This window comes from Megalobrama amblycephala, linkage group LG4 (genome assembly GCF_018812025.1).
Source record: "Megalobrama amblycephala isolate DHTTF-2021 linkage group LG4, ASM1881202v1, whole genome shotgun sequence".
NCBI lineage: Eukaryota > Metazoa > Chordata > Actinopteri > Cypriniformes > Xenocyprididae > Megalobrama > Megalobrama amblycephala.
This window is the reverse complement of record NC_063047.1, coordinates 49,977,927-50,539,621: the sequence shown is the minus strand read 5'-3', so window position 1 is coordinate 50,539,621 and position 561,695 is coordinate 49,977,927. Positions and strand designations below refer to the sequence as shown.

The 561,695-nt window shown below is 36.3% G+C and overlaps 20 protein-coding genes, 1 long non-coding RNA gene and 2 other non-coding genes across 54 annotated transcripts; 15 read left to right on the top strand and 8 right to left on the bottom strand.

The window, feature by feature from the left end:
* The first annotated feature begins 7,037 nt into the window (after positions 1-7,037).
* On the top strand, positions 7,038-21,198 carry psat1 (phosphoserine aminotransferase 1). Its single transcript, XM_048189834.1, has 9 exons — positions 7,038-7,232; positions 8,764-8,824; positions 8,914-8,983; positions 9,065-9,270; positions 12,814-12,986; positions 13,163-13,332; positions 15,167-15,295; positions 15,873-16,010; positions 20,755-21,198. Exons 1-9 carry the CDS (start codon positions 7,176-7,178, stop codon positions 20,855-20,857), a joined length of 1,107 nt encoding a protein of 368 aa, XP_048045791.1. The 5' UTR covers positions 7,038-7,175; the 3' UTR covers positions 20,858-21,198.
* Positions 21,199-21,766: 568 nt separating this feature from the next.
* On the top strand, positions 21,767-58,129 carry tut7 (terminal uridylyl transferase 7). Of its 3 annotated transcripts, none has more exons than XM_048189832.1 (30): positions 21,767-21,971; positions 26,136-26,443; positions 26,522-26,640; positions 30,165-30,272; positions 30,367-30,544; positions 33,633-33,721; positions 34,275-34,326; positions 35,163-35,232; positions 37,877-38,003; positions 38,257-38,376; positions 39,677-39,805; positions 43,397-43,574; positions 43,654-43,985; positions 45,211-45,468; positions 46,075-46,225; positions 46,531-46,617; positions 46,960-47,060; positions 47,574-47,631; positions 47,932-48,035; positions 49,806-49,895; positions 50,467-50,580; positions 50,946-51,023; positions 51,153-51,330; positions 51,468-51,515; positions 52,548-52,639; positions 52,720-52,835; positions 54,872-55,053; positions 55,355-55,404; positions 55,500-55,566; positions 57,427-58,129. In XM_048189832.1, exons 2-30 carry the CDS (start codon positions 26,143-26,145, stop codon positions 57,489-57,491), a joined length of 3,642 nt encoding a protein of 1,213 aa, XP_048045789.1. In that variant the 5' UTR covers positions 21,767-21,971; positions 26,136-26,142; the 3' UTR covers positions 57,492-58,129. The 3 variants fall into 3 exon arrangements, with proteins under 3 accessions (XP_048045789.1, XP_048045790.1, XP_048045788.1); XM_048189833.1 differs by having other exon boundaries at positions 21,767-21,981; XM_048189831.1 differs by having other exon boundaries at positions 21,767-22,082.
* A 3,562-nt stretch (positions 58,130-61,691) lies between these two features.
* isca1 (iron-sulfur cluster assembly 1) lies at positions 61,692-66,433 on the top strand. The gene is made up of 4 exons (XM_048189830.1): positions 61,692-61,850; positions 64,520-64,573; positions 64,670-64,775; positions 65,483-66,433. The coding sequence occupies exons 1-4, from the start codon at positions 61,770-61,772 to the stop codon at positions 65,629-65,631; spliced, it is 390 nt and encodes a 129-aa protein (XP_048045787.1). The 5' UTR covers positions 61,692-61,769; the 3' UTR covers positions 65,632-66,433.
* A 6,122-nt stretch (positions 66,434-72,555) lies between these two features.
* Positions 72,556-76,144, top strand: LOC125266189 (cyclin-O protein B). The gene is made up of 3 exons (XM_048186639.1): positions 72,556-72,735; positions 74,771-74,956; positions 75,423-76,144. Exons 1-3 carry the CDS (start codon positions 72,556-72,558, stop codon positions 75,969-75,971), a joined length of 915 nt encoding a protein of 304 aa, XP_048042596.1. The 3' UTR covers positions 75,972-76,144.
* Positions 76,145-77,730: 1,586 nt separating this feature from the next.
* Positions 77,731-166,636, top strand: smtnb (smoothelin b). 6 transcript variants are annotated; one of them, XM_048189825.1, is made up of 21 exons: positions 77,731-77,927; positions 78,020-78,122; positions 92,135-92,292; positions 92,425-92,503; positions 94,729-94,807; positions 94,888-94,964; positions 106,422-106,491; positions 117,274-117,722; positions 122,158-122,212; positions 124,303-124,809; positions 131,184-131,257; positions 147,050-147,223; positions 148,371-148,446; positions 148,613-148,645; positions 150,943-151,116; positions 153,125-153,187; positions 153,274-153,337; positions 153,775-153,948; positions 154,036-154,156; positions 155,562-155,713; positions 165,218-166,636. In XM_048189825.1, the coding sequence occupies exons 2-21, from the start codon at positions 78,060-78,062 to the stop codon at positions 165,378-165,380; spliced, it is 2,805 nt and encodes a 934-aa protein (XP_048045782.1). In that variant the 5' UTR covers positions 77,731-77,927; positions 78,020-78,059; the 3' UTR covers positions 165,381-166,636. The 6 variants fall into 6 exon arrangements, with proteins under 6 accessions (XP_048045782.1, XP_048045781.1, XP_048045784.1 ...); XM_048189826.1 differs by adding an exon at positions 161,000-161,168 and having other exon boundaries at positions 77,737-78,122; positions 165,218-165,419; XM_048189824.1 differs by having other exon boundaries at positions 77,732-78,122.
* Positions 166,637-167,962: 1,326 nt separating this feature from the next.
* selenom (selenoprotein M) lies at positions 167,963-173,603 on the bottom strand. The gene is made up of 5 exons (XM_048189823.1): positions 173,401-173,603; positions 171,255-171,290; positions 171,107-171,141; positions 169,579-169,657; positions 167,963-168,635 (listed from the first exon to the last, which is right to left on the bottom strand). The coding sequence occupies exons 1-5, from the start codon at positions 173,497-173,499 to the stop codon at positions 168,420-168,422; spliced, it is 465 nt and encodes a 154-aa protein (XP_048045780.1). The 5' UTR covers positions 173,500-173,603; the 3' UTR covers positions 167,963-168,419.
* A 6,649-nt stretch (positions 173,604-180,252) lies between these two features.
* LOC125267823 (gamma-crystallin M2-like) lies at positions 180,253-181,530 on the bottom strand. Its single transcript, XM_048189822.1, has 3 exons — positions 181,190-181,530; positions 180,856-181,098; positions 180,253-180,569 (listed from the first exon to the last, which is right to left on the bottom strand). The coding sequence occupies exons 1-3, from the start codon at positions 181,193-181,195 to the stop codon at positions 180,297-180,299; spliced, it is 522 nt and encodes a 173-aa protein (XP_048045779.1). The 5' UTR covers positions 181,196-181,530; the 3' UTR covers positions 180,253-180,296.
* A 4,085-nt stretch (positions 181,531-185,615) lies between these two features.
* inpp5jb (inositol polyphosphate-5-phosphatase Jb) lies at positions 185,616-215,180 on the top strand. Its single transcript, XM_048189821.1, has 13 exons — positions 185,616-186,133; positions 190,122-190,627; positions 201,247-201,354; positions 201,689-201,797; positions 203,861-203,977; positions 207,841-208,016; positions 209,399-209,510; positions 209,773-209,882; positions 210,271-210,472; positions 210,637-210,774; positions 210,884-210,967; positions 211,085-211,189; positions 214,661-215,180. Exons 2-13 carry the CDS (start codon positions 190,128-190,130, stop codon positions 214,970-214,972), a joined length of 2,073 nt encoding a protein of 690 aa, XP_048045778.1. The 5' UTR covers positions 185,616-186,133; positions 190,122-190,127; the 3' UTR covers positions 214,973-215,180.
* A 17,178-nt stretch (positions 215,181-232,358) lies between these two features.
* mat2ab (methionine adenosyltransferase II, alpha b) lies at positions 232,359-239,693 on the top strand. The gene is made up of 9 exons (XM_048189820.1): positions 232,359-232,534; positions 234,151-234,227; positions 234,324-234,446; positions 234,630-234,742; positions 234,820-234,963; positions 237,105-237,323; positions 237,419-237,601; positions 237,690-237,823; positions 238,821-239,693. Exons 3-9 carry the CDS (start codon positions 234,344-234,346, stop codon positions 238,921-238,923), a joined length of 999 nt encoding a protein of 332 aa, XP_048045777.1. The 5' UTR covers positions 232,359-232,534; positions 234,151-234,227; positions 234,324-234,343; the 3' UTR covers positions 238,924-239,693.
* A 4,578-nt stretch (positions 239,694-244,271) lies between these two features.
* lg4h2orf68 (linkage group 4 C2orf68 homolog) lies at positions 244,272-257,422 on the bottom strand. Of its 2 annotated transcripts, none has more exons than XM_048189819.1 (5): positions 257,379-257,422; positions 250,849-250,967; positions 249,317-249,432; positions 247,563-247,708; positions 244,272-245,299 (listed from the first exon to the last, which is right to left on the bottom strand). In XM_048189819.1, the coding sequence occupies exons 2-5, from the start codon at positions 250,956-250,958 to the stop codon at positions 245,177-245,179; spliced, it is 495 nt and encodes a 164-aa protein (XP_048045776.1). In that variant the 5' UTR covers positions 250,959-250,967; positions 257,379-257,422; the 3' UTR covers positions 244,272-245,176. The 2 variants fall into 2 exon arrangements, with proteins under 2 accessions (XP_048045776.1, XP_048045775.1); XM_048189818.1 differs by lacking the exon at positions 257,379-257,422 and adding an exon at positions 251,639-251,684.
* Positions 251,020-263,722, top strand: usp39 (ubiquitin specific peptidase 39). The gene is made up of 13 exons (XM_048189816.1): positions 251,020-251,442; positions 252,487-252,565; positions 252,650-252,744; positions 255,205-255,341; positions 255,494-255,646; positions 258,085-258,310; positions 258,911-258,985; positions 259,112-259,179; positions 259,347-259,535; positions 260,412-260,554; positions 260,658-260,793; positions 260,888-260,974; positions 263,010-263,722. Exons 1-13 carry the CDS (start codon positions 251,391-251,393, stop codon positions 263,061-263,063), a joined length of 1,494 nt encoding a protein of 497 aa, XP_048045773.1. The 5' UTR covers positions 251,020-251,390; the 3' UTR covers positions 263,064-263,722.
* A 232-nt stretch (positions 263,723-263,954) lies between these two features.
* Positions 263,955-275,654, bottom strand: sftpbb (surfactant protein Bb). Its single transcript, XM_048189817.1, has 10 exons — positions 275,500-275,654; positions 275,201-275,259; positions 272,866-272,940; positions 272,366-272,482; positions 272,001-272,138; positions 268,267-268,347; positions 267,996-268,179; positions 264,777-264,910; positions 264,621-264,698; positions 263,955-264,496 (listed from the first exon to the last, which is right to left on the bottom strand). Exons 1-10 carry the CDS (start codon positions 275,552-275,554, stop codon positions 264,467-264,469), a joined length of 951 nt encoding a protein of 316 aa, XP_048045774.1. The 5' UTR covers positions 275,555-275,654; the 3' UTR covers positions 263,955-264,466.
* A 2,347-nt stretch (positions 275,655-278,001) lies between these two features.
* Positions 278,002-283,694, top strand: spaw (southpaw). The gene is made up of 3 exons (XM_048186606.1): positions 278,002-278,976; positions 281,956-282,752; positions 282,858-283,694. Exons 1-3 carry the CDS (start codon positions 278,721-278,723, stop codon positions 283,008-283,010), a joined length of 1,206 nt encoding a protein of 401 aa, XP_048042563.1. The 5' UTR covers positions 278,002-278,720; the 3' UTR covers positions 283,011-283,694.
* Positions 283,695-290,538: 6,844 nt separating this feature from the next.
* On the bottom strand, positions 290,539-449,363 carry ank1a (ankyrin 1, erythrocytic a). 20 transcript variants are annotated; one of them, XM_048189802.1, is made up of 45 exons: positions 448,955-449,342; positions 397,835-397,927; positions 378,997-379,095; positions 372,436-372,534; positions 370,096-370,194; positions 369,702-369,800; positions 368,046-368,231; positions 365,586-365,684; positions 365,408-365,506; positions 365,225-365,323; positions 363,792-363,989; positions 363,571-363,669; positions 363,209-363,307; positions 362,928-363,026; positions 359,618-359,815; positions 359,407-359,505; positions 358,558-358,656; positions 358,234-358,431; positions 356,208-356,306; positions 353,763-353,861; positions 353,347-353,445; positions 353,151-353,243; positions 352,991-353,063; positions 352,808-352,828; positions 346,291-346,321; positions 345,901-345,979; positions 345,393-345,505; positions 345,069-345,293; positions 344,815-344,969; positions 342,266-342,477; positions 339,006-339,210; positions 337,877-337,973; positions 337,513-337,741; positions 336,361-336,489; positions 334,593-334,712; positions 334,433-334,517; positions 334,214-334,288; positions 332,911-333,042; positions 327,517-327,678; positions 314,521-315,172; positions 311,510-311,849; positions 303,837-303,920; positions 299,692-299,835; positions 295,278-295,375; positions 290,539-291,099 (listed from the first exon to the last, which is right to left on the bottom strand). In XM_048189802.1, the coding sequence occupies exons 1-44, from the start codon at positions 449,078-449,080 to the stop codon at positions 295,301-295,303; spliced, it is 6,015 nt and encodes a 2,004-aa protein (XP_048045759.1). In that variant the 5' UTR covers positions 449,081-449,342; the 3' UTR covers positions 290,539-291,099; positions 295,278-295,300. The 20 variants fall into 20 exon arrangements, with proteins under 20 accessions (XP_048045759.1, XP_048045753.1, XP_048045758.1 ...); XM_048189796.1 differs by having other exon boundaries at positions 346,225-346,321; positions 448,955-449,341; XM_048189801.1 differs by having other exon boundaries at positions 345,393-345,508; positions 448,955-449,337.
* Positions 449,364-454,505: 5,142 nt separating this feature from the next.
* LOC125267815 (cytochrome P450 2J2-like) lies at positions 454,506-462,114 on the top strand. The gene is made up of 9 exons (XM_048189794.1): positions 454,506-454,782; positions 456,556-456,718; positions 456,906-457,055; positions 457,223-457,380; positions 457,536-457,712; positions 459,757-459,898; positions 460,269-460,456; positions 461,503-461,644; positions 461,738-462,114. Exons 1-9 carry the CDS (start codon positions 454,600-454,602, stop codon positions 461,911-461,913), a joined length of 1,479 nt encoding a protein of 492 aa, XP_048045751.1. The 5' UTR covers positions 454,506-454,599; the 3' UTR covers positions 461,914-462,114.
* Positions 462,115-462,479: 365 nt separating this feature from the next.
* LOC125267813 (solute carrier family 25 member 45) lies at positions 462,480-473,572 on the top strand. 4 transcript variants are annotated; one of them, XM_048189790.1, is made up of 7 exons: positions 462,480-462,547; positions 462,938-462,985; positions 463,241-463,284; positions 463,373-463,444; positions 468,420-468,608; positions 468,693-468,927; positions 471,853-473,572. In XM_048189790.1, the coding sequence occupies exons 2-7, from the start codon at positions 462,949-462,951 to the stop codon at positions 472,134-472,136; spliced, it is 861 nt and encodes a 286-aa protein (XP_048045747.1). In that variant the 5' UTR covers positions 462,480-462,547; positions 462,938-462,948; the 3' UTR covers positions 472,137-473,572. The 4 variants fall into 4 exon arrangements, with proteins under 4 accessions (XP_048045747.1, XP_048045749.1, XP_048045750.1 ...); XM_048189792.1 differs by lacking the exon at positions 463,373-463,444; XM_048189793.1 differs by lacking the exon at positions 463,241-463,284 and having other exon boundaries at positions 462,487-462,985; positions 468,500-468,608.
* A 2,351-nt stretch (positions 473,573-475,923) lies between these two features.
* ganaba (glucosidase II alpha subunit a) lies at positions 475,924-511,202 on the bottom strand. 2 transcript variants are annotated; one of them, XM_048189788.1, is made up of 25 exons: positions 511,086-511,202; positions 510,671-510,757; positions 507,216-507,324; positions 505,212-505,339; positions 503,018-503,197; positions 498,422-498,487; positions 495,704-495,761; positions 495,455-495,536; positions 495,242-495,338; positions 490,095-490,275; positions 489,719-489,872; positions 486,603-486,838; positions 486,033-486,159; positions 485,867-485,946; positions 485,633-485,773; positions 483,781-483,877; positions 483,599-483,700; positions 482,378-482,621; positions 481,991-482,055; positions 481,831-481,907; positions 481,655-481,729; positions 479,891-480,004; positions 479,649-479,761; positions 477,514-477,614; positions 475,924-477,326 (listed from the first exon to the last, which is right to left on the bottom strand). In XM_048189788.1, the coding sequence occupies exons 1-25, from the start codon at positions 511,103-511,105 to the stop codon at positions 477,217-477,219; spliced, it is 2,844 nt and encodes a 947-aa protein (XP_048045745.1). In that variant the 5' UTR covers positions 511,106-511,202; the 3' UTR covers positions 475,924-477,216. The 2 variants fall into 2 exon arrangements, with proteins under 2 accessions (XP_048045745.1, XP_048045746.1); XM_048189789.1 differs by lacking the exon at positions 498,422-498,487 and having other exon boundaries at positions 511,086-511,201.
* Positions 509,927-510,058, bottom strand: LOC125268035. The gene has a single exon (XR_007184800.1). It is a non-coding gene; the product is annotated as a small nucleolar RNA SNORA57 (small nucleolar RNA).
* A 2,634-nt stretch (positions 511,203-513,836) lies between the features above and the next one.
* On the top strand, positions 513,837-514,605 carry LOC125266149. Its single transcript, XR_007184453.1, has 2 exons — positions 513,837-513,943; positions 514,269-514,605. It is a non-coding gene; the product is annotated as an uncharacterized LOC125266149 (long non-coding RNA).
* Positions 514,031-514,162, top strand: LOC125268034. Its single transcript, XR_007184799.1, has one exon. It is a non-coding gene; the product is annotated as a small nucleolar RNA SNORA57 (small nucleolar RNA).
* Positions 514,606-526,567: 11,962 nt separating the features above from the next.
* her7 (hairy and enhancer of split related-7) lies at positions 526,568-528,725 on the bottom strand. The gene is made up of 3 exons (XM_048186605.1): positions 527,666-528,725; positions 527,461-527,556; positions 526,568-527,357 (listed from the first exon to the last, which is right to left on the bottom strand). The coding sequence occupies exons 1-3, from the start codon at positions 527,708-527,710 to the stop codon at positions 526,890-526,892; spliced, it is 609 nt and encodes a 202-aa protein (XP_048042562.1). The 5' UTR covers positions 527,711-528,725; the 3' UTR covers positions 526,568-526,889.
* Positions 528,726-537,355: 8,630 nt separating this feature from the next.
* Positions 537,356-542,199, top strand: her1 (hairy-related 1). The gene is made up of 4 exons (XM_048186604.1): positions 537,356-539,941; positions 540,062-540,157; positions 540,245-540,338; positions 541,076-542,199. The coding sequence occupies exons 1-4, from the start codon at positions 539,900-539,902 to the stop codon at positions 541,843-541,845; spliced, it is 1,002 nt and encodes a 333-aa protein (XP_048042561.1). The 5' UTR covers positions 537,356-539,899; the 3' UTR covers positions 541,846-542,199.
* Positions 542,200-545,620: 3,421 nt separating this feature from the next.
* mepcea (methylphosphate capping enzyme a) lies at positions 545,621-558,710 on the top strand. The gene is made up of 6 exons (XM_048189787.1): positions 545,621-546,028; positions 546,224-546,251; positions 549,874-551,710; positions 554,387-554,605; positions 558,090-558,213; positions 558,299-558,710. The coding sequence occupies exons 3-6, from the start codon at positions 549,905-549,907 to the stop codon at positions 558,349-558,351; spliced, it is 2,202 nt and encodes a 733-aa protein (XP_048045744.1). The 5' UTR covers positions 545,621-546,028; positions 546,224-546,251; positions 549,874-549,904; the 3' UTR covers positions 558,352-558,710.
* Positions 558,711-561,695: the final 2,985 nt, after the last annotated feature.

Sequence of the window (561,695 nt, the reverse complement as noted above, 5' to 3'; positions counted from 1 at the left end):
GATGGATGGATGTGGATGGAGACACTTTCTTCGTACTCGTTGGTATCGTTCACTGCCATTATAAAGATAAGACACTTCAGGATATTTATTAATATTTCTCAGATTGTGTTCATCAGAAAGAAGAAAGTCATATTCACCTAGGATGGCTTGAGGGTGAGTAAAGCTTGGGGTGATTTTCATTTGAAAGTGAACTAATCCTTTAAACACTATTATTTTTTTAATTCTACATTTGCACATTAAAATTAATTTTAAAGAAGATCTACATTTATCATGTTCATTCATGGAGATAACATTAAAAATGTGAAATGCTTTAGTGGAGGATTGCTGTCACTTGGTGGAAAACAAACACTTTTAACATGAAGATGACATGAATTTTCCTCTATAACCAGCAGATGGCAGCAGAGGACCACTTTTTAGCTTATTTGCTATTTTCACTCCCTTTTTCCATGTGTTTTGCTCTTGGATTTATTATACAATACAATATACAAATTTGAGCAATTTTATTGCAGCAAGAAGTAGGAGAAGTAATAAAGTCTCATGCCATTTAGATGAAAATATGCAGCCATATCACCCTGTAGCCTAAGACTGGTTGCCCACTGAAGCTAAGCAGGGCTAAGCCTGGTTAATACCTGGATGGGAGACCTCCTGGGAAAACTAGGTTGCTGCTGGAAAAGGTGTTAGTGTGGCCAGCAGGGGGTGCTCACCCTGTGGTCTGTGTGGGTCCTAACACCCCAGTATACAGGTGCTGGTCATATAATTAGAATATCGTGAAAAAGTTCATTTTTTTATTGTAAATTATTTTAAAAAAATGAAACTTTCATTCATACTAGATTCCCTACATGTAAAGTAAAACATTTCAAAAGTTTTTTTTTTTTTAATTTGTTGATTAGAGCGTACAGCTAATGAAAGTCCAAAATCCAGTATCTCAAAATATTAGAATATTTACATTTGAGTTTCATTAAATGACGATCCCTACAGTATAAATTCTGGGTATCTCTTGTTCTTTGAAACCACACTAATGGGGAAGACTGCTGACTTGGCAATGGTCCAGGAGACAATCATTGACACCCTCCACAAAGAGAGTAAGTCACAGATGGTCATTACTGAATGTGGTGGCTGTTTACAGAGTGATGTATCAAAGCATATTAAATGCAAAGTTGACTGAAAGGAAGAAATTGGGTAGGCAAAGGTGCACAAGCAACAGGGATGACCACAAGCTTGAGAATACTGTCAAGTAAAGGCGATTCAAACACTTGGGAGAGCTTCACAATGAGTCAAATGAAGCCGGAGTCAGAGCATCAAGAGTCACCACACTCAGACATCTTCAGGAAAAGGACTACCAAGCCACTTCTGAAACAGAAACAACATCAGAAGCATCTTACCTGGGCTAAGGAGAAAAAGAACTGGACAGTGAACAGTGGTCGAAAGTCCTCTTTTCAGATAAAAGTAAATTTTGCATTTCATGTTGAAATCATGGTCCCAGAGTCTGAAGGAAGACTGGAGAGGCACAGAATCCAAGCTGCTTGAAGTCTAGTGGGAAGTTTCTGAAGTTAGTAATGATTTGGGGGGCGTGACGTCTGCTGGTGTTGGTCCATTGTGTTTTATCAAGTGCAAAGTCAATGCAGCCATCTTCCAGGAGATTTTGGAGCACTTTATGCTTCCATCTGCTGACAAGCTTTATGGAGATGCTGATTTCCTTTTCCAGCAGGACTTTAGCACCTGCCCACAGTGCAAAAACCACTTCCAAGTGGTTTGCTGACCATGATATTACTGTGTTTTATTGGCCAGCCAACATGCCTGACCCCTGAATCTATGGGATATTTTCAAGAGAAAGATGAGAAACAGTCGATCCAACAATATACAGATAATCTGAAGGCTCAGTAGTGCCTCAGCAGTGCCACAGGCTGATCTCTTCCATGCCACACTTCACTGATGCTGTAATTTGTGCTAGGAGCAAGTCATTTGCTGTAATATGTGCTGCCGACCAAGTATTGAGTGCACAAATGAACATACTTTAAAGAAACTGAACTTTTCTGTTTTGAAAATCCATTTTTTGATTGATCTTAGGAAATATTCTAATATTTTGAGATACTGGATTTTGGACTTTCATGAGCTGTGCACTCTAATCATCAAAATTAAAAAAAAAAAAACTTTTGAAATGTTTTACTTTACATGTAGGGAATCTAGAATATATGAAAGTTTCATTTTTAAAAATACTTTTTCACGATATTCTAATTATATGACCAGCACCTGTAGTGATGGGGACACTATACTGTCAAAAAGCACCGTCCTTCGGATGAGACGTTAAACCGAGGTGGTCTCGGTGGTCAATAAAAATCCCAGGATGTCCTTTGAAAAGAGTAGGGGTGTAACCCCGGCATCCTGGCCAAATTTGTCATTGGCCTCTGTCCATCATGGCCTCCTAATCAACCCCATACACTGATTGGCTTCATTACCCTGTCTCCTCCCCACAAATAAGCTGGTGTGTGGTGCAATATGGCATCCAGGTGGATGCTGCACATTGGTGGTGGTTGAGAAGATCCCCCCTTCAATATGTAAAGCACTTTGAGTACCCAGAAAAGCGCTATATAAATGTAAGGAATTATTATTATTGTTATTAAAAAATAAATAAATAAGCCCAGATTTTTACAGTGGATGGGAAACCGTCTTGAATTGCTCCTGCATCATAATATGTAAACTGTATTTATGGCAGAGAACTACACAAATGCAGATATCAACAATCTATCAATTAATGTTTTAATGGAGTTAATCATACATTTTTAGGGGCGCTAGGTGTAATTTTAAGGGGGCCTAAAGGCCTCCTAAAATGGGCCTAGTGACGCCCCCGGTCCACGCAATCAAAACTTTGATGATTCAAAACATTCATAAAGAGATTGTCAAGTAATTGAGTGGTTTAATCCAAGTCTTCTGGAGAGACACGTTTGCTTTACATCAGAAAAGCAGATGTAATAGATTTAATTTAGGCTTTTATTCACATATAAACATTGATTAACGCACATACATAGAGCACATCAAATATAGTTATCAAGTGCTCAGATGTGTTTGCGTGACGCAAGAACAAACCCCACATGAATTACTTTGACAATCTCTTCATGTAATTTTTTAAGCCTCAAAGTTTTGGTTGCGTGAACTGTCAGTGGAGGGACAGAAATGTCTCAGGTTCATTTGTGTTTGGAAGATGAAGGAAAGTCTTATGGGTTTGAAATGACATGAGGGTGAGTAATTAATGACAGAAGTTTCATTTTTTTGGTGAATTAACCATTTAAAATGCAAGTGTAAAGTCATGGGAATTTCTGTAGTTGGTAACATTTTCCAGTTATGCTCTGCTCTAAAATATTTTATTGACTAGAAACTGGTCAGTCTCTATAAAATATTGTTCAGTAATTACAAACAGCTGGAAAAGTCATGTAAAATTCCCTGTTCAAAAGTGTGGGAATCCTATTGTGTAAATACACCTTTTTGTGTGGTGTAATAAATTACGTCACACTTCTTTTCCCGTTTTACTTTGGCTTAGGAGAATCTTTCATTTATGCCATGACAGAATGACTTTAGTTTTTCTTAGTTTCATTTCCGCATGTGTTTTTATGTATGTGTGTACATGCATTGCTATTACACATTAAATGTTGTTTAAAATGAACATTTCAATAAAATCTAATTAGGTGTTGATATTTTGAGATGGTTGTTTTGAGACTGACTGATGTTGAGCTTCTCCAGATTAGCTTTTTAGACAACCATGATTATAGCTTGTTTATTTCTGTCTGTGGGAGAGAAACTTGACAGATTGTTTGCTGCTCTAATCCTCTGTAAAATGCTGCCCCCTGCTGAAACTACCGCATTACACTTTACAACTCTCTCAAACTGAGGTAAATAGGTAATGTGTCCATACAAAGGGTGTACATGGTCTGCAACAATGTTAGGTAGGTGGTACGTGTCAAAGTAACATCCACATGGATGGCAGGACCCAAGGTTTCCCAGCAGAACATTCCCAAAGCATCACACTTCCTCCGCCGGCTTGCCTTCTTCCCATAGTGCATCCTGGTGCCATGTGTTCCCCAGGTAAGAGACGCACACGCACCCAGCCATCCACGTGATGTAAAAGAAAACGTGATTCATCAGACCAGGCTACCTTCTTCCATTGCTCTGTGGTCCAGTTCTGATGCTCACGTGTCCACTGTTGGCTCTTTCGGTGGTGGACAGGGGTCAGTATGCATCCTGACTGGTCTGCAGCTATGCAGCTCCATACGCAACAAACTGTGATGCACTGTGTATTCTGACACCTTTCTATCAGAACCAGCATTAAAGGTGCCCTAGATTCAAAATTTGAATTTACCTTGTCATAGTTGAATAACAAGAGTTCAGTACATGGAAAAGACATACATTGAGTTTCAAACTCCATTGCTTTCTCTTTCTTATGTAAATCTCATTTGTTTAAAAGACTTCCGGAAAACATGCGGATCTCAACATAACACCGACTGTTACGTAACAGTCGGGGTGTACGACCCAATATTTGCATATGCCAGCCCATGTTCCCAACATTATGAAAGGCATTACACAAGGGCAGCCAGTAACGTCTGGATCTGCACAGGTGAATCAACAGACTAGGTAAGCAAGAACAACAGCGAAAATGGCAGATGGAGCAATAATAACTGACATGATCCATGATAGCATGATATTTTTAGTGATATTTGTAAATTGTCTTTCTAAATGTTTCGTTAGCATGTTGCTAATGTACTGTTAAATGTGGTTAAAGTTACCATCGTTTCTTACTGAATTCACGGAGACAAGAGTCGTCGCTATTTTCATTTTTAAACACTTGCAGTCTGTATAATTCATAAACACAACTTCATTCTTTATAAATCTCTCCAACAGTGTAGCATTATCCGTTAGCCACAGAGCATAGGCTCAAGCTCATAGAGAATCAAATGTAAACATCAAAATAAATACTTTACTCACATAATTCGAAGCATGCATACAGCATGCATGACGAACATCTTGTAAAGATCCATTTGAGGTTTATATTAGCTGTGTGAACTTTGTAAATGTGCTGTAATATAATCAAGAGCTCGTGTGGCAGGGAGCACGCGAATTAAAGGGGCGGCGCACTGAAAAAAATCAGTGCATAGTTAATAGGCAGTTAAAAAAATTAATTTAAAAAAATCTATGGGGTATTTTGAGCTGAAACTTCACAGACACATTCAGGGTACACCTTAGACCTATATTACATCTTGTGAAAAAGCATTCTTGGGCACCTTTAAAGTAATCCATGTGACCAGTAAAAAAGTATTAATATCTTATGCAACAACACCTGCTCTCACATCAACACAACATACATGCGTCGTGGTGCTCTCGTGAACGAGTGTTGGAGATTAATATTTTGTAAAATAAAGAGGTATATTAATTTTTTTTTTTTTTTTTTTTGCACTTCATAAAATTTAAGTTAATAGATTAGTTCACTTTCAAATTAAAATCACCCCAAAATTCACTCATCCTCAAGCCACCAATATGGATTTTTTTTTTTTTTTTTTTTTTTTACACAAACACATCGCTTCGCTTCAGAAGGCCTTTATTAACCCCCCTGATCCGTGTGGAGTACGTTTATGATGGATGGATGTGGATGGAAAGACGTTCTTCAGCTCATACTCATTGATCCCATTCACTGCCATTATAAAGCTCGGATGCATCAGGATATTTATTAATATATCTCAGATTATGTTCATCAGAAAGCAGAAAGTCATATACATCTAGGATGGCTTGAGGGTGAGTAAAGCTTGGGTAATTTTCATTTGAAAGTGAACTAATCCTTTAAACCAATGGAGTCACATGGATTACTTTAATAATGTCTTTACTACCTTTCAGGGGCTTGAAAGTGGTAGTTGCGTAGACTGTCAATGGAGGGACGCAGAAAGCTCTCAGATTTCATTAAAAAGATCTTCATTTGTGATCCGAAGATGAACGAAAGTCTTATGCTGTGTTCACACCAAACGCGAATAGAGCGTCTGGCGCGAATGATTTCAATGTTAAGTCAATGTAAAGACGCGTTTACGCGCGTCTGGAGGTCTCGCGGCGCAAATGAGGCATTTAACGCGGCGCGGAAGACGCAAATTGAGCGTTCCGCGCGAATGGTGTTTTTTGTGCATTTACGCGTTTGGCGCGAATTCGCGTCTGACGCCCGAGTTGAAAAATTTGAACTTTGGCGTAAATTCGCGTAAATGGAGGAACGACTGATATTATCAGTGAGCCACCCAGAGATTTATGACACAAGTTCATACTTCTATAGAGACAGGTATAAAAAGGAAGAGTGTTGGTGAGGAGATTGGGCAATCTGTTAAGTTGTAAATACACATTTCACTTTTGAGTCACGTACACGTTTATCGACCCGCGAATACAAAGCGGTAGCTCTCTCGATGAACGCACGATCAACATCAGCCATCTTGCAAACAGACAACCGCCTAGCACTTGCCCCTCCCACAAGAAGCGGATTTCGCCTCGGACGCGCGTCAATTTCGCTTCAAACGCTTGTTTTTTACGCACGTCTATTTCGCTCTAGACGCGCGAATGCATTCAAAATGTTCAAGCGGCAAACTAGACGCGGTAGACGCGAATTTGACGCTCTATTCGCGTTTGGTGTGAACGCAGCATTACAGGTTTGAAATGACATGAGGGTGAGTGAATGATGACAGAATTTTCATTTTGTCATCAACTGAACTGTCTCTTTAAGATAAAGGCTGACTTATGACTTTTTAGCCATGTTTTGGCACCAACAAATTACTTTTGGATCCTGATCTAAATGATCTTGCTGGAGTATATTTAATTATATTTAAAGGTATCTTGGGGCAGTATCAGATTTGCAAAGAGACATGAACTGAGGAAAAATCCAGTCTTGAATAGATGCACTGAAGCTCATGAATATTTAATACGCTCAAATGCACAGCAACGTCACAACCACAGTATCCAATCAAACAGCCGCAAGCAGACACTCCGGAAACCGTGAGCCAATGAAAACAAGCAGGGAACTTGCACATTAGGTGTAATCATGTGTAAAGGGAATAATAGTGCGAGTCGAAATCACGAACAGAAAAGTAGGTCAAGTTGCGGAGTTTCAGAAAGATTTAATATATCGCACCACGGCCATCTTACACAGATTTATTTAAAACATGGAGAAGCAACAGACCATCAATTTTGGAGCTGGACCGGCTAAACTCCCACAGTCGGTAAGTGCATCCCCAAAATATCGATCATTTAGGATTCTTTTTGTATGTATTTTTAGTAAAGTTTTGTTTACGCGTCGCGTGTGTGGAGTACGCAGTGCGTCATATCATATCAATACGCGGTACGATTACATCATCTTATCAGCTACAAACCACTAATGCGCATGCAAAACTGTTTTATGATACAGTAGTGTGCAAAATCCTTGTGCATCATTTGGGATGCAGGCTTTGGATGCACTGTGAGCATTAGAATAATGCTGGTCTAGATGCATGTGCAATGTTGCATCAGCCACAACTTGCCATTCAGAGTCGCCTGTTGACTGAGGAGTGCCAAGTCTCTTGATGTCCAAATAGAAATGTTAATTTTTTTTCAAACTCTTGATTCAGAGAACATATAAATGCCAAAGAATGTAGTGTAAGCACCTGAGTCGACATGTCTTGATTTGTTATGAAAAATGTAAAACAGGTTATTCTGCGTGTCTCTGAATATGTTTGTTGGTTGAATAATCAGCAGCTTGCCTTTTCTCATTAACCCAACTCTCTAACTGTGAATGAAGTGGTTGTTTCACAGAAATAGGTTTAGTTGCTTCTCCAGTGCCCAGTTAAGTTTTGACTCCCTGCCAAATTATGACCCCTCTAGTCTAACCCTCCCCCACTCCTGTGTTCTGACGATTGTGTTACGAAAAAATGCTGCCTTGTGATGGGGAATCGACTCCAAAAGAGTCGATTCCTAGTGTCGGAGTCGACTCCAGCACAGGAATCGACTCCGTTCCGCTCAGTTAAGTTTTGACTCCCTGCCAAATTATGACCCCTCTAGTCTAACCCTCCCCCACTCCTGTGTTCTGACGATTGTGTTACGAAAAAATGCTGCCTTGTGATGGGGAATCGACTCCAAAAGAGTCGATTCCTAGTGTCGGAGTCGACTCCAGCACAGGAATCGACTCCGTTCCTGTGTCAGAGAGTTTTATCCTTTTACAGTCAAATAATTGAAAACATACCTCCGTGCCAGCTTTTTCATCAGTTTTATATTAATTTGGTTCGCCATAACCAAACTAATCAAGTTAAACAATTAAATTAATCATAATTATAAAATATAGCTGCAAGCAGCAATTAACGGGGTTCAAGAGTTTAAGCATATGCATAAAAAATTATTATATTAGGCATTTAAGCATATGCGTAAAAAGATTTTTTTTTAAATTAAAATTGGTATGGGTATCGGCCCCCAAAAAATCATATCGGTGCATCTCTACTTAAAACAATGCAAATATAGTGTTGGTAGCACAATCTGATTAGTAGCATTATTCGTCGGAACACCGGCTGAAGCTTTTACTGATTGCATGGACCATTTCACATTGGTTTCATAGGCTGTCCAACATGTCCATCCTTTTATCTGGATTTTTATCTTCCTCTGAGCTTTCTAGGATGCTGAACTTTAAGATGGTCACGAACAGAAAGACTTTCATTCAAAAGTCAGTTCTAAAGATATAAAAATTTAATTTCCGTTTGGATATAAAGAGATATTTTTCATTCCTAGGTTTTATTCCAAGCACAGAAGGAGCTGTTGGATTACAGTGGCACCGGGATAAGCATTCTGGGTAATGATCTGCATTTTAAATATATACGTTTGCATGTGCAATGCAGTGTTTTTGGAGGTGTTTATTATTTCTCTTTACATCAAATCCAGAAATGAGCCACAGGTCATCTGATTTCACCAAGATCATAAACGCTGCCGAAAACCTTCTCCGTGAGCTTCTGTGAGTGTTTACATTTCATGAAACTATCTTTCAGTAGTCTTTAATGTAGATTAATGTAAAATTTGTGTTCACTCTGAATAGGAATGTACCTGAAAACTATAAGATACTGTTCCTGCAAGGTGGAGGCTCGGGACAGTTCAGCGGGGTTCCTCTCAATCTGATTGGTCTGAAAGAGGACAGGTGTGCTGATTATCTGGTCACGGGGACGTGGTCTGCAAAGGCGGCCAAAGAGGCAGAGAAGTATGGGAAAGTGAATGTGATCCATCCAAAACTGGATAGTTACACCAGTGAGTAATCCGAGTATAGCAAAGTTTTTAATTGCTGAGAGGTGCTTTTTGTTACAAAGAAGATCTGTATAAAAAATACTGTTTATCAGAAAGATATCCTGAATATATTTTACACTCTTTCCAAAAGCATCGGCCTGCCCTTTGTGAAAAAAAATTTTTTTTTTAGCATAGTTTAAAAAAGAGTACTTAAAGGCAGGGTAGGTAAAAAATGTATAAAAAATTTTTTTTTCAAAATTTGTTTAAACTTTATTTATATATCAATACATATTTAAAATGCAAGTACTCTGAAAAAGAAAGTATAAAAATCGAGTGTCTGTAGACCTCTCACGACTGTTTTAAAGACAGCTCATTATTTCCATTCACTCCACCCCCTCCCTTCTGGGCTCCTTCCAAAGCCACGCCCCCAAAACGCATGAACGTGCGACTCCGACCACTGAGCTGGAAGACGCATTATTTACCTGAGACGAGCGGAGAGGAAGGAGCACAGTGCATGTAGTGACATCATGTCAGAATCACATGTAATAAAAATAACTTTATAATTATGAAGATAAACATAATTTAATTCGCTAACGAGTTAGTTATCTATAAGGCAAAGCTAAAAACAGGTTGCATGATACACGTTTTTCCATTACCATCATTTACACTGTGATGAAGATGAATTTCGTGTAAGATTCATAACATATACGTTGTTCTACAGATAAACAGAGTAACATACACTCAAATATCAACTCACAACTGCATTGCAGACACAAAATAACACACACATACAACAAAGTGTGAACGACACACACAGATACAAGATAAAGACATCAGTAAACATAGGTAGAGAATATAAAAACAAAACAAAGGCGAAAAAAAACGTGCAGGTAAACTTACAGGTGAACATGGTAAAAGAGTTAGACAGAGGGTAAATACAGTTCTAAGAAAAGTTCCTAGATGCGGAGTAACGTTAGGCCTACTATCTGTTAAACATGTATTTAGTTATCTAAAGCAAAATTATGCACAATTCAACACTATAGCTATCATCTTGAGCTAGGCCTATAGATTATTTATCGTCTCTACTACGGCTCGCTAAGTAATGTTATGTTAGCTATATTACGCAGCTACGTGTGCTAATGACACATGCTTCATGAAAAAATAAACAAAAAAATATGTATGATCAAAATACAAAAAGAAAGATTTACCTGTCCAGCAGAAATAAAGCCATCAAGGAGTCACTTTTCAGCCCCTTGAGTTCCCTCAGTTCTCGCCATCGCTGGAGCGCCACGCCGATATTAACTCGCGTTTTATTTCTTTGTTTATCCAAAGACTTTTTGTTCATTGCCTTTTCTTGTACTGTTACTGTCTTCCTTTTTTGCCTGGTTTGCCTTCACTAACTGCATAGGCCGGTACTGTGAATTTTGCTTGCTGTTTCTCTGCCATTGTTTTGGTATTCCTAGGATCCATGCCTCTTGAATTCCCCAAATCAAACGTGCGCGCACAAGTGGGCAGGTCATGTGTGGCAAAAGGGTGGTTGCCATGGTTGCGAGAGAGTGACAGCCGCCTAAGCCAATCCTATGTTTCGTCCCGGGTGGAAATAATGAGCTGTGTTTAATACAGATTAAACGGTCTAGAGTCACTCGATTTTTATACTCTTTTTATCAGAGTTCTTACATTTTAATTATGCATGTATATATATAGAAAGTTTAAACAAATTTGGAACAAAATTTCTTACCTACCCTGCCTTTAACATACATTAAAACATTATATAAACTGAAGGTAATGTTTTTTTAAACACTTGACTGCATGTTAATTGCAATTAAATGAAAATGTATTATAGTTTAAATTTATATAAAATGCAATTCGCCGAATTTTATAGTGTTTTTTTGACTCAGTTCAGTAGACTTTAAGTGTGTCTTTATATATAATTTCATAATTACTTCTGTTGTGTTATTCAAATATACAGTACAGTCCAAAAGTTTGGAACCACTAAGATTTTTAATGTTTTTAAAAGAAGTTTCGTCTGCTCACCAAGGCTACATTTATTTAATTAAAAATACAGTAAAAAACAGTAATATTGTGAAATATTATTACAATTTAAAATAACTGTTTTCTATTTGAATATATTTCACAAAGTAATTTATTCCTGTGATGCAAAGCTGAATATTTCTTATATCCTTTGCAAAGGATTATTTGATGAATAGAAAGTTCAAAAGAACAGTGTTTATCTGAAATCTAATCTTTTGTAACATTATAAATGTCTTCACTGCCACTTTTGATTGATTTAATGCATCCTTGCTGAATAAAAGTATTCATTTCTTTCATTTCTTTTCAAAAAAATAAAAATAAAAATTCTTACTGACCCCAAACTTTTGAACGGTAGTGTATAATGCTACAGAAGCTTTGTATTTCAGATAAATGCTGTTCTTTTGAACTTTCTATTCATCAAGGAATCCTGAAAAAAAAGTACACAACTGTTTTCAACATTGAAAATAATCATAAATGTTTCTTGAGCCGCAAATCAGCATATTAGAATGATTTCTGAAGGATCATGTGACACTGAAGACTGGAGTAACGATGCTGAAAATTCAGCTTTGATCACAGGAATAAATTACTTTGTCAAATATATTTAAATAGAAAACAGTTATTTTAAATTGTAATAATATTTCACAATATTACTGTTTTTTACTGTATTTTTAATTAAATAAATGTAGCCTTGGTGAGCAGATGAAACTTCTTTTAAAAACATTAAAAATCTTAGTGGTTCCAAACTTTTGGACTGTACTGTAGTGTACTACAACTAGAAACTACATAAATTTATCCACTAATCATTCAGAAACGTCCAGTTTCATTCTAAAAGTTGTAACTTCTTCCTGAGTCTCTCCATCAGTGTCGACTCCGGTTTGAACAATGTAAGGCTGAACACCAACACTGACAATCCTCATTTTGGCTGCGTGAGATTCTCCAGCTTTGTTGTTGAGCGTCCGAAGCGCAGGATTGCCAGGTTTTCACAACAAAACCTGTGCAATTGCTACTCAAAACTAGCTCAAAACAAGCCCAATAGCATTTCAGGAGGGGTCCCACAGTAAAATGTGCGTTCTTGGAGGTAAAATCCGTGTTTTTGGTGGGGTTCCCCTGGTAAAATTGGCATTTCAGGGGCTAAATATGTTATTTGGGGTCGCTTCAACCCGACATGAAAAACAACCTGCACCAAAAGTAGCCCAATTCTTGGCAACACTGCGGAAGCACGAGTTGTTAAAGCTCCGCCCTCTTCTGGAAAGGGGGCGGGAGCAGCAGCTCATTTGCATTTAAAGGGACACACACAAACAGCGTGTTTTTGCTCACACCCAAATAGGGCCAAATTTGTCAAGCTATAATAAATGATCTGTGGGGTATTTTGAGCTGAAACTTCACAGACACATTCTGGAGACACCAGAGACTTATATTACATCTTGTGAAAAGGAGCATAATAGGTCACCTTTAAGCACACTTTCTTCCACATGGGGCTGCACTCTTTTAATCCTTGCATGTCTTTCAGTGATGAAGCAAACTTTGTTTTCTCAGAAATCCCAGACAGTAGCACTTGGTCATTGAATCCTTCGGCGTCATACGTCTATTACTGCTGCAATGAGACGGTGCATGGCGTGGAGTTTAACTTCATCCCAGACACCAAAGGAGTGGTTCTTGTCAGTGATATGTCATCCAACTTCCTCTCAAGGCCGGTAGATGTGTCAAAGGTTGGTGATGCTTCTTCAGCTAACATGCATTTTTTTTTGTTTGCTATGCTAAGCTCACCATCTTTATCATAAAAGTGCCAGTATATTATACTGAATTATCTGTAGTTTTACTCTGATATATAATTTTTTAAAGATAATTGCTAGTTAAGGCTGTGAGTCTCTGTTGATTTCCACAGTTTGGTCTGATATTTGCTGGCGCACAGAAGAATGTTGGCTGTGCGGGTGTGACGGTTGTCATTGTCAGAGAGGATTTGATGGGCAAGGCCTTGAAAGAGTGCCCAATTATACTGGACTATCAGGTGCAGGCTGGCAATAACTCGCTCTACAACACTCCTTCATGCTTCAGGTGTGTCTTTTCTTTGTTCATCATATTGTGTCTCTGTAGTCTTCATTAATTACTTATGCATATGTCCGCTATGATCAAAAAGCAATTGTTTAACTCAAAGCCGTAACCATGTCTTGAACATTGGGGCAGGGACCGTGATGTTTTCAATTCAAAATGGTGAAATTTCATAAAAATGTTGAGTAGTTTGCATCACTGGGTATTACTGTCAGTTTTGAGCTAGTTTTGAGTAGCAATTGCACAGGTTTTCTTGTGAAAACCTGGCAAACCTGTGCTTTGGACAGTTTTCAGATATTAAATGTTTAGCTACTTACTCACAACACACTCTTTCACTGCTAAAACGAAAGTGTCGCATTGGAATTCACACTCATCTACTGTGAACGGTAAGCCCCGCCTTCTTTGATTTGATTGGTCAGCTCATTCATTCTGACATTGATGAGTGACCGCTGATGCAGACCAGCCTAAAAATTTTACCTTTAAAACTTTTTTTTTTTGTTTTGCGGGACAATTTGGCCATTTCTAATTTTTGTTTTTAATCCTGTGATCAAAGCTGAATTTTCAGCATCATTACTCCAGTCTTCAGTGTCACATGATCCTTCAGAAATAATTCTAATATGCTGATTTAGTGTTTAAGAAATATTTCTGATTATTATCAATGTTGACAACAGTTTTTTTAGGATTCTTTGATGCATCGAAAGAACTTTATACATCCAGGATTTAGTTTGTGAAATTGTGAAGGAGAGACAATAGTAGCCTGCATACATTTTTGTTATTTTAATGTTTATGTAAGTGCATTGTTGTCAAATAATGGTATACAAATGTTTGACATCTGAAAGCACATCTCAACTGTTCTTATATTGATTACTATTAATGAAATTATTGATTGAACATTGGTGTCTTTTTATTATACTTCAGTTTGCCACAGTTTAAATAAAGCAAATACTCCACTAAATTATATAATCAGTGTTTTTACACCAGCTACATTTTGAGAAGATGCCAATGGTAAGTATATGCCATGATAATTATAATGAACAATTATTCCAAGTTAATGTCTATTTATGATTGGCTTTTTAATGATATATCAACTTTGTGCATTAATTTAGAATTTAGTTGATAGAATTGAGTGAATATCGAGCAGTGTATTGCAACTTTTTTTTTACAACAGCTTTAATGGCATCCAGTCAGATACATTTACAATGGTTTCACCATTTTTAATGAGGATTTACGGCTTTGTTTGCATCTTATATCTTACAGTCTTGTGGCTCATTTCAGGATCTGTTTGTAGCCTCCACACAGATCATCTGTTCCAGCTTACAGGGATATATGAGGAAGAATCTTGGGGATAAGATTAAAGACAATACTCTCCTTTTCTAAATTTCAGCTATAATTTAGTGGTGCATGGTTAAGATATCTCTGGATTACAGTCAGGACACTTTCCAAAGGGGAAATTTGAACTGCGTTGCATAGATAAGATATCTCCGGAAGGGGGATTAGGGCTGTGTGGCACAGTTTGAGGTGTCTTGGCAAAAGGGGAGATTGAAACTTTGTTTATCAGTTTGAAGTGCTTTAACAGGTAGAGCTAGACAGCGGCCCTGTCGTGTGAGGAAGATACGTTTAGATCCACTCTGACAGACAACAACAACAACAACAAAAAACAACTGTTATTTCTATTCCTTATGTTCTATTTTTTATTCTTCTTCTTTATGTACAGCACTTTGAATTACCACTGTGTATGAAATGTGCTATACAAATAAAATTGCCTTGCCTAATAGATTCCTCAACATTTAGTATTAAGATTTCTGGAATGATAACTTGTACATTCTTGTTTTCCGTGCAGTATTTACATCATGGGCTTGGTTCTGGAGTGGATCAGGAACAATGGAGGGGCAGATGCCATGAAACAGCTAAACAAACAGAAATCTGACATCGTCTATGACATCATCAACCGCTCCAATGGATTCTACTCGTCAGTGATCAGTGATTTTGATTTATCTGTCCCAATCACATCCTAGCATTTCACATCACAGTTTTGCAGATAAAATGTAATCGTGTACAGAAGGTTATTTCTAATGCATAATAATTAAAACAATCATTATTTAATGTTAATATTTAAGTTAATATAATACAAAATAGGAAAAAAGTATTTTAGTATAATCACAATCAGTTGTTGTTATAAAAAAAAATAATTAACTAATGCAAAATCTGCTCTGCAAAACAATGACTTTCTTCCTCAGTATTTTTATCTTGTTTTCCAGTACAAATATCTAAACATTCTTAAATCAAGATGCTTTTACTTGAGAAGCAAAATGACTTGAATTGACTGATAATTTTTTCAGTAAACAAGACTTTATATATTAAGTGAGTTTTTGCTTAAAACAAGAAAAATATCTGTCAGTGAGGTAAGAAAAATGATCTTGTTTTTCCAAATACTGAGGAAGAATATTTTTTGCAGTGTGCGTCCACAGTGTGATCTCTGTTCAGATTTTTGTTTTTGTCAAAAAGACTTCTCACCCTTTTCTCACTTACTCTACGCACTCTTTCAGATGCCCCGTTGACGTGGCGTGTCGGAGCCGCATGAACATTCCATTCCGTATCGGAAAGAAGGAAGGAGATGAAAGTCTTGAGAAGTCATTCCTGGATGGTGCCGCTAAACGTGGCATGATCTCACTTAAAGGACACAGGTGCTGTATGAAAATTAGGAAAATATGACGTTTGTTTTTCTAATTCATGCAATCTTATAGTTATTGCACACTAGTTTATCAACAAACATTTCATTTGCTTTTATGTAGGAGTAATGCTACACAACCACATTGAATAACTCCTGATGTATCTGTCAAATGTACTGTCTGACAAGCATTTATGGAAAGTAAGAGATAATCCACAGATAGCTGTGCATTAAACGATTTTAATGCATGACATGGAGGCAAAGAACCACCTGACGTGAAGCGTCATTTGCCAGGATTTACAGCTTAAAGCTGTTACTGATGTTTGCAGTGCAATATTTGACCGTAAGGGTAAAAATGAGTTATTTTAGTCAGTTGCGACTCGTTAGATGTAGCATCCTGCCCGCTTTGAATCAGACAAAGGAGATAAAGTAGAGTGTAAGATTAGATTTATTTCAATTAATGGATTATAGCATTTATTTGAATTTATTATCGAGAGAGAGGGAGAGAGATCCCTCGTCTCTCTATACTAACAACAAAGTCTGCACGAATTAGCAAATCGAGGGAACAAAATAGTAAATTGTGCACATGAATTGGCAAATTGAAGGAACGAAATAGTAAATTGTCCTTACAAATTAGCAAACCAAGGGAACGAAATAGTAAATCCTGCACACAAATTAGCAAATCGAGGGAACGAAATAGTAAATCCTGCACACAAATTAGCAAATCGAGGGAACGAAATGGTAAATTGTCCGCACTAATTAGCAAATTGAGGGAATGAAATAGTAAATCCTGCACACGAATTAGCAAATCGAGGGAACGAAATAGTAAATTGTGCACACGAATTAGCAATGTGAGGGAATGAAATAGTAAATTGTGCGCACGAATTAGCAAATCGAGGGAATGAAATAGTAAATCGTCCGCACGAATTAGCAAATTGAGGGAACGAAATGGTAATTCATCTGCACGAATTAGCAAATTGAGGGAATGAAATAGTAATTCGTCTGCACGAATTAGCAAATTGAGGGAACGAAATAGTAAATTGTGCACACGAATTAGCAATTTGAGGGAACGAAATAGTAATTCATCTGCACGAATTAGCAAATCGAGGGAACAAAATAGTAATTCGTCTGCACGAATTAGCAAATCGAGGGAACGAAATGGTAAATTGTCCGCACTAATTAGCAAATTGAGGGAACGAAATAGTAAATCGTGCGCACTAATTAGCAAATTGAGGGAATGAAATAGTAAATCCTGCACACGAATTAGCAATTTGAGGGAATGAAATAGTAAATTGCGCGCACGAATTAGCAAATCGAGGGAATGAAATAGTAAATCGTCCGCACGAATTAGCAAATTGAGGGAACGAAATAGTAATTCATCTGCACGAATTAGCAAATTGAGGGAACAAAATAGTAAATCGTCTTTACAAATTAGCAAACCGAGGGAACGAAATAGTAAATCGTCCGCACTAATTAGCAAACCGAGGGAACAAAATAGTAAATCGTCCACACGAATTAGCAAATTGAGGGAACGAAATGGTAAATCCTGCACACGAATTAGCAAATCGAGGGAATGAAATAGTTAATGATCTGCATGAATTAGCAAACCGAGGAAACGAAATAGTAAATCCTGCACATGAATTAGCAAATCGAGGGAACGAAATAGTAAATTGCGCACACGAATTAGCAAATCGAGGGAACAGAATAGTAAATGATCTGCATGAATTAGCAAATCGAGGGAACAAAATAGTAAATGATCTGCATGAATTAGCAAATCGAGGGAACAAAATAGTAAATGATCTGCATGAATTAGCAAATCGAGGGAACAAAATAGTAAATGATCTGCATGAATTAGCAAATCGAGGGAACAAAATAGTAAATGATCTGCATGAATTAGCAAATCGAGGGAACGAAATAATAAATGATCTGCATGAATTAGCAAATCGAGGGAACAAAATAGTAAATGATCTGCATGAATTAGCAAATCGAGGGAACGAAATAATAAATGATCTGCATGAATTAGCAAACCGAGGAAACGAAATAGTAAATCCTGCACATGAATTAGCAAATCGAGGGAACGAAATAGTAAATTGCGCACACGAATTAGCAAATCGAGGGAACGAAATAGTAAATTGCGCACATGAATTAGCAAACCGAGGAAACGAAATAGTAAATCCTGCACATGAATTAGCAAATCGAGGGAACGAAATAGTAAATTGCGCACACGAATTAGCAAATCGAGGGAACAAAATAGTAAATGATCTGCATGAATTAGCAAATCGAGGGAACGAAATAGTAAATTGCGCGCACAATTTAGCAAATCGAGGGAACGAAATAGTAAATTGCGCACACGAATTAGCAAATCGAGGGAACGAAATAGTAAATGATCTGCATGAATTAGCAAATCGAGGGAACAAAATAGTAAATGATCTGCATGAATTAGCAAATCGAGGGAACGAAATAATAAATGATCTGCATGAATTAGCAAACCGAGGAAACGAAATAGTAAATCCTGCACATGAATTAGCAAATCGAGGGAACGAAATAGTAAATTGCGCACATGAATTAGCAAATCGAGGGAACAAAATAGTAAATGATCTGCATGAATTAGCAAACCGAGGAAACGAAATAGTAAATCCTGCACACGAATTAGCAAATCGAGGGAACGAAATAGTAAATGATCTGCATGAATTAGCAAATCGAGGGAACAAAATAGTAAATGATCTGCATGAATTAGCAAATCGAGGGAACGAAATAGTAAATGATCTACATGAATTAGCAAATCGAGGGAACAAAGTAGTAAATTGTGCACACGAATTAGCAAATCGAGGGAACGAAATAGTAAATGATCTGCATGAATTAGCAAATCGAGGGAACGAAATAATAAATGATCTGCATGAATTAGCAAACCGAGGAAACGAAATAGTAAATCCTGCACATGAATTAGCAAATCGAGGGAACGAAATAGTAAATTGCGCACACGAATTAGCAAATCGAGGGAACAAAATAGTAAATGATCTGCATGAATTAGCAAATCGAGGGAACGAAATAGTAAATTGCGCGCACAATTTAGCAAATCGAGGGAACGAAATAGTAAATTGCGCACACGAATTAGCAAATCGAGGGAACGAAATAGTAAATGATCTGCATGAATTAGCAAATCGAGGGAACGAAATAGTAAATGATCTGCATGAATTAGCAAATCGAGGGAACGAAATAATAAATGATCTGCATGAATTAGCAAACCGAGGAAACGAAATAGTAAATCCTGCACATGAATTAGCAAATCGAGGGAACGAAATAGTACATTGCGCGCACAATTTAGCAAATCGAGGGAACGAAATAGTAAATTGCGCGCACAATTTAGCAAATCGAGGGAACGAAATAGTACATTGCGCGCACAATTTAGCAAATCGAGGGAACGAAATAGTAAATTGCGCGCACAATTTAGCAAATCGAGGGAACGAAATAGTAAATTGCGCGCACAATTTAGCAAACCGAGGAAACGAAATAGTAAATCCTGCACACGAATTAGCAAATCGAGGGAACGAAATAGTAAATGATCTGCATGAATGAGCAAATCGAGGGAACGAAATAGTAAATGATCTGCATGAATTAGCAAATCGAGGGAACAAAATAGTAAATGATCTGCATGAATTAGCAAACCGAGGAAATGAAATAGTAAATCCTGCACATGAATTAGCAAATCGAGGGAACGAAATAGTAAATTGCGCACACGTATTAGCAAATCGAGGGAACGAAATAGTAAATGATCTGCATGAATTAGCAAACCGAGGAAACGAAATAGTAAATCCTGCACACGAATTAGAAAATCGAGGGAACGAAATAGTAAATTGTGCACACGAATTAGCAAATCGAGGGAACAAAATAGTAAATCGTTCACACTAATTAGCAAATCGAGGGAACAAAATAGTAAATTGTCCGCACTAATTAGCAAATCGAGGGAACGAAATAGTAAATCGTTCACACTAATTAGCAAATCGAGGGAACGAAATAGTACATTGCGCGCACAATTTAGCAAATCGAGGGAACGAAATAGTAAATTGCGCGCACAATTTAGCAAATCGAGGGAACGAAATAGTACATTGCGCACACGAATTAGCAAACCGAGGGAACGAAATAGTAAATTGTGCACACGAATTAGCAAATCGAGGGAACGAAATAGTAAATCGTTCACACTAATTAGCAAATCGAGGGAACGAAATAGTAAATTGTCCGCACTAATTAGCAAATCGAGGGAACGAAATAGTAAATCGTTCACACTAATTAGCAAATCGAGGGAACGAAATAGTAAATCGTCCGCACTAATTAGCAAATTGAGGGAATGAAATAGTAAATCCTGCACACGAATTAGCAAATCGAGGGAACAAAATAGTAAATTTTGCGCACAATTTACTTTTTTTTTTTTTCTTTTTTTCCTTTCATGTCATGTATGGGGCTCTGTACATATCAGTGCTGGACTTCACTAGTTAAGCATTTTGGTAGCGGTGCAAGAAGCAAGTTTTGTTTGTTTATGCACAATATTTGGTTCAGAATGGACACCGAATATTGTTATTGAAAAAATTTTATTTTTCCAGCACACATTAACCTCCTCTCAGAACTGCTTAGAGAATGTCTGTTTAAATTTGAATTCAATTCCACACAGGATTTGGAGTGTTTAAAATTTAAATTTCAAAAGTTAGAAGTTTTGATGTTAATTGTAGTCCTGTCCTGTCTCATGATTCTTTCACTGTTCTCAGGTCTGTTGGTGGCATCCGAGCTTCCTTGTACAACGCAGTGACTGTTGAAGATGTGAAGGCTCTTGCTGCCTACATGGAAGAATTCCTTAAGGATCACCAGTAGCTTAAAGGCCCTTTTTGCAACCTGCATTCAAAAGAGTTTCTTGATTATAGCGCCGTTAGACTGAAGTGACACTAACAGCATTAATTGCAACAAGTTGTAGCTGATGAATGGAATCTAACAATTTCTCTTCCATTTAAATAGCACATTGTTGTCATTGCTGCAAAATGTTATTTTCTTTTAAACTGACACTTTTATTCAGATTCTAGTGTGCCTTAATGCTTGTAAAATTGTAATTGGATTGTGTTCCAAAACATTCCATGTTTTACTAATGTAAATGTATGTTATTAGTAATAATGTGATACAAGCAAAAATAAAAAATAAAGCACTACTAAACTGCTCTACACTGCAGTGTTTATTCCGGAGTAGAGATTTTAAAGGTACATTAACATGCATTACGGATATTAAAGTATGATTTAGAAAATAAATATTCTTAAAAAAAACAGTACTGTGGTGGTACCATGGTACTGAAGGAATACCATATTTATATACCATGAGTGCCTTGGTACTACAATGCTACATGTTTACTATTATTAGTGCTGTGCTTTTGTTATATTAATAAAAGTATGTGGACATGTAAATAATGTGATAAAAAAATAAGATTAAACAAGTAAAATAAAACATTGTTTAAAATAAATACACTGATTAAATAAGACATCTACATTGCAGAGCGATAATATATAGTGAATAGTGAAAAATGTAATGTAACTAGTGCTGTCAAATTGATTAATCGCATCTAACATAAAAGTTCGACACATTATATATTTACAAACTTTTATGCTATATGCGATTAAACGATCTGACAGCACTAAATGTAACACAAAAATATGAAGGGAAATACATTTACATACAATCTTAAAAATAAGCACTGCCGCTTTAAATCAGAAAAAGCTTTTATTTTGAAGTCACATAGTACCCGGAAGTGGAAAGTGCATACATCGTGTGGTAGATTAACAACGATTTCAATATCATAAAATCAAGCTTGTCACTTAAAAAGCGAATTATTAAACTCATCCTTTATTAACGCTTGATTAAGCGCGGAATGGCTGATTTTCATGCTCTTGTTAACTGAGGAAGATGACCGTCAGATGATTTGACAGAAGTGAAGCCGGCGGAAGTAAGTGAGGGTCAGTCAGTTTCAGACACCTGCATGTTACTGTTAGCAGAAACTCACGGGAATCAAAGATGTCGCGCTCTCGTTTATAAAGCAAGACTGGTGTCAGATCGGGTGAGTTCGGCAGGATCACATTAATCAGGCTCTTGTGTTGTTTTGATGCTGGTTTGACTCTTGAATGACACGGCGCTTCTCACGAGCTGCTCTTTGTCCTCGAGCAAAATCACAGAAACTGCTCGTGTTTTCATTCTCTATCTGATACTTTCACACCACACATGCAGAAATATTGCGCTAGCTGTTCTTTGATCCCTGTAAATGCATGTAAATCCATGTAAATAACTCACACTGACAATTTAGGGCTGGGCGATATGGCCAAAAATATTATCACGATTTTTTTCCGTATCATACGATATTGATATTTATCACAATATTATTTTGCCCTTAATGGGAAAGGAGATGCTTTCCACACATTTGTTAGACCTTGAGATTGAATGTAAACATGTTTGTTCACAGTTAAACTCCATGGAGTAGCTATCTTTTAATTTAGGGGCCCATGAAATCCATTTTATTTTTCCCTAAATTCTGTGTTTTCCTTTTTATTTTTTTATTTTTTGAGGAGGATTCTGTGTTTAGTACGGAAGAGGATTAGGGCCAAGCAATAATAAAAAAATAAAACCATATCGAGATTAAAGTTGTTAAATTTCTAGAAAAAAGGCGAAATAAAATGTTGAGAATAAACTCATTAAATTACGAGAAAAAAGTCGTTAAATTTTGAGAAAAAAGTCGAGATAAAATGTTGAGAATAAACTCATTAAATTATGAGAAAAAAGTTGTTAGATTATGAGAACAAATTCGTTAAATTATGAGAAAAAAGTCGTTAAATTACAAGAAAAAAGTTGTTAAATTATGATATTATAATTTAACGAATTTGTTCTCGTAATTTAACAACTTTTTTCTCGTAATTTAATGAGTTTATTCTCAACATTTTATCTCGACTTTTTTCTTGAAATTTAACGAGTTTTTTCTCGTAATTTAATGAGTTTATTCTCAACATTTTATTTCGACTTTTTTCTCGAAATTTAATGAGTTTATTCTCAACATTTTATCTCGACTTTTTTCTCGAAATTTAACACGTTTTTTCTCGTAATTTAATGATTTTTTTTCTCGAAATTTAACAACTTTAATCTCGAGATGGTTTTATTTTTTTATTATTGCTTGGCCCTAATCCTCTTCCGTAGTTTTATGATTTAATACGGATTTATATAAACTTTAACAATTTAATCAAGCTTTCAAAATCGAATAAAATGAAAATATAAATGTTAATATACAACAAAACATTGCGTTTTTATTTTTTTTGTCAAATAAAATGCTGCACAACAGAACTTTATACATTTAAAATGTGAATGAAAAAATATCTTGGTTGTTTGATATTAATAATATTGAAAAATATTATTATTACCTTGAGAAGTAGGGTACAGGCTAAAGGCACACCTTAAGAAAAATTGTGCTTTTGACTACTCTCAAAGTGTATGATTGCAGGAAAAATATAAATGTTTGTATCGAACATTGATGGAGCAGCAGATTTTGTGTGGAAAAAAAAATCATAAAAGTGGTTAATTTTGTTTATAAATCTTATAAATGAGTGAGGGGGGCACACACTTTAGCTAAAATAATATATTTTTAATAATGGCTAGGTTAATACTTGTTCAAAAGAATAACTTTAGCAAAGTTTGTACTATTTTCTGTTTATTTTGATAAATAAAATAATTCATTTGTGTTCAATAAATATACTGTCATTAAAATAGGCCTATGTGATATATATATTTTTATATACAAATGATAAAAATAGATTTTAAAAATACAGAAACAAAATTACTTTAATAAGTAAAGATTCTGAAAGCATTGAAGGAGATCTTATAATATTTAATATAGATTTACAGTAGTAACAATACATATTTTATTATGATATGATAAATATAATATTTTTTAAATATGGTTGTTTCATTATTAATATGGGTATTATCTCTAAGACGGATACCCAGTTTGATATATGATATTTGCCATCTGAATCTAAGCATGTCACGTCAACAAATGAAAAAGTCAGTCAGCTATTCATTAACATGTTAATTATTGTGCTTTTTGCCCCAAATACCATACTTTTACATATTCTTCCGTTATTGAAAAACTGTTGCTTGAATTACCTTGAACAAATCTGAAAATCATTAAGAAGATCTTTGTCTGAAAATACAAACATTAATTTAATTGATTCTCATTTGCTACTTAAATCAACAACATTTTAAAAAACATCAAATATTAGATCAAACTACCTCAGAATCAACTTTGTGTTTCTGCCCGCGATCGCGTCAAGGATCGGACAAATTTGCACATGCATCTTGAAAAGCGGATGTTTAGGAAAGTGCTGCGGCAAGTTTTTGTGCCATCTAGTGGTTTAGAGGAAAATAAAATCAAAGGCGCCTTTTGCCCCGTTGTACCCTACATTTTAGTGATATATTTCTGTTATCATTTCTTCAAGTTAAACCGAACTTTTATTTTGACGGAGATTCACTATTCCCTACATTACCACACTAATATAGTCCACTTGAAGGAGTGAATGAAAGGGAATGAGTGAATTCGGACACTAACTGTGCTGCTTTTACATAGTTTATGCTGTTTAATAATCATTTGAAACTTGGCAAACTGGCAGCTCTAGTAGTAAGATGAAAATATTGATCTTGAGCTCTGTCTTGAAAACTATGTTTAAACCTTAATAATCACTTAAAATAATTTATATTTATAAATAATTTATATTTATACATTTATACCTGTATGATATTACACTGTAGCCACATTGGACCAGCGCGGTTTGGAAAATGGATGGATGAATGATCTGCAGACGCCATCTTCTGGTGAGATGCAGGAATTCATTTGGCGCGCATAGTTTCGGACACCACTACAAATGGCTGTCCCCTCAAATAGAGCCCTATTTAGGGGTATAGGGGATGATTTCGGACACAGCCTGAGTTTCAGTGTATTTGACGGTAGTTTTTCTCAAATGAAACGCTGAAAAGCTTGTGTAGTGACTCAAAGCAGCTCTGGAGATGTTGTTCATGTCCTCATATATTGAGACGGTGTGGTGAGAAATCGAGTCCCCCCAGGAATCGGGTCTCCTTTAGGCCCCTGAGTGATCCTATTGGTTCAACTGACTTTTAATGGGTAGTATTTTTAGTGGGTAATATATATTATAATGACCATTAATGTCTAAATTACATGGTTCATATACTAGTATATAATTGAAGCTATAGGTTGTGAAATCAAGCATTTCTCCTTCTTTATTTTAGCTAGTTTATATTGGGTATTGCTTCCAGTATAGTTCCCAATTACATGTTTCAAATTAATGATGTTTGTATGTACTTAGACAGTTGATTTATTAAAAATTATAATAGTAATATTATATACTATTCCAAATTGCTGTTATTGTTAGTAATATTACATTACTTTTACAGAACATAGTATGTTGAAAAAAATCCTTATCCTTATTAATAAAAATACATTTTTAGGCATTTTTGTCTTTCCAGTTTGTTTTATTATGCAATACATATGCATTCATTTTATATTTCAAGCATTTTTTGTGCACTTAATGTAATAAACATGATACAATTATGAAATAGGTTAAGTGTTAGTTCACCCAAAAATGAAAATAATGTCTTTAATTACTCACCCTCATGCCGTTCCACACCCGTAAGACCTTCATTCATCTTCGGAACACAAATTAAGATATTGTTGATGAAATCCGATGGTTCAGTAAGGCCTCTATAGACAGCAATGACATTGTAATTATGAAGATCCATAAAGGTATATTTTATCGCAATCTCGATATGATATCGTTTATCGCCTGCCCAGCCCAAGTCACAGTCAAAATTAAGTCCATAATGAAATCTCGGTCGTTCTTTGGATTCATTGAATTAGTCAACATTCATTAAAGTATTGTTGATAATTACTTATGAATTAGTACTAAGGATTATTGTTAATAATCTCTTAATAGGTTTTATGAAATCTCATAATCAAAACTGCTGTGAAGGGAGCACTTTATCACTGAATTACACTGGGATTTTAAATATTTTATTCTAATTTCTTCATATTAATCTTGATTCCCACCCATAAATCTAGATCCTCAATGGCAGATAAGGGAGACAGGAAGTTCTCTCCGCGATACAGGAGACAGAAGGAAGCAGATGAAGCGGAGAGCTGGAGGAGCCCGCTGGGACGTGACCATGTGAGCCATGAACGCAGTTACAGTCCTAAAACGAAGCGGGGTGATGGGAATAGAAGAGCCAAAGCCTCACTGTCGTACAGCTCTTCTGAGGGAAGGGTTTTTGGACAGAGTCCTTCACACCCGGACCGATTTCAGAGGGGTTCGCCTGCTGAGCGGAGGAACTGGAGAGAACGAGGAGATGGACCGAAACAAGACAGACTTGGTAAAACACATGGATAAGCTATCGTTTAAGTATTAAGATTACAATATAGCTAACATCTGTTTATATTTTGTCTATCAGACAGCATGCAGAGTTGGAGGGAGAAGAGCAAAATGGTGTCGATTGAAAGCTGCCTCACGAGACGGGATGTTTTACAGCTGTGCTTGGAAGCCGAAGGCAGTGATTGCGAACTTAAAGAGGTTTGGAAGTTATAGTCTAACCGGTTAGGCAATTTAAATAGTATTCTGTGCAGAATGGCATGATTTAGAAAAGAGATATTCCTAAAAAGCAGTACTGTGGTGCTACCATGGTACTGAAGGAATACTGTATTTATGTACCATAATCTTTACAAATTTGTTTCATAAAATCACATTTACACTACCGGTCAAAACTTTAGAATAATTCAGATTTTTTGTTTTTGAAACGAGTCTCTTCTGCTCACCAAGGCTGCATTTATTTGATCAAAAATACAGTAAAAACAGAAATATTATTACAATTTAAAATAAATAATATTCTATTTGAATATATAGTAAACTGTCATTTATTCCTGTGATCAAAATCATTCTAATATGCTTATTTGCTGCTAGGGTTGCAAAATTTCGGGAATTTTCAAAGCTGGAAACTTTCCATGGGAATTAACGGGAATATATGGGAATTAATGGGAATAAACAGGGAATTTGCAAAATTGCAGGTTAGCCTATAACAGGGTACTTAAATGTAGTTGAAAAAAACATCTTGCAACATAATTTTGGTTAAAACAACCATATTTAATGCAATTTTAGTTAAATTTTTTACCATTCACATTCCTCACACGGCACACTACTTACTGCAGGGCTATTGAGGCCACACCCCCTGCATGCACTGTGCTTCCCCCAGTCCATAACATGCACATTTGATCAAAAATACAGAAAAAAATGTAATATTGTGAAACCTAACTACAATTTAAAATAATGGTATAATTGATACACATAAAAATATAATTTATTTCAGTGATCAAAGCTGAATTTTCAGCATAATTTCTCCATCCTTCAGTGTCACATGATCCTTCAGATATCATTCTAACATGCCAACACAACTGTTTCCAACAATGATAATAACTCAAAAAAGTATCAAATCAGCAAAATTAGACTGATTTCTGAAGGATCATGTGACACTGAAATAAATAACACATAACAAGTGCTGCAATAAAAATATATTTACATATTTACTAAATTAAAATTAATTAAATGCAAAAAATAAATAACTGTTATTTCATATTATGACCAAACAAAATGTTTATGTTTGTTTTTATATGATACATTTTATATAAATATTATAAATTTGTATAAATTTCCCAAAATTTCCAATTAATTCCCATAAATTCCTGTAAATTCCCATAAATTCCCGTAAATTCCCATAAATTCCTGTTAAGTTTCCAAATTGGAATATTTCCAAAATTCCCCAGGTTAAGTTCCCGTGGAAAGTTTCCGGAAATTTAACGGAAACTTTCCGCCCTTTTTGCAACCCTATTTGCTGCTCAAGAAACATTTATGATTATCAATGTTTAAAACAGTTGTGCTACTTCAGATTTTGTTTTTTGTTTTTTTCAGGATTCTTTGATGAATACAAAATTCAAAAGAACAGAATTAATTTGAAATAGAATTTTTTGTAACAGTGAGCACATATACATGCACACCAGTAAGCTGATAACTAACAAATATCACCTTATTGAAATAAGCAGTTTTCCCCGTTTACATGCAAACCAGTAACCTGACAACGCAAGTAAACCGCGTTTACATGACTTTATTAATAAATCGGGTTATTTTCCTGTAGTGACGTCAAAAATAATCATTTGCGTATCTGACTCCGAGTATTACATATGCAGTGCTTCCCACACATAGACTTTTCTTGGGCGGGCCGCCCTGGTATAATAACGGCCGCCCAAGTATATTTAGAGACACATTTTTGCTTTTATTATTTTTATCCTCTTATACTTTTATATCTGCCCAATACAATGAAACCATCCGCGATCGATTAACTAATCGTTTCGTACCTTCTCGTTATGTGTGCGTCAGAACTGTTTACTCCCGCTGACATTCCCACGGGCGCTGCATTTTGCAAAGTCACAAGAGGGCGCTGTTGCACGTTCTACAAGCTCGCGCAACAGCGCTTCAGACTGCTTCAAAGTGATTCTCAATCAATGAAAACTGCAGATTTATGCCAGGCAATTGCTAATGAACTCAAGTTGATGAATTATTACAATGTCTACTTCATAGCCTTTATATAAAATGTTTTATACGGTTGTTTTGTAATCTGAAGGATCAGCCTACAATAGTACAGACATTTCAAAATAAGAGTCCCGGTGTATTGCGGGCTTGTTTATAATTAAATGTCACACGCTAAGTTTTTTCTTTCTCTTTTGGGTATTATTGGTATTTTAGTTGCGTAATAAATTGTATTTAATTTGATTTCCATTTAATTCATAGTAAATTATTGTAGTCTCCCCCACAGGAAGAAAAGACTAAGAACATTATTTGACACATATATTATTCATTATATAAATTTTACTATTAAAATCTGTGTCTCATTCACTGAGAGAGACACTATATGACAGCAAGGAGAACATAGGAAAAGAACCATTTAAATGCTGTAATTTTGCATAATTTACAATGCATAATATTAGTATGTAATTAAATGTAATAGTATGCTATGTAATTAAAATTAATTTCAATTAATAAAAATACTGTTAAAAATCACACATTATTTGTTTGTCACATGTAGTAGACCATTTTTGTGCCGTGGGTAATAGGAGGATTTTTCACCCGGCTACCACCGCAAGTATATTTCAAACCTGTGGGAAGCACTGATATGTTATGTCAGTTGTGATGTTAAATAAAGCTTGAAACATGTCAGCGAGAAACTTACGGCTCATATATTATTCTCTAATGTAGTTGCAGATGCAGCGTTTAGACTGAACCACTTCTACTTCTGCTGCACGAGAGATGAGAACACATTTTTACAATTTTCTGGGTTTTGAATCTGTGTTTGCGATATTTCCTTCTTCTTGCTGCGAAACGCTCGCTCTGTCTGGATGCATTAAAATCTGCACTAAGAATGCGTTTCTGTCACGTATCTCACATTCGCACTTCAATAACCCGACAGAAAGCAGGTTAATGCATTTACATGCCGCGTGAAATCAGGGTAAGAGCCAAAAAACTACACAGCAAAATCCCTAGAGTTAAATCAACTCTGCTTAGAGAACATATGGTCCCTCTCTAAATAGTGTTAAAGTAACACTGAAACAGAGTTAAAGTCAGTTGTAGTTTTTGTGTTTCTTTTCTTCAGTGATTCTGCTTGTTAACAGCAGGTGTTCATCACTAATGCTCAATCATCACTTAATTAATCGCTTAATTATCTCATTAACGTTAACTCTGCTTCAGTGTTACTTTAACACTATTTAGAGAGGGACCATATGTACTCTGCGCAGAGCTGATTTGTACAGTTAACTTGTACCTTTTCCAACCGGTTTATGCTTAAGCTGTTTATGATCGGCTTAAAGAACGTGTATGTAAGCGCACTCAGTGAAAAAGTCTTTACTGTCACTTTTGATCATTTTAATGCATCCTTGCTGAATAAAAGCATTAATTTCTTCCACCAAACAAAAAACAAACTTTTTAATGGCAGTGTAGATTGATCATATTTGTTGATGTAATTGATTTTGTTTCATTTTCTGCATTCTTATTAGTCAAGCATCAGCCTCCGGTTCAGATGTGATAAATGTAGGGTGTACTGTGAAGACATGTCTCCAGCTCTCTGTCACATCAGAGAAAGATCCCACAGGAAGAAAGCCAAGGTGAGGATCATATAACAAAATTATGATCAAGATGTTGGCAGGCTCAAACTGCTGTGCTTGTCATTTACGGCTGAAATGTGTCTCGTCCTTACAGGAACTGCAGAAGCTGACGCTGCTGTTGAACATACCGCCTCCTGGAAAAGCACAGTGTCATTCAGTCAGCTCTGCACTGGAAAGTGTGGTCACTGAGTTTGGTTTGAATGATCAGGATTTGAAACAACGCCAAAATATTCTTGCTCTCGTTCAGGAAGTCCTTCACCCTGTCCTTCCAGGTTTGTAACAGTGTAAAGCTCATTGAATCCTAGAGCTGCACAAAATTAAGAATCATGATTTTTTTTCATGACAACTAAACAAAATAACATGTAATTTACTAGAGGTTCTGACAAAATATTAAATACTGCAGTCTTTAAAAAAATGTTTAATTTGAATTCTTGGTAACACTTTACTTGAAGGGGTGTGCATAAGACTGACATGACACCTTCATAATCATGACATGACACGTGTCTTGGATATGAAGGAGGTTTTATGCATGTTTATGACAACTGTCATTAAATGTCATTCACTCAATTATGTCATTTTTAATGCAAAGATGACATTGTTTGAGATGTCTTTGTTACGACAACTTGACATAAACCAACATGTCATAACCTGTCAGTGTCTTTGTCATGACAACTTGACATTAGCAAAACATCATAACCTGTCATAAACATGACATAGCAGATTAATTATCAAACTTAAAAAAACTGCTTAGCTTTATGGGTTAACATTACATTACATTATTTTGCTAACACTTCAGTATAGGGAACACATATATAAACAATTAACTATGACTTTTCCCTCAATAAACTCCTAATTTACTGCTTCTAAATATAGTTAATTGTTAGGTTTAGGTATTGGGTAGGATTAAGAATCTAGAATAAGGTCATGCAGAATAAGGCATTAATATGTGCTTATTAATTACTAATAAATAGTCAATATTCTAGAAATATGCATGCTAATAGTAATAAGCAACTAGTTAAAAGACCCTAAAATAAAGTGTTACCATTATTTTATAAGTCATCTTTTTTAAGAAATTTGAAATTGTCTATTATCTGACCTTCTGTTGGAGGAAACTTAAAAAAAAAACAAAAAAAAACATGAAATGAAAAATATAGTTATAATATTATTTGTCAGAGTATTGTCACTTAATGACATTTTAATGACAAGTTCAATTTGTACCACTGTACTTGAGCTCAAGATACATATTCATGACACTATTATAATGGCCTCATGACAGCCAATGTCAAAACCAACCACATGACAGTTTAATGTTAACCCATAAAGCTAAATGATGTCAAGTTGTCATGACAAAGACACTGACAGGTTATGATGTATTGGTTTATGTCAAGTTGTCATAACTCGGACATCTCAAACAATGTCATCTTTGCATTAAAAATGACATAACTGAGCGAATGACATTTTCATAAACATGCATAAACCTTCTTCATATTCATGACACGTGTCATGTCATGATTATGAAGGTGTCATGTCAGTCTTATGCACACCCCTTCAAGTAAAGTGTTACCGAATTCTTTTTTTTTTTTTTAACAATTAGTTTGAATGAATGATTCAATGACTCACTCAAAGACTTCACTTGTTTCATTAGTGGATAAATCAGCGTTTTTGAACGAATCTCTTGAGTGAATGATTTAATGACAAATGACAAAACAGTAACTTGTCGCCACCTACTGGTGTTATGTTGTAATTGACACAATCTTTATTTGAAGCGTCAAGTTAGGCCCAATCCCAATTCTATTTTATACCCCTTCCCCTTCCCCTTACCCCTTCCCCTTGCCCCTTGAAACAGAGTGTCAAGGGGTAGGGCTGAAAATATTCCCCTAAGAAATGGGACACCACTACTAGACCGTTACACGTCATCATAAGTCGTCGCTAGCTCCTACGTCATAGATGCGCCGATGTTTATCACACACTTCTAAGATGCCATCGATAGCTGTAGTGATCTCTGTTGCTTGGGCGACAGCTATTTTTACTATTAGTGCACATATCTCACAGTAATCAGGCACAAGCAACATAAACGTTTAACAGATGACTCACTCCCAAAGTTGTTTTGCTGTGTATTTCGATTTCAAGAAATGCTGCTTGTTTTCTGCACGAAAACGTATGAGCCTGCGTGTTTCCTCAGGAGTCCCTACATACAATACTGATGAATAAGCACGCAAACTGAATGCACTTTTTGTTTATATCATGTAACATACACGTATTTATGGACGTAACCACAACAAAACAATACATTAATCAGGCATGCGGCAAAAAGACAAGTTAGCTGCCACCGATTTGAATTTATGTTCTCAAATCAACGCGGGTTTCAATTAAATATAAAAAATATGTTGTGGAACTATCATAAAGTAAAAAACATTAGCAAACTTTTTTCATAGCGATTTTAACAAATCTTTTTTTTGGAGAACATAACCGTATACATGAACACAAGATTAAAGGCAACATAAAACAAGTGATTATTTATTACTAAAATACTGTTTACCGTAAGAAAATACTTACATTTATGGGTCTCTCTGCTCGCTCGGTCGGCCATGTTGGAAATTTATCATACCCCTTCGTCTGAAGTGTGGTCCCGAAAAATCTTCGTTTGAAGGGCTACCTGGCCCTTCCCCCTACCCCTTCCCCTCCAACCAAATGAGAATTGGGACACCCCTACCCCTTCACGTGAACGCGCGAAACAAAGGGGAAGGGGAAGGGGAAAGGGGAAGGGATAAGGGGTAGAATTGGGATTGGGCCTTACTTTCAAAAGGTGATTTGCTTTATTTTGATTGCTACCGTAAACATCAGTGTTTACATCTGAACTATCAACTTTTATCCCATTAATTCTCTGTAATTTGATTTATTGTAAGACATAAATAATGAGACTGTGTGGTTGAAAGCTGGTTTGTAAATCTGTTTTATACATGACCACTGCTCTCTCTGAATCAGTGGCAGCGCCAACACAGATTTAAAGGGGACATATCATGAAAATCAGACTTTTTCTGTATTTAAGTGCTATAATCAGGTCCCCGGTGCATCTACCAACCCATAAAACGTGAAAAAGGACAACCCAGTAACTTTGTTTTGGTCAGTCTTTATCTGCAAGCATGTGAAAAAACTATAATAAGTGATCTGTGGGGTATTTTGAGCTGAAACTTCACAGATACATTCTGGGGACACCAGAGACTTATATTACATCTTGTGAAAAAGGGCATAATAGGACCACTTTACTTGTTACTGGTTTAATAGACAGAGCCGAATCACTGTCAGTTAGGAATAAGATTGTGTGAAAGAGTGTTTGAGTTACCCACTTTTCCCCTTCAGAATGCCAATTCAGGTTATATGGATCTTCCTGCACCAAGTTCGGCTTCAAGGATTCTGATGTTAACATTGATGTGAAGTTTCCATCCTATGTGAGTATGAAGTGCTCATTTGAAATATTCTCACAATTTACCTTTTAATATATCCTATGGCTTTGAGTTTGATCTAAGTAAATTATTTAATATTTACTTTTAAATGGGTTATTTTTTTATTTGATCCTTGTTTCCTTCTACATTTGTGTCTGTGATAAGAAATTCTATCAAGACCGTGCAGTGCCACAACTTGATTAAACCTCGCATGAAGTGAACTTTACTCTCTTCAGTTGTTATCACAGGCATCACAAAGTAATATATAAATTTTTAAGACTCTTATCAGACTTGTGCCTCACAGAGGATGAGCTATTATTGGCTCAAACGCCTGACACAAGCTAATTATCACTGACATTTGCACACAGTATCATAATTTGCTGTGTGTACACTACGATAGCTATCGCATAAACCACGGCATATGCCTTTTAAAGCCTTTAATTAGATTTCTTTCATCAAACAGTGTTCGGTCACGTGTTTTACAAAAATGAATTTTTGCTTTTGCTGGTGAAGTTTGGTCAATAAGTGTTTTGTAATTAAGAAAAAAATCTCTCATCAGTTCCAGCATCCTGATGTTCTTCTCGTGGCACAAGAGCATCTCTCTAAAAGCGGTAAGATGAAAAGCAGTGAAAGCAAATTAAAAAAAGTGTTATAATTGGCCATGGTGAAAAAAGAGCCGGGTATGGAATTCGAGACACACTGATGCTGACATTTTGGCCAAAAAAACAGCTGATGCGTATAATCAGGATTCAGGGCTTGACATTATTTCAGCAGTGGTGTGTAACAGTCTCTCCTACTAGCCACTTTGGCAGGTTGAATTTTATATATTATATAAATATATAAATATATCTTTTAAAAAGGAATCTGAAATAATAAACTAAGTGCAATGTAGTGTTGTCAAAAATATCGATTTTTCGATACATATCGATAATGGAATATCTGAAACGCTTCCATACTCATTTTTTCGGATGAATATTGTTGGTGTTACACAGCTTGAATTTCAGCTTGGGATTGCACATATTGTGCATAATTTTACTCATTTATGCAGATTTTGTGCTCACATCCAAAGTGCGCCCCACAGCAGCCTACTGTAACAGTATAATGGATCTGTGCATCAGGTCTTAAAGTGACAGCAGCCTAATATACCTGCTGCCAAATTATGAAATGATATTAAATTATCTCTATGGCAATTTTCACCAATGATATCAATGTCAAAATTGTGGCCATTGAAAATGCTGAGTGGCTAGTAACTTTGGAAAAACCAGTAGCCACAGTGGCTAGTGAGGTAAAAATTTAATGTCAAGCCCGGCATATAATATTTTTTGTTATGACTGAAAATATAAAAGTATTATAAATGAATTAATAGTATTCACAATAAAGCAACTCCAGTATAGAATAACAATGGTATGTTTTCATTTTTCTCACTGTTTTATTTTCGTAATCGCAGATCTTTTTGTCAATGTGGAGGGAGACTTCCATAAGAGGATGCCTGTAGTTGTGTGCCAGGAGAAATCAAGGTCTGTTTTCTTGAGTTTTGTTTTTTGCAAAGTTAATATATGAAGCTAACTGCATTTAAATGTGTGTGTGTGTGTGTGTATATATATAATATAATATAATATAATATAATATAATATAATATATGGTTTTATGTAGATTTTTTTTAATGTACACTGCTGTCAAAAAGTTTGTCGGGTCATTACATTTTTTTTTGAAAGAAATTAACACTTTTATTCAGCAAAAATGCATTAAATTGATGTGACAGTAAAGGCATATTCAATGTTTCAAAAACTCTTATTTCAAATAAATGCTGTTTTTTGATCTTTGTTCATCAAAGGATCCTACAAAAAATATGAAGCAGCACAACTCTTTTCAACATTGATAATAATCATAAATGTTTCTTGAGCAGCAAATCAGTATATTAGAATGATTACTGAAGGATCATGTGACACTGAAGACTGGAGTAATGATGCTGAAAATTCAGCTTTGATCACTGGAATAACATATAGCTGAGAGCAGCAGTTATCGGGGTTCAAGCGCTTTAAGGCCTTTAAGCACACATGTAAGAAAATTGTTTTAATTAACAAGCCTGTAATCATCTCAATCAAAGATGGAAAAGACCATTTACAGCCAATACAGGAAATTTATCATAGGAAATAAATAGTTTTATAATTGTTTTAGTAAGCTTTTTTACAGTTATCAAGGTTGAGCCAAAAACCTAGGACTAGTTCGCCAATGTTGGTTTTTGAAATCTACAATATTTAAAACGAACGATCTGATGGACAGCGGTGGTCCTAGAGGCAAAGTTGCTCATAATGAGGAGTTCTACCATGCGGTATGAATGTCGTGGGCATGTGCAAAAAATTGGGTGATAAACAATCCTTTATGCGTGTGAAAATCGTGAAGGCGCCCCCTGGTGGCTGATTTCTTTTGAATATCTTACAGGCCTCTAGGGCTTCTATTAACCTTGTCTGATAGCTGCTCAAACTTCATTGGCCTTCGTTTTTGAGATGCGTCATTGAAGACACTGCATGTGAGTTTTCAAGTCAATCGGACTAACAGTGAAGTAGTTATAGCCATTTTGATGTTGGTTTTGCTGTTATAGCGCCACCAAGTGGCCAGTCGCTTGTCCTTTTTCACGTGACCACAGAATGAGCTCTTACATACAGTACAGTCCAAAAGTTTGGAACCACTAAGATTTTTAATGTTTTTAAAAGAAGTTTCGTCTGCTCACCAAGGCTACATTTATTTAATTAAAAATACAGTAAAAAACAGTAATATTGTGAAATATTATTACAATTTAAAATAACTGTGTACTATTTAAATATATTTGACAAAGTAATTTATTCCTGTGATGCAAAGCTGAATTTTCAGCAACGTTACTCCAGTCTTCAGTGTCACATGATCCTTCAGAAATCATTCTAATATGCTGATCTGCTGCTCAATAAACATTTATGATTATTTTCACTGTTGAAAACAGTTGTGTACTTTTTTTTTCAGGATTCCTTGATGAATAGAAAGTTCAAAAGAACAGCATTTATCTGAAATACAAAGCTTCTGTAGCATTATACACTACCGTTCAAAAGTTTGGGGTCAGTACGAATTTTTATTTTTATTTTTTGAAAAGAAATTAAAGAAATGAATACTTTTATTCAGCAAGGATGCATTAAATCAATCAAAAGTGGCAGTAAAGACATTTATAATGTTACAAAAGATTAGATTTCAGATAAACACTGTTCTTTTGAACTTTCTATTCATCAAATAATCCTGAAAAAAAATATTGTACACAAATATTTTGTACAATTGTACACATTAAATGTTTCTTGAGCAGCAGATCAGCATATTAGAATGATTTCTGAAGGATCATGTGACACTGAAGACTGGAGTAACGATGCTGAAAATTCAGCTTTGCATCACAGGAATAAATTACTTTGTCAAATATATTCAAATAGAAAACAGTTATTTTAAATTGTAATAATATTTCACAATATTACTGTTTTTTTCCTGTATTTTTAATTAAATAAATGTAGCCTTGGTGAGCAGATGAAACTTCTTTTAAAAACATTAAAAATCTTTGTGGTTCCAAACTTTTGGACTGTACTGTATGTGTGCTGAGGTGTGAAAATATCTGATTCCGCTCATGAATTAAAGCCATTTTAGTAAAAGTGGCTCCACCTACTTCAAACATTTTGGCGGCCCTTAGTTTCAAATTTCAAATTTTTCATACTTATTGAAAAATTTTTATAATTTCAAATTGTTTGTAATTATTGACAATTGAACTCCAGAGAATCTCGCTGCACTGGTTTGGTTCCGATCGGGCCAAAAACCTGGGACTAGTTCGCAAAAGTAGGTTTTTCAAAAAATCCAAAATACCCGAAAATTTCGCCAGAATGACGAGCAATTCAGAGGCATGCATTTTGTCCATCTTGAACCCCTAATTACATTTTACAATATATACAATATACATATAGAGAACAGTGATTTCAAATTGTAATAATATTTCACAATATTACTGTTAATACTGCATTTTTGATCAAATAAATGCAGCCTTGATGAGCATATAAAAGTATATTAAATTCATTGCCACAGGAAGAGTCGTGTCTTTAAGTAATTTTTTAAACTGCTTTAAGCATATGTTATATATATATTTTTTTATCTCCAAAGTGGTCTGATCTGCAAAATCAGTGCAGGCAATGAAAGTGCATGCTTAACAACGGCATATTTGGCCGAGATGGCGAGTCTGGAACCGCAGCTCATCCCGCTGATCATATGCTTTAGACACTGGGCTAAGGTAAGACTGGTGTGCTCAGTGTTATTTGTTTGTATGTCCGTTGTTTCAGGCAAGTTTAAATTACTAAATTACACGTTTGTATACTATGGTTCTCCGTGTTGTCTGAAACATGATATACATAATATTCCATGGTTTTAATAGGTGGCATTTTCTTATGTACAGTGAAGCATCTCAAAGAATGTTAAAGCTCTGCATGTGTATTTATATGTCCTCATAATATGTGATATGTTTTTTTTTTTTTTTTGTGAATTAGACTTGTTGTGTAGACCAGATGGAAGAAGGTGGACTTCCTTCCTACAGCTTTACCCTCATGGTCATCAGCTTCCTGCAGCGACGCAAGGAGCCTGTCTTACCTTCGTACCTAGAACACGTGGTGTGTGATTCAACATTAATGCATCCATTTATTCCAGTTTATAGGACCAGTGCCTGATTATTGCATCTGGATCCTCTTGGAGAGGTAACCTTAGATAATCTGCAGTCAGCCGGTCATTACTGCAAAAAAAATAAACCCCGACATGGTGATCAAGACCCAGACCCTAATGCAATAATTATGCCATTTATTATAAAGATACTTACCACATTTGGTAACACTTTACTTAAAGCCTTTTATGAAAAGATAAAATGCATTATAATATTTGCAGATTATTTGTTACATCTGAAATTGGTTGTTTGTGTTTTCTAAAGGTATGTTCAATGATTAAATAAGTAATATAATGGATTATAACTGTGGTTGTAATCATACAACGCATTATAAGGTGCATTATAATGCATAATTAATGCATTAGAAATACTTTTATAATACAATATATATGAAGGCTTTAAGTAAAGTGTTACCAATTGTTTTATAATTTTACCTGTATATTGGATGCGGTTTGACAGTTTAATGATCAGCTATATTTTACCACAGAAGGCTGCAAGTGACCAATCACAGTCAAGTATTTCAGAGAGCAATTGTAATGAACTATGTGTGTTCGATATTGACAAAAAGTTATATCTCTGTATTTTCTGGGATTTTGTCGATAATGATAATTAGAAGATATTTAGCTGGGTGTGTTTTTGGGCTGGTATCTTAGCTGGTTTAGGCCTGTCGTGGACAGCTGACTCCCAAAAATGTTCATATTCTTCATATTCGGTGGTGGTCAGTGACAGAAATGAACTTTTTCATTATATTTGCCACCTTAAATTGATTTCAAGCTCATTTTTACCCTTCATAAGGGCAATTTTTCCAGCCTTATTAGTTGTATGCATCTTTTATGTCAAATTCTTACATTCAATCAATAAATTCAATAATAACACTATAAATGGTCACCAATCCATCCATCACAAAATTGCAAAAGTGGCACAGAATCTGCATCTAAAGCAGCTTTTATTTACACTGCAATTACAATTGCATATATAATGTTATGAGATTAATGTTTAAAAGAATACCATTTTGAACATTTAAATATGATTAAATCTGAATAATCAATAAAATTAAATTATATGAATATATACACCGATCAGGCATAACATTATGAGCACTGACAGGTGAAGTGATTCATCTCTTCATCACGATCACAATAAATGTTTATTATGGAAATTCCTGTAAGAAATGGTTTTGAGGTAGTTTCATTTGTTTAATTTCTGAAGCAGTCTGCAAGAGATGCTGAGACTGATGTTGTGTCTTGTTTTAGGGTTTGCCCGTGAGTAAACTCAAGAGTTTCTCCTTAACCGGGGTTGAAAAAGGACACGTGCTTTGGGTATATGATCAAACCTCAAACGATTCATCTCAAGATAAAGACAAAGGCATCAAGAAGGGAAAGGTTAGTGTATTTCCAGTATTGTTTATTCATGTATTCAGTATTCATATATTGTGCATCAAAAGGTTTAATTTGAAGACAATTTTGAGGTCAAGCCAAAAGAAAGTCAACAAAATTACTGTTGTATTTTATGGAAGCTTGTTTCCACCACAAAACAGAAAAATAAAAAATGTAATTGTGTCTTTTTATCTCACAATTCTGACTTTATTCAGAAGGTACAAATGTACAATTGCGATTAAAAAAGGCCAGAGTTTATTTCTCAGAATTGTGACTAAATAGCCTTATTCGGACAGGACTAGTTTTCATGGAGGATGTTGGAGAAATTTGTGTTTCAGAGATGCACTTTCTGATTTGAATCCTGTCCTAATCTGCCATGTCTGTGTTTTTCTCACACAACCTCAGTAAAAGTTCCAGGGTAAATTATCTAGTGTTTTTCATCAAACTCAACAGTCCACTGAGAAATCTGATCCCGTCCAAATGCAAATGCCTGATATGATATTATACTAGCGCTTCTCCTCGTGTGTTTTTTGACCTACCTGAGCTACTGTTTGCGCACTGTTCTTTTGCATGCTTTCATTTTAATATGGATGGTATCCAATGAAAAAATACAATTATAAAATGTTTTTGTTTAGTCTAGTTTTAGTTGACATTCCCCCGGTTTCACAGACAAGGCTTAAGCTAGTCCCAGACTAAAATGCATGTTTGAGCTGTTTTAACTGAAACTAACTTGTACTGATATATCTTAAAATTATTATCATTGTTTTATCTCAAGATGCTCACCAGTAATGTTTTTTTTTTTCTAGGGTACATTTATAAAAGCTTCTTAAATGTCTTAATTGAACTAAGGCCTAATCCTGGTTTAGGCTAAGCCCTGTCTGTGAAACTGGGCCTAAATGTCTGGGAATTTTAGTCTAGCTTTAGTCAAAGTCTCAATTTCATCATGCTGCATAATGGTCAAATTGATGATAATTATTTTCCTCAAATTTAATCACAACGATTGTCTTTTGAGCATGGTTTATTTTACCTCATCTAGTTTCCAGATTTATTATAAGCTGTCTACCATAAAAATGAACATACTCTCTACATTACGAAAACTGGTAAAATGAGAAACTTCTTTAAAAAATTAAAATGGTGAAATGCTTAATAGTATTTCCAATAATTCAGAAGTACAATGTTTTTGTATTTAAACAACAGCAAAAAAGACTTCGCAACCATAATCGCAAACAATATAGTCGAGATTCATGTTTGGATTTATTACAGTTCATCACTGAGAAGGTTTGATCATCCACACTTTTTTACAGTGTAGAGAGAGCGCGTTGAAAAGATTAAAGGATTAGTTCACTTCAGAATTAAATTTTCCTGATAATTTACTCACCCCCATGTCATCCAAGATGTTCATGTCTTTCTTTCTTCAGTCGAAAAGAAATTAAGGTTTTTGAGGAAAACATTCCAGGATTTTTCTCCATATAGTGGACTTCACTGGGGTTCAACGGGTTGAAGGTCCAAATGTCAGTTTCAGTGCAGCTTCAAAGAGCTCTACATGATCCCAGATGAGGAATAAGAGTCTTATCCAGTGAAACGATCAGTCATTTTCTAAAAAAAAAATAAAATAAAAATGATATACTTTTTAACCACAAATGCTCATCTTGCACTGCTCTGTGATGCGCCACGCATTACGTAATCATATTGGAAAGGTCACCTGTGACGTAGGCGGAAGCACCGATCCAGTGTGTACAACGCGAACGTGCAAAGACTAAGTCAAACACCCTTTACAACAAAAAAAAAAGGTAAAACAACGATGTTGGATGATTTTGAGACAGTTTTTCACCCTACCACAGTACTTCCACCTAGGGTTGCAAAATTCCGTGAATTTTCAAAGCTGGAAACTTTCCATGGGAATTAATGGGAATATATGGGAATTAACGGGAATATATGGGAATTAATGGGAATTAATGGGAATAAACAGGGAATTTGCCAAATTACAGGTTAGCCTATAACAGGGTACTTAAATGTAGTTGAAAAGAACATCTTGCAGCATAATTTTAGTTAAAACAACCATATTTAATGCAATTTTAGTTGAATTTTTACCCTGACATTCACACAGCACACTACTTACTGCATGGCTATTGAGGCCACACCCCCCTGCATGCACTGTGCATTCCTCCAGTCCATAACATGCACATTTGATCAAAAAAACAGAAAAAAAGCAGTAATATTGTGAAACATAACTACAATTTAAAATAATGGCTTTCTATTTTAATATACATAAAAAATATAATTTATTCCTGTGATCAAAGCTGAATTTTCAGCATAATTTCTCCAGTCTTCAGTGTCACATGATCCTTCAGAAATCATTTTAACATGCTAATTTGATGTTATCAATGTTGGAAACAGTTGTGCTGCTTAATTCTTTTATAACCTGTTATACTTTTTTTAGGATTCTTTGATGAATAAAAATTTAAAGAACAGCATTCATTTAAAATATAAATCTTTTGTAACAATATACACTACCGTTCAAAATTTGGGTGTCAGTAATTTTTTTTCTTTTTTTGAAAGAAATGAACACTTTTATTCAGCAAGGATGTGTGAAATTGTTAAATAAAAGTGATATTAAAGTGATATTGTTAGAAAAGATTTCTATTATGAATAAATTCTATTCCTTTTAACTTTTTATTAATAAGTGAATCCTGAAAATAGTATTACAGGTTCCACAAAATATTCAGCAGCACAACTGTTTCCAACAATGATAATAACTGATATCAAATCAGCATATTAGACTGATTTCTGAAGGATCATGTGACACTGAAATAAATAACACATAACAATTGTTGCAATAAAAATATATTTATTTTACTAAATTAGAATTAATTGAATGTGAAAAATAAATAACTGTTATTTTATGTTATGACCAAACAAAATGATTATATTTGTTTTTATATGATACTTTTTATGTAAATATTATACATTTATATAAATTTCCCAAAATTTCCAATTAATTCCCATAAATTCCCATAAATTCTCATAAATTCCCATAAATTCCCGTAAATTCCCGTTAAGTTTCCAAATTGGAATATTTCCAAAATTCCCCAGGTTAAGTTCCCGTGGAAATTTACCGGAAACTTTCCACCCCTTTGCAACCCTACTTCCACCTACCTTTCCGTGTGACCTTTCCAAGTAACTGTTGAAGTCCACTATATGGAGAAAAATCCTGGAATATTTTCCTCAAACTTGAATTTCTTTTCGACTGAAAAAAGAAAGACATAAACATCTTGGATGACACGGGCATGAGTAAATTATCAGGAAATTTTAATTCTGAAGTGAACTAATCCTTTAAGTTTAACTCTAGGAAGAAAATGTATCCTTTTAAGAGAAAGTCTCTGATTGGGTGATTTAAACTCTTAACATGTGGCAACTGTTAAAAACAGTCTGTAATATTTTAGTCTGTAAAAACAAAGAGAGATTTTGGTTAAGAATTGCGAGATGGAAAAAGACTCAATCAACGTTTATATCTTTAATTCCATGGCGGAAACGAGCTTTCAAAGTATTTTTTTTACCTATTGGTTCAAAGTTCTGATTTAGTTTTTTCTTAAATAGGCTCCACTGGTTTTCAAAGGCCGAAGTCCTCCTGTGCAGCTGGGGAAGCTTTGGGTCGAGTTACTGCGATATTATTCACTGGAATTTCAAATACCCGAGAAAGTCATTAGCGTGCGCACGAACGGTGACGTGTGGCGTGATCTTAAAGACTGGCCCAAAAAGAGGATTGCAATAGAAGGTATCCAAGGTGTCATGTGAGCTAGTTATTTTTTATATGTCTGCTGTCTGTTATTTATGTTTCTTTTTTTTTCTCTCAGATCCATTCGCCGTCCAGAGGAATGTGGCTCGAACGTTGAATAGTCAGACGATGTTTGACTATTTTTGGCATTGTCTCAAAACAACTTACAAGTACTTTTCTTCTCCTTCAAAAAGCAAAGCTGGGAAAGTCCGTTCAAACAGTCAAAGTGACAAATCTGTGAGTGGTGTGAATCATGTTGTATCAGTGAAGAGAAGCACCAAAGTGCCAGCTGAGGATTTGAACAGGTCCCATGCAAGATCCAGTCCGCACAGTACAGAAGAACTGGAAGACTCCGACTATATGATTGAGCAGGAGGATGAGGAAGAAGCCGACTCTGACATGGACACTGAGGTGTGCAACGCGCATACATACATTAATCGTTATTATTTGCTTTTCTGAAGGTCTTTTTTCATCATGCAGTCAAGTTTAGCTACATTTGGGATCAACAAATTATGTTCATTTGTTTGTAAGCTTTAGCATCCAGCTGAGTTAATTACTGTAAAAATTCAGCATTTTTTTTTTTTTTTTAATGTTAAAAATAATTTTCCTGAATGGAAATCAAATTAAATAAAAAAATTTAACTTAAAAATCTTGCCTTGGCAACTAACTGGAATAAAATTGAAGTTGAAGTACTAAAATTACTAAAACTGAAATAAAGGAAAAGCTTAATATAAAAGAAACCCAAAAATATTAAAATTACAAATGCACATAATAAAATGACTAAAACATAAACTAGTACTGAAAATAAAAGCTAACTCAAAATATTAATGAATACTATAATAGTACATAAAAAAATAAAATAAATAAATATATATATATATATATATATATATATATATATATATATATATATATATATATATATATATATATATATATATATATATATATATATATATAATTTTTTTTTTTTTGGCCTTATGACATTTATAACAATTTTTGCAGCTTAGTTTGCTATTTTTAGACCTGGGAACATCTCTGAAATCAAGAAAAAATAAAATTAGATCCTCATATTATCCCCTTGAATTAAATTATTAAAAATCATTTTCCTGAATTGAAATAAAATAAATATAAATATTTGATGAAAAACTTAAAAAACTTGCCTTGGCAACTAACTGAAATAAAACTGAAGCACTAAAATGACTAAAACTGGAGAAAAAAGGCTAAATATAAATATATAAAAGCCAAAAATATTAAAATTAATAGTAATATTACTAAAATCAAAAGTGAAAATATAAAATTAAATGTAACTCAAAATATTAATGAATACTGTAATAGTACATAAATACTAAATTAACAATAATGGGTAGCCGTATGTTAATTGTTTTGGCCTTATGATCATATGATTCCCTTGAATTTTTATGCATAAGAGCTTCTCGGGTAAATTCTTTTCTTCTTTTAAGGAAATCTATATGTTTTCCAGTTCAAATAAGACAAAGATCATTATTAATACTTTTACGATATGATTAAGCTAAATGGTTTTGTGAAATACTGAAGAAACAGTGTTTGCATTAGCTCTATTATCCCTCAGATAAATAACATTTTGAAATTAAAATGAGCTTGTGCACTTTTGTAGGGTGAAGATGAGGAAGAAGATGATGGCGATGATGACATCGAGCTCGATGAATCTGGTCATTCTGGCGATGAGATCTTCCCTTTTGACCGGGAGATGAGTGACGATGTGACGTCCGACGTAGGCGATCCAGAGGAAGCAGCATCTGTCCCAAACAAACCCAAAGCAGAGCTTACCAAATCTGAATCCCCTGTAGGAACACAGTCGGACCTTGAAGGCGTTCATTATGTCTTCACCAAGCGGGTTTTCAGTGATGGCAAGGTAAATATGCATTGTCGTATTCATGGCTCCTGAGTTTGCATTTCTATGTGAGACCATCCGAACTTGTTATTTAATGTAAAATGTATTGTTACTGTTACCAGATATTTAGCTGTATTTGATATTCATTCAACCAATTGCATTCAGTGACTTTTTATTATATATCCAGGTACTAGATGCATTATTCCTTGAATGAGCTTCATAGAAACTCATTTGACCTCCTACATGGAGAGAAAGATCTCAGAAAGACTAAAAACTGTTAAAATATGACAGATAACATCTGGTTATGGCAGCTGTTGAAGTGCTGTTCATGTTATCTAACTGCAACTAGAGTCTAACAATAAACATTAACTGTAACACACTTCATAATGTACCACTACTGGCTAGATTCAAGTAATTTCAGTAATTTCATCAAGTTGCCAGAGAGATTTTTGAAACTTTGCAGACCTTTTTACTTTCACAAACAGCTTTATTACACACTTCATGAAAGGTAATATCTGAAAAAGCATGATGATGAATGATGTTGATATTTAATAACTTTAATGTAAATATCTGCATCTGCAATTCCAGCACTTCTTGGTGACAAATTAACCATCTTTTATCTGTTAGTCCCCCATTGTGATATGCAGCCTTTGTAAGAGTGATGGACATTCGAAACAGGAGTGTCCCGAGGACTTCAAGCGAGTGGAGTTAAAACGCCTTCCACCCATGTCCCTAGACTTCCTGAAGATCCTCAATGAAGTCTGTGAGCAATGCTACCGTAAGTACGCTGTGGATGTGTTTTGACATGAAGACATTCTTTATTTTTTTCCATTATTGTGGTGAACAAAGCCAGAGGATGAAATGTAGATTGGGTATTTGCTGTTATGGGACCATACAGAAAAATAGACAAAGTTTTTGCCTTTCTTATACCTTTTATGGCACTATGAATTGGTGCATACATCCTTTTTTTTATATACATGCATCTTTGTTTTTGTTTTTTTTATTACATGTCGAAATCTTGCACTTATTTTTTTTTTGCATGTAGTTTCAGATATTTAATTAAAAATGTTTGCATTTATTTAGGTGACTTTGCACCAGATGATGTGGAGGTGAAAGTCAGAGAATACATTTTACAAGATTTTGAGACTTTCCTGAGATGTCAAGTGCCAGGTAATGCAGCTTGGTGGAACTCTTTAGAATTTACGCAAGTAAAAAAATTTTTTTTTTTAATCATTTTTCCCCATTTAAATGCACTGAGAGATTTCTTGTTCTGTATTGCTGCATTATACTTTTTCCAGTGAAAATGGTGCACAAATGAACAAAATGGCGAATCAGAACATAATTTGCTTAATATGCAACTCATTGGACCAGTGAGATTCTGTTGTTTTTGAGCTGGATATTTGTTTTTTTTGTGAGATTCACCCATTTACTCTATTTGATCAGAAGTCAAACTGTTTTATGTGTATGTAATGAGAGGACTGCTTATTTATTGATGTGTCTTTTCTATATCAGGAGCCAAGTTGGCTTTGTTTGGTTCATCCAAGAATGGGTTTGGCTTTAAACAGAGTGACTTGGACATCTGTATGACTCTAGAAGGCCAGGACACAGCAGAGGTAATGTCTCTGCTTCTACACAAGGTCGCATAGATGCATTAAATTGATCAAAAGTTATATTAAATGCATTTAACATAATGTTACATAAGATTTCTATTAAAAAGAATGCTGTTTCTATTCATCGAAGAATCCTAAAAAAGAAAAGCATCACCGTTTCCACAAAATATGAACTGTTTTTTTTAACATTGAAAATAAACATAAATGTTTCTTGAGCATCAAATCATCTTATTAGAATGATTTCTGAAGGATCATGTGACACTGAAGACTGGAGTAATGATGCTGAAAATTCAGCTTTGATCACAGGAATAAATTACAGTTTACAATATATTCACATAGAATATTATTTTTTTTTAGAATATTAGATATTTCTGTTTTCACTTTTTAATCAAATAAATGCAGCATTTTTCAAAACCATGAAAAAATCTTGTTGAACCGACTATTTATGCGAACTGTTTATGCAGTGTGTATTCCAAACTTTATTCATTTAGTTTCCTCATCTGGTTCCTCTGACAGGGCTTGGACTTCATGGCTGTTATTGAGAGTCTAGTGAAAGCTCTACGGAAACACCATGGTAAGGTTTTTTGGGTGTGACTGTGAAATTGCCTGTTGTTTACGCTACTGAAAGGAGCAGGCGCTTATCTCATTCAGTAATCGTGTTTTGTATCGTTCGCTATTATGGAGATTTGATATTTTTAGGAAGGGAAAGACTGTCCTCTCTCCGTACCTCTGATGTTCTGACTAGTAAATGAAATGACAAAGAGCCCATCTGTACGCTTCAGGCAACCTCCATTCACTTTAAATGCATGTTGTTAAAATAAATCAGTGCTTTTGTTTTACACCCCATGTCTATTTATCCATCCATTCATTTTAGGCCTGAGAAACATCCTACCTATTACTACTGCAAAAGTCCCAATTGTGAAGTTTTACCACACCAAAACTGGACTAGAGGGAGATATAAGCTTGTACAATACACTGGTGAGAGAATAATTGTGTTGAATTATTTTTATATGTCCAGACTTGACACTTAAACATAGCACTGTTTAATGGACGTTCAAACCATTGCAATTGTTAATAGCGTTAGCATTTTAAAAGAAGAAAGCCCTCTTTACATATTTGCAAAAGATAAGTACTACGCTCGTTTGGATTTCTTCAAAACGTATGCACATCTGAATGATCTCCAACAGGTGCGGGATCAAAGCGAAAGATATGAAAATAAATGAGGAAAATCTGCCCAATGTTTAATTATTGCTTCGTTCGAGGCTTTGTTACGTCATAAGGGTTTCAAAACATTTTGAAATTTTAATGGTTCACGTGACTTCGTCAGTTTGATGCAATTTTCATTTTTGGGTGAACTAACCCTTTAATGTGAGCACACCACTAGATCAAATGTTATTGACCTACAAATCGAAACCCAAAACAAACATGGTGAATCACAATTCAAATACAAATGCAGCATATAAAATGACTTGTCAGACACACCAAACAAATACAATGAAGCATCAGAAAGCATCAAAGTGAATCAAATTCTAAAAACATGAAAAATATTTAACTATGTTTTTATTCAGAGAAAAGTTACTTGGCTATTAAACAAATATTTAAAATACTGTCTTCACTGTTTACATGTTAATTTGGATATTCAGTGTGAAAATATGATTTTTAATGATCGACAGCCCTAATTAAATTCACGGATTGGCAATCCACATTCAATCTAGTTCTTGTGCTTTAGTTTAGTAAGTTTAGTCTTAGTGTGCAACTTGCAATCTTTTTCTAAATCAAAAAGGTTTGAAAAAAAAAAAGATATTAATTCCTATCTTAGTTATCTTTGGTCACACTTTAGTTTGGGAACCAATCCTCACCATTAACTACAACTTTTGCCTCAATAAACGCCTAATTTACTGCTTATTAATAGTTAGTAAGGTAGTTGTTAAGTTTAGGTATTGGGTAGGATTAAGGGATGTAGAATAAGGCATTAATATGTGCTTAATAAGTACTAATAAACAGCCAATATTCTAGTAATATGCATGCTAATAAGTACTAGTTAAAGAATTAGTTCACTTCAGAATTAAAGTTTCCTGATAATTTACTCACCCCCATGTCATCCAAGATGTTCATGTCTTTCTTTCTTCAGTCGAAAAGAAATGAAGGTTTTTGATGAAAACATTCCAGGATTTTTCTCCTTATAGTGGACTTCACTGGGGTTCAACGGGTTGAAGGTCCAAATGTCAGTTTCAGCTTTTTTTTTTGCAGCTTCAAAGAGCTCTACACAATCCCAGACAAGGAATAAGAGTCTGATCTAGAGAAACGATCAGTCATTTTCTAAAAAAAATAAAAAATTATATACTTTTTAACCACAAATGCACAAGAGCTCTTTGAAGCTGCACTGAAACTGACATTTGGACCTTCAACCCCAGTGAAGTCCGCTATATGGAGAAAAATCCTGGAATGTTTTCCTCAAAAACCTTGATTTCTTTTTGACTGAAGAAAGAAAGACATGAACATCTTGGATGACATGCGGGTGAGTAGATTATCAGGAAATTTAGTTCTGAAGTGAACTAATCCTTTAATAGTGAGAACTGGACCCTAAAATAAAGTGTTACCATATATATATATATATATATATATATATATATATACACGTCTAAGTAGTTACTTTATATTACTCAGTACTTTCTTGTGTAAATACACTGCAAGTCCACATACTGTCAAATAAAATGCAACCAAGATTTTTCCATTTTATTTCCTCAGGCTTTGCACAACACACAGTTACTGGCATCATATGCTGCAATTGACGCTCGAGTGAAGATCCTCTGCTACGTCATGAAGGTGTTCTCCAAAGTAAGTTCATTAAATGCCATCATTGCTTCAGTCAGAGAAATCGTACAAGTTAGTGACCAAGTTTGAAGCTTGAAAGAGGAAGAATCCAGCAAGTTGCTTTTGGTGAAATGACGAAGGATGAATTGCTCATTAGCATATCTGAATTTCATCTCCGGATCTTCCTCACACTTGATTTACAGAGATACGAACTGTAAAGATGGCGTCAGTTTTACTGTATCAATTCAAGCGCAAATCTTGTCCTTTTGGAAGTGCATCAAAGTGGATTTGCTTTCACAGCACAGAAAACGGCATCTTCTCAACATGTCGACAACATAAACGGGGCAAAGTAGACCAGGCTGGAATTATGCAAATTTGTTACAAATCTACACAGGTTCATGCAGGAAGTGAGACTGTAATTACTGACGACTCGTTTCAGGCAGTTCAGAATCGCGTCTTTCTTTTAGGAGACAATAACTGAAGCTTTGCAGATCTTATACATGCACAAACAGCAATATTACTCGCTGCATGAAAGAGCAACAATAGGGGCACTTTAACATATTTATCATCTTGAGAATGATGTTTGTCTTTTCAGGTGTGTGACATTGGAGATGCGTCTCGTGGTAGTCTTTCTTCGTATGCTTACACTCTAATGGTCCTTTTCTTCCTTCAACAAAGAAACCCGCCTGTCATCCCAGTTCTCCAAGAGGTGGCTTTCTTGACGATTATAACTTTTTCAATGAATGTTACTTAAATGATTTAAATACAAGGTTACAACACATTTTTAATTGCCATTAATATACACCAAAAATTAATTCCTTCATTTTATTCCTACTTTCATGTAATTTAGAAGTGCATGCCCCCTATTGCATATTTCTATAATCCTGATATTTCAACATAAACAATGCATGCGAATACAGGTTAAAATGGGATTTATTTTTCTTCCATTTTGTGTGTATTCTTTTATATTGCTAAAAGTCAACATTAAGTACATCCTAAACTATTGTATGATGGGATAGCATTGATGTAAAGCATGCATTCACTCTAAATTAATTTTGTATATGTCTTTTATAGATGTATGAAGGGGATAAGAAGCCAGTAGTTCTTGTAGATGGCTGGGATGTACATTTCTTTAAGGATTTGAAGAACTTGGTGAGTGAGCTCCAAAAAGAAAAACATTGCAATTTTTTTTTTTTTTTTTTTTTTTTCAGATCTGTGAAACATGTAGCACATAATGCATGTCTTGGACTTTTAGTATAATAGTGGATGTTCATTCCTCAGCATAAATACTGGCCGGAGTACAAGAAGAACAGGGAGTCTGTGGGGCAGCTGTGGCTTGGGCTGCTGCAGTTTTACACAGAGACATTTGACTTCAAGGAGTCTGTCATCTGCATCCGCAGAAAAGAGCCTCTCACCACCTTCAAGAAGCAGTGGACCTCCAAACATCTCGCCATCGAGGGTAAGACTAGGCAATAAAGTGCTGATGAGTGGTAAAAATCAGACCAAGAACCTATGAATATGCAGCGGTAACATGTTACAGGGAGCGTCATTTTCTAAATTGTAGCTGATCATTTGTCTTTCTCTTTCCTCTTTTAGATCCCTTTGATTTGAGTCATAATCTTGGAGCTGGACTCTCACGGAGAAGTATGTCATGTGTTTCTCTTTTTTTTTTTTTTTTTAAATGATGCATGTATTATCCTTCACATGTAATACCTTTCATTGACCATGTTTACATGTGCACCAATAATGTGATATTTCCAATAATCAGAGTAAGGAGTTAATCGCAGTAAGATGTTTACATGACACGAGCAAACCTCTTCACTCACGTTTACATGCAATTTTCATCATTCTGATTATTCGCTAAGAATTGTGGTTATTTTACCGCCATTCTTCACACAGCCCAATGCACAGCCCAAATTATGAACTCTATACAGTAGGTGTTACTGAACAAGCTGTTTCAGCACACATGGATTTATTCAGCAGTTCTTTGGTATCCAGCTTCAGCCTTTTTTTTTTTTTTTTTTTTTTTTTTCGGGTGACGCATCTAAAAAGTCTCACTTTTTTTATTGTTTTTGATCATCAATATACTGCATTATATTTATATCATGCAACATTTGGAACATTATCTTTCTTCAACACCTCAAAAATGCTGTAAACACTTTAATCCACTCTGAGCAGTTTATTGTGATTTAAAATCGTGCTCAAAGGGTTAGTTCACCCAAAAATGAAAATTCTGTCATTAATTACTCACCCTCATGTCGTTCCACACCCGTAAGACCTTCGTTCATCTTCAGAACACAAATTAAGATATTTTTTATAAAATCTGATGGCTCAGTGAGGCCTGCATCGCCAGCAATAACACTCCCTTTTTCAATGCCCAGAAAGTTACTAAAGACATATTTAAAACAGTTCATGTGACTACAGTGGTTGAACCTTAATATTATAAAGTAACTAGAATACTTTTTGTGTGCCAAAAATAACAAAATAGCGACTTTATTCAACAATATCTAGTGATGGGCGATTTCAAAACAAATGATTTGTTAAGCTTCAAAGCTTCATGAAGCAGTGTTTTGAAATGTCATCCTTGGTGTGCACAGCCTTTACTCATCCCTACATTTTTAAAAATAAATGACATTTGATATCTTGTCATCTAATGCAGTGATGTTTTGTTTGCAGTGGCAAGCTTCATCATGAAGGCCTTCATCAACGCCCGCAGAGTTTTCGGCACCCCTGTCCGAGTCTTTCCCCCAGAGTATCCAAATAAAATGGTTTGTGTCCTGTACCTTGAGCATGTAAAAGATGCCTCACATGTCAAGTTATTGTGCTTCAATTCACATGTTGTTTGCAGGAGTACTTTTTTGACCCAGACGTGCTGACGGAGGGCAAGCTTGCACCCAATGACCGCTGCTGCCGCATTTGTGGGAAGATTGGCCATTTTATGAAAGACTGTCCGATGAGAAAGCGGTAATTCAGCACAAGAACTATTGTAGAATAACTTTTTACTTTACTTCAATTATTGTTCATACTGAACACTGCTTAATTTCAACATTCTTTTCTATATTTCATGCTACAATGATTCATAAAGAATGTTCACTACTATTCAGAAGTTTGAGACCCGTAAGATTTTTTTAAAAGAATTTTAATGTTTGTTCAGCAAGGATGTATTAAATTGATGAAAAGTGACAAATCCTTTATAATATTAGAAATGTCTTTACTATCTCAAATAAATGCTGTTCTTTTGAACTTTCTATTCATCAAAGAATGCTGGAAAAAAATGTATCAGTTTCTAAAAAAAAAAAAAAAGCAGCACAACTGTTGTCAAGAAATGTTTCTTGAGCAGCAAATTATCATATTAGAATGATTTCTAAAGGATCATGTGACACTGAAGACTGGAGTAATGATGCTGAAAATTCATCTTTGATCACAGGAATAAATTATATTTTACAATATATTTACATGGAAAACAGCTGTTTTAAATTGTAATAATATTTCACAATTTTTGTTGTATTTTTGATCAAATAAATGCATCTTTGGTGAGCAGAAGAGACTTCTTTCAAAAACATAAAAAAAATCCCCAAACGTTTTACTGGTAATGTGTCTTAGAGCATTAAAACAGAAATAAATCCTTATTAAAGGTTAGTAAGTGTTTATATTTGACATCAACCCAAACAAACACAACCCTCCCTTCATTGCTCCGCCCCCCAAAATGCACAAACACGCAATGCAAGAGTGGATGTCTCTTTATCATAGCTGAAGTGAAGTAAAATAACGCTTCATGGATAATAAAGTGAAGATGGCGAACGTACGACAACTTTCAGAATCTCCCTCTTGCTCTCTCTCCTCCCACATCATGAGTGGACACACCCCCTACAGCTGATTGGCTCACTTTCCTCTGACATCATGAGTGGACATGCCCCTACTGCTGATTGGCTCACTTTCCTCCCCCATCATGAGTGGACACGCCCCCTACTGCTGATTAGCTCACTTTCCTCCCCCATCATGAGTGGACACGCCCCCTACTGCTGATTAGCTCACTGTCCTCCCCCATCATGAGTGGACACGCCTCCTACTGCTACTTAGCTCACTGTCTCCTCCCCCATTATGAGTTAACATGACCCCTACTGCTGATTGGCTCACTCTCTCTCCTCTCCCCATTGAGTGGACACGCCCCCTACTGCTGATTGGCTCACTCTCTTCTCTCCATTATGAGTGGACACGCCCCCTACTGCTGATTGGCTCCCTCTCTCCTCTCCCCATTATGAGTGGATGCGGCCCCTACTGCTGATTGGCTCACTCTCTTCTCTCCATTATGAGTGGACACGCCGCCTACTGCTGATTGGCTCCCTTTCTCCTCTCCCCATTGAGTGGACACGCCCCCTACTGCTGATTGGCTCACTCTCTTCTCTCCATTATGAGTGGACACGCCCCCTACTGCTGATTCGCTCACTCTCTCCTCCCCCATCATGAGTGGATGCGCCCCCTACTGCTGATTGGTTCACTCTCCTCCGACATCATAAGTGGACACGCCCCCTACTGTTGATTGGCTCCCTCTCTCCTCCCCCATAATGAGTGGACATGCCCCCTACTGCTGATTGGCTCACTCTCTCTCCTCTCCCCATTATGAGTGGATGCGCCCCCTACAGCTGATTGGCTCACTCTCCTCCGACATCATAAGTGGACACACCCCTACTGCTGATTAGCTCAGTCTCCTCCCCCATAATGAGTGGACACGCCCTCTACAGCTGATTGGCTCACACTCTCTCCTCCCCCATCATGAACGACCATGCCCCCTACTGCTAATTGGTTCACTCTCTCCCTCCCACATCATGAGTGGACACAAACCCCTACTGCTGATTGGCTACAAGTGTGTTGTGGTGCTCTGCCTGATCCACTTCCAACAGCATTTCTCAGAAATCACTTACTGCACCTTTAAATCAGACATTTGATGATTTTACTGATTTTGTTCATTGTTTATTCATTTGTTTCAATGCTTTACTAAGACAAAGACGTGACAACACTGATGGATTCTTCAGTGGACGTGATGGAAACAGAGCCACCAAAGCCATGATGGACGGCAGCCCTTACAAGGATGGCCGTTGGCGGCAGAGGGAGGAGAAATGCTGTTTTCTGTGCGGCTCCAACACTCACATTAAGAAGGACTGCCCGTTGTCCAAGTCTTTAGGTAGCTGCGCTCACTGCATTGTTTAAAGCAGGGGTGCCCAACCCTGTTCCTGGAGATCTACCTTCCTGCAGAGTTCAGCTCCAGCCCTGCTCAACACACCTGTCTGTAATTATCAAGTGCTCCTGAAGATCTTAATTAGCTGATTCAGGTGTTTTACCAGGGTTGGGGCTAAACTTTGCAGGTAGGTAGATCTCCAGGAACAGGGTTGGGCACCCCTGGTTTAAAGTGTATCTGCTGCAATTAACCAAGTGATGCAATTTGGTCTAGAATCATGCAGTCATTCATGTATTTCTCTTTGCAGAATCCTCACCAACCACATACCAAAGAAGTCCTGCATCAGAAAGGGACAAAGTATGTCAGATATCATCTTAATTACAGTTATTATGCACTAATTTTGCCTAGGAATTAAACTCAGTGGATCTCTTTGGATTCATGTGTGTCTGCAGGACAGTCCTCAACAGGACAGGAGAAAGAAGCGCAAAGCAAAGAGGATGATTTTGGGTCCTGAAGCAGGTAAACTACATTACATGAGTGCATGGTGATTTATGAAGTGCATAAACTTTGCAAACAATTGAATCCTATGGACCTATTCACACCAGGCATTAACTAAGGGGCCGTTTACGCAACACCATTTTCATGCAAAATGCAGAATTTTGAAAAGGGGTTTCGAAGTGCATGTTTTTGAAAATGGTGGCGTTATCTCCGTGTAAACTACAAAAACGAATTTGTGAATATGGTGACGTCATGCGCATTACATGTTCAGTCTGTAGGCGCTGTTTCTTTACAAAGTGACATTGCCATCTACTGGCCTGGCAGCAGAATACATCGTTTTTTTAGTCATTTTCACAGATTTGTGTGAATGAGGATCGTTTGACAACGCTGTTGTCTGTAGGGTTCTAGCACATGCGTATAAAGCAGACAACTGTCTATTTCTCCATATATTTGTCTATAGTCGTCACTGGGAAACCAACACTGCAGGCTGCAGATGCAGCTACAGCCCTGTCAATCATTGCATCGTTATTAGGGCTGGGGCAATAAATCGTTGAATCGCGAATTGAGAAATGATTCTGGATTGATTCTGAGATTTTCCTAATGAATCGCGATTCTCTCTCGAATTGACTCTGAGATTAGTTTAAACAGCAGATGGCACTGCGTGCTTTGGAAACAACCGTACTCTGCTCTCTTCCAATTCCTTAAACACACCACTTGAACCTTCTATAAAATAATTATTCATAAAGTTCGAAAAGTTTGAAGCGAATTAAAGGTTGTTTGCAGTGGGCTGTTTACATTAATCTTGTGTCATAAAAGCATTCTGAGGTGCATGTACATAGCCGAATGCACGAGCGCTCTTCTTCATGAGCATTTGAGCATGCGGTTAAAAACTAGCCTAGAGCGCCATCTGCTGTTAAAAACTAAGCTCTAAAACAATTCAAGAGAGAATCGCGATGCATTCAGAAAATCTCAGAATCGATCCACGAATTGAGATAAATCGATTTATTGTCCCAGCCCTAATCATTTTAAACGTTCACAATGCTGTTGCAGATGAAATATAATGTGGATAACATATGTTTTCGTCAGGTTATATACTGATTATTAATCATTTAAACCCCTTTATCTAAACCGCTCTACTTAAAGGGTTAGTTCACCCAAAAATGAAAATAATGTCATTTATTACTCACCCTCATGCCGTTCCACACCCGTAAGACCTTCGTTCATCTTCGGAATGCAAATTAAGATATTTTTGTTGAAATCTGATGGCTCAGTGAGGCCTGCATAGCCAGCAATGACATTTCCTCTCTCAAGATCCATTAATGTACTAAAAACATATTTAAATCAGTGCATGTGAGTACAGTGGTTCAATATTAATATTATAAAGCGGCGAGAATATTTTTGGTGCACCAAAAAAACAAAATAATTACTTAAATAGTGATGGTCGATTTCAAAACACTGCTTCAGGAAGCTTCAGAGCGTTATGAATCTTTTGTGTCGAATCATGATTCGGATCGCGTGTCAAACCGCCAAACTGCTGAAATCACGTGACTTTGGCTCTCCGAAGGTCTTAGGGGTGGAGAACAACATGAGGGTAATAAATGACATTATTTTCATTTTTGGGTGAACTAACCCTTTAACCGTCGGTCATGTTTGTAGTTTTTAACACTTTTTATTCATGTTTGTAGTTCTAATCGAATGGGTTGTGGGCAATATTAGCAACATGCCTAAATGCATTGAGTTGCGGTCATGTGATTGGCTTATTTAATATTTGCCCTAACGGTCCGTTTGAACAGGTGTACCTAATAAAGTGGCCGGTGAGTGTATGATTGATAATGTCCTGTTATCATATAATCCATGCTGTGTTTCTCCATCATATTGCAGGTAGTCTTGCCAACAGACATGCGTCCTTATCTGCATCTATGGAGAATTGGAGCCCTTTCAAGTGAAAGCTCTGAAGTACAGGCTGAAGTGGGACGCTTTTATGATCTACAGCCTGAGTCCAGTATTATCCTGAACCCCAGTTAGAACACCTCGATGAATGTGCCTTTTATAGGTGTCTAATTTTTAGTTCTGTTTTTTCTAATTGTGGAAGAACTTGATGTTTCTCATTTTATCTGTTTTTATTTTTTTAAATTAAGAGTCCAGTTGATTACCTTTGTAATTGTAGCCCCATTGTGTGTTTTGAATTTGCTTGAATAGTTTTAGTAGCAAAAATCTTGTGTGTGATCCAAGAAGCATTTTATTTTGTATAAAAAATGTACATAAAGAAATGTTGACTGGGGACTATGTATTTACAATTATGCTAATATTAATGTAGGTTAATTGTTGTGCTTTTCAGTTTGGCTGGGCTTGGTTTTAGTTGTTATTCTTTATTGTATTTTGTTTTATGGCAGTATTGTATAGTTTATAGCAGTGTTTAGTTTTTGCTAAATTAATTGCATATGTTTCGAAGAAGGCTACATTGCCTACCTTGCATTTGCTGCAATGCCAATAAACAAAATGAATTCCCTCCATATTAGTAATTCAACTCTGGTACTTTTTTTTTTTTTTTTTTTTTGATGACAATAAATGGATTTTGTCATAATGAGGTCTCTACACTTTGTCTTTGTAATGTATTTACATTTTTCATATTTCCCATGTGTTAACTTCTGCATTTTGTTTTAATGACACACATTCACAAGACGTGTCACTCATATTGTTTTGAATGGGAGAAAGTGCAACGTGCAATATGGCGGAATAAGTCCCGCCTTCTAAATAAGAGCCAATAGCAGATTGGTAAAGTCATCGAGTCACTGCAGCGGCCGTTAGAAGCAGAGCCTTTGAAAAACATATAACTCTGCAGGATATTACATTTGCAATTGAACATTGTAAAACGAACAAATCTCCTGGTGTTGATGGCCTCTCTGCAGAGTTTTATCAGGCGTTTACACAAGAGTTTGCTCCCTTTTTACTTGAAGTAATTTTAGAAAGTGTTGGAAAAGGTTCTTTACCTCCTTCGTTGACCCAGGGCTTAATTACCTTAATCCCCAAACCCAATAAGGATCCACTGTTTATAGATAATTGGCGACCTATTTCATTACTAAACACTGACTATAAAATTTTTGCCTCAATTATTGCAAAACGATTAAAGAATGTTTTAGACCCTATTATTGATGAAGTCCAATCAGGATTCATGAGAAAAAGACACATCTCAAACAATATTCGGCTTGTCTTAGATATAATTGATTATTCATTTTTATGTCCTGATGATAGTTATATCTTTTTTTTGGACTTTTATAAAGCCTTTGACACAGTAGAACATAACTTTATATTTCAAACTATTGAGAAATTTGGTTTTGGTGATTTTTTTTGTAAAGCTGTTAGAACAATGTACTGCAAAGGCAATAGCTCTATTAGACTAAAAAATGGGACTTCACCTAGATTTGAGCTGCAAAGAGGCATCCGACAAGGCTGCCCTGCCTCCCCCTACCTATTCATTTTATGTTCTCAACTTCTTTCCACCCATATTAAAAATAGTACCCTAAAAGGAATTTCAATTGCTGAAAGAGAAGTTATCCTTACCCAACTTGCAGATGATACTACGTTATTTTTAAAAGATGCCAACCAAGTGCCAATTGCTATCAAAACAATAGAATTATTTTCAGCAGCTTCTGGACTCTGCTTAAATCTGAAGAAGTGTGAACTTTTTTCCCTTAAAGAAAGTGACACTTCCCAGATCTGTGGTATACCAATCAAAGATAAGATCACTTATCTAGGGATTACTATAATGAAAAATGAGGAGGAGAGATGCTCTGTAAACTTTAATTTGATTAGTGATAAGACAAAGAAAAAGCTTAATCATTGGCTGCAGAGGGATTTATCTTTGAAAGGACGAGTATTGTTGACAAAGGCAGAAGGTTTATCCCGTCTTACATATGCAGCTATCCCCTTGTTTGTCAACAAAAAGCTCTGTAATTCCATTGACAATTTACTTTTCAATTTTATTTGGAAAAACAAGACGCATTATGTGAAAAAATCTGTTATCATGAACACCTTTGAACGTGGTGGTTTAAACTTTATTGATTTTACAACCCTTAATAATACTTTTAAAATTAATTGGATAAAGCAATTTCTAAATAATCCCACATCTACATGGAATTTTATACCTAACTATATCTTCTCTAAGGTTGGTGGTCTAGAATTCTTACTTTTATGTGATTATAAAATAGAAAAAATTCCCTTAATTTGATCTAAATTCCATAAACAAATGCTCTTAGCATGGTCGTTAATTTACAAACATAATTTCTCCCCACATAGGTGCTTCATCTGGAATAATCGGCTTATTAAATTCAAGAATAAATCCTTATTTTATAAGACTTGGTTCAATAATAACATAATTTTAGTGTCCCAACTAATAAATGATAGTGGATCATTGCTGAATTATTCTGAATTCCTTAACACTTTTGGCATTCCAATCATCCCAAGAGAGTTTGCAATTGTTTTGGATGCCATCCCATCTGGTATTTTAACTCTCTTAAAAGGGGCTGGAAAACCATCTTGCCTACCAGATCTGGACCCTAAGTTGACCTCAGTTGGTAAAGTATGTTTTGCAACAACAATGAGGAATAATAATCGTAATATTCGCTCTTTATTCCAGAGAGATGTCACAAGCATACCTAATGTTGTTTCCTATTGGTCTAACTTTGTTGACAACCTGAATTGGGGGAACATTTGGAACCTTCCTTACAAATACCTCCTCACGAATAAAGTTAGAGAAGTCTCTTTCAAAATCATACATAGGTATTATCCTGCTAAGCATTATCTCCTTAGGTTTAAGTCTGACATATGTGTTAACTGTTCCTTTTGTGGAATATGTCCAGAAACAATGGTACATCTGTTCTGGCAATGTCCCTATGCCATCACTTTCTGGAAAGATCTATCCCGATACATTACTGTTAAACTTGTTGCTGATTTTTCTTTGTTTTGGAAAAATGTACTGTTTGGTTTCCATGATAACAAGAATAAAAAACACCAAGAAATATACCTAATTAATTTATTGATAATTTTAGGGAAATATCACATTCACAAAGCCAAATTTAGCAATTCTAAACCTTCTTTTATAGCTTTTGGTAAGGAGACGGAACAGTACATAAATTCCATTTATGATTCAAAAAATAAGAAGGCTGCTAAAACCATTCAGTTATGCTCTATCTTTAATGTATTTATTTGAAATTTCCCCTGGCTCTGCTCTTGTCTTATCTGATATTTCTGTATTAATGACTCTATTTGTTGTGTTCTTATTCTTTGTATCGTACAGATTTAATAAAGAAAAAAAAAAAAAAAAAAAAAAGCCTTTGAAAAACATATTTAACGGCTCAGGTTAGAAGCTCAAAACAGTCAGAATGCGCGCCTACGAAATGAGGTACAAGAGATGCGCATTTATGACTGCGCATGCGCATTAGCTTGATCCAGCCTGAATAATACTGGACAGAATTTTTACATAAAGGCACTGCGGTATTGCCAAAATGATTTGTTAAACATTAATGAGAAAAGTTAGTGCACTGCAGTGTTATTTTAGTTTTTATTTTGGTTTTATTAATATTGTGAATTTGCTTTTATTTTCATAATTTTTTAGTTTTCGTGTTCATTTTAGTTTCCATTTTTTACTCATTTCATTATGTGCTTTTGTCATTTTATTATTATTTTTTAAATATTGCTTTTTTATTCTTGTTATTTTTTTGTTTTTATTTATTTATATTTGCTGGTAATTATTTTAGTGCTTCATCTTAAACTTATTTCAGTTTATTACCGAGGCAACATTTCTAATGTTCATTTATTTATTTATTCTATTTTATTTAATTTCAGCTTTATTTCAATCAACAGAAGTGTTTTAATGGTTTTAGTTTCAGCATATCTATAGCCTTTGGTTTCAGTTAACGATAATAATATTATTTATTAGAATCAAATGCAACTATTATAATAAACTACTTTTTCTCACGTTTACAATTTTTTAATCGTTTTTATAATCGTTCAGCGAACTAGACGTCCTCTGACTTTACGTTAAAACTAGTTGTGTAATATCATCGGTCACATGGTGGTGTTAAAGTCTACAGTGCCGATTACTCATAGGCTGCATAAGCTGTCAATCAAAAAACCAACCAATCCTGTGCGTCCGGTGAGGCGGGCGTTCCTTGCATTAGCTCTGGTGTTTACATCCAAACACGAAGTGCTTAAGTAACTTCAACATGTCAGCCTCCATAGCACGGGCGACAGTAAGGGCGGTTAGCAGACGGAAAATACTGCCAACAAGAGCCGCTTTAACGCTGGTGAGTGCTGACTCTGTTTTCAACACGATGACGAGACCGAATAAACATTTAGTTCTCAAATACTTGCGATAGCATACATAACAAATGCGTTTAGTTCGGTTATCTGATCAATAACGGTATCATGATAGACAAAGTCGTCTATTCTGAAACATTCAGATGGATATTCAAACTTAAGAGCAGGTTATTGCAATGTGTTTGAGTTGTTTAAGTTAAATCTGACATGAAGGTCAGTCTTTAAGCAGGTTAGCCGTTAGCAGATAGCTTATCAAGCGCTTAGTAATGTTTATGTATTAAGTGAGTCGCTGCATCAGAACCTTCTAGATGTGCCTATTCAGAGTTGTTGTCATTCACACTATGCATGAATCGTGTTTGGATAACAGCAGTTGTTTAGGGTGACGTCAGGACAGCAGGCTTTCAATGATCTTATCTATGTGGCTGTGATCAGATAACAGGCCTGTAATTTAGGTTAGTTGTTAAAGACCCCGAACCACTCCGATTTCAGCATTCCTCTGCTGTAACCATAGACTGGCTGTAACAAATCTTTACTGAGTACGTGCTGGAGTTGAAATGGTTGTGGAAATGTTTATACAACATTAACCTGTTAGCTGTCACCCCACTTTTTATTTATAGACATTAAAATGCACTATCCAAACTTAAATGTTTGTAATTCAAGAATACTTTGGAATACAGACAAAAGGCTGGTCTTGTTTTAAAGATGGAACTTGTCAGATTATTGTAGAAGTGAGGAAACTTATCTAAGTGAAATAGAAAATGTATGATGAAAATGAAATGAAAATGAAAATGTAAAAATATATTTTATGTTTTATATAAAATATGTATTTTGCAAAACAAGTTTTACTCTAAAACTGCAAGAAATAATATATCTAAAATAAAAGCCAAAAATCTGAACAAGTTGTTTTCCAAATTTCAGGTTGATATCTCAAAAAATGAGCTTTCAGAAAGATTTAGTTTGGGTGCAGTACCACACTTTTTCACTAGATGACACCCAAGCTCCATTACTGACATATAAGGGCGCCTCCATTTCCATATATGGTTTGAGTGATCTGAACCATATATTTCCATTATTTTCATTCAATTTATGAAGTAGACATCCTTTATAGAAGTAGTATGGGAAGTTTGGCAGAATTTGATATGAATTCAGCCTCTAATAAACATAAAAACAACATGTATGTGGGTTACAGATCGCCGCCACAATCATAAATGTATACATATTTTTTTCTATTAAAAACATTTTCAGACCTTTTTTTCTCAGAAAAATTAATGGATGTTTTGTACTCTAGACATGAAAACAAACATGTTTCAACCAATCTTTAATGATTTTTCATGTTTGTCGCTATTTCAAAATAAAGGTCTGAACATGCCTTGAGTATGAAAATATTCTTGTAGCAAATTGATAAATTACTGCTCCTCTGTAATTTTGAAAATCAGTCACCAAATATGAAAACTAGACATTAGTTTAGGTTTAGTATAGAATATTAATGTTTTAAATATGTAATGGCTGTAGGCCAGTGACAGTTAAAAGGTTAAGTAAGTGAGTGAAACCAACACTAAAGTTATTGTGCATGTTTTTGATGCTAATTACATATTTAGTTGGTGTCAAAGCAGTTTTAACTTTATTTACTATGTATAATAAAATGTTTGCAAGTAGTAAGCAGACATTTAGCATAAGCTCTTATCTAAAATGACTTCCAGTAGACACCATCAAGTGACAGTGACACTAATATTTGATTGTGTACAGTACTTGCTCTGCGATAAATCACTGAGCCATTTATATATATATATATATATATATATATATATATATATATATATATATATATATATATATATATATATATATATATAGAGAGAGAGAGAGAGAGAGAGAGAGAGAGAGAGAGAGAGAGAGAGAGAGAGCAGCAGAGCTTTTATTATGCCGCAGACGAGCGCTTCCGCTTCTTCCGGTCAAGTATGCGTGGGGTAACACAGCGCTGTTTATCATATTAGATACATTTGTGTGTTGGAAGTTGTTATATTAGTTATGGTAAAACATGATACTCGCAGTAAATCAAGAAAACGAGATTTAAACAATAAGACTTACTGTGTTGAGCTTTATAACATGATTAGTTTTCTGTTGATGAGGATAAATCAAGAATAATGTGGGTATGATGTCATTAATAGGCGATTTAAACATTCTTGGAAACATTCGGGATAATGTAAGTACACAAGTCAGCAAAATATATAACATTGTTCTAGTAGTTTTTGGATATTTAAATCCAAAAATTGTACTGCCTTTAATGTATTAGATTGTTTGCGTCCACATTCTTTAAAGAGTTGTTTGCAACTGAACTGGAATTATTGAAAAGTTTAGCTGAAATTTAAATATAATAGGAAAATAATAGATGATGGGACGGTTGTTTCTGATAAACTATATTTTCTTTCTTCTTTAGTTAAATATTATTTGAATAATGTCTTTACAGCAAACATAGAGGAAAAACAACTAAAATTTAGTGTATTTACAAAAGGACGTTAATTTGATATCTCTGTATTCTGTTGTAAAAATGATCAACATTACATTTTTCTCAATCTCAGATGACCTTTTGATCATGATTAAGTGAAATTCTTATAATTCCACAAATGATCAATGAGTGTATTTTCTTCATTTTCAGACGCCTTCAGCTGTGAATAAAGTCAAACAGCTTTTACAGAATAAACCAGAATATGTGAGTATTTGTTTTATTATTAGTCATGAGCATTTGCAGCCTCAGTGATACATTTTCCCGTCTCATTCTTTGGATTCTTCATCCGTCTTCAAACAGATTGGCCTGAAGGTTGGTGTTCGAACCAGAGGTTGCAATGGCCTCACGTATACTCTTGACTATACTAAAGAGAAAGACAAATCAGATGAGGAGGTGCTGCAAGATGGTGAGTGGGCAAATTAATACAGTATTATATTTTATTAACACTACCGTGGTCTTTTTAAGATTTTTTAAAACATTTTGTCACTTCTGCTCACCAAGGTTGCATTTATTTGATCAAAAATACAGTAAAAACAGTGAAATATTATTACAATTTAAAATAGCAGTTTTCTATTTGAATATATTGTAATTTATAAGGATCCACCGATATGAACATTTTGGTCGATACCGATAACCGATAATTCTTTATATTTGAAAGCCGATAACCGCTATATATTGGCCGATAAATCTAAATCCAAATTTTTATATAATTTTTAAGAGGCTGATTACAAAAACAAAAGTCTCACCATTAAAAACCATGTCCCAAGCACACAATTATAATGTTCACATTGTAATTTTATGTAGATAATATGATTATATAACTGTATTTTCCTTTTTTAAGTGATTTCAATCATATTTCAAGCAATTCAAAACCATCATGGTGAACAGTGCACATCTGAAGTGTCTCAGCTGAAGGAAAAATCCATTATTTATCAGCTTTAATATATCGGCCAAATTTTCTTATCGGGCCGATAACATTAAAAGTGAACATATATCGGCCGATACCGATATGGTGGCCGATATATTGTGCATCCCTTTGAATAGAAGTGTGTTAAGTAAATTCTACACACGTGCACAGAAATGTTATGTCATATTTGTTGTGTATTTCTCCAGGCGTGAGAGTGTTCATCGAGAAGAAGGCTCAGCTGACGCTGCTCGGCACAGAGATGGATTTTGTCGAATCGAAACTTTCCAGCGAGTTTGTGTTCAACAATCCCAACATCAAAGGGACGTGTGGTTGTGGGGAAAGCTTCAACATATGAACCTCACCGCATCTAGAGCTCGACCCTTCCAGGGCATCCCATCCAAATCCTAGAATCAAAGATCCATCTTGAAGATTTGTGGGTGAAAGAGACTGATGCTTAGTGGCCTGTTTGTGCATCATTTCCTGTGCTGCCACCAGTCACCTCAACACAAGCCAGAGAACACTGCTAGAGGTTCATTAACTTAAATGCTATGATTCTGTTCATTTCACTATTGCTTGTACACACTTTATTGAGCAGCTTGATATGTATTTAACATGTGCCTGTATGTCATGCAGCTCAGAGGAGAGTTAGAACTGCACTCCATTACATTGCTTTGATCTCTTCTAAGAAGTTTTGTGTGCCGTTCAGTCACGCTGACATGTGTTCATATTTGCTAATCCCATTATTGTGTTGTGCTGAGGCTTATCCTGATGAGCCGAACCTGCTGAATGTCGTAACGTGTCTCCTCAACCCCACAGCTCCGGTCTAAATGTACCACACGAGACATTTGCAGTTGCTTCCTCGTGGTTATTTTGTGCACATTTGGTGGATTGTGGACCAGCAGTATAAATCTGTAACAATCTACGTAATATTAAAAGATTCATCTGCCTTTTAATATAACCTTTGCACTTTCAGCATGCCACTTTTTGCCCCATAATGTGATAATGTGCAGCACAGGAAATGATGCCATTTAGAGTTTTAAAATGCAATTGTTTGACTTGAACTTGTTTTCTGTTGAAGTATTAGTGTAATATGTACATAACTAATGTAAATCCCTTCGACTGTCATTTAACGCACAAATAAACTTACGTTTTACTTCTGTGCTGTTTCTTGAATGAACTGCCTTTAGTGTCCTGAGTGTGGTGCTGTTTTTAAAGAAATGAGACCAAAAAAAAAAAAAAAAGAAATGTGTACTTCTAAAATCTAAATTACCTCCCTGAAAAAAAGCAGCATGAGTTTCCATTTATCTCACTGATATTACAATTGTTTATAAGTGTTTATAAACTGGCAATATGCAGATGATGATAAATGTCAAAATATTTGGTTTATTATAAATCATTTTTTGTTTTCTCTGTTAAGCATGCATTCATTGTCAGTACAATATAAACAGATTGGGAAAATATTTTAATTTCATCCTATGTATGTATAGATTTATTTGTATTGATTTCCAAATGTTTAGTGAGATAAAAAGATGCAGATGAACTGATGAGGCAACAGATCAAATCAGAGATTTAGTATTGTTTCTTAAAGGCCTGTACACATCAAGAACAATAAAGATAAATATAGCTGCGAGCAGCAATTATTGGGGTTCAAGTGCTTTAAGGCCTTTAAGCACATGCATAAAAAGATGTTTTATTTAGCAAGCCTGTAACCATCTGGATCATACATGGAAAAGACCATTTACAGCAAATACAGGCAATTTATCATAGGAAATATATGGTTGTTAAAGCTTTTTAACAGTTATCAAGGATGAGTCAAAAACCTAGGACTGGTTTGCCATAGTTGGTTTTCGAAATAATCTCCAATATTTAACGAATGTTTCGTTGGACAGCGGCGGTCCTAGAGGCAAAGTTGTTTAGAATGAGGAGTTCTACCATGTTGTATGAATGTCATGTGCATGTGCAAAAAATCTATTTGAATATAATGTAAAATGTAATTTATAGGGATGCACCGATAAGAAAATTTTGGCCGATACCGATAACCGATAATTCTTTATATTTGAAAGATAATATATATAAATAAATGATATATTGGCTGAAAAATCTGAATCCAAATTTTTATATAATTTTTGAGAGCCTGGAAAATGCAAAGGCACCCCTGGTGGTTTCATTCCGATCGGCCTCAGTTAACCTTGTCTGATAGCTGCTCAAACTTCATTGGCCGATGGTGGACATGTTTTTTGACATACTTCAATGTCCTCATAGACAATCATGGCACCTCAGACAAAGACACTGCATGCCAATTTTCAAGTCAATCGGACTAACGGTTGAAGTAGTTTTAGCCGTTTAATTTTTTTTTTTTTTTTGCTGCTATAGCACCACCAAGTGGCCAGTTGCTGCATCCTTTTACAGACAACCACAGAATAATCTCTTACATATGTGTGCTGAGTTTGGTGAAATATCTAATTCCATTCACAAGTTATAGCCATTTTAGTAAAAGTGGCTCCACCCACTTCTAACGTTTTGGCGGCCCATAGGGACCATGAATCGAAATTTCAACTTTTTTTGATAATTATTGACAATCAGACTTAGGAGAATCTTGCTGCACTGGTTTGGGTCCGATCGGGTCAAAAACCTGGGACTAGTTTGCAAAAGTAGGTTTTTCAAAATATCTAAAATACCCGAAAATTTCGCCAAAATGACGAGCAATTCCAAGGCATGCATTTTGCACGGATTCCAACAATATAAGGCACTCGAGTCTACACCTAAAAGTTTAAAGGGATAGTTCACCCAAAAATAAAAATTTGATGTTTATCTGCTTACCCCCAGCGCATCCAAGATGTAGGTGACTTTGTTTCTTCAGTAGAACACAAATGATGATTTTTATGATTTATTATCGCGCTCTGACAACGGCAGTGATGTCTCGCGCATATACTTCAATGAGTGTCAGACATCACTGCCGCTGTCAGAGCGCGATCAGACATCACTAAAGGAGTCATGAACGGAAGTTGGACATAGTGGTGTTTTAGAGGTAAAAAATGATATAAATAATGTTCGGTTTCTCACACAAACCGATCGTTTCGTGTCTTAGGACATCAATGTGTTGTCACGAGCCGCAGGGTTTAATTTGGATTTGTCTAAGCAAGCTTTATTTACTCTTATAGATGAAGTTCCCATACTGCAATTATTTGACTGACAGACGGCAGCGGTTGGAGTTAAAAATCATCATTTGTGTTCTACTGAAGAAAAAATGTCTTGGATGCGCTGGGGTTAAGCAGATAAACATCAAATTTTCATTTTTGGGTGAACTATCCCTTTAACAGTTATGAGCGATCTCGTACTTTCGACCGCTGTAGCGCCCCCTTCAGGCCGATCGGGGCGAGCTTTGGTGACAGTGTAGACGGTGTGAGTACTACCAGCCCTCAAAGTTTCAACTTTATGACTTAAGGTCTGGTCTGCCCGATCACTTGGGAGAATGCTGGTCCTTGGATATTTGAACAATTACAATAGTGTTTTAGCGCTACACGCCTGAACTCTTAATTTTAACAATAATAATTATATTAGTGTCTAGCCAGCGAGATTTAATCTAAGCGCGCGCTGCATTTTTGTCTTCTGCGGCTTTAAATGCTCAAGTTCAGCAGGATGGATTCTGATTGGCTGTTTTTATCTTCCAACAATATCGTTTACGGTTGGCGTGGACTCTGCTATTCTTTAATATTTAGAACGATTTTTAGAACTATCACGTCATGTCGTAATTACCGTAATTATTCTGACTCGTAAAAAACATTCAAGTGAACATTGAACTCATAATTACAAACTTTAGATTCGTAATTTTTTGAGCGCTACGACTTGTACCATGTGACCACTGCAGATTTATTTTGGCGTTCATGGTGCAAGAGAAAAGAGGGCTCCAAGTTCAGCGTTACATGTTGTCATCTCTTATTTACAGGAATTACGACATGGCGTGAACGCAGGTTTATCGTTATCGTCCTTGGTGTGAACAGGCCTTTAACCAGACACATAAAACAACTGAACTGACTTTATTTCTGATAAGGCTCACAGATCAGTCTGTACTATCTGTATATATTTTATCTTAACTGCAGCTTGAATGAATTGCAACTTTAACTTACAAGGCGAGCTGCCAGCATACACAAAAACTGCCTCTTTATTGACTCCCCTGAATATATGAATGTGTGAACAGAGCTGATAAGATTTAGTTGTTGTTGCTGGACATGTCTAAATATGGCTAGACTGAAAGGAAGGGAGAAGCTCTTGCTCCTTTTCTTTTCAGACATAGAGTTTCCTCTTTTTGTATCTTTCACAGCTGCAGGGGTTATTGATGTCCAATTATTTTTTTCCTCTCCATCATCTGTCTTCCTGGTCACACAGATGTCCATCCTCCATGGATTTTGTTTTTAGCTTCCCTTTTCTTGTGTCTCAAGAGTTTTGTTTTTATTAATTTCTTCATCGTCACAGATCTGTGGTCTACAGCTGGATCTCATTATTTGAAGCAGCATCTCTAAACAGGAGTAAACAGAGAGAGTCATTAAAAATGTGTCGAATGTCACATTATTTGATGTGGATCTGTCAAGTTTAATTTCACCCTTCAATTAATGATTTGCTTACTTTTGTAAACGAACAAACTTGATGGTTGTGTCATTTCATACATGTTTGACCAGGAGAATAGGACGTTTGGATAATAGAGTAAATACGCATTAATAAAACTTCGGAAGACAAAAACATCTCTATTATCCAAACAATAAAAACACATCCAATATTAAAGGGGACCTATTATGCCCCTTTCACAAGATGTAATATAAGTCTCTGGTGTCTCCAGAATGTGTCTGTGAAGTTTCAGCTCAAAATCCCCCACAGATCATTTATTATAGCTTGACAAATTTGCCCCTATTTGGGTGTGAGCAAAAACACACCATTTGTGTGTGTCCCTTTAAATGCAAATGAGCTGCTGCTCCCGCCCCCTTTCCAGAAGAGGGCGGAGCTTTAACAGCTCAACAACAACAAAGCTGGAGAATCTCACGCAGCCAAAATGAGGATTGTCAGTAACGGTGTTCAGCCTTACATTGTTCAAACCGGAGTCGACACTGATGGAGAGACTCAGGAAGAAGATACAACTTTTAGGACATTTCTGAATGGTTAGTGGATAAATGTATGTAGTTGCTGTGGAGTTGATTCAACTCATCCACTAGCATGTGCTGTCATGTTAATCACATGCAAATCCAGCGTTGAATTGATCCTCGTTTGTGAAGCAGTCTGGTGTAAAATGACAACTCTTCCTCTTCTCTAAAGCAGCCCAACATGGCCCCGCCCCCTTTGTTGTGTTTTCCCAGGGGCGGGGTTTATGTAAAACATTTTAAACACTTTAATTTTAAACACTAGGGTTAGGGTTATATTGTTACAGTTAGCTGTGTAGGAACACACACGACGAGGAATAGAAGTTCAAGAGTCAGACTTTACTAGGCAATCCAATGGAACATACAGGAACAGAGGTTTACACACAACATATAACAGACAACAATGGTGAGGAAGGTGACTGTTTATAAAGGGAGTGCTGATGAGGGATAATGACGGTGAGTGTCTTCAGGTACGGGTGATGATGATGAGGAGCAGGTGCAGGACAGAAGGGATGCTGGGAAACTTAGTGCTGGAGCTGGTGACTGTGACATATATAGTAATTATATATATATATATATATATATATATATATATATATATATATATATAGTGTGATTTTGAATGATATCAGCATAAATCCTTATCATTTATTTGGTGCAAATACATTACAGTAACTTGACATTATCATTGAAGACCAGCAATAATAATTTTCATTTTGATTACATAATAATGGCAATATATACATGTCAAAGTCAGACATGCCCCTTTGCCAGCTGTGATGCCTGGTTACTGGATTAAACTTGGCCCAGGTTTGTAAAAGATTTTTAGGTCAGCACACCTTAATAGCTTCAACAATTGATTGCCAATGAAGTTTAGAATACAATGAACCAATCAGAACCCAGTTTAGGTCAGATAGCTGCTAATGCTGGATATTTTGATGAATCGAAAATTTAAGTTTTTTTCTAGTATAAACTGTTTATGTAATAAAATATGTTTTTGTAGTTTGTGTTGTCCCTTATCAGTGCAAAATTATCACAAATTAAAAAGGATTCATGCCAATATTGTCCAAAACCCCACTTTTCTAGGGCATTTTCATCACATCTAACATACAAGTTTGTAAATATATAATATGTGTGTATATATATATATATATATATATATATATATATATACTGTACATGCATACATACACACACATAGCCTACATATTTACAAACTCTTATGTTAGATGTGATTAATCACGATTAATACGACTAATATTTAAATTTATTTTTAATATATACAGTATATATTTATATTTAATCATATTATGTTCACATATAGTGAAGACTGGGGCTAGTTGTTAAATAATGAAGATGCTACAAGTTCTGTATCTCACTGAGGTTTTGGGTCTAGATGCACAAATGCCTTTTTTCAACCACAGTCTTTTGCATAAATTCTTATTTTATCGTAAATTCTAAAAAATAAAAAAAAAAATAAAAAAAAACGGTTCTTCTTTGGCATTGATGGTTTCATGAAGAGCCCTCGTCTTCCATGGAACATTTGCACAAAAGGTTCTTTATAGTGTAATTTAGATTAACACTAAGAAAAATGGTTCTTTTTAAGAACTGTTCACTGAAAGGTTCTTTGGGGAAACAAAAATGGCTTTATGGCATTGCTGTAAATTTTAAAACCTTTATTTTTAAGAATTGCATAAATGTTTTTTTTAATCTATGTTGGTATCAAATGCTAAACTCATTCAAAACTGCTTTGTGATTATTATTATTTTTTTGTTGTTGTTTTATAATTGTTTAACTGTTTAAGTATTGCTGAAAAGCTTTGAAATAACCTGTAACAGATGTTAAACATAGAAGATAAAAGATATTATATATATTTGTTGCATTGTTTTGCGCGTGCAGCTTGTCTGGGCTACACCTGCGGCTCCCGTGGGACTGTTGTCATGACAACGCGTGTGCGCGGGCTGTATAGCGCCCTACAGTGCGCGCTAAAACACCCGGGAAAGACCCCGTTTACAAGCACCATTTCACCTGAAAACACTGCATTCGCCCGAGAGACCGTGTGGTGCAGCAGGATGCCGATCATGTGGGGAAATCTTTCAGTACAACATCCATCCCAGCAGTAGAGAATCTTTTCGTGTGTTTCTTCAGAGATGTCTATATTAAGTGACTCTGGCTTTGAGGAAGACCTTCACACTTCTCCAGTGCAGCAGCTTGCAGCGGGTTCAACATCAGCCTGGCACGAGTGCGATTATGAGGAGAGCTGCTTCATCATCCAGAGACACAATGAGCTGCAGTTTCTCGCGCACAACTGCCTCGCGCGGCAACCTCAGGTGAGATCATCATACACCTCTCACACACACCTAAACAGAGTTTTTATTATTAATATTGAAAGAAATTCATACATTTATTCAGAAATTAAGCATTAAACGGATCAAAAATGTTGTCTATTTCAAATTAATTCTGTTCTTAAAGAAACCTGATCAGGGTTATAAAGCAGCACAAATAATAATCATAAATGTTTCTTGAGCATCAAATCAGCATATTAGAATGATTTCTGAAGGATCATGTGACACTGAAGACTGGAGTAATGATGCTGAAAATTCAGCTTTGATCACTGGAATAAGTTACGTTTGACTATATATTCACATAGAAAACATTTAATATAAAATTGTAATAATATTTCACAGTATTTAGTTTTAGTTTTTCAAATAAATGCAGAGGCATAACAATAACACAGGTGTTATTCTAGGCTATTCAACAGCTAAATATGATGATATTGGAATTTTAGTTTGAAAAAAATGAAAAATGAAAAGAAGAAAAAAGTCTTAATTTAAGATAGTTTTAAACTATGATTTAAAGAAACAGACAACCATAGAGAAAACCAGCATTTGCATCTCTTGAGTAGGTACTTATTTTGTAAAAGTAATTTCTTCACAACTGCTAAAAAAGTATCTAGTATGAATGTAATCCAGATGTAGGCTACTACATTCGCCATGTTGTCGTTATCATGTGACCTACCAGCATCAGTTGCATCACTTCACTGCCATTCATAAATCCTCTCCTGTGGCCTCATGTTAAAGTGTCCATCATATGCACACTTGCATTAGGTCATCCATGTACTTTTTGTCTACTCTTTTATGAGTACTGTGAATTTGAACATAGTTTTTTGGTCACTGTTTTTTTTCGACTACTATATAGGGAAGTATGTGATTTCGGATTCGGCACATGACGGTATCAAATTTTCATGTTGCGATACTTGCTTAAGCTTTTATCACGGTATTATCATGATATTGAAATAAGTTGCAAAAAAAGTATGTAATACTCTAACAGGTTTAGTAACTTTTTCTAGTAACAAAAAGAACTGAACATTTAAATACAATAAAGCAATACACAAAAAAATGATAAAGTAAACAAATGTTTCAAACAGATTAAAGTGCAAAAGAATTACAAAGAACAATAGGTATCACTTTACAATAGGGTCACATTAGTTAATGCTTTAACTAACATTAACAATGAGCAATAGCTGCATTTGTTACAGAAGTTATTATTCTTTGTTAAAGTTAGTTAAAAATAGTTCATTTTTGCTCAGGTCGATTAATACAGTTACAACTTTTGATTTTAATAAAGTGTTATCAAATGTTCAAATTAAGATTAATAAATACTTTTGAAGTATTTTTCATTGTCAGTTTATGTTAACTAATAAATAAACTAATATTACATAATGGAGCTTTATTGTAAAGTGTGACCGAATAGAATCAGAACATTTTAAAACAATATCTAGGGCATGTTGTACTTCAGATTAAAATATAAAAATGTTTAAGTTTGAAAATAAATAGTCTTAAGGCTTTTTAAGTGTTTGGTGCTGTGATGAACACAATAGCGAACACAAAAATCTGAAACATTAAAATACTGTGGTAGGCTGGTAGCTGTAGCGCAGCTGCTTTGTTTCCGGGGTAACCGCTGCATTTCTGCTGTTCCATCCGTGCCATCTGCTGTCAGAAAGTGCACTTTCATGCACGTCTCTTTCACTCGTTCCACACTCGTTCCACCACATTGGGTTAGTTTACATCAGTGCGCATGCCTCTTTAACGCAGCATACAGCAGTGAATTTTAAATGGTTGATGCGTAAAGTATTCTTAAAATCCATTCTAAAAACCTGAATAATTCATAATAAATAATTATTCACTGTATTTTGAAGTGCCCACAATCACAATATCGTGCATATTCATTATCGTGAAATATATCGCAATATTGTAATATTACCGGATGCAGATATCCCTCTATTACTGTTGTTTTTCTTACTGTTACCAATAATATTATTGCTTTGCCTAGTAATTTTTACATGATTTTTTTATATCCTTCTAGATTACTGCAGAGGCTCGCAGCAAACTGGTCAGCTGGCTCATAGCGGTGCACAGACAGCTCAAACTGTCTTTTGAATCATGCTGCTTGGCTGTTAATATCATGGACCGTTTCTTGATCACAACCTCGGTCGCGGCAGACTGCTTCCAGTTACTGGGGGTGACATCTTTACTGATCGCCACAAAACAGGTGGAGTAGAGCGCTCTCTTTTACTCAGCAGTTTCATTGTGGTTCTAAAAATAAATAGCACAGAGGTTCTAGTTATTGTTATTAATGTTAGTTATTAGGTATTAAGTACCGTTCACACCAAGAACAATAACTATATTAGCGTTCACACCAGCTGATGATATCTGTTTATTCTAAGCGCGCTGCATTTCTCTGGATTTAAATATTCTTGGAAACATTTGGCATAATTTAAGTACACAAGTCAACATGGATATTTTAATCCCAAATGCTTGTCAGTATATTCCTCAGTATACTTTAACCATATTTAACCACAAAAACAATAGAAGTAATTATGAAATTATATATAAAGATGTACTTTAGTCCTGCTGAAGTGGCTAAAAAAACACTTAGTATTCACTTTTCAGGCACAATGGATTACAAATATGTATGTAAATCCCAGTGAGTGACTTCTGATGTTTGTGTTTTCCAGGTTGAAGTATATTCGCCTCGCATCACACAACTTCTGTCGCTTTGCTGCAATTCTTTTTCCAGAGAACAGCTGTGCAATCTCGAATGCCTGGTCCTTCTCAGACTCAATTTTAGACTGGCTGCACCTACCCTTGCTTTCTTTCTGGACTATTTCACCAGTCGCCTTACTGGATTGCAGAGCGGTAGAGCCATCGATACGACGGTCAGTACTCAGGATACAAACACGTGGAAGGAGCACAGAGCTGCTGAGATGAAGTGGAAATGGCTGGCTTGCAAAGTCTGTGAACTGAGTCTGGCTGACTACACATTCAACAAGTATATGCCTTCTGTGATTGTGCAGTGTGCCGTGAAACTGGCAAAAGATCTGCTGGAGACACATTCAGTGCAGTCCGCAGACAACGACGCTGGCTCAGTGAAGACATCGGAGTCATTCAGTTTTGAAGAGTATCCACCGTTGACCTGTGAAAATCAGCTGTTGTTTCAGCAATGCACAGACGATCTGAAATTGTTGGTTTCTCTTAATCGAGATGCAGTCCAGGACTTCATATGACTATAAACCATTATTTCTGTCCAGGGTGGACTTGTAATACTCATGCAGTCAAGCAGTATTCGTCCCAAAAATTATTTATACAAAAGTAAGGTTTTATTTTAAGTGTTTACGTAGAGTCAAAAGTTTTACTTTTTTTTTTCTAAGAACTCAAATTAAATTGCAATTCATAAAAAGAACGGTCACTCCTGTTTTTTGAGTGTTTAAAATGCAATCTGAACTTAAATGGTTGTAATTCATGAATGCTTTGGTCTCTTTTTAAAGAAGATATCACTGTAGTCACATTAACTGTTTTAAATACGTCTTTAGTACCTTTCTGGGCGTTTGCAAGTCTAAGTTAACTTACTCTCAATGCAGGCCTCACTGAGGCATTGGATTTTATCAAAAATATCTTAATTTGTGTTCTGAAGATGAACGAAGGTCTTACGGGTGTGGAACGACATGAGGGTGAGTAATTAAAGGGTTAGTTCACCCAAAAATGAAAATTCTGTCATTTATTACTCACCCTCATGTTGTTCCACACCCGTAAGACCTTCGTTCATCTTCGGAACACAAATTAAGATATTTTTGTTGAAATCCGATGGCTCAGTGAGGCCTGCATAGGGAGCAATGACATTTCCTCTCTCAAGATCCATTAATGTACTAAAAACATATTTAAATCAGTTCATGTGAGTACAGTGGTTCAATATTAATATTATAAAGTGACGAGAATATTTTTGGTGCAACAAAAAAAACAAAATAACGACTTATTTAGTGATGGCCGATTTCAAAACACTGCTTCAGGAAGCTTCGGAGCGTTATGAATCTTTTGTGTCGAATCAGCGGTTCGGAGCACCAAAGTCACGTGATTTCAGCAGTTTGGCGGTTTGACACACGATCTGAATCATGATTCGATACACTGATTCATTATGCTCTGAAGCTTGCTGAAGCAGTGTTTTGAAATCAGCCATCACTAAATAAGTTGTTTTTTGGCGCACCAAAAATATTCTCGTGGCTTTATAATATTAATATTGAACCACTGTACTCACATGAACTGATTTAAATCTGTTTTTAGTACATTTATGGATCTTGAGAGAGGAAGTGTCATTGCGGCTATGCAGGCCTCACTGAGCCATCGGATTTCAACAAAAATATCTTAATTTGTGTTCTGAAGATGAACGAAGGTCTTACAGGTGTGGAACGACATGAAGGTGAGAAATAAATGACATTATTTTCATTTTTGGGTGAACTAACACAATAAGACCGTGTCTTAAGAACCAGTCTGACCAACTACCAATTAGTTAGGGTTAATCAGTATTACTTTTCAGATTAAAATTAGACCTTTTTATGTAACTAACAAGAGCAGTCTTGAAGAAAACTAACTTCCACCAGTCTAAGCAAGCAGTTCATGCAACCGACCACTGAACATTAATGAACTGTTTAACTATATTACTTTGATAATGTTTCTTGGTTTAAGTGTAAGTGTAGTTACCTATCTATCTCGCTGCAGGCCATGTGACTGGCTTCTGGCTTCACGTCATTGCACAAGTGGTTTAGTCAGCAGACAGGGCGTGGAGGAAATTAAGTGAAATGAGAAAAAGAAAGTGTGACAGACTTCATAGCTGCCAGATCGCAGTGCTAAATGATATACCTACTGTAATAAAAACAAACAAACAAACAATGTAATAATCTGTTACGCCAATCACACATTCTCATTCAAGCGTGTGAGGGTTTGAATTCGCCGGCCTGTTATTGGCTGGCGCTGTGTGAGGGGCGGGGCTTAACTCAAATCACTCACCGCTCGTGACTCCGCAGGCATGTAGTCTGACTGTCTGACGCTGAAACGGTTGGAGTTTGTGTGGAAACAAACGGCTGCCGTTCATTAACAAGGACAGCTTTTAATTTTCAAGCTTTTTTCTCTTTAAGCTGCTGAATAAGACGGGTTGTTCTGGTTTTTTTCAGAGAGCATCTTCACAAAGAGTACGGACCGAGACCTACCCTTTAATGTAACGTTATTCAAAGTGATCCTTTCTATTATGTGTATATGACGGTTTATTTAACACGTATTTTAGACTCGTATCGGATGAGCTAGCCATTCAAAGCGATAATAAAATGTCTGAGAAGATGTCAGAGAAGAGATACTCCAGCATGGATGAGTCCTCGCTCCGCAATCTGGTGAGTTCAGCTCTCACAAATGACGTTTTTTAATTATAACAGACTTTGATTAGCTTTAGCTTCACTAAACAGGATTCTTTAATAATGATGCTAAAAACAATGGTACGTGCTTTATCTACTGTTCACATCTGTATGATAAACTGCTAATGTAAACATAATGTTCGAGCTCAAGCACGTGTCATGCTGTAAAGTGGTTAAAAATTAACGAGATCCTTTTGAAAAACTTCTTATTGTTCAACTTTAACAATAACAACGATGATTATGCTGTCGCCAATAATATATATATATATATATATATGTATAATTTATGTATATATATATATTTATGTGTGTTTGTATATATATATATATATATATATATATATATATATATATATATATATATATAATATATATATATATATATATATATATATATATATATATATATATATGATATGGGTCAAAGATATTTAGTTGTCCGCATCAATAGAAATTTACAAAAGCAAATTTATATACATAGAAAGCACATTACTTTACACTGAATGACATTTTAGTGGGTGTCTTCTGTAAATCATGGTAAAAATGTATGATATTTAATTTTTGCTCAGGAAAAAAACAAATTAAACAGGATCCAATCTGATATATATATATATGTATATATATTTATGTGTGTGTGTGTGTGTGTATGTATGTATATATATATATATATATATATATATATATATATATATATATATATATATATATATCTTCTCTATGATTTTTTTTGATTCTTGAATTCCCATATATATATATATATATATATATATATATATATATATATATATATATAGATCTATATGGGTCAAAGATATTTAGATGTCCGCATTAATAGAAATTTACAAAAGCGATTTTATATACATAGAAAGCACATTAAGTGCAAGAAAAAAAGAGAATAAAATGTCAAATGTGGGTGAAATAATGTTCCATTTGTCATAAGTGTAACACTTATAAAATATATAAAAGAATAAGTGAGCATACTAAATTTTATTGCATTTTAAATGAGTAAAAAATCTTGCTGACAAATGGGCAAAAAAATGTAAAATTACAAGTAATAAACATGTATGATATTTAATTTTTGTTCAGAAAAAAACACCTCTCACAAAAACAAATTAAACAGGATCCAATCTGATGTATTGAAAAACAACAACAATTCAAAGCTGTATTACACTTATTGTTTTGATGCTTGAAAACACTTTTTCATCTTTGACCTATATATATATTGATATATATTGGTCATACCATTAAAATGATGTTCACTCACATAAGATGAAAACATCAGTCTAGAGAAAAAGCTGTTTTAATAAATGGCCGCTGTGCTGGCATTACATGACCAGTCATGTCATAGAGGTGAGCACATTAATAATAAAATTATCTTTACGTAATGTAGCATTTGTCAACCCGCGTTTTACAAGCTGAATGAACACAATAAACATACTACAGACACAACATGAGTCAGCAGCGCAGTCTGGAGTGATGGCACAGATGTGTGTGTGATCCACCAGACAGTCCAAACAGAACGAGTGTGAGTGGAGAAATGAAATGTCTAAACAAACAGTGACACATTACAGAACTTGAGTCAGTGTGTGCAACATGAGACTGATAAAAACAGACGAAACCAAACAAGCAGATGAGGTGTGAAGAAGCAGGAGATAATAAACAAACTTCATGCATACAGGTGGATAGATGCCAGTATAAAGTCCCAAATGTTTGGGATGAATTAGAGTATGCAAAACACATACATAATTGCACTGTTAACCTTTAGGCCTAGATATACTTCAAGCGAAATCGAAGAATGAACTAGTGTGATGTCATTTTGAACAAAATCAGGCTAAAACGAAGTTTGTTTGGAGATTGTTTCTGGCCCGCTTGCCAAAGCGAACTTTTCGGAAAGGTTTGTTCCGGCTGGTAAATGCCTTTGTACTACCATTGGTCCATGGTGATTATGTAATAGTTGGGTGTGGCTCTGAGACTCCGCCTTCTTTGACATGGAAATCTTCTCTGGTTAATTTCTTCTGATCAGTCCGTCGAGGTCAGACACGAGTTAAAACATGAGCACACTGGAGAGCTGCTGTATAGCAGAAACTAAAGTTGTAATTCTATTTAAAAGCAACAGTGGAACTGTTTTTATGTTTAATTCTGTAAAGCTTCTGCTTTAAAGCAATCTCTTGTATAAAGTGGTATATAAATAAACGTGACGTGACTGGAGTGCTGAATTGCAAAGCTTGTGCAAACATCACTATGATGCTTCCTTAACTGCTGTCTTCTCACTGCTGTCATTTTTGTTGTGCGCTTATCTTGTTATTGAGATGGAAACCGAATGCATATTTCCATGTTAATCTAAACGTCACTCCCAGTTGCACGAGTGGCGTTGAGATGTTTGATAACAGTATACCACATCTTGCATATTTTAAACTTCTTTTTACTCCTAAGCAAAGAACGAAACAGAACTGTGCCGTGAGAACGGGCCTGTATCTGTTCCAAGTGAACAGCAACACCTTCGAAGTCTTGAGTCTTTTAAAAAAAATGACATCTGACTGGTTTCTGTTGAGTCAGTGCAGTGGCGGTCTTGATGCCTTAGGCGAGATATGAGATGCTTGGAAAGGAGCAAATCATTTTCGAAGAAAGTGGTGGGTGGAACAGAGAGTTGTTGTGTGGGAATGGGATTGTGGGAGCAGCGTTGGACAACAGAGATGCCCTATACGACTGCCTGTGCCGCTTATGCCAGGATCCGACACTGGAGTGAAAGCAATGCAAAGTGCTACGTCTGTAATAACCATTGCATTCTTGTATATTGGGAATATATCAAAAAAAAAAAAAAAAAAAAAGAGTTTGCGTATCATATACACCTTTATGTGTGGAAAACATCCATAAGAATAAAAACATTCTGCAGTTGAACAAAATTGGATCAACTTGATGAGTTGTATCCCAGTTATCAACACAGTCAGGCATTCTGCATTTGTGGGCATAATACTGAAGAATTCAGGTTTATTACAAAGATAAGACAAATATTTATTCAAAATTCTGCCCGTGGAATTTCCTCTCCATTTGCGGTTATGTGATATTACATAATGCTCCGATGTGAGCACAACATCACAGTGTTCAAACTGACAGCAAAGTGAATGCAATTCATAAGAAGTCATTTAATGTATTTCAGTCTAATAAAAACAATCATAGTGTCGAATACATGCTATTTGTTCAAATGATTTTTTGTTAATTGTACCTACAAATTGGTAATATAGATAAATATAGGAAAAAACTAAACATGCCACTCCACGTTCAAGCAATGTTAAATTGACTGCAAATGAAAATCTAAATGAGAGGTTTGTTAATTAGTACTTGCATAAATGGTTCAAGTGTTTCGAATTTTCCAATTGCCTTGGAGGTTGAAAAAACGTTGAATTATTTACAGTGTCCCTAAAATAATTACAGCATATGCCATCATGCAGTTTCTGAAAAGACCGAATGTGGAGTCAAAGCTCACTGATGATGTGAAATTTTTCAGCATTGTTTCTAATAGAAAATTCCCAATAAAGGACAGCATCACAAATTCCTACAGAATTAAATAATCACTTCAAGTCATGAGCTTCATAAAGCTAAATTGTAAGGCATAGGTTAAACCGTCAATGCATCAGGACTCATAACACAGAGCACAAAACCTGCATTCAGAGCAATAGGGAAAAATAAATACAGCCTTTTTTCACTATGCATAGTTACGTTTGGAAACGGCACCCCATTGGAAAAATAAGGTCATGCCAGCATGAGGTGCTTAGGCTAATTAGGCTGACTACCACTAGGTGGTACAGTTTTGTTGGTTGTTGTTGGGTCTCAACCAGCTTAGCCATCTTGGTGGGCCAAGGCCAAGCAAGTTAACCTAGGCCAAAGCAGCTTTTAGAGCATTTAGACCAAATATCATTCAAAAATGACCAGCCTCGACCTGCTAGAAACTGCACATTAGCGATGTCAAATATCCAAGTAGTTTGGTATCAAGTCAATAATCAATTTGTAAAAAATCGATTATTGTCCGATCGACAAGACGCATATCAAGCATGTATGGCAACATATGCTATGAAGATCTCTTCGGCTGCGTGCTCTAATGCAGCTGCATGTGAAAAGTAAAATGGGCATTTTGACCAAGTGCATTTGGCTGTTATTAATGTAAATGCTCAGTCTGTTGTAAGTTGGTGGAATGTAAATCGGACGTGTATGTTAGATGGAAACCACTCACCGCTCCTCTTAAGTTCCTTATAATTAGTCCTAAATAGCTGAAATGGCTACATGGCATTGTTTTAACTTATTTTGTTGACTGTTACGCATTTATATTTAATGTAAGAATTGTTTTTGGTATTTGTATTAAATATTGAAATTTTGGTATTGTGTGACAGTCCTTCAGCTTCTGTTAAAAGCTGCTTTTGGCTGCATATGCACTTAAAGGATGCATTCACTGATAACTGTTAAAAGTGTTGTGGGAGCAGCTGTGTCCTACTGTGCAGAAACTGTCTCAAGATGTTCTTGACTTTTACAGTTTTGTAAACACTGCCAAACAAATCCAATTTAACCTTAAGTGTAGTTCTGAACTGAAGAGAGATTGAAAGTAGATTCCCACCTCTATTGTCCTTCAAATAACTCAACACTACCCCCAAATCTCCCCCTTCAAATATTTTCCACTCTCCGCTCTTCAGAATGTTTGGATGTCACTGAGACACGATTCCACAGAGGTCAGGAGTGTCACAGTCCCTCATGGCTAGTAGAAAATGTAGAGGTTTCTCCAACTTTCTTGCTGACCACCACAGGGCTTATTTTTAGTTGTGTAAAAAAAAATTATGCACGGTAAATAAAAAGAGCATTTTGTTCAAGATTGTGAGGTTTCAATTAGTTTTTCATTAGATATGTTTATTTGCCTTGATAGCTGTTCTCTTAAACTTGGATGAAGGCATTTCCTGATTTCATCCCTAAGGACTAAATAGTCGGCTTCTGTTTATGTAGAACTTGGAGGCAGAACAGAATTGTCATTCAAGTCTGATAAACTGTAGTGTCAATCTTTGTTTTGGTTTTCTTTGTGACCTTTTTTTTTTTTTTTTACCAAAACATTAAAAACAATATCAATCTCCATAATGCAAAAATGTTGGATCAGATCAGATGATTAAAGTCTAAATATAGGCTTTATTTGTGTCATTGTTATGTTTAAGTCATGCCCTTTGCAGACTGGTGGCGATCTCATCGCTGGAGGTCGCCAAGAATATGTGTCGTAATGGATGTCCTGATGTTATAGGAGCACAACTGCCATAACTTCTGGTCACAAATGGCACATATTTTCTTTGGCTATAAATTGGTGCCATTCTAATCTGAAAAAGAATCTGTTTTCTTGCTGCAAAAAAATTAACATTCTGGATAAGAGTATTTGTAGATTTTAGATAATTTGTGTAAACTGAAAGGGTTTGTTCTGTTTATTTTACTCACCCCCATGTGGTTTGAAAATCCACACAACCAAAACTCTGATGCTTCAAAATGTTTATATGTGCCGATAGCCTTGTGGGCAGCATGCCGACATGGAGTGCTGTTGCGCTTCGGGCGATCGAGTTCGAGTCCCGGCTCACAGACCTTTCCAAGAAAAAGAAAATGGATATGTGGAAAACAATCGGTCATACCCTTGGAATAAATGGTGAGAAGTATTAACGATGAGATCATTATGCCAAGCTAGCAAATAGTGTAACATAAAAGTACCTCAGGTATCCTGTGCTAGTTTCGACAACATTGTCTTGCTTCCTTTGAAGTTGCAGTGAAAAAGACTAGGTGTTGTTTCATTCCACTATATTGACTTCGTCAGCTAAATTCACTGTTAGATTAGATCAGTTAGTATTCACTCAAAACATAGCATACTGAGGACATCTGCTGGTTAAAGGCGTTTAAATGCAACAAGAACCGCAAAAACATGTTTGAAACCGCAGTGCGTGAGCTTAGAATAAACAGACCGTTATCGTTCGTTGGTGTGGATGCAAATATAGTTTAATCTATATAGTATAATCTTTATAGTTATCATTCTTGGTGTGAATGGGCCTTTACTGTCCTATCATAATAAAGGCAAAAATGCCCAGAAATAAATTGTAAGAAAAAAAAGAAAGAAAAAAATATGGATAAAGCCACGTCACGTGGACGTCACGTGGACAACAATCATTACTGTCACTTATTAAAATCGAATGGCTTCTGCTGAACAGACCTTTGGAAAGAACACCCTGATCAGTGAGGATCTTTTTCACATCCTGACTGTGGTGGATAGTGGAGCATCTGGTTTACTAGCATGTCATAATTCATGTTGTCAAGTCATGTGACTTGACATCTGCTGTCCTTTGACTGCTCAGGTGCTGGATGAGATAATGCAGGAAGTTTGAAAGAGATTGCGGGAACAGGATTGGAAGTATCGGCCAGAAAAAAGTCAGGATATGTATTTTTGCATATTTCTGAGCAGTCTGCTCATTGGGACCAAAGATTGGGTTTAGCAAGTAAAATTAGGGCAAGTTTCCCAATGCTACCTAGCACATTATGCCCCATCTTCCATTGTTTAGCCAAACAGGTAGTTTAAACTCATGTTATTGAGTCTTTAACATCAGTGCTAGTGAGCTCTGCAATCCCTACACCCAGCCAGCACCCCCAACCACACTTCTTTTAGCTACAAAGAAAATAAAACTTCACAGAAACATCTAATAGTGATGTTGTTTTTGGAATTGCTTAAAGGTGCCCTAGAATCAAAAATTGAATTTACTTTGGTAAATAGTTGAATAGTTGGTAAATAGTTATAGTTGAATAACAAGAGTTCAGTACATGGAAATGACATACAGTGAGTCTCAAACTCCATTGTTTCCTCCTTCTTATATAAATCTCATTTGTTTAAAAGACCTCCGAAGAACAGGCGAATCTCAACATAACACCGACTGTTACGTAACAGTCGGGATCATTAATATGTACGCCCCCAATATTTGCATATGCCAGCCCATGTTCAAGGCATTACACAAGGGCAGGCAGTATTAACGTCTGGATCTGTGCACAGCTGAATCATTAGACTAGGTAAGCAAGCAAGAACAATAGCGAAAAATGGCAGATGGAGCAATAATAAGTGACATGATCCATGATGTCATGATATTTTTAGTGATATTTGTAAATTGTCTTTCTAAATGTTTCGTTAGCATGTTGCTAATGTACTGTAAAATGTGGTTAAAGTTACCATCGTTTCTTACTGTATTCACAGAGACCAGAGCCGTCGCTATTTTCATTATTAAACGCTTGCAGTCTGTATAATGCACAAACACATCTTCATTCTTTATAAATCTCTCCAACAGTGTGTAATGTTAGCTTTAGCCACGGAGCACCATCAAACTCATTCAGAATCAAATGTAAACATCCAAATAAATACTATACTCACGTGATCCAACGCATGCATGCAGTATGCATGACGAACATCTTGTAAAGATCCATTTGAGGGTTATATTAGCTGTGTGAACTTTATAAATGCACTGTATTATAGTCGAGAGCTCGGGGGAGGCAGGGAGCGCGAAGATTTAAAGGGGCCGCAGCCTGAATCGGTGCATAGTTAATGATGCCCCAAAATAGGCAGTTAAAAAAAATGAATAAAAAAAAAAAAATCTATGGGGTATTTTGAGCTGAAACTTCACAGACACATTCAGGAGACACCTTAGACTTATATTACATCTTGTAAAAACTGGTTCTAGGGCACCTTTAAGTGGTTGTTTATTCTTTTTGTAATAATCACTGATGTAACATTGTATCCATTCACCTGATATATTCTCTAAATCTTCTTGTTGTTGTCATTTTCTTCAGCACCAATTCTTTGCTTATTTAAGTCAATATTTTTCAAAGATTTAATGGCAGAAATATAGGGAAATCCAGCAATTCATTTTTCCTTGGAGTTTCTCATTGTTGCCGCCCAGTACTTTGCAAGCATGATTTTGTGTCCTGTGATCCCTGACACTGAAATTGACCTTAAATCCACCAATCAGATCAGTTTTTATATAGAGACCTATGATTAGTCACCTATATAGTTGACTAGTAATTCAAATAACCCAACTATTGGTCAGTTTTGAGAAAAATTAAATTTTGTTCATCCCTATATTAGGTCAAGTGACACTGCTCTATCCAAACTATTTATAAATAACTTTTTAAGAGGACTTGAAGCTTGTTTTGTTTGAGGGTTTTACATGTGGAAACAGCCCTTCTGTTCTGAAAATTGTACTTTGAAAAGCTTCTTTTAGCTTAGATGTACCACAAATGTCAACAAAACTTGCATGTGTGGTCCTTCATATAGCGCTGAACTATTATTGTAAAAGGGGGCATTAAATATATTCTTAGATTTTTGCATTGGAAAGTATAATCCCACGTTTGATGACTACCTGAATACCAAAAACACACTATTAAGACTGTTTGAATAACCTAAATGAACTTGGATTTCCTCTGGAATGTTTTAAGGAAGTAACGTCTAGGAAAGGGAAATGTTTATGTTGGATCTCATTGAGATGGTAAGTGTTCCAGGTCATTGCTCATCTTCCTGAATGTGTGTCACTAATACTCTCATTATCTAGCTCTCCTTCTTTGCCCTTCACTGCTCCCATTTAGCCAGCATCACAGTCCAGGGGCGGGGTTATGAGGCCTGTGTCCTTATATGGGCATACTCACTCTGAGGCTGGAATGAACTGCTGATTCACATCTCTCTCTCTTTATCTCTCTCTCACTGCCTTTGCATCTATTTCCATCACCAAGATCGATGGAAAATTGAAAGTTTCCATCATTCCCACCTTCATTTCCCAAGGACAAAGCTTTCCAAAAAAAAGTGAAACTGTAGAATTATTGAACTATGATTTATTATTAATAGGTTTGACTCATAACTGTACCGTTTAGAAACAGATGGTTAGTTAATATTGAATATATCTTTTCCACATAGTAGTGTCACAATCCACCACCTTTCTGAAATTGCAGCATTGAAAATTTGATCATTTCAGTTGATTTCCATGCTATATATGCACTGGAGTTGGAATTATGTTACCAAACACTATGCCCAGTCCCATTTGTTGACAATATCCGATTTTTTTTTTTTTTTTTTTTTTTTTTTTTTTAATAAATGACCAGCTTATATCTTTTAAAACCCATATCTGATATCTGCATTTACACCATACACTTGGCAAAACAACCCAAGGTACATGTACTGACCTGGAAAAGCTTAGGCTGAAAAGGAAGTAAAAACAGCTTGATTTGCAATAAATGCAGACTAAATGATAATACAAGCTTTTGGTTTCTGCACCATCTTTAAAGGTCAGCAAAACTTTGGGTTGAGCCTTCGTCCTTCATTGCGAAAAGAGAAAAGAGTCATGTGATTGCGGTTGGTGTCCACCTGAGTTGCCGTCATTCACCAACATTGCTAGGGCCCTATGAAATCCGTTTTATTTTTTCCCAAATTCCGTTTTAATTTTTCTGGATTCCATTTTTTTTCCGTTTATTTATTTTTTGACTCCATTTTAATGGTTAAATTAAATTTTAGTAATCAAAAAGCATGTCTAATTAATTTAAATAATGAATCTTGTCCAATTTCCCAACAATTTAATAAAAGTTTAACAAAAAAATTACATTTTTCTTTCTTTTTTTAGGGCCCTATGATAAACGTTTTATTCTTTCCCCTCAAATTTTATTTTTACCAAATTCTGTTTTCTGGACTCCATTTTAATGGTTTAATTCCATTTTAATAATCAAAAAGCATGTCTAATTAATTATTCTTAAAAACAACAATATTTATTAATTAAAAAATATATTTTTATGATTTTTTTTTTTTTTTTTCAGAAGTTCTGTTGTGTATTAAAATTTTTCTGGCAATCAAATGAACGCATACCATTTAATTTATCTTTTAATCATGAAATTAAAATTTTTGTCAAACAATGTGCTGCACAACAGAGCTTTCCTGTAAAATTAAAACATGGAAGAAACACTGAGATTATTGTTTAAAAATATATTTTAATAATTTGTTAAATTAATTTATCTAAAATCTACTGTACAACAGTAATATGTTTCTGTCAAGTTAAATCAAACTTTTATTTTGACGGTTTGCCTAGAGCTTTGAGTTTCTCTGTGTTTATGATGGTAGTTTTCTCAAACGAATTCCGTGACATTCCGCATTATATAGTAAATTCCGTTTTTATGAACGGATTCGGCGATTCCATGATTGCGGAAATTATAGGGTCCTACATTGCTTTTTCAGTGAGGTAGGACTCGCATTGACGGGAATATCTGATCTGTCCACTTACATGGCAGACGCAAATACACATATCCGATTCATATCATATTTATTTCCACATATGAATGAGGATATCGGAATCTGTGTGCTTTTTTCCTCCTTACACGTTCATGGGTCATATCCGATCTGTGCAACATGGGTTGACAAAAATGGAATCGGGTCACTTGAACCATGTAATGTAAAGTAATTTTGGCCAAATGCATACCTTTGAGTGACTGGATCATGCTGGTCATCTCTAAGACGTGTTGGATCACGATTACACCTGTAGTTACTACTGTTCACTTGTGATCGGACCACCTGAGAGGACTGCTAATAATACCAGATGTGAATGCGCTCATCCTTGCATGATGCTGGTCTACTGCATTTCCATCTGTTCACATAATCAGGGAATATTCAGTAGAGAAAAACACTTGCAGATTGTGTGCTTTAGCAATACCAAAAGCAAGTGTCATGAATATTTGAACGCTTCAACTGCCAAACAGCTGCTTTTGCATTTGTTTCCCCATGCCGTCACCACCTTTCCTTCCAACTTCCAAATGTTGAATGATGGTAAAATATTGAAAGAAATGAAGATGAGAGACAAGAATGATGGCACACCTTCCTAGACCAACCTGTTTTCCAATAGAGAAAATCAGACTTGGATTCACTACTGCTCAGAGATGATTGGAGGGACTTTTTGTGCTATGATCACAATACTTTTGGCATTAATGCAAACAAGTTTATTTTTCACACTCAAAGACATAACTGTCATTTGATGTAATAGCGTAATGAAAGAATATAGAATACACGCCCCTTTTGTCATTTCAGACCTGTAAGACTTTCTTCTGTGGAACACAAAGGGACATGACTTGCATTTTCATTAACTGAAAAATGTATGAAGAGTTTTTTACTCTTTGTGAGATTTCAGGTTTACTTTAGGTTATTAAATTCTAGCTCACCTCTCAAGCTAAACTAATGATGTCTATGACAACTTAAAATTAAAAGAGAGTTTAATATTTAATAAGACCACATAAGTTTAATAGTAGATTAATTAGTGTTGATTAATATGGTTCTGTTTGTTTAAATGAAGTGTTCACAAAATGTTTGTCACTCAAAAGTCTTGTCATTCTTCACAAAGGGCATTTAATATGGACGTATTGATAAGGCATAGGAAGTCAAATCCACCCAACACACTTGTTTCCTATTGATGATAAACAATTGCCACATACCCTCCAACAACTCTGTGACTTTTTTTAGACCGGGTATGCAGTAACATCCTAACCACATGCAGACAGTTGGGATGTCAGTTTACAGCAATATTAATAATTGATTTTCATTCAAATTAATGATCAATTAATCGATTAAGCTTCAACATTAATACTCTGCTTGCATGATTACTTATCCAATTTATGCTGAAATTGATTACTTGAAGATCGATAAGCTTAATCGTTTAAATTGTTTATGGTGATTAATCTATCACTGATTAACCATTAACATCCCTCGCAGGCGGTAAACTGTATATAGGCGCAGGGCATCAGCTTTAGACAAACTCAAAGATACAGGCCAAAATTTAAAAATAAGACACACGTGGCAGGTGTAGATTTAGAATTATGCCCATTTTTGTATTCATTATTCGATCCATCTTGCACTACATTAGTTAGTTTTCAATCAGTGTTGCCAAATGTGTAATTTGTGTGTCAAAATGTGTAAGAATTTTTTTTTCTGTGGATTTTCGCAAATCTTGGAAATATGCCGTTTTAGTTTACTTATTTTTTGGTAATGGATATCTGGCAACAGTTCATTGGTTTTCCACTTGGGACATCAATTTTTGTAGGGTTTTCTGCAGTAGTCGGCATTATTGGATAACCAATTACATTAATTGGCCACCGTGGCAATGCCCCCACTGTTGTTTAGCTTTTTTTTAAAGAAATAAAAACCATTTATTTCAGTTGGACAATGGATGCTACAACTATAAACTGAAAGCATCTGCTCTGCTCCATACAGCACGAGCTGCAGAGTCGCAGCACGTGAAGAGAGTTGACTGACAAGACGATGGCGGAGGATGTGGTGCGCCACAGATCCTGAGCGTCACTGACAAATATCTTATCTTTTAAATGTGAAGTCAGAACTGCCACTCCCTATACAGAATGTACACGTGATCGTGCATTCAAAAGTGAAAGCAAGCAGCCAAGTGTGTATTCAAAAGCGATTTCAATACCCCGCATATAGATAACGGCTCCCTGATGCCCTCAAATTATAGGCCTATTCACAGAGAACGCTTGATAGCAAAATTCAAATGTGAAAATCGAGTAAGCATTCAAAATACCCAACAGATTGGGTGCAAATTTTTTAACACACTAAAAGCTATTGTGCATCTGCTGAATCCCTCTGTGATGGAAACAGATTGAGGAAAACTACCATTTGGCACTGGGATATTTTGAGAACAGCAGCATGCATGTTTCCAACATTTTATTATACAAATATGGCTCTGTTATGTAGAGCATTCGCAGATTATATCGATTGCATGCCATTGCTTTAGAGTGAATATAGACCCCTTATTATTCACCTGCTGTACAGATGACCTGCTTTTGTCTCTTCATCTGGACATTCCAGGTCATGTTCTCAATTAGAGGGAGTTGGGTAATATGTGTCGGTCGGTAAATGTGTCACTCTCTTAATCTAGGCCATTGTGCACAATGTTTGTCAAGTGAACTAAAAATGTGTGATCCTTTTAATTATTTTAGCAAAGTACCTGGCAGGTAAAATAAATTTTAAAATATATATCATGCATGTTCGCCAGTTATCATAAAACTACTCTAAATATGCTGGTCTAAAAACAACCCAAGTTAGGTTGAAAATGGGCAAACCCAGCAGTTGGGTTAAATATTTGCCCAACCTGCTGGGTAGTTTTATTTAACTCAACTATTGTTTAAAAATGACTATATGGCTGGCTTAAAATGAACCCAAAATAGATTGGAAATTAAAATTCAGACACATAATTACTAGAGGCAATAATAATAATCAAAAGGTGAACATTTATTAAGAAACAATTTAATAAATGTTTATTAATTATTATTCATTAAACTTAATAAACTGTTAATTTGTTTATTTATTAAACATATTAATAAATGTTAATTTCCAACATATTTTTCATAACAATAGTTGAGTTAAATACAATTTTGTCAATTTTCAACCCAATTTGGGTTGTTTTTAACCCAGCATTTTTAGTGTATTCAGTCATTGTTAAATGTTTACATAAAACAAATAACTATATAACTATATTTGTATATGTTTTTTTATTATTATAAATAATTAAAATTATATAAATGTTTTTATTATTATTATTATTATTATTATTTAACCCTTTTCTGGTTTGTATATGAATGAATACAAGAAAATGTCAGTAATGTGCTGCAAATAATAAGACTGAAATAGAAGAATGCATTGTTAAATAGTTTTTTTTTTTTTTTTTTATTTGTAGCAAATTTATGTTAATATTTCAGATGTCTTCATATTAATGAAATCTAAGTATTTCCATAATTTAACCAGTGTTATATTCAAACTGTAGCACGCATATTATGAAATATAATTCAGTTTTTATCTCGGATCCTTGTGCCTAGAGGATAATGTAAGTAAAAAGTGGCACAGCTTACCCCACAGACTGCTTCCCCAACATAATATTTTCACATGCTTTAAGCTTACTTGCTCTCTGTTTTTCCAGCTTGATAAAACTATCGACATAGACGAGCGGCGTCTGATCCGGACAGCGATTCGGGAGCTGCGGCGCTGTGAGATTGAAGAAATGGAGGCAGCGCTTACCAGTAAGCGTTTCAGACGTGCCCACCAACACAGACATGAGGATAAAGAAAACCAGTGCTGGTATGAAGAATTATTTTTTAAAAATGTATAAGCCTTAATCTGCAAAAATCTGTTGTATAAAACACAATGAAAAGTTTTGTGTAACATGAACAATTACATTTTGTATCTGAACTTGATTGCTTGTATTTGCAGTCCTGATTTGACAGCTTCTTTAGACATGCTATCAGGGAAGATTCAAGCTATTCATGACATTGAAGAACTTACTGGACTGGTAAGGCCATGTATAAAGACTTAAAATGTTTGTTGATGATGCTCTTGTGTTGTTCCTGTCAACATTCAATGAGTGAGACTGTGTTTGTAGTTTTCTGGAGATGGTTGATAAGTGTTTTTGCCCCTGCATGGAATGTTGTACTTTAAGTTCTTTGTTAGTGTTAAACAAAAGGCTGCAATGAGCTCATTCCAAATGAAGTCCCATTGTTCTGCGTTAAAGTTTTATTGTTCTATATATAAAAGGTGTATTGTTCCTGATGAAAGCAATGAATGGAGATTGACTAAAGTATAAATTCTGTTAATCTGTGAATGCTGCCAAAGAACACATGCAAATTGCATACAATTCTCTGTATAATGGGGTATTTTCAGTAAAATGTAAATAAACTCTTACATTCAGTAATGCCCCAATGAGATGCTGGGCAGAAAAATATATAGTTCCAAGAGGTCTGGTCCCTGTATTTCCTTCCCAGCGGAGGTCCGGACTATACTTCTTTGGAATAGTTTTAAGTTTCCATCTGGGCAGCAGTAGTACTTTGTAAAAGAACAGGGAAAATAACCCTAAACAGTCAAAATAATCAACAAAGATGAGTATAATATATGACACTTTGCTACTTTTTCGTTCACGCCATGTCATAATTACCGTAACGATTCTGAATTTTAAAAAGCCTTCACGTGCTTGTAAAACTTGTAATAACAACATGTAAACTTGTAATTTTCTGAGAGCTATGACCTTGTAACACGTGGCCGCTGCAGATTTATTAGGTGTGTTTGACTTGAAGTGGTGCTGTGCAGACCCATCGGTGTATGACATCAAAGTACCCCGAGAGCAATTCGAAAGCATACAGAGCTTTATTTATGGGAATTATGAAATAGCGCGAATGCAGAAAGAGTTCACCAAACTTGAACCTTGGAATACAATTCTCACTATTAACTAACTATTAACTACAACTTTTGCCTCAATAAACTATTAATTGCTGCTTATTAATAGTTAATAAGGTTGTTAAGTTTAGGTATTGGGTAGGATTAAGGGATGTAGAATAAGGTCATGCAGAATAAGGCATTAATATGTGCTTTATAAGTACTAATAAACAGCCAATATTCTAGTAATATGCATGCCATTAAGAAACTAGTTAATAGCAAGAATTGGACCATAAACAAAAGTGGTACCAAAACTTTTCGCATACACACTCTAAAAACACTGGGTTAAAAACAACCCAATTTGAGTTGTTTTCAACCCAAGGGCTGGGTAAATATAGGACAGAACATATGTTGAGTTAATTTTACCCAGCAAATTGGTTTGTTTATTTAACCCAGCATAATGGGTTGATTTCATTTTTACTCTAATACTAGCTTTTTACTTCATACATGAATTAATGTTTACTGATTAACTTCGCAGTTGGCGGAGGAACTGCTAACTTCATAAAATCATATGATAAAATCATAAACAAAAATTTATCACGCCAAAAGACCGTCGCGTGACTCACGCTATGTTGCTTTGCATAAAATTAAACGATTCGTAAAGAACAATTACGAATTTTTAGATAAAATAAAACATACACAAACCTGTATTTTACCGAAGACATGCATCAATTTGACTGAGCTGCACTGCTCTCTCCTGAAGAGGGCGCAAAAAGACTGTGATTAATAACTCAACCCCTGGGTTGTCATGTCTGACCCAGGATCTGTGTAACACAAAAACTACCCAAACGCTGAAAAAATAAGCCAAAAAATGACCCGAAAGGCTCAACCCAGGACCCTAGATTTTTTAGAGTGTGGTCTGATGCGTTTGCATGCGTATGAATGGAAGTCAATGGAATGAAAAGTGTAGCGTGACCATCATTTAGTCTACTCTGTCATCTGTTACACAGTTGTGGGAACTTCTGATGTTGACAGCTTCGTTGTTTATAATGGGATAATGGAGTATTTTCTTATTACAACATTATTGGTAGTTGCACATGGAATTTATGTGGTTTTTCTGCTCTGTTCTTTGTGGTAAAAATGCAGAAATGATTTAAATGTAGTAAATGTGTTAAACAGAGCTGAGAGTACTACACTTCATCAGTTATATTGCAAAAACAGTTATATATGTTACCAATTGCATTGAATTCTGTGGAAATATACCAACAATTCTGTGGGTGCACATTCTCTGTAGGTCTAAATATCAGTCATGTCAACATAACTACTGTTTTTGTGTCTTGCCCTCTATTTTTCTTTCATTCTTTCAAGTTGCGAAGCACCAGTGAATATGAAGAGAGAAAACTCATTCGTGCAGCCATTCGCCGGCTGAGAGATGAGGAGATACGAGGTGAGATTGCATCTAAAGGGCTGGAAAAATATCTCTATATACGTCTGTGTGTGTTTACATTCCCCCATTCTCATTCATAGGAGCATTAGAGAAGGTTCAGACCGCTGGCCAAAGAACAGAGCGACGACAAAATCCTCAAAGCAGCTTTGACCTACAGGTGAGTAAATGTGGCGTGGTGAATATCAGGAGCGGTAAATCTCAGGGATAACTAGGCTGAAGTTTGTGGCTTAATGTGGAATGAGGAGAGATAAATCTGTACGCTCAACTGGAGATTGTTTTGGCCTTTTCAAAAGTTCAGGAATTCAATTAAAGTGGGAATTAGGGTCAGGGTTAGGATTTATATTGTTTTTCTAATAATTCTGCACATGTAATCACAAAAAATTGTAGTATATATATATATATATATATATATATATATATATATATATATATATATATATATATGGAAAAGTATGTTAATGAATAAAATGGCATATCACTGTGCAATTTTGATTGATGGACAGGTAGTGCAACACTTCTTTATTGACATCTCAAGTTTAGACAAATGGACATTTATTATATGTTTGTTTAAAGAGGGCCTGCTATGCTTTTTTATATATTTTATAACTGAAAACTCCTTGTTAGTCCAATAAAAGCTTTTGACACCTGGTCCAGCGAACGACTGATCCTGGAATGTGCCTATCTACTCATAGATAGGTGTAATGCCGCCTCCACAGATATGTAATGAATATATGTAATGATTCATGTACAGTCAGATGTTCTTTGTCTATGTATCAGTAAATCAAACCCGTGACTAAACGGTCAACTTTATGTTGTTTTTCTTAGTGGGATGAAAATGATCTGTTATTTAAATGGTGATTAAATTATATATAGAAAGCGATCAAAGAACGCTCTCTTCACAATCGCTGGAGCTGTCAATCAAACAGCGCGAGTTTATAAGCGACCGGGTTCTGGACTCGTGCCAAAACTCCCGTTTATTCAATGAATTTCTTCACGTTTGCACTGTTAGTTATGATGAAAGCATTTGTTAGTGTGCAGAAATTGAGTTGCAATGACTTTCATGTGCTCAACAATATGTCTGTGATCGACTACAGTGTTCATCACTGCAACCTTTCATGCCACGATCTGAATATAATGCCATAGATCTGAATGTAATGCAACACTTTTCATGATTTGTTAACCTTGAGAGCTGTAATGGTAAAAAACGTGCTAAAAGAGAGAGTAATACTTGGATATTTCAAATGGAAAGATGTTAGCCAATCACAGCAGTGGGCGTTTACACTGAAGTCTCACAGCAGACACGCCCCTTAAAACAGAGTGTTCAAACCAGAGGGATAAAATCAAGGTAGGAAAAATGCCTTTCATTTCTAAAATATGACAAAAGGAAACATTATAAAACAATGCAGTTCGTGACCCCTTTAAAAAATTCCCCCCAAGGTATACGCAAAATAAAGGGGCGGGGCCTGGTTGAGTTAGTAGTGTGTTGAAACTCTTTTTTTAAGGGGTGGGATTGGCTCTAGAAACATTAGTTGGTTAAACAGTTAATGGAGATTGTTCTTGTAGTTAAATGCAATTTTGTTGTTACTCCCCTATTTAAATTAAAATATAATACCTAAAATGTATGAATTCATAGAAAAGTTTCTCAAAAGAACTGTTGCAAACGTTGCATATACTGTATATATATTTTTTTCTGAATTATGCACATAGGTGTACTGAACATGTAAGCAACCTTCTATCCTCTCTTTTTTTTTGCTTTCACTTTCTTTTCATTCCAACTTCCCATATGATACACACATACCTTTGTTCCTTATTGACTTGATCTCTTCGCTGACTAAAATGTGAAGAATGTTAAAAATGTGCTGCTTCTTTCACCTTAATCTGCCCTTGTCCCTCTCCACGCCTGCTTGTCAAATTTGTTTATTTTATTTCTTTATCCTCAAGTTACTCCTCTCTTTCCATTGCTCTTCCTCAGGCATTATCTCAGTGAGTTTTGAGTAAACATCAGCACCCTTACCTGTATATCAGTTTATAATTGTTAGTAATATTACCCACATCCAACTTGCAACTTGTAGAATGCCTAGTACGTTTACTGAAAGTCACAGGTAACCTTGCACATTTGCTGAAGAGATCCAGTGTGATCATATCTTCACTTATTGGGTATCATATGTTCTTATATCTTCACAAGCAGGTTTTCAATGTGGAAAAAAAGCCTCCTAAGGCAGTTTGGCACAGGTTATTTTCATGTCAGAGAGGTTAGTTTGCCATCAATATTTGAAATTTAATGCAAAACTTCCTGGCCATCTTCTTTCAGTTGATGCTCTGTACAATGGCAACACACAAAGTGCACATAATATGCTGTTTGCAAGATTCTTTTACTCGGAACAAAATTAGCCTTTAATCCAATGTTCTTGTTGGACAAGGCTCTGTTATTTTTGCTTCCGTTGCTCTCACGGTTTTTAAATTAAAACTACTTTTGCTTTACTTAGTGGCTATGAGTTTTAAGCTTGAAAGCATGAAATAACCCAATAAGCTTTTATTCAACAAGGGTGTGTTGAATTGAACAAAAGTGACAAAGACTTTTAAAATGTATCAAAATATTTATATTTTAAATAATTGCTGTTCTTTTGAACTTTCTATTCATCAAAGAATACTGTAAAAGGGTATCATGTTTTCCACAAAAATATGAAAAGGCACAACTGTTTTCAACATTGATAATAATAAGAACCATTATTATTAATAATATTATCAATAATAATTGATAATGACTGAGCAAATCAGCATTTTACATTGATTTCTGAAGGATCATGTGACACTGAAGACTGGAGTAATGATGCTGAAAATTCAGCTTTGATCACAAGAATAAATTACATTTTACAATATATTTGTAAATAGAAAACAGCTATTTTAAACACAATATTACTGTTTTTACTGTGTTTTTGATCAAATAAGTGCAGTCTTGGTGAGCAGAAGACATTCAAAGACATAAAAAAAAATAAAAAATCTTGCCAAAAAACAAAAAATAACGACTTCTTTCAACAATTTCTTCTATTCCTTGTCAGTCTCCTACACTGTGGACGTTGTAAACACAGTGCAGCACTTCCAGGTTCTTCGTCAGAACTCTGGCTCATTATTGGCCGGCTCCTTCGTCAGAATCACACGCATGCGTTGTGCTGCTCACGTGATCAGCTTTGGCCAATTCTGAGCCGGCATTCGGACATAAACACGGAAGCGCTGCACTGCTTCACTACATCAACTGCGTAGGAGACTGACAGGGAAGAGGAGAAATTGTTGAATAAAGTCGTTGTTTTTGTTTTGTTTTTGTGCACAAAAGTATTCTCGTCACTTCGGTTGAACCACTGCAGTCACGTCGACTGTTTTAACAGTCTTTACTACCTTTCTGGAGCTTGAATGCGGTCATTTAGTTTCTATGGGGGGAAAAAAAAACTCTCAGATTTCAACAAAAATATCTTAATTTGTGTTCCGAAGATGAATGAAGGTCTTATGGGTGTGGAACGACTTGAGGGTGAGTAATTAATGACAGAAATTTCATTTTTTGGGTGAACTAACCCTTTAAAATAACAAACTTTAGCACACAAAAAATGCAACGTGAGCTAGTTAAAGGTGCCCAAGAATGCTTTTTCACAAGATGTAATATAAGTCTAAGGTGTCTCCTAAATGTGTCTGTGAAGTTTCAGCTCAAAATACCCCATAGATTTTTTTAAATTAATTTTTTTAACTGCCTATTTTGGGGCATCATTAACTATACACAGATTTTTTCAGCGCGCCGCCCCTTTAATTCGCGTGCTCCCTGCCACACGAGCTCTCAACTATATTACAGTGCATTTACAAAGTTCACACAGCTAATATAACCCTCAAATGGATCTTTACAAGATGTTCGTCATGTATGCTGTATGCATGCTTCGAATTATGTGAGTAAAGTATGTATTTTGATGTTTACATTTGATTCTCTATGAGTTTGAGGCTATGCTCCATGGCTAACGGCTAATGCTACACTGTTGGAGAGATTTATAAAGAATGAAGTTGTGTTTATGAATTATACAGACTGCAAGTGTTTAAAAATGAAAATAGCGACGGCTTTCTTGTCTCCGTGAATACAGTAAGAAACGATGGTAACTTTAACCACATTTAACAGTACATTAGCAACATGCTAACGAAACATTTAGATAGACAATTTACAAATATCACTAAAAATATCATGATATCATGGATCATATCAGTTATTATTGCTCCATCTGCCATTTTTCGCTATTGTTCTTGCTTGCTTACCTTGTCTGTTCACAGATCCAGAGCTTAATTCTGCCTTTCCTTGTCTAATGCCTTGAACATGGGCTGGCATATATGCAAATATTAGGGGCGTACATATTAATGATCCCGACTGTTACGTAACAGTCGGTGTTATGTTGAGATCCGCGTGTTTTCCGGAAGTCTTTTAAACAAATGAGATTTACATAAGAAAGAGAAAGCAATGGAGTTTGAGACTCACTGTATGTCATTTCCATGTACTGAACTCTTGTTATTCAACTATGCCGAGGTAAATTCAAATTTTGATTCTAGGGCACCTTTAAGGAACTAGTGTTTTAATATAACTATATAATAAAACTGTAGCTTTGATTAATATTTTTAGTACTTTCATACTGGAAATAGAATAAAGATAACATGGTAAAAATGCAGATTTGATTACTTTCATATTTAACAGTGGCAATGCAGTCTATATTGTGCCACTGAATAGAAGAATAGCCTCTTGAACATTGTTGATATTTACATCTGCTTTGTATACAGTATTTTACTTTTGTCCCCGTGCGAGTATGAATGTTTTTCCATTGTGTTGTCTGAGTGATTCCCTCGTGTGTACCAGCAGAATTCTTGCCTTTTGAACGTTTTCCTTCTGTGACGTGAGGTCTGTGCATTTGTGCTTTCATGTGTTGTGTTATATCTCAGTTTGACATCTTTTCCTGTGTTCAAAGATTGGCTTTGGGAATCATGGGTGGAAGCTGTGGAGGCTGTTTTGACTCTGGATATAGTTTATAAACTTTGGAATTATTATTAGATGTAGACTATTTATGAAGCTCTGAATATCAAAAAAATGTGCTAAATACATATGATTATGCGATTATTTTGGCAGTTTTAGATGGTTTTATGACACATGAAGGTGCAAAGTTTGAAACTGAGGGGTCCACGGATGCAGTTTATCTGTTGACCTGCAATATAATGAAAGGCAAGAGACTTGAGTTAACCAGGAAGGGTGGGATGTGGGGAGGAAGAGAGTGGGAGTGGTCAGGAAGAAGGGGGAGTGGCCAGTGTGATTATGTGTGTGTGTGTGTGTGTACGGTAGCCGGAGTTCAGTGACTGAGTCCTGCTTTTTATGTGCCGTACACACGTGTGGATTGAGAGCTTCATATAGGAACTCCAGAAGAAGGTAAATGACTCTTTTATAAAGGGTTTTATCATATATTACTATAAGTATTGTGCTGTTGCCATAAGTGTCATAATTTCTACTTCATTGTTTCATTAATATGGATTAAATGGCATAATTTTTTTTTGTTTTAATTGATTCACAGTATTCATTGCTCGAATGTTAATGCATTTTCATTAGTTTTACTACTGGAAAATTAAACATTCACATCCACATTTTATATATATATATATATATATATATATATATATATATATATATATATATATATATATATATATATATATATATATAAACAACACAAAAGTTTGGGGTTGGTAAGATTTTTTTTTTTATTGAAATATTTTCTTGAAAGGAGTCTCTTCTGCTCACCAAGGCTGCATTTATTTGATCAAAAACACAGTAAAATAGTGAAATATTATTACAATTTAAACTAACTGTTTTCTATGTGAATATATTATAAAATGTAATTTATTTCTGTGATGTAAAGCTGAATTTTCAGCATCATTACTCCAGTCTTCAGTGTCACATGATCCTTCAGAAATAATTCTAATATGATGATTTGGGTATTGATTATTAATGTTGAAAACTGTTGTGCTGCTTCATATGTTTGTGGAAATAACTTTCTATTGATTAATAGAAAGTAAAAAAAAAAAAAAGTATTATTTGAAATAGAATTGTCTTTACTGTCACTTTTGATCAACTTAGTGCATTCTTGCTTATTAAAAAAAAAAACATGTATTGACCCCAAATATTTGAACAGTAGTGTCTGCATAATAAACATAGAAAACAAAAATCTTTTAGTGCTAAAATATTTAAATATATCTAAAAATGCAAATTGAAATTTCCATCATTGTTTGAGAGAGACAAAGAGAACCCGACCTGTAGATTGGCAGTAAAGCTCCCAGTCTTTGTTGGATATTCAGTGAATATGAAGTATGATCTCTTCATCTCTCATTTTAACGTGTGTGTGTGTGTGTGTGTGTGTGTGTGTGTGTGTGTGTGTGTGTGTGTGTGTGTGTGTGTTAGAGCCAAAATGACAGGCCCTGCTACTGTATTTCACTCATCATGAGTTAAGTGTGTGTGTGGTTCACCAGATTTATCTAGACGCTCATGGAAAATGACACTGACTGCTTCACACACACTAGATCTTATGAGCTTTGTGCTCTCAACTACCTTCAGCAATTTAGAAGATGTAAAGCTTTATGTGGCATTAAGGGGAAAAAAAAATTTTCATGCAAGTAGGAGTAAAGCAGAGATCTTGTGAGAGTTCAGGAGAGTCCATTTGGCTCACACTTTACTGTGGTCACATCTGAGCTCATCTGAAACTGCTGCAGAATGATTGCTAGATTAAACCTGTCTTAAAGGTTTTACCACATACATACGCATTAAAGTCAGCGTTCACTCAAAAATAAAATCGGTCGTAAGTTTTCTCACCCTCATGTCACTTAGAACCACATACTGAGGGAAGCAGCTTTTTCCATGATAAAAGTAAACGGGGACTGGGGCTTTTTAATCTCCTAAAGGATAAAAAACTACTATAAAAGTTGTTCATGCATCTTGCGCACTATAATCAAAGTGTTTGAAAGCCATCCGACAGCTTTGTGTAAAGAACAGGCTAAAATTTAAGACCGCTTCAGTTCACAGATCTTTATTTTTGGGTGAAATGTCTCTTTAATGGCAACCTTGATCTGAACTTCAGAAAAAGCCATTTCTCATGTGTTTTCATGGCAAGCATCTTGTAATTATAGTGTAGAAATATGGATGTGACTGCTGCTGAGCAGTGTCTGCGTCTGTTTGCTTTATCTGTTCTTTACAGACAGAAAAATGATGCTTTGCTGTTGTTTGCAAGTAAAATCTTGCAGGTTTACTGCGGACATGTCAGTCACCGATTTACATATGTTAGGTTTAAATCGTTCTCTCAGGCGGGCTTTCAAGACTTCAGCTGGTCTGAAACAAAAACACACTCAAACACATGACCTCGTGTAATGCCTGATTATTTCTGTTTGTGCAGGGCTGCTGATTAACTGTGGTTTGGTGTTTATTGTACCATATAACTGTTAATCCTTTTACAGCAGGTAGACAATCGCCGTTAAGCCAAGAAGACTTAAAGTCCACAGCGTTAAGCTAACACTAAACATCTTAGTCCTTTCAGCCTTCTTAACAACTTGCATACAAACTCAAAAACTCAAACGGTCTGGTTCACCTGTTTGAGAGAATTCTTTGTATTTATTAACACTCTGAGGTCTGAGGGTATCGCCGGTGATACCACCGCGTTTTTTTTTCTTACCAGTGTGAAAGAGACTCAAAATACTCCGTTAATGTTGCACATACAATTAAGAGTTATACACCATTTTAATCTGTGGAATATCTTCTTTTATTTGTGTACACTCAGAGTAAAAACAAAATGTTGTGCTTTTTGTAAAATAAAGAAAACTAACATGATGCGTGATCTCTCCTCTCCCTCTGAACGAACTCCAATCTGATAGTTCTCAGAAAATGAACTGTAACTTAGTGAATACTAATCACAAAAAAATTTGACTTATGTCTAAAAAAACATTGAAATGTCAGGTTTTAAATCGTGTAAGTCAAATCAAAAACAAACATTCTGTGTTTATGTAATCTGTATGAAAAGAGAGCCATGTCAGAAATCTGTGATTCAGCTCATTATCCACTAATGTGGCCACGCCCACGGAGCCAGCGCTATTCAGATGCAAATTCAGAGTCAATACATGCATTCATCGTCTCAATCGTGTATTTATTGTCTTGAAAAGTGTTTTGAATAGCCATAGTTAGCGATCTCTGTCCTCTGTTAGTTCGGTTAGTTCCTGGATTGCCTATTCTTTAGTGCTCAGGCATTTGTGGACTAAAGGTGTACAGAGCGCCCTCCGGCTGCAAGTATGAATTGAAAACACAGTATCCAGCACTCATAGTAATGACAATAAATCCTGAATAAATATTACTCTTCTGTATTGAAAATTGACAAACATATGAGAATCCATCAATATTTCTCCAAATGTGCATGCTTTAAGCTAAAAGCCTATATGAAATGCCATAGAGGTAACATAATTGTTCAGACACTTTGCATCACAGAAATACATTATATTTTAAAGAATATAATAGAATACCATTATTTTAAATTGTAATAATATTTCACAGTATTGCTGTTTTTTCTTTATGTTTGATTTACACATGATGAGATTTGAATCCTAATCACAGAGGGTTTTTTCACAGCCTACCTGACTGAAAGGCCTCATTAATATGCAAGTCATTTCAGGTCATTATTATGTGATTCTTTTGTCTTCTCAGGTGAGAATCACCCATTATACATGATGATTCACGCCTCCACGCATACTGTGTTTCTTGACCAAAGATGTTTTAGAAAATTTAAATCTTTCTATTGTTTTATATGAAAAAGCAGGCAGCATAATTTTTACCTCATTTTGAAGCAAAAACTCTAGTCTACAACCTCAAATACCCAGAAGTCTTGTGAACAAGATTTAATATATATTTTTTGGCTTTATTTCAGTGACTTAAGTTTTTTGTTTTTTCAATAACCACGCATAAACGTTATTCCTTCAAAAACACAAACATGTACATACATGTTCCTCACATATTATTGTAGCCTAGTTTGTGCTGAATACAGTGTAATGACACTTTTTCCATTTAATATGTTTATGAACAACTGAAAAAAGCACGAATGTCAGGGCATGTCAAAACTTCTCCAGGGTCCCAAAAATCCTCAGACCCCTGAGGGTTAATATTCTCATAAATTTAAGTTATCTGCACAGCATGTTATTTCTTTATCAGCTTTCATTGCAATTTTGCATGTTGAAACAAATGTTGATGTTTTAAAATTTGTGTAATTTGTGACATTTCTATGAAAGCCTATTGCCACCATGGATTAAAAAATGTGTATATCACAATTCTGGCTTTATTTCTCTCAATTACGAGTTCCTATCTCGCAATTTTGACTTAACATCTCGAAATTGTGAATTTTTTTTTCCCCCCTCACAATTGCAAGTTTATATATATATTTTTCTCACAATTGTCTCTTTTAAGGGCTACCTAATTGCATGAACAAAATGACCTGCCTATCACAAAATACATATTTTGTTCAAGAAATGTTTTGGTTCATTTCATTTCATTTTTATATTAATGCAAAAAATCACACATGATGCACCAAATTAACATTTCATTCTCGTTTTGGCCCATTTGCCCCGCTCATTTTCATTTTATTAATTTGTTCATGTATTCTAAATGAAATTGTAATAATATATATAATGAATGTGCTGTGTTGTGTATAGGCGACAAATAATAAGTCATTAGTAGGTTGTTTCTCCAGAACACTGTGGCTTTATGGCCCTATCAGAACATTGCTTTAGTTTGAGCTTTCATTTGCTCAACCAGTGGTGTGGTACTTTTGTTTTAGTCTTAAGCTGTCAGCATAAATAAAAATTCTGTTTAATTGGGATGATGGTGGCCAAAATCTGACTGAAATTGAAAGGTTAAAGGGATAGTTCACCCCAAAGGACGGGACACACCAAGCCAATGAATGGCCGTCAGGCCGTTTTTGAGTGTCAGTCGGCTTTATTTTTTTTTTCTCAAAAGAGAAAACGTGTAAAGTCAAGATGGTACATCATCTCCATCTCTGCCCAGAAAACCCGTCCGATGTAACGTTAAAGGATTAGTTCACTTTCAAATTAAATTTTCCTGATAATTTACTCACCTCCATGTCATCCAAGATGTTCATGTCTTTCTTTCTTCAATCGAAAAGAAATTAAGGTTTTTGATGAAAACATTCCAGGATTTTTCTCCTTATAGTGGACTTCAATGGCCTCCAAACAGTTGAAGGTCAAAATTACAGTTTCAGTGCAGCTTCAAAGAGCTTTAAACGATACCAGACGAGGAATAAGAGTCTTATCTAGCGAAACGATCGGTCATTTTCGATTTTCATTTTCATTTTCAACAAATGATCGCCTTCCAAGTGGTTTCGCCAAAACCACACTTTCGTATTCTTCAAAAAGCTTACTCTGTATGTCCTACGCCTTCCCTATTCTACTTACGGAACGAACGCAGCGCCAATTCCATTTTTTTCCGTAAGTAGAATAGGGAAGGCGTAGGACATACAGCGTAAGCTTTTTGAAGAATACGAAAGTGTGGTTTTGGCGGAGGAGAATAATCCTGGAATGTTTTCATCAAAAACCTTAATTTCTTTTCGACTGAAGAAAGAAGGACATGGACATCTTGGATGAGGGTGAGTAAATTATCAGGAAAATTTTAGTTGAAAGTGAACTAATCCTTTAAGTCGGGTTCTCGACTCTCTGTGGTCATTTAAAAATCCCATGGCACTTGTCCTAAAAGAGTAGGGGTGTAACCCTGGTGTCCTGGCCACATTCCCTCCATTGACCCCATCTGCTGGATTGGCTCGATCACTCTCTCCTCTCCACCTATAGCTGTTGTGAGGTGAGCGCACACTGGTGCCGTTGTACTGTGGCTGCCGTCACATTATCCAAGTGGATGCTGCACACTGGTGGTGGTTGAGGAGAGACCCCTTTGGGTGTACAGAAGTACATAGTAAAGCACTATTTAAATGCCTTGTTTCATTTTGTCAATCAACACCAGATTCTGCTTCATAATTAAAGCTGCGACAGTTGAGTGCATGAAGTGTCATAGTCCGGGTATTTAAAGTGTACTTTTTCTATTTGGAATTTTCAGTGTGAACGCTACTCGCACTATTTATACTACAAAACTGCATAGAATACTAAATAAGTATGCAAATTGGGACACACCTATTACATCATGACTGAAGAACAGATGAGTATCCACTTTGAAAACCCACTGGCACTCACTGAACCATCTGCCGGAAAATGCAGAAAACAAATAAAGTATACAACTCAAACCAATGAAATGACGTCTTCTGCTTGAATTAAACACCTTTTGCACTTTTTGTCAAATTGGACATTGCATGTTAATCATGAAAGATGGTTTACTAACCAATCAGTTGTTCTGTCCAAAATCAATCTGTATGCAGTTCTGATGGTTGAATTTCTATTGAACTGGAATTTTGTGTTTTAGCCACATTTATCTTGATCTATAGTCAGTATGATTTTTGTCATTGAATAGGGCTTCAGAGGCAATGAATTTAAGTTTATTTACTTATTTGTTTGTTTTTTGCAGATCGAGCAGGATAACATCAAGGCAGAAGCACTCATCAGCCAATCAGAGAGAATTGAGAACCACAGAGAAGGCAAGTTAAATCACACAAAACAATCACTTAATCATCTGAGAATAGAGTTTAATCTTGCAAAAAAAAAAAAAAAAAAAGTATAGAAACATTCCACACAGAGGTAGACTATGGGCATTCAGTGCCCCTAGAGATGTAAAGCTCATTTTATGTCTGCCAAACAGACTTTCATACCCCCCGCCCCTTCAGGTCAACCCCTATATTTAGACACAGTCTGTTGAAGTAAAACTCCTTTCCTGTGACCCTGACATTTGTGGTGTTAGTGGTCCTTACTCAGCTGCACAACCCAGTAATTTTGGCCAGGGTGAGAGCAAGGCCAAGCAAAGACGGCCTTAATGAGTGCAGAAATTAGACATTTTGGGAAGCCACTGTTTGTTATTCAGATGGAGACAAAGGAAGTTTGGGGTTGGGACAGGACAGGGAAGAGCATTGTGGAGAATGAGGGAGGGGACATGCTTTTGTCTTGCAAGTGTTATGAAGTTTGGGTCAGAGATTTAAACACATTTTGAGTTGAAGACCTATGAAGCACTATGTTGGTACAGTAGTACAGTGATGGTGTCAGGTGGTAATACCACAGTACTTCATAATCTGCCTAATATTAAAATGTTAAAGGAATAAATCACATGTATTCATTTCTGGGAATTATTTATTACTGGGCGAAGGAGAGGCTTATGAGGTAAAAATTTGAAATTATGATCTAAAAAGTCAAAATTATTAAAGTCATAATTATGAAAAAAAATCAGAATTAAGACATTTAAGTCATTTAAGTTGAAATTAAAGTCATGACAAAGTCAGACAATCATAATAATGACATAAGTCAAAATTATGAAGTATTGTTATAATGAGAAAAAAGTCAAAATTATGAAAAACTAAATCATAATTGTGAGTCAAGTTGAAAATGAGATAAAAAAATAATTACGACAGCCAAAATTCTAGTTACAATTATAAGAAAGTCAAAAATATTGATATTTCGAAATATCTAGTATCTGAAATGATTCCAATACTCCTTTCTGCAGTATCAACACCGATACCAGCTGCGCTTTCTTGCTCTCTTCTCCAACAACGAGTTGACACACGCACCCGCCTCCTCTCATTCAGTCGTCTCATTCACTCGGGTTAAATAGGGTTGGTGTGACTGGCTTTGAATTTTGGCACAGGATTGCACATAATTCTACTCATTCAGCACACATAATAAAGACGCCTCTGACTTACAAGTGCCAAAATGATCTCTTTTTCAAAGCCTATTAATGGTCAAATACACTAAAAAAAATAATGTCACAATGCCCATCTTGAGTATTATCGTAAACAAAATTGTAAACAGTTCGGGAAGAATATGTAACTAACAGTATTTTGGATCTGTGCATGTGTCAGGTCTTAAAGTGACAGCAGCCTAATAAACGCCACTCTCTATTTTGATAATGTTAATCAAACAACAAAAGAAAAAGAGAAAATCATTTACTGCTTTTGACTGATTAACTTATTTAACTTTAATTGATTAATCTGTATTTAATTTTTACAGTGAAGTTTATCCAATGTAATTTTAAATTTGATTACTTTGTTTCTTTTTATTTAGTTTCTTACCTGAAGACTACTGTTAGACCTACCTGAGAAAAATAAAAACTATTTAATTTGTATTGTTGTACCAAACAATAATTTGGAACAGCAATTTGTAAATTACCCCATTGTAAACATTTGTGAGGGAATTTTAATGGTAATTGATCATTGTTTATATATGAAAAAAGCTTAAAAGCTTTATCATATAAGTGATCTCTTAAGAAGAAATTTTGATTGCCTAGACTTTCAATGGATGGACAAAAAAAGAAAGATTAAAAATATCTATATTACAGTATATGCAGCATTTTCCCCCCGTAGTATCAAAAATGGTTTATAATATTGATACTTTTCACGGTGTCATATTGAAGTTAGAAATTCCAGTATCGTGACAACACTAGAAGACACGCTAAGTCATAATTGAGAAGTCAAAATTGAGTCGTAGTTATGACAAAAAATTATGAAATTATGAAGTACTAAGTCATTATGAGAAAGTCAAAATTGTGACAAACTAAATCATAATTATGAGAAGTTGAGATAAAATGTCAATTGACAGCTGAAATTGAGATAAAAAGTCATAATTATGACAGCCAAAATTCTAGTCATAATTATTAGAAAGTCAAAATGAAGACACACTAAGTCATAACTGAGAAGTCTAAATTCAGTCAGTTATGAAATTATGAGATACTAAGTCAAAATTGTGACATATTTAGCCATAATTATGAGATAAAAAGTTGATCAGTTGAAATCATGTCATAATGTCATTGTATAAGTCATAATTGATGTCAAAAGTGAGACTTTTATGACTTTTTATGTCATAATTATGATTTAATAAATAAATAAAGTGTTTTTTTTTTGTTTTTTTTTCTTATGTGGCAGAAATGGGCTTCCATACAAATCCCATTTGTGTTAGAGTATATACAATTTACCTGAAAATGTGAAGGAAAGATTAAAGGTTTAGTTCACCCAAAAATGAGAATTCTGTCATTTATTACTTGCCCTCATGCCGTTCCACACCCATAAAACCTTCGTTAATCTTCGGAACAAAAATTAAGATATTTTAGTTGAAATCCGAATCATTTCCTCTCTCAAGATCCATTAATGTACTAAAAACATATTTAAATCAGTTCATGTGAGTACAGTGGTTCAATATTAGTATTATGAAGCTACGAGAATATTTTTGGTGTGCCAAAAAAAAACCCAAAATAATGACTTATATAGTGATGGCCGATTTCAAAACACTGCTTCAGGAAGCTTCGGAGCATAAATGAATCAGTGTATCGAATCATGATTCAGATCACATGTCAAACTGCCAACGGCTGAAATCACTTGTCATTGCTCCCTATGGAGGCCTCACAGAGCCATCAGATTTCAACTAAAATATCTTAATTTGTGTTCTGAAGACTAATGAAGGTCTTACGGGTGTGGAACGGCATGAGGGTGAGTAATAAATGACAGAATTTTCATTTTTGGGTGAACTAACCCTTTAATATATAGTTCATCTAGTACTTAATACAAATATATAGTTCTTTTCACTTTTGGAGAGTAAATTTCATTTTTAGGTAAAATTTTTCTTTCACAAAAGATATAGTGCATCTGTAATACCTGATTTCCATACCAGCTAAAACAAATCTGTTTATCCAAAGAGATGATTGAGGGACTTTGTTGGGTTTGACATGTGCTATTTTATAGCCTAGCATTTGTCTGAGAGTGTGGAGAGCCTTTCTTTGTGCTGAAGCTGAAGAATGCGTCTGGGGTTTGGATCTCTGAACTTCATTGCCTGCCACATCTCTTGTGGTAAACAAAGCAGACAAGATGGTAATCAAATTAAGCACTCGACTAGGCCATAGCCTCAAGACCTCACAGTTACACATCTAAGATGTGTCATTTATATTCACTTACTCTTAATTTACTGAAGGAAGTCCTTTAAGGGAGTTTCTGACTGCTATTAACAAATGTTTTACTCTATATACATCTTTAACTATAGTTACAATCTAGTAAGTATTTCAAATGTTTGAATATTAAATGTTACATTTGACCTTCTCAGCAGCATATTGCCATAAAAAAATGTATCATAAATCTTTAATATTTGAAAACATTACTGTAAAGGCCTTTTAAGGAGTATATCCTGACTCTAAGCAATGAAAATAACAGAAGACGTAGACTAAGCAGCCCAGAAGCACAGACTGTGCTCTGCTCCTTCAGAGATCTGAGAATGGTGGAAACAGAACGATACTTCCTGACCAGATGTGAAAAGTATCAGGATGTCGGCAAGACTGCTTTCCTACAAATTACAGGGATCTGCTGAGAAACGCTGTTACCTTAAAAGAGCATTAGCTCTCTCTCATTACAGCCAGAGTCTGAAGCGTGAATGTGGATCTCTCAAGCATCATCAGTCAGATGAGCATTTTGACGCTTTTGCCACGCTATAAAAACGTCACATGTCTCAGGTTTAAATTTGGTAACTTTCAATAACAGCTTAATGAAAGAATGAAAAAAGTCAGTTATCATAAAGTAGCCCATTTTAGTTTATATCTTCAAATTTGAGCTGGTACATGTATGTAATGTTGTCAAATATTGGGCTATAGGCTGAAGGTTTGACGCTAATGTCACTTCCTGTACCCACCATGTATTCTCTGTCCTTGTTCCCCCAAACAGCCTTTGCCCTGAGTGTGCGTATACTCAGGAAATGTGAAAGGAAATGTCCTATCTCCACCCAGCATGCACAGCTCATTACAATAACCATCTGACATTCCTTTGGCTTCGTTCTGTTCGTTTTGTCCGTGACTGGCTGCATATATTTGCCTTTTATATGTTGAGAATACATTGGAATGAATGAGTATTTCGCCATACATGCTAATGCAAATCTTGCAAATCTCCTGAAAGAAATTCAGAATTCATACATTCAGTATGCATGTAATGCTCATGAGTGTTTGCATTAGCTTGTCTGATTAAATGTTGAATTGCTGATGGTCCAGTATTTCTTAAACTAACAAGATGGTTTATTATATTTGTTTTCAGCTTATGGTTCTATAATTACCTGTAAATGTTAGAAATTTACGCAAATTCCATTTCACAAAAGGGGTTATCCTGACAGCAAGCGAATTTACGTTTGACTTCTCAGACTTCAGTGAACAAGTGACGTTGTGTGCATTCGCGTCTAATAGAACGGGAGAGCAATAATTCTAAACTTAGTCTAAAATATTTTGCATCCAAAAGTGTAAGCACTTCAAAACTCTTCCCACAATTACAACAGCACTATAAACTGCAGTGTATGTTCTTGCCAGATGCAGCAAGATGGACAGACTCTTTTATTTAAAGACAGACACGGTTTGTTCAGGAAACCACAGTTTATTTAAAAAAAAAAAAAAGTTTGTTTTTCCCCTGCTGTACCAAAAACGTACCAAACGGAGACTTCAGAACTGAGGTATACATACTGAACTGTCATTTTTGTGTACCGTTACACCCCTATGAAATACTGGAAAAAAAGAGTAAAAGGTAACATTACAGATTTTTGGTTGAGTCTATAATATTCAGAAAGTGATAACCAATTTTAATTTGAAATACTTTTCAACAACACTAGACTACTGTACCATAACATGATTTTAGAGAAAAATGCAATTCATAACATTTATTTAGCAGTGGGATTTTTTTTTTTGCTTTAAAGCAGCGGTTCCCAAACTTTTTTTTCCTGCACACCCCCTTCTATGTCCCAACCGGGTTGGCGCACCCCCAATCCCCACTTCAAAAAAAAAAAAAAAAAACGCAACAAAGCTTTGTTTTATCGCCATATAAAGACTCATGTTTAATCATGCGCAAAGAACCAGAACACGCATGACAATAACAACATCAACAAAGTTTCAATATAATGCAACAAAGCTACGAACAAGCTTCCACTTTTAAGAGGACGAGTGACAGACACAGGCTCAGTGACTACGTTTACATAATCCGATTTTAATACGATTAAGACAATACTCTGATTAAGAAAGGACCATGTAAACAGCATACTTGAAGTAAACACAAATCGAATTAAGACGTGGAGTATTCCTATTTTAGTCGCATTATTGGACTGCATTGTAGACATGTACACACCTTAATCACACTATTAACGTCATGTGGGAGTTTTCGCCACATTTTGCCACAGGACACATAATACACACACGGCAGTGGTCAACCGTTTTGACGGCAAACAAGTGAGCAAGCGTCAAGCAAGAAGCCACAAATCAAATTCCTCTCACCTCATCTCTCATCCAGGACCTCTGAGTTTGTCGCGGTGACATGAATAAAAGTTGCCGAATTAAAGTACAGGAGGCCTGTTGCTGGAGAATTTGTATCCACCGTTGTCTATTTACTGAGCCCCACACATGAGAGGGAAAATAAATAGTAGCCTGGCCTAAATCGTGCAAATGATTTACTAATTTGTTCCCTCTATGTATAAATCGAGGGAACGAATTAAAAACAACAATGCACACAATTTATTTATTTATTCTTGCATGTCATGTGCGGGCTCCGTATATATATTTGCACGTATTGCATGTCAAATAATTAACTGCACTTGAAGCTTTCGTAAGATTAAAAATGAAAACACCCAAAACTGTATATGGCACAAACTGTGTGGTGATGATACGTGAAATTCTGTAGAGAACGTCGGACAGCGTGCTGTGGGGACATAATAACGTTTGCCATTAATCGATCTATGTTCTATAACATGTAAAATGGGAACATGAATGGAATATTCTAAAAGCAACTCATGTAAACACCTTAATCATAATATTGTCTTATTCAGAATAAGGTCAGTAATCAGATTACTGCTGTCCATGTAAACGTAGTCAGTAACAGAAAGCACGGTTATTTTCAGCCGCGTAAAAGAAACATTGCAGCAATAGGCTATGAATGAAATGAGTTGGCACGCATATAGCCTAGCTTGCAGTGCATAAAAGAAGAGCAGTGCGTAGAAGAAGACGGCAGCTGTCTTCTACGTTTCTATCAAAAACTAATAAATTATAGTTTTTTATTTAAAATAAAAGCGATTACAAAGGAAATGTTTACTGTTCATGTTTTTTTATTGTATGGAAAAATCACACTTTAAAAAAACAGACCGCCATTACATTTTTCCTCTCGCGCACCCCTTGGTGGCAGCTCGCATACCCCTGGGGGTGCGCGCACCACACTTTGGGAATCCCTGCTTTAAAGGATTAGTTCACTTTCAAATGAAAATCACCCCAAGCTTTACTCACCCTCAAGCCATCCTAGGTGTTTTTGACTCTGATGAACACAATCTGAGATATGTTAATAAATATCCTGACGTATCCGAGCTTTATAATGGCTTTATCCATCATAAACGTACTTCACACGGCTCTGGGGGGGTAAATAAAGGCTTTCTGAAGTGAAGCGATACGTTTGTGTAAAAAAAATCCATATTTAACAAGTTATGAAGTAAAATATCTAGCTTCCGCCAGACCGCCTTCTGTATTCAAGTTATGGAAAAAGTTTTTGCAGAATACAGAAGGCGGTCTGGCGGAAGCTAGATATTTTAACTTCATAATAGTGTTGTCAAAAGTACCGGTACTTCGGTACCAAGTCGGTACTGAAATTTTTAAAATGGTACGATACCCGCATTTCTGTAGTACCGAGAATCCGGATATATTCGGTGCCCACTGATAGTGCTGTTGGCAGTATTTACGTGAATATGACACGAGTGAAGCACAAAGCTTTGATTACAAAAGAAATAATAGGTTAGCAATTAAATGTGAAATCGCATCGCAACAACATTTAGGTTCATGCCGAATGAGAGAGGTGCGTGAGTCCATACATTTAAGCTTTGTATTCTGTTTTGCGAATCGCGATCTGGTCACCCGATTAGCAGAGAATTTAACAATATTCCATTAGTTATTCCACATGGAATCTCTGTTTATTTTCCCAAATCTTCACTCACGCAGGGGTTTATAAACATTTCTTTCTTTCACATTTAGGCCTATTATAGGCTATTCGCATTCTTTACTGTGGTAAAGTAGAAAAACACCGTAGGACAGAAACCTTTTTGCTTGCATGTCAATTTCTATTTAACACAGTTTGTGCTCGTTATTGGACTTTATAAAGTGCGTCAAGTTAATTTGTCTATAGCACGTTTCGCACACGCTGGTGATTTTTACTTCCGCTTTTAGTCTGACAGCGCAAAACCAAACATAGCCTGAATGTCTTGCCCCTGCGGAGGATAAAACTTGCTCTTCAGACCTTACAACAAGTGTCAGTTGCTTGTAACGTCAGGAGATAACATGAAGATCTTATTAAAGGTGCCCTAGATTATGTTTTTAAAAGATGTAATATAAGTCTAAGGTGTCATTATAAACATTATAAACGCGCCGATTTTATGCTGCGGCCCCTTTAAATCCCGTGGTCCACGCCCACAGAGCTCGCGCTTGCCTTAAAGGTCCCGTTTTTCGTGGTTTTTTTGAAGCTTGGATTGTGTTTATAGTGTGCAATATAACATGTGTTCATGTTTCGCGTGTAAAAAAACACAGTATTTTTCACATAATTTACTTATCTGTATACCGCTGTTTCCACTGTCATAAAAACGGGCTGATGACTTCCTTGTTCTATGAAGTCCCTCCTTCAGAAATACGTAACGAGTTCTGATTGTGCCAGCGGTTCCTGTGTTGTGATTCGACAGCAGCTTAGCGCACCGTGCCCGGAAAGGTCACGCCTCTTACCATAACGTGGAGATGCACGCGCTCAGTGTTATTGTAAACATGTCTTTAATTTTACCCTATCAATTTGAGCCGGAATCAGACCCGGTGATTGGACTGCGGGATGAAAATAACAGCGTTTCGACGACATGGAGACAAACACACTCTACAAACGCAACTCTTGTGTATTCCTGTGGGCGGAGGTTAGTCAAAAAACTGTTTTAGTGACGTCATTAAAGAAGGAAGTAGAGGGATGTAGTCCAAACTGGCCGTTCGATGTAGGCGACTTCTGTTAAATAAAATATCTCGCTTGGCATTGAACTTTGAGCTTTAAAATTTTACAGATTTTATTTATACTCTAACAACAACATTACACACTAACTAAAGTTTGAAACATGGGATCACGAAGAATGGGACCTTTAAACAGTGCCTTAACAAAGTTTACACAGCTAATATAACCCTCAAAATGGATCTTTACAAAGTGTTCGTCATGCATGCGTCGGATTATGTGAGTATTGTATACTGTTATATTGTTTACTTCTGATTTTGAATGAGTTTGATAGTGCTCCGTGGCTAACGGCTAATGCTACACTGTTAGAGAGATTTATAAAGAATGAAGTTGTGTTTATGCATTATACAGACTGCAAGTGTTTAAAAATGAAAATAGTGATGGCTCTTGTCTCCGTGAATACAGTAATAACCGATGGTAACTTTAACCACATTTAACAGTACATTAGCAACATGCTAATGAAACATTTAGAAAGACAATTTACAAATATCACTAAAAATATCATGTAATCATGGATCATGTCAGTTATTATTGCTCCATCTGCCATTTTTCGCTATTGTTCTTGCTTGCTTACCTAGTCTGATGATTTGGTTGTGCACATCCAGACGTTAATACTGGCTGCCCTTGTCTAATGCCTTTTATAATGTTGGAAACGTGGGCTGGCATATGCAAATATTGGGGGCGTACATATTAATGATCCCGACTGTTACGTAACAGTCGGTGTTATGTTGAGATTCGCCTGTTCTTCGGAGGTCTTTTAAACAAATGAGATTTATATAAGAAGGAGGAAACAATGGAGTTTGAGACTCACTGTATGTCATTTCCATGTACTGAACTCTTGTTATTTAACTATGCCAAGATAAATTCAATTTTTCATTTGAGGGCACCTTTAAAGACAAATCGTCTCTTTCCTGCTCGTGTCCTCATCCTTCTCAAAGCGCAGAGCAGTAGGTTATATCAAAGACTATAATAACGGGACTTTGGCTATATGACGCAACTTTGTGTGGAAATAAAAGAACAAATGTTTTTAAAATAATATTTAGGCTGACTTTCTTATTATTTAGGTTACCATTATTTATTTACCACTATTTATTTCATAGTTTTACAGGCTAGTGTGTTGTTTTACCAGCATGGACCAGCACTTGACCAGCATAAACCAGCTCATACCAGCTTCAAAACCTACCTTACCAGCATATGCTCATTTTTTTCAACAGTACAAAATGGAAGTTTGAGCATTTTTTTTATATACATTTCTAAATGTATTTTATTGAGGTAGCCTATACATACACACACACACACTCCAAATCATATTTAATGTTTTTAAAATAGGCTATATAAAATAGTAAAATAGTTCCAAAAGATTTTTCTGTGGTACCGAAATTGGTACAGAGAACCGTAAAATTTTCATGGTATCAGTACCGACTACTGGAATTTTGGTACCGTGGCAACACTTCTTCATAACTTGTTAAATATGGATACTTTTTTACACAAACACATCGCTGCACTTCAGAAGGCCTTTATTAACCCCCCGGAGCCGTGTGGAGTATGTTTATGATGGATGGATGAGTATGGAAACACTTTCTTCAGCTTCATACTCGTTGGTCCCATTCACTGCCATTATAAAGCTCGGCTGCATCAGGATATTTATTAATATTTCTCAGATTGTGTTTATCAGAAAGAAGAAAGTCATAGGATGGCTTGAGGGTGAATAAAACTTGGGCTAATTTTCATTTGAAAGTGAACTAATCTTTAAGTCTGTGGCACGGTTCATTTAATACATACTCTACCGTTCAGACGTTGGGAGTCGGTATGATTTTTATTTTGATGGTGTTCTTCTGCTCACCAAGGCTGCATTTATGTGATCAAAAACACAATAAAACTGTAATATTGTGAAATATTATGGCAATTTAAAATAACTGTTTTCTAAGTGAATATATTATAAAATATAATTTATTCCTGTGATTAAAGCTGAATTTTCAGCATCATTACTCCAGTCTTCCGTGTCACATGATCCTTCAGAAATCATTCTAATATGATGATTTGATGCTCAAGAAACATTTGTGATTATTATTAATGTTGAAAACAGTTGTACTGATTCATATTTATGTGGAAACCATGATATGATTTGACTTTTTCTCTTTTTAGTCCACTTAAACTGCACTTAGGTCAGTATTTTAAATAAGACTCAATTGTGAAAACACACTTATTCTAAGCTATTATAGTGTACTTACAGCTATGCATCTGTCTCTTCTGCTCTAGACTCGAACCCTGACATGGTTTTAGTACTAGATCCTTTGGTCAGAGAGAAAGTCTCTTGCCCTCTGACCCAACGGATTCAATGCGATCATGGCTCGCCCTCCTCAGAAGTCATTCCATCGTACCGGGAGCGTTCGGACTCCGGAGGGTCGAGTGACAGCCACAGCTCTCATCAGAGAACGAGGCTGAACTCCAGCGCTTCGGACCGCAGTCATGAATCCCTGTCTACTGCTGAAGATCATCTGAGGGACCAAAGATCACTGCCAGCTGGGGAGGAAGTGAGAGCGGGCGCATCTCTGTCTGGTGTGAATTCAGAGGCTCCGCAGATGGATCGAGAGCTGAAGAAACTTGACAATGGCGTGGAGACGACTCACTTAAGGAGCACAACAAGTTCACAAGAATTCACACTGAATACGAGCAGTAAAAGGCCTGAAGACATCTCCGGACAGAAGGTGGGTAGAAGTGAAAGGTGTCTGATGGGAGCTCTTGCTCTGTTAGTTCCACCAGGAGGTACTATTTGTCTCTGTTTGAGATTGTCTTGTTTTACCTTCTGTCCTCCTGTACATTGAAAAACACTTCATTGTCCTTGTTACATGTACAGTAGTTACTATAGGAATAACTATAAATGATGCATAATTACATGCAACTAACTCTAAACCAAACCCTAATCCTATAGGGTCATTCCGTGTCAACTCAACCAGAGGTCCCCGGCTCAAATTTTTGATTTTATTAATATTTTTTCGGTAGAAAGACAAACATAAATAGTGATGAAAGCTAAAATATTAAATGTCAGAGATGAATATTTACTGAGTAATCCACTGTTTTGTAGAGGGGCGTCAAAATAACAATATTCACCTGAGATCTGGAGCCAAATAAGAGGAGTGTAAAAATGACTTTAGAAAGATGGCAACATCATTATTTTATTTTTACACAGAGATTGGTCGATCTATTAGTAAAATCTGTTGACTTTAGCAATCTTTGTTTCGTTATATGCCAACAGTGATTGTTCAAAAAATGGCAAAAAGCACTTCTTGTGTTTTTTGCCTCAAGTTTGCATGTCTGTGTATCTTAATATCCTTTTAGATTCTGGTTCTTAACAAACTTTCCTTTTGATATCTTCATTTTAAAGGCACTCAATGGTTCAATCTCAGATATATGGAGATCTTAATGCGGCTCCATGAGTACATTGGTAAATTGTACTTTTTACACCACTGTAAATTGGCTCCAAATATCAGGTAAAAATGCCCATTTTGACCCCCCTCTACAAAATAGTGGATTACTCAGTAAATATACTTTTAATATTTTGGCTTTCATCACTATTTATGTTTGTTTTTCTACAGAAAAAATATTAACAAAATCAAAAATTTGAGCCGGGGAAGTTTCCGTAATTTGTTTGATTTGACACGGAATGACCCTATCGTAATTACATGCAGTTAATTATTATTGCTCAGTACTTAAATGTATAATTACACTGTAACACGGACACCTTAAAATAAAGTGTAACCCAAAATTGGTGTAGAAACAGTTTTCACTGAGAAATTGCTAGTAATTTTTACAAAATTTACAAAAAAATGCCAATTGACCCTTCGCTGAGAGTTTGATTGACAAGCGATCTAACCAATATTAACGCCGAATCCGCCATTTTGTCTGACAAAGCAGTCAGGAGTTAGAAGATTAACCTCGGTGGACTTGAACTTGAAAAATGGTGTGTACTGACTTCTTTCCGCGTTTGAAACAACATTCCTTCACATGTTCGTTCATTCATGTTTATTTGATGCTATAAATGAACTAGTAAGAAGAGATGATGCCTCTTGAGCTGAGGCGCTACAGCAATCTGTCACAACACAGTAATATAGACTGTAAAAAAAGTTGGACGCCGCTTCCTTCCATTGTATTGAACTGAAGCCAAAACGGACGCCGATGGGTGCTGACACGTTACGCAAAAACGTCAAAAAAAAAAAAGTTTGGAGCCTGGGCATGCGCAGAAAGAATCGTCAGTGGAGCCCAGAGGCGGAGTCGCGGTATCAAACTTCCGCCCAGACGGCTGCGTCATCATTGATGTATTTTAAATAGCCTATATAAATTATACACAATTTAAAATTCTACCTATAATATAATAGGCTATTCTGTTTCTAGAGCAATAATATTTTTGAAACAGCAAATTCAGTAGATAAACTCTATATAATATGCCACTAGAAACAACTCTAAAATGTTAGAAACGGTCCTGCCATTTTTAATCAAGTTCAACTAACGTTACAGGAGATCGATTGCTGTAGACAGTGCTCTATAATTAATTAGAGTAGGCTATCATTAGTTTTATCCTGCTAATTATTATTTTATATCCATAAAAATAATTAGCAACTGCCAGATAACGATCACCTGCTTTTTTTCCCGTCATGGCTAACGTTAGGTGTGTTATCTTAACTAATAACGTTTATTAATTAGCTTATGAAGCCCACATTTAACGTTACCGAGAAAAGCTCAGATATCCGTATCCTGTAGGTCATTTAGTACAGTTTACTGCTGAACAACTCATTTTGAAAATTAATAGTTAATTATATATCTTGAATCTCCCCTCGAAGCCCCGACAGTCCTCAGAGAAGCTGTCCATCAACTGTGAATCATGATCGACATGCCCCACCAAATTGCTAGCTAAAATCAAACTTATCACAAAAACGAACAATTGAATATAAATCGGCGTGATAACAACTACCTTAAATGACCAAAACCATCTTTCGGAAAATTTTATTTGAAGCATAATTTATTTTTATGTTTTAACTTAAACCCCGCCCTCTCAATGCAGACGAATGAGACTTATGACCTGTACTGCATCCAGCCTCCAGGGGGCGATCAAAGAGCCCGCAGCTTCACTTTTCAGGGTGTATGAGGCACACCTGCACATTAAAGAGCCACAAAACGTTTTTTATCATTTGAATTTCTTAAAAGAAATTACACAATTTGAAAGCTGGGACTTTATCTTGTCTGTCGACGTGTTGTCAGTGTCCTCTTTGCTCCGCGATGTATTTTTCCCTCTGTGTGGCGTGACGGCACCATGGCTTGTCGGACAAAGCAACAGTAACTAAGGCGGGCGGGTCTTTGCGAAGGGTCAATTACCGCATTGAATTACAACATGAAATTTTGAAGGAGAAAAACTAAAATAGTGTTTTCCTATAAAACAAACTCCAGTATTCTGTTCCATTTATAACTTAAGTTCGAAGAACCATTTTTTACAGTTAGAGTAATCCATCCACCACTTGCTCAGACCTTCCTCATAACATTGTTAGCACATTCAGATGTGATTGAAAGGGAATCACTAAGTATAACTGTTACTATTGCTCATATATAGGGTTAATGGATTTTTAGCTTTCATGTGCATTGGACATATGTCGAATTCTGTTGCCTTTTGAAGAGTGTGCTATTACAATTCTGGCCTGGCTGATAATAAAACAAGCAAAAAACCTCTCATAGACTTCCATTGATATGAGCCATATCTAGAGACCAGAAAATAGATTCTACGGAGTAATATGCCTAAAACCACACCGAACACTTTAGAAGCCACAAACTGTAGCAATGTGCTACAACATACTGTTCCAAACCTTATAATATAGTGTAAATAAAATACACTACTGTTCAAAGGTTTGGGTTAGGTACAATTTTTAGGGGTTCAAGCACATAGCACTGAAACCCTATTGTAATTGTTGAAGTTTCCAAGGATTAGCGTTCTCCCTTAAAAGTGATCGGACAGTCCAAACCGCAAGTCATAGAGACTTGAAACTTTGAGGGCTGGTAGTACTCACACCGTCCACAATGTCACCAAGGCTTGCCCCGATCGGCCTGACGGGGGCGCTACACCGGTCAAAAGTACAAAATGGCTCATAACTGGTAAACGGTTAGGCGTAGACTCAAGTGTCTTGTATGCCTCGGATTAGCTCGTTGGAATTTTCGGGTATTTCGGATTTTTTTTAAATGGCTACTTTTTCAAATTAGTCCTAGGTTTTTTACCCGATCGGAACCAAACCAGTGCAGCAAGATTCTCTAGAGTCAATAGATATCAAATTTTTTTTGAAATTTCGATTCACGGTCTCTAAGGGCCGCCAAAACATTCGAAGTGGGTGGAGCCACTTTTACTAAAATGGCTATAACTCATGAGTGGAATGAGATATTTTCACCAAACTCAGCACACCTATGTAAGAGCTCATTATGTGGTCGCATGAAAAAGGACGTGGCGACTGGACACTTGGTGGCGCTATAACAGGGAAAAAAACTTTTAAAAGAATGGCTATAACTACTTCACCGTTAGGCCGATTGACTTGAAAATTGGCATGCAGTGTCTTCGTCCGAGGACATTGACGCATCTTAAAAAACATATCTGCCATTGGCCAATGAATTTTGAGCAGCTATCAGACGAGGCTAACGGAGGCCGATCAGAACGAAACTCGCTGAGCCTGTTTGACTCACGGCCCTAGAGGCCTGAGAGAATTTCTATTGAAATCAGGGGGGCGCCTTCGCGTTTTTCACGTGCATATAGGATCGTGTATCATGCAATTTTTCGCACACGCCCATGACATTTGTACCACATGGTAGAACTCCTCATTCTGAGCAACTTTGCCTCTAGGACCGCCTCTGTCCAGTTATTACAATTTTTAATAATTTTCTATTTGAATATATTTATTTATTCCTGTGATCAAAGCTGAATTTTTAGCATCATTACTCCAGTCTTCAGTCACATGATTCTTCTGAAATCATTCTAATATGATGATTTGCTGCTCAAGAAACATTTCTGATAATTTATCAATGTTGAAAAAATTTTCACATTTTTTCAGAAATATTTTATCCCATGTTTCATGTCATGCTCTGAGAGGTTGATTTTGAATTAATTTTCCTCAGGTTACATCAGGTAGAGACGCTCTCTTGACTTCTCTTCCTAACGGCAAGGATACAGGTGAGCAGTTCTGCATACACCACAGCAGAAGGTTCTCTAATAATAGATTTAGCCTGTGTCCTAGAATTAGTTAATAATTGCTTTATTATTTATAATCAGACTTTCTCCATTCAAATCTAACTTGCATATATTGCATACCTGGCAGTATAGTTGCCCAGCAGCAAGTTGATGTCCTTCTGCTTTTGTTTAAAGTTTCGAGATGTCACCCTCTCTCAGTCAGCGGGCCGTGTCCCAAGATCTTTACTCTTCTTTATGACCTAATAGGGCCATTACCACATTCACAGGCTTACGGGCCCAGTCCGGTGTAATGCTTTAATCAGTCTTTCCTGTCTCCTCCCCCTTCTAAAGAAACCAAAACATCCTGCATGACCCGTAGGGATGAAAAATCCCAAATGTGATGGAATTAATATCCTTAGAATTACAATTATTTATTCTTGGCACAATGAAATTAAATGGATGGCAAGTGAAGACTTTTGATTAAAGGGATAGTTGATGAAACCTAAAATGAAAATTCTGTCAAGTGCAGTTAAGCATATTTGAGTGCGCTGATCAATGTTTATATGACTAAAATTAAGGGATCATGTTTTTCTGAAGATTTGAATTAAACTGCTCAATATGCATAAATCTTTTTTTTATGCTTGAAGAATAACGAAAGTCTTATGGTTTGGAATGACGGAAGGTGAGTAATTGATGACAGAATTTTCATTTTTGGTTGAACTAGCCCTTTAATTCTCTTACTTCCTTGCTTCAACTGGGAAAAAAAGCAGTATTGTCACATGTGACTCTTCTAAAGTTTCAGAAGAGATCTCAAGGAGGTCTCTGATCGGATTTGCCAAGATACCAAAGTCTACAATCAAATGTCAGAGATTTAATAATTAACATTTCTCATCAACTTCTTCCAAGATCAAAATGATCTGAACTCTGTTATCAAATTTGTAGCTTTTGGTGTCAAAACTTCTTGCAGTCTTATTATATTATACTTTTTTAATGTATTCTTTTCAGATTTTAAAAACATTAAAAATCTTTAATTTAGAAATGTGATTCTGCATGACCATATTCTACATCCCTTAATCCTACCCAATACCTAAACTTAACAACTACCTATAAGCAGTAATTAGGAGTTTATTGAAGCACAATTCATAGTTAATTGTTAGTTAATAGTCAAATTGGACCCTAAACTAAAAGGTGACCACTTGTGCTGCTATTGAGGAAGGAAACGGGTAAGCTAAGGCACAGGATTGGTGGTATGGGTAAATTTAAAGGGTTAGTTCACCCAAAAATGAAAATGATCCCATGTTTTACTCACCCTCAAGCCTTCCTAGGTGTAAATGACTATCTTCTTTCAGACGAACACAATCAGAGATATATTTAAAAATATCCTGGCTTTTTTCTAAGCTGTATAATGGTTGTTAATGGGGGGGCCAGATTTTGAAGCCCCAAAAAATTCATCCATCCATTATAAAAAATAATCAATATGGCTCCATGGGGTTAATAAAGGGCTTCTGAAGTGAAGAGATTGGTTTTTATAAATGAAAATAACAACTCATTTCAAGTCGACTTGCGCAGTATGCGTACGGTCGTCTGCCGTAAACTAGTTATTTGAATTTATAAAGTTTTAAATATGGATATTTTTCTTACAAAAACCCATCGCTTCGCTTCAAAAGGCCTTTATTAACCCCATGGAGCCATATTGATTATTTTTTATAATGGATGGATGAATTTTTTTGGGCTTCAAAATCTGGCCTCCCCCTTCACTACCATTATAAAGCTTGGAAGAGCCAGGATATTTTTTAAATGTATCTCTGATTGTGTTCGTCTGAAAGAAGATAGTCTAGGATGGCTTGAGGGTGAGTAAATCATGGGATAATTTTCATTTTTGTGTGAACTATCCCTTTTAAGGTTTGGTTAAGGCGTAAGGGAACGGTCAACAGAGATTAATTACGTGCAGGTAATTTTTAAATCCAAAAGTACAATGTAAAAACATGTATGTATACAATAAGTGCATTGTATGAAATGATTAATTGTTAGTACATAGTTGTTAAAGACACTTAATATAAAGTGGGACGTAATTGTTTATCATTTCTTTCCAGATTTTAAAAACAAAGCCTCATACTCTGAGCCCTTCATTCGTGCAAACTCTGTTCGTGACAGGATGCGCAAGTTTGCCGAACCTGTTATGAATGTACCTAGAAGCGGCCACAGTTCTTCTCATTCTACAAACACAGTGTCTGCAGAGAGGTCCCGGGACACCCCGTCCTCCTCCATCCCAGAGAAAGAGAGGAATGCCACTGAGAACATGCTAGCCCAGCCCAAGCTTTTCTCCAACCAATCACACAACACAGGGGGCGGCTCACACTGTCGCACTGAAAATGTCAGGCGTGCGTGTAACGGTTCAGATGAAGTGCAGACTCCTGAGGGAGAAGCATCTTCAGGGACCCACGATACCTGGGGTGAAGCTGAGTCCAACATGAAGACCTTCCTCAGCATTGAGATCAAAGATGGACGAAACCCAACTTCACATTCTTCATTGTCGTCGTCCTCTACAGCTGTAAACATGACCCCTCGAATCATCACATCTGCTGCTCCAAAGAGAACAGGTAAGCAAATGATGATACTCTCTGAACAACTGACCAAATGCCATTCTTAAATCGAACCAAACATGACAAGTGTGAACGCACCCTCAATTTCTGAACTGTGTTCGGTTGTATTTTTTTGTGCTATTGGTGCCAATTTGCCAATAATGTTATACATTTTAATATTAGGTAGTCTAGTTTATAAGTTAGTTATTCTTTAGGCTGCTGATTTTTGTTCATGGTATTCAGCTGCAACAGAATGTTTTGCAAAAAGACATGATATCTAAATGTTTGACATTTTTATTTTTACCATATTGGAATCGAAACTGGAAATTGATAAGAACCGGAATCGATAGCAGAATCGGAATCGCTAAATTTCAAACCCTATTTACCCATTTGGCAGAGTTTTTGTTTCGTTTTTTTTAACCAAAGTGACATTTATTATAATAAATGTATACATTTTTGTAGTTTATTCAAACCCATCAATTCACCCACTATTGTTTTGGACCCAAAACTCATAACTGTGTACATGTTCAAGTGAATTTCACTAACAGAGCAATCGCACCAGGGTTTGTTTTAATGTGTGAACGCTGCCATCTGAACCCTGGTGCGCACCAAACAAGCGGACCGAGATCTCGGTCCGCTTCCAAACGTACCGTGGTGCGGCTCGAATGATAAATGAACGCAACATGGACCAAAGACATGTAAACGAACCAAAAACAGGAAGATGAGACCCTAAAAAGGACAGAATCCTCTGTTTTCCTCGTCATAGTCGCGAGTTTGCCCATCACAGACATCAGACGCCCATCTCCACACAGCAGATCGTTTGTGTGTGTGATGGAGGGATTCCCGCCGCTGTTTTGACTCCTTTACACATTTTATAAGCTCTTCACAAGTTCCCAGCTGGCCAAAATACCATCATATGCAGGCTACACACACACAACAAGCGCATTTACCTCAGCACACGGCATTGTTTTGGATGTTCGGTAAGTTTCGTCTCAAAACAGGCAATACGTCATAAAATCCGACCAATCAGGTTGTGAACGTATCCCTGTCCCTTTAGGTTCGGTGATAAAATTGCCAATATGAATGCTAATCGGACCAGGACTAAATGTTTTTTGTTTGTTTTTCTGATCCGGACCAAACGAACCGAGCTACAAGTGTGAACGCACCCTGAAATCAAATGTAAAATTGCGTTTTCTTTCTCAACTATTTACGTTCACTTAAGACATAACCAACTGTGTTTACGAAGATATTTTGACATAATTTGTGTGTATTTGTCCATTCAAGCGCAAGAAGATGTGAAAGAGAACTCAATTCAGTATGCGGACCGTATGAGAGGCAGCTTTCTGTGTGCAAGCTGAATGTGCCCAGCACAGAAAACAATGCGCAAGTACTGAATTGAGTTCTCTTTCGTGTCTTCGTGCGTTTGAATGGTTTAAAACCACATTAAAATACGCACACAGTAATCGATAAGCATAATTGAAATCTTAATTTTATAACAATTTTACAACAAAAACATTTTACAATGTTAAAACATTTTCAACATTGATCATCAGAAATGTTTCTTTAGCAGCAAATCGGCATATTAGAATGATTTCTGAAGGATCGTGACACTAAAGACTGGAGTAATGATGCTGAAAATTCAGCTTTGATCACAGGAATAAATTATATTCAAATAGACAACTGTTATTTTAAATTGTATTTCACAATATTACAGTTTGTACTGTATTTTTGATCAAATAAATGCAGCCTTGGTGAGCGTAAGAGGCTTCTTTTCCAAACCTTTCTTCTGCTGAACACAAAATAAGATATTTAGAAGAATATAGGAAACTAAGAAGTTAATGGGCCCCATTGACTTCCATTAGCATTGAAAAAATACCCATCAACTGTTTTATGATGACAGAATTTTCATTTTTGGGTGAACTATCCCTTTATAGCATCCTAGTCCTAAGAAATGAAGGTCCTGTATTCCTACAGGTGTGTTTGAACTGTATTGGTTATTGTGTAATCTCTTGTGTTGTGTTGAATAGCATATTGCTAATGGAAAGTTAAAATGAAATAATAATAAAAAAAAATCTTTCATTTCCTATGGGACAATTTGTCCTATTGATAATCATAATAATCATGTTGAGAGCTATTGTATGTGCTCTGAAAGATATAATTTTGTGTTGGAATTCTGTATGGAAATTTATATTATGGTTCATTAGGATTGGTTTCAAATGATGATTCTAAAAGAATTTCTTCTGAATTCTGGATTTTTGCCTAGGGTGGTTAGATCACTGGCCTAGACAGCTGGTAATGGGGAAAATGGAAAGCTAGTAATGGCTAAAAGACGATCCAGGTTATTTGGAAAGCAACATTACTATGCGTTTCACAGATGTTTTTATGAGGAATGGCAAGTGGGCTGATGGAACGAACTGGAGTGCAAGCTGTGCATAGTCTCAGTTTGGCAGCCATGTTGGAAATTTCACCCTAAAATGAAATAGTTCGATACATTCCTTCTCCATGATTCAAGTAATGTATGAGTAAGCCTATTTAGTGGCTTTGCATATAAACTTTTAAAAGAATCTATTTTGTGGAAACTGTTGTGGTTCTTAAAGTGGGAGTGGATTTCACTCATTTCTCTTGGATGTCACTTTAGGGTACTTATTTTAAGGGATAGTTTCCCCCAAAATTAAAATTCTCTCATCATATACAGTATGCACCCTCAAATCAAACCCTTGTTACTTATAGGCAGTTGAATGTCTGTTGGGGAGCATCAAAATAAAGTGTTGGCAGATAGTCAGACAGTCTACTAAAGCTAGTTGACAAGTAGTTGCAAAGTTGCTTATAGTTAGTAGAATGTCTAAAGTGGACCATCGAAATAAAGCGCTACCTAACATTTCGCAAAATGTCCAGGCTGTTTGTTTACATTAAATGAAAGTGAATGCTGACTAGCAGCTAGTAAAATATTTTCCAGTTGTGTTCTCAACTCTGTAGCTTCTTCAGTTATTTTCGTGAGTTTTTTTTTCCCTAAGTGTCTTTGGTGATACTGTGAATTTTAAGATTTGACCTTTTCTAAGTTCTGCCTAGAATGGTTTATTCTAACTTCCACTTCTTGTCAGTTGAACCAGCAGTGCACTACGCTCTCGACTTCCAAACACTTGAAACACTTTACAATAAGGTCTCATTTGTTAACATTAGTTAATGCATAAAGTTAACTAACACCCTCCTATTTTTATGCAAATGTTGGGGTATTGCATAAACACTGGATGTTAACGCCAAGATGTGCATAAATACTAAAAATGTAAATCTCATAAGACGGCATACACTATGATGGTAATGCATTTACTGAATAAATTCCCTGATGTGCATCAAAAAATGTGATTTTGTGCAATGGGATGACTAACCAGCGCACCATTCTTGTTGCACAGCATCTGAAATGTTGTTTTGTTCATTCTGAAACGCGTGAGCCAAAGTCTGTCATCAAAGTGATTACCTTCTAGAACTGTTTTACATAATTGCATTCCCAAAACACCAGGCGTCTCCGAAAGCAAGATAACATGACCGTGTTTATTTCGTTTCATCTGCTTGCTCTGAGGCGCAAGTCATTTATTACATACGAAAAAGACCCACAGTTCTTCTCCTACTGCAGAAACTTCAATTTTTTTTCCTATTGATATTTGGCACCAGTTTATCAGAAAGTGGCGATTTTGTTCACTTCGACTGGTGCGTTATTCGCAAATGTTTGATGCGATATTCCAATTTTGCACAGAAGTTAGTCGCAACTTATGCGAAACATTGCTATTGAACAATATATATATTGAGCAATATATTTTTTACAGCATTTATTAACCTTTGCTAATCTTAGTTAATTATAATGTTCACATTCATGTTGGTTCACAGGGCATTAATGTTAATAGTACAGCATTTGACCTTATAAATGTATTTGTAAATGTTGAGATTGACATTAACTAAGATTAATAAACGCTGTTGTTTATTGTTAGTTCAAATTAATTAATGTAGTTAACTAATGCTAACATTAATGGAAAACTTATTGTGAAGTGTTACCATGAATTGCACATTTTTTTTCTTTATTTTCACATGGATTGAAGCGGATCTCTTTATGCACTGATAGTGGGTCATGTGAGCAATATTTGTTTACAATTTTGAGTTTTTTAGCTATTTTTTTGAGCTATTTCCAGACTTAACATTCATTTGTTAGGAATTAGTTTCATATTTTGCAAATTTGCATGAAAATAAAAAGGGGAGGAGATGAAGTACATTTCATTTGATTTAATTCACTGGATTATCCAAAAATAATAGACATTACCACATGCTTATTTCATACACTTGCTGGGTATTCAACCATTTTTACTTATATCCAGCTATATTTCAAGTGTGTATATTTACCATAGCTATGCCATATATACCATCACAATGATATAAAATAACAGTTATATTTTGGTTTACTGGCACGTGTGCCTAAGGACCCCTGTCATATAATGATAATTCACATTGCAGTTCACCCTCTTTCGCCTGCCTGATGCATAAACACAATCACTATTCTTCTCATTTTATCATATCGCTCTCTGTCTCTCTCTGTCTGTCTCTTCTCAGTATCATCAACAGACCTTATTTGTCATAGTGCCACAGCTCTGTCAGATCTTCCTTTTTTGGAAGTGCTTTGCTCATCCTTGCCTCTGAAAGGTCTCACAGGCAGTGAAAATGTACTTGAAAGCCTCAGGATATTTAATGCTATAGACCTGCAGTAAAAGAGTGTTTACCATCTCACTGAACCACATGCCATATTGTGTAATCGTTCGTTAGCTGATGGAAGACCCCGTAAACCGAGCAGACTGCTTTATTTAAGAACAATGTCCACTCTTTGATTTCATCAGCGCTGGGTTGTTGGCCAAAGAGGTTTTTATTGGGAATTTATTGACGCAAACCAGATCTCTTGGGATAAAACACAAAGGTTTCAATGAGCAGTATGAAGTTTTGGTGAAAAAACCCAACAGAGTTACTTTATTAGATAAGAGAAGACAAATCAAGGCATTTGGAGACTTTTAAACGCAAGTATTGTACATACACTAGCGTTCAAAGGTTTGGGTTCGTTTTTTTACTAAATGTTTTATAAAGAGGTCTCTTATTGTCACGAAGGCTGCATTTCTTTGATCAAAACAGAATTTTCAGCATCATTACTCCAGTCTTCAGTGTCACATGATCCTCCAGAAATCATTCTAATATGATGATTTGCTGCCCAAGAAACATTTCTTATTATCAATGTTGAAAACTGTTCATATTTTGGTGGAAACTGTGATCTTACTGACCCCAAACTTTTCAACAGTGTTGCATAATTTTTTAAATGTCTTTAATTCCATTAAATAGTTTGAGACAAACAAATGGAAATCCTTTTTAAAATGCTTAGGCTGTAATCATGAACAATTTGAAAAGTCATGGAAATTCATTGGTCAAAAAGACCGGGAACTCTGGATTTAAAATGCATGAAATACCCGGATGATCTACTACGTTTGTCAAAATGTGCCGTATGCAACCAGAGCACACAGAATGAGACTGGATCCCACAATGCAATGCGACTAACGTGTGACAGTCAGTTTCATGTGATATCAAAAACAATTGTTTAAACATCCGTTTTTTTAGCAAATTATTCGATCTGACTGACAAGACCATATCACACAAAATCGGATACAGATTCAAACATTTCCTAAGATGATGACTGGACATTACCAGTGTTATTTTTTTAGCACCATTGAGATATGGTTATATATTTTATTAACTCCTTCCCAGCCATGATGTGTCATAGCGCCCCCTAAAGTACAGTGAAAACATGGAAAGCTGGAAAATCTCGTCAAAAAACAAACAAACAATATAACTCGTCAATGGCAGGGAAAGATTTATTAGTTTGATTAGGCTTTTGTTTTCATATTTTCTGTTTTCATTTTAGTTGTTTTAGTAGATCAAGTTAAACTAAATGAGCTGAAAACTAGCTAGACTAGCTTAAATAAGTTTAAATTTTATTTCAAGTAACAGAAATGTTACGCACTAATGCGGCAAGCAGTGTGCTTGCATCCCATGCCGAACATAGCCAGAGAACACGGAGGGTGCCGAGCAGTGTTTACATTAGCAGTAATGTGACCATGCTAATTTATGAGCCCTATGTGGTGCCATTGTGGCAGCTTACATAACAGACTTAAGGCTCCACTTCAACCTCCATCCACTCTGACCGAAGCTCTATTTAACATCTAAACAGTGTTGTGTAAATATTTCTTGGGGTGGCATGATGTTTTCAGATCGTACACCATCATTAGACATTCTTAAGAAGCTCAGTCTCATCTAAATCTTGTAACTGTCTTCACTTGTTCTCATTTTGCTGTTTTCCCTTGTTTTCTCAGAGCTGACTCTTGGTTTAAGAGCGACACCGTTCAAAGTTACCAGCTCAAGTCTCTCATCTGGATCCTCTGTTAAGGTATTTGACATAAAACAAATCTGTATTTGCATGCAAACGAGACCTTGAAAGCCTCTACTCAGCAATAGTCTCTACTCACCATTTGCCCTGAGTAGTTTAATATTAGTTTTTCATAATAATTTCTCTGACCCTTACAATTAATCAAATATTTCTTTGCTGCCGTGCTTTTATGGCCTTTACGTAAATGCCGTCTTTGCACGTTAAATGAGTAACAGTGCTTTGCTGTGCTCACATACGGTGTTTCTATGGGATCTGATTTGTTCCCTCATAGAGAGACACTCACCTCTGAACTACAATTTCACTCATTAAATCGTCTCATCACTCACTAATAAAACAGTTGACAAGCGTAAACAATTCACAAAAGCTTCAGAAAGGAAGTTCCAATGATGTTGTTTCCTCTGTGTGAAAGAAACCCTACAATGGCCTGTGGATATCACGCACACTTTCACAGATTAAAGTTAAATCAAAATTCAAAACTGACCCTATATGTTCTTAATGCATGTTATTGGTCTCATTGTGAATGCTTCATCCATATATAATATGATATAATATAATATAATATAATATAATATAATATATTAATATAATATAATATAATATACACTTTCAGCATCATTACTTCAGTCTTTGGTGTCACATGATCCTTTAGAAATCATTCTAATATGCTGATATCATTATATTTGCTGCTCAATAAACATTTCTGATTATTTTTCGCTGCTTAATATTTTTGTGGAAATCGTGGCTCCTTATTTTCCAAGAATCTTTGATGGATAGAAAGTTCAAAAGAACAGCATTTATTTAAAATAGAAATCTTTTGTTATTACGGACACTTTTGATCAATTTAATGCATCCTTGCGGAATCAAAGTATTAATTTCTTTAACACTAGAACCAGGGTAAAATTTACCACTGGCTTTGCAAATCTACATAACAGTCTCCCACCCCTCTCTGAATACAGACACAAAGAGGAGAACACAGATACTTAGTGCTTAGTGTACAGCGGTAACCAAGGAAACGCTATATCGCTGCTGTTCCATAAGCGCCACCTACTGACAGAGAGTGAATTTGCATTTTCATTTAGTCCCTCTGCAATTTTTGTTTTGTACAGGTGTCTTATGTATCATAATTTCACAAAAATATAGTCAGACCAGGCTGTTTTTGCTGTAAATCTTGAAATTATATAATCAAATTTAAATCAAAAACAACTGCTCATGCTACAGAATCGGCAAATTTGCTTGTAAAAAGAAAATTGGACTTGAAGATGAAAAATCTAAATCGGTGCATTACTAATAAAAACATATTAAATAAAAGTCAATAAAAAGTAAATAAAAATAATACTTTTATTAAATAAAGTCTTTTCGCTGTAAAAACAAATGCCGTTGTCAATGAGCAGAGTCTTTTTCTAGTTTTCTTGCAAATTAATTTGTAGTTTGTTGGGTTAATATTAAATGTAACTGTCAGCGCACTAAGGTTCAAAAAAGGTAAACTTCAGGACGATCCAAGGCACTCAAATCATGTAGAGAAACTATTTTTAAAAGCCTCTATTTAGGCTTTTAGTAAAGGCTTTTAAAAATAGTTTCTCTACATGATTCGGGTGCCTTAGATTGTCCTTAAGTTTACCTTTTTTTATGCATCCAAAGAGCACCGAGACGGAACTCACACCCCTTGCAGCACTTTGGCATTTTTTGCTTTTCAAAAAAGGTAATTCGGCCCGCACATGGTTACATTTTTTCCTATCCTCAACCCAAAATGAGTTTGACACCCCTGCTCTAGACATTACTTTGTGAAGACAGTGGCATAATACGTTTTTTACCCATATCAAAACAGTAGGCGTGTGCATGGGTAAATTTTACCCACTGGCGGTTTTAGGTACACAACGACCCCTGGCGGTTCTAGTGTTAAAAGAGAGCATTGACCCAGAACATTTGAATGGTAGTAAATGTGTCTGCACTCATATCAATCTGTCTGTCAGCCCTGTGGTCTCTGGGATCTCATACATTACTGTTAGTGTTGCCAGATCTCCCTAGAATAATAAGGCCAAAACAAGCGACTTGCCTCACCAAAATAAGACCTAATACGGGACTGAATTCTTTAAATAAGCATAAAACAACATGACTGCCCATAAATAAGTGTCTTAATGAAAAACTAAGTTTATAAAAAGCAGACATGGCAACACTGAAAGAGAGCACACTCTTTACAAGCAGCATCTTTTACGAGCACGAACAAAACACAGCGCCTCTGTCAACAGTGGTTTACTTTAAATTGTCTGACACAATACGTCTCTAATCACTAAGATAACTTTGGTCACAAATTGCAGACACCAAACAAGTTAAACTGTTGCCATTTTTTCTAGTTCACAGCTGCACGATGCTAAAACGTTTGATTGACATCATAGCAATTTTGGAAGTGACTCTGATTCAGTCTCTGTGTCATTCTCATTCGCTGTTTACGTCCAGCACTTTCAGCTTCTACGTCAGAACGCCGGCTCGTTATCTCCTCTGTTACTAGCTCTAAAATGACATTTTGGAATAAGCACTGGAGGCTTGGAATGAGATTAATAAACTGAACAATAAACTGAAGCTCGTTCTATGACACATCCTATGATATAACTTAAGATACGTAATATCGACGTAACATTACAACTTGTTTCGGCACAAAAGGATGCAAATGCCATTGAACTTTAAGTTACGCACTAGCGAGAGAGAGAGAGAGCTCATGCACGTTTTCACGACAGCGCGCTGAATAACGGGTAAGGATAGAATTTACTGTAGATTTCTATAAAGTTCTCATTATAATGCCATGTTTATGGCAGATCTGTGCTTAATTTTAAAGGTCCCGTTTTTCGTGGTTTTTTGAAGCTTTGATTGTGTTTATAGTGTGCAATATAACATGTGTTCATGTTTCGCGTGTAAAAAAACACAGTATTTTTCACATAATTTACTTATCTGTATACCGCTGTTTCCACTGTCATAAAAACGGGCTGATGACTTCCTTGTTCTATGAAGTCCCTCCTTCAGAAATACATAACGAGGTCTGATTGTGCCAGCGGTTCCTGTGTTGTGATTCGACAGCAGCTTAGCGAACCCAGAGCCATAGAGAGAGCGCACCTTGCCCGGAAAGGTCACGCCTCTTACCATAACGTGTGCTGCACATAGTTTTACATGTGGATTATTGTGGTGTCGTGCCGAATGAACACAAAAGACAATAATTCCCGAGAGACTGAACTCTTTAATCTCCACAAGCAGCGACAGAAAATGTACAATGTTAGCACTCACTCAGAAGAGTACCTCATACGGAAAACAGCCATATACATAAGCATAGTCCCCTCTTGTGGCCATTATGTGCACTGCAGTCCAACATTAACTATTGCAGTAAGGATACCACAATTATAATTTTCGGGAACCGAGTTAAACATAAATTGTAACCATTGATCTCTAAGTACAGCGTCCCTGGGAAGGCCAAACAAAGGTGATTGGACTGCGGGATGAAAATAACAGCGTTTCGACGACATGGCGACAAACACACTCTACAAACGCAACTCTTGCTCTTCTCCGTGGGAGCGCAACAAGACCACGCCCCTTTTTTGTGTATTCCTGTGGGCGGAGGTTAGTCAAAAAACTGTTTTAGTGACGTCATTAAAGAAGGAAGTAGAGGGATGTAGTCCAAACTGCCCGTTCGATGTAGGCGACTTCTGTTAAATAAAATATCTCGCTTGGCATTGAACTTTGAGCTTTAACATTTTACAGATTTTATTTATACTCTAACAACAACATTACACACTAACTAAAGTTTGAAACATGGGATCACAAAGAACGGGACCTTTAATCACATTATTAAGTGAGTCCATAAATCGCCTGCGCTTTTTCAAAGCCATGCGAATTATGCCATTGAACAAATATGACGAAAAATGCACTGCTGCATTATTATAACATCAGTATTTTTAGTTTTATTTGTTTTTTAAAGAAACATCTAAAAGCAATATGACCGTCTCAAATAACGGGCATTGCATTTGAGCATGAAACTAAACACTGATATGCAGCGAATTCAGCATCTGAATAAATGTTGATATCCCGACCCAACGCATCCTATAGTAGATTAATCAGATGTAGCTATTACAACTTCATCTGCAAAAGGTTTGCGAATGCAAACGTGAGCTTGACCGAAAGTGTAACTCCGGTTGTGCTTTAAAAAGAGTATTACTAATATTTCAGCAATATTTTGGATTCAGTTTGCACTTTCTGATCAACCAAAATGTTATTTTACAGCTAAATTAATTACGAATAAAATTGAAAGGATATTTTCAGCACAAGATAAAAGCTTGGCGCTGCACAGCTTGCACTGAACTGTATTTTCATCTATCTTGTCAAAGTGAAACTAGACATCACTACGTGACTTCGAGGCCATTTTCTCTCTTCTCACGTCTTTTGACGCATGCTGTGGAAAGCTAAACATTCGGAGCTCAGGTCGCCGCCCAAAGTGCTACTATAACCAATCAGGAGAAAAAAGAAAAATACATTTCGATCATCGTTTACATGATCGATCGTCGCTGTCATGGTCGAGTACTCGAGTACTCAGTCACTGTTGCACATCCCTAGATGAGATGCGTAAGAAATTAGTCCTACATACAAGTGTTTGAAGGACAATAACCTTGCAAATGTCTTGAAATAAAATATACTATATAGGGGTGGGACAAAATATCGAAGGCAATATATCGTTGTCCTCCTCTTTGATATGATAATTGATACATTAGCACCAAATATCAATATTTTAATTCTCTGCTCCTAGCGTCACTGCTTCATGGCTCCTCGAGGTGGCGCTCAACACATGAATGAGGCAAACGTGAACATAAGTTAACTAGCCTAAGAAAAAGAGGTTTTTTAATTGGATGGAGGACAGCATTTTGAGTAAAATAATAGATGCCCCAGCCAAGTTTAAGTGCAAAGTCTGGAAAACTTGCACTTTGTATTCATAGTAGGGCTGTCAAACGATTAATCGCGATTAATCGCATACAAAATAAAAGTTTGAGTTTGCCTAATATATGTGTGAGTACTGTGTATAATTATTATGTATATATAAATACACAACACATTTCTCTTAAATATATAATTTTTTATTTATGTACAAAATATTTTTATTTATATATAATAAAAATTATATAAAAATATAAATAAATACATATACTTGTAAGTATTTCTCAAATATATACATGGATGTGTTTGTATTTATATATACATAATAATTACACACAGTACTCACACATATATTAGGCAAACTCAAACTTTTATTTTGTATGCGATTAATCACGATTAATCATTTGACAGCCCTAATTCATAGTTAGACAGATATCGTTATGTCTGTCATTATAGGATTGTCTAGCAATATACTGATTATCGCAGAATTGCTGTATTGCTGTACAGAGTTACTGACACTGGGTCATTGAATTATTAGAAAAATAATGCAACAGCTTATCATCAGTTATTTCATATGTAATTTACATGTGCTTTAGTATGTTAGTAAACACATCAGACAGTCTACTAATACTCCAATGAGAGTAAGTTGACATGTAGAATGTCTAAAGTAGACTATTGAAATAGTGTTACCTGGCCTTTTATTTCATTAGTACTATATTATCTGCAAGTACCTTTTTTAAATATACTTTTAAGATTTTAGGTACACTACAAGTGCACATTCAATATAAATAAGCACACTTTTTTTCGCTTAATTAAAGGTAAAATATTTGTAATTCATAAGAACAAGTAAACAGACAGATGATTTTTTTTTTTTTTTTTTTTTTTTGCTGGTAATTCCCTCTGCTTCTCTAACGCATGTGGGGCAGTGTGGTAATCTCGTTAAAGGATAAGTACTGACGGTTCATTAGCAGGTTGACAAGGCTTTTCCTCACAAATGAGGGATTAATATCTCTGTGTGAAAGCAACGGGGAAGAAAGAGAAAGCCTTGAGAGAGAACACAGACAGCAGGGATCATGATTTGAAGGGAAACTTGTATACGAAAATCTGGTCCAGAGGTAAATATGAGTAGTATTTGAGGAGCAGTATGTGATTGCGGTGTTGTGTAATAGCAAACATTCAGCTGAACCATTGTGCACATTCTGTGAGGGTTTGGTTGAGCTTTATTACAGATACAATGACAACTGCGATGACAGACAAATGTCTAGCACTGTTGATGTTAACAACTGATCGTAAAGGATGTATTTGGGTGGTTGTAAAATGGATATTGTTTCCCCTTTTGCTTCTCTGTTCCTTTTAAAGGAATTTCCTCGATGGTGATTTGAGGTACAGGCTGTACTAGATGTAGGTCAAACTTTTTAGCACTGATGCAGGGTTTAGAGAGTGGTTTGATGTGAAAACCAAAAGATCAATGGAAAGTTGTCTAAAACTGTCCCAACCACACCGACTGAAGTTTTCAACGTGAAAATCACAGCCGATCAATATGTGGAGGGGTTTTTGGACCAGTGAAGACCAGTAATGGTGTGTGTGAGGTTACAAGCAGGACATGAGTGAAAAAAACTAAGCGATCACCAAAGTATCTTCTGCACTCTAAAAAATGCTGGGTTAAAACAACCCAAGTTGGATTGAAAATGGACAAACCCAGCAACTGGGTTGTTTTAACCCAGCGGTAGGGTTAAATGTTTGCCCAACCTGCTGGGTAGTTTTATTTAACTCAACTATTGTTTAAAAATTACTGTATTGCTTAATTAAAATTAACCCAAAGTATGTTGGAAATGAACATTTATTAATGTTCAATGAATAATTATTAAACAATAAACATTTATTAAATTGCTTATTAATACATTTATATTAATAAACTATTAAACTATTAAATTTATATTAATAAAATATTAAAGCTTATTAATAAACATTCACCTTTTGTCTATTATTGTTGCCTCTAATTGCATCTGGTTTTTAATTTCCCAACTATTTTGGGTTCATTTTAAGATAGCCATATAGCAATTTTTAAACAATAGTTGGTTTAAATAAAACTACCCAGCAGGTTGGGCAAACATTTAACCCAACCGCTGGGTTAAAACAACCCAATCGCTGGGTTTGTCCATTTTCAACCCAACTTGGGTTGTTTTTAACCCAGCATTTTTTAGAGTGTGGTTTGAATTTAATATTGTTTTACAATATTATTCTTTAAATTGTATTTATTAGGCCTTTCAACATTAATGTAGCTGGAGTAGTCTGTCTTTGTGTTATTTCAGCTATTTTATACTGTCATGATTTAGTCAAGACACTAGTGATGAAAAGGCGTGGACAGGACCCTTATTGCATACGCATTTGTAGGAGTTTCACTTTCAGACGCAAAATTATGTACTAAGAATGAATCGTGCAACATGATTTACTAAGGTTTGTGCTACTCAATTTACTGGTATTTGCACCATTATTTAAAAGCATGTCTTAACCCATTTTGCGCTTGACATGCTGCGATGGTTTCTGCCGGGAGGAGAAGAGAGAGCGTGTGACGGAAGGGAAGGAATTTTCTCCTCTCGTCTTCTTTTATTCTGAATGCCAGAGGAAGACGTTATTCAAGCATATTGTTTGCCAGGCCATGTTATTTTTAATTTGCTGTTGTTGTTAGCAGATTACCTGCACCTGGTTATCATCAGCTCTGCTTGATTTGCGCTGCTCTTGATAGATTGTGTTGGTCATGAAATGAGCTGCTGCGTCTTTGCACTTTGTCAGTAGATTCACTGGAGAACTTTCCACTCCCATCTGTGCTTTTATGGGATTGTGGTCTCATGCTAATTTGCCCTGTTTAGTAAATCTGGACTTTTGTCTTTTATGTGTCATTCTTTTGTTTTTACAAGGGTTGGGTGTTATACATAATATACGCCAATATTTTTCAGCCTTTTGACAAAAATCTAAATATTTCTCGACATTTATATATTTGCTCTGAAATGGGTTAAAACGCGTGTGTCTAAATGTTTAGTGCAACAAGTTAAACACGGTAAAAATCTAATAATCATGCTGTGTTTTCCACAGATTTTTACTAAATGAACACAAAGAATAACATAAATTCAGTAACACTTTAGTATAGTGAACACATACAAACTATTAACTACAACTTTTCCCTCAATAAACTCCTAATTTACTGCTTATTAATAGTTAGTAATGTAATTAAGTTAAGGTTTGTATGTAGAATAAGGTCATGCAGAATAAGGCATTAATATGTGCTTTATAAGTATTAATAAATAGCCAATATTCTAGGAATATGCATGATAATAAGCAACTAGTTAAAAGTAGTTAAAACAAAAAGTGTTACCATAAATTCTTTATATGCACCAATGTAACTAATAGGGGTCGGCAGGATGACCAGATTCATATTTCACAATATACACTACCGTTCAAAAGTTTGGCGTCAGTGCATTTTTCTTTTTAAATGAAATTATTAGAATGACATCAGAACCCGGAAGACCAATTCGCCCCTGGTTTCCTTGAGATTTTCCTCTGGGGTTTTATAATGTGGATTTTCAATTTATGAGCAAAATAAAGCCTGTGGTAAACATAACTTGCCATGAATGGTGTATAAAAATTCAACAATTGAAAATGATTGTATTTATTTTTCTTTTAAACCAGTATACCTCCCACCATTATATATAACAATACAATGGCACAAGGGGACTTCCATAAACTTTTTTGAGTGATGCAAATGAAAGTCGTTGAAATAGACAGTGTGGAAAAATGTGGCCATAATAAATCCAACTTCTCAACTCAACCTTTTCAAGAAGATTGTCATATTTACTACTGATTAAGATGCTAGTAAAATATCTTGACACTCACATACTCACAACTAGCCTACTGAAACTACGTTCAGACTGTCTATTTTGTGTGCATATTTGATTGAAATCCGAGCAGATTTAGTAAGTGTGAACGGCAAAAAATCACATGAAATGCAATTTTTACAAATATGTTTTGAGCTACATTCACACACGTAAAGCCAAAACATTTAGATCGCCCCCTGATAGCTGGCTGCAGTATAGGTTATAAACCCCAACTTCTCCATGTAATCGAATGGGACACGAGCCAAACTAAAAAAAATTAAACTTCAAATCATTTTTTTTCAAAGATTGTTTTTGTCTTTTTAGGTAGTTCTCATCATGCTGACATATGTTCAAGTGTTCGTTTTCCCAGTAAGTTTGGTTTTAGTTTATTTGAGTAAAAAAAGGTTATTTTTAGTTACTTGGAGTGAAAATGGGGTGTAACGCCATGATTGACAGCTGTTAAGTAATTGAGTCTGTGGGAGCAGGACCTTGATACCGCGGCTCCACATCAGAATCACTACTACTCAGACTCGGGCTTCAATTTACATAATCGGCACACAATGTCAGTGGCCATTTCTGGGATATTTTGGCTTCATTTTTCTACAGTGGAAAGAAGTGGAGACACATCATCCATCTTTTTAGTCATCTGTCTTTAGGAATCTAATGATCACATAAAAGTATCAAAATCATTGTGATACACATTGTATTGGTTAACTTTTAGTCAAGAGCAAAATAAAATTCATATATATCACCCTAGTATTTGTAGAATGGAATAACGTCATTGATGCCATGTTCAGTGCTAGTGAACATACATATTTAAATACTTTGCTTGTGTAATTTGTGCTATTCAGCTAGCTGCTAACCACAGTTCCACCGACTATTTCTGGATATCCACCACACAATGCCAACCTGTACTTTTCACTGCTCTTTCCTAGAAGGAAGAAGTAACTTCAAGTAATTTCATACGTGGGTGCCTGTAAGGTGATGTTCCAAGGAAAACAGACTTTTTAAAACTTTCCCCAGGAAATACTGCATGTCTGTTTCTTCCGGTTGTACATGCATACCTTAATTCTTCACAAGCTTTGTTTTGTGGGCACTCTTTACAGCTGGCAGTGGTATATTTAGATGCTCTGTTTTAAACTATGCAAGATATTTTTAGTTGCATGGCTGTCAGTAAGTCTCAGCAGAGCGCCTGAGGGTCACGCATTGTTGCTCGAATGAGACTGGACTGATTGGAATAGCTGTCTGAGCCTCAAATATATGCTGACGCAGTCATGCTATTGAATGATCTGTCATCTAGGTCAACAAGTTCAGAGGTGGTTTTGGCCACTCAAAGTTTCCTAATGACAGCTAAAGCACGTTTTAGTTGCTGCGCTACATCAAATCAAGGCCAAAAATATGAAACGTGACACTGGACAGTAGCGCTTTCAATTAATTGCTTGTACAATGGGGGTTTATATAATATACAGTAGTGACAAATTTACCACTCATACAGATGCATTGTTACTAAATAGTGATTTAGTTTGGCTTACTTCCAATTATCCCATCAAAATGGTCATTTTAGAAAAGCCAATGTTATTGTAAATTTTTCATATTTTGCCTGGTTGGGACAAAGTGTCCAGAAACAAGAAATGAGTCTGCCTACACTGTAAACATGTTGCAGAATGTTTCAGTTCAATGATAAAGCAACCTTAAATATGGCATGAAAAGAAAATTCACCTTATTTTTTACAATCGACTAGAAGCTCTCATTCAGATCTGCCTTCATCCAATCAACAATCAACATTAAAATCAAGGATAAATTGCAATTCATGGTATTTCAACACAACTTCTCACATATTTGAAGGTTGCTATTGAGGGTAAAAACATCATTATGTGACTACGCATTACTTTACACAGAGTTTACAACCTACTAACTACATTTTACCGAATAAAGTCAAAGTTCGTTGCAAACTGGCTAGCAGTTAGTAAGCCTCTAGAGTGGACTTTTTCAATTTAATAAGAACTTACCAACGGTTGGTGCAACCCTACCCTGCTGATGCAGTACATCTGTTACTAAGATTTAAGGTTTTCAGACACCTTTACAAAAAAGCTAATAAACCGTTTATGCCTTGGACTTGCAGAGCATGTGCATGCGGTCACATTGTTCACCGTTGCCCTGCAGATTTGTTCTCAGCTAGTGAAAGGTGTGAAGGACAAGAGCTCTAAAAAAAGAGAGCCAGGGGCTTAGGGGTGATTGCCTACTGGAATAATGGCCACTGTTGATAAATAGATGACTGTGGCACCTGAGTTAGCAGGGGCTCTGGGGCCTCCAGCTGCCATGGCGACAGAATTCCAAGGCTCGCCATTGGCTGACGTGTTGGACAGCTGATGGGGGTTTGGAGTGAAGCATAAAGGGCTGTGGTTTGTCTCAACTGTGTGTCTAAGTTAGGTGTATGTTGTGAAGTCTGTAACTATTACAAGGCGATTTGGTCAGATTGTTCTTATAGACTCTAATTGTTGGAGTTTTTCATATTATTTGGCACCTAGAGAAGCTGCTAACCATACCATGCCTGGTGTCAGCTTGGACCCCATGCCAAATCTAGGCGACGAAGTCAGCCTCCCGCTCCGTCTGGATCAAGATTGTGCCGAGTCGGGCCTAGAGGCTGTGATTGGAGACCTTTTGTTACAGACGGATGCAGACAACGAAGACGGAAAAGCCAGCGATGAGCGTTTTTATGAGCTGGATCTCAATCTTCAACGAGCCGTTCAAGAGATACATTGTGATTTGAAGGTTTTCGGCAAAAGTATCCAGGCACGTCTGGAGGAAGCAACAGCCCAGGTTACGCCTGTTGTCGAGGCCATCACCAACTTACAGCAGGAGAATGCAAGTTTAAGGATTCTGCAAGAGAAGCTTGCAAGGCAAGTAATGGCGCTATTTGATGCCCTTGGACTGCCTGAACCGAAACTGACCGAAGAGCAAGACCTTGATCCAGCAAATGACAATCCGTCTGATGTTGAAGTGAACCCAGTGCAACACCCTCCTGCCTTTGCTGCTGTTTGCCACACATCGCCTGTATCGTCTCCAACCGGCAGTGTCTCACAGAGCAATAGCATGGTAGTATAAGTGTGTCTGCTTTCCAGATAGTTTTACTGAGGCAAATAATCACTACTGCTCATTTTGCGGTAACGTGAGAGAAAAACAGTCTTGCACTGAGAACTAAGCCATGTCTTGAGAGCACTTGGGATTGGCTCTTTTGATTTGGGCCAGTTTGGCAAAATAATAGCAATGCCCTGGCATTACATAACACACTTAACTTTGTGGTTTGTAAAAATGATTTCATCCTGTAAATGAACTGTGACTCAAAGATGCATATTTTAAACTCTTGCAAAATTGGAAGTGGTAGTATTTTGCATATTTATGCTTATGAATGATGGAAACTAGTTTTTCCTTCATGAATCTGCTGTCATCATTTGGATGGTTTTCGTTTTGAAAGCATCATTTTTCCACTATGTGTTATTAGTCATATGCACTTATGGTGAAAAATGTGGACTGGAAAATCTGCCAAGGAAACTATGCAAATGTAGGGGTTCGAGTTAAAGCTTTAAGATACTTTAATTGAAGCTTGTGCCATTTCTCTCTCTCTTCAAAAATAGACACACATAAGGCTCCATTGGAAAGGAGTGTAAACTTCCCATAACGTCCCATCTAGTATGAATAATCAGTTTTGTGTGCATTAAATTATGCTTCAAATAGATTTTATGGCATAGCACAGTACATTTGAAAAAGTAATGAATCATGTGGCCCATTGCTGTCTGATTAATTGAAAGTCTTAGTGTTTGAGTTTGCTTCCAGGAAGAGATTTGATTCAGTCAGATCAGATTTTCCAGGGATCTTTTGATTTAGGGCAAGTTGCGCTCTAGATATAGTACAAGTAGTTCAGTGGGAAGGAAAGAGTTGGTAGTAATTTAATTTTGCGTGCATGTGCTAAAGTGAACATTAGTTTCCTAGATTTGAAAAGTATAGTAAGGTTTGTTTACTGCTTGGAATATGCTTTATGTGGTCAAAAGTGGGCTAAAACCCATCTGAATTTGCTAGTGTGAAGCAAAGCCTTGCTAATTAGGGATTAGTAAGAGGTAAAAAGATGGTAACTCGCTGTGGCACAAGATTTGCAGTAAGTGTACGAGTCTATTTCTGTATGTGTCTGGTGCAGGTCTTTGTACGTGTTTGGTTTAGGATGTTGCGCATCACTGCGAGTGGATGCCAGACTCTGGGTCAATCTGGAAATGGCACTTTTGCATTACATGGCATTGATTTTTTTTTTTTTTTTTAAAGGGCTGCCAATGTTAGCACATTACCTTATGAGATTAATTAAATAAGTCTGATGTCGTTAAATGCATTTAAAGTTCACCCAAAATGTACCCATAATTTACTCACCCTCAAGCCATCCTAGGTGTATATGATTTTCTTCTTTTAGCTAAACACAATCGGAGTTATATTAAAATATATCTTGGCTCTTCCAAGCTTTATAATGGGAGTGAATAGTAACCGATATTTTGAAGCCCAAAAAAGCACATCCATACATCATAAAAGTAATCCATATAGCTCCAGTGGGTTAATAAAGGCCTTCTAACGTGAAGCTGAGCATTTTTGTTAGATAAATATCCATATACGCGAGTTGATTCCGACGGAAGAATGAACTTTGATAGGATAGAGTAGGGCTACATGATTTATTGCAATTTTATCGCACGTGATTATTTTATGCGCAGCTTGTCAGAGCTGTACGGCTCTGTGATCAGTAGTAAATGCTTCTCCATATGAAAGCCAGAGGGTATAGATAACATGAAGTTGATAACGTGCGTTATTCCAGGAAATCCCTATGGGCATCATACCAGTGTTAATTTCGTTGACAAATGATTTCCGTCATAATTTTTGTCAACAACATTTTTTTCACAGACGAAAACGAGACGATGACTAAATAAAAATGAGTTTTGAATGACTAAAACTATGACTAAAATCTACTCTAATTTTCGCCAACGAATAAAACCGAGACAAAAATGAAAGAGAGGGATGATTTGGGAAGATATCCAGTCAGGACTGCTGTCCTGTGTGGAAGATGCGGACAAACTAAATGGCATTTTAGTCAAAAGACTTTGACTAAAACTAAATCAGAATTTGGTGTCAAAATTAACACTGCATCATACTATCGCTGTAGCTGAATAAAGAGAAGATTGAAACGCTTCGATTGATTAAACATGACTAATAAACAGACGACTGCCTTATTCTGTGTAAGAAGCCACACCATCTCACTGAAGGACGCTCAACTTTCGTTATGAAGTGAGTTTGGAGTAAAAACATGTTATTAAATGTTGTCTTTTGTTGGACAAGATGTTAATAAATGCTTCTCATGTCTGGAAAGATGTTTGACGCGTGTTGCTTTTTCAAATGTACATTTTAAGCGACTCAAACTCACAGTACTTTCAGATGGATGAGCATTTAGAGCCATACTTCATTGACAATCTGGGCATAAGAAAAAAAACACAGCCTTTGCGATTTCATAATTGCACTAGGATTCGTGTTTAAGTGCATATTGTGCGATAAATCGTGCAGGATAGAGCAAAACAAAGCCGGTCACAAATTATAAGTCTAAAAGGAGAATTTTTAAAGAGAAATGTTGGAGGAGCTTGAGTTTGTTTGAACCTCAAGAGTTTACGCTCACCTAAGCATATGATACTCCTACATCCTACGTCATATGCTGGAGCTTGTGAACGCGCAGGACGTTAGCGGAAACTAGAAATTACAGTTTATAAAGTTATAAAAATTGATATTTTCCTTACAAAAACTCATTGCTTCACATTAGACGGCCTTTATTAACCCTCTGGAGTCGTATGGATTACTTTTATGATGGATGGATGCACTTTTTTGGGCTTCAAAATCTCGGTTACTATTCGCTCCCATTATAAAGCTTGGAAGAGCCAGGATATTTTTAATATAACTCTGATTGTGTTTGACTGAAAGAAGAAAGTCATATACACCTAGGATGGCTTGAGGGTGAGTAAATTATGTGATAATTTTCTTTTTTGTGTGAACTAACCCTATAATACCCTTAATGCATTAACCTGATTTGGCGTAACTTTATGCAGATCATAAAGTTGCGCTTTGTTTTGTCTTTTTCTCAAGCATCCCATACCTTGGATATCTAAATTTCCGTTCTCTCCAAGTGCTAAACCCTCTTCATTACTAACCGTCCAGCCCGGTGCTGGCGGTTTGTTGAAGGAGAGATCAGTGAAGAACTGAGTGTGACACGGATGAGAGCGGCAGGCTAAGGCTCTCAGGGACATTCACAGAAATCATTGAGCTCTCATTCCTGTCTAAATGTCAGCGAGCTTCCACGGCTTTTGTGTAAACACAGCTGTAGTCATAGATCAGATTCAGAAACATTCTCTCCCTTCCACCAGCCCCTTTTTCCATCTCCCCTTTCTGCTGTGATGGTTTCACTCACTCTCTGCTCTTTCTTGCCCATCTCTCCATCACTCTGCTCTCTTTGCCCGTTTTATTTTTGGAAGGGTATTTTTATTGTCCCTGCTCTTAAATCCTGATGTCAATTGTGCTGCTGTCGATTATAACCTGCTTTAGAGATTAGCTGTTCAGAGTTATAAATGTCATCACTGTTTTAGTGCCATAGTATCAGATCTCAATAGGCATCTGTCTGTCTGTCAGCGTTTTAAGGTTATTCTTTCCATACGCTTTTCAATATAATGCATTTTAACATGATATAACATGAATTTTGTGACGATCATGCATCTTTCTACAACTTTTGAATGTTGAGCTTGAATTTAGTTTAACTAGTTTAAATAAGTAGCATGTAGATTAACTCAATGTAAAAAAGTCTGAAAACCCCAAAACAGTTTTTCACTGTAAATTATAAAATGACTTGTTCTTTTTCACTTCAAATTTTTTTTACAGTGTACCTTTATATTGTATAATGTATACATGTATACATTGCCGTCTTTCTCTCCCTCCACACACACAGATGGAGACGGAGCCCATCTCTCTTGTGGGTGAATCTGTGAGTGAGATGGCTCATGAAGTCCCTGTGCTTCCCAATGGCTCATCCATGACCTCCATCAAAACTGAGGTACAAAGTGAGAAGCTGACCACAGAGAAGCTGCAGGACATTGAGGACGAGGAGATCCTGGACAAAATGGTACTTCATTTCTCCCACTGACCTTTTGAACACTCATATATCAATTATATACAACCATGCAATCTCTTAATTATCTAAATCCTGGCATGTGCCCAAACATCAGACTTTCGACATCCAATCTGATCTTCATTAATATTTTTTGAGAATTCCTTACTCTTGCTTTAAATAAAATCAGCTAATACTTAAATCTCTTAATAGAACAAAACTGACCAATATTTAAAGGAATATTTCACCCCAAAAATGGCATTTTCTTGATTATTTACTCATCCCCGGGTCATTTAAGATGTATATGACTTTCTTTCTTCAGCCGAAAAGAAAGTAAAGTTTTTAAAGAAAACATTCCAGAATTTTTCTCCATCTAATGCAAGTGAACAAGGCTCACCATAGTACATTTTTGACAGTCCATATTCCATATTTAGGCAGGTTCAAAGTAATCCACAAAACTCCAGCCGACGAATAAGGGTCTTCTCTAGTGAAACGATCAGCTGTTTTCAGAAAAAATAATGTATATAATTTTTAACTAAAACTGTTTGCCTTGGTACAGCTCTGCAATGCACGTCCACGAGTTCATGACCTCTCCAGTGACGTGTGCACATTCGAAAGGCCGCAAAAACCAAGTAAATAATCAGAAAATGCTCATTTTGGAGTGAACTATTTCTTTAAATCTCTTAAAAGAACAAAACCAACCAGTATTTAAATATCTTAATTGTCTTTGAACGCTCAGATGTGTACCCAAGTCTCTGCAGCACTCATATGTACTAGACAACACTATACTGTAAATACAATAAAGCTACAGTAGATCTAAAATCTGGAGTATCACTTCTATCATCATTTTATGTCGTGTCGTATCATATCATATCGCCCTGCCCTAAAACTTGCTCTATGTAAAGGCATTATTGACATAACAGTAAGACTAAAGCTGCTTTGAAACGATGCTTATTGTCAAAAGCGCTATACAAACAAATCTGACTTGACTTAAAAAAATAAAAACGGTGCCTATGTGGGCTATACAATTTTAAATTTTCACATTCATTGTTTCATTAATTGAGACATCTTTCAGAAATGCTGTACATATCAGTATGGAAGTTTTCTTTATAATTATAATATTGTTAATTTGTTTGGGTTGGGCTTTCGTTTGATTTCACAGCTTGATGATTGCAAAGATTTTGAAGAAAGGAAAATGATCAGGACTGCAATGAGAGAACTGCGAAAGAAAAAGCGAGGTGATTATTTGTTTTATTGTACAGCGCTCATCTCTTGTTCTCCTCTTCTTTCTTTTTTTCTCTCTATACTGATGGGTGTCTGTCAACATATAAAGTGACTCAGTTCACAGTTCTAGACACAGTTCTTCCCTATTGTTCAGTCCTGTTTCTCTCTCTTTGCTCTCAGAGGCTAAGCTGGGATGCTCACAGGAGGAAATGGGTAGGGTTTCTGGATTGTGTGTGCTTTTGCCCTGCTGACCCCTTGCTAATGCCCAGGGCCTTAGTGAAGGGTCAGTTAGAGCTTCATTGGCTATAGATTTGGTTTGTATTTGCAGATACGGTATGTAGTTTTTATTCACTGAAGTGACACGTGTGATCTTGTCATTGTATTAATGTTCTTTGACCGTGCATGAAAGTGAATTTTTAGTTTGTAATCATGTGGTGCTGCTTGCTTTGTGTTTGCTTGATGAAATGTTTACACACACACGGTGCTATATTCATCTGTGGTGTAGGGGTGTGTGATATTGACCAAAAAATATATCCTGTATTTTCTGGAATTTTGTTGAAAACGATACTTAGACAATATTTTTCTGAATGGTGTGTTCTTTGTATCTTGACTGGTTTAGGCCTGTGATGGACAACTGAGTCCCGAAGCCATTTATTTTTTGTGAGGTGATAATGAAAAATGAAATCAGTGTCAACAAAATCCATTTCTGCAGATCAGAGGTGGCATGAATGCATTTACACTGCAATTACAACTGCATAAATGATGATATGAGATTAATCTTAAAAAATATATATTAATATTAAAACATGAAATTATACTTTAAAGTCCCCCTGTATTCAATAAATTTATCTCTTAAATCTTTTGATCACGAAAAGGACATATGAAGAGTTCAGATGCAAAAGCCTCTAAGTGCCATCTGATATTTTCTTCTAAAATGAGCATTTTTATCAAGCTCGTATGTTTCGGTTCAGTTATTTCACTTTAATGGCAATTAATAGGTCCTTTTCATTGCCATTAAAGTGAAATAACTGACCATAAACATACAAGCTTGATCAAAATGCTCCTTTTAGAAGAAAATTTCAGATGGCACTTAGAGGCTTTTGCATCTGAACTCTTCATATTTAAACGTTTTTTCTTGTGAAAAAAAACCCTTGCTTAATTTAACACAGGCAGATCTATGAATGTCATTTAGCCCCACCTCCACTCACTCGCACAAGCTCAGAGATCCACTCGGTCAACTTACTGAGGTAAACGCTGTACAATGGTATCACTCTTTACAACATCGGACACATAAAGGTAATTAATATGATTAGCCTTTTGCTTGACTATGTTATCAAACAGCTAATAATGTGTTGCTAATGTTACACAAACCATGTTCCCATTCACCATGTCTGAGTCAGACAGCTGCCTTCTAACAATCAGTATCCTTAGTGGAGAAAGACATATAGTTCATCATAACATAGTAATATACATCATACACCCGATATACTGCTAAATGTACCTGATTTTTCATATCAACAGAAAAATATACCGGGATAATCTGGCTGCTCTTGAAACTCCCTGCTTCAGAGCAGTCATAGTTAATGATATGCTAAAGCCTGCCGGCACGTTGACGTGATTGGTTACAAGGTAGTTTGTGACATAAGAAACACCAGTGATTTCAAACAGTGTTTTTGAAACTGTCTTTAGATCACGGCAGTTTTAAAGAGAAAATACTCAGCAATGGTGTTGACTTAATTTGCACATGGTTTGTCTTAAAGCATATTAAAAACACTTAATAGACATATAAACAACATTTAAAAACTTGATTTTTACCACATGGGGACTTTAAATATAAGCTAAAATTGTCAGTAGATGGCAGCAAGTTACTGTCTTAACGAGTGAGTTAGTCATTCTTTCATTCAGGCGAACGGTTCATTGAATCATTCACTCACCAAAAACAAAAACAAAACCCTGCTGTCTGTTGCTCGGACACGCACTCAAGACTGCTTTGTATATGACTTTCGAGACTGCTTTGGCTTTGTTTGTAACTGTTTTCTTTGACAAAAAAATATGATAATACTGTTTTTATAATGTAACTCAAGATATTAACTTGATTTTTGAACTGTTGTATAAAATCATCACATTTGGTATCACATCAATATCTCGATTTACAATCATGCTGATATTGGTGAAAAACAACAACATGTCAGCTTGCACATCGTTAAAACTACAATTATGATATCGTAGACAATGATCATACACCCCTACTATGGTGTTAATCTAAGATGTTAGCACTATCACACAAGTGTTATGAAAGTGAATGTGATTAGATTCTGAATTGTGTGATTTCTGTGGCACCAAAGTTGCAAAAATAATGTTTTCGGACAGGTTTCCTGAACGCGCTCCCTAGTCAGATAGTCCTGCCCATTGAACATGGGAAAAGTACTGATGTGGTCTTCACCCTAATTTCTCTTCCCTCCTTCTTTCATACATCATCCTGACGATGTTCGTTTTGCCCATGTCCTCAGACCAGAGAGAGAAGGAGAGAGATCTGCGTCTGCAGGAGCTCAGACAGCAGCGGGAGGAGAGATCCCAGAAAGGCCGAGTGGGTGCGGACACCAGTGAAGTGGTGATGAAGAAGGTTGAGCGGTCCAAAGATGGCTCCACTATCAGCCAGATCACCAATCGCGTTTCCCATTCAGGTACCACAGCAGTAATGTAGTGACCTCTTGCTTCATTGTATTTTTCCCCTGCAGTCTACTTTTAAAGTTCAAGGTTCAAGTCTTGTTTTCTTGCTCCAAAAACGGCCATAATTAAAAAATTTTTTTAGCATGCACAACGTATATAACTGTAGCATACATCTGACAATTAACAGTAGATGCACAAATGTCAGACCGGTCATTAAAATACAAACTGAACAACAAAGGACCCAATATTGAGCCTTGGGGTACACCAACAGAATTGGTAAACATTTGTGAAGTCTTATTGCCTACCCGGACACACTGTTTTCTATCAGCAATATATGATCTTATCCATTTAATTATCTCTGGTGAGAAATTATAATTTGATAACTTAATTAAAATCTCATTGATTTACTGTATCAAAATCTCTCTTTAAATCTAAATATACAATTCCCACCATACATCCTTTGTCAAATTTAGATTTTATATTTTCTGTTATATGTAATGAGAATGGAGTACTATTCAAATGTGATGGTAACACTTTACTTGAAGGGGTGTGCATAAGACTGACATGACACCTTCATAATCTTGACATGACACGTGTCATGAATATGAAGGAGGTTTTATGCATGTGTATGACAACTGTCATTAAGTGTCATTCGCTCAATTATGTCATTTTTAATGCAAAGATGACATTGTTTGAGATGTCTTTGTTACGACAACTTGACATAAACCAATACATCATAACCTGTCAGTGTCTTTGTCATGACAACTTGACATTAGCAAAACATCATAACCTGTCACAAACATGACATAGCAGATTAATTATCAAACTTAAACTATTTAGCTTTATGGGTTAACATTACATTATTTTGGTAACATTTCAGTATAGGGAACACATATATAAACGATTAACTATGACTTTTCCCTCAATAAACTCTTAATTTACTGCTTATTATAGTTAATTGTTAGGTTTAGGTATTGGGTAGGATTAAGAATGTAGAATAAGATCATGCAGAATAAGGCATTAATATGTGCTTTATAAGTACTAATAAATAGCCAATATTTTAGCCATATGAATGCTAATAGTAAGCAACTAGTTAAAAGACCCTAAAATAAAGTGTTACCATTATTTTATAAGTCATCTTTTTTACGAAATTTGAAATTGTCTATTATCTGACCTTCTGTTGGAGGAAACTCAAAAAACAAAAAAAAAAAAAAAACATGAATGAAAAATAGTCATGACGCTGTTATAAAATTATTTGTCAGAGTATTGTCACTTAATGACATTTTAATGACAAGTTCAATTTGTACCACTGTACTTGAGCTCAAGATACATATTTATGACACTATATTATGATGACCTCATGACAGCCAATGTCAAAACCAACCACATGACAGTTAAATGCAATGTTAACCAATAAAGCTAAATGATGTCAAGTTGTCATGACAAAGACACTGACAGGTTATGATGTATTGGTTTACGTCAAGTTGTCGTAACAAAGACATCTCAAACAATGTCATCTTTGCATTAAAAATGACATAATTGAGCGAATGACACTTAATGACAGTTGTCATAAACATTCATAAAACCTCCTTCATATTCATAACACGTGTCATGTCAAGATTATGAAGGTGTCATGTCAGTCTTATGCACACCCCTTCAAGTAAAGTGTTACCGTTAAATATATTTAATCTTTCTCATACCTCTCATATACAATTATATGGCTGAATTGGGTTTGAAAACATAAATATGCACTCACAAATACTGTAAACAGACAAAATATGATATATATAAATAACAAATCAACTATATTTTCTGTATATCAGTCTGTCTTATAATTGGATGACCTCTTTAAAATGAGTTACAACACTTTTTTTTTCCAAATTATTTTTATGCCGCCTGATCCTTTAACAACAGACTTTGTTTGCTCAATTCAGTTCAAATTTAGTTTTCATTCAATGGCATCAGTGCAGTTAAATCGATAATATTACTGAATAAACCTCTTTTAAACCCCACTGTGTGCAGATGATAGCGGCAGGACGTCCCGCAGCACTATCATGGAATCCAGCTATGTTCAAAAGACAGACAGTAAGTTGATTGAACTCTTTTTGTATTCAGTATTTACTCTAATTTCTATCAGCTCCCATATCAAACCCTCTTTTCTCTCATCTCAGAGGGCTCAATGCAAACAAAATCCTACAGTTACTCCAGCACCACGTCCACTAGGAAGGTCGGAAGGTGAGTGTTTTAATGTTGACATGAATTCAAAAATTACCTTATTTACTTTTCTTTTTTGGGCCTGATCTTATTGTGCATGATTATGCAGGTCATTCTTAAAATAATTATCAAAGAACTACTCAGTAACTGCCCTAGATAACACAGATAAATCACGCCCTACGTACACTACCGTTCAAAGGTTTGAGGTCAGTAAGAGTTGTTTTTAAAAGGAAATTAATACTTTTATTCATCAAGGGTGCGTTAAATATATCATAAGTGACAGTGAAGACATTTATAATGTTACAAAATAAATTTTGATCTTTCTATTCATCAAAGAATCATGGTTTCCACTAAAATATTAAGCAGCACTCTGACTATAAATCCTTCAACATTGTTGAAAACAGAATAATTTTGGTCTTTTGTAATACTTTTTTGTTCTATCTCTGCATTTCCTTCAGTGTTTTTGACCGTGAGGACAACACGTCTCGCAGCTCAAGTAGAACATCAGCTCTTGACCGCAGACAGGCTGAGAGATCAGAGCTGATGAGGGCGCAGACGTTACCCAAGACATCTGCCGCACAGGCGCGAAAAGCCATGATAGAGAAGCTTGAGAACACTGGAGGCTCTGGAGGGTGAGCACATGGGTTTCAGACAGCTTCAGGCTCATTTAGCTCACAGAAGTACCACCTATTCAGCAAAATTTCTCTTTCTGCCTGCAGCAACTCTGCAATTACTCAAGTAAACAAGGTGCAGCGCTCCACAAGCTTCGGTGTCCCCAACGCAAACTCCATCAAACAGATGCTGCTGGACTGGTGCAGATCCAAGACCCGTTCCTATGAGGTAACAGGAGAAAATCAGTTCCTGACTGAAAAATAAAACCTCAGTCATCATTAGCTTACCCTCAAGTCGTTCCAAAGCGCTTTGTACTTTCTTTCTTCCATCGAACACAGTTATTTAGCGTGTGCTTACAATTAAAAAGTGAATGAGGTCTGGGGCTGTCAAGCTCCAAACATGACAAAGCACCACAAAACTGCCCTAAAAACAGTTCTAGACTTGGAATATAGTGCATTAGTGTGCTATATAAAGCCTTCTGAAGTAAAACAACAGCTTTGTATGAGGAACAGACTCATTATTCACTCATTTCTGATTTCTCATTCATGTGCTATATTTGTATACTACTGTTCAAAAGTTTGGGGTCAGCGAGATTTTTTTAAGAATTTAGTACATTTATTCAACAAGGAAGGACACTAAATTTATCAAAGTTGGCAGTAAAGATATTTATAAAGTTTCAATTCAGTGTGGAACTTTCTATTCAATCCTGAATCCTGAAAAAATGCCACGTTTTCCACAAATATATTAAGCATCACAACTGTTTTTAACATCGAGAGTAATAAATGTTTCTTCAGCAGCTAATCAGCATATTAGAATGATTTCTGAAGGATCATGTGACACTGAAGACTGGAGTAATGATGCTGAAAATTCAGCTTTGATCACAGGAATAAATTATATTTTAAAATAATTCAAAATAAAAAACAGTTATCTTAAATTGTAATAATATTGCACAAGATTACTGTTTTTTTTAGGGCTGTGATGAGACAGTTAGTTCACGAGACGAGACTAGATTTTTTATTTTTTAGAAATACTCAATGATGAAATGCATAGCTAGAAAAATAGTCTGCAGGTGCGTCTGAAATGTTTTAACTAATCACCTTATGAATGTCAATTCAGTTCTACTTTCTGAGAATTAATTATCACATGCAGTAAAATGATTTATGAGCTTCTACAACTTTTTGACCTCCCAACTGAACTCCTTTCCACAAATTGATCATAGAAATAAAAACAGTATAAATAAAAATGAATAACAGTTTTCTCTTAGTCTTGAGTGCATAAAATAAGTGCAACCATAATCAAAGCACTCTCTCAATATTCAAAGTGCAAATAGAGATCAAGTCTTTCTTCAAGCATGATACAGAGCTGAAAGATGCTTACAACGACACAGCCCAGCCTAAGATAGCTTTCATATTGGGGGATATTTGCATGCTTTCAAAATGCGGGGTATTGAAATCGAATGTATTTGAATGTGTGTGAATCGGGAGCATATAAATAAATGCAGCCTCGGTGAGACTTCTTTCAAAAACATTTAAAAATCTTACCAACCCCAAACCTGTGAACGGTAGTGTACGTTCTTCCTGCCAACCGTTGTTCTCTGTCTCCATGTTTTTTCTCTCTCCTACGTGTCATGAAGAATGTGGACATCCAGAACTTCTCCTCTAGCTGGAGTGATGGGATGGCGTTCTGTGCTCTGGTGCATAACTTCTTTCCAGAGGCCTTCGACTACTCCAGCCTCAGTCCCAGCAACCGCAGGCAGAACTTCGAGGTGGCCTTCAGCACAGCAGAGTGAGTCCATTTGCTCATATCACATGATCAGACGCATACAAGAATTATGAACTATAAAATGCCAGGCAGGAATACAGTTCAATTTGGGATCTGAATGTTTGCACTATGGGGTGAATTCACTAAACAGTTGCAGCATTATTCACAGACCACCGGGAGTCCAACGTTAGCAGGTGTATGTTCTTGCTAAATGTGTTGATTCAGACGCATTCTTCCATGAACTGATGCATTGAATGGCTATTAACATATAGAAAATACTCGCTCCCTTCAATGCAAACAAGGCATTTCAGAAACACCGGCCTCATGCAATTAATGTGTTGCTGTTACCACAGATGGTAAGCTGGTGTGAACAGATTCCCTTGTTCAAGGAGTGCCTTTGTGCATTGTTTTAATAACATTAAAACCGGGCCAATATCCAGACGTGTCACATGCACATCTTAAGCTGAAGTGTCTGGATGTCACAGTGGTGGAGCGATGCTCTACAGTCACAGTAAAGTCTGCCAGATTGAGGTGGTCTGCTGCGCCCTCTTCAACCTACCACTCAGAACCGGCTGGAGAATAGAGCGCAACAGTTGGGTTCCGGAAGAAAAACCCCATTCATTTTCTCCATAGGGAAATTGATTTTTAATGATAACTTATGAAACTTTAAATACAGCCTTACTGTGAGCTACAAGGTTGTTAATCGATGGTATTTGCTTCTGTTGAAGCCATCAGCCCACGTTATTTCAGCTATATTCAGTGTTTAACAGTGGAATTTGTGGTGAAAAACTACATTACCCATAATGCTGTACAGAAAATTCCACCAATTATAGTCACAGCAAACAAATCACACCAATATTTTGCAATAAACTTAAAATATATTGTTTTTATTGATATAAACAACAGTTTTAAATGCATTGTTTTATATTTCTCCATTTTTAATTTGATTATGCTGTTCGCAATGCTTAATGGGATTGTAGTTCTTTCCCTCACTAAAGCCTTTGGTCCGATTTTCAAATACTTTTTTGCTTCAGATCAAAGTTTATCATGCTGTGATTCTCGTAGCTGGTTGGATTGGCTTATAAAGCTTTAACAAAGACTTTTTAAAATCCTTATGGGAGAAATAAATGGGAAAAAATGCTTCTGGAACCAACGCCGCTAAAAAAGTGGGCGGGAACTGTTGCACTCTATTGTATGTAATCATTTTGTAGGCGTGTTTGTGGCAACACCTGATTTGCATAATTTCTTTTGTGAATCAGATTTTGAAACTATGCAATTGATTTTTAGTGAATTGCCCCATGTTTCTATTATTTTCAAACTTCAAATAACACACTTAGGCAAACTCTGGTAAGATTTTTTTTAATGCTTTTGAAAGATGTCTTTTCTGCTCACCAAGGCTGCATTTATTTGATCAAAAATACAGTAAAAGCAGTAATATTGTGAAATATTATTGCACTTTAAAATATCTGATTTCTATTGTAATATATTGTAAAATGTAATTTATTTCTGTGATACAAAGCTGAATTGTCAGCAACATTAGTGTCACATGATCCTTCAGAAATCATTCTAATATGATGATTTGCTGATTGGAAACAGCATTTATTTTTAATTACTGTAGAAATCTTATGTAACATTATAAACATCTTTATTGTCACTTTTGATCGATTTAATGCATCCTTTCTGAATAATAGTATTAAAAAAATCTTACTGGCCTCAACCTTTTGAATTGTATATAACATCAGTTATTGCTCATAATCCATCTTGGATATTGATGTCTTTTTGTATTGTTTTGTTTCTGAGCCTGTTTTAATCCAACCGAACCTATTAACAATTTCATCCGACATGCATCTCCAGTCCTCTTGGATTAATCATCTTTTAATAGCTGTCATTTCCTTTAGTCAGGTCCACTTAAATAACTAAACCCTAAGTACTAGCTTTTTAAGTGATTTACATTTCTCCTCCGCTCCTTTTCCATTTCCCAGTAACATAACATTCATGCATTTAAGCTCCTTTTTAAATGAGAAACATCCAGCTGAACGCTCAAATAACAGAAGAGCAGAGAATAGCCTGAGAATAGGCCTTAACCTGCTTCCCCTTTCATTACCTTTGACCTGGCCTGGTCTGTGTCCAGGTAATTCCAGTTGACACTTTCTTGTGTCATCTTCCTTCACCTGACTGTGAACACTGGTTTATCTCACTACCCTGGCTGTCGTCATCATTAAAGGCACCATCTGTAATTGCTTCATTTTGCGAGTCATTAGTGGCGTTTGGCCTGAAGGTGGATTCAGTCGTGTTAGATGCTAGTTCACGACTGCAGCGTTTAGCTGTCTCCGTCAAATCCCATGAGTTGTCCTTGGTAAAATATGGTTTCATTTGTTAACGTTTGTTCACTGCATTAGTTGACAAACTGAACCAAAGAGAAAATGCAATATAGTATACATTTAAGTCCCTGTTTTGAAACAAAGCAAACAATCTACAGGTCTGAAAACATATTAAATGTGCAGTAAGCGATTTCTGAGAAACGCTGCTGAAAATTGAAATCAACACCCAAACAAACAATTTTGTGAATATTTGCTATATATCCGTTCTGTGTGCTGAAAAAAAATTTGTTTGTACATAGTCCTGGATATGGAAATAGGAGAAAAAAACAGTGGATTGAACTGAACGTTTCCCAAAAGCATCATTAGCCAGCTATGGTTCCATTGAACTCTGTTTGTAATGACGGAACTTAGTTTCAACTAACCTTTTAGGAAATGAACAACACTCTTTTAGCCAATCAGTAGTAGGGGGCATGTCCACTCATGATGGGGAAGAAGAGAGAGCGAACAAGAGGGAGGTTTGAAGAAAACTGTAGAAAGAGAGATAAAAAGTGGCATGACGTGAAGGCCAAGTATGGTAACCCATGCTCTAAATTTGTCCTCTGCATTTAACCCATCCAAGTTAGTACACACATATCAGGAGTAGTGAACACACACACATACTGCAAACCGTGGACACACACACCCGGAGCAGTGGGCAGCCATTTTGCTGTGGCACCCAGGGAGTGATTGGGGGTTTGGTGTCTTGTTCAAGGGCACCTAATCATTTCCTGTTGGCACTGAGAATCGAACCCGCAACCTTCGGGTTACCAGTCTGACTCTTACCATTAGGCCCATTGAGCTTTAGGACCCGTGTTAAACTATTTTGCCCCTTTTTACAAGATGTAAAGTAAGTCTCTGGTGTCCCCAGAATGTGTCTGTGAAGTTTCAGCTCAAAATCCCCCACAGATCATTTATTATAGCATGTTGCCACTTTTGGGGGGTGAGCAAAAACGTGCCGTTTTTGTGTGTGTCCCTTTAAATGCAAATGAGCTGCTGCTCCCGGCCCCCTTTCAAGAAGAGGGTGGAGCTTCTAGAGCTCATGCTCTGCCATACTGACAACAACAAAACAGGACAATCTCACGCACTGAAAATGTCAGAAACTGTCAATTATATGTTTGAACCAGAGTCAGACAATGATCACCATAAGAGCTAAATAAAACAAGAAGTGTGCATTAAAATATTAAACTCTCTCCCTCCCTTGTATTATCATCAACATACACAGCGAATTACCCAAAAACACTCATTACAACTAATAGTAAACATATTTATACAGACCTTATGCATTTTCAGGGGTGCTTAATAAACTCAGATGAACTGTGTTAAAGTGCGCACTCTCCCTTTCATTACTGCCGTATCCAGTATCGCTCCGGTACGGAAGAGGATTAGAGCCAAGCAATAATAAAAAAATAAAACTATCTCGAGATTAAAGTTGTTAAATTTCGTGAAAAAACTCTAGATAAAATGTTGAGAATAAAGTTGTTAAATGATGAGAATTTGTTCTCCTAATTTAACGACTTTTTTCTCATAATTTAATGAGTTTATTCTCAACATTTTATCGCGACTTTTTTCTCGAAAATTAACGACATTTTTCCTCATAATTTAACGAATTTGTTCTCGTAATTTAATGACTTTATTCTCAACATTTTATCTCGACTTTTTTCTCGAAATTTAACAAGTTTTTTTCTCGTAATTTAACTAGTTTATTCTCAACATTTTATCTCGACCTTTTTCTCGAAATTTAACGAGTTTTTTCTCTTTATTTAACGAATTTTTTCTCGTAATTTAACGAGTTTATTCTCAACATTTTATCTCGACTTTTTTCTCGAAATTTAACGAGTTTTTTCTCGAAATTTAACAACTTTAATCTCGAGATGGTTTTATTTTTTTATTATTGCTTCGCCCTAATCCTCTTCCATACTTCGGAGACTTTAAGCTGGATCATGAACAGTTGGTACTGATCCATCCTTGAGTAACAACTTTTTAGCAAAACCTGTTTTGTATTGCCCCTCGTTCACAAAGCAGTCTGGTGTAGTATGATTCACACAGGCACAAACGAATTTAGGTATATGGGGCGTATTCCCTTCAAAAACAAAAAGAATCCACTGCATCTTCAGCAGCTCAGATATTGTGTTCACTCTTACATCCAACAAGTTTGCGACAAGATATTCTTGTCGATACAGTTGCCCCGGCCTGGAGAAAATGGCGGACTGTGTACAACTCGCTCAGAGTGGAAACTATGCTAATACGGCAGAGTCTGTCAGCAGTCGTGGGCGGGGCCTGAGCAGTATGACATCATACTGCTCAGAAAATAAAAATGGCTTGTTCTATGAGACTGATGAGGTTTTATGTGAATTTAAAAAAGAGGAGTTATTTTGGGGGCGGAGCAACGAAGGGTGTGTTTGTATGGGTGTCGAATTCAAATATCAATTAAATTGCTTACTACACCTTTAAGTCTCCGATGTGGTAGGGTTTTTTTTTTACAAGCAGTAACAGATGTGTGCCTTTAAAGAGTGCAGTCTCCACTGCTCCAGCATGAGCCTGTCACTGAGCTTCTACAGACACTCAACAGGCTGTTTTACAGTCAGACAAACCGCGTTTGTCTGGAGCTGAAGGGTTACATGTTTAGTAGTCACTCTTTGCATTGCTGTTATTGTCCCCATAATGTATGTTCTTGTTCACAGGCACATTTGCATAATGAGATCACCAAATGGACACATTGTTGCTCTATTTGATGTTGTTTGTCTTTGCACATGTATTTGTTGTGATTGTTAAGCATGAAAACACTGTCATCACAGAGTTTAATGTGGGCTTTTTGATTTTGTCTTGTGTGTCTCATTTCTCTCCCCTCACTGGCCCTCATATTTCCCACTCGACATGTTGTTTCTACGTCCTTTCTCTATCCTCTTTTCTTCCTCTGTCCCTCCCCGTGGCCTCGTCGCCGTGAGAGTAGGAAGCTGGCAGACTGTCCGCAGCTTTTGGATGTGGAGGATATGGTGCGGATGCGGGAGCCGGACTGGAAGTGCGTGTACACGTACCTCCAGGAGTTCTACAGGGGATTGGTGCAGAAGGGCTTGGTCAAAACCAAAAACTCCACCTAGGGTCAAAACTCAGAGCAAACGGTGAGAGTCAGATCAAACGCAACTCGGCCAATCTTGGCACTGGCAAGAGGGCTGGATTTGAACCAAACATGATGGAAGAAACAAACCTTCAAACACATTCTTTTATCTTTAGTGAAAGTAGACTGTGTATGTAAATGAAAAGATTCAAAATAATCAAATATAAATTATATATTTAACTTTTAAGGAATCAAATACTTATTTAATTTCAGCTAGCTGTCAAGGTGACATTTCTCATTTAGTTTAATTTGTAGTATTAGTATTAAAATAAACAAAAACTGCAATAAAATAAAAACTGTAGACATAAAAAAAAAAAAAACAGTGAAATGAAAAATGTAAAAACAAAAAATAATTTAAAATGAAGAGTTCAGATGCAAAAGCCGCTAAATGACTCCTACATCAAAAATGAGATGATATTGAGTGAATGCTCTCCACACATAGTATACTTTCATCAAATACTTTTGCTTCAAATCCCAGCAGATTCCCATTGAGAAATACCAGTTCATTGGTAGAAACTGTTAAACGCCACTTCCCTTTGTCAGCAAAAGCCTATAAGTCCACAGAAGAACCAACTGAAAGACGCAAATCGAATCATATGATTTCAAGATGAATGACAGTGTGCGTATGACTTAGGGTCGACTTTAATGCTCTGCCATGCATGACATTGACTAGTTGCTGGTCATGGCCTATAGAGGGTGCACATTTACGCTCAGTATCCAACAATTAAAATGACAAATAAATGCATACTCCGAGAGCGTTCCACAAGATATGTTCAATATTGACCGAATGAATGCACAATTGTACAGGTACATTAGTTGCCATTGTAAACTTCGCTGCTATGTTACACGCATACACAGACAGCGTGCAGATAGATCGCGCACATACAGAATCATTATTGTCAACACTTTCTGTGATTCATCAATAAAATAGCTTAGACACTGATATATTTATTAGTAACTAAAACACACAGCTTCACTATCAGTAGAGACAGTGTTTTTTAAAAGTTGAACTGATTTGAACTTGAGCACCGCATTTTTAGAACGGCGTGTCACGCGCGAGACGCTGCAAAAGACTCAAGCGCAACGGTCATAAACACATCCGTCTAGCACATATTTACATAGAAAAACAATGGGAAAAGTAGCCCATTGGAATCAGCTGTGTGAACGGACCCTTATTTGTTCATTAATGACGTCATCATCGACTAGTCGACTTGATTTTAATCACACAAATGTCGATTTGAAATAGTATGAGCCGCTTTCAATTGCCGAGCTGCAAGTTATCATGTTTTGCCATCATTACAGTGGCAATGACAGGATTTGGCGAGTAGCAAGTAAACACAACAGTGTTCATTTTGCTGCTGTAAAACTGATAGAAACTGATGTTTTATTATGTCTTGTTGTCCAAAGAGGTGGACTTAGAGGTTTTTGCGAAAAAAGCACACATGGACAAAGACAGTCAAATTTGTTAAGTGACATTTTTGAAAATAAGGCATTTCAATAACTGACTAATAACCTTTTCATTTCCATTAAAATGAAAGTACTAAACCTAAACATAAGAGCCTGGTAAAAAAATAAAAAATAAAAAATGCTTATTTTAAAAGAAAAACGTCAGACGGACTTAGAGATTTTTGCATCTGAACCCTTCAAATATGAATAGAAACTAATATCAGCGCATATATTTAATTAATTATGTATCACATGAAGCCATATCGCAATATTGATTTCATTTTGTTATATTGTGCAGCCTAAGGTGCACTCGTTAATTTATTCGCTCATTTAAATCATATACACTCACATGACTGGAAGACTCATATCAACAGCTTAATAAAAGCTGTTTTATTTCACATGGAGCAGAATGCATTATGAGTGAAAACATATTAAGATTAAAACTGTCACATGAGATGCACTGGATTCAATTATACCACACCTAGACGTTCAGCTTAAAAGGTAAGTCCTTTCGGTCTCACACGCACACCGTGACAAGGTCTTTATATCAGCGTGCTGTTTGTCAGTTTCTGACGATTAGCATAACAAAATATTGTGCGTCTGCCAGCTCGCCCGGTTTGTCGGAGGGAAAGCATATGAAACGACAAACTGCACTGAAGACGCTGATGCCCAAACATGGTCCTGCTCTTAGACATGTGAAATGAGGAGACACGACGAGACGTTCTCAAATACTCTGGTTTAGCTTGCGCTTTAAAGAGCACATCGGACACAAAACAGAAGCAAACAGTATTCTTCTCTTGTTCTTGGCACGTGTTAAATGTTTGCTATCACGAGATTTCTCTTACGTCTTTATAAGAACCTGGAATTAAAAAAGTAGCAAAGAGGAAATTATTCAGAATTCAGTACAACTTAAAAACATGCCTTCGGTTACCACAGACCATCATTTCTAATTTTGTTAACACAAGCAAACATGTCTGTTTACAGTAATGCACTTACAACGGAGCAGTGCATTTTGGAGGGTTTAAAAACAAAAACTGCGCCAAGGACCCTCACATATAATATGAAAATATTTATTTTATATTTAGGCAAGGTTCCTAACACATAAAATAGACCCATTCATACTATGCGAGGAAAAATAAGCATGATATTATTGAGAAAGCTTTATTTTCTTTCACAAAACTATGCATATTTGGTATCTATTTTTGAGTGTTAAAATATATTTTGTATTTTTCCCCCTTTTAAAATTTCTACACACCCCATTAAATTTATGCAAGGTTCCTACTGTATAAAATAGCTCTATATTTTTATGTAGACCCATTTATACTTCATAACCAATTTGATCATGCTAGTCTCATATTAACACACATAATGTTTTGTTTTCAAAACTGTGTTATTCGAGCGCAGTGCCTCGTTGCATTGTAGGTGCATTTCTGTAAAGGGGTCAATGACGTGACGGGTCATTTTTTTTGTCCGAAGGCCTTAATAATCATAAAAAACAAAGATATGAAATCCAAAGTATGTAATATAGTACAACTAGATCTCTTTTACTGAATCCAAAAGGTTTTAATTATATTTTTCTACATATAAAGGTATTTTAAAGATTTTGAAGTGTCAAAAGGTCATTCGGTTGAACCATCCAAAGGACAATACAACCATTTTATTTGTGATTAAAATATCTTAAAATGTAATAAATGTATATATTTTTTTATTCTGGCATGATTTTATAACATCATATATCAGCATAGCGCAAAATGATATTAAAATTATGTGTAGAAGTCGTTGCTTTGTTATGAGAAATAATGTCCAGAAAAATGAATTTCATTGATGTCATTCGGAGTAACCAATATAAAGGGACTATTTTGGATCAAGTCATGCGGTCAATATCATGTGACAGGATGTGACATCATTGAGACACCTGCAAAGGACCACATGGTCGTGAAGCAAAGTAACTAACTCTCTTTTAACTATTTGAAAAATTCATGTTTTTCACTTGCTCATACGCATGTCCCGAAACATCAGGTCATTCGGTTCAACCGCTATAAAACATGTTTTAATACTTTAAAAACTTGTACTAAATATAAAATGTTTGTCCTTTTGCTAGCTAGCTAGATATCAGCCTGTTAGCATTGTTTAAAAATATCGTCATTCGGTGTAACCAAAAGTGTCATTCGGTAAAACTGAAATTTTGGTTAAACCGAATGACTTTTTTGGTGACAAATTTTGTCTATCTTGTAAAAAAATGAGTTAATTGGTTATAAAAACCACAATCTCATTGTTAACATTTAATAAAACTTTAAAATTAATTATATCTCCATTATGTTTTATTACACTTTTAAAAACCTTATTCATCAATGACTCAAACACAATTTTAATTTCACAAAGAAAATCAAAATGATCTTCTGTGGTAATTCAGAGCATGCTTAGCTTTATTACAGCTTAACTGTACCGCTTTACTGGAAGAAAAATGAAAAGTTGTCAGTAATTTCTCTATGGCAGTGCTGCACCCTGCTGGTTAGGCTGATAAATTGACTAGTGTAGACAGCATATACAGGACATTAGAAATCATTTCATTTGTCTAATTTGTCTGTGCTTGTCTCTTTACATTAGGGCCTATGCTGACTGCATGCCCCTGCTGGAGGTTGAGGACATGATGATAATGGGTAAGAAACCAGACTCCAAGTGTGTCTTCACGTACGTGCAGTCGCTGGTTAACCATCTACGCAAACACGAGATGATGATGGCCCGGGCTCAGCGGAGCACTGACTTCTGATGCTCAACACTGACGCTTTCAAATGTTTTATCAAAACCATTCTTGTCCTGTTACATTTCATCGGTTAAAACCGTGTTTACTTTCCAGACAGATCTAAACAGTTCCTCCCGTAAAAGGTATTTTTTATGAATGAAAAAGTTTTTTACAGTAGTTTGATCCAAAAAAGGTAAATGTACCAAAATGTTTTATTGATGGTAAAAAAGTTAGATTTAATACACTTCCTAGCCATGTGTTGATGCCTACTACTTGATCTTCATGTGATAAAAACGAAGCATTATTTTATGTTGATTGCCCATATCTATGGTTTTAAATGCTTTAAACCTTTTCCACGGTACTGTTGCTGTTAATGGAGCTCAGTCCTGCATGCTTTTCACAAGTTTACTTGAAGTTTTAGTTCTGTTTTAAAAAAAAAAAAGTTATATTTTCATCTGTATACGATATTGTTTATTTAAAAACGTTGCAAGAAAATTACTCTCACTGCTTGTTATGGCTTCAGCCATTTAGTGCGAGATGCAGCTCATCAACTGTTTTGAAACATGTTTTTCACTCAGCTAATTATTGATATGTTTAATTGAACGTTTGGTTTTACACTGAACACAGACCATTTGTGTTAGTTTCTCCAGAGGTGTCAGACATTCGCCTTGTTCCTCGTAGTCAGAAGGAAGTGATATAAAACACACAAACATAGCTGCATGCATGTATAGATGCACTTATGGATGATCCGTATTTATGGATGAGTATATTTTGGATTTGTTCATATTCCTGAACTTTATTTGGAAGCAATGACGTTTGTCCCTAAAACATAAAGCTGTCTGTTTTTGTACATCTTTATAACACGGCTTTCAGCCAATAAAGAAGTGTAATTTAAACAGTGTATATATGAGTAACCCTAGATGAGTCATGAGTCAATTTGAGAATAATAATAATAATGTATTAGTAGTAAATTCATCTGAAAAGGTCAATAATGTTTATATATTTGGTTCTAAAAAGATGGATTTAGTTTTAATTGTTTTAATGACTGCACATAATTTAATGACAAAAACATGGACTTTTGAAGACGAGAAAGAACTACTGCAGAAACCACGACTTCGCTTGGTACTTGAAGGTGGCACGAGAAGGTCAAATTAGCATTAATTCACAAGCAAAGGTGAACGTAATTGTTTGTACACACTCATTCAAAAACTACTGTTCACTCAGTATTTCCCTACACTATGGTTTCTTATAGTAATCATTAAAACCATAAATGATACCAAAAATGTGTTTGTCATTTATTGCACTTGCTGAAATAGGAAATCTATAAGATTCATAATCATGAGTGCAACGTGACTTTATATTGAGCTTTACGTGTGTGTGTGTGTGTGTATATATATATATATATATATATATATATATTTATATATTAGTGCTGTCAATTAAAATAATAAATACTAAATACTTAAATTAAAACTAATTAAATCACATTTTCTGTAACTAATCACATCTAACAAAGTTTTTAATATATTTAACATTTAATCTCCAAAATAATGTAGAAACAAAAATGGTATATATATATGTATGTATATGTATATGTGTGTGTGTGTAAGTAAAAAAAAAAAGATTATTTAAAATTATTCATTTTAATAATTAAAAACAATTTTATTACACACACACATAAAATTCTAATTATTTAAAATATATTCATTTTAATAAGAACAAAAATACATATAAAACAGGTTTGTTTTGATTATTAATATAATTATTGAACATTGGTCTTATGTCAAATTGCTCTTAAAAATTAACCATTTTATTTTTTTTCTGACTTTTAGTGCTTCACATATATATATATATATATATATATATATGTGTGTGTGTGTGTATTTATATAAGTGCTGTCAATCAATTAAAAACAAAGTTTTTAATATCTTTTTATATTGTAATACTTTAACATTGAATCTCCAAAATAATGTAGAAACAACAAAGATGGTATATATATAAATATAAGATATCGAATTTATATGTATATTATATAAATAATATGTATTATTATATATGTGACCCTGGACCACAAGACCAGTCATAAGGGTCAATTTTTTGAAATTGAGATGTATACATCATCTGAAAGCTGAATAAATAAGTTAGGATAGCACAATATTTGGCTGAGATACAACTATTTGAAAATCTGAAATCTAAGGGTGCAAAAAAATCTAAATATTGAGAAAATCACCTTTAAAGTTGTCCAAATGAAGTCCTTAGCAATGCATATCCACTCACAAAAATACATTTTTGATATATTTTTGTTAGGAAATTTACAAAATATCTTCATGGAACATGATCTTTACTTAATATCCTAATGATTTTTGGCATAAAAGAAAAATCGGTAATATTGACCCATACAATGTATTGTTGGCTATTGCTACAAATATACCTGTGTGACTTATGACTGGATTTGTGGTCCAGGGTCACAACATAATTATTTTTTTTTTAAACAAGTTTGTCTTTTGTCAAATTGCTCTTAAACATGAACTATTTTATTTTCTTCTTACTTTAAGGGCTTCACATAATTTCTATTGAATAAAAAAAAAAAAAAAAACACTCATTCACTGTGATATTTCAAACCTTTATTTTCTCAGTGGTACCTTTCTGCTCCCACAGTCTGTCTGCAGGCCTGATTTCTGCCCATGAGAACACAGATCATCAGTCCCCAGCCAGTCTCAGGCTTTTACAGCTGTGGACATCATTAACGTCCCCTTTGGGCAGAAATAAGGTTATGTACAGTACAGTGAGAGCAAACGACCGTATCAGTTCACTGCTACAAACATGAACTACTCACACACGAGCTTGCACTTACTCTGAACTTCTAAATATTTTCCAATCAGTGTCTGAACTGAATAATGCCACTCAAATCAAGTTGCTGAATGTGTGGCGAACTATTTTTAAGCAATAATGTGGAACAAGGAGAGAAACTCTGGAGAGAGCTCGTCTGGCTCAGTTTTAGTTCTCACGGTAATTTCAAATCAACCACAATGCTGATATCCCACACCATCGCTTTTATATAAGGGGTTACAGATCTGTGTGCTGGGAATCCACATCTGATTGGTCTGTATCAGTCTTAGGGGGTGGGCTGGTGGACTGGTGTTCCTCAAAGGGACTGTCTTTCGCCGGAGAGAAGCGGAACTCCTCTGGCACTTGGTCTTCGGGATTCTCTTTTTTATAAAATCCCAGCTTTGCCAAGAGGTCGTTTATCTCAGTGCGAGTCATTTCAGATAATGGGATTCTCTGGAAGAGAAATACAGCATCATTTATAAGTGTCAGACAAGATAAGTGCATGAAGACATCAGTGCTTAACAACAAATGTTAAAAAAAACATCACATTTATAAAGGAGAAATCAAGTAAATCTATACTATGTAACTTTTGTCCCCTCTAGTGGTTAAAAATAAAACTGCATGTGTCTCAGTTTTGGCGTTTTGAATGATTCATGATCACTTTTTCTCGTTCGTTGTGACAAACGTGACACGCACGGGAGAATGACGTACTGTATGCAATTTCCCGCGAAATCCGACCCGACAGCTCTAAAATACAAATTATATGTTTATCAAAGTATATTTGGGTAAAGACAGATTGGATGATGCATTTCTTGCACTCTCTCGTTATTTTAATAATAATAAACAAAGAACAAAAACATTAATCCACCATTTGCAACACGGAAGTAAGCTATTTTCTGTAAATGTGCGAGACTTCCGATTCATAATAGCATTAAGAATAACAAAGTGCAGTAAATGGTAAATATTTGAGCTTCAAAAAGTGCGTTTACAATTACGACAATACATTAAAATAATATGATAAAAAAAAAAATAGCAGTTTGAAATATTAAGCAGCATACGAGCTGTTTGTACAGCTAAAAATAATCGGAAGCAGATGAGACCGGAAGCAAAGACACATTCAATAACAAATGGCCTCGTGGGATTATAGGCATCTAGACAAGTCTATATATTTAATGGTGCTTTCTAACACTAGAAAAAAAAAAAAAGGTTATGACTACTGCTCACTAAATAGTTAAAAACCTGTAACTATGCAGCAGACATATCATGTAAGTGACAATTCCCAGAACAGGCTTCACTCAAACTCTACACTGGAGTAGAAATGGTAGTTTGAGAATGCTAATCCTGGATTTAAAAGACGCTGACATTATCATTTCAATTTGATACACATTTTACTTACATCTAGTTCTTTATAGTAGTGGTCGAGAAGGACGAGTTCAGGGTCGGCCCCAGGAATGTGCTTCATTACCAGGTTGTGGCTGAACGGATGAACATTAAGGATGTACTAAACACTTAAAGCTGTCTACTCACTGACAGATACCAGAAATAAGTGCTGAGAATTACACATGTCTCTGTCACAGCATTAGATTCTGTAAAAACATGTATTGCGTTTCAGGTGAACAAAGAAATGATTGAAAGGTGAGGGGTGTGGACACACCACTGCGTATCAGATGACAACGACCTGAACAACTGCAAGTTAATCTGTTTTAAATCTGTAACTCTGTAAAAGATCGAATCACAGAACAGACTTCTGTCCCTCCACAGAATGCATGGTAACCTGATCTGCCGTGGCCTGAAGATGCATGTCGTAGCTTGAGAACTGAAGTAAGAGCTGCGGTAAAGACACTCAGAATATACTGTAGGTCTGGAGGGAACGGAAAAGTGAGAAGGGAGTGGAAACAGTGCTAGACAAAACATTGTAAAAAGATCACTACATTTTAGGACGAAAGATGTTGTTTTTTAGGTTATATATATTCTAGGTTAAACATAAGTTACATTGAGAAGAATTAATATTATGAATGTATGAATAAAACATGAATAGATGGATATAATTAAATTAAAAATTAATAAATGTTTATTCATTAAGGAGGCACTTTTATTCTTTGTGATACAGTACATTTCTTGTCACTATGGAAGATTAGAAATAACAGTTCAAAATATGAAAGAATGAATGATCAATTTGTTACTTTGAAATAAATAAATAGAGATATTTATTTCATGTTTTAATATGTAGTTAAATGTATCATAATACAGAACATAAATCATTTTAAAAGCAACTTTTACATTGCAATAAAAAAGCATACACAATTGCTTTATCCAATTGACAATTTGGTTTAAAATATGAGGAAGCAACCAATCAGTGTTCCTGAATTAGAAGAAGCGTTCCTGTTATGCAGATATTAAAAATAACACATTTTATTGTTATATATTACAACATTTTTAAATATGGTCAAATTGTAATGTGTTTTAGGGGCTGTTTACACAACACTGTTTTTAACAACAACAAAAATTAATTTACACATAAACTGCGTTTTGGTGGCCTGAAAACGCAACTTTTGAAAACGACTTTCAAAGTGGAAGTTATTGAAAACGACAGCGTTATTGTCTTGTGTAAACTACAAAAATATGAATTTGTGAAAACGGTGACGTCATGCGCATGCGTATTATGAGTTCAGTCTATAGCCACATAGTGTTTCTTTACAAAGTGACATCGCCATCTACTGGCCTGACAGCAGAATACAGCGTTTTTAGTCGTTTTCGCAGATCCGTGTGAATGCGGATCGTTTTGACAACGTTAATGTCTGTAGGCTGAAAACGCAAAGGAAAAACTTTTCCGTTTTGAGTACATCGCTGTCATGTAAATGTACCCTTATTTTCATTTGTATTAGCAATCTTGTGCTCCATAACTGATTGACTAAAAAGGATACTAAAGAGGAATGTCCTGGGTCACAAAGGCCTTGACCTGTGAATTGAGAGGAGAAAGAAGAAGAGCATAACCAGGTGAGTTGATGTTATGTTTTTAGTAATACTTTATCATTATTTTGTCTACAGAACATATTATTTATGTCAACTTACCTCCCTCAGCCTATTCAGCTGTCATCCACCACACGTCTGCAGGTGAAAGTTGAGAAATAAGATATAAAGAAATTATTAAAATACACTTCTGGAAACTAAATGTGGTGTAAAACTAATTTGATCGGCCACTAGAGTTGTGTGACATTTAGTACATCAGCACTGGGACTTTTCACTGTCTGCGTTCATGATTTTAGTGGGTTTTAGCAAATTTCACTCACGTACATGCAAATTTGATACTTTGCCTTAAAAAAAAAAAAAAAAAGTTGAGTAAATTACATTTTAGACAATATTATCAAGAAAGTCAAAAAGAATTAAAGGGTTAGTTCACCCAAAAATGAAAATTCTGTCATTTATTACTCACCCTCATGTCGTTCCACACCCGTAAGACCTTCGTTCATCTTCAGAACACAAATTAAGATATTTTAGTTGAAATCCGATGGCTCCGTGAGGCCTGCATAGGGAGCAATGGACACTTCCTCTCTCAAGATCCATAAAGGTACTAAAAACATATTTAAATCAGTTCATGTGAGTACAGTGGTTCAATATTAATATTATAAAGCGACGAGAATATTTTTGGAGCACCAAAAAAACCTAAATAACGACTTGTATAGTGATGGCCGATTTCAAAACACTGCTTCAGGAAGCATCGGAGCATAAATGAATCAGTGTGTCGAATCATGATTTGGATCGCGTGTCAAACTGCCATCGGCTGAAATCACCTGACTTTGGCACTTCGTACAGCAGATTCGACACACTGATTCATCTGTGCTCCGATGTTTCATGAAGCAGTGTTTTGAAATCGGCCATCACTATATAAGTCGTTATTTAGTTTTTTTTGGCGCTCCAAAAATATTCTCGTCGCTTTATAATATTAATATTGAACCACTGTACTCACATGAACTGATTTAAATCTGTTTTTAGTACCATTAATGGATCTTGAGAGAGGAAATGTCATTGCTGGCTATGGAGGCCTCACTGAGCCATCGGATTTCAACTAAAATATCTTAATTTGTGTTCTGAAGATTAACGAAGGTCTTACGGGTGTGGAACGGCATGAGGCGAAGTAATGACAGAATTTTCATTTTTGGGTGAACTAACCATTTATTAACCAGCATTGTGCATCTCTGAATAACACACAGTCGTGGTGTTTCATTCCTGAATGATTCAAAGATTTTGAACAAATAGTTGAGTGAATAATTCAATGACTCAAATAGATGATCACTTGTCGCCACCTACTGGTGTAAGGTATAATCTGCAGAGTCACTGAAAAATCCCTACCACTAATACAAGGCTTGTTCGAGATGCATCGGCGCTGCGCAGACCGATCGGTGTATGACATCAAAGTACCGCAAGAGCGATTCAAAAGCATAAGGAGTCGTCTGGTCTCCAATTGCTCTCGCGGTACTTTGATGTCATTCGCCGATCGGTCTGCGAAGCGCCGATGCATCTCGAACAAGCCTACAGACTTCAAAATCTGTCTGGAATACAAAATGAAGTCACAATGTTGGAGTGTATATCAGCATTCAGCCAATCAAATTCAAAGACCAGGAGGTTTGTATAATGTTTACTTATTTTTATAAACATTTATTCTATTTTTTTTTTTTTTTTTATGTTTTTTAAAGGTGATCCATTTGTTTTTCTTAAAACCTTTCCTCAGGTGTTATCACCCTGACTTTTATTTTGACATGTAAATATTATACAGACTTATATTTTGACATTGAATTTGAACTAATGAATGCGGCAGGCAGCAAAACACAGTAGATTTCATTTCGCTACACCAGTATCGTTCAGTAAAACAGTGTGCATTGACCCAGAAACAAACACGTCAGCTTATAGACATGAATGACTAAAAACCTGAGATAATGCGAGCCATTATGAATCTCTTATTGCTCACCAGTAAAACATAACATTTACACAGGCTATTATATTTCCTGAATGTGTCCCTTACTCTAGGGATTACACGTTCATGAAAAACATTGCGTAGAAACGTCGGAGCTTTGAGAAATTAAACCGAATGTCTAGTTACACAAGCAGGCAAGTGTCCTCAGGTAAATTCTCATTTGATGTTCACAAGCCGAATATCTCTGAACACACACACATGCACCATCCGTCCAGAGACTGACACTGAATGAAAAGCTTTCCTTACCTCCACTCTGGCCTTCGCAAGACCATTGAGTTTTTTCGTGTCCACTTCATATGATAAGACGACGGATGGGAGCAGGGCAGTGAGGAGAAGCGTCCACATGATGATGAAGATGAAGATGAAGCTGCTGCTGTCTCTCTGCTCTCCACACTGACTCTGCCACGTCACGATTTCGCTCTTTCTCTTTTTTCCTGCTGTTTCTGAAGAGAACAGCTATCGCTATCTAGAGGCAGAGAGAGAAATTCCCCATAAGGGTGAAATGTGACAACGGATTTGGTAGTAAAGTGATCTAAATTCAGTGTTTGTTGCTCCTGTTTGTATGGGTTTTCTTTAAAATCGTCATACAGAAGTTATTTACTCATTCATGCATACACTTCACGTGTTTATAATGCACTAAATATACAATATATATAAATGTTATAAAATATTCAAAATTTACAATTCTTATTTTTTCATTTTGCAGTATTAATTATAAAGGATTTAACCTTGTGCATCATTATTATTATTTTTTTTAATTAATGTGTTCTTCTCTCTTTAATTTTTAATCTTTATTCAAAATATCTTCCTCTCTCTCTTGGGTGGTACTGGTGCGAAGGCGGGGCAACCTGTCACTCACGTGAGATGGACCAATAGCAAACCACTTCCATCCAATCAAATTCAAGTCAAAATCAAGTCCCGCCCTACATTTGTTCTTGTTTGACAAGCCGTTTCACTCAATGGGGAAAAGACTCGAAATTTCAGTGTTTTTTTCTTTTCTTTCTTTCTTTTTTTTTTTTTTACTTTATTAAATCTTAAAAACAACAACAACAAAGAGGCAATGAACATATTATCATTATTAAACACATTAAAATAAAACCAAGCAGCATATTGTAAACAAAATAATAATAATAATTATAAAATAAATAAATAAAAAATAAAAATAATACAAGAACATAAAAAGCATATAACAGATTAATCCATATATGTTGCCAGTAATTTAGATAGTTTTAAGGCACTTCTTTTTTTCTTTTTTTTAAGGATTGAAATAAAATTTTAAAATCATTGTTAAATGCCTCAAAACTTGGAAAAACTTTAACAAATCTACATTTTTGTAGATAAAACTTGGCTACAATCAACATTATTACACAAAAATTCAATATTTTTGTTGTCCAAAAATATACCAAATTTAATAATGTGATAGTCAAAGGCAATTTCAGTTTCATGCTGACTTTAAGTCATATTCAGTTTGGTTTACAAACCTTACAGATTTAATCTTACTGAGGTTTCATTAGCAATTCTGTGAGTTTGTGATTTCAGATGGAATCTACCCCAAAATAAGCAAAAACTGAAATTCCCCTGATGCCAGATCTGAATCTATAGTTGATTATGCAAATAATCATGAAAAAATTAATCTAAAGTCATATTATGTGAAACAAAAACATTTCCCAGCAACAAAGAGAAGCTTGTTTTGACTGCTTTAGACACACATCAGTGTAGTGTTTTAAATAGGCATGGTGTCTGAACTGCTGTGTCATTAAAGGAGTATTCTGGGTTCAGGCTGTCTGAACGTCTCTCGAATACAAGCATGTTTTTAAAAGAGGCTTCGAACAGCCTTCCTTTTCCTTGCATCGTATAACCTCTTATCCTATTGATTGTATTTACACATTCATCATGCTGTAGCTGCTGATGTCTTGTGTTCATTTAATTCATGCACTGTACAAAGAATGGCTAAACACTGTGATCATAAAGTCTGCATGAAATGAAAGTTGTGACTGATTTTATTATCATAAATGATTCATTGGACAACAAAACAATGTGGGTCAGGACTTGGATTTATCCATCGGTCGTTGATTGGATTGGTGAAAGTAAATGTTGCATCCTTTTCTATACATATTCAAATGTTAAAATGAAGAATCTTATTTTGAAATGTAGAGAAACTTATGGTTTAAATACGTAATATTCTGTAGTGAACAGCAGTGGCTCTGTTTGTGTAAAAGATGACTTAAGTCTACTGTGCACCGGAGTGTGAAATGCTGCCTGTAGAAGACACTGTCTCTAACCAGTGGCAGTTCCAGCTTACATAATCACTCTCACAAATGCACAAACATTTACCTTATTAAAACCACTCACTTCCCACAGCGATATAGTGCAAAGAACACTACAGTCATATGTTTTGCTAAAGCTATCAAATCCCTTGAGAGATCCAATGCTAAAACACAGATTAATTCAATGCAAATAAACCAAACTAACATGCAACACATGACTGTATTCTGGGTTGGCAGAATATAAAAAAAAATATGCATGGATGAATCTTTCACAATAAGATCAATTACATAATAGATAGGGTGAATTTACATTTCAACTTTAAAGTCAGCATGAAATTTTATTTATTCACCCTTCACCATATCTTCTATATAGTGCACTGTGTGTCATTCACCCTATTTTAAATAATAAATTTGAAACATAATGAATGGTCAGTTTCAGAAAGAGCTTTAGCATCTGCGGGACACTTCAGATTATAGAAAGCATTTGATTGGACAGAATATCTGATGAAAAACTGAAGTGCAGAATTGGTGGTGGAGAGAGACTGTAAATTTCAAAAGCATTGTCTAAATACAAATTTTCTCATTCTTTTGGATCACACTGGCTTATAGATAACCTTAAGTCAAACAGTGTTGAGGAAAGTTACTTTTAAAAGTAATGCAATACAATATTGAGTTACTCCCTAAAAAAAGTAACTCATTTTGTTATTGTCATGATCATGAGTTGGAGTGCCCCATTTAGCCACCAGAGGGCACTCCAACATGGACTTTTGTCACTTGTCTTAACTACAATTCCCATACTCACTCCTGGACTCATTATCCCACTCATTGCACTCAGCTGTTTTGTGTTTCATCATTAGTGTCTGTCTATTTATACTCAGTTGTTTCTGTCCTTGGTTGTGGTTTGTTGTATTGTCTTGCACATTTTGTATCGCTGGTTTTTTTAATTTTGTGGACTGTTTATCTGGATTTTGACCCCTGCCTGTTTTTGGATGTACGACTGTGGATTGCCCAATAAAGGCTGCGATTGGATCTTACCATCTTGTTCTTGTGCACCCGTGACAGAACAAACCACCATTAACAGATCCAGCAGCATGAGCTTCTGGATTCCTCCGCCAGCCACCACGAGGGAGCGGATGGCTCGAGTTCGGGCATTGACGGCCCAACGTCAGGACGGCTGGGAGGTAGGGTGCTTTGCCCAGTCCTTCTGGACGAGGACGGTGGGGCTGGGCTACAATGATGAGGCGCTTAAGGAGATTTTTAATGCAGGTCTGGATGACCCGTTGCCCCAATGGGAGATGAAGGGGATTCAAATCTTGGACTTCTGGGGTTTTGTTAGTTATCTCTCTCATAGAGTCCAGTGGGCAACCTATGCTCAGCCAGAATGCACTCCAGCCCGTGAATCCGTTCCTGAGGCCACTAAAGAGGTGGACGCTGAATCTCCGCTTCCCACACGGAGGAAAGGGAAGAGGAGGAGGAGGAGGAGGAGGAGGAAGGCTTCAGCCAGTGAGTCCACTCCAGAGCTACTCCAGCCAGTGAGTCCATTTTGGGTGAGCCACCACCTCACCCTCGTAAGCGGAGAAGGAGGAAGAGTGCATCCTCCGTCCTACAAGGCCTGGAGACCACTCTAGGGGTTGTTCGTGGGTTCTCCAAGCGCCTTGCCCTGCCGGCGCCAACCAAGCGCCTTGCCCTGGTCGGCGCCAACCAAGCGCCTTGCCCTGCCGGCGCCAACCAAGCGCCTTGCCCTGCCGGCGCCAACCAAGCGCCTTGCCCTGCCGGCGCCAACCAAGCGCCTTGCCCTGCTCGGCGCCAACCAAGCGCCTTGCCCTGCTCGGCGCCAACCAAGCGCCTTGCCCTGCCGGCGCCAACCAAGCGCCTTGCCCTGCCGGCGCCAACCAAGCGCCTTGCCCTGCCGGCGCCAACCAAGCGCCTTGCCCTGCCGGCGCCAACCAAGCGCCTTGCCCTGCCGGCGCCAACCAAGCGCCTTGCCCTGCCGGCGCCAACCAAGCGCCTTGCCCTGCCGGCGCCAACCAAGCGCCTTGCCCTGCCGGCGCCAACCAAGCGCCTTGCCCTGCCGGCGCCAACCAAGCGCCTTGCCCTGCCGGCGCCAACCAAGCGCCTTGCCCTGCCGGCGCCAACCAAGCGCCTTGCCCTGCCGGCGCCAACCAAGCGCCTTGCCCTGCCGGCGCCAACCAAGCGCCTTGCCCTGCCGGCGCCAACCAAGCGCCTTGCCCTGCCGGCGCCAACCAAGCGCCTTGCCCTGCCGGCGCCAACCAAGCGCCTTGCCCTGCCGGCGCCAACCAAGCGCCTTGCCCTGCCGGCGCCAACCAAGCGCCTTGCCCTGCCGGCGCCAACCAAGCGCCTTGCCCTGCCGGCGCCAACCAAGCGCCTTGCCCTGCCGGCGCCAACCAAGCGCCTTGCCCTGCCGGCGCCAACCAAGCGCCTTGCCCTGCCGGCGCCAACCAAGCGCCTTGCCCTGCCGGCGCCAACCAAGCGCCTTGCCCTGCCGGCGCCAACCAAGCGCCTTGCCCTGCCGGCGCCAACCAAGCGCCTTGCCCTGCCGGCGCCAACCAAGCGCCTTGCCCTGCCGGCGCCAACCAAGCGCCTTGCCCTGCCGGCGCCAACCAAGCGCCTTGCCCTGCCGGCGCCAACCAAGCGCCTTGCCCTGCCGGCGCCAACCAAGCGCCTTGCCCTGCCGGCGCCAACCAAGCGCCTTGCCCTGCCGGCGCCAACCAAGCGCCTTGCCCTGCCGGCGCCAACCAAGCGCCTTGCCCTGCCGGCGCCAACCAAGCGCCTTGCCCTGCCGGCGCCAACCAAGCGCCTTGCCCTGCCGGCGCCAACCAAGCGCCTTGCCCTGCCGGCGCCAACCAAGCGCCTTGCCCTGCCGGCGCCAACCAAGCGCCTTGCCCTGCCGGCGCCAACCAAGCGCCTTGCCCTGCCGGCGCCAACCAAGCGCCTTGCCCTGCCGGCGCCAACCAAGCGCCTTGCCCTGCCGGCGCCAACCAAGCGCCTTGCCCTGCCGGCGCCAACCAAGCGCCTTGCCCTGCCGGCGCCAACCAAGCGCCTTGCCCTGCCGGCGCCAACCAAGCGCCTTGCCCTGCCGGCGCCAACCAAGCGCCTTGCCCTGCCGGCGCCAACCAAGCGCCTTGCCCTGCCGGCGCCAACCAAGCGCCTTGCCCTGCCGGCGCCAACCAAGCGCCTTGCCCTGCCGGCGCCAACCAAGCGCCTTGCCCTGCCGGCGCCAACCAAGCGCCTTGCCCTGCCGGCGCCAACCAAGCGCCTTGCCCTGCCGGCGCCAACCAAGCGCCTTGCCCTGCCGGCGCCAACCAAGCGCCTTGCCCTGCCGGCGCCAACCAAGCGCCTTGCCCTGGTCGTCTGCCCTGCCGGCGCCAACCAAGCGCCTTGCCCTGGTCGTCTGCCCTGCCGGCGCCAACCAAGCGCCTTGCCCTGGTCGTCTGCCCTGCCGGCGCCAACCAAGCGCCTTGCCCTGGTCGTCTGCCCTGCCGGCGCCAACCAAGCGCCTTGCCCTGGTCGTCTGCCCTGCCGGCGCCAACCAAGCGCCTTGCCCTGGTCGTCTGCCCTGCCGGCGCCAACCAAGCGCCTTGCCCTGGTCGTCTGCCCTGCCGGCGCCAACCAAGCGCCTTGCCCTGGTCGTCTGCCCTGCCGGCGCCAACCAAGCGCCTTGCCCTGGTCGTCTGCCCTGCCGGCGCCAACCAAGCGCCTTGCCCTGGTCGTCTGCCCTGCCGGCGCCAACCAAGCGCCTTGCCCTGGTCGTCTGCCCTGCCGCCATCAACGCGTCCCTCCCCCTGGTCCTCCTCCAGTCCACCTCCCTCCTGAGAGTTGTTTTTGTTCTTTTTTTCATGGAGCGTCTGGTAGCCGCTCTGTAAGGAGGGGGTACTGTCATGATCATGAGTTGGAGTGCCCCATTTAGCCACCAGAGGGCACTCCAACATGGACTTTTGTCACTTGTCTTAACTACAATTCCCATACTCACTCCTGGACTCATTATCCCACTCATTGCACTCAGCTGTTTTGTGTTTCATCATTAGTGTCTGTCTATTTATACTCAGTTGTTTCTGTCCTTGGTTGTGGTTTGTTGTATTGTCTTGCACATTTTGTATCGCTGGTTTTTTTTATTTTGTGGACTGTTTATCTGGATTTTGACCCCTGCCTGTTTTTGGATGTACGACTGTGGATTGCCCAATAAAGGCTGCGATTGGATCTTACCATCTTCTTGTGCACCCGTGACAGTTATTTAGTTACTTTTTATGGAAAGTAATGTTACATTTGTGTTTTCCTCACATGAGCTGAGCTTGCTTGTTTTTTTAAAAACAACAAAAAGGTTACATTTTTGGCAAATGTAAAGGCCCTTTCAAACCAAAAGTGCAATGAATAAGCTTCAGGCTGATGGAAATGAGATGTTTATCTCAAGTCATTTTTGCTTATTAGTATGGTTGAATTAGATCATAGAAGGTCAGCAGCAAAGACACTGGTTAATAAAGTCAGATTAAATGCATGAAGTATATTCGTTTAATTTAATATTTTTCATTATTGCGGGTTTGTGCTTTTTTTTTTTTTTTTTTTTTTTTTTTTTTTTTTTTTTGATTGCATTTCACTGTTTTTATACATTGAGGAAAACTGACTCTGCTTTTGTGCAAGTGAGATGAGTAAATGCATGTTCACATTTAGTCTAGAACTTCAATACCCATACAGTAATTGATCATTATTTTGACATTTCTTTATTTGTTTTGCATTTCCGTTTATTTCATGAGAAATTTGTTTGTGCATTACTCAAGCAAATATTTGTGGCATTAATGATTTTCAAGACACAAAATTTAGTGTTCTCATGAAATCGTTTTATTATTCGATACACTGGAGCTAGTACCAAGAGTCCATGATACGCCTCATGCTCATGAATCTCATGCCGCCCATATTGCTGAAGCTCCTGTACTCTCCAGGCCCGAAGTGCCACATCCTGCCTCTGTAGTGGGGCTGCTCATACATGAGCCAGTGGCCGTCCATCACATGACAGGACTGGCAGTGAGACATGTGGTAACGGTCCATGATGTTGTCACAGTCATCCATCATCTCATACATCTGACCCATGAAGTTCTCCCTCTCGTAGATCCTCATTCTGTAGGATCCCCTGTGCTGTAGTGGAAGAGAAGTCCATTATTCTCAAGTTCGTCAGGCAGAATTAACATAAAATGTATATATCTATCTCAAATCACCATTCTAATAGAATCCTTTGTACTTTTCAATATCTATGAAGAATTAGTTCTGTCTCAAATCACCATTCTAATAGGATCCTCTGTACTTTTCCAAAAAAAAAAAAAAAAAAAATCTCTAACCCCTAAAAAAACAGACTGAATTCTCTGCTTCATGTTTTGAAATAAATATAAATGAAATATTTCAGTTCATGCAACGTGGAGCTCACCATGGGGATCATACGGCAGGACCTGATGCAGTTGCTCATTCCAAACATAGACATGTAATCGGCGTACTCGCCCCTCCTGAAGAAATACCCGTTTCCCATGTAGTTGGATTGATCGTACATCATCCAGCATCCGCTCTCCACTCTGCAGGAGTGACAGCGGCTCATGTAGGAGTGCATATCAGCACAGTCGCCCATACAGTTGTAGGAGCGACCCTGGAAGTTCCTGTCCTCAAAAAAGGTGACCTGAAAATGAAAGTGATTCATTTAGTGATCATACCAAATAAATTTAGAAGAAGTTAAAATATGTGGAAATGGCAGCTGGAACAAGGTTTACCTTCATGGTTGCGCTTGCTGACCCCTCAGTGGATCCACAAAAGAGAAGCTGAAGCCTGTTCTGGTTGTTGACTGACTGCTGTCACCTGTGCTTTTATACTAGACCAAGACTAAAGACTACACAACACCTATTGTTAGGCGATTCCTGACTCTGCATGTTGGAATAGAGACCATTCTAGGTAAAGCTTGGTATGTAGATCTTAGTGTTCACGTTTATTTTAGGACAAATGATTATATTTTTCTTAGTTAAAAAGAATGTGAATCTAGAAACACTTCAAAAACATTCCGGTAATACTTTACAATAATGTTCAGTTTGTTATGATTAGGTATCATGAACTAACAGTGAATAACTTTTAATATTTCTGCATATATTAATACTTACATTTTAACTAAGTTGAATAAATCAGGTTAAATAAATTAATGCTATATCATCAATAAACATTAATAGTTTATTGAATGAACAAGTGTATATTCATAAATTAGCACGGATATGGATTAGTGGACAGTTTGTCAGTTTGTGATATCTCACATATTTTTCTTCACAAATTTAATCTAATGGTAATGTTGCCATCATTCTTAATGTGTCAACTAAAAATAAAAATGTAAAGTGTTACTGAAATACTAATAATCATGAGATCCAAAGATTGTGTCACGTCCTATCCTATAGTGAGTTGCATTTGGTCTTCGGTTTGTATAAATGTATGTTTATGACCACATTTTTCAACTTTTGATTTAACACTGGAAACATTACTATTTTTAATGTTTTTGAACGAAGTCTCTTATGCTCATTAAGGCTGCATTTATTTCATAATAAATACAGAAAAAACAATAATATTGTGAAATATTATTACAATTTTAAAAAAATTAATTGAATTTTTATGGTTTTCTATTTTAATAAACTTTAAAATATAATTTATTTCTGTGATCAAAGCTGAATTTTCAGCATCATTACTCCAGTCTTCAGTGTCACATGATCCTTCAGAAATCATTCATAAATGATGATTTATTATCAATGTTGGAAACAGTTGCTTAATATCATGCTTAATATCATTTTATAACATGTGATACTTTTTCAGGATTCTTTGATGAATAAAAAGTTAAAAAAATATCAGCATTTATTTAAAATAGAAATCTTTTGTAACAATATACACTACCGTTCAAAAGTTTGGGGTCAGTTTTTTGTTTGTTTTTCCTTTCTTTTCTTTTTTTGAAAGAAATTATTACTTTTATTCATCACGGATGTGTTAAATTGATAAAAAGTGATAGTAAAGATTTATATTGTTAAAAAAGATTTATACTTTGAACAAATGCTGTTCTTTTTAACCTTTTATTCATCAATGAATCCTGAAAAAAGTATCACAGGTTCCAAAAAATATTAATCAATGCAACTGTTTTCAACATTGACAATAACTGAGTATCAAATCAGCATATCAGAATGATTTCTGAAGGATCATGTGACACTGAAGACTGGAGTAATGATGCTGAAAATTCAGCTTTGATCACTGGAATAAATTACATTTTAAAGTATATTAAAGTCATATTTTAAATTGTAAACCATAATTTTAAATTGTAATAATATTTCACAATATTATTATTTTTTCTGTATTTATGAAATAAATGCAGCCTTAATGACCATAAGAGACTTCGTTCAAAAACATTAAAAATAGTAATGTTTCCAAACTTTTGGAACTTACGGCACTGCAATGCATAATGTGTTACTTGAAAAAGTAATCTGATTAGTGATTACGTAACTCAAGTTACTTGTAATGACGTAAAAAAACGTCAATTTTGATTTCATGGGGACTTTAAAGACCACATAACAACACATTGGCATCACTGTTGTTTTGTGCAGCATCACTCATACTCATATGTATTCTTCTGTCAGGCCAGTAGATGGCGATGTCACTTTGTAATGAACATGAGCCTATAGACGTTTTTTTCCTGTTTATTTTTTTACTAAACATTTGCTTACAAAGTACAAAATTAGGAGCCTATAGACTGAACACGGAACACACATGCGCATGGTGACGTCATGTGCATGTGTATTACATGTTCAGTCTATAGGCTCCTAATTTTGTACTTTGTAAGCAAATGTTTAATAATAATAGTAAAAAAATAAACAGGAAAAAAAGTCTATAGGCTCTCATGTTTCTTGAATAGCCTTTTCACATAGGCTATTCACGTTTTTGTAGTTTACACTGATAATGGTACCAGAATTGCAACAAGCATATTTTCATACTCATAAGGCATGTTCAGACCTTTATTTTGAAATAGCGATGGACATGAAAAATCATGAAAGATTGGTTGAAACATGTTTGTTTTCATGCTAAGAGTTCAAAAGATAACATCCATTGACTTTTTTGAGGAAAAAAAGGTCTGAAAATGTTTTTAATAGAAAAAAAAAATACATTTATGATTGTGGCAGCGAGCTATAACCCACATACATGTTGTTTTTATGTTTATTAGAGGCTGAATTCATATCAAATTCTGCCAAACTTCCCATACTACTTCTATATAGGATGTCTACTTCATAAATTGAATGAAAATAATGGAAATATATGCTTCAGATCACTCAAACCATATATGGAAATGGAGGCGCCCTTATATGGTCAGTAATGGAGCTTGGGTGTCATCTAGTGAAAACGTGTGGTACTGCACCCAAACTAAATCTCACTGAAAGCTCATTTTTTGAGATATCAACCTGAAATCTTGTTCAGATTTTTGGCTTTTATGTTCCTGCAGTTTTAGAGTCAAGCTTGTTTTATAAAATATATATTTTATATAAAATATATTTTCACATTTTACATTTTCATAAACTTAAACTTCTATAACTTTTTTCTGTTTCATATTCCAAAGTATTCTTGAATTACAACCATTTAAGTTTGGATAGTGCATTTTCATGTCTATAAAAAAGCGGGGGTGAGAGTTAACAGGTTAAACTTTGAAACCTGATTTCAAAAGTTTGCATTTTCATGCCCCCAAAACGCTGTTGTCGTGTAAATGAATGGCCTAAACACATAAAGTTTTCCGTTTTTAGTTGAAAACAGTTGTGTAAACGATCCCTAAATCACTTAAAGTCAGCATGACAGAAATTACGATAGTCTTTTCTTCTCTATCATGATGTATATCCAAGTAAAACGGCTTCTTGAATGAGACAGGACAGGACTTTTGTTTTTGTTGAGATCTCTTGTGAGTGACAGGTTACTGGAGGGATTATTGTCCCGTCCTCGCGCCGGTGAACACGTCATCAGAGAAGAAAAGGGTGGGAGACTTTAATGTTTTTGATTAAAGATTATGTGCATTTAAAAGAAATAATGATGCACGTGGATAAATCATATATAGGTCTAATAATAATGTCAATTTTGATGATGACTTTAACCCCATCAGACTTGTTCTGAACAATTTACTACTTATTTTTGGCTTTCATATGCAATAAATGTAATAATATTTTCATTTGCCATTAAACCGTACAATTATCTCACTGAACTGCGAATGGTTTTCCTTAATGGTTTAGTTCACCCAAAAATGAAAATTCTGTCATTTATTACTCACCCTCATGCTGTTCCACACCCGTAAGACCTTCGTTAATCTTTGCAACACAAATTAAGATATTTTTGTTGAAATCCGATGGCTCAGTGAGGCCTGCATAGGGAGCAATGACATTTCCTCTCTCAAGATCCATTAATGTACTAAAAACATATTTAAATCAGTTCATGTGAGTACAGTGGTTCAATATTAATATTATAAAGCGACGAGAATATTTTGGTGCGCCAGAAAAAACTAAATAACGACTTATACAGTGATGGCCGATTTCAAAACACTGCTTCAGGAAGCTTCAGAGCATTATGAATCAGTGTGTCGAATCAGCTGTTTGGAGCGCCAAAGTCACGTGATTTCAGCAGTTTAGCGGTTTGACACGCGATCTGAATCTTGATTCGACACAAAAGATTCATAACCCTCCGAAGCTTCCTGAAGCAGTGTTTTGAAATCGGCCATCACTGTATAAGTCGTTATTTAGTTTTTTCTGGCGCACCAAAATATTCTCGTCGCTTTATAATATTAATATTGAACCACTGTACTCACATGAACTGATTTAAATATGTTTTTAGTACATTAATGGATCTTGAGAGAGGAAATGGCATTGCTCCCTATGCAGGCCTCACGATTTCAACTAAAATATCTTAATTTGCGTTCCAAAGATGAATGGACGGCATGAGGGTGAGTAATTAATGACATTATTTTCATTTTTGGGTGAACTAACCCTTTAATGTTGATAAAAAAGAAAAGAAAAAAGGGATGTGCTCGGGTTGTCATGACAACAGCAAAGCGTTCTCATGCGGCATTTCATTATTTACACTGAAACAAAGCCTATTCCACAACCAAACCCGATCCTTTAACACTTTTGCTGCCTTGCAAGAGGAAATGCAAATATAATCTTTATTTATAGTGGAGCTCCAGCGGAATACCATGTGACAAGAGCGCACGTCCGTGGTGATTAAATCTGTGACGGAAGCAACGCCAGCAGCTCTGCTGCAATAAGTGCATGAAGCGCGAGCACTGAAGGACAGCACTGACCATCGCAGTGTCTTGTCATTGACAGCACGCGCTGCGGGTTGCTTTACGAAACGAATTCACGTCGAAGAACACCGCGACATCTGCAGATGAAATGCTCTCGCCTTTAGCGACCCATTTTCTCCTTTCAGTGAACCTCAAGGTCTTTCGCTTTTAATGAAACAGGAAGAACGGGCACTGATGTGACACACTGGACCTGAACGCGCTTTCACATTCATCAGCTGAACCGATATTGTCGCATGATGATGAGCTATTTTGATCTCTGCCAAGATATTTGAATATATTTATCAGTAAGTCTGGTTTCCAGCGGTGCCCATCAGATCTGTCAACATACCTTCAGTTCTCTTCAGCCTGCCTTGATCGAGGAAATTGGGTAAGAAACACACTAACGCAACACTATAATTGCACAATGTAATGCATGTCGATTGCACAAATATGATATGATGAATAACTTGTACGTAATAAGCTGTAGTATAACATTACCATTACAGATATATACATTTAGACCCTGTGCTGATTCTTTCTCAGTACTTCAGTGGTGTTTAACTGATACTGGATTGTTTACATGTTGTTTTTGTCAGGGTTTTATTTTGTGTTCACTATCATTTAAACTATTTTTAAATGTGTGGTATTAATCAGTGTGTGTGTGTGTGTGTTTGAAAGAGAGAAATGCATGTGCATCAGTGTATCTGTGGCATTATTCAGAGGTTGAAAGACCATCACAAACAGCCTTGCAATGTAATTAGCGTTATCAGATACTGAATGGTTCAAAAGCTTCTTCGTACATCCTCTAATGAAACACACACACACACACACACACACACACACACACACACACACACACACACACAAGTAGGTCATAATACACATTATTGTAAGGTGACCTTCAGCATTTTCTCAGTGTCTGACCTTATGTGTAACCATGGCTCGAAGGTATTAGAATATTTGGAGCGTACATTATGTTTAAGACTATATAAATCTATCTATCTATCTATCTATCTATCTATCTATCTATCTATCTATCTATCTATCTATCTATCTATCTATCTATCTATCCACCTATCCACACACAAACACATATTCAAATGCATACACAATGATTCACTGCAAGAATTTCATGTGGGTGTATGTGTGTATATGCATAACCAAATATATACACAATGACTCATTGCGTTTGTTTGGGGTCATTTCTAGGTGGAGTCTATATTTTTGTCTCTTTTCCTTTTCTGCTGGTCACATGCTTTGCGTTATTCCACACCGATAAGCAAATACGTCTAGTCGTGAGCTTGACTGTAACAATCTTGTCAATACAGGGAAAGCCGGTCAGGCAGACAAACACAGAGCACAGCGAGGTGAAGACCATGACTACTGTGCAAAAGCAAAGACTTGTGACTGTGTACATATTTAAAATGCGGTTGTTGGATTTTTGTATCAATATGTTTGCATTATATTACACTGAAAACAATGTGGTGTGGAAACAGTTTTCATCAGTTTTGAAGTAAAAAAACGCAATAGTGTTTTTTTTAATCAACATCCTCCAATAATCTTTGTGTGTTCTTTATTACCCTGGCTGTTTGTTACGTTTAACTCCTTTATTTTTATGGTTTTTAATGCTGTCACTGCATCTTTAAAAAAAAAAACTTTTAAAAGTTACACTTTGTACCTTATTTACCCATAAAGGGTGCATATGAGTACCTTAAAGAAACATATTAGTACCTAAAGTGTACATATTCATATCTTTTCATAACTGCTCCACTGACAGCTTTTCCAACTGTTTTGGAAAAAACAGTAAAACAAAGTCTCAGGGCCACAATATACCTATAGGTATACCTAAGGTTTGCATATGTGCTTTAGGTTTTGTATAATATCAGGGTTTTATGGCTCATATAGTCTGATATAGTAAGAATATGGAGCTCAAACTTGAGGAAAAAAACAACTCAATTGGCCCAAACTGGTCAAAAATTTGCAATTTGGTGCAGTTGCAGATATATGGCCAAAAAGTAAGATGAAATTGTGATAGCTTGTAATGTAAATAAACCCAAGTTGGGTTGAAAATGGACAAACCCAATGATTAGGTTGTTTTGACCCAGTGGTTGGGTTAAATGTTTGCCCAACATGCTGGGTAGCTTTTTTTTTTTATAACCCAACTACTGTTTAAAAATGAATGTATTGCTTGCTTAAAATGAACCCAAAATAGGTTGGAAATTAAAAATCAGACACATAATTACTAGAATCAAAAATAATAATCAAAAGGTGAACATTTATTAATAAGAAACTTAATAAATGTTTATTGTTCAATTATTATTTATTGAACACATTAATAAACGTTAATTTATTAAACATGTTAGTAAATGTTCATTTCCAACATATTTTGGGTTCATTTTAAGCAAGCAATACAGTCATTTTTTAAAAATAGTTGGGTTAAATAAAATTACCCAGCAGGTTGGTCAAACATTTAACCCAACCACTGGGTTTGTCCATTTTCAACCCAACTTGGGTTGTTTTTAACCTAGCATTTTTATGACTTACATAAAATGCATATAAATATCATCTCCCAATTATCTCCCAATAATTTGTCTTAGTAAGATGATGCTTTGCTTTGTTAGTATTATTATTATACACTCTACAAAATGCTGGGTTAAAAACAACCCAAGTTGGGTTGAAAATGGACAAACCCAGCGATTGGGTTGTTTTAACCCAGTGGTTGGGTTAAATGTTTGACCAACCTGCTGGGTAGTTTTATTTAACTCAACTATTGTTTAAAAATGACTGCATTGCTTGCTTAAAATGAACCTAAAGTATGTTGGAAATCAACATTTATTAATAAGTTTAATGAATAATAATTAAACAATAAACATTTATTAAATTGCTTATTAATAAACGTTCACCTTTTGATTATTATTGTTGATTCTAGTAATTATGTGTCTGATTTTTAATTTCCAACCTATTTTGGGTTCATTTTAAGCGAGCAATACTGTATTTTTTTAAACAATAGTTGAGTTAAATAAAACTACCCAGCATGTTTGGCAAACATTTAACCCAACCGTCCATTTTCAACCCAACTAGGGTGGTTTTTACCCAGCATTTTTTCGTGTAGTTATCATTTTGGGGGGCAAAACAAATAATGCAATGCAATACAATGATGATTGACAGATGAACAAATAAACCTTCCTCAAAAACCTAATGTATCACATTTTAACATTATTTTTCAGCACAAGTTTTGATCATGTTGCTATTTTATTAGAAGAATTAAAGACATATAAACAGTCATAAAGTGGTATTTTTCACTTCTAGTAAGTCACATTCCTTATTAATAACTTGAGTCTATGGATATACTGTAGTAAACAGTAGCATTTCGTCATTTTTGGCATTGCAACAAAGCAAGGAGAGTTTCTGAAATAAATGACTCAACTAAAGCAGTGTTTCCTGTGGGTAGGGAGCGTTCACAGCTGTGTCTGTTGTCTAGTCTAGTTTTTTGTCCAGCCTGTCAGCTGTCATTTTAGAGATCACACTAGAATAGAATCCCTCCAAGCTAGAGATGAAACCCATCACCTTGGAAGAGCTTCTGTATGTTTAACCCTTAAGCTGTCATGCCAACCAATGAAATAATAACTGTGGAATCATATACAGAATATTGCACTGTAATGATTAAAAATGGGTAAATTTTGGGCTAACACAGTAAAAATTCAGCTTTGATCACAGGAATAAATTACATTTGAACATATATTCACATAGAAAACAGTTATTTTAAATTGTATTAATAATTCACAATATTACCGTTTTTACTGATCAAACAAATGCAGCCTTGGTGAGCAGAAGAGACTCTTTCAAAAACATTAAAAAAATCAACCCCAACCTTCTGAATGGTAGTGTTTCTGTTAAAGACACTTTCAAAAAATCTTGAGATGCAAGATTATGTAACCCAGTGTTATTACAACACAGCAGTGCTGCTCATGTGTTTTTGGTGAGTTCCTGTTTGAACTGAAAAATTGATTTTAACCCATTAAAATACAACTAGGCAATGCAAATCACTATGCTAGGTGTCCAGTAACTGTTATTGAACTTTCCTGGCCAACAAAAAGGATCAGTGGCCTAACCGTTGACCTTTAATGGCATAGTAATCTCAGGATGTGTGTAGCTCACGTGAACATTTGTGTTGCCCAGACAGTCCTTTGTGAAAAAGAAGTGCCCAATTATGAAAATATGCCCAAACTGAAAACAAATGCACTCATGAAATATGAGCAGCAGCCTTTATTTTGACATGCCACATTCATTTTTAATGTTTTAACAAAGAGAAATGGAAAATGTAGTTAAAAAGTGAAGAAAGCTGATTTGATTCACCGTTGTGCTTTTCTTTCTAGATAAAGATGGAACCGGAGCAGCAAATTCAAAGCCAGATTAAAACTAATGATCTGGCATCACAACCAAAAGGACCCGCAGAAACGTCCACATCTTCTCCTGCCCCTTCTACCCCACCGGCGGCTCCAGCCAGGCCAAGACGGCCTCAGAGGACCCCACGGGTGGAAGGATCTATTGACGTATCAGAGCCCAAACCTCCAGAATCTCCTAAACCGCAGCAGATGAGCAGCCATGCTGAACCGACTGACCCCGACATCTCCAGTCACCCCTCAGAAGCTCAGTCTCAACTCAGTGTTGCTAATGTTGCTCATGGACCTCCGAGTTTGGCTGGACAGAAGATTTCAGGGCACACTGCAGCGGCTCGGAGCCACATTTCAATGAGGGCGGCCTCTCTTCCTCAGACCCCATCATTCAAACCTCCAGCTTCAGATCCTGGCCTTTACCCTCAGAGGGCCCTTTCTGTCGCTGGCACCGCCGACACTCAGACGCAAGTGGTGGAGGATTTCAGGTATGATTTCAACAGTTTAGCTCACCCTGAAAGTGTTGTTTTTTTAATTTATTAATAAAATGAATTTTATTTAATAATTAAAGTGCAAAATTCAATTTTAAATGGTGTTTGAACGTAAATGTGTGTCGGCAGTGTGTGCACACAACCACTCTATAATGGTAAAAATCCACCCACTCCTCTTTTTTAATCCTCATAAATCATTAGTGGTGTCCCAGAACAAGCCGTTTTAGCTTTTGTGATGTCACAAATGCTTAGGCCCTGCCCACGACTGCTGCCTTATTAGCATAGACCCCACCCTCAGTGACCTGTACACTGTCCTCCATGGTTATCTCCTCACCAGAGCATTCAAGTAAGAACTGAGTAACAAAGAGTGATTTTCTGTTTTTGTTGTTTGATTCATATTAAAGGGATAGTTCACCCAAAAATGAAAATTTGATGTTTATCTGCTTACCCCCAGAGCATCCACGATGTAGGTGACTTTGTTTCTTCAGTAGAACACAAATGATGATTTTTAACTCCAACCGTTGCCGTCTGTCAGTCAAATAATGCGAGTGGATGGGAACTTCTACTATAAGAGTAAATAAAACTTGCATAGACAAATCCACATTAAACCCTGCGGCTCGTGACGACACATTGATGTCCTAAGACACGAAACAGTATTTATATCATTTTTTACCTCTAATACACACTATGTCCAACTGCGTTCAGCACTCGCTTAGTGAGGTCTGATCGCGCTCTGACAACGGCAGTGATGTCTAGCACTCATTGAAGTATAAGCGTGAGACATTAGTGATGGGATTTATGGCTCTTTGAGGGGATCCGGATCTTCGCGATCCGTTCCTTTCAAAGAGCCGTTCAAAAGAACGGCTCTTTTGGCTCTTTTTAAATATTTAGTCAGTTTTAAGAAGCCAGCTTGGGGGCATCTCAGTTTATCCTGGAAATAATCACTGGGAGGAATGATGAGGTGAGATTTGTAGTCAAATAATTAAAACTCGGATATCACACACCAATATCTGAGTTTGAATTATTCTGAAATATTGATTATTACCTCATTTGTCATGTGTGGACTATATTCCATAGGGTTGCACAAATCCCTCTGCTTAGACAGTGACATCACTATTTTGGATTTACCTTTAGTACAAAGTGTGTGTGTGTGTGTGTGTGTGTGTAAAGCTACGTTGACTTATGTTATTCATACAATACCTACTCACAAATAAACATCAAAAACAAAGCCGGCTGCAATGAATTTCTGTGCAAAACAGCTTTTACTACAAACACTTCCACACAAGAACATTTTGATAGAAAACAAAAAATATTTAAAGTAGATAAAATTAGAATAAATAATTTTTTTCCACTGGAGTACTCACGTGAAGGATGCGTGCACAACTAATAACTAATATCATCACGCTATAAAGGGTTGGCCTGCGCTGGGTGCGCCCCTCCCCCTATAACTGTTCTGTCTCGCGGAGGAGCTCATTTGTGTGCATCTGTGTAAAACACGCATAGGAAAAAAGAACGACAGAAAGAACGGCTCCCCTCCAGCCGCGACTCGGCTCCCATCGTTCATGTTTATGAGCCGTTCAAAAGAATCGGTTCGTTCGCGAACGTCACAACTCTATGAGACATTACTTCCGTTGTCAGAACGCGATCAGACCTCACTAAGCGAGTGCTGAACGCAGTTGGACATAGTGTGTATTAGAGGTAAAAAATGATATAAATACTGTTTCGTGTCTTAGGGCATCAATGTGTCGTCATGAGCCGCAGGGTTTAATTTGGATTTGTCTATGCAAGGTTTTTCGACTCTCATTGATCGAGTTCCCATCCACTCGCATTATTTGACTGACAGACGGCGACGGTTGGAGTTAAAAATCATCATTTGTGTTCTACTGAAGAAACAAAGTCACCTACATCTTGGATGCTCTGGGGGTAAGCAGATAAACATCAAATTTTCATTTTTGGGTGAACTATCCCTTTAACAGCATATACAGCAGTAGGTACTGTATATTATGCTGCTGACACTTTAATACACAGATCTAATATACACATGTGATTTCTTTCCCTGCTGTTTACATTCACAGACATATTTTTGGCATAACCTTGTGTGTATTTGACAGTTTAAGCGCAATAAGATGTGAAAGAGAACTTAGTTTAAGACTCAAGCGGCGCGCCGTCTGACAGTCAGCTCTCTGTGTGCATGCTTTGATGTGTGCGCTCAGAAAACCATCTGAAGTAGGGCTGCACGATTTATCGATTTGGCGAAGGCAATGTGCTCTGGAAAGGGGGTGGGGAGCAGCAGCTCATTTGCATTTAAAGATACATGCACAAAAAGCATGTTTTTCCTTCCACTCAAAAATAGGCGTTGACAACATGGTATAATAAATGATCTGTGGGGTATTTTGAGCTGAAACTTCACAGACACATTCTGGGGACACCAGAGACTTATATTACATCTTGTAAAAAGGGGCATAATAGGTCCCCTTTAATTAAATTTATAATCAACTCTCAAATAAAATGTGTAATATAGTGCATATACTATTTATCAAAATGCTCCTCTCTAGTTATTTTTTCTAGAAAATGTAATATTAAGTGACATTTAAATTTATAAGCTGTGTTATTGACGTTTTTCCGTGGTTGAAACAGTGATTGAGAGATTGAGACATAATAATGCATTGCAGTGAGCTGTACTATATCTTTCAACATACCTTCTGATGTTCATTCATGTTTTTGTGCTATAATTTTGTTCTATAACTAGTATTAAAGAGGAAGAGATGATCGTTTATGTGCTGCTTAAACTGAGGTGCTACAGTGATCTGTCACGCCACATTAAAGAGTAATTTATTGTTTGAATATCATTATAACATTACTCAAAGCTGAGACTTTGTTTCATATAAAAAGTAACAAAGCATAAAGAGTATTGTGATTATTGGATGGCATGTGCACTATAAATAATGTTTAGTGAAGTTTTGTTCATGCATCAACTGAAAACTGAAGCACAGACTAAAACAGGGGTGTCCAATCCTGCTCCTGGAGGGCAGAATTTAGCTCCAACCCCAATTAAACACACCTGAAGCAGCTAATCAAGGTTTTTAGGCATACAGGAAACTTCCACACAGGTGTGTTGAGGCAAGTTGGAGCTAAACTCTGCAGGACAGTGGCCCTCCAGGACCGAGTTTGGACACCCCTGGACTAAAAGATCTTTGCTCATCAAAATGAAGATTGATTAAAAAATGAGAAATCAATATTGTAAACTCAGCGCTAGAGTCTAGACAGCTGACATGTTTACCCGTTGTAGTTTATCCACGTTGTGCGTGCACATGAAATCGACACTGACACTCAAAATGTCCCATCAGAGAAATGCCAACTAAACACCACCATTTCAGTCAATGATTTCGGCCCTTCAAAAAAATCATGTTTTGGTTTGGCAGTTGCACTTTTTAGCCAAGGGGGAAAATATTACTTTGAAAATGTGTGCTGCAAGGCTACTCAATAGACACCTTTTCAGTTTTACTTTTTCATCTTAGTTCTGAAAGTATATTTATAATTTATTATTGATTTTTAGTCATTTACTGTATGTATAAAACCAATATATTTTGAGCGTGATGAAAAAGTTTGAAAATATTTATAAGCAGTTTGAGATTCTGTGTTTTCCATTGTAACTGCAGCATCTCTGATTGGTGGATTTTGGGTAGTGTAGTTCTTCACTAGGTGTTTTTTAAAAATGTAGTTCAAAATTACACGTATATACTATGTAGAAACCATTAGCCAATCACTTGATAACCTCAGTGCTCATGGTTGGTCTGCCTTGAAAAGTTTACATGCTAATCAGTATCTTTTGGAGATGATGGATGAAATTTTTACCTCCGGAAGCTGACTGTTGCACTCTTTTCTGCTCCTGATCACACCTGCCTGAAATTTCTGAAAGTGAACTTAAAGGTGCCCTAGAACGTTCTTTCACAAGATGTAATATAAGTCTAAGGTGTCCCCTGAATGTGAAGTTTCAGCTCAAAATACCCCATAGATTTTTTTTAATAATTTTTTTTAACTGCCTATTTTGGGGCATCATTATAAATGCGCCGATTCAGGCTGCGGCCCCTTTAAATCGTCGCGCTCCCCGCCTCCGAGCTCTCGACTTTATTATACATTTCATAAACAAAGTTCACACAGCTAATATAACCCTCAAAATGGATCTTTACAAAGTGTTCGTCATGCATGCTGCATGCATGCATCGGATCATGTAAGTACAGTGTTTATTTAGATGTTTACATTTGATTCTGAATGAGTTTGATAGTGCTCCGTGGCTAAAGCTAACATTACACACTGTTGGAGAGATTTATAAAGAATGAAGTTGTGTTTATGCATTATACAGACTGCAAGTGTTTAATAATGAAAATAGCGACGGCTCTCTTGTCTCCGTGAATACAGTAATAAACGATGGTAACTTTAACCACATTTAACAGTACATTAGCAACATGCTAACGAAACATTTAGAAAGACAATTTATAAATATCACTACAAAATATCATGATATCATGGATCATGTCAGTTATTATTGCTCCATCTGCCATTTTTCGCTATTGTTCTTGCTTGCTTACCTAGTCTGATGATTCAGCTGTGCACAGATCCAGACGTTAATACTGGCTGCCCTTGTGTAATGCTTTGAACATGGGCTGGCATATGCAAATATTGGGGGCGTACATGTTAATGATCCCGACTGTTACGTAACAGTCGGCGTTATGTTGAGATTCGCCTGTTCTTCGGAGGTCTTTTAAACGAACAAATGAGATTTATATAAGAAGGAGGAAACAATGGAGTTTGAGACTCACTGTATGTCATTTCCATGTACTCTTGTTATTTAACTATGCCAAGATAAATTCAATTTTCAATTCTAAAGACTTTGATAAGCCAGTTCACATGTGATTAGATTTAGAACTGAATTCTAGATTGTCTGCTGCAGGTTTGGGCTTGTCTGTTGGCTGAACAGACTGTAGACTACTTCCACATTTTACTTATTACAGCTCTGGCATTTCCAGTAACACATACATACATAGTTACTCTTGAGAATACAGATTATTACTAGTTTTACTTTTTAAAACAATAAATCGTGTTTTTGACATTAACGTGAATTATCTTGAATTTTGAAATTGCTCAAAGGTTTCTGTACATTAAATATATATTTTCCTTTCCAAATATGGATTTTTAATAAATAAAATGTACACTATCGTTCATTTTTAACTGTTTTTGAGTCTCTTATTCCCACCAAGGCTACATTTATTTGATCAAAAACACACTAAAAACAGTAATATAGTGAAATATTATTACAATTCCAAACAACTGTTTTCTATTGTGTTAATATTTTAAAATGTATTTGAATTATTACTCCAGTCTTCAGTGTCACATGATCCTTTAGAAATCATTCTAACATGATGATTTGCTGCTCAAGAAACATTAATGATTATTATCAATGATTATTATTAAAATTAGAAACCATGATAATTTTTTTTCAGGATTCTTTGATAAATGGAAAGTTCAAAATAACTGCATTTATTTAAAATATAATTTTTTTTAATAATGTAAAAATCTTTACTTTTTCCATTTGATGTGTACTTGCAGAATAAAAGTCTTAACTTACTGACCCCAAACTTTTGAACAGTGCATTTCCCCACTGTATTACTTATAAACAGGATTTAATTTGATTTGTGTGTGTGTGTGTGTGTGTGTGTGTGTGTTGGTGCTCTTAAGGCCCGTTCACACCAAGAACAATAACTATAAAGATAATGATAACTATATTAGCGTCAACACCAGTGGATGATATTGTTCTGTTTATTTCAAATTTTAAGTGCACACTTCAGTTTTGTCGTCTGCCGCTTTATATGCTCAAGCTCCTTTAAAGCAGGATGGATTCTGATTGGCTCTCAATGTTTTTTTCGTTGATCAGCTGGAAAATTCCGGTGATATCATTTGTTGTCTGTGCCGTCATCATTATAGATGTGATGTGGGCTCTGCTACTCTTTTATATTTAAAACGATTTTTAGAACTTTTATTGTTATCATTATAGTTATAAGAATTTTGACATAAACATGTCATTTACATAGAGCAAAATAACTGTGAATGAAAAATGATACATTTAATACAAATAAATAAAGGAGTGAGTTGATTCTGATCTTATTACTGTTCATGAATGGGTAGTTTATAGCACTGACACTCTTTACTCGTCTCCTTCAACCTTCTGTGATTGAGCTGCAGGCTGATCTGTGTTGATATAACATTGTGTGTTTACCAGCGCCTGCTTTATCAGATCTGCTTGGGTTGGATTAAAATTTAGTACACAGTAATGTTGTTGGATGTTTAAATCTTCTTACAGACACTCATTTAAATAGATGTTTAGGGAACAAGGCGACTACAGAACACTGAAAAAATACATGAACAGAAACTAGAGAGCCGGATTATATGAAAACGGAAATATGTCAGGAAGCTGCTGTCACTCATTCAGTAATGGTGCACATCATTTTCTCTCAGCTTAGTGAGGTCAAAGATCAGGGCAGGATTGCATTTTAAGCACTCATACACTCCCACACACACTTTCCCACACAAAATTTGAGATAGAATATAAATAGATGTAAAATTTCAATGCTATATTAAACTTATATAAGAATATATTTCTTTCTTGGAAATAAAGATGGAGTCTGGATGCTGGTGGAATTATTGAGAAAAATATATATTGAATATTTATATATTCCTAGCATTGTTTGGATTTAAAATGAGATGATTATTAACAAGTTTAACTCCAATGGAGTGATGTGATGTGACACGACAAAACTAGGTTGCTCCCATTATAATCAACTAAGATGTCTACATTGCAAACATGTGTAATGATCCTGATGATGTTCTTACTCTCTTTTCATTTATTCATTAATATGACACAAACACGTCTTCAAGGATACTTGTTTGATAAATTATAAGCCAAACCTGAAACCTGTCCGTGTCAAACCATCACGGCTTCAGTATCCCACCTAAAGATATGGAAACGCTCTGGGCCGTGATTTAACAATCTAAGCACATGGTCTGAAGCACATGGCGCAGGTTCTAGTTTGCTAGTTTAATGATGGAAAAAACGGTCGGCGCAGCATGTGCATGGTCCAAAAGGGTTGTACCTAGTCTCTTAATGAGTCATGGGTGTGTTTTGTATGTAACGTGCAATAACCCAATCAGTTTGTCATTTGCCATTCCCTTTAAAAGCCAGGTGCGCTTGTACTATGGCGGATTCGCTATTTACATGGTGGAAAATAGACACCCTCAACCTGTTTAAATACATGTGTGTATTGCCACGATTGGCCAAATAATTAGCCAACTTCATTTGTCATTACTGCAAATAGGTAATTCTGATACATGCAATGACTATCCATTACGACATCTAGGCATTTTTATGCACACAATAAAAATCTTTTACATTGTAATCCTTTTATTTTTAATATTTGGCATGTTAGCAGAGTGTACACACGTTGTGCACCCACCTATAGGCACATATTACTAACACGCCCTTTAAATAACAAAAAAATACTGCACCATTGACTTTAGACCAGGTTTTTGTTGGTCAATGATGCAGTCGTTTTCAGTTGCCTCAAAATAGCAACACGCCAACAATGCACCTGAACACACCTCGTTTTCAGACCAGCACGCCCATGAGCGAAAAGATGGGCGCCCATGCATTTGCTATTTAAACAACTTGGCGCTGGACATGAAAATGATAACTGCGTCAGGCTGAAACTAGCAAGAAAACACTTGCGTCACGCCTGACATCGCATTGCGCCAGGTGTATGATAGGGCCCTCACTCTCATTTAGTCTTCCAATGGGAGTGCAGAAAAATGCCTACGTTTACAGGCACCCTTATAATGCGATTATAATGAGATTTAGGCAATATCGTGATTAAACTTTACCTCATGTAAACAATACTTTGATCAAATCGATGTGATTATGCTCATAATCATAGTAAAACATGTTGCACATGCCAATTTTAATCGCAGTAAACAGGCACTATTCCACTAGATCACATCCATTCATAAACAGTGGTAAAGAAGGCATCGCATTTTTGAGGTGCTGAAGAAACTGAGTCTATGTTGACAACATGAATATAATGCAGTATACTGATGGTTGAAAACATTGAAATGGGGACAATTTTAGGCACATGACTGAAAAAAATTACTGATGTCAGATACCAAAGAACTGGCAAATAAGTCTGTGTGCGCTAGAAGAGCTTGACCAGTAACACATCTACTGTATGAGAGTTCATCATCTGTGCTGTGCATTGGGGTATGTGAAGAACGGTATTGTGCTGGATTTCGACTTCCAAATTATTACCCCCGTTTTTGAAGTTGCTACCTTATTGCCTTATCCTAACCCCTCTCCCACACCTTAAAGGTGCCATCGAACGTTTTTTTACAAGATGTAATATAAGTCTAAGGTGTACCCTGAATGTGTCTGTGAAGTTTCAGCTCAAAATACCCCATAGATTTTTTTTAATTAATTTTTTTAACTGCCTATTTTGAGGCATAATTAGAAATGCACCGATTCAGGCTGCGGCCCCTTTAATTGCTTGCGCTCTCCGCCCCCGAGCTCGAACTGCCTTAAACAGCATAAACAAAGTTCACACAGCTAATATAACCCTCAAAATGGATCTTTACAAAGTGTTCGTCATGCAGCATGTCTAATCGCGCAAATATGGTATTTATTTGGATGTTTACGTTTGATTCTGAATGAGTTTGATAGTGCTCTGTGGCTAACGGCTAACATTACACACTGTTGGAGAGATTTATAAAGAATGAAGTTGTGTTTATGAATTATACAGACTGCAAGTGTTTAAAAATTAAAATAGCGACGGCTCTTGTCTCCGTGAATACAGTAATAAATGATGGTAACTTAAACCACATTTAACAGTACATTAGCAACATTAGCTAACGAAACATTTAGAAAGACAATTTACAAATATCACTAAAAATATCATGTTATCATGGATCATGTCAGTTATTATCGCTCCATCTGCCATTTTTCGCTATTGTCCTTGCTTGCTTACCTAGTCTGATGATTCAGTTGTGCACATCCAGACATTAATACTGGCTTCCCTTGTCTAATGCCTTGAACATGGGCTGGCATATGCAAATATTGGGGGCGTACACCCCAACTGTTACGTAACAGTCGGTGTTATGTTGAGATTCGCCTGTTCCTTGGAGGTCTTTTAAACAAATGAGATTTATATAAGAAGGAGGAAACAATGGAGTTTGAGACTCACTGTATGTCATTTCCATGTTCTGAACTCTTGTTATTCAACTATGCCAAGGTAAATTCAATTTTCAATTCGATGGCACCTTTAATCCTAAATCTACCAATACTAGGGGGTAATAATTTGGCGGGGGTCAGAATTCGGCACAACAACGGTAGTAATAAAAGTAACCACAATTCTTAGAGAACAATCAGAATAATGAAAATTGCATGTAAACGGGAGTGAAGAGGTTGGCTTGTGTCATCTTACTGCGATTAAGTCCTTTCTCTGATTATTGGAAATATTAGATTATTGGTGCACATGTAAACACAGTCAGTGAAGCTCATAGTTGCATACTGATACTTTTGGATTCTCTGCCTATAACCAGCGGCAGTACAAAGTTGAGGTGACTGTCAGGCTGCGTTTCCATTACCCTTCAAATTGTGCAAATTAAAATTGCGAATTGAAAATACGCCCAATGGGAACATGTCAATTTCGCAAAAACTCCCGTATATCGCCAAAAAAGTTTTTACACTTCAGGTGGTTTTTCAGGCAATTCAAAAAAGGAATATTTTGCAAAACTGCAGTTTTTCACATTTACAGGTCACCTGACGTACGTAAAAGTTGATTTTTTTTTTTTTTTAATTGGAGAAATAAATAGACTACAGATAAACTTAATAGAAATCAAATCAGAAGTTCCAAGAATTGTCCTTATGCAAACAAAAATTAACCAAGTTATAATTCCTTCTGCAGTTATTAACTATATATACATATTTGTACATGCATATATACACACGTGTTCATAAATAATCATTCCTATACATGCCATCTAAGTATACACTGTACATACAAACATATGCACATATTCCAACATACAGAAAACTCCTAAAACAAAACAACTTTCCACCCTAAATATCTTATAAAGGCAAACTGTCGTCTGTTATTCCTTAGACAGAGCCGTATACGCTCCAAATGTAGTGTATTTGTGAAATGCCACAATTTATCAAGACCTCGAAGCAGATGTAGGGAGAAACACCCAGAAATACCACATATGTGGTCGTTTCTAAGTATAAGGGGCTTTTCTTGCCATTAAAGCTTGGATAACACGCCTACATCTGCTTTGATTAAAAATAATGGGCAGTGCAGTGGCTGCGATATACTTAAACCTACTAACATCCGTTGCCATGATCTTTGGGAAGACTTATCACGAGAGGAAAAAATTACATTTTAGTCTCATCAGTTAATGGAAACGCTGTCATTGTTTTTTATTGACATTTAGAAAAAGTTTTGCGCTAATGTGTAGTGGAAACACAGATGAATGGAGTTCTCCAGCTGCTCTTCTCTAATGTCTCTTTCTGCCAACAGGGTGCATATTATCACTTGGAACGTGGGCTCAGCCATGCCTCCTGAAGACATCACTGCTTTACTGGGCCTGAATGTTGGCGATGGGAACACAGACATGTATATTATAGGGTGAGAGCCTCTGCTCTTCTATATGATAGCTGCTCAATAATCACAGTAAATCTGTTCCTTCCTTCAGAAAATATCATATTAGTCCCTCCCTTTAATTACATCAGTAGGATGTCGACCCGTACACTGGAGCACAGCTGAAGACATGAACAGAATTAAACAAGTGTTCATCAGAATTGATCAAACAATGAGGTTATAATGCTATAATATGATACTACAGATGCCTTAAGGTCTCTTCTTCTATCTCTCCCTTTCTGATATTTTTCAGTCTTTAATTTAAGCTTTATTGACTGTCTTTTACTTCTCTCCTGTGTTTGTTTCTTGCTTCTTCTCTCAGCTTACAGGAAGTGAACTCAATGATCAACAAACGACTGAAAGATGTTCTTTTCACTGACCAGTGGAGCGAGGTCTGCATGGACGCTCTCAGCCCCTTCGGATATGTACTGGTCAGTAATGTTCCCCTTAACCACACACACACACACACACATCCATAAAGTTGTCATTGGACCCTCAGGGGTCACATTATGTAATCCTGACTGAGTGGCTGAGGATGAAAATCTCTTTGCTGGTCTTTGTCTCTGTCTTGTGGCTCGTGTTTCTATTTTCAATCAGTTAGACTCCTTCCTCATTTTATGTGCCATTATTTTCTTTCTGGAAAATTTTTTCTTTATTGCTGAATACAGTTATATAGTGTTTCTACACTATTTGAAATATACAGTATATATTGCAGGGTAAGCAGTATGCTAGTATTATTAGTATGATATTCTGAGTATTGCCCACGTCTCTCTGGAGGGATGTTCACATATCACTTCTGCTTAATTAATCACACTGGAAATGGAGGATCCAGTGAAACTCATTGCATTGTAGGCATTTTAGTATCACTGATATACTATTATAGTTTTAATAGTAATATAGTTAATATATTGAATTAGATTTTATTTATATATTTTCTGTTTTCACTTTAATTTTAGTTAAAGTTTTAGTAATGTTGTTGTGTGTTTTTGTAATTTTTATTAGTTTTAGCTTTTAAATATGTCTATATAGTTTTTATGAATTTGTATTTATTAGTTTGAGTTTATTTAGTTCTTTTAGTACTTCAAGTTAAACTAAACAAACTAAACAAAAATGTTCTTTCCTTGGCAATTATCTGAAAAAAAATGAATGTAAGTTTTTTTTTTTAAATATTTATTTTATTTAAGTTAACATTTTTTAACTTTTAATTTTTTTAATTTAACTTTTTTTTTTTTTTATGGTTATAGTTAACAATAATAACCCTGATTTTTGTATGGGACATTTATTAATATATAAGCATCTTTTTAATATATTTTTTCAGTCTCAATTTCTATTTTAGTTTTAGTAATTTTGTTATGTGCTTTTGATATGATTTTTATTATTTTTATTTTTATTTTATTTTTATTATTATTTTTTAATATACCTTTTTAGCTTTAATCAATTTTTTCATCTTATTAGTCATTTTAAAACTTATTCTTATTTTTAAAACTTATTCTTATTTTAAAATTAACTTATTTTTAATTTTTGTTTAAGTATGTTTCAGTTAATTAAGTTTTTCATCTTTTCATTTATTTATTATTTCAGCTTTTTATTATTTATACACTCTAAAAATACTGGGTTGTTTCAACCCATGTTTGGGTTAAATAAGTTTAAAAATTTTATTCAAAAAACTTAAACTAATGGTTGGGTTTGTCCATATTTGACCCAAACATGGGCTGAAACAACCCTGCATTTTTTTAAGAGTGAATTAATGAAAACAATCCTTACTAGTTTTAGTTACCAATAACAACACTGAAAACAGTAGTATGGTTGTATACAGGACCTAAAACTAACTTTTTCCACACCTGCCGGTGACTTAAGAAAATTTAGCGGCCATACATTTTTTTTTACCGGCCATGAAACCGTTTTTGCAAAAACAGGCAGTAATGACACCAGAATATTAGATACCAGTGAAAATTCACAATTCTCTATTCCAATTTCGATACCACAGCTAAAGCTACTAACCTAACTAATATAAATTTAAAACATTATTAAAGACAAGTAAACAGTCATCAATAAAATAAAAACAAAAAAGCAGGAATATTAGGCTGTTGTCACTTTAAGAGCGAATGCACGGATCTAATATACTGATACTCTACACTTACGTTTACTTTCTCAACTGTTTACAGATATAACCGACTATGTTTACTAGGATACTTGCTATTTTTTGACATAATTTTGTGTGAATTTGTCTGCTCAAGTGCAAAAAGATGTAAAAGAGAGCTCAGTTTAGTAATCGTGCGCTGTCTGACAAAAGATGCGGCTTTGTGGCGAGTGTTAATTTTAGGCCCTGGTTGAATACCATACGCACCCTGTCAAATTTTCTCAATTGATTATTTAGTACTCATTTAGGTTGTGTGTTTTTATATACCCGGCTCTGTTTCAAGCCAGTTTAATAAACCTGATGCTGGAAATCTGTCAGTTTTCAGTCCGTTTATCTCCTGTCCGCTCTCTGTAGGTCACGTCTCAGAGGATGCAGGGAATGCTGCTGCTGGTCTTTGCTAAGTACTATCACCTGCCTTTCCTGAGAGGCATTCAGACACAGACCACTCGCACCGGACTCGGCGGAATCTGGGTATGTTATCTGCCCTTTTCATGAATGGGTGCAATCTCATACTCTCCCTTTCTAAAGTTATTCAGGGGAATGCCACGTTTCTGCATCAGAATATCTCTCAGCTGATATGTGGAACGGGCGTTGAATCCTCGTGTGCAGATATGAAAGGTTACAGGAACCTGTTAACAGGGTTGTCAAATATCTCATGCAGTGTGTTGCTGAAATATTAATAATGTGCTGAACACCTAATGAATATAAAATGATGCCATCTGATCGTAATGATAAACTAACCTCTCACAGCAAGAATAACTGTGTCCAACTTTAGAACAAAGTGCATGAAGCCGGTTTTTCACCCTGGGTATTAATAAGTTATAAAGTAAACTCCAGGTCACATTCATCTGAATTCATTGAGCATACATTTCTATAAGCAGATTTATCTTGTAGTCTTTAAAATTGGAAAGGAATATTTTCTCTGATAATCACTGATAAAGAATTTAATGAGAGAGCTTAAAGTAATAGTGGAATTTTAATGATTCAATTAAATTAAACATTTTCTGTAAATAAAATCATGCAAGTCACACATAAAAATGTTTAACTGTAAGTGTGGCTTAAGTGTTCGGGCTTCTGTATTACTAAATACTGTAAATACATTTTGTGGCTTATTTCATAGCTGCAATTAGGCAACTGATATATTTCAGCAACTTGATAATATGATATATTTTACAGATGATATACTGTAAAATTTCAACATTCTTTCAGTTTCTCTCATAATTCAGCACAGCAGCACTCATCTGCCTCGAGGTCTCAGTTCTAATGACTGATTGCCATGGTTACCACACACCTGTTCCATATTCTGATTAATTAGTTACCATTTCTGTTCTGCTTGCCTGTGTCAAGTTTTGAGTGGAAAGCCCATCCAATTTAAATGCACGTACATTACAAGATTCTGCACATCCACCAATCCTTGTGTACATTTATTGTATAGTTTGGCTAATTTGATATTGCCTTCAGTTACCAAAAAGGTGTAGAACTTGCAATATTTAAAGGGGACGTATCATGTCCTATAATCAGGTCCCCGGTGCATCTACCAACCCAGAAAACATGAAAAAGGACAACATATTAACTTTGTTTTGTTAAGCCTTTCTCTACACGCATATGAAAAAACGAGCCGCTCAGATTTCGCTTATTATACATCTTATTATAATATTACCGCCCCTTAATCTGCACGTTTCCATCCACGGCGACGCCATTTTGTTTTCACAAGCGAAAAGGTGTATCAGTTCTAATTCCATTCACAGCATTTGATAGCAATCATAAACGTTAGCCTGGTGTTTATGACTCTGTTTGGCAAACAGGCACGCTATATATATAGTGGGCGTCCATACGGGTTTTGCACAAAAGATTAACATGACGACACATGCTAGTGGATGAGTTGAATCAACTCCACAGCAACTACATAAATTTATCCACTAACCATTCAGAAACGTCTAAAAGTTGTAACTTCTTCCTGAGTCTCTCCATCAGTGTCGACTCCGGTTTGATCAATGTAAGGCTGAACACCGTTACTGACAATCCTCATTTTGGCTGCGTGAGATTCTCCAGCTTTGTTGTTGTTGAGCTGTTAAAGCTCCGCCCTCTTCTGGAAAGGGGGCGGGAGCAGCAGCTCATTTGCATTTAAAGGGACACACACAAAAACACCATGTTTTTGCTCACACCCAAATAGGGGCAAATTTGACAAGCTATAATAAATGATCTGTGGGATATTTTGAGCTGAAACGTCACAGACGCATTCTGGAGACACCAGAGACTTATATTACATCTAGTGAAAAGGGGTATTATTGGTGCCCTTTAAGGGTGCTTTCACACCTGCCTCATTTAGTTCGGTTGAATCGTACCAGAGTTCGTTTGCCCCTTTGGTGCGGTTCGTTTGGGCAGGTGGGAAAGCAGCAATCGCACTCGGGTGCGCACCAAAAGCGGACCAAACAAGCGTACCGAGACCTGCTTGAAGAGGTGGTCTCGGTACGCTTTCAAACGAACTCTGGAGCGGTTCGCTTGAGATGTGAAAGCAGTCGACCCAGTTAACGGACCAACGAACCAAATGATATCATTTTCATAACGGAAAATATGATATAAAAATCAGTAATGTCTGATTCTGTGAGTGAGCACATTATTTACAATATCTGAAAGCCAACGAGCGCCTCTGGTGTGTAATTACACTTCTCCGTGCGAGAATGCTGTCCCGACGAAGTCTCAATTCCCGCTCTGCTTCATTATAAAATTCAAATGGTCTCTCTCGACAGACACACGGACAACAGGTCGCCTACTAGACAGCGCTGGGAAATCCAGAGATGGAGAGAGAGAGAAAGAGCGCGGTTTTGAATTTGCCGCAGCAAATATGAATTAACTGCGGGAGAGACGGCTACATTTATAAAGTGTTTGTGTGTGTCTCGACAGTTACAAATAAAGCCACAATAAGCTCATGGAGCTAGCTTGTCAATCATTATTTTGATGGATGACTCAGCGAAAACTCTGACCAATAAGAGGACAGTTGTAATCTCATGTGACTTGCCTGAATGCATTTTGGTACGCTTTGAAATGTTGCCATGTGAAAGCGAACCGAACCAAGAAGAAAATGCAACATTGTAACAAATTTAGTCCCTGTTTCGGAACAAAACAAGCGATCCATAGGTGTGAAAACACCCTAACACAATATAAAGGTGCGTTCACACTTGTAGTTCGGTTCGTTTGGTTCATTTGGTCCGGACCAAAGAAGAAGAAAAAAAAAACATTTAGTCCTGGTCCGATTAGCGTTCAGATTGGCAATTTTATCACCGAACCAAAAGATACCGAACCTTAGGGCATAGGGATACATTCACAACGTGATTGGTCGGATTTTATGGCGTATTGCCTATTTTGAGACGGAACTTACCGAACATCCAAAACAATGCTGTGTGCTGAGGTAAATGCGCTCGTTGTGTGTGCGTAGCCTGCATGTGATGGTATTTTGGCCAGCTGGGAACTTGTGAAGAGCTTATAAAATGTGTAAAGGAGTCAAAACAGCGGCAGGAATCCATCCGTTACACACAGAAACGAGACGCACGTCTGATGCGCAAACTCGCGACTATGACAAGAAAAACCGACATGCATGAGGATTCTTTCCATTTTAGGGTCTCAACTTCCTGTTTTTGGTTCGTTTACATGTATTTGGTCCGTGTTGCGTTCATATATCATTCGAACCGCACCAGAGTTCCTTTGGAAGCGGACCGAGACCCATCTTTTGGCGCGCACCAGGGTTCGGATGGCAGCGTTCACATATGTTCAAATGAACCGCACTAACCGAGCAATCGCTCCAGGGTTCGTTTTAATCGAACCAAACATGACAAGTGTGAACACCCTAATTTTATTGCGCATAATTTTGCATATATTTGTCCATGAATCAGTGTAAAAAATACGAAAATGTGCACAAATTTGTGTCTAATTATAAGTGCGGTGACCAGTGTTATTTTAGTATCATTGATATATACTATTATGGTTTTGTTAATATTTTGAATTCGATTTTATTTTTATATTCTCTGTTTTCTTTTTTTATTTTAGTTAATGTTTTAGCATGTTTTGTGCATTTTTATTAGTTTTTGAAATATGTTTATAAAGGTTTTATAAAGTTTTAGTTTTTAGTTTTAGTGATAACCCTGGTGGTGACATGAAAACGTTAATTAAAATTCTTCAGTGGTTTTTGCAGCATCTTAGGTTCAGCAAAAAAACAAAACAAAAAAACTCTTATGAAGAAACTGTATAGAGCTGTTACGAATTTCTAAGGTGATCAGAAATTTATGAGGGGAAAAAAAAAATCTAAAAACAAAACAAATTGATCTCTCACTCTGCAGGGGAATAAAGGGGGCGTCAGCGCTCGCATGACTGTGTTTGGCCATTCGATCTGTTTCTTGAACTGTCATCTGCCCGCACACATGGAGAACACAGACCAGCGCATGGAGGACTTTGAAAGCATCCTGCAGCAGCAACAGTTTGAAGGACAAGCTGCCATGGGCGTCCTGGATCACGAGTAAGACTCAAACACACACACACACACACACACACACACACACACACACACACACACACACACACACACACACACACTAATTAACAAAGTATAAACACACATTAATGTTATTATTGTGAGTGCAACCATCAGGGTCATACAATGAACATGTAAATGAACTCTTTGCACATTTAGTAATTCATAATTATGCATCTGACCAACAGATGGTGCTATTGTACTTTAGTTTCCCCAAGGGAAGTGTTTTTCAGTCTTCAAGTATCAGATTTTATATTGGACATAAAGTTTTGACCCAACACAGTACCAATTTGTTTTTGTTTTTTTACCTTACAAAAAAAAACATTTTCATTTTTTCTTTTACTAATTCTTTTCATGATTTTCATGTCATGCAGCTTGTCCTTGATAGCATAACCATAATTTGCATGGTTTCTACCAAGTGACAGATACATCTGCTAGTAAATAAATACCATAGAGTTTAATTCGAATCACAGCCAAGTCAATGACAAAAGATTGGGATCTCATGACAATTTTTAACTATTGGTTGCCAGTTTGTATGAATTCCTACCACCTCGTTTGTATGTTATTGTACGAACAACTGAGGGTTAGAATTACCCAAATTGTTCTTTTTATACAAATCAAATTGCATGAATTTATATGAAATTGACAATTTTGTCATTTTTGGTTACACTTTATTTTAGGGCTGTCAAACGATTAATCGCGATTAATCGCATACAAAATAAAAGTTTGAGTTTGTATAATATATGTGTGAGTAATGTGTGTAATTAATATGTATATATAAATACACACAAATTAATGTATATATTTAAGAGAAATATGTTATTTATGTACAAAAAATGTATTTATATATAATATAAATTATATAAAAATATAAATAAATACATATACTTGTAAATATTTCTCAAATATATACATGGATGTGTTTGTATTTATATATACATAATAATTACACACAGTACTCACACATATATTAGGCAAACTCAAACTTTTATTTTGTATGCGATTAATCGTGATTAATCGTTTGACAGCACTACTTTATTTTGATAGTCCACTTTAGACATTCTATTAACAATAAGTAACTTTGCTACTAAATGTCTCAACTAACCCTTATTAGAGTATAAGTAGATTGTTAAGGTTTGAGTTAGTAGAATAAGTTGACTTGTAGTTGCAATATAGTAAGTAGAATGTCTGTTGGGGAGCATAAAAATAAAGTGTTAGCGCGTTTTCTCATGAGATCGAGTTAGGATTATATAACCCTATATGAAGCCATTGATGGTGGAAATGAATTTATTCTTGATTTGTGACGACAGCGAAATTTGATATTGAAAACTGTATCACGCGACTCAATGTCTGACAAATGTTTGCAGTGTGGTTTTCTGGTTTGGAGACCTGAACTTCCGAATTGAGGACCTTGAGATGCAAGTTGTGAAAGGAGCTATTGACAATAACAAACTGTCCATACTGTGGGAAAAAGACCAGGTGAGAAATGCATGAAGAACCTCTGACCTTCTGTGCTCCCTCTAAAAGTCAAAGATCACGTTTTTATACATGACATGATGTAAATGTTATGAAAATATTAAATGCCATTGAAGAAGGAGCAACTGTTTTGTACAAGGCATTGAAAAAATAAATATTTTTGTTGAATCTCTTTATTTCTCCATTCTTCCATGTGCTAGTATTATTTATTCTGACAGGATATGTATCTTTGTCTTTGGTGCTTCTCAATCTCTCCGTCTCGCAGCTGAACATGGCTAAAGGCATTGAGACTGTGCTTGAAGGCTTCCACGAGGGGCCAATTAAATTCCCTCCTACATACAAGTTTGATGTGGGCACAGACACATATGATACCAGGTAAAATGGAATTTAATACATTTAGGTCCATAAATACTTCTAATGGAATCTTCATGCTTCTAAACAGATTCCGAGGGACTAAAAAGACTTAAGGATTTAAAGGGGTCATTTTACAGACATTTTAACACACCTTAGAATTAAACAGGCTGTTTTTTGCACTTCTGCTATAATTGGCTAATTTCTTTGCATGCAATATGAATAATAATATTCAGGCACAAGATGCAAGTCTTGTTGGACTGGGAAGTTAGTTTCGAGGTCTAAAACTTTGAGTCTGATATTATATCAAACTGTTTTCCTCCAAAATTATTTCCTGTGAATCTGTAGCATTCAGTTCCTGCAATGATATTATTATTGCATTGTTATTTAAGTGAATCTTCATCTTTCGTAGTGGTAAAAAGCGCAAACCAGCGTGGACTGATCGTATTCTTTGGCGGTTGAGGCCGATGGCTCAGGTCAGCAACAGCGTGTCGAGGCGCAGCTCCATGTCGGGACTAACCACTGGAATCCGTGTGTCCCAGCATTTTTACCGCAGTCACATGGAATACACCGTCAGTGACCACAAGCCTGTCTCCTCGATTTTCACTCTGCAGGTCAGCACACTAACACTTCTTGATGTTACAATTCTTCAGCTCAAATGGTATTTTTTCATGTTGGTTCAGGTGGTCGTTTCACACTGTCATGAATGTCTACGCTTATTGAGAGCAACTTTCGTAGCTAGATTGTGCATTGTGTTTAACATGTGATGTCCTTGCAGTTCCCATATAAGGTGGATATGCCTTTAGTTACACTCCTTGTAGAGGATGAATGGAGAGAGATATCAGACGCAGTGGCCAAATTCAAGGTTGTGCCCAACTTTCCTCGAAGCTCTTGGGACTGGATTGGGCTTTACAAGGTTATTTCATTCATTTCTTCAGTTCTGAGGCTCTAAAGATGTAGGAGTAAGATCATTAAAAGAATTGATACAAATATCTTTATTGTCACTTATAAAATTGATTTCACAGGTTGGGTTTAAGCACCATAAAGACTATGTGGGTTACACTTGGGCCAAGCAGGAAGAGTCTGATTTCCTGAGACAGGAGCATGAAGTAAGGACAAATCACACATCCATTTAGTTGCATGAGAAAGACTTTCACATGTGTTCATGAAGCTACACATTGAAGCTTGTGGATTTTAAATAGGAGGTTTTGATTTGCAATCTCCAGGTGATTTTTACCGAGGAAGAATTGCCAAAGGAATCTGGAGACTTCTTACTGGCTTACTATAGCAACAATATGAGCTCCATTGTGGGCGTCACTGAGCCATTCCAGGTAGATCATCTCTTTTGCTTTTAATTTCAGCATGTATTTGCTATACACCATAAAACTGTTATCAGATACTTGAGTCAGTAGCTGCTTTTACATCAGACTAAGTAGCACAGTCGTAATAAAAAAGTCACATGTAACCACGCCAATCAGAATGAATTGGCAAAATCCGATTAAAATTTCATTTGGATTGTAAAGGGTTGTTTTAAACCTTTTCTAATACAATCAAGAGCACATGTAAACACTTGATCAGATTGAAAACCGAAACTGGAAAGTAGGCCTACTGCACATGTGCAATGGCGTAAAAATGGCGTAATGATGTATGACATGCGAAACAAGCTGTTGTTGTTGATTAAAGTGTTATAAATGACTGTCGTGTCTAAAATTCTCCTTCCTCTCATCGTCCCCCAGTCCTTGTTTCATACTTTCTTCCACAGACACCTTGTTTTGTGTGCAGGAAGGGGCGCTTTTACTGCTTGAATATAAGCAGCACGGCACATGCAAGCTTCATGTGCTCATTGTCTCATACATTAGGACCTGAAATAGATAAATATTAAGTCTGCTCTTTAAAACAAAGAAAAAAAGCAATGTAGGAGAATGGTTAGTATGTGCAAGCAGCAGGAAACTATATTCATGCAGTGTGCACATGCCAAAAAATCAATTCCAATTTGAAGCTTGTGACATATAAGTGCGCACATCAACCCGATCACTTTATTTAGCGTTCATGTAAACACTACTTTCGGATTTCATTCCGATTGAAACAAAAGGTGTCCATGTAAATGCTCGGTTTAAAGAGGACCTTTTATGCAATGTGTTTGAACACCGATGTGACTGCAGTGTGTGAGAACAACCAGCCTATAATGGTAAAAATCCACTCACTCATTTTTTTCATAATTCCCATAAATCAAAAGCAGTCTCTTCAACCACGCTGATTCAGATTCCCCCCTACAATGACGTCATTGTAGGGAGAAGCCCCGGCCACAGCCGGTGACGATCTGCCTCATTAGCCTCTGCCTCGCTGTAGCAGCTGGAGTTGTACAATGTCTGTGCCAAAAAGGCATTACAAATGTTGTGTTTTGGGGTGTACCAATGCACATAAGAGTCTCCATAGACTCCCGCCATCTGAGTCACTGAGGACATCTTGGTTAAATTTCATTTTCGTCATGTTGTGAGTCCTTCCAAATTGCATTTGTTGGCACTCTGTATGGCTAATGTTGCTAAAGCTTCCATTGTCTCTGCCTGTTTTCACTGATGCTGCCCTCAGATGCTATCAGAATTATCGTAAATATGAGTTTCCTATTTAATAAGTGCACAAACGCCCTTTGAATTCACCCACTTGAATGCAATGAACTTCAGAAGGGAATTATGACATTTCTGATAGCACGTGAAGGCACCAGGAGACCAGAGCTATGTTGTTATTTTTATCCCACCATGCTCACCGTCTGCACAGTACAATCAGATGACAGATGACTGAACATATAAGGCTGAACACCACTACTGACAGTTTCTGTTACAAACCCGATTCCAAAAAAGTTGGACAGTACACTGTACAGATTGTGAATAAAAAAGGAATGCAATAATTTACAAATCTCATAAACTTATATTTTATTCACAATAGAATATAGATAACATATCAAATGTTTGGATTTCATGAGAATTACACATTCCAAAAAAGTTGGGACAGGTAGCAATAAGAGGCCGGAAAAGTTAAATGTACATATAAGGAACAGCTGGAGGACCAATTTGCAACTTATTAGGTCAATTGGCAACATGATTGGGTATAAAAAAGAGCCTCTCAGAGTGGCAGTGTCTCTCAGAAGTCAAGATGGGCAGAGAATCACCAATTCCCCCAATGCTGCGGCCAAAAATAGTGGAGCAATATCAGAAAGGAGTTTCTCAGAGAAAAATTGCAAAGAGTTTGAAGTTATCATCATCTACAGTGCATAATATCATCCAATGATTCAGAGAATCTGGAACAATCTCTGTGCGTAAGGGTCAAGGCCGGAAAACCATACTGGATGCCCGTGATCTTCGGGCCCTTAGACGGCACTGCATCACATACAGGAATGCTACTGTAATGGAAATCACAACATGGGCTCAGGAATACTTCCAGAAAACATTGTCGGTGAACACAATCCACCGTGCCATTCGCCGTTGCCGGCTAAAACTCTATAGGTCAAAAAAGAAGCCATATCTAAACATGATCCAGAAGTGCAGGCATTTTCTCTGGGCCAAGGCTCATTTAAAATGGACTGTGGCAAAGTGTAAAACTGTTCTGTGGTCAGACGAATCAAAATTTGAAGTTCTTTTTGGAAAACTGGGACACCATGTCATCCAGACTAAAGAGGACAACGACAACCCAATTGTTATCAGCGCTCAGTTCAGAAGCCTGCATCTCTGATGGTATGGGGTTGCATGAGTGCGTGTGGCATGGGCAGCTTACACATCTGGAAAGGCACCATCAATGCTGAAAGGTATATCCAAGCTCTAGAACAACATATGCTCCCATCCAGACTCCGTCTCTTTCAGGGAAGACCTTGCATTTTCCAACATGACAATGCCAGACCACATACTGCATCAATTACAACATCATGGCTGCGTAGAAGAAGGATCCGGGTACTGAAATGGCCAGCCTGCAGTCCAGATCTTTCACCCATAGAAAACATTTGGCGCATCATAAAGAGGAAGATGCGACAAAGAAGACCTAAGACAGTTGAGCAACTAGAAGCCTGTATTAGACAAGAATGGGACAACATTCCTATTCCTAAACTTGAGCAACTTGTCTCCTCAGTCCCCAGACGTTTGCAGACTGTTATAAAAAGAAGAGGGGATGCCACACAGTGGTAAACATGGCCTTGTCCAACTTTTTTCAGATGTGTTGATGCCATGAAATTTAAAATCAACTTATTTTTTCCTTAAAATGATACATTTTCTCATTTTAAACCTTTGATATGTCATCTATGTTGTATTCTGAATAAAATAGTAAAACTTACACATAATTGCGTTCTGTTTTTATTCACAATTTGTACAGTGTCCCAACTTTTTTGGAATCGGGTTTGTATTTTCAGTGCGTGAGATTGTCCTGTTTTGTTGTTGCCGATATGCTAGAGAATGAGCTCTTGAAGCTCCGCCCTCTTCTTGAGAAGGGGCTGGGAGCACCAACTCATTTGCCTTTAATGGGACACACAGAAAAACAACGCGTTTTTGCTCACCCCCAAAAAGTGGCAATTTTAACATGCTAAAAAAATGATCTGTAGGGTATTTTGAGCTGAAACCCACAGATACACACTATGGGGACATCATAGACTTAGTTTTTTACATCTTGTAAAAAGGGGCATGATAGGCCCCCTTTAAGTTTCTGTCTCCAATATGAATAAATACTATAATACCATATAATAATACTAAAATATATATATATTTTTTTAATTAAAAAGTTAATTATGCTTTCCGGTTAATACTTTTCTCCTCCGTTAATAGATTCAACTGCCAGCCTCCACCGCCGCTGGTCTAAGTCCGTCTGACAGCTCCGACTTCACGTCTGATGATGAGGTAAAAAAGGGCTGTGACTCCAGCCCTGAGACTGAAGAGCAGCAGAGCAGCAGCTGGAGCTCCAGACACACCGAAGGGCAGATGGCAAACCCGTACCAACCGCACTCCAAAGACACCACCGTGGCACATTCCAGCTCTAGCAGGCAGGGCGTTGGTACTGTCAAGTCCTCTGATGACCCTGTTACTACAGATGACAGCTCTAACTCAGGAAAAGATGCAACCAAGCCAGAGGAACCTTAGATAAGCACACCGCCTTCTCTGGAGGATTATATCAGCTCAAGGCTGGGGTTGCAGGTTTCTGTTGGGTCTGTGATGTCGTTGTAGATTTACTGTCCTATGATGTTGTTCGGAGATGTTGTATAATATGTTGCAGGGCAGCAGTAAGCGTTTAGTATGTGGCTCCCTCCAGCAAATACAAGAGGGCAGACTACTGTTCTGTGTAGTCATACTATTTCATATTCTTCTTTCCGTCTCTCCGACTGCACAAGACAAAACCTTAAACACTAATAAATAATCCTACACTCTTAAAAATAAAGGTTTCAAAATGGCAGTAATGCCATAGAAGAACCATTTTGGTGAAACAGTTCTTAAAAGAACCGTTTGTTAATTTATTGTTTAAATCTAAAGAACCTTATTCCAAATTAAAGAACCTTTATATAATTGAAAGATTCCATGGAACCATCAATGCCAATAAAGAACCTTTATTTTTAATAGTGTAGATATACTTGCACAATATTAATGCTTTTAATTGATACATATGGAAGGTTTTTCCAAAATTAACCAGGGTTAAATGCACAATGGAAAACAATTCTGGTTCTTAGTTTTGGATTTATTGGAGCAGATCCTCTGTATGATTTCCAGTGCTCTGTTCCAAACTCTAGTGAGCTGCCTATCTAAGCATCATAAACACCCTCCAGACTCCCAGATGCTTTCTTGAAATACCTTGGCTGCGTTTAACTCCACTTTTAGACATACACTCACAAACTTCCTTAAGGACTTCCCCTCGGGGAATCCCTGCCGCCATTTTGAAGTGAGTTCAACTTCGTCAAGTGGGAGAGGGAAGTTTATTTGGACAGATCCTCACGACTCGTTTTTGACCGACGGAGCGAGTCTACTCATATGCACACTTCAGACCACAATGCAACACGATTGTGACGTCACAAATAGCAACTCGCATGGCGGGCTCCATAGCGGATTCCAAGGGCTTAGGGTGTTCCATTTAAACCCGTTGCAAGGGTTCCGCCAGTAGTGGGCACTGTAAGCAATGATGTACATCCGAGTGAATGAGACAGAGGGAGGTTGGTGAGGGAAGGGCATAAAAAAGTGGACTTAAATGCAGCCCTTGTTTTGGCAAAGGATAGGGTATTCCCAGAATGCACTGTAAGAAATATGCCTACTGATAAAATAGAATATTTTATTACATTCTGAAAACAATGAAGATAAATTGCTCGATCTCAGTGACTATTTAAGACAACCTTTGTGTGTGCTACTCAATTTGGTACATCAGAGTAACTTCAGACTCTGTTTACACCTGGCATTAAGAAGCGTTTTAGTCGATCAGAATCACAAGTGGACGAAACGTTTTGACCACTTCCAGAGGTAGTTGAAAACGTATTCAACCAGATTGCTTTCGTAGTGTAGACGCTCATGTGGTTGAAAGTGTTCGAACATCCACTAAAGACCGCCTACTGACATAATGCGTAAACATTATGGGAAGCGCGATATCCAGATTTAAACTTTGTCAGCTGAAGGCCCAAGTTTGGATTGAAGACAAAAAAAATGTACCAAGCACAATGTTCTCTCACCATTCCTGATTTGTAACACAGTCTTGTTACTGTCAGAGCAGAAACGAAAGCTGATGCTCTCTGTATGTTTTTCCGTCATCTCCATACGCATTCATATGTTAATTATGCAAGCTTATTTTGTCCGTTAGATCTGAAAAAACACCATAAATTTACCCATCTATAGACTCTCCCCTCAAAGAAATCAGGACAGAAGTGGTTGAAAGTAGACAAAAGAGACAGATTAAAGGGTATGTGTCTCCCTCGTCTACTTGTGACCAAAATGCATCTTAATACCAGGTGCCTTGGAATCAGTTTAACGCATTAGTCAAGTTTCTCATAGCAAATTGCATTAACAGAGTTACTAATAAGGTAGCTGCCTATCATAGTAGAGAGCGATGCAGCTCACTAGGGTTTGGAGCAGAAATCGTGACTTTGACTTCCTGCCAGAGGACATTGGGAATGACCTGCTAGAGGTGAAATGCTGTTGTCATCACCTTATTGTGACAGGGAAAGGTAAATTGTGTTTAAGAACAATACACATGCTCTGCAGTTGCATATATTTACCATAATCTCCTCAGGTCCTTGAAAGGCAGATGCATATAAAAGCACTCGGTAAAGTACAGTTTGTATATTATTCGTGTCGATTACCGGTTTAACCAACTGTTAGCATTTTACGATATTATAGGACAATAATGAAATCTTTTGCTCTCAGAGTTGTGACTGCTGTGCCGTCATGTTCCTGTGGTTAATGTTCTCGAAAATAATTTAAAAGCGATGTCCAGCTCTTTGACCTGCCAGTTTAAAGTCAACATGAAATGCCGTTCACGAGCCACATTTGCATCATGTATTTCAACAGGATGAAAGAAAGAAACGCAGGGCCAGACTTGATTTTATCAGTCAGGAAGTGATTGGATTGTGAAAAGTGGCTGTTATGAACCAGAGAGAAGCCATGTGACTGGAGCTTTTTGACATCAACCAAAAAAGAAAGATTAATTTATTTTAGATGAAATTGTTGCACGTTGATAGAAGAATACAAAGACAAATATTTTTGTAAAGTAACGCTTATCGCTATAAGGGCTGGTTCACACAGAATGCGTTTTTGCATTTAAAATGGGCGGAGGAATGAGGTGAAAAACGTAAGGTCTAAAGACACATTTTTTAAAACTTTTAACTTCAGCGCTGTGTTTTTAGAATGCTGTGTCATGCGTGAGATGCTGCAAAAGAGCTGAGTGCAACTCTCAAAAACATCCGTTTAGTGCATGTTTACACAGAGAAACAATGGTAAAGAAGCCCGTGGAATGCAAAAACACATTCTGTGTGAATTGCCCCTTATAGTTGGCATGAAATGGAAGTTGGCATACTAGAAACCTCTTTTCGAACATGAAAAAATGCTTGATTTTGTCCATGGGGAATTGATTGGATGGTTGTGGTTTGCTATTGGTGGATCTTGTGTGAGTGACAGGTTGCCCCGCCCTCGCGCCAGTAAACACATCATCAGAGAAGAGATGTTGCTGTCGAGAGGGAGGGGACGTTATTTTGATTAAAGATTATGGAGGGCACATGAATAAAAAAAAATAGTGCTGTCAAAATTAGCGCGTTAATGCATGCGATGAATTTTTTCACCTTAATCACATCAAAAAATATTTAATGCAGTTAACACAGAATCCGTTTTTTCCATCATAATTTGGCTAGCGTTACATTATATGATCGCGCCCTTATTCACGCAAACGCTTTTAAACCATTCAAGGTCCACAAGATAAACGAGAACGCCAGTATCGAGTTCTCTTTTGCTCTTGAACAAACAATAACACACAGAATTATGCCAAAATGCCCATTTTGTCAAGTATCTACGGAAGAGGATTAGGGCCAAGCAATAATAAAAAAATAAAACCATCTCGAGATTAAAGTTGTTAAATTTTGAGAAAAAACGTGTTAAATTTCGAGAAAAAAGTCGAAATAAAAAGTCGTTAAATTACGAGAACAAATTCGTTAAATTATGAGAAAAATGTCGTTAAATTACGAGAACAAATTCGTTAAATTATGAGAAAAATGTCGTTAAATTTCAAGAAAAATGTCGAGATAAAATGTTGAGAATAAACTCCTTAAATTATGAGAAAAAAGTCGTTAAATTACGAGAACAAATTCGTTAAATTATGAGAAAAATGTCGTTAAATTTCGAGAAAAATGTCGAGATAAAATGTTGAGAATAAACTCCTTAAATTATGAGAAAAAAGTCGTTAAATTACGAGAACAAATTCGTTAAATTATGAGAAAAATGTCGTTAAATTTCGAGAAAAAAGTCGTTAAATTACGAGAACAAATTCGTTAAATTATGAGAAAAATGTCGTTAAATTTCGAGAAAAAAGTCAAGATAAAATGTTGAGAATAAAGTCATTAAATTATGAGAATAAAGTCATTAAATTACGAGAAAAAAGTCGTTAAATTATGAATTTGTTCTTGTAATTTAACGACTTTTTTCTCATAATTTAATGACTTTATTCTCATAATTTAATGACTTTATTCTCATAATTTAATGACTTTATTCTCAACATTTTATCTCGACCTTTTTCTCGAAATTTAACGAGTTTTTTCTCGTAATTTAACGAGTTTATTCTCAACATTTTATTTCGACTTTTTTCTCGAAATTTAACAACTTTAATCTCGAGATGGTTTTATTTTTTTATTATTGCTTGGCCCTACTCTTCTTCCGTACGTATCCTCATAAGAGCAGTCTTAAATTAGTTAAATAAATAAATGCTCTTAAACACTTAAACAAGAGTTGTGAGAAAATGAGAATCACGTCAGATCCACGTCACGTTCGGCAGCGGCAGCTCTTGAAGTGACAGCAGCCTAATAATCCTACTGTCATTAACGTTAATCAATGAACAAAGATAACAGACAAAAATTATAGATTTAATAAGGATTAATCTATAATTAAATGATCACTTATGCAGTGAAAACTGGAAAGTGTTTGATAACTTTGACAGTTTCTGTATATTTCCTACCTGTTAGACAGAAGGCCACAGGTAAATATGACATTTATTATAATGGGTTTATGTGAAGATTGTTTTAAGTTCACTTAAATAAAAGTTATATTTTTAAGACACATGTTAGAATTTATAGCTTTTAGATATTATACTGTAATGTTGATTAATTACAGAAAAAATGTGCAATTAATTAGTTAATGTTTTTTTAATCGATTGACAGCTCTAAAAAGAAAACATTTCTATAAATATATACTGCAATATTCAAATAATTAGATTTCATGCTGACTTTAAGGTGCGTTCATGTTAACTTTGATTGAATTGCTAGAGGTTAGATTATAGTAGAAGTTGAATTTCAGCTCAACTTTGTTGCACTGACAGCGTTTTCATTGAATGACTGAGCTGTCAAATCCCTGTCAGTGTGAACACCCGTACAGACCAGAAACGTGCATTAAGAAAGCATCAGTTCTGATTTCATGTTGACTTTAAACGATGAATGCATGGATTCTATCTGATCTTTAGTCTGATTTGTGTCAAGTATTGTATCCTGACTGTACTTGTGGTAGGAATCCTAGCATATTTGTTGTCTAGGGCTTTCTAGGATTTATCCTACATGGTAAAATCTCTCGTCTCCTCGACATCTCCTTCCCTTTCTCTGTATTTCCCTTTCCGCTCCTCATCTTGTCTTTTCGTCTCCATCGCGACCTCCTCCAGGTTTTGACGTCGTCTACAGGGCTCTACTACGTGCTCCGATATCGTAATCTATTAGTAGCTCGTGAAATTTTGTACCATGACTACTTAGCCTTAGGACACGTGGCGTGCCGTCTCACTGTTTACATGGTTAGCTGAGTGAGAGTATAAGCGTGTCAGTGTACGTGTTTCTGCATGGATATTCACAGTGTCGTGCCGTCCACCACCTTTTAATATCGCAGAGGTGTTGAGAAGTGGAATAGAAAATGTGGGCGATGGAAGACGTGAAAATGGTCGTTCTTTTACATTATACACGTTTTTAAATAAACCTTTGTAGTTTGGAATATCTTTGGAAATCGAAACAATCAGGCATTCTGGAACAAGACACTTTTTACTAGAAATACTATAAGTTAATAGTCTCTAACAGGAAGATGAAATACCTGGCGTTTTGTCAAAACTGTAAACAGCTTCATTCTTGAGATTTGTAAAGTGTTTTAGTCTCTATTTTCTGTAGGTCCCGCACAACACACGTGTCGCTGCTCGCGTCTGATGACCCTGTGTGTGTTTGAACATGGTGGGTGATGCTAATAAGTTCATGAAGTCATGTGAAGCACAGAGCATGTTTCGTGTCATGTTTATTGGTGGTGCTTGCTAAGGCAATGATGACTATTATTAATCACTCATATGTTTTGAACAAGTCCTTGAACTTAATTGTTAGACTTTTGTGCAGAACTCGTTCCGCGCTCTTTGTACATGAATGATTCCTCCAAACATTGTTGAGAAGAGATGTGCTATTACTGTTTTAAATGAACAGACTTATTGAATTCGAGGGTAATAGACCTTAATCAGGGTAGCGGCATATTTAATTTTTGACAGGAATGAAAATGAGGCTGTGAAGGATAGAAATACAGTGTGTTTAATGGATTGTACTGTTGTTTAACTCTTTTTTCCCGACAACATTTAAAAAAAAAAAAGTTGCCATTCACCGCCAGCATTTTTAGTCATTTTCACAAAAATGTAATGTCCCCCAGAATATTTTGTTGGATGAATATCTGAACAGAACAGAGCCACTGCCCCATGTTAAATTCTAGCCTCATGCATTCTTTTTTATCAGCACTTGAATGTGAGTGTTTCTTAAAAGAAAAGCAACATTTTGAACAAAAAGCTGAGAGAATCGCTTTTTTCGAGGACTACAACGCTTTTGTCACTTGTTTCTAGTTCATTTTTCGTCTGTGTTTTGATCCGATCCGGAGATTCTGTATTCTTTCAGAAGTTGTGTAATAGCACCCCCTACCGTATAACAGTGAAAACACGGAAAGCCCGAAAGAGTTAAAGGGTTAGTTCACCCAAAAAACTCACAAACCCGTAAGACCTCCGTTCATCTTCGGAACACAGTTTAAGATATTTTAGATTTAGTCCGAGAGCTTTCTGTCCCTCCATTGAAAATGTATGTACGGTATACTGTCCATGTCCAGAAAGGTAATAAAAACATCATCAAAGTAGTCCATGTGACATCAGTGGGTTAGTTAGAAGTTTTTAAAGTATTGAAAATACATTTTGGTCCAAAAATAACAAAAACTACGACTTTATTCAGCATTGTCTTCTCTTCCGGAATCCTTTCCATTGAATTGATTCCATTGAATTGATTCCATTGAATTGGTTCCATTGAATCCTTTCATCTGTCGGCGTTGGTAATGCACTTTTACGTCGCCGTGGTTGTTTTTGGCGATTAGGACATCCGCGACATGCACACTTACGCACCATTTAAAAAAATATAGCAATACCAAAATACAAGCAATGTAGAATAGCTTGAATTCAGCGTGCGTCTCCCTCAGACTGTAAACAAAGCTTGTGCGCACCGGATAACACGTCAGCAGCGTCTTACGTCAGCAGCGTCACTGCGGAGTCGTGAACCACACTCCGGAGCAGAAGGGGGCGGTAATGCACCAATAAGCTGGATGCCAACCACCGTAAAACAGGAAAGAAGAAGAAGCGGAGTCGTGAACGCGGATTGACAACAGACCCGTAAGAGAAGACAATGCTGAATAAAGTCGTAGTTTTTGTTATTTTTGGACCAAAATGTATTTTCGATGCTTCAAAATGTCACGGATGTCCTAATCGCCAAAAACAACCACGGCGACGTAAAAGTGCATTACCAACGCCGACAGATGAAAGGATTCAATGGAATCAATTCAATGGAAAGGATTCCGGAAGAGAATACAATGCTGAATAAAGCCATAGTTTTTGTTATTTTTGGACCAAAATGTATTTTCGATGCTTCAAAAACTTCTAACTGAACCACTGATGTCACATGGACTACTTTGATGATGTTTTTATTACCTTTCTGGACATGGACAGTATACCGTACATACATTTTCAATGGAGGGACAGAAAGCTCTCGGACTAAATCTAAAATATCTTAAACTGTGTTCCGAAGATGAACGGAGGTCTTACGGGTTTGTGAGTTTTTTGGGTGAACTAACCCTTTAACAACATACCGATTGTTCAGCTGATGAAATGTCTTTCCGGGGGAATTATTATTATTTTTTTTTTTTATCAGACTAAAACTATGTGAAGGACCCTTATACAGTGCATGTCATTGTAGTCTATTCCTCACAGCCTTGTTTTCATCCGTTAAATTCAAATTTGCGTCTAACCTGACTAAAGGCCCGTTCACACCAAAAACGATATAAAGATAACGATGAAGATATAGTTATAAAAATCATTCTAAATATAAAAGAATAACACTGTCCACACCACAGCTATAACGGTAGCGATATAGAGAAACTATATCATTGGGATCACTTACAGAACTATTTTTTTCCATTTGTTGAATGATAAAACACTGACAGCCATTCTAATTTAAGGGCTCGCACATTTAAAATGGCAGACGACATTGCGGAGAAGGTCCAGAAAAAGCCACCACTGTTTGACAATTCAAACCTCCTTTTCAAGGCTACTTTAAAGAAAATGGATATATGGAAAACAATCAGTCATAATAAACGGTGAGAAGTATTATTAACGATGAGATTATTATGCCAGGCTAGCAAACAGTGTAACATAAAATTACCTCAGGTATCCAGTTTCGACAACACTGTCTTGCAGTGAAAAAAGACTAGGTGATGTTTTTATTCCACCATATTGACTTTGTCGGCCGAATTCACTGTTAGATTAGATCAATTACACTAGCTATTCACTCCAAACATATCATGCTGAGGACATCTGCTGGTTAAAGGCGTGTAAATGCAACAAGAACAGCAAAAACATGTTGTACACACTTTGAAACTGCAGCGCGTGAGCTTAGAACAAACATATAGTTATCGTTCGTTGGTGTGGACGGACCTTAAGGTCTATATCATAGAGCAACAATGGCCTGGCGTCCACAACACTTTATCATCACGGCAGTGAGTGAGGCAAGTGCCACTCACATTTTCTTCTTCTTCTTCTTAAAAAAAAAAATCATTTGCAACAGGATCAGGTTTGTTAATACTCATATTTTTATACTCCATTAGCTCTACAAAATTTGAAAGCTAGATGCAGTATTGGAAAAATAATTTCCTTTCAAAGCCAAATAAATGTTTTGCAAGTGCCAGTGTTTGATACTTTGAATATTTTTGGTTTTAATTTCTAGTTCGTTCTGAGAAATTCTGTTTTTTGAGCTTGCAAGATGTCATATAATCATGTTATTGGATGAAATGAGCTCAATGATTATGTGGGTATAGATACAGTATGTAGAATAGATGACAATCAGTGCCAAAACAGAGAAGAAACTTTATTTAAGATTCTATTTATTTTCTTATTCATGATATTATGTCCATTCCATATTCTGCTGGTCAGCTTGTTTCAATCATTATAAAGAAGGTGATTTATGAATATAATGAAAATATGAATTTATAATTTTGTTTTCCTTTAAGATTTTACAGTTCTGCATCTTTATTGTTCATTAAAGCAAATGTCACTCATTGCCGTTTGCTTTATATTCACACCGATTATAAATAAACACTTGTATTGAGCAGAATGTATCGACTCGGTAGGCCTGTGAACCATTGTTCTTGGTTGTTGTTGTATAATGGTGTCTTGCCTTAGACCACTGTTAAACATTGGTGTCAAAATGAAAATAAATCCTTTTGAAAGTGGAATATTTTATCACTATTTCATGAAGAAAATCTGTAACCTACACTACCATTCAACAATTTGGCGTCAGATTGTTTTGTGGAAATGCGAATGGCCCTGGCATGCACTAGCACGCCTGCTTTAGGCCCGACAGTGGAAATGCGACTAATGACATCACACCCGCATTACCCTCGATTTCGAAACGCCAAAGACGCTTTAACATATTATGTGTTTTATTAGACAGGTGATCAACTGTTAGGATGCATTCATCAACTGAAAATGAATCATTGTTATAGTATAGCTCAAGACAGTAAGTTTGTTTAAATCTCGTTTTCTTAATTTACATACGAGTACCATGTTTACCATGTTGCCTAATGTGGATCTAGCTTACCGCAGTGTGCACCAACCTACGCCTTTGTTTTGAATTAGCGACCTCTAGCGGCGAAAAATTACATATTGTGCTTTTAAGTGAAGTTAGACTTACCATGGTCTTAAGGTTCCAGATACTTAAATAGTATAAAATACTTCCTACAAGTGCATGCAAATGAATAATTAGTATAATTAAGTAAGTATAATTATTCATTTCTGTAATAAACTTTGCATATATGGGTCAAAAAAAAAAAAAGTTTAACAAAATATTTTGCAAATAATAATAAATCTCACAAGGGGAATGACCCAGGAATCTTCTATAATTCTTAAATTCTCCTTATTACAGTATAAGGGAATGTATTATAGCTCAGGCAAGATTCTTTCAATAATAAAACATACAGTAGAACATTGATTCAGAGTCATCTGGTCTTTAATAATGTCCTCACAATGGTAGCACAAAAATGTTATTCAGACATTGTTCATGGAATGATTTTTCTGAAATATGTTTTAGTTGGAAGTTTGTTTTATCTGTTTCAGAACATTCAGAGAACATTCAAATTTAACGTTCCCTGCATATTTGCAAAATGATACAATGAAACATTCCCTTAATGTTTGCATGACCAAGAAAAACATTTTTAGAACATTTAAAAACTGGATGTTTTGAACATTCAGAGAACGTTTGGATATAACGTTTTCATTACCATTAGCAAAATGTTCTTGATTAGGGGTGTAACGATACGCTCAGGTCACGATACGGTACGTATCTCGATACAGAGTTCACGATACGATGCGTATCACGATATTTTGAACAAAATGAAACTGAAATTCAAACAAGATTTATTAAAAAAACATGAACAAATTTCAATAATTTTCCTTGTTGTACATACAAGATCACATTTCAATAAAATAAATAAATATAAAATTTTAATAAAAACCTTCTGTATTCAAATTAACAGTTGAATAGGGCTGTCTGTCACTGAAAAAAAATGTTAAATTTAACATGAACTTAGAATTATGAATAGGGGCCGTTCACATATCGCGTCTAAAAACGCGTGGAAGGCGCGGCCGCACCGCTTCTCCTTCTTTCCAAAGCGCTTCCGCTCCTGTGGCGTCGGTCGTTGCTATGCAACCATGAACTGAGCTCTCCAAGAGGATCAGGATGTTTCTGCAAAGGATAAATGATTTCTAGCCCTTGCATTAGTTTTACTACGAGATATATTGATGGAGATAAGATATAAAAACCACCATGTACAGCTATGATCAGCTGTTCGGCTGAGCTTTTGATGTTTTGTTACGGAAAGGCCATAGCTGATCGGTTGATTCTTGTCACGCGACCTGCGGTGCGCTTGCGGCATTCTGAGAAGTTGAGAATTGCATGCGCGTCGCGACCGCGTTGATCCCATTATGAGCGCGCCTGCCGCGCGGCTACATTTGACAATAATAACTGACTTGCACGCGGAAAAGACGCAATATGTGAACGGCCCCTAACTTAAAGCAAAGCATCGCAAGCGTCTTTTGCTTTTCTGTGAGCACAGCTGTTGCTGTGCACTGCGGTGAAAGAAAGCCACGACTTTTCTCACGCGACCATGCAAGAGACTGACATGAGAAACGTTTAAACCTGCTTGCAAGATTCAATGTGTGCCCGAAACACTTACTGAACTAGAGAGCTGATTGAGACACACCATCTACGATAAATCGTTACACCCCTAATACTTATAGTAATTTAAAAATGTGGTAGCATTGGATCTGGACAGGAAGGATAACTCTGGGAGTTGGAAGGGGTGTGTCGCGATTCTGCCTTCTCACATCGCGATACAGGTTCGTGGACCTGCGTATCGCGATTTCGGTTTCATATCGCATATCGTTACAGCCCTATTCTTGATGCATTATCGGTAGTTAGGTAAACGTTATTCCAAACCCGTACGTGTCGCATCAGACTTGACGTGGAAAAGTTCACCCAGATTGAAAATTATTAAAGGTTAAAATTTGAAGTATTTACCCAGCCTCATGTTGTTCCAAACCCTTGACTTGTGCACTAAAGAAACCAAAATTTAAGTTGTTATCTACTTCAAATGGGAGAAGTTTTCAATGAAATTGAGCAATTACTCAAACGAGATCAGAGATATTCCACTGTATTCTGATTTTATTGACGACTTGACTTGACATGTTATTGACATGTAAGCCCGACAAACAGCTTTTAAAATGCTAGTCTTTCCACATTCAAGAAGAAAGAAGCTTGCATAACTAAACCTGGAGTTCACTGAAAGCAAGCAGAATTCCGGTATGTAGCAGAAGCTTTTACCCAAAACAACTTTAAGTTCACCCATTACAGTCTCCCAGGTGCAACCCGAGGTTAAGAGCCTTTTTTAAAGGCACAGTGCCGATAGCTCAAGTATCGCTTTGTGGAATTCAAACCTGTGATCTTTCAGTTACCCACCTCTGCAATGTACCACATGTGACGAAGCCTAAAGCCTCCTGGAAGGCCATTTTAAGCTTATAAAGCACATATTAATACCTTATTCTGCATCCCTTAATCCTACATAATACCTAAACTTAACAACCTTAGTAACTAATAAGCAGTAATTAGGTGTTAATTAATGCAAAAGTCATAGTTAATAGTTAGTTAATTGTGAGAACTGAACCCTAATCTAAATATACTGTATAATTCTACATTATCCAGTTCCAGAGTGTTTTCTATATGGGCCCTTTTAAAATATATGGCCAAATGACAAACAGTTGAGCATATTTATACATTTACTGGGTGACAGTATTCCCCACACTATAACAATTTAATGAGCCCTGAATTACACGTTATGCAATAAGATTTTGTTCAGAATGTTATTTGTTTAGGACTGCAACTGTCTCTGTTGCTAAAGAACTGTTGTGAATGAAACAGCATTATCAAAGAGACAAGGCAGGACTTGTCAATGGATTAAAACTGCCAATCATCAGTGTTGAAAAACAGGGTTTACCTCATACAACACAACTAAAGAAAACTTCCCTCGCTGTTATGTAATGCTCATTCACAGGGAGAATGATAAGAAAAACAGCCTGATCATGACAACAACTTTTGTATATACAATATAAGCATGTGGTTTTATCAGTGTTAGCTTGCCAGCATTGCCCATTTCTGATGCAATACTTGGCTGGATTGAGAGGTGTGGTGTTAAGCAGTGTCATTGTGAGGGAGATTTGTGCCTATAAACTGCTGTCTCATCCTGACCGCGTCAAGGACAGAGTCTGGATTGGAAATCTTTATTTTTATGCGTCATAATGAATAAAATACCTGAGTCATCGTTAATTTAAGAGTCAAAACTGCTGCTCTTATATGACACAACAGATTTTAAAATGTAAAATGTGTTGTGTGTCTTTGCTGTTTCAGTCTTTACATGTAGTTTGGTTCAACAGAAGCAATGAACGTCAATATGACAATCAGAATGAGAAGCACATCGATTAATTTCAAGATCTTTCAAAATAAAACAACTGTTTCACATAAAGAATATAAAGCCTACTGGAATGCTCTTTCTCATTACTGCAATGCTAAATACTACTACTAATAGGCCTATATTTGCATATAAATGCAAAGAAGTGTAAGCCTACAGTTCATCATTGTAGATTTGAATGAAATTCTGCAGGCTTTATTGCTTCCACGTTTTATCTCTAAGGTTATCATGTCAGACTAATGACCTGTATTATTATCTTCATCAACTAAACAGTAATATAGTGTATGGATTATGTAACAATTAATGACATTGCACTTTGATAGTGACCAAGTGTCAGATGAGGAACACAACTGGGGTGTCATGTCCTTTAAGTGTTGTATAACCAAACTTGGTTATTGTTGGTTCAACCGTTCAAAAAGTTAATTTTTTTAATGTTTTTGAAAGAAGACTTGGGGAGCGTCAAAATAAAGTGTTAGCAGATATTAAGCAGACAGTCTACTAATACTCTAATGACTGCTAGCTGACATGTTGCAAAGTTACTTATAGTTAGTAGAATGTCTAAAGTGGATTATGGAAATAAAGTGTTACCGATGACTCTTCTGCTCACCAAGGCTGCATTTATTTAATAAAAATTACTGTAAAAACAGTAATATTGTGAAATATTATTACAATTTAAAGTAGCTATTTTCTATGTGAATATATTGTAAAATGTAATTTATTTCTGTGATGCAAAGCTGAATTTCCAGCATCATTACTACAGTCTTCAGTGTCACATGATCCTTCAGAAATCATCCTAATATGCTAATTTGTGACCACTGACAGGTGAAGTGAATAACACTGATTATCTCTTCATCACGGCACCTGTTAGTGGGTGGATATATTATGCAGCAAGTGAACATTTTGTCCTCAAAGTTGATGCGTTAGAAGCAGGAAAATGGGCAAGCGTAAGGATTTGAGTGAGTTTGACAAGGACCAAATTGTGATGGCTAGACGACTGGATCTGAGCATCTCCAAAACTGCAGCTCTTGTGGGGTGTTCCCGGTCTGCAGTGGTCAGTATCTATCAAAAGTGCTCCAAGGAAGGAACAGTGGAGAACCGGCGACAGGGTCATGAGCGGCCGAGGCTCATTGATGCACGTGAGGAGCGAAGGCTGGTCCGTGTGGTCTGATCCAACAGACGAGCTACTGTAGCTCAAATTGCTCAAGAAGTTAATGCTGGTTCTGATAGAAAGGTGTCAGAATACACAGTGCATCAGTTTGTTGCGTATGGAGCTGCATAGCTGCAGACCAGTCAGGATGCCCATGCTGACCCCTGTCCACCGCCGAAAGAGCCAACAGTGGACACGTGAGCATCAGAACTGGACCACGGAGCAATGGAAGAAGGTGGCCTGGTCTGATGAATCATGTTTTCTTTTACATCACGTGGATGGCCGGGTGCGTGTGCGTCTCTTACCTGGGGAACACATGGCACCAGGATGCACTATGGGAAGAAGGCAAGCCGGCGGAGGAAGTGTGATGCTTTGGGAATGTTCTGCTGGGAAACCTTGGGTCCTGCCATCCATGTGGATGTTACATTGACACGTACCACCAACCTAAGCATTGTTGCAGACCATGTGCAGCCTTTCATGGAAACGGTATTCCCTGGTGGTTGTGGCCTCTTTCAGCAGGATAATGTCCTGACACAAAGCAAAAATGGTTCAGGAATGGTTTGAGAAGCACAGCAATGAGTTTGAGGTGTTAACTTGACCTCCAAATTCCCCAGATCTCAATCCAATGGAGCATCTGTGGGATGTGCTGAACAAACAAGTCCGATCCATGGAGGCTCCACCTCACAACTTACAGGACTTAAAAGATCTGCTGCTAACATCTTGGTGTCAGATACCACAGCACACCTTCAGGGGTCTAGAGGAGTCCATGCCTCAACGGGTCAGGGCTGTTTTGGCAGCAAAAGTTGGACCCAAACAATATTAGGAAGGTGGTTATAATGTTATGCCTGATCGGTGTATATATATATATATAAATCTTTCTGACAAAGTTGCCATTTTTGGAGTTTTGGATGAACTATTCCGTCATGGTACAAAAGTACAAAACCGATGACATGACACGGTGGTCATGAGGCTTGTTTATATAAGAGGATGTGACAGGCTAATGTTCAGAGATGGCTTCAGTTCAGATCAGATCAATATCAAGGCTTCAGTGGACTGTCACTTTGCCTCAGTTACGTGTCCTTTCTCAGCACTGAGACATAATTGGTATAAATTGGCAACACAGTCTCTCCCGATGGCCATATTGACAAAAGAGGCAGTGCTTAAGTAAGAAGCAGACATACAATTTACCTTTCTTCAAATCACATCAGGACAGCCGATAAAGCAGGACAAATCTTCAGGGCATTCATTTTATCTCTTGTAATTGTATTTTGGTTTCCTCTGAAGCCAACATTACGGTTAATCGTGCTTTTAAGTGTTCATTCACCACAAGTTGCGCAAGATTGTGTGTTCACGTGGATTTCATATTGATGTACATTTACATGACACTCCAAGGTACATCAAATAATAAGATATGAGATAACTTACACAATATTGTGCTATATGTTCTTCATGGTGCATTCTGGTACTTTTGTGTTGTAGCAGTCCATTAGTCCATTACCTAGGCTATATATTTTAATGTTTGTTAACACCACAGGTTGCACAAGAGTGTGATGTAACATTTCATATTTATATACCATGTTGTTTATATTATACTCTTGTACATGTCTAAAAACATTTTGTTAATGTAGTAGTCTATACGTTTATTATAATGTGTGTAAAACCATAACAAGTAAAGGTTAATTATGTTTTTAAGTCTTTATTGTTATCACCAAGAGTTGCGTAAGAGTTATGTTTACATAGGCTATTCATATAACACGTTGTTTACATGAATGTCCTTCAAAAAATAAGATTACCATACCGTGTCTAAACCATGGTGTGATATAGTGTCCTATAAGTGTGTACAAGTAATTGCTAATTATGTTTTTAAAGGATTAGTTCACTTTCAAATTAAATTTTCCTGATAATTTACTCACCCCCATGTCATCCAAGATGTTCATGTCTCTCTTTCTTCAGTCGAAAAGAAATTAAGGTTTTTGATGAAAACATTCCAGGATTTTTCTCCATATAGTGGATTTCAATGGAGCTCAAATGGTTGAAGGTCAAAATTAGTTTCAGTGGAGCTTCAAAGGGTTTTAAATGATACCAGACGAGGAATAAGAGTCTTATCTAGAGAAACCATCACTCATTTTCTTAAAAAAATAAAAAATAAAATTTTATACTTTTTATCCATAAATGCTCATCTTGAACTAGCTCTCTTCTTCTTCTCTATTAGAATTCCAGCAGTGTAGACACTGTTAAGTGTATTACTGCCCTCCACAGGTCAAAGTTTGAACTAATTGCTATATACTTGCACTAGCATATTGTATATGACAATTTATTTCAAACTTTAACCTGTGGAGGGCAGTAATACACTTAACAGTGTCTACACTGCTGGAATTCTAATAGAGAAGAAGAAGAGAGCTAGTTCAAGATGAGCATTTATGGATAAAAAGTATAAAATTTTATTTTTTTTTTAGAAAATGAGCGATGGTTTCGCTAGATAAGACCCTTATTCCTCGTCTTGTATCGTTTAAAGCTCTTTGAACCTGCTGAAACTGTAATTTTGACCTTAAACCATTTGAGCTCCATTGGAGTCCACTATAAGAAGAAAAATCCTGGAATGTTTTCATCAAAAACCTAAATTTCTTTTCCACTGAAGAAAGAAAGACATGAACATCTTGGATGACATGGGGGTGAGTAAATTATCAGGAAATTTGAATTTGAAAGTGAACTAATCCTTCAAGTCTTCATTGCTAACAATTAAAGTGAGTTCACATAGGCAAGTCTTAATATTCATGATATTTACTTACTCAAAGGTACTTCAAAGTATAGCTACGTCAAGAAAATAACGTTTTAACACGGTAAGTTTTTTGTTAGTGTTGTATGTTTTCATGTGTTTGTTATTACATTGCGCAAGAGTGTGTGTGTGTGTGTGTGTGTTCATGGACTTCGCTGAGGGTGCAATCCCGTGCGAGTTTACATCATTCTTGACACATTACCATACTGCCCCACAGATTTCTGTGCCACACCCCCCTCCGCGCAACATGGTTTCGTCCAGTCACCTGAGAGGCCGAAAGAGCGCGGGCCCCTGATGACGTGAGGCGGGCCGTTCCATAAATACCCTCACGCCGCGGAGGGGTGACAGATTTCCTGCGTTTTCCAAACGAGTGAGTGAAGTACTACAAAAGAGAAACTAAAAATGATGAACGGAGAAATTAACGGGTTCTACAGCTCTCTTATTGAGGAAGACTGCTTCTTGTTTACATCGGAGTCCGTCGGAGAAGGGCATCCAGGTAAAATATACTCACTAAACTTTGGGTAACGTTACAGTACCGACTCCGCTATTACATAACAGCACCTGTTCTGCATGTTCTATTTTCCTTATTGTTTAAATATATATTTTTTTCTAACTATTTTTTTCCTGAAGTAAGTTTGTAAACATTTAAATAAATATAATTCAATGCTCAGATTAAATGAACGTTGAACGTTTCTATTGACTGAAACGCGATTGTACTTTGTTTCTATGGTTGTGTCTCAAAAACTAGTGAGCTGCCTTCCTAGACAGCACTTTCTCCACACACACACACACACACACACACACACACACACACACACACACACACACACACACACACACACACAATCATCTCAGCTGACACTGAAGCCACCTCTGATGCTCAAACATGTTGTCTATGTAGGCAGCACACTAGGTTTTGAGACACAGCCTCGCGCCCAGCGAAGACACGTGGGATCAAACATGCGGTCTCATCGCAGACTCCGCCCACTCTGCGTTTTATCCATATAGTTAAAGTTATACTTTTGCATTTTAAGATTTTCATATACTTTAAATTTAGGTTTAGTTTGTCTTCAGCTATGGTTTTGTTCGTTACAAATGTAGTTTTATTTCTTTTAGTTTCAGTTGTGATTGAACATGTATTTACATTTAGCCTAAATTTAATCTAAAACAGACAAGACCTTTTGAATTTAAGAATATGTGTGATATTATTTGATCTAAACTAATTAACAGATTTGCAAAAATAAAATAAAAATAAAATTGTAAAGTTGCATAACACACTGAAAAGCCCTTATTTATTCTTCATATGTGAACCATAAAGTCATTTTTAGGTTACACTTTATTTTAAGGTGATGTTACAGGTTGCTTCATGTACTTACTATAGTAATAACAGTAAATTAAGCATAATTACAAGTAACTAACCCTAAACCAAACCCTAACTGTAATTTTATGTAATTAATTAATATTACTCAGTACTTATTTGAGTAAGTACAATGTAACTACGTCACCTTAAAGTAAAGTGTAACCCATTTTTATAACTTGAAAACTATACATAGTTTGCGTCTATTGTGCTTGTGATGAGAGATGTTCTTGTCACTAACAGAGGTGTTAAAATCAACACGGCAACAAAAACCACTAAAGCACAATTCATATATACAGTAGTCAACATTTGAAGGATCAAAAAAGTTCAAAGTTGTCCTAAGAAGAAGGTTTTAGAACAACTTGTTTGGTCCACTTCAAATGTTGACTACTGTATATATACTGTTGTATGATTTAAAATTAAAATATGCATTTTACAAAATTCCAAAACCGATTGAAACGAACCGGGAACGAAGTCGCAGAAGTTTTTTTTCCCTGTTTCTTAAGCGTGTATAAAGAAATGTTAAAGAACTTCTGCTGCATCTATCATGCATGTCACACAGAGGTGATTTTACAGAAACAAATATAATTTCAAATGCATGTACACAAGAATAATGTCTATAGGAAAATTGATAAGTTTAGTGTATCTGCCGCTAGTTGATTCTCAAAGCACAGCTAGTTGAAAACAAGCAAAATATGGTGTTGATTTTGACAAATATATAGAATACTAATCATTGTTATTATTGTATTGTACAGATAAATATGTGACCAGATTAGTGACGCTGTGTTGGACGCTCACCTGAAGCAAGACCCAGATGCAAAAGTGGCTTGTGGTATGTTGATTTTCAGAACTTGCTTGAGTTTTGCATGTGTTTTTCTGACTTTATGAATGTTTCACGGCCCTTTTTCATTCGTTTTTCTTTTTCTAGAAACTGTAGCCAAGACTGGAATGATTTTGCTGGCGGGAGAGGTGACGTCTCGTGCTGTTGTGGACTATCAGAAGGTGGTCCGTGACACCATAAAACACATTGGCTATGACGACTCGTCCAAGGGTGGGTTTGATTATATATTTTATTATAGATAGCGCAGCGTTTACACTACCGTTCAAAAACCTGAGTGAATGAAAGCATTAATCTTTACTGATCCCAAACTTTTGAATGGTAGGTTACAAACAAACAAAAAAATGTCTTTGGAGCTACTGAAACAGTTCCATATTCTCTCTCCTGAACCCGTAGGCTTTGATTACAAGACCTGTAATGTCCTGGTGGCTCTGGAGCAGCAGTCTCCAGACATCGCCCAGGGTGTTCATTTAGACCGCAATGAAGAGGACGTTGGGGCTGGCGACCAGGTAATTCAGTGCAGCCTAAAAACCGTGAATGAAACTCTTTTAATGACATTTCAATATTAATATTCTTACTCTTTCAGGGTCTCATGTTCGGTTATGCCACTGATGAGACAGAGGAATGTATGCCACTCACTATTGTGCTCGCCCACAAACTTAACGCCAAGATGGCTGAACTGCGGCGAAACGGCACCCTGCCCTGGCTGCGCCCAGACTCCAAGACTCAGGTCTGTTGAATACTGTGCATTAGTGTCCACCCATTGTTTTGTTTAAATTATTATACAAGCCATGAGCCAAACTAACCAGCTTTGAGGTGAATCATAACGTTCTAAACCTTTGATTTGAAGCAAAAAAAGTATTTCAAAATCAGACAAAAAACAAAGGTACAAACTGTGTACATAAAGGATTAGTTCACCCAAAAATGAAAATTCTGTCATTAATTACTCTCCCTCATGTCGTTCTACACCCGTAAGACTTTCGTTCATCTTCAGAACACAAATTAAGATATTTTTGATGAAATCCGAGAGCTTTCTGTAGGTAGTAGTGTGCTATGTTTGAGCAAACAAAACATAATTTACCACTTTATTTACAAAATATTTATCTCCAACGAGCGTTGGATTACTTCAATGATGTCTTTACTACCTTTCTGGGGCTTGAAAGTGTCAGTTCTCAGATTTCATCAAAAAGATCTTCATTTGTGTTCAGAAGATGAACGAAAGTCTTACGGGTGTGGAACGACATGAAGATGAATAATTAATGACAGAATTTTCATTTTTGGGTGAACTAACCCTTTCATGGTTTTAGTGAGGGGAAAAACCACAATCCCATAAAGCATAATCAACTGAACTACATAATCAAATTGTAAATGGATAAATATAAAACAACTAATTTAAAGTAGTTAATTATATCTTATATACATGACCCTGGACCATATATATGAAATATGATATAATTAATAGGAGTTTTGATATGGAGTTTTTACTTCCTGAATGTGACTGTTGCGCTCTATTCACTGTAATACAGTACAGTCCAAAAGTTTGGAACCACTAAGATTTTTAATGTTTTTAAAAGAAGTTTCGTCTGCTCACCAAGGCTACATTTATTTAATTAAAAATACAGTAAAAAACAGTAATATTGTGAAATATTATTACAATTTAAAATAACTGTTTTCTATTTGAATATATTTGACAAAGTAATTTATTCCTGTGATGCAAAGCTGAATTTTCAGCATCGTTACTCCAGTCTTCAGTGTCACATGATCCTTCAGAAATCATTCTAATATGCTGATTTGCTGCTCAAGAAACATTTATGATTATTTTCAATGTTGAAAAACAGTTTTTTCAGGATTCCTTGATGAATAGAAAGTTCAAAAGAACAGCATTTATCTGAAATACAAAGCTTCTGTAGCATTATACACTACCGTTCAAAAGTTTGGGGTCAGTAAGAATTTTTATTTTTATTTTTTTGAAAAGAAATTAAAGAAATGAATACTTTTATTCAGCAAGGATGCATTAAATCAATCAAAAGTGGCAGTGAAGACATTTATAATGTTACAAAAGATTAGATTTCAGATAAACACTGTTCTTTTGAACTTTCTATTCATCAAATAATCCTGAAAAAAAAAATATTGTACACAAATATTTTGTACAATTGTACACATTAAATGTTTCTTGAGCAGCAGATCAGCATATTAGAATGATTTCTGAAGGATCATGTGACACTGAAGACTGGAGTAACGATGCTGAAAATTCAGCTTTGCATCACAGGAATAAATTACTTTGTCAAATATATTCAAATAGAAAACAGTTATTTTAAATTGTAATAATATTTCACAATATTACTGTTTTTACTGTATTTTTAATTAAATAAATGTAGCCTTGGTGAGCAGACGAAACTTCTTTTAAAAACATTAAAAATCTTAGTGGTTCCAAACTTTTGGACTGTACTGTATATACACACACAGCATCATGGGTAGTCATTTTTCATCAAATTCATATGTTAAACAAAAAAAGAATTTGAAATAATGCAAACAGATGGCTGCAACAAAATCGATTAACAACCTTGTAACTCAAAGTAGGTCTGTCTGTAACGGGTTTATAGTTAAAAATCAATTTTTCCAAAAAATTGAATAGAGTTTTTTTTTCTTCCAAAACCCGATTATTGCACTCTAGCCAGCTGAAAAATCCAGCATGAGTTCCATGTTGGACTCCAAGCTGGTTTATGATGGCAGGGTATTGCATTTCAGAGCACAAAAATGTGTCTTCTTGCACAGCTAAAAGTGCATGCAAGTGTGTGTTCTTTCACAGCTAGAAGTGCTTGTGTAGACTGTTTCCTGACAGTGCAACATGACTCTGTGCTTTACAAACAGGTTACAGTGCAGTACAGACAAGATCGTGGTGCCATGCTGCCGGTGCGCGTCCACACTATTGTAGTCTCTGTGCAGCACGACGAAGACATCTGCCTTGATGAGATGCGTGATGCGCTCAAAGATAAAGTCATCAAAGTTGTGGTCCCCTCTGTTTATCTGGACGACGATACCATCTACCACTTGCAGCCCAGTGGGCGCTTTGTCATTGGAGGCCCTCAGGTAGTGATCAGTTTTGGTTGTAAATCTTCACTAAAAGTTGTAATACTTGAGAGTTGAATGCACACGGTAACTTGAACGCTATTCCACTGGCTTAGGGTGATGCCGGCCTGACCGGTCGTAAGATCATTGTCGATACCTATGGGGGCTGGGGAGCCCACGGTGGAGGAGCTTTCTCTGGAAAGGACTACACTAAAGTGGACCGCTCGGCTGCGTACGCTGCCCGCTGGGTGGCCAAATCTCTAGTAAAGGCCAAACTGTGCAGGCGTGTTCTTGTGCAGGTCAGTTGGCCAGATATTTTGTGTTCTGCTGAGCAAGTATATTTTTCTTTGAAGTTGATAAAGTTAGTTTTCCTTCTCCATGATACAGGTTTCCTATGCCATTGGAGTGGCCCATCCTCTTTCCATTTCCATCTTCCACTATGGCACATCCCAAAAGACTGAGCAGGAGCTGCTCAAAATTGTCAAGAAGAACTTTGATCTTCGTCCAGGAGTCATTGTGAGGTAATACCTGCTGTCTTTACACACTCTTCTCGCTCGCTTTTATATTCATCTGTCAGCTTAACAGGTTTGGGTATGAATCATTTCTTTTTTCTCTTGCTTCTGTCTGTGCTTCACTTTCTTTTTGGGTCTTTGTATCCCCTGATTCCATCAGACAGATTGTAATAACTCATTCAAAACGATAACTAATTCAAAATTGTAATAAATTCATTCACTAAAGCCATATGCAAGTTATATATACACACAAGTACTTTGAAAGCATAGCGAAGCAAACTCGATTATGTCATTTGCAGTGCTTCATGGAACTCGATGTTCCCTGCCAAGCTCTTTTGGGGTGATTTGATCACTGCGACTTTCTGATTGGTGAAATTTCCATAGAGCATCATGGGTATTGTAGTTTTTCCACCACAAATTTCACTGTTAAACATGATTGTTTTAAAAATAATGCAAACAGATGGCTTAAACAAAAGCATATACCATCCATTAACATCTTCAGAGCTCACAGTAGGTCTATCTTTAACGTCATTATTAAAAATCAGTTCCTCTATGGAGCAAACGAATGGAGTTTTTACTTCCGGAATGCGACTGTTGCACTCTATTGACTTTATTTACATCTCTACTTATGTGACACATTAGTGAGCATGAAGAACGTTTAAAATTAGGTTCTATTCTGCTTAGAATGTAAAGCTCTCGCTGTGGAACAGAGCCATCGTGTTTCATTCTACCCTAAAGTGTTAAAGTTCGAGTGGTTAGCTAGTGTTTGCTATTAGACTTGCTTTCTATTTCATGCTGCGGTTTCCTTCTTCAGGGTGACAAATGAGGGTAACGGTAAGTGACCGCTTCATCTCTTCTCTGGCTGGCTGGGTGTTCAACCGCGCACTATTAACTACATGATAATTGGCTACATGATAATCAACCGTGCAATATTGGCTCAATGATATCCTTTTAATTGTACAGTTTTATTTTGATGAGTCAATAATCCATGGCCAATGTGTTCTAGGGAGCTGGAGCTGAAGAAGCCAATATATCAGAAGACTGCTGCTTACGGCCACTTTGGCCGTGACTCTTTCTCTTGGGAAGTGCCCAAAAAGCTGTACTACTAAACCTTTTGTTAAGGTTTTTCCTCTTTAGGCCTGTTGGTGTATTCTACAGAGAAGCCCACATGGCTTATGGGGAGAAGTCTTATTCTGGTACAAGTCCTGCTGGTCCAGTTTTTTTTTTTTTTCTTTTTTTTTTCCTTTCATTTTCCCACCATATTGCATCACCCATTTCACTTGTTCATCAGCATTAGGATTAAGGAAGTGTACTACACAGATTAACACATTAATTTTAAGAACTGTAAACTGGTTGGCCAGTATTAACTATGGCTTTTGATTTTATGCAGCCCTTCACTACTGTATTATAAGCATTCCCAACTATTTTTAATTCTTTTAAACAATGAGTATTATTTATTTGTGCTGTCATATTGTGATCTGGAGGTCAGCAATTTTTCTGTACTTTGTTGTCAAGTAACTTCTCTTCCCTAGTGCTCTGTGGTTCCCAAGTGTCATACAGAAAAACTTTGGGGACCAGCCACAAGGAAAGTGGTTGTCGCAGTGCCTGGGTATGCAGTGCCATTTATTTTGGACAATACTCTAATGCACTGATGGATGCTTACTGTATTTCTTCTTTCACAGTCTCGTCTTTTCTTAAACGGAGGGAATGGCAATTTTGGCTGGTGTTGTACAGAGAAACTAGCCCTGTTTACATGCATCTCTCTCTCTCTCTCTCTCTCTCTCTCTCTCTCTCTCTCTCTCTCTGTCTCACTCTGTCTCTCTCTATACCTTCCTCCAGTTTTAATTTATTTATAACAATAAAATGTTTTCTATTATGATGTCATTGTGTCTTTTTCTCTCTGTATGTAAAAATATATATAACTGGTCATGATCTTTTTGGCCTCATGAATGAGGTTTGAATTATATTTATATACTTAAAAAAGTATGTACTTTATTGACAAATTTAAAGGGGACCTATTATGTCCTTTTTCACAAGATGTAATATTAGGGTACATTTACATGACAACGATATGCTTAAAACGAAGAAGTTTTTCCTTTGAGTTTTCCACGTACAGACGACACCACTGTCAAAACGATGCCCGTTCATACGAATCCGTGAAAATAAAACACTATAGTGTAATGCACATGTGCATGACGTCATAATTTCCACAGATTCACGTTTTTTGTTGTTTACACAGAGACCTTTTTAAAAACTTGCACTGTGAAACCCGTTTTCAAAAGTTTGTGTATTCAGACCACCAAAATGCCGATGTCCTGTAAATGAACGGCCATTGAAAAAAATTGGTACTTATGGTATAAATTACGGTAAAGGAATGAGAAACATAACTTTTACAGATAAAATACTGTAAATTGCAGCATATGGAGACACGTGCACGGGGGTGTGTGCTAGACTCCCCAATGTCTTTGGTCCCTGAGCATCCAATCAGGACGCAGTGTGACGGGTGAGGTCTGTGGGCGGAGCATGGATGCATGGGAATGTGAACATTTGTTCTCTCACACGAGAGGCGAGCACACTCACTATATCGAGGGGGGTTTGATCCAGTGCCATACACTCACTCCCCTGAAGGGCCCCTAAACCCTATGGAAATGGCCCTGTGTTTAGTTGAAAACAGTGTTGTGTAAACAGCCCATAAGTCTCTGGTGTCCCCAGAATGTGTCTGTGAAGTTTCAGCTCAAAATCCCCCACAGATCATTTATTATAGCTTGTCAAATTTGCCCCTATTTGGGTGTGAGCAAAAACACGCAGTTTTTATGTGTGTCCCTTTAAATGCAAATGAGCTGCTGCTCCCGGCCCCCTTTCCAGAAGAGGGCGGAGCTTTAACAGCTCAACAACAACAAAGCTGGAGAATCTCACGCAGCCAAAATGAGGATCGTCAGTAACGGTGTTCAGCCTAGTTATTGGGTTGTCCTTTTTCACATTTTCTGGGTTGGTAGATGAACCGGGGACCCGATTATAGCACTTAAATACAGAAAAAGTCTGATTTTCATGATATGTCCCCTTTAAGATGGCCGTAAGTGAACGATTGTACTGCGATATATCAGCATTCGAACTCAAATATGTAGTTTTACAAGAAACCGTGTGCTGACATGATTTAAACTGGCAGGTGGAAACAAATTATGATTCCAAGTTTTACTCTTCAGTAAAATATTTCCTCAGGTGATATAGATTCATTGTGTTACATTGTGCTGGGACAATGTATTTTTGTAGGCCAAACCCAGAAACAAGGTTTTTTTGAATGGGTTTTTGGTTAAATTCCGGAAACAAGGTCTGTAGTTTAGACAAGAAGTTGATATATTCGCGTTTTAATCTGACATGAAATACATCAGTAATACCCTTGTCTTGAAAAAAGTGACTCCAGAGGTTATTGGGGACATTAAACGACCACACTAAACATATGAACTCAACTGCTCACTGGTCGCTTTCATAGCCTCACTGTGTTTATAATTCTGCTCCCGCAAACTACTCTAACCAGTGTTGTTAAGTCACAGTTTTCCCACGGAATTGAGCTACTTTAAAGGGATAGTTCACCCAAAAATGAAATTTCTGTCACCATTTACTCACCTTCCAGTCGTTCCAAACCTGTATGCATTTTTTGTTCTGCTGTACACAAAGGAAGATATTTGGAAGAATGTTTACAACCAAGCAGATCTGTTTTTTCCTTACTATGGTAGTCAATGGAGGGCAAGATCTGCTTGGTTACAAACATTCTTCCCTTGTGTACAGCTTCGGTTTTGGACAGATTTTATTCAAAATTGCATCACACCCATTCGTTGTTCAATTTCTTTTTAAGTATATTGGGGCCTTAACTGTTTCTATGAGAACTTTTAAACAGCAGCTGCAGTGATGTGATGATGTTACCACTTGGCTTATTTATTTAGAAGATGGGACTTCTTTTTTGGGAGTCACCATATTGCGCATTGCAGTTTCTCCCATTCATAGAGTGCTATCAATCTCTCTGTGGTTTAAACTGAGTGGTCATAACTTAATAGAGTTCATCTTTAAGTAGGAACAGTCAGCTGATCTGTGCTGTCTTATTGAGTATCATCTGTCACTGGTCCAGCTGTATGATACAGATTGCAGTAGATACAGTATTTCTACACCTTTTCAGTATACAGCTATGCATACTATAGGTTTTTATACATACCTTTTAAGAGCTGTGTTTTTTTTTTTTTTTTTTCAAATGTACTTTAATAGCATTTAAAAAATATACATTTTGCAGTTTTTAATGCATTTCAATATCTTCCTACTAGATGATTTGGTATTTGCTTTAATGGTGAATCAACAGTTGCACCAATTGCACTAATGCTTTTGACAGTGCAGAAACAGCTACCAGAGCATCATATTCATATTTGCTCTTCAGTAACACAGTTACACTGTACCAAGCACCATAAATAGCATGTGCACTCAAGTTACATCTAGTTTGCTTACTTTCCAAATTCAAATATCACTTACTGAACATGCTCGATTGCCAAGGGAACACACCCTCAGTGTGCAGGATCATTTGCTTGTATTTTTATCTTGCATCAAATGAATGGCATGTACAGTACTGATGTGTGCTGACTGATGTGAAACAGCATGTTACTTTACACTTTTACTAAAAATAAGTGTCAACTAAATTAAAGGTTAGATCATAAAGTGTCACACTACATGTAAGGCCTACCACATGCCCAGTGATGAAATGATCCAATATAACTGAACATGGGAAACCAGTTCCTTTGTGCATCATTTCGTGCTATGTTATCACTTATTCCAGTAATAACTTTGAACTTTGTGAATGGAAATACCTTCACAATCATCAGCTCCATTTGGAAGTTTCACATAAAGGCCATTATTGCATCATCCACACCGTTATCAGAGAGAGAGAGCCACAAGACAAAACAAAAGAGGAACAGTGATGAAACACATAAACTAATTTACATGCATCCAAATAATTAGATGCATGTTTGATTATCTATATCTGCAATTGTCTTGTTGTATTGTGCTAGTTTAACACAATATTGCTTAAGACTAAGACGTTAGCTAACACATATAAACTTTACCATAGTTTAAAAATAGATATAAAAACACAAACCAACACATTCTCACCTGTGAAAGGTTATTCAGGAAATTAAATCTCACCGCTTTCACGACCAGAAGCTGCTCAATATTGTTCCAAACCTGCACTTCTCTGGACCATGAATGTGGTAATTTCATTGCTTTCTAAGGGAGATAACCTCTCAGATTTCATTAAAAACATCTTAATTTGTGTTCTGACGATGAACAAAGGTCTTACGGGTGTGGAACGACATGAGGGTGAGTAATTGATGACAGAAATTTCATTTTTGGGTGAACTAACCCTTTAAGTACGTCAGAAATAGGACAGTGCATAAGTTAGAGATTTGTCGTGCCACATCCAGTGTAGACAGCATCGCTCATTATAATGGGTTCTGTTGTCTTTTGGCTCGTGTCCGGTGTAGACACGTTGTTAAGTAAATGAAAAATGCAAATACAATATGCATTTATCACTATTACAAATACTTTAAAACTATTTTTCTAGAGTTTTGTATAGAATTAATTTTAAAATAAAAACAAAAGTTACTTTTTATGCAATGGTTGCATTGCAAAAAATTAGTACTTATGGTATAAAATACAGTAAAGGAATGAGAAACATAACTTTTACAAATAAAATACTGTAAAATGCAGCATATGGAGACACGTGCACGGGGGTGTGTGCTAGACTCCCCAATGTCTTTGGTCCCTGAGCATCCAATCAGGACGCAGTGTGACGGGTGAGGTCTGTGGGCGGAGCATGGATGCATGGGAATGTGAACATTGGTCTTCTCTCACACGAGAGGCGAGCACACTCACTATATCGAGGGGGGTTTGATCCAGTGCCATACCCTCACTCCCCTGAAGGGCCTCTAAACCCTGTGGAAATGGCCCCTCCCTCGGAATACTCTTATGTAATCTGTGCATTGAGCACTTGTGTTTTGTAACATTAGAAGTAGTCAAATGCATTACTGTCAAATTCAAAGTTCAAATTCCATATTGTCAGATTTCTAACCATATAAAATAATGACTGAGAATCGGTGCATTTGCTGCTTGGTGCAGTAAACTCTACCTCATCTAACATAGACTCTTTCAACTCTAAAATCCAACGAGCCTCATTCAAAGTTGTTGTCAAATTGCCAAACTGTACATACCTGAGATCACACTGCAAATGAAATCCAAGTTAGTACAGGCTATAAGCAGCTTACAGGCTAATCAGGGCTGCCACTCCCTCATATTCTGGACACCTTTGAACTTAACACTACATTGCTACATATGTAATATATATATATTTAAAGTGCTTTCCTGTGGTGTGTTACCATGCATAAAGTCTTCGTTGACAAGCTGAATGAACGAAACTGCAGAAGCAGATAAAGAAAGGTGTATTTTTGCACATGATGTAAACAGAGTGCACACTGCCATCATCTGTCCATATGACAGAATGAACAATTCCTCCTGCAATATACACATTAACACAACTGTACACAGTTGGAATACGATTACAAAAATAAAAATCTACCTATACAATGAATAAAGAGATGAAAAAAAAAAAGTTTTCAGGACATCATGAGCACCAACAAAGGAAAAGATGATATTTATATCAATATATCAATATAAATACATAAGAAAATAAAAGGAAAAGGCAGATATCCGAATGCATGGATATAAATATCAGAGCAATGAGGACCTCATTAGCATTCATCACACTTTGTCAGCTATTTCCTGTAGCATCTACGTGGACTACATCACAGTTGACTCCTTCAGACTGGAAGTGTTTTTGACCTGATTTCTGTGTGGATTCAGCCTAAACCATATATAAAACATTCTTATCTGAAAGCCTGTAAGATGCAATAATTGGACCTAGTGAGGCAATGTAGATTTTGTGGTTATAAAAACAAGTGCACGAAAGTCACCTCGGGTGCCACGGTCAAGCTGCACAACACTTCAGGATCCAGAGCGCTTGACATTTGTCCAACGTCTGGTCTGAGTGTGACGTGAGGAGTGACACAAGGACTTCAGCTTCCAGTTGAAAGAACAATTCAGGTCCTACTTTCTGTGTATTACTGAAATACATACCATTTTAGATCAGAGTCCGCTCATGAGCTACACCTTCACATTTTAGGCTACATGGCATCTCCATGATTTTTATGAATGCTGCATGCTTGGTGCCGTCATACAGAAACGCAGTTCAGTCTCAATTCTGGCTCAATAGTGTCTCAGCGCATTGCGCTTTAATCTCCACTCTTATTTTAAAACGCTTCTCTCTTCCTCTCAGCATTTGTCACACCGCTTGTCCATTTCTTGTCCCACACGTGCCAACAGCGCCGCCCTCATGGCTGAGTCCAGAACGTTCTTCTCCGCCACTCTTTCCACAATAACTTCTGGCTTGTCCTCCTGGTTGGAAAAAAAAAATAAAAAAGTGAATCTTAACACATTTGGATGATAACTAACCAACAATAAAAGTCAAATTTATATAGTGCTTTTGATGTTAATGTTTATAAAATGTGGGAGACTGACAGAGAGGAAATTGTTGAATAAGGACATTATTTTTGTTTTGTACATTAAGTACAGTACAGTTCAAAAGTTTGGAACCACTAAGATTTTTAATGTTTTTAAAAGAAGTTTCGTCTGCTCACCAAGGCTACATTTATTTAATTAAAAATACAGTAAAAAACAGTAATATTGTGAAATATTATTACAATTTAAAATAACTCTTTTCTATTTGAATATATTTCACAAAGTAATTTATTTCTGTGATCAAAGCTGAATTTTCAGCATCGTTACTCCAGTCTTCAGTGTCACATGATCCTTCAGAAATCATTCTAATATGCTGATCTGCTGCTCAAGAAACATTTAATGTGTACAAATTTGTGTACAATATTTTTTTTCAGGATTATTTGATGAATAGAAAGTTCAAAAGAACAGTGTTTATCTGAAATCTAATCTTTTGTAACATTATAAATGTCTTTACTGCCACTTTTGATTGATTTAATGCATCCTTGCTGAATAAAAGTATTCATTTCTTTAATTTCTTTTCAAAAAAATAAAAAATTAAAATTCTTACTGACCCCAAACTTTTGAACGGTAGTGTATAATGCTACAGAAGCTTTGTATTTCAGATAAATGCTGTTCTTTTGAACTTTCTATTCATCAAGGAATCCTGAAAAAAAAAAGTACACAACTGTTTTCAACATTGAAAATAATCATAAATGTTTATTGAGCAGCAGATCAGCATATTAGAATGATTTCTGAACATTAAAAATCTTAGTGGTTCCAAACTTTTGGACTGTACTGTACATCAACATTAAGGTTGAACCACTGCAGTCATGATGACTGTTTTTACTACTTTTCTGGACCTTGAATGTGGTAATTTTGTTGCTTTCTATTAGAGACCAAAAAAACCTCTCGGTTTTAATCAGAAATATCTTAATTTGTGTTCTGAAGATGAACGGTATTGCAGGATGACATGTTCCAATTAATTAATGACAGAAATTTCATTTTTGGGTGAACTAACCCTTTAAAGGGAAGAATTTCCCTACCCAAAAACATTAAGACAGAACAGTCCACTGCAGTGGTTTTAAACCCATATTATTCCACATTCTCTGAATTCATTATGATGCCAACAACTGCAACAGCTTTAAATCATGATTCTCATTTTGTGTATGCAATTTTCTGCATGTTTTTAGCCGTTTTTGCACTCCAGCATCTCAGTACATAAAGTCCTCATCTATGATTTCTGTTCACAACATTACTGTAGGAACAAGGAGGATCATTCCCCCACTTAAAGGATTAGTTCACTTTTAAATAAACTTTTCCTAATAATTTACTCACCCCCATGTCATCCAAGATGTTCATGTCTTTCTTTCTTCAGTCGAAAAGAAATTAAAGTTTTTGATGAAAACATTCCAGGATTTTTCTCCTCATAGTGGACTTTAATGGGCACCAAACAGCTGAAGGTCAGAATTAGTTTCACTGCATCTTCAAATTGTTCTACACGATCCCAGATGAGAAATAAGGGTCTTGTCTAGTGAAACCATTGCTCATTTTCTGAAAAAAATTGAAAATTATATAAGTTTTAACCATAAATGCTCATCTTGAACTAACTCTCTTCTTCTTCTCCTCTATTATAAGGTCAAAGTTTGAACTAATTGTTATATACTATTGAACTAGCATATTGCATATAAAAATTAGTTCAAACTTTGGCCTGTGGAGGGCAGTATTATGCTAAGCAGTGTCTACACTGCCGGAATTCTAATAGAGAAGAAGAAGAAAGCTAGTTCAAGATGAGCATTTATGGTTAAAACTTATATAATTTTCAATTTTTTTCAGAAAATGAGCGATGGTTTTGCTAGACAAGAACCTTATTTCTCATCTGGGATCGTGTAGAACAATTTGAAGCTGCAGTGAAACTAATTTTGACCTTCAATCATTTTGGTGCCCATTGAAGTCCACTATAAGGAGAAAAATCCTGGAATGTTTTCATCAAAAACTTTAATTTCTTTTCGACTGAAGAAAGAAAGACATGGACATCTTGGATGACATGGGGGTGGGTAAATTATCAGGAAAAGTTTATTTAAAAGTGGACTAATCCTTTAAGCTACTCCAGTAGCTTGAAAACTCTTTGTAGCCTGTGAGGCATTAGAATCTCAACACGAACCTTGTGAACGATGAATGACGTAATTTGGCCGTTGTCAGCTTGATAATCGAGCCAGAATAACTCTGTGCCAGTGTTCTCCTGCTCTGTGCCAGAGCTGCTCTCATTCCAGTCCTCCGCCTCTGCATTCGCACCTGCTTCAGATCCATCTGAAATAAACCAGGTGTCCAAACATCAAACTCCAACATATCTGAACATGTCGAAAGCATTTTGTCAACTGTAATTATTTAAAAGCTACCTTGCCAACCTGGCCCAAAATATTCATAATTACTGTTGTCATTATAAATGCTTATTTAGCTGGCTATTACTTAGATTAATCTTGGTGCAGTAGTTAAAGGCTTAGTTCACCCACAAATTCTGTCATTAATTACTCGCCCTCATGTCATTACAAACCCATAAGACTTTCGCTCATCTTCAGAACATAAATGAAGATCTTTTTGATGAAATCTGAGAGGTTTCTGTCCCTCCATTGACAGCCTACTCAACTACCCTTTCAAGGTCCATTCAAGACATCATTAAAGTACTCCATGTGACTCCAGTGGTTTAACCTCAATTTTATGAAGCGTCGCGAGTGCTTTGTTTTCATAAAAAAACAACATAATTTATTACTTTATGTACAAAAATTACAATCCAACACACATACACTAAACAACGTCTGCTCTTGTGTCACGCATACGTCATGGTGCTCTCATGAACATGCACTGGAGATTAATATTTTGTAAATAAAATGGTAAAATATGTTTTGTTTTTTGTGCAAACAAAGCACTCATGTTGCTTATAACTGTTTCAGTTTGCTGCATATATATTTATTTGTTAGTTTATAATTTGTACTTATGTCCTACATAATATATTTTCCTTGTTTATATTATAGGCTATTCATTTTGTTTACGTTATCTCAGAAAGGTTCATGCAATGTTTGCCGGTGTCGCTGTGGCAAGATTTATGCGCACGCTTGAGCACTTCATTTATATTTTAAATAGGGCTGCAACGATTAATCGCGATTAATCGTTTGCAAAATAAAAGTCTGTGTTTATGTAATATATATGTGTGTGTTCTGTGTATAATAATATATATATATATATATATATATATATATATATATATATATATATATATATATATATATATATAAATACACACACATTCATGTATATATTTAAGAAAAAATTTATATTTATATATAAAATATTTATGTTTATATGTAACATAAAATATATATAAATATATATATATATTTATAATACATTAATATATTTCTAAACTTTATACCTGTATGTGTGTGTATTTATATATAAATAATTATTATACACAGAACACACACATATATATTACGTAAACACAGACTTTTATTTTGCAAACGATTAATCACGATTAATCGTTGCAGCCCTAAATTTAAATGCTCATTATCAGGGTTTAGTAATTCTCCCTTGACTAATCAACAAACAGTCAATAATAGGCAGCGCTACTGATGTTAAATGTATAAAATAAAATAAAAATAACCATATACTAAGCTATTCTGGAGCATATTGACTTGGTAATACGGCTAACACTAATCCAACACTTAGCCCAGTGTTTGTTCGATCTCTTGGGAAGGTAAATCACAGTTCTGCTGTTTTGATTTACCAAACTTATGAACTTTTTTTTTGCATTTGTATGATAAGTGTTTTTGGCACCGTGTCGATCCCCAATGGATCCTAAAACAAAACACTTTCCATTGTGAAATAATAAAAGAAACTCTTTCCGCCTGTGTAACTCACTCTGATGGCGTGGGTGGTAGACCTGGCGGTCGGGTCTCCGCGGACGGCGGGGGGTGGTGGTGTGTCTACGCCTCTGTTTCTCCTTAGCCTGTTTTACCTCTCTGTCATAATCATCCCTGTAGAAAGATCAAATAGAACCAAAATATATTACATATTCATTTTAATGTGGGTACATAAACATTTAAGACACTGCCCAGAAGACCAGCAGCCTTAAAACTCATTCGATTGGGTAATTCTTAAAGTATACTAACTAGATCTAGAAGAAAACATCATCTACATTCTAATATGACTATTATTATTATTATTATTATTATTATTCCTTCAAGTAAAATGCCATGTATTATGGCAATTTCAAGTTACTTTATCTTACAATACTGACATTATTTCTCACAATTCTGACTTTTTTTTTCAGAATTGCGAGATATAAACTCGCAATTAATAAAGGTAATTGACTTTTTACCTGACAATTCTTAGTTTCTTAGTTTCTCTAAATCTCGAGTTTCCAATTGTGAGGTACAAACTTGGAATTGCAAAGAAAAAAGTTAGGATATTAAGTAAAGATCATGTTCCATGAAGACATTTGGTAAATTTTCTACTGTAAATATATCAAAAACTTATTTTTGTGAGTGGATATGCATTGCTAAGTACTTCATTTGGACAACTTTAAAAGGTGATTTTCTCAATATTTTGATTATTTTGATTCCAGATTTTCAAATAGTTGTATCTCGGCCAAATATTGTCCTATCCTAACAAACCATACATCAATGGAAAGCTTTCAGATGATGTATAAATTTACCATTATGACTGGTTTTGTGGTCTAGGGTCACATTTATTTATTTCTGTGGCAAAACAAGCTGCCATACTGTAGGACTTGCAAAAGGAATTTAATGGAAACCTTTCAGGATTTTAAAACACAACTTTGATTTCCAGTAGTGAGAAAATCTCAATATAATACATACAGTTATGATAAAGATTATATATTGTAATCTCCAATGTATTTATTATGTTATAATATCCAGTGGGGCTCTAATATACGAGTCATTGTATATTCCAATCATATACAAGTCCCTCTGTATTTTATCTATTGTCTCCTTTAATAATGTTTAAAACATGACATACATTTTATGTTTAAAATAATGACCAATAATAATAGGGATTTGATGCCTGAGATGGGAAAATATGTTTTTCTGGAAGTTAAAAATGTCATTAATGTTGTGGGGTGTTCAGAAAAGTCATACATTTTGGTAAAAAAAAAATCAAAAAATGTGTAAGTCCATGTACTGACTCATATACTGTATATAGGAATGTCAAGTTTTTCACTGTTTAATTCTTAAAAGATTCTTATTTGATCCCATTAGGACTGGATCCAAATTATGAAACAAAGTCCAATAGGAATCATTGAGATATTCCTTTGTGATTTTAAGCTCTCGAACTTCATATTTAGAGTTTTCAGATAAGTCAGGCTACCATAACGTACTAAGAAAACACATAAACTACTACTACTCCTATCTGTTATTGTGTGTGAGAGAGACCTGGCGATCTGATTCCTCCTGATGTGCCTCAGGAACCCGTGGCTCATGTCCAGTCGACCGCCGGGCTTGTATTTGGCGCTCTCCGCCTCTGCATCACGCATGACCTCCATAGATCCGCTCTGTAGATGAAATCACTCTCGAAATAAATTCATTTTAGCACATTGATAAACATTACAACATCTCTCCGATCACCGGGGGCCGAGAACTGCAGTTTTAAAAAACGTTGGCCAATAAAAACCACACCCCTAACGGTCGAGTTTGTTTGTTGTTGTTTTTCCCCTGCGCTTGTTAAAATCTAGTAGCGCGTTTTTTTGTTTTATAAAGTGAAATCCATCACGCAATAGAAAGTGTCTAGTCGTGAAAATACAGTATAAGACATATCCAGGGTTTGCTTTCGCTTCGACCCCGAGTTAAAGTGCTCTTGGCCATCCTATTTTAGAGCGGAAGTGGAAGCGGGATTTTTGTAACGCTCGCAGAACGCGTTTGGAGAGTGTTCATTCAACACTGAGGTGACTTGAGTTTAGTGTGTTATTACACTTAAAATGATCGCAGGCGTGAAACGGGAGAGGGACGTTGATGAAGATGAAGATGAAGGTATGTCTGAAGCGTTTACGAGATTGATGGTTTAGCAGACGTCGGTTTAAATCTGGAGGCCGCTGTGTGTTTTTAACGTAGCTGCAAAACTACTTTCACTGTTATTCGTTTAGTGGACGATTTTATCAATTTTGTCGCGATTTATCTTAAAGGATTAGTTCACTTTCATATTAAAATTTCCTGATAATTTACTCACCCCCATGTCATCCAAGATGTTCATGTCTTTCTTTCTTCAGTTGAAAAGAAATGAAGATTTTGATGAAAACATTCCAGGATTTTTCTCCTTATAGTGGACTTTCAGTGCAGCTTCAAAGAGCTTTATACGATACCAGATGAGGAATGAGGGTCTTATCTAGCGAAACCATTGCTCATTTTCTTAAAAAAAAATAGAATAAAATTATATACATTTTAACCATAAATGCTCGTCTTGAACTAGCTCTCTTCTTCTCTATTATAATTCCAGCAGTGTAGACACTGTTAAGTGTATTACTGCCCTCCACAGGTCAAAGTTTGAACTAATTGCTATATACTTGCACTAGCATATTGTCTATGACAATTTAGTTCAAACTTTGACCTGTGGAGGGCAGTAATACACTTAGCAATGTCTACACTGCCGGAATTCAAATAGAGAAGAAGAAGAGAGCTAGTTCAAGATGAGCATTTATGGTTAAAATGTATAATTATTTATTTTTTTTTAGAAAATGAGCGATGGTTTCTCTAGAGACTCTTATTCCTCGTCTGGTATCGTATAAAGCTCTTTGAAGCTGCACTGAAACTGTAATTTTGACCTTCAACTGTTTGGGCTCCATTGAAGTCCACTATAAGGAGAAAAATCCTGGAATGTTTTCATTTCAGAATTTGAAAGTGAACTAATCCTTTAAGGAGATTGTATATTTATGTTCTGACCTGTGTATCATGACAGGAAAACAGTGATGATAATATCTGTTTTGATGTCTGAGATCTCCATCATGGGATTGAATAGAGATCTGCATGTTTGGAGCTGAAAACAACATGATTTTCATATGTGTTTTTGCTTGATTTCAGAGGTGCGTGTGAAATTCGGTCGATCTCATGTTGAAGATCGCAGAAGCCGCCATTGTCCATATCTGGACACAATTAACAGGTTCATTAATGTGACTAATGATTTCTGTTATTGTAACTCAGTATTCCTCTTCTGCTATAACAGTCACTCTTTTGTTTTCTTTAGGAGTGTTTTGGATTTCGACTTCGAGAAGCTTTGTTCAATCTCTCTTTCACACATTAATGTCTATGCCTGTCTGATTTGTGGGAAATATTTCCAAGGTAAGTTTGACTACAATTTATGATTTTACGGTTTTGTAATTTTCCCAAATTATCAATTTCACAGGTCCATTTTATTGTCACACTGAAAAGCTCATTATAGTCTAATCTATTTATTTGATATTTAAAGAGTTAGTTCACCCAAAAATGAAATTTCTATCATTTATTACTCAACCTCATGTCGTTCCACACCCGTAAGACCTTCATTCATCTTCAGAACACAAATTAAGATATTTTTTAGTAAACTCAAGAGGTTTTTTTATCCTCTATTGAAAGCAACGTAATTACCACTTTTAAGGTCCAGAAAAGTAGTAAAGACGTTGTTAAAATAGTCTATGTGACTACAGTGGTTCAAACTTAATGTTATGAAGTGATGAGAATACTTTATGTGTGCAAAAACAAAACAAAAATAACGACACTATTCAACAAATTCGTCTCTTCCCTGTAAAAAACAAACAAACAACAACAAAAAAAAAAAATTGGATTTCATCAAAATATCTTAAAAGGGTGTATCACACACAGTTTCTGCCAATCTCATGTCCTTCATATCTCCGAAAAGTTTAGTTTTATCATATTTATAAAAGATAAATACGCTAAACTGAGTCTTTCCGAAAAAAGCCGAGCTCCTGGAGGCATGCTAGCTGCGACATCATTATAAATAAAAAGGGAACAAAAGCGTTCGTGTTGTTCACATAATATGCACTTGTGCGCCGGTTGCCAACAAAACACAGACATCTGATGCAGTTTTACTCACCGCCGGCGAACTGCAACTCCAACGCCGAACTGGGACTTGTTTACAAAGTATTCATCACCGAATTCCCGGGAACAAACAAACATGCATGCACAACTCCACTGCTGCCTCGGAAAAACAAACTTCATCCACTGTTCCCTTGACGCTAGGTTCTTTGGGAAGCTGAAAAAGGTAATCTTTCCCTCACAACCAAAAACACACTCCTTTGTTTACAGGAGCTGCGTCTCATTTCGGAGGCTGCGTCCTCCAGAGGTCGCATTTGAAGGCTGCATACGTCATCAAGGATGTCATATTTAAGAAAAGTAACCGTAATAAAATTGACTGATATTCATTGTGAGGTGTAAAATACTGTAATTTCTTTCTTGCGTTGCAATCTAACGGTTAATTTTCTTAAAGGTGCTCTAAGTGATCCTGGGTGGAGTAACTTCCTGTTGACGTTCGAAGTGTTGTCAAACAAAACAGAGGCTAGCTAGACCCTCCCTCCCCCTCCTCCTCCCCTCCCCTCCGTGCTTCCTGAAACAGTCACGAACGCGCATTTAAAATCATTCTTGTCGGTTATTGGCTGGAGCATGTTTATTATGTTTTGTGGTCCAGGCTGCGCCAGGTAGTTTTTGTTGCCGTTCTCGGAGCTTGTGGCGACTACAGAGACCGCGTTTTTTTTACAGTGTGTTCAGGGGACAGGCAGCTAGCGGATAGTGAGGAGATGTTTGCTGTATGTGACAAAAAATGTTTTGGCCTAAAAACGTGTGACATCACTTAGAGCACCTTTTAAATGAGACTGCCTTGATGATGTATGCAGCCTTCAAAGGGTGAATTGGGACACAGCCATTGTTGAGAAATCTCTCGGCTTCCGTATCCCGAACGAAGCGCGTTGATGCTCATGCTCTGGGTGATGTGTGTGTGCACGCTTATCAGGGAGAAGTGCCTGTACAAGGAAATCCGCTCTCTTTTGACGACATACAGGACACGCTCGAAAAAAACTCTCTGAATCCTGTGCCGAAACCAGAAGTAGTGGATTTGGCACAGAAATACTCCGTCATACGTCCAACTTGTGTTTTGAATCTTTGGCCATGTTTAGCATGAGAATGCAACTCTTTACAGGTGTAAATAAGTCAGAATGCACTTTAAGCTAATTTGTGTTCTGAAGATGAATAAAGGTCTTTCGGGTGTGAAACGACATGAGGGTGAGTAATAAATGACAGAAATTCATCTTTGGGTGAACTAACTCTTTAAATAAATACCCAGATATATTTGATATTAAGTCCCTCCCCATTAAATCACAATTGGAGTTTTATGGTTTGTTATTTTATGTCTGTTGATTATGGATAGAAGCTTGTTTCCAACACGGAATAAAATTGTGAATTATCATCAATTTTTTTTTCTCGCATTTGTCAGTTTATAGCCAGGAATTCTGAATTTGTTTCTCATAATTGTGGGATATAAACACTTTTTAGATGTAAAATTGCAATTTCCCAGATGAAGAAAAGTCAGAATTGTGAGGAAAAAGTCGCAATTATTTATAAAGCGTCTGCCAAATGCCTAAATATTTATTGTATTTTATTTTTTTTGTGTGGTGGAAACAAGCTTTCATACTCTGAGGCCATCAGTATCTCTAAATGGAAATACTTGCATGAGCTGAATAATCAAAGTGACTGTGTACATTTGAAACACACTGTTTAGGCTAATATTTTGGCTTGTTTTGTTCCTGTCAGGTCGAGGTCAGAAGTCTCATGCGTACATCCACAGCGTTCAGTTCACACATCATGTTTTCCTGAATCTCCACACGTTAAAGTTCTACTGCCTGCCAGACAATTATGAGATCATTGACTCCTCATTAGAGGACATTACGGTGAGAGACGGCTTTCCTTTAATCTGTTGACTGTCAATATATTATTGCTATTTTATTCTACCATCCTTTTGAAAAGTGTTATTAATTACAGCAAAAAAAATTGATGATTGTTCTACATCTGATTCAGTTCTACTTGATTTCTTTTATTTCAGTATGTGCTGAAACCCACATTCACCAAGCAGCACATCTCTGGTTTGGATAAGCAGGGAAAGCTGTACAGAGCCTACGATGGCACAACATATTTGCCTGGAATTGTGGGTCTCAATAATATCAAGGCCAATGACTATGCTAATGTGGTTTTGCAGGTAAGATGAGCAAGCAGTTATTGAACTTAATGTTAAAATGCGTTTGTCTCTCACAATTTAAAGGATTAGTTCACTTCAGAATTAAAATTTCCTGATAATTTACTCAACCCCCATGTCATCCAAGATGTTCATGTCTTTCTTTCTTCAGTCGAAAAGAAATTAAGGTTTTTGATGAAAACATTCCAGGATTTTTCTTCATATAGTGAACTTCAACAGTTACCAACGGGTTGAAGGTCCAAATGTCAGTTTCAGTGCAGCTTCAAAGAGCTCTACATTAGTGATCGACCGATATTGATTTTTTATAACCGATACCGATTATTTGCATGTTTATGTACCTGATAACTGATATGCAGAACCGATATTTATTTACTGTTATACTTCTGTTTTTGACAATTATTACAACACAGATGAGCTGAACAAACCATTTTATTTATAACAATCACTCCCTCCTTGCATACAAAAAAAAACAACTTTATATTTATACACAAATAAATAGAGGGGTCTGAGTCCAAAAAATTAAAGTGCACTGTTACTAAGTGTCTTTGTTTTAAAATAAAAGCTTTGAGGTAAAAAAATAAAGCACAAAAATGATTATAACATATTGGTGGGGGCGGGGGGGGCTATTTAGAAGTGCATATTAATTGCCATTTAATAGGTTTAAGAGTGAGGAATAATTCACTGGGTAATTTTAATTTAATTCACTGAATAATATTAGCTGGAATATATAACATTGTCAGGAAAGTAACAAACAAAACAGCATACATCATTGCATTTTCCAACTAGTGTTATTAATTATTATGTTTTGTCGGTCTAGATCATGAAATGCTTTCTGACAAAGTGCTGTAACTTATCTATGCATTTACACAAAACTATAAATTGGGCTACTCAACCGCGATCGCGTGTGGAGATAATAAATAATTTCCACAGAGCTGCATTTATTTAGATTTGTATTAACTAAATAATGGTTATGTAGTAAATCAAATGATTATATAATCTAGGGTGTTTAAACGAGATAATCTTGTCAAAAATTTCATGCAGTGGCCGTGCTTGAGGCTTCCTGATCATCAACCCATTCAGGTGCTGAGCAATATGAACGAACTTTTTTTCCCGAGACTATATAAAGTTAAACAGCACTTGTCAGTTGGCATTTTATGATCTAAATTTAATCTAACGTTAAATCATGAAATGCCAACTGACAAAGTGCTGTTTGACTATAACTTAATCAACCGCGATCGCGCATGGAGATAATAAATAATTAATTTCCACAAAGCGGTAGGCTATATTTATATGTGTATTAGCGAAATAATTGTTATGTAGTAAATGATAATATAATCTAGGGTGTTTAAACAAGATAATATTGTCAAAAGTTTCATTCAGTGGCCGTGCTTAAGCCTCCTGATCATCCGTCAGTTGCTAAGCAATATGAACGAACTTTTTCTTCTAGACTAATGGTGAGCAAATACAACAGATAGAGAATTAAATTCAGCGCTTTTATTTTCAACATGCACTCATTCATGTCTGTTTTATTTAATTCATGTAAAGTTACGTCTTTATTGGGGCAGGACATGACGAATTACACTACGTGACTCAATGAGTTCGTCTCAATTGTTTAGAAACAAGCTGCATAAATTAACTATATCAGGAATTTATGTCTCAGATCTCATTTGTGCATGTCTGTTATGTTAAATAAAGTTGATTAATTAAAGCAAACCAAGTAGAACATATACTTTACCTGTGCACTGAGTTGTTGTTGACTGATCTCCTCAGACGCCCGGGCTGCAATGGCGGAAATCTCAAAACGGCCACAAGATGGCGCCGTAAATCGGCGAATCCGATATTCCAAAACCGATACCCGATTATGGAAAAATGCTTAAATATCGGGAAAAATATCGGTAAACAGATACATCGGTCGATCACTACTCTACATGATCCCAGATGAGGAATAAGAGTCTTATCTTGAGAAATGATCTGCCATTTTCTAAAAAAAATAAAAATTATGTACTTTTTAACCACACATGCTTGTCTTGCACTGCTCTGCAGTGCGCCACGCATGACGTAATCATTTTGGAAAGGTCACATGTGACGTAGGCGGAATATAAAGTCGTAATTCTGACTTTATAATGATGATATGATATGATAATTTTTCATGCATCACAGTATTTTCCATGTTTGCAACAATCATCTCTTACACAACATCACTTAATCTCGCAATTGCAAGAAAAAAAGTCAGAATTGTGAGAGAAAAAGTCACAATTTACCTTTTTTAAAAAAAATTAACAAGATTCCATAGTTTTTTTCCTTGACAAATAATATGCATCACATTAAAGTGCAATTGAATTGAATTGTAATTGAATTGAATGCAATTCAAATACATAAATCTTAAATTTAGGCCTAAATATTTTTTTGAGTGTACCTCTTGTTTTTTTTTTTTTCCTAAGGCGCTGTCAAATGTGCCCCCTTTGCGAAACTACTTCCTCGAGGAGGACAACTATCGTGGAATTCGTCGGCCACCGGGTGACATCATGTTTCTGCTGGTGCAGCGTTTCGGGGAGCTCATGCGCAAGCTGTGGAACCCGCGGAACTTCAAAGCCCACGTATCACCACATGAAATGTTGCAGGCTGTGGTGTTGTGCAGTAAAAAGAACTTTCAGATCACTAAGCAAGGTATATCACCACTCCTCGTGAATACTAGTGTACTGCATACTGTGCCGTCTATACAGTGCACTGGATAATTCTTAAATTCTTAAGCTGGTATCTTAGGTTCTAGGTTGCATGTTTAATTCAAAAAGTGGTGTAGTTTTATCACGGAAAGTCTGTTCACTCGGCGGCCATATTTGCTATGCTTCCAGGCAGCTATTTCTGCATCCAAGACCAAGTCCTATCTACTTGAATGGAGGAATCCTGAAAAAAAAACTGCTTACCACACTCACAATTAAACAACATACTGACAAAATCTGACATGAACTGTCCCATAAATATTGTTTCTTATGCTCAGATAGCATTATTTTTCAGGCTAGATCCCCCAGTGCACATGTGCAGTCCTCTAATGGCAGCTGCAGTGATGTGATGACTTTATCAATCAGTGATTGGATCTTTTGTTTAGAAGGCAGGACTTATTCCGTCATATTTAGGTCTAAATATTTCTCCTGTTCATAAGTAATATGACTGCACCATCTTTTGTATATCTAAAGTCTACAATAGTTCTAAAGTTCTCAAACAGGAACTTGCACTTTTTAAGCCAGTGTTGTGCTCTTTGTCCTCTAGGGGATGCTGTTGACTTTCTCTCCTGGTTCCTGAATGCATTGCATGGTGCTCTTGGTGGGACAAAGAAGAAATCATGTGAGTTTTGTTTTTTTGTGCTCTCTGTGTGATTCTGATTGACTTTTTAGAGGCGTGTGTTTGTGCTAGTTGTTCTCAATTGTAGTCTTCATAAGTACAGGGTGAAATGGTTTTTCTCTTCTGCAGCCATTCTCACCAAGGTGTTTCAGGGGTCCATGCGGATCTTCTCAAAGAAGCTTCCCCATCCTGATTTGGTAGGTGTCTGCTGGGCCGATCCAATTTGTGCATGCTAAACCATTTAAACAGTTCAGAACCAACCAGTCTTTAGAGAGAGGACACAAAAATGCTGTATTTGCAATGTCAGATTAGATTTATTTATTTTTGAATGGTTTCGTAAGTTTCCCTCCTTGTTTTCTCACAGCCTGCTGAAGAGAAAGAAGCCCTTCTCCTTAAGGAGGAGTACCAGGAGGAGATGTCGGAGTCCACTTTTCTGTACCTGACCCTTGACCTGCCCACCGCACCCCTCTACAAAGATGAGAAGGAGCAGCTCATCATTCCTCAGGTTCCTCTCTTCAACATCCTGGGCAAGTTCAATGGAAACACTGAGAAGGTGTGGACTTACTTTCAATTTGACTTTCAGTTTTTTACCCTCAGATTCAGAATTAATTTTTTTGGTTTGTTTATTTATATATAATGTATTATATAAGTATTTTTAATGCATTAATTATGCCTTGTAATGTACCTTTATAATGCATTATATGATCTCATGAATAATTTACATTATAATTTGTAATGCATTATAATAGTTATGTAGTCATTACACCTTTAAAAAGTATAATGCATTAAACACATGACAAAAATTAGATGTAACAACAAGGAAACTGCAAATATATTATAATGCATTTTAATTTTGGTTGCAATTATTTATATATAAAAAAAGATATAATGCATTATAACATACATTAAGAATACCTTTTATAATGCATTGTACACAAAAGCTTTAAGTGAAGTGTTAATAAAATCATTTCCTTAAAGTTTTCATCAAATATTTATATTTTAAGTTGAAGTGCTAAAATGACTGGGTCTAACTAAAAAAGCTAAATTGAAATTTAAAGAATAAATAAATAAAAAAGATGGAAGCACATAAAAAACCCACTAAAACTTAAACTAAAAATCAAAAAAATATTAAATGCTATAATAATTAATACTAAAATAACACCAGAATGTTTTTAATGATATTTTCGAGGGAAAACAACCAACCAAACAGCTATTTTTTAGCTTTATATTTTTATTTATATTATGCTTTTTATATTTTTAAGCTTATTTATTCCCAAATGTTGACACACTAGTCATGCAGTATGTTTATGGAACCGTTAATACAAATAAAGCTTTTTGTGAAGACGGAGAGGGAAAATGCCTGATGTTGAATATGCTCCTTGGTTTACGGCCAATTATATACAATTAACGTTTGATGTTTTTGTTGCAGGAGTACAAGACCTACAAAGAGAACTTTCTGAAAAAGTTCCAGCTCACCAAACTTCCCCCATACCTCATCTTCTGCATCAAACGATTCACAAAGAACAACTTCTTTGTCGAGAAGAACCCCACCATCGTCAACTTCCCCATCACGTATGTGACCACCGTTGCTCAGGATAAATTAAGTTTACGCTCTTTTAAACATTTCTGTATTCTCTGTGAATGTATTTTGAAATGTTCTTGTGAAAACATTCAGGAATGTTGATTTGCGCGAGTACCTCACAGAAGAGGCGCAGGCTACCGAGAAGGTCACCACCTACGACCTGGTGGCCAATGTAGTTCATGATGGAAAACCCACTGAGGGTTCCTATAGAATTCATGTTCTGCATCATGTGAGTGTGTCACCAACACTTTATTCCATTCAAAACACACCAGCTTTGTTTTTGGATGGGCTGTATAATATGGGTGCTTTCTAATGTTTGACAGGGCACAGGGAAGTGGTATGAACTTCAGGACCTGCAGGTGATTGACATCCTCCCACAGATGATCACACTCTCAGAGGCGTACATACAGGTTTGCTACTCATTACTGTCATATGTCGTTTGGTAATAAAGTTGATGGGGATTAAAACATGGCTGAGGATCAGATCTTATCAAGAGAATATCACATGAAAATTGGGTTACACTATATTTCAATAGTCCACTTTAAGGCCCCGAAATACTGGTGAACTGATGTGACGTCATTTCAAACAAAATCAGGCCAAAACAAAGTTTGTTTGGAGTTCGTTTCAGGAGTTTGAAACAGCTTGCCAAAGCAAACTTTTTGGAAACTTGGATCTTTTTTTGAGCAGACAGTCTACTAATACTAATGCTTTCCTGTAGCTCAGTGGTTAGAGCGTGGCATTAGCAATGCCAAGGTCATGGGTTCGATCCCAGGGATTGCACATGCTCAGATATCAATATGTATAGTATAATGCAATGTAAGTCGCTTTGGATAAAAGCGTCTGCCAAATGCATAAATGTAAAATGTAAATGTACTCCAGTGACTGCTAGTTGACATGTAGTTGCAAAGTTACTTATAGTTAGTAGAATGTCTAAAGTGGACTATCAAAATAATGCTACCAAAAAGAGATGATTTGTTGACAGAAACTTGATACAAATTTGGTTTGCTTTTGATTTTCATTGTTCAGTAAGACCCATGATTCACAGTTCACATCCCTCACACAATTCTGTTATACCAACAACAACAAAGAAAGATGAAACATGCCATTTTGTTATTTTCAGCAGAAGTGATTACTAAATTGTGCTGGTTTCCTCAACTTACATCTGACTTACAACTTCAACCTTGTCGATGAAGAATGCACACTATCTCTTTTCAAAAATGTTTGAGGAAGTATCATCTATAATTAAAGTACTTTTGTGGATTTTTATTATTATTAAATCATATATATCAGTGTTGTCAAAACTATCGATATTTCAATATGTATCGATACAGAAATATCTGAAACTGTTCCAATACACTTTTTCTACAGTATTGATACACCAATACTAGTGGTGCGTTCTTACTCACTCTTTTCTCCGACGGCGAAGTGACACACACCTGCCTCCCCTCTCACACTAGTCTCGTTCGCTCCTGTTGAATAGTGCTTGTATTGTGCATAATTTCCCGCAGGTATCACGATCACACCAAAAGTATGTGCACCACTGATCTCTACAAGTAGCGCTCTTATAAAGCCTCTCAAACAGCTCGTGAAGTACCAAATTTACTTCTTTTTTTGTGGCTTATTGTGCTTAAATGGTCAAATACATACAAAATTATGTCAAAGTGCCCATCTTGCTGACTCTTCAGATAAATACAGTCAGTTTTGGAGCACAAGTAGTTGAGAAAACGCATGTTAAGTAACAGTATATTGGATCCGTGCATAAGCTCTTAAAGTGACAGCAGCCTAATAAACCTGCTGCTGTCTGTCACGTTAATCAAAGAGTGGAAAACAAAGAGAAAATCACTCGCTGCTCTTGTCTGAATAACTTTTGAAACTTTAATTGTAAGCATTAATATGTATTTAATTTTTACAATAAAGTAACACTGGATAGTCTTTGCATTTGATACTTTTTCTGTAATAATTCTTACCTGAATACTACTGTTAGACCCGCCTGAAAAACTTAAAGCCTTGTTTATTTAATTTGTCTCTTTATTCTGATTATTTGTGCTATATTTTGCAGTTTGTTTATTTGTTCCTATTACTATTTACTTTTTAATTTTTTTTTTTTTTTTTGTAAATTTAGTTAGATTCAAATAAAGTCTCCCTGTGCTCTGTAAGCTATTATCAAAAAATGATGAGGATAATAACAAATTATCTGTATGACGGTATGGCAGTTTTCTCTGTGGAATTGAAAATGGTATTGGATATCGATGTTTTTAAAGGTATAGTATCGAAGTTGGAAATTCCAGTATCATGACAACACTAATATATTAGCATTACACAAGATGATGGATACTGTAGTCAATGCAATCCAAAAGGTTGTATATGTATGTCTATTCTAAATCATGCAAATGTTTTTGAGGCATCATTACCCAGCCTTATTTTGCAAAAATTCTTCTTTTGCAGATTTGGAAGAGACAAGATAAAGATGATGGAGCAGAAAGCCATTCAGGGGCATAGGATGCATTGGTGAGATTGAAATGAAATGCATCGTTCCCATTTAGGCCTGAATGCAAAACATCAAGCGCTCTGCCCTGGAACCCTGGCTCAAGAATGAAGAGATGAGTGAAAGTTGCAATGAGGGAAGACATTGACCTTAAAGGGATAGTTCAACCAAAAATCAAAATTCTCATTTATTCATCCCCAATGTATGTGACTTCCTTTCTTCAGATAAACACAAATTTTTAGTCCACATAATGTCTTTGAATCAGTGTCTTTTGAAGCCAAACGATAGGTGTGTGTAAGAAAAATACTGATAGTTTTAAGTTTACAGTCAAAATCGCTGTGTGTGGTTTTTCAAGCGTCAAACCAGCTTTAGCCATTCAGTGGCATTATATGGACTCATGGAGATTATTTTCCTAAAAATCTTTTATCTAAAAAAAAAAGTCATATACATTGAGGATGGCATGAGAGAATTTTCATTTTTGGATGAACTATCCCTTTAAATTCTGATGTTTCATTTCATGTAAAGATGCTAAGAAATCTGTAAGGTGTTACACATTTCTGTGTTCCCAGGTGATTTTTTAAAAATTATTTCAGTTTGATTGTGACTGTTCCTTTGCCTATGAAGTTTGTCAGTTTGTAGCATGAAACCTTTTATTAAAGTTTTCACTACTATATACAGTGTGTTTCATTCAGCTGTTCAGAAAACAAGTATTGTGAATAATAAGCTAGAATAAAACCTCCAAAATTAAAGTGGAAACATACACGAGAGGTGTCACTTAAAGCAAATTGAAAAGAATTAATAATAGGATACATAGTTTTCTCATACAGCATTAACACAAACAACAGTAAAAATCCAAACGCAGATGTCTGTTTTCTGACAGATTTGAAATGATTTCAGTACATTAGTGAAGATAAATGTAAAAGGCTTTAATCTGTGTTGACAAAAACAGAATTGTCACTGTTAAAAGTTCATTATTTTAAATGGCCTAAAGGTGTCTTTTCTTAACGTACAACTTACAATGCCTTAAAATACAAATTTGAGTTTATTTCTTCCATCTTAACAAAAAATGAGGATGTAACAGCTTCACATAATGTTACACACAATGCACGCTATGTAAAGGTTTCCTATAGGCTAAGATCACTGGTTTTATTATTACACGTTTACCCAGTGTGGTTTAATTATGAAACTACAAATACAGCACATAACTAATAGGTAGTAATCAAGGGCTACATTAAAACTGGTGAATAAAGTTAATTTAAAGCAGATTTAACAGTCATTGCCTGCAATCAAACTTCTGCACTTTTCCAATTTCCCTTTATTTTGTGTGTGACAAGGATGTGGATACAAAAAGCTTGATCAAGTATACTAGAAAAAACAAAAGTTGTTGCTTTTCTGATGTGGAATCTTATTGGATGGTTCACTGGTGTCTCCTGCAAAGGTAATCTTCCTGTTGACAAAAACACAAAAAAGAGTTCCTTAATGTCAGACTCTATTGTGATTCTCTCCAATCTGTTCAAGTCTTTTAAACTGAACTGTAATTGATAGAGGTAATCTTGAGCAGTTATTATTACCTGACATGCGCTGATGGACGGTTGTTTCCCGTCACTCTTCAGGAGCCTGTGGCCGTGAAGCTTCACAAACCCTTCACACTAAAAAAGGAAAAACAATCCAAAGAGTCAGTCTGTTGCTTTTTCTGTAATGCGTGTGTTGTCATTGTACATCATTACCTGAGGAATAGCATTAGGGTGGAGGTGGCATATCTTCTGGAGCAGGTCAGAGGTCTGGATCTCAGTTGCGTTGTGACCCAGATGAAACTGGGAGAGAACTGCCAGTACTTTACAGGAATCACAGTCTGTTTGCACTGTGAACATGGAGAGGATGTGCATAACTCATCTTAATCATGATCACAGTGATTTACAAACAGAAATAATGATTCTTCAATCAGTTCTGGTCTGAGGAAGTCTGTGGTTCTCAAACTGTCCATGGCAAACGCCACGTCAGAATATCTGAACATTCAGCACCCGAGGGCCCGATCATGGTCCCAGCAGGAGCAGATCTTTGCAGGTTCCCACTAAAGCTCAAAGTATACTTCATTTGTCTGTGTTCCATTAAAGTCTGCATGATGTAGTTTTTGTCATCAGCACAGTCTGTTGTGCATGCAGCACGATTTGTTTTTTTGTGCCCATGCATGTGCGAGTGATTTGCATGCTCAAAAAAGGTTCACTAGGTAGTGTGCAAAATAAAAATAGGTCATATTTTGTAATTTCCAGATTTATATTTATTGTTTTGAAAGCTACTATTCGATGTGATCAGACTGATCAACTGATCTTGAGAAAACAACTATTTTACGAGGTGGTGATTTCATATTTGTATGACGATGATTCATATTCAGGGCATCGGCAGATTGTTACGAAAAAGAATGGGATCTTATTTTACAAATTCATGCAAATTATCCACCACAACAGAGCATGTGCAAGTGATTTTTTTCCACTAAGTAGTACCTAATAAATATATACATACACATATACCAGTGGTGTATTAAAATGAGGAAAAGTCCACACACTATATATATATATATATATATATATATATATATATATATATATATATATATATATATTGTATATATATAGTGTATATATATATATATATATATATATATATATATATATATTCATATAAATATATTCATATAAATATATATATATATATATATATATATATATATATATATATATATATATATATATATATAAATTATATAATATATATTAAATAAACAGGAGACCAAAAAATATTTTTAAATAAAAAAGAGAGACCAAATACAATTCTGTTTTGCATTTTTACACTAACTATGTAATGTTCTATTTATTTAAACCAAGGAGGCTATAAATTTCATTATTTTTATGCATTTTTACATTTATTCCAAAACAATAACTAAAGGCAGTAACAATTTAAACAATATATTTTATTTGTGAACTAATGTTCAGCTTTTCTTTTTAATAGTCAACTAATTTTCAGCAGTCATCAAGCTTGTACACACTTGTGTACACAGACATAGACATGAAGATATTGTACTGGCTTTTTATGCTGCCTCTTGGCCAGGTCGTCATTGTAAATGAGAACTGGTTCTCAATTGACTCACCTGGTTAAATAAAGGTTAATAAAGATTTAATGTAGCTTTAATTTATCCAAGTTGATTGTTCACTAAAATCCACCACAGTCGTCATGTTTTCAGGCCATTTCAAGTTTGATTTTGACGTGACATAAAGTGGTGATATCTAAGTGGGTGAGTTGTTTACTTTTAAATTAGTCTTCCCATCAATGCCATGACTGTTCATTCAGGCCCATTCGAGAATGCACACGAAAACAAGAGGCGGGATTTATCACACGAACCAATCATAACCAATCGCATCCAATCATAGCGCGATGGAGGCACTGCCTCCTCTCATGTGACTTTCCTCCATTCATTCTCAATTACTGTCCACTAAACACTTTTTAATGTCACATTTTGTAATATTTGTGTTTTATTTTCGTAATATCTTTTTTATTTTTTATATATATATATCTATATATATATATATATATATATATATATATATATATATATATATATATATATATATACAGTACAGTCCAAAAGTTTGGAACCACTAAGATTTTTAATGTTTTTAAAAGAAGTTTCGTCTGATCACCAAGGCTACATTTATTTAATTAAAAATACAGTAAAAAACAGTAATATTGTGAAATATTATTACAATTTAAAATAACTGTTTTCTATTTGAATATATTTCACAAAGTAATTTATTCCTGTGATCAAAGCTGAATTTTCAGCATCGTTACTCCAGTCTTCAGTGTCACATGATCCTTCAGAAATCATTCTAATATGCTGATCTGCTGCTCAAGAAACATTTAATGTGTACAATTGTACAAAATTATTTGTGTACAATATTTTTTTCAGGATTATTTGATGAATAGAAAGTTCAAAAGAACAGTGTTTATCTGAAATCTAATCTTTTGTAACATTATAAATGTCTTTACTGCCACTTTTGATTGATTTAATGCATCCTTGCTGAATAAAAGTATTCATTTCTTTAATTTCTTTTCAAAAAAATAAAAATAAAAATTCTTACTGACCCCAAACTTTTGAACGGTAGTGTATAATGCTACAGGAGCTTTGTATTTCAGATAAATGCTGTTCTTTTGAACTTTCTATTCATCAAGGAATCCTGAAAAAACTGTTTTTCAACATTGAAAATAATCATAAATGTTTATTGAGCAGCAAAACAGCATATTAGAATGATTTCTGAAGGATCATGTGACACTGAAGACTGGAGTAACGATGCTGAAAATTCAGCTTTGCATCACAGGAATAAATTACTTTGTCAAATATATTTAAATAGTACACAGTTATTTTAAATTGTAATAATATTTCACAATATTACTGTTTTTTACTGTATTTTTAATTAAATAAATGTAGCCTTGGTGAGCAGACGAAACTTCTTTTAAAAACATTAAAAATCTTAGTGGTTCCAAACTTTTGGACTGTACTGTATACAAAATAAGGTCTTATTTTGTAAATTTTTTTACAAAGTGGTGATTCGTATTAATTTGTACAATGTGATTTGTATTTGGTTTATTGTTACTAAAACGTATGAATGAAATCTGAAATTCATGTCAATTAGTCACTACAAGAGTGCATGTGCTCAGAAACACATGTCCCCTAGGTAGTACACAGAATAAAATAAAAAAATTAAAAAGCTATATAAATAAGGTTAGGTAATATTTTGTGTATTTCCATATTCGTGCTTATTTCCATAATTGTATGTGATAAGACATGCGCTCAATGATCAACCCAATCTCACGAGTCACCAGTTTGCCAAAACGTAAAATAGTTACAAATCGCCCTGAGTTTGTGTTCCACGGATGCCATTCATACTACTTACTTGACGCTGGTGTTTCTGGCAAAAGACACAGACCCAGTGCTGTGCAGATGGCATGTGGAGGGAGAGAGGACAACAGGAACTCAATCAGCTTCTTTCCATATGTTTCTATGAAGGTGCTGCACATATCCTTATAATGTTCAGGCAAATAATCACAGATTTTCTCCAGAAGGTTCTCTATCATCTCCTAAATCAAGACAGGAGCATTTAATATTCAGGTGCTTTGCTAATGAATTCAGTTAAGAACATGTTAACTAGTAAAGATGTGTCTTACTTCAGTTCTCTCTTTTGGCAACAAGCCCTCGACTGTCTTTATGAGGAACAGACAGAAGGTGCAGATGGGATTGATGTGAACCTAAGAAAAAAAGCAGAACTTGAGAGTCGTGGCGTGCAGTGGTGTTCTGAAATGAGGAGGCATATTTTTTACATTTTAATGAATCAATGTAAATTCATGCATTACTCTTAACGTTGACACATCTTCCTTGTTAAATGAACATTACATTACTTCAAAAAAGAAACCAAATACAATTCTGTTTTGTAATTTTACATTAACAATGTAATGTTCTATTTATCAAAAACAAGTCAATCTCATCAAGTTAGTGTTTTAAGCATTTCTACATTCATTCCAAAATAATAACTAAAGGCAATAATAACTTAAACAATATATATTATTTGTGTATTGATGTTTTTCTTTTTAATAGTCAACTTAGGCTATTTTGGATCATCAGTCATGCTCTGTACACACCGTCTGTCACAGACGCGAAGATGTATTTTTAATTTCACCAAGCCGATTGCACTAAAAACCCCCACAGTCATAGTGTTTTCAGTCCATTTCAAGTTTGATTTTGACGTGACATAAAGCGGTGATATCTAACTGGGTGATCTGTTTACTTACTTTTCATTTAATCTTCCCTTTGACACCATTATTTGTTCATTCAAACTGACACGCGGAACGCGCACGTCAACAAGAGGCGAGATTTATCGCACAAACCAATCATATCCAATCATAATCAATCACATCCAATCATAGCGCGATGGAGACAATGCCTCCTCTCACGTGACTTTCCCCCATTCATTCTCAATTACCCCCCACAAAACCCACCACACGCTTTAGGGGTCTAATGGTTTTCTATGAGAGCAAAGGGAGGCATGACTCCTGCTGTAACTTCACCTGCGGGTGTCGCTGTTGGGCAGTATTCCTTTAGAAATAGGAGTGACTTGCGCTCTTTTTAATGTCATAATTTGTAATATTTGTGTTGTTTTATATGTAATATGGATTATTTTCTCATCCTTTTTTTTTGAGGAGGCACTGCCTCCCTTGCCTCCTCGGAGGAAACACCCATGGTTGAGTTATCCACTAAATAAACATCAGAAAAGAGCTTTATTTAATGTGTTTTCACGACTAGAACTGCTCAAACTAGTAGTATGATCTCAAACTTTTTCTTTTCAAATTTTCACATTTTGTTTCCCAATGAAACCTGTTTATTGAGTATTTACCAACCCGTTGTTACGTCTATGATGTATTGTATGCTGTGGATATGTTCCTGTCGTCTCCTCTCTAACAGTGCTGGTCCAAGGCTTAATGAGAGACAGCTGGTGGTTGGACCAAAGAGAGACCTGGACTATAAATTCCCCCGGATCTCACTGGAGGGCGCTCTCACTCTCTCTCTGATTGTCACTGTCTTTGAGGCTTGCTATGATCATTGCTCTGTGTGTCTCTCTTTGATTGATCATGTGTTAAGCTCTAGTGAAATGCCGTTAGATCTCAAGTTTATATTCTAAAAGAGTGCTGTTAGCCACATGTGCCTTATGTCTTAAACTTCAATGTTCCACTGTTCATGTTTGTAAATCACGTGTGAAGCCGTAGGAGGTGAGTGCCTTATTTATTTTAGTAGGCCACTCAGCCATTACCTTGTTCTCCTGTTTTTGGGTAGACAAGGAGTGAGGTTATATTGTTGTAGTTTGGTTTCTTTATTTTGATGCACAGGGAAGTTAGTTTCTTTAATGGGAAGTTAGAGTGTTTGTTGATTGTTTTGGCATTTGCTCAGCCCTGATAATTTGCTCTACTTCTTCTTTTATTTTTTTTTATTTTTTTTTGTTATGATATTGTTGGTACTCTCCAAAACTGCTATCGCACGAAAAGACTGAATCAAAAGATCAACTAAGAAAATAAAAATGAGTACTTAAACAGCCATTCATTGTTGTGTCATTTATGTTGCGGTCCTGACCTAGACCGGAGCCGTAACACAATCATAAAGTAAATTAAGTTGAGTCAAGTCCAGTTTATTTGTATACAAAACATCTTTTATTTTGCAAACTTTTATTTTGCAAACGATTAATCGCGATTAATCGATGCAGCCCTAAATGTGTGACAATATTGTGTTACTCCCTAAAAAGTAACTTTGTTACTTGTGTAACGAGTAAAGTAACATTACTTTAGAATTTAATAAACATCAGAAAAAGTAACTTAGTTACTTTTTATGCAAAGTAATGCATTGCATTACCTTTTGCATGACTTTTTCCTCATCTGGCTGAGGCTGGCTCTGCTCCATGCCATACATGTGTTTTTTGTTTGTTTGTTTTTTAACTAAGTTCTTTTTTGCAAGTGTTTAATGCAGTAATGCATCCAACAACATAACCTATATAAAACACACCTTTATTGTATTTTAAAAACACATTTAGAATTATATTCAGAATATTTACTGACCCCTATAGCGATGTCTGTCATACCCATGATCTCTTAATATTATGGGTAATATAATTGACTGTACAACTGAAGATTGAAAATAATGTGTTTTGCTACTTTTTGTCTGTTTCCATGCATGCATGAGTGCATGTCTAAGTGACTAGGTTATGGAGAAGAGAGAATTTTAATGCAGTAGTTTAATTCTTTCTTTTTTTTCCACAATTGCTAGCCACTGCCTATAGAAGCTGGTTTCTGCTATGAAATAAAAAATATAAAAGGCGTTTGCGACTTTTTATCTCACAATTCTGAATTTTTTTCTTGCAACTGCGAGTTATAATGTCAGAATTGCATGATATAAAGTCAGAATTGTGAGATATAATGACGCAAATACCTTTTATATTTTTATTTCATAGCGGACACAAACAATTGCATGTTATAATGTACAATTGTGCAGAAAAAAGACTGACTATAAGACGCAATTCTGATTTTATAACGGGATTGATTTTTGATTCTGATTTTTATATCTCACAATTCTGAGAAAAAAGGCTAAAAAAGTTAAACTGTATCTCGCAGTTCTGACTTTATAATATGCTATTGACTTTATAACGAGATTGTGAGTTTATATCTCGCAATTCTGAGAAATAAAGTCAAAATTGTGAGATAAAAATCACCATTACCTTTTTTATTTAGTAGCAGAAACAAGCATCCATAACCTCCAGCATTTTTGATAACTTTCACAAAACTTTCATGGCCCCCAGAATATTTTGTTGTATGAATATCTGAACACGTAATATATCAAAAGAAAGAAAATAAAAACATTTTATTCTAGCTTCATACATCCTTTATTTATTTATTTATTTATTTATTTTTTTATATTAACACTTGAAAATGGGTAAGTTTAATAATAAAAAAAGCAACATTTTGAACAAAAAGCTGAGAAAATCAAAATTTTTTGTCAGACTCCCAACGTGCATAAGCAAAGCTTTTATCGCTTGTTTCAGATGCATAATAGCGCCCCCTACCATATAACAGTAAAAACATGGAAAGCTGGAAAATTCTGTCAATGGTGGGGAAAGAGTTGAAAAAAAAATGTTTAAGCAAATGAATTAAACTGAAAAGTAATGTGCATTACTTTTTTATAAAAGTAACTTAAATATTAATGTGTACATTTCTAAAGTAATGCATTACTTGTTACATCAAAAAAAGTAATCTGATTACGTAATGCATGTGACTTGTAATGCATTACTCCCAACACTGGTAAATATGGCTTTATGTGGGTGTACTGAATGTATGGGGTCTATCTTGATCTGTCTAACACGTACCTCTTGACTAGTTCCTCTTGAGGGTTTTGCATAGAGCAAGCCATGCTCATTCAGGCCAACCATGAGCTCTGATGGGGCTTTTCTCTCAGACCGGATCCCACATAGTCCCAACATTGAGCATATGTCACCTTTTTGATTCTGCGATGAGGGTAAAAACATCTGGTTTTCAGTGCTATTGTATTATTCACATAAAGAAGATATTGCTTATGTTTATATATTTTGAGTATTTCGATTGAAGAAAATATGCTTTATCGATCTATTAGTAACATTCTGCCAAATGTGTAATATAATAAATTAATCCCCCAGAATTGTTCTGGCACCACCGTCAGAGAAAAGTAAGTGATGTTAAACTGAGAAGCACTCACGGCAAATGCACTAAAGTGTCTGATGACCAGATGCACATATGTCTTTGCTCCATCCATACACAGAGGGATGACCGGGTGTTCAGAACAAAACTTGTCCAGAGCATTTTCAATTAGATGCTGTGAAGACGGAACCATTTAAGATCAATATATTAACAACTCCAAATCATTCATAACAATGAGATTTAAAAATGTCATGCAGCTCATCAGCACACTTATTACAGCAACAGAAACTACAAAACTCAGTTTGAAAATAATGCAGCTGCAAATTTCATTTCTCTATATGACCACTGGGGCTTTAGCAGACAGTAAAAACATATGAAGGACATCACACATATCCATATGAATTATTGAGATTGTGTTATACAGGAGGCATTTACCAGGTCTGGCATAAAGAAAATAAACATTCAAATTATGGACTAAAATTTCAGCTTTAAACATTGATTAACCATTGAATTGAATTAAATTCAATGAATTTCAATATCACACACACACAATGTCACCTGATTGTCTTGATTGGAGAGCATTTCTGCCAACAAATTGATGATCTTGTTGCAGTCGGTGCACATGTTGTTCATCTAAAGGATGAGGACAGTGGAAAATCATGTTGACTTACTGTCATTAAGGTTATATTCTGTGAGCTCATTTCATGTATTATGAATAAACCTTTGAACATACTTCAGTTTGGTGCATTTCAGTGCTTTTATTAGCCTGGGTGGTAAAATACACGGAAGAATGGTACATACCGATGGTGATAAAGTTTCTAACAAAACCACAAACTCTCACAACCTCTTTTCTAGGGATGTACGGGTAAAAAACGAATCTATCTTTAATAGAAAGAAGGAAGTGTGAAAATTACCATATTCTCAGATCTTGTTTTAAGGTTCACAGTCAGATTTTAGATGTTGATCTGATCTTTTATTATTTGAAGGGTGGCAATTTCCTGCAACCTACCTTATGCAGATTATTTAAATTAAGGAACACTCCACTTTTTTTGAAAATAGGCTCATTTTCCAACTCCCCTAGAGTTAAACAGTTGAGTTTTACCATTTTCGAATCCATTCAGCCGATCTCCGGGTCTGGCGGTACCACTTTTAGCGTAGCTTAGCATAGTTCATTGAATCTGATTAGACCGTTAGCATCTCACTCAAAAATGACCAAAGAGTTTCAATATTTTTCCTATTTAAAACTTGACTCTTCTGTAGTTACATCATGTATTAAGACCGATGGAAAATGAAAAGTTGCAATTTTCTAGGCCGATATGGCTAGGAACTATACTCTCATTCCGGCGTAATAATCAAGGATAATCAATATAAAATAAATAAATAAATACTTGTTTTGGTGGTTTTGGCCAATTTACTGACACATTAAATAGGTTTTGAATCGTAAAAAATTGAGAGATGCAATTGAGTGAAGCAATTGAGAAGAACTGCAAGAAAGCAAGTACTGAATTCTCAGTATTGCCACAAGAGGCGCTATAACAGGCATTAGCATGAACTGTCTTCTTCTGACGACCAGTTTTTTCTCTGGAGTCAAATACCGCTATGGTATGAAGAAATGACCCATTTTACTGTTTATTACATTTGGCTGGAAATGAAACCTCTGGACAGGAACTAGACTAGGGCGTATACAACCAACTGAGTTGACAATCAAGCTATTTTTTTTTCTAAATTTATCAAAGGTGTATATATATATATTTTTCATCGTGTGAGCCACACTGGTCAAAATGTTTAGATGTTTTTTTTCACTAGGGAAATATTTGTTCTATATTTTTCCTATACTTTTTTGTTGACACTGACTGCTTACTATACATAATGTCTGTTTTGTCTAGCTGAATGCTCTTGTGTATCACACTGAGCTCTCAACAGGAAAAACTTTACTGAGAAAAGTCAATTCTGTAGTACACAAAAAGAAAAGGAACATTTTTATTTATACAGTACATTTATTTTTGAAAAAATGTGTTACATGGAAACTGAAAATTCACCATTGCTTGTTCATTTTACACACTCTATGTTTTCCCCTAACACCACCGCACTTCCTATTGCTCTTCCGCAACTGTGGATTTTCAGTTTACATCATACATGTACCACATTTCTACAAAAATAAATGTACTGAATAAATAAAAATGTAATTATACAGTAGGGTTGTGGTGTTCCTCCATTTTCAAAAATGCTAGTGATTGTGCTGGGCAAACTCCGTATATATGCTTCCAAACTTGTTTGGTAAGATTGTGATTCCTGTTTCATTGCAATAGCAAGCCAATCGCCAATTTAGCAGACATTACAAACATTGGATGTCAGATATTTATGGAATATGCGTGGCATGCATATCTGACAGATTTTGATAATTCCATGGATCGTTTTGCATGTAGAGGCTCACACGATGAAAGAATGTTTAGAAGCTGTGAAGAGTTTGACAGTTTCACTGAGAATCAACTCATCAGTTTCATATCAACAAGCCACGTACATTTAGTTATTGTGCAAATTGTAGACAATTGTACCTACTCTTTTACACACGTGTGCCAAAAGCAAATGCAATTTGCTTATAAGAAATTCAAATCTGATGTGAACAAGAAACGAATTATTCAGAGATCTGAACTTGTTGTTTTGAGAGAGAAAAAAAAAATCTCATTCGAGAACTGAGCCAAAGCGATTGAGAAAAACTGTAAAAGCATCTGTTTCCCTTCTGAAGTAGCCTTAACTGACATCAAGGTGCATGCCAGCAGTTTATGAAATAAATTCCAATGTAGGCTATATGTAATGGGATAGTAGTAGCGTACTCATCAGTTTATGAACAGTGTAAAACTTCCACATAGAAAATGTATCACTCACGACTCACCATGGGATGGCTGGATGTTCGCGGTGCTGTGGACCGAAGGTCGACATTTCTTGCCCATCCTATAGAGAAACCAGAGCATGTAAAGTATTTCTAGCTAATGTGGAAATATATAAACTACTTGTCTAAGAAATAAGCTACCATGGAAATCAACTGCTAGCTTTGAAAAATAAAAGAGCTCACTTTAATTCAACCGTCTCTATATTAAACTCATATTATTAAGCATTTTAATGATTAAATGTAATGGTTATGTTCAAGCAGAACATAACAGCCAGCTTTAGTTAATATTTAATCTCTCTTACCTGAAGACAGAGTAGAAGCGAAGAGGAAAAAAGTGACGAAGGCAAACTGCATCATGTTTTAATCAGAGAAGCGCTGCTCTGATGCTGTCTGTGTTCAACCGATAAACCACCCAAACCTTTTATTGTGTTTAGATGAGGATTGAGGAAGTAGCAGCGACAGTCTGTCTGATTCGCTGAAAGCAGCCTATGTAGACTACAGCATGTGTGTGACTGTGAGAGGTTATAGGCTTTTTATGTAGTCTAACATATGTGTTATGAAATTAAACTGAATTTAAAGCTGTTTAAAGAACATTCTGCAGATTTCCAAATCTTCAAACAATGGTTACAGTTTTGAGTGAATGTTTTAGGATCTATGTTGTAAAAATGTGTACAATTTAGCAGTTAGAGGATCTGGACGGTAGCAGTAATACAGTTTTTCTCACACAATTCATGAAACAATTCACCATTTTATCACAACTATATAAACACAATCTCAAAACTACACACCAGCTTGCAAAAACTTCCAGGTCAGAATCAAATACTTTAGTCAAAAACATATTCTCTTTTGTCAGCATCAAACTTTGGCCTAAGATGTCACACAAAACCTAACAAATATGCAGACTTTCCTGCCTAGAGAACACCAGAAAGATCGATTCATAACACTGGAACAAAAACCTCTGGGAAATAATAATGATTTTGCAGCTCAATGTCAACTGCAGTAAAAAACATAATTGAAAGTGCAGATACAGTAAAATTAATTTTCATTACACTACAGTAAAGTAACCTTACAGTAGATAAAAGTTCAAATAAAAGAAGTTCAAATACCAAAGAATGTGGTGAATATGATCTCAGTATATGCAACACAGTACAGTATACTCTCAATTACAGTACAGTAAAAAATAATTTCATCATCCTCTGCACCTTCGGCCAAATGTAATGACAGAGCACACTACTATAGCAGTTTCTTGGTCTTCTGACAAAATACTTTCTCTACCTCCTTTAGGGCAATCTTTTCTCAGTTCTGCAAAAATAGAGTACATGTAAAAAAAAAAAAAAAAAAAAAATTTGACAATCACGAGTTTGAGAGTGTACAACATCTGCTACAGTTTGTCATTATACTGTGTGTGTCAGTAGTGCAAATGTCCTGTAGATGATTCTTTCAGCTCTCTCTACAGGATGCATTTTCTAAAGCACATAATCACCTGTGCTCCTGTTTATATTATCCTGAGATTCTGATCAGTTTTGCTACATTTACTCATGGATAAATGTGTGCTATTTGAGTTCACATTGTGACACTTGAGTTTATATATATATATATATATATATATATATATATATATATATATATACAGTGTTTGGGGTAATGCATTACAAGTAACTTGAGTTACATAATTAGATTACTTTTTCAAGTAACTAGTAAAGTAACATATCTAAGTTACTTTTTCAAATAAGTAACGCAAGTTACTTTTTCACATTGACTGACAGCTCTCCTGTCTCATGTTGAGAGAAATAAAGGTCAGAGGTGTTGTGTCGCTGTGTGAACATGATGGTTATTGTAGTATAGAGAGATCATACAATATGCATGTTATTTAAGATATTTTGCATGAAAAATGTTTACATATGGTCCACAAGACAAAAAAAAATAGCTGAATTTATAAAAACGACCCACTCAAAAGTTTGTGAACCCTTGATTCTTAATACTGTGTGTGGTTACCTGGATGATCTACGACTGTTTATTTGTTTTGTGATGGTTGTTGAGTCTCTTGTTTGTCCTGAGCAGTTAAACTGAGCTCTGTTCTTCAGAAGAATCCTCCAGCTCCTGCAGATTCTTCAGTTTTCCACAATCTTTTGAATATTTGAACCCTTTCCAGCAGTGACTGAATGATTCTGAGATCCGTATTTTCACACTGAGGACAACTGAGGGACTCAAACTCAACTAAAAGGTTTTCACCCCCCAGCTCTTAATGCATCATGTCTTCTTCTGGAGCATCAGTGAATGTTTGAACCTTTTTTAATAGCTGTGTTTGAGTCCCTCAGTTGTCCTCAGTGTGAAAAGATGGATCTCAGTCACTGCTGGAAAGGGTTTAATTATGCAGAAGATGCTAGAAAATCAAAGAATCTGCAGGACCTGGAGATTTTTTCTGAAGAACAGAGCTCAGTTTAACGGCTCAGAACAAACAAGAAACTCATGAACAACCATCACAAAACATAAAAACAGTTATGGATCATCAGATAACCACACACAGTATGAAGAATCAAGGGTTCACAAACTTTTGAATTGGGTCATATTTATAAATTCAGCTATTTTTTTTTGTCTTGTGGACTAGATGTAAAATATCTTACTCAGGACAGCACTAAATAAAAATGACATGCATTTTGTATGATCCCTCTTATTTTGTTACATTTTCACAGATTCTGCAAGTGGTTCACAAACTTTCAAGCAGCACTGTATATATATAATTATATAATTATACTGGTTAACCAATGAGAACATGGTTAAATGTGTAAAATGAGGGCCTTTTTTGTGTAGAGTTTTGCAGAAATCGTTAAGAAAATTGGAATGTTTGTGGAACGTTTTGAGAAGTGAATGAATGGTTTGGGAATCGTGCCAAATGAATCAGTTATAGCAATCAAGAAAAACTATAAGCTATTATTTATGTCATATTTATTTATATAGGCTCATTTGAAATATAGCATAACACTTACCAAACACATGGGCTGATGGATGAGTAAAGTCTAATAGCTATATTATTTTCATATTGCAGAATCCCAGACTAATCACTGATTGTGTATTCCACGGGGACTTAAATTATAGCTCCCAAATTTGCAGTAAAAAATCATATTACAACAGCCTTAAAATAATTAGGCCTATTCGTAATTTAATGTTGCCTGTAGGCTACTGCATTCATATTAAAACAAATGTTGAATTAACAAGGTGGTTTACCTTTGGGTGGCCCAGAATCAAAGGATGTCGCGGGCACATTAGAGCACGAGAGTCTCACGCCTCGCGCATTTAAAGCCTGCACAGTTTCGAGAAGCAGTGAACTTGACAGCTCTGCTCTCCTGTGATGTGCCTCATGGATCACAGGGATTCCGCGGACACTACAGGATGACAGGGGTCATCAGGGGCCAGCTGCACGCTTTAAAAGCACTGTCCATAGCTCGGCCACCCCGATCACTCGGACCACAGGCGAGCCAGGAGAAGGAATCGGACGCGCAATTGAAAACTTCATTGATTCACAATGTTGATCCAGCCAATCATATTGTTCGCTACCTTGGTGGCTTCTCTGATACACGTCGAGTGCGTGAAGATCGATAACCCCGGCGCGCTCATGAGAGGCTCATATTCCGACTACAGTCTCCAGTCGTATTCAAGATACCCTCTGTACATGATGCAGTTATACAGAGACTTCAGCGGGAAGATGACAACTACTCCAGCCAGAGTCGACAGCCCAACTCTTCAGCAGTCTGACTTCGTCCTAAGCTTGATTGCTCAAGGTAAAACATGCACTATACCCATCTTGCTTTAACTTGCTTAACTTATTTTGTATGCAAAATTAAATGTAGCCTACTCAAGCAATCAAATCTTCTGTACCACCTTACCAAAATGGTACCTAGTCTACATCCATGTGGACAATATGGTTTGGTCCATGGTAGGCTGCTCTTGGACGTAGGCTACCTTGACTTGCCAATGCAAATGCATATAGTTTATATCAAAATAGGTAGCATTTTGTTTTATGGGTGAATTAAGTTGATTGGGACACCTTTTCCAATTCATCTCAATGGTAAAATGTGTCCCAAATTCCAATCACCCTGAATACACCCTATACGTACACTTATATGTAAGTACATATGCGTCCTTAAGTGCCGGGTAAAGGTAACTATGAGTTAAGGTTAAGTTTACGGGGAGGTTCACTGCAAAAAAAATGTTTTTCTTACTTAGCTTTTTTGTCTTGTTTCCAATCCAAATATATAAAAAATCTTAAATCAAGAAGCATTTTCTACACAAGTAAAAATTATTGTGTTGTTTTCAGAAAAAAATTAGTCAAAATTAAGTGAGTTTTTGCTTTAAACAAGCAAAATAATCTGCCAATGGGGTAAGCAAAATAATCTTTTTTCTCGGTCTGAAATAAGATTATTTTGCTTACCCATTGGCAGATTAATTTGCTTGTTTTAAGGAAAAACTCACTTAATCTAAGTAAAAAAAATCCAAGTGAGAAAAGCACTTTTTGCAGTGTTCAGGATTAGTACCGAGTGATTATTGCTACTATATATGCGGCAGAGCAATAAAATAAAGTGCTACATAACATAATTTTTAAATAAAATGTTTTGTTTCTTTTGTATTTTGCCAACAATTTAGGCTTGAAAGAACAATATTTGGCTACTGCATAACATTTCAGACATGTTTTGGTGTTGTTAGCACATTGGTGAAGTCTTGATTGGTGTATTCAATAAGAACACACGCGTTTTAAAGTAGAGTAAACCCGCGGCATCTGGGGAACTCGTGGCTCATTATCAGGTCCGTCGCTCTTGAGCTATCTGACCCTCAGATTTTACAACTCAGTAGTGTCACAATGCTTATTCAACTTTAAAGAGCTGGCTGTTTTATGTACACGGGTGTGTGTATTAGCCCTTCAGACGTCTGTTAGTGCGCGAGGTTCAATACACATCTCTTGTCAAGCAGCTCCTCCATCCTGACAGTGCTCTGACATTTGGCTCTGACAGAACCTGAGTGAATCTCACGAAACCTGTTGACAGAAATACACTGATTATACTTCATTACCCAATTTAAAGTTTTTATTATTGATCACCGTAAATAATGGGAAGTGTAAAAGTAAAAATTGCGAATTACGGTCGCTATTGAAAAATGGTAATATGTGCGTATTGTGTTGCAAATAATGTCACAATAAAAAATAATTTAGACATTCTACATTTAGGCTTCGTTTGCTTATAAATTATTATTTATATAATTTATTATTTATATAGCCTAATATAATTTATTATTATTTTTCTCACTTTTCGTTCAGCTATATTTCTTAATATAGTGTAGAAACTGAGTCACTGCAAGAATCCTTAATGCTTGTTATGGACACCAAAATGAAACCCTATTCAATTTTATGGCGAAATTCTTAATAATAGGCTATATGCCCCTACAATAGCCTACAACCTCAAATATTATGGATCTTCAATATGTTATTGGGAAAAAGGAAGGTAATTCAGTAATATTTCATTTCGATTGTCCACTTAAAGGATTAGTTCACTTTCAAATGAAAATCACCCCAAGCTTTACTCACCCTCATCCTGGATGTATATGACTTTATTCTTTCTGATGAACACAATCTGAGATATATTAATAAATATCCTGATGCATTCCAAGCTTTATAATGGCAGTGAACAGGACCAACGAGTATGAGCTGAAGAAAGTGTCTCCATCCACATCCATCCATCATAAACGTACTCCTCACGGCTCCGGGGGGTTAATAAAGGCCTTCTGAAGTGAAGCGATGTGTTTGTGTAAAAAACAAAATCCATATTTATCAAGTTATGAAGTAAAATATCTAGCTTCCGCCAGACTGCCTTCTATATTCAATTTACGAAGAAAGTGTAAAAACTCTCACAGTTCAAAACGCTTAGGCTACATCCTACGCCTTCCCTATTCAACTTACGGAAAAAGCTTAACTTATGCTACGCCAGTTCCATTTTTTTTGTAAGTAGAATATGGAAGGCAATCTGTGTTGTTAAATATGGATATTTTTCTTACACAAACACATTGATTCGCTTCAGAAGGCCTTTATTAACCCCCCGGAGCCGTGTGAAATATGTTTATGAAGCACTTTCTTGAGCTCATATTCATTGGTCCCGTTCACTGCCATTATAAAGCTTGGATGCGTCAGGATATTTAGGCTATTAATATATCTCAGATTGTGTTCATCAGAAAGAAGAAAGTCACATACATCTAGGATGGCTTGAGGGTGAGTAAATCTTGGGGTGATTTTCATTTAAAAGTGAACTAATCCTTTAAGACATTCTACTATAAGTAGCCTAACTTTGCAACTGCATGTCAACTAACTCTCATTAGAGTAGTGGACTGTAGAAGGCTGTTAGGTTAGGTGTTAGGGTTCGAGTTAGTAGAATAAGTTGACATGTAGATGCAAAGTTACAGACAGTAACCTATAATGTCCGCTGGGAGCATCAAAATAAAGTAACACGTGTTAGCAGATATTAAGCAGACAGTCTACTAATACTCTTCTGAGCGTTAGTTGACATGTAGTTGCAAAGTTACTTAGCCTGGTTAGTAGAATGACTAAAGTGGACCGTCGAAATAACGTGTAGGCTAACCGATTCACACAAGATCAGTCTGTCACGTGTGACGGCATTAGTTTCCTCGGTATTTATTCCCTCTACTGCCTTAATTAGTAGCAAATTTCAAGATGTGACATTTGGGTGAACATTTTTGATATTTTCTTTATTTTCCAGACTGTCACCAAACTGGTGAGCGATGGACCGTCACTTTTGACATGTCTTCCCTCTCAGCGAGTGACAATATTCAACTTTCGGAGCTCCGCATCCGTCTTCCCGCCTTTTCTGCATCCAGACGCGTTATTGTGGACATCTTCCACTTGCGTAAACAGGATTGTGAGTCGGACTCGGTGTTTTGTCGCGATAAGAGACTTTTTCTGGGCAGCATCAAGTCGGTGCCCGACACTCCAACTTCAACATGGAGAGTTTTCAATGTCACGGAGCTACTCGAACACTGGTTGAATCAGGGAACGGAAGCACCCGAGCAGGTCCCAACACCAGAGGACGGAAGCGGCCAAGACTTAACGGAGGACACTGGAAGCGGGGGAGGCTTAATTGAACCAGTTACAAATAGTCGAAAAATTAAGCATCCCACAGCAGAACGAGTTATGATTGTAGTTTTCTACAAAAACACATTTTCCCACAGTGGCCAACGTGCCTCCAGCTTGATCAATACAGTGGCGCACTCCAAATATGTCACCCTGAACCGGGCTCCAGACGCCGCTCAAGGTCGGCGCCACAAAAGGAACCGGGTCGAAAGGATGCGCGTTCAGACGGACGACAGAAACGCGACGGGAATAGAGCAACAACAAGGAATGCTCTGTCGGCGAGTTGATATGTGGGTGGATTTTGATCAAATTGGATGGGATGAATGGATCGTACACCCGAAGCGTTATAACGCATACCGCTGCGAAGGCGAATGTCCAAGTCCACTGGACGAGTCTTTCAACCCAACAAACCACGCCTATATGCAGGTGAGATACTTAACAGTAGTCAAATTAAAAATGTTACAGCGTTTAAATAAGGGACAGTTTGGGATTATATGGGGTGATAACGCGTGTCGCTTTCTTTCTTTCCAGAGCTTGCTGAAGTTTTACCATCCGGAGCGCGTTACCAGTCCGTCATGTGTGCCGACGCGCCTCAGCTCCCTTTCCATGCTGTACTATGAAGGCGACGGTGTGGTCATGCGCCACCACGAGGACATGATCGTGGAGGAATGCGGCTGTCAGTGAAGTTTGTTGCTGTGCTGTCACAAAAGTCTGACGATGCACTTTCAGTGGATAAATAATACATAAATAAATGAAATAATAATAATAATAATAATATATACACTCTTAGAAAAAAGGTTCTATATAGAACCTTTAAGGGGTTTCCATCATGGAATCATTGGCCTATATGGATTTAGTTTTAATTAATTAATTTTGTTTGAATTAATTTGTAATTTTATGAAGTAAACAGCTCATAAACACTTTATGACTAGACAAATTTAAATAACCAGTTAAACATGAAAGTATTATGCAAAAGGTAGACATTTGCTTTTATATAGAAGCTTTTTGGCATTAAAATTGAGTCAAGAACCCCAGAGTTCCATTTAGAACCTCATTGAACCTGTTTTCCCAAGACAACATTCCATAATTCTGTTCTTGAACTAAAGCACATGTTTTTTTTGAGAATTTCAAATGAGAACCACTGAAATGCTGTCCAAAGTATGGAAATATTTAATATTTAAAAGAAACACTTGTAAATATTTTGTTGGATTTTTTTTAAAGGAGCGTATATTTTTACTTCATGTACATATGGTTGTATTACGTTTAAGAAAGTGTAATGTGTATTGTGATAAAATGTGATGTGAAATGTGTTCGTTTTTTTTACTATCTTATCAGCAGGCTTGATAAAGTTTTACAGAAAATATACAAACAAAGGAATAAAGCAAAACATTATTTCAGTATTTTATGTTGTTTGTGTTTGTACAATCATCATTTTTAGGCTGTAGATAGCCATACTGATGTCTCATTTGTATGTTTCTGTCATGACAACTCTCGGAGTGTTTGGTATGATAATGGATATGACAATGTTGATATGTTTGGTCTTGGCGGAATAGATCTGCTGCTGCTGCAGAGCAAGACATCGACTTGCTACTGCCAATACACACACGACACGCTGCTGTGAGCAAGTAAGACATGCTGCTGCTGCTGCTGCTGTACAATATAGTGTACATGAATTACTCGTAGCAGATCTATACAGGTGGAGCTGGGGAAGAGGGAGGGTTTCTGAAAGCACTGACCAAGTATTTGAAGGTTGAGAAGTGAGCTCATTGGCTACTGATATAGCAGGAACCAATCAGCTGTGCCCTATACAGAATGATGTGATTGCAAGCAGATAGAGTTAAGGACCTATCAGCCTGTGCCATCTAGAGTTTCATGACAGAACTTTGTATTTGTTTACTCAAGTAATTCTTTACTAAACTTGTTCTTTTTAAAGAAAGTTCTACATTGAGTAAAACTGACATTTCACTATAAGAACCTAAAAATGCTGGATTAAAAATAACCCAAGTTGGGTTGAAAATGGACAAACCCAACGTTTGGGTTAAATGTTTGCCCAACATGCTGGACAGTTTTATTTAACTCAACTATTGTTTAAAAAACTATATGGTTGGATTAAAATGAACCCAAAATATGTTGGAAATTAAAAATCAGAAACATAAATACTACAGGCAACAATAATAATCAAAAGGTGAAAGTTTATTAATTAGCACTTTAATAAATGTTTATTGTTTAATTATTATTCATTAAACTTATTAAATAAATATTCATGGACCCACTTTATATTAAGTGGCCTTAACTACTATGTACTTACATTTAAATTAATCATTTGATACAATGCACTTACTGTGTACATTCATGTTTTTACATTGTACTTATATTTTAAAAACACCTGCATGTAATTACATCTGTAATTAATTTCTGTTATTACATTTATAATTACATTGTTGACCCATCCCTTAAACCTTACCCCTACCCTTAAACCTACCCATACCACCAAAGCTTTCCCTAACCTTACCCGTACCCCACCTCAATAGCTGAAAATGTGTTTTGCAATGCAATATGAACCCAATAAGTACATTGTACTTATTTTTTGATGTAAGTACATAGTAGTTAAGGCCACTTAATATAAAGTGGGACCATATTCATTTGTTAAACATTTTAATAAATGTAAATTTCCAACATACTTTGTATTCATTTTAAGAAAGCAACACAGCCATTTTTAAACAATATTTGAGTTAAATAAAACTGTCCAGCACGTTGGGTCAAACATTTAACCCAACTGCTGGGTTTGTACATTTTCAACCCAACTTGAGTTGTTTTTAACCCAGCATTTTTTTAGAGTGTACTCAGCACAAAAATGATATGGTCATCATGTTTTTCAAATTTCTTCAAACTTTTTTTTTTTAACTTTAATTTTTTTTAAAGTTTTTAACAAGATGATAAAAATTAGTTGAAATGACTTGTACAGCCAATTTGATTATACTTAAAGACTTAAGTTCAGTAGCTGCCTTAACTGTTAAGTTGAGTGCGGAAATTTATTTTACACTGCACATTATGGTTGAAATATAAGGGCAATGCTGCACGTCTTCAGATCTTCTCAATGGACGACACATTGTCTGGATCATGAAAGCACCAATTCTTCATGTCCCCAATGCAGGATGGGGCCTGAGAGAATAAGTGTAAAAGGTGTTAAGAAGCAAAAGTACTTGAAGGATGGGTGGTGTGTAGAGGTGTCTGGATCATCACATTACATGTAGATGTCATTATAAGAGTTGGGTGGTCTGCAAATTTGGCGTACAATAAAGCTGCCATTAGGCGTGAGCCTGTTAACATGCTTACAATGACTGTCAAATGGCTGCACTTAAAAGGGCTTCAGGATTGTAAAAAAAAATCAGATCACAACCAATGGAAGTCAAGCATTTGCAACCAATGACATGAGTTTGGGGCACAGTAGACAAAGGATAAATATATTAAAAATATTAGATCCACTTTATATTTAGTGTCTTGTGTTCTAACTTTTAAATTAATCATTTGACACAATGCACTTGGGGTTGATACATACACGTTTTAATATTGTACTTATTTAAAAAATGCCGGCATGTAAATAATAGTTTTTTTTTAACACACAACAAAGGGGGCGAGGCCATGTTGGGCTGCTTTAGAGAAGAGGAAGAGTTGTTGTAGTAGAGTGTTGTTGACATGCTGTCATTTTATGCCGGACTGCTTCACAAACACGGATCAATTCAACACTGGATTTGCACAAAAGATTAACATGACGGCACATGCTAGTGGATGAGTTGAATCAACTCCACAGCAACTACATAAATGTATCCACTAACATTTAGAAACGTCCAGTTTCATTCTAAAAGTTGTAACTTCTTCCTGAGTCTCTCCATCAGTGTCGACTCCGGTTTGAACAATGTAAGGCTGAACACCGTTACTGACAATCCTCATTTTGGCTGCGTGAGATTCTCCAGCTTTGTTGTTGTTGAGCTGTTAAAGCTCCGCCCTCTTCTGGAAAGGGGGACGGGAGCAGCAGCTCATTTGCATTTAAAGAAACACACACAAAAATGTTGTGTTTTTGCTCACACCCAAATAGGGGCAAATTTGTCAAGCTATAATAAATGATCTGTGGGGGATTTTGAGCTGAAACTTCACAGACACATTCTGGGGACACCAGAGACTTATATTACATCTTGTGAAAGGGGCATAATAGGTCACCTTTAAAGCAATAACAATTCTACAACAGGACAGTAAGTAAAAAATGAGGATGACCACAAAAAGCCAGTTTTTATTTCTTTATTAATTCTGTAAATGTATCTTCAGCTGGTGTACAGGGTTGAATATTTCTATATATTTATATAGACATTTAAAACCTTGTCTGATTCAAAGACCTATAGTAGCAATAAAAATAAATACATAAATAAAATGAACAAAACTTTAAAGAAGCACAATGCTTCAATATTCCCACAGGCAACCCCCTGAAGTCTTGTTTGCTAAGATGCTATAAGTACATCCATGACATTAAAGTATTCCCATATTCCCAAATAGCAGGTCATAAATTCCCATTTGCAAGTGCAAAGCATTCTAATTAAATATAATTATATATGTATATGTATTAAAAGATGTATTAAAAACATCTTTTCTGTGCAAGTGTGCATTTTGCATTCCTTTTCATAAGTAATATGCTATTGCGTTTATATTGATTTCAAATCATTCTGTAGTAAATAGGAGTATAAATATTCTCTCGTTTTGCAGCAGTTCACATTTTTGCTCGAGGTTGTTTTAAACCATTGCTTAGACATCAAACAATTGCATTGCTAATTTGACGTATCCTTGCTGCCATACTGGAACGGACCGGCCCGTCTGATTCACTGTGATCTGTGCGCTTTGGGTTTTGTTCAGGGAGGGACTCGAGGGAGGAGGACCAGCGGACTGAGTGGATTTGTTTTGTTGCCTAGAATTTCTACATCAAGTTGGCTAGAAAACCCAAACCATATAAATGACAACATCTGAAACACAAGCACACAGAATATGAACAAAGGTCTTGTTGACATCTACTAGTATAACAAATTAGACTTTTACAGCACGGTTGGGAAGTCATTTTCCCAGCGAGTCTGTGAATTTTATATCCGAGCAACATAAAAAATCAGATTAATAAAAAAATAAATACAGAAACGATTAGTAAAATGACATTTTTTTTTTTTTTTTATGGAAGACATGCATTGTAGTTTCCTTTATCAGTGCGTCCTTACATTAAATGATTTCTTTAATAATTTGAGATCATAAAAGTTAAAAGTGATGCTTGAAAATATCAATGTGTTACACAAGAGATAACAATGACTGAATAACAATGCTAAGGCATAAAATACAATGCTACAATAAATGGCCTATATTTGGTATTGTGCTTTTATGATATTAACTAAATCTTATTTTTATTTGCATACATCTGAGATGCTTGAATTTGAGGTTTTTAAGATTTTCATCACAGGATCATTTCAGGATAAATATTTATGCTGTACTCAGAACATAAAACGAAGAGTAAATATCTGAACTGAAATGAGATTGTTTGCACGAGTTAAAATTGCATGTTTTCTTGTATTAACACTAACAACCACCACCCATAAAAGGACTGTAGTTAGATCTGATAATGAGGGCGTCAGTAGAGATGACAGCCAACCAATCACTGTTTGCATAATAAGATATATTAATGAGTTGTGCATGAATCCTACAGATCTACAACTGGACTGGCAGTTGTTGCAAAAAACCTCCTGAAGAAAGATACGAGTGGTTGAACTGCTGGAGAAGAATAATTTAAGTGCAAATCCAGATAATCCACATTATAGTTCAGTGTGTGTGTGTGTGTGTGTGTGTGTGTTTATGAAGTCAGATCTGTTCTGCTGAAGGACAGTCTGATCACAGTGTTCAGTGGCTACGTGTCTTCATCGAGCTTAAGAGAGGCAAAACATTTTTGTCAGGCAAGTGTTGAGTGCCTATAAAATTATTAGGCATCTAATCTTATTAGTGAAATAAAGAGAAACAATACAGACTGTTGTGTGTGTGTGTATATATATATATATATATAAATAAATATATTGTGCATGATTATTGGCATCACCTGGTGAACAAAAAGGCAATGAAAAATATACTTTTAGCCAATGCTTGCTATGCTGAAAAGATGAGAAAAAATCTAACCTTTCAGTAAAGTTGTTTTAAAAAGAATAATAATAATATTATTAAATATTTTACCAATAATTGGTACCAAAGAACAATTTTTTGTGAAAACCATCGAATTGCCGTTAATTCTCACTTAGATTTAGTTTTTTTTATACATTTCTATTTACTTTTCTTCCCAAAGGGAGGAAAAAGGAAAAATATATAACAGGAACATTCTTCCAGTAACGTTAATAGAACGTTCGTTCAAAGTATCTAGTCTTTAATAACATTATCAAAACATTAGCACAAAAATGTTATTTATACGTCATTCATGGAACATTTTTCTGAAACATTTTAGCTGGACTTTAGTCTATGTTTTTTTAACATTTACTATTTACTACTCTTTTTTCCCCCCAAGATGTTTCAGAGAGCATTCGAAAGCAATGTTCCATTAAACATTCCCATAATGTTTTCTCTAACGTTCACAAAACCATTTCTAAAAACTGGATGTTGTGAACGTTCTGAGAACATTCAGAAATAATGTTTTCATAACTTAAAGGAAACGTTAGCAAAACATTCTAAAAATGTATTTTTGTTAAATGGATACACGTCAAAATATAAGCCAAACAGCTTCAGTTGTCTGTGTGTGTACAGTATACCCATATTTACACATAAAAGTATACTTTGGACTTATGTTATAGATTGATATGGGATATAAGGGATTCAATATTATATAAGAGTCCAGGAAGGATTGAGGAAGACTGAATGGAAATCACTAGAACGGTGATAATTGCAGGGATGCCAATAATTGTGACATGTCAAGATGAAAATGCTAATGATTTTTGGGGTGTCAAAGTTATTGTTTAATGCCATTAAATATGCTGAAATGGTTAAATTCTGTTCTAGTGTTTTTCCTTAAGATTTCTCGACAAGTAGGCCTTTCTTGTAGTGAGAAGGCATCATTTAAACATCTGGTGACACTTTATAATAACGCTGCTTAATGCATTAACTAACAATACATTTATTAATCTCTGTTAATATTACTAAAAATACAACTGTCCATCGTTATGTCAGATCAGACACATTAAATAATATTAACATTTGATTTTAATAATGTATTAGTAAATGTTGAAATGAACGTTAACTAAGATTAATAAATGCATTAGAAGTAGTTTTCATTGTTAGTTCATGTTAACCTTATTGTAAAGTGGGTAACACTTTATTTTACAGTGTCATTGTTACAAATGTTACATGTAGTTACTATAGTAATAACAGTAAATTATGCATAGTTACATGCAACTAACCCTAAACCAAACCCTAATCTTACATCTATAGTAAGTACATGTAGTTACTTAATATTCCTCAGTACTTAAATGTATAATTACACTGTAACAAAGACACCTTAAAATAAAGTGTAACCGTAAAGTGTTACCAATTTTTTTTATGTACTTAAGTGTTACCTACAAAACAAATTACAAGATTAATTGCAAATCATCTATTAAAAAGCTTTTATATTTGAATAATTTTACTTCACTGAAAGGTTAGACGTTTTAACTATTCGTGTTAAACTAATAAACATTTTTTATTGCTTTTTTTTTTTTGCTCACAAGAATACAGAAGGAAATCTTCCAACTAGCGGTTATTTGAAATGAAGCAAATGTTTACGGTGGATACCGTGAATGTCAATATAATGCTTACGTTCCTCTGTGCATATCATGTTATTAAGAGGAAGCTCAGGGTTCATATGACACAGAGGTAAGCAATGTATACAAAACAAAAAATAATCTGCAAACGTGTCCATATAGAGCCCCACAGTGATTTTAAAGATGTCCAATGTACCGTATCCTACTGAAAAACATTTAAACTGCACAAATTGTGACCCTTGATCCTAGTATATCTCAGGACTTCACAGCTCATTTGCTACACAATTATACCTTTACAATACACAAGACATGTACTATTGGACTGAACAAGACTTCAGGAGCAAGTATTGAGACAGCAGCATAATCATCGCATAGGTTGTTTTTGGCTGTGAAAAGGAACACACGCACACAGAGAGTACATTCACATCATATTTGAGTGCATATTATGTATATAATACCAGTACAAGAGGGTCAGACTCCTCCTCAGTAGAAGTGTGTTCTGGACTCAGTTGGAAGACTAAATTTCAGGAAACTCTTGCTGGATTGGACTAAAACTAGCTTTTGTGTCCCACGTGCCCCCCCAAACCACGATCTTAAGCGTACGCTTCCAGTTGGCCAAAGTCCTTCCCCGCACCATTTTTCAGCCCTTGCGGTATGACGATATTTTCTCACCTCATAATTGCTTGCAGTCAGTGCTGTATGTAAAGGCAGGCCATGCGACAGCACTTTCACATGCTGATATTGAGATTACAGGAAGCACTTCTCAAATGCTTGCTTTTTTTCATTGTTTGGTTTCATTTTATAAGAAATCATGCCTCTAGCCTCTAGTGTTTGTTTTGCTTGTTTAAAAAAAGTCCTAAAATCTCTTTTCGTAGCTGACATCCATTGCCTATCACCAGCGCTCTAGTTCTGTTTTCTTCTTTATTTGACGCCCATCATGTGTCGGTGAAAGATGGTTTGGGTCTAGGTGTCAAGTCCTAGAGGTTGGAAAAACAGAGAGGGAGGTTAAGATGCTGCAGAATAATGACATTTGCATTTAGATTTAAGACCAAAATAGAAGCTCGACATGGTTAGTCTACGTTTTGGAGCATAAGAGCTGATCCAGCGCTGCAAAAAATGAATTTCCTACTCAGGATTTTTGTCTTTTCTATTTCAGTACAAATATTTAAACCTTCTTAAATCAAGATGCTTTTACTTGAGGTGCTAAATTCCTTAACATATTGTCCCGGTTTCACAGACAAGGCTTAGCCTAAGCCAGGATTAGGCCTTATTCAATTAGGATATTTAAGCAACTTTTATAAACATACACTAGAAAAATACATTACTGGTGTGCATCCTGTGACAATGCCACTGACATAATTTAAGATTTATCAGTACAAGTTGCTTTCAGTTAAAACAGCTCAAACATGCATTTTAGTCTAGGACTAGCTTAAGCCCTGTCTGTAAAACCAGGGGATTAAGTCTTGTTTGCTGAAAAATGGATCAAAATTAAATTAAAGTTTTTGTTGGAAAACAAAATATCTGCCAATTGGGTCAGAAAAAATAAACATGTTTTCCCTTTGAAGTAAAGGGTTAGTTCACCCAAAAATAAAAATGATCTAATGATTTACTCACCCTCAAGCCATCCTAAGTGTATATGACTATCTTATTTCAGGTTATTTAAAAAAATATCCTGGCTTTTTCAAGCTTTATAATAGTATTGAACGGTAACCAAGATTCTGAAGCCCGAAACTGCCAAAGTCACGCCCCCCAGTGGTGAACCATTGAAATTCCGAAACACTTATGATGTAACGAAGCCTCGTTTACTGAAATCACGTGACTTTGGCAGTTTGATATTGTTGAATAAAGTTGTTATTTAGTTTTTTTGGCGTACAAAAAGTATTCTCGTCGCTTCATAACATTAAGGTTGAACCACTGTAGTCACATGAACTGTTTTAAATATGTCTTTAGTAGCTTTCTGGGCATTGAAAGTGTTAATTATCTTGCTGTCAATGAAGGCCTCACTGAGCCATCGGATTTCATGTCTTAATTTGTGTTCTGAAGATGAACGAAGGTCTTACAGGTGTGGAACGACATGAAGGTGAGAAATTAATGACAGAATTTTCATTTTTGAGTGAACTAACCCTTTAAGCATAAGACTTAATATCTTATGTCATTTAGCATCTCAAGTAAATGTGTCTTGATTTAAGAATGTTTAGATATTTGTATTGTAAACCAAGACAAAAATACTGAGGAAGAAAATATTGTTTTGCAGTGAAGGTGGTCTACCAGCTCTTACCAGCACGATTTACCAGTCCAAAACCAGATCTATCAACTGGTACTTCATCTGATCAACAGTCTAGACCAGATAACGACCATAAATGATCTTAAGTTGAATTCAGCTGGGTTTTCCAACTGGACAACTGTAAGATTATTCAAACTATACGTAATAAAACAAAAATACAGCATGCTTTTCTGACAGGTCTGAGTGACACCATTCACCAGGAGTTTACAACACTTAAAGGAATGTGTACAGGATCTTTCACAATCTATAACAGAGTAAAATTTTCCCAATAAGAAAAAATGTCTACGTAGAGCAAATAAAGGTACACTATGTAACTTTTTTGTTCAAAATTGACAGCATTTCAATGTTGAATCAATACATCATCAACCCTTCATTCAAAAGGTTTTTTTGTCTTACCCTGATTCACTATGGTTTATGTCATGTATAGTTTTGGTTTTGTTTCATGTTCATGTTTCAGGTCTTATTTTTGTAGTTTCATGTCTCATTGTTATGTTTCCTGTTTGCCATGTGTTTCCCTTGTTTGTGTAATGTGCTCCCTTGTCATGTGTCCTATGTTGTCATTGGTTCATTGGTTTGATTGTGCACAGGTGTGTCCTGTCTAGTCATCAGTCCCTGTGTATATACTGACCTCATGTTTCCTCAGTCTTGGTCAAGTATGGTCCCTGTACCATTGTTGGTAAGCTTATGTTATGTTCATGTTCTGATTCGCCAAGTGAAGCCATGCAAATTCTTTGTTTTATGTTTGATCTCGTTATGGAAATATACCGCACTTGGGTTCTCTGCAACTTGCTTCCATGGAATGCTTACAGTTTATATTTTAGAACCGTCAGGATGATTTTTGTGGGAAATTGCATATATACGTCACTCATCCGTATGTGCCTCTATCTGTAAATTGAGAAAAATTGCTCCGCCTACTTTGACATGTGTTTGGTGTGGGAGTAGCACAGGTTATATGTTACAAAGTTTCAAACACCAAACAGAGGAGAGTCTGCTGGCAAACAGAGAACGTGACAGAGCTTGTAATAAAACAAGAATCAACATTAGCTTAGCTTTTCGGAGATGGCGAGAACTGAGGGATTTGAAGAGTTATAAAAGAGATGAGGAGATGGTGTTTTATTATTACTCAACAGATAATTTGTGTATGTATTATGTAGCTCTCTAACAGAGTTGATTGTAAAGTATTATCTATTGTGAAGGCTCATGTCATTATGATTGTAGAGCTGTGCTGGAATTTATTTTCAAGGAAGTACCGTGTCTATTAATGGGTAAAGCTACAGTAATGTCTTCTGCTAGTCAGCTTGAGATCCTTTCCATCTAAACTGGTTAAATCTCTTAAGCCTTGAAGTGAATGTTTTATGAGAAGCAGGATAATCATATTCATCCTCACAGTCACGCAGAGCCGAAGCACAACCAAAACAATGTTCTTACGCAAAATGCATGCAGTAACCACTAGAGGGCCAAAAGTTATATAGTGTACCTTTAAGTAATTTAAGCTTCCACTGTAATGTGTTTTAGGTGTCCAGTAGCAAGACATTACTCCAACACCAATAGAATTTTGATAAATATTCTACAACATCCAACAAGAATTGATGATTCATAGAGGATTCTTATTTGATCTCATTATGATTCCAAATTATGACAGGACAGGAATAGAATCCTGCAAAAATTCCAATAGGAAAACAAAAAAACAATCGAGTTATTCTGTAGCTAAAAGGGAGGAAGGAAGGGCACACAACTGCTAATTAGACACTTTTATATATTAGTTGGAAATGAACAAGATGTCAGAGGGATTCTGGAGTTAATGCAGTGAGGTGAAATGTGTAAAAGTAGAACATCCAACGCCATAACAGAGGGCACACCTTATACAAGATTAGTATATGTTTCTCTATGCCTAAATAGTAGTGCTTCATTTGTATTTTAAAATCCAGCTTTTACAATAGCTTATACATGCTCACTCAGCTGAGATTCACTTTCATTGTCCAATAAACTATCAGAGACATCAATCCGTTCAAATGCACTTACTAGCTTAAATTAAACAGGTTATTGGTATATTTTTGGAACATAATCCTTATATTATTCTCCTATAATGCTTGATAATTAAATACTACTGAATGTTTGGATAGTTTGATTGATCTTAATATATTTAAATTCAAACAATCTAAAACTAGAAGACCCGGATCATTCTCAGGAACGGTGCATTATGTCCTTATGACTTACTATTAACAAGATACAGATTGTTTACATTATTTATATTATTGTTTTATATCAGAATATCAGTTAATTTGTGGCAAATTCATTACTGAAAACAAAACCCTGCATTCTACCTAAATTCAGAGGTTACTTACATTATAATATCTTGTTCTCACTCACAAACTCACAATTGCAAGTTATAAAGTCAGAATTGTGAGATATAAACTTGCAATTGCGTGTTATAATGTCCAATTGTGAGTTTATGTCTCACAATTCTAACTTTAGAAGATGCAATTGTGAGTTTATATCATGCAATTCTGACTTTTTTTTCTAGCAATTGCGAGTTTATAAAAAAGTCAAAATTGTGAGATAAAAAGTCACAATTACCTGTTTTATTTAGTGGTGGAAAAAGCTTCTATACTTACTGCATATTTATGATTGCAAGTAATAGTTTAAGAAATGGCCACTGAGAAACCCCTATTTTTTATCACTATAGTCTAAATACTGGTTGGGATTGTAGTCCCTACTGGTGTCTATAGCACTTTAGGACATTTTTCTGGCATAAATGGCACCGTGTCCTGGTAATGACCTATGGCACCGCAGTCTTTTGGCTCAGAATGACGACTGAATCCCGTTGGTTAGCAGGATTACATTAGCACAAAGTGCAGCAGTGTCCTGTACCTGCAGGGAGGAGCGAGTCACACTCACTGCTTTACTCTCCGCAGACTCGCACATTTCACTATCTGAGCACCTCCCCTCTTCACATCCACAACATCCGGCTGCGGTGGAGAGCAGGTGGGGCGGGAGAGAAGAGCAGAGGCGTCCAGGGGAGGACGGGAGTGTGAATGAGTGGAAACAAGAAGAGTAACGGGACAGACGGAGAGGGCAAAGTGAAACAATTAGGTGAGGTGTTAATGGAAAAGAGCAGAACGTGCAACGACACACAAAACAAATAGAACGGAAGAGAGACGGGGGAAATAAACGGGATAGGATAAAGAGAGAAAAGCAAATAGCATCAGAACACAGAAGGACGGGCACATTCACAGTCTGGGCCAAGAGAAGTTTAATTAAAGTCGAGCGTATACAGGGAAACTTGACATAAACCATATATAAACAAATGATAATGAACATCAAATGAAGGTATCAATGATGGTTAACTGGGACGCCCATAAAGAGGAATCACTTATGAACCAACCTGGTGATGTCATTTCCTCTACAGTTTCGTTTCTAAAAGTCTGCATATGTTCAGGAAGGAACACTAATGTATTGCTGACCAAACACTGCACAGTGCATACTATTTTAAGCTTAGTATGTGAAACAATATGCAGTATTCAGTTTTTAAGCAGTAATATGCAACACAGGAGGCTATTTAGACTAACTCCGCCCACCACTGTCAGATTGAGCCAGATAAAACTGCAAAAGAAATCCCGCTGATAACAGGATCAGTGGCGTGGAGAGTAAGGAAGATGACGTTAGTTTTTGAAGCACTGACCCGAGTTTGAATCTGCTTTTTTCATTCTTCTCCCTTTTCCCTTCGCATATCAGCTCAGAGAGCTCATAAAATCAAAGAAAATACTCGAAAAGTGGAAATAATGTGCCTAATGGGTATTTAATAGTGGGAATCAACTGTTTATCTGGTCGGTGTAGGAGACGGCTTTAGGAACGAGGAAAAGTAATGTCTGAATAAGGTGGCATTTATGATTTAATAAAAATAAAATCATATACACTGAATGTGTTGTTATTATTGCATACTGTTATATAATTTACTACAATACACTGAAATGCCATTATATGCATTAAGTACAAATAGCATCTAAATACCATTTACACTTAGTGCAAAGAAAATACTGCTATGCTCACTTACTGCAAATAGCATCAATCGCTAAGAAAATACAGTTGCACTTTATTTTACAGTATGTGCACTTACAAGGTACTTACCTAAGAAAGTACTGGGTAATATAAGGTAATTACAAAGGGTAAGCATAGGTTTAGGGGTAGGTTCAGGGTTATTAACTAGTTATTACCCAGTTAGGACTGTAAAGTAAAGTGCTACCGAAATTACTGCTATTTTCACTTAGTGCACTTAAGCTCCACCTTAGTTTAGTGAGTGCTATCCAGTTATGTTCTTGGAAATACTAAACTAAAAAACTAAAAAACTAATATATATATATATATATATATATATATATATATATATATATATATATATATATATATATATATATATATATATACAGTACTGTGCAAAAGTCTTAGGCCATCATAAGATGTTGTTTTAGCAATGATATGATCATATATAATTATTTATCAGTCCCTTTATTAGAATATAACCAGAAAATACATTACATTTGTATGCAGTATTAAAAAACAGAAGCAAATCAGAAAAAACAACTACAGGCTAAAGTGGCAAGCGTTTATTGACCTCCCCGTACACTTGAGCAATAACAGGAACCGACTGTCTTAAACATAAATGGAGTGGAAAAGGATTGGAAGGACAAAAAAACTTTCAAAATCTGATGAAAAGTTTCTCAGAGTTTCATTTTGAGAAAGAAGAAGTCCAGGAGGTCACACTAAATACTGATTTTTGCTTGAAGAAACTATTTTGTTCAGATTGTTTTTTTTTTACATTTTGTGTACATATTTCCTGTATTTTCTGTTTGTATCGTAATAAAGACACTAAAAAATAAATATGGATGATCATTAAAACATTGATAAAACAACAAATCTGGTGGTGGCCTAAGACTTTTGCACAGTAATATATATATATAGTGTGTGCGTGTGTATATATTACACATTATATTCAGTACATACTGAATACTGCAGAAATAGTAGTCTGAGTAATGAAGAATGGCAGAATATAACCAGATATATTCAGTCTTATAAATGACAGACATTAGTTTGGGGACCAGTTAACTATTAACTAGTTGCTTATTATCATGCATATTACCAGACTATTGGCTGTTTATTAATACATATAAAGTACTTATATTTGAATGCCTTTTCCTGCATGACCTTATTCTACATCCCTTAATCCTTCCCAATACCTAAACTTAACTACCTAATAAGCAGTAAATTCTGAGTTTATTGAGGTTAATAATGCATATGTGTTCCACAAACTAAAGTGCATGTGACCATGATGCAACATTAGGCCTCCAAAATGCGATGTTTAGTATTATTTAATGTGTGCACCACCAAATCCCAGTTCTGACTGATTCCTCTTTTTGAACGGAAAGAAAAAAAGGAAATGACAAAAGTGCCCAAGAGAAAGTATAATGATACACTGGAGAGAAATGAAACACTAAACTCCAATGATATGATTACCAATTCAATTCTGATCAGAGATACCTAAAATGATATTAAGCCATCACTTTTTCCCTAAATATTTATAATATGAAGGACAGTTATAATAAAGTTGAACATTGTTCTTGAACATTGTTCAAGAGCTGACAATTTTAATAAAGTTTCAAAAGTGTATCTACAGGTTTCTCACATTATCCAGAGCATATATTGTCGTCTGACACTTGCCACGACAATTTCTTCCACTCAAAAGGCCTTTTCCTCAGTGACCTCTTTAATTTCTGCACCTTTAAATGATTCATGGCACATTCTTGCAGATACATTATAATCTTCAGTCTTATGTGGATCACATGTAAAGGCTGCATCTTCTATAAGATCTATAATGCAAGAAAAAAGTATGTATTTATGTATTTGGTGTTTTCCTGGTCTACTGAGCCTTCACTATATTAGAGCATCTAGCACTTTTCACATCCTGTCAGTCCTGCTGCAACAAGCCCAGCGGTCACACTTTATATCAGGTGTCTTTAACTACTATGTTCTTACAGTGTACTTATTGTGTTGATGTATTGAGGTGAGATACGGGTAAGAAATACGGGTATGGGTAGGTTTAAGTGTACACTAAAAAATGCTGGGTTAAAAACAACCCAAGTTGGGTTAAATATGGACAAACCCAGCGATTGGGTTGTTTTAAGCCAGCGGTTGGGTTAAATGTTTGCCCAACATGCTGGGTAGTTTTATTTAACTCAACTATTGTTTAAAAATGACTGTATGTCAGGCTTAAAATGTACCCAAAATAGGTTGGAAATTAAAAATCAGACACATAATTACTAGAGGCAACAATAATAATCAAAAGGTGAATATTTGTTAATAAGAAATTTAATAAATGTTTATTGTTTAATTATAATTCATTAAACTTATTAATACATGTTCATTTATTAAACATATTAATAAATATTAATTTCCAACATATCTTGGTTTCATTTTAAGCAAGAAATACAGTCATTTTTAAGCAATAGTTGAGTTAAATAAAACTATCCAGCAGGATGGGCAAGCATTTAACCCACCCACTGGGTTATAACAACCCAATAGCTGGGTTTGTCCATTTTCAACCCAACTTGGGTGTTTAACCCTGCATTTTTTAGAGTGCACTCATATTTAAAAATGCCTGCATTTATTTACAATTTGTGTAATTACATCTATAACTACACTGTCGACCCTTCCCTTACATCTGAACCTACGCTCTAAAAAATGCAGGGTTAAAAACAACCTAAGTTGGGTTAAAAATGGACAAACCCAGCGACTGGGTTGTTTTAACCCAATGGTTGGGTTAAATGTTTGACCAACCTGCTGGGTAGTTTTATTTAACTCAACTATTGTTTAAAAATTACTGTATTGCTCGCTTAAAATGAACCCAAAATAGGTTGGAAATTAACATTTATTAATATGTTTAATAATAAACATTTATTAAATTGCTTATTAATAAACATTCACCTTTTGATTATTATTGTTGCCTCTAGTAATTATGTGCCTGCTTTTTAATTTCCAACATATTTTGGGTTCATTTTAAGCCTGACATATAGTCATTTTTAAACAATAGCTGAGTTAAATAAAACTACCCAGCAAATATTTAACCCAACTTTGGTTGTTTTTAACTCAGCATGTTTTAGAGTGTACAATGTAAAAACATGTATGTACACAATAAGTGCATTGTATTATTATAATCAAATGATTCATTTAAATGTTAATAAATAGAAACTTAATATAAAGTGGGACCAGCCCTGCTAACTCAAAAGCCCACCTTGCTGTCCCGGCCCAGGACGGCATAGCTCATGTACTGTTCTCCATCAACGTCTGGCTCACTGATATCCTGCGGAAGCCCTTCTATGATGAGCTCCTGAACCCCTTCATCCCCTTTTCCTCTCCGGACCACCTTCCTCACAATCTACGTCAGCCACGTGCACAGATGGATGAGATCATGGAGAATCGGGTGAGAAGAGGGTGCAGGAGAAGAAGAGATGGAAACAGATAGTCAAGGTGAGAGATGAGAAACAATGTAAGAAACATGCAAAAGTAACGACTTTCAAAGGAAACGTGTACTTTAAAGTTGCACTTAAAGTCAACATGGAAACTGATGGTCAAGTTCATGAACATCTCGACATGATGGTACGTTTCTTTGTCAGCCGCCTCTGAATTACTGAAAATGTTTACTTCATGTTGACTTTAAGAACTGTTCCAAAATGTTGTGAGCTGCCTTGCTGTCTACTGCCGTCATTACTGAAATGATTTAAAGCACTTTATGTAGACAGAAACTCTCACATGCAGCACATAACTGGTACAGAAGAGTCAACTAACCTTACACTTAAAGGGATAGTTCACCCAAAAATGAAACTTCTGTCATCATTTACTCACCCTCAAGTTGTTCCAAACCCGTATGAGTTTCGTTCTTCTGCTGAACATAGAAGAACATATTTTGAAGAATATGGGTAACCAAGCAGTTGATGGACCCCATTGACTTCCATAGTATGGAGAAAACAAATACTATGGAAGTCAATGGGGTCCATCAACTGTTTGGTTTCAGACATTCTTCAAAATATCATCTTTTGTGTTCAGCAGAAGAAAAAAACTCATACAGGTTTGAAACAAGTGAATAAATGATGACAGAATTAAACTTTTTGGGTGAACTATCCCTTTAAGGGAAACTCCACAAGAATTTGAAGGGCATGTTGCTAGGCTGACAACATAAAACATTTAAAAAAGTAGATTTATGATTTATATATTTAAATTGCATATAAAAATGACATTCGTTTGAATTACATGGTTTTTACATAAACTAATAAAGTTAATGTGATGCATATATATGTCAGTCATACATAAATGAAACATTTTGGAAATCTCTAATAGTACTAATAAACTGAATGTGTTTTAAATAAACAATCACCAGATTTATATATTTTGTATATTTATATATAAACCAAATTTGTTTCAATATCATTTCAACTTCATATTGCTTGTCATACAGCTAGCCGTAACTATGATCATACTTTTTACCAAAATAAATTTTCATAATGAACAGATTTATGCTGAATCTAAGCAAAAAATGCAAAATGAATTTTGATAATATTATTATATAAATAAAATAAAATAAATGCAAATAGTTCATATTAAGCTCTGCCATTCTATTTTCGAATCCAGAAATGTTACCTGTTTCTTGTTTCATTTATGTATGACTGACAAATATGCACCAAATTGAATTAGTTTGTTTAATTTAAAAATGTGTAATTCAAATGCATAAATCTTAAATTTAAGCCTAAATATTTTTTTGAGTGTACACTAATAATCATAACAAATACATAGTACACACAATTATTGTGTAAAATAATTCATTGAGCTTTTTTTTTTAAATTCAATAATTAATCATTAATAATTTAATTGAGTTTTTACACTTCCAGAGTTCTCAGAAGCGAAAGTCATCATAGTTAGGTAAACTTCTATCATGGTGAGTGGAAACTACAAAATATAATATATATGCAAATATAATTTTTGCATTTTGATTTTCTCTAATAGCAAAAGTAAAAGTCCACATTAGAGTCTCTATGACTTTCCAAAAGAGGAAAAAATATAGAGCGTGATTGATCTGGACTGGATTTCCCGATAACGTTGTCTCTCAGCTCACTACGAAGACTCTAAAGGTACACCTTAACTGGAATAAGTCCCGCCTTCTAAATAAGAGCCAATCGCCGACTGGTAAAGTCATCGCGTCACTGCAGCAGTCATTAGAAGCACCGGTTTCTATAGAAACAGTCAGACGCGTGCCTCTGAAATATGGCAGAAGAGACGCGCATTTAGGTCTGCGCATGCGCATTAGCTTGATCCAGCCTAAAAAATACAGTTTTTTGTCATGATTTGAGCGTTTGGATAAAACATTTATAAGACAGCTGTTGTCAGATTTCATTGGTGATTTCAAATATGAAATGTAATCGTAAGGTTGGCGAACAGTTTTGGAGAATTTGATGTTTCCCCATTCAAAGAGATAGGGCATGATGCCCAGGATGCCCGAGAGGCGTTTCAAAGATGGCCGCCGAGTGAAATGACTTGTCTTAAAGGGACTTTGCAGATATGTAGGTATCGTGTTTATTTCATTTATCCTTTTTTATTCAAAATATTCACAAACTTGTTAACTATATCATGAATTTTATGATATTATTCCGACTGTATAATGTGGAAGTGAATGTGTTTTGTTGCGTGATGAGTTTGCACTGGAATTCAGAGTTGTCAGTTTTATGAAATTTTCCCCAAAATACATATGAAGAGTTTGGTTCCAAAACGCAATAACTCCATTTTGGTTATTTTGAGTAAAAAGGTATTTTCTTTACCAAAAAATTGTCAAGATGAAAACCCCTATTTTCTGTTTCAAACTTTCACATAGCATCTTTTGGATATAAAAACATTAAAAAATTCAAATCTACATTTTGATTTTAAAAAGTTTATTATAAAAACGTATTATTTTTTTCCCAAAATGCAATAAATCCATGACACTTTTTTTTTTCAAAATGCAATTAATCCATCAATATAAAAGTTATTTTTCAAACTGAAAATACACAACAAAGTAAGTTGATTCACATATATGACAGAGTCTAAACTTTGCCAATATTTATCTTATATTCAGCCAATTTACTAAAAATACATTCAGCCGTCGCTCCAATGGTCATCTTGTTAATGTTATGAATTATTTGTCATTACGGATTAAAGAGTATCTGGCGCCACCGCACGGTTAAATAAACACATTTGCCGAGTACATTGGTATTAAAAACGGCTTTTAAAAAAGCCTTTAATGTTTACAGTGTGTGGAATGGTGCGCTGTGATTGGTTGAGAGCGGAGAAAGAATCTCTGCAGAGAAAGGACACTGGCGTTTGTCGCGTTCTGGGAAGAAAGGGAGAAAACATGACAGAATAACACGACGGATATCGCATTTTGCGCAAAATTAATAAATGACTTTTCAATATCGACCAGATACAATACTGATTTTGGTGGAAACTCAATTTTTTGAAAATGGCGTTTATCGCGTTTTGGAACCAAACTCTTCATATGTAGCTGGTGAACTGGGAAAAGAATAGAGTAAACTTTATTGTTTCATACACAATGTGTATCTGATATGAATAAAACACTTCATCAAATTATATAATTGAAAGGGTCATTATTGCAGCTTTCGTAGACATCAGTATATGGAATTTGATTTTAACAAACTATAAATGTCTTTTTTATATAGCCTAGTACTTTATTTGAATGTGTATTTAAATGTCTGAAACCTAAAATAAACCTGATGTGGTTGATAACACTGAATATTTGTGATATATGACAACTCTGTCTCTGGATCAGCACTAAAGCACATTTGAATTTAGCAGTGAATCTCTGCATTTTATTCTTTGCCATTTATCCTAATTGAACACTGGGTGTATTACAGCTTCAGAATTATATTCGTATAGACTGTCAACAGTGATATAGCTAAGATAGCTAAGAGTGGTCCAGACCAACCTTACAAACGAATGACTTACAGAAGGTATACTTAACTTTTTTTTTTTTTTTTTTTTTTTTTTTAAAGTTTCCTATTTGACATTTCACTCTACACCATCTTGGATAGATTTCTTTCACATTTTTACATTTGTCAGAATGTATTCTGGGATTGTCTTCTCTGAGAAGGATACGTGAGATGCAACATTTGAACACAACAGTCACATCAGGATGCATTAAATGCTGTCTACATGGGCAGCTCATTAGGTTTTGGAACAGAGCAACAAACCCAACCCAGCACAACTGAACACTGAATCATTTCAATTTGCAAAGATAATCAAAATGATTACTAAGATGGTTTGAGATGGATTTTACATGCCAATGAGTGGTAAATGACTTTGCTGCAGGAAAAAAAGCAGGATGAGTCTGCTGACCTTTTTGGTGACGATGTTGCCATGCTCATCTGTAAATTGCTCCTCGCTCACTTGCTCTCCTGGAAGATCGTCTGCCTCATCACCCTAGGTGAGATATGACAAAAGCAACTTAAAAGGGCCACATGCTCCATTGGGTGCTTCACTCGCTTTTGATTTGACTTGCTTGCAATAGTCCTGTGTATATGTCTTCAATATATGGTCAAAATGATTCATGATACTGGACCTCAACAATTCTACTGCATTGTTCCTGTGCAAAGAGAGTGAGCTTTAGATGTCTGCTGATCAGGTCAGTAAAACACCCTCTGCCTCTCTCTGATTGGAGGATTATCTGAACCTTCTCAGGTTTCAGATTTCACACCTTCACTGCTTAATATTAAAGATGCTGTTAAGGGTACTACTCTCTGTAATAAACATATTCGAATACAGTCCAGAAGATCTTGAGCGCCTCTCGAAGCACACATTATTATGATATAGAGGCTTAGGAACCATATTATTATATTTTGTTGGAATTCTGAGTACAAATGGCTGCAATTTACATTTAAGCAAAAGATAAATGAATCTAAGGGCACATTTACATGACAATGATGTACTAAAAACGTAAAAGTTTTTCCTTTGCGTTTTCCACATACAGACGACACTGTTGTCAAAACAATCCCCTTTCACACAGATCCCTGAAAACGACTAAAAACACTGTATTCTGCTGCCAGGCCAGTAGATGGCGATGTCTTTTGATTTTCTTGTAAATGACACACCTATAGACTGAACACGTAATATGCACAACGTCAGTTTGCGTTTTTACACAGAGGCCTGTGCATCTATCATGAGTAGAATAAATCACTGTTTACCAGCTGCTATCGTGAATCCCAGGGCTGCCCTCGACTAAAGACTTTTCTAGTCGACTAGTAGTCATTCATTTAAGTTATCAGTTGAATAATCGCATGTTTATGTTAATAAACCATAGTATACATCATAATAATGAGCCTTTAATTGCCGATATAATACAAAGCCTAATCAGCGCTATATGCATTTTTCATACGGATTACATAATCTGAGAATATTTTTTTTAGATTTTAATTCCATAAAAATATATATCTCTTATCTGTGAGGCAAGTATATGCTGAGTTTCGGTTCATTTTTGTGACGCGCTCAAGTTCACTTGAGACCGAGACGACAGAAAGCGACATCCTGTTTGTTTTCGTTATTTTTATTTTCATTTTGTTGTTATTATGAGTTTACAGGAATAAACATTTACAGTTTTGAATGTTGGACTATTCTTATCTGTATGACCAAAAATGAAGGAGTATTTTAATTTTAATGCAAGTGATCGCACCGGCGCCTCTATGTCATGCAGTAAGCGTGCTCTCCACACAAACACTCGGATATGCGGCACATAATAGCGCACATAGGTTAACGTTAGAGCAAGAGGACTTGTAAAGTTGCTACTACTTACATGTTTCAAGTGATTAAGCCATATTTGAGGTCAATGAATGATGAATGATAGGTGAATGTTTGGATTTCCTGTCCGTTATCAAGGAGACCATGTGATTTCGCCACTTCCTGTGGAGTTTTTTTTTCTGCGACTATAACCGACTTATACCAATTTTGATCAACTAAGCCTCTTCTCGTCGACTAACGGTTAGTCGACTATTAGGGGGCAGCCCTAGTGGATTCCTGAGGCAGGGTGATAGAAATGCCAATGCCAAATTAAAATAATTTATGATTCAATGCATAAAATTAAAACAATATAAATTATACAAAAAATAGTCAATAAATATTTTTTAGAAGGTTAATATTACTCAGTGGTGGACCATAACAAAGTATTTTTACTTTTTTACTGTACTTAAGTACATTTTTATAGTATCTGTATGTAATTATTTTTGTTTTGGTAAACTTTTACTTCTCTACATTCAAAGGCATAATATTGTACTTTTTACTCCACGACATTTCATAAAAACATTGTTTTTCTTTATTTTTTAAGACTATGGTATTTTTTATGAATTATCAGTAACTTAAATTGATATTTTAGTTTATTGAAGTTTAAAATTTTAATAGTGTATGTTTGGGTAATAAAATGAACAATTTATTTGCAGACCAATACATAGGCTTATGTGTCTTCTTCCACTAATCTTCCCTTTTAAAATGGCAAAATAAATAAACGTGGTTCATTGATCAGTACTTTTTACTTTAAATACATAAGTACAATTAAAATCAAGCAAAACTGAAAAGGAGTTCTTATATTTTTTAATATTCATAATATTTTGTTAGGGCATCTGTACTTTTATTCAAGTAACTTGATTTGTATACTTTTGTCCTCCACTAATATTAGTCATGACATTCATAACAAATTTTCCTTGACGTTTTGACATATAAAAGGCTATTGTACGATAAAAAAAAAATATACTACAGGTTTCAGGGGTCTCATTTATAAAGCGTGCGTACGCACAAAACGGGGCTGGAAGCGTGCGTACGCCAGTTCCCGCGCAAAGGTTGTGATCTATAAAAACAAACTTGACGGGAGAATGTGCGCACCTTTAAGCAAACTTTGAGCCGTGCGTACGCACATTCTGGAGTCAAAAGTGATATGAATTGAGATAGTAGATGTGCTACTTTCGATCACTTTTCCAGTGACACGCTGTTTTATGACAGCGAGGAGCGCTGGGAGCACAATAATTCCTCTTTAAACTAAACTGCAGATGTTATGACAAAATATTTTTTTTGACGATCAGTGATGCACACTTAACTTCGATATTATGGAAGACACTGCTGGATTCGGTGGTCGAACGGTCCGTTGTCCAGTTTGAATAGGTCCAATGATATCTTACTGTACAGCCACAGCTGCAGGAGGTGTTGATGTCGTGTGAAGGATCTTCAAACAATTACCATTTGAAGGATATAATTTGAGGAAAACGGTAAGATTTTCATGTTTTCTTTTTAAAATCCTTTGTCAGTGACGCGCCGAGTCAGACAATTGTATTTACACTGCAATAAATAAGTAGGCCAATCTGTTTCCACTAAAAATAGCCTATAAACTTCCTAAAAGATATGTTCACCTCATCAGCAAAACTGCATAAATTTGATTTGAATTGTTTAAAACTATTCAAATACTATTTGGCCAGTGGAAATGAATGAATCAACTCTATTCTAAAACCTTTATCTGAAGTATTTTATACAATTTTGTTTTTATGGATATTTTGATATATTTATTCTAAAACATAAAGAGGATACTGGATGATCTTTATCAATATAATGTGTGGCACAAATGGCATTTATAGTCCATATCTAATATTTGCCAATGTCTTGTACCTTTGACGGTGTTAACCATGGTGTCACGTGGTTGGGAACGTGTATGGAAATGATATGCAGATAAGGTTATGCATAGTAAAACTAGGCGTCGTAAGCTCCATATATGGTGATTTCGGGGAGGAGACAGGGTGGAGATGCACGTACGCACAATCTTCCGCTGACTGGGATTTATAAAGGGATTTGTGCGCAGGTTCTGGCATACGCATGGTTTTATAAATCTTTTTTTGTGCGTACGCAGAATCTAGCTTTTGCGCGTACGTACACTTTTAGTAGGGATCCTACGCACAGTTTTATAAATGAGACCCCTGATCTTTATTGAAAAGTCTTAAAGGAGACCATGTGACTATATTATTATGCCAAAAACTACTAACATTATAAGGGCCGGCTCACACGTTGATGTTAAAAACGCGAGACACAGGTCAGTGGAGCAGAGACACGTTTTTCAAAAGTTGAACTTATTTTAACTTGAGTGCTGCATATTTTGAACGCCGTATCACGCACGAGACGCTGCAAAAGACGTGAGATGCAAGCGCAATGGTAAAACACGTACGTCTAGCCTGTATTTACATTGAAAAACAATGGAAAAGCAGCGCAGTGGAATGACCCTAAGAGAACCTCAAAAAAAGCATGTTATGACCCATTTGATATTTTGAAAGTCTCATTCAGGAGTTCAGCAGAAAGGAAAAGTTGACAAACTGTTATATACTGCATAAAAGGGGGAAGATGTCTGTGAGGAATGTAGGAATTCAACATGTGTCAATGAGCTAACTTTAAATACAGAGTGCACTCAAATGAGGTCAAATAAAACTGAAACCAAGCACCCAAGTATCATTGTAATCCCTTAGATTTACAACCTTGCACATTTCACAACAGCTGGTCTCTTGTCTAGGCTGGAATATTCCGGATTAAACATCGACAGCAATCGTCAGTACCTTCAGTATAACTCTGCGGCGCACGACTCGAGTGGTGACGTTTTCCTCTTCATCAGACACACCTTCATTCTCACCCAGCTCACGATCCAGCTGAGTGTGAATGTAGGCCAGCACCGATCGGACGGAGCTGCTGGCGATATGCAAGACGTTTTGGCAGCTGATGACCATGAAGGCCAACAGCACGAAGCTGAAGAGCAGCTCAGTCACTAGCGCCCACATAGTGTGGCGGTCGCTCTCTCACAGGCTCAGAAACACACTCCAACAGTGAGGCGAGGTCCAGAGATATGGGGAAGGATGTTGTCTTCCCCTAGTTTCCGTCTTCCACTCTTTCCACAGCTTTCATTTGAAGAAAGCAGGCAGTTCTTAATCCGAGACTATTCCTTCCCCGGTCATTTCCTCATTCAGTCAGCTGTGTTGGGAATGTGGTTGGCTTTAGCTTCCTTTTTTGACTGCACTATCTCTCTCTCTCTCTCAACCTTCCAAAAACATCTCCCTTCTGTCCAGTGTCGGATTGCACATGTGATCTGTATGCTTTAAATACCCACAATGTGAGGACAACTCTCTTGTTGTGGATCTTAGTTTGAGAGCGAACAAACAGCTGCTAACATTTCAACAACAGCATTTTCACACCAGGTTCCTCCTTTGGTTTACATGTAGTGTTACAGAGTTAAAACAAGCAAAAGCTTGCAGAACCAATACAAACTTTGGTCAGAATAAAAAAATAAATAAAAATGGTTGTCCCTTAGATTTACTTTTCAAAAGTTTGGGATCGGTAGATTTTTTAAAATGTTTTAAAAAAAATAAGTCTCTTCTGCTCACCAAGGCTACACTTATTTGATCAAAAACAGTAAAAACGGTAATATTGTGAAATATTATTACAATTTAAAATAACTGTTTTCTATGTGAATGTAATTTATTCCTGTGATCAAAGCTGAATTTTCAGCAGTCTTCAGTGTCACATGATCCTTCAGAAATCATTCTGATATGATGATTTGGTGCTCAAGAAACATTTCTGATTATTATCAGTGTTGAAAACAATTGCGCTGCTTAATATTTATGTGGAAACCATATATGATTTCTTTTCAGGATTTTTTGATGAATAGAAAGTTCAAAAGAACAGCATTTATTTTAAATAGAAATCTTTTGTAATATTATAAATGTCTTTACTGGCACTGATCATAATGTGTCTTGGCTGAATATAACTTTCTTTCAAAACCAAATCTTGTAAGACTTTATTTCGATAGTGCACTTTAAACATTCTACTAACAATAAGTAACTTTGCAACAACATGTGAACTACCAGTCATTAGAGTGAGAGTTAGTTGACATATAGTTCCTTATAGTATGTCTAAAGTGGACTATCTAAATAAAGTGTTACCAAAAAGTGTTACCTTACTGACTCCAAACTATTAAACAGTAGTGTGCATTGTAAGTGCATTTCTGACAATGCATTTTTTATTTTTTGCAGTAATCAGCAGCATACACTTCACATAACTAGACTTTTTTTTAATTTCTTTTTTTCATGCAAATGATAAAAAGTCAGTTATTTTCCTGTTACATTTTCTTTAACACTGTTTTCAGAGGCATTGACCTTACTGTCCATGCCTTCCAAATCCATATATAATATTCCTCCCCCTACTCGCCACTGCAGCAGGATTGGCCCTTTAGAAGACAGAAGGAGACAAGATCTATATTTAGAAACCAATGGGTTGTGTGTCCATCTAGGGGCTGGCTGTGTGTGTGTGTGTGTGTGTGTGTGCCACCACAAGCAAGTGCAAACAATCATGTATACTTGAGTTTGCATTAGCCTTAGGGAAATAAATGCTTTTGTAAGCAAAAAACTACTGATATAACTGTTAAAGCCAATTCTTGTATGCTTACTATAAGCGACTTTGGGCTTGTTTTTTTTTAATAGAGTCACTTGTAATATGGTCTGTCACAGGCAGCATTTTGAGCTTGCTGGTGCTTGATACAGCACAATACAGTTGGACTGACACTAATCACAGCTGTCAGATATCTCCACCTACTGCTTGAGTTGCATTTTACATAACATCATTATTAATGGTCGCAGTTTGTTTTACAATTTTCTCCCACATGTTGTTTCCCAAGTTCGAACTCTAGTCCAATAATGCATAAATGCACACCGTTTATCAAATCTAGTCACATAATATTAAAGGATTAGTTGACTTCAGAATTCAAATTTCCTGATAATTTACTCACCCCCATGTCATCCAAGATGTTCATGTCTTAGAAAAAAAAAAAAATGTAGGTGGAAGTATCAAGGTAAGGTGAAAAACTCTCATTTTCTCCTCCAACTTCAAAATTGTCCGACATTGTTGTTTTACCTTTTTTTGTAAAGGCTGTTTGACTTAGTCTTTGCACGTTCGATTTTAGGATACTGGATCGGTACTTCCACCTACGTCCAGCGTGACCTTTCCAACATGATTACGTAATGCGTGGCGCATCACAGAGCAGATTGATAATTTCACTAGATAAGACTCTTATTCCTCGTCTGGGATCATGTAGAGCTCTTTGAAGCTGCACTGAAACTGACATTTGGACCTTCAACCCGTTGAACCCCAGTGAAGTCCACTATATGGAGAAAAATCCTGGAATGTTTTCCTCAAAAACCTTAATTTATTTTCGACTGAAGAAAGAAAGACATGAACATCTTGGATGACATGGGAGTGAGTAAATTATCAGGATATTTGAATTCTGAAGTGAACCAATCCTTTAAAACAACTGATACAGGTTTATCCTTAAAAAGAGGGAGCACATAGTTAGAATCTAAATTCAGAGTATATCGACTATATACAGTAAGTTCCTCTACAGTACGCTCTCTGCCTGCCAATATTTTTGTTCAATTAAACCAATTCACACAAACCAAGCCAAAACTACAAAAGTGTGAAACAATATGATATGAAAAAGATTCAAAACAATCCAAATGTTGGTTAGCATACCAAGAAATGTCACTACAGCTTACTTTTAGGTTTGAAAATGCTTTTTTAAGAAGAAGTTTGTGGTAAAAGATGAGACATTTGCATCTCTACCATTGGATAACACATGACAGATCATGTGAGCCCTGATAACCAATCGCATTATAGCCTTGACGTCATTAAAATACTGTCAGAGTTGTACAACAGTCTTGTTGTAGATGCCATAGAAATGAATGTAACCCAAATCCTACCTGTGAAAAAATTGTCTGTGACCAATTTTTTCAATGTAAACTCCAAAGATAGATCAATCCAAAATGTATTTAATGGCAAACATGCTGCATGCTCTTTTTTTTATTCTCTTAGATCCTTTTAAGAGAATGGTTGGTTTGGTTAGCCTTGCAATGAAGTTAACTTCATCCATCATATCATTGCAGGTCAGAGCAAAAAACAAACAGCAGGTGCTTGATATGTGACAACACAAATTAAATCAAAAGTTCTCTTACCTGTCCTCTTAGACGCATGTCCTCCCAAGCCCGAATGTTAGCTGTTCTGTGCGGGAAGCCTAGTCCCTTCTCAAAAGGCTGAGTTCCCTGATAATGCCCGTGGATGATCTCAGAATGCCCTATGTCCCGCACTGGCTCGATCAGGGCTTCCTGGGCCAGGCAAGACTGCTTGGAATCACAGTCCACTGCGGCTCGCACTGATGACATCACAGACTCAATTGCCTGTCTAGGAAGGGAGCATTGTAGAGACCCCACTCTATTCTGAGTTGGTTCTGGGGTCGAGATCCAACCCGGAGACCCCTGATCCTGTAGGTAGGACAGGAAGGACCCACCACATAACCTGAGAAAGAGAAGAGGTAATGACAATGGAGTCAGCAGTAATCATTATGAGTAGAAGTAGCTTTATATCTCCTCCACTGCAAAGAAACACAGACAGTTCTAGGGGTCTGTCTCAGTACCTGCACTTGACATATTTCCTGTGTCTCGCCAAAGTTTTCAAGTGGGCATCAATAACTTTTGATTACCCAATGGGACGTGCTTACAACATGGGCTCTGTTTCCACCTGGTATTAAGGAGCATTTTCATCCTTTGGATCACAAGTGGATGATGCTAAATAAAGGTCTAAATGGGGTCTAAAATGGGGTTTTGAGCTTGTCCACTTTCGACCACCTCCAGAGGACCAGATTGGACCGGATTGCTTTTGTTGTGTAGACGATCATGTGGTCGAATGTATTCGAACAGCCACTAAAGTCCACCTACTCTCTGCCTACTGGCCTATTGTGTAAACATTATGAGAAGCGTGCTAGCCAAATGGGATTTAAACTTTGTAGACGAAAAATTTTGTAAAAAGTAAGTTTGTCCGTCATTTCTGTGAGTGTTCATATGTAAATTGTGAGCTTATTTCATTGATTAGATTGAAAGTTCTGAAAAAAAACCCCACACCTTTACCCACCCATAGACCCTAGAAATTAGGACAGAAGTGGTCAAAAGTGGACAAAAGAGAAGGATTCAACACGGTGAACGTCATTTCACCAAGTACAACATGTTCCTGAATCAACATCTTTGTTGATCCTGGAACTACATTCCAATCAACCAATCAGATTTGAGGGACAAGTTTACCATTTATGTCAAGTTTAGGCTTACAACCTGGGTTAGGTGCTTTCACAACAGTGTTATTCAACTATCATTTCCCTCTGATTTTAGGGATAAGTTATGGGTAGGGTTAGGTTTAGGGGTTGGGAAAAGGATAGGACTAAATTTTCATATAGGAAGGTTGGTCCAGGATCAACAAAATATGTTGATCCAGGAACATGTCTTACTTGGCAAAATCACAGTGACCTTAAAACACCAGGTGTAAACGAGAATGTGTCTCCCTCATCTACTGATCTGATCGACCAAAACGCATCTTAATACCAAAATGCAAGTCATTTATTTACACATTTTGATTCTCAGTACGTTTTAAAGCACTTCAAAATAAACTTCTAAATGTCTCTTCAGTAGTCCCTATATTACAGTTTTTTGGCGCTGCCATGGCACGGTACAGCTTGCTTAAATAGGACCGCCTGGGTTGAGGTTCCAAGCATGCCATACCGATACCAAAATGTGAAGTGTAAACACTGTAGATCACCAGCGTCATTGGATTTGAAACACAAGACACCAAACCCGCTAGATTTAAATAGTCAGCCACCACAGTATCATTTGTTCGCACATCTTTTTTAAATGACTTGCTTTAAAAGACCGTTTCACGCAACTTGAAAAAAGACATGGCTGTATCGTGGTCAGTAGACAAGGTGCAGACGTTCCTCTTGTTGGAAGACAAGGAGCAGATCCACGACAGTCGAGGTAGAGCAACTATAATGATCAGTCTATAATCCCACCGACTTTGAAGAGGTACTAAACTGCAGTAGAAAAGCAAACCGAAAGTAAAGCGAGCTGAGCCGTGCCAAGTTGTACCACACAGTCGAAAATCGCCATTAGCCTCAAATGCTACTCTGAAGCAGTATTAGAGATTTAATGTGCATTATGGGAACTGAACTTTAGCATTTATCAGACCTAGGACAGTCTGGTGTACTTATTTCCTGTCACTTGCTCTCAATTGGCCAAGATTAGCAAGTTCATGTGAGGTTGAAGCTAAACTCAGTGACCCTAGTCTAGGAGAAGGATTAGACACCTCTGTCCTATAGGAAGTTGATGTGGGATGTATTGATGGGATCATTTTATATAGCCAAAAGCCTTTTGTTTACTATACGAAACCACACTTAATAGCATGTACCATATAGAAAAACACAATAAGTGCCACTTACATTTTCAGAAGACAAACCGAAGAACAATAATTTGCTAGAGGCAATTAGAATAGACCTCAGTCAGAGTAGGCTCTATATTGAATAAATGGATAAAAATGAAACTGTGAAGGATGGTCTTACAGTCTTCAAAATGGCATGCACTATATAAAGGTCTAAGATCAAATGTGATTATTAACTTTCAGAACTGTTTCATGGAGTCTTCTGAAAGTCTTGTGGAAACAAGTTTTGTGAGGTGAATGATCGGCATGTTATTAAAGAACAGAAAAATCAATTTAATAAGCTGCACATCTATCCCTCACAGCCTAGTTTTCATTCCTGTCAAAAATTAAATATGCTGCTACCCTGACTAAAGCCTATTTATAATTTAGGATGAGGGGCTGTTCTCATTCTAGAGGCTGAAACTTTTTATAGTAGGAGATCATTAGTCATTGATATTTTCAGTCCATCAGAAAAGAAAGACTAAATGCTGTGGCACTATTAAAACATTGATCCATTTGGGGATCTAAAACAGCCTAACACAGCAACAATGGGTCAACCGGTTACATCAGTCTGGGACAAAATCAGAGAATTTGGGAATACCCAGATAACCTCAAATACATTTTCAAAGCTCTTCAAAATTAAGAGTTGAAAATGATTACCTGAAGATACATCCTGAAGAACATGTATCAGCAGAGTCCCTGCTGGTCCACAAAAGAATATGCAACTCACCTGTCATCCCCAGGATCTGCCCGTCTTCTTAGCCGAGGTGACTCACTCATTCGAGCATAAACTCGCTGTTGCCCTGAAATGAGAGATATGCTATCTTCTAAGTTTGTGCCGTCACCTCCTCCTTCTCCCAACCCTCCACTGGAACCGTCTTTAATGTTGCCGACTTCTTGACCAACAGCCCCTTCTGACCTCTCCAACCCCTGACCTCTGTCCAGAGCATTGATGTTGACCCCTTCACTCAGACACAGCATCCCAGCGGCACTGTAATCTGAATCCGCCCCAATGGATTGATCCTCAAGTAGCTCGATGGAACCACTTAACCCTCCCTGAGCAGCAAGTCCCACTGGTCCATTTCCACCGGGAGTCCCGCTCCTGGAGTTGCCCAGGCTCCTGTTCAGTAGCGCCTCGGAGTCGTCAGCATTGCTGCACTCCAGTGAGGAGTCCTCTACGGTCACAATGGAAGGACTATTGCCTGAGGGCCAAACCTGTACCTCAGACATCTCCATGAGTGTGTCCTCTTCCGTGGTAGCGATGGGTGCACACTCCATGCTCGATACTTCTTGCCAGTAGGGCTCATTGCCCAGTGGCGAAGGTAGACTGTACTGCATGGAGGCCGGTGAGACTAGTTCCTCCTGTACCACCAGCCCGTAACCTGGAGTGACACAGAGAGAGGCACACTGATACAGGCCCCCCACTGCGCCCCCCAATCAGCCCCACACGCTTTGAACCCAGGAGGGATGTGCTCCAGATCAGGGGGTTAGGGAAGGGATATTAGAGACTTGGTGGAAAGCAAATGGGGGAATAAAGTAAAGTTTTTAGAGAGGTTGTTGCAAGACGGCTAAAGCTGCTGTAAGCCATTTCTCATCCCAAGTACCTGACATGAAATGGGTGTCCAGAAATTGTCTCTGGGCACTTGAGTGCATCTTGCACTTAGTAGCCAGTTATAGAACTCGGGAAAAGAGGCTCTTCTCTGCCTGTCAAAGAGTGTACGTGTTTGGGTTGGCAGACATTGGATTTGCAGTGTAAATAGCAATGTTAAAGGGTTAGTTCACCCAAAAATTAAAATACTGTCTTTAATTACTCACCCTCATATCGTTCCACACCCGTAAGATCTTCAGAACACAAATTAAGATATTTTTTATGAAATCTGACTCCTCAATAGACAGCAATTTAACCACCACAGTCGACGTGACTACAGTGGTTCAACCTTAATTTTATGAAGCGACGAGAAAAATAAGGACTTTATTCAACAATATTCTGTGTCATTCTCCTACACTGTTTACGTTCAGCACTTCAGGTTCTACGTTGAACGCCGGCTCAGTATTGGCCAAAGCTGATCACGTGAGCAGCACGGTGCATGCATGTTATGCTGACGTAGAGGTGAAGTAGAGGACTTGAGGTGCTGAACGTAAACAGCGTACGAGAATGAGATATTGTTGAATAAAGTCGTTGTTATTTGTGCACACAAAAAGTATTCTTGTCACGTCATAACATTAAGTTTAAACCTCTGCAGTCACATGGTCTATTTTAACGCTGTCTTTAGTACCTTTCTGGACCTTGAAAGTGGCGGTTAAATGGCTTTCTATTGAGAAGTCAGATACCTTACGGATTTCATCAAAATATCTTCATTTGTGTTCTGAAGATGAATGAAGGTCTTACGGGTGTGGAACGACATGAGGGTGAGCAATTAATGACAGAATTTTCATTTTTGGGTGAACTAACCCTTTAAAAAACTACATTTCAGTTGTGTGACAGCAGCTCAGCCAATTATAGAATGCAAAATAGTGTAGGTTTTAAAGAAAAACAGTGGTGTTGCATCACACAACGTTACACTGCAAGTCTGGAGGAAGTAAGCAAGACGGCTAACATCGCTTACAGCAGCTTTGGGCCAGCAGCAAGAGCACAGGCAATTGTGGTAGCACCAAGTATGCAGTTGTAAAAGACTGTCGCTGCCCCACTGTTTTGTCACAAGATATAATGGAGGTTAAAAAGAACCTTTTGACTGTCACCAACCAGGAAGTAAAAGACACCCCTACAGAACTGTGGAGTTGGGGCAGAGCACCCTATACACACACACATGCTTTGTCTTCCATGCTCTCATTCTCTGAGTCATGACATTTTGGCCTCTATCAGGCTAGAGAACATGCATGCAAGCAACTGGCAAAGATCATCTTCAATAACCATTGTTCTCATGAAGGTCTTGTAAACATTCACAATTGTCAGGAGTACTCAAAAAATTCAGCTGAAATGAACTCATTACATTTATGTAACTTTGATACAAGTCAAATAATAAATACAGCTATGTATGTATAAAGAGTAAAACATGTCCTCTCAAACTCTACCAAACAAACTGTAAATGACATAGAGCCCAGTCTTAAAGGGGAAGTGTGCATTTTTTGTAACATTGCTCTGTTCGTTTGAGCACTGTGCAACATTGGCTCAACCAATGGTAGAGGGTTAGGGCGGGGCCGTCTATTTGCCTGACTAATGGCGGTTCGACCAATGAAAACAGGCCTTGGTTCATTTCAGTTGGTGATTCTAGTGGTGCAGAAATCACACACTTCTCCTTTAAATGATAAAAGACAAGCAAACAAACAGTAGATATTTATATAGATATGGATGGAGTACCAGTAAAATCTTTGTATTTTAAATGCAAAAATAATCCAGAATAATTAAAAAAACAAACAAACAAAAAAACATTCATAATTGACAATAAGTGTTTTCATGTTTTCACAAACACCAACTATGGTTTATAAGCCAACAATATGTAAGGTCATGTAAGCACCTTAGTACTTGTTGTCTGTTTTTAGTGTTTTGTTACACACTCATTGACAGAAATGCCAATAAACTCAAGTTTTACTATACAATCAAGAGACTGATGTGTATTGCCAGAAAGAGAGAATTATGTGTATTGTCCGAAATAACATTCTTGCTCGGACATAAACAATGAACCTTATTGACTAGTCTGTTTCCTCTCCCCAGTTTATGACCCCTGTACAGATAAGACTGCTCATACAGAGCACACTACACACGCCAGAGAGATATATTAAACACATGGCCCTGGAATGGGACTTCAGAGGGTGGAAACACTCAATCATGTGACCTCATGCCTGTGTAGTTTCTTTGAAAAATCTGTAACACTTTACAATAAGGTTCCATTTGTTAACATTAGTTCACTACATTAGTTAACGTGAACTAAGAATGAAAACTACTTTAACTAATGTTAACTAATGTTAATTTTTACATTTACTAATACATTATTGAAATCAAAATCTGTTAATGTTAATTAATGGACCTGAGCAGACAGGACCTAACAATTAATAGCTGTATTTTTTTTTTTTTTTTTACCTAAGTTAGTCAATAAGTGTTTGTTAATGCATTAACTAATGGGACCTTATTTTAGTAAAGTGTTACCGAAAAATCATTTAAAGTTGAATAGATATTAGTTGGAAGCAAATAGTGTTACATACACCAAATAACCTCTATTTAAATAATAATTAAAAATAAATAAATAAATAATGTATAGAGATTAGTTTGGGAAACACAATTTGTATGATGCGCACCTACAGTATTATGTTCATATGCATATCATTCCATGTGTTCATTTAGTTTGTGTGTTAATGAATGGAATGTTCCTTGTTTTCTAAGTCTCCTTAAGTAGAAAATTCATAAAAGAAAATCAAACTGAAAGGAAGATTGGAAAGCAAAATTAGGAGAAAAATGAATAAATATAATGCAGGGAATAGAATAGAATAGAATAGAATAGAATAGAATAGAATAGAATAGAATGTTCTGCATGTATCAGTACATAATGCAAAGTTATTCAGAACACAAGAAAAAGAATAAAATGGTAACTACTAAGTTGTCTTTACTAGTTCAAAGTGGTCAAATTATTGAAATATATCTTTCAAATATATTTATTCATCTTACGCAGCTGAATAAAGCACTTGAAATTTCAATATCAGTATGACTATTTGGTAACACTTTAGTTTAGGGTCCAGTTCTCACTATTAACTATTTGCTTATTATCGTGCATATTACTAGGATATTAGCTGTGTATTAGTACTTATAAAGCACATATTAATGCCTTATTCTGCATGACCTTATTCTATATCCCTTAATCCTTCCCAATACCTAAACTTAACAACCACCTTACTAACTATTAATAAGCAGTGATTAGGAGTTTATTGAGGCAGAGGTCATAGTTAATAGTTAGTTAATAGTGAGAATTGAACCCTAAAGTGTGACAGATTATTTAGATCTATTTAGATTAGAAGTTTTCAGAGTCTTCCTGCTATTTAATTTTTTTTCTTCTACTTTTCCCTGCAATACAGTTTTATTGCAGTAATTATAACTATAGTAACTATGGTCTTCACCATGGTTTCAGTGGTAAATTTGTGTATAGGGTATCAGACACAATATAATTTGCAAAGAGATGACAAAGGGAGCATGAGCCCTAAAAAAATGTAGTATGTATGCTATGTACAGGCCAGCATCCATTTGAGTACATATATTTCAGTACTACATCAGCTCTTGTGCATTTTGTGTGTATTGAAGGCCTTTTATGACAGACACAGAGTGGGAAACAGACATAGACACACAAAATACATTCACAAAAACAAACAAATAACGCACAAGTCACAAGCTCATGAAGATAATAAGGTAGCTACAGAATAAAAAACAATAGAAAATTTTTCTTATAGAAAAAAACCAAGCCAATCCATAACATGTTATAAATAAACAAAAACATAACATCCACTAAACACACAGAAAATGCATAATTGTGAAGAAATAGAGAAAAAGACTTATTTACATAAGTACTTAAAAAAAGCTGATTGTGAGGAGTTTAACAGGGTCCCTGAATTCACAGGTAATAGACAGACAAAGGAAAATGACAACATTCAGTATAAATAAGTGATTGTACAGTGACCAAAACGGTTAAAAAAGAAAGGTAACAAACATATTTCTGAGCTCAACAACTATCAAAGATCACAATCAGCACTAGGCCTTCATGCAGCTGTAACAGGCCATGCAAGTTCCATTGTCGGACATCATGCCAAAAAGTGATGTTTTATTTGAAGGGCATCACATGGACGATAACAGCATATGCCATAAAGACAGGTTTGTGATAACAGAATATGAATACTCGCTGAATATGTGCACATTTTTGGGTTAGGTGAAGTTAACTTTACCTAAAGAGTGCCATTATTTTGTTTCACTTGTCTTTATGGTAATGCATATGCCATGTGAATGTGTCATTGCGTCCTGTTCCAGAGCCCTTCAAGCTAAAGTTTTGTCAAAATCTCAATGGAGAAGCATTCATGCTTTATGCCCTCCTTTGACACATGCAGACAGGGTCCAAAATTAACCCTCGCTAAGAGCCAAATGTGAATAAAAATGAATTTGATGAGTTACTGATAAAATAACGGTTTAACTCTAAATTTTCAAAGATGTACAAACCATCTGCTAAACAAAACAAGTGCTGTGCTGTATTTATCTAAGATACCTGAAGTTATTTTTTCTCCAGGTGGTAATGAAAATATTAAATATTCCTTGCATTAAGACAACACAGCAGTTTTTAAAAAAATCAAATTCATCCTTTTGCAGGTTCTACTCATATATGGTGCTGCAAGAGATGCAATAACTTTGTTGTCACCAATATTTAAAAGCAGTTTAATTGTCATGAGGTCAAAAAAAACAAAGAAAACAACAAATGTTTTACCCGCCACTGGCAGATGAGGCAAAAGGTTACTTTTGGACCCTGCATGCAGAGATCATGGAATGAGGTACATCCAAGAAAGTGCCACAAGAGCATGTAAACAGGCCTCATAGCAGAAAGACGAGAGAGGGTTGTTTGGGTGGAAGGAGACAGAGCGAGAGAGAGAAAGAGAGAGAGAGACAGAAAGAAAAGGAGACAGGTGAGTCAGAAACACCTCCCTCCTGTAGGGGGCGCTAAGCATAAAACTGGTGATGAAGGGGGTTGATCACAGAACAGAGCAATAACGTTCCTTTTTTTTTTGAGGGGGGAGGTGGCTTGGGTGGGGTGGGGGGAAGAAAACACACAACTGGTCTGAGGACAGAGAGATAGATGAGGGCCAGAGGTCAACATGATGTCTGTATGAGGTCAAAGGTCAGAGAGGAGGTGCAGAAGAGGAGGAGGAGAAGGAGAGGAAGAAGGCTGGGCTGCATGTGACATATCAAGAAAAACACAAAGCATGGGGTAAAGGGAACAGGTTTAATGCTCTGCCTGAACACAGTACTCTTGCCAGTTGGCCCACTATTCCAAGACGTCACACAAAAAAAGCATAGCTGTATCTTTTAGAAATTTACTAGTGTTTTGTGAACTAATCTTGTTATTCATAGTAGACTTTACTTACTATAGCTACAAAGATAGGGACCATTAAGGGTAAAAATCTTAACATTCTTTTCAAGATCTCACTATGGAGACAAGATTTCTGTGTATTCCCCTATTCCATTGATGCTTGTGTCTAGGAGTCCCTCCATTCCCCCAACACAATGGGTCTGTTCCCCTTCTCTTTTAGACACACACTCGCAAACTTTCCTAAGCATTTCCGCTCCCTGGCTGCCATTTTGTAGAGCGTTCCACTTTATCAAGTGCATGAGGAAAGTTCATATGGACAGACCCTCAACCCCTCAATTTTGACAGAGGGAGCAAATCTACTCGTATGTATACTTCAGGCAGCTCCAGCAGATCACACTTAATTTCCTACCACCTCGCAAACTCTAGTGTATGAGATTTAACTGCATAACATTTGTAGATACTTGTAGATACCATAAGATTTTGTTCAAATTTTCCATCCATTCCATCTGTCCATTCTCCAAACCTTTTTATCTTCTGCAGCGTCTCAGGCCGCAGAACCTGATTTCACCAAGTACAACATATTCTTTGATCAACATCTTTGCTGATCCTGGAACAACATTTCAGGGGGCAGTTATGGCCTAATGATTAGAGAGTCAGACTATAACCCGGAAAGTTGCGGGTTCGATTCTCAATATCAGCAGGAAATTACTGAGGTGCCCTTGAGCAAGGCACCTACCCCCCACTCGCTCCCCGGGTGCTACAGCAAAATGACTGTGTGTGTGTTAAATACTCGTAATGTGTGTGCACTAACTTGGATGGGTTAAATGCAGAGGACAAATTCCGAGTATCGGTTACCATCAGATTTAAGGGAAAAGTTTACAAGTTTATGATAAGTTTAGACCTACAACAGGGTTAGGTGCTTCTACATCAAGGTGCTATTTCCCTCTGATTTTAGGGATAACTTATGGGTAGGGTAAGGTTTAGGGGTAGGGATATGGTTAGGATTAAATTTTTGGATAGGAATGTTGTTCCAGGATCAACAAAATATGTTGACCCGGGCATAATTGTACCTCGGCAAAATAAGGAAGTTTGTCTCAGGCCACAGGCAGGGGACACCCTGGAAAAATGGCCGGTCCATCACAGTGCTCACACACAGACACAAACACACATTCGTACTCTCAGTCACACCTATGGACAATTTAGTATCTCTAATTCACATATGCTGCATGTTTTTTTGGATTGTGGGGGAAACTCGAAATGGGGACCTTCTTGCTCTGAGGAAACAGGGGACCTTCTTGCTTGCTGCCCACCAAGCCACTGTGCCGCCACTGTTATCATTTTCAGTTGTATAATTGTTCAAGTTTTCCTCAGCAGCCTAAGCACACCTATAGACCTAGAACGGTACCTAGAACAATCTATAAGGGAAAACAAATGTAAATAATAATTTAGCCCCGGATTCCAAGTGATCAAGGGTTTAGGGCAGGGGTCCTCAACTCTGGACCTTGAGAGCCACTTTCCTGCAGAGATTAGCTCCAACCTGGATTGAACACACCTACCTGCAACTTTGTAGTAATCCTGAAGACCTTGATTAGCTTGTTCAGGTGTGTTTGATTTGGGTTGGAGCTAAACTCTGCAGGAAAGTGGATCTCGAGGTCCAGAGCTGAGGACCCCCGGTTTAGGGGCATTTCAACCCATTGCACAGGTTCGGCCAGTAGTGGACACTTGTGTAGGCAATGGCGTACATCTGAGTCCACAAGGTGGAGGGAAGTTAGCGAGGGAAGGGCAAAAAAAAAAATTAACTGGACCACAGCCAGGGTCATCAGATTATTCAAAACCTTTTTTTTACCTCTCTCCAAAAGCCTGACTTACTGCTTTTGTCCAAGAGAAGCTGGGGACGTAGACAAATTACTGGATATTTTCCCCCAATTTACTCCCAGTTCAGTTCTCCAGCTAATGGTTTGAAATAAATGGTTGCGGCAACACAGAAAACACTGGCTAGCAGGGGAAACTCTTTGCAGCTCTACCTTTGTGGAAATACAGATTCATGTAAGTGCTGCCACCATAGCAGAAACGGCAAAGTCTCGCTATGAAAAGAAAAGGAAAATTACAGACTGAAAAACAGGTTGTATGATTTCGAGAGTTCCTGTAGCTTTTTACCAGCCATTGCCCATCCAAGGAGATCTGTGTTTCGGGTAAATTTGATTCTCCACATGCCCACTTAGGCCTTTATTGATAGCTCACCAGCACCCCAGGAGTAAGGAAGCCACAAGCTATACACTCCCATCAAAATCAGACAGTTTCCAGTCAAGCATAACTGAATTAGCTTCTAATGCATTTACTGTCTTTTAAAGACCTGAACTCCATTTTGGTGCTCACCACTTACCAGGAAAAACTGTTGGACAAGGTATCTGCCATGCCAGAAAAGACAAAGTGGGATGAGAAAGTGAAAGACAGTGGGTGTTGTTAAAGATCTGTTCTGCTGACTTGCTGACACTGAGTAATGGAAAGACCAGAGCTTCGTAGTCATACAGGAGAGAAGGTGATGGCTTGATCCCCCCAGTATATTAAACAGAGAAAGATTCTATTCTGGATGCATTATTGATCCCAGAGAGGATTTTTTTCCCCAGATGCTGATGCCTAAGAGGTGTGGGAAATAAAAGGGAAGACAAGGCTCTACAGCAGCTCTGTCTTCCAAGGAAGACACAATATTTCCCTCCCACATCCCCTTGCCAAATTGTTATGTAGGTTATGTAGACTCGAACCTGGGCCTGTCCGCATTTGAGGTGGGTGCTCTAACAAGGAGGCTAAAGACTGCAGTCTCTAATGTCAGTCGCTAGAGTGCCTCTTGAGTTCAGGGGAGTGAGGTTTACACACACAGCTCTTACTAGCCTATGTCTGTTACACTTACCCCCTAAACCTCACTCCCATCCCCGTACAGTGCCACCACTGTAGACCCTCTGGTTTGAACCAGAGAGGCTACACTTTTTGGGTCAGAGTGGGATCCTATCCAAAGACCTATATACCTGCTGCACTGTAGATGGACCGACCTGCTACTCTACCTACTCAATGATTGAGGAAAAAGACGAGGGTACCCTGCTGAAAAATTCAGCATTGCTGGTCACCAGCATAAGGTATGTTTGGCATGCTGGGACCAGCTTGGGATGCTGGAAGTATGAGTGCTAGACCAGCACTATACCAGCTCTAACCATCATAAACCAGCCTGGGCCAACATGGAATTCATGCTGGTTATGCTGGATTTTGTTTGATGGGTTTCCTCTGCAAGGGAATAAGCAAATAAGCAGTGCAGACATTTCACATTCTCACAGTTCCATAAACTTCTTAGAGTTAGCACTGAATAACAAAAGAATCCACACATTGGGAGATCATGCTGAGAGCTACTGCTCCCTTTGAGGTGGTGAGTCACTCAATAATTGTCCCAGCACAGGCCAATTGCACAGTTCAGTGCACAGAATCACATGCAGATCCACCACTAGATGCCACCATGGTACTGTGCATAAACAAATGGTGTGCATGCACAAAGTCTCAGTATGGAGTCAGGCCTCTCTCTCATATGCATAAGGTGTGGACCTGCTCTCTGGAAGCAATCCTTTTTACAGAAAATTGAAACTGAGTGTGATCACTGTGATGCCAAATCTGGGGTCACTGGATTTGCACTGGATAGTGGAAGTGGTTTCCCTAGTATATTTCAAAAGAAGTCTGATGACCCAAACTGGTTTATGAGCATATTTGATCAGGGGAATATGGACACCTTGGATCTGTTCTAGGGGTTCACAATGCCTGTGGAGTGCTGTGGGTGTCCTCACCATACATACTCAATAAGGTTTTATGAACGAAGCAAGAAAGAGGTGTTCTTTTTTTAATAAAATGACGATAACCCCATTATGCACATATAAAGGGGCGACTAGACACAAGCATTCTATTTGCCAGCAAAAGGGGCTTGCAAAATGAAACTGGTTTTCTGAAGAATTCACAGAAGTGGCATATCTAATAATGAGACACCTCACTACAGTAATCTCTATACTTTATTCATAATTATGTGTGAGCCAGTGTCTGATGCAATGTCTGATGCAATGTAGTAATTGTTTACTGTATATAAACAAAGTCCAGATTGTCCAATGCCCTTCATAATATTTCAAAGGTTGTGGCTGATGGCAGAGTCAAGAAGCTTTGCTTAAAACTGTTCCATTAGTGTTATTACCCATCCATTTGTCTTAATATATCTTAACATACCCTTGAACAAGAACTAAATGCCTTCTGAGATCTAATATCTCTTAAAGGGGTCATGACATGAAGAATAAACTTTTCTTGGTCTATTGAAACTTCCTTCCTAATGAACAGTGTAGACCAACAGTATAGTGAGTATAGAGAGTGGGATAGGCATTAAAGGTACTTCAAGCAGGATTCATGTCCATCTACACTATTTCATAAATTGATGTCTTTGACCATTGTAACACATCTCAATGCTTGAGTGGTGCATTTTTAAGACACTGTTTCAAGGTATAAACAGCTAATCTTAAAAAAATGCATTTTGAGACCCCTGTCTGCTGCCAATTGTTTTGTTTTCTAAGTCTTGCGTCTATTTCTTTTTTGCTTTCTATTTTTCAGTCTTGCATCTGTATGCTTCAGTTTTCAGTAAATGCCTGGACTATTAATGGATTAGTTATGTGGTTGTTGCCATATATTTAACCTTCATGCCATGGCATTAATACTTTAATACTTTCCTATGCAAAGATGTTTCCCAATCATAACAGTGGGAGTTTACACTGACGTCGTAAAGGAAAGGAAGCACAATAACAGCAACTTTACATCAGGGTGCCATAGAGAAGGTGAAGAATTGTCATGTATTACTAAAATATGACTATATATGATATTTACATTATAGTGAACCTCTGGTAAAATAATACAATAAAAAATGATGTCATGACCCTTTTAATGTCTCTTCAAGGTCATGAATGAATACTTTGCACTGGATTTTACCCTCTCAGCATCTGTAGAACTGACATGTTTCACTCGAGCCTAGGCTAATGATGGTTTTTAATCATAAATAAGTGCATCTCTCTGTACTTGTAAAATGAGCGTTAAAAGGAACCTCAACACACAGGAAGCATGCCACTGAATGGACTGATACTGAATTGAATAGGTTACCTTTGTTAATGGTAAAAAAGGAACCAGATCATCATATATCAGGGAGCCATTGCACAGCAATGTGACAGAATATAAAACTGGGGATAAATACAACTTAAGCTGTATATGACAGGATCTGTTGCATGCTTGTGAAAATGTTATTTGAGCTGTAAAGTTATCTAAATTTTTTTCTAGATGGAAGAACTTTTGAACTTCGGAACTTTCCCCCATGTAAACAGTGTTTTATGAATAGAGATCGTACTCCAAGTGAAGACAACAATCTCTGAGCTAAAATGTGTTGGAAACACGCAATCCCAACAGGAAAACCAAAGCTTGTTTTGCCTAATTGTAAGTTAATAATGGAGATGCAACCTTTGCCACCTAATGACCTATGAAAATATCAGACGGTAACTGTCTGTAATAAAACTCGGGAAGGTTTTCTATGATGTCAGGGTCTTTATACAATTGTTAGCATGTGATCCATGACAACTGTTAAGGCTTTGCCAAAGTCAGTGGGGTAAACAAGTTTATAATATTCCGCTCTTATAAGAAAACCTGATTATACCTGATTATAAAACATGGTTATATCATGTCTCTTCCAAGTATCTTTGTGTGGATATCAAGCATAAGTGGTCATGAAGTGATTCACATCAGTCTCATACTAACATGCTAGCGAAGTCGAATTGTTACAGATGTACAAGATTTATGGGTAAACATGTTTTCATTATTCATTTACAAAATAAGTCAATTTTTAGGACAACTGCAAGCTACAGATTCTGTCAGAGCTTAAGTTATAGGTAACACTTTAGTTTAGGGTCCAATTCTCACTATTAACTAGTTGCTTATTAGCATGCATATTAATAGGATATTGGTTATTTATATTGGCCTTATTCTGCATGACCATATTCTGCATCCCTAAATCCTACCCAAAACCTAAAATTAATAACTACCTTACTAACTATTAATAAGCAGTAATCAGGAGTTTATTGAGGCAAAATTCGTAATTAATAGTTAGTTAATAGTGAGAATTGGACCCAAATCTAAAGTGTGACCAAGTTATATTTTCCCCGGTAATATACATTTAACTGTACAAATGAACTGTAACTGTAAAATATAAAATTAGAATGAATAGTGTGACAATCTCTCACGGTTTGTCTGATCCTAAATGTGTCCTATCCAAACACGTAGCAAATCTCCTTAATCTCAAATATTTCCCCAATTTCAAAAGGAACAGAGGAGATCTTTGAGGAGTTTTAAAACATTTTAAAAACATTTGGACAGGGCAGGCTACAAAGGCAACATAACATAGTTCTGGAGGGGTGTCATCAGTTCTGGTCCTGGTGACAGCAGAATTGGAAGAGGAAATGTTAGGTTCATGGCCAAAATATAGGGTTTGAAGGGTTTGAACAGAAGATACAGCAGCATATATCAGCTGAATGAGAGGAAAAGCCAGCTCTTGGGAAAAAAAGCATTATGTGGGACAAGTGAAGACTAGTGTAGAATTTCACAAGGGAATGTCTCTCTCTTACCATTTGTAATGCCAGGAGATAGATGGTCTCTGTCATGATGCCTAGACATGGAAGCCTCTTGCTCCCAGCCCCCCTGCTGACCTGTTGGTGGTCCCTGGCCCTCCAGCATGTTCACAATGTCCATTCGGTCAATACTCTTGAGGGCCACGTACAGGCTGTCCACTACAGTGGTGAGAGACACACAGATGGTGGAGAAATGGAGAAGGGGAAGACAGGGTAGTTGGACATAAAGGATGAGGACAGAGAGACACCACTGACAAAACCAAAGGATTTCAAGACACTATTAGGAAAGACATCAAAAATACAATAATTTACTAAGTTATTTACTTTTGTTATCTACAAAACAAGTAGATATTGTGCATAAATCTGTCTCTGTCACGTGACCTTCTCTTTACAGCCACCATATTTATTACCATCAGGGGGAAAGCAATGGCAGGGAATTCAAAAACTTCCCACAAGCTATATCAAGACATAACGTCAACCTCAATGCAAATGTGACAATGTGACTTTTCCTCATTTCACTTAACAACATCTGGTTACCCTGTGTAGCCTTGGTTCTCTGAATGACAGGAGTGAGAATTTTGAGCTGTGACACACCAAGCTAACGTAAAAGAACTAGCAGTGATGTTCACATTAAAGAACACAGACGCAGCCAGGTCATTTCCATAATGACCAACGCACCAGTTAGCGTCTGGATTAAGACATGCTTTTTTTGGGCAGTAAATAATGGCACAAACGCCAGTAAATTGATGAGCGCAAACCTTAGTAAATCACCTTGCATGATTCATTTAAATACTCTCCTCCTATAAATTTTGTGCCTGAAAGGGAAACTCCTACAAATGCATATGCAATAAGGCTGTCCACGGCTTTTCAGCGCTATTTTTTTCACTGCATGTCTTTAGTAAAATCCTGACAGTAGTTTTTTAATGCCAAAAGAGGGTTTCGCTCTGGCTCAAGCTGTTAGTAAACCAGCCCCTCTATCAGCAGGAATCAATAGTCTATATTTGTCATTCAAAAAGGGAAACTGAAACTAGAACTGCAGATATACAACCCGAATTCCAGAAAAGTTGGGACGTTTTTTAAATTTGAATAAAATGAAAACTAAAAGACTTTCAAATCACATGAGCTAATATTTTATTCACAATAGAACATTACAAATGTTTAAACTGAGAAATTTTACAATTTTATGCCCAAAATGAGCTCATTTCAAAATTTGATGCCTGCTACAGGTCTCAAAATAGTTGGGACGGGGCATGTTTACCATGATGTAGCATCTCCTCTTCTTTTCAAAACAGTTTGAGCTTATGGAGTTTTGGTGTTGGAATTTGGTCCCATTCTTGCCTGATATAGGTTTCCGGCTGCTGAAGAGTTTGTGGTTGGCTTTGATGTATTTTTCGTTAAATGATTTGCCAAATGTTCTCTACAGGTGAAAGATCTGGACTGCAGGCAGGCCAATTCAGCACCCGGACTCTTCTACAATGAAGCCATGCTGTTGTAATAGCTGCAGTATGTGGTTTTGCATTGTCCTGCTGAAATACACAAGGCCTTTCCTGAAATAGACATCGTCTGGAAACCTTTATATACATTTCAGCATTCATAGTGCCTTCCAAAACATGCAGGCTGCCCATACCGTATGCACTTATGCACCCCCATACCATCAGGGATGCTGGCTTTTGAACTAAACTGTACGCTAATAACACGCTGGAAGGTCTCCCTCCTCTTTAGCCCGTAGGACAGGGCGTCCGTGATTTCCAACAAGAATGTCAAATTTGGACATTTTTCCACTTTAAAACAGTCCATTTTAAATGAGCCTTGGCCCACAGGACACAATGGCGCTTCTGGTGCTTCCTTTATTGCATGATAGAGCTTTGGTTGGCATCTGCAGATGGCACGGCGGATTGTGTTTACCAACAGTGGTTTCTGGAAGTATTCCTGGGCCCATTTAGTAATGTGATTGACACAATCACGCCAATGAGTGATGCAGTGTCGTCTGAGGGCCTGAAGACCACAGGCATCCAATAAAGGTCTTCGGCCTTGTCCCTTACGCACAGAGATTTCTCCAGTTTCTCTGAATCTTTTGATGATGTTATGCACTGTACATGATGAGATTTGCAAAGCCTTTGCAATTTGACATCGAGGAACATTGTTTTACACAATCTTTTTACGTGCTCTATCACAGATTGGAGAGCCCATGTTTACTTCTGAGGGACTCTGCCTCTCTAAGACATCCCTTTTATAGCTAATCATGTTACAGACCTGATATCACTTAACTTCATTATTTGCTAGATGTTCTCCCAGCTGATTCTTTTCTAAATTTCTTGCTTTTTCAGCCATTTGTTGCCCCCGTGCCAACTTTTTTGAGACCAGTAGCAGGCATCAAATTTGAAATGAGCTCATTTAGAAGATAAAAGTGTAAAATTTCTCAGTTTAAACATTTGTTATGTTATCTATGTTCTATGTGAATAAAATATTGGCTCATGCGATTTGAAAGTTTTCATTTTGTTCAAATTTTAAAAATGTCCCAACTTTTCTGGAATTCGGTTTGTAGAAACAAATTAGAGCGTATTTACCATTTCAAACATTAATCATGTGGATCACTTTCTTCATCCAGGTGGCTCATGTTGTTATGAAAATATTTATATTGGAATGCTCAGGTTAAGATGATGTAAAATTAGAACTGCCCGTTTTAATCACTTTCGCTTTTATTCTAATGCACTCGTTTGGTAAGCTGAATGCTGACGACAATTCAAGATCCTCATTTGGACAAAATACCCCTGATGATGTCCAACTAGTGCAGATGGTGCGAAACACACCGCAAAAACTGGGCTAGTTGATGGACCGACGGTCCAACGTTGGCTGATGGCCAACGGTCGGCTTGGTGTGTCAGGGCCTTTAGGGCAGTGAGAATTAGCCTCACCCCTTTGCTCCCATTGGCCAGCAGCCCAGTTCTCATTCAAAAGAGTTAGACTCTAAAAGACGAGCTGCATTTGCAAGGAACCTCTAGTCTGTGTCTCTCTCCTTTCTTTGAGAGTTACACTAGGTAAGCAGATGTTCTCTTACTGTAAAGTCCTTTTCAAACAGAACACTCTATGGGAGAATTTTAAACAAGTCCCACAATGGTCCGTAAAATACAGAATAATGCTACTCGTTCATTCCAGAAAATGTACTACCTGCCCGCAAGACCACGTGAGTGACATTAGGCGTGGAGACATCACATTAGTAATACTTTACGAAAGTATGAGAGTAGCTGCTGCACAAATCTCCTCCACCGATAAGGCCTTAAATAATGGTGATGCTACTGTTAACTGAATACAGTGGCTCCTCTCCTGCATACTGGTATGCAACTGTATCAACTGTAACACCTCAAAACAGTTCCGCCTATGTCACACGTGACCTTTCCAACGTGATTGTGATGCGTGGTGCATCGCAAAGCTAGTGCAAGACAAGCATTTGTGGTTAAAAAGTATTTAATTGTTGTAGAAAATCTGATCGTTTCGCTAAACAAGACCCTTATTCAAAGGATCGTGTAGAGCTCTTTGAAGCTGCACTGAAACTGCAGTTTGGACCTTCAACAAGTTGAACCCCACTCAAGATCACTATATGGAGAAAAATCCTGGAATATTTTCCTCATAACCTTAATTTCTTTTCGACTGAAGAAAGAAAGACATACACATCTTAGATGACATGGGGGTGAGTAAATTATCAGGACATTTTAATTCTGAAGTTAACTAATAAAACGTTGCGGGGCATGACAATCGCTACCCGTGCTTTTTCTTCTTAGGGAGCTGTCCTCACCCATAAGGTGTCTGAGGTGCTAGAGCCCAAGTCCCATGTGGCGCCATGGCACTAGAGGCATGTTCTGATGGGCAGGCTGGGTTCACCTGTTAGGTGCCCTGTGATGAGGTGGGTCTTTGAAGCTTTGGGAATCTGGGGCAAATTAAGGGACAGCTTTTGACACCGAGCTACAGGGACAACTGAAAGGGGTCAGACTTCTGCACTACACAAAGTCCATTTTCTTCACCCTTGCACTGTTAGGGAGGCTCCAGGAACAGATTCGGAAACCACTGCTCCAGTCCCAGGTAAGAAGTCCACAGCCGGAGCGAATCCTTCTACTCAATATGATTGCCACACGGATTCGGACAAGGCCGTTTTGCGGCATGCTTTGTGTGCTGTAGCTCACATTACATTCAGGGCTTGACATTAACACCCGCCAAGCCAGGTGTATTTCATCACTGAGTCACTTTGGAGGGTTACATTTTATATATAATATACATTTTTCAGTTGTAGTCTTTTAAAAAGGCATCTGAAATAATAAATTGCAATGTAGTGTTGTCAGAAATATTGATACCAAACTATATCTGAACAGCGAGTTGACACACAAACCCGCCTCCCCTCACTCACTTCTTTCATTTGCTCCGGATGAATATTGTTGGTGTTACAGGGCTTGAATTTCAGCATGTGATTGTGTGTATTGCGCATAATTTTACTCATTCCCACAGATTTTGTGCTCACACCCAAAGTGCGCACACGTAAAGCCTCTTCTCAGTACTAAATTGAGTTATTTTTCACGGCTTATTGCACATAAACAGTCAGATACACACAAAATAATGTCAAAATGCCGGTCTTGGCAAGTATTCACGTAAACACAGTCAGTTATGTTTGAAGTGAACATAAACAGTTGAGAAAGAAACCGCATGTGTAACAGTAACGGGTCTGTGTGTCAGGTCTTAAAGTGACAGCAGCCTAATATACCTGTTGCCAAATTATGAGATAATATTATAAATATCTACATGGTAGTTTTCCCCCATGGTATCGATGTCAAAATTGTGGCCAGTGAAAATGCTGAGTGGCTAGTAACTTTGGAAAACCACCAGACACAGTGGCTGGTGAGCAAAAAAAGTTAATGTCAAGCCCTGTTTATATTAATTCCAACCTAATCACTGAGATTTCTGGAAATACAGTCAATAGATGTGACATCCCAAGACGATGAGTGGAGCATGGCCTTGAAGTGGCATGAAATCCTCCTATTTCAGCAACAGTTATGTACACCTCTGATCTGAAAAGGCTTCAGAAATGGGGGTGTGAAAAGCCATGGTAAGGTGGGAGGGTAGAGGGGTGGAGACTGCATGATAAGGGGAGGGCCTGAAGCACAGCAAGGCAGCTAATTTGCATCCCAGCAATTTGGGCACTCACTTTATGAAGTTTTATAAACTGAAACAAAAATTTTGATAACTCTGCACTGCAGATTAGAAGCATGCTGATATGTATAGCAACAAATATGGCAGCATTTTCATACAGTTACGTCACATGAGACAGATGAATACGGTAAAATTTGCTCGCAAATAATTTAGGTATACTAATAGGATCATAGTGAATGGACACTGTGGCACTCACTTTTGGCTCTCTTCCCCTCTCGAGCAGCCCACAGGTTGAGCAGTGTTGAGCTCTGCTCTAAAAGGGAGTTGGGATTCTCCACACGGATCTTATTTATTTCATCTACATTAAACTGCAGTTCACGTCCCAACTCTGTACAGGAATTAGATATGATACATTATGTGCTGGCATGAATGGAATAAATTTGTTCCTTCACTATTAAGTGACTCATTTTAGACTAAAGCATGATTTACTGAAGTATGAGGGCTAAATTTGTCACACTTTTGTATTAATAAACTGACAAATCAATAATCAATCACATATGAATTGTATAAATTGGTGGATACACAGATAAAGCAAAAATAAATGAATCAACAAAGAAATCAGTGTGAAAATAAAAACAAGCAGACAAAACTAACATGTTGAGAAGCTTCGCATATTTATTTTCTATTTTTTTTCCTCATAGATTTATGTTTTATGTCTGTATTTCTGCTCCACTGTTACTCCAGTGCTAGCCTGTTTTCTTAAAAAAATATGCAAGGGTTCAAAAAACATGTTAAAATTGGCATATTTAGCTCTTGAAGATTAAAGTAATTATAGTTTTCTAAGTGTAGAAAAGAGAGGGTGTATTGACAAACACTGCAGGCAATGGAACTGCATTAAAATAAGAAAAATGTGCATTTATTTGCAGATATGATATGAAAGTGTTTGACATGATCTGACACGCCTCCTTCCAATCCTCACATCGTTGCTACATAATGTACAACTAAACAGTGACTAAACTAACAAAACTATATATATAGTCTACTTATAAGAATCTACTAAATTTAAGTTAAAGACTGAATGCAATGAAAAGTGCTTAAATAATCAATTGCAATAATTAGAATTAATTGTTTACTATTACTCATTCCATTATTTTTAATTTGTGGAACTATATAATTTATCTGTTTATACAATAACTTTCAAATGTCCTAATTTTATCCTTCATTAATTAGTGATTTGTCAATTAATTCAACAATTAATTAAGTTGCATGAATAGGCCCCTGAATGAAGCCCCTACAGCATGAAATAGTTAAGCTTGTGCAAAATGATCTCTTGTAAAGCCAAAAAATTAAGCCAAAGTCAATATTTAATATCATCTGCACATGCTAGACAAGGTGAAATGTCCTTGAGGTAAATTTGGATCTTAAAGTAAATGACTTGTCAAAACATTTTGAATTCTCTATATAACAGAGGTGACATCCAGATATGCCTTGACAAGACATGGCCAGTTAAGCATCACGCTTGTTAAGCAAAAGAAGAGCATCCAAACCCACACACTCACCAGCCCAGCTCAGGCCTAGCTGTTCAGCTATTAAAGCCATCTTTAACTCCGTCCTTTCCATGGCGCTCAGTGATGCTGCAGAAACCAGACCATCATTGGCTCAAGAGTTCAGCAATCTGATGCTGCAGCTCACATCATATTCAAAGCAGGGTCAGGCAAAGGTTGTATGAGATTTGGGGGCTAAACATGCAGGAGCTGTCAGTGTGGGAGCAATCTTACCCATGGCTGGTTCATTCAGAGCACTGTATCTTTCTCTCAGAGCCAAAGGTGTCAGAGTCCTCCTTCGCTCATCGCTTCCTATGATCTGAAATAAACGCACTGTTAGAGAACAAATATATGAGCGTTATAAACAGTGACCTATTTTTGACCTTTGTATTACCTTAATGCATGGTGGCATGGTAACGTTGAGGTTGCACAACACATGTTGACTGTCTTCGTATTTGGTTGATTTGCGCAAGAAAGACAAAAAGCCAGAGGGGTCTTTACTGCTGTCCCTCACCTGGGAAAGAAGTGGATATTCTATGAACATGTGATGATACAGGCAATTATTTGTTCATGAATATTACATTTTAGCCAAGCATGGGTTCCTGTTTTGAGTCATAAATTATTTTTATGTGTTTAATTTTTTGGTTACACTCTATTTTCATGGTCAATTTTACACATCATGCTGACTATAAGTAAGGTTGCACCTACATGACTACTAACTCTCATTAGTAGAATATTAGTAGACTAGTAGGGTTAGGGTTAGAATAAGTTGACATACTTGCAAAGTTACTTATAGAATGTCTGATGGGGAGCATCAAAATAAAGTGTTAGCAGATATTAAGAGGAGACAGTCTACTAATACTCTAAAGCCCTGTTTCCAACTGGTATTAAGATGCATTTTGGTCGATCGGATCACAAGTGGACGACGCTAAATACAGGTGTAAACGGGGTCTAAAACGTTTTGAGCTTGTCCACTTTCGACCACTTCCAGAGGTAGTCGAAAACGTATTCAACCGGATTGCTTTCGTAGTGTAGACGCTCACTGAATGTGTTCAAACAGTCACTTAAGACCGCCTACTCTCCGCCGACCGAACTAATGTGTAAACATTATAGGAAGTGCGCTAGCCAAACTTTGTCGTCCGCAGACCCAAGTTTGGTTTGAAGAGGAAAAATGTACCAAGCACAATGTTCTCTCACCATTCCTGATTTCTCACTCACAGCGTTTGGCCGGTCTTGCAGCTATCAGAGCAGAAACAAAAGCTAATGCTCTCTGTATGTTATCATCTCTGGGTGTGGTTATGTGTAAATTGCATGAGTTTATTTGTAGATCCAAAGATCTGAAAAAGCCCATACATTTACCCGCTCATAGACCCTCTCCTCGAAGAAATCAGAACAGAAGTGGTTGAAAGTGGACAAAAGAGACAGATTAAAACACCAGGTGTAAACGGGAATGTGTCTCCCTCGTCTACGTGTGATCCAATTCAACCAAAATGCATCTTAATACCAGGTGGAAACAAGAGCTAGTTGATAAATAGGTGCAACGTTACTTATAGTCAACAGAATATTCAAAGGGGACCATCAAAATAAAGTGTTACCAATTTTTTTTATTCATATCCTTTATTATACATCAAAATGTCATATAATATGTATAATATTATCATACATATCAAAATGAAAATTAAGATTAGCCCTTGCAGAATGTCTACTTCCTTGTTTCGTTCTTTAGTTCAGTGAAAGCATTTGGTGACCATGGGGTGTGAAGCTCCAAAAAGGACAGAACACAGTGTACCAAATTTGAATATGTTTAAGTATGAATGAGATTTTCAGATTTTCTCAATGTCAGTTTCGGTCTGTTCCATACACAAATACTTCATGAAGCTTGACAGCCCTTGGTCACTGTCTTCTTTAATTTAGTTTGGAAAAGAGAGAATTGTAGAATTTTGTGTTCTGTAGAAGAAAAAGAAATGTTGAGTGAACCATTTCTGTTCATTTTATGACTTTATAGGTCACATCATTCTGTAGTGGTGTAGATCTACTGGAACACTCACACCATAACTAAAAAACAAACAAAACCTAAATTCACTATCTATTTTGTAATCATTAGTAATGTAGTCTTGAGCAATTGAGCATAGATGTACTGTAACAGGGTGTGATGACTTTACCTTGACAGACACAGGCAGTCTGTTGTCTCTGAAGGCTTGGAAGCTGAAACAGCGGGGCTGCTGGGCAGCCTTCCTTATGGGAACCAAGTTTCCTGAACACTCCAAATACAGTGGCATGCCCTCCATCACCTACAGAACAAATACCAAGTACTATATTTAGGGTTACAGCAGATTTACAATAGATGCATCCTAAATCAATCACATCTGACAATATCAAGTAAACATTATTAGCAACACATTTACTTCTGTAATGTCACGTATTTCAGAATATTCAATCGTAGGTTTGGATTTTATCTATGCGGATTTGATTGGATTGTGAAAAGTTGGTTCTCCATTCTAGAATGGAGCCAAACCTCAAATGCAATTTTGCGTTCGATTATGGAGAGATGCTTGTTTCACCTATCTGGCTATTGGTTGATGATATTTTCTCCACCCACACTGTAAAAAGGGGTATCCTGCAATTGCTACCTTACATGTTATTATATATAGCTGAATCGAACTAAAAACATAAATTTATACCAACAAAACTAAATTTTATTAATTAAATACAATCAGTTAATTTAGATGTTACCATTTTTTTGTGTGTGGTCTTGTGATGCCAGCTGAAAGTTTCAATGGTAGAACATGTTACTGTATTTACATAAAAAGTTAGTAAAACAATTATTATTGTTAGTACTTTGATTTGGAGAATCGTGCACTGATGAATCAGGTACAGTAAGAATGTGTATTAAAGTCACCATGAAATCAAAATTGACAATTCTTGTTTTATTATGGCATACTGCGGTCTTTATAATAAAGGATTTATACGTGCACATCATTATTTTTTAATTCATGCACGAGGGCGGGGCAACCTGTCACTTACATAAGATCCACCAATAGCAAACTACAACCATCCAATCAAATCCCCATGGACAAAATCAAGCCCCGCCCTACATTTGTTCTTGTTTGGAAAGCAATTTCACTTGGATATACGGCACAATAGAGAAGAAAAACTTCCTTTTCAAGCCGACTTTAGCAGGGTCCATTTTTACTTCATATTTACTTTCAATTTTTAGGTTTAAATCTATTACAGCAGAAATAATGCCGCTTGCTGTAAACACATAGACAAAGATGTATTGTCTATATGAAGTACGTAACACACTATCACATGACCTCAATGTCTCTGCTACGAGCCACTTCAGAAAAGTTCTCGTGCTGCTCCAGGGTTTTGTCCATTTTGTCATCAGTCATGCAATAACAACGGAGGCGACCCTCTCTGGCTTCATTCATCTTTGCAAAAACTACAAACTTGGCCATGTACGGCACGGCTGACAGCTCGCGGTACAGTAGGTTGGCAAAGGACACGGCCTCTGCAGTCCGAGGACAGTCTGCCAGCCAGAAACTGTGGGAGAGCAACACATATTTTGAGTGATTATTATTGTGACCAAGGACAAATAATAACAGAACGTTGTGAAGACAGCACTCATTGAGAAACTAACATGTGATGTACTGGTTATGGTACTCAGTGATGTCTTACCGGGCAGAGACATTGGTGGTGAAACTGGCACAATCATTGGCATATATAAGTTTGGTGGTGCCAGTTATATCTTCCCACTGAGCAGGAGCTGTGCCACCTATGAAATATGAGTAATTCGGGTGAAAATATATATGCAATACACTATATATATATATATAAAACTCTTAAAGGGGCTTACAAAAAACCTTGCCTGGGTGTCCCATTTGTTAGACATTTCTGTAATTTGTACAGTTATTTGCTATATATAACCCAGTACAATACTGCAAATTCTCCTTACAGTAAATAACTGTGATTTCCTTTGCATCATGGGACGTCGAACCCCACATACAAAAATGTAATAAAAAATAAAAAAATAAAAAAATTGTTTCTCATTTTTAATATGTGGTTTTAAAATGACAGTAATTGAATATATATATATATATATATATATAAATATATATATATATATTCAATTACTGTCATATATATTGTATAAATTGTCAAAATTGTAAATTTTATATATATATATATATATATAAAATGATCATTTTGATCAATGATCATTTTTATATAATCTGAGTAAAAATCTTGTCTCATTACTAAACAAGCCATATGATTTAAGCCATCATTCATCTCTAAAATTAATATTTTAAAGAGTCACAACCTCAGGAAGTCAAACTATGAATGGCTTCGTTGTATTTGCACATTAAACTGGGCTAGGAGAAAATATTTTAACATTCAAAACGACACACTACATCACCTTTAAATTAGTAACTATTGTTTCCTATACATATATTTGTAATCATTACTTTTTATTTACAATTTCCCTGTTTTATTACATAAAGTGATATAAACTCCTTTCAATCAGTATTTATCTAAAAAAAAAAAACTTAAAATAAGAAAATTAAAAAGCAAAACTGTAATGCATATGCAACAATATTATTATTTATATACTATTATAGTATGTATGAATATGTAGAATTAGCTTTTTTAGTTTTAGTTTTCAATTTAATTTTATTTTAGGTTTTGGAATATGTGTTATGTACTTATTAGTTTTTTTATATTTATATTTATATTATATTTATATTTTAGCTTTAATTTATTTGTATTTCAGATTTTTGCAATGTAAAAATGTGATATGTCTTGTTACCGATGACACTGCAGAGCAGGCGGAGGCTGGTGGTGTCGCCCTCGCCGGTGTCCCGCGGACTATCCCTCCAGGAGGGAGGCAGCGGGATCCTCAGGCCAATGGGACGGTGAAACTTGCGTCGCCGAGGCTCTACGGTCACCACAGGGCTGAACGTGGCTTGGTTCCCCAGAAGTTTGGCCACCAGCTCATCTGGGACCGGCTGGGCCTGAGGGTCGAGGATGGAGGGGGAGAAGACCAAAACAGTGTGGAAGAGCAGAGTAAAAGAAGAGCAAAGGTGAAAGAAAAGAAAATGGAATGAAAGTCAAACATGAAGAAATACATTTGGAAGCGTGAGTAATGGTATATTTACATATGAATAGATGGATGAATAAATGGGGGGGGGGGGGGGGGTTCGAAAATGTGTAACAAACAAATTTTTCATGAGAAGAAATCAGGGGAAAGAATAGATAGAAAAGATCTTAATATATATTTCCATTTTCTAATTATTGCAATCATTTCACACCAAATTTAGCTTGTCAATCAGTCTGATTTATTCATGGAAAATGTGTTACAAACATTGAACCAAAGCTGATGCAAAACTGATTCACTTTCAGTACAAACTAAACACACAGACAACAATTTGACCCTGTATATTTGTAAAGCTTCTGAAGATCTTTGAGTGTGCAGTTCATTATAATCATCATGTTATTTATTTACAATGATTCCCAAATTAAGTTGTCAGGTGTGCTATACTGCGATTCATATGGCTACATTAAAACATTCAAATCCTTGGACAGTTCTCACATTAGAATGAATTATAAATAAAACGTACATTTTTAAAGAAAAAAAAAATGCATATTTGGGTATTCGTTGGATCAGGAGAGATGAAATTAAGATTGAAAGTATTTCAGAGTATTGTGGTTCAAAGTTCATACTGCTGTTGTGTTAATAATCTGTGGCTCAGTGTCATTCAACCAACCTGAGCTATCTGCTACAAATCTTCCAAAAATAAGAGAAGAATCTCTAACAAACTGAGTGCAAATATGAAATAAAAATTATTATGAAATAAAAGTTATTATGGAAAAATATACAAACTATTAAAGGGATACTGCACCCAAAAATGAAGATTATCCCATGATTTACTCACCCTCAAGCCATCCTAGGTGTATATGACTATCTTCTTCCAGACGAACACAATCTGAGATATATTAAAAAATATCCTGGCTCTTCCAAGTTTTATACTGGTTTTGAAGGAGGGCCAAATTTTGAAGCCAAAAAAATGCATCCATCCATCATAAAAATAATCCATACGGCTCTCTCCATAAAGGCCTTCTGAAGCGATGGGTTTTGTAAGAAAAATATCCATATTTAAAACTTTATAAATTCAAATAACTAGCTTCTGCCAGACAACCGTACACATACCACACAAGTGAACTTGTGGCGAGTAACTCGTGACCTGATGTATGACGCAGGATGTAGGAGTATCGTAAGCTCAGACGCCTCTCATGGTTCAAACAAATAGGGCTGTGCAACAAACTAAAGCTCCTCTTCTCTTATCTCAAACTCCTCTGACATTTCTATTTAAAAATGATCATTTTAGACTTATAATTCATGACTGTGTTTTGTTTTGCTCTATCCATCAATACATCATGTGTCAGGTCAAAGGTTACTTTTCCGCCGCAAATCGATGTGTATGGCTGTCTGCTGGAAGCTAGTTATTATAGCTAATAAAGTTTTAAATATGGATATTTTTCTTACAAAAGCCCATCGCTTCACTTCAGAATGCCTTCATTAACCCACTGGAGCCGTATGGATTATTTTTATGATGGATGGATGCACTTTTTTGTGCTTCAAAATCTGGCCCCCCTTCACAACCATTATAAAGCTTGGAGGAGCCAGGATATTTTTAAATATATCTCCGATAATGTATATAATATAATATATGAAAGATATACACCTATGATAGCTTGAGGGTGAGTAAATGGGATAATTTTAATTTTTGGGTGAACTAACCCTTTAAGGGTAATTTCATTTCATGACACTTTACAATAAATGATTTCCTGATTTCCAGTGTTTTCAAATGTATTGTTTATAATTCAGCACAATGAGAACTGATCGAGTTTGTCAATACATTTAAATGATTAGATTATTAGGTCACTTCTCACAAAGACGTAAACAGTAGAAATAATAATGTAACAAATGATATAAATGACTAAACATATGATGGGTTAAAAACAATTAAAAAAATCAGCTTTGGTATGAGCTGGTTGTTACACTTGCAGAGCAAAAGAAAACACAAAAGTAAAACACATGCATGAGTCCATTGAATCATTTCATTCTAAGATCCAGGTTTTGACATTTAAAATATAAAATTGCATTAAAAATGTTTGTGTAGCTAATAAAGTTTTTAAAAAATCTAATAAAAATTTCAGTAAATCAGTAAGACATTTAATCTTATGAAAGTTTGTTTATATAAGGTGCTTCAGATATTTTCAATAGTACAGAAAAGTCATCATCCAATTATTACTCTCAATTTTAATAAGCTTCAGCTTGCTTTTTTACCCTCCTCAACTTACAACTTCCTCAAACAAAACCTGCTATTACCGTAAAATATTCAAACAAACGTTCCATCCATTCTCAACTTTTTCTCTGTTTTTGTGCTAGTGCACAGTAATGTTGTCAAAAGTACTGACTTCGATACCAAGTCGGTACTGAAATTTAAGCACTCGGTGGAGAGTGTCAAAGATGTCTATTTACAACATGTTTTTGAATCAATCACAGACATATCTGTATATTGAGCACGTGAACACAAAGGCCAATCAGAGGTGTTTACGAATCCGCTCAAAGCGTCACATTTTTAAAATTTCAGTATCGACTTGATATTGAAGTCGGTACTTTTGACAACACTAGTGCACTGTAAATATGTCTATATATCTGTTGATCTGTAGAAGTAACCTATGTTTTAATCCAAGCAGGAAGTAGAAAGATACCATGCTATATCATACTTCATCATTCTTATTTACCATCACCAAGCAACTTACAAAATTACATTCATTCACATTCCAAAAGAACAAGGTTAAATTAGCTGATCCCAAGTCATAATTCATTTTGAGAAATGAAAGATGAGATGTTTGGTAATGTTTTATGCCTCGTGACCAAACAGGAAAAACAAAACAAAAACAAAAGATCTAAAAGCTGCCAGATACATTATGGTAATATGCAGGAGATAAGCTTCCTCCATTTTCCATCACATCTTCCTCCTCATCATCCTCCCATCTCACCTGCAGTCCAAGACGGACACGCTTGGTGACGGCTGTCTCGGGAAAACTGGCCTGGGCCAATGGCACCAGCTTACTGGTGAGAGAACCGCCTTCTGGGCCAATCAGATCGTTCTCCTGCTGGATGCGGGACACCACAGCAAAGTAGAGCGGGAAGTCGGTCGAGATGATCCGCCTGATCCTTTTCTTCCCGAGTTCCTCCTGACTCTCAAGGTCTTCAGCACACCGTAAATAGAGAAAAGACAATGAATGAACAACATGTCCACAGTTCACTGAATACACAGAAGTCAGAAACAGGATTTTTTTAATACAGAACAGATCAAACAGTTTGACAGATCAACAGTCTGAACCCCATAACCAAAATCTCATTGCTGTAATGTAAAAAAATATATATATTTTAATTATTTTGAACTCTTTCCCTGCCATTGATGCTTTTTTCTGGCTTTCCGTGTTTTCTTTGTAATATGGTAGGGGGCGCTGCATGATGTAGTCTTTGAAAAAAAATTGCAATGTTCTCTGCTTTTTGTTAGGGCCCCAGCCCTGAAAGTGCATAGGCCCTATTGTTTTCCTTAGGTAAAAATCTTTCAATCTTTTGGGGCACGTTTGGGTCCCTTAACATTCTCAAAAACTACTGAAACTTTGCACACACATATCTGGGCCGGGGGCAAGTTCTCATTGGGGGGGTTGTGTGGCACTCCCTTTTATATGGTTGTATTTGAGGGGCTCTGTTGCGCACAACTTTGCACCTATAGTAACCAAATTTCATACAGTTATAGATCTCATTGGGCCAAACAACTCGTGCTCTAAGTCATACTCCAGCCCAACAGGAAGTCGGCTATTTAGGGTTGTTTGGAAATTGCATGCTCTGGAATTTGATATACTCCTCCTAGGGAATTCATCCAATCATCAACAAACTCGGTCAGCATGAAGTCAAGACATTGATGATGCTAAACAGCGAACAGATTTTGATATCTCATGTGGTTTGGCCGTGGCATTAAAATGAATTTATGGTGAGAAAAGGGAAACAGGAAATGTGTTATAACCACATTAACTGATTTTGATGAAACTTCAGCTGTGTGTTCGTTGCAAGAGGCTGATCACATGGATGTGACTATTATGATTCATAGCACCACAAACTGGCAGCAGGGAGTGTGTCACTTTCAAAACGTTTTGAAATTACCCTCTTATTTTTACCCGATTTGCTTTAGTCTTCGTCAGAATAATGTCAAAACATGGCAGATGCATACCTGTGAAAGGATTCTTGATATCTTAAATACTGTTGCCATGGCAACATGTCATATTTTTATAATATTTTTGGGTGTTTTTGAGGCTCTTAGCATGCTTCAAATTGCAGACTGTAGGGTCAGCCCTAGAGCTCTTCCTGGCCGATTTTAGGTGCAAAATCTGATCTACTGGAGACATCCAACAGATTATTTAGATGGCGAGAGAAAACCACAGAGAAAGACAGCCAATAGAGAGGGGAAGAGAGAACATAAAAAAATACATAATATAACAAATATTCTGAGTGAAACTCACTAACTCTTCAGATTGGGGTATTCTTTGCTTTATTGTTACTTATATTTCCTATGCATTACATTTTTATTCTTGCGTATTTGTTTCCTTTTCATTCCATTTTTATTCTTTTTTGTTTCCTTTTCATGGAAACCACTTTGAATTACCTTTGTGTATGAAATGTGCTATATAAATAAACTCGCCTTGCCTTGCCATCAAACTCAGTCAACATGAAACAAAGACACTGAAAATGCTAAATTGCGAACGATTATAAGAAGTGTTGCCATGGTGAGGGATTAAAGTAATGGTAAAAAAGGAAACAGGAAGTGTCTCATATCATGTAAAATCATTGTTTGATTTAAATTAAATTAAGATTGTGACATGCACAGGTTTCTTTAAGCCACCGGGGTGGCAGTGGCGCCGGGGCTTGGTCCCATCATCGCTGCTTGCAGCTATATTTCAAAATGTTGCTTTTTTATGAAACTTACCCACATTCAAGTGTTGATAAAAAAAAATGTTTGTGAAGCTAGAATAAAAGTTTTTTTTGTTTTTTTAAAGCAGAGGGTATGTTCTTTTTTTGACACATCGCATGTTCAGATATTCATACAACAAAATATTCTGGGGGCCATGAAATTTTTGTGGAAAATGTGGGCGGTGGCTAGCAACTTAAATAAAAAACTCTGGCAGGGAAAGAGTTAATCACTATTATTAATTAATTATTAATTTGAATAAATAATTGTTATGAATAAATTGTATAAAATATTTATTTACAACACATTATTTATACAGAATTTAATTTATTCTGAATTTAATTACCCATGCAGGATAATGCACATTACTGTTGGTAATTACAATATTATTATTACTTTCACTTTTTTGTCCTCTGTATCTAAAGGAAATGCATCTGAAAATCTACAGCTATAATATACAATATTTGCTATAATTTAACAGCAAATGTTACGGTACTGTACATAAACTGTCAATACAGTGTAACCAAATTTTGGTTATCACTTTAAATTGCAGCAACAATTAGTACACACCTTCATCCATGCCATTGAGGATGGTCTCCAGGACCTCGTCACCATAACGATTACGATGTTCCTTCCAGACTGATCCGTTCTCACTCCTCAAGACCACAAGTTCACGATCTCCCCGACCGAGAGCCGCAAAATGGGGAATCTCAACAATCACAGGCCTTCATGAGCAATATGAGTTAAAATGTTAGTTTGCAATTGAGGTTAATTATGTTAAAAAAAAAAAAAATCTTGTTTTCGGTCAAAACTGGTTTCCTCACCCCAAGAACTGCATCCCGGCTGGACCAAGAGAGATGATCCGGCTGGCCAGACCCTCACCCTCCACCAAAGGGGGCGGTGTAGCGAGTTTCTGAGGTTTCACCAGGCGGCAGGTGATGCGTGTTGGAGCAGCACAGGTGCGAGGAGGTATGATGACACGCAGGCCGTTGTGTCTGCTTCCTCTCATTGAGCCGCCACGAGCGTCAACCATGAAGCTTACCAGGAAACTGCAGAACCATGAGGACATTAATTCATAATTTTTCAATTTCAAGAACTGAATTCCTCCAAAATGTCATCAATGTATCAGGCAGGGGCAGAAAACTAACCCGGTGTGGATGGGACTTGCTACCGGACTGACATTGTCTGACGTCTCTGTGGCCGGACTGCTGGGGATCAGGGAATCCTCATCGTACTCTTTGGCCAAAGGAAGTGGGGTCTGCTGCTGTACATGTGTAGATATTGACACAAATGACAAAAATACAAACACATGTTGGTGCACTTATCATTCCATAGGCATAATGGTTTTTATACTGTACAAACTGTATATTCTATCCCCTTAAACTAACCCTACCCCTAAACCTACGCGGCACAGAAAACTTTACGCATTTTAAAATTTTTAATAAAACATTGTTTGGTATGTTTAAGCCATTTTAATTATTTTAATGACCTCATAAACCACGTTTACATTGTAATACCAGTGTAATACTCATGTCGTTATACAAATCTGTGTCCTCATAAATCATATAAACACACACACACACACACACACAGTAGTAGTAGTCAAAGCCACAATTTATAATGTGGGATGTATGATGTACCAGTGCACATGTTTACCTGCTCAATATCCTGTTCTTTCAGCATGACTGTTTCGGGAGACACACATGGGATCCTTGGAATTGCAGGGGAATGATTCCTAAGGAACACAAGTTAAAAATAAGTCTGACACAAAGGAATCAGGAAATGACAGTTCTTTGGTCCCATCATAATTCATCTCAGTGGCCTTTCGTCTGTTTGGGCTCTGATCTTTTCTATATTCACACAATAATAAACCTTGTTTGAAATATTCTACGTAATTTCTTCCACCAACATTAAGCTGTCCTCTACTTCCTGTTTTATCTGATTCATCTTCAACATCATCACTGCAACTCTCCCTCGTACTCTAGAACTTTCTTGGGGGAAAGGAAATCCTCATCATGGTCCTTTATGTCCTCCATCTTCAAATACCTGGCACCCTCGTTCCCCAGCAGCTCCTCGCCTGCCGCAAGGAGGGACAAGAAGAGAAAAGAAAAAAGAGACGTCTTAGTGAAAGGATGTTAAATGTGCCATCAAGAGGAAATGAATGCAGAATGAAAACTGATTGGACAATATGGAGCGGATATCAATGGAGCGAGAGCCGTCGAGTGAGTGAAACATGTTATGACAGGAACAAAGAAGCACCATGGTACTAACAAGGTTCTTCTTTTTAAAGGGATAGTTCACCCTAAAATGAAAAGGGTTAATTCACCCTAAATTTAAATTTCTGTCATTAATTACTCACCCTTATGCCGTTCCACACCTGTAAGACTTTTGTTCACATTCAGAACACAAATTAAGATATTTTTGATGAAATTCAAGAGTCCCCCCCCCACCCCTTTTTTGTTGCTGTCCGCAAAAACCCGATTAAATCAATCAGTGAGTTGGTGGAACGATCTAATGCTGTACAAATCGAGTGATCGACTGTCTCTTTCATGTTCCCCACTTAGAAAATCTGATGCATGTAACTGTTGTTTTTGTTGATCCATTTCATCTATTGCCAAACTTTAATATGTGAATTATATTATTGAAATAAACACATTTAGCGTCGTCAGGCTTTTGTTTGTGCTTAATGGATAAAACAACGGAATTGCGCACTCAAGTTTATGGGTGCCGTACATTTTACCTGCCACAAGATGGCGCTGTTTTCGAAACTTTCGAACCTTTCCCGAAACATTTAGAGAAAAGCTTCAAAGATTTAATAGGCTTCATTTCTCCATCCCTATAGTTTTAGGCCTTTTTGCAAATGTTTCAGTCGAATTTAGCTGTTTTAGAGAGCGTTTACTCATTTTGAGCCTGTTTTTAAACATTAACTATCTGTAACATCATGTTTCATGTGTGGAAAAAAATGACGAAACTAAACTAGCCTATCAGATTTCTTTTCACCCATATCCCCAACGCCCACCCATGGACGCACATACACACGTTTGTCTTTACAACACACAAACGCACACCTTTATTTATTTTCATTGTCTCTTGCTCTCTTAATATGTCATGAGTGTATGCAGAGAGATTTTAAGAATTAATTTAAAAATTATGTAAAAAAGTAAAATAAAAACGGCATTCATTTGCGCCCTCTCAAGGTACGCACAGTGCGTATAGCCGTACGGCTGCAGGCGCCACTGATCTGAACCACATAAAGGCAGCAATGTCATTGCACCTTTGGAGGTCCAGAAAAGTAGTAAAAACGTTGTTAAAATAGTCCACGTGACTGCAGTGGTTCAACCTTAATGTTATGAAGTGACAAGAATACTTTTTGTGTGCAAAAACAAAACAAAAATAATGACTTTATTCAACAATTTCTTCTCTTCCCTGACAGTCTCCTACGCTGTTGATATTGTAAACACAGTGCAGCGCTTCCACGTTCAAAATCAGAATGCCGGCTCAGTATTAGCCAAAGATGTTCACGTGAGCAGCACAACGCATGCGTCTGATGCTGATGCAGGAGCCAGCCAATAATAAGCCGGCGTTCTGTCATCAGATAAACAGAGATCCGGTCTGGTGATATTTGACTCAGTGAAGAAAGTACTTTTTTGAGACTTCTAGGTGTTGTATTTCGCGAATTGGAGTGAACTGAGGTGCTAATAGAGTCTCGCAAACAGAGAAGTGCAGAGAAGACCAATGGCCAAGGTCAGGATTTTCATTAAATAATACATGAAATAATACAAATTTGGTTTGGATACCCTGAGAACACTTGAAATATACGGCACGTGTCACATGGGATCATTCTGTGATACTTTTGTGTCATTTTTTTTAAATTTTGAAGCTGTTCTCTATTCACTGCCAGCGCAGGCGGGACATTTAAAAAAAAAAAAAAAAATCTCCTTTTGTGGTCCAAAAACGAAAGAAGGGCATACAGCATTAAAACAACACAAGGGTGAGTAATAAATGATGACTTAATTTTCATTTTAGGGTGAACTATCCCTTTAAGTATGTGAGTACTATGGAAACACCATGGTATTCATTCATTACCATGGTATTCCAAAGTACGATCTTATAAATTGTACCATGGTACTTCCACAATATTTTTTTGAAAAGGGAAAGTGATGCATTACTGTAATCAGATTACTGTTTACTCTAATAAAGGTAATCACTTTCAGTAATCCTGTCACAATCACCTTTGTGTCATTACAACAACATGTAACATCCAACAATGAATGATCATTTTGATTCCTTTCAATTGGTTGACAAGTCTGTGAACACGTTCAAACTATTGGACATTGAATCATGGGAGCGACACTACATTTAATCCCTTGACACGGCAGCTAAATAACAGTTGGTTTCAAACTATTAGAATTTATTTGAGTAGAAGAACACAGAATGGGCAATTTGGTGTATCTTTTTTTATTATAGATTTTAGAAATTCATTCATGTAACATGATTACTGTTCAAATGTGTTTCATTACCATGTTGAAAAAGTAATTAGTAAGTATTAACTAATTACTTTTGGGAATAATTTCCCCAACACTGAATTGCAAGTGAGTGAGAATGAAGAAAAGGGAAATATTTGTGATGGACAAACTGCAACAAAACATTTCAAAGCAAATTAATGAGAAACAATTGTGTGTGTGTGTGTGTGTTTATAATACTAAATTAACTACAAAGCAGAGGCACAAATGACCTTCAAAACACAATGCCTTCAGTGATATCTCACAGCTAAATGCATAGTCATAGCAAGACATTAATCTTAATTGTGTCCATTAAGGTTCTTTTATATGTCATTCTCTTGGGAAGTTGTCTTGCTAACAAACACTATAATTGGTAGAGCAGAAAATGACTTTTTTTACATAATCAAAAAAAAACCTGCATTTTAAAAGCAATAAGGTCAAGCAGGCTTCAATTCTTTCATAGAATGTATGTGTGTGTGTGTATAACATATATAAACACCTATACATGTGGCATATATATTGCACAGGTATATAGCATTGTATATACTCAATATATATATACTGAATGTTGAAACTTAAATTTATGCATTAGATTTGCACAAGGCAGCCATGTGAAGTACATCCTTGTGAGAGCCTGGATGCATGTGAAACATTTTCAGGACATTATGTAAACACACATTTCATATCTATAACTACACCAGGAGCTGAAATACAGTGCTATCCACATTATAAAGCCTGATTTTATATGACACTTTCTTAGTTACAGATTCTACTACAAGCTCTTAAAAGAAGTGGTGTAACACTTTAGTATGCATTACTGATTTTGCCAATCATAATTCTGAAGAATTTAACAAATACATGAATATAATGTAGTAATGTTATATTTACAAGACATTAATCAGTATTTTTGTCTTGTAAATTTATTTGATAAGCAAAATTGCATATGCTTTCAGAGACTATATCATCAATTAAATTAGGGATGTCCCGATCACGTTTTTTTGCCCTCGAGTCCGAGTCATTTGATTTTGAGTATCTGCCGATACCGAGTCCCGATTCGATACTTCTATAATAGCCTACATAAAAAAGAATAAAGAGCAGCAAAAAAAAAAAAAAACAGATCCAGGAACAGTGCTTTTCAGGTTTTTCAGGTATCTAACAGTAATCAAATAGTAATCAAATATAAAATATCACTGCATATTATCTTTACTGTATAAAATAAATCAAGATTAGTCATTATTGAAGTTACAAAAACTATTCAGTCAAGAGCAGTGAGTGATTTCTTTGTTATTTGTTGTTTGATTTAACATTAAATACAGGCAGCAGGAATAGTTGTTTTCCCTTTAAGACATGCACGATCCAGTACATATACTGTTACACATGCGCTGTCTTTCTCGACTAATATACGTTCACTTAAGACATAACCGACTATGTTTGCTAGGATACTCGCTAGAACGGGCATGTTGACATAATTTTTGTATGAATTTGTCCGCTGAAGCACAAGACTTGAAAGAGAACACAGTATTTGCGCGCTGACTGGAATAAGCGTGTGCGCGCTACGGATGAGCGCACACAAATCTTCTCACAGCGCGCGCGAGTTCTCTTTCGCACCTTGTTCTTGAAGGTTTAAATCAGCAAGGCTTAAATGAGTTAGTTTAAACACAGACAGCAACGTGTGCTGTTCAGGTCTCACCTGCGCTCGTGCGCTATCAACGCCCGGGTGATGACGGCGTAAATGACAGGACATTAGAGCAGACGGCACTTGCAGTTAATAGTTTACAAAGAGTGACTGTTTTGTCCACGCTTTCTGATTATCATTGTTGTAACGTTTTGTGCATCCATCGTCTGAAACATACATTATCTGAAATCTGTCTGTTTTCCACGTTGCTATTTTAAACAAACCATATTAACCAATAGATGCGTCGTCATTCGAGATGAACCGCGGTGCAAATGCGTAACGAAACGTAAATGGAGAACCGTATTATTCGATTTTTTACCGAGAACCGTTGCACCCCTAATACATATATATATATATCCGAGTCCTGATCGGGAGGTAACGTCCGATTCCGATCGAGTCTGAAACCACGTGATCGGGCCCGATTTCCGATCACGTGATCGGATCTGGACATCCCTAAATTAAATGCATTCCTCATAATCTATTAGTACAAAGTATTTACCAATGGGGCAAAAAAAGACAAAACTAAACAGTAACAGTTTATTTTACAGTGTTCATTACACATCTTACATGAACTTACTATAGTAATAACAGTTAATTATGCATAATTATGCATAAACCAAACCCGAACTTAAAGCATTAGTCCACTTTTAAATACACTTTTCCTGATAAATTTACTCACCCCCATGTCATCCAAGATGTTCATGTCTTTCTTTCGTCAGTCGAAAAGAAATGAAGGTTTTTGAGGAAAACATTCCAGGATTATTCTCCTTACAGTAGATTTCAATGGCTACCAACAGATTGAAGGTCAAAATTACAGTTTCAGTGCAGCTTCAAGGGCTTTAAACGACACCAGATGAGTAATAAGGGTCTTATCTAGCGAATCGATCGGTCATTTTCGAAAAAATATAACCGTTTATGCTTTATAAACAAAATATCGCCTTGAATGTACTTTCCGCTTCCGCATTCTTCATAACGCTTACGCTGAATGTTCTACGCCTTCCCTATTCAAGTTACGGAAAATGGGAAAAAAACGAAACTGGCGCCGCGTTCGTTCCGTAAGTAGAATAGGGAAGGCGTAGAACATTCAGCGTAAGCGTTATGAAGAATGCGGAAGCGGAAAGTAGGTTCAAGGCGATATTTTGTTTATAAAGCATAAACGGTTGTATTTTTTTAGAAAATGACCGATCGATTCGCTAGATAAGACCCTTATTACTCATCTGGTGTCGTTTAAAGCCCTTGAAGCTGCACTGAAACTGTAATTTTGACCTTCAATCTGTTGGTAGCCATTGAAATCCACTGTAAGGAGAAAAATCCTGGAATGTTTTCCTCAAAAACCTTAATTTCTTTTCGACTGACAAAAGAAAGACATGAACATCTTGGATGACATGGGGGTGAGTAAATTGATCATTTATCACTATCAAGTGTATTTAAAAGTGGGCTAATCCTTTAATTATAGCATAAGTACATGTTGTTAATTAATATTACTCAGCACTTACTGTAACAAGGACACATAAAATAAAGTGTAACCTAAAAACAATAATAATAATAATAATAATAATTAAACCCTCCATTTTGACCCGAAACGGTAACATTTTATATTTATAAAAATGTACAAATTTATTTAAACAAATCCATAGTTTTTAGTACGAAAAATAAACTTTGGATATGCTTTGTAAGACTTTGTAAAATTTTACATTTCAAAGAATTTATATATTTTTTTAATAAATAAAAAGGGGGTAAATTTAGTAATAGCATGGTAAAAACATAGTAACATTCAAAACTTTGCACATTCACTCATTAATGAGAAGTTACTGAACAGATACAATATGGTTTTAGTTGAAAAATATTAAGTTATGGCTGTTTTATAAGCTTAAGTTCCACTGGAACGAACCCGGGAATGCAACAGGTGTACTGTATACAGTTTTTTAATGCATTATTATGATATAGTCTCTGTGTTTTTTAATATTTACTGCAATTTTGATTCTCAAGTAACTATATTTAAATAAAGTTACTGGACAATGAGACAAAACCCACTTTTTTGCAGTGCAGTGTTCTAATATTGACCATGAATCACTTTTTGTTCCTGGCCCAATGAACTTTCAGTCACACAAGTTTGTAAGTTTATATTTATAAAGGTACTGCAGCGTGTGACTGATTTACTGAGAACATCTGTACTACTCCAGAAAGAAAATGTAAAAGAAGATGTAGAAGGTTAGTGGGAGAGGATTCAGGAATAGTTAGACACCTTCAGGCTTATTAACATAAATGCACACATGCTAATGACACATCCATCATAATTGCCAAAGTGCACCAGAGAATGACAATGTGTTTGTGTGTACGCTTGAAATGAAGTCACTGTACGAAGAAGAAAGAGGGAAATTCATACCTAACGTTAGCTGTGCAATTCCTAGAAAAACCAAGAGGAATCTACTTCAGGACGCTCTTTAAATTCCCGGTCATTTTTTTAAAAAAAAGGTTCAAACTATTGTATGTCTTGTATTTGGAATTAAAATATATACACTAACAACTCTATGACAGACCATGAAATTAAGTCGAGAGCTGAGCTTACCTTCATCTTCAGACACATCCAAGATCTCATCAACTGTCTCTGGGAAACTCATGCGGTGTTTTTCTGTCGTGGTCTGAATGGGAAATGTTTATTACGACACATTAAGACAAAGTTTATTTTATAGCAGCCATAGTATGAGATTGTGAAAGGTGTAACTCACCATGGTAAGTGTCTCTTCGGTGACCAGTTTGAGCACGTCGATGACTGAGATGTATCCAAGGCGCTTTGCAATGGCAAGAGCTGATGTGCCGTTCTATAGGAGATGGAAATATTTTTGTGTTCATTTCATCTGTCAATATCCAGCATATTTTTAAAAATCAATGACGATCATCAATTAAATGTGGCTGGGCTCTTACAGATGTAATTTCATTTGGTTGCGCGCCATGTTTCAGGAGAAGCGTCACAATGTCCGTATGGCCCTGCTGAGCAGCCTGATGAAGCGGCATGTACCCCATCTAATTCAAAGTCAGAAAGAAAAATCCCAAATGAGATCTCTTTAACATGTCAAGTGTTTCTGCTAGAGAGTGACCAGATTAAATGAAGTGCAAATTAACACTTGTGCTTCTCAGATTTGTCTTTTGAGAAAAAGACGCTCACATTTGTCTCCTCTAGAGTTTCAGATATCAACAATGTCATAAACTGCATCATAATGTCAACATAATGATTCTTATTCCTGCTCTAGGAATAGGAATCCAAGTGAGAACATCTGAGACAAAGTTGAAAGTTTGAAAAATGAAACAACTGAACAAAGCAAAAGCAATCTTTTATTTACCCTGGTCTTGCTGTTTACGTTGGCCTGTTGCTGTAAGAGGAACTTGACCATCTTGATATTGCCATAATGACAAGCCACATGAAGGGGAGTGTAACCCATCTGAAGAGAAATCAACAATGATAATCAGAATCATTGACTGTGTTTACATGCACCCTCATAATGAGATTTAGGCAATATCATAATTAAACTTTTGCTCATCTAAACACAATATTGATGCGATTAAGCTTGTAATTGTAGCAACCATAATTACAGTAAAATATGTGTTGTATGCTGATTTTAATTGCTATAAACATGCATATAAACACTTTTACGGGTGTATTTCAGCAGTGGCGTGTAACGCAGTCTCTCCTACTAGCCACTTTGGTGGGTTGAATTTTATATATAATATACATTTTTCAATTGTAGTCTTTTAAAAAGGCATCTGAAATAATAAACTAAGTGCAATGTAGTGTTGTCAAAAATATCACATACGTATCGCTACAGAAATATATGTAACGCTTCCAAATACTAATTTTCTGCAGAAAAGATACACGATACCAACTATGCTTACTCTCTCTCATCTCTCCGACAGCGAGAAACACACAAACCCTCATTCACTCATTTCATTTGCTCCAGATGAATATTGTTGGTGTTACAGGGCTTGAATTTCGGCGTGAGATTGCATGCATTGCACATAATTTTACTCTTTCCCACAGATTTTGTGCTCACTCCCAAAGTGCATGAACATAAAGCCACCTCTCAGTACTAAATTGAGTTCTTTTCGCTGCTTATTGTGATTAAACAGTCAAATACACACAAAATAATGTCAAAATGCCAGTCAGGTGATGTTTTAAGTGAACGTTGAGAAAGAAAACGCATGTGTAACAGTATAATGGATCCGTGCATCAGGTCTTAAAGTGACAGCTACGGTGGCCCAGTAGTGCACAACACAACGAAATTAAAAAAGCAAACATAAGTTCACAACACAACGAAATCGAGACACAACACAACAGAATCGAGCCACAACACAACGGAATAAGCCACAACACAACGAAATCGAGCCACAACACAACGGAATCAAGCCACAACACAACGGAAATGCTCCCGACCACTAGGGGGCTCTCAGAGCTCGGTAAAGTTAGTTTTCCTTGCCACTGGTCTATAGAGTCGGCAGTAATATCAATACCACGATTAGTTTAAACAGTATGTAACCACTGCATATCGACATGAAATATTAATTCAATATCACCTACGTGCAAAATAGCTTCATATTTAGGCCTATACTTGTGAATGATCTGACGCGCTACCACGGCACATCATGAAGGGAACGTCTGCCAATCCCACTAAGTGGTTAAAACTTATAATTTGTATTCATTAAAATTACTTTTAGCATTTAAAAACAGACATATTCAAATTCCAAAGCTTGTCAGTCTTACCAACAGGAACTAACAACCTTTGGAATTTGAACATGTCTGTTTTTAAATGTTAAAAGTAATTTTAATGAATACAAATTATACGTTTTAACCACTTGGTGGAATTGGTGGATGTTCCCTTTATCATGCGCCGTGGTATCGCGTCAAATCATTCACAAGTATAAATATGAAGCTATTGTGAACGTAGTTGATTTTTAATTAATATACCATGTCGATATACAATGCTTACATACTTAAAACTAATCATGGTATTGATATCTTTGTAAAACTGTCGACTTTATAGAACAGTGGCAAGGAATAGTAATATTACCTAGCTCTGAGAGCCCCCAAGTGGTCGGGAGCATTTCCGTTGTGTTGTGGCTTGATTCCGTTGTGTTGTGGTTTAATTCCGTTGTGTTGTGGTTTAATTCCGTTGTGTTGTGGCTTTATTTCGTTGTGTTGTGGCTTGATTCCGTTGTGTTGTGGTTTAATTCCGTTGTGTTGTGGCTTTATTTCGTTGTGTTGTGGCTTGATTCCGTTGTGTTGTGGCTTGTTTCCGTTGTGTTGTGAACTTATGTTTGCTTTTTTAATTTCGTTGTGTTGTGCACTACTGGGCCACCGTAGACAGCAGCCTAATATACCTGCTGCCAAATTATGAGATAATATTAAAAATATCTACAGAGCAGTTTTTCTCCATGGTATCGATGTCAAAATAGTGGCAGTGAAAATGCTGAGTGGCTAGCAACTTTGGAAAACCACTAACCACAGTGGCTGCTGAGCAAAAAAATTGAATGTCCAGCCCTGCATTGGGGTATGTGAAGAATGGCAGTAAAAATAACCAAAATTCTTTGTGAATAATCTGAAAAATTTAAATTGCATGTAAACGGGAGTGAAGAGGTTTGCTCGTAAATTTCTTACTGCATCCTTTCTCTAATTATTGGACGTAATCACATTATTAGTGCACATGTAAACATAGTCATTGATTATTATCAATAATAATGTGAATCATTATGTGCACTCAACATATTGCATTGTAAAAGATGCAAGTTTTTACCCGTGTGGCAGCGTAGACGGACGCCCCATGTTTCACTAGTATATCAGCAATCCCAACATGCCCCTCCTGAGCCACAAGGTGAAGAGGCGTCAGACCGCTCTGAGGACAGACAACAGACCAGTGTTATTTTATGGCCATAAAGAGAGATACAGCATGCTATCACAATGTTCAAATGAAATAATAATGATCAACACTTCTTTATAACATTTACTAATCTTGGTTTATTTATAGCCAAGATATATAACTAAATCTAAACCTATATATACAATATACATCCGTTTATAATGTCGAGAGATAAAGGTAAACATGTTCAGCTTGTAAAAAAGTGTTATTTTATGTCAGTTCGTGCATTAACAAAAAATGTAAGCTATTAAGGTTAAAGAATGCATTAGAATGTTTTGTGGGGCTTTTTCTTGTTTTTCTAGCAAGATCTGGTAACACAAATGAGTCAAGGCTCGTTACCCTTTCCCTGTGAGTTCTTGCAATGCACATAAGATACGTCATTTAAAATACGTCATTTACAACTAGTTGGTCAGTTGGGATCCGTACACACTGCGTAGAATTTTTGTAAATGCAGCTGGCACTACCTGCATTTTCCGGGAATTAATTTGGTTGTAGAATGCAGTTTTTTCGCTCCCGTAAATTACTGAACTGTGTGTGTACAGAAAGGGATCTCAGAATTGCTAGTTTATATATTTTGCAATTCTGAGTTTATATCTCACAATTCTGACTTTATTTCTCAGAAATTTGAGATTTAAACTTGCAATTGCAATTTATAAAGTCTGAATTGTGAGATAAAAAACCCTTTTTATTTTTATTCTGTGGTGGAAACAAGCCTCCATACTAACAGCAACAACTTGAACTATTTTATTTTCCCTTCATTTAACAGTAAAGAGTGCATGAATTGCTTCACGCTAGAGTTCTGATCGCCCTGATGGATTTATTTTGCAATAATGATGTGCTGATTATCTATTATACCTTACTTAGTACACTGTAAAAAAAAATCCCAGTAAAATTTACGGTAAAAAAACGGCAGCTGTGATTGCCAGAACTTTACCGTAAAAAATACAGTAGCAACGTAAAAAAAAATCTGTTAAATTTTACGGTAAAATAACATATTTCATTAACTGATATAATGTTAATTTACCAACCTAATGAAGTACTAATATCTGTTTTGCACCTTTATAATACACTGACAGTCACCAAACACAGTGGTGATAAGAGTCACATGATGAATCAAAGTTCATCACAAGCAGATTTTCCACAAGCTGAGAAGGACAATACTAACATATAGAAGGTGCACACAGTGTCATTCACACACACACTAAACACCATCATGGTAACATGCATTGAAATTTTAAAAATGCAATAAACATTAATTTAACAACATTAGATGTAACATAAAACCCTAATGTACATAACTGATTAGAAAAAAATGAGAAAAACTAAGAAGAAACAGAGTTATTTCAACGAAAATATATCAAATGTGAAGTGTCACGCAGGGAATTGTGGGAATGTCAATTTACGGTTTTTCACTGTAAATTTTACAATGAATTGTTATTTTTCACTTCCAAAAACTGTGAATTGAACGGTATTTTACCGTAAAATTACATTAAATGTACTGTTAAATCTATTACAGTTATTCACCGTATATAGTACGGAAACTTTCTGTAAATCAATTGACAGTTTTTCACCACAGCATTTTTACAGTCTTTTACTGTTAAAATCACGGTCATTTTTTACAGTGTTCATCAAGCTATTTTATCTCAAATGATCAAGGAAAATTTGAATCCTCATGATATGACTCCTCTAATGACTCCTTTTGCTGCCATGCAAACACTGGTATTCAAGGAAATGTAAATCTATGTTGTTTTGGCTCGTTATGCTTTAAAAAAGGGTGCAAAAGTGTAAGCATTGGTATGAAAAATAAACTTTGGATATGCTTTGAAAGACTTTCTAAAATTTTACATTTCAAAGAAATTTTACTTTTTTTTTTTAATAAATAAAAAGGGGCAGAAATAATTACCTTATTGCCCAGATTAACATTGGCCTGCTTTGAGATAAGCAGCAACACCATGTCTGGTTGGCCCTCTTGGGAGGCTAGGTGTAAAGGTGTGACCCCTTGCAGTGACTCAGCATTGGCAGAAGCTCCATGCTGCAGTAAACTGCTCGCTACCTCCACCTGGTTCTGTTTGGAAGCAATATGGAGTGGGGTATAGCCATTCTGAGGAGAAAAAAATGAGCAAGGTAATGCACCTTATGGCTAGTATAAAATACTTCAAAATAATGATTAAGACTAGGAGTTTTTGCAGTGTAATCACAGTTAACCAGGACAATAATAGTGTCATACTCGAGCGGCACTGTGTGGCGATCCCCCTTTGCTGAGCAAAAGATTGACCACATCTAGGTTGTTATGATGGACGGCCACATGCAACGGTGTGAGTCCAACCTGTAGAGGAGAAGGCATCTTACATCATCATAATACACGATGAAAATTCAATAGACATGAATGATAAAACAATAGTAGTACCATTGTTAAAAAAAGAAGTATGCTTAATTGGGTTGATTGTGCATTTGTAGTGTACTTCACATTTTAAAAGTATATTTTAAAAAAACTGTACTTGCAGATAATATCATATTTATGAAATAAAAGGCAACTAAAGTGTACTTAAAGGGAGTACACTGTCATGAGTATTTTTGGTAATACTTTATTTTACAGTGTCATTGTTACACGTTACATGTGGTTACTGTTGTAATAACTACAAATTATGCATAATTACATGCAATTAACTTAAACCAAACCCTTATCCTAACCCTAACCCTATTGTAAGTACATCTAGTTAATTATTATTACTCAGTACTTATATGTATAATTATACTGTAACAAGGACACCTTACAATTTACATAATCGTAAATATGAAACCATATTTTTCTTAATACACTTAAGTGCACTTTAAAAAAATTTCAAAATCGACCTTGTTGATGGACAGGTAGTAAGAAGTAAGTATAATAACATGATATATGTTAAATTGTAATCAGATTATAGTTACTGACTATGTTACTGAATATCAGATTGACACACAAGACGTTGAAAAACTCATTTCAGTCAACCATTAATTCTATCTATATAAACAGCTGCAGAATGAAATCCAAACTCATTAGACAGAATAATATTCTATAAATGCAGAGGATTCATACTTTGCCTGCAGCATTTGGATTGGCTCCTCTCTCTAAAAGCAGCACTGCCACGTCCACCTTCCCGTATTTGGCTGCCACATGAAGAGGAGTGAAGCCTTTCTGCATGGCACCAATCAAACAGCATTCAAGGTTTCAAGAGAGGGTTTCAATACAAAACCAAATCCATTTTAACACAACAGGCTGGTGATTTAGGTCTTGGGTAGCACTGTACCTTGGTCATTTTGGTTAGCTGGGCGTTCATGTCGAGGAGGATGCTGGCAGTTTGTGTGTGTCCCTCACGGGAGGCGATGTGCAGTGGAGTGTGTCCTGCTGTTGTGGTGGAGTTGGGGTTTGCTTTTTGCTCCAACAGCAGCTTCACCATCTCGTTGTGGCCCATGCGGGCTGCACAGTGTAGCGGCGTCTGGTCATCCTGATGGAGGAGAAGATCGAGAATTGAGGCTTTTTTTAATATGAATTAACATGCTGCACTGAAAAAAAAGATACATTGAATCATTTTTAAATAAACAAACAAACAAAACTTTAATTTGTTTTGGTAATGTATTAGTTTTTCTTAAATTATATTTATATTATTAAAATCACAAAGACAGGTATTATCTATGGAAGCTTGTTTCTGCCACTAAATAAAAAATTAAAAAGGTAATTGCAACATTTATCACACAATTCTGACTTTGTTTTCTCAGAATTGCAAGATTTAAACTCAGAATTGCATCTTATAAAGTCAGAATTGTGAAATATAAACTCGCAATTATGAGAAAATATTTTCTTTTTTCCCTTACAAATAGACATTACAAGACAAAATTCTGACTTTATATCTCGCAATTCTGACTTTATATCATGCAATTCTGACTTTATATCTCGCAATTCTGACTTTATATCTCAGAATTCTGACTTTATATCTCACAATTCTGACTTTATATCACGCAATTCTGACTTTATATCTCACAATTCTGACTTTATATCTCACAATTCTGACTTTATAACTCACAATTCTGACTTTATATCACGCAATTCTGACTTTATATCTCACAATTCTGACTTTATATCTCAGAATTCTGACTTTATATCTCGCAATTCTGACTTTATATCACGCAATTCTGACTTTATATCTCAGAATTCTGACTTTATATCTCACAATTCTGACTTTATATCACGCAATTCTGACTTTATAACTCACAATTCTGACTTTATATCTCACAATTCTGACTTTATATCTCACAATTCTGACTTTATATCTCGCAATTCTGACTTTATATCACGCAATTCTGACTTTATATCTCACAATTCTGACTTTATAACTCGCAATTCTGACTTTATATCACGCAATTCTGACTTTATAACTCGCAATTCTGACTTTATAACTCGCAATTCTGACTATATCACGCAATTCTGACTTTATAACTCGCAATTCTGACTTTATAACTCACAATTCTGACTTTATAACTCGCAATTCTGACTTTATATCACGCAATTCTGACTTTATAACTCGCAATTCTGACTTTATAACTCGCAATTCTGACTATATCACGCAATTCTGACTTTATAACTCGCAATTCTGACTTTATAACTCGCAATTCTGACTTTATAACTCGCAATTCTGACTTTATATCGCACAATTCTGACTTTATATCACACAATTCTGACTTTATAACTCGCAATTCTGACTTTATATCTCACAATTCTGACTTTATATCACGCAATTCTGACTTTATATCTGTTAGGTTTTTGCTCCTAATTCGTGCCTCATCCCAGACCTCTTATTTGGCAATTGAATGAGCAATCACTCAGCGCTGAGGGAGAATATAGTCTCATTTTATTGATAAGAAAAGAGAGAATATATAGAAAGAGTACAAGGGGTGTAGTATAGTTTCAGCCAATGAGAAAGAGAATACATCATATAGATCATGGTATAGGAATGTGATACATATAGAAAAACAAGTCTAAATATGGTCATCTATTGGTCAGGTACCCATGAGGTCCCTTAGCATTCCAAGGACCTTCTCCTAAGCAGGGACCATTCCCTGTTTCACATTTACTCCTAGTAGAGCCTTATATGGAAATGGTTCTGGTACATAGAAAACCATATGTTTGAAACATAGTATACAACTTTGACAGAGGAAAAAAAAAAAGGAGCCTCAGTCCACATACTTTCAATGCTGAGACCAACATAAAATCTATCAATATCTCACAATTCTGACTTTATAACTCGCAATTCTGACTTTATATCACGCAATTCTGACTTTATAACTCGCAATTCTGACTTTATAACTCGCAATTCTGACTATATCACGCAATTCTGACTTTATAACTCGCAATTCTGACTTTATAACTCACAATTCTGACTTTATAACTCGCAATTCTGACTTTATAACTCGCAATTCTGACTTTATATCGCACAATTCTGACTTTATATCACACAATTCTGACTTTATAACTCGCAATTCTGACTTTATATCATGCAATTCTGACTTTATATCTCACAATTCTGACTTTATATCTCACAATTCTGACTTTATATCTCACAATTCTGACTTTATATCTCGCAATTCTGACTTTATATCTCGCAATTCTGACTTTATATCTCACAATTCTGACTTTATAACTCGCAATTCTGACTTTATATCTCGCAATTCTGACTTTATATCACGCAATTCTGACTTTATAACTCGCAATTCTGACTTTATAACTCGCAATTCTGACTTTATATCGCGCAACTCTGACTTTATATCGCGCAACTCTGACTTTATATCTCGCAATTCTGACTTTATCTCGCAATTCTGACTTTATATCTCGCAATTCTGACTTTATATCTCGCAATTCTGACTTTATAACTCGCAATTCTGACTTTATATCACTCAGTTCTGACTTTATCTCGCAATTCTGACTTTATATCACGCAATTCTGACTTTATATCTCGCAATTCTGACTTTATAACTCACAATTCTGACTTTATATCACTCAATTCTGACTTTATATCTTGCAATTCTGACTTTATGTCACGCAATTCTGACTTTATATCTCGCAATTCTGACTTTATATCTCGCAATTCTGATTTTATAACTCAATTCTGATTTTATATCACAGTTCTGACTTTAAATCTCACAATTCTGACTTAATATCAAACAACTCTGACTTTATAACTCGCAATTGTGAGAAAAAAGACACAATTGTGAGAAAAAAGTCGCAATTACCTTTTATTTTTTTCATTGCGGAAACAAGTTGCCATAATTTATCAGAAAACTACAACTACAGGTTTTATTTTACTATTAAAAAAAAAAAAGCATAGAAAAACAAGCTCACATGAAAAAGCATACATTGACTACAACATAATCAGTTATTAATATTTTATTGGTTCATGTTTCATAATTTCTTTGTATGACAGCCTGGCCAAAAAGGATGTCGGAACAATATGGCACGTTTCAAACGTTTAAAATTTTGAATAATATTTGAATAAAGGCTAAAGATGTCATGTAATTAAATGTCATAAACTAAAATACAATAAAATAACATAAAGTGAAATATACCTTGGCTTTGGCGTCCACTGGAGCTGCATTTTGCAACAGGAACTCAGCAACTTCACAGTGACCAGCTCGAGATGCCATGTGCAGAGGCGTTTCCACTTTCTACAAATACACATTAATGTACACGTACAGTAAGATCACAGCCAAAGCACAGCTCACAGTCAAAACAGAGAGATAAAACTGAGGAAAATGTCGCTTTCAAAAGGTGAAATTGCATGTTTACGTGGCCTCATTCTAACTTCAGTGCACAGCTTTTACTGCTGATATTTCACTTTGTTGCTTACCACGTTTGAGGCATGTGGTGAAGCTCCTTTTTGCATCAGTATCTTCACTATATTCAGGTGACCCATAAAGGAAGACACATGCAGTGGGGACAACCCTGACTGTTGGGCAGAAACAGACACAAAGAATTAAACATGTCATGGCCTGAAATTATGGCTGCATGAAATTACTCACATGTCTTTAGTAGACCGTGCTCTATTCAAAACGTAAACGCTACTTAAAATGTGTGTTCCTTTTTATTGTTGACATTATTCCCCCAACACACCAAACAAATACAACTCAGTTAAAACCTATGAATACACTACAATCATTTTGCTTAATAAACGTTACGTCTATTACACTGTGAAATGATCCTGCTGCTCACCTCAGTTACAGCCTCCAGGGACGCCGAATGCTTTAATAGTAGGTCCATTACACGCACATGGTTCTTCTTACAGGCAATATGGAGTGGCGTGAAGCCATTCTAAGCATGAGTGGACAAATGTTTATATATAAGTGCAATTCTGTGAAGAGTTTCAGGATGTTTCAGAATAACAGGGTAAATGTTATTATGATCATTAGCTGTGTCTTTTAATGTGTACTAACCAGAGCACGGGTGTTTGGTTTGGCTCCTTTGTCCAGGAGCACCTTGGCCACGCGATGATGTCCACAGTGTGCTGCCACATGCAGTGGTGTCAGGTGGTCTAGAGTGATGTCATCAATCTCTGCATTGTACTGTAATAGCTGTCTGATGCAGTCCAAATGATCGCCCTGGGCTGCCATATGTATTGGCGACAGGCCGTTCTGTGCAGTGAACACATGGGAACATTTAAAGCTGCCAAATGCATTTTCTTTCAAATTTATGGCTTTCAAGCTGGTGGGGTTTCTTTACATTTTTATTCAGGTTAGATTTCTGTAATAGTACTAATAAACTGAATGTAACTATAACTAATTTATATATTTATCATCAACAAATCCAGTTCATTTCAATTAACTAACTGAATATTTATTGTTCCACAACTAGCCGTATTTTAACCATGTTTGTTTATACTTTTTAACTGAATAAATGTAATTGTTTTTTTCACAAGGAGCAGATTTATGCTGATTCTAAGCAGTTTGAAAAAATGCATTAAAAATACAATCAAATGAATGCAAATAGGTAATAATAAAATAATAAAATTCTACAAGTGCAGAAATCTTACCAGTTTCATTTATGACTGACACATATAAACCACATTAAGTTTATTTGTGTATGTTAAAACTGTGTAAACCAAAATAAATGGATTTTTTAAAAAATGCAATTCAAATACATAAATCTTAAATTTAGGCCTACTTTTTTCAGAGTGGATTGTTGTTGTTGTTTTATTATTTATGCATATTATTATATTTGCACTGCTGACACAGTCTATTGGGAACAGCAGTGCCAATAATACATTTAAGAAAAAAGTGATTAAAAAAAAAAATCAGTCATTTTTCAGTCACGATATGCAACTGTTTCAATTTTTCTATTTTCTCCTGACACCTTGTTTGGATGCTGTGGAAGCGAAGGTCAGAATTGCGAGTTTATTTCTTGCAATTCTGACATTACAAGATGCAATTGTGTTTATATCTCACGAATCTGAGAAAAAAAAAAGAGAATTATGAGATATAAAGTCAGAATTGTGTGATAAAAACTCCCAATTGGGAGAAAAAAAGTCAGAATTGCAAGTTTATATCTCACAATTATGACTTTATAACTCACAATTGCACGCTTAAATCTCACAATTCTGAGAAAAAAGTAATAATTGTGAGATGCAAACTCAAATTGCGAGAAAAAAAAAATTGCAGTTTCCTGAACAAGAACAATAGCTTGACCTTTGTTGATGAAATAGAGGTCAAATCACAGAGATTCATGAACTATCATATTGGTGATGTCTCAGATTTTCACTTGTTGTTGTTACGTCAGAACACCATGCGACTACACCACAAAATTTGAGGGTCTCAATGCCAAATTTGTTTGTGGCTATATGTAAACACCAAGTGTTTGGGTGTATGCCTACCTTGGTCTTGGCCTGTATTGGGGCTCCTTGGTCCAGAAGGATCTCGATTATTCTCACATGGCCATTCCTGGCAGCACAGTGAAGAGGAGTCAACTCATCCTGCGATGAAAAGGGAAGAACAAAAAACATGAATACAAATTCTCTAGTGTCGTTAATATTTATAATTATAACTTTATAACGTACTTTTGTCTTAGCATCAATCTTTGCTCCTCGGTCTAGCAGAAGTCTGACCATGATAACATTTCCTCTCCTGGATGCAATATGCAGAGGTGTGATCCCATTCTGAAAGAAAGCCACATTATAGTTTACATGCAGCTGTAAACAGACTGAGGACCAGTGCAGACATATTTGAAAGACAGACCTTGGGTGTGAAGTTCACATCAGCTCCTCGGTTTAAAAGTAACTGGGCAACATTCAGGTTCTCATAGTGTGCTGCGATATGGAGTGGTGTGAAGCCTGTCTGCAGAGGATCATGGGAAACTGAGTTAGTAACCAGCACACTTTGCCTTGTACATGTAAAATACAGTTGTTCTTGTGATCGCTTTAATACATTATCGTTCAAAAGATTTGTGAATGTTTTTGAAAAGTCTCTTCTGCTCACCAAAGCTGCATTTATTTGATTAAAAAAAATACAGTAAAAACAATGATACTGTGAAATATTATTATGATTTAAATTGTAAAACATTTCTTATTATCAGTGTTAAAAACAGGTGTGCTGCTTAATATTTTTGTGGAAACTAATACATGTGTTTTAGGACTCTGATTAAAGTTCAAAAGTCTCCACTATCACTTTTGACCAATTTAATGCATTCTTGCTGTATAAAAGTATTTCTTTAAAAAAATACTGTTTCATTTCTTTATACCCTTAAATCCCTTTTAATCCACAAGTTATTTAAAGGAACAATATGTAATATTTTTGGATTCAAATATCCAAAACCACTAGTACCATGCCTAATAGCGATCTATTTTGCAGTGTGCAACAAGTGAACATAGAGTAGCATTATAACAACTTTCAACACACAAATGTATCTAGTGTGATAAACAGCGCTGCTTTACCCCACATACGCTTTACCGGAAGAAGCGGACGCGGCGGCTGTGGCATAATAAAAGCTCTTACATTAGCTTTTGTCACGCTCGTCTTACATTAGCAATCGCTCCAGTGGTTCTTTCCACTCTAACGGCTTCAGCCACACCCTGCTTCATACTACAGTAACGATATTAAATCTTTAATACATTAGCTCATCCATGAATATGGTTTCTGCCAGAGTCCCTTCGGATTCTTTTCCACCGGCTGTAGACATTAAGACAACACCTCCAATGATTCCGTGAAATCAAGGTCAGTCCCTCCAGGATTTCGTGATATTTGTTTGTGATTTTTGCAATCAAAATGACTGATTTTGTGGTGGTAATTTCCAGAAATTTGCGAAAAATTTGCGATGTTTTTTTTAAAAATTAGAATACAACATTTACCATGTATTATGTTAGATGCACAGTAGTCATACCTGGCAATAGAACAAACAAAATGCACAAATCTTGTGTACTAGGCTATCTAGCTTTAATAACATTGATCACTTACGGTGAGAAATGTGACAAATCTTACAGATAAGCCACATCAATAAGCAAATGCCTAATTATGAAAAGTTCTCAAGTAAATAAGAATCAAGTAAACAGTCAGCAATAAAATAAGAATAAACAAATTACAATAGGACAAATAAATACAACATAAAGATACAGATACAAACAGTGCTTTAAGTTTAAGTACTGTTTGTTTTTCCCCTGTTGTTGTTGTTTGATTAATATTAACGACACAGACAGGAGCGGGTCTATATTAGGTTGCTTTCACTTTAAGACACTTTAAACACTGACACACGTCCCAAATTTGTTCACTCAAGACATAACCACCGAGATGGACATTTAGACATAATTGTGTGTGTATTTGACCGTTCAAGGCCAATAAGCCTAGAAATATAACACATTTCGGTATGCACGCGCGAGCAAACGCATGCACAGAATCCACAGCCAGTCGGTCAGTGTGTCAGAGCAGAATTCGTGTAGCCTATACAGCGCTTTTATCAACTCTTTTTTAGTGCTATCAGGCATATCATACTTTTTATTTGTCATTCATCCATGTCGCGTAATCGCTTCACCCGCTCCTTGGCACGGATGCGAGACGACGGGTGAGAAAGATTTGCTTTCGCTTTCACAGACCACAGAGCCGGTCTGTAGGCTATCCTCGTGAAAATAATGCATTGCAGCTTTTAAGGATTAGGAATTAGGGATAATTCAATTAGATAATAATATTTGTTTTCGTGAATAAAATGATTTTTTTGTGATTATTTTGCGGGGAAATGACGAATTATGCAGGATTGCAAAAAAAAGCGACATTCTGTTGATTTTGCGTTGTATTCAGCGATCGCGGTATCGCGAAAAACTGGAGGGACTGCAAGATGTCATAAAGCTATGCCTATGTTTTGAATAAGTGACCTCTAGTGGCGAAAATTACATATTGTGCCTTTAATTTCTTTTGAATAAAGTATTTTTTTGGCCTGTTTTTGTGATTTCTTCCATTTCATAAAAGTAAACCCACTCTTTTCTGTTCTCACGCTAGATTTAGGTGCGTTGAATTCAGATCGCTTCCGATTAATCGCACAGCCCTAGTATTTAATAAATAAAACTAATATAATTTCATTGTAATTAAGTGTCCAAAAACATTGCATTTTAATGGCTTTAAACCTGGCTCGTTTAATCAGATAATAGAGGCAGAACTTTGCATAATGTTACATTTATACTAGATTAAGTTTTTTCATCAGTTTACACAAACCTTGCTTAAGACATCAGGATTGGGGTCATTCTGTAAAAGCACAGCGGCAGTTCGGGTGTCGTCGTTTCGGGCAGCGATATGCAGTGCGGGAAGGCGGACCTTGCCCTTAGTACCGTGGTTGATGAGCAGGGCCACCACATTCTCATGGCCCTGCTGAAGAGCCACAGCAAGAGGGGTAAAGCCATCCTGACAAACAGACAAACATACAGACATTACGACAACATTCATATTTCTTTAAATACCATGTGTGAAAATAGCAGGTTAAAGGTGAAGTGTGGATTCCCTGTTGGCTTAACATGCTAAAAGTTTACTTTGGTACAGTAAAGTGTGATCCCAACCAAAAATAAGTGTGCTTAATTATACTGAATGTGCACTTGTAGTGTACTTCAAATCTTATACATTTATTTAAAAAACTGTTCTTGCATATAATACAATAATAATAATGAAATAAAAGGCTAGTTACCTGTAAGCGTACTTAAAGAGTAAACATTCATGACTATGTTTCTTAACACACTTAAGTACGTTTATAAAAAGTGCACTTTATAATCTTTTTTCATGCTTTAAAGAAGTACACTTATTTTGATGTGTTGACTAACATACTAAAGCACAAAAACTTGAACTCACTCTAAAAATGCTGGGTCAAAAACAACCCAAGTTGGGTTGAAAATAGACAAACCCAGCAATTGGGTTGTTTTAACCCAGCGGTTGGGTTAAATGTTTGCCCAACTTGCTGGGTAGTTTTATTTAACCCAACTATTGATTAAAAATGACTATATGTCAGGCTTAAAATGAACCCAAAATAGGTTGGAAATTAAAAATCAGACACATAATTACTAGAGGCAACAATAATAATCAAAAGGTGAACATTTATTAATAAGCAATTTAATAAATGTTTATTGTTTTATTACACTGTAAAAAATGCTGGGTTAAAAAACAACCCAAGTTGGGTTGAAAATGGACAAACCCAGCGGTTGGGTTAAATGTTTGCCCAACCTGCTGGGTAGTTTTATTTAAACCAACTATTGTTTAAAAATTGCTATATGGCTAGCTTATAATAAACCCAAAATAGTTGGGAAATTAAAAACCAGATGCAATTAGAGGCAACAATAATAGACAAAAGGTGAATGTTTATTAATAAGCTTTAATATTTTATTAATATAAATTTAATAGTTTATTAATATAAATTTATTAATAAGCAATTTAATAAATGTTTATTGTTTAATAATTATTCATTGAACATTAATAAACGTTCATTTCCAACATACTTTGGGTTCATTTTAATTAAGCAATACAGTAATTTTTAAACAATAGTTGAGTTAAATAAAACTACCCAGCAGGTTGGGCAAACATTTAACCCTACCGCTGGGTTAAAACAACCCAATTGCTGGGTTTGTCCATTTTCAACCCAACTTGGGTTGTTTTTAACCCAGCATTTTTTAGAGTGTATAATTAATTAAACATATTAATAAATGTCCATTTCCAACATATATCGTGGGTTCATTTTAAGCAATGCAGTAATTTTTAAACAATAGTTGAGTTAAATAAAACTACCCAATCGCAGGGTTTATCTGTTTTCAACCCAACTTGGGTTGTTTTTAACCCAGCATTTTGTAGAGTGTATATTCTTTTAAAGTATATGATTTGAGGCAGCATTACCTCAGTTGGAATGGTCTGATTGGCTCCATTATCCAGGAGAAACTTCACAACCTCGAGGTGATTCTCTTGTGCGGCCATGTAGAGTGGAGTGAAGCCCTTCTGTTGCAGACAGACATAAACACCCATATGCAGATACAATACCCAAACTAACACAAGCACACAAATACACAGATGACAATAGAGGCAGACAGATTTTAGTTCGGACAGCAATACTACATAAATTCAAAATCACTCAACTGTTCAAATGAACTATAAAACATCCAACTGGGAGGAAGAACACACATAAACCCCTTTACATATTATAATTTAGGTGTATGTTAGGTGAATGCTGACAGATAATCCAACATATCAATGTCTCAAACCAATTTTAAAAGAAATCCCTTTTGCTGCTCACCTGAGACTGAGCATTGACATTGGCTCCATAGTTCACCAGCTCCGTGACCACCTGTTCCTGTCCTGCTAATGCAGCTATGTGAAGAGCAGTATTTCCTTTCTACAAGAGAAATGTCTTATTTAATGACAGGCAATGTTTTTTCAAAACCTACATTATACATTCAAAACTGTACTTGCAGGTAATATAATATTAATGCATTATCACTAGGGGTGGAACGGTACACAAAGATGACGGTTTGGTACGTACTGTACCTCGGTATTGAAGTCACGGTTCGGTACAGCAGAAAATTAAAGATAAAATTGCTTCTTTTTTATTAAACAGTGGTTTATTGAACAAATTATGTCTCTCTCTTTAATTAAATTAAATTATAATGAACATTTTCATCTCAATTAATGCTTTAAACTATACACAGGGAGCCCTTCCTAGCACATTACTATAATATTAAAGGTTACAATTAACAACAGAGCACAAACTATTAAATTCAGTTGCTATTTATTTTTGATATAATAATCAACACTCAGATAAATTGCACATTAGGCAGGTTTGCATAAACCTCTAAATCTAATCAATCTAATAAAATTATTACTCCAATTCATTTTTGAAATGTAATAATTTACACAGTTACTGTCATAACTTGTTTTCATGACAAATTCATTTAAACATATATTAAATAATTAAGACATTACTAACAGGTAAAGTAAATCTAATGAATATATAAGCTAATATAGTGCATATATTTAGTGAAATGCTCCCTCTAGTGTTCATTTTTCTAGTGAACTAATATGCTGTGGACACTAAATGACTTGCCTGAGGTGAATGTAGTGCTACGTGAGATATTTTTTTCAAGCTGTTTTATTCATGTTTTTCCGTGGTTGAGAGATTACATGCTAGATTGTCTGTTCTTCTTCGGTACTTTTTCCTGTTGTGGCAGTTAGCAAACAGTGTTGCATTACCGCGTGCGCGCCGTTCTGGATTGGAATGTAGATCACCTTTGACAGACTGTATTCATCGTCTGATTGTCTGAACCGAACCGTGACATCCGTACCATACGGTTCGGGACAAATACATGTACTGTTACACCCCTAATTATCACGTAAGTGTAATTAAAGAGAATACACTTTCATGACTATGTTCCTTAAAACAGTTAAGTACACTTTGAAATAATGTCAAATTAAAAGTTTTAAATCATTCTGTTTTAATCAACTTTTGTGGTGCTTTAAAGAAGTACACTTATTGTGATTGGATTATTAACATACTAAAGCACATGTAAAGAACTTGATTATAATTGTAAACAATGTAGTATTTAAATGTACTAAATTGCAATTCATCATTACAAATGTTTAAGTACAAATATATTTAAATACATTACAAACAATTTTCAATAGATATGACATTAAAGTTTATTTTAGTTTAATGCTTTACAATTGAAGCATATTTCAAAGGCAACAGAAATAACTGAATTCAAATTACATAAAAAAAAATACTTAAGTCCTAGTTAAGTGGATCAAAAAAGCACTCTGAAGTTCAGCTAATTGCATTTAATATTATTTTAATAATAAGTACTCTTTTTAAAAGTATGCTAAAGTATTTAAGGTACATGTGATGTGCCTAATCAGGTTTTTGTGTTAAGTTCTTAATTGCTTCATGAATGTGCCCACAAAAAACACTTAAAATGTATAGATATCATTGTATTAGAAAAGAGATTTAGGGCCAGATTTACTAACAGCTTGCACCAGCGCAAAACCTCTTTTGGTGCTGTCAGGATTTACTAAAGACACACAATGTGAAATTAGCGCTGAAAAGGCGGTGACACAGTTATTTTTGTAGCTGAACTTATTGCATATGCATTTGTAGTAGTTTCCCTTTCAGACGCAGAATTTATGGGAGAAGAGTATTTAAATGAAGCGTGCAAGGTGATTTACTAAGGTTTGTGCTCGTCAATTTACTGGTGTTTGCACCATTATTTAACACCCCAAAAAAGAATGTCTTAAACCATACGCTAATTTGCGCCGCTTTTGATAGATTGTGTTGGTCGTTATGGAAATGATCCGACTGCGTCTGTGTTCTTTAATTTGTGCATTGTCAGTAAGTCATGCACAGAACTTTCCACTCCCATCAGCGCTTTTACGGGATTGCGTTCTCACGCTAATTTGCCCTGTTTAGTAAATCTGGCTCCAAATTAGATAACTAGATCAGTTAGTTAAATTTAAATGCAAAATAATTCAGAAAAGTGAAGTTAATTCTGCCAAAAATTCTAGCATCTAATGCAATGATATTTAAGCCTATACTTTTTTAACATCCACATACTTTTTGGGGCCTTTTTGTTGCTCTAACTCTTACCTTTGTGGTCGTCTCAAGTACAATACCATGGTGCAGTAGTTCCAGCACCATTTTAACATGGCCTTCTTTCGAGGCCAAGTGCAGCCCATTGAGTCCATTCTGTGAAGAGAAAGAGACAGCAGAGCAAACTCACTCTTATTCAATCTCAAAACTGCACCGTCCCAAAGAGACTGAAATGGGGGTTTGCACATCGTAGTTTACTCCCACTCTCACAAAACACACAGAGAACTGTCAAAAGACATCAACCGATGATGATGATGATGATGATGATGATGATAGTGGTGGTGATTTAGGTGGATGGCAGGCCGGTGGTCTCTCTGCTGGGAAGAATACGGGCCATGTGGGATAGGTCTAACCTCACACAGCCTTCCTTCAGCCTCACAGGACATGTGAGGTTGGACCTTTCTCACATTGCTGATATTATCCCCTCTGAGTGTAGAGACCACTCACCCCATCTCAACGTGACTCAAAGAAGGAATGAAGAAACATAAGAAAAAGAATGAATGGATGGATGAAGAAATCACAAAGCTTCATCTGAAGAATATCACACCACAAATGTTGCAAAATTAAATTGTGCCATTTCAAGGATGCACAAAGCTTGTTCTAGTAGAGGTGGAGATGATAAACTCTGAGTCTCTATCAATGGAGAAAATGGATCACATTAATCACATGCACCTTATAACAATAAGCCAATCATATAAAGTCCTTGACGTCATTGAAAACTGTGTTTGCTTCAATCAGTAAATGCAAACAAAAGACATTTACAGCATGCATCATTTCACTGGCTAGGTCTCTGTAATGTAAATCAACATAATGTGAACACAAACAGAACAGCCTCTCTGTCTGTACATAAAGCTGAAATAAAATAAAATATAAAATAAAAATATGAATATTAGATGAAAAACAGTTCATGCAGATAATCCCAATAAACTGCTGTGGGAGGAGGAAGAGCATTTAGAGACATTTTACGAAAGAGAATGCAAAAATAAATAAATAAATAAATAAACGGTGGTAAAATAAAATATGAATATTAGATGAAAAACTTAAACTAAACAAAAATTAGAACTAACTGAAATAAGTTTAAGTTGAAGCACTAAAATTGCTAACTGAAAGTAAATTAAAAACTAGAACTGAATGAAAACTAAAACTGAAATAAAAAATAATTTAAACCTAAATAGTAATAGGCTATTTAAAAAAAACTAATTCAAAAAAACAAAATTTCTACAAAAATCGAACTAAAAATTAAAAAGAAAACTGAAAATATGAAAACAAAAGCTACACTCTAAAAACGAATTCAGGGGACCTTTAGTCATTACTTAAATATATATATTGCTGTGAAATAAAAAATCAAGTTCTGAAATGCTGTTAGACTTTTTTTGTAATTGTTATTTTATTGAGCTTGGATGACACACAAATTATGCCTATTGATTCGATATACTATCATGACTTGTCATAGTTTAACATTTTCAGTTAATCAAAAATGTATTTAATTTTAAGTTCTGTTAATGTAAAATACAATCTGATGACGTGTAAACATGTTTCATTGTTTTGAGTTGTATGAACACTTCTTTTAATTTAGACGAACTTAAGTGAAACTGGGCTGGGATTTATATTTCCCATCATGCTTTGCCCATGGCACCTACCCAGAGTAAATGCTAAAATTAAGTGTTATATAATGTTTTTTTTTGCACAAGATTAATAGTAAGGGAGATTTAGCAGTAATTAGTGTTTTGTTATGCTAATTTAGAAGAGTTTCTGTTAATGTGGGTTTTTGGAGATTTACCATCATGGTGACAAGCAGTGCGTGGTAAGTTCATGTTACTTAGAAATGCATTTTATTGTGTCCAAAAAGCGTCTTCACCTTACTTAAAACATTATGTTGGATCAACTTAAATAGTTGCATTCATGTTGACAATTATTAAGTTCATGTTACTTAGAAATGTGTTTTTATTGTGGCAAAAAAACGTCTTCACCTTACTTAAAACATTATGTTGGATCAACTCAAAATACTGCTTTGAATTAATGTAATTCTCCCAATTGGCTTAAGTTAAAAATTCTAGTGGAAAACGTTAACATTTTTTTTTTTTTTGTTGAACCAATGTTTTATTTTTTAGAGTGTTATTAAAAATTTTAGGAATGTTACTTGAGTAAAAGTACTCCGATATGAAAAACGATACCACATAGCATATGTACGGTGTTTGTGTCCAGACAACGAAACCATAATGAAGATATCAGAGAAGGATGTCTATGAAGTAAATTAATAGAATATCAAACAAATGAAATATTCACGCCTATATAGCTGCTGTGTATGAGCTGATAAGTTAAACACGTGGAGCGGAATGAGCTTGCAGCGGCACAGACACCTGAGCTTATCGAACGCATCTCTTTTCACAGACATCGCTGGAAAGTTTGTAGTTCGGTCAGATATGTCAACAGCAAAGAAAGTAAACGAGGAACATATTATTAACATTAACTGATGGTAAAGAGAGAGAGAGCTCTCTTCTCTTCTGCTCATGATTGCTCACTCAGCTCACATGCGTCATTTGGATTAAAACTAAATCGTACATATAAGTAAAAACATGAACTCTTAAAGGTGCCATCGAACGTTTTTTTACAAGATGTAATATAAGTCTAAGGTGTCTCCTGAATGTGTCTGTGAAGTTTCAGCTCAAAATACCCCATAGATTTTTTTTAATTAATTTTTTTAACTGCCTATTTTGGGGCATCATTATAAACGCACCGATTCAGGCTGCGGCCCCTTTAATTCCTCACGCTCCCCGCCCCCGGAGCTCGCGCTTGCCTTGAACAGCATAAACAAAGTTCACACAGCTAATATAACCCTCAAAATGGATCTTTACAAAGTGTTCGTCATGCATGCTGCATGCATACATCGGATTATGTGAGTATAGTATTTATTTGGATGTTTACATTGATTCTGAATGAATTTGAGGCTGTGATCCGTGGCTAACGGCTAATGCTACACTGTTGGAGAGATTTATAAAGAATGAAGTTGTGTTTATGCATTATACAGACTGGAAGTGTTTAATAATGAAAATAACAACGGCTCTTGTCTCCGTGAATACAGTAAGAAACGATGGTAACTTTAACCTCATTTAACAGTATATTAGCAACATGCTAACGAAACATTTAGAAAGACAGTTTACAAATATCACTAAAAATATCATGTTATCATGGATCATGTCAGTTATTATTGCTCCATCTGCCATTTTTCGCTATTGTTCTTGCTTGCTTACCTAGTCTGATGATTCAGCTGTGCACAGATCCAGACGTTAATACTGCCTGCCATTGTCTAATGCCTTTTATAATGTTGGAAACGTGGGCTGGCATATGCAAATATTGGGGACTGTTACGTAACAGTCGGTGTTATGTTGAGATTCGCCTGTTCTTCTGAGGTCTTTTAAACAAATGAGATTTATATAAGAAGGAGGAAACAATGGAGTTTGAGACTCAATGTATGTCATTTCCATGTACTGAACTCTTGTTATTCAACTATGCCAAGATAAATTCAATTTTTCATTCGAGGGCATCTTTAAATATATTTTAATGGAGGGCAAGACAATAATACTTAGAACATATTATTTTGCAGTATAGCCTTCATGTCTCCTAGCTCAAGTGTCTTGCAGCTTATGGAGTTTTTTTTTCCGAGGAACTCAGCGGTGCATGTATTCAGGGTCACTGAAGCCCTCCAGAGAGCTCTGCTCACACGTTTGCTACAGTATGAGGACTAAATGGAGTAAAGCGCTGAAGTCATCACTCACAACACATGCAGTCATTAATCAAAGGGCATTATCATCTCAATTACTGCTGCCTTTTCTGATGTGTGCAGACCCACACCACAGCAGGAAATGTCAGTGTAAAAACAGGCTAAAGGGAAAAGAAGTGGACATGAATGCAACTACTGGACATACACACAATTACATTTGCGCACAATAGACATGCAGTGCAATTAAAAAGTGGATTCAGGAATGGAAAGAGAAAATTTACAATCATCCCCTAATGCAATTTTAGCCATCGCAGAAGCTTGCAAATTATATATATATTTTTTTTACATTGGGAGAAACTTGAACATGTCCACATTCAAGCACTTCATGGGTTTAAACGGCTCATGCGTACTCAAGCTCAGAGGATCTCACAAGTGTCGAATCAGTGAGTTGTTGACTCAAGAATAGCTGCAATCAAATTAGTCCAATTCACAAATGAATCATTCAGTGCGATTTGCGAACAGGTTCATTGAAAAGAATCAGCTTGTTCACAAACCAGACGTCACTATTTTCTTTTATTTTCTTTTTCTATCCAAAGCTATGGCACCAACAATAAAACCTACCATCTCCTCTTCTGGCTCCATGTTTGGTGCAAAAGCTTATGCAATTGCCACCATCATATCGTGTATCAACTGCTTCAGCACAAAAATCAGGTTAAAAGACTCGAAATCTATGCAAGAGTGTCCAATCTCGCACCTGTCCTTAGACGGCACAGCAAGCAACTTCAGATGAACCGAATATGTTCATTAAAGAAGAGTCCTTAAACCTGAACCAAACATTAAACCATATTCTCCTGATCTCCATCACCCAACTATAGCATTGCTGCCATCAGCTGTGAATACAGTTTCTGTGCTGTTGAAATTCACTGTTGATTTGGCTGGAAAAGGCGTTCCAATCTCTGGCTTATCCCGAAGTTGCTCTCTGCCCTGCGCTTTGCCATCTCTGGATGGAAGTCCAGAAAAATATACTTTATTGGCATTGATGGTTCCATGAATAACCTTTAACATCCATCTACACACTAAGAAAAAAAAATGGTTCTTTTAAGAACTGATCACTGAAAGGTTCTTTCAGGAACCAAAAATGGTTCTTCTTTGGCATCACAGCAAAAACCTCCCTTCTAGAACCTTTATTTTTAAAAGTGTAAGGACTGTTGCCACTTCACTATATGTGAGCAGGGTGGCTCTATGGTGTCATATGAGCACTTATGCAACTGCGTGCATTGCTGGTCATCAGCATAAGGCATGTTTTTTGCATGCTGGGACCAGGTACACCAGCTCAGTTTTGCTTGAGAACAGCATGACTGGTCCATAGGGTTGCAAAATTTGGAAACTTTCCATAGAAATTAATGGGAATAAACTGGAATTCACATTTGGAAGAGAAGCGTATGCAATTTTTTTGCATGTACAGTACAGTCCAAAAGTTTGGAACCACTAAGATTTTTAATGTTTTTAATAGAAGTTTCGTCTGCTCACCAAGGCTACATTTATTTAATTAAAAATACAGTAAAAAACAGTAATAGTGTGAAATATTATTACAATTTAAAATAACTGTTTTCTATTTGAATATATTTCACAAAGTAATTTATTCCTGTGATCAAAGCTGAATTTTCAGCATCATTACTCCAGTCTTCAGTGTCACATGATCCTTCAGAAATCATTCTAATATGCTGATCTGCTGCTCAAGAAACATTTAATGTGTACAATTGTACAAAATATTTGTGTACAATATTTTTTTTCAGGATTATTTGATGAATAGAAAGTTCAAAAGAACAGTGTTTATCTGAAATCTAATCTTTTGTAACATTATAAATGTCTTTACTGCCACTTTTGATTGATTTAATGCATCCTTGCTGAATAAAAGTATTCATTTCTTTAATTTCTTTTCAAAAAAATAAAAATAAAAATTCTTACTGACCCCAAACTTTTGAACGGTAGTGTAAAATGCTACAGAAGCTTTGTATTTCAGATAAATGCTGTTCTTTTGAACTTTCTATTCATCAAGGAATCCTGAAAAAACTGTTTTTCAACATTGAAAATAATCATAAATGTTTCTTGAGCAGCAAATCAGCATATTAGAATGATTTCTGAAGGATCATGTGACACTGAAGACTGGAGTAATGATGCTGAAAATTCAGCTTTGATCACAGGAATAAATTACTTTGTGAAATATATTCAAATAGAAAACAGTTATTTTAAATTGTAATAATATTTCACAATATTACTGTTTTTACTGTATTTTTAATTAAATAAATGTAGCCTTGGTGAGCAGACGAAACTTCTTTTAAAAACATTAAAAATCTTAGTGGTTCCAAACTTTTGGTCTGTACTGTACGTTCGTTCTCCGAGTCACACATACACATATTGGAGAAATGATCGTGAGATACAAATTTCTGTGAACATTTTCTAAATGAGGATTTTGGATTTTTTTTTAATATTTCCAAAATTCCCCTATAACTTCCCATGGAAAGTTTCAGAAAAGTTTCTGCCCCTTTGCAACCCTACTGGTCCAGCAGCTAGACCAGCACTCTTAACCAGCATAAACCAGCCTGGACCAACATGGAATTCATGCTTGGTTATGCTGGATTTTTCACTTTTCATTCATTTATATGTAAGATGCTTCACTTCAGCAAGCATTTCACCTCCTATTGAAGCCTGGCTGTGACTCAGATAGCTAAGCTTCAGAAGCCAATGGACTATAATGATAACTGTAAATCAGACAAATGTATTCCTCTTTTGAAAAACCATACATGATGTGATTGGCTGAGTTGACGGAGTCTTACCTGATTGGCTGTGTTGATGTCAACGCCATTCTTGATGTGGTCTAGAGCCTTTTCCAGATTACCTGAGCGAGCTGCACGGAGGAAACTGGTGGTAGCGTCCTGAGAAAAAAATATAGGGAGTAATACAAGAGGATAGAATTTAAAAAATAAGAGTTCGAATTTTTTTTTTTTTTTTTTTTACACAATTACAACATGAAAACGAAAAGGCTTTATAGGCCAGTCATTCTGTATTTTCACAGACTTGTAAAATCATATAATCTCACATGAGTGTTTAATAAGATAACAATCATGACAAGTATAATTTAAAAGACTGACTTTTAAAGACAGCAACAACAACAAAATTAAGCAACACCAGAAAAATAAGCAACAACAGAAAAAAGAACACATTTTTCAACATTAAATATTTATACAATGACATATTTACTGTACACACACCAAAGTGTAAAGCTCCCATGAAATGAATTTACAATCTCTTCCAAGATGATCAATATTTTAGGTATTTTCTTCCTGGAAGAGAAAGATAATTGTGCACAAATGTGTACTATGCATCTCATATTTCTTCATCTTTAGGAAATACACGAGCATTTAGATTTTAGATGGTCACTAAACTCTGATTTTGATTTCATGGGATCTTTAAATATCGAACATATAACCAAGAAACTGTGTTTCATTCTATAATCTACACTGATCAGTGCTATTGAGCTACATAACACTGCAAAAGAAAGAGTAAATATTCAAGAGAATTCGATCGGAGCAGCAGAAAGAGAGAGAAAAAGATTGGAAAAAGTTAAATGAGTCTCAGGAGTGCATCTTAAAAATCATATTAAGGATATTTGGCATAAAGTCTCAAAAAATAAATAACATTATATGTACGTGGAGACAAATTTCTTTGTTATACTTAATCACATACAGCGATATAAAATCACATTCTCAGAAGGAACTGAAGCTGGTTTGTGAGAATTAAATATAATTGTCTTATTAATTCAAATAAATAAATAAAACAAATAAATAAGCTGTATAACATTAAAGAGAAAATAACAATATAGATATTCGCAAGTAAACAAACAAAGATATTGGGAAACTCATAATTATTTGATTGTTCACATTACTTAAAATAAATGTAGCAAATGAACCATACCATTTCTTCTGAAACACACTCAGTGTAGAAAGAAGCTTTTGCATTTGCAGCCAAAGATTGAAAGATTCCTAGAAAACCAATATAGATACACATTTACAAAATTCCCACACATGGATACGCTTCCGTGTCTCACGTGCATATGAAGAGACTTCCGCAAATCAACACGTCCTTGAAACTGAGATGTTCTTTTGAACCAGTTTAAGTCGATTGTATCGATTCTGCAGTTGCTGTGGCGATGACAATGGGAATGTGTGAGAGTGTGTACCTTCCCTAGCAGCAGGACTGCTTCTCACTGATCAAACATCCTTGACAAGAACATGGAGACACGGCACACACGCAGAACAACAAAGTGTGAGTTGGCATGGGGATGACTCGGTGACCTCCCAAGAATTAGGAGCACCATTTTTCTCCACCCCGTCTCTCTGGCTCTGTAAGAATTCACATACCTACTCACTACCATTCAAAAGTTTGGGGTCAGTAAGATTATATATACGTATATTTGATAGAAATTAATACTTTCAAAAGTGACGTTTATAAAGATTTCCATTTCAAATAAATGCTGTTCTTTCTATACATCAAATAATCCTGAAAAGAAATGTATCATGGTTTACAATAAAATATGAACCGTTTTCAGCTTTGGTAATCATCATAAATGTTTCTTGAGCAGCAAATCAGCATATTAGAATGATTTCTGACGGATCATGTGACACTGAAGACTGGAGTAATGATGCTGAAAAAAAGTTATTTTAAATTGCAACAATATTACTGTTTTTACTGTAACATTGGTAAACATCTTACCAACCCAAATTAATTTAAGCCTCTTTCACACAGTAATTACTGTAAAATTACCAGAACGACTTTTCCGGTAAATATACAACTGTGCTGTTCACACAAGCAACGGCGTTCCTTCTTTTTACCAGTAAGATACCATTTACACATCAGCACCAAAACACCGGTAAACTCTGTAATGTTACTTGCTGGAAATGACCTTTAAACACTATCCATATAGATGAGAAGCAGCGCTTTAGTTTTACTATCTGTGCAATTTGATGTGGTTTTGCTCTTAAAAACACGAGACATAATAGTTACTATAGTACATACTATGATTTTAGATACACTAATTTGTACAGTTGTCTATCCTAACACCTCATGCTATTTTGCACAGTCAAAACAAAAGAAATGGCATCATGCCATCCATTAAAATAGTCCTATCGCTCAAAGAAAAGAACAAAATTAATCTTAGTTTGAATTATTATACTTTAAAAATGATCTATATATATTTAAAAATAGAGTTAAAATAACTTATTTATTTGATCATTGAGTCATAAGTTAGTAAGTTGGTTGGTTTTGTGGGTAATTGCTAAAAACATTAACATTAATGCATTTGTAAAACTGCTATTAAGTAACCATGAGTCTTTCCTCAGTACATGTGTAAAATGTGTTTGCAGATGATAAGGCAGTGGAGGCGATCATGTAGACCACACCTAATACTCTGCGTCTGGGTTGTCAAACTCTCCACACCTCCAAGACAACAAACAAAACGCAGCAAAAGATGCTGTTTTGACCCTTCCAGTTCAAAATGGAAAATGCCTCAGTAAAATAAAGCATAAATAAAGAATGAATGTCCACCGAAACCTAAACCTTTTCTTGGAAAATACATCCTAAAAAGTACTGTTGCAAGAGCACTATTTAAGAAACAAGAACTGACGTTCGTAATGCAGTCCTGTTGATTCTTCACTGTAAATGATAAAGCTTTCAACGAAATGCTGTAATAATCTTGCAAAAAGCAAATGATGTTAAAATAGCTAATAAAACCTATAATAATATTATGAACACAAGATAAATAACCATGTTCCCACCCACCCCCAGCTTTCCCCTCTCTCTAAGAGCAAGAGTACTGCAGCAGACCGGATGACATCATCACTGAGACGCAACACTGCAGTGTGTATGTTTATGACTGCATCTGAGAGAGAGACGGAGCGAGTAGAGGAACGAGTCTTTAAATTCACCTCTTCTGAGAAACACACACATAGATGAAGGGGAAACACACAGAGAGGATCCAATCCATCAAAATAACTCTGCTTGCAGAGCAAACAACAGCGAGAGCAGGTGGTGATGCGCGTTTCCCATGAATAAGGCTCCATAAAATTCCGCTCAGTAATGTATACTTAAATCCTGCATGACTGAGAGCATAAACTCTTTCTGCCAACTGCAGTTGTTTTAAATGCATGTTTTAAAATCGCTGCCTTCCCTCGCTTCTTCTTTCTCCACGTCGGAAGTTCAGATAATAAACTGGATGCATTATCCAGGATCATAAATGAACAAATGTGTGTGATGTTGGTTTGGACGACATGCATTGCTGTGGAGAGCTAAACTATCATGAGCATTCCAGTCTTTCGGTGCAGTTCCTGTAAAATTCTCCTGTAAATACTCTCATACTGACTGAGAAATCTGCAGAATGCATAATAACTATTTTTTTATGTGTGCATGATTAAACATAAGACTTGTTTCACTGACCATTTCTGCTTTGCATAAGAAGATCAAGTGAACAGATGTAAATGTTTATCCACAGAGAAAATCTGCTTGCAGTGATGTTTGCAGCAATGTTAAATGAATAATGAAACCCTGAATTATTATTTGCTAAAAACAAAGTACAAATAAATTTTAAACTATAGTGGGCTGGATGGCTGTCACACCTTTACAAGTGTCGTCACATTTTAGTAACACTTTATTTTGTGTCCTTGTTGCATGTATTTACTATAGTAATACTGTAACAGTTAATTATGCATAATTATTTCAAGCAACTAACACTAAACCAAAACCTAAACCTACAGTACATGTTGTTAATTAATATATCTTTGTGTAATTGAAGTGTAACAATGACACATTAAGGGTACGTTTAAGCCCAAAGTATAGTTCACTTTTTACACGTAAGCGAGGGTCAGCGTACGCATGACGCAAATTTCGTCATCAGAAGAGTGTGCGCGTACTGTACGCGCACCGCTGGATCTTATACACGCAGGTCGCACATTTAAATTTTTTGCAGTAATTAGTTTATCCACAAGGTGGCAACCTTGTCCTGCGGGCGTTGATTCACAAGGTAGTCGAAGAAAAACTGCATAACAGACCGGAACACATGCAAGCTACAGCGACAATGGAGGCCTACATAGACGAGAGAGTGCGTGAAGAGGTTAGAAAGTACCCTCATTTGTACAACTCTAGCATGAAAGAATACAAACATGTTTATATGGGTTGTAACTCGTGGCGAGAGATTGCTCAAAACTGAGCATGCGTCGAACACCTGTGTACACGTATGAAAAGTGAAAAGTATACTTTCCAAGGCTGTGTGTTCGACTGTGTGTGTACACTAGTGTACGTGTAAAAAAATGAAGTATACCTTAACACGATGACGGTGTACTAAAAAATTAAAAGTTTTTCCTTCGTAATTTTCACCTACAGACGACAACGTTGTCAAAACAATCTTCGTTCATGACTAAAAAACGACTAAAAACGCTGTATACCTCTGCCAGGCCAGTAGTTGGCGATGTCCGTTTGTATAGAAATACTTCGCGCCTATAGACTGAACACGTAAAACACATGCGCATGATGTCACCGTTTTCACAAATTCACGTTTTTGTAGTTTACACCGAGACAATAACTGTATAGTTTTCAAACTTATAATTTGAAACCCGTTTTCAAATGTTTGTGTTTTCAGGCCTCCAAAACGCTGTTGTCAAAATGCATAAAAAGTTTGCAGCGTTTAGTTAAAAATGGTGTAAATAGCCCCTAAAAGTGTTAAGGTTACTTTATTTTCAGGTGTTGTTGTTACACATTTAAATACTGCGTTATATTAATGTACTTACTATAGGGTTAGGAATAAGGGTTTGGTTTAAAGTTAGTTGCATGTAATTATGCATGATTTACTGTTATTACTACAGTAAGAACATGTAACACGGACACAAATAAAGTGTTACCATGTTAAGAATATTCATTGGCCCCAACAGTATTTGCATATTTAAGCTACATCTAATCTAAAAGTCTGTGAATTACGTTGCATTAGACAACAAAATGTCAAACCAAGTAGCATTTGTTTTAAAAAAAAAACAATAACGCACTTTACAAAGTAAACATTTCACATTTCACATTTCACAAAAAGTTTTTTTAATATAAAAGTAGACTGTTTCAAATTAGGCAAGTGGGCAATTTGTTGTTGTCAAACACGAGTGCAACATGTCTAGTGTGATGAAATGCTGGTTCCTCTGCTACAGTAGGACACCTGTGTGAACTTGAGGAGAACTGACTTCATTCATCCACTAAAATCATCTTGACATCATTTGGTTAAAAGAATTGGTTTGCAGATGCAACTTAGTTTGATATTTTAAAAAACAAAAGTCATTTTACATGTTATTCAAGTGTCCAAAGTTTTGGGGACAAGCTAAATTTGCATCAAAGAACGAATCTAATGCGAGCTTTCCTGTTATTCTTGTAAAGATGAAGGTGAGACTTTGATTTTCTCTTTCAAAAGCACCCCGATCAGCAGAAAACAGCAATTTATAAACCAAGTGCAAAGGTGTTTCTGTTCGTGCCACGGCAAACAAAGAGCATCTTAAATTCACAATTCAAAAAGTTAACATCTTTTAACTTTTTTCTCTCATGTATAAAAGTGAATATTTTTATCCTTAGTCTTTCTTTTTATTCCCATGAGTATTCTTTATGCACATCATGTAAATAATTATCCTTTGCACATTATGTAAAGAATGAAAAATTGCTATCTTCAGGAGCTTATAAATGCTTTTATTAGCATAATCTAATGTAATCAGTTTGATTCTGTCGTACTACACTTACAACCAGTTCAATTTCATGTTACGAGCATCTTTTTAACTTACTTAGAACATAGAACCTTTTCCAACAATGCAGATTCCCCCCTCTCTCTGCAATGTAAAATAATTTGTAAAAAAAAACAAATAGAAAAAATATGATTGCATATAATAATTTGGGTTGGGGTTCAAAAGCAACATGCCCCCATGGATAACAGTGAAGTATTTTGGGGCAAAAGTAAGTTGGATACACGAGCAAGCTTCCAACAATCGAGAATCTTTGCAACATCTAAAAACAACATGAAGGAATCTTTAGGAAAGTTGTACTTACTCCAAAAATTATGGCGTTTGTTGGCATCCCTTTTCTTTCTCTCTGTCTCCTCGCTACGTCTTTGCCTCACTGCTTTCCTGTTACACTATCTGGGTGTAGGGGTCCGGGCACTGCCCCTTTCCCCCTGTACGCGCACACACACACACACACACACACACACACACACACACACACACACACACACACACACTTGTGAGGGGATGGGTGGGGCTGGGGGCTTTGAGGCCAGAGGGTTTATCTCCAGAGGAATGCTGTCAATATCGACACACACACACTTCTAGCCAAAACTAGATAATGGCATACGTCTCTCTCCCCATTTGTCCATTCCGTAGAGCGTTCTCGATCTGCGCAGACCTGCTCGATGCATTCTGACAAGCAAAGGGCCTTTCTGAATGAGCCTTAGGGAAAAGGACACATTATGTGTGTGTGTATGTGAGCTTTGGCACTGTTTCAGTCTGCAGAAGGACTTACAGTGACAAAGACCCTTGGAGGGGTGGGGTGGGGGGTACTTCAGGAGTACCAAGCCTGGTGACAATGGCCCAGACACGGATGGGGAGGGCATGGTGTGTGTGTATGTGTGTGTGTATGAGGGGGGCCCGGTCTCTTTCAATAAAAGATCTGTCACTCCCAGGCTGAAAAGGCCCCTCCGTCCTCTCTCTCCTAGGCCCATGCTGGGAAAAGCACATCTATGCCAACGGTATGCACCCAAATAAATGTGTTGCAGAAGTAGATGAAGAGAAAGTACATCTTGAATTCAGGTTATCAATTAAAATGGGGGAGTTTTATAGCAAACATCCTGGCATTGAGGAATTGGGATTGCCATGGTGATTCCCTTTCTAGGGGATTTATTACAATGGTAATGAATCACAAGGCCCTTTGAGTTGACTCAAGAATCAAGAGTACTCGTCTTTGATTCTTTCAAGAAATAAAGGTGAGGTTACACTTACAGCTGCTTGGTGAACTTTCATGGGCAAAATCCAGTCATTTCTGCTTGGTTTGAAAGTGACTTTTGTGTGAGCTTTGTTTCATACATCTCTACACTATTGACAATAGACAATGGACCTTTTTTTTGCATCCATGACATTTCACTAATGTGACCACAACAGAGTTCAAAACCCAGTCATTTCATTAGGAATCCACATGATCAGGAATTTTGGGCAAAAGATTTCCTTGAGCAGATTTCTCAATGGGTTCAAGTTGGCCGCGTAATTCACTGCGCTGACTAACAGAAAGCTGCTTGGTTTGAAAATGACTTTGTTGTGAGCAGTGCTTTATACATCGCAATGCTACTGACAATGGACTAAATTTTGCCTAAATTTCGCTAATGTGATTGCAACTTTAAACTATCAAAGCCATAATTTAAGGGTCAATCTTATAACTGCACTACTTGTGTTTGAGAGTAAACCAATCAGGCATAACATTATGAGCACCTTCCTAATATTGTGTTGGTCCCCCTTTTCTGCCAAAACAGCCCTGACCCATCGAGGCATGGACTCCTCTAGACCCCTGAAGGTGTGCTGTGGTATCTGACACCAAGATGTTAGCAGCAGATCCTTTAAGTCCTGTAAGTTGCGAGGTGGATCCTCCATGGATCGGACTTGTTTGTTCAGCACATCCCACAGATGCTCCATTGGATTGAGATCTGGGGAATTTGGAGGCCAAGTCAACACCTCAAACTCGTTGTTGTGCTCCTCAAACCATTCCTGAACCATTTTTGCTTTGTGGCAGGAGCATTATCCTGCTGAAAGAGGCCACAGCCACCAGGGAATACCGTTTCCATGAAAGGGTGTACATGGTCTGCAACAATGCTTAAGTAGGTGGTACGTGTCAAAGTAACATCCACATCCAGCAGAACGTTGAACATTGAGCCTTGGCCACCCATGATCCTGTCGCCGGTTCACCACTGTTCCTTCCTTGGAGCACTTTTGATAGATACTGACCACTACAAACCGGGAACACCCCACAAGAGCTGCAGTTTTGGAGATGCTCTGATCCAGTCGTCTAGCCATTATAATTGGCACTTGCAAACATGCTCAAATCCTTATGCTTGCCCATTTTTCCTGCTTCTAACACAACAAACACAACACGACTTTGAGGACAAAATGTTCACTTGCTACCTAATATATCCACCCACTAACAGGTGCCGTGATGAAGAGATCATCAGTGTTATTCACTTCACCTGTCAGTGCTCATAATGTTATGCCTGATCGGTGTATGTTGTCACTGTAATTAAAGGGATAGTTCACCCTAAAATGAAAATTAAGTCATCATTTACTCACCCTGGCGTCGTTCTAATGCCCTTCTTTCTTTTATGGACCACAAAAAGGAGAATTAAAGAAAAAAAGTCCAGTTTGCGCTAATCCATATAATGGTAGTGAATAGAGACCAGCATCAAGCTTTTTAAAAGAGATGCAAAAGTATCACAGAATGATTCCACACAACACGTGCCGTATATTTCAAGGGTTCTGGGGGTTTACATATATAAGGTTTGGTGAAAAACAAATTCAATTTAATGTATTATTTAAAGAAATTCTAAACCTAGGCCATTAAATGATTAACTATCCCTTTAACAGTTACAGTGATGACATTCTATTGTAATACTTCTGAAAAAAAGCTCAATATAAACACAAAAACGTTTAATGGTAAGACACATTTAGAAATATTTCTTACCATTAATATTTAGAAATATTTAGAACTGTTATTCTTTGTTACTCAAATTGCATGTACTAAGTAAATGCTAAGAAGACATGGCAAATCATTGGTAAAAAGGACTTAGTACAAGACACTAGAGGATGCTGTATTCAAGGAGCCTACATGATTATTCTGTGCTACTGTTGTGCTTTTTTTTTGTTTTGTTTTTTTGTATCTATTTAATCTAAAAGCACCCAGAGCATGACAGAAGAACACCAGGGAAAGTAATGTTTACATACTTTTCCATAGTTCCTGTGGGGTAGCTGATTGCAATGCTAACACCTTACATATTCATGTGGAAACAAAACAGTCTTTAATCTAACTGCTTTATGTTGTCTTGTTCATTATGTCTTAACATGCATCAATTATAAACACATCAATGAGAAACTGTTACATAGTGTTACAATAATGTGATCAAAAAGTTCTATTTTTTTTTCTCTCATCAACACGTGCACTCTTGAACATTTAAAAATACATGCACTACATATACAATTACAGTTGACTTGAACATGGAAGCAATACTCTAGAAATGACAGCAATCCATCACATTATAATTCACTTTATCGAGGGCTGTAGCATATTCCAATTTCCCGATTCTTGAAAGACTGTTCTAAATTTCTTGGAAATCTGAATCTATGAAGTTTGCTTTTGTAGGCCACTGAAATGTCACCTCCATCCTCTCTATCCATATGCAAGTACTAATTAATTTTAACCTTAATTCAGAGGATTCCGTAAAGCTTGCTCTAATCACGCTGAATAAAGTACTCAATAAACACAGCCAAAGCAGCCAACCTGTCATCAGTCATGCATTCTATAGATCTATCAGCAGCATTCAATACTGTGAACCACCAGATACTCCTCTTTACCCTCAATGAAGGAGACATTACAGGCTTAGAACAGAAATAACCAGATCTGCTTGATCTACACACCAACTGCCCATTTGTGTTCCACAAAGATTAGTACTTGTATTCTGACTTCATACCAAATTGCTTAGTAAAGTTATCACCTGGAAATGTCTGGAAGTATTTGTGCATGGATAAATGCCCATCATCTGAAGTGGAATTACTGAAAACCACACTGCTCTACATCCCAGCCAAGAAACATCCTTGCCAAGACCTCGTCATAGACAACACAGTCATTTCCCCACACATAAAGCCAAGAACCTTGGCACCACACTGGACAACGGTCTGTCATATGCATCCCACATACTATCCACACTCTCAGAAAATAATGTACCTTTAGGGGTACAACAGCTCATCTGGGGCAGTACCTTCAGAATGACATCTTTGTACCTCATTCACTCCTAAAAGGTTTGTCGTAGTACCTTAATGGTACATATTACTACTGTACTAATAGGTACTAATAGGTACTACTAATACAATAGCTACTAATATGTTTTAATACGTTTTAGGGGTAGATAAAGTACTAAAGTTGTGCTTTTAAAGGTACTGCCCCATTCACAAGCTGTTGTACCTTTAAAGGTATAATATGAAAATGCAAGATTTTCTGACAGTGTGTAGTCAATACATTCTTTCTGCGGAGTCAGACCTTTTCTTTCTAGACAAGCTGCTCAGATTATAGTCCAAGTCCTGTCCAGTTTCTCAGTGATCATCCAGAACCCTGTTGCTAAGCTGATACTGAACCTTAGTACTTTGTCATCACACTATCCTTTCCCTGATTCTCTATTCCAGCTAAGGTGAAATTCATAACAATTGTCCTGGCTTACAAGACGAGCACCTAGTAAATGGACAAGCACCCTCCTAGATAGTCCATACCAATGTGTTCAATTTGACTAACTTCCATACCTTATCTCACAAAGTCGTCCCTCCAGCAGTGTTAAGCACCTTGCTGTACACAAACCTAAACTTTGAAAGTTTTAATTGTATTTGTACATGTTCGAAACACTTCTTTTCCTGAGGTCATTTTCTGAATTGATCACAAAGGTCTAACATATAAAGCTATAGCATAGCAAGTCATGAGCGACTATGGGCGACTATGTCGACATGCTCCTGGTAGGTCCTGGTAAGGAGTTAATAGTGGTTAATGGTCAGACAGCAAATTGTGATCCTCGGTATCCAGATTGCACTAGTTATGGATGGTCATAACTAGATTCCTCCATGTTCTTGCTTACACCAGGAAGAGGAGCAAAAAGGGCTTAGGTGAAACATGAAGTAAGAGTTTTGATCCAGAATGCGACAACTGATTAATCCTGGTTTAATCCTCTTTGGAATTGCCTGGTGCCTTCGCAGATGCAAAAAGCAAGCATATTTCATAGTTAATGTCTTAAAAACCTTGCCTTTATGTTTTCCTAGCATCTTCTAGTTTGCTGGCAGAGAGTGATGCTTCCCAAATGGGTCCCACTTTATATTAAGTGGCCTTAACTACTATGTACTTACATCAAAAGTAAGTACAATGTACTTATTGGGTTCATATTGAATTGCAAAACACTTCTGCTGCTATTGAGGTGGGATATGGGTAAGGTTAGGGAAAGCTTTGGTGGTATGGGTAGGTTTAAGGGTAGGGGTAAGGTGTAAGGGTTGGGTCAACAGAGTAATTATAAATGTAATTACAGAAATTAATTACAGATGTAATTACATGCAGGTGTTTTTAAAATATAAGTACAATGTAAAACATGTAAGTACACAATAAGTGCATAGTATCAAATTATTAATTTAAATGTAAGTACATAGTAGTTAAGGCCACTTAATATAAAGTGGGACCCACAACTGTTTCCTGTACTCCACCATCACGTTATCATCAGTTGAGTGTCCTAACCAGCTGCCGATCACCTAACACAGGGGTGTGCAATCCTGGTCCTGGAGGGCCAAACTCTTGCAGAGTTTAGCTTCAACTTGCCCCAACAAATCTGCCTTGAAGTTTCTAGTAATCATGAAGACCTTGATTACTGGTTAAGTTGTGTGTAATTGAGGTTGGAACTAAACTCTGCAGGATAGTGGCCCTCCAGGATCAGGATAGGAATTCCTGTTTCTGTTCAGGAATGATTACTCCAGCTTGACCTGGGCCTCTTCTACACCTACATGGCCTCTTCTAGACCTCTTCTACATGGGCTCTTCTATACCTCTACCTGTCCTCCGCATCCAATATCAATACACTGCTTCTTAAAGACAAGTATACAGCAGAAGCTAGCCGATATTTGGAATCAAGAAATGTCTGCCACAAAGGCCCTTTTTACACCTGGATGCATTTTGGTCGATCAGGTCGATTTGGTCGTGTAGACGAGGGAGGCACCTACCCGTTTACACATGGTATTTTAATACGTCTCTTTTGTCCACTTTCATCCACTTCTGTCCTGATTTCTTCGAGGGGAGGGTCTATGGGTGGGTAAATGTATGGGGTTTTTTTTCAGATCTTTCGATCTAATGGACAAAAGCTCACACAATTTACATATGAATGTGAAAGGAGATGACAGAAAAACATAGAGAGAGCATCAGCTTTTGTTTCTGCTCTGACAGCTCCAAGACCAGCCGAACACGATGAGTGTGTGTTAGAAATCAGGAAGGGTGAGAGAACATTGTGCTTGGTACATTTTTCCATCTTCAAATCAAACTTGTGTCCTCAGCCGACAAGGTTTAAATTCCATCTGGCTAGCGCACTTCCCATAATGTTTACTCATTAGGTCAGTAAGCAGAGAGCAGGCAGTCTTTTGTGGCTGTTCGAACGCTTTCGACCACCTGAGCGTCTACGCTATGAAAGCAATCAAGTCGAATGCGTTTTCGACTACCTCTGGAAGTGGTTGAAACTGGACAAGCTCAAAACGTTTTAGACCCTATTTACACCTGTATTTAGCATCATCCACTTAACCAGGGACAGAGATGGAACTGACAAGAAAGTTGGAAATAGAGTGCACTTGCCCCATTTAAGTGCTTTGAGGACATCTTGATCCATCTCTTTAGAGGGTATGAGACAAATATTCTGAACATAGTCTTCAACTGCAAGAGAATAAAGGCTTCAGATGAGGAATGTATTGTACTGTTACCTCAGCCTGAAGGTAAGAAATGCTAAAAATGATAAATCAAGAAGGCATGACTACAGGCAGTCATCCTCCTTGGTTCTGCTGTCATCTCATCCTTTATTTACTTTTAAAGACATTTTACCAGCTTCTCTGACATACAATCCATGCCACCAACAAATACTCTTAAACATAGGACTACAGCAACAATTTCATTAATTAGGTTATTCCAGGAAAGATTCTGCAGAATAAAAGCAGTAAAAGCAACCAACACACAAACAAACATAATGAGAGGTTCTTTGGAAGCAAGCAAGGCTGAGAGCCAAGCATAGCAACCACACCTGCCAAGTATCCTGCAAGTCAACACCCAGTCCTTGTGAGACAAATGGGGCCTAATCAAGACCAGAATGAAATACTGGGATGTTAAAGACTGCAGCATTGTCTTCCTGATCAAGACATGGCTGACTTCCTTGATCTGGATCCCTTGATGTTGTATTTTAAGCAGGGCATGGATCCCTGGATCAAAGTCCTTTCTTATCCCTGTCACAGAATTCTTATCAATCAATTAGAGCCCCAACCCTTTCCCTTAACCCAAATGAAACCATATCCAACCACTAAAATGAGAGAGAATTATGGTGGATAATAATGTTGTTCAAGCCACTAACCTCAAATCTTACCCTACCCATAAAATCAGATAGATATCTTGTTTCAAGACAAACAAGGATGATAATGTAGGAATACTTACGTTAGTCCTGGACCACACAATATAGTCAGTTCACGCATTCAGTGTTCATCGCTAGAACAGAACAACTGAATCAAACAAATTGAAGGTACAAGGCGTGTTCCTTTTTACTAGAAGTTAGTGTGACAATATGAACACTGCCTGGCAAACCTGATGAATCTCCCCTGAACCTCCCTTAAAATGTATTGTTCTACCAACTGCGTATCCATCAATCCAAACGTCCATCCTTCCGTCCGTCCATCCTTCCTTCCATCCGTCCGTCCGTCGTCCTTCCATCCATCCATCCAAGCATCTATCCATCCGTCTGTCCATTCTTCCATCTGTCCGTCCGTCCGTCCATCAATCCATCCATCCGTCCATCCAACCGTCCATCCTTCCGTCCGTCCATCCATCTATCCATCCATCCATCGACTTGCACATCCATCAATTTGTCTACCTGTCTGCCTGACTATCTATAGATCACAATATCTGAGCACTTTATAACACTTCTAGACTTCTAAAAATTTTAAATTATTCTAAAAATGTATATTTTACCATTAGATACGCAATATGGATTTCTATTGCTTTCATTTATCATTAAAACTAATCTTCTAATGTATGAGAAATTTTTGTTGTTTGAGAGGTGAACATTAAGTCAATATTCCTTAAATATCAAAAGCATATATTCAGTGGTATGTGAGGGTTTTGACTTTTGGTTTAGACCCTTGTGAAAAAGAAGAAGTGCACTCAATTGTATTGAATGCATACACTTTTAAAAATTACGTGTCTAAAATCCCACCTTTTTTAAATACGGAAGAGGATTAGGGCCAAGCAATAATAAAAAAATAAAACCATCTCGAGATTAAAGTCATTAAATTACGAGAAAAAACTTGAGAAAAAAAGTTGAGATAAAATGTTGAGAATAAACTCATTAAATTATGAGAAAAAAGTCATTAAATTACGAGAAAAAAATCATAACTTTTCACGACTTTTTTCTCGTAATTTAATGAGTTTATTCTCAACATTTTATCTCGACTTTTTTCTCGAAATTTAATGAGTTTTTTCTCGAAATTTAACAACTTTAATCTCGAGATGGTTTTATTTTTTATTATTGCTTGGCCCTAATCCTCTTCCGTATTTAAATTTAAAATTCAACTTTAACTTTTTTTAAAAAACAAACTCTTGTTGGGTGATTTGTACATTTCTAATACTTTAGTGGGGTGCATCAGTTAATACTTGGACTTCACTGTTTGATACCTTGGCAAAAGGTATTAAATTGGATAGAACAGAACACAGTCTATCACTTTGCCATTTTTCTATGAAGAGTTTCAGCTGTATTTCAACAAAGCATTTCATCTGGCTAAAAGAACAACCTCTTACACACTTCACATCACACCCAGTATGTAACATGAACATTCAATAAAGCACAATTATCCATTGAGGGACATTTACCTAAGAAAACAGCAAATTAATTTTTGAGACATAAGAGCAAGAAAACATGACATTGCTTGATAAATGTGACATGAGTCAATCTGTGGTCATAGTACATATCAGAGAACTTGAATAATGACTTCTAAATCTAAATCTACCTTTTATACTTGAGTTATTGGGGAAAATTTTGATCAAAGAAACACATACACAGATGTTACATGGTTCATTAAGGACAGAATAATATTTGTAAGACCATGTCTACACTGGAAGTGACCAATGTTGGATGGATCATGCAGCAATGAAACATTTTCGGAAGCCGCACACCAAAAATCAGCTGTGAGTTTTTTTTTATTTTTCATGGGCTATTGTAGAATTTTTACACATAAAATAATTGCTGAACAGTGGTTAGTAATGGTTATAAAATGAAAGATGAACTTTAATTTAGATGGCCAGAAACTACCTTTGATGTAACAGTCAGACGTTTTTTTTTTTTTTTAATAAAGACTTAAAATAGCTAAAATTAATAGCAATCAACTCACCCAATTGATAATTGCAACAAAAAATATTTGCAAAATAACTTTTGTTGAAGTGCAACAAAAATTGTGTCCATCAACTGCAAGCAGGTAGTTAATATGAAGCACTTTTTGCAATGCTATGCTATCCATCTAAAACAATTTTAAACATTATTTTGCTTATTATAAAATTAATCATTATGCATGCAGCTTATTATTATTTGACATACTGCATGGAATATTTGTATTTTTAAAACTGCATAGCACAGAAACATGTAAAATGTAAAAAATTAAATAATCTTTAATGTAGATTAAAAAACAATCCACAGACATGTTATGTCTCAACTACCCAGGTGCATCCCACCACGTCACTTGCAGTGTGAACAGATTTGTTGATAATAATGGGCATGATTGTTGTTACATCTCTATGTGTGGCTGACTTCCAGTGTAGACATCTTTCAGCCTCTAAAAAAGGTCTCATATTCTTTTGCATATTGTGTATTGTGCTTGTTTGGATTGATAATTTAGGGCTTTTAATATAGGGGAGAGTGGGGTAAGATGTGCCACTTTGTGGCAAGTTGTCCTCTAAGCAATACACCTAAATATGTTTCAGGATGTTTGTGTTCAACTAGAATTAGAATAAAGTGTCAATAACATGCAGCCACCTCTCCAAAAAAAGAAAAAAACATGTGTCATGTGAAGGGGCTAGTTGATTTAATGGAGAATATATGAACATTTCAAATAATAAGAACAAAAACATTTTTTTTTTTTTTTTTTTTAATGGAAAACACATCCCAGTCTTATTTTGCGGCATATTATTCACATTTCCAATCAGAAAAGGTTTAATATTAAAAATATTTGAATGTAGTGAAAATTTCTAATACTAAATACTGATTCTAACTCTAATACTACAGTAGTATTTCAAATACTAATCACTATTTTTTATTTTTTTTTTCGTAATAAAAGTTGATAATCAAACAATTTGATGTTAAACTTAATTTGACTAGAGATGCACTGATTTTAATTTTCTTGGCCGATGCTGATTCCCATTTCCAATTTTTTTGTTAGTGTGATCTGCTAGTGTGATACCGATTTTTGCCGATTCCGATTTTCTTTCTGACAACTATAATACAAAAATCTACTTTTGTTCAACGCAAAGTTTTATTTTCATAAAAAAAAAAAGAGTAAAAAGTCAGTAATAAAACAAGAACAAATAAAAAAATTGCAAACAACAGCACAAATAAATGCAATAGAATAAAGAGAGCTATAAAACTAAGTTTTTCAGGTTAAATAGGTTTTTATTCAGGTAAGGAATACTACAGAAATTAAAGTAATCAAATGTAAAATAACACATCCTTAATTTCTTAATTCTGTAATTTCTGTATTTTTTATTGTAAATATTAAATACAGATTTATTCTTACCATTAAAGTTATAAAACGTATTCAGTCAAGAGCAGAAAGTGATTTTCTTTGTCTTTTGTTCTTTAAATAACATGATAGACAGCAGCAGAAATATTGGACTGCTGTCCCTTTAAGAGTTTATGAACGGACCCAAAACTTTTACACAACATGCGTTCTCTTTCTTAGCTATTTACCGATCCAAAACTGACTGTGTTTATCTGAATAATCGCCAAGACGGGCATTTTGACAAAATGTTTTATATATTTGACCATTTAAGCGCAGTAAGCCACACATTTTAGTACTTGTTGTGACTGTTTGACTTCTGTCTCTGTTTGAGACTGAGCATGGCCTGTCTGCTCCACGAATATAGATCAGTGGTGCGCACGTTTTTGGTGTGAGCGCGAAACCTGCGAGAATGACTGAAATTAAACACAATACAAGCACTGTTTAACCGGAGCGAATGAGACGAGTGAGAGAGAGAGGAGGCGCCTGCGCGGGTGTGTGTCACTTTGCCATCGGAGAGAAGAGAGCGAGAACGCGCAGCTGACGTTATTGCCTGTGCTGCCGGTAACAAAACAGATCGGCAGGGGAATCGGTAAGAAGTGAGACTGAGCCGATTCCGATCCCTGGCTGATCAATCGGTGCATCTCTAAATTTGACCTTAAATGTAGAAAAATTACTTTGACATGCAAACAAAAATATGATGATTTTCTAAATGTGCAGTTACTTGACAACAAATTGTGCTGTGGCACATCTTACCCACAGTGACACATCTTACCCCACTCTCTACATCCTTGAGCTCGTGACCACAACAGAACTGTTTTACAAACTATTCTAAAATGAATCAGAAGAAGATGACTTGGAAATCTTGCTTTAATTCAGATCAATACATAGAAAATCTGGAGACTTACCTGAGTCACAGATAGTCAAAGCATTGTTTAAACAGAAACACTAACACTACACTAAACATCAAATCCACAGCACAGCACGCACACTATGAAATGAGCACTATCACAACACATGAACACAAACACCACAAGCACAGATGTGAAACAAAACACAGATGAAACAAACTGAACCTCACTCACCACTCAGATTCAGCTCTCACTGCACAACATGGAAAGATGTGGATAATGTACGAACATTAAAACACGTCAGTGCATGCATAGGTGTCTGGATACAAATGTGTTCACATGATAAAGTGTTTGTGAGTAACACATCAAAACATGTGAAAAGTACACTTAAGAACCCACAGGTAAAATAGGTTCATTTGACTTTGTTGTATCCTACCCATGTAGTTTATGTTACTAATGTGATGTGTTGGTAATATCTTTTTGCCCGTGGACTCTTTTTATGCTGTGTGAGTACACTGATAAACGCAAAAATAATCCACACATCACAAAAAGGGAACTCAAAATCTGAACGCAACCAAAAAAAAAAAAAAAAAAAAATCTCAGAAAACGACTAGGTGAAACTGATAGAAAAACTCACAAATAAACAATAAACCAACAAAAAAACTTGTCCAGCCTGGACCACGACCACATCTACCGTTACTTAAAATAAAAGCCAGCCCAACACCAAACAGTAATACGTAACTCTCAAATAAAACCACACTTTTGTTAAACTGAATGTTACATAAAAACTTTATGGTGCTAAAATCAAATTCACAAGAAAAAAATGTGGATGAAATTAGAACCACTACACCAAAAAACACTAACAACAATGACAGAAGCATATCTAGTGACAGATAACGTCCATATACAATATGTATATGTATATAAATATATATGAGAATAAAAATTTAGATATATGTTGCAGATATTTACTGTTTCATCATAGTGCCACACTCCCTGGCCATCCGGCAGCTCAGAGCTCACACTATTGTCCTGATCGATTAGCCAGCGATGAACGACGTGGGCCTAAAAGGACACACGACATAAACACAAGAAGCCATTAAAACTTCACACTTTTCAGGTAAAAAGAGAGAACGAGAGACAGATACAGAGAGAGCGACAGAGTTGGAAGAGAAAAGAGTCCCATCTATTTCTTAACATGAATGAATAAAAAAAGAGCCTACGCTTGAATTAGTCAGTTCACATAATGAGAGAAGGCAGACAACATGAAAAAGAGAGGCAGAATGAGAGGAAAGTGGGGGGAAATTGATAGTTCAGAGGATATTCAAATGGAGTTCTCAGGTTGGTCTCATTGAAGTATCAAATATTACCACAATTCCTTTCAAGGAAGACAGTTGAGATCTCATTTGTGTTTTTCCCCTATGGGAATATCTTCCTACTATTATTCAAACTGAAATTATGATAGAATTATAAAGGTCCAGATGTTACACTTTACCAGTGAGATAATGAAAACGTTGACAAGCACTGGTGTAATTGATTTACCCAATGCGATCTCTTGAGTATTCGTATGCATTTTAGGTAAAATGTGGTTCTATTCACTTACATAAATAATGACACTCTAACAGCATCTAAAAGGTAAATAATTTAAGTATTTTACAGACGTATAAATCTTTACTAATCCTTATATAATCTATCAGTGTTTAGTGAAACTAATCAGTTGTTTCTATTGTATTTATGATCAATTAGATTATGTTTTCAGTCGCATTCATTAAAAGCCTGTACCATTAGGCTACCTCTCATCAAACGTTTTCTTAATTAGAGTCAAGAGCTAGTTGCAGCAAACCCTTAAAGGGCACCTATTATGCCCCTTTTACAAGATAAGCATAAGAATGTGTCTGTGAAGTTTCAGCTCACAGATCATTTATTATAGCTTGTCAAATTTGCCCCTATTTGGATGTGAGCAAAAACATGCCATTTTTGTGTGTGTCCCTTTAAATGCAAATGAGCTGCTGCTCCCGGCCCTCTTTCCAGAGGAGGGCGGAGCTTTAACAGCTCAACAACAACAAAGCTGGAGAATCTCACGCAGCCAAAATGAGGATCGTCAGTAACAGTGTTCAGCCTTACATTGTTCAAACCGGAGTCGACACTGATGGAGAGACTCAGGAAGAAGTTACAACTTTTAGAATAAAACTGTAGGGCCCTATGAAATCTGTTTTATTTTTTCCCAAATTCAGTTTTTTTTTTTTCCATTTTAAGTTTTTTGGACTTGATTTTAATGGTTAAATAAAATTTTAATAATCAAAAAGAATGTCTAATTAATTTAATTCTTAAAAACAACAAATTTATTAATTAAAAAATTTATTTTTTAAAATATTTTTTTGTTTTTCAGAAATTCTGTTGTGTATTTTAAGTTTTCTGGCAATCAAATGAACGGATAACATTAATTCTTAATAATCTTTTAATCATGAAATTAAACTACTTTTATCAAAGTGCTGCACAACAGAGCTTTACTGTTTAAAACATGGAAGAAAAACTGAGATTGTTCCTTAAAAATATAGTTTTAATAATTTATTATTATTATTATTTTTAAGTCTATTAGTGTTAGTATTATTATTACATTGAAACGCATCTAAATTCTACTGTACAACAGTATGTTTCTGTCAAGTTAAATCAAACTTTTATTTTGACGGGTTGACAAGACCTTTGAGTTACTCTGTGTTTATGGTATGACGATAGATTTTCTCAAATAAAGCGATAAAATGCTGATGAAGTGATGAAGTGACTTTTGAAGATGAATTTTGTGCGTACATGAGGCGATGAAAACACTGCGAGCATTACACGTGCTTCAGTGTGTGTGTGTGTGTGTGTGTGTGTGTGTGTTAAATGAAACCGCGCTTCTGCGCCATTCATTTCAGAGACACACAAACATGCAGATTCATATTTAAATAGTCTTTTTGCGGTTTAATATTCACAGACACTAGTCTATACCGCGATTTAATTTAAGTGTACAGATCTGCTTTTTATTCATTCATCAAAAATTTGACAAATTCCGTGACATTCCGCGTTATATACTAAATTGCGTTTGGATTCCGCGATTCCGTCCGCGTTTTCTGCATCGCGGAAATTATAGGGCCCTAAAGCTGGACATTTCGTAATTGTTAGTCGATAAATTTATGTATTTGTTGTGGAGTTTAGTTGATTCAACTCATCGAGCTCTCATGACTCATACCGTCATGTTAAACTTTTGTGCAAATCCAGCATTGAACTGATCCTCGTTTGTGAAGCAGTCCGGTGTTCTGATGAATAATGCTACCTCTTAGATGTTTCTGTAATAGAGCACATCAGGGATGACATGCTTCCTCAAACTTTATTTAAAAAACAACTTTATTTAAAAACATGCTCGCTGATTATGATCTGCGCTGTTATTAATACTTATCCACTTTTTCATGAGAAATGCTGTCCAAATGTCCCATTTTTAATGATGACGTCTAAAGTCCCTGCCAAAGGAAGTAGTCCCTTTTAGCAATTTGTTAGCAACCTCCGATTTTAAGACACAGTAGAAGTTTAAAAAAATCACAAGTGGGTTATAACTGGTATGTTTTATGTCATAGATCAAAACGTGAAAGTATTTAGAGGTTTTGTTAACCACAGACCTTATTTCAGGCGATTTAGCAAAAACCCATTAAAAAAAAACATAGACTTGACGGCGTTGGAACCGGAAGTCTTAAAATGCTAACTTGTTTCCGGGTTTTGCCGACAAAAATGCGTCATCCCTGAGGCACTCTATACTACCAAAACTATGGGCCCTATAATACACCCGGCGCAATGCGTCCTGCGCCGTTCGCGTTTTCCCGTTCAGCGCCACGTCCTTAAATTAGTAAATGCATTTGCGCCAGTTAGTGCGCCCATGGGCGTGCTGGTCTAAAAAAGAGGTGTGTTCAGGCGCATTGCCGGCGCATTGCTATTTTAAGGAGCTGAAAATAGACTGCGCCATAGACCAACTCAAACCTAGTCTAAAGTCAATGGCGCAATATTTTTTTGTTAGAGCGCGTTAGTAGAAACTGCGCCTCTGGGCGCGTCCACAGTGCGCGTTGACTTTGCTTATTACACACAGGGATGCGCATCACACAAACATGCCAAATATTAAAAACAAAAGGATTACAGTGTAAAAGAATATTATTGTGTAGGCTACATAAATATAAAAATGTAATGATGAATAGTCATTGCGTGTATTAGAATTAGGCTACCTATTTTCAATTCAGCCTATTACTACTTATAATGATAAACGAAATTGGCTAATTAATTGAACAATCGTGCCAATACACACACATATATATTAACGGACTCATCGCGTGTACGCCATGTAAATAGCAATCCGCCATGGCGCGAGCACATCTCGCTCTTAAAGGGAATGGGAGATGACACTCTGATTGGTTTATTGAACGTTACGCCCATTACTCATTAAGAGAATAGGAACAACCCATTTCAAAAATGGACTTTTACCATTAAAGGCTGGTTGATTACACACACATCTTTGTTCAAACACCTTAAAAAAGTGAATTTTGCATAACAGGTCCCCTTTAAGTTAAGAAAACTGTTATTGAAAATCTGTAAATAAATATAACTAATGGTTTTCTAATGATTTGTTGTAACCAGGCCCAGGTCACAGTCAGAATCTGACCGCAGACAATGTCAGAGTAATTCAATATACTGTAGAACAATGGTAATGCCAGGGTAATACATAAAGGCATAAATATTTTTGGACACAGTCTTATAACAGAAACGTTGGTGTACTGACATTTGTCCTTGCAACAGCAAATGTTCAAGTCTTAATCTCTAAGTTTGAAACATTCTGTCAAAGCAAATTTCATGTTTAAATGATGCAAAACAATGCAAATAACCCAGAAAGAAACATTAATTTCTGACCAGTTGCGACTGATTTGATATCACAGATGACAGGAAACTGAGGTGATAACAAAATGTTCATTTTGGGGTAAACTAACCTTTTAAATTAGTTTATAAAAGCACCAGTGACATTATGGGACGTGTGAAAAAAAGGAAGGAATGATGACATTTGGTTTTGAGAGTGTGTTGATATTTCTAGTGTCTTTAATCACCCAAAAAGTGTATATTTAATTTCTGCTGAGCTTAGGTTGCATTCTATGACACATTCATAACTTTTAGGAACAATATGTTCATCTGCTGACGCACTCCACTATCACTCGCCGTCATGCTTTTCTATCACATGATATGCAACGCACTTACACACAATACCCTCCCAACAGAAAGTCACTCGAAATACCCAAATTCTCTTACGCTGCAGACTGTAGAAAAGGACAGTCACAGTCAGCCAATAAGGTCAACGAGAGAACAGAACATGAAGGAGGGAGAGTGCTTAAGCTGGTGTTGATGAGGTGCAGTAATGGAGGGTGGAAAATTTTAATTGAAATATTGTGTAGGATACAAAAAGTATGGCAAGAGTAGAGGCATTTTCTACATTTGATTAAAAATGTTGTCCTTAGCATTGCTTTATCAAAGTCTCCAATGTCTCCAGTTAGTTTAAAAGGATAGTTCACCCAAAAATTAAAATTATCCCATGATTTACTCACTCTCAAGACATCCTAGGTGTATATGACTTTCTTCTTTCAGGTAAACACAATTGGAGTTATATTAAAATATATCCTGGCTCTTCCAAGCTTTATAATGGGAGTGAATGGGGGCGAGATTTTAAATCCCAAAAAAATGCATAAAAAATAATCCATATGGTTAAGGAAGGAAGCAATGGGTTTTTGTAAGAAAAATATCTCTATTTTCTGGCAGACAGCTGTACGCATTGATTTGCGGTGGAAGAGTACGCCCTGACCCGACGCATGATGCAATGACGAACACGGAAGCGCAGAGGATAGAGCAAAACAAAACACCGGTCACGAATTAGAAGTCTAAAACGAGAAATTTTTAAGAGAAATGTCCGAGGAGCTTGAGTTTGTTGCCCAGCCCTATTTGTTTGAACCGTGAGAGGCGTCTAAGCTTATGATACTCCTACATCCTGCGTCAAACATCGCGTCAGGGGTTACTCTTGTGGCACAAGTCGACTTGCGCAGTATGCATACGCTCATCTGCCGGAAGCTAGTTATTTCAGTTTAAATAAAGATTTAAATATGGATATTTTTTCTTACAAAAGCCCATCGCTTCGCTTTAGAAGGCCTTTATTAACCCCCTGGAGTATGGATTATATTTATAATTAGGGCTGTCAAAATAACGCGTTAATTTCGATTAATTAATCTGAGAAAAAAATAACGCGTTAAAAAAAAATAATGCAGATTAATCCATTCCGTATTGACCTTTGAACTTGGAGCCGTTCTAGCCACCATTCGACTGTAAAATGAAGGAGGGAGACGACTGCTGCGCTGACGGACAGAACGAGCAGAGCTCCTCCCTCGTGCGCGCAAGCTCTCTCTGTCTTCAAAGTAAGCACCGTCTTTGCACTCTCTCTACCTCACACATAATAATCTAAATCAACTGACACAATGCTAAAAGTTCATAAGACCGAATCCATGTTTCACGAGGTGCATTCGGAGAATGTTTTTCCTGAATAACCGCTGGGTGTGAATAGTGCTCAAAAGAACGTCACCTCATCTTCTCTGACAGGCGCCCTGCACGTGCAGCTGACATAAACCACACTTTTAGTAAACAAAAAGAAAATCCTATCCAGTGGTGAAGTGTTTTCTGTGTTGACAAATCTTTTGCGATGTCCTAATGACAGTCGCGATTCAGTCAACGTCCGCTAATGTCCAATTCGCGACCGAATGACTCATTTGAACAGATTCATTTTAATGAATCATGACAACAACTGATCTGTCCACACGGTCTATAATGAATCATTTACTCGAACAACTCTGAAATGAGAACACAAGTGTGCTTACCCCATTTAGCAAGAGTGGTTAGTAAAATTAGCCTTAATAATCCACAATAATTTCAGGTTATTTAAATGATAATGTGTAGTAAATTAGGCCTACCTATAAAATCAGTTAGTTTAGACTGGAGTGAGGTGAAACTAGAACAAAGCAAGTTGTTGTTAGCTAGGTGCATTCAACTGGATATGGTAGAAAATTATATTATTAGTTAATATAACTTCTAAATGCTACTTTTTAATACTTTTCAGGTTTAGCAAAAAAAGCATCTTCTCTTACAAAGCTATAAAATCACTTTTTTTTTTCTTTTTGCAAAGAGGACAAGAAAGAATTACAGTGGCGGTTACTTTATTGTCAGTATCGGGCTCGCAGATCGCGTTGGTAGGGCATTTTTTAGTGTTTGTGTGGATGACCATGTCTGTCACCACCAAAGACCATTTTTGACCCAGGAAAAACCCTGCATTGATTCATTTGAATTGAAATATTTAATACTTTCACAGCAAAAATTATGTATGCGATTAATTTAGATTAATTAATCACAGAGTATGTAATTAATTAGATTAAAATTTTTAATCGATTGACAGCCCTATTTATAATAGATGGATGCATTGTTTTGGCTTTAAAATCTGGCTCCCCACTTCACAACCATTATAAAACTTGGAAGAGCAAGGATATTTTTAAATATATCTCTGATTGTGTTCGTCTAACAGAAAGTAGTCACATACACCCAGGATAGCTTGAGGGTGAGCAAATCATGGGATAATTTTCATTCTCTTAAATCAGGGTAGCCCCAAAGTATGGAAGCTTGTTTTCACCACGGAATAAAAAAATAAAAAAGGTAATTGCAACTTTTTGTCAGCAATTAACTCGAATTGGGAGTTTATATCTAACAATTTTGAGGAAAAAAAGAATTGTGAGTTGTAAACTTGTAATTGCGAAAAAATAATGTCAGAATTGTAAGATTTAAACTTGCAATTGCGAGTTTTAAAGTCTGAATAATTATAAAGTTTAATTCTCTCAATTCTGACTTTTTTCTCAAAATTGTGAAATATAAACTCGGAATTGTGAAGAAAAAAGTCAGAAATGTAAGATAAAAAGTCGCAGTTACTTTTTTTATCTTTTATTCTGTTCTAGTTGAGTAAAAATCTGACATATCACATTGTTCAAACAGATGTTCAAAGCACCAAATGCTGCAGAGTTTACACTCTTTGGAAATTTACCCAACAAATGACTAACTTTTAGCTGTCTCTGCTGTGTCAGGAGAGAAAAAAAAGAAGCCTTTTTAAAGTCACCAAGAATTCAAAACTAAAAATTCTCTTTTTTTTTTTTGAAAAAAAAAAAAAAAATGCATTCTGTCCAGACTCCAGACCGGGACAATAAACCATCATGTGAGCTATTTCAGGAAAGAGAAACATAGTCAGCAACACCTGTTCTGCAGAGAACAGTAACAATAGCCCTCTTATTCTTATGGACTACCAGTAACACTGTAACACAGATATCATAAATCATTTCCCCAATGCAGTTCTGTTCACTAATCACCTGATATGTGCTCTGTTATAGCGCGCTGTGCCATGCATATGGGTGGTGTGACGGGTACATATGATAGAAATGTGTCAACCGGTAGAGATTCATTCTACTCTACCATTTATTCTTACATATCCATGGGTCTGTACCAGAACACTCTATCATTATTCTGTTGTTTAGATCCTGCCCACACATCTTTTCTCAAAAGCTGTGAACCTGTCATTTTTATCAGCATCACTCAATCAATCAAAATCTTGCCTGCGTCACTATTCCATTGGAATTAAGAACTGCTGCAATCATTATGCGTCCTAACCTTGTCTGTCCACACCAGATGTGACGCAACTACGAGACAAAATCAATCAAAAATCACAGCCAATCAGAATAATGTGTGGGTGGAGTCTCTTAACAAGTGCACTGCACTTGCATTGCAATCAAATTAATAAAAAAATCACAGCCAATCAAAAGAGTGTGTATGGGCGGAGTCTCTCAGCAAGTGCACTGCACTCGCATAGCAAACAAATCAATCAAAAATCAAAGCCAATCAGAAGAGTGTGTGGGCGGAGTCTCTCAGCAAGTGCACTGTACTCGCATAGCAAACAAATCAATCAAAAATCACAGCCAATCAGAAGAGTGTGTATGGGCGGAGTCTCTGCAAGTGCACTGCACTCAGAATGAAATGGATAAACAATCAAATTCATAAATATCACACCATTTTAACATTATTAAAAATACATACCAAGTGACTGAAACCATCAGAGAATTCACTTGTTTGTTCACATTGAGTTCAGAATGAATGTTCTTGTTTCCTTTCATTTATTTTCAAGATCTGAGATGAATTATCCATTGTCGCTTTCAGTATGGCTATAAAAGGTCACGCAAAATGATATTCAAACTCACAATTAATTCTTTTAACATTAAATCTGTATGATAGCCAGTATCTAAGATTATTATAGTCATACTTTTGAGTTAATTCTTTAAAAGAAATTCAACAAATAGTATATTAAATAAACTAATAGTTCAGTTCAATACAAATAAATAAAACTCGTAATTGACTTTTTACATTTACCTTATTTATAATTTATATAATTTAGCATTTAAAAACTAAACTTTCATTAAATTCCAACTTCATTGTACATGTTCATTTTAATATGTCAGGCTGCCAAACCCTGTACTATAGCATTCTGGACAGGCCCAAGCACTTCATATAAACCTCTACATGTGAACGGTGATTTACCACTGCAGAAAATGTTATCTTATATACATTATTTGGAAAGTGAATACTAGTGAAAGAGTTGATGAAGATGCAAAAGGCTTATAATAAGATGATGGGGGAGGGGCTCAACAGATTTCTGCCTAATGAATAATTCAGTAGTCGAAGCTGCCAGCTCCTTGCAGACTTACTGCATCAGCAAACAGTGCAGAGGCACAGCAAGCTCACAAACAGGCAGTGTAGCTGAAAGCAGAGATGAAGGGAGAGCTGCTATAAGTTCCCATCTGCCTTTAGATATTCAAACTTAAAAAAGACTTCAAATAGAGTCCCCTTTGACAAGAGATTACTTTACACTGAAAATAAAATGTTAGCATCTAAATTAACTGCTTTTATTCAAGTCAAAAATAGTATTTAACATCACTGAATCCACCTAAACGCATTCATTTATGCCAAAAAAACAACTGTTTATGCATCACATTAGGTAGAAATATATCTTAAGTTAAGTTGTGGTAAGTTAAGGTAAGGTCATTTAATAACAGCTTTGGCTTGGATTCTTAACCACCTGCTTTGGTAACAGATATGCGCTTTTTTTAGTCATTTGCTTTCTTAAGGATGAAAGTGCTAAGAGCATGCATGTCATGAAAATTAAATGAGTGGATACTTCTACTGTAGCTATAACTGTTATGCTGGTCTAAGCTCTTCTTTTTGGACAGCAATGTCAATGTCAGCAACATATTATTATTAATATATATATTTTTTACTTATTCCTTAACTACAAGTATGATATATTTGCCACAATATCGGTATCGGCCGATATATTCATTTTTAATGATATCATTATCTGCCCAATGAGAAAATTTGGCTGATATATTAAAGCTGATAAATAATGGAATATTTCCTTCAGCTGAGACACTTCAGATGCGCACTGTTCATCATGATGGTTTTGAATTGCATGGAATATGATTGGAGTCACACTTCAAAAAGGAAAATACAGTTAAGTGCAAAATGTGCAGCGCAAATCTGTCATGTTGGCTAAATAAAATTAAAATAACATTTTAAAAAGTGATAATTGTGTGTTTGGGACATGGCTTTTAATGGTGAAACTTTTGTTTTTGTAATCAGGCTCTCAAACATTATATAAAAATTTGGATAACATATTAATTAACATGGACTAAAAGCAATATATTTAGATTCAGATTTATCGGCCAATATATCGGTTATCGGCTTTCAAATATAAAGAATTATCGGTTATCGGTATTGGCCATTATTTTCATATCGGTGCATCCCTAACAAGTTCTAAAACAACATTGAAAACTAATATATAAACTACTGTTTCACTGCATTTTTTATTAAATAAATGCAGCCTTGGTGAGCAGAAAAGACTTCCTTCAAAACACACACACACACTATATACAAACCAGATTTCAAAAAAGTTGGGACACTGTACAAATTGTGGAATGCAAAAAAGGAATGCAATAATTTACAAATCTCATAAACTTATATTTTATTCACAATAGAATATAGATAACATATCAAATGTTGAAAGTGAGACATTTTGAAATGTCATGCCAAATATTGGCTCATTTTGGATTTCATGAGAGCTACACATTCCAAAAAAGTTGGGACAGGTAGCAATAAGAGGCCGGAAAAGTTAAATGTACATATAAGGAACAGCTGGAGGACCAATTTACAACTTATTAGGTCAATTGGCAACATGATTGGGTATAAAAAGAGCCTCTCAGAGTGGCAGTGTCTCTCAGAAGTCAAGATGGGCAGAGGATCACCAATTCCCCCAATGCTGCGGCGAAAAATAGTGGAGCAATATCAGAAAGGAGTTTCTCAGAGAAAAATTGCAAAGAGTTTGAAGTTATCATCATCTACAGTGCATAATATCATCCAAAGATTCAGAGAATCTGGAACAATCTCTGTGCGTAAGGGTCAAGGCCGGAAAACCATACTGGATGCCCATGATCTTCGGGCCCTTAGACGGCACTGCATCACATACAGCAATGCTACTGTAATGGAAATCACAACATGGGCTCAGGAATACTTCCAGAAAACATTGTCGGTGAACACAATCCACCGTGCCATTCGCCGTTGCCGGCTAAAACTCTATAGGTCAAAAAAGAAGCCATATCTAAACATGATCCAGAAGCGCAGGCGTTTTCTCTGGGCCAAGGCTCATTTAAAATGGACTGTGGCAAAGTTGCAAACTGTTCTGTGGTCAGACGAATCAAAATTTGAAGTTCTTTTTGGAAAACTGGGACGCCATGTCATCCGGACTAAAGAGGACAAGGACAACCCAAGTTGTTATCAGCGCTCAGTTCAGAAGCCTGCATCTCTGATGGTATGGGGTTGCATTAGTGCGTGTGGCATGGGCAGCTTACACATCTGGAAAGGCACCATCAATGCTGAAAGGTATATCCAAGTTCTAGAACAACATATGCTCCCATCCAGACGTCGTCTCTTTCAGGGAAGACCTTGCATTTTCCAACATGACAATGCCAGACCACATACTGCATCAATTACAATATCATGGCTGCGTAGAAGAAGGATCCGGGTACTGAAATGGCCAGCCTGCAGTCCAGATCTTTCACCCATAGAAAACATTTGGCGCATCATAAAGAGGAAGATGAGACAAAGAAGACCTAAGACAGTTTGAGCAACTAGAAGCCTGTATTAGACAAGAATGGGACAACATTCCTATTCCTAAACTTGAGTAACTTGTCTCCTCAGTCCCCAGACGTTTGCAGACTGTTATAAAAAGAAGAGGGGATGCCACACAGTGGTTAATATGGCCTTGTCCCAACTTTTTTGAGATGTGTTGATGCCATGAAACTTAAAATCAACTTATTTTTCCCTTAAAATGATACATTTTCTCAGTTTAAACATTTGATATGTCATCTATGTTGTATTCTGAATAAAATACTGAAATTTGAAACTTCCACATCATTGCATTCCGTTTTTATTCATAATTTGTACAGTGTCCCAACTTTTTTGGAATCAGGTTTGTATATATATATATATATATATATATAATATGTATATATGTGTGTGTGTGTATATATATATTTAGAATATGTATATGCTAGTCCATTATACGTACATATAAATCTGTCCATTAAATTAAAAACTAAACTGTAACAAGTTTAAAAAGAAAAGTGAAATGTGGAGTAAAATTAAAAATGAATGTTTTTTTTTTATTATTTTTTTACAAAGGTTGTTTTTTTTTTGGTTGTTTTTTTTTACAAACTTTTAAGTTAGGAGTAAAGCAGCACTAATTATTATATTATCTAAGGAAATGCTGATATTCTCAGAAAAAAACAATAACAATACATGTGCAGAATATATATAGGCTTACTATATGTTTTCTATAAAAAGAAAGTGTTTAGACAGAATTAGCTGCATAATCAGAGCAGATGGCTCTGTTTAAAGAAAAAAAAGAGTTGCTGACAGAGGATGAGAGGAATTTCCTGCAGCAGTTGTTTATGGTTTATCAGTGACTTACAGAGGCGCGCGAGTCTCCCCGACACCCTGATCCAGCTCTCGCTCTTTTTTTTTACATGAGGGAAGCCCGTCTTTCCCAAACTATTTTTATCAGGCACTGCATTAGCATGATAAAACACTGGCAGAAGAATAGACAGTAACAAAGAACCTGATGCACAGATTTTCAGAGCCTATTTTCATCTTTCCTTCTCTTTTTGCATGAGAGGCCTGGGTATTATTCATGTCAGAGCATCATAATTGCCTTTCAGACTACCTCTTTTGTGCTAGCTCTTGAGCCTTAGCAATCGCTTTTTCAGTCTCGCTCTCTCTCTCTCTCACACACATGCACTCGCTCTCTTTCATTTAAATTCACAGACATACATTGTATACACACATTTTATAAATGTTTTTGAATATACTGCTGAACTCCATAAAATTAATTTTGACTTGACATGCACTATTATACATAGTTAGAATTTAAGAAATTATCTTAAAATCTGTCACTACACACCGTGAAATTTTTGATAATGACATTGTGAATGTGTGCAGAAAAAAAAAAGAATATTTTGAGGTAATTTGATCTAACATTTAATCATTTTTATAATTTTTATAAACATTAGTTAATGAACACACAATAAACGATTGCATTTTTATTAAGTAACATTGACAAAGATTATTTAAGGTTAGGGATGCACCAATATCAACATTTTGGCTGATACCGATAACCGATAATCTTTATATTTGAAAGCCAATAACCGATATATTGGCCGATAAATCTGAATCTAAATATATTGCTTTTAGTCCATGTTAATTAATATGTTAACTAATGTTAATGGATGATGCCTATTGAAGATTGTATTTAAGATAAACAGCAACACAGACAATAATACTTGTATAATAAAGCAAATCACTTTTCTCTGAATAAAAATATTCAGCCAAACGCATCTCTTCCTAAGCATTCTCCCACAGTTCTTTTGACCTTGCTGATACAGACTGTATGTACATGAAGAGCATTTCTAGCCGTCCTAAAGCCCATCCATCAGCTGTTCTCCTCTTACAGTTATTCCCTCCCCAGATTACGCAGGCAACACACACACATTTGCTCTTCCATACCAGCAAAAACCTTTATAAACCATATACCATATAAATAGAATAAAAATGCATAGCAACACATCACTCCACAAAAAATTGCATTGCACTGCAGCAGTTTTGGCACCAACTAAACAGTTTTACTAATATGAATTATCACTGTGTTCTTAAAAACTTGGCATGAAGAAATTGTCATGAAATGGAAATCTATTTTCTAAATGCATCTTCTTAATTTATTTGTTTCATTTTTACCAAAAATAGGGACTATACAGTCAAACCAAAAAATATTCAGACATAATTTATATTTTTGATATATTTTTTACTAGTGGGTGCAGGACACTATAGTGCATTTATGCAAGTGAGGATAGCAAAATAAAGTAAACTGTGACATATTATACCCAAAACTTCTTCATACAGTGGACTACCAGTAAAAGTGATAAAAATTTGGAACCAAAAATTATTCAGACACTTTGACCTGACCATATTTTGCTTAAGTGTTATCTGACATAATTAAGATTTTTTTCTGACACAGTTTAACTCTGAGATCTTGTCATATTTTATTACCATTTTTTTAAACTATAGTGAATAAACTATTAATGAATGAAATGTTCAAGGTGTCTGAATAAATTTTGGTTTGAGTGTATGTAACCCATGCTCATTGGAAATAAGTGCCTGTGGTGAAATTTCTCCCAAACGAATGAATGTTGTTCAATGAATGTTGCTTCTTTTGCAACACTTTCAAAGAAGAGAAATGTCCAATGAGAGTCACCAAAAGCTCATTCAGTTGTATCCAAAACTGTAAACTCATTCAGTTGAATCTGGCAACGTTGCTATATCACAACAGTTCGGAAATTAAATCTGGTAAGTGGCGCTAAAAGGTGATCTATTGCATTTGCAAATGATCTATTGCATTTGAAAATAACATACCACCTACACTAAACCCTACCCTAAAACTAACCAGTAGTGTTAAAGTCCCCCTCTAGTCAATAATTTTATCCCTTAATCCCAATAATTTTATCCCCCATCTTTGATCACCAAAATGACATATTTAAAAAAAAAAATCCTGTGAAAAAAAAAAATTCTTCATGCCTTAAAAATAGATTTAATAGTAACTTGCTTTATTTTGTATATTTGAATCTATCAATATGCTAATTAGCCCCGCCTCCACCCATTCACGCCAGCTCAGAGATCCACTCGGTCAACTTACTGAGGTAAACGCTGCACAATTGTATCGCTCTTTACCACTTCGGACACATAACATTAATTAATATTATCAGTGTTTTGTTTGACTATGTTATCAAACATGTGTTGCTAATGTTACACAAACCATGTTCCCATTCGCCATCTCAGAGACAGACAGCTGCCTTCTGAAAATCAGTATCCTTACAAACGCTTTGAACAACTCAGAACGTCAGTCGAGAAAGGCATACAGTTCATCTTAACATCGTAATATACATCATACACCCGTAATATTGCTAAATGTACCCGATTTTTCATTTCATCAGAAAAATATACTGGGATAACCTGGCTTCTCTTGAGACTCCTCTCCTTCAAAATGGTCATAGTTAATGATATGCTAAAGCCCGCCCACACGTTGAGTGATTGGTTACAACAAGGTAGTTTGTAATGTAAGAAACACCAGTTTTTGAAACTGTCTTTAGATCACTGCAGTTTTAAAGAGAAAATACTCAGCAATGGTGTTGACTTATGAATTTGCACATGGTTTGTTTTAAAGCATTTTAAAAACACTACAGAGACATATAAACAACATTAAAAACTTGATTTTCACCACAGGGGGACTTTAACAAAATCAAATGTGAGAAAAACTCATTTGCTGAAGCAATCATCCATTTTAGCTTAGAGTCTTTGATCTCTTTTATCATGACTTGTGTTTCACAATTCCCAAGCGTTCAGCATCAAGTGTATCAGGTGAGCTTCCAAGCAAGTTTACTGTCTGAAAAGCTTCACATATATAGCTGGTTATGTGATGCAAACATCAAAATTATAAATCATGCACTGTGGTAAAAGTGTTTTGAGGTCATAACATCAGTGGCGTAACTTTGTTTTAAAAAGTGGGTGGGACTGGAATGTGTATTGTAACTGAATTATTACAATAATAAATGAACAAAATTTACTGACATAGACCTCATGTTTAATATGATAATTTCATATACGATATAATGCTAAGTCTCGAGAGTATTTACATTAGTCAATAAATACATGGATCTGTGTTCAGTATTATATTGTCCTGATGGACTAGTGGTAGAACTATTGTTAAGCATGTCAGAGGTTCTGGGTTCTAATCCACCCTCATATAGTTTATTTAATTTTTTTCTTATGAAACCAAAGATGTTCATCAGTGATTGTATATCAAGAACAGGGACATGTTTATGTGCATTTTGTTTTGTGATTTCGCTGGAACAAATAGAGAGTCTCAGCAACAGCGTTAAGTGATAGATTGAAGCACTCGTCTGTGTTAAGTGTGCAAGAGCGCCAAGAGAACACTGTTGCACCACTGATAACAGCGTCAACGAGCACTCAACATGATTTCAAAAACAATACATCCCAGCGCCAGATCGTCTATTATTTAACACAAACGAATGAATTGCTAATCAACTAGAGATGTTTCTTTTGTACTAGATACATCCATGCCGAGAGATCAAAAAGTGGTGGGGACATGTCCCACCCGTCCCACCCACAAATTACGCCTATGCATAACATAGTATTTTGCAAGGAACAGCACAAAAACAAGTTTAATTAATCAGTAATCTGCCCCTGCAATCATAATTTGTGTGAAAATGACTAGTGTTCATTTCAGCTGGAAACTGCAGTGAATTGTACGTATATTGGAGTAAGTATAGTGCTCATAAGGTATTCTTTTCAAAATGTTTATAGTAATTTAATTATGCTACCAATGCTCTGTTAACGCATTTATCATGTTTAAACTCTTTCAGTAGAATTCTGTGACCCAAAATAATATGGAAATCTGGATTTAGAAGCTATTTAGAAGCAGCTACAGTAGTGCATAGGCATGGAGTTTACAGACTCTCTCCTGTTACATAGAGCATTTTGATGCATATTAATGGCCGTGGGCTGCAGCTATTTTAGACCACTGCAGTGAACTACAAACTACATACATGCTTATCAGCATTTTTCCGGTCACCACTGAGACCATCATCACATAGACACTCGTACACACGTGTGAAACCCTGTACACACCTGAATAAGATACAATACCAATGAATGAATTACTTCCTGATATATCGAGCAGTTCAAGACACACCATCCAGGCAGAGAGAAGGATCTGATTACCATGCTGACAAACACAATCAGCAACTTTCAGTGAGCAACCTCGCCCATCAGACACACACACACACACACACACACACACACACACACACACACACACACACACACACACTGCAGATAAAATTCTGCCCGAGTTACCAATGTGACTTCAGATCTGTAGATATTGTAGTAACCAACCTGGTACTTTTAGTAGGCAATCCTGATTGGACAAACACGTTTTATCTAACTTAATATAAATGATTTAAACTGCTGAAGAATCATATAGAAACAAGATTTGTTTCTGCAATGTGATCAATGATTCTTGTGATCTGTTATGCACACCTTTATTGATGAATCTTAAGGGGACATTGCATGGATTTTTCATTATTTTACCATATTCCTTGAGGTTCATTTATAATGTTAATAAAGTTTTTTGCATACAAAAGAAAAAACAAATATATATGTAGCTGCGGTCAGACCCAATACAGTTGGCTGCATCATTACTGAACAAAAGTTTTTTTTTGCCATTACACTGTGCCTCCCTTACAAAACAATCTACAGTCAAATTTTCCAAGCAAAAGAAGTTTTTAGAAACTTTGAATGAATTGAACCAATTGCTTTGCAAAATGATTCACTGTTTCGAAGTGCTCGAAACGCCACATGCTGGTCAAAACGATATAAAATGCAGCATCCAAAACATGCATAAAAACACCTTTTACAAACCAACTGCAAATGTTTTATTGAAAGTGTTAAATGCAGTTATTAACAAATAATTCCATTATTATTAAATTTTTGGGTTCGTTTTATGAAGAGCTTAATCAGACCAATAAGAGATTATTAACTAAAACTCTTCATTTTTATTTTACAAAAGTGTCATTAAAAAAAGTATTAAAATTATTATTAAAAACATATTTAAAACTATACAGACATGGGTTCACAGAGATTACCTAGCGGTGAACCATTGGAATTTAGAAACTATTATGACGTAACAAAGCCTTGTTAACCCTTAAATGCATGACTGTTTCGCCAATCATTCTTACATATTCGGGTCTTTATCGACCCGGATCTATATTTAACACAGAAGGATCTCTACCTGTCGCTGAGCCATTTCCCATTTGTTTTTCTTATTATTTCGTTTTCTGTCTGAATGAGTCGTCACTTCAGCATTGTTATCAGACATTGCCACCTTGTGGAATAAAGGTGAATTGCACTTATTCCGTCATCTAAGATTCAATTATTGTTGTGCAGAAATAATGTACTTACGCTCATACACACCTCGGGTCGTTCACGACCCTATACAATTTTTACACAAAATGAACTATGAAAATAGGCATTCTTTTATAATTGTATTATTTTTTTTCTTGTTATATTCTTTATAATAAATTGATTGAGGAATACCAAGAAGGTTGATGTCTAACTTTAAAAAATGAACGAGGAGGAGGGTAGTGAATGACGTCCCGGGTCATTAAAGACCCGAGGTATGCATTTAAGGGTTAACTGAAATCATGTGACTTTGCCAGTTTGCAATGTGAACTTTGTGAACTAAAACCATTAGTTGAAATAAAATAGAGTAAATAAGTGAAAAAAGTACATTTCTATAATGTACTTAAAGTGTTCTATTTTCATGCACTAATTTTGTACTTAATATACTAAAAATTATTCTTTAGTACTTAAGATCATCTTAAGAACATCTAAGTGTACTCAACTGTGCTATTTTGAGACACCATGAAATATAAACTAAAATGTGCTTTTAATATACTATTTCTGTATTTAAAAAATTTATTTAGATACCACTTATAGCACATTTGAACCCATAGTGTACTACAAGTGGTAAGTAAATGCATTTTTAAATACAGGGATAGTATATTAAAAGCACATTTTAGTTCATATTTCATGGTGTCTCAAAATAGCACAGTTGAGTACACTTAGATGTTCTTAACATTATCTTAAGAAGTACTAAAGAAGAATTTTTAGTATATTAAGTACAAAATTAGTGCATGCAAATAGAACACTTTAAGTACATTATAGAAGTGTACTTTTTTTCACCTGGTTAATCCTAAATTCAATTAGGAGATTTAAGTAGCTTTTATATATATTAAAATATATCAACTTTAAATGTAATATTGAATAATACTACAGTTAAAATTATAATCAAGTACTTTACATGTGCTTAAGTGTGTTTGTCAACACATCAAAATAAGTGTATTTCTTTAAAACATGACAAAAGATTATTAAAACAATGATTTATTGTATGTGCTTTAATGTAAAACATTTAATTTGGCATTTATTTTATTTAAACTTAAGGGTGTTACATAGTTATTGTCATAAAAGTGTACTCGCTTTAAGTACGCTTAAGTGTCCCTTCATTTTATTAATATTTTTTTTTAAATATACTTGTAAAATTTGAGGTATACTGCAAGTGCATGTTCAATACAATTAAGCACTTGTCCAAAAGGGCACAATTTGACTCTTGTAGACATGTGAGATTACTGAGCCTTTTTCTAAAGAGAAAAGAAAAGGTCCCAATACACTCTTCATGTAATCTTACTAGTGTTATAGAGAAACTATTTTAGATATTACAAAGATCTTTAAAGATGTTCCTCATGACATAGTTGTGTTCAGATGACCAGCGCTGTCAGCTTTTAAAGAGGAACTGCTGACAGTGTTGAAGTCTAGGTGAAGTGAGTGAGGATGTACACTGTGAGTTCAGCTGTGAATTAATAATAAATCGGCACTATCGGTCTCCCTTCTCTCCTTTTCAAGCATGGCGTCTGAAAAATTCATGTCCGCTGATGTGTGACTCCATAGATTTACAGTGAGGACTGTCACCCCTGTCAGTTATTTCTCAGCTGCAACGTCAAATTAAAACTACAGTAGTCAACATTTGAAGTGGATCAAAAAAGTTCATCAAAGTTTCCAAAGAGCTAAGTTGTACTAAGAAGAAGGTTTTAGGACAACTTTGATGAAAGGTTTTGATCCACTTCAAATGTTGACTACTGTATATTAATTTTAGTTGAAGATTAATCAGACACTAAAAGCCTTGTAAGTGTAAATATTTTATTTAGGTGTCTATTTTAAATGTTATGTTCATTTAATGTCTAACTACCTTTAGCAATAATCCTTCATTATCATCCCTTAACTGTTTTATTTAGCTATCAGTTATCACGCTAAAGTAATTCATTGGATCTATTACACAACTTAATAAAATGCATGGTTGCAAGATAAAAAAAAATATATTGGTTTAAATAAAATTTAAAAGTAACGTTATTTTGATGAGTTCTATTGACAATAACAATAATTACATAATTATTAATATTGTGTGTAATTTAAAATGAAATTTATGCTTTTTTATTTTTATTTTACTAACTTCAAGGTACACTATGTAACTTTTGGTCCTCCAGTGGTTCCTGCATGCATTTTGCGTAAGAACATTGTTGTGGTTGTGCTTCGGCTCTGCGTGACTGTGAGGATGAATATGATTATCCTGCTGCTCATAAAACATTCACTATTGCTGTAGGCTTAAGAGATTTAACCAGTTTAGATGAAAAGGATCTCAAACTGACTTTACTGTAAATTTACCCATTAAGTACAACTCCGTATCAGCTGAGCTACCGAGCAAGCTTGTTATGTCAGAAAAGCGAACCATATGGAGCTGGTTAACCGATGCAAAGTCCAAAATATATTCGTTTACAAATCGTGCACTCTGGTAAAAAAGCGTTTTTAAGTCATAACATAATATTGTCCAAGGAGACATGAAAACGAGTCTTTTTAAATACATAATCTGACTCCGTAATCGTAACTGTGTATGAAAACGATTAAAAGCACTTGCAGTTTTACTGCCTCTAGTGTTCATTTCTGTTGGAAACTGCAGTGATATGTACGCATTGGTACGTACTTTGGCGACTCGCGAAAACGTTCCCACAGGTATGTCTTTCCTGTGAGACCAGGTTGAAATCTACAATTGAACTGCTACCTGACGACCCACTAGACTAGTAAACAGTCATGAACTTACACTGCCTATCTGATGTCACAGATATTGACTAAAAAGTGCCTGAGAATTTGTCTCAACATCTCACTCATTTGCCGATTTTCAGGGCTGTTAATGGATAACTGAACGGCTGCCAATACCTTGAGGAGCCTCTGCGCCTAGATGCCAGCTATCTGCCTCAGTTCTCCTTCTGTCCTTCCATATGCATTGCTGCTTTTTTCTAATTAATAACTCATACACTTTTGCCTTTGGGGAATAAAACATTTAAAGTCATTACATCCTTTCCAAGGTCCATCGTTTCCACTCTAGGTGTCAGTGATTGTTACAGTTTAGTTTTTAAGGCCCCTGGAAACTTTGCTAGAACACATGGAATTATGAACTCTGTTAAGGAATATGAGATTTTATTTCTAATCTGGCTCATCTAGGTAGTTAAGAATGGGCCATAATTATGGAGGACGATGGAGGGATGCCAAGAATCACATGCAGAATACTGTCCATCTGTTTGTGCTGTTTTTGTGGGCTTACCTTAACATTACAACACTCCATTTGAGATCATGTCCAGGATAAGCCTCTTTAGATCTAAAATCTCCTTGCATTTGATGTCCATGATGCCAATGTTGCCTTTGAGATTTAGGAGAATAATAATAAGATGTTTACGAAAAACAAATAATTAATTGTAACGTTAAAATTATAAAATGATCATTATTACAAAAGTTAGTGTGAAAATATTATGTATTGACATCCATATTATTTTAGGTTCTAAACAGTGTCAGAAATAACCGTTTTCCATTAGGGGGCAATATTTGCCTGTGGGTGATGGCAGGTCACTGCTTTAAAGGTGCCCTAGAATTAAATATTGAATTTATATTGGCATAGTTGAATAACAAGAGTTCAGTACATGGAAAAGACATACACTGTGTTTCAAACTCCATTGTTTCCTCCTTCTTATATAAATCTCCTTTGTTTAAAAGACCTCCGAAGAACAGGCAAATCTCAACATAACACCGACTGTTACGTAACAGTCAGGATCATTAATATGTACGCCCCCAATATTTAGATATGCCAGCCCATGTTCAAGGCATTACACAAGGGCAGGACGTCTGGATCTGTGCACAGCTGAATCATCAGACTAGGTAAGCAAGCAAGAACAACAGTGAAAAATGGCAGATGGAGCGATAATAAGTGACATGATCCATGATATCATGATATTTTTAGTGATATTTGTGAATTGTCTTTCTAAATGTTTCGTTAGCATGTTGCTAATGTACTGTTAAATGTGGTTAAAGTTACCATCGTTTCTTACTGTATTCACGGAGACAAGAGAGCCGTCGTTATTTTCATTTTTAAACACTTGCAGTCTGTATAATTCATAAACACAACTTCATTCTTTATAAATCTCTCCAACAGTGTGTAATGTTAGCTTTAGCCACAGAGCATAGCCTCAAACTCATTCAGAATCAAATGTAAACATCCAAATAAATACTATACTCACATAATCCGACACATGCACGCAGAATGCATGACGAACATCTTGTAAAGATCCATTTTGAGGGTTATATTAGCTGTGTGTTTTTATGCTGTTCAAGGCAAGCGCGAGCTCCGGGTGCGGGGGAGCGGGAGATTTAAAGGGGCCGCAACCTATATATCGGTGCATAGTTAATGATGCCCCAAAATAGGCAGTTAAAAAAATGAATTTAAAAAAATCTATGGGGTATTTTGAGCTGAAACTTCACAGACACATTCAGGGGACACCTTAGACTTATATTACATCTTTTAAAAAGAAGTTCTAGGGCACCTTTAAAGAGTGAGTCACTGAATCATCAATTCAACTGATTCATTCAAAATGTGGATTCATTCGGAAAGCACCACTGTGTGTTGCTCGGAGATGCACATCTGTTCTGCTGTATTTGTTTGGAACTATTTTTGTTGGCGTAATAGAGCAAAAACATATTGACAATAGCATGTCTAAAATATAAAAATGACAACTGAACATATTTAACAGTACATTAGCAACATGCTAACGAAACATTTAGAAAGACAATTTACAAATATCACTAAAAATATCATGATATCATGGATCATGTCAGTTATTATTGCTCCATCTGCCATTTTTCGCTGTTGTTCTTGCTTGCTTACCTTGTCTGTTGATTCAGACGTTGATCCAGACGTTTTGCCCTTGTCTAATGCCTTTCATAATGATAATGTTGGGACCGTGGGCTGGCATATGCAAATATTGGGGGCATACACCCCGACTGTTACGTGTTATGTTGAGATTCGCCTGTTCTTCGGAGGTCTTTTAAACAAATGAGATTTATATAAGAAGGAGGAAACAATGGAGTTTGAGACTCACTGTATGTCATTTCCATGTACTGAACTCTTGTTATTCAACTATGGCAAGATAAATTCAATTTTTCATTCGAGGGCACCTTTAAACTTCCAGATTGAGTCAGCTTTACTGTATTGTACTGTGTTTATACTGCATGTTTATAGACTTTTTCAAGCACTATATGATTAGTTCAGTTAAGTATTTCATTCTGCCTCATAAATGAGTGTATTGCAAAAGATCATGTTGATAAATAGGTTTATAGTCTATTTTCAGTTCAGTGTGAGCTGCATGGCAAAAATCTGCCTCGTCAGAGAGAGAACAAGTTAAGCATTAACAAGGCTTAAAAAGCTTGTGTCGATCTATCATTAACAGCACATAATGTGAATAAACACCAATATATTGATCAATATTTTTTGCTTGCTAGCACACCAATACCACAGATGTTTATTTAACCATGAAATTGTGATCGCGTTAATACAAGATTAATTATGAAGCATGGGTCTCCACTAGTCCACTACTCCTCTAGGGAACTCGGAGCGTGGCCGTGGTGCGAGCCAGAATTGGAAACCCTGAAGTGGGTCTGGAACAGCAGAGTGATTACAGATGCATTTAGCGTGGATTGAAATCCACTCCGCCTGCTAGAGGGGAACCTCAGCCCATGAGGGCAAAGAGCAGTGTCTCGGGCCCCATAGGCACATCCCTGCTGATTACATAAATAAAACACATAATTCTTCATACTTCATTTTTTTTTTTTTTTTGCATTAGTGCTAATAAGCCTCCTGTGTTTGTCAGTAAGTCAATTGCTTTCAGAGTAAAATCACCTGAACACACATTATACTTATGAGCTAACAAGGAGGAACTTTCCAAGAGGAGTTGAGAACAGCATATGATACATAGAGAAATAACCATAATAATAACCACAACTTTATATGGCACCTTTAAAAACAATGTTTAAGAAGTGCTTTACTTGTCCTCTTCAAGATACGTCCTCGAAAAATAGTAGTTACTGATTAGCTAATAGTCAACTACTACATTCAACTGAGTGCTATTACTTATTAACATGTTAATCAGAGTTTATTGTTAGTTAATAGTAGTTACTAGAATGTTAATACTGTGTTACTTATATTTTCCTTTGTAGTTATTCATTAATGACAAAACAGTTTTCTAAGGTGTTACCAGTTACACTTTACACATTAGTTAAAAATATTAGTTAACATGACCTAACAATGAACAATACTACTACAGCACATATTAATCTTTATTATGTTAATCTCAACATTTACTAATACATTTTAAGAACAAACGTTGTATCTGTTAGTTAATGCACTGTGAACCAACTAACATGAACATTGTTATGAAAGGAGGCCTCTAAAGCCCCTTTTCACAAGATATAATACAAGTCTCTGGTGTCTCCAGAATGTGTCTGTGAAGTTTCAGCTCAAAGTACCCCACAGATCATTTATTATAGCTTGTCGAATTTGTCCCTATTTGGATGTGAGCAAAAACACGCCATTTTGTGTGTGTCCCTTTAAATGTAAATGTGCTTTCCAGAAGAGGGCGGAGCTTTAACAGTTCAACAACAACAAAGCTGGAGAATCTCACGCAGCCAAAATGAGGATTGTCAGTGTTGGTGTTCAGCCTTACATTGTTCAAACCGGAGTCGACACTGATGGAGAGACTCAGGAAGAAGTTACAACTTTTAGAATGAAACTGGACGTTTCTAAATGTTAGTGGATAAATTTATGTAGTTGCTGTGGAGTTGATTCAACTCATCGACTAGCATGTGCCGTCATGTTCATCTTTTGGGCAAATCCAGCGTTGAATTGATCCACGTTTGTGAAGCAGTCCGGTGTAAAATGTCGGCATGATAACAACACTCTACTACAACAACTCTTCCTCTTCTCTAAAGCAGCCCAACATGGCCCCGCCCCCTTTGTTGCGTGTCCTCGGGGGCGGGGTTTATGTAAATTTTAGAAGCTCATTGTAGTCCCTACCAGCCATTTGTTGTAGTCCTTAAACAGAGAATTCTTTAAAAGAAAATCTCTCCCTTTGCATTGAACTTTGAGCATCGTAACTTTGCAGATGTTGTTTATACAACTAATGTTATCAAATGAGACCTTATTGTAAAGTGCTAATATGTGTTATCACATGGCTCAATAAATTACAGGAGAAAGCATGTAACACAAACAGTCTTCTCATTTATGTCCACTTTATGCTTTGTTGTGATTATAAATGCCATTATGTTATTATGTTGTTGTAAATCATTGGTTATGAAATGAGAAGAAAAGCAACCGAAAAAAGATATAACTCATTTCCTTCCACCCTCCTCCTTGGGTTTCACTTTAAATAAATAAAGAAATCCATAACTCTATACATAATTTATGGCACTGCATAAGACGATTGCAGCTTTGATCACTGAAATTGAGGAGAATAGTGGCTATGTGCCCATTCAGTCATTAATTTAGTGTATTTTAAGAAATCAACTCTTTCATTTCATATGCCAAGTGTACATTCACTGGCCACAATGCAAACATTTGATTGTCAGTGAAATTAAAATAGCATTAATCCATCAAGATAAAAAAGTATACAATCTGAGCATAAACATCTTTTATTTAAAGGTACTGTAGGCTCTTTCAGGCATTTTGCTACAGTAAGTTTAACCTCACATCCACTCTCCAGGTGTGATTTCTCAGGACACTAATTTCAGTAATATCTGTAGTAGCAAGTTGGTCGATATATAATACCTGCGAGAGCAATTTGAAATCTGCCATCTTTGCTCATGGGAATACAGATCTTTCGAAACAAAAGCACACAATTCTTGAATGTCAATGTATTGTATTAAGATTTTTGACATTCAAGAATTGTGTGCTTTCTCCCATGTGATTCTGCATAAAAGTGTAAAACACAGAATTCATTCAGACGTTACTTTGGTGTAGCCCTCAGATTTACAGATATTACTGCAATCACTAAACTATATATTTAAAAGGGGGTGTCCATAATTGTTTGCTATATGTAGTTGATGCAATAGCCAAAACTGTTAATTAGGCAGTAGGCCTTGATGCCCAGTGCTCATTTGTTAACTATATATGATTTATTTGACGACCAATTTACATCTTACATCCGATATCTGCATTTACACTATACACCTGGCAAAACAACCCATGTTAGACATACTGACCCAGTAAAGCTCAGGCCGAAAAGTAAGTTAAAATGGTGCAATTTGCAATGGACGCAGACGAAATGATAATACAAGCGTTTGCTTTCTGAACCATCTTTAAAGGTCAGCAAAACATTGGGTTGAGCCTTTTTCCTCCATTGCGCCACTGAAAAGAGTCATGTGATCGCGGTTGGTGTCCATACAACTCTCATATTGACAGGGGAATATCCGATCTGTGTGCTTACATGACAGACGCTAATGCACATATCCGATTCATATAGATTTATTTCCACATATGAATGAGGCCTGAAACCGATCTGACAATATCGGAATCCATGTGATTTTTTTCCTGCTTGCATGTTTGTGGATCATATCCGATCTGTGCAACATGGGAGGAAAAAATCGGAATTGCTTGAACCATGTAATGTAAATGCGGCCTTAGATGGATGTCCAAATATTTTTAGTGTAATTTCACACTGTTGGTTCTAGGCAGGACTGAATGCTATAAGAAGGGGTTTTGGATCTTTTAAGGCTTTAGGCGTTATGCGCAATCTAACTTCCGTATTCTGTAAAACAGATCAGATCGCTTCAAGTTTAGGTCTTTTGTATGTGCTTCATGAAAAAAAAAATGCTGTTTTATTCAAGATAACTTAAAAGGAGCGAGCAAAGATGAGCATAACTGATGTCCCCCACATATGCAGATTAATATTTCAAAGTTTTTTCATTTTTCTTCTTCACACTAACGTTTAGATATTTAATAGAATAAAACACCTATATTAATGTGAACTAGGTAGTTTCACTGATTACATTAAAAGTCCATAGATATGCCATCAGTTCATACTGCTGTTAACACTTTCTACGACAAGCGGATGCAATGAGACCAGTTTTCCGGTTTGGTCATGTGACGTTCGACATATACCCTATTCCTCCTCATCTGTGAGTCATTGTCCACATTGAGTGCTCTGCAAAGGCAAGATATCATCAATCATCGGAGGTGTTGTCAGCTGCTGAGGTGATACAGCTCTCACACAGTTTATCATTCCCAAATTGCACTGAAAAAAAGCAAAGTTTCTTTCTCTCACTGCGAATTTGAGAGCCATTCTTAAAAGGGACCTATTATGCAAAATTCACTTTTGCATGGTGTTTTGACATAAACGTGTGTTGGCAGTGTGTGTACACATCCACCCTATAATGATAAAAATCCAACCACTCCTTTTTTTAAATCACAATAAATCATAAGCAATGTCTCAGAACAGGCCATTTCCAGATCCCTGGCAATATGACGTCACATTAGCCACAGGCCCTACTGTATTACTGGCAGGACCAGGATTGGGAACCGCTTGTACAACTAAACCTGTCTGAAATTCTAACTACAGTCTAACAGGTCAAATGTTGTCTACCAGGGGTGTGTTTGGAGTATTTTAAATGAGGATAGGGCAGATTGCCTAAAAAGACAGTGGCCACAAGTGGCCATTAACATGCAGAAAAAAACATGGAAATATTTCTAGTACATTATTAAGAAGTGTTAACCTGCAATTGTTATCATACACTAATAAAAATTAAGGTTCCAAAAGGAGTTTTTTTTTTTTTTTTTTCAGCAATGCCATAGAAGAACCATTTTTGGTTTACACCAAAGAACCTTTCAGTGATCAGTTCTTAAAAGAACCATTTTCTTCTTAGTGTGAAGAATATTTTAATAACTGAAAGAACCTTTTTCACTATAAAGAACATTTTGTGGAATAGAAAGGTTCTTCATGGAACCATCAATGACAATAAAGAACATTTGGTAACACTTTAAAATACTGATCCTTCATTAATGAATAACTACATAGGAACAAATGAGTAATGCATTATTAACACTCTAGTAACTACTATTAACTAACAAGTAACTCTGATGAATGAATTAGTAAGTAATAGTGCTCAGTTGAAGGTGGTAGTTCACTATTAACTAATCAGTAACTATTGTTTTTTTCATACCTCCCAGAGAACTACTAAGAACTACTATATACATATTCGTAATTAATGTGAATAATGAATAATGTATAATTAATTCTAGAGTAAAGGCCTTGGTAACCCACTAGTAATGACTGAAGTATTACCAAATACTTAAGAAGGAATTACTAATTATTTGGATCAGTATTCTAAAGTGAAAAACATGATAACTCTCTAGTAAATACTGAAGTCATTGTAAACTTTTGAGGTTTTTGTAAAGTATTGGATAGTAATAACTCAAGAGTTACTATATAACTCTAAAGTACTTCTTATTTGGATCAGTATTCTAAAGTGAAGATCATGGTAACCCACTAGTAATTACTTAAGTGTTACCAAATATATCATAAGGAATTACTGTACAAAAACATACAAAAACATCAAAAGTTTACAAAGACTTCAGTAGTTACTAGAGAGTTATCATGTTTTTCACTTTAGAATACTGATCCAAATAATTAGTAATTCCTTCTTAAGTATTTAGTAATACTTCAGTCATTACTAGTGGGTTACCATGACCTTCACTTTAGAATTAATTATACATTATGCATCATTCATGTTAATTATGAACCTGTATATAGTAGTTCTTAGTAGTTCTCTGGGAGGAATGAAAAAAACAGTAGTTACTGATTAGTTAATAGTGAACTACCACCTACAACTGAGCACTATTACTTACTAATTCATTAATCAGAGTTTATTGTTAGTTAATAGTAGTTACTAGAGTGTTAATACTGCATTATTCATTTGTTCCTGTGTAGTTATTCATTAATGAAGGATCAGTATTCTAAAGTGTTACCGAACATTTATATTAGTGTACAAAGCTATTCTGCCTCATCTAACCCTTCAGTTTAATTTAGTTAGGTTTCATATTTTTTCAACATAGATCTATAAAGTAAGATTTTGGAAAAGCAAGTACTTATTTCTTCCGTTGCCTCTTCATGTGCATCTAATGCCTAGTTCACACTACAGGACTTTAAATGTCGGCAGATCGCTGCGCTGTTCAGACTACATTACTTGCTGTGGAGTCTTGATGTCGTTGTGGCGTTCACACTACATGACACTACGTAAATGATCCGTCAATGAAAATGCTATCTCATGAAACAAAGGTGAATTTAAAGGTAGGCTATACTGTGTTATTTCATCAGTCAATCGTGAAAGTCTGGTGGTTGAATGCTTTTTCAATTCTAGTAAGCGTGCACACGTAAAATCTAAGTGAGAGCAGAGCCATGAGACTACTGTATATTTGCGAGCGCGTGCCCAGTTTTGTGCTGAAGTGAAAGCAATCTACCTGCGAGCGGAGAGATTTGTTACATGGATGCGTTCTCGCATTTCAGTAATGCGCTCTCGACAATTGTCATTAAAATAACGCCATAGAAACAGCCTCAAATGAACTATAAAAAGGAAAAGAAAGTTGTGTCTGAAAGCTGCAATCGTTTTCCTTTATTATTGGTTAAAATGAATGGAGAATATCTTGTGTTTTTCCATGAGTGCTCGACCATTTCCGCGGGTGCTCGGGATCAGCGCCTATGCTCTCATTGGCTGTAGCTCGTCAGTATTTGGCATGCAAGATATTTGTCATGCTAGATGCTAGGTGTCGGCGAGGTGTCGGCGAGGTGTCGGCAAGGTGTCAGCGAGCGTCTTTGATGCATTGTTGAGTAGTTCACACATAAAGATTGCCGAGCGCTGATCACTCGCTGATTTGCCCCTGATCACAGACCGACCGAGATTCTCAATTTCACATGAACTTCAACTTCTTGGTGGTGATTATCAATCTGTCTAGGAAAATAATCAGACTTGGCTCTCCCCTTCTTAAGATTTCAAAGTTACTTGCTTCTTGTATACTATATTTAGATGCGTTCTTGTTGACCGGATCACAAGCGAACGACACTAAATACAGGTGTAAGTGGGGTCTAAAACGTTTTGAGCTTGTCCACTTTCGACCACTTCCAGAGGTGGTCGAAAACGCATTCGACCAAATTGCTTTCATAGTGTAAACACTCATGTGGTCAAATGCTTTCGAACAGCCGCTAAAGACCGTCTACTCTCCACCTACTGACCTAATGTGTAAACATTATGGGAAGTGCACTAGCCAGACGGGATTTAAACTTTGTTGGCTGAAGACCCAAGTTTGGTTTGAAGGTGGAAAATGTACCAATGTTCTTTCACCATTCCTGATTTCTAACACCCAGTCTTGTGGCTGAAGCTGCTGCTCTCCGCAAGTTTTTCCGTCATCTCCGTGTGCATTCATATGTAAATTGTGCAAGCTTATTTCATCCATTAGATCGAAAGATCTGAAAAGCCCATACATTTACCCGTCCATAGACCCTCCCCTCGAAGAAATCTGGAGAGAAGTGGTTGAAAGTGGACAATAGAGATCACCAGGTGTAAACGGGAATGTGTCACCTTCGTCCACTTGTGATACAACCAACCAAAACGCATCTTAATACCAGGTGGAAACAGGGCCTGATAGGCTATCTCTAAAATCGCTTGCCAAGATCACAGTAAAACAACAATTAAACCTGACATATTCATTTTGTTTCTTAAGCTCAAATTGAGCTAAAAACTGTTCTACTCACACACAATGCATGGCAAGAGATTGTCACAAAGGAAAAGCGTAGATTTTAACAATTGATGGCAGGACTTCCTTAGCTTTAGTGGACTGTGATGACGCATTTCTGCAATAATAACACCGTATATCTCAACACAGGCTCATGGGAAAAATGTGCTTCTACCTACATTCTGCAAATCCCTATTGGAGTGAATGTACTACAGCATAGGGGAATATTTTCTGAGAAAAATAATGATTTTATTACCATATGAGGATGAGTAATAATGACAGAATTTTCATTTTTGGGTAAAAATCTCCCCCTAATGACAATGATTTAGTTTTGTTGCTTCGAGCTGCTCACTTGCAGTTTAGATATGTTAACTTAAGATGGAAGAATGATACAATACTTTTCCACTAGTGAAATAGCAGCTCTGCACTGAGAAGTTAAACCTGTAATAGGAACAAGTTACTAAGAGAGGAGGGCAGAAAAAGAGTGAAAAGGACAGAGATAAACTTGCTCACATTTCAGCAACTCAGCAGAAAATGAAATCACATCGAGGCAGCAAAAATGAAGATGTAAGGATGGGAGGAGGGGGAGAGAGAGAAGGAGAAGGAAGAAAAGGGAGCCAAATATGGACACTATGTTCAGATTGTAGTTAGAATCAAATTTAATGCTCAGTATCTGTAGATATGTTTGTTCATAATGACACAATAGCTTACAAGGATCACAACAGCTTAATACAATGAAATAAGTTTGGTGTAGAAACAATATTCACTCTTAAATTTCTAGTATTTTGTCAACTGCAATTTTTGCTCACAAATTGCAAAGAAGATTTCATTGTAAAATCTACTCCAGTAATATTTGTTTCATTTACAAAGAAAAATCTTTTTTGTTTTGTTTTATATACATCAATTTTTTGAGAGACAAAACCTAGCAGCTATAGCCTAAACTAATAGCCAAACCTAGCCGTATCCCCTTTAACTAATACATCTATGTTGGTAATATATTGCATAGGACAATATTTAGTACATTTGTTCTCCACTAAATTGCTACTAAAAAGAAAGATGAATTCTCAAGTAGCATGTTAACATAACCAAATAGTCGCTATATATATTTTAAATAATTGTTCATTTTAAATGTTCTCAACCTATACTGTACATAACCTTGTGTTTCCCAATATTTCACATAAGGCTGTGATTTTGTATGCAGAGAACAAATTAATTCTGGCAACAGAAAAGCCTTGTTTATATTCTGCAAACAACATCAGAATGTTGTGAAAATCAATGATTTTGTTCCCCTATTTCTTTCTAACTTTGAAAAAAAAATGAAATGAAATGCACCAACACACATATCTATCACAAAAAGACTCAAACTGTAACCTTCATGCAGGTTAATGTTCCTGCTGAGCCAGATGCTCAGTCTAAGCGGGTGACTGACACCATCATGCCAACTTGTCATGGTACAAGGGTACAGGAGGACATTTACAGTACAGATCCAAATGCATAAAGATATTGGCTTTAAGAGCCACGATGTAGATCAAGCATATCAAGTACATCTTCTATAGAATAAATGTTGGTACACACACACAAACACACAAGCATGCAACCAGAAACAGATACATGGGGTTGCATAGCCTCTCCAGCTCCTGCATGAATCCACCTGTGAGGCAGCAGCGTGCCTGACGTAAGCGAGCGCCTTGCACCGATCAAAAGCAGTGTGAGGCATAGAGAAATCACCAGGACCATCTGGAGACAGACCTACTACTCCTATAAATGGACACAGAAGATTTGTAGGGATGGAGCTGGTTCATTTACCAAGGCAAGATGTCCAGAAACAAGGCGGCAGGAAATCGAGGAATGTATCTGGGGCTAGAGCTGATACAAAAGAGAAACTGGAATTGCCACAGGGATTAAACTGACAGTTTTGATTGTTAACTTCTTGTTACACAATGTTGCTCATTAGTGGTGTCTGCTAATGCAACCATCACTATTGTTATTGCTCATTCTTAGGGTTTGCAATTTGAACTTAACTCAAATCACTAAACTGTGGAATGTAACTAAGTTCACACCATTTGTGCTTCAGAAGTTCAAGGTTTTTGATACATACGCATTTATACAGTTATAGTCATTGAAATACTTTCATTCAAACTGATCAAAAGTTACAGTAAGGGTATTTTAATGTTACAAAATATTTCCTTTTCAAATAAGTTCTGTTCTTTTGAATTTTCAAAGAATCCTCAAACAAAAAATGTATGACGATTTTCATTACTGATAATCATAAATGTTTCTTGAGCAGCAAATCTGCATATCAGAATGATTTCTGAAGGATCATGTGACACTGAAGACTGGAGTAATGATGCTGAAAATTCAGCTCTGCATCACAGAAATCAATGTAAAATATAGCTGCAAGCAGCAATTAGGGGGCCAAGCACCAAAAAGGCATAATGAGTTCTGCAAGCATGGCTGGGAGCTTCAGACCAACTGCAACAATGAGTAATTAAAGACATTTTTAGAGAAATCATAAATACACTCTCTAATAATATGATTTAATTGCTTATCATTTTTGACCAATTAGTGGTGCTGTTACCAATTGGATGTTGTGTGGTCAAGTTTGGTCAATAGGCTAAAGTGTTGCAGAGTTACAGCCTCAGAATCAGCTTGGCATCATGCCATCAAGTTTGTTGATGCGTTATTCAAGAATGGTTTAGTCAATCAAAAAGCTTTTAATAACTTTTTGCTGACATAGTCTGAAGATGATCTGAGTCATTTTTGGTGAAAATTGGACCAATGTCAAGCACGAAAAGTTTTCACAAAAATACAAAATGGTGGACGGCAATTTTGACCTAATATGGCATAAATAGTATCACTGTTCTCAAAATGACTCAAGATATCTATCAAGACCAGTTTCATTAGAATAGGAATTCTAACAGAATATGAATTCTAATTCTATTACAATTTTTTGAAATGTTATTATAAATTTTGACCAGAAGGTGGCACTGTTTCAAAACGTTTTGCATACCATTAGGGCATGGTGCCGATGACATGTACCAAGTTTCATAATGATATGCTAATGCATTCTTAAAATACTACATTTTACAACAAAATTCAAAATGGCTGATATGGGAAAATTGGGTATCATTCATTTGCTGCACTCAATCAAAAGAGACTAGTTTTATTTTGGGGCACACCGTTCAGAAGTTATAAGCAAAAATAGCCTTTTTTTATTCTCCTTACCTGTATCCTGCAAGTAACTCAGGTCATGCTTGTAATGACATACCAAAATTTGTCTCAATATGCTAAAGCTTTGTGGCGATATCCATTTTGACGTGCTCTTCACCAAATTCGTTTGGCCGTTAATTGAGAACAGTTTGGTTTATCAAAAAGATTTTAATACATTTTTGCCATCATGGTCTGAAGACAATGTAAGCCAATTTTGGTGAAAATCAGACAAACCAGATTCGTTTGAAATAGGAAATAAAGAAGAGAAATAAACAGAATATACTGGAAAAAAATGTCCAACGCCCTGGCAACCACCCAGAACACGAGCATTGTGCACAGGCAAGCACACATTTTCATCAGAATAAATCTAGTTATTGTATATTTTCTTGTATTTTCAACCACCTAATGCATTTTGAAGATGTATATTGCTGTTCAGAGTATTTTGATGTTAATTAAAAGAGTATTCAGCGTTAACTACATCTTAAGCTTTATCATGCCGTTGAAATCATTTTGAGCATCTGTACATTTCTGAGGGGCAAATAACCTGATATTTGATGCCTTTTATTTATTTCTGCACATCATCATATGAAGATACATGGCCAGTTCAATTCATACTTTAACACACAGCAGGAGGCAGATTTGTTAAGTGTCAACCTCGTGTACAAGCAGCAGATCAATTTCACTGCAGACGCAGCAGCTGTAGAGGAAGCACTGTGTTTGCCTTGAGGGAATCCATTATCTTGCATCATGTTAGGATAAGGCAGGCTGGGTGTGAGTGGAGAAATTGAAGCAGTATAGCATGAATCAAAACATTTTTCTTTCAAATTTTTTTTTGGTAGATACTGCCTTGAGTGCCTTCTTGACAGAGATGACGAGATCATAGACTGAGCTTCACTACTGCCACTTTTCAACAAAATGTGAAGAAAATGTATGTGAGCCTCTCTGTGACGTGATCTATTCCATTCGATGTCAGGTGCTTCATATATGTTTGTTTTAGGGCTGTCGATTTAACGTGTTAATTTAATTAATTAGTTATGGAAAAATAACTAATAACTGGGGGCCATGAAAGTTTTGTGAATATGGTTGAAAATGCTGGTGCTGGCTGGCAGCTTATTTAGAAAACACTGGCGGGAAGTTAAAGAGTTAAAACGTTTCCTCACATTTCTGTTAATAAAACTCAAGTAAGACACTAAAGATGAACGCAAGATGAAAAGGTAAATTCTGCATTTAAAAAGTAAAAATTAGCAGCATTAATCACATTTGAATAAAATTCTGTAGGATTAATGTTGCAACTTGCATCAGAAAATGTTTCTCTATTTCAGAAAAGATTAAATGTCTCTAAGAGGTCAGTTGGATTGGGGATGAAGATTTTAGTTGCCCCCCAAAGACAAAATCAGGTGTGAGACAAGTTTAGGCATCTGTTAATATTATTACTTTATAGGAAATAGGCAGATGGTAATGCACAATCTCTTCTTCTTTTTTTTTTATCAGTGTTCAGGATGAGGTCAGATTAAGCTGCATGTGAGGTCAGCGCTGTGGTTAATGCAACAACAAATGCTTCTTCTTCAAGAAGGTTAGGATCGTACACTGGTCAGATTAATCCTCTCCATCTCCTCACACCACAACATGCACACAAATACATTCAAAATCTCAATTAGAGAATGAGACTTGTTGAATCTGCAAGGAAGGAATTAAATGTATTCTCTACAAGAAAAAAAAAATCAGTTTCCAATACATTATAAGCCAGCAGAACTAAGGTCAACACTGGTCAAGCAAGCTAGTTAAAGCTGACAGACTAGCAACAAATCAGCCACCATTAAGCCATAAACCAGAAGATTTATTTGCCATGGTTGAAGTGACACTTTGCTTAATGGCTAATTAATCCTACAATCCTAAAGTAAAAAAGTCAAATCAGAGCCCACATGAAGTCACTCTAGTGATGTGCTCAATAAATAACAGCCAAAGTATACTTTGGTTTTTGTCCATAGGTAAGGTATGCGTACAGTCAAAGACAGTGCACTCATATTACTATGAATGGGAGAAAATGCAACACACAATATGGCGGAACAAGTCCCGCCTTCTAAATAAAAGAGCCAATCGCCACTTAGTAATGTCATTGCTCAGGTTGCTATGCAAACAATCAGTGTTCTGCGCATTGGCTGGTCCAACCTGAAATTTTTTTTGTCATAATCTAGGCTATGCTAGGGGTCTCCAAACTCGGTCCTGGAGGGCCACTGTCTTGCAGAGTTTAGCTCCAACCCCAATTAAACACACCTGAACCAGCTAATCAAGGTCTAATAAGGCATATTAGAAACTTTCAGGCAGGTGTGTTGAGGCAAGTTGGACAGTGGCCCTCCAGGACCATGTCTGGAGACAATTTATGAAACAATTGTTGTCAGATTTCATTGGTGATTTCAAATATGAAATTTAATGGTAAGTTTGGTGAACAGCATTGGAGAATTTCCCCATTCAAAGAGATAGCAGCTGTACTCGCATGACAGAAACAGCTACCCTAGAGGCATTTAACGAGTTCGTTTGCCCATATAATCTTTAGGGTATTAGGTTAGCCAGTGAATAAATATAGGATATGATTACATAGGGCAAGGTACCTGAGATGAAGGTGGAGTTTGGGGAGGTGGAGGGATGCTGAGACTGAAGAGAGGTAAGCAGCTGCTTATATACTCTTGCTGTTGATTGGAAGATTAGATGGGCTTGCTCCTCCCTAAATTACGTTTAGGAACTTCATTTAAAAGATGGCCGCCAAGTGAAATTACTTCCCTTAAAGGGACTTTAAGTTCGCGTGATGCAAATTTCATCATCAAGACAATGCATACAATGTACGCTCAGCTTGCACATGCACCTTTTGCACTAATTATTTTGTCCACAAGGTGGCGACACTGCCCAGGCCCATTGTCCAAACCTACATGAGATGGACTAACAAACAGTGTTGCCAAGTCTGCAGTTTTCCTGTGGAATTGGGCTACTTAACCACTGTTGCCACGGGTTGTTTTTCATGTCTGCGGGTTGAAGCGCCCCCAAATAACATGATATTTATCCCCTGTAATGTGAATTTGATCAGAGAAACCCCAGCAAAAATGCAGATTTTATCTTTCGAAACGTGATTTTGATTTTGGCTTTACAGTAAAGCAACTCTTTTAGCCACCAGTTCCAACGTTTCCTTACATTAACAAAAACGTCTCTAAATACAACTATCGTGACCTTGAACAAACATGGTCAGACTAAAGAACACTGAAAAAACACTGAATGATGAATTCTTCACACCAGTCGTAGCTTTATTCTCTGCTCTCCTCCTCCACGGCGCCTGTCTCCCGTTAGCGTCAGATCCATGACGATCTGTTTTGGTCAGTCTAATCTCTGTGTTCTTATGGCAGAGCTTTATGAAAGGGCTGGCATATCAGAATACCCTTTCTAGGAGGGATTATCATTCCCTGGCAGATGGAGTCAGAGGGGGTTGAGGGGGAGACAGATACAAGACGACATGGGTGAAATTGCCATGATGTACAATATAAAAGTGGATCCAGACAATGTTGGTGAAACTTTTTTAAAAAATGGGCCTTGCCAAGCCTCTCATAATTTCAAGTAGCTACTCTTCCAAAAATGTATGTTTTATGCTACAAGCTAAAAATAACTCACAACACTAAAGCTATCTTATCTTAAATCTATTGTATTATATCATTTAAAAGGGTCCTTGATTGTGATTTCATTTTTTTAACTTTAGTTAGTGTGTAATGTTGCTGTTTGAGCATAAACAACTTCTGCAAAGTTACGACGCTCAAAGTTTATGCAAAGAGAGATATTTTCTTTTACAGAAATCGCTTTTTAAGGATTACAACAAATGGCTGGTAGGGTACAACAAGCTTCTTCCAGGGTTAGTGACATCACAAACCCTAAAATTTACATAAACCCCGCCCCCAAGAACACACAACAAAGGGGGTGAGGCCATGCTGGGCTGCTTTAGAGAAGAGGAAGAGTTGTTGTAGTAGAGTGTTGTTGACATGCTGTCATTTTACGCCGGACTGCTTCACAAACGAGGATCAATTCAACACTGGATTTGCACAAAAGATGAACATGACGGCACATGCTAGTGGATGAGTTGAATCAACTCCACAGCAACTACATCAATTTATCCACTAACCATTCAGAAACATCCAGTTTTATTCTAAAAGTTGTAACTTCTTCCTGAGTCTCTCCATCAGTGTCGACTCCGGTTTGAACAATGTAAGGCTGAACACCAACACTGACAATCCTCATTTTGGCTGCGTGAGATTCTCCAGCTTTGTTGTTGTTGAGCTGTTAAAGCTCCGCCCTCTTCTGGAAAGGGGGCGGGGAGCAGCAGCTCATTTGCATTTAAAGGGACACACACAAAAACGGTGTGTTTTTGCTCACACCCAAATAGGGGCAAATTTGACAAGCTATAATAAATGATCTGTGGGGTATTTTGAGCTGAAACTTCACAGACACATTTTGGGGACACCAGAGACTTATATTACATCTTGTGAAAAAGGGTATAAAAGGTTTTTTAAATCAAATCATTATTTCTCTAGCAAAAAAGTCAATGAGGCTTGGAAGTCAACGTGAACAGATAAATGTATGCTATATACGGTTAACAAACCAGAGTAAATGTGAATGGCACCCTTTTTATCTGTTATCTTGATGAAAACCCTGTGGACTAATGCATCATTTTGTTAATGTAATATTTTAACATTTCTTCATCATACTTTGCAATTCAATGTAAACTTGTATAGGTAAAGAAACGTAATCTGTAAGATTGCAAATTCATTTCTAAAAGTTGTCTCCCAATAAAACTTAATTGAAAAAAAAAAAAAAAAAAAAAAATGAGGATATGTTTAATGAAACCTGAAAGACACAGAAAGTTCGTTATAATAAAAAAGCTCAAATACAGTTGAGCTTCCATTTACCATATTTGATGTGCTTTATGTATGTGTGCTGCTGATCAATATTTATATGTGAATTTAAGTCTAAACTTAATCCGTTCATCATATAAAGTCATCGTGTCTCTTCAAAAGCAAGTTTCATTAAAAATAGCCTCTTTTCATTTGTGTATTAAATATGAACAAAAGTCTTATGAGTTTGAAATGGTATGAGGGTCATTAAATGATGACAGAATTTACATTTATGTCATTATTGCACTACTGGTAGCTATAATAGGAGCAAAAATAATGACTCAAATAAGGATTCTCCCCCATCTGATAACATAAAGGCACAATATATTTCATATGGTTAGTAATGTAAAGATTGAGCTGGAACAAACATCTGGGGAATATAGTGCATTAATAATATTGATAATAAGTGAATTAACATTAAAGCTGAATCATATATTCCCAGATCAATTCTGAAGTGCATTAAGACCTTCCAGAGAAAGTATGCATCAGAAAACCAATAATCATATGTGACGCCAAGATCTGATCCAAGTAATCAGAGAAACCATTTTTCCCCTGACAGCTGTCACACTGTGCTTTGATTACATTTCTCTGATATTTAATTGACTCAGTAGGATGGTGTGAGTTTTGAACAAGGGAGCTGATTTTCTTAAAGGTATAGTTCACTTCATTAAAAACCTGTCACAAACTAATTTCATAAATATAGCTTTGTAAGAGGAATAGACCAAAGTTGTTTTCACTGACAATATTGCCTTGAAATTGCAATTCAAATCTTGTTAACACTTTAACAAATTGCAGTTTTGTGCATTGATGAATCAGCGAGAATCAATGAAGTTTGTGTACAGTATCTCTCCTGGTTTAAGGAGTAATATTGAGGATGAATAGATGATGACACTTGTTTTACATCTCTTTTTTTTTTTTTAAAACACTTTACAATAACATTAACAACAACATTAGTTAATGAAAAACCACTCTAAATCATTTATTAATCTTAGTTAATGTTAATTTCAACATTTAATGATACATAGTATCTGTTAATATAATTGAATGGACCTGAGCTAACATGAACTAATAATGAACTGTTGTATTTTTATTAAGTAATGATAACAAGTATTAAATAAATACTATTACAAATAAATTGCTTATTGTTGGTTAATTTTATTTTGGAGAGAGTATACCTGATGAATTATTCTATTAAAAATAAGTTTATATCTACAAAATGTGAAAAAGACAGTCAAGCATATTTTAATTTTTCATATCCGTGAGTTAAGCTAATGTGGTGTTCCCGATCAAAAAAGATCCCGAGAAGATGGAACTGCACCCCTGGACAATTCTGCTAATATGAATCAGGATGGCGGGAGACACGAGCTTTGGGACTTAAATCAGTCCGAATCAGAAGTCGATGTAATAAAGAGGCAATGATGTCGTCAGTGAGAGAGAATATCACTGATCAACTGAATGACATTTGGTCTCTGCAGGACAGAATAATAAACCAGGCTGAAGTTAGGGCCATGCAGAAACTTGTGAATGATGCTCTTATTTAGTTGTGCCACCACTGTTTAGTAACGTCATTTTATGTTCAGGGATAAACTGAAGTCAGTGTCGGTCACAGCGCCTTTTAATTGTTGTCTTGGATCCGGCAATTATTCATTTACAAATTACACAAACCTACACACACACACACACACACACACACCCTTCACTCAATTAAAAAGGGTGATAAAGGTGGAGTTTGAAAGAGGCGTACACTCTGCTATAAATATGAATGAGTGATGCTCACAATGTGCTGAGTCATGTGTCTGAAGGCTGAGCTCCCATAGGACCACTAACAGAAAACTGCAGTGGAACACACACAGATATATAGACGCTGTGCACCATTACGAAAATATGATCTATCTATCTATCTATCTATCTATCTATCTATCTATCTATCTATCTATCTATCTATCTATCTATCTATCTATCTATCTATCTATCTATCTATCTATCTATCTATCATCTATCTATCTATCTATCTATCTATCTATCTATCTATTTAATCTGTCTGTCTGTCTGTCTGCGCTAGAAGTCTATCCATAGGCAGTTCCATTAGAAATAAACTGCACAAATCTGGTCTAAATGGGACATCAGCAGCAAGGAAGATGCTTGTGCTTTCAAAAGTGTTTGCCATCAAACACCTACATGATGAAAAGGATCTTCTGGAACAATGTGCCCTGGACAGATGAGTCAAAAGTTGAATTGCTTGGCCATAATTTCAAACGGCATGTATGAATTGATGAAAAAAACCTTGTGGCGGTGAGAGTGTTGAGAAAATCATGAGACCATCTGTAAAACATTGAAACTGAACCTTAACCCTTTATAGGGCACTCAGTGAAATACTTGGAAATTCAAAATTTCAACCATGGAGTGTTATTGGAGGTTATTAAAAGACTTGTGAACTTTTGTGTCTTTAAAGGTGCCATCAAACGTTTTTTTACAAGATGTAATATAAGTCTAAGGTGTCCCCTGAATGTGTCTGTGAAGTTTCAGCTCAAAATACCCCATAGATTTTTTTAAATTCTTTTTTTTAACTGCCTATTTTGGGGCATCATTAACTATGAGCCGATTCAGGCTGCGGCCCCTTTAAATTCTCGTGCTCCCCACCACCGGAGCTTGTGCTTGCTTCAACCAGCAAAAACACAGTTTACACAGCTAATATAACCCTCAAAATGGATCTTTACAAGATGTTCGTCATGCATGCTGTATGCATGCTTCGAATTATGTGAGTAAAGTATTTATTTGGATGTTTACATTTGATTCTGAATGAGTTTGATAGTGCTCCGTGGCTAAAGCTAACATTACACACTATTGGAGAGATTTATAAAGAATGAAGTTGTGTTTATGCATTATACAGACTGCAAGTGTTTAAAAATGAAAATAGCGACGGCTCTTGTCTCCGTGAATACAGTAAGAAACAATGGTAAGTTTAACCACATTTAACAGTACATTAGCAACATGCTAACGAAACATTTAGAAAGACAATTTACAAATATCACTAAAAATATCATGTTTTCATGGATCATGTCAGTTATTATCGCTCCATCTGCCATTTTTCGCTATTGTTCTTGCTTGCTTACCTAGTCTGATGATTCAGCTGTGCACAGATCCAGACGTTAATACTGGCTGCCCTTGTCTAATGCTTTGAACATGGGCTGGCATATGCAAATATTGGGGTCATACATATTAATGATCCCGACTGTTACGTAACAGTCAGTGTTATGTTGAGATTCGCCTGTTCTTCGGAGGTCTTTTAAACAAATGAGATTTATATAAGGAGGAGGAAACAATGGAGTTTGAGACTCACTGTATGTCATTTCCATGTACTGAAACTCTTGTTATTTAACTATGCCAATATAAATTCAATTTTTAATTCTAGGGCACCTTTAACAAAAAAATACATTTTTATATTGTAAATCGAGGTCAATGAAGTTACCATATATGGTTCCTTACCAGTCTATGGTAATTTCTTTTCCCCCCAAAAAGTATATTTAAAATAAGACACATATATAAAATATAAATAAATACAGAAAACATACATAAACTTTATAGAATATTTATTTCGCAACATTTTTTATTTTATTTTATGAACATTTCTTCTTTTTCATGTGTCAAAGTCTTCTTCGGCAAACTAGGGTAATTTGTTTTCCAAAAAGTCTATATATACAAAATATAAGACATATATAAAATATAAAAAAATTATATATTAAAACATAAACTTAATCAAATATTTATTCAGAAATTTCTTTTTTTATTCAGGAAAATTTTTTCTTTTTCAAGTGTCACAATTCAAGTCCAGCCACTTGTGGTGCTGGCTGGTCTTCGTCCTTGTTCTCGACATTGTTGTTGTCATCGTTGTCGTTGTAGTCGTAGTCGTCCTCGTCCTCAAGCTCCTCCACTGCAGGCCGCACACACTTCCTCTTGGCAGAGGGGCCAATGTCACTCGGGCATGGAGTGTCCAGATTGTGGGCAGGTGGGATGAAGTCAGGGTCTGCCATGTCATCGTCTTCCTCATCGGAGCCCTCATCATCATGACAGGGTCAGCTGGCACAACAACAATCAGCCTCTTTCCATAGAAGAGCCCAGTAGACAGCTGCAAAAGTAAAGTGAAGTAAAGTTTTTGAGTCAATTTGAAGCCCACTTTGAGTTATTTGTGAAGGAAAACAGTTACAATGAAGTGTAGATCTACTAAAAACAAAGAATATTGACATATAAATTGTAAATATATAATAAGAAGTGAAAAATAGCACTAAGTACTGGTGGTACCACTTATTTTAGCAGTAATATGGCCCACAGTAAATATGTGCCATTATAATATAAACTGGGTTAGTAGTAATAATTATAAAAATAATATTAACTGTTATAAGTTAAACATATTTCACTATTTATGGATTGATAATTTTAATAACAATAACAAACCTGTGACAACATCCAAAGCAATATTGAGTACTATTGTCCTACATTATAATGCATTAAGTGAAAAATAGCACTATACTGTAAGTATGGTGGTACCACTTATTTTAGCAGTAATGAGGCTCATAGTAAAAATAAACACCAATATATGCTATTTAAGTATATTAAAAACTGTTATAAAGGTCAAAAAACTGATCAAACATACATATTTCACTATTTATGGCTTGATCATTTCAATAAATGGTTTAAGTTTCCCACTGGATCACTGAATAATGTTATATAAACCTGTGGCAACATTCAATGCACTATTAAATACTATTGTCCTATGTTATAATGCATTATTTGTAGAAAATAATCTAAGTGTGTCTTAATCCAGTGGTTCCCAAACCTGTCCTGGAGGACCCCCAGCACTGCACATTTAGGATGTCTCTTTCATCTAACACACCTGATTCAACTCATCAGCTGGTAGAGACTGCAAGACCTGAAGTAGGTGTGTCAGATACAAAATGTGCAGTGCTGGGGGTCCTTCAGGACAGGTTTGGGAACCACTGGCTTAATAGATGCATCGGGTGTCTAAAAATAGACATGCTGTCACTTGCGCTAGTCTTACCTGAACGCAGCGTAATATCAAATATGATCACGCCATTTTTCATGCCACAACGTTCACTAATTTCTAGAAATCCTACGCAAACAACATCTATCTCAACATTTAACACAACTATTCAACCATATAATGTGTGAGTTTTTTAAACTTACCATTGTTCGTTTCGATGCTATTTCAGTATTTGTGGGAGTAGGTAGACGGCTGCAAGTAGATCCGTACTTCACAAATTCTGGAATGACGCTGAAGTTTGAAATGCCCCAGGCAACTCTTGATTGATCAGATGCAATGATGTCACTATCTGTGACATAGACTGATATCCGCTGATTGGCTGAGAGATATCCATGTGCTTATACGAGAGATGCATGTAAACGCGATTGTGAACGTTCGATTACCAAATATGGTTCTTCACCCGAAAGGGTTAAAGGATTAGTTCACTTCAGAATTCAAATTTCCTGATAATTTACTCACCCCCATGTCATTCAAGATGTTCATGTCTTTCTTACTTCAGTTGAAAAGAAATTAAGGTTTTTGAGGAAAACATTCCAGGATTTTTCTCCATATAGTGGACTTCACTGGGGTTCAACGGGTTGAAGGTCCAAATGTCAGTTTCCGTGCAGCTTCAAAGAGCTCTACATGATCCCAGACGAGAAATAAGTGTCTTATCTGTCGAAATGATCGGCCATTTTCTAAAAAAAAATTAAATTTATATACTTTTTTAACCACAAATGCTCGTCTTGCACTGCTCTGTGATGCGCCACGCATTACGTAATGTTGAAATGGTCACACAAGTTCCGCGGTAGAGATAAAAAAAAAACTCCATCTCATTTTCTCCTTCAACTTCAAAATCGTCCGACATCATTGTTTTACCTTTTTTGTAAAAGCCGTTTGACTGAAGGCCTTTGCACACTGAGTCCGACATTTTCGTATGCGTCTTTTCGTATTTGTGATCCTAAAAATTCGTCACCTTGCACACTGAGTCCGATGCGTATTAATGAGTCCGATGCGTATTAATGAATCCGTTGCGAAAAAAACGGACAGTGTCCTCTCTTCTTAAAAAGAGAAAAAGTAAATATTGGAAAATATTGGGTCCATCCAATCCCAAGATTGAGTAGAGAGAAAAGAGAGTTCACCTCATCAAGGAGCTGCGTGATTATCCCGAGCGTTTCAGAGTTTACTTCAGGTCAGTGGCTCAGTTTGATGCTTTGCTACTGGCACAATCTGACTTTATATTCTGTCTCTTTGTATTCCGCACGTTGTTTGTCATTCAGTGCTGCTGTTTTGTGCTGTAGACAACGTGGATCAACTTGTCAGATGCCATTCAGATTTTTGGCGTTCGCGTACGGTGGCTCGGAATTGTCAAAACGTCTCTCAAAATCCGAGGGGAAGTGTGTAAACTTGATGGACACAACATGAGGTCGTATTTATATTTTAACGTTTGAAAAATTTGGGATGCAAATTTCGGACTCAGTGTTACCTTTAGTCTTTGCACGTTCGCTTTGTAGACACTGGATCGGTACTTCCGCCTACGTCACGCATTAGCTTTCCAACGTGATTACGTAAAGCGTGGTGCATCACAGAGCATTTGTGGTTCAAATCTTTTATTTTTTTTAGAAAATGATTGATGGTTTTGCTAGATAAGACCCTTATTCCTCGTCTTGGATCTGAAGCTGCATTGAAACTGTTGGTAACTATTGAAGTCCACTATATATAGAAAATATGTTGAAAATATCCTGGAATGTTTTCCTCAAAAACCTTAATTTCTTTTCAACTGAAGAAAGAAAGACATAAACATCTTAGATGACATGGGGGCCTTTCGACATGATAATAAAATGAGTAGTATGCCCGAATTTGTAGTAGGGTAAAATAATGGGGCTAAAGGTGCACCAGGGTAAAAGGCGCATTTGATTTTATTCTTTTCTAAACCAGCAGATGGCAAAAAAAATAAACTCACCGCAGCACTTTCCTAAACATCTGCGTTTCACATGGAAATTTGGCAGATCCTTGATGCGTTCGTGGGCAGCAACACAAAGGTGATTCTGTGCTTAATTTTTTTAGTCTTTAGCTTTTCATAACAGAGAGATTATAGGGGGGAAATTTGTATAGATTTATGTAACAAATGACATAATATATAAAAAAAAAAAAATTAGATTCAATTACTGGATATATTTTGAGACAAAGATCTTGTAAATGATTTTCAATTTTGTTCAAGGTAATTAAACAGTTTTGCAATAACTGAATAATATGTGATAGTATAATATGTGAAGTATAATAATTGAGGTAAAAAGGCAACAATTTACATTTCAATAAATGGCTGGTTGATTTTCCATTTGTTTACATGAAATGGATAGATTCAGATATCAATATAATTTATTAAGTTGGGTGTCCAACTTTGAGATAATCACATTTGTAATGAAATCATCATATTTAAAAATATGATATCAGACATTTAATCAAATATATTTATTGTTACAACTAAAGTCATATTAAATTATTATGGGATATCCTTCAAATTTTTCAGAATCATTACATTTTAAATATATTTTTTTTTTAAATAAACATTTCATGACAGTAAATTACTGATGGAACAAAAATTATATTCTTTTTCAAAATAAAAAGAAAATAGATGAAACTTTGCTGAAGTGCTTGTTTTCGAACTAGTACTTGTTTTGAGATGAGTACTTCACCCATCAATACTGTCAGCACTGTGTATGTGATGTGTTCCAATGAACATGTGATGTGGAGTGAATTCATTCATTATTATCTGTCCATCCATCCATCCAGATACCATAATGATAAGCACATGATGTAGTATTTATGCTACCTATTATTGACAAGTCCATCAGCTGCAGTAAGCATTATCTGCTTGAGAATTGATGATCGTGATGCTTAGCTCAGCACTGAGGACTCCTGGATTGTCTATGCTGTTTAACTATTTCAGTGACATGAGAGCACTACACACATGAAGTGGTAAATGTCAAGTTTCATTAAATGTTGATGAAACATATATTTGAGAGACATGTAAACATTTTTACTGAGAAGACTGAGATGAGGCTAACTGCAATGTAAATAATCAGTTTAAAAAATCAAAAAGTTCAAAATATTTTAAGATGTAATGTAAAAGGCAACTTTCCTGGCAAAATAAGAAAAACACTAGGGATTTGACTTAAACTTGAGCTGATCACCAGTGTGTGAACAGCTTGAAACCCTTCTTCACTGTATATGAAAGCCTACGCTCAAATTATCACAAAAGTGTAATTTAATTGCCTCATCTGTCGACATGATGCCGGTGTATTGCAGAGCTGGTGCAAACATATCCACATCTCTATGATCAGATGCTTTCTTAACTGCTGTTTTCTCACCGCTGTCATTTTGTTGTATGTTTATTACTGAGAGAAAAGCGCGCGCAGCACATATTTACATGTTCATCTAACCGTCGCTCTCAGCATCTCTGATGGCGGCAGGTTATTCTTTAAAAGTATATCGCTGCAAAGGTATTTCCAACTTCGGTTTACTTCTAATAAGCGAAGCACAAACATAACTTCGCCGTGAATATATCGAGGCCAGTCGACTGAATCTCGTTGTACGTAAGTTGCTGGCTGCAGTTCACCTAACGGCCACAGGTGTCGCTAATAACAAGGGTTTCTGAATTCTACATATAGTGCATTTCATAATACACATAATTTCAAAGCAGAAAGTAATACTGTTATATATTTAATACCTTGCTTTAAATGGGCTAAATTACGCACTTCATGTGCAGCAAGCATCAACTACTGTATGCGTGTGTGCCAAATGTTAATGAAAACAACAGTTTATTTACCAAAGTTATTCAAGCTGGATCTGTTCCAAAAGCAATTGCTTTAAATTTTAAAGGGCTGCCCTTGCAAAAACGTTTTATTTATGGCAAACATATGCTAAATTTTTGGCAACTCTGCTGCAAACAGTTTACGAAAAAGCTTGTTTCTACTGGAAAATGTCCTCCAATGTTCATAGAATTTTACAACAAGAGTTTGGTTTTAAGAGTTTTGTACACTGAAAACGGCAGCCTGTAAAAACCCACTGAACATTGCATATACAGTAAAGTGCACCAATGCAAAGCCAGTTGCAATGTCCGACTTCATACATCATTTACAATCCTAAAGTTCAATAAAGTTAATTGTTAGCTGGCAACTGTCAAAAATGAAATGTGATCCACAATACTTTGAGAAGCCAGTTGGCTTAGCTGGACTCAACCACACTAGTTCATAAAGAAGTTGCATCAACAAATGCAATCCGAAAAATTAATAATAAATAACACTGTCAGCATTTTGATTTCAACACTTGCACTTTTGTCTCTCTAAACCACAAAGGCAAATATTAATATAAGCATGTTAAAATTATCAAAAAAAAAAAAACATCACATCACAATCTGTTAGAAAATTTTGTGTGTGTGTGTTGTATGCACCATTGCTGGAAGAATTAATGAGGTAATGTGTATACAGTGATAGACAAGACAAATAGATGGTGAAAATGTCTTGCCCAAGGGAAGCACAAAGCAATAATTCTCCATCACATAGCATATAAATCCTTCTTAAGGAGCATGGAAAGAAAAAGATGCAAAAAAAAGAAAAGCTGGCTCAGCACAAGCTGAGAACATAACTGAATGCATATATGTATAATTGTGTAAGAGAAAGAGAGAGTGTTCCATCGAGGTTTTCAAAGCACATTATTATAGCAAAATGCACAAAACCTGTCTTGAAAAGGTAAAAAGCAGTAACTGTGTATGCTTTGAATTAAAGCACATTTCGTATCTCCTGTAACTGAGGGGTTTGGCTTAAAACAGTGTGAAAACTGACATTAAAAAGCCGTTTCTCTCAGTATCAGTGTCGTCGTAGTTGCTGCATCAGTGTAAGCCTACAAATACATCTCAAATCAATCACAACTTTAAGCAAGAATTGGGACTTTATCCACAATGGAAGTGTGAGACTGTATAAAAAGACAATCCAGGGAGTGTGAGAAAGAATAGCGCAGAGGATTTCAATAGCCTTATATAAGAAGAAGTTATGTACGTAACACAAGATATCCTAAAATATGTATCTGTTATGACCCTTTTTGAAGCCCTTGCATTTGATTGCTGCTATTCTAAATGACTTTTAAAGCATCCTACATGGCTCAGACCTGAGATACGCCTAACCATAAATATTAAAATGATGCAAGGAAAAGAAATACGTGTGTGTAACAAAACAGTTCACTGCAGGTGTTCAAACATCTCACTAAAAGAATAGCTACATGGTTATATGTGGCTGGAATTCATAACAAACAAAAACACTTAGTCAGTTATTAAGAAATGATGCATTAAAAGAGGAGGAGGTAACTTTTTTATCAGGAACAAATCACTTGGCCTATAGATACACCTCATTATGAAAGCCAAAGAAGTGAACACATGGAGAAAACAAACGGGAGAAAGAGAGATTACTGATTTGATCCCAACGCAGAACATAAGCACCCTTCTCAGCAAGGTTCTGTAATATGAAACTCTGCAGTGAAAATGGTTTATAAGTGTTCGAGCTAAACAGCAGCACGTCTCCATGCAGACGAGCAGAAAGAAAGTGCAACAAACCCTACTGACATCAACGTCTTTTGTTACCACACCAGTCTAAAATGCATCTCAATGAAGCATTGTTTGATTTTAAGAGAGAAAACGCACTATCTTTTGTTTCTATACGCATGTGATTGTTAAAATAGACTGGTTTTGCTCTTCTTTAAGTGAACAAGACTATGTGCATGTATACTAAAGCTTAAAACTTTGCAAGTCTGCTTAGCTCAGCAGTAAGATCTCCTTGTTTTGAGCTTTATCTTATCGGCACCTCTGCATTTTCTGGTGCACTTACAGTGAATATAACTGTAGTAATATACATATCTTAATATATTTCAGTTAGCATTCCATTTAATAATTCTTTTTTTTTTTTTTTTAAATAAATAAATAAATAAGAGCTATAAAAATATTACGGGAGACTTGTTTTGAGTAAAACAAACTATTTGTAGGTGTACAAATATTTGTAGGTACTACAGCTAAAACCAATACATTATTGCACCTTGTTTTGCTTTTTTTTCAGCCTGTTATAGATTGAATATAATTTGATTTATGTAATATAAAATGTATTTACATGCACTTAAATTAATTATATTAATTTAAATAAAATGTTTGTGTTCATACTATTTTCTATGCACAAAATAATACTTTTAAAAATAAAAATCTACATATGCAATTATAACTTTGCTGACTTTTAGAGTTTTTATTTCTCTTTTTCATATATATATATATATATATATATATACACACATATATATATAAAATATAAATATATATATATATATATATATATATATATATATATATATATATATATATATATATATGCAATGTTGGTTAAGTTACTCAAAAAAGTAAATAATTACTAGCTACTAATTACATCTTCAACAGTGTTAGATGTTAGATTACTGTACAATGTAAAAAAAATGATTTTCATGATTTCGTATCACAACATTCTTTCTTTTGTCAAATTAACTTAGATAATTAATGTGGTTCAGATAACATAATATTTTGAGTTTATGTTGATTAAACCAATCGTCATTGTATTAACTAAAATTTTTAATTTCAATGAACTCAAATTTTTAAGGCAATCAGGTAACTTACTTTTTTAAGTTAGACCAACAATTCTTTTTTTACACTAATTACTCTCTTTAAGAAGTATACAATACAAGGATAGACATGAAACTGTTCTTTTAATTCTTTCAAATAAATAATAAAAAAATTGCATAAATTATTTTTAAACTGGCCAAAGTATTTAAAGGGAGAAGTTTACATTAAATCGTATACTTTAACATACATCAGATGTTAAATTTTGATATTGTTTTATATAGAATTGTTCTCTATTTATTGCAATCAGAAGTGACTGTAAATCTCTTACTTTACTTTTTCAAGGGAAAAGTAATTAAATAAGCCTACAGCAATTAATTACTTAGTAATGAGTTACACCTAACACTGTATATATGTACCAAAATTCAAACTCTTGCAAGTCTTGCAAGATTTACATCTCTCGTTTTTCAGGCCCAACAGTATGTATAGAATAAATGCAATTGTTTAATATAAATGCATTGTAATTTAACTGAAATATTTGTCTTCTGTGAATATAATAACCATTCATTTGTGCACCCATGTGCTAATCATGCCAGACTCTGGTGTTGAGCTGTTTTGTTCAGTGGACCGTCATCACGGCGTACTTCTCACCTGTGCATGCACGTGTTAACAGCAGCGGATGCGTGTTCTGCTGCTGCTATCCCAGCATTAATACCGTACTGCTGTCCCCCTCCCTTCCTTCCGCTGTCAACTTATCCCTCTTCCCTACCTTGCGCTTTTTATCCCGCGAGCGGCTCCTTTTCTTCGCCTTCTCCTCCTCTTTCTCCTTCCTCTCTTGTTCGGCGAGAGCCTCTAAATCCTTATTCTTGCGCAGATGTTTGGCGGCTTGTGCCATAGTGCCGTGAACAGCGGGCGAGCGCTGTGACGGGCTGAGATGGCTCTGTAGCTCCGGTGATGGATGCTGGTGTGGATATGATCTCTGTTCCTCTCATGCAGTCCTGCAGCACTGGAGTGAGCGTGTGTGTCCCGTCTCCCTCTCTTCTCTGTCTCTCTCCTCCGCTGCAGCACTAGTTAGTCAGGCAGACAGACCTGAGAGGGCTTCATTGAGAGGGATACTGCTGCAGCACTGCGCACCTCTCTCTCTCTTTCTCTCTCTCTCTCTATCGCCAGTATTCTCTTGAGTCTTTTTACGTCGATCTCTCACTCTCCTCACGCCACTCCTCTTGTGGAATTCATCCTGCACACTTTTCCCCTCATATGCACCTTCTTTTGTTGTATTCTTTCTGCTTGGTGTCCTATCTGAGGCAAATGACAAAAAAATATTATGATAAACACAGAGACGGAAGCTTTTGGTGGGCTCTGGGACCTTCATAAATCAATTCTGACAGCAGAAAACCCATATGGCATTACCAGTGACACTGAACACTCTAGTGGGTTCGGAATGGACTTTTACAGTTGAACCGAATACTTCAATCTAACATAATTTACAAGTTTATTTCATACACTCTAGAGTAAAGGTAGGGAGTTGCAGCAATGCTATAGATAGAAGAACCATTTTTGGTTCCCCAAAGAACCTTTCGGTGAACAGAGAACCATTTTTTCACCATGTGAAGATCATTTTAATCATCTAAAGGAGCTTTTCCAGTATAAAGAACCTTTTGTGCAATGGAAAGTTTCTATGGATGTTAATGTTTCTTCATGGAACCATCAATGCTAATAAAGGACCTTTGTTTTTAAGAGTGAACCATTATATTATGTAACTATAAATTTAATATATTTTGTAAATAAAATTGTGACATATGGACAATTAACTTGATATGTGCCTGGTCAGAGCTTCCCCAGCTGATTCTGGTTCCTTCCAAGGTTTCTTCTTCATCTACTTAAAGGGCACCTATTATGCCCCTTTTCACAAGATGTAATATAAGTATCTGGTGTCTCCAGAATGTGTCTGTGAAGTTTCAGCTCAAAATACCCCACAGATCATTTATTATAGCTTGTCAAATTTACCCCTATTTGGGTGTGAGCAAAAACACGGCATGTTTGTGTGTGTCCCTTTAAATGCAAATGAGCTGCTGCTCCCGGCCCCCTTTCCAGAAGAGGGCGGAGCTTTAACAGCTCAACAACAACAAAGCTGGAGAATCTCACGCAGCCAAACTGAGGATTGTCAGTAACGGTGTTCAGCCTTACATTGTTCAAAGTGGAGTCGACACTGATGGAGAGACTCAGGAAGAACTTACAACTTTTAGAATGAAACTGGACGTTTCTGAATGGTTAGTGGATAAATGTGTTGGCCTTTGCAAATAAACAGCGTTTTAATGACTTGTCTTTACAGAAAACGTACACAGTTTTTCAAGAAAATCACCTTTTACACTGTTCTTCTTAAGTATAAAGTTTAAAATAGACGACAGACATCTGTTCTCTAAGACAACAATAGCTTTAGCCGCATTTGTTGTGGAACCGGCTATCAGGCACATCGACTGAAATGGCGATTTGCTCAAAAATCATAAAAAATAAACAGTGTGACACTTACTACTTCTGGAGGAGACAATCATGAACAGTTTGTACAGATCCATCCTTGAGTACTAACTTTTTAGCAAAGCCTGCCTTATATTGCCCCTCGTTCACAAAGCAGTCTGGAGTGAAATGATTTGCGCAGACATAAATGAATTTAGGTAGATTTTGGGGCGCATTACATTACCCCCAAGGTAATGCAGGACTGTCAGTCAGCAGCTGTGGGCGGGGCCTGAGCAGTGTGACGTCACACTGCTCAAAGAATCAAAACAGCATGTCTAACTTGACTGCTTTGGTTTAATGGGGATTAAAAAAAAGGAGTGGGTAGATTTTTATCATTGTAGGGTGGTTGTGTTCACACACTGCCAACACACATTTATGTCCAAACACCATGTAAAAGAGGATTTTGCATAATAGGTGCCCTTTAAATATCTTTTCTTGCCAGTCTCCACAGTTTCTTTTAGTGGCACTATTTTCTGTAAAGTTGTTCTGAAACAAGAATATTGTGAAAAATAAAGCTGACCTGACATGATTGTAGACATTGAAGCCGTTGTATGCTCTGTGCACCACAGTCTCTTAAAATAAAAGCATGTTTAAAACGCTCATCAAAGATCGCTCCCTCATTCCTCAGCCCCCCCCCCCCTCCCTTTATCCAATAATGCAGCGAGGAGAAACCATGTGGACATAGATACAGGATTTGTGTATGTGTGCGCAGACACGGACATTTTGTACAGAAATGGAACAAAACCGTGCAGGACCTGGACACAGAGCTGTAAGCCAGTGGAAAGGTTTCCTTTGGGATAGTCGTGCGGGGGGAGGGAGCTTCTTTTGTTTTTCGCTTTCAGACAGCATCTGCAGTGTGTATCCTGGAAAGCCTGCACCTGTTCTTTCTTTTCTCTCTCCCATAAAATTGCTCTACATCTCTCTCCAGTCCTACTGCAATATTGCTGATGCAAGCAAAAACAGACTTTAATGACTCACACACCCCCTTCCAAATGTTCCAAGCTCTTAAATGTGAAGGAATTTGAAAACAATGTAAGCAAAACCAAATTTCAGGAGGTGAACATGATTTCACCAAGTACAACATGTTCCTGGATCGACATCTTTGTTGATCCTGGAACAACATTACAATCAACCAGTCAGATTTGAGGGACAAGTTTATAGTTTATGTCAAATTTAGGTTTACAGGCAGGGTTAGGTGTTTCTACCAATGCTATTTATCTATTATTTCTTTCTGATTTTAGGGATAAGTTATGTTTAGGGCAGGACCATAACCAGCATAGACATTGAGGGGGACAAGTCCCCCCAATAATTAGAAATGGCTAAATTGTCCCCCCAATATTGATATTTTTGATATTCCAATATGCACAGCTCTGTTTGTTGTTAGGATGACAAAAAAAGTTTTGAAAGGTAAATTTTTAGGCTGGTTGCCCCAGCGGTCTAACAGCGCTCATCAATGTCAGAATGAGTGAGCTGGCCAATCAAATAAAAGAAGGCGGGGCTTACTGTTCACAGTAGATGAGTGTGAATTCCAATGCGCCGCTTTCATTTTAGCAGTGTAAGAGAATGTGGCGAATAATGAGCTAAACATTTAAACGTGCCCTAGAATTAAATATTGAATTGACCTTGGCATAGTTGAATAACAAGAGTTCAGTACATGGAAAAGACATACACTAAGTTTCAAACTCCATTGTTTCCTCCTTCTTATATAAATCTCATTTGTTTAAAAGACCTTCGAAGAACAGGTGAATCTCAACATAACACCGACTGTTACGTAACAGTCGGGATCATAAAATATGTACGCCCCCAATATTTGCATATGCCAGCCCATGATCGAGGCATTACACAAGGGCAGAACGTCTGGATGTGCACAGCTGAATCATTAGACTAGGTAAGCAAGCAAGAACAATAGCGAAAAATGGCAGATGGAGCAATAATAACTGACACGATCCATGATATCATGAAATTTTTAGTGATATTTGTAAATTGTCTTCTAAATGTTTCATTAGCATGTTGCTAATATACTGTTAAATGTGGTTTAAGTTACCATCGTTTCTTACTGTATTCACGGAGACAAGAACCGTCGCTATTTTCATTTTTAAACACTTGCAGTCTGTATAATGCACAAACACAAATTCATTCTTTATAAATCTCTCCAACAGTGTAGCATTAGCCGTTAGCCACGGAGCACTATCAAACTCATTCAGAATCAAATGTAAACATCCAAATAAATACCATACTTACGCGATTAGACATGTTGCATGACGAACACTTTGTAAAGATCCATTTTGAGGGTTATATTAGCTGTGTGAACTGTGTTTATGCTGTTCAAGGCAGTCGCGAGCTCCGGGGGGGGGGGGGAGCACGAGAATTAAAGGGGCCGCAACCTATATATCGGTGCATAGTTAATGATGCCCCAAAATAGGCAGTTGAATAAAAAAATGAATAAAAAATGATGAGACAAGAAATGTTTTGCATTTCTGACATATTAGACATACAAATTACCCCCCCCCCCCCCCCCCCCCCCCCCCCCCCCCCAAGTAAATTACTTGTCTACTCCTTCTTGATTTTTGTCATGCACAGTTTTGTAAATACAGGTAATTGATATTTACATGACCTATATAGTGACATGCTGATCTTCTAAAACCATTTTAAAAGGGGTCCTTGATTATGATTTCATTTTTTTAACTTTAGTTAGTGTGTAATGTTGCTGTGTGAGCATAAACAACATCTGCAAAGTTATGAGATGCAAAGGGAGATATTTTCTTTTAAAGAATTCGCTTTTTAAGGACTACAACAAACAGCTGGTATGGACTACAGCAAACTTCTTCTAAAAATTACATAAACCCCGCCCCCGAGAACACACAACAAAGGGGGTGAGGCCATGTCGGGCTGCTTTAGAGAAGAGGAAGAGTTGTTGTTGACATGCCGTCATTTTACACCGGACTGCTTCAGAAACGAGGATCAATTCAACGCTGGATTTGCACAAAAGATTAATATGACGGCACATGCTAGTCGATGAGTTGAATCAACTCCACAGCAACTACATAAATTTATCCACTAACCATTCAGAAATGTCCTAAAAGTTGTAACTTCTTCCTGAGTCTCTCCATCAGTGTCGACTCCGGTTTGAACAATGTAAGGCTGAACACCGTTACTGACAATCCTCATTTTGGCTGCGTGAGATTCTCCAGCTTTGCTGTTGTTGAGCTGTTAAAGCTCTGCCCTCTTCTGGAAAGGGGGCGGGGAGCAGCAGCTCATTTGCATTTAAAGGGACACACACAAAAATGGCATGTTTTTGCTCACATCCAAATAGGGGCAAATTTGACAAGCTATAATAAATGATCTGTGGGGTATTTTGAGCTGAAACTTCACAGAGACATTCTGGGGACACCAGAGACTTATATTATATCTTGTGAAAAGGGGCATAATAGGTCCTCTTTAAACAGCAGTTTGCTCATTCTTTTATAATTATGATGCACAAAGCTCTTATGACCTCATATAAACTGAGACACAAAATGTAATATTTGTGTTTTTTAAAAAAAACAATTTGTCACTTTAAGATTATGAAAGTGGTGAAAATGGTGAAAGTCTAACCTAAAATTGAATATTTAGTGTAATTTACTGCTCACCCCTGTGGCTATATCAATATCTAAATTGTACACCTAACAATTATTATATAATATTATATTTATATAAAATATAAATTTTACTGTTTTGCTAACTTGGTAGGCTATTTGATTTTTAACATTGTCACCGCCTGGCTTTGCTGCTACCGAGTCTACATTTTAGTTTTGACTTCACAGGCTTCTTTTCTCCCTTGCAGTGATGGGATAGCAGTAACATACAGAGACGCGTGAACTTGAATGGACTTTGGAAGCAAACTCTGCCCAAAGCACCACCATGCTTTTGCTGTCATTACTGAATGCTTTGGATGTCAAGAGTTGTTTGGGACTTCTTCTCGTATCGTTGCTAATTTTTGATTTTTGGAAGCGTAAGAATGCGCCAAACTTTCCACCAGGACCATGGGGTTTTCCGTTTCTTGGCAACGTTTTCATGGATTTCGACTGTCGCGCGATGGATCAGGCCAGTATCAGTCTTATTTCTTTCACACACGTTAAAGAATAGCTGATAAAGACGCTTTCTGAAGCCTTACTTGCTGATATTATACTCGTAATGTATGTCAGTATAAGCAGGGACTGGCGCAATCTGACCGTGGGAACAGAGACAATAAAGCTTTTGCCAGACACTGTTTATTTGACACGTTCAGAGCACTCGCAGTTCTAGTTGCGCTGAAAACAATCGTGACGTGTGAATGGCGAAAACACTGTTTCTTTGAGTTAGTTTGTTGGGGTGAAGTGTTTCTAAAGTCATCATACACTCGCCTAACCACTAAAGCGCTTTACACACGTTGTTTTGTGCAGTATTAGCAAAACGATTCCCTTGACAGTATAGGCCTAGACAATTTCACCATCTGAATTTCTGAAATATCATACAAAGAGCCAATTTTTGTAATAGAAGAACCGCAAGCTGGCAATGAACCTGTAACTCCTTGGACGTTATTGCTATTAATTCATTTTAGAGTTGAAGGAATTGACCCTCGTGATTGTATTCACATCAAATCAGAAACTGTACTTGCAGATGAAATAATACACCTATACATATATGGATGAAATAAAAGGCAGCTTAAAAGAGTAGTAACATGACTGTTTCTTAACACTTAAACTTTCACTTTGTAATCATCATGTCAATCAAAAGTTTTACTTTACATTTAAAATCATGTCTTAATCTTTAAACTGTAGTGTGTTAATCAATATTACATTTAAAGTTCATGCATTAATATGCACAGTATTAAATTACAATACAAATGTGTAATTACATAAGTATTTAAACTCATGACACGTTTTGTTGGAATCAATTATTTGATTGTGGATCTCATTGCATGCAGTTTACTGAGACTAGAAGAAATATGCAAAATCAAAACACAAGAACATAAAACATAAAAGTTCACTTAAAACCAGATTCTATATTTGGGTTGTTCATGTTAGGTGACATGGCATTTTCACTGTCACAGAAGATAAAAATGAATATAATTAGTATTGTCATCATTTAAAATGCAATGGTTAAACATTTCTTTGTCTAACATGGAACTGTTGATATAAAAACTAATAATTTTTGAAGCAAATCTCAAAATTGTCCTATAGTGTGACTGTCTCAAGCATGGTTCAATAAATTACAACTTTTATAAATTAAAATAAAAAGAAAAGCATGCAAATGTTGATAAATACCTCAGGCATAATTTTACAAGTGTCTATTTTAGTTAATGAAAGTCTTTTTTTTTTCATCCATATATTTCTAAAAGCTGAGGAACTTGATACAATTTGTCACTGAAAACCACATCCTCCGGTGTGACACCATATCCTGATTTTAAATCGGGCAATTCCACTGACAAGTTTCATTAGTTGAAGGACCCCATTCAAGATCATGTTAATGAAGCCCCCTGTGAGTTACAAAAATCTTTTTGTAGATTTTTTGTCTCAGAATTTTTTTTTTTTCTCCAAAAGTTGTGTTTTACAAAAAGTTTTTCACTGCTTATTTCACTGCAACTAACCATTATGCAAAGGGATAATGATAACTAAACGAGACAGGTGTAGGGAAATCAAAAACATGGAAAAACAGGAAGTGATTCAACAGGAAATGAACAGAGACAGTACAGGACAAAATAATGTCAAATTAAGAGTCCATGGAAATTAAAATAACAAATAAAGATTCTACCAAAAATGCACTCTAAAGTTCAGTTAATTCCATTTAAATAAATTTAAACTATATATATTTTAATTTAATTTGTTTATCATACAGGTGGCTGCAAAATTTGGCAACATTTTCAGCCTCAGAGTGGGTTATGACAAGATTGTGCTGGTATCTGGATATGAATGGGTAAAGGAGGTTTTGGTGACACAAGGAGAAAACTTTCTGGACCGGGCCATGTCTCCTCTTTTTAAAGAAGTATTTCAAGGAAATGGTGAGTGTTTCTTGTGTCAGAATTATAGATTAGAAGCACAACCAGTTTACCTGAATCTAAACATCTAAACCTAGTCACTCCACTCTCAGGTTTTTCAAAGGTCTTCAGATCCAGTGAATTATGAGGCTACAAGTCAATTAGCTGGCAAATTGTTTAGAATAAATACATTTTTTTATGAATTTTTCAGGCATTTCTTTGAACAGTGGATACAAGTGGAGGAAGCAGCGGCATTTTACTGCTTTTCACCTAAAGGCCTTTGCTGAAGGCAAAAATGCTTTGGAGCTTCACATTCAACAAGAATGCATCTTTCTGTGTCAAACCTTTGAGAAAGAACAAGGTGTGGTGCTATATGTACCCCTGTTTCTAATACTGTTTTAAAATTATTTTGGAATTTTGGCATGAAATTATATTCAATTGCGTCAATGATGAATGCAAATAAGATTTGAGAGATTTGAGACATTATCTATTCTTTGCTTATAATATAACAATATCATCACTTGACAGGATGCCCTTTCAATCCTCATGACACTCTGAACAATGCTGCTGCTAATGTAATTGGATGTTTTGTATTTGGGAAATGTTTTGACTACAACTTCACTGACTTCCAGAACCTACTTCTAAATTCAGACTCCATGTTCATAGAAAATATTCCACAAATCCAGGTACTTTTTCACTGTTCCTTCTGTGAAATGTGGTTTCGTTTTAACAAATACACTTATTTGAGCTATTCATAAATTATTAAACATGCTTACTAGTTTTTAGTTTGAATTAGATTATGTGAAATAATAACTAATTTTCTGTTTTAATATATTTTTAGTTTTATAATGCATTTCCTGGTCTTGCTGAACGTTTCTATGGATCACATAAGACTATCCAATCAAACTACACAAAGCTAACAGCCTTCATTAAGAAACAAATTGAGAAACATAAGAAGGATTGGGATCCTTTTGATCATCGTGATTTCATAGATGCCTACATTGAAGAGATAGATAAGGTAAGATAATGAAGACTTTTCACTTTCACTAGCAAGCATTATAACTTCATTTTTTTTTTTCACTTAAAGTCAACATTAAATGGTGCTCACAACCCATTTTAGGGGTTGAAAAATTAGAGAAAGGAAAGTCACTGTAAAGGTAAAATAAAGTTATATGTTATTTCAAAGTTATATAGGTTATATTTTTGCGGTCGTTCTCAATTCACCGCCTCAACCCAGCAAGCGGAGGAGAAAGATGTTTCCTCTCGCTTCCCAAATCCCAAATGCTTCTAAAGTCCGGTGGTCCCGGAGGACCCGACTCTGTTGGTCTAAAGTCCGGTGGTCCTGGAGGACCTGACTCTGGTGGTCTAATGTCCGGTGGTCCTGGAGGACCTGGCTCTGGTGGTCTCAAGTCTGGTGGTCCTGGAGGACCTGGCTCTGGTGGTCCCAAATCCACTGGTCTTTAAGGACCAGACTCCGATGGTCCCAGAGCTCCTAAGTCAAGTCCCATGGTCCTGGAGGACCCGAATCTGGTGGTCCCAGAGCTCCTAAGTCTCATGGTTCCGGAGGACCAGACTCCGGTGTTCTCAAGTCCGGTGGTCCCAAATCCACTAGTCCAAGACGACCTGACTCTGATGGTCCCAGAGCTCCTAAGTCTTGTGGTCCCGGAGGACCCGACTCCGGTGGTCTCAAGTCCAGTGGTCCTGGAGAACCCGTCTTCAGTGGTCTCAAGTCCAGTGGTCCTGGAGAACCCGACTCTGGTGATCCTAAATCCACTGGTCCAAGAGGACCCGACTCTGATGGTCCCAGAGCTCCTAAGTCAAGTCTCTTAGTCCTGGAGGACCCGAATCTGGTGGTCTCAAGTCCAGTGGTCCAAGAGGACCCGACTTCAGTGGTGCCAGAGCTCCTAAGTCCGGTGGTCCTGGAGGACCCGATTCCGGTGGTCTCAAGTCCGGTGGTCCTGGAGGACCCGACTCTGGTGTTCTCAAGTCCGGTGGTCCTGGAGGACCCCAACTCTGGTGATCCCAAATCCACTGGTCCAAGAGGACCCAACTCCAGTGGTCCCAGAGCTCCTGAGTCCGGTGGTCCCAGATTACCCGTCTCCAGTGGCCTCAAATTCAGTGGTCTTGGAGGACCTGAGTCTGGTGGTCCCAAATCTACTATCCCAAGAGGACCCGACTCCAATGGTCCCAGAGCTCCTAAGTCTTGCGGTCACAGAGGACCTGACTCCAGTGGTCTCTAGTCAGGTGGTCCTGGAGGACCCGACTCTGGTGATCCCAAATCCACTGGTCCAAGAGGACCCGACTCCAGTGGTCCCAGAGCTCCTAAGTCCAGTGGTCCCGGATTACCCGTCTCCAGTGGTCTCAAGTCCAGTGGTCCTAGAGGACCTGACTCATGGTCCCAAATCCACTGGTTCAAGAGGACCCGACTCCAGTGGTCCCAGAGCTCCTAAGTCTGGTTGTCCTAGAGGACTCGTCTCCAGTGGTCTCAAGTTCAGTGGTCCTGGAGGACCTGAGTCTGGTGGTCTCAAATCCAGTGGACTTGGAGGACCCGTCTTCAGTGGTCCCAAGTCCAGTAGTCCCTGTTCATCAAACCGTACCAGAGCGGCCCGCTCTCCCAGTCACAGCCAAGGGGGCCATCCTTTCCCTCTATACCACTGTGGACTATACCAACAGAACTGTGTTTGCTCCAGTCCTGCCACTACCTGCCTAAACTGTGTTTCCCCCCACAGGGTAGTTTTGGTTTGTGTTTTTGTTTGTTTTTGGCATCTAAATAAAGCCCATCATCATTGCCTGAGTCCTTGCCTCTTCCCTTCACCCGAACTTGACAATTTTGCCTCTTTTTTGCCAAAAAAATGTTGTCAGTGTTTTGTTCTTCCCTCATATTTAAAAGAATATAAATTATTTTCCTCAAATTTTGATGGTTTAATCAAACTTGTAGGGTCATTAAAAACAAATATCCCCTCTGGACATCACTTTCGGCCACTATTGTATGCTTTGATAGAATTCTTGGTACTGAATTTTAAATCTGGTCCAGTGTTATCTGAATCATGGCTTTGTTTTAGAGAAGGAAGGATACAGAGGCTGCTTTCACTGTGGATAATCTTGCCTGTATCACTGTGGACCTGTTTATGGCTGGGACACAGACCATGACTGACACCCTACGATGGGCTTTACTTCTAATGATCAAGTACCCCAAAGTCCAAAGTAAGTGATCTTGAAAACATCTATTGGTAACACTTTATTTTACAGTGTCCGTTACAGATGTTACATGTAGTTACTGTAGTAATGACTATAAATTATGCATAATTGCATGCAACTAACCCTAAACCAAAACCTTAACCTAACTCTACAGTAAGTACATGTAGTTAATTATTATTATGCAGTAGTTAAATATATAATTACACTGTAACACGGACACCTTAGAATAAAGTGTAACCTTTCTATTATGTGAAATCACCATATAAATGTATATTAATAGATGACGTGAATTCAAGTAATCACAATATATTGTCTGTGGTTGTTAACATACAGTAATCAGTGTATGCAGCTGTATGATTGTTGTAATTCTTCATAGAGAAAGTTCAAGATGAGATCGACTGCGTAATCGGGAAGTCGCGGCAGCCATGTTTGGTAGACCGAGCCACTATGCCTTACACAGACGCAGTTATTCATGAAACTCAGAGAGTGAGCAACATCTTACCTCTGATTGCTCCCCGTCTGACAAGTCGAGACTCTGTGCTGGCTGGATACTTCATTCCTAAAGTACTTCTGCTCTAGTCTTGTACTGTTGTTGTAATGAAATTTGGTATGGTTGCACTACTTGGATTGTTTTGTCCTTTGGATTAATTGCCTTTGCTTATATTCGTTGCTTTGGGCAATTTGTAAATTGCATTGGGAACATACTGCATCCTTGAACACGGTTTGTACGGAAGAGTGTTCAGATGTTCTTAATGAGCCTGATTAAATTAAATTGAATTAAATTAAGTGATCTGTAGTTTGAAATCCTCAATATGTTAATGCTGCTTGTGAAAAAGAAGTTTGCTTAATTGTATTGAATGTTTGTAGTGTATTTCAAATCCTAAAAGTACATTTTTAAAGAACTGTACTTTGATATTAATGAAATAATAGGCCACTTAAATGTGCTTTAATGTTTCTTAAAACACTTTTAAAAAGTCTAACTCTAGGTGTGCTCAAAATTTTAAATGTTTTACATTTTAAATCATGTTTTAGTAATCTTTTGTAACATTTTAAAGAAGTACACCTGTGTGACGACTAACATACTAAAGTACATATAAAGTAATTTATTATAATTTTAACTGTAGTCTTATATTACATTTAAAGTTAACATATTTTAAATGTAGTAAATTACAACATCATTACAAATGTGTAATTACAAATTATTTTTGAAATGCATAGAATTTTCAATAGAAATTACATTAAAGTATATTTTAGTTTACCATAATTTACCACACTTTAACTATTCCACACACATTAGAAATAATTATGAAATTACATACAAAGATGTACTTAAGTGGGTCAAAAAAGCACTCTAAAGTTCAGTTTACTGCATCTAATATAAATTCAACTTATAATACCTTTTAATTTTCAATGCAATTAAAGTGTCCAAAAATACTTTAAGTTTGCACTAAAGTATATTCTTCTAAAGTATATTTTTCCATAATAAATACCTTTTTTAAAAGCATGTCAAAGTGTACTTTTTCACATGGGACTGTATTTATAAATATGAAAGTTTGGCTGTTATTATATGTAATTATATGAGTATTTTTCTCGGTTTCCTTTCACACAAGGGCACAATGGTCATCTGTAATCTCTCCTCTGTGCTGAAGGATTCATCACAATGGGAAAAACCAGATCAGTTCTATCCTGAGCACTTCCTAAATGACCAAATGAATTTCAGGAAACGGGAAGCATTTTATCCATTTTCGGCAGGTAGTCTTTTGCTGAATTTCACTCACACTTACAAGTGATGTTTAAAGTAAGATGATGTGTGCATACGTGTATCCTGCCTTTAAATTTCTCCAGGGAAAAGGTCATGTCTCGGAGAGCAGCTGGCACGGAATACACTGTTCCTGTTCTTCACGTCCCTCCTCCAAAGGTTCTCATTCTCACCTCCTGACGGACTAGAACCTTGCCTCGAGGCCCAGGAAAAGGGCAAGACGTGCCCTAAACCCTTCCAGATGTGTGTGTCATTACGCTGATAGGAATCACAGCCGGACCTATACTAACTGAGTTCTATTAATAGATTGATTTTATGCTAATTCATGCAGTAAAATGCAGTCAACATGCAGTGTTTATATTAGATAATATATCGATGCATTAGAGCAAATTTGATTCTGTTCATAGATTGATTTGATGCAAATGGCTTGTACATTTCTGTATTAAACAACAATGTATAAGGACTAATGTCAATACTGTGATCATTTATTTAAAATGCTTGGAATGCAAAATGCTAATTACAATGCAAATGTGAATATGATGATATACATTTTAGCAATTGATGTAAGATCCAGTTTATTCCCCAGAAATTAAAATGTGAACAAAAAAGCATTTGTGATCAAGCGTTTCATCTTCTAACATTAATACTGGTGGAAGAAAAATGGCTTGACTTATTCAGACTCGACATTTTCCTGCATTATTTTTTAATTATTATTATTATTATTTATTTATTTAAGAGAAAAGGGAATATCATTCTTGGGAGTAGATGACATGAATAATTAGCATTATAAACATCTGTCAAGGTACATTATCACCACCAGACGGCAGTAGAGACTCTTAAAAAACACACAAACTCTCTCATCTCTCTCTATTTACCTTTTTAGCAGCATCAGTGAGGTAAGTTTCTTCAAATAATGCGGATTCGTTGAGTTCAAGAAAGGCCAGAGTCATTGCAGTCGCTCCTTAAAGCACCGCTTATTGAAGCAAGAAGAGTTCTGGCCAAAAGTGCTTGGATCTGTGGGATAAAATGGACACAAGAATGTTTTGTTGCGAAATTAGGCACAAGCTTGGAGATATCCGTTTTTGTGCTCGAGCATTATTCTACAGAAGAGATGTTTCAGTGTGTTTGTTGTGCTGAGGATCATGTATTAGCCCGTGGGCTGAACTTTGGCAGGGGTTCGGGTCCATTGGTTTCCTTTACTGCGCGAGCTTTTCACACGCATAGAACCGTGGATTCATTTACTTTGGAAAAGTGTTATGCATTTATTAGTTAGTATATTTTAACAGGTAAATGTGCCATGCCGTTTGTGGAGTTCATCGCGGGATGGATTTCAGGTAAACTAATTCTTAACTTTGTCTTCATTTGCTTTGACTTTGAATCTGCTCGATTGACTAAAAAGTTCCAAACAACATGTTAGTATCATGATATTCTTTACATAGTTTCTTACTCCATACCTTGAATTAAAATGCTAGCCTATATATCAAAATACCATACATCTCTTTACTGTGATACTCTATTATAAATGATTCACAGTTTCAGATTGCAAACTGGTAAATGATTCACAAAGGGTTAATCATATGTGGTGTTAGGTGCTGTTGGTTTATTTGTTGGACACCCTTTGGACACAGTAAAGGTGAGTTTCCTTGTCAGCAGGTGTGATTTTGTGCTTTTCAATCACTGACACAGCTGATTAGTACATAATATCTTTGTTTTGGTCATAGGTGCGCTTGCAGACCCAGTCTGTGTATAGAGGGATATTTGATTGTGTGGTCAAAACATACACACATGAAGGAGTAAGTCTTCAAACACTACATTGTGCAATAAGGAAATCAATTCATATATATATATATAGGCGCTGTAGTGATGGTAGGGTTAGGATTGGGATTGGGATTAGGAGTAGGTCGGATTAGCTCAATACAGCACCTACTAGGGTCACAGAATTCGGCACAACAATGTTCATTGTTATTACTCAGCATTTGTAATAATTCTGTACAAAAATGTAAATGCTTCTTTATGCTACATAGGGATAAACTCTTAGGCTGATACACCAATCAGGCATAACATTATGACCACCTTCCTAATATTGTGTTGGTCCCTCTTTTGCTGCCAAAACAGCCCTGACCCGTCGAGGCATGGACTCCTCTAGACCCCTGAAGGTGTGCTGTGGTATCTGACACCAAGATGTTAGCAGCAGATCCTTTAAGTCCTGTAAGTTGCAAGGTGGTCACCATGAGTCACCTTCTTCCATTGCTCCGTGGTCCAGTTCTGATGTTCACGTGTCCACTGTTGGCTCTTTCGGTGGTGGACAGGGGTCAGCATGGGCACCCTGACTGGTCTGCAGCTATGCAGCTCCATACGCAACAAACTGTGATGCACTGTGTATTCTGACACCTTTCTATCAGAACCAGCATTAACATCTAGAGCAATTTGAGCTACAGCAGCTCGTCTGTTGGATCGGACCACACGGACCAGCCTTCGCTCCCCACCTTGGCCGCCCATGACCCTGTCGCCGGTTCTCCACTGTTCCTTCCTTGGAGCACTTTTGATAGATACTGACCACTGCAGACCGGGAACACCCCACAAGAGCTGCAGTTTTGGAGATGCTCTGATCCAGTCGTCTAGCCATCACAATTTGGTCCTTGTCAAACTCTCAAATCCTTACGCTTGCCCATTTTCCTGCTTCTAACACATCAACTTTGAGGACAAAATGTTCCCTTGCTGCTTAATATATCCACCCACTAACAGGTGCCGTGATGAAGAGATCATCAGTGTTATTCACTTCACCTGTCAGTGCTCATAATGTTATGCCTGATCGGTGTATGTTGTGGCAAGAATTTATCAGTTAATTTATCATGTTATATTTACATATTTACCGCAAGACAAAATAAGTTACACCAATCATTGTATTCAAAAAGTTTGCATCCCTTTGGTTTCAAATATAGTGTCTATTGGCCATTGTGTTCACACGCTCAACAGATATGTCTGTGATTGGCTACAATGATCAACGCTTCAAAAACATGTTGTAAATAGACATCTTTGACGCTCTTTAACTCGATTTTCATTATGAAGAACCGACATTGAGTCTTAAAGGGTTAGTTCACCCAAAAATGAAAATTCTGTTATTAATTATTCACGCTCATACTTCAGAACACAAATGAAGATCTTTTTGATGAAATCTGAGAGCTTTCAGTCCTTTATGCTGCTTTATGCTGCATGCACTACCGCTCAAAAATTTGGGGTTAGTAAGATTTTTTGTTGTTGAAATGAATATTTTTATTCAGTAAGGATGCATTAAATTGATCAAAAGTGACAGTAAAGGCATTTATAATGTTACAACTGTTTTCAGCATTGATAATAATCAGAAATGTTTCTTGAGCAGCAAATCAGCATATTATACTGATTTCTGAAGGTTCATGTGACACCAAAAACTGATGATGCTGAAAATTACATTTGAAAATTACGGAAGAGGATTAGGGCCAAGCAATAATAAAAAAATAAAAACATCTCAAGATTAAAGTTGTTAAATTTCGAGAAAAAACTCGTTAAATTTCGAGAAAAAAGTTGAGATAAAATGTTGAGAATAAACTTGTTAAATTACGAGAAAAATGCCATTAAATTTTGAGGAAAAAGTCGAGATAAAATGTTGAGAATAAACTCGTTAAATTACGAGAAAAAACTCGTTAAATTTCGAGAAAAAAGTCGAGATAAATTGTTGAGAATAAACTTGTTAAATTACGAGAAAAAAGTCGTAAAATTACGAGAAAAAAGTCGTTAAATTTCGAGAAAAAAGTCGAGATAAAATGTTGAGAATAAACTCGTTAAATTACGAGAAAAAACTCGTTAAATTTCGAGAAAAAAGTGTAGATAAATTGTTGAGAATAAACTCGTTAAATTACGAGAAAAAAGTCGTTAAATTTCGAGAAAAAAGTAGATAAATTGTTGAGAATAAACTCGTTAAATTACGAGAAAAAAAACGTTAAATTTCGAGGAAAAAAGTCGAGATAAAATGTTGAGAATAAACTCGTTAAATTACGAGAAAAAACTCGTTAAATTTCGAGAAAAAAGTGTAGATAAATTGTTGAGAATAAACTCGTTAAATTACGAGAAAAAACTCGTTAAATTTCGAGAAAAAAGTCGAGATAAATTGTTGAGAATAAAGTCATTAAATTACGAGAAAAAAAAGCGTTAAATTTCGAGAAAAAAGTCGAGATAAAATGTTGAGAATAAACTCGTTAAATTACGAGAAAAAAGTCGTTAAATTTCGAGAAAAAAGTCGAGATAAAATGTTGAGAGTAAACTCGTTAAATTATGGGAAAAAACTTGTTAAATTTCGAGAAAAAAGTTGAGATAAATTGTTGAGAATAAACTCGTTAAATAACGAGAAAAAAAAACGTTAAATTTTGAGAAAAAAGTCAAGATAAAATGTTGAGAATAATGTCCTTAAATTATGAGAAAAAAGTCGTTAAATTTCGAGAAAAAAAAACGTTAAATTTTGAGAAAAGTCGAGATAAAATGTTGAGAATAAAGTCCTTAAATTACGAGAAAAAAGTTGTTAAATTTTGAGAAAAAAGTCGAGATAAAATGTTGAGAATAAACTCGTTAAATTACGAGAAAAAAAAAACGTTAAATTTTGAGAAAAAAGTCGAGATAAAATGTTGAGAATAAACTTGTTAAATTTCGAGAAAAAAGTCGAGATAAAATGTTGAGAATAAACTCGTTAAATTACGAGAAAAAACTCGTTAAATTTCGAGAAAAAAGTCGAGATAAATTGTTGAGAATAAACTTGTTAAATTTCGAGAAAAAAGTCGTAAAATTACGAGAAAAAAGTCGTTAAATTTCGTGAAAAAAGTCGAGATAAAATGTTGAGAATAAACTTGTTAAATTACGAGAAAAAACTCGTTAAATTTCGAGAAAAAAGTGTAGATAAATTGTTGAGAATAAACTCGTTAAATTACGAGAAAAAACTCGTTAAATTTCGAGAAAAAAGTCGAGATAAATTGTTGAGAATAAACTTGTTAAATTTCGAGAAAAAAGTCGAGATAAAATGTTGAGAATAAACTCGTTAAATTACGAGAAAAAACTCGTTAAATTTCGAGAAAAAAGTCGAGATAAATTGTTGAGAATAAACTTGTTAAATTACGAGAAAAAAGTCGTAAAATTACGAGAAAAAAGTCGTTAAATTTCGAGAAAAAAGTCGAGATAAAATGTTGAGAATAAACTCGTTAAATTACGAGAAAAAAATCGTTACATTTCGAGAAAAAAGTGTAGATAAATTGTTGAGAATAAACTCGTTAAATTACGAGAAAAAAAACGTTAAATTTCGAGGAAAAAAGTCGAGATAAAATGTTGAGAATAAACTCGTTAAATTACGAGAAAAAACTTGTTAAATTTCGAGAAAAAAGTCGAGATAAATTGTTGAGAATAAACTCGTTAAATTACGAGAAAAAACTCGTTAAATTTCGAGAAAAAAGTCGAGATAAATTGTTGAGAATAAAGTCATTAAATTACGAGAAAAAAAAGCGTTAAATTTCGAGAAAAAAGTCGAGATAAAATGTTGAGAATAAACTCGTTAAATTACGAGAAAAAAGTCGTTAAATTTCGAGAAAAAAGTCGAGATAAAATGTTGAGAGTAAACTCGTTAAATTATGGGAAAAAACTTGTTAAATTTCGAGAAAAAAGTTGAGATAAATTGTTGAGAATAAACTCGTTAAATAACGAGAAAAAAAAACGTTAAATTTTGAGAAAAAAGTCAAGATAAAATGTTGAGAATAATGTCCTTAAATTATGAGAAAAAAGTCGTTAAATTTCGAGAAAAAAAAACGTTAAATTTTGAGAAAAGTCGAGATAAAATGTTGAGAATAAAGTCCTTAAATTACGAGAAAAAAGTTGTTAAATTTTGAGAAAAAAGTCGAGATAAAATGTTGAGAATAAACTCGTTAAATTACGAGAAAAAAGTCGTTAAATTTAGAGAAAAAAGTCGAGATTAAATGTTGAGAATAAACTTGTTAAATTACGAGAAAAAACTCGTTAAATTTTGAGAAAAAAGTCGAGATAAAATGTTGAGAATAAACTTGTTAAATTACGAGAAAAAAGTCGAGATAAAATGTTGAGAATAAAGTCATTAAATTATGAGAAAAAAGTCGTTAAATTACGAGAACAAATTCGTTAAATTACGAATTTGTTCTCATAATTTAACTACTTTTTTCTTGTAATTTAATGACTTTATTCTCATAATTTAATGACTTTATTCTAAACATTTTATCTCGACTTTTTTCTCGAAATTTAATGACATTTTTCTCATAATTTAACAAATTTGTTCTTGTAATTTAACAACTTTTTTCTCGAAATTTAATGACATTTTTCTCATAATTTAACAAATTTGTTCTTGTAATTTAACGTTTTTTTCTCATAATTTAATGAGTTTAATCTCAACATTTTATCTCGACTTTTTTCTTGAAATTTAACAAGTTTTTTCTCGTAATTTAATGAGTTTATTCTCAACATTTTATTTCGACTTTTTTCTCGAAATTTAACAACTTTAATCTTGAGATGGTTTTATTTTTTTATTATTGCTTGGCCCTAATCCTCTTCCATAGAAAATACATTCAAATAGAAGACGTTATTTAAAACTGATACGATGTTTCACAATGTTGACTAAATAAATGCAGCCTTGTGCATGAGAGATATAAAAAAATAGTAATGGTTGTGTATGGATAACAAAAAGTTAATCACTTTAATGACAGATCTTCTTTTTGCTTTATTCACCAGTTCCATGGATTTTTTAAGGGCATGTCATTTCCTGTCCTCTCTGTTGCCCTTAGCAACGCTGTGGTCTTTGGTTCCTACAGTAATGCTCTGGATTACCTTGACCAGTCTCACCGCAGCAGCTCTGACCACAGCAAGCACTCGCCACTCACAGCTGTCTTCACGGCCGGGTGCTTCTCAGGTCTAACACAGGCACGTCTGAGGATCAGTCCAGCAAAACTCCAAAAGAGCACTTTTCATGTCACTAATTTGTGCTGTTTTGATCCTCTCTGACAGTTGTTTGTTACAGCTCCGATAGACCTGGTCAAAGTGCGTCTGCAGAGCCAGACGACAGGGAATAAATACAGAGGCCCCACACATTGTGTAGCTGTGATCTTAAGAGAGGACGGGGTCAAAGGGCTGTTCAGAGGAATGGGGGCTCTCGCCCTACGAGACGTGCCGTGTTATGGACTTTACTTCCTGCCGTACGAGTTCACCTGCAGGATGCTGACTGAGAAAGGGAAGCGGCCAGGTGAATGAAGAAATAAATATTCATACATTAACGTTTATATTAATGGCTGTGTATTACATTTATTTTTATTTAGTATATGTATATTATACATTATTATGTTATATTTGTAAGTTTACATTTAAGGTATATAAAGTACCGAATTTAAATTTATGGTATATTAATATGCATACAGTATATTATCATATTTTTTATAGTAATGGCTGTAGTATATATTAATAGTATATGTATATTATAATATATATTAGTATATTTGTAAGTTTGTATTTATGGCTTTGTTACAAATAAGTGTGTTATATATTATATATGCATGTATAAATATGTATAAAATATACAAATTATTAAATTTTTTAAATTTTGAGTAAGTTTAATAAAATATTAATTTATGTTTACGATATATTAATATACATATAACACTGTATGTAATATAATTAATGTTAGTATATTTGGAAGATGATATGGTATATTAATGAAATAGTATAAAATAATGTAAGTTTACATTTATTGTATTTATGGTATATTAATATACATACAGTATAGTATATTAATATTTATATTAATGGCTGTATGTTCTAAATATTGCATAGTATGTGAATATTATAATATACTAGTATATTTGTAAGTTTGTATTTATGGTTTATATATATATATAATGTAGAAATTATTCAAATGTTTTACATTTTGAGAAATTATTATAAATTTATTAAATATTAATAAATTTAATCCAATATTAATTTGTTTATGATATTAATATACATGTAATATAATTTGTTAGTATATTTGTAGATTAAGTATATGATATATTAATGAAATAGTATAAAATAATTTAAGTTTACATTTATGAAGTATTGTATAAAATATTTATGGTATATTAATATACATATAGTATAATATTCTCATTTGTTTTATTAATGGCTTTATGTTCTATATATTATATAGTATATTATATATTAGTATATTCGTAAGTTTGTATTTGACTTTATATTAAATAAAATAATTTGTTTAAGGTATATTAATATACATATAATATATGTAATAATGTAATATTATAATTTTTGTTAATATATTTGTACGTTTATATGTACAAAAAAATTTAATAAAATATATTACTATAAAATATTTTATATATAAAAAATATACATATTTACATTTACATTTACATTTATTCATTTGGCAGACGCTTTTATCCAAAGCGACTTACAAGTGAGGAATACAACAAGCGAGTCGTCATGACGAGGCAAATAGACAAGAAGTGCTCATAATACAAGTTATAGGCAGTGCTCAGATTATCCTAAAATACAATAGAGAGGGATTAGAGGAAGTGAAAGGATAGGAATAAGAAGGTTTTTTTTTTTTTTTTTTTTTTTTTTTTTTTTTAAGATGAGGTTAAGTGCTCACGAAAGAGATGGGTTTTCAGCTGTCTTTTGAATATTGCCAGGGATTCCGCATTCCGGATGGAGGCAGGAAGATCATTCCACCAGCAAGGAACAGTGAACGAGAACGTTCTGGAGAGTGATTTTGTGCCTCTCTGTGATGGTACCACAAGCCTTCGCTCCTTTAATGAGCGTAGGTTTCTGGTAGGAGTGTAGACTCGTAAGAGTGAGTGGAAGTAGGAGGGTGCTGAGCCTGTGGCAGATCTGTAAGCAAGCGTCAACGCCTTGAATTTGATGCGAACAGCAAGTGGTAGCCAGTGAAGAGAGATGAAGAGAGGCGTGACGTGGGCTCTTTTGGGCTCGTTGAAGACGAGACGTGCTGCTGCGTTCTGAATCATTTGTAGAGGCTTGATTGTGCATGATGGCAGTCCAGCCAGAAGAGCATTGCAGTAATCAAGCCTAGAAATGACCAGGGCCTGGACCAGAAGTTGTGTTGCATGTTCTGTTAGAAAGGGCCTGATTTTCCTGATGTTGTATAGTGCAAATCTGCATGACCGAGCTGTCTTTGCAATGTGGTCTTTGAAGGAGAGTTGGTCATCAAGGATTACTCCAAGATTTCTGGCCGAATTTGACGGGGTAATTGAGGATGTACCTAGCTGGATGCTGAAATCGTGATTTAGAGTCGGATTGGCAGGGAAGACGAGAAGCTCAGTCTTAGCCAGGTTGAGCTGTAGATGATGTTCTTTCATCCATGCCGAGATGCCCGCCAGACAGCTTGAGATTCGTGCAGCTACTGTGGGATCATCTGGTTGGAATGAAAGGAAGAGTTGTGTGTCATCAGCATAGCAATGGTAGGAGAAACCATGTGCCTGAATGATGGGACCAAGTGATGTAGTGTAAATGGAGAAGAGGAGGGGTCCAAGAACTGAACCCTGAGGAACACCCGTGGTCAGTTGATGAGCTTTGGATACCTCCCCTCTCCAGGCAACCCTGAAAGACCTTCCTGTGAGATAGGATTCAAACCAGAGAAGCGGAGTACCTGTGATGCCCAGTGATGAGAGGGTGGACAGGAGGATCTGATGATTCACCGTGTCAAAGGCAGCAGATAGATCGAGCAGAATGAGAACTGATGATTTGGAATCAGCCTTTGCAATCCGCAGGGATTCAGTGACCGACAGCAGTGCAGTCTCAGTCGAGTGGCCACTCTTGAAACCAGATTGATTGACATCCAATTGGTTGCTCTGTGAGAGGAAAGATGACACCTGGTTGAAAACAACTCGTTCAAGTGTTTTTCCTATGAATGGTAGGAGAGAAACAGGTCTGTAGCTGTCTACAAGAGACGTGTTTAATGTGGGTTTCTTAAGCAGTGGGGTTACCCGAGCCTGCTTATTTATATTCATGGATTATTGATATACATATAGTATATTATATTTGTAAGTTTATTCTGTTCTGTGATTTGTGATGACTGGTTGGAATGGCAAATTGGCTAAGTTATTAAACTGCCATTGTTTTCATAGTGATAAATTGAGTAATAATATTATCATGTGCCCTTTAGGTAACGACGCTGTGCTGGTGGCCGGTGGTGTTGCTGGTGTGGTCACATGGGCCTGCGCCACACCTATGGACGTGGTCAAGGCTCGACTGCAGATGTCTGGAGGCGGCGGGCGAGTGTACAGCGGTCTGCTGCACTGCATTACTGTGAGTGTGCGTGAAGAGGGCGTGAGAGTGTTCTTCAAAGGCCTCCTTCTGAACAGCGTGAGAGCGTTTCCTGTCAACGCTGTGACCTTCCTCAGCTTTGAGATGCTAATGAGAGCCATGACTGACTCCTCCCAGGACTGAGCGCTGCAGGGATATGATGTGTTTTTGTAGGCCATTTCTTTTTTAGCACTCCTGGTTGCATCGTCCTGAAGTCGATGGGTTTTACCAGCCTCAATGCTTTAATAATTGTCTTACCAACTATTCTAACACAAACTTTCAGGGGAAAAAGCTTAATGGTGGTGATGTTGAAGTCATGTGACTGTGGTGTAGTTCATCATTTATAGCCTACGTTTAGCTTTTTACTTCTGGCGATTGTAATTAGGTTTCAGAACTAATTTATGAAGATTATCATGATGAACAAAGCATGCAAGGATCATAAACGTTTTTACAGAGTCACAGAGTTTATTTTCTGCAATAATCCAAAACCCATGGGAAGAATCCTATTTGTCGAGGGAACCAGATACAAAAATACATCATCACTGCAGCGCTCGATAGTGCCTTTGCATAAGCTGTTGACATCATAATGGTGCTGATTTTGATTTATCCCAGTGACTTGAATGTTTTGATACGGTTCACGATTCATTCAGTGACTCTTTCTGAAGGTTACCTCATTATACTAGAAGCTAACAACCAGTCAGTGTCTTATTATTATTAGTTACATTTATTTAGCAATTTTTTGCTCAGTGAAATTTTCCTGGCAAAATCCAGTAATTTCAATAGGAATCTGTGTGAACGGGAAACCAACAGAAAGCTGCTTGGTTTGAGAGTGATTTCTGTGTGAGCTCGTACATCTCTACCTTATATTTTCAATAGACAATGAACCTTTTTTGCTCACGAAATTTCGCTGAAGTCAATGAGTGGATATATGGATAAGGAGGCCAATTAAGCATAGCTGCCAAAAGGCAAATTTGAAACCACAAATTTGTATTTGTATTATGTGCTGGTTAGCATATTTTGTGTTAACATTAACTAGTGTGCTAAAATTGCTTATTAAACCTGTCATGAATGTGTTAATCTGGTAAAACCTGCAACGTTTGTACATTCATGGATACCAGGAAGAGATGTGAAAGAACTATTTGCAAAGGACCCAAACGTCACCACTGGGAAATATTTAGATAAAACATAACTAGAGGTTTATTGATCCAGAACAGCAATAGTCCTAAAATGATTAAAACAGCTTTACTGCTAAATTATAAACAATTAATTTTTTTAAAAGGGATCTATAATGCCGGTTTTACATGATGTAATACAATGCTGTGTTCCAGGCAGGTTTTTGAGCCCGTAAGTCACAACTTCAAACCACAACTCACGACTTTGTAGCGTTCCAGGCAAGTCACACCAAACTGCCTGAGTGTAAACAAACCAGCATGGCTGGTTATGGGTTGCCTGGAACGCGGTATAAGTCTCTGGTGTCTCCAGAATGTGTCTGTGAAGTTTCAGCTCAAAATCCCCCACAGATCATTTATTATAGCTTGTCAAATTTGCCCCTATTTGGGTGTGAGCAAAAACACGCCGTTTTTGTGTGTGTCCCTTTAAATGCAAATGAGCTGCTGCTCCCGCCCCCTTTCCAGAAGAGGGCGGAGCTTTAACAGCTCAACAACAACAAAGCTGGAGAATCGTCAGTAACTGTTCAGTTTTACATTGTTCAAACCGGAGTCGACACTGATGGAGAGACTCGGGAAGAAGTTACAAAAATGTATAAAATATAAATTTATGTAGTTGCTGTGGAGTTGATCAACTCATCCACTAGCATGTGCCGTCATGTTCATCTTTTGTGCAAATCCAGCGTTGAATTGACCCTCGTTTGTGAAGCAGTACGGCGTACAATGACGGCATGTCAACAACACTCTACTACAACAACTCTTCCTCTTCTCTAAAGCAGCCCAACATGACCCCGCCCCCTTTGTTGTGTGTTCTCAGGGGCGGGGTTTATGTAAATATTAGGGTTAGTGATGTCACCAACCCGGGAAGAAGCTCATTGTAGTCCCTACCACCTGTTTGTTGTAGTCCTTAAACAGAGAATTCTTTAAAAATATCTCATTTGCATTGAACTTTGAGTGTTGTAACTTTGCAGATGTTGTTTATGATCAAACAGCAACATTACACACTAACTAAAGGTTAAAAAAAAATGTGAAATCATAATCAACTATCCCTTAAACAAAAATACAAGCTGCACATTTTTTGCTGTTATACCCCTCTAAATACAATGCCCTGGACTTATTTGTCTCTGACTTTTTCCAAGTACTACTTTTTCGGTTTCATTTCCTGTCAGACGCCCGATTTTACTGAGTAACACTTGCAATATCTTGTATAAGTCTGCTCAATAAAAAAAAAGCCTCTATTAAAAAAAATATAACTCAGTGTAAAGATGTGGAATAAATGCAGTGTTCTGTAGACTTGCATTGTAAAGCGTATTCTTACTTGACCATCTGTTTTTACAAAGAAAAGTATTTAACAATATTTTAAGCAGAAACTGGAACATTTCTTAATTTAATAAAACTTCATGAAGCAGCTGCCTGTTTATTGTTACTAAGTTACTACGGGAGCTGGTTTCAACCACAGCAAGATAACAAATATGATTCTTCAAGTGATCATAATGAGATATTAAGTGATTATCAAGTGAGGAAATATATCATCATTATAAGATGCTCTCTCATTTATACTCATTAGGAGAGATTCTCATAATTACATATTCCATTAATAATAGCTTGAGTCATTACGCAGGTTCATCAATACATTTCCAAATTTTACAAGATGAGTAATCACAATGTCATTTTATTTTATTATTACTTTAATATATATTTATTATATTATGCATGAATGAGTGCATGAGTGTACCATTTGATAAATTCCATGTTTTACATGCTTTACATAAACTGCTGTATAAATCAGACATTTTGCCATGTGGTCTAAGGTCTCACAGAGTCTACTTTGTTTTTCGTGCCAGAAATATCACGAGTGCTTGGATTACATCAGAAATAGAACGGGTCATCAGTTTACTGTCCGGCGTCGCGCCACATCCAGTGTAGACAGCATCGCTGATAATAATGAGTTCTGTTGTCTTTTGTTTTTGATTTTGTTGTGTGTGTGTGTGTGTGTGTGTGTGTGTGTGTGTGTGCACCATATTTGAATGGCAAGCCATTGACTGTAGTTAAAGGTGCTAAAGAGGATGTTTTGTTTTATACATTTTTGCAATATTACTTGAAACTGTCTTTACTAACTGATAAAAGACTATTTATTAGGTGCACTGAAAGGAATAATATTAATATACATCATCTGTGCACAAGGTAGGGCCTTAAAAACATCAGCCAATCGTTTACGCGATCATCGCGTAAACGATTGGCCCTCTGGCTTGTCAATCACTGCCGTGACGTTCCTTGTGAGAGACGAGCGCGGCTGCACGCTCCAGTAACTTTCCACACTCCACAGGCGCCGCATGCAATGTTTTTGTCAGGAGACAGGAGTAACAACTGCAGATCATGAGTTACCTGCGGTGAGTCCGACATAATGAATCCACTAACACGACACAGCGAATGCCGGTGGTAAACACTCGTGTTCCAATCATAGACTGTAAAAAAATACATGCACGAGTTTTAGGAGGCGTTCTCTTGAAATGTGAGCTGTGAAGGAGGGGGGTTGTTCTTACGCATGCGCTCATTTCAAAAACCCAGTAACAGTCTTTGGTTTCTCAGTCGACCAAAAGATCCTCTTTAGCACCTTTAAATGTTAACTTTTAAAATCTGTATTTAAAAAAAAAAAAAAAATACTGTTGTTGAACAGTCATGACCTGTTTGTGCATACAAGAACACTTTCTTAAACTGAAATAAGCCACACTCCAAACAAAAAAGATGACGCTCATTTCATCGGGTCCTTATTTCCTTCCAACACGTTTATTACTTGTTTTGTCTTGCAAATCCTATTTCTGTGTCCTTAGCCGTTTTTCATTTATTCACACCAGTCTGAATCCTTCAAAATCAACCTGCTCCAAGTTCAACAAAATCCGGCAATTTCAGAGATCAGCAAACAATTATCAAAGTCACTTACAGGGGCCTGTTTCTAACTTTGACTATTATTCAAAGTCTTGCCATTTTAAAAACAAAAACTCACTACAAAATACTTCATTGATGGCTCTAGTAAACAAAGATACATATGATAACACATCTATTAATACATTTTGAAATATTACCAACTGAAAAAGTTAGTAATTAGTTTTCATTGGTCATTAAATTTTTGCAAATGATTCATTAAGAGCTTCCAAGTAATAGGGACGGTTTCACAAAAAAAACATCACATTTCCTTCCCAATGAGAATATGGTTTTAAATTTGCTAACCTTTCATTCAAATACTGGTCCTAAAGTATATTTATTAAAATGTAATAAAATATGACCTATTTCATTAGATTTGGGAGTGAAAAACGAGCGGGACAGGTTTCATGAGATTCACTCATTAATCAGCACATGGTCTGGTGAGATCACCTCCCAAACTGATACACTTTTTGATGATCAGAAAAGCATAATAAAATGTCCTACAATATCTAGGCAGAGATGGCTTGTGGCTTGAAAAATGTGTAAGAGCAAGAACTGCTGTTCTTGCATCTCAAAAATATGATTTTTTTTACTATTCATAATTTTGTTTACACTAATATTTTTCCTAATGCACAGATTTGAAAACTTGCCCAGTGAAAACTTAAAAATGAAAACAATACAATATCTTAGTGCAAACTGCATTTCTGGATGTTAAAATTTATTTTTTTTTTTTTATGCCAAAATACTTCATGCCCTGAGATGAAAAAAAATTCTAATTTGTACAAACAATAATCAACCTCTTCTACATTATTCATTCAACCAATTATTAAATTGCTAATTGAAATGCCACATGTCTAAATGAAAAATTTCGGTCTGAAATCACACAATAGTTTAAGAGAGTGTCATCAAACACCTCTCTTAATGTCCTGGTCCTGTACATTCAAACGAACTACATTTGTTTGCATTCATATTGATCTCAACACATACAAATATCATCTTAAAAACATTTGATTTCTCAAAATTTCCCTCTACATGTTCCCATCCTCTGTTTGGTCTCTTATTTTGTAACGCTTGTGTCTGGTCATGTGACATTAAGTGCCTTCCTTTTCTTGTGTTGTTTGCATGTCATTCTTGTGTTACCGCAAAAGTACAGTCCAATCTGCCGCTGCGTTGACCGCTGGCTTACGCAGAGTCAAAACCGCACGTGTAGAGTCAAACTCTAACTCTAAAGTTGACTCTGTACCATCTGAAAAGAGACACAAATATTAATTCCTTATGTCGTGCAAAATCAGTGCATCTTAACTGGTCTTACTTCAGGACCCAAATTTACTTAGACAACAGCAACAAAAGTGAATACAAATGTCCTTAAAAATAATCTAAGCAATTTATCATATGAAAACCCACAATAGTAGCAGTAAAACAGTGATACTGACCTTCAGTTTTCAGAGTAACAGAGGATGGCTGACTGCCTCCAATGATCACAATCTTTTCTATCCAGGAGCCAGTGGAAAACTGGGAGTCAGGGGACAGATTTCTGACAAAACAAGCAAAAGACAACAGATGAGTGTGAGATGAGGAACAGCATGGCAATGATGTGTGACTGCACTTTTCTGCCCACAGATAAGATAAATCTTTGCTGTGGAAATACAATGGAAACCTGTAGATCAAAAATTACACTAGAACACTGTTGGAGACATTTACTGTTCTGTGATATGGAAAGTTATAAGTTTATGTAACTTTTAATTCTATTTATACGATTTTTAAATACCAAAAAATGCTGCAAAGGCTGTGACACACCAAGCCGACAGTCGGCCAACATTGGGCCGTCGTTGATAGTCTGTCAGCTTCCTTTTTTGCGGTCGTCACAAGTCAGACCCCGTTGATGGCTATTTTCAAGCATGTTAAACCGGTTTGGTCGGCACCGTTGGTGAGCGAGAGAACTCTGATTGGCTGTTCTGTCATATAACCTGAGCATTTAAATACGTGAATATTTTCATAACGACATGGCCGTCTGGAGTGAAGAAAGTGATCAACATGATTGATATTCAAAATAGGGCTGGGTAAAAAAAAAATACAGATTTTTCGATTTTAATCGATTCTCATTTTTACGAACCAATATCAATTCTTAAGTCCCAAGAATCGATTAGTCTATCCTGTTTTCAGTCGATGAATGAACGGAGCATTTTAGCATGCCTCCCATCCAATAAATCGCAACAAGCTTTGTGCATTGTTCATTTTTATATGAAACAAAGTCTCAGAATTCAAATTCTGTCCAATTTATTAAGAATTCCAAAATTAAATGCTCTTTAATGTGGCGTGACAGATCGCTGTAGCACCTCAGTTCAAAAGAAGCCGCAGCGTGAAGCGCACGTGAACTGATCCTCCTCCGCTTTAATTCCAGTTACAGCGTGAAATAAACATGAATGAACATCTGAAGGTACGCTAAAAGATACAGTACAACTTACCGAAATCCATATCCTCTCATGTAATCGCTCAATCAATCAGTTTCAACTGCTGAAAGAGGTCAATAAAACTGCTTGTGAACAATCACGTAACGTCACATGACATTTAGAGGAAACCTCAGGAAAACCATATTCAGTGACCGTGAACGCGTTAGTCAGCTAGAAAAATAAACTCTATAAATATGCACCATATTATATATTCATTCTAATTTTTAATGTTCTTCAATATATAATGCATGTTTGAATAAATCCGTCAAGTTATGACAGCAACCATTTCAATGTTTATATTTCAGAAAACGAATTGGAGTACAAATATAATTGTGATTGTAATGTTAGTATTATAACTTTATTATTATAAAAGGTTCCTTAAGTGTAATGCAAGTACAAATCAGTTAATTTTAACCTTCAATATTATAGTAATGTAGTACCAACTGACTCTTATGTATAGTTTACAGCATTTGAGATTGAGATAATATTTTATATATATATATATATATATGTGTGTGTGAAGACTTCAGATGCAATAGCCTCTAAGTGCCATTTGAAATTTTCTTCTAAAATGAGCATTTTTAACAAGCTCATATGTTTAGGTTCAGTAATTTCACTTTAATGTTAATTAATAGGTCCTTTTCATTGGCATTAAAGTGAAATAACTGAACATAAACATACAAGCTTGATAAAAATGCTAATTTTAGAAGAAAATTTCAGATGGCACCTAGAGGCTTTTGCATCTGATCTCTTCATATATATATCCTAAATGATCTATATTGAATCGAATTTAATTAAAAACGAATTGTGAAATGTGTCAATACCCAGCCCTAATTCAAAATGGTAAGCAAGCGCTGCTTTGTTTTACGGTTTGTTCATTTGCCGTCCTAGTTTCGGTTTCCAATTTTGAATGACAAATATAGACTATTGATACCTGTTGACGTAGACAGTTCTTCTTCTCACGCAGATGCAAAACATATGTGCTAGCTGGCCGTTGGCTATAGCTTTTTGGGCCAGATGCACAAAACATCCAACAACACAGTCACAGCTAGTTCTTTGATGTCAGTTTGGAGACACAGCCAAAAAAAAAAAAAAAAAAAAAAGGACAGCAAACCAACCTGGAGGACAAGGTGTTGTCAGAGAAAGACAGCTGTCTGTGGACAAACTGCTTTGACTTTTCAAAGTTGAAGGTATGGAAGTCATCGATGTACAGCTCTCCTTCAGCAGAGCCCTGAAGCAGAAGATGGCAGTGAATGTGGAGCGCTTACTATACGCAGATGAAAACAACATCCATGTATGAGGTCTCATTCTCTTTGGATTTCACTGCTTCTTCACATACATACGGGATACGATGAATTACCTGAGAACTGAGAGCAACATAGAGACTGTATGGATCATTCTCCATACAGGAGGAAGATCTCCTAACACGGTCTTTTCTGCAGATAATGGACCCTCCTCGCTGGAAAACTGGGATCTGGAACATGAGACAGAGGAAGTGCAGAAGCAACAGACAGAAAGATAGAATTTAGCTGTCTGATAAAGATTGAAACACAAAGTATAGTTGCAGGAATTAATTATAGAAAACTACCACTGATATAAGTGTATAGGAAAACTGTTTGGAATATAATTTGACCTGTCATGGAAAGATCTAAAATTCATTTGAACCAGTGTGTATTTAGTATCATTCAGATACTATTAGTTTTTATTAATATTTAGGGGTTCAAGGATCAGCATTCTTCCCTAAAAGTAAACGGACTTGAAACTTTGAGGGCCGGTAGTACTCACACCGTCTACAACGCCACCAAGGTTTGGCCTGACGGGGGCGCTACAGCGGTCAAAAGTACGAAATGATGGAATCTCTCGTCGTTCTTGCAAAATTTTCAGGTATTTTGGATTTTTTGAAAAACCTACTTTTGCGAACTAGTCCTAGGTTTTTGACCCCATCAGAACCAAACCAGTGCAGTGAGATTCTCGGGAGTCTGTCAATAATTATCAAAAAAAGTTGAAATTTGGATTCACGGTCTCTAAGTGCCGCCAAAACGTTCGAAGGGGGTGGAGCCACTTTTACTAAAATGGCTGTAACTCGTGAACAGAATGAGATATTGTCACCAAACTCAGCACACCTATGTAAGAGCTCATTATGTGGTCGTGTGAAAAAGGAAACGGCGACTGGCCACTTGGTGGCGCTATAACAGCAAAAAAAAAACATGAAAACGTCTATGACTACTTCACCATTAGTCCGATCAACATGAAAATTGGTATGCAGTCCGAGATGCCATGATTGTCTATGAGGACATTGACGCATCTTAAAAAACATGGCCGCAATCAGCCAATGAAGTTTGAGCAGCTATTAGACAAGGTTAACAGAGGCCAATCGGAACGAAACTCGCTTGGCCAGTTTGGGTCACAACCCTAGAGGCCTGTGAGAAATTCAAAAGAAATCGGCCACCGGGGGGCACCTTCGCATTTTTCACGTGCGTAAAGGATCGTGTATTGCACGATTTTCTGCTCACGACATTTGTACCACATGGTAGAACTCCTCATTCTGAGCAACCTTGCCTCTAGGACCGCCGCTGTCCACTGAATTGTTCGTTAAATATTGGAGATCATTTCAAAAACCAACCTAGGTTTTTGGCTCAACCACGATAAATGTTAAAAAGCTTTAAAACCCATATTTCCAATGGTAAATTGCCTGTATTGGCTGTAAATCGTCTTTTCCTTCTATGATTTAAGTGGTTGCATGTTTGCTAAATAAAACATAATACTATATGCATTGGCTTAAAGGCCTTAAAACGCTTGAACCCTGATATATCGCAGCTATATTTTGAATTAGTTTTTATTTTTATATTTTCCACTTTTACTTTAAAAGTTTTTGTAAATTTCAGTATATCAAGTTGAACTAAATGAAAATAAGAAACACTGCCTTGGCTACTAGCTGAAATAATAATTTTATTTAAAGCAACATTTTTTATGGTTTCAGTTAACTATAATAACCGTGATGATCTGAACCAAATTTGAGTAATATTTAAAAAACGACACAAAAACACTTTGTTTTGGCCCCTAATTTATGCAATCTTTAAAAACAAATTAAAAAGACTCAATAACTGAAAACATCTGGGCTTACTGAGCTCATAGTGACAGGAATGTAGAGGCTCTGATCCCCATCATGCTTCTGGAAAGTGTGAACATCATACCAGACCTACAGGAGCAACCCAGAGGTGGTGTTTGAGACTTTAGAGAGACTAGGAGGAAATAAAAATCCATTCAGGGTGTGCCATTTGGTGTTGAGAAATACATTACCTCGCCTTTCCCAGGCAGATAGGCAGTAACACCACTAGCGCCCTCATCTGTAACGGGGTGCACCAGTAAATCCTTCCCTATGAAGAGAAATGAACCCGTGTTAGCCTTCTCTTCCACAACATTTATTTGGGATAATTATAATTCATGTTTAAAAACTCACCAATCAAGTACTCATCCTCAATTGAGAAAGTGGCGACATTGTCAGGATACTGTACCCATAAAGGTCTAGGAAAAGAATGAGAGAATCAATTAATTAAAATTGTGACTCATCTAAATGCATCTGATTGGACACTGCATTCATAAGCTCAACAGAAACGTGTGTGATGATACACAACGCTGCAAAAAATGCGTCAAAAGAAATCTGATGCAATGTGAGCAGATCTAAATGTAATGCTGCAATCTACACTTTTCATTCATTTTCTGATTTCAATTTAACTGCAAGAGATGTAATATGTTTCGTTTAATTATGCAGGGCATTTTCTGCCACCTTATCTTGAATTTGGGGGGGCATTTTTTCCCCAAGCCAATTGTCAATGGGCTGACTCACCTCATCACAGGCTGTCCGGAGCGGTGTGCGTTGTAGAAAAGCTGGTACCAGTAGGGGAGGAGAGCATATCGCTGGCGTACGGCCTCCCGGATGAGGGCAGTGTTCTCTGGGCCGAACAGCCAGGGTTCCCTGCGGGGCGTGTCTATATGAGCATGTGCACGGAAAAACGGCTGGTAAGCTCCTGCCTGATACCATCGCACCAAAAGCTCCTCGCTGGGATGTTTAAAGAAACCGCCAACATCGGCTGAGGAAGAGAAAGATAAAGGTACAGCATGTGAGACAAAAAGAAAAAAGGGGACCTATAATGCCCCTTTCAAGATGTAATATAAGTCTCTGGTGTCACCAGAATGTGTCTGTGAAGTTTCAGCTCAAAATCCCCCACAGATCATTTATTATAGCTTGTCAAATTTGACCCTATTTGGGTGTGAGCAAAAACATGCCATTTTTGTAGGCGTCCCTTTAAATGCAAATGAGCTGCTGCTCCCGCCCCCTTTCCAGAAGAGGGCGGAGCTTTAACAGCTCAACAACAACAAAGCTGGAGAATCTCACGCAGCCAAAATGAGGAAAGTGTTCAGCCTTACATTGTTCAACCCGGAGTCGACACTGATGGAGAGACTCAGGAAGAACTTACAACTTTTAGGACGTGCCGTCATGTTAATCTTTTGTGCAAATCCAACGTTGCTTAATGCATTTTTTTTTTTTTTTCAAAACTTGAATGTGGGTAAAGTTTCATAGAAAAAGCAAACCAAAACCGGTGATCAAAACATTTCTGGAGTAGATCGAGTCCTCTCTTCCTCCACATTTCTCTCGCTAACGTTAGGCAATTTTGATTTATATGCAGTTGAATGTTTGATGATCGCATTAGCTTACATGTGCGTAAGCAATGCTTCTATCGCTTGTTTCTGCTTCTTCTTTGCTTGTTTTTGGATCCAGAGACTGTATACTCTTTCAGAAGATGAGTACTGGCGCCCCCTAGTGTATAACAGTGAAAACATGGACTGCCAGAAAATTCTGTCAATGGCATATAAGCATCGTCATAAATGACGGAAAGTTCCGTCAGTGGCGAGGAAAGAGTTCATGAACGAGAGATATTAACAACTTTTGGCAGCCGTTAACTAAATATGTGTGCAGTTTTTGTTTATCCAACTGTACATCACTTCTCATTTGCATCAATGTGTATTCAAAAGGTCAGCACCTCTCATCACTAGAGAAACTGCTCACCTCCACAGAAAGAGATGCCCACTAAGCCCAGACTCAAGCACATGGGGATGGAGATCTTCAGATGACCCCATTCAGCTGCATTATCTCCAGTCCACACCGCACCTGACCCACAGACAGAGGAAGTCATCACCAAACGCTCAGTTACAAACACGCAAGCCTTGTGTCGTGAAGTTGTCTCTAACCATAACGCTGGGATCCTGCAAAAAATGCTCGGGTCAGAACGAAAGGTCTCTCCACTCCTCCTGAACGCTGAATCAGACCATCTGCAGTCGCCTTTTGCTGGTAATGCAGATGTATTGTTAAGAGAGAGAGAAAAAAACAATTTTCAACAACCACTTCTGTCATTTTTGGCTCTTCATTTTTTTTTTACTCTAATCACACATGCTTTTCAGTATTATATATTCGTTTAATACAGGGAATGTCTCCATTTCAATGCTTTGTTCATATGATTCCGTAGGAGTCCAATTATTTATATATATATATATATTTCTTATTATATAAGTGTTCGAGTCCACCTTAGTCAAGTCTGAGTAAAGTCTGAGTCCAAAAGGGGCAGAGTCCGAGTCCAACTAAATATTACTTTATGACATTAAGTCAATATCTTAGCTTGTTTTAACCAAGCAGCAACCTTGCAGTCTCTCTCCTGAATCCAAAATGGAAGTGACTTAAACTGAAATTCATCAACTGGCCACTAGAGACAGACTCCAAATGGGAGTAAATCCCATAATCCTCACAGACACTACATTGTCTTATACAGTCTATGGTTTTAACCTTGTTTTTTGATTTCATATTTTATTAATAGTATCCTTCGAAGCAAACCACCATGTGACAGAAGGTTTGGCTGACTTGTGACATGTATTGTAACTAGGGTTGCAAAGGGGCGGAAAGTTTCTGGTAAATTTCCGGAAACTTTCCACGGGAACTTAACCTGGGGAATTTTGGAAATATTCCATTTTGGAAACTTAACAGGAATTTATGGGAATTAATTGGAAATTTTGGGAAATTTATACAGATTTATAATATTTATATAAAATGCATCATATAAAACAAATATAAACATTTTGTTTGGTCATAACATGAAATAACAGTTATTTATTTTTCGCATTCAATTAATTCTAATTTAGTAAATATGTAAATTAGATACATTTTTATTGCAGCAATTGTTATGTGTTATTTGTTTCAGTGTCACATGATCCTTCAGAAATCAGTCTAATTTTGCTAATTTGATACTTATTTGTTATTATCATTGTTGGAAACAGTTGTGTTAGCATGTTAGAATGATATCTGAAGGATCATGTGACACTGAAGACTGGAGAAATTATGCTGAAAATTCAGCTTTGATCACAGGAGTAAATTATATTTTTATGTATATCAATTATTACACCATTATTTTAAATTGTAGTTATGTTTCACAATATTACAGTTTTTTTTCTGTATTTTTGATCAAATGTGCATGTTATGGACTGGGGGAAGCACAGTGCATGCAGGGGGTGTGGCCTCAATAGCCCTGCAGTAAGTAGTGTGCCGTGTGAATGTCAGGGTAAAAATTCAACTAAAATTGCATTACATATGGTTGTTTTAAACAAAATTATGTTGCAAGATGTTTTTTTCAACTACATTTAAGTACCCTGTTATAGGCTAACCTGCAATTTTGCAAATTCCCTGTTTATTCCCATTAATTCCCGTTAATTCCCATATATTCCCGTTAATTCCCATGGAAAGTTTCCAGCTTTGAAAATTCCCAGAATTTTGCAACCCTAATTTTAACATATTTCTAAGTGAAAAAGTTTTTTGAATGTGGAAAACTATATGGAGGGACTTCTCTCCAAGAAACATCAGGTCAGAGCAACCTCTTACACTGATAGTAACAAAATCATTTAAAACTAAATCAGGTCAAAACGAAGTTTGTTTGGCGTTCATTTCAGGAATTCAAAACAGCTTGCCAAAGCAAACTTTCTGGAAACTTTCTAGTCTTTATGTGCCTGTAGAAAAACTAAAGAAAAAACACTATGCCAAAAAAACCTGGTCTCTCACCACATAGAGGCCATAAAGGTTGTGAACCTCTCTGTGCTCCCAGACACCATGTAGAGCATCTTTGTGCATGGTCACCTCAGGCCCATTAAACACAGACGGCTCGTTCATGTCATTCCAGATGTACTGATTCTCCATGGATCCCTTTTTAAAACAATAACATCAATCTTAACATTTTAATTGTAAGCGAGAATCTAATAAACAGTCAAGGGTATCAGCTGTTCAGAAACCGCTTGCCTCATACTGGTCATAGGCGAACATGCTGGCCCACCAGGCTCTCATCTCAGGGTTAGTGAAGTCAGGATAGCCAGAATTCCCTTCAGCAGAGAAAACAGCACGTTTTAGCTCTCTGAAGAGTATGCAACATTGATTTTAACAGACAGCTGGATAAGTGGCTACACACCTGGCCAGCACCAGCCTTCATAGTCTCCTCCATCTTTGTTCTTGACATAAAAGTTTTTCGAGCGAATCTCATTGTGAATCCTGTAGCCACTGTCCACCCTAATGTGAGGATCTACGATGGCCACCAGCTGAGGAGACAAAATGTCACATTATTTTGTAATCAAAGCCTTTAACAGTAAATTGAAATGATTCAACAGGGCAACAATTGAAATGTGACTGCCAGTAGGTGGCGGTAAATGTCTTAATGAGCAAGTCATTGAGTCATTTATTCATTCGATTTGTTCAAACAGCCGATTCATTGTTCACCTGATTGATTCGTTCAAAACGGAGAAGCACAACAGTTGCTCTGGCTTTGTAGGTAATATTTTTGTTGGCAAAATTGAGCAAAAACAGACAATTTTGTGTCTAAAATATAATACAATAATAACTTTTTATTTATTGAACTGCTGTATAAAACCAATATCACATTTGCACTCATGTTATTCGGGACAAAATCAGCACTCGTGATATTGTGCCCTACTCGTGTGATGGTGCTTTTATTTTTAGGTATATCACATAATTTATGTCACACCTTGCGTCTTTTGTCCATCAAGCCCTGCAGCATGTCTTTAGGTTGGGGGAACTTGCTGGGGTCCCAGGTGAAGTAGCGCTTTCCATCTGCATGCTCAATGTCCAGCCAAATGAAGTCATATGGGATGTCGTGCTCATCAAAGCCCTGATCAACAGCCTTTACATCCTCCTGATCATTATAGTTCCAGCGGCACTGATGGTATCCCAGCGCTGAGAGAGGAGGAAATGACTGAGTGCCTAAAAAAAGAGAAATGTTGCGTTCAGGAGGAGGAAACACTTTCAAGATACATTATAAACAAATAATAAAGGACATGCACATTCAAAATATGCATACAATTTTTGTAATCCTGTGAAATTTAAATCTAAATAATGTTTCAAATATTTTTTCAACTAAAAACATTGTTTCTGATTAATAATTTCTCATTAATGAGTGAACGAGCAAACATTTTATTACTACATTTACCCCCCTTTTTTGTTAATTTTCAAAGAATTTCTAGAATTTTTTTTGATTAAATTATACATGTCGACAGCACAATGCAAGACAAATACATATATATCATGAGAAATCTCTTTTAAAATAAATATGTAATTATATATAATCTGAAAATTACAGATTTTCACCTAAATGGATGGTAAATAAGCTCAAAAACAGTCCAGATTTATGAAACCTACATTTTTTAACAAAACATCATCAATAATACTCTTAATGAATATATTTTGTTTGGAAACATTCCACTTTCAGATGAGAAGCAGATTCATCAATAGGCAGGCATATTCATGTTAATCAAAGAAATTCAGTTTCAAATGTGTTTGTGAGATATGGGAAAGAGGCAAAATATATTTTTCAGAAGACAAATCTAACTCAAACTAAAGATGTCAATAAAACAGCTTGTAGGCCATACAATGTCACTTAACGTTAAAAAAGTCATTCAATTTCCATAAAGTCCGATAGCTAGAAAAAAAATAACTCTAAAGAACAGCATTTTGCCAAATATATGCACTGCATTACATATTCATTATATTTTTACTTAACCTGTTAGTGATGTCTTCATTATTTAATGTATTTTTGGATAAATTTGTCAGTTATTACAGTTTATTGTCATTTAAATGTTTACACTGCGTTCCAAATTATTATGCAATTGACATATCAGTAAGATTTCTGTACAATAAACATTCAGATTTTAGTTTTTCTAAGAAAATGTTTGTTTGTTTATTTATCCAAGTCTTTTTAGATAACTGGTATCAATCTCAGACAAAATAATTTGCCAGGTCAATGGAAACCCTACTTAGAGGTTGTTCCACATTATTAAGCAAGTCACAGTTCTCATGCAATATGGGGAGGAAGAAAGATCTTTCTGAAGATGAAAAGCATGAAATGGTCCAATGTTGTGCAAAAGGCATGAAAACAACTAATATTGTGTGAAACTGAATGGAGATTATCGAATTATCATAAGATTTGTGAGTGATTTAGAGCACAGCAGAACTCGGTCAGATAAAGGCTTATTAATGAAAGTTCCTGTCAAAAAAATGTATTGTATTAAAAGGGCAGCTATAAAAAAGCCAGTGTTGAGCAGCAAACAGGTATTTGAAGCTGCTGGTGTCTCTGGAGTCTCAAGAAGCTCTCCATGCTGGCTGGCAGTTGTGCATAAAGATGCATTTTAGACACCACTAACCAAACCTAACAAAGAGAAACATTTACAGTGGGTGTAGAAATACATTTTCAAGCAGTTTTATTGCTGTGTTTTTTTTTTGCTGCATGGGATAGTGCATAGTGCGTTATATTTCAGAAGGCACTATCCTCCTTTTTATACCATAACTGAAAATGACCAGTTATGAACTCACATATCTTGCAAAAGTCATTTTAATACCCTCCATCTCACTTCCCAGTATTCCAGCCCAAATCATCACCCACCAGCTCCTTGCTGATGTCGCAGTCTTGTTGGAACGTGGTGGCCATTCATCAACCATCCAGAAATCCATCCATTTAGACCATCCATTGTAGTACGGCATTAGTCAGTGAATAAAACTATTTAAAAATGAGTCTTCATGTATTTCTAAACCCACTGTAAATGTTTCTCTTTGTGAGGTTTGGTTTGGAGTGGCTGAAATGCATCTTTATGCACAACTGCCAGCCTGCATGGAGAGCTTCTTGAGACTCCAGAGACACCAGCAGCTTCAAATACCTGTTTGCTGCTCAACACTGGCTTTTTTTATAGTTGCCCTTTTAATACAATTCATATTTTGACAGGAACTTCCCTCAATAAGCCTTTATCTGACCGAGTTCTGCTGTGCTCTAAATCACTCACAAATCTTATGATAATTCGATAATCTCCATTCAGTTTCACACAATATTAGTTGTTTTCATGCCTTTTGCACAACATTGCACCATTTCATGCTTTTCATCTTCAGAAAGATCTTTCTTCATCCCCATATTGCATGAGAACTGTGACTTGCTTAATAATGTGGAACGACCTCTAAGTAGGGTTTCCAGAGATCTGGCAAATTATTTTGTCTGAGATTGATACCAGTTATCTAAAAAGACATGGATAAATAAACGAACAAACATTTTCTTAGAAAAACTAAAATCTGAATGTTTATTGTACAGAAATCTTACTGATTTGTCTCTTGCATAATAATTTGGAACGCAGTGTATATCTCACCAACAAACTGGAGTAGAAACAATTCGGTTATTAAAAAGTTGATATAAAAACTGCCTTATGTGCAATTTAAATGTTTGTACAACCCTATTTGAGTGCTGATTAATAAATAAGTTTGATTGATTGTTAATTTATTCATTTATTTATTTTTGGTTTCAGTGTTTCGGCCAAGTGCATCCTGAATTTTCACATTGGCGCATCTCTGTTTTTTAGTCTCCTAAGTGAACAAGAAAAAGCATGAACGATATTTGAGAGCTAAAGGCAGTGGGCAAAATTATGCAGAAATTTCTTCAAAATGTCATACGGTTTTGAAAAATATTAGGGTGAGCAAACGATGACAAAGTGAAGTTGAAAATAGCATGAAATATACCTTAAAGAAATCATATTATTTTCAAGTTTGGCACTGAATCTGTATGCAGTGACGTGTGGTGTTACTTCCTTTTCCCGTGCTTTTGAGTACCTGTAAGTGATGCGTACTGAGTGAAGACATCCGTAGGTTTTGGTCCCAGCATGATAAAGACATCAATAATACCACTCTCAGATATCCAGCGTACATCCGTCTGTGGAGCTTCACTAGAAACTTTTACGAAGTCCAGCATTTTTCCAAACATCGTCTGAAATATGGACACACATTTAAGGGAACTGTGCCAAAACATTTGAACTACAAAACGCACTGATACAGAAAATCTGCTATTAATATCAACTCTACCAAACTAATGTTAACATCAGACAATACTGCAGTGCTCTTCGATATATTGTTTCCCTAATTTGAACATATTTATTTGAACATAGTGAACCAAAACCATCAGACATCTTAGCAGTTTTCTCACGCTCACCTTTCCCGCAGTATTTGAGCTGATGTCCACCCATGTCTCTGCAGCATTGAGCCAGAAGATGCCCATGGTGCGGTCAGTACTATGAGATATGAGGACGGGAACTGCCCCATAAAGGGCCATTGGGTTGTGTAGCTCATACTGAAAAACATCCAGGTTGTACAGCCGATATGGGTCTGAGCCACTAAGAAAAAAAACACCACAACAATGAGTCAAAGAAACACTATTGTTACTGGTTTAGTCCTAAAAACAAATAAATGATAAGCAGCTGTCGCATAACATTTTAAACGGTTCTTCATTTAACAATGTTCAATATTCAGGCTAGTTTTTTTATCTTGTTCCTAACTGAAGTATTATTATGGTCGGTCAGAATATGTTGTGTTTTGTATGCTGGTTTGCTGTGGCATATTTCTTGAAGGAGGTTAGTCTGAGCAAAGTTCAAGAAGATGGATTGGTTTTTAGGGGTGTTAATCACTGTGGTATCTTACGCTACACGGCTAACCCAAAAGCCGTGACAACCCAAAACTGGACCAATCAGCTGTGAGTAAAGTGACATTTATCAAGTTATGTACCCTGTATCTCTTGCTTCAAAATAAATCAGTTCACGATGCATTAATAAAAATACACGTGTTAAAACTTTTAATTCACTTCAGAATAAAAATTTCCTGATGATTTACTCACCCCCATGTCATCCAAGATGTTTATGTCTTTCTTTCTTCAGTCAAAAAGAAATTAAGGTTTTTAAGGAAAACATTCCAGGATTTTTCTCCATATAGTGGACTTCAACAGTTACCAACGGATTAAAGGTCAAAATGTCAGTTTCAGTGCAGCTTCAAAGAGCTCTACATGATCCCAGATGAGGAATAAGAGCCTTATCTAGAGAAACCATTGGCCATTTTCTAAAAAACAAAATAAACAAGACCCTTATTCCTCATTTGGGATTGTGTAGAGACCTTTGAAGCTGCACTGAAACTGTGATTTGGTTCTGTCAAAGTCCACTATATGGAGAAAAATCCTGGAATGTTTTTCTCAAAAACCTTACATTTTTAATTTTAATTTTTAAAAATCTTAAACTTTTCGACTGAAGAAAGAAAGACATGAACATCTTGGATGACATGGGGGTGAGTAAATTATCAACAAATTATAATTCTGAAGTGAACTAATCCTTTAAAGCTTTTAAAATTGCTTTTAAGCTCTTTGAGAATCTTTATAAATCATTAATAAATTCAGTTGATTCACTTGCATTAATAATACAGTCAGATATTTTCTTTCAGCTGCCTTCTCAAACTGTCTTGGCATCAGAAGTGATTCTTTCTGCCCTGGAAATGAGTTAAAATTCATGCGCTGCATCTGTAATCGAACACTTGCCTACTATATAGTATGCGAAAAACAGTACGCCAAAAGAGTAGGCGAAAAGTCCCCGGATGACCTACTACTTCTGCATTCGATGGGCATTTTATTATCCCATGAGGCCACAGGAGGGGATTTATAAATGGAAGTGAAGCGACGCAACTGACACACAACATGACGGAGGTAGTATGTAATGAATGAATTTCATTCACACTATATAAAGCATACTTTTTTTAATCAGTCGTGAAGTAAATTCAAATGTAATAAGAGAGATCAGTAGCCACATTCAAATCCAGACTCAAAACATATCTTGCATTTACTGATTGTGCACTGTGCCATGTCCGAACTGCTTGCACTTTATTTTATACATATTATCTTTTTATTCTTTTAATTCTTTTTCTTGTTTTTATTTAATTTTTAATGCATTTTATCAATCTTTTATGTATCATCTTTTTATTTCTGACTTTTAATGCATTTTAAACCTTGCTGTCTGGTTGAAAGAGCTGGGAGAATTAGGAAGTAAGCATTTGTTATCCCGGGATGGAGCTCTGACAGAGTTAGTCCAGGAAGATTTGTCTGTAAGGGTACTGTTTAAACACACAGCTACCTGACAAATATTTTTACAGTTATCCCTCCGCATGAGGAACAATAACTCTTCCAATCCAGATAGTGGTATTCTCTGTTTTTACTGTTATTTTTATTTCTTATGCATTCCATTTTTATTATTATGTATTTGGTTCTTCTTTATGTAAAACACTTTGAATTACCATTGTGTATGAAATGTGCTATACAAATAAAATTGCCTTGCCTACTCAGACAGTACGCAATTTCGTAATCAGCGTCAATCCCATTATTTTCAGCAGTGAATTGTACAGACTCTCTAATGGAAAGTAAATCAAGCTGACCTGGGGTGCGTTTCCCGAAGCGAACTATGGTCGCAAGTTCGGTCGTTACCAATAGAGTTCAATGGGACTTACGACCATGGTTCACCAACGATGCTTTCGGGAAACTCACCCCAGGTAATAAAAGTTTGTTCAACTAGCCTAGTGGTGTCCAAATCCGGTTTCTTTACAAGCTTAACCCTTGTGCATTCAAAAAAAAAAAGTTACACATAGGTGCAAAATGGACAAAAATGACCATGTCCAAAAACTGTCATAAAAATATGATTTATTAATATTTTTTCCACTTTCACTGATGTCAATTTTTTAACCAGCATCTGTTCTATCCATAGATACCAAACATTCATTCATTCATTTTAAGAACTGTAACCCTTTAAATGCTGGTTTGTTTACATAATGCCATAGGTGGTTTTTTTATGAAAAAATTAAAAATAGTAGTTTATTTTCATAAACTAAATGCTAAGCAGAATTTTTTTTCTTTGCTTATTAGATTCTTGGGTGCGTCAATGAAGAACAACAACATTAATTTTGAGGCATTTATATTTTTTATGTAGTGTCAGATTTTTAAAAAAACTAACACTTAGGTCCATAATGGACAAAAATGTCCATGCCAAAAAACTGTCATAGAAATATTATATATTAATATTTTTTTCCACTTTCACTGACTGTTTTTTTTTTTAATCAGCATCTCTTCTATTCATAATTACCAAACATTCATTCATTTTCAGAATTTTAACGTTTTATTAATCGGTTTCTTTACATCCTCGGCTTCTAATGCACCTGTGTGCTCACTGTCAGTGGGCAACACTAGCTTCAGAGCTTCCTCTGCTGACTAACGTCTCTTCATCTTGCAAACAATGAAATGATCAACCCCTCAAGCACCACATATTTATAGGTTTGGCTGTGAGAACACCTGTGTGAACTCAAACTTTGTATAAAATCTACCAGACTAAAAAATCATCATTTTCTTGTGGTGAAAACTAAAACAATGTGTTTAGGGGCTTCTCAAATTCAAGCGTACCTTTTATCTCCGTACAAAAACAATAACAAGTGAAAAAGTGCAATCAAGGGTTAAGATGCGTGTTTGGGTGAAAAAGAAAAACCTCAAAGCTCATTAACCTTCTTTGACCTTTTTCATAGTTTTCACATGGCCCTATGACCCTGCCAAGGGTGTGACTCATACATGGAGTGGGATTTTTGATTGCCAGTAAAATATAATTTCTTTCAAACTAATTACACACATTAAATTTTCAGTAAACACATGCAAACTACACTCTGCCATCCTTACCAACATACCCACACAATTATAGCTGCATTATTTTTCCAATTGACTCTATAATATGCATAAGCAGAAAACACAAATAAAGCGAGTATTTCTTTTATATGCCAAATTTGAAAATATGGCACAATCTAGTAAAAAAGGGTAAAAATGTAAAATTTGAAGCCTTGCCGATAGAATGAATGCCTATTTGCAAATATTGTATCATTTTATAATCAAATGGCCCTGGGTTAAAAAATTGCCGTTTTAATGGGTTTCCATGTGGGGTAACACTTTATAATAACTACACACTATGAAGCATTAGTTAAGCATTAGTTAATAGTTATTTCATCACTTATAAAGCATTAATAGACATTAGTAAGTAGTTTATAAATACAGCTATAATTGCTTTATTCTTGATTTATAAGCATATCTATAATGTGTTTAATAATTGTATTTTCATACTTTATTAATAATCAATTTATCATTTCTAAATTAAGTATTACATTATTTACAAACCAGTTATTTAGGAGTTGTCAGTAGTTCATTTAGTAAGTGTAAGTAAATGATTAATAAACTATTTAAACATTCATTTATACATCTTATTATTTAGACACATAGTAATAGTTACTTAGTGTGTTAGTAAATGTTTTATTAACACATATTCCTACTGCAATTCATGATTAATTCAGGTAGTTATAAAACATTTAGAAGCAGTCAGTTAACTATTTTTGTGAGCTCATCTAAAGTGAGGACTATTTATGCTTTGTAAAGCTTTTATAAATGAGATTTAAAGGTTCAGTGATCTTCTGCACTGCTGTTCTCTAATGTTTTAAAGTTAGTACCGAGGTAGTTTTGACACTAGGAATATGTTAATAAAGCATTTACTAACACACTGAGTTACTAATACTATATGTCTAAATAATAAGATGTATAAATGTACATTTAAATATTTTATTAATCATTTACTTACACTTCCTAAATGATCTTATGAACCACTGACAACTCCTAAATTACTGGTTTGTGAATAATGTAATACATAATTTAGAAATGATAAATTGATCATTAATAAAGTATGAAAATACAATTATTAAACTCATTATAGATATGCTTATAAATCAAGAACAAAGCATTTATAGCTGTATTTATAAATGGCTTACTAATGTCTATTAATGTTTTATAAATGATGAATTAACTATTTACTAATGCTTAACTAATGCTTCATAGCGTGAGTTATTCTAAAGTGTTACCCAATGTGGACATTTTTGTCCTTAAGTGTTTGTCCTGAGTGTGAGTATTTTTTGTACGGAAGGTAAAACTGATTTTTTTGAAGGAAATTAGGGTAAAATATTAAAATTCCAATAAAAATAAACACCTGAGCCAAAATTCATGTAGTTGGCATTAACAAAGGCACACTTATAACAAAAAACAAAACTGAAATGGACAAAAATGTCCATAAGGTTGCACAAGGGTTAACCAGCATAACTTCTTTTATCAGTCAGCCTCACCAGCTAGATCTGGCAGTTGAACAGCATGGCTATGCACAAACCAGTAATAATCACCCTGGACCAGCAACAAAATTCAACCTATGTTGGAGTTCACATGAAAAGTGCTGCATGTGTGTCCTGCATACAAGTACTCACTCTGTGTTTTTGAGTTTGAGCGTGTCTGCGTGTTCAGGAATCCCATAGACGTGTTCCACACCAGGAAGAGAAAAATCTAAACTAATAGATGATGGACCTGAAATCAAATGGAGATTTAAAAAGATTGCTAAACTAACAAACTTGACTGTTTATCTAACCAATATTCTACGGATCATCTTATAGAATAAAATGGGAAAGATTTAACCAATGTACCATTGGGCTTTGAATCACTATGAGATTTAAATGTTTCCTCCCACATGCCCGGTTTATCCTCTTCTTCTTTGATCTGTTCATCCTAAATTAATAAAAGAAATAAATAAAGGGGAAAAAAAGGCAACAGGTAAATTAAAACACATTATAATATAATGAGTCTCCTTAATGAAGATCTCAACGCTCAAAAATTAACACACTTTACACTATCTAGGTCTAGTAAATCTGTCCAGTTATTGAAAACACACACACCTCGTCAGATTGCTTCTCCGCATTCTCCTGTCCTGTCACTTCCTCCGACTCACTTTTACTGAAAAGTAAACAGTTTCTCTTAATACAAATACTTGTTAGTACAACTAAACAAGCGTAAATCTTAAAGGAGGGTGAACTTGAATAGGTTAATGAATAAGAGATGCATCAATACGATCATTGATAATCAATACCAGTACTTGATATCACTTTGCAATTCAACTTCTTTAAGTATATGGTGATTATATGGTGATTCTACAACAAAACAAGCATTTGTTGATTTTTGTTTTACAATTTTGTTTGACTGGCCATAGATATTAAATGTGTGTTAAGCAGAGCATGTGTCATCCGGCTTAAAAGTACAACCTGACTCTTCAAATAACACAACAACACTGTTTAACAATGGTTGTAATAAACTATCTGAGCAATGGTGGGCAGAGTTAGTAGCCCCCTTCACACATTCAGTCTGTAAATTACTGGTATACCTACCGTTAAGAGATCATGTGTGAACATGTCCTTTTCAAAAATAACCGTTTTAGCAATTTACCAGTATGAAAAGTTGTAACGTTACCAGTGAACTGCCGGTATGATGCTGTGTGTGAACAAAGAATGAAGATTACCAGTATGAGCACGTATGAAGTCAGAAAGCACTAACATAAGAAGCCTGCTTTGGGCCAATCATGAAGTTCTTATGGAGATGACACAATTACTCTGCACTGTTTACAGTAAGATCTGCTGCTTTTTAATAGTTTTTCTACATAAATATGTGCTAGATGAACATCTTTGACTGTTGCACCATGTCTCGCAGCTTTTTCAGCGTGTCGCGCTCGAGACCCAGCCTCCTTTTTCAGTCATCAGCACTATCATACATCTCGGAAAAGTATTCTCTGTGATCATTTTTTAACTTCTAATTTACAGACGTAAGAGGATGATGTAAAATTAAACTGAGAGTGAAACTAAAGCGTTTCTCCTCATGTGAGCGAATGAAGACACAATGGAGCAGCTGTGATTAACATCACAGAATTTTGCTGATGTGTGACTGGGATCTTATCTGTAAAAAGCCAGAAAGCTTTTTTTGTATAACAGCTTATCCGTGCATTTACCGGTAGTCATTCTGGTAATTTTACATCAATGTACTGGGATTACTGTGTGAAAGGGGCTAGGGTTGGCTAATTTGTACAGTGTAAAAAGACACTGCCCAGCCAAAATAAAGTCACTGTTTGGATTTAAACACGCAAATGCTTAAGAGTTTATGATTGGATCATTAATGCAATGATTATTATGTTTCTAGCATGTTATATCTTTGGCAACAGTTCTTTCAACCCTTATTGATGGAGTGTGTAGCTTTTCATTTCTTAAGCAACCATGTAGGAAGGACTTTACAGAGTGCTTGACCAAACATTGATGCACTTCTTGATGGAAATAAATGTTGTGATGTTATTTCCATCAAGGGGTGCATCATTTTTTGGTCAAGATCTTGTATTGACAATGCAAGAGCACTCTGTAAAGTCTCCTCCAGCACATCCCAAAGACTTTAAATGAAATTAAGGTCCAGACTCAGAGGTGCCGATTCATGTGTGAAAATGATTCTTCACGCTCCTTGAATTTTGACATTGTCATCCTGGAATATAGCCATGATGTGTCGTCCTACATGGTTGTTTAAGAAATGAAAAGCTACAAACTATCAGTTAGGGTTAGAAGAACTGTTCTCAAACATTTAAAGGTGCCCTAGAATCAAAAATTGAATTTACCTTGGTATAGTTGAATAACAAGAGTTCAGTACATGGAAAAGACATACATTGAGTTTCAAACTCCATTGCTTCCTCCTTCTTGTGTAAATATCATTTGTTTAAAAGACCTCCGAAGAACAGGAGAATCTCAACATAACAGACTGTTACGTAACAGTCGGGATCATTAATATGTACGCCCCCAATATTTGCATATGCCAGCTCATGTTCAAGGCATTAGACAAGGGCAGCCAGTATTAACATCTTTAAATGGGCCGCAGCCTGAATCGGTACATAGTTAATGATGCCCCAAAATAGGCAGTTAAAAAAATTAATAAAAAAAAATCTGTGGGGTATTTTGAGCTGAAACTTCACAGACACATTCAGGGGACACCTTAGACTTATATTACATCTGGTAAAACTGGTAAAAAACTGGTTCTAGGGCACCTTTAACATGCTAGAAACATAATAATCACTGCAATAATGATCCGATTTTGGCTGTGAAAAACAGTATAGTGCACCTTTTAATCTCAATAAAGAAATAAGAAAATTAGTAACTAATTTCTTCAAAAAAAATGAATGTTCATAAATGTTCATTCATGATCCACCAACAACTGACAGGTGTGACAAAAAGTACATTCTGAACCCAGCGGTTTATGATGTAGTTGAAAAATCTATAAAACGAATGGCCATAATACCAAAAATCAATGGAATCAATGATGACTGGTGCACTAAATATAACATACTTTTTTAGTTACCACAATTACTATTTCAATCTAGAACACACATCTATATTAATACTAAATCAAAAGCAAATAGTGTACTATTAGATTAAAGTGTGCAAGCATGAATCATTTGGAGCACTACAGATATTTACACTACTGTTGATTACAAAAAAAAAAAACAAAAAAAAACATGGATTAAAGTAAAAGAAACTATGAATCTATAAATCTAAGATTTCTTTGCAGTCAAGAACTGGACAAATGGATGTTACCTAGAGAAAATGTTCTTGAGCGAGTCCCACATGCTACCAACTGTGCTACTTATTTTATGAGAGATACTGCTGAGCGTGACAGAAGAGAGGAAAGTTGAGAAAAAGAGGGGAAGGAAAATAGAATGTGATGAGAATTTCAGTAAAAACATTTACAAACGTATTTCTGAATGAAATGTCCGACACATTTAAATGATCCGATACAAATCCCAGAACCCAATTTTCAATGTGTCATTTTAACCTGACGTCAACTTTGCTGTGAAAATATTCCCAAAGTAATATAAGATCACCATCATAAAACACCACATTACAAAACCAACCCAAATGGTGACCATACGGACTGCAGCAGTAAGATTTAAATATATTCCATTCAAAATAATGACTTTTGTTAATAATCTTTCAACACAAACCTACCATGGATCCAAGGTTGTTGTTATAAATTTCTGCATTTCAAAATGTTCCCATCCACATTTACTGTATTTTTATAAATATACTTCATCAATGGTGCCTTCTATTTAACAATTTCACACTGTATTGTCATTGCTGTTTAATTCACATCAATAGTTGTAATTCCATGATTCATCACAAAACGTGATTTGGCTCAATACTTTTATTGAAGATTTTTTGCAAATTCCTATGATGAAAATGAATGGGAAATCCAGAAGTAAGGTCAGTGAAAAAGTAGACGATCATTGTTGTGCTCTACTTAGATCAAAGCAGTCCTGCTTTAACAGAGTTAGTGCGGAGAGAGAAGGCCAGAAATGAAAAGCGACAGCCAGAATCCAAGTAGAGAGAGTGTGAAGAAGTTGTGAGATATTAACCCTCAGATCTTAAACAGTGAAACAGCAAACACAGAAGAAGCTATACAAATATTTTTTCATTGTATGCCAGCAGCAACAAACCCCTGAGATAGTTCACCCAAAAATCATTTACTCACTCTCATGTTGTTCAAGACCCAAATGGATTCCTTTCTTCCTTCCTCAGAACACAAATTATTATTTAGAAAAACTGTGTCAGACACTTTTATTGTATAGATTAAAAACAAAAAGATAGATATTTTTCAAAAAAATCTTCTGTGAAAGAAAGAAAGCCATATGGATCTGGATGGACATGAGGGTGAGTAAACGACAGAAATTTCCCTATCCGTTAAGATAAGAAAATCCTCGTAACTAAAGGCTGGAAAACACTACATGACTTTTAAAATATGAACAGATTTGGAACGCGTGTCGGAAACCAAACGCCCATTACCATATCTGAATACAATATCTGAACAGTGATGCGAACAGTAACGATGGTGTTGGTTTTGCGAGTCTCATCCTTTGAAAGAGCATCTTTGGCCCAGTTTACACCTGGTATTAAGATGCGTTTTGGTCAACTGGATCACAAGTGGACGACACTAAATACAAGTGTAAACAGGGTGTAAAACGTTTCGATCTTATCCACTTTCAGCCACTTCGAATGGATTGCTTTCGTAGTGTAAACACTCATGTGGTCGAATGTGTTCGAACAGCCACAAAAGATTGTCTACTATCTTCCTCCTCCTGACCTAATGGATAATTATGGGAAATGCACAAGCCAGACGGGATTTAAACTTTGTTGGATGAAGACCCAAGTTTGGTTTGAAGATGAAAAACGTACCAAGCACAATGTTCTCTCACCATTCCTGGGGCCGTATTCACAAAACATTTTATCTTACCACTAAGAGTTCTCCTAAATAGCAGTAAAAGTTCTTAGCTAAGAGTTTTCTCTTAAAACCTATTCACAAAGCTGCTGAGACAAACTTTTACTAAGGAATAGACTGAAGTCTTAAGCTAAGAGTAAGGGCGGGGTCGACCTCGTTGCTATGGAGTAAACACACAGTGATTGGCTGATGGGGGAGGAGTCAGCGATTTAATCATAGAAATATTGTAGAATGAGGTGTCATGTTTTCAAATTAAAATAAAGGTTTTAAAATACAGATGTTGCATTATTCAAATAAATATTTTTTAATAAAAATGTTGCCATAGTCAAAATAAAATGTTGCTATATTGTTGCCATAAAGGTTTTAAAATGTAGGCTAAGTGTCACTAATTTAACTAGTATATACAGTTAATTGTCCACCTCTTGGATATCTTCATCTCAAGGGAATGCAGAATTCAAGCGACAAATTATATTATATTATTATTTATACTCTATTCAATCATTTGTAAGTGTGAACTCATGAAAACCACTGCCACAGATAATCAGACAATATTTATTTATTTGTTAAAGTTTTTTTTTTTTTTTTTTTTTTTGGCATCTCATCGTAGATTCAAATCTATAAATCAAAATGCATTGCATTTATGAAGAAAAGGTTCAGCATCCAAGGCTCTATCGCTATTGCCTCAATGGTGTACAGTGTCTTTGGCTGGATTAGGACTGTTTGTGATTTGGTCTTAGTGATTTAGGAGCCCTCTTGACTACTCCTAACATTTCACAGACTTAGGAGCTAGTTTTAGCGCTAAAATGCTTTGTGAAATACTCTTAGAGCAAAAATTTAGGACTCCTAAAATTAGGACTGACACGCCCATTATTTTTAAGAGTTTCTCCTAAATCGGCAAGTTAGGAGCTACTTTTAGCCTTAAGATGTTTTGTGAATACGGCCCCTGATTTCTAATACACATTCACCGAGGTCTTGCGGCTGTCAGAGCAGAAACTAAGTCTGATGCTCTCCGTGTTTTTTTCCGTCATCTCCATGTGCGTTCATACGTAAATTGCATGAGCTTATTTCGTCTATTAGATCGAAAGATCTGAAAAAGCCCATATATTTACCTGCCCATAGACCCTCCCCTTGAAGAAATCAGGACAGAAGTGGTTGAAAGTGGACAAAAGAGACAGATTAAAACACCAGGTGTAAACGGGAATGTGTCTCCCTCATCTACTTGTGATATGATCGACCAAAACGCAGCCAGTGAAGACCATAGTCTGGCATTACGCAAATGTGTTACAAACCTATGCAGGTTCGTGCAGGAAGAAAGACCGGAATTACTGACGACTTGTTTCAGGCAGTTCAGAATCGCTTCTTTCTTTTAGGAGATAATTTAATTTATCTGCACTTTCCAGACTTTTTACAATCACAAACAGCTGTATTACACACTGTATTAAAGGTAATATCCGAAAAAGCATAATAGGGGCACTTTAATATCCTCTGACTGGATGAAAAAACTTCCATGCCCATCATACACTGTGATTTTCTCTTTTCTGTGAAATCCGACTGTCCAAAATCTGAAGACTGGCTGTGACCTTTGGCATTGAGCGTTGATTTGTCCGGACTGAAAATTGGGGCAAAAATCTTGGCATCTGTATTCCAGCCTTAAGTGGTAATTAAGAAAACTGTTGCAACCAGGCCCTGATACACCTCAGGAAAAAAATGTTTATAATTTTACAGCTTTTTACAATAGGTATTAATGGATGATACATTAAGCTCATTCTCCCCATATTCTCATTAAAAACCACCATTACTGTACACCTGTCTGTCAAGATGGCTTGTTTTAAAAATCTCACGATATAAAAAGTCTTAATTTTCTTTGTCTAAATAACATCTTTAGGGTGAAATATGAGCAATACATTTACTGACAGTTTTTCTAAGATTACCCTTATACTAATTTGTTGTATTTATATTTAATTAATGTAAAAACTGTGTTACTGCTGTGCCATATTGTTCTGTTAAGGTTAAATGCCCGTTGACACCAAGGATGACAACTATAGCTATAAACATGGCTCAACAATAAGGACTGTCTTGGGGAGTTTTCATTTAAACAGTTGGGAGACAATCGGATGCATGTCAGTTTATTAAATCCGTGTCTTTTGTCTTAAAGTGACAACAGCCTAATAAACCTGCTGCTGTCTGTGCCAATGTTAAACAGCAAAAGAAAAATACAGAATCACTTATTGCTCTTGGCTGAATAACTTCTGTAGCTATAATAAATTAATACAGAGAAGACTGTACGGTGTTATTTTACATTTGATTGCTTCAATTTCTGTAGTACTTCTTACATAAGTACTACTGTTAGAAAAACATCCGTGTCTGTTTGTTTTCGTTTATTCTGTATTTATTACTGACTGTTCACTTGCCTTTAATAATGTTTGAACTTTATATTAGTCAGGCTAGTAGTTTTTCTGTGGTATCGAAATTGGAATCAAGAATTGTGAAAGTTCACTGGTATCTAAAATATTAGTGTTGTAACACTGGTTAAAAATATCGTCCACACCATCTGATGAACGATAAAATCATTGACAGCCAATCAGAATCTGTCAGACTTTAAACAGCAAAGAGGCATTGGACAATATTTCAGTGCATGCTTATAATTAACAGCACTGGTGTGGACGCTAATGTAGTTATCATGATAGTTATCGTTCTTGGTGTGAACAGGCATTGAAGTGAAGACTGTGCACCTATGAGAGTAAGGCCTACTCAATACGAAGGGAGGAAAGAAAGTGAAAAATTATACAATTAATCAGAAATACAGCCCAAGAAACAGTGTAAAATATTTTTAGTATGAAGTATTATTAGTTCAGCATTATCTGTAATAAACTTCCTGAATGAAACGCCCTTTCTGACCAATGTGTTGTGGTACTCACGTGTCCTTGCGTGCTCGGAGGTGCTCGAAGGCCAGCAGGCCACGGGAGTTGAGTGACATGAGCACTTGAGGACCCTCAACGATGTCCAGCCGAAACGGCTGAGCACTTACGATGAGCCGCTGCTCTTTCCCACCCAGAGACAACACCAGACTGTTCTCATCCTGAGACACCACTGACAGCCTGAAGACAGACACAAGACATTCAGCTGTTAATTCAAGACTAGAACAACATGGCGTTATGATGATAATGGCGACAAGGTGGAAAACTGACCCAAAGAAGCAAAATGGAACCTTCTCTAGTCAGATAATAAAACACACTGGTGGTCTTATAGTGGTTGAATATAGTTTAAAACATGAAAGAAATCATTCTAATATGCTGATTTGCTGCTCAGTTGTGCTGCTTCATATTTTAGTGGGAACAGTGATACAAAACAATTTCAAAGTTTGGGGTAAGTGATCTTTTTTTTTATTAATATTTTTATTCAACAAGGATGCATTAAATTGATTCAAGTGACAGAAAGATTTCAATTTTAAATGCTGTTCTTTTGAAGTTTCTATTCATCAAATAATCCTGAAAAAAATGCATCACAGTTTCCACAAAAATATGAAGCAACTGTTTTCTATGGAAGAGGATTTGGGCCAAGCAATAATAAAAAAATAAAACCATCTCGAGATTAAAGTTGTTAAATTTCGAGAAAGAAAGTCTAAATAAAATGTTGAGAATAAACTCATTAAATTATGAGAACAAATTCGTAATTTAATGAATTTGTTCCTGTAATTTAACGAATTTGTTCTCGTAATTTAACGACTTTTTTCTCGTAATTTAATGAGTTTATTCTCAACATTTTAACTCGACTTTTTTCTCGAAATTTAACGTCATTTTTCTCATAATTTAACGAATTTGTTCTCGTAATTTAATGACTTTTTTCTCATAATTTAATGAGTTTATTCTCAACATTTTATCTCGACTTTTCTCGAAATTTAACGACATTTTTCTCCGAATTTAACGAATTTGTTCTTGTAATTTAACGAATTTGTTCTCATAATTTAACGACTTTTTTCTCGTAATTTAATGACTTTATTCTCAACATTTTACCTCGACTTTTCTAGAAATTTAACGAAATTTTTCTCATAATTTAACGAATTTGTTCTCATAATTTAACGACTTTTTTCTCGTAATTTAATGACTTTATTCTCAACATTTTATCTCGACTTTTTTTCCTCGAAATTTAACGAGTTTTTTTCTCGTAATTTAACGAGTTTATTCTCAACATTTTATCTCGACTTTTCTCAATTTAACAAGTTTTTTTCTCGTAATTTAACGAGTTTATTCTCAACATTTTATCTCGACTTTTTTCTCGAAATTTAACAACTTTAATCTCGAGATGGTTTTATTTTTTTATTATTGCTTGGCCCTAATCCTCTTCTATATTTTTCAACATTGATGATAATCAGAAATGTTTCTTGAGCAGCAAATTATCATATTAGAATGATTTCTGAAGGATCATGTGACACTGAAGACTGGAGTAATGATGCTAAAAATTCAGATTTGATCACAGGAATAAATTACATTTTAAAATATATTCAAACAGTTATTTTAAATTGTAATAATATTTCACAATATTACTGTTTTACTGTATCATTTAATTTATCAAATAAATGCAACCTTGGTGTGTGTAAGAGACTTCTTTCAAAAACACTTTTATAATTCTTACCAACCCCAAACTTTTGAATGGTAGCATATATTATACATTTTTACTTATAATATATATATTGATGTATAACCTATTATTATTATTATTACTATAATTCACCTATATATATATTTTAAAAAGCATATAATTGAACACCACACATTTTTGATGAAATATCATTATCATTAGTTTCCCAAGGAGCAAAAAAGCCATGCAAATAGAAATTATATTTAGTAATATTAAATATACGCTTTGCATTGAAACTATAATTACGTAGATTATCACAAACTGCAGCCAATCAACAAACAAGAAGCTTTCATATTAATTTTTCCAGCATAAACAAGAACAAGCATATTGTGTTATATAACGTCTGAATGTTGTTTTCACTGGAAGTTGAAAACTCTGAACGCCCCCATTGAGAAACATATCCATCTGAACATATGAAACATATGAATCTATACAGTAAAAGCAGTTCTGATGGAGTGAGTAGATTTGACTTACGCTTCAGTAAGGGGATCAGAGATGAGTACATCTGGAACCTCGTAACGAGGCTTAATTGGTTTGAGCTCATTAATCTTCACCCGTGTCATGTTCCCCTGCAGTCTGTACAGCTCAAGCAACAAGCGAACCTACAAACAAACACAAGAGTCTCAATTCTCTCACACTTAGTACCACTAGGACTGGACGATATGGCCAAATTACAATATTTTTTTTCTATGGAGCCCCGCACATGACAGGCAGGAAAAAGTAGTAAATAATGCACACAATTTAGCAAATCGAGGGAAACACTTAGTAAAGCGTGCGGCGTGAGCGCGATTTAGCCTACTATTTTGTATGTCATGTGTCATGTGCGGGGGCTCCGTACTTTTCATATCATACATATCGATATTTATCACGATTTTAATTTTCCATTAATGGGGAAGGAAATGCTTTGTTAGACTTTGAGAATGAATGTAAACTTGTTTCTTCACAATTAAACTCCACGGAGTAGCTATCTTTTAATTTAGGGGAATCCTTAAATTAAATCCATTTTATTTTTTATAAATCTGTTTTTTCATTATTTCTTTTGGGATTCTGTATTTTATGATTTCATTCAAATTTATATTAACTTTAACAATTTAAATCAAGCTTTTAAAATGTAATCAAATGAAAATATAACAATTAATTTACAACACAACATTGCATTTTTATTTTGTCAAATAAGATGCTGCATGACAGAACTATAAATTTAAAACATGGAAGAAAAAAACTTGCTTGAATGATATTCCTTAGAAATAATATTATTATTATTATTTTGACAAGTTAATTTTTGTATTCAGAAGTGATTTATTTCTGTCATTATTTCTTCAAGTTAAATCAAACTTTTATTTTGACATCTTAGTTTCAGTGTGTATTTGAAGGTAGTTTTTCTCAAATTAAGAAGTAAAAAGCTTGTGAAGTGACTCTCAGAGCAGCTCTGGAAATGTAGTTCATGTATTCATTTCCTCATATAGAGATGGCAGACGCTGAAAACGCCTGTGTGTGAGTTTATGTAGCAGACGAAACTGTGCCGTTCATTCACAAAGAGTCACACAGAAATCACTTATTAGCGACACACACTGACTGGCTGTTGTCGTGTTTATTTCTGCTGTGTGAAAGGCTGTTAGATTAATGCATATTGAGTAAAAACATCCAGAGATCATCATTATCAACGTACATATTAACACAATCTCAATATGACATCGTTTATCGCCCAGCCCTACTGACCACGCACTTTTTCAGCAACCTTGGCTCTGGAAACATTTTTCCCATTAAATTCATTTCTGACAAATTCTTTGATGCGTTGCGATTCGCTCTTCAAAACTTCTGAATGGATTTTTAAAGCACTCTCAGATACTGAAATGCATTTTAGGTTTCTTTGTTACCCTTTAGTACTTTTTTTGAAACTATATTTAGTTAGTTAATGGTTCTTAACATACTATTGTTTTGATTTATTCATTTGTAATTATTTTAAAAAGTTCATTAAATGATAATGTAATAAAAATGATAGAAGAATCGGATCACGAGGTGCCTGAAATTCTCTTACAAATGCTATGACACTGATATTGCAATCAAATTTTCTTCCTTATCGTAATGCATATCTGAGCAAAACGGCTTCTGGAACCGGAAAAATGTGTAGGGCAGGATCTTTCATAACATTATTGGATCATAGTCATTTGCTATTGCTGCGATCTCATGTGAGTAAAAGGTTGTTGGAGTGATTATTGTCCTGTCCTCACATCATTGCAAGGGGTAGGAGACTTCATTAAAGATTACGAGGGAACATGCATTAAAAAAAAATAACGATGTGCATGAATAAATAATTTACAACACACTGCAATATTTTATCAAAAAAAAAAAATATATAATAATAATAATAATAATAATAATGTTCAATTGAGACTTTAACCAGCTTTGAGACAATTTGTTTTGTAGCAACTGTAATAAAGTTGTCTGTTACAGTTCTGTTTTGGTCTATTTTGTGACCTTGTTGTTGTCATTGATGAGCTGCAGGGTGATTCTGGAGTCGCTCAGCTCCAGCGTGTCCAGCAGAGCTCTGTACGGAGACTGACCCGGCTTCAGCTCCCTCTGACGCCTACAAACAAACACACAGAACACATTTAAAAACACATCAGACATTTGTGCATCATTTTGAATCAGTGTGGATTTGGCTAAACATTGCATTTGATGAAAAGGCTTTGGCAGAAATATTTTAAAAGACTAATCATTAGTCACTAGGGGTGTGACGAGACCAGTATCTCACGAGACGAGACGAGACTCGAGATTGAGTTCAGGAGACGAGACAAGATGGCGAAATACATGACTAGAAAAAATATTCTGCAGGTGTATTTGAAATGTTTTAACTAATCATTTTGTAATGAATGTCATTTCAGTTCTACTTTCTGAGACTGAATTATCATATGCAGTAAAAGACAACAATACTCAAGTAATGTAAAAGGTTTTGCCACTAACTCAACTGACTGACTTCCCTCCTGTATGATTTCAGTCTCTTCAGATCTTACTGTACATGAATTATGAGCTTCTACAACTTTAGACCTCCTAACTGAACTCCTCTCCACAATCTGATCACAGAAATAAAAACAGTATAAATAAAAATGGTAACACTTTACAATAAGGTCTCATTTATTAACATTAATGTATTAACCAACATCAACTAACAACAAGCAATATATTTGCTACAGTATTTATTAATCTTTGTTAGTTGATAAAAATAGTCATTCATTGTTAGTTCATGATAGTTCACAGTGCATTAACTAATGTTAACAAATGAAACCTTATTGTTTGTACTAGTAAATAATAAGAAGAGAAAACTGTTATTCATTTTTATGGTAACACTTTACAATAAGTGCAACCATAATCGCACTCTCTCAATATTCAAAGATCAAATAAGACCAAATTTTTCTTTGATACAGAGCTCAGAGATGGTTACAACTACACTGCCCAGCCTAAAATAGCTTTCATATTGAGAGATATATGTATTCGTCAGGGAGCCGCTTTCAAAATGCGGGGTATTGAAATCACGTTTGAATGCGCGCGCGCGTTTACTTTCACTTTTAAACGGTCGCGCGTACTCTGTAAATATGGAGCGGCGGCGACCGTTATCCAACTGAATTAAATGTTTTTTTTTAATTTAAATACAAAGCAAAACGACAGTGGAGGCAAAATGTAAACGTAGCGGTGGCATATTCTTTCCTAATCATCCTAACACTCTGTCATGGCAACATCACGAGACTACTTTTCGCCTCGACGAGAAATCTCGTCACAGTTTGGTCTCGCGAGATCTCGTGCCACGAGATCTCGTCACACCCCTATTAATCACATGTCATTTTTGCCTCAGGGGACTGACTCAGCACCAACTGCTTCCAATTCATACTGCGTTCTTTAATGGAGGAAAACATAGCTGCAAGCAGCAATTAACTGAGTTCAAGCACTTTAAAGGTTTAGTTCGCCCCAAAATGAAAATTCTGTCATTCACTCGCCCTCATGTTGTTCCACATCAGTAAGACTTTCGTTCATCTTCAGAACACAAATTAAGATCTTTTTGATGAAATCTGAGAGCTTTCTGTCCCTCCATTGACAGTCTACCCAACAAACCTCTTCCTGAAGGTCAAACATGCTGCGTAACCATTGAGGTTCATTCTCGTGTGTTACGCAGCACATTTGAGCTTCCAGATAAGGGTTTGTTCTCGCATGTCATTCAGGTTCGTTTGAGCTTTTGTGTATGTTCACTGTTCAGTGTTTACATGCGAGAAAATTAAATCTGTTCATCATATAAAGTGATCGAGTCTCTTCAGAAAATTTAGACTAAACCACTAAATTCATATGGATTAGTTTTACGATCTCTTTATGAACTTTAGATGCATCAAAGATCAAGTTGCAAAGGCAGTCAATGGAGGGACAGAAATCGCTCCGATTTCATCCAAAAGATCTTCATTTGTGTTCCGAAGATGAACGAAAGTCTTACAGGTTTGGAGCGACATTAAAGGATTAGTTCACTTCAGAATTAAAATTTCCTGGAATGTTTTCCTCAAAAACATTAATTTCTTTTCAACTGAAGAAAGAAAGACATGAACATCTTGGAAACATCCAGGAAATTTTAATTCTGAAGCGAACTAATCCTTTAATTAATAACAGAATTTTAATTTTGGGGTGAACTAACCCTTTAAGGACTTTAAGCACATGTATAAAAAGGTATTACGTTTTATTTAGCAAGCCTGTAACCCCCTAGATCAGAAATGGAAAAGACAATTTACAGCCAAAACAGGTAATTACCAAGAAAAATATGTGGAACTGTTACAGCGCCACCTATGGCCTGATTTCCATAAAAGTTTGCATGCTTCTTTAGAATCATGTCGCATGTGCTCACCTAATTTCGAACTTCATTGGCTGACGGCTGCAGTGTTTTTCGAGATATGCCAATATAGACAATCGTGCCACCTTCGATAAAGACACTGTCTGCTGGTTTTCAAGTCGATCGGACTGACTGTAGTGTAGTGACGAGAATATTTTTGGTGCACCAAAAAAACAAAATAACGACTTATATAGTGATGGCCGATTTCAAAACACTGCTTCAGGAAGCTGAAAATACTACATCCATAAGAAGTTACAGGACAAAGCATGTACTAAAGTTTAACATCTATAATTAAGTACTACTGTATTAATGTGAGTTAGAAAGAAAGTGTTCCAGTGATTGAGGATAGAACCAGCTGATGGGAACATGCTGGTACCGAAGACATTGCACTGGCTCTGATATCCCTCCATACATACACACAAGAGTACAGAAAACACGAGCATGCCAAGAATGGAGGTCTGAATACATATCGAATCGAAATCGTAATCGAACTGAATCGTGAAAATTGTGTCAATACCCAGCCCTAGTATTTTTAGTACAGTCAAAAACTTATATTAAGCATCTTTGAGGTTTGGTCAGCCCGATCACTTTTAGGGCAGAATGCTGATCATTGAAAATCCTATCAATAACAATGTGCTTGAACCCTAATGAATGGGAACGCTTGCTTACACTAGATGTTGACTACACTAGATATGGAAAGCAATGTTGTCAAGTTTCATTAACCAGTCTTCCTACAGGGGGCGCATGCTGGCTCAATAAGTTAAATCCTCTATTGTGTAACGTTGTTTTTGTCGAAACATTTGAGAGATGTGTAAACCACAAAGTACTTATCCACGTATATTAATTTCAATAATAGCAACAAATACGATGGTAATGAAAAATGAAAAGGTCCTAGATGATTTTAACAGCCCGTATAATCACAAAGCACTGTGATTGGTCCATCCTGAGCGGCGCAGAGTGAAGTAACACGTGTCACATGTTAACACCGTACAAGCGTTTTCAGATATCCTCTGTTTTGTGCTAATTCAGCCCTTATTCAGCGTGTATTTTGAGGACTCGTCGTACTCACTTGCAGAAGGCGCTCTGGTCGCATGTTTTGAAGTTGCTGCGGTCCACAGCCTGAGCGCTCAGACACACCAGCAGAATCAGCACCAAACTGAAACACAATACCATCGGGTCACAAACTGGATACAACACAGTAACCTGTGCCGACACTCTTACTCGCGCTTTTAAATGATATCAAAATCAGACAAACACTTTACTGTAAATAAAACGATGAATTCATCACTGGATCATGGTACTACAACACTAGCCTTTAATAAGGAATCATGACAAGATTTCGGACATCGTGAGGAATAACTCACAGAGACTGTAAACGATTTAAGTATTCAAATCGTTCGAAAAGTAAAAAAAGCATTTCAAATGGCAGCGTCTTTGATTTTATTTACACATAATCCTATTACTTAGCCTGAGCAATACAATACCTGTCACAGGAAGCCGCCATCTTGCCTCCGTGTGAACTTTGCCCTCCGCGCGCGCCCTGTCAGCTCGAAAGTGTCGTGCACGTGGACTTTTTCAGCAAGTAAGATGCTTGTGTATATTAGGATTTTGACTGCGCCAGTCACGAAAAACATTTACTCATAGTGTGCTACAGCAATACATGTATTTCAAGGATATTTTCGCGCTAGGCGGGGATTGGTCTGATTAATATTAAAACTTTTTTTAAAGGTTTATTTGATCATGAAATAGACACAGAATTGATAACATACATATAGATAACATAGAGCCCAGAATTAAAAGAAAAAAGTGTTATTGTGCTGTGCCTGCGTTGTCACGTGATACCCGTTACTTTTTTCAACGCTGCTCAGGCTGGACCAATTATAGTCGTTTGTGGTTACTGAATAATTCAATTGTATTTCATCTTTGTTTTATTTTATTATTAAATGTAAACAATTATACCTTTGTGTGTGTGTGTGTGTGTGTGTGTGTGTGTGTGTGTGTGTGTGTGTGTGTGTGTATATATATATATATATATATAATATATATATATACATACGAAATTGTATAATTTCTTACTAGTGTATAATAAAACAAACATGACATAATGAAATAATAACAGTAGTAGTTGTAGAAATAATAATAATAATAATAAAATTAACAAATAATTGATCATAATTTCATCAATCTTTTTATAACTAAAAAATACGGACATTTAACACTTAATTTGACTTATTAAAATTACAAAAATATTTAATTATGAAATATTCTAAAATTCAAAATTACTTTTAACCCTCTATGGTACGCAATATGATATCAATGAGGAAAAAATTATTTGTGTTGTTTTTTGCTGCTTAAAATTGGACACTTTAACAATATCAATAAACATTTTCATAATTGTTTAATTAATTTAATTTTTATAAGTTTGTTGCCTCGAGGCAACATTGTACCACAATGGAAAAAAATTAAATATTTGGCATTTTTATCTAGAAAAAAGAAATATATTTATTTCTTTAACTAGACACTTGAACAAACAAATTTATCCAGCTTTTAATGTATTAAAAGTTTTATATTTAAAGGTGCCGTAGAATGTGTTTTCAAAAGATGTAATATAAGTCTAAGGTGTCCCCTGAATGTGTCTGTGAAGTTTCAGCTCAAAATACCCAATAGATTTTTTTTAATTCATTTTTTAACTGCCTATTTTGGGGCATCATTAAATATGCGCCGATTCAGGCTGCGGCCCCTTTAAATTCTCGTGCTCCCACGAGAGTTGTGTTTATGAATTATACAGACTGCAAGTGTTTAAAAAATGAAAATAACGACAGTCTTGTCTCCGTGAATACAGTAGAAACGATGGTAACTTTAACCACATTTAACAGTACATTAGCAACATGCTAATGAAACATTTAGAAAGACAATTTACAAATATCACTAAAAATATCATGTAATCATGGATCATGTCAGTTATTATTGCTCCATCTGCCATTTTTCGCTATTGTTCTTGTTTGCTTACCTAGTCTGATGATTCAGCTGTGCACAGATCCAGACATTAATACTGGCTGCCCTTGTCTAATGCCTTGAACATGGGCTGGCATATGCAAATATTGGGGGCGTACATATTAATGATCCCGACTGTTACGTAACAGTCGGTGTTGTGTTGAGATTCGCCTGTTTTTCTGAGGTCTTTTAAACAAATGAGATTTTTATAAGAAGGAGGAAACAATGGAGTTTGAGACTCACTGTATGTGATTTCCATGTACTGAACTCTTGTTATTCAACTATGCCAAGGTAAATTCAATTTTGTATTCTAGGGCACCTTTAATAAAAAGTAACATGATGCCCTCAGGCAACATTGTACCATAGTGGAACATAAGTGGAAGTATTACCAAACCATCATATCTTTATGTTATAATATCAAGTTATCATATTCATCTTCATCCTCACCTTCATCTTCTCTCTCACCCTCACTCTCTCCCTGACAGATTGTCACCATGATTTCATCTTCCTCATCACAGTATGATCCCTCATTAACTCCTCATTCTCACCCTCATCAACTGCCAGTGCTACCTGTGTTTTATAACTTTCTGAAGTGCTATAGAAAATGTGCAGATCATAATATATGCACATATAGTATGTGAATTGCTATTCTCATAAGTGCATTACAAAATCATGTGAAAATGCCAACATATTCAGATAATTCTAACTCTTTTCCTTACAAATATAATACATTTGCATTCAAACCTATTATGCCTGTACGGCCTTATGCGATTCCATTATGATACAATGTTGCCTTGAGGCAACACACAGTTTTGTTTTTTGTTTTTTTCTCTAAAACATTTGATGATATGTAATGTAAAGTTCTTGAAAATACTTCTTTACTTGCCACTGAAGGTGATTCATATTTTTGTGGGTTATTAAATGATTACAAACAAGTGAAAAATGCACTCTTCTTGTGCACATGTGCTGAAACAGGACACAAAATGGACCCCTGTGGGTCATGTTTTGGTCTTTTTTGCACTTTTATTGATTAGTATTTGAGTTATTCTGTCCTGAGATACGTTTGATCAATAAATTGGTGCCTTATTTTATTAAAAACAAACTAAAATAGACCATGTCGCCTGGAGACAACACCGCACCATAGAGGGTTAACACGTACGATTTCATTGTGCTATGCGCCCCCTAGAGGACGACAGCGTTATTAGCGTGTGACGTTTGCCACCCGAGGCGTCAGATGATTGGATGTTTCCTTTCAACGCTGAAATGACGACACAGCTAGTATAAAAGACCGCGAGCGGCCATGTTTCTCTCTCTCCGGTTCAGCAGCACTCAGGAGCAGCGTTCACTGGTATGTTGATTTCAATGTTTTCATGACGCGTATTAACTGAGATTAAAATGTTATGATCGTTATTCTTTAAGACGTTTTGAATTCAGACCTCCATTCTTGGCATGCTCGTGTTTTCTGTACTCTTGTGTGTATGTATGGAGGGATATCAGAGCCAGTGCAATGTCTTCGGTGCCAGCATGTTCCCATCAGCTGGTTCTATCCTCAATCACTGGAACACCTTCTTTCTAACTAGCATTAATACAGTAGAACTTAATTATAGATGTTAAACTTTAGTACATGCTTTGTCCTGTAACGTCTAATTGTAATCTGTCCTCATTCTTCACAGGTCACGTGACTTTCGTCATGGCGTCAAGAAACGTTTAGGCCTGAAGTGATTGTGATTTACTAAAGTGAAGATATTTCTCAAGTTCCAGCAATCTCTCTTGTCTTCGGTTTCCACAGGCATTAGAGTAGTTGCTCTTTAGTATATTTACGGTTTGATAAATGACATTTGGTGTTACATGTGCATATAGAAGTTGAAGTTTGTCTTTATATTTAGTAATTTAGAGGGCTGTATATTAGCACACTATCCAATTTTTGCTGTAAACGGGATCAAGCAGCCTTGTGTGTTTTTATGTATTTTATTACTGCATAACCATTCCAATAAACGATTATTCTTTTAATTCTGGCCTGTTCTTTACATGTGCATTTTTGGGATGGGGTAATTCTAAGCTTGATTATAAAAATGTTTGACTGACCATTGTTTCTTCATAGCCAAGTTATGCTTTTAAAATTTCTCATTCTTAAAGCGTCACATTTATACACTTTCTTTGAGAATTGTGGAAGACTTCTTGGTAGGTTTATATCGCCTCCATGTGGAGTCCACATTGGTTTTTATCTGGGTTGTCTGGGCATGGGGACAGAATCTTAAAGGAACACTCCACTTTTTTGAAAATGGGCTCAGTGTTAAATAGTTTTTTACCATTTTTGAATCCTTTCAGCCGATCTCTGGGTCTAGCGGTACCACTTTTAGCATAACTTAGCATAGTTCATTGAATCTGATTAGACTGTTAGCATCTCACTGAAAAATGACCAAAGAGTTTTGATATTTTTCCTATTTAAAACTTGTCTCTTCTGTAGTTTCATCGTGTACTAAGACCGACGGAAAATGAAAAGTTGTGATTTTCTAGTTCGATATGGCTAGAAACTATACTGTCATTCCGGCGTAATCAAGGAAATTTGCTGCCGTACCATGAGTGCAGCAGCAATGATATTATGCAGCGCCTGCGACCCAGTTTGCACAGGGAGCGTGCCTTGCAACCATGGAGACCTCTGTGAGACGCGGCGTAATATCACTGCGCCTGCTGCACACATGGTAAGTTCCTTGATTATTACTATGGAATGAGAGTATAGTTCCTAGCCATATCAGCCTAGAAAATCGCAACTTTTCATTTTCCGTCGGTCTTAGTACACGATGTAACTACAGAAGAGTCAAGTTTTAAATAGGAAACAAATTGAAGCTCTTTGGTCATTTTTGAGTGAGATGCTAACGGTCTAATCAGATTCAATGAACTATGCTAAGCTATGTTAAAAGTGGTACCGCCAGACCTGGAGATCGGCTGAATGGATTCGAAAATGGATTGAGCGTGACAGTCACTCATTTCGGTCTTTTGTCACGCACTCCCGCCACACATTGTATTTCTCACGCAGAAAAACTATTTATCATATATTTAATATGCCGCAGCGCCCAAAATCCCAGCAAGCAATTTTATGTCTATTAGACGTCTAATAGCCGTCAAAACATAGCCTGGCCGTCTAGGCTAAAACAAGGCAAAATTTGGGCTGTCAGTGAAAATCTAATAGACGTCTAACCATAACCCAAAAATAGACTAGTCATCAATTAGACGATTATTAGACGACTACATATATATGTCTAATAGACGGTGAATATGGGTCTAGGCTAAAATAAGGCTGAATTTGGGCTGTCAGTGAAAATCTAATAGATGTCTAACCATAACCCAAAAATAGACTAGTCATCAATTACACTACTAATGAATGATTACATCTATACATGCAATAGACAACAAAATAATGGCTAAAGGATTCTTTTCACTTAAATATAACAGGTTCTCATAAATGACAATCCGTCCAAACAAATTAAATATAAAAGGTTTTATTTAGAAAAAGAACTCAAGATAATACACAATGCTAAAAAAATAATAAATTAAATTTTACAAATACAATACAAATAAACATTACAAGAAAATTACAAAGTGTAACATAATAAAAATATAAAACATTGACAAAAAAAAAGTTAAAAAATGTTAACAATATTTTTTTTATTAATTTTTAGTTCCATAAATTCCATGTTTTATGTAAAGCACTTTGAATTACCTTGAACATTGTTGTTGAAATGTGCTAGCTATACAAAATAAACTTGCCTTGCCAAATCAAAAACTCATATTTTTATGCCATAATGATCAAAAGATTAAAAGATATACAAGGCTTCCATAACAAATAATAGTAGGGTGCACAGGTTTCATGTTTACCCCCTTGTATTTAGATAATTACAGAGTTTTAGGGCACAAGGAAACACTACAGTATGTGCATGTATGTTAATCTAACCACGTTTTACTGTCTGCACTGTTACCCGCTAAAATGTCACGGTTCCTACACATAATGTATATAAATAATAAACACATGTCAAAATGAAAAACACAGATACTTACATGACCAAAAGCAGTAAAGAATTTGCTTTAACATTTGCTGTTGCTTGCTCTCCGTCTCCAACGGTTGTAAAATGCGGAAATGTTTATCGCGAGATCTGGCAACAGTGATCGAGAGCTAACGTTCAAGTCTCGCGTTGCCAGTGGTCATGTCTCAGTAGAGCCACAGTTGCCATCTAGCGGTTGAAAATTGTAAATTTTTAATTAACTTAAAATTAAATACAGTCATATATGTGTGTGGTATATAATTATAATTAAATTATGGTTTGGCTATACCCTGATATATGTGTGTATATATATATATATATATATATATATATATATATATATATATATATATATATATACATATATATATATATATATATATATATATATATATATATATATATATATACATATATATATATATATATACATATATCTATATATATATATATATATATATATATATATATATATATATATATATATATATATATATATATATAATATGATATCGTAGAATGTAGGATTGTGTGACAGCAAAAATGTGCTGTTTCAAATATATACTTGCATATAAATGTATATTATACTTGCATATAAATGTATAAATGCAAGTATATCAAGAATCCCACAAGCTTTGTGGTCGAAAATGACTTAACACTATTTTGGTTACACTCATTGCTGGTCTGAATCAGGGCTATAGCCAAGCCGTAAAAACTAGACTATAAATTGCCTCGATTTCGCCGGGTGGACTAAAAGCAGACTACACATAGCCTATCCAATTCAGAGCTAAATCGTGACTACATATAGACCATGTCATGAAATGCCACTTAAATCTATTAGAAATCATTGACATTGCGAACACGATGAGATATCAACCATCTCAAGCACTTCCTGTCCAAAAACTACAATAAATCAGGATTGACTATAGGTGGGCTACAAATAGCCGGTCTGACTACGAGCTAAATTGTGGCTACGCACAGCCTACACAATATAACATGTCAAAGATGTGAAACCAAACACCTTGTAATCACTGTTGACTTCACTTACATGATGCAATATCATACAACTCGCAAGTTATTTTGGCAAAAACGACATGTAACCAAATGAAAGATTATTTTGGCTAAAAGTGGGTTACACATAGCCGGACTATATCGGGTCTATAGTTAACCGAGACGGTGAAATGACGGCTATTGCTTGCTGGGATGTATCTGGCCGCGCCGCTCTCTCTGGAACCGGGAAGGAATCAAGCGCGTCTCGAACCTGCCACTTATCAGCCAATCAAAATAAGAAAGAGGCTACACAATAGCCAATCAGAAAATAGCACTATTGTATCTGGGTAAGATTTAACGCAACAACCAATGAAAAAAAAGCATATCTTGGAATTGTTCACCATCATCCTCGTTCACCCACAGAGGAAACCACTGGAGCTCTGAGCATCACTTTGAGCACAGAGTAAGTCATGATCTCCTGTTTAATGTTACAACAAATTCACAACTTGTTTGACACAAACAATGACATTTTGACTACTGTTAGATAATCAGATAATCAGCATCAGTTTTTCATGAGTGTCTGAACTTAGCCAACAGTTTTACAGCCTGTTCATTGACACCTGCTCAGAACAAGTAGTCTAGGCCTAGTTATATTTTGCTATCACACGATGACTGACATTTTGTTACATTAAACATCTCTCTCTCCAAATAGTTTTAATAATTTTATTTTGAATTACCATTGTGTATGAAATGTGCTATACAAATAAATTGCCTTGGCTTGCCTTGCCTATATTCAAAGTCATCTGAAGCCATTCCATAGCTTTTTTTTTTCTTCCAAGAATTAGGCTAGAATACTTTTTGCTGCTGAATTATATACTCACCTAGTTTACTTATTTATTTATTGGTCAGCTTATGATTATATATTTTTATTCATTTTTTATTTTTATCTATAATGAAGTGGTGTGTTTAGTGCATTCTGGTTTGGTTAACAAATCAAAGAGTGACCATTAGTTCCACAAATACAGACACAGGCTCCCACAAATAAATTAATTCAACAAAGGTAACCTCTTTTGCTACATATTTTTAATGGTTTAAATGTGTACTCTACATGTTTGACCACTTACGAACTCTCATTTAGCCTACTATATGTTGTGTACATGACTAATGTGCCCAACCATCAGCAATAAATAAATTACTTTTAGAGCACAAAATTGTTTACAAGGGAACAAATTTCTTCATTGATCTAGTCACTTAATTGTGCTCTTAGAATGCACTAGATTCATGCATTTAAATTTAAAATGTACAGAATTGTCCTCCGGGGGGGCATGCCCCCGGACCCCCCTAGAGGAACCGATGTCCGCCCACTACAGTCTCACAAAATCCTGTGGGAAACACTGTGGATTCATTAATCATTGCATCTGTCTTTGAAAGGTGTCAGGTAAAAGACAACTAATAAACATCATCTCATTCACCCTGAGGGCAGGTTACAGGATGCTGGCCCAGAGAAGGTGGCGAAAGTTGTTGTTTTTTTTTGTTTTTTGTTTTTTTTTTATTGGGGGTGTCACTCTTGCCTGTCTCCAAAACTTGAGAGCCCTGAGTATATAATCATGTTTTCATGCTTTCAAAATTAATCTGTGAGATATACTAGGGTGAGTTGCCCTAATGTGGGACTTTCTTTGCATTTCAGACTTCTGTGACCAGAGGCGTAAAGTACTTGAGTAAATGTAACTGTACTTAAGTATCTTTTTGGCTGCCTTGTAGTTGTACTGAGTATCAAAGATATTGGCAACTTTTACTCTCTACTTGACTACGTTTTTAAGCAAGTAAATGTACTTTTTACTCCAATACATTTGTGATGAGTAATGCAATTACAAATTACATTTTTCATGGCAGCTAACTTTTTCTGCAGCAGTTTGTTTCTGTTATAAAGAAGCGATATCGCCATCTAAGGTCATTGAAGGTACTATATCTTGTGCGTTTTGCCTTCACTCCCCCAAAACATGTCAACAAGCATACTTTATATGAATCTGAGTGCATTAGCAGGTAGTTGCTGATCGCAGGTCTTTGATTTATTAGATGAGGAATTGACTGCAGCTGGTGATGAGGCTCAAACCAGCACATACAGTAGACTTTGACTATTTAATTTGACTTAACATTATTTTATTTATCCGCTATATTGACAAGGCCGTTTTGAAGGAAATTGGTTTACTTATGACTTTTTTGTGCACTTGAGCTCAACTGAGACTTGAGAGTTTGTAGACGTTTAAAAGGTTGCTGTGTCGACCTTGATTTATTGCAATATTGAGGTGTTCAGTTTAATTTTGATTTTACAAAATAGACTTGATTTCTCATCTTACAAATCAATTGTTTCTTATTTTCACTGCCATGTCTCTCAGGACTAGTGCATCTCTGAGCCTACATTCAGCATGAGTAAAATACTTAAGTGCTGTTAAAATCAGATACTTTAAGACTTTTACTCAAGTCGTATTGGAATTGGTTACTTGTAGCTTGTAATGGAGTAATTTTCAATGTATCAGTCAGTACTTTTACTCAAGTATGGTTTTCAGGTACTCTTTACACCTCTGTCTGTGACATATTGCGATTTGTAACCAAAACATTAAATTCACACAGAATACCATTTTAAAAACCCCAGGATATCTCCTATGCAAAAGAGAAAATTCATAAAAGAAATTCTAGACATATTAGTGCTCTTAGTGCAAGTCGTCTAAAACAATCTGGTGCTTCCTAATGTGGGACACTGAGAAGTCTATGATAAAGGGCCAAAATCTATGATGATGATAATAATCATAATATGGTCTATGAAAAGGCCAAAGTCATTTGATTCATGCAGAATAGTAAAATCTTCAGTTAGTAATTCTCTTGGTTATGGATGGATGGATTGATTGATAATTGAAAATCATCAGACAAATAATACAATATGATAGTTCTGATGCATTTATTGTGAAGACATTAGGCATAGGCTATGTTATGTTATATATATAGAAAAGAGTTAAATGCACAGTCAGAATTCCTCACTGTTCTCTAGTTCATTTTACTTAACAACAAACACATGCAGCCACACCAGGCATAGCTAGGCTTATTTGAAGGCAAAATATAAAATCTTGCAAGCTGTATTATTGCACAACAACACTAAAACACTGTAAATAACCATTTTTGTCCCACAAACCATGCCCCACCACATTTTTTAATGACTGAAGTACTGTCCCACTTTTTGAAACCACATTTCCTAAAGTGGGACACTATGAAATTTGATAAAAATATAAAATATATAGTTTATACATACAAAGTTATAATGTTTTTTGATGGACATTCATTTCATAAGCACATTAGGCCAAAAAGTATCATGATTTTTTTTGTTTAACATTAATTTATACTCCTTAATATCAAAACTTTATGTCAATTGACCTTTGGGTGGCTTTCACACAAGGTCCTTCCTATTTGATGATTGCTACAGTCTCATATATGACTGGACATTTGAGAGGCGCTGTGATTTTGATCACATGACACCACAGCTTCAGATAACCCATAGTTTCACTGACATTCATGTATTTATGCAGCACCTACAAACACTAAACCTTAGGTGTCCCACTTTAGGGCAATTCACCCCTATGTATACCGTGTTTTAGGCATGATTATATATATTTGATTGTCTATAGAGATTGAGAATATTAGAGGGTTAGTTCACCCAAAAATGAAAATTCTGTCATTTATTACTCACCCTCATGTCGTTCCACACCCGTAAGACCTTCGTTAAACTTCAGAACACAAATTAAGATATTTTTGATGAAATCCGATGGCTCAGTGAGGCCTGCATAGGGAGCAATGACATTTCCTCTCTCGAGATCCATCAATGTACTAAAAACATATTTAAATCAGTTCATGTGAGTACAGTGGTTCAATATTAATATTATAATGTGACGAGAATATTTTGGTGTGGCAAAAAAAAAAAAAAGACTTATATAGTGATTTCAAAACACTGCTTCAGGAAGCTTCGGAGCGTTATGAATCTTTTGTGTCGAATCATGATTCGGATCGCGTGTCAAACTGTTAAACTGCTGAAATCACGTGACTTTGGCGCTCCGAACAGCTGATTCGACACACTGATTCATAACGCTCTGAAGCTTCATGAAGCAGTGTTTTGAAATCGGCCATCACTATATAAGTCTCTTTTTTTTTTTTTGCCGCACCAAAAATATTCTCGTAGCTTTATAATATTAATAGTTAAAAGTTAATAATAAGAAGTAGGCAGAATCATATAGGAATTCAATGCCAAGGAAAATAATCTAAACAATAGTATAAATGCCAGGATTTAAATTTAGAATTGTAATATACTGCAGCAAGGCGATTTATTAATGCCTTAAGGTTCCTGTCACTGAGGTACCTGTCTTGGCCAAGGCTCTGGAGTTACTTGTCAAGTTTTGTTAAAGTCCCTGAGGTTCCTGTCTTGGCTACTACTCAGCACTGCTGCCTCTGTGGTCCCTGTCATGGCCAGCACTCCTAAGGTCCCTTTTAACCCCCAGTAACCAAAACTGGCAATATCTGAGTTTTGCACAGGACTACCTGAGAGCCGGAGCCACAGTCTAGGTCCGTGTCAAGATTAGAGTACAGGGTTAATCTATTCAGAGTGCCTAGAGGTGTGCAATATTTACAAAAAATTATACCTTGATATTTTCTGGGATTTTGTTGATAAAGATGATCAAACAATATTTTGTTGAGTGTGTTTTTGTCATGGTACCTTTGCAGGTTTAGGACTGCCGTGGACAGCTGACTCCTAAAGCTTTTATTATTCTTTGTTGTGCAGTGGTTAGTTCACAGCAGAGACAGAAATTAAATTTTTCCAATAAGTTTAAATTGATTTTTACCTTCAATCTGCATTTTTACCTTCATGAGGGCAATTTTTTCTCACCTAATTAAATGTAGCCAATGCATCATTTATTATGTCAAATTATTACGTTTAATCAATAAATTCGATTAATAATAAGACACTATAGTCCTGTTACCAATCAACAACAACATTTATTTAACCAAATTAAATCAGTATCATCAAAATCCGTCTTTGCAATGCAGAGGAAACACTTGAAGCTGCATTTGGCATTTATTTGCATTATTTATACAAACTGTTTAATGCAGCTCAGAGGGACATAAATACATTTAACCTGCAGCTACACATGCATAAATAATGTTTTGATGTTTTAAAAATAAAACATTGATGATATATGAAATGATTTTGAAATAAAAAAGATACTTTAAATATGAAACTAAAACCTCCAGTAGGTGGCGGCAAACTACTGTTACAGTTTTTTCAACTGCTTACACACAAAATCCTTACTTGTGACACAGTTTCTGAAACCTGAGACTCAAACACCAGAACCACACACCAAATCTGCAAAACCATACGCTTATTCTCAGCCTTTGAGTCCGTTTTTTTTTTCTTTTTTTTTTTCATAAAACACTTTTTTGCAAAACACAACACACAATTCTCTATGTAACACAAAAATCTAACAGGAAGTATCTCAATTTCCTTTTTCAAACACAACCATTGTCTCTTTCCAACTACACTGTGTACTGTGTATTACTGTGTAATACTGTATTCACAACCACAAATGCTTACAGTAAAACAATAAATAGTTTGGTTTCAATCTTGCTTTTGTGTTTACCGTGAATTTTTCAACATCTCTCTGCCAATTACTTTCAGTCTTGTAGCTACAGAAATGTACATAAAAGCTCATGAAAGAAGAGTTTTAGGTTTTGTGTGTACATGATATATCCAAAAATAGAATATTATGGCAAATGTGTTTGCAACATAAGACAAATGTTTGCGATATTTTGAATGCAGTGCTTCATTTTGTAAGAGATGTGAGACATTTTGTATTTTGTGTGTGCAGTTCTTGGATTTGAGTGTAAAGTTTTGAAAAAAACAGGCAGTTTTGAAAATGTGTGTAAGCAGTTGAAAACAACTATGATATTCAGTAATGAAGCACCTCTATGTGTTTCTCAGAGATGCAAACCGTTCTGCCGTGGCTTTGTTTGGAACTATTTTCATCACAAAATAGAGCAAAAGAGGCAATATTGTGTCTAAAATGTAAGTCACTGAATTGTTTATTAAAATGTTGTATAAAATTAATATTGAATTTGTAATTGTGCTGATGTTTTGGAAAAAACAGCAATCTTTGTGTGATTTCTTAACCATAACATATGATATAAATGTAGCCTAAAGGACAAATTCTCATACAGGGGCATTTTAATAGAGTAAATCGCGCAGTGAGAGCATGCTCTCTTAATGAACATGAGCAGCAGGCTAGTCTAGCCTAAACCGGAAAGGCTACATCACGCAGTGTATGCTCTCTCTAGGCGTGTTTTTGTTTGATTTTTGCAAAGTGAGGGACATACTCAATAATGTCAGATTGCATATCGTTAAAACAACAATTGCGATATTATACCTTTTACCTGTCAAGGCCAGCGCTCACTCCTCAGTGCCGTGGCCACAGCCCAGCTGTCCCTCAGTGCCATGAGTAAAGCCCAGGTGCCCACAACATCAGTGATGTTTTCACAGTCCAGACACCCCTCAGCACCACACCCACAGCCCAGGCCCCACATCTCAGAGCCAGAGCTACCTCAACATCACAGTACAGGATCGGGTCAGAGTAGGTGGTCACTGGGGGTTTTAAGGCACTATAATACTGCCTCAAGGTTCCTGTCATTGCTGGCATCCCTGAGGTACCTGCCAAGGCTGCTGAAGCCACAGCACAGCTCCATATAGCCACAGAGTAGGTTTGCCTCACTGCCACACTACAGGTGCATTAATCTCGTCGAAGTTCAGGTGCTCTTAAGGTAAGTGGTCAGTGGTAAGTAGTCTCAATGGACATTTAAATTGAGAATTGGGTAATATAGCCATACAGTAAATATACAGTATTTTCTATATGTGCTGGCCAGAGGAAGACAATATTTTATTGTCGTTTTTCTTAGAATTCCACTAGGAGGCACTGTTTTCACCTGTGGCTTTACATCTGGTTGTTTGCCACTATAGCTGTAACACATCTAAATGATCTAACTGACCAGGTAAAACGTGTCATACATTTTTTTTTAAAGTCTTTGACTGTGCATGAATTTATAGCAGTGGTTTATGTTCACACTCCGACACAAAGAAACTCCTGCAAAATAAGCAAAAACAAGATTTAACAGGCTACATTTTAAAAAATCTCTTATGTTCACCACGGGTTCATGTATTTGATCAAAAATACATTAAAAGCAGAAATAATGTGAAATATTATTACAATTTAAAATCACTGTTTTCCATTTGAATATATTGTAAAATGTAATTTATTTCTGTGATCAAAGCTGAATTTTCAGTATCATTACACCAGTCTTCAGTGTCACATGATCCTTCAGAAATCATTCTAATATGATGATTTGTGCTCAAGAAAAATGTCCTATTTTTATCAACGCTGAAATATTTTTGCTGTCTAATATTTTTGTGTAAACCGTGATACCATTTAAAAGTTTGAGGTAAGATTTAAAAAAATATATTCAGCAAGGATGCATTCAGTTTATCAAAAGTGACCCTAAAGAAATGTCTAATGTTACAAAAGATTTCTATTACAAATAAATTCTGTTCTTTTGAACTTTATATTCATAAAACAATCCTGGAAAGAAAAATGCATCACGGTTTCCACAAAAATTATGAAGCAGCACAACTGTTTTCAACATTGATAATAATGTTTCTTGAGCAGCAAATCATCATATCAGAATGATTTCTGAAGGATCATGTGACACTGAAGACTGGAGTAACGATGCTGAAAATTCAGCTTTGATCACAGGAATAAATTACATTTTAAAATATATTTAAATAGCCTACTTCTTTAATTTTTCCAAATAATATTTCACATCGTTATCGTTTTACTGTATTTTTTTTTATCAAATAAATGCAGCCTTGGTGAACATAAGACTTAGCCTATTTAAAAAAATATATAAATTATTCCAAACATTTTCAAAATTAATCGCAGAATAAGGGCACAATAAACAGCGTCATTATTGGGCGTTGTAAAACGTTACCCTTCTTCTGCTGATTTCTTCTTATTTTTTTATTTAGCTATTATTGGGAAACAAGCAGCTGTTCGAATTGTTAAAAAACCTAACAACCTTAAAAAAAACCCTAACAACCGTGAGGCGTGGGAAAGACATCTGACCTTCATTCCCTGGCCACAATAAGGTTTATTGTGTAAAAAAATTCACGCGTCTCTGCTTCAAACGGATGGAAATGCGCGTGCCAGTCGTTGAGTCTTGTGGACTTGACACTTGCGAGACAAAATCCTGAGCCCGAGACGTGTTAAACCAGGTAACATTTCAGCCTTTTGTCCGGTCATTAGCATCTCTCAGATGTCCAGGAGTCTTTCCCAGACTAAAGAATACACTTGCAGTTGCAAAATAATTAAAAGAGTTTTAAACCTAAATTTCTCTTGGCATGCATGGCATAAGAAGTGTTCTCGTTGTCCGTGCGTATTTTTTAAAACACACAACAATAGTCAATTCTATAAATCAGTGATTTGAGACAAATTGTAGCTCATAACTAGAGTCAAAAATATCGTGGGTCAGACTGTGCTCACAGCATGTCAAAACCAAAAACAAAATAGTTTTGTTTATGCGGATGTCTCCAAGGTGCCAAGGCACGTGGCGCCCTTTCGCACTGTTTATTTATTATCCGAGCAGACAGATGAGCAGAGGAAGCAGAGGTGTGAGAACAGAAGTCGTGTGGAAGTGTGCCGGCCATTCGGCGCCTCAAAGACTGACATTTGGTCGCGCGCATTTCAAAGGCTTTGACGATCAAAGCTGAGTTTAAATGTTCGGCGCGTGCAGAAAGCGACCATAAATGATTAATATTATATTTAAAAGAAGAAGAAAAAAATACACATAACACTAATTCATTTTAAAATTTTAATGATGGAATGTATTTGTTTCAATCTCTAAGGGAATGTCATGAATAAATAAATGTGCAAAATAGATAAATACATACATCAGTTATGTATTACATATGATCATACACCCAGCACAGATCATGCAAAAAAGAAAAAAATAAACAGTGTAAAAATATATTGCCATAATTTATCATAAACTATTTACACATTTTACATTTCCAATGTGATGTCAGATGATACAATCATTACACAACATTTTTTGTGGAAATAAACATGTCTTATTATTACACAAGCCCGCTATTTTGAGTCCATTTCTCTGCCTTGATCTCTCTCAAGGCCAAGGTCTCCAGACTGTCTGTCTGACTGGCTCTTGGTGCTGAAAGGTTGGCCGGGCTGTCGCATGCAGTGTGTTGGAGTCTGTGCTTCTGAATGGATTCCTGGCAGGGTGTGACACAATGTTCCTGCATGCTGACGGAAGTCCTTGTTTGCAAACAGAGCTCTGTGAATCTGGAAGCTGCGTTCTGGAGGAGTTCTGGACTCTGACAGGCAGTCTGATGCTGGTTGACATGCAGGGTTGAGTCAGACGCTGACACAGTGTTGCTTCCAGTCCACAGGAATCACCTTCATCTGACAGGAAACGGGCCGCTTTCTGAAGACATGAAGAAAAGCCGTCCATAAACTGACGTTTTTCTCCTCCTTCCGCATCCTTTGCTTTCTTGGCCTGAGCGACAGATTTTTGCAGAAACAGGACAGTGTATTCCAGGATCTCTGCTTTCTCTATTCTTCTTTGAGAAGGACTCTGTAAAAATGAGAGAGGAGAATTTAGACCATGCATATATAATCTAGACAATAAGCTGAAAGGCAGTGTTATGTTGAGGAGATGAACAATATGGTGTTCTTACATTGTGCTCAGGGCCTTGCAGAAGAAGACTTCTCAGGTTCTCCAGACTCCGATTCATCCTTTCTCTTCTTCGTCTTTCTACCTGAGGCTTCGACAGCTGCGGAAAGCATCAAGACTAATGTCAGTTCAGGTTTTACAAGCACAAAATACACATGCTGGTCTACAGTGTTAGAATTTGAGATTTATGCAAAGTAATAAATATTTACCTTTCTGTCCATTTTAATGGTCTCAGTTTCTCCAAGGATTTTCATGGCACATCCACTCCAAGCAATGTTTATATCCAGTAAAGTTCTCTTCTAGTAGGTATGCTGGGAGCTCTCCTCGAGGCGTGCAGACAACTGTGAGATGCAGTCTGAAGCTGAGCGCAGATATTTATAGGCATCCCAGGCGCGTGGTGATAAGCCACGCCCACTCTCTGTCACAGACTAATCATTGAAGCGCTCGTGCACAGTTTGTTCCCAGCTAAAAACACTAAAAAGATATAGGTTGGAATATTAAAAGTTGTTGTAATGTTAAAGGTCATATAGGCTGTAGTCGTTTAATATTAAACGACGTTTGATCATTTAACTGTAGCTAATATATAATCTCCACCGAATTGAAGACATTCAGGCCAATCTTAGATCAAAAGGACTGATGGTGCACGCTCACTGACACCTAGACTTCCGTGGGCACGTGTGCGCTTGAGAGAACGAGCGTCACCCTTCCAGTAAATGTGCATATCAATAGCCCCTGCACGCGCCACTGGTGAGACAGATTCCATTATAATAATAAAAAGCTCTCTTTTTACTTTCAAGAGTCTTATTTCCACTGTTGGAAACATGCTGCTGTGCTTCGGCCTGGTTTCGAATTTTGCATATTTTGAAAGTTCCGCATAATTGTACAGCATAGCCTAATCAATGCAGCTTGAGAAAGAAAAAGAAAAAGAAAAAAAAACTTTAAACCTGATGTTATGACTAAGCAATCACAAAAGTTGCATAGGCCTAGAATTAAAACAACAGAAACAGCAACATTATAAACAATTCTTAAATATGAACATTGAATTCGTTCAATATAAGGTTACCAAGGCTGAATTCAATCCAGTTGTGTTGGTTCCTTATTGACGCTCATTTATTAACAGCTGCTTCAAACGCGCATTTGAATTTAAACTTGCAATTATCCGCTATTTTTTACATTTTTGCAAGAATATCTGTAGTCTATATACCCAGAAAGAAACAGGGGGACTGCTGTGCGTAATAATAAATGAACCTAAATTCGATAAGCGCGTGCCAATCCACGCTCCCCCCCCCCCCACAATAAATTTGTTTTGCTCAAAAAAAGGCACAAGTCGCAGTAGCCTAAGCATGTGTGTACAATAAAAATGTGTGAAAATCTTCAGGGGGTAGCAAGGTAACGTGTGTTCACACCTCTTTATAATTCAGCTGGGCTCGTGCCGCGTGCCAACTTCACGCCTGTGAACAATGCGCGCGCGTGGACAGTCATATCCACGTGTGCATATGAAAGCGTGCGTGTGCGTTATTCATTGCACTGAAATCACTATGTTAATAGACTCTTGTTCATTAATTTTCTGAAGATAGCCTACATCTTTTCTTAACGCAAAACTTTACCTCCTCCTCCTCGATGCCTGAAAGATTGGCTAAATCTGTAATAGGCTACGCAAACAGCACGTGTCTAGCCGCAATAGTTCCCGGAAATCTACACTGTTTGTTCACTGGGAAATGCTTCGCTAAAATAAACCTAAAGGAAAAGGAAAAACTGAGAGAAATTTGACATATGATCATATCTACATTATTTTTTAGAAATATCTTAACGCATTCAAGGTGTCAGAAAGCCTGTCCTGATGCACCGCAGTTTATGTAAATGGAAAAAAAAACTTGTCCCATTGAAGTGATAAAAATTGAGTCTATATGTGAACGCAGGCTGTATATTTTCCCATGCCCTTGCATGTCTATTGAGGAGTAGCGTGGGAACCTCTATGTGCTCTATTGTTGAAATTCTGACAGGTAATAAAAAAAGGACTGAGGTGTCAGTCCATGTTACTAGGTGAGGTGTAAGTTGTTCGTGTTACTGGGAGAGCGTGGCTAAAAGCTTCTTCCCATCATAACACTCTTGAAATGATTGCCTGTTGGCGAATTTTAAATATTAACACAATTTCACGCCCTTTGTGTGACATCCCAGATTAAGATTTCTCAGTGTATGTGATATCGCACTGCCGTTCATGTTGTGTAGAACTAATTTTCTGTCTTTTGTACGTTTGGAAATAATTTACTCTCTGTATACATTTTTGGAGTTCTTCATTACGCTCCATGAGAATGCGTATCAATAGTAGCCTATGCGTGTGTAATCTCGTAGAATATACGCCAAAATGAGTTTTGGCGTGCATATGATATGCACTTTACGGCCTGTATATGACACGCTCTTGGGTAGGATGGGGTGGGGGGTTCGTGCGTAATACACCATAAAGTAAGTGCGTATAATATATACATTCCACGACATTGCACACTCGTATTATTGATACTGCATTATCGTGTGATCCAAAAGAGTGTCCATTATTAATGCAAGCCAACATAGCCCGAAAACTGTATTCGCCATTTTCTTTTTCCAATAGGCTTTTCTTTAAAAATCAATAATTTCGCACTGTTTTTATAGTTTATCATTCTAGTAATTTTGCTTAATATTTGTTAAAACAATGTAGTATAGACCTATAATATGCTAATATCCCCAGAGAGACCGTCTCGTCTCACCTCCGCCTTTGTTATTCTTATGCGAGCAAACACTTCAGCCCTCACGCTTTAATGGTCCTAAACGCGTGCCAGTTGCTTTAATCTTCGCTTTAATTGTATGCAAAGGTCTAAGTGTGGCTGAGTAAAATAAGAAGAAAGACAGGCAGGAAAAAACGAGAAACTCAAACGCTGGACAGTACACAGTCTTAAAGAAAGGAATATCTTCCCAGTAACTTCTGTAGGCTATCCTTATTTTTAGGTGGTAGATTTTGAAATTCTGACAGGTAGTAAAAAAGGACTGAGGTGTCAGTCTATGTTACTAGGTGAGGTGTAAGTTGTTCGTGTTACTGGGAGAGCGTGGCTAAAAGCTTCTTCCCATCATAACACTCTTGAAATGATTGCCTGTTGGCAAATTTTAAATATTTACACAATTTCGCGCCCTTTGTGTGACATCCCAGATTAAGATTTCTCAGTGTAGGTGATCGCGCACTGCCGTGCATATTGTGTAGGCCTAATTTTCTGTCTTTTGTACGTTTGGAAATAATTTACTCTCTGTATAAGTTCTTGGGGTTCTTCATTACACCCAAGACAGCAAGAGTGTCTAATATTAACGCAAGCGAACCGAGCCAAAATGACTGTAGGCTATCTGTATCCTCAGTGAGACGCCATCGTGTTTTTCTTTTTTGAATAGGCTTTTCATTACAACAAGAAAATCAATCATTTCGCACTGTTTTTATAGTTTACCATTCTAGTATTGTTGCTTAATATTTATTAAAACAATGTAGTATAGACCTATAATATGCTAATATCCCCAGAGAGACCGTCTCGTCTCACCTCCGCCTGGCTTTCTTATTCTTATGCGAGCAAACACTTCAACCCTCACGCTTTAATGGTCCTAAACGCGTGCCAGTTGCTTTAATCTTCGCTTTAATTGTATCCAAAGGTCTGAGTGTCGCTGAGTAAAATAAGAAGAAAGACAGGCAGAAAAAAACGAGAAACTCACAGTCTAAAAGAAAGGAATATCATCCCAGTAACTTCTGTAGGCTATCCTTATTTTTTAGGTATAGAGAGGGAGATTTTGAAATTCTGACAGGTAATAAAAAAGGACTGAGGTGTCAGTCCATGTTACTAGGTGAGGTGTAAGTTGTTCGTGTTACTGGGAGAGCGTGGCTAAAGGCTTCTTCCCATCATAACACTCTTGAAATGATTACCTGTTGGCGAATTTTAAATATTAACACAATTTCGCGTACTTTGCGTGACATCCCAGATTACGATTTCTCAGTGTATGTGATATTGCACTGCCGTGCATGTAATGTATAGGCCTAATTTTCTGTCTTTTCTACGCTTGGAAATAATTTTCACTCTGTATAAGTTCTTGGGGTTCTTCATTACACCCAAGACAGCAAGAGTGTCCATATTATCCAATATTAACGCAAGCGAACCGAGCCAAAATGACTGTATCTGTATCCTCAATGAGACGCCATCATGTTTTTCTTTTTTGAATAGGTTTTCATTACAAAAAGAAAATCAATAAAATCGCACTGTTGTTATAGTTTACGTTCTAGTATTTTTGCTTAATATTTATTAAAATATATAGTAGGCTATATAGACCTATAATATGCTAATAACCCCAGAGAGACCGTCTCGTCTCACCTTCGCCTGGCTTTCTTATTCTTATGCTAGCAACACTTCAACCCTCACCCTTTAATGGTCCTAAACGCGTGCCAGTTGCTTTATTCTTGGCATTTTGTCTGCAAAGGAGTAATGAGTGTCGCTGAGTAAAATAAGAAAAAAGACAGGCAGAAAAAAACACGAGAAACTCTCGATATTAGACACTCATAAAGAACGGAATATCATCCCAGTAACTTTTATTTTTAGGGAAGAGCGGGATCGGCCATTTGTAAATTTCATGTGTCTGGCTTCCGGTGTAATTCGCTTCCAGTTATTATTAGCTGTGCAAAACAGCTGGTTTTGCTGATTGAAATTGCAAACTGGATTTCTTACCATATTATTTTAATGTAGCCTATTGTCAATTATAAACTTGCTGGTTTGTGGCGCAAACAGTTTTACAGTTTATTTCCCTAAAGCGGCTAATAAATCGGAAGTCTCGCACATTTACAGAAAACACCTTACTTTCGCGCTGAAAAATAAGGTGGAAGATTACATTAACTTCATGCCCTGATGGATGGCAATCTATAAACGGCTAATCACAAACATCGCCAAGGTGAAGAAAATGAAGACTGTATGTGAACGCAGACTGCGTAGTGTTCTCGTGTTTATTGGAGAGAAGCGTGGGAACCATGGGCTCGACTAATAATGTACAAATTCTGACAGGTAATAAAAAGAGCTGAGGTGTCTTAAGCACTCCGTGTTATTTGGAGAGCGTGGTAAATAGCTGGTTCCCATCATAACACTCTTCGAATTCTTATTGTCGAGATTTAAATGTTTACACAAGCGCCAAAATAAAACATTTTGAAAGGTAGTTGTGATGTTGTCTTTTTAAAACAAAGATCACTATAGCCTTAGTTTATGCTGTTGTTGCAAATTTCGAAAAAGATCAGTGTTCAAATATATAGTTTTATGACACTAATTAGACCTAAGCGAATTAAGTTTGTCAGCCCATCGAAGAGCATGTGCACCTCGCAGTCAAGGCAAGCATGGCAAGTTTGCACTACCCAAAAGTCTTCTGTATTACTAAAACTATATGGAAATCATTTTTGACACAAAAAAAAATAATTCAGTCATAGGCTAATTAGTACATACTAAGTTATAATTATGAGATGAAAATTCTAAATTATGACATAGAAAGTCATAGTTATGAGATAAAAAGAAATTTCCACATAAAACGTCATAATAATTAGACAAAACACCATAAAATACATAATTTCGACTTTTTATCTCACGAATATCACTTTTATGTCATAATTTCAACATTCATCACATAATTATGACTGCCTATGTAATAATTTCCACTTTTATGTCATAATTATGACTAAGGCTACGCATTTTTTCTTGTGTGGCGGAAATGGGCTTCCATACAAAACAAGGGTGCGTTTCCCGAAAGCATCGTTAGCCAACTATGGTCGTAAGTCCCGTTGAACTCTATTGGTAACGACGGAACTTGCGACCTAGTTCGCTTTGGGAAACGCACCCCAGACTGGTTGATCAATTTATAAATCTATATAAATCTGTCCCGGCAGGAGGCGAAGGCAAAGGGTCGGTTTGCCCAAACGCAGGTTCATCGACACACGTTTGGTGTTAACAAAATGTGTCAATGGACCCATAAGAATAGAACCACGCAGAGAAGGACGTGTGCCCCTTTTTGTTACAGTTTCCCACGGGAAATGCTGTATAGCACTCAGAAAATCCAAAAACCGTAAGTGCCTCAAATTATGGCGTATAAGAATAAATAAATAAATAAAATAACTTATGAATGAAATAGCCTATTCATCATTAGTAGCCTAAATCATTTACATATGTAACCTATCCATAATATAAAATATAAAAGAAGGCTTAATTGCTCGTTCAAGATTATTCCGATAAAATGTATGAACTAAACTGGGGTTTTTAAATATTTTTTACTTTGGTGCAGTCACCGCATTTTTTTCTGAAATGTTGTGTGTGTGTGTGTGTGTGTTTGTTGGAGTTAGGTTTCTTTATTGCTTTTTGTTGTTGTTAAATCTATAATTGTCAAAAAATCAAAGCCACATTGTTTAGTGGTTTTCTGGGGCTCAACCACTCAACTACACACTCTGAGCATGTGCTATTCTTCTTTAATCTTTATATAAATGTTAACTTTTAAACTGGTAACTGATTCCTTAGCATACACATTTCTTTTTCTTTTCATTTACCAAAGAGTGAGACCAGGGCTGGGTTTCCCAATAACTATGTAATTTAGCTCTTTCTACGGTGCGAGGTTACGAACGCTCGCTGCAATTCCACGTGCGTTTCCCAAAAATGCCCTTAACATGAACGCGCGAGAACGCATTCTACATGCTACTTAAGAGTCACTGTCCGTTTCTCAAGTGCCAAGTGCTGAATATTACCTTATAGAATCGTATCATTTAACGTTTAACGTAATAATCGTCACCTGATGTGGATTAGAATAAATAAATAAATAAAGATACCTTTCAAAAAGATTAAATTAATGTTCTTCTGGGGGAGGTTTTAAACACGATTTCTTTAAGCTATATATATATATATATATATATATATATATATATATATATATATATATATATATAGTCAAACCACAATTTATTCAGACAACTTGAACATTTCATTAATTATTACAGATTATTCACTATAGTTTTATAGTTATAGTTATAGTTTTTTTTTTTTTTTTTTATGGTAATAAAATATGACAAGATCTCAAATAACACTTTAGTAAAACATGGTCAGGTCAAAGTGTCTGAATAATTTTTGGTTCCAAATTGTACTGGTAGTCCACTGTATGAAGAATTTTTGGGTATTTATGTCACAGTTTACTTTATGTTATCCTCACTTACATACATATATATATATATATATATATATATATATATATATATATATATATATATATATATATATAATATGTGTGTGTGTGTGTGTAATCAATCAAACTGTGATTCAGTGTTTTTGATGTCCAAGTGTTTGCTGAACCACCCAAGGCCTAAGGCACTATGAAATAGCTACTATAGGAATTTTTTCCAGGTGTTTCTGAGACTTTTTTCCAGGTGTTTCTGAGACTTTTTTTCAACCATAAAGTAAATTTTAAAACATAAACATGCAAGTTTAGATATTAATAGGCCTATATAAAGGGTATATATTAAGGGTGACAGTAGCACAAATTATGTACTTCATCTAGCCAATTTCTACAGGTGTACAAACACATTTTTTTATTGCAGACATGTTCTATCAGCACTATTTATGACATCGTGTGTATTTTAATTTTTTTATTTTCTTCCCTTTTCTTTTCATATTAAACAACAAAGAGTATTTAAGAGGAATACAGTCAAAACCTCTGTTATACACATTGAATAAAGGTGTAATCTGCCGGTTGTCCTGTAGTTGACCTCATAACTCTGTCTTCTTACGATGCATTTAGAGCTTTACAATTACTCCAGAGCACTCGTAGATCTACGATCATTTTCAAGTGCTACTTAAGTTACGATGCTTTTGGGAAACAGACCTTAATATTAAGATCACTCGTACGATCGTTTTTACGATCAATTTAGGCTTACGATGCTTTTGGGAAAGTTAAGTATACTTTAAGTTAAGCATACTTCTCTCCTCTTCTCCACTAAGTAAGCTACATATATTCCAATTATAATCCATACTAAATATCCATGTCAAATATTACTTTTGTTTAAGAATTTACACATCCAGTTGCAAAAATGATCCCATGCCTTCATACCACTTTTTCATTTAAACTTTGTGAAGCGCTCATTTACTGTCTATTCACAGTGGCATCTTTTGTGAACATATTCTCTCTCACCTGCAGAGAGGAACTGCCAGTCAATTACATCAATAAACCCATACTGATATTCAGATATTACTTATAGAGCTAATGTTCTTTAAAGCACTATTAAAAACCTTCAAATCATAGTTCTTTTGCAGCAAAAAGGTTTCTGCTGGGCTTACAATCTGAAGAACCATAATCTGGAACCATTTTTATTAAAAGAGATAGACAAATACTGTACAACAACAACACCAACAACTTATGTCAGTGATGGACTAATACACTTTTAGTGGGGTGTGTCAAGCAAATTGCCTTGATGCTTACTTTCTTCTAACACATATTCAAAGATTTTTATTGACTTTTTGATTTAATTTATTTAAAAAAAAAACCATTTATGTAGGCTCAGGCTCTATAAGTGGAAAAGTATTCAACATAATGAGAAAAGTGCAGGATCAATTTACAGGCATTATGTATGATACTCCACTCTTAAAACTTTATTTTATTTTTTTACCATGTGTTCTGTATAGCCTAACTGAATACAGTACCTATCAAAAGTTTGGAAACATTACAATTTTTTAATGTTTTTGAAAAAATAATATATTAATAATATAATAAAATAATAATATTGTGAAATATTATTCAAGATTAAAATAACTTTTTTCAATTTGAATATATTTTAAAATTCATTGAATTCCAGTGATCAAAGCTGAATTTTCAGCATCATTACTCCAGTCTTCAGTGTCACATGATCCTTCAGAAATCATTCTAATATGCTGATTTGCTGCTCAAGAAACATTTTTGATTATTATCAATGTTGAAAACAGTTGTGCTGCTTCATATTTATGTGGAAATGGTGATAGACTACTTTTTTCAGGATTCTTTGAATAGATAAAAAGTTCAATGAACAGCATTTATTTGCATTCATGAAATTTATTTATTAAATTTATTAAATATACATATTTTGTAACATTATAAATGTCTCCACTGATCAATTTAATGCATCCTTGCTGAATGAAAGTATTAATCTCTCTTTATTAGTCTTATTACCACAAATGTTTGAATGGTATCATTGTTTCCACAAAAAATGTTAAGCTGTTTTCAACATTAATAATAATAATCATAAATGTTTCTTGAGCATCAAATCAGCATATTAGAATGATTTCTGAAGGATCATGTGATCTGCAGTAATGATATTGAAAATTCAGCTTTGTCATCAAGAATAAATTACATTTTTAAATGTATTAAAATAGAAAACAATTATTTTAAATTGTAATTTCAAGATATTACTGTTTTACTGTATTTTTGATTAAATAAATTCAGAAAAAAAAAAAATTGTAATGTTTCCAAACTTTAGACTGTATAAAAACGAAATCTGCTACAGAGATTTTAGGTAATTTCGAAAGAACTCAGAAAGAAACGTATTTAATTTAGAAATAATTTCCTTTGACCTTTTTCTTATTTGTAAGCATAATAAGAGCTAACCCAGACCTTTAGACCTAAATTTTTCCTTTCCTTTTTTTATGTCTTTCAAAATATCCGAAGAACATTATAAGTGAAAACAAATAATTTTAACAGACATAGATATAATTGACAACCCAGACCTTTAGCAGCTCCAAACCACTTAAGCAATCTTGCAGCACACTTGGAAGTTTACTGAGGCCCCCTAGTGGGCAGTGTTGACATAATATAGGCTATACGATATTTTATAGCGCTTAGACCTCAAGACAGATGATCTACGAATGCACGAAATGTCTCTTCTATATCCATATAGATTAGGCCTACTTAAAAAGTCCCTCTGATGCTGTGTGTGCATCTGCTCAGTTTCCAGCAGTATGCTATAGCTAATAAGCACAATGATAGGTCAAGTTGAATCTAACGGCCTCTAACGATCCACATCGCTCGTAATCGCGTATCTTTCTGATAATCCCTGAGATTGAGCATCAGTATGTATGAAACCAATGCCATAATCATTTATTTAATAGAAATTCAGAAATGTTTAATGTTTAGCATCAATTTCGCGCCATTTTATGTCAGTGAAACCCATTTTCTCATCTCCAGTGAATGCTGGCGAAATGTCGACCAAGTTCAATATGTGACGCCGGTTAAGATTTAGATATTCACTCAGTCACATGGGATATTTTTTCAAACCTTCGCGTTTACTTGCCCTATAATACACAGACGACGCGTGCTCACACATGCTCGAAAGCGTGGCTAATTCACACCTCTATGCAACATGCGCTCAAGTGCCGAAAGTTTCCACGTGCCCATTTGCTCTGCAATGGTCCAGCAGGTGAGAGTGCGCTAAGTTTTACATTTGACTAATTGGTCGACGGTCATCAGACAGTGGGGATGCATATCAGAAACCAACTCTTAATGGTTTTGCACTGAACAAGATGATTCTAAATTACTCAAACTCTTTCATAGCCTCTTCATACAAAGCAACTTCAATGTCCGATTTCCGTAAAAAGAACAATTGAGGCGACTTGAGAAAGTTTTATAGGATTTCCTCTTCTTGGACCCCTGCAGATTGGCATTCATGGTAACTTTTAAAATCCAGACAGACATTTGCTTTGGTCAATATTGAGTTTTGTGACTCTTAAATCGCGATAAACTATCGCCAACTTATGATTGTTGTGTTGTAAGTGAGCTCCCATTTCAAGATCTTGACCGTTTGTCCATAGCTGACCTCACGCCATATTCACTGTTAAAGAGACGTGTTAAAAGAATCATAATACTAATGGAATTATGAGCAAGGTGTGTATGCCACCACTCTTGACCAAACAATAAACTTTCCCACGGGACTTTTCATAAGGTTAGACATGATGCATGACGCCCATGCAGGGGTCAAGAAGTGAAGCAACACATGGTTCCAGTTCAATAATTTTGTTTAACATTGTCAAAGAGCAACATCTCATCATGCAAAGTGAGATATCTATTTGACGTTCCTCATTGGTGAGCATGTGAAGGAAAACCAAAGTGGCTATTTGCATTAATCTCCTTGAAAAATATTCGTCAACATTCAGACTTTAGAATTATGAATGATTATTTTTTTATTTTAAAGTAGCTACACCCACTCTGGAAAAGCAGAAACTCACACGAACGCACATATTGGCATAAAGATTTGCATTTAAAAGTTGTGCAGTTATGGACATATTTTTTTTAATAAATAATACATATTAAATCTCGCGTTACAAGTTCAGACCATTTCTTATCGGTGTTGATTCGTTTCTGCACACAAGAGCGCCGAAAGTTGACCCGCTTCAGGTGCGAAGGCGATGCACGAAAATGGTTGAGCATCTAATGAAATTCTAAGCGCCTCTGAAAGGTTGAGTATTCAGTCTAGCGCCGTTAGTGTGAGTGTGTTCGTTTTTACACATGTGTAGTGCCAAAATATTCTGTTCCCACGAGAAAAACTGAAGTTTCCAATCGCACTTACACGGCTTTGGTTTTACTAAAAAATTGCTTAAAAACAAAACATATTATTGAGAAATGAATCATAGACCAACATTAGCTATCAACCATACTGAACAAAATATAGCTAGACTTTAGCATTTGAAAAAAAAAATATGGAAATGTGTAGCTACCGCTTATCGTGAATTATATCAATACACTAGTTTTCAGAAAAAAAATCCAACATCATTGTTTTGAACCTGTATAACATTGAATTGTTAGGGGAAAAAGTTGGTTGGTTAGAGGTCGTGAACTTTAAACGGGGTGAGCATGTTGGCGAATTGAGTGTCAAGAAGTTTGTGTTCAAAATGCAATGCAATTTGGCTTTGCATTGACTTATTGGCGCAATAAAATGAACAAACTAGTCCATAAACTCATAAGCATTCTATTACTGCATGATTGATTATTCTTAGCAAACTTCTAATGGCTTTTAAAATATGTGCATTTTCATTATCATGCATTTATATTCACGTATAAAGCTTTATATAGCCTATAAGACGAACTAATAGTTCGCTAATCTTCGCTGTTAAAATAAGTTTGCTGGAACATCATGTGTGGTAAGGATCTCTGATTTAACTTAATCGATTTATAGTTTCTTATCTTGGAATATATTAAAAGGGTAATTGATAACAGCACAAAGCCATAAGGGGGTACACGACCATACGGTTATACGTCATTGACACCTCCTCACCACCAATGACAAGCCAGCATCCCCAATAAAGGCAAGAGTTCGCGAGGAGCTTTTTCACAGTAGAATAATTTCCTCACGCAACTGAGACCAACGGGAATATACTATTGACGGTTTATTTCATACTCTTCACGCGATCATGGTTACTCCAAAAATGGCAAGTCGACGACCAACCAAGAGAGTGAGTATTTCTTTCTTAATTCTAGAATTTCTCAAGAAGTTATCTTTTTTTAATTCAAACTAAAGTCTTTGGTTGTGCATGTTAAATGGCTAAATTAAATATATAATGTTCTCCATCTAGATCCTGAAACCGGTTATAGAAAAGAAACGAAGAGACCGGATTAATCAGCGTTTAGACGAGCTGCGAACGCTTCTCCTGGATAACACTCTAGACTCGGTAAGAAAAGATAATCTAGTTTTAATATAAACATAATGAGCACTGAAATGTTTCAGCAACATAATGCCTTTACATTCACTTTTACAGCGACTTCAAAACCCCAAACTGGAGAAGGCTGAAATTCTGGAATTAACCGTTGAATACATTAGGACAAAAGCGACCGCTGCGAGAGATAGTCAAGGTAAGTTTTCTGTCTATTCCTCATTCATTGAAAAGTGGGCTTCATAAAATGAAATATTATATTTGTGTACAGCTCTAGATTAAAGGGATAGTTCACCCAAAAATTAAAATTCTGGCATCATTTACACAACCTCAAGTTGTTCCAAACCTGCATGTTTTCTTTCTTCTGCTGAACCCAGAAGAAGATAATTTGAAGAATGTTGGTAACCATTGACTTCCATAGTATTATTTATCCATACTATGGAAGTCAATGGCTACCGTCATCTGTTTGGTTTCCAACACTCTTCAAAGTATCTTCTTCTGTATTCAGCATAAGAAAGAAGTTCAGGTTTGGAACAACTTGAGGGTGAGTAAATGATGCCAGAATTTTCATTTTTGAAAATGAAAATTCACTTTTAGGTACTGATTGATATTTGAGTTGCTTCTGAGTGTGATGATTCTAATTGATTTTTATGTCTCTGTCTCTCCCCCCTCCCTATTTCTTTTTATCATCCTCAATTTCTCAATCATCTAACCCTAAAATAACTTCATGTACCTCACTCTCTGACTTTCCATTCTGGCAATCAATAAACCAAACTCCTAAATGTTTCTTCTCAATGCTCTTCTCAAATGTTCCTTTGAACAAACCTTCAATAACAACCATCTCATGTTATTCTATCTCACCTAAACACTCAATTTTTAACCCCTTCCTCTTCTCGCTTTTGCACCTTTTCTGTACACCTCCACGTCCCACCTCAGGCGATTCTAACAAAGACTCAGATCCACATGATGCTCCGACTCAGCTCCCGAGGAGACCCCATGTGCATTTTGCTTCAGTCCCCGAGCCCATCAATGCACAGATGCCTTCTAATCCAATCTACAAAGCTGGCTTTAAGGAGTGCATCTCCCGCCTGGCCAGCTTCATTGACTGCGTGGAGCCTTCTCAGCGAGACAGCTTCGTTCAAGGCCTGTGTCACCACCTCGACTCCTACAGCAACACTCTCCCCCAAAGCAGAGTCTCCAGCCAGCATCATCCATGGATCCCCAATGCAGAGTTGACATGCAGGACGGACGTCCCCATGAGAGCCAACACAGAACCCTTTTCCTACACCAATAGTTTGTATCCCACATCTTTTATGCTCCACCACCCTCATCCCACAGGACAGCCCATGACACATCCCTACCTTTCCCCTCCATACTCCCTCTCTCCTCCACCCTCTCCTTGTTACTCAAGCAGCTCTCCTCCCTTCTCCAGCTCTCCCACATACCTCTCTGTCCCCTGCCATTTCCCTTTCCCTCCCACCATCTCACCACTCTCCAGTGACTCTTCGTCCTCCTCCTCGTCATCATCATCCTCTCTCAGTCTCCCAACCTCTGCAGTGCCTGTAGTCCCAGGACCTCATCTTCAGGTCTCCGTGGGATCCCCCACTCCAGTGCGACCCACTGGTTCAGTTTCCTCCTGCCAACCCCGGACTCTGAGACGAGCTCTTTTCCACAACCAGCCACAGTCTGTGTGGAGGCCCTGGTGAGCACAACTCAAAAACACTTAGTGACTTAAAGCTCATCAGTTAAACACAGAGCTTCCCATCAGAGTTCCCTTAAGACGCTGAGGAGGCTGGGCTTCACATGGAAAAGACTTCTTGTTATCATCAGGAAGCACATGTAGAAGTGAAGGTGAGCGAGAAACATTAGGATCTCTGTGATGACTCGGCTGCTATCAGTGTTCATGTATGTGTTCTGTGCTTCCTATTCCCACTGTCACATTCCTTTTTTGTTCTGCATCTGAAATTCTTTATTGTATACAAATTGTGTAAATATATTTATTTTGTCCCTATTGTACATTGTATAAATTAATTGTACATTTTTTACTTATTAAATCTATATAATTTTGTTAATTTGTATGACTCTTCTATATGCACACACACACACACACACACACACACACACACACACGGGTCAATGACATGATGTGCATATTTTTGTGCATTATTTCCTTTTAAAATAATTTGATAAATTCATGACATATATCACTTTATTCTATAAAACCTATTTAGTTTGAATTTATTTTTATAGTACATTTAAATAATACATATTATTTTCTGTTTTGTTATCTTAAACCCCAAAAATGTCAGGTGGTGCAACTATCCGAACAAATGAACAGACGAGCTATTTAAAATGGTGTCTTAATAATAAAAAATTACAAACTAAAGACTATTTTAGGTTTGAAACCTTTCATTTTATAAATATCAGTAGTTTTAAAACTTTTGTCCAGCAATTTGAATGTCAGGGTGGCACAACTGCAGACACGGCTCTTTTATTATGAATTGATGATGTAATAATAGTAAACATTATAAATCATCATTTAGAGGAGCCCAACTGATCCTGGAGTCAGAGCGAATGGTTTGTAGATCCCTCACAAATACTGGTAAAAACTGCTCATTTCAAGTATGGTTATGTTGGTACACTTTCCATGTCAGATGGTACAACTACAGTATATACATACAACTATGTGGTTGTACCGCCTGACATAAAAACAGTCAAAACATGAATTTAAACACTTTGAAATGTTATTTAACATCTGAAACTTGTGGGTAGGTTCCATTGTGACAGCTTATCCCAGATCGTGACAAAATGTCCCAGAAATGGGTCATGTGTAATCCATTTTTTTCTTGGGTAATAATGTCGGCAATAAATTTACTCTCATGTTCTGATCGTTTTCTTGTTTACACTCATTGAAAATATATAGAGGGATTGTATATATTTATATATAATATATATAATACAAATGATATATACATTTTTTCATTTATACTTCTCATCTATACATTTATGCTGTGTTGGGGGGATATGAATTACTTTTTTACATTACCCAAGATGAAATAAAGGCTTTTTAAAATAGTTTTTTTTTTTTTTTTTTACATGATTCGAGTGCCTTGGATTATCCATAAATTTACTTTTTTACATATTTACTGCAAAATTCCTCAAAAATTACATATATAAACTGTAATGATCAAAATTAAATATGAATTGTTTCTGGATATTGATCTAGGTGTTATAGATGCGATGCAGAATTCTGCCATCTGCTGGTTAGCTTGTAGGAATTACAGTTTTAGAAAAATAGAGGTAATTACCATATCTGTCCGGCAGAGGCCCATAGAGATCCATTCATTTTTGTGGATGTGGCCAACTGCTCCTTTAACAGCTGCTGTCATATATATTTTGTGAATATTTACATTTAAACATTGTAAAATGCATTAAAAAAGTTTTTTGTCAAAGTTTAGAATTTGTTATTGTTGTGTAAGGTCTTTTGAAGTGGGTTTTTGCAGTAATGTGTCACTAAAGTGTCACTAAAAGATAAGACTTGACTATAATTACATATAATTTATTTCAATAATTCAAATGTATGTAATAATTAACTTTAGAATAAGAAATAAAACCAACAGAAAAATCATCAATAAGCAGATAAGAACAGGAATGAAGAGTGAACACAAGCCTGTGTGTGTAAGCGTACATGTGTGTAAGTGATCATGTTCGTCCCACATTGCTTTTGTGTACTGGTACCAGGCCTTTTCAAAACACTGCTTCAGGAAGCCTCGGAGCGTAATTAATCAGTGTGTCAAATCAGTGTTTCGGATCACGTGTCAAACCGCCAAACTGCTGAAATCATGTGACTTTGGCGCTCTGAACCGACATCACATCATAGTTACCATCACAGACAGTTCACCCTGTTAAAGTAAAAGCTGTAGTGGAGCAAAAAAGTATGAATGAACTTGATGAACCCAACTGGTCACATATCTCTATCAATGACTATCAAGTAGGCCTATGTCTTTAATAAATGACATTATTTTCATTTTTGGGCGAACTAACCCTTTTTAGTATATATTATTTAGTATATATTAGTATTTATAAATATATTTTTGTATGTTGTGGGTAATGTTATTATAGCCTAATATTTATTATGATTTTTGCATGTCAAACTTACCATAAATGGTTTTAATACAAGTCTGTTGGTTTTTATTTGTGTGTGCAAAACAATCCCACACCCTGTCCAGGCCCTGTAATATTCTATAGTACATGCAAACAGTATTACTTTAACGTGAGTTGTTGTGACTACCTTGAAACCGATAATTTTGTCTCTGATATTTGAGTATAACAGTGCTTGCTCGTGTCTCGTCGAAAGTTTTTCATGCTAAAGTAGTGGAGAGCAAGTAGTCAGTGTAGCTTGCAGCCCCCTCTGTTGGTGAAAATAATCACTACACGTCTGCTCTGGCAACCAGCAGTCTGTTAGTGGGGCTTTTGCGCTGTATTTACGGGTTGTTTTGAAGTAACTTGCTGTAAAACAGGGACATTTCATTGACATGACTCCAAAAACAGGGACTGTCCCCGAAAAACGGCGACGTCTGGTCATCCTAAAACGGAAAATGCAACAACAGTTGTCACAGGAAGGAAGGCATACTGTATATGTATATATATATATATATATATATATATATATATATATATATATATATATATATATATATATATATATATTACTTACCTTATATGGCATTTCGGGAATTCTTAAGGACATAGGACTACTTGACACTCATTGATAGAGATATGACCATCTGGGTTCAAGTTCATTCATACTTTTTTTGCCCCACTACAGCTGTTACTTTAACAGGGTGAACTGTCTGTGATGGTAACTATGATGTGACTTGTTAAAACAGTGTATTTTTGTATTCTACTCATATCTAATATGCCAGAACTACAAATCCCAGTGACTCTATATGGCATGCACAGCAACCACACGCGGGGGCGGGAACCAAAAACCTTCTGCTTTTAGCTTAAAATAGCAAACAATAGCGGAAGTAAGCAACTCGTACTGTATAAATAATCAACCTTCAGTTGCAAAATGTGCATTTTAGAGCACTATCTGTCCCTCAAGAGTCAAAAATGTCGTTTATTTACATGCTGGATAGAAAAGCTATGAAGCGTCTTGTTGCTTAATGCCTGTGAGGAAGTGTGCAGTGTATAAACAACAGCCAAAAACACAAACAAACAAGATAACTTCTACGATAACGTCTTATTGTAAGGGAATAAAATGAACCATGCGTCATATACGTGAAGTTCAACGAGGATAAAGTTGACTTTTATGCGCAGGCACATGCCCAGGGCACCTACAAAGAAGAATCTAGGCTAATCCCGCCCTTCCATATTCCATGATTGGACAGTGAAACGAATAGAGGCGTGCTATTGGCTGTTTCACCTGCTCATTCGAGACGTCATCAGGCGTTCGAAATATATAAAGCAGCGAAAGCCCCGTTTTTCTCAGTGAGGCTCTGCAGCTCATTAGTAAGTTCAGTCGAGTAGTTCAGCTGCACACTTAGGGTTCTTAAAAAAACTATTATTGTGATCAATACCTCCACACAGCTTTGCTAAAATTCTAAAATAGTGTTAGTTCGTATATAAGCTTAATTTTTTTAAAGGGGCGTGTCCTCTGAATGTATTATTTTGATTGTGAACCTGACGTCAGCGGACAGCTGTGCGGTCAAGCACTGGCGCTCTCAGTGCGGGATGTGCGAGGACAGCTGTCGCTACACTGACCAGGCTGTTGTGGGGTTTTTCGTCCGCTGGAGAGGCAGGCATTGGGCTGTGTGCCTTTAAGAGAGGGCGGAGTGAGTTAGAGCCCCGGGGCTGTGTGTTGAACACACTACTGATCCTGTTTAGGTATCTTTTCCTTTTTTCTCTTCTGTTTTCTTCGTGCTGATTTTACTGTGCTATGTATTATTCATAAATGACGCTTGGAGGCGGGGTTTATACAGAGTATCAGTAATAGCAGTGTCGAGGAGGCGCTGACACTGAAGGTGGGTGGACGTTTTGCCAACGTTGACCTAAACATTTACTTTCTTTCTCTCTTGACAGATGTTGTCAGGACCTTGCATCAGGCCAGGTAACGTTAAGCTCTTTGAGGATTTTATGCAAACTTCATTTTTTCTCTTCTGTTTAATTAGTTTTATAATGTTGAGTTTTTGCAAAAATCCTAAAATGAATGTTTGTGATACGAATTTATTTTATAATATAACACATCAGCCCGTTTTTAGGGTACTGTTGTAGATTTTGTCATGTTTATCAGAACTTTGCGTGTTGAAATAACATCTTGCTAAAGGAAATTGCAAGTTATTGGAGTTTTAAAATCTTGAAAAACATTTTTTTTTGTCTTATTGGGAATCATAATCAGAAACTGAAAGATTTTTTGTTTTAAGTTCTGTTGGAATTCTGAAAGACATTTTGATGAGGATTGTGTTTGTATTTATTTGATATTTTGATACATTTAAAGAATAGATGTACATGATGGCAAAACTGCTAAATTTGCCAAAATTAACAAATCAAACTAAATAAATTGGACCTGAAACTAGACAGAATCATTTTAGTTAAAGGGTTAGTTCACTTTCAAATAAAAATTTCCTGATAATTTACTCACCCCCATGTCATTCAAGATGTTCATGTCTTTCTTTCTTCAGTCAAAAAGAAATTAAGGTTTTTGATGAAAATATTCCAGGATTTTTCTCCTTATAGTGGACTTCAATGGAGCCCAAACGGATGAAGGTCAAAATTACAGTTTTTAATTTGAAAGTGAACTAATCTTTTAAGTTCTGTTGGAGTTCTGAAAGACATTTTCATGAGGATTGTGTTTGTATTTATTTGATATTTTGATACATTTAAAGAATAGATGTACATGATGGCAAAACTGTTAAATTTGCCAAAATTAACAAATCAAACTAAATAAATTGGACCTGAAACTAGACAGAATCATTTTAGTTAAAGGATTAGTTCACTTTCAAATTAAAATTTCCTGATAATTTACTCACCCCCATGTCATTCAAGATGTTCCTGTCTGTCTTTCTTCAGTCGAAAATACATTTTTCTCCTTATAGTGGACTTCAATGGAGCCCAAATGGATGAAGGTCAAAATGACAGTTTTTAATTTGAAAGTGAACTAATCTTTTAAGTTCTGTTGGAGTTCTGAAAGACATTTTCATGAGGATTGTGTTTTTATTTAATTGATATTTTGATACATTTAAAGAATAGTTTGTCACCTGATATTATACGTAAATGTACATGATAGCAAAATTGCTATATTTGCCCAAAATTAACAAACCAAACTAAATAAATTGGACCTGAAACTAGACAGAATTATTTTAGTTAATCTGCCAATTGCATAAAATTACCAAATACTAGACTATGCGTTGTCTGACTGATATTAGGGACTGAATTGTGATATTGTTCCACAAAACCAGTTATGAGTTGCACAGGTATATTTGTAGCAATAGCCAACAATACATTGTACTATGGGTCAAAACTATTGATTTTTCTTTTATGCCAAAAATCATTAGGATATTAAGTAAAGATCATGTTCCATGAAGATATTTTGTAAAATTCCTACTGTAAATGTATGAAAAATGTGGATATGCATTGCTAAGGACTTCATTTGGACAACTTTAAAGGCAATTTTCTCAATATTTTGATTATTTTGCAACCTCAAAGTCCAGATTGTCAAATAGTTGTATCTCAAACAAATATTGTCCTATCCTAACAAACCTTACATCGATGGAAAGCTTATTTATTCAGATGATCTCAATTTCAAAAAATTGACCCTTATGGCTGGTTTTGTGGTCCAGGGTCACAATTATTAGTCTGCCACTAGGGGTGTAATGTACACAAAACTGACGGTTCAGTATGTACCTGGGTTTTGTACAGCAGGGGGAGAAAACTAAACAAAATAGCTTTTCAAAAAAAAAAAAAAAAAATTAGTCTTGTTTAGTGAACTAATTGTGTCGCTGACTTTAAATGAATTCAATTATAATTAAAAGTTTCTTAAGGATAAATAAAATGATCTCTGCTAATGCTGTAAACTATATAGGGAGCCCTTACTTGCACATCATTGTAATATTAAAGGTTCAGAGCCCCTAAATTCAGTTTCTTTTTATTTTGAGATATAATAATCAACACTCAAATAACAAATTGTATGCAAACTTGTAAACTGCACGTAAGTTAACTTATAAATCAAATATTAAAATTGCATTATAGCAATGAAAAATAAGCAGAAATGACAGATGGGCAATAGTAGAAGCATGTAAATAGTAATTGCATGTATAATAATAATGATAATATTTTGTGATGGCGACAACAGTAATATCAGTGATAATAATAACAGTAATAATTACAATAATGATACTAAAGATGGTGATGACTCCAATTTGTTGTTGAAATATAATCATTTAAAAATACATTAGATAATCAAGTCACTAACAAGTTAAGTAAAATATAATGAATATTTAGCGAAAGAGTTCATTTCTCTTGCAAACTAAAGCTGTGGAGTTGCCTGAGGTAAATGTTATTCGACACAGTGTTTTCAAGCTGTTTTATTGACGTCTTTCTGCCGTTGGAACACGGATTGAGCAATTACACAAGATATTATACGTTTCAGTAAAGTCCGAAATTTTCACATGCGTTTTTTTTGTATTCGTGATCTTAAATTCGTCACGCAGAGACCTTGCACACCGAGTCTGATGCGTATTAATGAATCCGTTGCGAAAAAATTTGCAAAACAATACAAAATGGAGTCTTCAAGCAGTGAGCACAATTTAATTGTTCTCTCTCTTCTTAAAAAGAGAAAAAGAAAGGAAATTTCATAGGAGATTGCATAGAGAGAAAGTAGAGTTCACTTCATCAAGGAGCTGCGTGATTATACCGAGCGTTTCAAAGTTTACTTCAGGATGTCAGTGGCTCAGTGGATCAACTTGTCAGATGGCATTCTGGATTTTGGCGTTCGCGTACGGTGGCTCTGAATTGTCAAAAAGTCTCTCAAAACGCGTGCCACGGATGCGAAAAACACAGAAAATTTAACCTGTTCCGTATATATTCATGACTGATGAAAGTTTCGGAGGCACTGTGCAAACGTGATTTACATAACATGAGGTTGAATTTATTTATTTTTTAACGTTTGAAAATTTTGCATGCAAATTTCGGAGAAAGGCCTAAAGTTGAAACGTTTCAGCATACCTCCAGATGTTCATTCTTGTTTATTCTGTCGCTAGTATTAAAGAGGAAGAGATGTTCGTGTTCACTCGCGCTCCGCTCTGTCGCTTGAAATGAGGCGCCTGTACATATTAAAGAGCTTCAAAACGGCATTTTTTTGTTTGAATTTCATGATAAAATTGACAGAATTTGAAAGATGACACTTGGTTTCTTATCAAAAGTAACAACGTGGAGCTTATTGCGATTAATGGTGGTTGGGCTACAACACTGTATTCGATCCAATGGGCCAGGGCTGGGTGGGGCAGCAGGGGGCAGGGCACTTTCGGTACGCCTTGAGAGTATCGCGGTTCGTACCATTGTGGTTTTTTGGTTCGGTTTGAATATCGTTACACCCCTATCTGTCACTAATTAGGATCCTTTAGGATTGGATAGCCAAATTCCAGTATGAACACAGCACCGTCTTTTAAGTATCTATAGTAATGATTTTGTAATTTCAAGGATTTGTGGATGATCGCTTTGTGCTTTCATTTCAGATCCATGTCTCCTCCAGCGTCAGCCTGAAAAATGATAGAGATGTCATTTGATAAAGGAACTGTTTTATCTTGTGAGGGGCTAACAGACCCTTCTTCCCAACAGCACTCAGAACTTACTAGAAATGATACCAGCACTCCCCATCCATCCGGGAAGACCACAGTTATAAACCTCAGAAAAGAGTGTGGTGAAGAAGCAGGAAATGAGACATCAGTGCAGCACAGAGAGAAAACCGCTGCCACAGAGAACAATGCTGTGAGTGACAGTGTGTTTGTTGGGTTTGAATCGTCTACACAAACCCAAAATGGCACCCAGCAGCCCAAACCTCAACAGCAGAAAGTCAATAAGCGCCGCAACACTATGAGCATTGGATTTAAACACCCTTGTTATGGCAAACGACGACGGCGTGCCAACTCAGAGAGCGAGTCAGTCCTGCCAACCAATTTCCTGCTGGGCGGGAACATTTTTGACCCACTCAACCTTAACAGCCTTCTGGATGAAGAGGTGAACCGGGCTCTCAACGCAGAGACGCCCAAGTCCTCGCCATTGCCAGCCAAAAACAGAGACCCTGTAGAGATCCTGATCCCCAGAGATATCACAGACCCCCTCAATCTCAATTGCCCGAGTGCAGGAGATAGCAGTCTGTTGGCGTCTCCCTTAAAGAGCAGCGGAGGCAGGCGAAGACATCGGAACAAGCACCATGGAGCAAGTGCTGGAGGAGGTGGAAAAGGTTTTGTTGAAGGAGTCACACAGATTGAATTACTCGAGTGTGCAACAGTACAAGATGATCTCTCCTTGACGCATTCAGACTTAGGGGTTCAACAAAGGGTGGTTCCTGAGGACCAAATGTTATCCGATGAGACTCTTGAGGCTCGGTGTTCAGATAAGCCCGGTTTAACCACAAATGGCGGTGAGGTGAAGGAGAAAGCCATTGATGCCTCAACTGCACCTCCATCTACAAACCCCACCAATGCTCCATCAAACAGGCAGCGCAAACGCAGGCGTGCCGGCGGCAGATTTGAGAACGCAGACGGTTCAAATGAGGTGAAAAGTTGGGGTCAGAAATCTGGGAGGCATTCTCAGCCCTTTCACACCCCAGGGTCGGGCTCTCGTACCGGAGATGCAGAGAGGCCACATTGGAGGCCGCCGTACAACAACAACCAGCACCCGCAACAGCCGAAGAAGAAGTTTCAGTATGGCAACTATAATAAATACTACGGTTATCGGAACCCAGGGCTGAGCGAGGATCCTCGTATGCGTGTTTTGAATCCCGAGTGGTTCCGAGGGAAAGCCGTGTTGGATCTGGGCTGTAACACCGGCCACCTGACGCTGTCCATCGCCAAAAATTGGCAACCGGCACGGATTGTTGGCCTGGATATTGATGCAGCGCTGATACATGCTGCTCGGCAGAATATACGGCACTATCTCTCTGAGGTCCACACGCAGCAGGCCCGACGTTCTGGGGAAAATGGGGAGGGGGATCGAGGGGATAGGATGGAGGAGGATTTATTAGAAGAAAAGAGTCAGCGGAAGGAGAAAGACGAGAGTTTTGTTGTGAAAGAGGATGGGGAGGAGAAAAAAACAAAGCATGTGGATGAAGTGAACAAATGCACGGTTGGGGAAGGAATGGAAGTTGGTCGAGAAGAGAGAGAGGCTGATCAGCGAGGAATGAGTGGGAAAATGGAAGATGGAGCGTCGGTAAGTCTCTCTGATGGGAAGCATTCTTTCCCTGTCTCGCTCCGGATCTCAAGAGGACCCATAGCTGGCCCCCCTTTGCCTGAGATGAACACAAACAGTCTCCCTCCTGGAGATTTCCCTGCCAACGTGACCTTTGTCAAGGTAAGACTGAAAAACTTCATTCATTCATGTTTATTTGACAGGTAAGTTTTGCTCTATTAAAAAGACTGTATCAAGTATTTTTGATGTAACTCTCAGTGTACAGTATAAAATTGAAATAACGTTGAACTAAATTGAGCTGAATAATGACACTATTATTTTGCAACATTAACACTGTTATTTCCTTGTTTATCACTATGAAGCTGCATTCTGTACGGTATAAAGTGCCATATAAATAAATGTAACTTGACTTAAAATGTAATGCACAAAATATACACAACATACAATATCGATGCACTATACATGCACTCTTTACCTAGAGCTTATTTGAACACAATGGTATAGACTAAATGGTACTAGTTGAGTAGTGAAAACGCAGTGAATGCAATCCTGTCATTCATAGTAGTCTTGGCTGTTTACCTGAATTTTATAAAGCCTCCTCTGTGTACAACACACATTTGTGTAAAGAAATAATTTTAAAGGCACAATATGTAAGATTTTTGGATTAAAATGTCCAAAAAAGCCCTGGTTAAAATAACTAATTTCTTTGGTTTTAAACATTGTCGGAAACATTTGGGATAATGCAAGTACACAAGTCAAAAAAAAAGATAACATTGTTTTAAAGGATTGGTTCACATTCATATAAAATTTTCCGGATAATTTAGTCAACCCCATGTCATCCAAGATGTTCATGTCTTTCTTTCTTCAGTCGAAAAGAAATTAAGGTTTTTGATGAAAACATTCCAGGATTTTTCTCCATATAGTGGACTTCATTGGAGTCCAAACGGTTGAAGGTCAAAATTGCAGTTTCAGTGCAGCTTCAAAGAGCTTTAAATGATACCAGATGAGGAATAAGGGTCTTATCTAGCGAAACGATCAGTCATTTTCGAAAAAATTTAAATGTATATGCTTTTATATAAATAAATGATCGTCTTGCAAGTGCTTCTGCTTTCCGTATTCTTCAAAAAGCTTACGCTGTATGTCCTACGCCTTCCCTATTCAATTTACGCAAAAACAGGAACTGGCGCTGCGTTCGTTCTGTAAGTAGAATAGGGAAGGCGTAGGACATTTTTGAAGCCCTTTTTTTATCATTTAAAGCTCTTTGAAGCTGCACTGAAATTGTAATTTTGACCTTCAGCCGTTTGGAGTCCGTTGAAGTCCACTATAAGGAGAAAAATCCTTGAATGTTTTCATCAAAAACCTTAATTTCTTTTCGACTGAAGAAAGAGAGACATGAACATCTTGGGTGACATGGGGGTGAGTAAATTATCAGGGAAATTTTATATGAAAGTGAACTAATCCTTTAAACAATGTTGTTGTTTTTTTTGACTTGTGTACTTTATCCCAAATGTTTCCGACAATGTTTAAATCCAAAGAAATTGGATTTGTATCGTTATATTAACCAGTGACATGGCCCATGTCACTGTGACGCCTGTCAATGACGTCATATCTGTGCTACCCTTGATTTCCGATTTTACTTCCGTAGAAGCCATAGAAACACCAAAGATGTTTAATACATTTGGCCCATCATACACCCGGCCTAATGCGACGCCAGGTGCGCCGCAAGTGTTTTTTGCTAGTTTCAGTCCGACGCAATTATCATTTTCACATCCAGCGCCCCGTTGTTTAACTAACAAATGCACTCATGCCCATTTGTTCGCCCATGAGTGTGCTGGTCAGAAAACGAAGTGTGTTCAGGCACGTTGTTTGCGTGTTGCAACTGAAAATGACTTTACACCAAGTTTCACTTGGTCAATGGTGCAGTCAAAGGCAGAGTATTATTATTTTTTTGTTTTTTAAAGGGCGTGTTCGTAATATGCACCTATAGGCGGGTTCACAACACGCGTACACTCTGCTTGTTACACACACAGGGACGTGCAGCAGCACACAAACATGCCAAATATTAAAAATAAAAGAATTACAACTCTAACCTCACGCACAAGCAGATCCATTTCCTCTCTGGAGAAGTGTTCAGTCTTTCCGCTTGCAAATTCCGCCATATAAATAGCAATCCACCATGGTGCAAGCGCACCTGGCTTTCAAAGGGAACAGGAGAGGAGACTCTGATTGGTTTATTGCACGTTACGCCCAAAATACATCCATGACTCATTAAGAGACTAGGGACAACCCTTTTGGACCATGCGGCAACCATTTTTTCAGTCATTAAAATAGCAAAAGTGGATTCGGACACGCCCTAAGTGCACCTACGCCATGCGCTTAGATTGTTAAAATAGGTGTTTTATTAGACAGATGAGCAACTGGATACTTTTATTGACAGAAAACAAATCATTGTTATATAATTCAACACGGTTAGTCTTGTTTGAATCTGTTGTTTTCTTGATTTAGCAGTGAAACTTACATACTGTGCCTTTAATTGTTCAAGCACTGTAGACACATGGAACTAGGCTAAAGATAAACTAGCATTTGAGTAGTTGTAGACTTACAGTGATGGAGTGACCCGAGCCACATCTAGAGACAAGAGTTTCATAGAGATTTGGAGGTGGACTCTTTTGGCTGTTTTAATGCGTTAAATCACTCAAGAACAACTTTCTGACCAGATGAATTTTCAGGGGAAGGAATAGGTGTGGCACAGTAACTTCTAAACACGTGTATGTTTGTGTTAAAATACTACTATTAGGCATATCCTGTTTCATAGTACTCTCTGTCTAATTCACGCAGGGGAACTATGTGCTGGAAAGTGATATGCTGGTGCAGATACAAAAGCAAGAGTATGATGTGATCCTATGTTTGAGTGTGACAAAATGGGTCCACTTGAACTGGGGTGATGCTGGACTCAAGCGGCTCTTCCACAGGGTCTACAATCACCTGCGGCCAGGAGGACTCTTCATTCTAGAGCCCCAACCCTGGAGCTCCTACAGCAAGAGAAAAAAGCTCACTGTAAGGCCCCCTTTTTTTGTCAGTTTTCATCAGTTTTTCAGCTAAGATGTTTGACATTTAAACCTAGTGGTGTTCTCAAATGTGTGTCCTGTGATTACTTGTGATCTGATTCTGTTCTAAAGGATTGATCTGTGATGCATTTAAACTGCAAATACAGTTAATGTAATGAGATTAACATTTTAAAATATAACATTTTGAAAATAGAAATGTAAAACAATAGGGGGAAAAAAAAAAGAATTATACTTTTAAAAATAAAACTTGCCAGTTAGTGTCACTTAAAGGTCCAGTATGTAATATTTAGGAGGATCTATTGACTGAAATGCAATATAATATACATAACTATGTTTTCAGTGGTGTATAAAGACCTTACATAATGAACCGTTATGTTTTTATTACCTTAGCCATGAGCCTTTCTATCTATATACATCGTGGGTCGCCTTACATCGAATTCGCCATTTTGCGCCGCCATGTCTCTACAGTATCCTACAGAGCGTGTTTGCTTGACTGGCTACTCTCTTATATAAAATAAAATTAGTACAGTAAATTTAAACTTCTGTAATTTTTTCATACTTTAACTTATGCTGAGTGTCTTCTTTAAAACAAGACCAAACTTAGGTCTATATTCCAAAGCATTCTTAATTAAAGGATTAGTTCACTTTCAAATGAAAATTACCCCAAGCTTTACTCACCCTCAAGCCATCTTAGGTGTATATGACTTTCTTCTTTCTCATGTGGAGATATATTAATAAATATCCTGATGCATCCAAGCTTTATAATGGCAGTGAACAGGACCAACGAGTATGAGCTCAAAAAAAATGCTTCCATCCATCATAGACGTACTCCACACGGCTCCGGGGGGTTAATAAAAGCCTTCTGAAGTGAAGTAATATGTTTGTGCAAGAAAAATATCCATATTTAACAAGTTATAAAGTCAAATATCTAGCTTCCCCCAGACCGCCTTCCATATTCAACTTACAGAAAAAGATTTTTCCATAATTTAAATATGGAAGGCGTAGGACGTAGCGTAAGTGTTTTGAACTGCAAGAGTTTTACACTTTCTAAAGTTGAGTTAAGGGGTTAATGAATGAGCTGAATCACTAAATTTTAACACATTTGTTCAAAATGCTGATTGATTTAGGATCAAATGACTGCTTTTATGAATTGGTCATTGAATTATTCACTCACCTGATTTCATTTAAAAATGCCTATTTATTCAGCATCAAAGCACCACTGTGTTTGCTCAGAGTAGAGGTCTGCATGGGCTTTTAACTGAGGCCCGAACCCGAGATCGTTTGATCCGACCCGAACCCGACCCCGAAATCCGTCGCTGTAGAGATGTACCATTCTTGCTATCATAAGTCAAGACCGCTTTGTAAGACCTACACTGCACGTAACTGCTGAGCTATTTATTGGTTGAATGACAAGATCATATCGTACAACGTTTAAATAGACAGAAACATAAGGCTAAGTAATAGAAAAGACGCACAGAGGCCATTTGACTTGCTATCGCGCTTGATTTCATTCATACAGCTTGCACTCAGTCATGTAGCCTATCATATCGTATGATGTTTTAAACATTTAAATACACATATCAAATAAAATAACACAAAATATGTATGATGTAGTGTTTTAGGTGATAGTAGCCTGCTCTTGACAAAGCTGATTTCTGAGAGACGCAAGAGAAACGCGGCTATTTGATTTACGAGCACGATTGGCTCATTTCATTCATAGAGTTTACACTTATTTGTCTATGATATCATATAATGTTTACATTTAAATATACATATCAAATGATGTAGTATTTTACAGTAGACCTACTCTTGACAAAGCTCTGATTTCTGAGACGGCAGCGCGGTATTTTGATTTGTGGCTGCTCTCAGTTTACAGTCTTTCACTTTACACACAAATTATTGCGTAGTAATTTTAGTGGCTTGTGTATAATTATGCTATTACCTGTCTCACCTGTTATTTGGTAGAATTCGTTGTGCTGCTTTCCCTGCATCATTTGGCACTGTAATATGTTTTCCCTCAGTAATTGTTTTCCTTATCGCACTCATAGGTTTGAGTGTCATGTGCCGTGCTGTGACCGAAAGAGTGTGCGAGAGTGGGATCACATGCGCAAACAGTTAATGTATGTGAATTTTAAAAGCGCTCCCACTCTCGCCCGCTCTTTCGAGCACAACAAAGAAGATGGCTCACAAGACTTATATAACAGCCTATATAGTTTTTCTCAGTTACAGACCTGAACCCGAAGCTATTCGTGAAACTTTAACCCGACCCTGCAAACCTCTAGCTCAGAGACCTACAATGGTTCTCCTGTGGTTTTGTTTGTAACTGATTTCATTGTGAAATTGAGCAAAAACAGACAATATAGTTAAACTTCTTGTTTGTTGAACTTATGTATGAAATTATCACATTTGCATTCGTGCTGATATTCAGGAGAAATGTCACTCTTGCTTTTGTGAGATTGCTTAACTATCCTGTTTGTAATATACACTGCCCTCCAAAAGTTTGGAAACACCCCTGGCAAAGTGTGGTTTTGGATGATATCAGCATAAATCGTTATTATTTTTTTTTGTGGTGCAAATACATTACAGTAACTTGACATTATCATTGAAGACCAGCAATAATAATTTTCATTTTGATTACATAATAATGGCAATATATACATGTCAAAGTCAGACATGCCCCTTTGCCAGCTGTGATGTCTGGTTACTGGTTTAAACTTGCCCCAGGTTTGTAAAATATTTTGGGTCAGCACACCTTAATAGCTTCAACAATTGATTGCCAATTAAGTTTAGAATACAATGAACCAATCAGAACCCAGTTTAGGTCAGATAGCTGCTAATGGTGGATATTTTGATGAATCGAAAATCTACGTTTTTTTTCTGTGTATAAACTGTTTATATAATAAAATTATTTCGTAGTTTGTGTTGTCCCATATCAGTGCAAAATTATCACAAATTAAAAAGAATTTATGCCAATATTGTCCAAAACCCCACTTTTCTAGGGCGTTTCCAAACTTTTGGAGGACAGTGTATATATAAGAGTAAAAACTCATACAGGGGCATTTTTTTTTGCCATTGTATCTTGAATTTTGGGGGCATTTATATTAATTTAAAGCCTGCATTAATTGCTGACCTTAGGATGAGTATCTAAGTAAAAAACTTTTCTAAAGAGGGTGTTTTATAGTTCAAGTCAAATATTACACCAAGACAGATTAAGTAAATTTACCTCAGAACAAGTGGCTTATTGCTTTTATGAAACGAATGAAACAACAATATAATAAGACACCAATGTTCAGTATTGTTGACTGTAGGTTAATGGTTTGTAGGAACATGGCAAATCAATACAGAAATCAACTGACATCACTGGTGTATCAGTATATCAGTTGCTTTTAGAGTGACTTATCGAATTTAAAGCTGAAATGGTCAGTTTTAGATATGTAATTGTTGTTTAACCAAATTGTTGTTCGATTTCTCAGGAGGACATCTGTAAGAATTACCATAGCATCCGGTTAAAACCAGACCAGTTCTCCTGTTACCTGACTACTGATGTGGGCTTCTCCAGCTACGAGCTCATCGGAACTCCACAAAATTACTCTAGAGGTAAGAGCTTTGAAATGCCTTGCAATTCCTACCTCTGATATTGTGCTGTGTATGTAAATATTTCTCAATTTTCTCTCTCTCTCAGGCTTTCAGAGACCAGTCTACCTTTTTCACAAAGGACCCTCGCCTCAGAAGTGACACCACCAGTTTGACTTTGAAATCCACAAATTTGAAGATTTTGGAAACAACCAGCATTTGAAGTCACTGGAACTTTAAATTGAGATGAGACATTCAATATTGTGAAATGGAATCTCATTGGTGCTGAATAGGATTAAATTTTCCCCTGCCATTGAAAACAAAGGAAAATTTCACAATTTTGTTTTTTCAAGGACTCTACTGTAGAATTTTAGCCTCAGATCAAAGTACTCAAACAAGATGATCTCTCATAAAGGACGGTCTCATGAAGAAGCACAAAGTTAAATTCAATTCAGTCAAATCCCAAGTAATTCTTGTTAAAGGATTAGTTCACTTTCAAATAAAAATTTCCTGATAATTTACTCACCCCCATGTCATCCAAGATGTTCATGTCTTTCTTTCTTCAGTCGAAAATTAAGGTTTTTAATGAAAACATTCCAGGATTTTTCTCCATATAGTGGACTTCAATGGAGCCCAAACGGTTGAAGGTCAAAATTACAGTTTCATTGCAGCTTCAAAGCGTTCTATGCAATCCCAGATGAGGAATAAGGGTCTTATCTAGAGAAACCATCACTCATTTTCTAAAAAAAAAATTAAAATTTTATACATTTTAACCATAAATGCTCAACTTGAACTAGCTCTCTTCTTCTTCTCTATTAGAATTCCGGCACTGTAGACACTGCTAAGTGTATTACTGCCCTCCACAGGTCAAAGTTTGAACTAATTGTTATATACTTGCACTAGAATATTGTAAATGACAATTTAGCTCAAACTTTGACCTGTGGAGGGCAGTAATACACTTAGCAGTGTCTACACTGCTGGAATTCTAATAAAGAAGAGAGCTAGTTCAAGATCAGCATTTATGGTTAAAATGTATAGTATTATTATTATTTTTTTTATTTTTATTTTTTTAGAAAATGAGTGGTTTCTCTAGATAAGACCCTTATTCTTCATCTGGGATCATGTAGAATGATTTGAAGCTGCACTGAAACTGTAATTTTGACCTTCAACCATCTGGAGGCCATTGAAGTCCACTATATTGAGAATAATCCTGGAATGTTTTCATCAAAAACCTTAATTTCTTTTCGACTGAAGAAAGACAGACATGAACATCTTGGAAGACATGGGGGTGAGTAAATTATCAGGAAATTTGAATTTGAAAGTGAACTAATCCTTTAAACAACATTTGTTTTTCATTTGAAATGAAATTCCCAAAAGTGCAACTCTGCCCTTCACACAACTGGTAAAAGACCCCCTAGAATTAAAACGGTGGTTAAGTTTGCAAATTATAATTTTTTTTCTCAAAAGGAAAGATTAGAGCATGTTACAAAATCAGATTTTTGCTCTTTTATTGTTGTTGCTGCACTGTCATGTACATAATTTTTCCGTTTAGTTTCGAACAAAACATCTCTATTAACATAGGAAGCTTTCGACACTTCTAGCATCTGTCGCCCGTCAGCCGTTTTGCATGGCTGCCACTTCTAGTAACAAAGGCCAATTTTATGTCCATCAATTATACTGGTCTAACAGGATCATAATTTCGTCCTTGAAAGTTTTGAAGCTGCAGGTTAGCTGATTTGCAATGACAGTGTTTACTGATCCATTCTAATAAAAAGTCAAGCTGATACCAGAAGGATGTGATTCCTTTTTATTGTTGGTGGGTCACAGACAACAATGTTAAACTTACTTTTTTATTTGAATGTGTTCTGTTCTGATTCTCCAACTGATAAAGTTTAACAAACTGATGTATATTTTGTAAATTGTTCGTCCAGAGTTCTTGAGGTAACCTTGTTGTTGTTAGTTTTATTCATATTTAAAGGTTTGCACTAAAACGAGAGAACAAGTTTGTCTCCCACATTTGTATTTTGATGTGCAAATGTAAAGTTGGTGTATCTCTGAAAAGGGTCTTTTCATTCAAAGGACTCAATGAAATTGAAAAATAAACTACAAAATAACATGTATTTGTATGCTTGCGTGTTTTATATGTAAATATTTGTAACGGAGGCCAGCTAGTCGTCACTGTGCGAGTAAAATTGCACTCCTCTGATCTCAAGAGATGCTCTAGCGAATGACACTAGAGGTTGCAGCCTTTCGTCTCCTTGTCAGAGCGTCCGACACCCACGCCAGAGTCCCGGGTTCGAGGCCCCTGAAGTAGGACCTGGGTGAGGGCTTACACATTGTTGACCTAGTTGACAATTATGGAAATTCACGGACCAAGCTGTTGTAAGTGGCCCTGATGATATTTCTAATTGGTCAACTTCTATTATCTCAATAATAATTTTGTGTATTTTTCTATTCAATGTTCATTTAAGCAAATTAATGCCATTATTCAGGTGTAAATCATCATGCAGTCGACCGTTGAAGCACTACAGGGTTCATGATTACAGGATTGTTTTTCATCAATTAATTTTTTTTAAGATTCCTTTGAAGATACTATTTGTATATCCGATATGAGCCATTGGAATTAAAGAAAGATAATTGATTAAAACTATTATACAAAGGTGTACAATGACGGAAAAAGGTCCTGAATGAACTACCTGAGTCATAGCCTAGGTGAAGGTTATGTTTACCACATTTGCTGCCCTATGACTGGAGTATTGCAGACCGAGCAGTGGCATTTCACAACATGTTGCGCTGCGGCTGTTCTACGTAATATTGCTGAAAATAGTCAAATTACAAATCTGTTCCAGTGGAACAACCACAAGAGGGAGCAATTTGACAAAAAACTAAGTGTTTGTGTAACAAGATGAGGATATTCCTTTATCTTGACATATTGTAACACATTAATGATTGTAACATTAATGTATTTAAATTGTGCATTTAACTAGTTTCAACATATTGCTTAAGACGCATGTGTGTGTGTGTGTGTGTGTGTGTGTGTGTGGAGCCTATGCAAAAATGATTTTGTGTGAATGTATGTTGATTAGCTTCTCTCTATACAGCAATGTGTGAACACACATTTCTGACTGCAGATATGTGTTAAATATTAACACCCCCCCAGCCTATTCAACTCGTGTATGTATGTGAATGTAAGTTTGTGATGACACGTTTGCTACAGGCAACTCTCCTTTTATATAAAACTTCATATATTAAACCCAACTGAGAATTAACGTCATTGCTCCACTTTACTCTCTCTCTCTGTCTCATAAAGACACAGACACACCAATGCATTCAGTTATAACCACACATAAATGCACAATAAAGCAAAAGAGTATGTGCACATCGTCCACACATTTCAACATGCACTTATGCAACAGAGATGTAGGTGTGAAGATGTAAGCAGGTCAGTCCATTTAAAGGCCAATTTTGACTAAACCAATAAAAGCATTAGTCTGTATTCATCGTCT

What these genes read in the sequence shown, in the direction of transcription:
- psat1 (XM_048189834.1), top strand. Translation starts at nt 7,176, where the DNA reads ATGGAGAAGCAACAGACCATCAATTTTGGAGCTGGACCGGCTAAACTC. An exon ending in CGGCTAAACTCCCACAGTCG is followed by an intron (nt 7,233 to 8,763) that starts GTAAGTGCATCC and finishes TTTCATTCCTAG; the next exon opens with GTTTTATTCCAAGCACAGAA. An exon ending in GGCCGGTAGATGTGTCAAAG is followed by an intron (nt 12,987 to 13,162) that starts GTTGGTGATGCT and finishes TGATTTCCACAG; the next exon opens with TTTGGTCTGATATTTGCTGG.
- tut7 (XM_048189832.1), top strand. Translation starts at nt 26,143, where the DNA reads ATGGCAGATAAGGGAGACAGGAAGTTCTCTCCGCGATACAGGAGACAG. An exon ending in TAAGCTTGTACAATACACTG is followed by an intron (nt 48,036 to 49,805) that starts GTGAGAGAATAA and finishes TTATTTCCTCAG; the next exon opens with GCTTTGCACAACACACAGTT. An exon ending in CCCGTTGTCCAAGTCTTTAG is followed by an intron (nt 55,054 to 55,354) that starts GTAGCTGCGCTC and finishes TTCTCTTTGCAG; the next exon opens with AATCCTCACCAACCACATAC.
- isca1 (XM_048189830.1), top strand. Translation starts at nt 61,770, where the DNA reads ATGTCAGCCTCCATAGCACGGGCGACAGTAAGGGCGGTTAGCAGACGG. An exon ending in CAAGAGCCGCTTTAACGCTG is followed by an intron (nt 61,851 to 64,519) that starts GTGAGTGCTGAC and finishes CTTCATTTTCAG; the next exon opens with ACGCCTTCAGCTGTGAATAA. An exon ending in TACAGAATAAACCAGAATAT is followed by an intron (nt 64,574 to 64,669) that starts GTGAGTATTTGT and finishes GTCTTCAAACAG; the next exon opens with ATTGGCCTGAAGGTTGGTGT.
- LOC125266189 (XM_048186639.1), top strand. Translation starts at nt 72,556, where the DNA reads ATGTCTATATTAAGTGACTCTGGCTTTGAGGAAGACCTTCACACTTCT. An exon ending in GCCTCGCGCGGCAACCTCAG is followed by an intron (nt 72,736 to 74,770) that starts GTGAGATCATCA and finishes ATATCCTTCTAG; the next exon opens with ATTACTGCAGAGGCTCGCAG. An exon ending in TACTGATCGCCACAAAACAG is followed by an intron (nt 74,957 to 75,422) that starts GTGGAGTAGAGC and finishes TGTGTTTTCCAG; the next exon opens with GTTGAAGTATATTCGCCTCG.
- smtnb (XM_048189825.1), top strand. Translation starts at nt 78,060, where the DNA reads ATGTCTGAGAAGATGTCAGAGAAGAGATACTCCAGCATGGATGAGTCC. An exon ending in TCCACTAGGAAGGTCGGAAG is followed by an intron (nt 153,338 to 153,774) that starts GTGAGTGTTTTA and finishes CATTTCCTTCAG; the next exon opens with TGTTTTTGACCGTGAGGACA. An exon ending in CCAAGACCCGTTCCTATGAG is followed by an intron (nt 154,157 to 155,561) that starts GTAACAGGAGAA and finishes CGTGTCATGAAG; the next exon opens with AATGTGGACATCCAGAACTT.
- LOC125267823 (XM_048189822.1), bottom strand. An exon ending in CCTGCCGTATGATCCCCATG is followed by an intron (nt 180,570 to 180,855) that starts GTGAGCTCCACG and finishes CTTCCACTACAG; the next exon opens with CACAGGGGATCCTACAGAAT.
- inpp5jb (XM_048189821.1), top strand. Translation starts at nt 190,128, where the DNA reads ATGGAACCGGAGCAGCAAATTCAAAGCCAGATTAAAACTAATGATCTG. An exon ending in GCCCCTTCGGATATGTACTG is followed by an intron (nt 201,798 to 203,860) that starts GTCAGTAATGTT and finishes CGCTCTCTGTAG; the next exon opens with GTCACGTCTCAGAGGATGCA. An exon ending in CCTCGATTTTCACTCTGCAG is followed by an intron (nt 210,473 to 210,636) that starts GTCAGCACACTA and finishes ATGTCCTTGCAG; the next exon opens with TTCCCATATAAGGTGGATAT.
- mat2ab (XM_048189820.1), top strand. Translation starts at nt 234,344, where the DNA reads ATGATTTTGCTGGCGGGAGAGGTGACGTCTCGTGCTGTTGTGGACTAT. An exon ending in CTATGACGACTCGTCCAAGG is followed by an intron (nt 234,447 to 234,629) that starts GTGGGTTTGATT and finishes CTGAACCCGTAG; the next exon opens with GCTTTGATTACAAGACCTGT. An exon ending in ACGTTGGGGCTGGCGACCAG is followed by an intron (nt 234,743 to 234,819) that starts GTAATTCAGTGC and finishes TTACTCTTTCAG; the next exon opens with GGTCTCATGTTCGGTTATGC.
- usp39 (XM_048189816.1), top strand. Translation starts at nt 251,391, where the DNA reads ATGATCGCAGGCGTGAAACGGGAGAGGGACGTTGATGAAGATGAAGAT. An exon ending in TATCTGGACACAATTAACAG is followed by an intron (nt 252,566 to 252,649) that starts GTTCATTAATGT and finishes TGTTTTCTTTAG; the next exon opens with GAGTGTTTTGGATTTCGACT. An exon ending in GAATTCATGTTCTGCATCAT is followed by an intron (nt 260,794 to 260,887) that starts GTGAGTGTGTCA and finishes AATGTTTGACAG; the next exon opens with GGCACAGGGAAGTGGTATGA.
- lg4h2orf68 (XM_048189818.1), bottom strand. Translation starts at nt 251,662, where the DNA reads ATGAACATCTTGGATGACATGGGG. An exon ending in ACATCTTGGATGACATGGGG is followed by an intron (nt 250,968 to 251,638) that starts GTGAGTAAATTA and finishes TTTCATCTACAG; the next exon opens with AGCGGATCTATGGAGGTCAT. An exon ending in CTACCACCCACGCCATCAGA is followed by an intron (nt 247,709 to 249,316) that starts GTGAGTTACACA and finishes GGTTTATTTCAG; the next exon opens with ATGGATCTGAAGCAGGTGCG.
- sftpbb (XM_048189817.1), bottom strand. Translation starts at nt 275,554, where the DNA reads ATGATGCAGTTTGCCTTCGTCACTTTTTTCCTCTTCGCTTCTACTCTG. An exon ending in GACACTTTAGTGCATTTGCC is followed by an intron (nt 272,139 to 272,365) that starts GTGAGTGCTTCT and finishes CCCTCATCGCAG; the next exon opens with AATCAAAAAGGTGACATATG. An exon ending in ACCCTAATGCTATTCCTCAG is followed by an intron (nt 264,699 to 264,776) that starts GTAATGATGTAC and finishes TTCCTTTTTTAG; the next exon opens with TGTGAAGGGTTTGTGAAGCT.
- spaw (XM_048186606.1), top strand. Translation starts at nt 278,721, where the DNA reads ATGTTGATCCAGCCAATCATATTGTTCGCTACCTTGGTGGCTTCTCTG. An exon ending in CCTAAGCTTGATTGCTCAAG is followed by an intron (nt 278,977 to 281,955) that starts GTAAAACATGCA and finishes TTTATTTTCCAG; the next exon opens with ACTGTCACCAAACTGGTGAG. An exon ending in CAAACCACGCCTATATGCAG is followed by an intron (nt 282,753 to 282,857) that starts GTGAGATACTTA and finishes CTTTCTTTCCAG; the next exon opens with AGCTTGCTGAAGTTTTACCA.
- ank1a (XM_048189795.1), bottom strand. Translation starts at nt 449,080, where the DNA reads ATGGCACAAGCCGCCAAACATCTGCGCAAGAATAAGGATTTAGAGGCT. An exon ending in CAGTGGACGCCAAAGCCAAG is followed by an intron (nt 359,816 to 362,927) that starts GTATATTTCACT and finishes CTCCTCCATCAG; the next exon opens with GATGACCAGACGCCGCTACA. An exon ending in CCATGCCACCATGCATTAAG is followed by an intron (nt 334,518 to 334,592) that starts GTAATACAAAGG and finishes CGTTTATTTCAG; the next exon opens with ATCATAGGAAGCGATGAGCG.
- LOC125267815 (XM_048189794.1), top strand. Translation starts at nt 454,600, where the DNA reads ATGCTTTTGCTGTCATTACTGAATGCTTTGGATGTCAAGAGTTGTTTG. An exon ending in ACTGTCGCGCGATGGATCAG is followed by an intron (nt 454,783 to 456,555) that starts GCCAGTATCAGT and finishes TTTATCATACAG; the next exon opens with GTGGCTGCAAAATTTGGCAA. An exon ending in AACCTTTGAGAAAGAACAAG is followed by an intron (nt 457,056 to 457,222) that starts GTGTGGTGCTAT and finishes ATCACTTGACAG; the next exon opens with GATGCCCTTTCAATCCTCAT.
- LOC125267813 (XM_048189790.1), top strand. Translation starts at nt 462,949, where the DNA reads ATGCCGTTTGTGGAGTTCATCGCGGGATGGATTTCAG. An exon ending in ACCCTTTGGACACAGTAAAG is followed by an intron (nt 463,285 to 463,372) that starts GTGAGTTTCCTT and finishes TTTTGGTCATAG; the next exon opens with GTGCGCTTGCAGACCCAGTC. An exon ending in GCTTCTCAGGTCTAACACAG is followed by an intron (nt 468,609 to 468,692) that starts GCACGTCTGAGG and finishes CCTCTCTGACAG; the next exon opens with TTGTTTGTTACAGCTCCGAT.
- ganaba (XM_048189788.1), bottom strand. Translation starts at nt 511,105, where the DNA reads ATGGCGGCTTCCTGTGACAG. An exon ending in GACCAGAGCGCCTTCTGCAA is followed by an intron (nt 507,325 to 510,670) that starts GTGAGTACGACG and finishes GTTTGTTTGTAG; the next exon opens with GCGTCAGAGGGAGCTGAAGC. An exon ending in GACAACACCTTGTCCTCCAG is followed by an intron (nt 477,615 to 479,648) that starts GTTGGTTTGCTG and finishes TTGTTTTGTCAG; the next exon opens with AAATCTGTCCCCTGACTCCC.
- her7 (XM_048186605.1), bottom strand. Translation starts at nt 527,710, where the DNA reads ATGAAAATCCTTGGAGAAACTGAGACCATTAAAATGGACAGAAAG. An exon ending in CCATTAAAATGGACAGAAAG is followed by an intron (nt 527,557 to 527,665) that starts GTAAATATTTAT and finishes TGCTTTCCGCAG; the next exon opens with CTGTCGAAGCCTCAGGTAGA. An exon ending in TGCAAGGCCCTGAGCACAAT is followed by an intron (nt 527,358 to 527,460) that starts GTAAGAACACCA and finishes TCATTTTTACAG; the next exon opens with AGTCCTTCTCAAAGAAGAAT.
- her1 (XM_048186604.1), top strand. Translation starts at nt 539,900, where the DNA reads ATGGTTACTCCAAAAATGGCAAGTCGACGACCAACCAAGAGA. An exon ending in TGGATAACACTCTAGACTCG is followed by an intron (nt 540,158 to 540,244) that starts GTAAGAAAAGAT and finishes TCACTTTTACAG; the next exon opens with CGACTTCAAAACCCCAAACT. An exon ending in CGCTGCGAGAGATAGTCAAG is followed by an intron (nt 540,339 to 541,075) that starts GTAAGTTTTCTG and finishes GTCCCACCTCAG; the next exon opens with GCGATTCTAACAAAGACTCA.
- mepcea (XM_048189787.1), top strand. Translation starts at nt 549,905, where the DNA reads ATGATAGAGATGTCATTTGATAAAGGAACTGTTTTATCTTGTGAGGGG. An exon ending in GCAAGAGAAAAAAGCTCACT is followed by an intron (nt 554,606 to 558,089) that starts GTAAGGCCCCCT and finishes TCGATTTCTCAG; the next exon opens with GAGGACATCTGTAAGAATTA. An exon ending in TCCACAAAATTACTCTAGAG is followed by an intron (nt 558,214 to 558,298) that starts GTAAGAGCTTTG and finishes TCTCTCTCTCAG; the next exon opens with GCTTTCAGAGACCAGTCTAC.